The sequence below is a fragment of the Rhinopithecus roxellana genome, chromosome 3 (assembly GCF_007565055.1).
Source record: "Rhinopithecus roxellana isolate Shanxi Qingling chromosome 3, ASM756505v1, whole genome shotgun sequence".
Lineage (NCBI taxonomy): Eukaryota > Metazoa > Chordata > Mammalia > Primates > Cercopithecidae > Rhinopithecus > Rhinopithecus roxellana.
Window position 1 is genome coordinate 145,269,999 of NC_044551.1, and position 576,716 is coordinate 145,846,714.

A 576,716-nucleotide genomic window follows, 5' to 3' on the forward strand; every position below is an offset into this window, starting at 1 on the left:
AAACTCTGCCTTCAGGGTTCAAGCAATTCTCCTGCCTCAGCCTCCTGAGTAGCTGGGACTACAGGTACCCGCCACCACATCTGGCTAATTTTTTGTATTTTAGTAGAGACGGGGTTTCACCGTGTTGCCCATGCTGGTCTTGAACTCCTGAGCTCAGGCAATGTGCCTGCCTCGACCTCCCAAAGTGCTAGGATTACAGGTGTGAGCAACCACACCCAGCCTTTAAATTTATTTTTAACTTATAAAATTTAACTTTAAAAACTCATTTTTCCTTTCTCTTTTTAAATTATAAATTACAGTCCCATGAATTTTCAAATATTATTATACTAGTTCTATAATAAGAATATTTTAAAAACTATATAGAATAGACAGCACTGAGGAGAGATGAAGCAACAGAAAGGTCAAAGTTGAAACTTGTTAAAATGTGTTTGGCTTTTTTTCCCCTAAGGTTGGAATTATTAAACTGGTCTGACTTTAGAAGGTTTTCGAGGAATTGGTGTGTGTTATTGCAGAATCACTAGCTCTTAATTTGTAATGTGATGGCTAAAAACAGACAAGTCACTTAAAGGAATACATCATATTCAAAAGTTGCTTTCCCTGACATTTGGCCACCAGTCAGCCCCATCTCCCCCAGTCTCCATCTGAAGTATGCTCATGCCTGTGCAATACCAGAGGGAATCTGAAGGGCCCCTGCCATGCACCAGCAGCCCTATTCTCACCTGTGTGGTTATATCTAACCTTAGAATTGCAGCCCCAAGATAGTCATCTGAAATACAAACACAATTGTTTGCAACTTTCTGCCTACCTCCCCATGGCATTTATGCAGTCTTTATGACTGGGATTTGGCCTCAACGTTTCCTCCAATATCTCAGTAACCCAGCTGGGGATGAGCCTCACTTAGAAATGCAGTTCAGCTGTGCTGATCTCTTCCCCAGCTGAGAGGAGGCCTGCGCTCCCGCAAGCTGGCGGCCTGGCTGGCGTCCTGCTCATGCTGGAGAATCTACCCTGTAAAGTTCTGCGCTGTCAGCTGCCAGACACTGTGTGCTGCCACTGCCAGGACACAATGCTCCTGGAACCCCTACCTGCTTCAGTGTTGATGCTGGCCTGGACCAAGCAAGAGGGAGAGGTGGCGCCAGATGTCCACCTGGACATTACCAGTGATTGCTGGTCCCTGCAGCTCCCTCTGGCATGGGCATCACATTCCTGGAGTCATCTCCTTTTCTCCCTGTGAGGTAGGTTACAGCACTATCTTTGAAATCTTGTTAGAAAGAATATAAGACATTTACAGTTATATAGAGTACTGAAACAATTTTGTTATTTTTAAAAGTTAAAGCATACATTCCAACTCTATTTTGACAGTTTTGAGAATTTGACTATACATTAGTATTTCTGGAGGGGTGGTAGAATCAATCAAATTACATCATACTCTAACTCCAATAAGGTTGGGAGTCTGATAGCTAAAAAGTGACTGACTCAAAAGTGAAGCCACAACCTGGGGACACTGTATTGACTCCTGTGTCTGGGGTCATTGCTGGGATCACTGAAGGTAATAATCCAGAAGAAGGAATTAAAAATATGTCCATCAAATGTGGGGAAGACATTTAACTGAGCAGAAATAATAAGAGAGGAAAATAGGATGGAGAGCTTTTGTGCAAGATCATATATTTAGAAACAAAAAGAACACATGGATCTGGGAAGCCAGATTGTAAGTGCTGTAAAAAACCCAGGGACACATGTGAGCACGTGTTACCCTAAATTTGCAGGAAGGGAGCACTGTTATGAATCAGCTAAGCTGTAAGGCTCATTACTGGGAAGATCATACACTTGATACGTTGATGAACAGCAAGGTCCTAAATGAACAAGTTCACTTCTATGTATAGCGCTGATCAAAGCGGTAACCTTAATTTCATAACTACACCTAAAAAAATGACAATTTCCAAACACTTGAAAATTGAAAATTCAATGGGACATACCATCATCTATAGCAAGCATTCATTAAATATTTATTACTCAAACAAATGACAAATAATTTCATCCAACAGTCTTTAAACTGCTTAATCCTGTGACAATATTTAATATTTTAAATTTCATGACCTTATTCTTTCTGTGCTCTAGTTTTTAAAAGCTTGATAATTCTATTTCTTTTCTCTTTTTTTTTTTTTGAGATGGAATCTTGCTGTATTGCCCAGGCTGGAGTGCAGTCACGTGATCTCAGCTTACTGCAATCTCCACCTCCCAGGTTCAAGGGATTCTCCTGCCTCAGCCTCCCGAGTAGCTGGGACTACAGGCGTGCGCCACCATGCCCGACTAATTTTTTTGTATTTTTAGTAGAGATGGGGTTTTGCCATGTTGGCCAGGCTGGTCTTGAACTCACGACCTCAGGTGATCTGCCCGCCTTGGCCTCCCAAAGTGCTGGGATTACAGGTGTGAGCCACCATGCCTGGCCAATTCTTTCTATTTCTTATAAATTCTTATGGTCTTGGTGGATAAACTGGTTGCCTAATAAAATTATTTTAGTTCAAATGGAGAGATTCCTGCCAGATTCACCCAGCTGCCAACTATCTGAACTGAAACAAATAAAAATATGAAGTAAATTTTTATATCACCCTCCAAAAGCTTGGGAATTATATTCTGCCACTTAAGGCTTTACTGGACTTACTGTCCATGAAATTTTCTAATTACAAAGTGGAAGTCTATTGAAGAGTGTTTATACTTAGAAAAGTTAGGAAGACAGGAACCTGAAAAAGACTGTCTTCAGAAAAACCTCTCTGTTTCCAGTAGGAATATACCATGGTCATAATTTTATGCTCACATGTCACACAAACATAGGCTGTTACTGGAGAGTTATTTTGTACAGTTGGTATTTTTAATTCTCCATTTTTTGTTCACAAATGTAGTCTTAATGAGGAGGAGAAGTCTGTGTTTCTTCCATTTCGAACTCCTCTGTCCACTTCTGCAGGTCTTGTGCATTATGCATCGTCCATAACTTTGCAAAATACTTGAGTCTTTTCCTGGAGAAAAATAAAATACTACTTATTTAATAAATGAAACTGCTGGGAGACAATACATCTCATCGGAAGCTATGAAAAGTCTGCAACATTTGAATACCGGGCAGGCTCTATAGTTAGGAAGCTGTGTCAGTGTCACCCTTCTGGTGAAAGGAGCTTTCAGAGCTGCTACGATAATCAAAGGACCCAGGTTACCAATTGCCACTATTGCCTTTGTGCTTTCTCCTAAAATCCTTACCCCTGCCAGCCCCAGAGGGGAGAGCCTGACCTCCTCCTCCTTCAAACTCTGCTAGAGGCTGGTGGTGTGTGCTTATTTGCACCTGGAGACAAGAAACTCCTGTGAAGCGTTCCCAGGATGAAAGTAACACCAACCGAAGACAATGAAGCTAATTAAAGAGTAAAACGCCAGCGTAACACAGACTTACTTTTTTTTTTCCTGCAGAATAGCAACCCAATTGAGTATTTAGGGTATGGAGCTAGAGTATCTGAGTTCCAATTACTGCTCCACCATCAACGAGCTGTGTGACTCTGGGTCAGTGTCCTGTCCTTCCTGGCCTCACTTTCCCCAACTAGACCATGAGGATAAGGCTGCCATAAGCATGAAATGAGATAATGTATGTAAAGCGATGAGAAGAGTAGCTGGCACAGTGTCTAGGCTGCTGCAAATGACTGCTCAGAATGGTTTCTACACACAGTAACCATCCAATAAATAGCAACTATTATAACAAATCCACACTAAGGCCCAAGATTCAGTTTGATTTCTTTGATCTGGCCAAAGGAATTGATGTGATAAGCACTTTTAGAAAAAAGGTAAAATAACAAATACAGTATCTTGATAAATGATCAGATTCTATCCCAATGCAACATCTTCTAATAATTCTCTCATCTTGTCAAGATAACTTCATAGATTTCAAAATGTCACTTACTAGTTGGAAGAGTTATGAGTAATCTGTGAATGTTTTTGCTCTTGCTTTGTAGGCTATATAGCAGAAACAAGAATATATGAAAATATAGAAATTGCCATATTTTATTGCTATCTTGCATATATTTCTATAGCAAATTTAGAAACTGACACAGTTTATTGCTATCTTGTATATATATATCCTTTGTAGTAAAGCTTTATTCTAGGTTTTTTTCAGAGAAAAAGAACAATAATAATATGGCAACTAAAGAGAGTTTAATTTGTCTCTGCACTTTGCAGAGGAAGAGGGCTAACTTTATTTTTAAATTCTCATAGATAATTTTCCCTCAGGAAAAATTTTATATTAATCTGGCTTGTAACAGAAATAGGCTGAAACTGATTATGCCACTTTGCTTCTGTTTTGGCATTGTGATTTGGAAATGAGCCAGAAAAGAGTGTCACTAGAGGAGGCTGTGTGCCATTTGTAGAGCCCAGCACTCTGGGCTTGGTCAACTACAGTACACCAAAGTGGAGGAGTGCAAGGCGGAAGCACAGGAGGAGGTAGAGAAAGAGAAGTTAATTGCACTACTGTAAACAAGCTAGCAACTGTTTCTTTAGCTAGTATGATAGGCATTGCTATTTCAATATTGAAATTTGGTAATCCCAGAATTATTACCAAATATTAAAGAATATTCTTGGAGTATAACATAGGGACCACCAGTAGCCAGCCAAGATTTTCTATTCAGTTGACAATCTGTTCATCATGGTCATATGGTTATCAACCAGGGTACTAATGTACCCAGCACATCAGGCTCCCCAAGTATGGCAGGGGTGGGGCAGTAGGTGGATGGGGAGCTTATGTTCAAAATTTTATATTTGGGAAACAAAAGGGTGTAATTTACGAATATATTTCCCTAGGAATATCTTTCTTTCAAAGTGGATCTCAGGTTTACATTGATTTAATTTATGTACTGACTACATACTAGCTGGATAGCAAGGGTAAAGGTGGAAAGTATTCCCATAAGCATTTAAAGTGACAGAAGCCTGTTTAGAATGAAAAATTTGTCACAGTCTACAAAATAAGTGACATGTGGATACTGACTATGATTGCCTGTTACGTAGTACTATTTCATTAATATTTTGATAGAATTTCTGGATGTAATTGTTGCATATCTGAATAAAATCTATGAATAAAATAAATTTTCTGTAGGTTCTCAATATCTTCAGTAACCTTTGGCATAATAGAATCTTTAAAGTAACTAATGTGGCACATATTAAGGAGTTAACTTAATTCTTTATAAAAATGACTGAAAAACCAATTTAGCAACTTAATGATCTAATGAAGATGCACTGAATTCACCTGAGCTTTGCAAGAGCTGTTTTCACTGCATCATAATTAAATGGTTCAGAACATATGAAGAGGTGCTTAAAAGTAGATCTGATGTTCATTTTTAGGACACTCCTCTTTCTTGGACAACTTAGAAGGTTTCATTACAAATGAAAAAATGCAGCATAATCACTCTGACCTTTTCGTATTTATTAATCCTTCCAGCTCTTTTGACTTGTGAGCTGCTTTCTTCAAAATTTCTCCAGGAACATCTGCTAGTTTAGCCACATTTAATCCATAACTCCTTGCTGCAATTCCTCTAGTTATTTGGTAAAGGAAGGTGACAAAATCAGGGACTTGTTCTTCGCCTGTGAAATAAAGAAAGGAGATCAAATCCGTGCCTGAATGCTGAAATAAATTATAGGATTAAAAAGGACATGTACATTCTCATAACTTTATTAAATCATACAATCTGAAATCACTATTCCTACTTGCCTGTTAGATCCATTTATTAATTTGATATGTCAAGAAAAGGGTAAATACTGTTTTGAAACTGCTGTGTGCATATAGGACCTTTTAGCTCACTTAAAATAGTTTTCAAAAATGATTCATTGCAAATTTGAACTGAACATCTATATTAAAAAGAGAATGATTTTATTTATTTACTTTTTTAGAGATAGGGTCTCGCTCTATCACCTAGGCTGGAGTGCAGTGGCGTGATCATACCTTACTGTAACATCAAACTCCTGGGCTCAAGTAATCCTCCTGCCTAGCCTCCTAAGTAGCTAGGACTACAGGTTCATGCCACCACACTCGGCTAATTTTTAAATATTTTTTGTAGAGATCGGGTCTTGCTATGTTGCACAGGCTGGTCTTGAACTCCTGGCTTTAAACAATCCTCCCTCCTCGGCCTCTCAAAGTGTTGGGATTACAGGCGTGAGCCACTGCGCCGGGATGAGAATGATCTTAGTATGTGGTTGATACAATATAATTTCTCCTTTTTATGTTTCTGAGACAGGGTCTATCTTGCTTGCCCAAGCTGGAGTTCAGTGGCACAATCTCAGCTCACTGGCAGTCTCAACCTTCCAGGTTCAAGGTGATTATCCCATTTCAGCCTCCAGAGTAGCTGAAACTACAGGTGCATACTACCATGCCTAGCTAATTTTTTTTTTTTTTTTTTTTAAGAGATGGGGTTTTGCCATGTTGCCCAGGCTGCTCTCAAACTTCTGGGCACAAGTGGTCCGCTCACCTCGGCCTCCCAAAGTGCTGGGATTACAGGCATGAACCACAGTGCCAGGCCTATAATTTCTCCCTTAAAAACAGATAAGAAAATATTACATGTTGGTCAGTTTAAATAACAGGATTGAAATGTTCTGGTTTATTAAATACTCAGTTTAACTAAGAGCTATACATACTGGATTCTGTTCAGTACCACCCAGATCCCTCTTAAGACTAAAGAGTTTATTCCCTCAGCTGTCAGACAGATTGTTGGCCTGCAACCCTTGACTGTTTGCCTTCTTTGGAAATTGTTGCAGCTGAAGGGAGGGCTTCACCCAAGACCACACCTCGCTTTGGGGCAGCCTGCAGCCAGTGACTGGTTGTTGTAGGTAGCCTCGAAGATGGCCACCAAAGACCTCTGCCTGCTGGTGTTCACGTGCTTGTGTCATTCCCAACCAGTGACTCACTTCTAATGAACAGAATATGGCAAAAGTGATGAGATATCACTGCAGAGATTAGGTTACAGAAAGACTGTGGCTTCTGACTTGGGTACGCTCACTTTGTTGCCTGCCTGCTCTGAGGGAAGCCAGCCGCCATGTTGTGGGCTGTCTATGGAGCTGCTCACATGGACAAAACTGATGTCTCCCACCAACAGTCGGCGAGAGCCTGAGGCATGCCAACAGCAGCATGAGTAGGCTTGGAAGCAGATATTGGGAGGCTTGGCAAGAGCCACGTGTGGGCTGGGAAGCCTTGACATGGCTGTTGCCCTGATCAGTGACTGACTGTAGCCCTGTGAGGAACCGAACTAGAGGATCTCTCATAGGGCTACAGTGTTCAGCCTTAGAGGTGTGGTTAAGTTGCCCCTGGACTCCTGACTCACAGAAACTATGAGGTAATAAATGTTCTAAGCTGCTATGCTTTGGGGGGTAATCTGTTGCACACTGTTTGCAAATTACCCCAAACTAATAAAGAAAACTAATAAAGGTATAGAGGTCTATCCTCCTCACCCCAAGTTGAGGTAACTGTGAAGGACGATTCTAGCCTCAGAGTTCTCTGCAGGGCTGGCTGAAGCCTTTTGACTATAACACAGCCCAGCACTCCCAGTGAACCTCCTGAATGCAAATCTCAGAATCTGCTTCCTAGAGGACCCAGCCTGTCATATATACATACACATGAACTTAAAACTTTGAAAGAACTGGGATATAATGAAGTACAATAATTATAATAAACCACTGCATGTAGTTTAAGCTAAAGCAGCTCAGGATATTATGTAACTTTTATTATGAAATTCAATATAATTGTGCTGCAAAATGTGCACTGTGCTGCAAAAATGTCCAAGGTGGGCCAGAGTTACAAAGATTTCTATAATCCTAGTATACTTATGAGTTTATAAAGAGCTTTTTCTCAACCATTATTTCATTTGAGAGATGTGTATGCTTTTCTTCTTTTATCAGTGAAAATTTAAAAAGCCAAAGACTGAACACAACAGAGAAAAAGGACAATGGATTTTTCCTGGCCCTCCTATAAGAATTCGGCAGCAGACAGATAAGAGCTTTCCAAGGGTGGGTGCTGAAGTAGGAGGTGGAAAGAACACCAACTCACTCAGAAACACAGACCCAAATTTCCGTTACAAGGCACCGAGAGTACCTTTTGCCCCCAAATGAAAGTTGAGGAACACAGGTGCGGAAGTAGGTGGGAACAGATTAGGGAAGACGCAGCTAGAACCCAGTGCCTGCAAACCTGGATAACTTTTTGTTACTTTTCAAAGTTCACAAGACTAAGACTGAAGTGAAAAGCAATAGGCAATCAAAAAAGCCATTTCTTATCTTTAAGACAGAAAAATAGTTTATCACTTCAACTGTGTTAGTCCTAACTGATCTCCCTGTCTCCAGTTCTCCAATATAATCTAGACCCCATGCTGACCTTTCTAAACAAGATTCATTCATCTGTCTGTCTGTCCATCTATCCATCCAGCTAGCCATCAGTATTTTCTGAGAGCCTAATAAATGCCATAAAATCCCCCTACCTAAAAATTTGTAATTTTTTTTTTTTTTTTTTTTTTTTGAGACGTTGTTTCGCTCTTGTTGCTTAGGCTGGAGTGCAATGGCATGATCTCGGCTCACCGCAACCTCTGCCTCCCGGGTTCAAGTGATTCTCCTGCCTCAGCCTCCTGAGTAGCTGGGATTACAGGCATGCACCACCACATCCGGCTAAATTTTGTATTTTTAGTAGAGACAGGGTTTCTCCATGTTGGTCAGGCTGGTCTCGAACTCCCGACCTCAGGTGATCTGACCACACTTTGGCCTCCCAAAGTGCTGAGATTACAGGCATGAGCCACCGTGCCTGGCCTATAGATGACTTTTAATTTTTTTTTGTTTTTATGCAAATTGTGTATGTGTATATATATATATATATGTAGACATATATAGAGAGTGCATGAGAGATAGTTGTAACAATGTTCTTATATAATGTATAATATAGCTACAAAATATAGCTAACTTACATAAAATATTTCACTGCTCTGAATACCTTGTTAACATACAAACAGTTGCTGAGTGTGTCATTATATGCTGGTCTCCACTTTACATTATGGTAGTTCTCACACCTTCAAGGTAAAGAACGTGACCACTCTTCCATAATCACCTGGGGGATCTCTTTTTGTAATTATGTACTCCTTTACCCTCTGTGCGGGAGAGGGGCTTGGGGTGCTGGTGGGATGGAAATATGGAGTCAGAAAAAGCCATATGGGAGAGAATAAAACTTGTTTTATGAGTAAAACTCTGTTTCTTTACAGGTTCACAGCAAAAGTTCTTGATGAGGAAGTAATTACTTACAAGCTATGGCCATTTCTTAAATGGACATTATTAAAATGTTTACCTGGCACTGCTTTGAGTCAGTGGAAGTAATAATTCATGTTTCTGTTTATTATAGGGAAACTTAGCAAGATTTATATTTAAGCCAAACTTCTCTGAGCACTTATTCAAGAGATGTGTGCTGACAAAGAATTTCTGAAGTTGCTTTTAGAACAGATTCATAAAAATTTAGGGGTTAGTGAAGTTAGGTGACTTGTCCAAGATCATACAGATTGGAATATATTAAAATACAGGTTTCTTAACTATTTGTCCATTGTTTTACCTATCACATTATGGGAAATAGAGTATTTTAGAAGCCATCCAAAAGACCTGTGGGGCATTTTACTGATGACCTATGCAATGGCCTCTACCTCACATAGAAGAGGAGAAGTTGGGGGAGAGGTAATGGAAGAAGCACAGATACAGCCAGGAACAATACTGGAAGGCAGCAGGCAGTGGAGCACTGCTTCAAAATTCTGAGTGAGATGGTTTTCAATCTAAAATTCTAATCCTGGCTGAACTATAAATTCGAACATGGAAGCTATATATATTTTTTAAACTTTTAAGTTCAGGGGTACATATGCAGGTTTGTTATAGAGGTAAACTTGTGTCACAGAGGTTTGCTGTACTGATTATTTAATCCCCCAGGTATTAAGCCTTGTATAGATTAGTTATTTTTCCTTACCCTCTCCCTCCTCCCACCCTCCCCTGTCTAGTAGGCCCCAGTGTGTGTTGTTCCCCTCTACGTTTCCATGTGTTTTCATCATTTAGCTCCCACTTATAAGTGAAAACATGCAATACTTGGTTTTCTGTTCCTGCGTTAGTTTGCTAAGGAAAATGGCCTCCAGCTTCATCCATATTCCTGCAAAGGACATGATCTTATTCTTTTTTATGGCTGGATAGTATTCCATGGTGTATTTGTACCACATTTTCTTTTTTTTTTTTTTTTTTTGAGACAGAGTCTCGCTCTCTCGCCCAGGCTGGAGTACAGTGGCCGGACCCCAGCTCACTGCAAGCTCCGCCTCCCGGGTTTACGCCATTCTCCTGCCTCAGCCTCCCGAGTAGCTGGGACCACAGGCGCCCGCCACCTCGCCCGGCTAGTTTTTTGTATTTTTAGTAGAGACGGGGTTTCACCGTGCTAGCCAGGATGGTCTCGATCTCCTGACCTCGTGATCCGCCCGTCTCGGCCTCCCAAAGTGCTGGGATTACAGGCTTGAGCCACCGCGCCCGGCCGTGTACCACATTTTCTTTAACCAGTCTACCGTTGATGGGCATTTAGGTTGATTCCATGTCTTGCTACTGTGAATAGTGCTGTGATGAACATACATGTGCATGTGTCTTTATGACACAACAATTTATATTTCTCTGGGTATATAAATTGTAATAGGATTGCTATTACAGTAATAGGATTGCTGGGTTGAATGGTAATTCTGTTTTTAGGTCTTTGAGGAATCAACACATTGTCTTCCACAATGGTTGAACTAATTTACACTCTCACCCAGTGTATAAGCATTCCTTTTTCTCCACAACCTCACCAGCACCTGTTATTTTTTGACTTTTTAATAATAGCTAGTCTGGGCTGGGCGTGGTGGCTCAAGCTTGTAATCCCAGCACTTTGGGAGGCCAAGACGGGCGGATCACGAGGTCAGGAGATCGAGACCATTCTGGCTAACATGGTGAAATCCCGTCTCTACTAAAAAAATACAAAAAACTAGCCATGTGAGGTGGCGGGCGCCTGTAGTCCCAGCTACTCGGGAAGCTGAGGCAGGAGAATGGCCTAAACCCAGGAGGCGGAGCTTGCAGTGAGCTGAGATCCGGCCACTGCACTCCAGCCTGGGCGACAGAGCGAGACTCCGTCTCAAAAAAAAAAAAAAAAAAAAAAAATAGCTAGTCTGACTGGTGTGAGAAGGCATCTCATTGTGGTTTTGATTTGCATTTCTCTAATAATCAGTGATGTTTTGCTTTTACAATCTGGACACAGGAATGGGCAAAGATTTCATGACTAAGAGGCCAAAAGCAATTGCAACAAAAGCAAAAACTGACACATGGGACCTAATTAAACTACAGAGCTTTTGCACAGCAAAAGAAACTATGAACAGGGTAAACAGGCAACGTACAAAATGGGAGAAAATGTTTGCAAACTATGCATCCGACAAAGATCTAATATCCAGCATCTACAAGGAACTTACATACATTTATAAGAAAAAACCAAACCCATTAAAAAGTAGGCAAAAGATATGAACAGATACTTTTCAAAAGACAACAAACACATGGCCAACAAGCGTGTGAAACATTTTCATTCATGAAAAATCTCAAAACTTTTACCTCCTTTAGTTGATATTAGTAGTAGCCTAATTCAACATTTATCCCACCCCTAAGAAAACCTTGGTTTTATAAGGAATTAACTCCCTAATCATTTAACTCAGGGGACTGGGTCTTCAAAGCCAGCTCCAGAAGTGGATCCTGATTCACCTAAGCCCATCAAAGTTGCCCCTGCCATCCTCTGCTAAGGAGTGGTTTAGGAAGGAGCCTGTTACTCAATTCTGAAAATGCGATGAGGCAATCGTGAGATACTGGAAGGCATCTGAGAAAAAGTTCCCTTGTTCTAAGAAAGAGTTAATAGGAAATGCTTGTCTCTTTTCTTCCTTTGGACATTCTGGACATGATGCCAGGAAGGGCTGCAGTCATTGTCACTAGCCTGGTGATAAAATCAGCCAGGCAGGAAGACAGAACCTGGGAACTGCAAAAAGGAGGCGCTGAAGCCCACTCTTCCTCTGGAGTTCATGGAACATGGGATTATACATACTGCATCCTTTTGTCTGAGCCACTGTGAGACCGAGTGTTTTGTTCCTTGAAATCACATGCTTAGAAGAGGGGTAAGGGAACTCCTAGGATGCCGGCAAGGCAGGCTCGGGATGACAGCTGCACAGCAGGCCCAGACAGCAGCCAGTTCAGATGAGCAGGAGGACAAAGGGCTACAGGAGGAAGGGCCCCAGTGGGACAAATGGGAACCAGTAGGCTCAGTTGTGTGGAAAAACATCTAGAGAGGCATTTTACAAGGCTATTGGAGGGTACAGGAAGATTCAGCTATAGACTCAAAAACAAAACAAAACAAAATGAAAAAATAAGGGCAGTCAATTCTTATTTTTGAGAAAATAGAAAACATTGTAAAAGAAATGTACTTGTCTCATACTTGGCTCATCAGTAAGCAATACTTAGCATGGAAGTATCGTTAATGAAAATAACAAATATGAATGACATACAATAAATGTGAAATGACTACACTGGAAGGACAGAGGAAGGGAAAACTGAAGATTCTCAATTAACACAATGACAATTGTCAACTTCATGAATCAAGGGACAGGAAAATATGCATATTACTTAGAAATACAACAGAAATGGGGAAAAGTGTTGAAAGTAGTTGCCTTGGGACTAGGATGGGGAAGGACAAGGACTGAAGGGATGGAAGCTTGTCAGGTAGAGCCTTTTAGCACCACTGAATTTTAAAAATTACGTTCACTGATAAAAATTAAAATCAGCCAGGCAAGGTAGCTCATCCCCATAATCCCAGCACTTTGGGAGGCCAAGGCAGGAGGATCACTTGAGTTCAAGAGTTTGAGACTAGCCTGGGCATCATAGTGAGAGCCTGTCTCTACAAAACATACAAAGATCAGCCAGGCATGGTGGTGTGCACCTGTAGTCCCAGCTACTGGGGAGGCTGACATGGGAGGATCACCTGGGCCTGGGAGGTTGTGGCTGCAGTGAGCTGTGATCGTGCCACTGCACTCCAGCCTGGATGACAGTGATGCCCCATCTGAACAAAACACAAAAATTAAAATCAATAAATTAAAATGCCCAGAACATTTAAGGGAAAGGTACAATGCTCTGGGTTAGTTTTCAGTTCACATCAAATGCTTATTAGTGGCACTGACTCCTCCTCTTCCCTATTGGTGAACTCTATTCTCTTTGTCCCAAGGGTTTTAGCTTAAGTCTCCTCTTGTCACCCTAGTTGCAGATTAGTAGATACAAAACTACCTCCATGAGAGAATTTATGATGTGTTTTTCAAGACTGCATGGTAGTGAAAAGCAGGAACTGCCTAACATTACATTTATCTTAGGCCCAGTGCTTTGTTTTATTTGGGCCAGTTGCCTGATTTCTTTTTCAGGTCCATCCCTATTACTTTTCCAAAATAAAATTTGGACTCCGAGATATCTTGCATGATGGATTTTCCATTGTAGCATACCAACTGCGCAAACCACCACAGGTCTACAGGCTGGTAGCTTAAAACAATTACTACTGAACAGAAAAAAAAAATGCTAAAGTCTACTATATTACTTATGGCACTTAAATTTATTGCTGTTGGCTAATGGTGTTCTTTTTCATAAAATGTCTCATTTCTGTGACACCAGTAACTGGAAAGACTAGGAAAAATATTGTAGATTTCCTTCATAGCAGCTCCAGCAGAGGGGCACAGAAGAGTACCCAGAAGCAGAAGTGAATTCTAGGCTCATTTTAGCCCCCATCTAAGTGGTTGACATGGTCAAACCACTTTACCTGTCTGAGATTCAGTTTCCTTATAATATTAAAATAAAAACCTATGTCCAGTACAGTATATGGCCCTTAGTAAGTTAAATGATATTTTGGGGAAAATATTGGGCATTTTTAAAAGATGACTAATTATATTCTGCAGTTGACTGTCATCTATACTGAGATGAATCATGTAAGAGTACAAGGCACTAAGAGGAAAACCTAAGTGCCCCCTCCACCCACACCCTATTCCTGTAAAAAAAGAGAAAAGGGCTGCCACGACAAATGAGACAAGGAAGACCAGAGAAGGACTCAGAGATAGCATGGATAAATGTAAATTCTACTTGACCTAAAGCTTAGCAAAAATGAATCTTGACAAATGTTATTTATAGCTCACATTCACAGCTTTCATTATTAATAAGCAGTAAGTTCATGTTCCAACAAACTTTGAGTTATCAAACATGAAAACCAATATTTGTACCAACCGCAGGAATATTTCATACGTGGATCCAGTTTGCTTTCATCCTCACTGACCAAGAATCCCATGTGGTAATTCCCCACCTGGTGTGAGTAATTTTTTTCTAGCTCACAAACTGGCGGATAATGGGTGACAAACAGGGTTAAGGATTTCACCTAAAGCAATAAGACAGAATAAATGTTATTTCATTTTTAAATTTTATTGTAATTAAAATCTGTCTTCAACTTTCTTTGGAAAAATTTTAAATTTTCCTAAAAGTCACAAGAAAAATACAACGACCAACTATTATATACTCTTTATCTAGATAACCAATTGTTAATATTTTGCCATATTTCCCTTCTTCCTCCTCCTCCACAGACACAGACATTTTTTCCTGAACCATCTGAGAATTAGTTGCAGACATCATGACACTTCATACCTAAAGATTTAGGATTCTCTCTCTTTTTTTTTTTTTTGAGACGGAGTCTCGCTCTGTCACCCAGGTTGGAGTGCAGTGGCGCAATCTCGGCTCACTGCAAGCTCCGCCTCCCAGGTTCATGCCATTCTCCTGCCTCAGCCTCCCGAGTAGCTGGGACTACAGGCACCCGCCACCATGCCCAGCTACTTTCTTTTTTTTGTAGTAGAGACGGCGTTTCAATGTGTTAGCCAGGATAGTCTCGATCTCCTGACCTCGTGATCCACACGCCTCAGCCTCCCAAAATGCTGGGATTACAGGCGTGAGCCACTGCACCCGGCCAGAGATTCAATCTTCTGAGAACAAAACATCCTCCTATATAACTAGAATACAATTACTACACTCAAGAAATATATTACTATTATATAACATATACAGTTCCTAAATCTCCCTAATTCTCCCAACAATGTTTCTTTTTGTCTCTTTCCTTTTTTGTCTTTTATGACATAGACATTTTTGAAGTATCAAGTATCCTTTCCTACAGGAATAGAGTGTGGGTGGAGGGGGCACTTACGCTGTTTTGCATAATGTCTTTCAATTTGGACTCTGCTATTTCCTCCAAACATCATTGCCAATGAGGACTAAGCTCTGATTTTTTTTATCTTGCCCAAATTCCTACCTAAGGGGTCTGGGGATTCATGCCCTACAAACCATGGATTCTCATCAGATGGGTTTTATTTGACCCTATATATTGTGACTTGCTTTTCAATATGACTCCAGCACAACATTATGAGACACGGAAAAAATATTTAACCCCAAAATATACTTCCTTGCCACGCCTTGAAATTGCCCTGCGAAGTCTCTTGTGAGAAAAATCCACATTCTATACAGAATCCCCTTCCCCCTTTGTTTTCCTTCCTTTCCCGATCCACCAGATAATCAACTAAAAGCCAGGCACCCTTTTAGGTCTGATAAGAAACATTTTACAACCTGCTCTCTCTGTGAAGTGTGTTATCTGAGAGCTTCCTCTGCACAATAAAACTTGGTCCCACAATCCTTTATCTTAACCTGAACATTCCATTAATCCCAGGTCTTCAGATAAACTCAACCAATTATGAACCAGAAAATGTTTAAATTTACCTGTAGCCTGGAAGACCCTCCTTTGAGTTGTCCCACCTTTCTGAACCAAACCAATAAATGCATTTCTTAAATGTTTTTGATGGATGTCTCATGCCTCCCTAAAATATATAAAACCAAGCTGTACCCTGACCACCCTGGGCACATGTTCTCAGGACCTTCTGAGGGCTGTGTCATGGGCCATGGTCACTCATATTTGACTCAGAATAAATCTCTTCAAATATTTTACAGAGTTTGACTCTTTTCGTTGATACCAGGAATATTCCACAGATATGTAGGTGATGGATCCTTCCCAGTGCATCACATCAGGAGGGATGTGATATCAATTTCACATAAGTGGGGATGCCAAATTTGATTATCTGGTTGAAAAGGGTACCCATCAGATTTCTTCGCTATACCTTTTCCCTTTGTAATTAATAAATAACCTGTTATTTTATTAACGATATTTTGAGATATATAAATATCCTTTTCTCCAACAATCTTTCATCCAAAGGTTTTATAATCTATTGATCATCGCTGCCTGAATCAGTTATTATTCTAGTGGTTATTGAAGGCTGATTAAGAAATTCTTCCTACATTTATTCATTGGTATTCTGTAAAGCAGAGGTTTCACTTTTCCCCACTCACCTCTACCATTTTAAAGTTTATTTTTGTTAGTGTCAGTATGAATTCTTTATTAACAATTTTTTTTTTTTTTTTTTTTAGAGACAGGGTCTCACTCTATCATCCAGTCTAGACCGCAATGGCACAATCATAGCTTACTGTAACCTCAAACTCCTGGACTCAAGGGATCCTCCCACCTCAACTTCCCAAGTAGCTAGGACTACAGGTGTGCGCCTATTGGGAGAACCCGCTCCTGATGGTTACATAGGTTCTTTTCTATTTCCTAAGTGTCTCAGCTGGTTTGAGAAATAAAGGGAAAGAGCACAAGAGAGAGAAATTTAAAGCTGGGTGTCCGGGGGAGACATCACATGTCGGCAGGATCCGTGATGTTCCCCGAGCTGTAAAACCAGCAAGTTTTTATTAGCGATTTTCAAAAGAGGAGGGAGTGCACGAATAGGGTGTGGGTCACAGAGATCACATACTTCACAAGGTAATAAAATATCACAAAGCAAGTAGAGGCAGGGCAAGATCACAGGACCACAGGATTGGGCGAAATTAAAATTGCTAATGAAGTTTCGGGCATGCATTGTCATTGATAACATCTCATCAGGAAACAGGGTTTGAGGATAGACAACCTGTCTGACCAAAATTTACTAGGCGGGAATTTTCCTTGTCCTAATGAGCCTGGGAGCGCTATAGGAGACGGGGGCTTATTTCATCCCTTCGGCTTCGACCATAAAAGACTGCACGCTTCTAAGGGGGCTGTTTATAGGCCTGCCCTCAGGGTGCATTCTCTTTCTCAGGGATGTTCCTTGTTGAGACAAAGAATTCAGTGATATTTCCCCTATTTGCTTTTGAAAGAGGAGAAATATGGCTCTGTTCAGTCCAGCTCACCAGCTGCCAGAAGTCTTATCTCTGGTGTTTCCTGAACATTGGTGTTATCCTGTTCTTTTTTCAAGATGCCCAGATTTCAAACACACATGTTCTACAAACAATTTGTGCAGTTGACACAATCATCGCAGGGTCCTGAGGCGACATTCATCCTCCTCAGTTTACGAAGAAGATGACAAGATTAAGAGATTAAAGTAAAGACAGGCATAGGAAATCACAAGTGGTAAGTGTCCATGAAATCTTCACGATTTATGTTCAGAGACTGCAGAAAAGACAGGCATAAGAAATTATAAAAGTATTAATTTGGGGAACTAATAAATGTCCGTGAAATCTTCACAATATATGTTCTTCTGCTGCGGCTTCAGCCGGTCCCTCCGTTCGGGGTCCCTGACTTCCCGCAACATGCGCCACTATGCCTGGCTAATTTTTTATTTTTAATTTTTGTAGAGAGAGGTCTCACTATGTTGCCCAGGCTGGTCTTGAACCTGGGCTCAAGCGGTCCTCCTGCTTCAGCCTCCCAAAGTGCTGGGATTACAGGCGTCAGCCACTGCACCCAGTCTCATGGATTCTTTAATAAGCATTATTTTAAGGCATATTTTATATATTTTGGAAACCTCTATCTGGAGGAAAGTTAACACCAATCTTAGCCTAAATATTGGCAGAAGGAGGTAATTAAATCAAAGAATTCCAGTTTTGATTCACCTGCCATTCACCTTATTAAAAGCCTGAACGTGTGCCTTCTTTCTGATAACAATAACAAAGAAACATATTAAGGCAGGATTTCTTTTAAAAGTTGTGCTTAAAATCTACCCTGAGGGATCTTAGAACCACCTATCTCCATGGTGCTCCTTCCCCAAGCTGATAGGCACTTTTAGCCTAAGGGTCTGGGATCCGACACTGCACTCCTTAAGGCTGTTCTCAGCCTGCAGCAGCAACACATGACCTCCCTTATTGCTCCTCTCTGATCTCTCTTCCCTATCCAAAGATCAGAAGGAACCATGAAAAGAAAGATTTCCATCCATAAAAAGGTCAGGGAAGTTTCTGGTTTCCAGTCTAGCATACAAGAAGGTTGGAGGTTGCCTCTCCATCACAAGGAGAAAGTAGAACAAACTGAAAAATCAACTCTTCTTAGACCTGTAAGAGAAATGAAGTCACAGGCAAACCACTCTCCCCCAAATTACAGACAGACAAGCAGATACAAAGAATCACAACTTTCCTGGCTGAAATGCAGGCAGAAACCTCTGAAGGAACCAGTATCAGGGCAGGAAAACTGGAACTGGAACTGATCAATTACTGGAGACTCAGTGTCAACAAGTCTGAGAGTCAAAAAGTCCAGGGGAACCGAGTCATGGGGGAAGGGGGCACACTTTTGTGAGTTTTACTCCCAGGATTTACACTGGATTCTCACAATAAATGCTGGAGTAAATTCTCCTTATGCTTCAGGCAAGAGGAAGAAAGAAAGAACTATTTTGAAACGCACCAGGGCACTCTGTTCTTAACAAGGCCTGCCCTCAAAAGAAACTACTTAAGTGGAGCCTTAAGTAGTTTAAAAACCTGCTGGGGTTTTATCAGAGCCTAACCTACTTGGGGGAAGGGAAAGACTCAACTCCAGTCTCCTCTAGCCTTCCACAGGAGAGAAAGGAAATATCGAACTCCAGCCCACTCTAGCCTTCCTATCCCACCTGAGGGGTGGGAGGGAGGTAAGACTGAGACTTAATCATAGGACTCCTCCCCTAGCCCCTTACCACCACATTACTAAAAGCTAATTTACAGCAGTTCCTTTTACCCAATACATCATGGCCAGCTGTCAAGAAAAAGTCACAAGACATACTAAAAGTAAAAACCCACAAATGTGAAGAGACAGAGCAAGCATCAGAACCAGACATAGCTATGGCAGGGATGTTGGAATTATCAGACTGGGAATGGAAACAAATGATTAGTATGCTGGGGGCTCTATGGATAACACAGACAGCATGCAAGAACAGATGGGCAATGTAAAGCACAGAGATGCATATTCTAAGAAAAAACCAAAAGGAAACACCAGAGATCAAAAACACTGTGATGGAAATGAAAAAAGTGTTTGATGAGCTTACTGGTAGACTGGACACAGCTGAGGGAAAAATCTCTGAGCTTGAGGACATCTTAATAGAAACCTCCAAAATGGAAATGCAAAGAGAAAAAGATTGGGAAAAAAAACACAGAATATCCAAAAAGTTTGGGACAACTACAAAAGATACAACATACAGCTAAGGAGAATACCAGAGAGAAAAAAAAGAGAGAAAGAAACAGAGGAAATATTTAAAACAAGAATGACTGAGAATTTCCCCCAATTAATGTCAGACACAAAACCACAGATCTAGGAAGCTCAGGGAACACCAAACAGGATAAATGACCCCAAAACCACACTTAGAAAAATCATATTCAAACTACAGAAAACCAAAGATAAAGAAAAAAAAAATACTGAAGTAAGCCAGAGGGAAGGAACACATTATCTGCACAAGCTCAAAGATAAAAATTACATCTGACTTCTCAGAAACCACACAAGCAAGCAAAGAGAGGAGTAAAATATCTAAAGTGTTGAGAGGCAAAAAAACAAAACAAAACAAAACAAAAACCTCTCCAACCTAGAATTCTGTACCTTGCAAAATAATCCTTCAAAAGTGAAGGAGAAATAAAGACATTCTCAGACAAACAAAAATTGAGGATTTGTAGCCAGCAGATCTATCCTGAAATATTTAAGGAAAGTTCTTTAGAAGGAAGGAAAATGACAGGGGTCAGAAACTTGTATCTACATAAAGAAAATTGCACTATTGAAGAAGGAATCAGTGAAGGCAAAAAAAGTTTATTTTTCTTATTTTTAATGGATCTAGCATAACATTTTGTTCAAAATAATAATAGCAACAGTATATGAGATTATGTGTGTTTATATATATATGCTTATGTACACTTACGTATAAGTGAAATAAATGACAGTGATGGCACAAAGGATAGAATAATCAGGATTATTTTGTTATTAAAAAATACGTGCATTATTCATAAAGCAGTATAGTGTTATTTGAAAGTAGACTTGGATTAGTTGCAAATGTATATTGCAAACTCTAGGACAACCACTAGAAAAAGTAAAACAAGAAATATAACTGATATGCTACGAAAGGAGAGAAAATAGCTGGGCAAGCACCTGTACTCCCAGCTACTTGGGAGGCTGAGGTGGGAAAGTCACTTGAGTCCAGGAGTTTGAGGCCAGCCTAGGCAACACAGTAAGATCCCACCTCAAAAAACCCCAAGAAACCAAAACACAGAAAAAAAAGGAGAGAAAATGAAATAATATAAAATACTCAGTTAAAAACCACAAAAGGCAGAAAAACAGTGGAAGACACATGTAGGAACAATGAACAAGAACAACAAACAGAAAAAAGTAAAAAATGGTAAATATTAATCCAACTCTATCAATAATCACTTTGAATGCTGATGGTCTAAATGCACCAGTTAAAAGACAGATTATCAGAGTGGATCAAAAAATAAGACCTAACTACATGATGTCTACAAGAAACTGACCTTAAATACAAAGATAACCATATATTAAAAATATACAGAGGGGCTAGGTGTGGCAGCTCACACTTGCAATCCCAGCACTTTGGGAGGCCAAGGCAGATGGATAACTTAAGGCCAGAAGTTCAAGACCAGCCGGTGAAACCCCATCTCTAATTTAAAAAGAATACAAAACTTAGCCAGGTGTGATGGCACACACTTGTAATCCCAGCTACTCGGGAGGCTGAGGCACAAGAATCACTTGAATTTGGGAGGCAGAGGTTGCAGTGAGCTAAGATTGTGCCACTGCACTCCAGCCTGGGTGACAGAGTGAGACTCTGTCTAAAATATATATATATGTATGGAGGAAGATATATCATGTTAACATTAAAGAAAGCTGAAGCAGCTATATTAATTTCTAAAGAAAGCTGGAGTAGCTATATTAATTTGAGACAGAGCAGACTTCAGATCAAATGAATTTGTCAGGGATAAAGAAGGATATTACATAACGATAAAGGGATAAATTCTGCAAGAAGACATAATATCCTTAACATGTATGCATCTAACAAGAGAATGTCAAACTACATGAGGCAAAAGCTGATAGAACTACAAAGATAAACAGATGAACATACTACTATAGTTAGAGACATCAAAATTCCTCCATCTGAAACAGACAGATTCAGCAGGCAGAAAATCAGTAAGGCCATAGCTGAACTCAACACCACCATCAATCAACTAGACATCATTTATATCTATAGATACTTCATCCAACAGCTGAACACACATTCATCTCAAGCTAACATGGAATATTCACCAAGAAAGACCACACCTTGGGCCATAAAACACATGTTGACAAATTTAATATAATAAAAATCATACAATATTTGATCTCAGACCACAATGGAATTAAACTAGAAATCATAACAAAAAGGTAACTGGAAAATCCCCAAATACATGGAGACTAAACAACATATTCTTAAAAAACATATGGGTCAAAAAGGAAATAAAGAGAAATTTAAATTATTTGAAACTAAATACAAACAGGAAGCACACCTTATCAAAATTTGTGGAATGCAGCAAAAGTAATGCGTAGAAGAAAATTTATAGACCAGGAGTGGTGGTTCACACCTGCAATCCCAGCACTCCGGGAGGCCAAGGCGAGAGGATCACTCGAGTCTAGGAATACATGACCAGCCTGGGCAACATAGTGAGACCCCCCATCTCCACAAAAAATAAAAAAAGAATTAGCTGGGTGTTGTGCCATGTGCCTGCAGTCCCAGCTAAGTGGGAGGCTGAGGCAGGAGGATCACTTGAGCCCAGGGAGTTGAGGCTGCAGTGGGCTGTGTTCATGCCACTGCAGTCCAGCCTGGGTAACAGAGCAAGACCCTGTCTCAAAAAAGAAAAAAGAAAAAAATTGAAAGAAAAGAAAGAATAAAAAAAGAAAATTTACAGCACTGAACACATTTTAAAAAAGAAAGATTTAAAATAAACAAGCTAAGCTTCCATCTTAGGACACCAGCAAGAGAAGAGCAAAAATAAGCAAAAGAAAAGAGATAATAAAAATTAGAGCAGAAATCAATGAAATGAAAATAAGAAAGCAATGGAACCAAAAGCTGGTTTTTTGAAAAGAAAACTGATAAGCTTCTAGCCAAGCTAACTAAGAACAAAAGAGAAAAGATACAAATGGCTAATATCAGAAACGAGAAGGACAACACTACGGATGCCATGGACAAATAAAAGGGTCATAAGGGAATACTATGACCAACTCTATGTCCACAAATTTGGTAACCTTGGTGAAAATTTCTTGAAAAACAATTTCTTAAACTTGGCTGACACAATCAGCCAAAACTCACACAAGAAAAAACAGAAAATCTGAATAGGTCTGTATCTATTGAAGGACTTGAGTCAATGGCCTTCCAAAACAAGAATCATAGGCCCCAGTGGCGTCACTGGTGATCTCCGCCCAACATTTAAGGAAGATACTTTACCAATTCTCTACAGTCTTTTTCAGAGGACAGGAGTGGAGTAAATACTTTCTAACTCATTCTATGAGGCCAGCATTACCTTAATACCAAAACCAGACAAAGACATTATAAGAAAACTACAAACCAGTATCTCTCATAAACATAGATGCAAAAATCCTCAATAAAACATTAGCAAAATGAATCCAATGTATAAAAAGAAAAACAGACCATAACCAGGTAGGACTCATCCCAAGTGTGCAAGACTCATTCAACATTTGAACACTAGTTAACGTAATCCATCACATCAACAGGCTAAAGAAGAAAAATCACATGATCATATCAATAGATGCACAGAAAGCATTTGACAAAATCTAACACCCATTCATGATAAAAACTCTCAGTAAACTAGGAATAGAGGAGAACTTCCTCAATTTGATAAGGAATAGCCACAAACAACCTCTAGCTAACATCATACTTAATGGTGAGAAACTTAAAAAGCTTTCCCATTTCCCACTAAGATCAGAAACAAGGCAAGGATATCCTTTCTTACTACTTTTTCAACACTGTACTGAAAGTCCTAGTTAGTGCAATCAGACAAGAAAAAAAAAAATAGATGGGGAAGAAAGAAGCGAAACTGTCTGTTTGTAGCTGACATGACTGCCTATGTAGGAAATTCAAAAGAACTGACAAACATACACACAGACTGGCATTAGTAAGTGATTATAGCAAGGTTGCAGGATACAAGGTTAATATACAAAAGTCAATTGCTTTCTTATGTAGTTTCTATAATGATTAAAGTTTCTGAGTTACATCTTTTTGCAAATAAATTTTTTAAAGCAAAACAAAAAAATTCCTTTAAAAAAACAAAATGTCATAATTACCTATGTAATCTAAATAAATGTTTAAACAAAACCTGAGTCTCTCTTGGGTCTTCACTGCCAAAATAACAAAGAAAAGAAGGGAGGCTGGGCATGGTAACTCATGCCTATAATTCCAGAACTTTGGGAAGTCAAGGCAGGTGGATCACTGGAGCCCAAGAGTTCAAGACTAGCCTGGGCAACATGGTGAAACTCCGTCTCTAAAAGAATACAAAAATTGGCTGGGTATGGTTGGTGTGTGTCTGTAGTCCCAGCTACTCGGGAGGCTGAAGTGGAAGGATCACCTGGGCCCAGGTAGTTTGAGGCTGCAGTAAGCCATGATCATGCCACTGCACTGCAGCCTGAGTGACAGAGTGAACCCGTTTCAAAAAAAAAAAGGAGGAGGAGGAGGAGAAAGAAGAGAAGGAGGAAGAACAACAACAATGGTTGCGCCGAAAAGGGCCATAGCTAGGTGCAACTTATTTGCTGCACAAACTGTGTTGGATGCACACCTAAGGACAAGGCCATTAAGAAGTTTGTCATTTGAAATATAGTAGAAGGTGCAGCTGTCAGGGACATTTCTAAATTGAGCATTGTTGATGTCTCTGTGCTTCCCAAGGAGTGTGTGAAACTGTATTACTACACAAGTTCTGCCACTCACAGCAAGGTAGTCAGGAATCATTCTCAAGAAGCCTAGGGGACCAAACAACTCCACTCCAATTTAGATCTGAGGATGCTGCCCCATGATCTCCATCAGAGCCCGTGCATGGAGCTGAGTCTCTAAAGACTGAAGAAAAACTATCTCCTGGAAAAAAATCAAATGGAAATTAAGCTTTAAAAACAAAACTAAACCCCAAAACACCAAGAGCAACAAAAGGTTAAAGAAAAAGAAATTTTATTTTTGTGTTGCTTTTTTTTTTTTCTTCTGAGATGGAGTCTTGCTGTCACCCAGGTTGGAGTGCAGTGGCACGATCTCGGCTCACTGCAAGCAACACCTCCCAGGTTCATGTCATTCTCCTGCCTCAGCCTCCCAAGTAGCTGGGACTACAGGCACTTGCCACCATGCCCGGCTATTTTTTTTTTTGTTTTTAGTAGAGACGGGGTTTCACTGTGTTAGCCAGGATGGTCTCGATCTCCTGACCTTGTGATCCACCCACCTCGGCCTCCCAAAGTGCTGGGATTACAGGCATGAGCCACCGCGCCCGGCCTTGTGTTGCTTTTTGAAAAGAAATATTAAAAATATGATTTTATTGGCTTAAATAGCCAATCTCTTCCTTAAATACAAGAGAGAAAGAAATGAAAATGAGGGAAGACACAATGACAAAGGAGCAAGAAAATGGGGGGAAAAAACAGAAAAGAAAGACCAGAGAAGGTAAAGGCCTAAGGGCAGGTTCCATGAGGGGGAGATTTGAAAAGCAGAGACCAAAATGAACAAGATAGAGAAAGTAAACTAAAGGGGACAGTTAGATGGAAATGATAGGGATGGAAAGTTTGACACAAAATTTCACACTGAAGCTTAGAAATGCACCCTGAAAAAAGGAGACATGCTTTGAAGGAATGATGTTACCAAATCATATAGAAACACAATGAGATGAGATCAAAGATGTCACAGAGAGATCTTTCAGGATGTTGGTAAAATAAAAGGATTTCACAAAGTAGAAATGGCAGTATTTCCTTGTTTTTCCCTCGAGGAATTTGGCTGTAGATGGATGATACCTGTTCTTGATTTAGGGTTCACCAAGGATAATAAGATACAATTCTGAGTGAAATACAACAGTATTTCTGAGTGAAAATACTGCCAGGGAGGCCTTTTTCATACAACCAGATTTATGTTGAGTCAGCAAGAAAAAGGAACATATATCAAAAAACTACCAATATTACTTAGGGTCAATCTGTCTGAATTCAGTGTGTAGCATTCTAATGATCATTTGCAGGGCTGCGGTCAATTATAAAAAAGAGAATTCTGAGTATTTGCAGACTGAGATCAGGAAAATAACGTGTATAATATGTATCATCCATGTACACAAGGGTATGCAGGGATTGCATAATGGTATTATGACTACAGCAGTAATAATATATATTTCAAAATAACTAAGAGAATAAATTTCAAATGTCTCACCACAAAAAATGATATCTAAACGAGGTGAAGAATATGTTAATTAGCTTAATCACTCCACATTGTTTATATATTTCAAAACATCACACTGTACCCCATAAATATAGTACAATTATAACTGTCACTTAAAAATAATAATTTAAAAATTAATTTCTTTTTAAATACAGTTTACCGGATACTTACATCTCTGATGAAATACTCAAGTGTAGCATAGGCAATGGCAATTCCATCATGGGTGCTCGTCCCTCTTCCCAATTCATCCAAGATAACCAAGGACTGTGATGTTGCTTTTCTGATTATTTCTGCTGTGTCAGTCAGTTCTTCCATAAATGTACTCCGTCCTTTATATATATTGTCTGCAGCACCCATCCTACAAGCGAGAGGAAAACACCTTGATTTTCCTCTTAACTTTCTTATTAGGAAGCCAAACATTATTTTATGAACAATAAATATAAAAGATCACTAAGAATCTATATATTTTGAGCCAATAATAGCTCAAATTACATTAAACAAAAGAAAACATGTTGGATGTAAACAGTGTCTAACATCACACTGTACTTTGTAGGAATATTCTGGACAGAATTTGAGGTATTGCACAGAACTCCTAAAAAGTAGGGAAATGTTTGATCCTGCTTTTTTCTCACCAATAATTCCAAATCAAAGTTTTGGTATTCACAGGATAAAACAATGCTTCTTTGTGTTTCTGTGTTTAAAAGTCCACGATACTATACAAAGATCCTGTACAATTAAAGGATTTTTTCAGTGTTTCCTTAAGAAGATTCCATGCTGATATTACAAATTAAAGTACTACATAAAAAGTAACTTATTTATATAAAACTTTTTACTGGAACTAGAATTATAGAAGTTTGATACCTTGCACAGCAGCTAATACAGGTTCCTGAAGTGGATTTTATGAAACGGTTCCTACAGACGTCAAGAAATAGGTTCAAAAGATTTAAATTTCTTTTTAGAGCCTTTAGTACGGGACTACATATTGTGCGTTTCTTTTTTCTTTTTTTTTTTTGAGACAGGGTTTCACTCCCATCGCCCAGGCTAGAGTGCAGTGGCATGCTCTCGGCTCACTACAACCTCTGCCTCTTGGGCTCAAGTGATCCTACAGCCTCAGCCTCCCAAGTAACTGGGACTACAGGCGTGCGCCACCAAGCCTGGCTAATTTTTTTTTTTTTTGTATTTTTAGTAGAGGTGGGGTTTCACCATTTTGGCTAGGCTGATCTTGTACTCCCAGCCTCAAGTGATCTGCCTGCCTTGGCCTCCCTAAGTGCTGAGATTACAGGCGTGAGCCACCATACGCAGCCAAAGCATTTCTTAGAGAAGGATCTAGTACACAGCTTTTCTTTAACTGATTTAGCTATGGTCCCTGAAATGTCTTCCAGAGCACCTTGCAGCAATAATGTCTTCCAGAACACATTTGGGAAAACACCTATATAATGCAAAAGCTACTGAAAAAAACAAAAGGAATCATTAGGTAATACTCAGTGTCATGCAGTTAATTGCAAAACTTAGAATTCAGGTTTTTCACCCAGTAGCCAGCTCTGTGAATGCTGGTAACCACTTTCTCAGCAAAATCCCTTCATTGATTTTGCTACAATAGCAAAATCATTGCTACATTGTTTTGCTACAATAGTTCACAAAATAAGACACATACTTCACATCTGACCTACAGCACCATAATGTACCTTTCATTTCTTGAGAAATCCATGGTCAAACTGTACCTTAACCAGCTGTGTGGCTGAAGCCCTATGAGCACAAGGAAGATGGAATGTGATGTCCAGACATGGGCAGAGCCTTAGAACTGTTCCAGTAACCAGCAGCATTGAGAAATTGTATAATTTCTGAAATGCTGCCACCTTAGGAACATTCTGGCTACTTTTTCAAAGTTCAAATACTGGTATTTACCTCAATTTTCAATGTTTACTTTACCAATATTTCCTTTTCCCCTAACACAAAACAAGATGATGAAATTTTCGTATCTCTGAAACCTCTTAGAATGCTTCAGAATCACAACGGTTCACCCTATCTACCACTGTTTGCCTTTATTCTGGCAGGTTGTGAGCTGACAAAAAGAAATCTTTGGCTGCTAACAGAACATTCTGATGAGGTAAATATTTTGGGGGGTCACTAATTTTTAGAAATCAGGATAGTACACCAGCACTGCCTACAGTTTTTTGTTCGTTTGTTTAATACAGGATCTTGGTCTGTCACCCAGGCTGGAGTGCAGTGGCATGACAACAGCTCACTGAAGACTTGAGACCTCCCAGGCTCAAGCAAGTGCCCACCTCAGACTCCTGAATATCTGGGACCACTGGCGCATGCCACAACACCCAGCTAATTTTTAAATTTTTTGTAGAGTCAAGGTCTCACTATGTTGCCTGGGCTGGTCTTAAACTCCTGGGTTAAAATGATCCTCCCACCTCAGCCTCCCAAAGTGCTGAGATTACAGGCATGAGCCGCCATGCCTGGCTGTTGTATACAGTTTTAATACAGTAGATTAAGTATTACACTTAGGTGCTTTCTAAAACAGTAAAGTAACAGAGTGGTCTTGTTAGAAACATCAAGAATTGTAAGATGTGCCTGGACAAGTTATTTCTAGGCAGATACACACACATATTATATAAAACGTTTAGTATATGACAAAGGTGAGATTTCAAATTGATGGGGAAAGGATGAACTACCAGTCAAGAAAAAAGATGCTAGCTAATTAGTTATTTCTGAAAAAACAAATATGTGTCCCTATATAAGCCATATTCCAAAATAAATGTACATGGATTGAAAAGTTTAATGCAAAACTAGAAATCATAAACATACCAAGCTATATAGATGAAATTTAATCTCTGGACAGGTGAGTGGGTGGTTTTACATATACGGCATCAAAACATATATTTAGTAAAAGACACATAATAAAAAAGTTAAAGGCAAACCACAAACTGAGAAAAAACTTACAGTAATTATAACAAACACTTAACATTCCCAAAATAAAGTCTGACAAAGCAAAACAAAATGGTGAACAGAAAAACAGGCAAAGGACATAAAGAGTCAATTCACAAAAGAAACAAACTTATGAAAATGCCCAAATATGTAAATTTAACAGGAAAATATTCATATTCAATATATATTGTAATATGTATATTGCTAAGTTAGCAAAGATTAAAAAGAACATTATTATCTGCCATTATCAAGAGTGTTGGGGGGAAAGGGCATTTTTATGTGAGACTGAGACTTGTTACAATCTTCAAAACACAATTTAGCAATGTCTATTAGAAGTCTTTCATGACCTATAAATTTCACTCTAGGAATTAACATTATGAAAACTATCAGAGATACATGAAGAAATACATGTACAAATCTGTTCTTGATGCTATTTAATGAAAAGTTGGAAAAAATCAAATATCCAATAATAAGAGAAAGAGTAAACAGTACTATGATGAAAAACTATGCAACCAATAAAACTAGTATGTTAGAATTTTTGGCATTGGAAAATGTTTATATTAATAACATAGTGAATGTTACAAATGAGGTCACCAGAAATTTTTTAACTTCAGTGGAGGGGTCTACTAGGAAAAGAGACCTATTGAGCTACTGGAAATTCATCCTTGCTATTATAATAACTCAAGTAATGTTCCAGGCAGATATATGAGTAGCATCCACATTAAATAAAAATTTGAGGACACATAAGGAAAAATGACAGTATGAAAGAGAAGACTGAGAAAACCAACAGAACAAGTAACAGAGGAAGTGGATAAAAATACAATTCACTGGTGATATGATTTGGTTCTGTGTCCCCAGCCAAATCTTGTCTTGTAGCTCCCATAATTCCTACATGTTGTGGGAGGGATGTGGTGGGAGATGACTGAATTATGGGGGTGGGTCTTTCTTGTGCTGTTCTCATGATAGTGAATGGATCTCATTAAATCTGATGGTTTTAAAAACATGAGTTTCCCTGCACAATCTCTCTCTTTGCCTGCTGCCATCCACATAAGATGTGACTTGCTCCTCCTTGCCTTCTGCCGTGATTGTGAGGCCTCCCTAGCCATGTGGAGCTGTAAGTCCAGTAAACCTCCTTCTTTTGTAAATTGCCCAGTCTTGGGTATGTCATTATCAGCAGTGTGAAAATGGACTAATACAGTAAATTGGTACCAGGAGTGGGGTGTTGCTGGAAAGATACTTGAAAAAGTGGAAGCAACTTTGGAACTGGGAAATAGGCAGAGGCTGGAACACTTTGGACGGCTCAGAAGAAAGGAAAATGTGAGAAAGTCTGGAACTTCCTAGAGACATGTTGAATGACTTTGACAAAAATGCTGATAGTGATATGAACAGTAAGGTCCAGGCTGAGGTGGTCTCAGATGGAAATGAGGAACTTGTTGGGAACTGGAGCAAAGGTGACTCTTGCTTTGCTTTAGCAAAGGAACTGGCAGCATTTTGCCCCACGCTAGAGATTTGTGGAACTTTGAACTTGAGAAAGATGATTTAGGCAGAGGATGAGCTGGCAGAAGAAATTTCTAAGCAGAAAAGAATTCAAGAGGTGACTTGGGTGCTGTTAAAGGCATTCAGTTTTATAAGGGAAACAGAGCATAAATGTTTGGAAATTTTTAGCCTGACACTGTGATAGAAAAGAAAATCCCATTTTCTGAGGAGAAATTCAAGCCAGCTGCAGAAATTTGCATAAAAAAACGAGGAGCTGAATGTTAATCCCCAAGACAATGGGGAAAATGTCTCCAGGAATGTCAGAGGTCTTCATGGCAGCCCCTCCCATTACACCCTGGGAGCCCAAGGAGGAAAAAGTGGTTTCATGGGCAGGGCCTGTGGCCCCTCGCTATGTACAGCCTAGGGACTTGGTGATCTGCATCCCAGCAGCTCTAGTCATGGCTAAAAGGGGACAAGGTACAGCTCAGATTGTGGCTTCAGAGGGTGCAAGCCCCAAGCCTTGGCAGCTTCCATGTGGTATTGAGCCTGTAGGTACATAGAAGTCAAGAACTAAGGTTTGGGAACCTCTGCTTAGATTTCAGAGATATATGGAAATGCCTGGATGTCCAGGCAGAAGTTTGCTACGGGGCAGAGCTCTCATGGAGAACCTCTGCAACGGCAGTGCAGAAGGGAAATGTGGGGTCACAGCCCCCATACAGAGTCCATACTGGGGCACCACCTAGTGGAGCTGTGAGAAGAGGGCCATAGTCCTCCAGACCCCAGAATGGTATATCCACCTAGAGCTTGCACCGTATGCCTGGAAATGCTGCAGACACTCAATGTCAGCCTGTGAAAGCAGCCGGGAGGTAGGCTGTACCATGCAAAGCACAGGGAAGGAGTTGCCTAAGATCATGGGAAGCAACCTCTCACATCAGCGTAACCTGGATGTGAGACATGCAGTCAAAAGATATCATTTTGGAGCTTTAAGATTTGACTGCTCCGCTGGACTTCAGACTTGCATAGGGCCTGTAGCCCTTTTGCTTTGGCCAATTTCTCCCACTTGGAATGGCTGTATTTACCCAATGCCTGTACCCCTACTGTATTTAGGAAGTAACTAACTTGCTTTTATTTTTTTTAAATTTGAGATGGAGTCTTGCTCTGTCGCCCAAGCTGCAGTGCAGTGGCGTGATCTCAGCTCACTGCAAGTTCCGCCTCCCAGGTTCACGCCATTCTCCTGCCTCAGCCTCCCGAGTAGCTGGGACTACAGGTGCCCGCTACCACGCCCGGCTAATTTTTTGCATTTTTAGTAGAGACGGGGTTTCACCATGTTAGCCAGGATGGTCTCGATCTCCTGACCTCATGATCCGCCCACCTCAGCCTCCCAAAGTGCTGGGGTTACAGGCGTGAAAACCACGCCCTGCCCTAACTTGCTTTTGATTTTCCAGGCTCAAAGGCAGAAGGGACTTGCCTTGTCCTGGATGAGACTTTGGACTGTGGACTTTTGAGTTAATGCTGAAATGAGTTGAGACCGTGGGGGACTGTTGTGAAGGCATGATTGGTTCTGAATGTGAAGATACGAGATTTGGGAGGGGCCAGGGGTGGAATAATATGGTTTGGCTCTGTGTCCCCACACAAATCTCATCTTGTAGCTCCCATAATTCCCATGTGCTGTGGGAGGGACCCAGTGGGAAATGACTGAATTATGGGGGCAGGTCTTTCCTGTGCTATTCTCATGACAGTGAATGGGTCTCATGAGATCCGATAATTTTAAAAATGAGAGTTTCCCTGTACAACAGCTTTACCTGCTGCCATCCACATAAGATGTGACTTGCTCTCCCTTGCCTTCTGCCATGATTGTGAGGCCTCCCCAGCCATGTGGAACTGTAAGTCCAATAAACTTCTTTCTTTTTGTAAATTGCCCAGTCTCGGGTATGTCTTTATCAGCAGTGTGAAAATGGACTAATACAACTGGAAAGAATTAAAACAAGCAAAATTTCGATTTGGTATCCTCAGGGAGATTACGAATATTACAGACTTAAAACAAGAATAGTCTATGAAGAAATAAACAACTGGAGAACAAGAAATCTTGAAAATTAAAAATATGATTACTGAAAAAAATTACTGTATGGGTGAAATTAAAATTACATGCTGTATAGGACCAAGCTTTTATTTTATTATTGTTTATTTGAGAAAGGTCCTAACTCTGTTGCCCAGGCTGCAGTACAGTGGCATGAACACAGCTCACTGCAGCCTCAACCTTCCTATGCTCAGATGATCCTCCCACCTCAGCCTCCTGGGAAGCTGGGACTACAGGCATACCTGGTTAATTTGTTATCTTTTGTATCTTTAGTAGAGACGGAATTCCACCATGTTGCCCACACTGGTCTCAACACCTGTGCTCAAGTGATCCACAGCCCTCAGCCTCTTAAAGCACTTGGATTACAGATGTGAGCCACTGTGCCTTGCCCTAGACCAAGCTTCTAAACCGAGAAGATAAATTCAAAGAAATCTGAGAACAGTAAAGAGAAAGAGAAAGACCAAGAAATGTAAAGTACACACAAACAGATTTAAAACATGGAGGCCATGTCCTGACAGTTGAAAGCTGCTCAAATAGAAAGTGCAAAAGATACAAACAACAAAGATAATGAAATGAAATAACTTAAGAAAATGCCCCGATGCTGAAATAAGACATGCAACTTCATATGGGAAGGTTTCACAAAATGCTGAGTAAGATTAGTAAGAAAAGATTTACATCTAAACATTCTGCTGAAAATTTTATAATAAGGATTTAAAAAAATTCTAAATACCTCAGAGAAAGAAAAAACTCATCATTAAGCAAGGAATGAGAATCAGACTCTTACTGACTTTTTATATACATTGAATGAAATACTGGAAGATAATGGGAGCAATTTCTTTAAATTTAAAATCTAGATATTTACATTCATCTAAACTTTCAAAGCAAATATGAAGATAAACCTTGAGACTTTCTAAAACTAAAAAAATTGAGATTTTCTAAAACTAAAAAAATTTGCCACCATGAGCCCTACATGAAAAAAGTAGTCAGAGACAGACTCAAAAAAAAAAAAAAAAAAAAATTTGGCCGGGTGTCGTGGCTCATGCCTATAATCTCAGCACTTTGGGAGGCTGAGGCAGGCAGATCACTTGAGGTCAGGAGTTCGAGACCAGCCTGGCCAACATGGCAAAACCCCTTATCTACTAAAAATACAAAAATTATCCAAGGATAGTGGTACATGACTATAATCCCAGCTATCAGGAGGCTGAGGCAGGAGAATCACTTGAGCTCACGAGGTGGAGGTTGCAACAAGCTGAGATTGCACCACTGCACTCCAACTTGGGCAACAGAGCGAGAACCTGTCTCAGAAAAAAAAACCCAAAAATTGAGGGTCGCTTCCAAGATGGCTAAATAGGAACAGCTCCAGTCTACGGCTCCCACCGAGATGGATGCAGAAGATGGGTGATTTCTGCATTTCCAAATGAAGTATCTGGTTCATCTCATTGGGACTGGTTGGACAGTGGGTACAGCCCATGGAGGGTGAGATGAAGCAGGGTAGGGCATTGCCTCACCTGGAATGCACAAGGGGACAGGGGATTTCCTTTTCCTTGTCAAAGGAAGCCATGACAGACTGTACCCAGAGAAACGGTACACTCCTAACCAAATACCACGTTTTTCCTATGGTCTTAGCCACTGGCAGACCAGGAGATACCCTCCTGTGCCTGGCTTGGCAGGTCTCACGCCCACAGAGCCTTGCTCACTGCTAGCACAACAGTCTGAGATCAACCTGTGATGCTGCAGCCTGATGGGGGGAGGGGTATCCTCCATTGCTGATGCTTGAATAGCTCATAGTGTAAACAAAGTGGCCTGGAAGCTTGAACTGGGCAGAACCCACCGCAGTTCAGCAAGGCCTACTGCCTCTCTAGATTCCACCTCTGGGGGCAGGGCACAGCAGAACAAAAAGCAGCAGACAGCATCTGCAGACTTAAACATCCCTTTCTGACAGCTCTGAAGAGAGCAGCGGTTCTCTCAGCATGGTGTTCGAGCTCGGAGAACAGACAGACTGCCTCCTCAAGTGTGTCCCAAACCCCCATATAGCCTCACTGGGAGACAACTCGCAGAAGGGGCCAAAAGACACCTCAAACAGGTGGGTGCCCCTCTGGGACGAAACTTCCAGAAGAAGCATCAGACAGCAATATTTGCTGTTCTGCATCCTCTGCTGGTGATACTCAGGCAAACAGGGTCTGGAGTGAACCTCCAGCAAAGCCCAACAGACCTGTAGTTGAGAGGCCTGTTAGAAGGAAAACTAACAAACAGAAAGGAATAGCATCAGTATCAACAAAAAGGACATCCGCACCAAAACCCCATCTCTAGGTCACCAACACCAAAGATCAAAGGTAGATAAAACCACAAAGATAGGCAGAAACCACAGAAGAAAAGTGGAAAATTCCAAAAACCAAAGTGCCTCTTCCCGTCCAAAGGATTGCAGCTTCTTACCAGCAAGGGAACAAAACTGGGCAGAGAATGAATTTGACGAGTTGACAGAAGCAGGCTTCAGAAGGTCAGTAATAAGAAACTTCTCCGAGCCAAAGGAGCATGTTCCAACCCATTGCAAGGAAGCTTAAAATCGTGAGAAAAGGTCAGATGAACTACTAACTAGAATAAACAGAGTAGAGAAGACCTTAACTGACCTGATGGAGCTGAAAACCACGGTACGAGAACTTCGTGATGCCTGCACAAGCTTCAGTAGCCGATTTGATCAAGTGGAAGAAAGGATATCAGTGATTGAAGATCACATTAATGAAATAAAGTGAGAAGAAAAGATTAGAGAAAAAAGAGTGAAAAGAAATGAACAACGCCTTCAAGAAATATGGGACTATGTGAAAAGACCAAATATACATTTGATTGGTGTACCAGAAAGCAATGGGGAGAATGGAACTAAGTTAGAAAACACTCTTCAGGATATTATCCAGGAGAACTTCCCTAACCTAGCAAAGCAGGCTAACATTCAAATTCAGGACATACAGAAAACGCCACAAAGATACTCCTCAAGAAGAGCAACTCCAAGACACATAATTGTCAGATTCACCAAGGTTGAAATGAAGGAAAAAATATTAAGGGCAGTCAGAGAGAAAGGCCGGGTTACCCACAAAGGGAATCCCATCAGACTAAAACCGGATCTCTCGGCAGAAACACTACAAGCCAGAAGAGAGTGGGGGCCAATATTCAACGTTATTAAAGAAAAGTATTTTCAACCAAGAATCTCATATCCAGCCAAAATAAGTTTCATATGTGAGGGAGAAATAAAATCCTTTACAGACAAGCAAATGCTGAGAGATTCTATCACCACCAGGTCTGCCTTACAAGAGCTCCTGAAGGAAGCACTAAATGTGGAAAGGAAAAACCGGTACCAGCCACTGCAAAAACATGCCACATAGTAAAGACGACTGATGCTATGAAGAAACTGCATCAATTAATGAGCAAAATAACCAGCTAACAGCAAAATGAAAGGATCAAATTCACACACATAACAATATTAACCTTAAATGTAAATGGGTTAAATGCCCCAATTAAAACACACAGACTGGCAAACTGGATAAACAGTCAAGACCCATTGGTGTGCTGTACTCAGGAGACCCATCTCACGTGCAGAGACACACACAAGCTCAAAATAAAGGGATGGAGGAAGATCTACCTAGCAAATGGAAGACAAAAAAAAAAAAAAACAGGAGTTGCAATCTTAGTCTCTGATAAAACAGACTTTAAACCAACCAAGATCAGAAGAGACAAAGAAGGCCATTACATAATGGTAAAGGGATCAATTCAAAAAGAAGAGCTAACTATCCTAAATATATATACACCCAATACAGGAGCACCCAGATTCATAAACGAAGTCCTTAGAGACCTAAAAAGAGACTTAGACTCCTACGTAATAATAATGGGAGACTTTAACACCCCACTGTCAACATTAGACAGATCAATGAGACAGAAGGTTAACAAGGATATCCAAGACTTGAACTCAGCTCTGCACCAAGCAGACCTAATAGGCATCTACAGAACTCTGCACCCCACATTGACAGAATATACATTCTTCTCAGCACCACATGGAACTTACTCTAAAATTGACCACATAATTGGAAGTAAAACACTCCTCAGCAAATGTAAAATAACAGAAATCACAACAAACTGTCTCTCAGACCACAGTGCAAACGCATTAGAACTCAGGATTAAGAAACTCACTCAAAACCACACAACTACATGGAAACTGATCAACCTGATACTGAATGACTACTGGATAAATAATGAAATGAAGGCAGAAATAAAAGTGTTCTTTGAAACCAATGAGAACAAAGACACAACATAACAGAATCTCTGGGACACATTTAAAGCGGTGTGTAGAGGGAAATTTATAGCACTAAATGCCCACAAGAGAAAGCAGGAAAGATCTAAAATTGACACCTTAACATCACAATTAAAAGAACTAGAGAAGCAAGAGCAAACACATTCAAAAGCTAGCAGAAGGCAAGAAATAACTAAGATCAGAGCAGAACTGAAAGAGATATAGACACAAAAATGCTTCAAAATATCAATGAATCCAGGACCTGGTTTTTTGAAAAGATCAACAAAATAGGTAGACCACTAGCAAGACTAACAAAGCAGAAAAGAGAGAAGAATCAAATAGATGCAATAAAAAATGATAAAGGGGATATTACCACCGGCCCCACAGAAATACAAACTACCATCAGAGAACACTATGAACACCTCTATGCAAATAAACTGGAAAATGTAAAAGAAATGGATAAATTCCTGGACACATACTCCCTGCCAAGACTAAACCAGGAAGAAGTTGAATCTCTCAATAGACCAATAACAGGTTCTGACATTGAGGCAATCATTAATACCCTACCAACCAAAAAAAGTCCAGGACCAGATGGATTCACAGCCGAATTCTACCAGAGGTACAAAGAGGAGCTGGTACCATTCCTTCTGAAACTATTCCAATCAATAGAAAAAGAGGGAATCCTCCCTAACTCATTTTATGAGGCCAGCATCATCCTGATACCAAAACCTGGCAGAGACACAACGAAAAAAAGAGAATTTTAGGCCAATATCCCTGATGAACATCGATGTAAAAATCCTCAATAAAATACTGGCAAACCAAATCCAGTGGCATATCAAAAAGCTTATCCACCACAATCAAGTCGGCTTCATCTATGGGATGCAAGGCTGGTTCAACACACATAAACCAATAAACGTAATCCATCATATAAACAGAACCAAAGACAAAAACCACATGATTATCTCAATAGATGCAGAAAAGGCCTTTGACAAAATTCAACAGCTCTTCATGCTAAAAACTCTCAATAAACTAGGTATCGACGGAATGTATCTCAAAATAATAAGAGCTATTTATGACAAACCCACAGCCAATATCATACTGAATGGGCAAAAACTGGAAGCATTCCCTTTGAAAACCCGCACAAGACAAGGATGTCCTCTCTCACCACTCCTATTCAACATAGCATTGGAAGTTCTGGCTAGGGCAATCAGGCAAGAGAAGGAAATAAAGGGTATTTAATTAGGAAAAGAGGAAGTCATATTGTCTCTGTTTGCAGATGACATAACTGTATATTTAGAAAACCCTATCATGTCAGTCCAAAATCTCCTTAAGCTGATAAGCAACTTCAGCAAAGTCTCAGGATACAAAATCAACATGCAAAAATCACAAGCATTCCTATACACCAATAGCAGACAAATAGAGAGCCAAATCATGAGTGTACTCCCATTCACAATTATTACAAGGAGAATAAAATACCTAGGAATACAAGTTACAAAGGATGTGAGGGACCTCTTCAAGGAGAACAAACCACTGCTCAACGAAATAAAAGAGGACACAAACAAATGGAAGAACACTCCATGCTCATGGATAGGAAGAATCAATATCATGAAAATGGCCATACTGTCCAAGGTAATTTATAGATTCAATGCTATCCCCCACATCAAGCTTACCACTGACTTTCTTCACAGAATTGGAAAAAACTACTTTAAACTTCATATGGAACTAAAAAAGAGCCCGCATAGCCAAGACAATCCTAAGCCAAAAGAACAAACCTGGAGGCATCATGCTACCTGACTTCAAACTACACTATGAGGCTACAGTAACCAAAACAGCATGGTACTCGTACCAAAACAGATATAGACCAATGGAACAGAACAGAGGCCTCACAAATAACATCACACATCTACAACCATCTGACCTTTGACAAACCTGACAAAAACAAGAAATGGGGAAAGGATTCCTTATTTAATAAATGGTGCTGGGAAAACTGGCTAGCCATATGTAGAAAGCTGAAACTGGATCCCCTCCTTAAACAAAATATACAAAAATTAACTCAAGATAGATTAAAGACAAATGTAAGACCTAACACCATAAAAACACTAGAAGAAAACCTAGGCAATACCATTCAGGACACAGGCATGGGGAAAGACTTCATGACTGAAATACTAAAAGCAATGGCAACAAAAGCCAAAATAGACAAATGGGATCTAATTAAACTAAAAAGCTTCCGCACAGCAAAAGAAACTATCATCATAGTGAACAAGCAACCTACAGAATGGGAGAACATTTTTGCAATCCACCCATCTGACAAAGGGCTAATATCCAGAATCTACAAATAACTTAAACAAACTTACAAGAAAAAAACAACCCCATCAAAAAGTGGGCAAAGGGGCTGTGCGTGGTGGCTCATGCCTGTAATCCCAGCACTTTGGGAGGCCGAGGCGGGTGGATCACAAAGTCAAGAGATTGAGACCATCCTGGCTAACAAGGTGAAATCCCATCTTAAAAAAAAAAAAAAGAAAAAAAAAAGTGGGCAAAGGATATGAACAGACACTTCTCAAAAGAAGGTATTTATGCAGCCAAGAGACATATGAAAAAATGCTCATCATCACTGGTCATCAGAGAAATGCAAATCAAAACCACAATGAGATACCTACTCATGCCAGTTAGAATGGTGATCATTAAAAAGACAGGAAACAACAGATGCTAGAGAAGATGTGAAGAAATAGGAAAGCTTTTACACTGTCGGTGGGAGTGTAAATTCGTGCAACCATTGTGGAAGACAGCATGACGATTCCTCAAGGATTTAGAACCAGAAATACCAGTTGACCCAGCGATCCCATTACTAGGTATATACCCAAAGGATTATAAATCATGCTAGTATAAAGACACATGCACATGTAAGTTTACTGCGGCACTATTCACAATAGCAAAGGCTTGGAACCAACCCAAATGTCCATCAATGACAGACTGGATTAACAAAATGTGGCACATATACACCATGGCATACTATGCAGCCATTAAAAAGGATGAGTTCATGTCCTTTGCAGGGACACGGATGAAGCTGGAAACCATCATTTTAAGCAAACTATCACAAGGACAGAAAACCAAACACTGCCATGTTCTTACTCACAGGTGGGTGTTGAACAATGAAAACACGAGGACACAGGGCGGGGAATATCACACACCGGGGCTTGTCAGGGGGTAGAGGGCATGGGAGGGATAGTATTAGGTGAAATACCTAATGTAAACGACAAGGTGATGGGTGCAGCAAACCAACATGGCACATGTATACCTATGTAACAAACTTGCACGTTGTACACTTGTACCCTAGAACTTAAAGTATAATAAAAACAACAACAACAAACCCCAAAAGTTAGATGGGTATGGTGGCAAGTGCTTATAATCCCAGCTACTCGGGAGGCTGAGGCACGAGAATTGCTTGAACCTGGGAGGCGGAGGTTGCAGCCGAGGTTACGCCACTGCACTCCAGCCTGGGCAACAGAGCAAAGAAAAAGAAAAAGAATATTCAAGGAAGATAATAACATGAGATACAAGGAAGAGTAGCAGTTGAAACGGAAGAAGTGAAAAAAGCTGGAGAGAAATGAAGAGTTTTAGACAGGGATGCCTAGAAGATTCCCCTCTGATCAACAAAGTTTAGTATCTTAGAATGACATACATATTATTTAGCTCTAAAGCGAATATACATGTAACATGTGATCACAATAATGCATTCCATTTTTAAACTAGCCTATGAAAAAGCACAAGAGATACTACACCAGTAATAATAAATGTCAGAGACCTTTTCAAGGAAAAAAACAGTTTTAGAAACTGGAAGTTGAGAAGAAGAAAGGCTCAATCTTGAACTGATAAAAAATTTCTTCATATTTTATAGCAAAAGGTCAACAGATACTGTCTAAAGCTAACAAATCTAAAACCAGAGTTAAAATATTTTATATGAATAAAATGTTAACTACCAGAACAAAATCAGGGACCACTCAGTGGTTGCCTCTAGTGAGTAGGGCTGGGGAGGACAGCAGGGATTGGGAGGAAATGGGAATCCTCGTAGTTTTCAGTTTTGTGCCCTCTGATTTGCTTTAGTTTCCTCCTACCATGATAGCCACTGCTTCTGTAATTATAATTGTTGAAAGTGTTTTGTTGTGTCACTTTTATTAAAACCTACATGTGCAAAAAATATATAGAGAAGGCTGTCAACATGTTTAGAGTAGTTATCTGTGGGTAGGAGGATTACGGTCATGTGGTGACCCTTTCTCATCCCCCAAGCACCTAGCAAACATCTGACACAAAGATGGAGATTGATAAATGGACATTAAATGAAAGCAACATAATCAAGCCTTCTTTCCCAAATCCAGTGAATTAAAATATATAGGAAATATTGTTCTAGGATGGCTATAAAATTCTATGCTGCTTATTTTCATTACTATCATTGGGATACCCTTAAGAATGAGTTAAAAAAATATAGAGCACGCCCAGATATACAGTGTGAAGACATATACACACGTAAGTCGCAAACTTAGTTTAATTTTGCTGGTTTGTTTTTTGAGACAGAGTCTTGCTCTGTTGCCCAGGTTGGAGTTCAGTGGCATGATTTTAGCTTACTGCAACCTTCACCTCCCAGGTTCAAGCGATTCTCGTGCCTCAGTCTCCCAAGCAGCTGGGAGTACAGGTGTGCACCACTACACCTGGCTAAAATTTTGTATTTTTAGTAGAGACAGGGTTTCACTATGTTGGCCACGCTGGTCTCAAACTCCTGGCCTCAAATGATCCATCTGCCTTGGCCTCTCAAAGTGTTGGGATTACAGGCATAAGCCACCGTGCCCAGCCAATTTAGTTTAATTTAAAGTTAAAACATCAGATCACATCTTATACAATAGAGACATTCAGAGAGACTGAGTACTGTCACTAGAAATTTGCAAATTCTTATTTTAGGGCTAGGCCTTGAACTTTTCTATATATCTATTTCTTGGCATTAAAAAATTAGCTGTCACACTGAAAAAGGAGTTTCTATAAAAAATTTATAAATGTCATAATTAAAAATAATGTCACACAGCTAAATATGGTAGAAACAGCAGTAACTTGTATAAAGAGGCCATCACTCTAGTCCTGGCTTAGCCACTAAGTACTGTGAGATCTTAGGCAAGTCGGGTAACTTTTCTATGTGGTTGTAGCTTCCTTGTCTGTAAAAAGAAGTTGATAAAAAAAAAAAATCTACTCAAGTCTAATGATTTTTCATGAATGTATTAAACCATGCTCACAATGATATAGCAAAAGGTCCATTAGATTAAGTTTACTCAAGAGCAAAAACTGATTTAATATAGGCAAATCATTTAATGGGAAACTTTCAATTAGTTACTTCTCATGGTAGCTGAGACTCAAATGTGATAACATACATGAGCAATTTTCCTGTCTTGGGTGCTTACAAAGTGTTGTACCTGCATTATCTCATTTTGTCCTGATACCACCATCATGAGATGTAGATCTTTATCCCCATGTACAAATGAGGAGACTGAAGTTACTGCTCAAAAGGATAGTCAGTCATGGAGTCAGGATTCAAACCTGGCTCAGTCTGATGCCAGAGTCTACACTCTGGTCACTTGGCTTTAGAGGATGCTGTACTGTACTTTAAGAGGCTGAAAAGTACCTGTGGTGGACATGCTCTATAGTGACCCCAGCTATCTCCACTTTCTGGTGTTTACCCCCTTGGATAATTTCCTCCTCTTACTGGGAGTGGGGCTTGTAACTTGCTTTGAACCATCAGACTATGGCAAAGATGATGGGATATTAATTTCATGATTATATGATGTTGTATGTTTTGCCAGTCAACTAGCACTAGAGACTTTCTCCCTAGCAGGCTTTGAAGAAGTTCACTGTCATGTTGTGAGAAGGCCATGTGATCTGCAAGTGTCCTCTAGGAGCTGAGAGCAGTCCCCAGCCTACAGCTGGCAAGAAGCTGAGGACCTCAGACTCACAATCTCAAGAAATGAATTCTGCCAACAACCTGGGTAATTCTGAAAGTGGGTCCATCTCTAGTCCTGTCTCCACGTAAGAATCTCACCCTGGCCGATACCTTGATCACAGCCTCACACAGCCCCAGCTAAGCTGTATCTGGGGTCATGAACCACAGAAATATTGATATAATAAATGTGTGTTGCTCAAGCTGCTAAATTTGTGATAATCTGTTACACAGCTCAGAAAAATAACACAGTATCTTTGTTCTATAAATACAAAAATGAAAATTCAGCATTTTCTTTCACTTTCCTTGCTCCTTTAAGATTCAATATCCAGTCCCCAGTATTTTTATTTTATTTTATTTATTCCATTTTTTAGAGAAGTTCTGGCTCTGTTTACACAGGCTGGAGTGCAATAGCACGATCTTGGCTCACTATAGCCTCGACCTCCCAGGTTCAAGCGAGCTCCCACCTCAGCCTCCTGAGTAGCTGGGACCATGGACGTGCACCACCATGCTGGCTAATTTTTGTATTTTTGGTAGAGATGGGGTTTTGCCACATTGCCTAGGCTGGTCTAGAACTTGTGAGCTCAACTGATCCTCCTGCCTCAGCCTCTCAAAGTGCTGAGATTATAGATAGGCATGAGTCACCGTGCCTGGCCGCTTTCCCTAGTATTCTTGCAAACTAGTTTCACTAGTTTACACTCTTTGATCAAAGCTGTTCCAATAGCCTAGTTTCTCTCTCTACCTTCACTTTTACTAACAGCTAATTTATCTTCTACCTCCATATTTTAAAATCAATGGAGTCTTTTTGATTCCTATGCTTAAAAACTTACAATGTTTTGCTAATGCCTGGAAAATAAAATACAAAATTCCTAGCATAGTTTTCAAGACCCTCTGTGTGCTCTGGTCCTGTATCTCTCTCCAATCTCCTCTCCTTCTGCACAACACAGGATCTCATGTCACCATCACAACAATTTATCCTTGCCATCCCTAACACATGGCATGTACTTTTAAAAAATAACAGTTTTATTAAGATATAAGTGACACAGCATAAAATTCATCCTTTTAGAGGGTATACAATCGGCTCTCCGTATCTGCATCCACAGATTCAAGCAACTGTGGATCCAAAATATTCAATAAAAATAAAAATCAATACAAAATAATATCAATGTTAAAAATAATACAGTATAGCAACTGTTTACATAGCATTACATTATACTAGGTATTATAAGTAACCTAGAGATGATTTAAAGTATTGAGGAGGATGTGCACAGGTTATATGCAAATATCGCATTTTATATCAGGTGATAATCTCTTGATTTTCATATTGGAGGCTCCTGAAACCAGTCCCCAGCAGATACTGAGGGAAAACTGTAATTCAGAGGCTTTTTTTTTTTTTTAAAGCATATTTAAAGAGCTGATGCCACACACCTTTATCCCTCTGTGTGTTCTCATGGTTCCATTATCCTGGAATCATCTTCATCCCTCTCTTACTATAGACTGGAAGCCTTATCATCCTTAAGCTGCTTCTGTGTAGCTGTCCCTGAATCCCTTCCCATAGAACTGACCAGAAGAGCTTTCTCTTGTCATCTTTCTAGAAGTCAGTGTTCTTTGAGAACAGGCCTCACTGATTTACCTCTGTAGTCCCCTCAAATGTTAGGCAGAGTGTCTTGTACATAAGATGTTCAATACATGTTGAAATGAATGATTTGTTTCCAGAACTGTAATACAACTTACTCAACCCACATCACTCAAGAGTTAATAATTTTGTGAATGTCCAAAATTAAAGTTTAAAATAAAAAGAACTGATTGATCAAGGAACAAAAGGATTTAAATTTATATGTTCCTTTGTGCTTCCATATAGATTAGGATATCCTTGTACACTATTGCTGAGTTTATTCTAAAAAACACAAAATTACAATGTATATAATTCTAAAAAATATGACAGAATCTTAATTTTTAATAAGGTATCAAAAAGTACTTTTTGGTATTTTCATGGAAAGCTTATTATAGTAATATAACTGGTTGTTGTCGTTAATGACTGGCATACAACCTTCACAGTATTAATATTTTATTTTTTTTTTGAGACACAGTATCTCTGTCACCCAGGCTAGAGTGCAGTGGTGCAATCTCAGCTCACTGCAGCCTCCACCTCCTCGGTTCAAGTAATTCTCGTGCCTCAGCCTCCAGGCATGTGCCACCACACCCAGCTAATTATTGTATTTTTAGTAGAGGCAGGGTTTTCCCCTGTTGGCCAGGCTAGTCTCAAACTCCTGACCTCAAGTGATCCCCCTGCCTCAGGCTCCCAAAGTGCTAGGATTACAGGCGTGAGCCACCACACCCAGTCTCATAGTTAAAAACACTGCATTTAAAAAATGACTCCAATTGTTATTTTTCACAATGACCTAATTAGTGTAAAAACGCCTTTCCTATATTGGTAAAGCCAAACCTGTGCTAATGAAGTATATATAAAAAAAATGCTATTGCTGTTTTTTATTTTTTTACCTTCTGCTTATCCAATCTGCCTTTGCTAATACCTTCCTCTCTGGCAAGACGAACAGATCACCCATTCTCCAGCCTGCCTCACTTTGAGATTTTGTCACTGGTGACTGACTACTCACTTGTTGTAGATGCTTCTGATGATCTTTGCATCAAAGCTCAAACAGTCTCTCAGTCATCTTTTATCAAACGTCTTTGTTCTTACCAAACCTCTCCCATGGGATGGTCTGACCTAGACAAGCTATAAACAACAAAAGGCAATTGCTCTAGACAGAGCTACTTATCTTTCCCCTACATTTTTTTTTTTCTGTGCTTAAGCTCCCTACATCGAATTTGGTCATTTCTTTCTCCAATGGTTCTTCTCTTTTGACAGAAGGGAAGAGCTTGTCTGATGGCACATTCTTTGCCATCTTTGAGGTAAGAGAAAGAATTCTGAAAAGGTCTTGGTGCTGGACAAGTTCTTAGTAATAATTTTATACTCCTATTTTACAGATGAGGTAAGACATTTCAGAGGTCAAGTCACTTCTCCAACGTGACAGGGCTAATCTGTGGCAGACAAGAGACAAATATTTATGTCTTCTGGTTTCTGGCCTGGAGTTTTTTGAGTCACCCCTACGTGGCTTATGGTATTACAGGGTTTCTTTCTTAAGGAGGGCAGGCCAGTGTTCAGGAGATCTTGGACATACTTTTATTAGGCAATGGTCCTCACTCTACTACTAGGTCAGAGGTTTTAAAATATCTTTTTAGTTGTTGAATCCTTTGTTCAAATAATATGTTTACTTCATTATTTTTAAGTATTCTTATTTTATATTTATATATATTTTAAGTATGTATTAAGTATTTAAAATAAAAATATATTTTATTATATTTAAAATGTAATAACTAGAGCTTAAATATTAAAATTGTTAAGTAGAGGCAACAATCATTTCTATTACAATAGGATGCTTTGACATACTTCAAGTGCTTTTAAAAATTATGATAAATATATGTAACATAAAATTTACCATTTTAGCATTTCTTAGGTACATAGTTCAGTGGTACTAACATCCACAAGGTTGTGTAGCCATCACTACAGTTCATTTCCAGAACTTTTAATATTTAAAATATATTTTTAATAAAAACAATTTAATATTTTATAAGAAAATTCACTCTGCACATTAGATACAATGAATGATGTTCACTCTGGTTAAGAACCCAGCACTATTAGGGCTCTTATTCAGAGGTGGCTCTGTGGGACTTGCACCCTGGAGGGCAGTTTGAAGGAGAGCTCACATTGCATTAGGAGCCAACACATTTTCTATTACAATTCTATTTTTCCATAGCACCTGATGGTATGGCTGTAGTAGCAATGGAAGCAGCAATGCTGCCCTGTACACACTGAATAAATACTGGCTCATGAGCCAGTCATCAAGGCTACTGGGGACGTATGCATTTATAATTGTGGGAACTGTTTATTGATAAATGTATTTTCTGTTAATTTCCTTTAAAAAATGTATAGTTTATTTATTCTAGTTTGATTACTAGATAACCGAATAACATCTTATAATAACAAATAGATACCTGGCTTTATCTCATAATTCAATTCTTATTTTCTCCCTGATCCAGAGTCTTTGTATACCATTCTCATCTCTTATTATTCTGCTATGTTGTAAATATCTCAATAAAGTGCCTAAGATGGCCGGACGCGGTGGCTCCCGTCTAAAATCAGTTTTAGAAGCCAGATAAGACATACATTAACAATAAAGTTTGGCTGGGCGTGGTGGCTCACGCGTAAAATGTTTTACAAGCAAGATAAGATATATATTAACAATAAAGTTTGGCCAGGCGCGGTGGCTCACTCCTATAATCCCAGCACTCTGGGAGCCTGATGCAGGTGGATCATGAGGTCAAGAGATCGAGACCATCCTCGCCAACATGGTGAAACCCTATCTCTACTAAAAATACAAAAATTAGCTGGGCATGGTGGCACGCTCCTGTAGTCCCAGCTACTCAGGAGGCTGAGGCAGAAGACTCACTTGAACCAGGGAGGTGGAGGTTGCAGTGAGCTGAGATGGCACCACTACACTCCAGCCTGGTGACAGAGTGAGACTCCATCTCAAAAAAAAAAAAAAGAAAAAGAAAAAGAAAAAACAATAAAGTTTATAGATTTTTATTAAATCAACAATCATTTATAAGACATACTATACTAAACAATGATCCTTAAAATTTTCAGATATTAAAATATGTTAGAGATTTAGGGAATTCCACAGCATATGTTATTATTATCATGCTGTCTGTATTACAGTCAAATGTAGTAAAAAATGAAAAATCCATTCTTTAGGTTTCATCTTAGAGTTAGTTTGCTCTGAATAGACAGAAGGTTACAGTTATGTGATTAAGGAAAAAAAAATCACTCTGATATTTTTAGGAGTGGCAGCTGACTAATCTTTCTAATCCCCCTACTCCCCTCCTCGCCTATAACCCTTATTTAGGTCAACAAAGCTTAATAAAGCATTAATGGAGAAAAGAAATTATTACTTTTTTGAGTCAGTTTCTAAAATCAAAAACACTTTCATCGAAATTTTGAAAAAGAGTTTGTTTTTATGAGATCTTAATATTTTGTGATAATATTCTAGATGTCTCTCAATTAGGCAAACAGAGTGGACTTCTGTCTCTTCAAATCACAATCTCTGGGCCTTTTGCAAGAAAAATGCTAGTATAAGGGAGAAATACTTCAATTAGGAAAAGAGGACTTTTCATATTGAATGATAACTAGAGCTTAAATATTAAAATTGTATTAAAATTTGTATTAAAAATTAAAAAGTAGAAGCAATGATTATTCCTATTATAATAGGATTATTGGACATACTTCAAGTGCTTTTAAAATTAACTTATGATATATATATATGAAATAAAATTTACCATTTTAGCATTTCTTAGATACACAGTTCAGTAGTATTAACATCCACAATGTTGTATAGCCATCACTACTTTCCATTTGCAGAATTTTTCTTTTTTGAGATGGAGTCTCATTCTGTTGCCCAGGCTGGAGTGCAGTGGGACAATCTCAGCTCACTGCAACCTCTGCCTCCCAGGCTCAAGACAGTCTCCTGCCTCAGCCTCCTGAGTAGTTGGGATTGCAGGCATGCACCACCACCCTGTATAATTTTTGTATTTTTACTAGAGATGGAGTTTCGCCATGTTGGCCAGGCCGGTCTTTAACTCCTGACCTCAGGTTATCTGCCCACTTCGGCCTCCCAAAGTGCTGAGATTACGGCATAAGCCACCATGTTGGGCCTCCATTTGCAGAACTTTTTCATCAGAAACAGAAACAGGAACTCTGTATCCATTAAAAGTAACTCTTTGCTCTCCCCTTTCCCTATCCTGGAAAACCTCTATTCTATTTTCTGTCTCTATGAATGTGCTTATTCTAGGTATCTCATATAAGTGGAATATAGATTTATCCTCTAAGTGCTTTGTATGGGAGGGTTTTCAGTGTTAGTTTATTTTGTGTGCTTTCTGAAACTGAAGATGTTCCCATTCACTTCAGGTTGTTTAAAATTTTGCAGAACTCTGTCCAAAATGGACGTCTCAGTCGAAGCTTCTTGTGTGTGTGTATGTGTGTGTGTGTGTGTGTGTGTGTGTGTGTGTGTGTGTGTTTGTATATTACATACATTTTACAAAAGATAACTAATTTCCTAACAAAGTACTCTAACTTTTAAGAAGGATGGTATAAGGAAGAAAAACACCCCAAAAAACTAAAGTCCAAGTAGAGTAAAGACTAAGAGAATGCCAATTACTGAAAGATATGTAGGCACCATATGGTATTTAAAAGGCATAAAAAGCATGAATTAGTAAATTTGTCTTGTATTTAATTAAACATAAACATTAACTTAGAAATGGAATGCAATTACAAATGATTTACCACTACATGTGTGCGTTTAAAAAAAGCCTGGAAGGCCATCTACCTAAACAACAATGATCTCCAGGTGGTGGAACTACAAGTGATTTAAAAATTTTTCTTTTGAGTTTAAAATTTTCCATAATGAACATGCATTACTTGTGTAATTAGAAAAACAAAAGTTATTTTTAAAAATCACAAATGATACATTTAAGAATTATATTGTATCATTCTGTTAAGACAAGGCAGAAATGACGAGCCTTCTTCTAGCAATATGAAAAACATTTACTGGCATGAGTAAAATTAAAGACAATCCCTGACTTATTATTTTTAAATTTTATAATGAGCTTACTGAAGTATTAAGTGCATTTTTGATTTATGATGTTTCTGACTTATGATGGGTTTATCAGGGCACGGTCCCATTTTAACTTGAGAAGCATCTGTATTATAATAGAAAAAAAGTTCCTCTAATATAATCCTTCTTTCTAATGGTTGCAGTAAGATCACACTACAGTATTTAAAGTTTATTTATAAAAGTTATAATACTAAACTGCACATATAATCAAGCAAAAACCACTTTAGCAATCTTTCAATTTCCATGGAAACACTGATGAGAATCAGGAGAACAATCCAGAAAAATTCTAAATTTCTACTGGCTCACATGACAGTGTTCACTGGACCTGTCTATAAAGCATGTGTAGGACACTTATGAAGGACACAGGTATTTTCCTCCAAAGAAAATCCACACTGTGCTGACTGGGCAACTCATCCTGTAACATAGCTAGTAGTACACTCTGTGGGAAAATATCAAGAAATGCAAAGAAAAATAATTAACAGAGCAAATGCTTTCACTCAACCTTAACTGTAGCTAGGAAAACTACACATAATTAAGGTTGTCAAAGGAAGGTAAGATTAATCCGTCATCATGGATAATATTAATCAGATAAATTAATAAGATGAATACAGGGGAACCCAATATAACCAGACGATGCATCCTTATAACTGCACACATTATAACCACATGTATGACAAAATCTCCCTGATCCTCAGTTTTTCTTCCTATAAAATGTAAGAAATTAAACTGGAAACAATGTCTCCTAAATTTACGCATCAGAGTCACTTGCAGAGATTCTTAAAAATAAGAGTTCCAGGGCAAACCACAAACAGGAAAGTAAAATAAATCAGAAGTAAGCAGAAGACAATAAATGAGGAGATTACAACAGAAATCAATGAAATTGGAAACAGAAAATTCATAGGGAAAAACCAACAACACCAACAGCTAATTCTTTGAAAAGATCAAGAAAATTGATGATTTCTAGCTTGGCTAAGAAAGAAAGAGAAAGGATACAAATTACTAATATTAAAAATAAAAGAGGAGACATCACCACGGGCATTAAAAAGATAATAAAGGAATACTGTAAACAGTATTATGTTTTTATTAAAAGATAATAAAAATGCCCATCACCATGGGCATTAAAAAGATAATAAAGGAATACTGTAAACAGTATTATGGCCACAAATTTCATATCCTAGATGAAACAGACTGATCCTTGAAAGATACAATCTGTCAGAACTCACACAAAAAGAAAGGGACAATCTGAATAGGCCTCTATCTATTACAGAAATTGAATCAATAATTATTAACCTTCTAAAACAGAAAACACCAGGCACAAATGGCTTCCCTGGTGAATTCTATCAAATATTTAAGGAAGAAATTAAACCAATTCTCTACAATATCTTTCAGAGAATAGAAACAGAGGGAATACTTCCTAACACATTCTATAAGGCCAGCATTACCTTAATACCAAAACTAGACAAAGGCATCATAAGAAAACTACAGGCCAATATCTCTCATGAACATAGATGCAAAAATCCTAAATAAAATATTAGCAAAATGAATCCAACAATGTATAAAAAGAAAAACAGACCACAACCAAGCAGGATTCATACTAAGTGTGCAAGACTGGGTCAACATTTGATCACCAGTCAACATAATCCATCACATCAACTGGCTAAAGAAGAAAAATCACATAGTCATATCAACAGACGCACAGAAAGCATTTGACAAAATCCAACACCCATTCATGATAAAAACTCTCAGTAAATTAAGAATAGAGGAGAACTTCCTCAAATTGATAAGGAATATTCACAAAAAACCTATAGCTAACATCATACTTAATGGTGAGAAACTTGAAGCTTTCCCAACCAGGATCAGCCAAAATGGGAAGCTGTCACCTCTTACCACTCCTTTTCAACACTGTAGTGGAAGTACTAGTTAATGCAATAAGACAGGAAAAGAAAATAAACAGTGCTTTGGTTCAAATTTTGCCCCTTCTGAAACTCATGTTGAAACTTAATCTCCAACGTAAGAGTATTAAGAAATGAGGCATTTAAGAGGTGATTGGGTGATAAGGGCTCTGCCCTCATAAATAAATTAATCCATTCATGGATTAATGCCAGGTGAAAATGTGGGGTCAGAGCCAGAGCCAGGACAGACAGACCCAAGTGGGGTAATGCCTAGTGCAGCAGTGAGAACAGAACCCCGCTGAGATCTCAGAACTGTAAAACCGCCAGTATTTAGCTTCAGCCTGTGAAAGCTGCAGGCACTTGACTCTTATTTGTGAGAACTAAAGCCTAGGAGAGCCCAGGAAAGCCTAGGTGGTGGGGCTGTCTGAGGCCCTGGGATCCAATCCCCACAACCAGTGTATCTAGGAAGCAAGACATGGAACCAGGGAAGATAAACTAAGCCTCAAGGCTTAGTTTTTCCTTTGGGTGTTGGACTTACTTGGGACCTGTTACCCCTTTCTTCTTGCCTCTCTCTCCCTTATGAAATGAGAATGTCTTACACCTGTCCCACCATTTATTTTGGAAGTAGATAACATGGTCATTTCATAGGCTCACAGCTGTAAGAAATTTACCTCAAGATGAATTATCCCTTGAGCATTACTCACATCTGATTCAGATGAGACTCTAGACTTTGGGGCTATAAAGATGGAATGAATGTATTTGTATATGAAAAGTACATAGAATTTTGGGAGGCCAGGGGCAGAATGGTTTGAATGTCTGTTCCCTCTAAAACTCACATTGAAATTGAATTCCCAATGTAACATTATTAAGAAGTGGGGCCTTTAAGAGGTAATTGGGTCATCAGGGCTCTGCCCTTAGGAATGGATTAATCCATTTGGGGATTAATTGATTAAGGGGTAATGAATTAATGGGTTATCATGGGAGTAGGTTACTTTCATTAGAGTGGGTCTGTTGTAAAAGGCAGTTTGGTTTTTTCTAGTAAGCCCCCTTGCCATGTGACGCCTTCTGACATTTTATGATGGAGTTAAGAAAGCCCATACCGGCCGGGCGCGGTGGCTCAAGCCTGTAATCCCAGCACTTTGGGAGGCCGAGACGGGCGGATCACGAGGTCAGGAGATCGAGACCATCCTGGCTAACATGGTGAAACCCCGTCTCTACTAAAAAATACAAAAAACTAGCCGGGCGAGGTGGCGGGCGCCTGTAGTCCCAGCTACTTGGGAGGCTGAGGCAGGAGAATGGCGTAAACCCGGGAGGCGGAGCTTGCAGTGAGCTGAGATCCGGCCACTGCACTCCAGCCCGGGCGACAGAGCGAGACTCCGTCTCAAAAAAAAAAAAAAAAAAAAAAAAAAAGAAAGCCCATACCAGATGTAGCTCCTCGACCTTGACTTCCCAGTCTACAGAACTGTAATAAATTTACTTTGTTTATAAATTACCTAATGAGCCCTCATGTAAACTATGGACTTTGAATGGTAATGATGTGCCAATGTAGGTTCATCAATTGTAAGAAAGGGAGCACTCTGGCAGGGGATGTTGAAAATAGGGGAGGCTGTGCAGGGGCAGTGGCAGGGTAGATGGGCACTCTCTATACCTTCCTCTCAGTTTTGGTGTAAGCCCAAAACTGCTCTAAAAAATTAAAGTCTTTTTTAAAAAAATAGTGTCTAAAGGTCTCCTTCATCATACCTACTACAACAGTATCTATCTCCAGGGGATCTTCAATCAGGAGATTTGTCTGGGATTTGCATTTAAAACCAAATCAAATCAAACTTTCAGGTGACTTTGAGGGAGCTCATTAAGGAACAAGCATTAAATTCATAAAACCATTTCCCATGAAAAAGATAAAATAAGATAACTAGTGTTTGCTAGACACAGCTACAAGAGCTAAAGAAAGCACCGAGACATTCATAAGACAACATTTCTAACGCCAATAAAATCATAACAACTTACTCATTTAGTGCTCACTTATCATGTGGATTTTAGTACAGCTATTTACAACTAATTAGAAGGTGTGGACTAACTCAAGATGTTTTCTTTCTGTCCATACTCTATTTTGTATAGAGTACAAATACTCCACAGTAGGTACTCAATAAATGTTTTCTGAATTACACTAACTTGGGCAAACAAATCAGTTACTAAGTACTTGAATGTCTATTACCTTCCAATTCTCTTTCAAGATCAACACACTCATGCCACTCTGAGTACACAGCATTCCCTGAAGCTGGGTGTCAGAAGAGGGAGTTTATGTAAGTAGCATGGCATGAAAATTGTTAACTATGGGCCACTTCGAGTAAATATCCCTTTTCACCAACATTTAATCACCAATGTTTAATAGAAATAAATTATGCTGAGAGAAGAGGCCAATTGTTTCGCTTTATTCAAACTGTTTTCTAATGAGACTTAATAATTCATTACTTTTCTAAAACTTAATTAGAGTCTAAAAGGCTAGATGAGATTTAAGTTCATATTCATCAAGATAATAAACAGATCTTATCTCAGTGATACATTCAAGGATGTTAATGATCCTTGGAAATATGGGTCTAGAAATATTCCATTGATGAGTACACATATCATAATGCACAGATATATCCATTAGAGCCAAATGTATGTGTTTGCCAAAACTCTACTTTTTAAAAAAATCTGTTTCTTATTCAGGAAAAGATTCATGTGAGGTTAGAGTATTCAGATAAAACATTCTGGAGGCTGGGCGCAGTGGCTCATGCCTGTAATCCTAGCACTTTTGGAGGCCGAGGCAGGTGGATTACCTGAGGTTAGGAGTTCGAGACCAGCCTGACCAACATGGTGCAACCCCCATCTCTACTAAAAATACAAAAATTAGCTGGGCGTGGTGGCACATGCCTGTAATCCCAACTACTTGGGAGGCTGAGGCAGGGAATCGCTTGAACCTAGGAGGCAGAGGTTGCAGTGAGCCAAGATTATGCCACTGCACTCCAGCCTGGGCAACAAGAGTGAAACTCTTGTCTCAAAAAAAAAAAAAAAAAAAATTCCTAACCTCCTGTCTGTTTATAGCTTTTCATCCATTTACTACTTCTTCTTCTAGCGCACTGTATAGCACATAGTGGGCACTCAATGAATATTTATGGATCCACAGATTTAAACCTAGTGTTCTAAATGGCGAATTGATAATAGAATCAATTTACAGACAAAGCTTGGAGCTAAATCTTATGCAAATATCTCATTCTGCTAGATTTTAATATTTTTTCCATTGAGTACAAAAAGCATTTGAAGTGATTTAGAACAACATATTCTAATGAAAGAATTACATGAAACTAAGATTACAAGCCATACAGTAGATTCTTACATTTGAGCTTAGCATGAGCTTTTAAAATGCTAATTCTTGCATACCACCTTGGAGATTCCAATTAAAAAGATGTGTGAAAGGGCTTAGTAAGTAGCATTTTTAACTAGCATCCCCAAGATTCTGATGCAGCTGTTCTAAGAATGACGCTAGAGAAATGCTCCCATATAAGAAGCAAAGGGGAAAACTAAACCAAATTTGTTTTCACACCTGAGCCTTGAGTTTAGCTCTTGCTATCTTGGCAGCCAAGACAAAAAGGAATTAAAGAGGAAGCAGCCACTAGCTGATAGCAGGAAGCCTGGCAGTTTGTCAGAAAAGGCCAATAAATTGCTTCAAATCTTTTTGTAAACAGGCATAGTATGCACATGGAGAGAAGAAATGTTCCTAGCATTAACAAAAAAATAATTTACCAGATGGCACTTCATGTAAAGGACATTAATAAAAATGAAAATGTTCTTATGAGCAATTTTGGAGAATATATAGAAATATCATCAAATGAATATTTCTTATTCTAATCTATTTTAAGCATGAGAACAAACTTGTAAACACTGGTAGTGGGATTCTAAGCTGATACAGCCTCCTTGGAGAACATGAAAGACACATGTTCCTTACAATCCAACAATTCCACTCCTAGATTGAGAAAAACTCCCTTGTGTGCACTAGGAGTTGAGTATGAGACAAGTCACAAATATGAATGTTTATATTTGCAAAAAATTGGCATCATATCAAGAAAAATAAGTGAAGAGTAATATATTCATAAAACAGACCATCATAATTCATAATTATGGAAAAATTAATGAACTCAGAGTATACATACCCATATGGATGAATTTTGTAAATATATAACACTGAGGGGGGAAAAGCCACTTACAGAAGAATACAGTGTGATACACTGTGTATAAAGTTTAAAAGCATACCAAATACTTCCATGCATTGTTTCAAAAAACATCAGTGAGTAAAAATGTAGAGAGATGCATGGGATGGATACCAAAGTCAAGGACAACCAGTTAGTTACTATGGATAGGGTAGAGGGCAATGGGATTAGTGAGGATTAGAGGTTCGATTGCATTCTAGTGTTTTATTTCTTTAGCAGGGTGGAAGGTGCATGGAGGATTACTATATGTTTGAATTATTTCTTAAAAAATAAATGAAAGCTACAAGGGCGTAATATTAAACTACATCCTAGGGATATAATTTAATGGGATATAATTATATCCTAGAGATAAAATTTAATGTAGTCCCTATAGATTCCTTTCCAGTGGTAACAACAGGAAGATAGGGGAGCACAGGGGAATGGATAGGGAACATGTCTCATATACTAAAGGGCAGTCTGTTCCAGGCGGAGCTCTCGGAGGTTAAAGAAATCAAGGAGTATCTGTACTCCAGATACACTGCAGTCATTAAAAAGAGCAAGATTAATCTGTATAAACTGATAGAGAAATATGTCTCCCACATATTGGAAAATAAAAGCAAGTTATACAATAGTAATGCTTAGTACGATACCATTCTAGGAAAGAAAAGATGTATACCTGTAGACTTGTGAAATGTTACCTAAAGAAACATGGTAGACCTGGGGAGAATGGGGTGTTTTTGTTTCACTTCATACCCTAGTACACTGTTACATTTCATAATAAGCATATATTATTTTTATAATTCAACATATGATTTCTCCAGCAAGGGCTTGGGGAAGTGCTTCCACATCTTGGCTTCACTTTAAAAATCATCTGGGAAACTTTTAAAATGTGACTTTCAGACACTGCCCCAGTCCAACTTAAGATTTCTGGAGATAGGGTTCAGGCATCAATATTTTCATGTAAAGCTCCGTGGAAAAAAAAAAAAATTGAATGTGCATTGAGGGTTAAGAGTGCCATATGAGCTGGGCACGGTGGCTTATGCCTGTAATCCCAGCTCTCAGGGAGGCAGAGGTGGGAGGATAGCTTGAGCCCAGGAGTTTGAGACCTGCCTAGGCAATATAGCGAGACCCCGTTCTTCACAAAAAGGAACAACAACAAAAAGACACACACACACACACACACACACACACACACACACACACACACACACACAAAGCGTTAGAGTGCCATATGAGCAGTGTTTTATTATGAAAATTAAATACATAAATCTCTGAATCTTGTATTCTCTCCCAGACAGAATGCCATCAACTCCTAAAGGAATAAGAACTAGGGTTACTTACAGTCTGGGAAAAACTTTGTGTAAGGTCTGATATATTGAAGTGCCCAGGATGATCTAAAGCTTAAAACCCCAAATTCCATGTCCCTGGGTAGGACAGAGATATTTGCCCCAGAAAAAGAGTTGCCAGACAGTGACCATGTAAGCATTTCACCAGATTCCTATAAAACATCTCATTTTGACCCAATACTGGTAATTTGTGAGGGTGAGGAGGTTTTACTTTTTTTTACACATTCATTTTAGAAATTAAAAAATTTACACAAGAAAAGGAAAATCACCATAAAGCCATATCCCCCATGGTATTTTGGAATAAGCCTTCTATCTAGATGGTTTTCTCTGCATATATTTATACATACAATCACTCATACAAAAGTGAAATGAATGCCAGGCTTTGTAACTGGCTCTTTTTCACATATTGTAACAGGCATATCTTTCCACATAACACTACCCACCAGGACCAAGTCACTGCAAAATATATCCCAAAGTAGCTAAAAAACTGATACGTTTGATAGAGTTAATTGAGAATGAATCCTACTATGCTGAAACAACAAATATGGTGCTGACAAGGTTTAAAGCTTATTTGTTCTTTCACACAGTGATTGGCAATTGGGCCAGTTCCTTGAGGCTGTTCCTGGGTCATGAGATAAAGGCATGTCTCAGCATGGAGGAGGATGTGCATCTTCCATGCGACCACCTTCCAGGCCAGCCACTTCCTGAGGAACAGGAGGAAAGGCACTGCCGTCATCCCATTCTGTGTGGGTGGTGCCTCTATGTTGCAGGAAGTCAGGGACCCCGAACGGAGGGACCAGCTGAAGATGCGGCAGAAGAACATAAATTGTGAAGATTTCATGGACATTTATTAGTGCCCCAAATTAATACTTTTATAATTTCTTATGCCTGTCTTTACTGCAATCTCTGAACATAAATTGTGAAGATTTCATGAACACTTATCACTTCCCCAGTCAATACCCTTGTGATTTCCTAGGGCTGTCTTTACTTTAATATCTTAATCCCGTCATCTTCGTAAGCTGAGGAGGATGTATGTCGCCTCAGGACCCTATGATGATTGTGTTAACTGCACAAATTGTTTGTAGAGCATGTGTGCTTGAACAATATGAAATCTGGGCACCTTGAAAAAAGAACAGGGTAACAACAATATTCAGGAACAAGACAGATAACCTTAAACTCTGACTGCCGGTGAGCTGGGAGGAACAGAAACATACTTCTCTTCTTTCAAAAGTAAATGGGAGAAATATCGCTAAATTATTTTTCTCAGCAACGAACATCCCTGAGAGAGAGAATGGCCCCTGAGGGTAGCCCTCTGAAATGGCCCCTTTAGGGATGGCTGTCTTTTACTGTCGAAGCCAAAGGGATGAAATAAGCCCCGGTCTCCTGTAGTACTCCCAGGCTTATTAGGATGAGGAAATTCCCACCTAATAAATTTTGGTCAGACAGGTTGTCTGCTCACAAACCCTGTCTCCTGATCAGATGTTATCAATGATAATGCGTGCCTGAAACTTCACTAGCAATTTTAATTTCGCCCCGTCCTGTGGTCTCGCCCTGCCTCCATTTGCTTTGTGAGATTTTATTACCTTGTGAAGCATGTGATCTCTGTGACCCACACCCTATTTGTGCACTCCCTCCCCTTTTGAAAATTGCTAATAAAAACTTGCTGGTTTTATGGCTCAGGGAGCATCACGGAACCTGCTGGCATGTGATGTCTCCCCCGGACACCCAGCTTTAAAATTTCTCTCTTTTGTACTCTTTCTCTTTATTTCTCAGGCCAGCTGATGCTTAGGGAAATAGAAAAGAACCCATGTTGAACATCGGGGGTGGGGGTTCCCCCAATACCTCTAGGTTCCTGGATTCTCAACTCGATTACGGCCACAGCACTCCAAGAGGGAAAGCATCAGGGAGATTAGATTTGGTCAACTTCTTTCAAAGAGAATAACTAAGAGGAGCATTTCATAGTGATTTCACATCCTTTTAAAACTTACCTCAAATCAACCTTGTGAAGTCGGTATTATCGAACTTTTTGTTTTATAGATGCAAAAACTGATGCAAAGTTTAGAAAACTGAGTATTATACTCACACATATATGAAGACAGACTTTTAAATCTAAAATACTAATGGCATAGAATCTGGAAGGAAAAAAAAAAACTAAACTTTACTAGGTACCTACTATGTGTCTGGCATTTTCATGTACTTTATTTAATTTCCACAATAATATATGAGGGTAAGTAGTATCATCTCCATTTTACAGGAAAAGAACGGAGACACTGAGAAGTAGTAATTCGAAAAAGGTCACATAGTTGTTAAAAGGGAAAAGCAAGATTTGTACTCAAGTATAACATGTCTGATTCTTTTGACTATGGCATGGTACTTCTCTCAGGGTTCTAGAAGGATGAAGTAACTTGCACATGGCCAAGATGCTGGAGAACTTGTACAGAATCTTGCGTTTTCTAGATCTAAAGCCCCCATTCTTTCCCATACACAGCTGGTTTACTCACATTTTGCAGGTAATTAATATTAGCAAGAGATCTGAGAATCCTATTGACCTATCAAAAACTGTGTAAAGTCTAGGATTTTACTCTACTTAAAAGCTAACAAGGTACCCTAATACCACTGGTTTCATAGATGCCAGCAGAAGACACAAGGCCACTGGGTCAGAGACAAAAGACTTTATTACTCATGTTGGTTTGCATTAGCCCCGAAGTCCTGTGAGGATGATGTACCATGGATGCTGTACATACAACAAGGGAAGCAAGCTTCCTCTTTAAGGGAGGAATTAACTTATCCCTCCAGGTTGTCTGCTGCAAGCACAACCATGACAAATAAGTGGCCCATGTAAAAAGCAATCAGGGGCTTTCTTGATATACTCAGTAAGAATATGCAGGGACACAGGGCCTGTGGCAGACTGCTTCTATAAACATGACCTGAAGGTGATAAACTAACAGCTACTCGAATGGAGGAGCACAGGAATGTGTCCCATATTTCAGTATTTAAATCTCCATAATCTGCATATTTCTTTTTAAACTGGCACATGTAATTCTTTATTAATTAATTAATGCTTTAAAGTTGTGGTAAATTTTGAAATATGGGATTAGTATCTCTGGGTATGTTTCAGACTAATGAAAACTTTCAGGATGAAGTGAAAACAATGTAACATAAATGTGAAAATAATTTCGTTTCTGATTGATTTTAATTTATAGTAATAGCTATACTTTCTGCCATCCTGAGTGGGACAGGGGATACACAATGGAGTAGAGTTCTTTCCCTCAAATAGTGAACAACAGCATGATGGCATGGGATAACCAGTTATGAACTAAGAGAGATACTGAAATAACTCAGAGTCCAAATAAATAGGGCATTAGGAGTTTACCATAAATAGACCATTGTGGAATGAAATGGTCAGAGTAAGTGTCATAGAGATGGGACTTAAAATTATAACTAATATTCCCGAGGAACTATTATATGTCAGGTACTAGATTGTTTCATATGCATTATTTAAACTACACAACAACACCCTGGAATATAAGTATCATGATTATCCCATCTTACAGAGAAAGAAGCAGATTAAGAGAGTTGAATTGCTGGCATGGTCTGATACTCAGATTTGCCTGAGACTTCCCACTTTAGGGACCAGAGTCCAGACTGAGCAACTAAGCTTAACCTGGACCTTCATGAAGTGCAAATCTCCTCTTACTCAGCATCACAAAGGTGCACTGGTACACAGAGTGCTGTCAGGACAGACTAATCTCCATGATTAGTCTCCACCTTCATGACACTGGAACTTTTGCTCTTTCCCTGTGTATTAATAACTTAGTCTGCCACATACCTAAACTTAAGTGTTTTCTTTGTAAGACTGAACCCTACATAGAAATTTGATGACTTTTTGAGTCCTGTGGCAAAACTTAGTGAAGCTCCAATATACTATTTTAGATGGTGCTTGAATCACAAGGGGATGTTTCAGTCAGATTCCAGAAGTCTGGACTAAGAAACAGAGTTATGTCAACACATCTTATTTATATTACAATTTTTTATTGTCAGTTTTTAAACAAATATTTACTGCACATCTACTTAGTACTAGGAATAGGGGATCAAAGGTATGCAGAACAAGCACCATTTCTGTCTCAGTGGAGCCTGTGATCCAAGAATAACATAATCGAACATTTGTTTCCTAAACTCTAACCAACAGGACCCAGTAAAACCTGGTCTGTGTGATACTACCCAATACATTCTTCTAGCTGATTTTATTACTAAAAGATTGCTGTCAAACACAGTAAAAATTCGTTTTAAGTTCTCTTCTTAACTAATTAATTCATTTGGTTTTCTGGGCCCTGTGAACTATTTAACTGAACAAATTTAGCTTTGTGGAAACCTTTGAACCAGATTTATGGCTTATCCACAGCAGTGGTTAGGCATTGATGTTTTAAGCCTCAGTCGTGGCTCCATTTTAAGCCCTCATCCTTATTTATTCACTTATGCTAGTTTGAATTTTCTGCAAGCTGCCTCACTCCTTTCTGGAAGATGGCAGGATAAACATGAATGAATGAATAAGCAAGCAAATAAACACATACACACATACACTTCTCTAGTATTGCATGGTCTTACCAAATTGTAACGATTTGCTTCTCCATCTCCCTTACTGCACTTGAGCTCCTTAAAGACAGATAAATTATCTTATTCAGGTTTGTATCCTTAACGTCTAGCATAAAATTATAGTGCACTAAGGTATTAATAAAAACATGTTTTTGGCTGGGTGTGGTGGCTCACACCTGTAATTCCAGTGCTTTGGGAGGCCAAGGCAGGCGGATCACCTGAGGTCAGGAGTTCAAAACCAGCCTGGCCAACATGGCGAAACCCCATCTCTACTAAAAATACAAAAATTAGCTGGACGTGGTAGTGGATGCCTGTAATCCCAGCTACTCAGGAGGTTGAGGCAGGAGAATAGCTTGAATCCAGGAGGCAGAGGTTGCAGTGAGCTGGGATCACGACATTGCACTCCAGCTTGGGCGACAGGAGCGAAACTCCATCTCAAAATATATATATGTTTTTAGCACAAGAGTTTAAATCTCATTATTGGGCCAATGTTAACATCTCCTAATACCATTAAAATTTCTATGTCATTATTGATGACATGAAAATGTAATGGCCTTCTTATCGCATAACTCCACCTCTGTGCCACATGCTATAAATTCATGATTTTGATATTTTTTCTTCTACTCCATTTTACTGTTTTTTTTTTTTTAAGCTTATTTGGGTCAACTGGATATTGGTTGCATCCTGATATGCTATGATGTGGTACACAAAGCACAATCTAGGAAGTATTGCCCCAAAATGCTAATTGCAATTCAATGCACTGATTTCATACCTACAGTTTCAAACAATGCCTATCCTACAAAAAGAACTTGTCTCTTTCTCAAATGGCTAAATCCCATGAACTTTAGAACAACAACAAAAAAAAACTTATAAAAAATCCAAAGATGTACAACAAAGAAAAATGCATAATGTGACTCCAATGTAGCCATTATCAAACTCAAACAATCATCAATTATGGCCAATCTCATTTCATCTCTATCCTACCAAATTTCCCTATCCATCCTTGATTATTGTGATGTAAATATTGCATAGCAGATCATGTAATATGTAAACATTTTAGCATGTATTACTAAAGTAAGGATTTTTCTATTAAATCATAACCATACCATTGCACTGTTTATCTCACTTAAACATTTAAAGTAATTCTTCAGTATCATTAGATATCCAGTCAGTGCTCAAAAAATTTTAAATGTTTCACTAGTGCTTTGAAACAAAGGTTTATGTGTTTGAGTCAGGACTGAATTAAGATCTGTATGTTGGAACTGGGTGACTGGTCTTCAACTCTCTTTTAATATGCAGGTTCTCTGCCCTCTCTCCCCGACTATTTTTTTTTTTTTGTCATTGCTATTTATTTGTTAAAAAAAACACCAGCCATTTGTCCTATAGTTTCCCACAGTCTAGATTTTGCTGACAGTATCCCCATGGTGGTGTTTAACATGTTCCTCTATTCTCTTTTTCTCTTGTAAATTGGTATCTAAATCTAGACGTCTGAACAGTTTCAGTTTGATTTTTTTTTTTTTTTTTTTTTTTTTTTTTAGATAGAGTCTCCATCTGTTGCCTAGGCTGGAGTACAGTGGCGTGATCTTGGCTCACTGCAACCTCCATCTCCCTGGTTCAAGCAATTCTCCTGCCTCAGACTCTGGAGCAGCTGGGATTACAGGTGCTCATCACCATACCTGGGTATTTTTTATATTTTTAGTAGAGACGGGTTTCATCATGTTGGCCATGGTTGGCCAGGCTGGTCTCGAACTCCTAATCTCAGGTGATCCACTCGCCTTGGCCTCCCAAAGTGCTGGGATTACAAGCATGAGCCACCACGCCCGACTATTCGGTTTGATTTTTTTGGGCCAGAAGACATCATAAGTTGTCACAAACTTTTACCTAATGTCTGACTGTCTGTGCTTTGGTGACATTAGCAGCCATTTCTGATTATTACTTAAATCTGTTATTACATCGGGGTTGCAAAAAGGGTGATACTCTAATTCTTATCATTCCTGCTTTGTTTATTAGCTGGAACATTTCTATAAAGAGAAACTTCCCCCTGTTACCTATTTGAAAAGATAGGATACCTGCTTGGATCTTTCTTTTTTTCAGTTTTCATCCTCCAAAGTGACTAATGATATTTTGATTTTAAATATCATTAGGATTCATTCTAGGATCCTCCAAAGGTGATCAATTTATTTTTGTTTTTTTTAGAATCATAAATTCTTGGGTATAACATATCCCACTGGATATCCTATTGAAATATGTTCAAGTCTACCATTTAAAAACAAAACAAGCCCCTCATGGATCTCTCCTGCCTTCTTCCTGGCCAACCCTGGCAGTATCATCTGTACTAACGCCCTCTACTTCCTGACCTCTAACTCACTCTTTAGCTCTCTTTTAACTGGAGTGTGGCCCCACCACTCCACGAAAGCAGCTCCTGCTAAGGTCATTAGTGACAGTTATTTTGCTAAGACCAAAGGTGACTTTTCGGGTTTCACCTCACCTAACCTTTCAGCACTATTCACCACTTCTTTTCTTCTTGAAGCACTCTTTCCCCTTGCTCCCGTGACACTGTAATGTCCTGTTTTTTCTCCTGCTTCTCTGGCTACACTTCCTTTGTTGGTTTTCAACCTTACCTTCTTACTCATATGAAATCTCAGCAGTTTTAAGGTTCAGTCTCATAACATTAATCTTCTCCACTATACTCTCTGTCAAAATGATCTCATCCACACCCAATCGTGTACACAAAAATGTCTCACAACAAATTTACATCTTTACCTTTAATCTCTGTCTCTGAAATCTAAACTTTATATCCACTGCCTACTACATGATAGCTCCCTTTGAATGTCTCAGAATAATTCTACTTATTACATACAAAGATAAAGTCAGAATCTATGAAAAAACATCATCCTCTTCTAGCAAATGCCAGCATTTACCATTCAGAAGCACAAACTCAATGCCATCTCTGACAACTTCATTTATCTCAGTATCTCAGCTGCCATACCCCCATCTATCACCAAGTCCTGGTGATTTATTTCCCAAATATATTTCAAATATGACTCCTTTCCACTTAAACTAGCACTACAAACTTAATCCAAGCTACTGATCCTCTCACCAGGACCACCAAAAGAGCCTGCTCTTTGGGTTCCTCTGATCTACTTGGTTTTTTCTCCAGACATTCTTTACAGTGTAACCAATGCAGACATAATCATGCGAAACCCTGGTTAAAATTCTTCAATAGTTTACCATGGTTCTTAGGATAAACTCCTAACATGGCTATGCTTCACCTAGAATCTTGCTCTCCTGGAGGACCAGCCTTCACTCATTGTCTATGTTTTTTATGCTAAAGGACTTTTGCACACGATCTCTCTGAAATGTTCTTCCTTCCTTCTTACACTCATCCTTCAGATAGGCACTCAAAAGTTACTTGCTACGGGAAGCCTTCCCCTGATGTCCCCAACCAGATCATATCCCAGGATCACAGCCTAACCCAGCATCTTGCATATAATAGCCTTCATACACTTGTCATAGCTGTAGTTTCACATTTCTGCATGTGATTATTTGGTTAATGCTGATTTTCTCCATTAGGTAGCTTTCATGAAATCAAAAACTGTGGTTCCTTTGTATTCTGACTGCCATATGTTAGGTATTCATTTAGTACATGTAGGATGAATGAATAAATGAAAATGAATGGATAAATACTCCAATTTCTTGAAATTAGCATGGTTTAGAACGCTTAGACATGTACCCACTGAATGTACTTTACATAAAGTACTCTATATAAGGTGCACATAACAGTGCCTGTACCTTGATAAGAATATTACACTAATATTGTAAAGATATCATAAAGGTTAGCTGTTACTGATTATTACTGATTTCACACCCTATGACAGAAACTATTTGCTGATTACCACTGATTGTATTCCCAATTACTGTGCTTAACTCTATTTAAAAGCTGGACAAAAACCACCTTCTTATTTTCTGTTTTCTTTGCAACTACGGCCACGAGACATAGTTCTGGTCACTGAAATGTAAGTTTTCTGAGAGGATCCTAAAAACCTACTGATGTCCTAAAACAAAACAAAACAACAACAACAACAAAAACAAACAGAGGGGCGGTGGGGGAAGCTATGGCAGTCCCGTCTCCTTTTTACCTCATGTGAATAGGAATGTGATGCCTGGAGCTGCAGCAGCAATCTTACAACTCTGAGGGAAAGGCCAGTGAAATGGCAGAGCCACTGAAACACCAGAAGCAGCTAACCACCTCCAGCCTTCTCCTTATATGACAAAAATAAACCCTTCTTTTATTTTACTTGTATCTACAAACAATCTTGATATTCCGCTCAGTAACAAGATTCCCTTCCAGATAAATCCTCTTATATTGACCAATAATTTTTTTCTTTTTTCTCTTTTTTTTCTTTACTAAATATCTCTGTTACTTTCCTTAATACTGTAACCAAAATAAAATACCTGGTTTGTTTCTCTTATAAAATAGAAAATGAATTACAGCCTTAAGACTAAAGAAAGACTTTTTAAATTTCTTATTTTGAGTTAATTTAAACATATATGGGGATCAGAATAACACCTATTTGGTGACACGGCATCAAACAGAATTCAGGGTACTTTGTTCATTCTCAGACGGAAAATGAAATTTTAAAGCATTTTAGTGTCTACTCAAGAATATCAGCATTAGCATGTGATATATGCTGATGTGATTCCATAGTCAAATATTATATAAATATGTAGTTGGACAACAACTCAGACACTCTGTACACAGAGCTTGACTATGCACAGAGACTGTATTTACTTTTTAGAAATGTACATGTAAGACATATACACAATGCTTTAAGAACTGATTAATCAGAAGGTGTTAAACAGATTAAACTATGAATTCTCCTTAGTGAAACCAGGATATTTCACTCATATTCCTAACATGGCATAAAATTTAGGTTTACACATTGAGGGTAAGACTTAGTTGCATGTAATATTTGTAGAGTAAAAAGGGATATCAACAAAATGATCTCGGTCCAACGCCTTTTGCAGTTTGTCTCAGGTCTGCACCTAAAATGGGAAGGATGGACTAGTTTTCAGACTGTGCTCTACAGAGCCTAACAGCCAAGTCTCTAAGCCTTCTACCCCTGGAAGACAGAGCAGATCTGTTTTTATCTGTTTAAATATTTATTTTCTACAAAAGGTTTTCTTCAAAATAATAACTCAGCTGGGTGTGGTGGCTCACGCCTGTAATCCCAGCACTTTGGTAGGCCAAGGTGGGCGGCTCACTTGAGGTCAGGAGTTCGAGACTAGCCTGGCCAACCTGGCGAAACACTGTCCCTACTAAAAATACAAAAATTAGCCAGGCACGGTTGCAGGCGCCTGTAATCCCAGCTGCTCGGGAGGCTGAGGGAGAAGAATAGCTTGAACTGGGGAGGTGAAGGTTGCAGTGAGCCGAGATAGTTTCATTGCACTCTGGCCTAGGCAACAAGAGCCAAACTCCATCTCAAAAAAAAAAAAAAATAATAATAATAAATAAAATAAGATAAAAAAGAACTCAATAACTAAAAATAATTTGGAAACTACTGGACAAAATTAACTCCTAAGTTCTTTCTAGTATTATCCGTCATGATAAAAATAATTTTTTTTTTTTTTTTTTTGAGACAGGGTCTCACTCTGTTGCCCAGGCTGGAGTGCAATGGTGTGACCTTGGCTCACTGTTGCCTTAACCTCCCCAGCCTCAGGTGATCCTCCCACCTCAGGTTCCTGGCTAATTTTTTGATTTTTTGTCAAGATGGGGTTTTTCCATGTTGCCCAGGCTGCTCTCAAACTCCTAGACTGAAGTGATCCTCTTGCCTTGGTCTCCAAAGTGCTGGGATCACAGGTGTGGGCCACCGTGCCTGACCTTTCCTAAATGCTGAATGCTTTAAGAGCATCTAAATATGTACACAAAAGGAAAATTCATGTGATAATGTGGGCTTGACTTATTTTCAAGAATATATTCAAACTGAATTAATGTACTTACCTTGTGAAAATGCCATCCACAACCCCAATTGTCGCTTCTTCTGCAGGAACATAGGAGCCAATCTGAGCCATGATGGTAATCAATGCAACTTGTTTTATGTAGGAGCTCTTTCCACCCATGTTTGGTCCAGTAATTATCATTACTCTCTCTGAGTCCTCCTAAAAATTAGAAAGGAATTTCACTTATTGTACCAGAAAGGTTTTTAGATAATATCCACAATTTATCTCACAAATGGAAAGGCATTAGGCAAAACATTACTTTGCAGCATATATATCACAAAAAGAAAGCAGTCCTCCAGAATCCAGGATCCCCCCAGAAAACTTACATTTCAGTGACCAGAACTGTGTCTCATGGCCATAGTTGCAAAGAAAACAGAAAATAAGAAGGTGGTTTTTGTCCAGCTTTTAAATAGGGTCCTTCAACCTGAACTGTGTGATACTGCAGAAAAGTGAATTCTTAGCAGTACACACAGCTGTTCCTGGGTATTAAAAAGGAAATAAGACCAGAAGTGGATAACTGCTATGGCTTCCTCATTAAGCATTTTTTAATCTGCCTCCGTGCATGTTCTCCCTATTGCTTATGTTTAAAGTCTATCAATTTTCATTTGCCCATCTTAAAATAACAGGTATTACATATCTAATTGCCCAAGGCCCTATTTGGGGTTGGCAGCACATATAATTTCTGGCAGCAATTTTTCAGTTACAGGTAGATGACTATTAAAAGATATTTATAACATCAAATTCTAGACATTGGTTTATCAGCATTTAATTATTTACTAGCATTCACCAGAGCATGTAGAGGAGGCAGAACTATAACTCTTGCAACGACTTAATTTTCTAGAACTTCTCTGTATTGATCAATTACAGTATTTTCCAGGTACACACCCCTGCTAAGGGAAATTGTCCAACTACAGCCCTTGGCAGAAGAGTTAGCCCAGGGTATCCATGCTCTGTGCTATGTGAATCCCACACTTTGGCAATAGCTGCCTGGTCAAGAGTAGCCAAGCCGGTCAAGCATGGTGGCTCACACCGGTAATCTCAGCACTTTGGGAGGCCAAGGTGGTGGATTGCTTGAGGCCAGAAGTTCGAGACCAGGCTGGCCAACATGGCAAAACCCCAACTGTACAAAAATTAGCTGAGTGTGATGATGCCAGTTACTCAGGAGGCTGAGACACAAGAATCGCTTGAAGCCAGGAGGTGGAGGTTGCAGTGAGTCAAGATAACGTCACTGTGTTCCAGCACAAGTGAGAGTGAGACTCCATCTCAAAAAACAAACAAACAAACAAAAAACCCCAGAACCAGCCCCTGGGCCTAGCATAAAAGCTTCTCAAACTAGGCCAATCAAATAATCTCTTGCGAGTTAACTGAGAATGAGAGAGGTTCAGTTACCTGGTAGCTTGAAGAGAGGCTAAAAAGAATCACAGAAACAGGCCACAAGGCACCGGGGATCATGAGTAAGTAGTTATGAGAAAATAAAAGGTATGATGAAAAATTACTTAGACCAGGGGTAAAGAGGATAGTTAGTAATGAAAGGAAGGAAAGATAAAAGCCAAAAGGAAGTGAGAAACTTCACATAAATAACTGGGTATCAAAGTAAAGCCTTATAAGGTGTTGCTAATGGGGGATAAAAAGAAAACCTGTTCCACACCTAAAGCTGTATCGTATTCTAATTAGCTACACATTTCCAGTCTCCCTAATGCCAAACTGTGCTAGAGATCCTTCTCTTCCTGTGTAATTCCTTTCTCTTATGGCACCATATGGCTTTATATCGCACCTAATACATCTCCATTACTTGAAGGAACTTGAGTATATCTGCTTCTTGTGACAGAAAGAGCTTAACACAGTAAGAACCTGGAAAGTAGTTTCGTATAAGCAGAATGATAAAACGATAAAAATAAAACAAATTTTACAGAGAGTAAAAAATAAGCCTGTCATAAAACAATCAAATATTGACATGATCAAATATTTTATATCTCTTTAATCTTTTTTAATATATGTCTTTACCTCCTTTTTTAAAAATCACAAAATGACACAAGAAATAGAAAACCTAACAATCCTATATTTATTAAATTTGTAACAGCCCACAAGAAAAACTCTAAATGCAGAGAACACCCCTACTGAATTCTTGCATACATTTAAGAAAGAAATAGCACCAATATTACAAAAATTCTTCTAGTGAACAAAACAAGAATTTTTCCCAAATAATTTCAGATTTGGATATCAAGAATATTGATATCCAAACCTGATAAGAACATTACAAGAAAAATTACAGACCAATTTCACCCATAAATATACATGCAAAACTTCTTAATAAACTATTAACAAGTCAATCCAAGGTTATATAAACCACTTAGAGCTTTCGAGAAATACAAAGTTGGTTTAATATTCAAAGGCCAATCAATGTAATTCACCACATTAACAGAATAAAGAAACCATACAATTATTTCCAATAACACAGAGAAAGCATTTGAAAAAATTCAACATTCACTTGTGAAAAAAATGAGGCCGGATGCGGTGGCTCACGCCTGTAATCCCAGCACTTTGGGAGGCCGAGGCGGGTGGATCATGAGGTCAGGAGATCGAGACCATCCGGGCTAACACAGTGAAACCCCGTCTCTACTAAAAATACAAGAATTAGCTGGGCGCGGTGGCAGGCGACTGTAGACCCAGCTACTCGGGAGGCTGAGGCAGGAGAATGGCATGAATCCAGGAGGCAAAGCTTGCAGTGAGCTGAGATCGCACCACTGCACTCCAGCCTGGGCGACAGAGCAAGACTCCATCTCAAAAAAAAAAAAAAAAAAAAAAAAAAAAAAAAAAAAGAAAGAAAGAAAGAAAAAAAATGGGCAGGAAAGGAAAATAAAAATAAGAGGTATAAGGATTAGAAAGCAAATAATAAAACTCATTATTCCTATATGTCATGATTGTGCTCCCAGAAAATCCAAGGAAATCTTTAAAAACTGAACTTTAGATACAAATTCAGTATTCAAAAATCAACTTTTCCCCTATATTTTAGCAACAAATACAGGTTGAATATCACTTATCCAAAACACGTGGGGACAGAAGTGTTTCCAATTTCAATTTTTTGGATCTTGAAATATCTGCATTTTAAATAAAATCTAAAATGCTCTGAAATCCAAAGCTTTTTGAGCAACAATATGATGCTCAAAGGAAATGCTCATTGGAGCATTTCAGATTTTAGATTTTCAGATTAGGAATGCTCAACCTGTAATTCAAAATAAAACATTTTTAATGATACAATTTACCATAGTATCAAACAAAATCAAACACCTAAGAATAAATCTAACAAAATGAGCAAGACTCTACACAGAAAACTACACAACACTATCGAAAGAAAGTAAAGAAGACCTAATTAAGTGAAGGAATATACCATGTTCATGAACTGGATGACTCAATATTATAATGTTATAGTAATTATAGTAGTGTGATTTGGCACAGTAATATACATATATAACCAGTGGAATGGAAAGCACAGAAACAGACTGACATGTATACACTTCCTTGATTTATGACAAAGGTGACACTGCAACACAGTAGACAAAGGACAGTCTTTTCAACACAGTATGCTGGGAAGATATGGAGAGCAATTTGGAAATGTCTAGTAAAGTTAAAGATCGTGTATACTGGTCTAGATGACCCAGCAATTCCTCTTTTAAATATCTATCCAAGAAACATACAAGTGCTCAAAAAGGCATGTATAAAACTGTGCACTGTAGTACTGTTTGTATGTATTCATAACTGACAAAAATAGAGATAATCTAATTGTCTACCATTAGGAAAATAAATAGATCTACTTGTACAATTATTAAAACAATTATTTACAATGCAGAATACTAAGGCTCAGTGAGACATTAATGTATATTTTTTAAAATACACAAAAGATTATATGCTGCTAGTTTATACATATATATACAACATACATACATATACATGTCAAACAAAAGAATAAAAACCATGCATAAGGATAACAAATAACATCAGGATAATGGTTACCATGTAGGTTAAGAGGTGAAGATGGAGAAAAAGGAATAGCAGTTAATTATGTATGACCTTAGCTGTATCTGTAATTTTTTATTTACTTAAAAAAACTCCTAAATATTACAAAACATCAATCTCTATGACATTTGTGTGATGGGTAAATGGGTTAGGGGTGTCTGTTATACTGTTTTCTATACTTTTTCATTGGCTGAAATCATTCAAAATCAAACAAATTTTCTTAGTTATTTCATGGATCACCATCACGAACAATTCAATAACTCCTTATAAACATATTTATGTAATTTACGAATAATTCACATAACTTCCAAATGACATTTTGTTACTTGGACTTCAGAATACTACATACAAATAAAGCAAGAGAGAAAAGTACAAAATGGAAAGTGAAAGAATGCAATGCCAGAGAGAAAGTAACGTAAGAATGTAACGCCAGAGAGAATACCATACAGAAGGGTTACGTATGTCATGCCAAGACTCCCTGAACTGTGACAGCATTGTTAAAGGAGCTTTCTCAAACAGGATTACCAAATTCAACAAGCACATGAGAGTGATCAATGGAAATGCAGAAATAGAAATGTTTCTAAATTGATAGTTTAGAAAAGATATGAGAAAAAAAGAAAAAATATACACTTTTTATTTTGTAGAAAACTTAAGCCTTCCAATACCTTGAAAGATAAGAGAATTTATACTTACTGCTCAATTTGGCTTTTTCATGCAATGAGAATCAGTAATTTGACAGTGTATTCTTTAAAAGTATTAATTTAGTCAACTAAAATAACTTAATAAATAAGATTTGTAGTGGTAAAGCATATTATAATACCTTTTAGAGTTAGAAGACTGAGGTTCCGTTTCTGGCTTAGCCATTGGTTAGATACATTTCATTTCTCATCTGTAAAATTTAATAATAGAAATCCTAGCCTTATGTGCATTTTGTAAAGTTTAAAACAATTAATATATATGAAATTCCTTTGAAACTATAAATGCTATAATCATTTTTATAAATCATAAATTCTTAAAAATAAAAGATGCCCAAAGTAGCCACATGAAGTCCCAATGCCCTATAAACGAATTAACTGAAACAGAAGAAATGAACTAAAACAAATGAAAATACATTTGGCTTGGGCCTAATGTAAAAGTCAGATGTGAAACTTATTTGAAGGCCTTGATGAGTAAAATAATGTGTGTGGCATTTACATGAATAGAAATGTTACTCTCTTCTGAATTTAAATTGTATGTACATTGGTGAAAAGATGTATTACCCAAAGTGAATAAGCAAGTCTGATACTTTCCAATATTTTCAAAAGGAATAACATTTTTATATTGAACTACACAGAAACTGCTGGCTTTTAAAACTATACAATCATGTATGTGTTCTTTGAGCATTTTATTTCTCCTGAATTTAATACAGAATGAAGTTTTTAGTTTATTTGAACTTTAGGATTTCAGAACTAATTGATATACAAAAATCAATTCGTTGTATATATAGAAAAAATATCATATAAAAATTTAGACTTCACAGTTCTAATATTTAAACAATGTTTATTTAGCTGGGAAACAGGTTTCTTCCTGACACCATCCACCAGTAAGTGGGGAGTGACTGAAAGAACAAAATGACCCTTAGACAACTTCTTCAACCAGGTCAAGGATAGCTACCAAAAACCTGCAGCAAACACAGGCCTAATGGAAATGGCAGAAACCTTTCCTTAGGTCAATCAAGACACGATATCCACATTTTCCTGGAGGTCACAGATAGAAAAACATGACAATAAAAAGAAATAAAAAGGCATTAGACAAAACAAAACTGTCATTGGCAGATCACATGGCTGCCCACAAGGAAAACCAATCTCTATACAAAGAATTATACATATATAATACAAAGTATTATAATTAATGACAGGATCTCTAGCAAAATGGCTAGATTTAAGATCAAGATGGAAGGCCGGGCGCGGTGGCTCAAGCCTGTAATCCCAGCACTTTGGGAGGCCGAGACGGGCGGATCACGAGGTCAGGAGATCGAGACCATCCTGGCTAACACTGTGAAGCCCCGTCTCTACCAAAAAATACAAAAAACTAGCCGGGCGAGGTAGTGGGCGCCTGTAGTCCCAGCTACTCCGGAGGCTGAGGCAGGAGAATGGCGTGAACCTGGGAGGCGGAGCTTGCAGTGAGCTGAGATCCGGCCACTGCACTCCAGCCCGGGTGACAGAGTGAGACTCCGTCTCAAAAAAAAAAATAAAATAAAATAAAAAATTTTAAAAAAAAGATCAAGATGGAAACTCAGTTGTGTTTTTGTATAAGAGCAGCAAATAGGCCGGGCGCGGTGGCTCAAGCCTGTAATCCCAGCACTTTGGGAGGCCGAGACGGGCGGATCACGAGGTCAGGAGTTCGAGACCATCCTGGCTAACACGGTGAAACCCCGTCTCTACTAAAAAACACAAAAAGCTAGCCGGGCGAGGTGGCTGGCGCCTGTAGTCCCAGCTACTCGGGAGGCTGAGGCAGGAGAATGGCGTGAACCCGGGAGGCGGAGCTTGCAGTGAGCTGAGATCCGGCCACTGCACTCCAGCCCGGGTGACAGAGTGAGACTCCGTCTCAAAAAAAAAAAAAAAAAAAAAAAAAAAAGAGCAGCAAATAGTTAGAAGACTATTGTAAAAAAGATATGATCTATATACTAACAAAAAGTACTTAGTAATTAATCTAATAAAAGATGTAAAAATCCTTTATAGAGAACACTTTAAAACTTTACTGAAAGGACTTAAAACCAAAATAAAAATACAGCAGGTCCTCAAATAATGTCATTTCATTCAATTTCATTTTATTACAAAATTAATAAAGAAAAATACATTCCCAGCCGGGGCACTGTCTTTGCATATTCTCCCTATGCCTGTGTGGATTTTCATCTGGGTATTCCAGTTTCCTCCCACATGCCAAAGATGTGCAAGTTAGGTTCATTGGTGTAATAGCCCCGGTCTGAGTGTGTGTGAGTGTGCCCTGTGATGGGATGGCATCCTGTCCAGGGCTGGTTCCTGCCTGGTGCCCTGCACTGCCAGGATAGGCTCTGGCTACCCATGACTCTGAAATGGAGTAAGTGGGTTGGAAAATGAATGAATACAAATGATTGTCAAGTAAAAATTCATAAAGTATGTGATAATCACACAAATGCATGACAATAAACTGATGTAACACAAAAGTGATAAGCAAGTCTGCCATATGTATTACTTGTTTTTGAGCTGCATGGTAGGAGGAGGTGCTTCTTACAATCTTCACTACACAAACATTTACTCCTTGATTTAACCCACCATCACTATGACCTCTGTTACTCCCTGATTTACCAAAAATTATGTATATAACAATGTTATTTGTTTTTATTAATATTTCTTAAACATATAGCTCATACTTATTTCAATGTTTAATATTAGAAGTGTGTTGGGTCTTTATTTAGAAGTTTGATGATGTTTTCTGTGGCCAGAAATATGACATAGTACGACAAATATGACAAATATGACATAATATGACAAAATATTAACTTTGTTTATATCCATTAGCCTATGGTAAAATTGGTTTCATTATACGTCATTTCACTTAAAGTTGCAGTTATTTTCTTTTTTTTTGAAATAGGGTCTTGCTCTGTCACCTGGGCAAGAGTGCAGTGGTGCAAACATGGCTCACTGTGCCTCAACCTTCTGTGCCTCAAGAGATCTTCCTGCCGCAGCCTCCCAAGTATTTGGGACCACAGGTGGGTGTCATCACATCTCGGTAATTCTTTTTTTTTTTTTTTTTTTTGAGATGGAGTCTCGCTCTGGCGCCCAGGCTGGAGTGCAGTGGCCGGATCTCAGCTCACTACAAGCTCCGCCTCCCGGGTTTAAGCCATTCTCCTGCCTCAGCCTCCCGAGTAGCTGGGGCTACAGGCACCCGCCACCTCGCCCGGCTAGCTTTTTGTATTTTTTAATAGAGACGGGGTTTCACCGTGTTAGCCAGGATGGTCTCGATCTCCTGACCTCGTGATCCGCCCGTCTCGGCCTCCCAAAGTGCTGGGATTACAGGCTTGAGCCACCGCACCCGGCCAACATCTCGGTAATTCTTTGGAGAGATGGGGTCTCCCCATCCCAGGCTGGTCCTGGGCTCAAGTGATCCTCTCACTTCAGCCCCCCAATGTTCTGGGATTACAGGTGTAAGAGTTCATACCCAGCCAGCAGTTTCCAAGAACCCACTGAGAATGTTAAGTGAGTACTCACTGTATCTACTGTTTTCATGGAGGGACATATTCATATGCTCACATATATATCACAAAGATGTCAACACCTCCCCAAATGGATCTATAGGGTCAATGCAATTCTAAAAAAATCTCAAAAATTTTCCCCCAATTAATTGAGTAAGTTGATTCTAAAATAAAGAGAGGAGCAAATGCTAAAGAGAAGTCAGAAAGTTTTATTAGAAAAATAGAGGGGGAGAACTTTCCCTACAGATGTAAAAAGTTATTATAATGCTATAGTAAATAAGTTTGTGTGATTCTGGCTTACAGACAAACACTGACCAGTGAAAAGTAAGAGTTCAAAACAGTCCCATAAAAATTTGGAAACTTAATATATGATAAATAATTCCATAAACTGATGGGAAAAGGATGATTTGAAAATTGGTACAAAACAATTGATTATCCATATAGAAAGATATTAGATTCCTAACATATATCATGCATAAAAATAAATTCTGGGTCAGGCACGGTGGCTCATGCCTGTAATCCCAGCACCTTGGGAGGCTGAGGTGGGTGGACCACCTGAGGTCAGGAGTTCAACAGAAGTCTACCAACATGGAGAAACCCCGCCTCTACCAAAAACACAAAATTAGCCGGGTGTGGTGGCACATGACTGTAATCCCAGCTACTCGGGAGGCTGAGGTAGGAGAATCACTTGAACCCAGGAGGCAGAGGTTGCGGTGAGCCAAGATCGCGCCACTGCATTCCAGCCTGGGCAACAAGAGCAAAACTCTGTCTTAATAAATAAATAAATTAATTAATTAATTAATTCTGAGTAGACTGATTAATGACTTAAATTTGAAAATTAAACTTTAAAATGTTGATAAAAAATTATAGGAGAAAATGTTTAAGACCTCAGGGATTGAAAGAATTCCTTATTTAAGGCACAACACCATTCACCCATAAAAGGAAGGACTGATACATTCAACTTCATTAAAGTTAAGGTTTTTGTTGTCATCAAAAGGTATCATACTGAGGCCGGGCAGTGGCCCACGCCTGTAATCCCAGTAGTTTGGGAGGCCAAGGAGGGCAGATCGCTTGAGGTCAGGAGTTTGAGACCAGCCAGGCCAACATGGTGAAACCCATTAGCTCGTGGTGGCGCACACCTGTAGTCCCAGCTCCTCAGAAGGCTGAGGCAGGAGAATCGCCTGAACCCCAGAGGCGAAGGCTGCAGTGAGCCAAGATCAAGCCACTGCACTCCAGCCTGGGCGACAGAGTAAGACTCCATCTCAAAAAAAGGGAGGGGAGCATCATATTGAAAGTGAAGACAAAAAATTACTCTAAGTAATCTCCTTAGACTTACATAGTTACATAAAATATTAGATTCTTCATCATTTAAAAGTTCTATGATACAAGTTCAATGTATTTAAAGTGTAGAATATCTCAAATTTTCTAATAAATAAATTATAATGTCTATTTCAGTATTTGTGTACATTAGAGGAAATTTAGATGCTTGAAAAGTCAAAAATAATATTAAGAAGACTTAAGTGTATGGAGCAGTTTTTTCCACCATCCCTTCTAAAATGGCTTGCCTGATCACTACGTTTGTTTCCCAACCCACATGGCAGTTTTAACGCTCTTGGCTGTTTTGCTCTGAAGTTAGGTACCAAGACTACAACTTTGAGAGCCAGACACTGCTGAAGCAGGCAAGAGAAATACCAACACACTCAGTGCTTTCCTTTGGCATCTACTGAAACACAAAATGTGATGAAAGTTGTTAGACTAGAACAAACTTCAAATAAAAACTTCACTTTCGGCCGGGCGCGGTGGCTCAAGCCTGTAATCCCAGCACTTTGGGAGGCCGAGACGGGTGGATCACGAGGTCAGGAGATCGAGACCATCCTGGCCTACACAGTGAAACCCCGTCTCTACTAAAAAATACAAAAAACTAGCCGGGCGAGATGGCGGGCGCCTGTAGTCCCAGCTACTCGGGAGGCTGAGGCAGGAGAATGGCGTAAACCCGGGAGGCGGAGCTTGCAGTGAGCCGAGATTGCGCCACTGCACTCCACCCTGGGCGACAGAGCGAGACTCCGTCTCAAAAAAAAAAAAAAAAAAAAAAAAAAAAAAAAAAAAAAAAAAAAAACTTCACTTTCTGGAGATCATGGGTGGATTCCTGTGGGTCTTGGAATCCACCCATGGATTACAAGATAAGTTGTAATCATTACAAGGTAAGTTATTCTATTCTGTCTTCACTCCTGTGACAGTGACCAAAAAGATACCTATTGTTGAAGGCTAACCAAGAACAGGGCTGCCTAATCATATACATATCATCAAGGTCACATTAATTACTTCCCTCCCAGAGTTTCATTCACTATTGCCAGGCATGGTGGTATAAACAATGATAGCCCTTCAGGCTGGATTTGCCACCTGCTGACTGTAGATCCGAGGACTTTGAGTGAACATAGGTGGTAGTCAGACAGTGGTCACTATGGGCCTTGGGTAAGACCCAGTGTTGTGCTGGCTTCAGGTCAGACCCAGTGCAGTCCCAGTGGCGGTGGTCACAGAGGTGCTTGTGTCACCCCTTCCTCAGCTCTAGGTGGCTCAGCAAAAACAGAGAGGCTCCATTTGTTTGGGGGAAAGTAAAGGAAGAGACAAGAGTCTTTGCCTAGGAATCCAGGGAATTTTCCAGAACAGTATGCAAGACCACCAAGGTGGTACCTCTAAGAGTCTACAAGAGCTATAGCATTACTGGGCTTAGGGTGCCCCCTAATGCAGACACAGCTGCAGTGACCACAGATTTAGATCAGAACACCCAAGTCCCTTTGAATACTTAGAAAGCCTTCCCAAGGACAAGTACAAACAAGCTAGACTGTGAAGGCTACAATAAATACCTAATTTTTCAATGCTCACCAGGTCAGACCTGAATCCAGTGCAACACTGGGTCTCACCCAAGGCCCATGGTGACCACTGTCTGACTACCATCTATGTTTGTTCAAAGTCCCAGGGCTCTACATAAACTAATGCAAAAAACTGAAGAGGACACACAAAAAGGGAAAGATATTCCACATGCATGGACTGGAAGAATAAATATTAAGTGTCCATACTACCTAAAGCAATCTACAGATTCAATGCAATCCTTATTAAAAGACCAATGACATTCTTCACAGAAATAGAAAAAATAATCCTAAAATTTATATGGAAACACAAAAGGATCTGAATAGCCAAAGCCATCTTAAGCAAAATAACAAAACTGGTGGAATCACATTATCTGACTTCAAGTTATACTACAGAGCTATAGTAAGCAAAATTGCATGGTACTGGCATAAAAACAGACACATAGACCAATGGAACAAAATAGAGAACCCAGAAAGAAATTCACACACCTACAGTGCACTCATTTTTGACAAAGGTGCCAAGAACATATGCTGGTGAAAAAACAGTCTCTTCAATACCCCCATATGCAGAAGAATGAAACTGGACTCCTACATCTCACCATGTAAAAAAATCAAATCAAAATGGATTAGAAACTTAAATCTAAAACCTGAAATTACGAAACAACTATAAGAAAACATTGGGGAAAATCTCCAGAACACTGGTCTGGGCAATAACTTCTTGAGGAATATCCCACAAACACAGGCAACCAAAGCAAAAATGGACAAATGGGATCACATCAAGTTATTAAATAAAAATCTGCACAGCTAAAGAAACAATCAACATAGTGAACAGACAACCCACAAAATGAGAGAAAATATTTGCAAACCATCCATCTGATAAAGGAAGGCTAACCAGACTATACAAGGAGCTCAAAGAACTCAACAGGAAAAAAACTAAAAAAAAATTTTAAAATGGGCAAAAGATCAAACGAAGACATACAAATAACAAACAGGCATATGAACAGGTGCAACATGATTGATCATCAGAGAAATGCAAATCGAAACCACCCATCTCACCCCAGTTAAATGACATATTCAAAAGATAGGTGATAACAAATGCTGATGAGAATGTGGAGAAAAGGTAACTCTTGTACACTATTGGTAGGAATGTAAGTTAGTACAACCATTACAGATAACAGTTAAAGGTCCTCAGAAAACTAAAAATAGAACTACCATATGATCCAGCAATTCCACTGCTAGGTATATATATGCCCAAAAGAAAGGAAATCAGTATATCGAAGAGATACCTGCATTGCCATGTTTATTGCAGCACTATTCACAATAGCCAAGATTTGGAAGTAAACTAAGTGTCCAACAACAGATGAATAGATAAAGAAAATGTGGTACATATACACAATGGAGTACTATTCAGCCATAAAAAAGAATAAGATCCTGTCATTTGCAACAACATGGATGGAACTGCAGGATATTATGTTAAGTGAAATAAGCCAGCCACGAATTAAAACAATCGAACTCATGGAGATAAAGAGTAGAAGGATGGTTACCAGAGCCTGGGAAGGGTGGTAGGTGGTGAAGAGGGTGAATAGTCCTTGGGTACAAATATATAGTTACATACAATGAGTAAGACCTAGTATTTGATAGGACAACATGGTTACTATAGTCAACAAAATTTATTGTACATTTAAAAATAACTAAAAGAGTATAACTGGACTGTCTGTAACATAAAGGATAAATGCCTGAGGTGATGGATATCCCAGTTGCCCTCATGTGAGGGTAACATTACACATTCTGTGTCTGTATCAAAACATCTCATGTTACCCATAAATATATACACCTACTATGGGCTCCCAATTTTTTTTTTTTTTTTTTTTTTTTAAGAATCAATTCCATGAGGTACCATGGCAGGATTATTCATGACAGCAAAGAGTAGGTAAAACAGTGAAACTTTTAAGGTAATTATGATATATCCATACTGTTGAAAACCACAAAGCCATTAAAAATTATCTGAAGACTTTTTAAGAATATAGGAAAATATTCATGTTATAATATTAACTAAAAAAGCAGGATATAAAAATTTTTTATATAAAAAATGGCTATTTTTAAAAAATATTGCAAAGAAAGACAAAGGAAACATTCCAAAATGTTAACAGTGGCTGTCTTTGGAATTAAGGAGCAATTTCCTCCCTTTCTTTGTATTTCGAAACTCAATCTAACACTTATTTGTAAATGGATTCTACAGCAATGAGAGTACTAACAACCATTTGTTCATTGAATGCATACTATGTCAAGTATTATACAAAAATTTTCACTGTGGTGTCAATTTCTATGAGAGCCTTGATAAGCAAGACAATGACAGAGTGTGAAAATAAAAGTATAAATATGAATAAAGAATTGGCTCACAAGTCAAGAAAGGTGGTTTCTAGTATGGAATTTGGGCAAGTCAATGCACCTCTCTAGGCTTCAGTTTCCTCCCCTCTAAAATCAGGGAGCTGAATTAAACGATCTCTTACTCTAAATTCAGGTACATTGCTTGAATATGTAGCCCTGGGTGGAATGAAAGAGCAGGAATTAAATTGGCACCAGAGCTCTGTCCCAGATTTGTTTGAAAGATGAGAAGTTGTGGAAATCGTTTGCATGAAGTACCTGGGAAAAGTGGTGCATGGTGAACCTGGTCAGACTTGGGGATACTGTTGTGGAGACAGATTTTTTTCCAGCCCCACTTCCTCACCCCAGGATTTGAGGATGTCAAAGAAGAACTAACTTCAAGGCTTTAGGAGCTAAATGTGTTCAATCCACTAAACTCAAATATTTGTAGGTGACAACATGGTGGCTTTCCTAGTAAGCCCTAAGAGACCGCCAGTGGGAGATAAAGTTGTACACCAGGCCCTCTAGTAAACACAAGCGGGAAAAAAGACACGAGACTGAAGAATCAGGAGGTCCTCTAGGTGCATAAAACCTCTGTGCCCACTGCCACTGCCCTGACAGGTGACTGCAGTGGCTCCTGCTGGGTCTTCCTGCTTCTCCTCTGCCCACAATCCACTCTCCATAGGGCAGCCAGAGTGACTGTCATAAAAAGTAAAACAGAACTTGTCTTTTGCTAAAAGCCCTCATCCAGATCCTCAGAGCACTTCTGAGTGTCTAAAGGTCATAGTCTAAAGGCCAGGTCTGCCTCTGACCTATTCTTCTACTACCCTCCACCGTGTTCACTTGGTGCTAGCCAGACTTGATTTCTGCTCTCCTTCCACCTGCCAGAATACAACATGCTCGTTCCTGCCTTAAGGCCTTTCTACAGGTCTACACTCAAATATCAACTCCCAGGACACACCTTCGTTGGCCACCCAATCTACAGAAGCCCTTCTGCTCTGTCATTCTCTATCACATCAGCCCATTTTATTTTGTTTTAACCTTCTCTGAAACTACCTGAATTTTCTTGCTTATTATCAATCTCACTGCTAGAAAGTAAGTTCTCATGAGAGCAGGAACCGTGTCTTCTAGTTCATCCCCATTGCCTAGAACAAGGCTTGGCACAAAGAAGGCACCCAATAAATAGATCAAAGAGATGAATGTAACACAGGAAAGGCATTACAGCGGAGATTTCCACCATGTTTACATTTCAAAAACAATCATTTGCATTCTGTATAAAAATCTGTCAGGAACATATGACTCCCGTGTTTCCACGGTTCTCAAGATGACACAGTAAGTAAGGAAATGGTCAAGAAATTTCACTCATCTAATGTGTTAATCTCTCTTTTAGCAAGGATCGTGTGTATTTGAGGCAGCACACATCAAGGGTTCTCAGATATAAAAGACACATAAAATCTATCTGCAAGACCAGTGAGTACGAGTGAGTGTTCTAACCAAATAGCCAGAATCCGAAAGTTGGCAATAACCACCTCTCCACCTACTCTGGAGCCCACTGGGAATGACAGCAAACAAAAGCTGAAGTATCGCGCTGAAGGGACTATGTTTCTGGATAACAACTAGAGAGGACTGCCTTGGCGAACCTATGGAGAGACTAGAAGTACATTATTTTAAGTGCTCACTTTAGTATTGGCAATATCTGTCTGAATATCATCAATCAATAAGATCTTAGTATTGTTTATCCAGTATCTAAACAGTGAGTCTAAACTTGTGATAACTAAGCAACTTCCACATAGAATGTCAACTTCTGTGGGGGAAGAGAAGATCTAAAAATAAAAGGCAAACTTCAAGGTATCATAAGAAAATCACAGATACCAAGTGCCAGGCACTGTGCTAATGATTTTATATGTATCACCTCATTTAGTTCTTAAAACAGCATCACAGGGTGATACTAATATTACTGGATTCCCATTATACAGGCGAGGAAACAGGCCTAGAGAAGCTAAATATCTTGCTGAGCAATGTAAAACAACTAAGTCGCAGAACTGGAATGTTAAGGGAAGTTCATCCTCTGACCTGTCTCAATGGGGACGCTTGCCAAACGACAGGGAATCAGTCACTACTAAATAGGAGAAGACAAGCTTTAGCTCCTTGTGTTCATCACTGAGTACACTAGAATGATGGACAGTCATAATATCCCTAAAGTCAGGAGATGTACAGCAGAAAAAAAATAAAAATAAAATTGTCACATGTTATTTTCCAAGACCTGAAAAGCTAATTTTCCGTAAAAAAAAAAAAAAAAAAAAAAAAAAGGTGCTATCTTCCTTGACAGGCATAAATATTGACAACTGCCTTTAAAGAATTATTACAGGAGAACTATTTTTATAAGAGCTACAGACTGCCGGAAAAAGTTTGGTAGTTTCAAAGTGTTTTATTCCTTGAAAATATCAATCAACAGCAGGTTATGGTAAGAGACTCTTGAGTTAAAGGCTCCTCCAGACAAGCTCTCAGCCAAATCTTTGCACTTTTAACCCAAGGTGAACTAGAAACAAAAAGAGGGGAAATGAGGTTGGAGAGTAGCACCAGCTGCACGTTGAGATGCCAAAGTCAGGACTTAAACCCCTCCAACACCTGGATCCTGCCCAATTTACATTCCCCTGGGTGTGAAGGCTGGCTGTGCCCCAGCTCACTCACCTCCTTTTATAGATGAGGAAACCAAGACCCAGCAAGTATCGCAGTCTATCCAAAATGACAGTGAAACGAGAGCAGAGCAGGATTTGAATTTAAATCTCCTACCACTGTGAGTCGCTTTCCCACTACACCTGTGTACCAAAAGTAGTACGTGAGAACTTTAAAACCAGAGCAAAGAAAGGGATTTTTTCTGGCCAGAGGCTGGTGAAGGCTCTCAGGAAGAGGCAGTGTTTTGTTGGGTCCTGCAGGAAGAGTGTGAGTCCAATCATTGCAGACAGGTAAGAGATAAGAAGAGAGGGGAGGGCCATTGTGAGCACAGACAGCAGTGCAGGTCAGAACACTTTATCAGACAAACGTTCTTCTCTATCCATTATTTCAGAAGCAGGAGAGAGAAGAACCAGAGGAAAGGACTGACAGGAAAACAATATTCAATTGCCATTAATATTTCCCAGAATTTTAATCCATGGGCCCATGATTCAAAGATCATGCTATGTGAAAAACACCTTTACAGCATAATCTATGAGAATGTAATTTAGCCATGGAATTAAATCAAGCTTAAAGCTCAGACATATTTTATGGTATACATTATTACTGTTCTGCTTGGTAATTAGCCACAAATTGCCAACAGCTTATGAATATTACTGTAACTAGTTTTTTAAACTTTTATACAGCCAAAGCAAGTATTTCTGGGCCAGCTAGACATTATTTGTGCTGAGATAAGGGAAGGAATTGAGAAGTCTGTCCTCACCTTTACCAGCTTCAAGCACTTGTTCATGTAACAAACGCATGAGCACCCATTCCATACCACATGCGGAGCTAACGATTGAAGCACCCCAGGCCCATCTTGATCTCAAAAGAAGGGACTGTGACTAGCATCTCAGTGTCTACCCTGTCCCAGCAATAAAACACCTGGGTGGTGAATTCCGCTTGGGCCAGAGAGTTACAGGGTTCGAGCGCTTCCTGGGAATCTTCCTGTTCTGCATGTTTGACTCATTTTCTTCCCACCTAACAAACTGAGAAGCTGTCAACCACTCTCTCCCCTCCCCTCCATCAGTTGAAATTTATATTATTTATACTAAAAACAAAAACCTTACAAATGAACTGAAAACCCCAACTTTAACTGCTGTTGAAAATCCATCCACTAAAAAAACAGTCATTTGGTTTAGCAAACAAACAATCCTGGCAGAGCTGAGATTGCAGTGGGTACTCTGGGTTTTCCCTAAGCAGCAGTCCTGGGCTGCCTCACAAGGTGACAGGGTGCAAAGACACTGACCCCTTAACCCACAGGTGGTGGGTGGGGCTGGGGCAGCCACAGTCCCTGGGCCAGCCTCCTTGGCCCCTGAGCAACCTCTTCCTTCTCCTTTTAATCCAGTGTTCCATTAAAATACTATCATTTTCTATATGATGCAAAGTGAAAAAGGTTGGAAAGCAATGGTTTGCCTTAAAATATGTTTATGTTTTGGGAAACAGTTCAAGACGACGCATCCTGAGTAACTTCTGGCAGATCATTTCCCCTTTCTGAACCATAGTTTACTCAGAAGTATGAAGAGGTGGTTACACTAAAAGATCCCAAATTTCCCTTTTAGTTTGACAGTAAAATTATTCTGTAAATTGGAGAAATCCCCATATAATATCCTGAAAAATAACATTTTGTGTAGAAAATAAAGGGCAAAAATTTCAAGTGAGACTTGGAGACTGCTAAAGGTTTCCAGCTAATCCTTACTGATTTAATCAATCTGATTAGGTGCCAGCTATGTGCCAGAGAACTGTGCCTGATCCAGGGATTACACATAGGTGACAGAGTACAGTCCCTGTTTGCTTCATGCTTACAGTCCACTGGGAAAGGCAGACAAAAAAAAACAATGATTATAATTTGGTGGAATAAGTACTGAGATGTGGAGAAACAGAGTGGCAAGGGTATGTGAGAGGGCTACCCATCCCAGCTGGGCAAAGGAAGGCTGAGTGCAAGAGCTGACATCCAAGGCAAGACTTGAACAAACCAGAGCTAGGGGAGTGGGGTGGGTGATTGGTGGGTGGATGTGGGAGTGTGTGAGGCGGGAGTAGTTGGGGTGGGGAAAGATGACATTCTAGGCAGAGGGAACACCATCTGCCAAGTCCCAGAGGCACAGTGACTTGGGAACGGCATGAACTCCAATCTGGCTGGAGTGTGAAGCATGAATTCAAAAGGGAGAGTGGCATGGCAGGTTCCAGAAGCCTTGTGGCTGCAGAGTAGAGAATCCATGGAGATGGGCAGAGTGGAGGAGGAAGCTCCAGTGGTGACCACATGTATAAATGCTTGGATTATACAGTGAATCAAGGAAGAGGAAAAAAAGAAAGAGGGTTTTAAAAAGTATTCTTAAAACTGGGAGAGGAAAAGCGGGCAGAAAGTTGGCTTATTCAGAGGCACTATAATAAGTTCACGTAATACAGAATACAGAAAAGTATACTCTTAATTACATTTACAAAACACCAGTTCTTAAAACCCTGTGATTATCAAAAACAACAATGTCATTTAACTTTGAAATTATTTTCAGGGTATATTTGATAATTAACATTCATAAAATATTTTAAATTGAATTTTACGTAAGTTCTTTCTCAACACTATCCCTATATATAAATTTTTACCCTGAAAAATAGAATGCACTTCACCATAGCAACAGTTCTATATCAACTCCTACTCAAGTTAGAAAAAGCATATGTAATAGAAACGAATATTCTGAATATTCTGAGGTGCCTGCTTGGGAAAAAAAATTACTCCATTTATTTTGTAAAGATTTAAGTATAAGAGTTCAATGTTCTTTAAAACATTATTGTAATTAGAAGGCTATTTTAGTTCTTCAAATCTTTTATTAAAGCATAACATACTTTTTAAAAGAAAAGAATGAGAAAGGAAAGAAAAAATGAAAGAAAGAAGTCAATTTCTTGGGGTAATATTCTTGGGGTCAAGTAGATGGGCATGGAAACAGTAACAGGAAATTATTTTAAGAGACTTATAGTCCTAATATTTAGTTGCTTTGTTTATATTTAACTTACATTACTTTCTCAAGAAAAGCTGTATCCTACTGGTATTATGAGAACTGAAAAAAAATTCTTATGTTGACATAGTCTTTTTTTTTTTGAGACAGTCTCACTCTGTTGCTCAGGCTAGAGTGCAGTGGCCTCCCAGGTTCAAGCAATTTTCCTGCCTCAGCCTCCCGAGTAGCTGGAATTACAGGGAGGCGCCACCATGCCCAGCTAATTTTTATATGTTTAGTAGAGACAGGGTTTCGCCATGTTGGCCAGGCTGGTCTCGACCTCCCGACCTCAACTGATCCTCCCACCTAGGCCTCCCAAAGACATAGTCTTCTTTTTAAAAACAGTAAAAAGATTGGTACTTATTAACTTGTTTGATTAATAAATATAAAAATTTCCTAATACGTATGAACAGGTTTATAGACACTGGGTCTCAGGTTGCTATGGTATGAATATTTGTGTCTCTCCCAAATTCGTATGTTGAAATCCTAACCTGCAAGGCAATGGTATTAGAAGATGGTGCCTTCAGGAGATGGTAAGTTCATGAGGGCCTGAGAAAGACCCCTTACCCCTTCCACTGTGTGAGTACATGGGTAAGAGACCCTTTACCCATTCCACCATGTGAGGTGCCATCTAGGAACCAGGAAACAGGCCCTCACCAGAAACTGATCTGCTGGTACCTTCATCTTGGACTTTCCAGTCTCTAGAACTCTGAGAAATAAATTTCTGTTATTTATGAGCTACTCAGTCTATGATATTTTGTTACAGCAGCTGAACAGACTAAGACATGCATTATATACTACCAACAAGTCTTGTTATGATATGAAAATGCAATATTAAACTAGATGTCATTCAAAGTATTTCCTTTCACATCCGCCTCTCATGGCCAGCCAAATGCACAATGCCACACATCTCTGCCACCCTTGCTCACAGCCCGAGGTAGAATACTCTGTTACAGTCCCAGCTCACTACTATTCTGAGCTTTCTCTGACCTACATTCCAAATGCTACCCTACATCTCAATTTTTCACTGTCCTCAGAAAAGTTCCTTAGTACTTCTGTTTCTAACTACCTTGCTTAACATTTCCTTCATACACTAAAATGAAACCTGGCTGGCTGTTTGTTATTCCCCTGCAGCTCCCTCATTTGGGGGCTGACCTTTTTCTGCCACATCCAACCACGGACCATATACCTCAGGGTTCAGGGTTCAGAAGTTCTTCTTTGCTTCCTTAGGGCTTTACCACTGTCTGTCCTCAATCTAAGCCATCTATAAACTTCACAATTCCCAATCACCATTCCTTGCAATCTCAGACACCTGGATCCTTGTTGTCCTCTATGGCTAATCTTGCTGTTATCTTAGATTTCAACATTCACACGGACAACTTTTTCCCAAACTCTGTTCCTTGATCTCTTCATCTCCAAAGACCTTCTCCCTTCTGCTACCCACCTTCTATAGCCATACATAGGATCTTGCCATCACCTAGAAGAACACCACATCTGATATCAGAAAGTCAGGCATTTTATTCTCTGATACCTTCTCTCTCACATAACTACTCCCTACATATTAATTTTTTGACCCATCAACATCCCATTTCACCCCATGTCCTTGACCAAATTCTCATCAGGTTTCTCTGAGCCCTATTCTGGACTAGTTCTCAACTCTGACCTATAAAAACCTACAGACTTTGAGTAAAAATGATTTTGTCCACCCTCCCTACTTAGAAGCAAGCCCACTAGCATAGTTTCTAACAGCTCAAGGCTGCATCCTTAGGATGACCCCAGCCCCACTAAAAGTACCTGCCTGAGAAAGCTTGGTGTTGCCAAGATTCACCATCCCAGCCAAAATTTGGTGACAGGCAGCCAGATGCTGAAGCCCTTCTTAGAACAGTTACCTTAGAAAGCTTGCAATTATAAAGACTTTTTCTGCCCCTTTGGGGTATAAATCTATCACCCAAAATTGTCTTTTTAAGGACCAGAGAGCTGACTCTAGGGACTAGAGAGCTGACTCTTTGAAATGTGGTATTAGCAAACAATTAGTAAACCCACATGGGTTTCACATAACCACACCTCACTCGCTCTCCTCCCCCAGCTCATTCCCTTTCCCTGTTCCCTCATACTCCCTTTAAAACACCCAGTCATCTATGCCAAAATGAAGTCAAGTTCAATTCACATCGGACTCTTCCCTACTGCAGGAGTATTATTGAATAAGATCAATCCTTACCACTTCAGTGCCCAGCTCCATTTAGCTTTGACAATGGAACTCACACACCCTGCCACCACTTCACTATTTTTCCCCATCTTCTATCACTCTCTTGCTAGTATTCTTAATCTTTTAGGGGGAAAAATGTAAATTTCTTCATATAAGTAAACTGGCCTCTTCCTTATCTCTGAACACTTCTTTCTTTACACTCTGCACTCCAACCTCACTCATCGTCTTTCAGTTCCTTGAATTCATCCTGCTATGCTTCACTTCCAACAACTGCCATTCTGGTTCTTCTACCTGGAATACTCCCCTAACAATACCATGGCTTGCACTGACTCATTCTTCATTTGATATCTCATCCCTGGGGAACATTCCTCAATGCTTCCCTGCCCTTGGGTTAGGTCAACCTGCCACCTATCCCCAGGCCATCCTGGTCTCCTCCAACATGCCATGCACTAAGCTGTATTGCACTAGCCTGTCTTCTCTGCTATACAACAAGCTCTGTGAGGGCAGGGAAGAGTTCTGTCTTGCTTACCACTCTCTGTTCCTAATACTCGCTTTATTACCTGAGACACAGGCACTCAGTAAGTATGTGTTAAATAAATTAAGTATTCAGGATCATTCATGTTATGTAAGAGAAATACAGCCCCTATAATGAAAATTCTCATCACTGGAATCTGCAAAGGCATCTCTGATTCTTTCACAGAACATCTGAAAATAGTCACAGTACAAAGGATGGAACACTACATGCTAACATGAATTTGCAAAACTATGGTATTATTCCAACTCTATTTGCATATTGGGTATTTACAAATGTAAAATATTTTTATTGGGTTACCTAGGATAACTAATTAGAACTAAACTTTTAGTTACTAAACCTATTGATAATCTTTCATTGGAAATAGTACCAATTCCACATTTCACTGGTAAATATAAAACTATGTCCAGGCTTAGCCCATTTAAAGCCAAAGTTGAAATTTCTGTAACTTTTAATTATAAAAATGTTTCTTTCGTATTTAAAAGTTTGGGATGTTACGTCAACTTATTGTTTTGTATTATATGGTACTTACTGATAAATCTGTACTATTGGGAACATATTGATCCTGTTCTCCCAGCAATACATCAATCACAGGGTGCCTTCCATTTTTTATTATGATTTTTCTTTCTTCTTGTACAGTTGGTCTGCAAAAAGAAGTATGTTTCAATTTACTAGGCATGGAAATAGCCTTAAAAAAAAAAAAAAAACTCTAAGACAGCATGAAAAATTTCAGTACTGTTTGTATGACAGAAAACAAAACTTTAACCATAGATTTTAAGAACATATGTCCAGAATAAAACCTTGAGTATAAAAGTTAAATTTGAACTATAAAATAAAAATTGGGAAAATATTTATTATTATAATTGTGCAATGAAGCACATACTTTAGAAGAGTCTTATAAATGGCTTCACCCTTGTAGTTTACCTTTACGAGATCTTGTTTTTCTTTTTTCTTTTTTTTTTAAGAGATAGGGTCTCACTGTGCTGCCCAGGCTGGAGTGCAGTGACTATTCATAGACACAATTATAGCACACTACAGCCTCAAGCTCCTGGGCTCAAGTGATCCTCTTGCCTCAGCCTCTTCAGGAGGCTGGGACTATAGGTGCATGTCACCATGCTGGGCTTTATTTTTCATTTTTCTATTATTGTCTGAGATCAAACCAATATTTTCACTAGTAAAGATAACAGTTCAGATTATTGCTACCAAATATAATAAAGCAAATCACATGAAATTATTTCTAGATGTAATTATTAAACTATGTGTTGGACTTGGAAATGAAATGACCTAAAATTTTCATACACTGTTTCATTAAAACATCTTTCTATGGCCTTTTGTATCTTTTACTTGGATACAAGAATCATATTTTGGCCTTGTCGTTCTTTAAGTTTTTTAAAGACCTCTACATCTGTTTTATCTACAGCTTTAGCTGTGTATTCAAGACCCTCTGAGCCCTGCCTTACTCTCAGCTCTCCTTCTCAGATGTTACTACTGAGACCAGCTTGCTGTCTACCTTTTCCAAACTTCTGTGCATTTATGTTTATGTATGCATCATACTGGTTGTGATTTCTTTAGAAAAGTCATACTGTAATATATCATTCTGTAATTTAAAAAATTCAATAGTTTATTTTAACTCCCAGTACATACATAAAAAATAGATTTCACCATTTACTATCTGGATATAATATATTCCTTTAAAGTCATTTCACAAATAATTTTATAGAAAAAAGAATAAGGGGATAGTAAAAAAAAAAAAAAATCAACCTCATGACAGATTTTAATACGAATTTAAACACAGCAAATCTCAAAAAGTTTTATTCCATATTCTCCTGGTTTTCAAGGCATATATATCTGAAATGGGTAACACATTCTGAAGATCATTGCTCATCAGCTGTCAAGCATGCATCTGGAACATATTCATTCATAAATACTAAATTCCAAATTTCAATACATTTCTAATAGGTTCTAGAGCTGATTATTTCTGATTCTTTTCACATTTGTATCAACGAAAATGCAAATACTTGAAGTTTTCGAAATATTTTAAAGCTTACAATTTTCTTAAAGAGATGGTCATTTTTGCTCCATAATTGCAAAATATTTTCATTTTTTGACTTATCAACACCAATTAGAATAATCAAATGAGTACCTTTATTTCTATATCCTTTCAATCTCCTGTCTGTCTATAAATTATAACCTATAACTTGTATCAAGTAAATTTTAGTGAATAAATATTATAAAAGATAGAAGAATACTATCACGTCTTTCAGCAAAACAGGATAGTCCAGGTTCTTGTCACCAAATATTACATGATGAATGTTTCCTATTGAATGATTAACTGGACGAGAATAACAGAGTTCATTTTGCCCTTACAAATACATTATTCACACACCAATCCTTGAGTTTGAGAAAATTCACCTAGGATATTGTCTGAGCATTCAGAATCTCAGATTTTGCTGATACATGAAATTTCACCATCACCATGAATATCCAGGGCACTGGTTTCTTTCTCTTCACATTCATCATCCGATTAACCTAATAATTATGAAAGGCCTTCTGTCAATTTTTTTCTCTTTGCCTTTATGGGTGAACAATGAAAAATTCTGAATTTTCAACCGTATTCAATGAAAGTTAGAAGCAGACTCCAACTGTGGCATCTGCATTCTTCTTTTATATCTTCTTGGAAGATGATATAACACAGGCAATACAATAAGAAAACAGATGATGTGATCGTGATTTCTCTCCTCACTTCTGCATCATCATTCTCCCATTTTCTTTTCATTTTAGACATTTTTTTTTTTTTGAGATAGGGTCTTGCTCTGTCACTCAGGCTGGAGTGCATGGGCACTATCATGGCTCACTGTAGCCTTAAACTTCTGAGCTAAAGCAATCCTCAGCCTCCCCAGCAGCTGGAACTACAAGTGTGCACCACCACGCCCAGCTAATTTTTTAATTTTTGTAGTGATGGGGTCTCAGTATGTTGCCCAGGTTGGTCTCAAACGCCCAGTTTCAAGACACGTTCCTGCCTCAGCCTCCCAAAATGCTGGGATTACAGGCATGAGCCACCACACCCAGCCTTACTTTTTCTTAAGTATATATAAACTCAAGCTTTTGGAAGACATACAACTTGTATGAAAGTTTTGTCTGAATTTTTTTTTTGAGACAGACTCTCACTCTGTCGCCCGAACTGGAATGTAGTGGCATGGTCTTGGCTCACTGCAACCTCCAACTCCTGGGTTCAAGCAATTCTCCCACCTCAGCTTCCCAAGTAGCTGGGATTACAGGCACATGACACCATGCCCAGCTAATTTTTATATTTTTAGTAGAGATGGGGTTTCATCATGTTCGCCAGGATGGTCTTGATCTTCTGATCTTGTGATCCACCTGCCTTGGCCTCCCAAAGTGCTGGGATTACAGGCATGAGCCACCATGCCTGGCCACCTGAATTTTAAAGTTAGATTTGTTTGTGCTAACATCCTTTATGAAAAAGAGAATAAATATTCCATTTTGGGATGTTTAGAGGTCAATAAAGAATAGTGGGATGAATATGGGCTCTTAACAAAAGGAACAGATCACTGAAATGCCCCCCAGTCCCTATTCTTCTCAGTCTTTTCTTGCCTAATCAAACTTTTATAATTATAAGTGTTCAAGTAAAAGCTAACAAATGAAAAGAGTGCTGAAACTTTATTAAAAAAGTCACCCACATAAACTTTAACATCTGCTTTCATTGTACTCAGTGACAGAGCAAGCAAGAAATGAATTTAATTTTCAAATCAAGCTATATATGTATGACATTCAACTTTCCCAAGAGTCTAACACATTTGAGTAACTGTAATATTTTATAATAAAGACACTATAATTAATTGAATAATGTCATCTTATCTAAGGCACTGATAGAGGAGAAAATGAAAAATATATTACCTGCAGTAATCTCCTTGCTTAGCGACCTTGGCCAGGGAGAAAATGCAGTCAACAGTTGCTAGGTGATGCACTGCTTTACACAAGTAGTGATAATGTTCACTGAATTTCCTACAGAAGCAGCAGCAACAACGAAAAGGTGAGCAAACTGATTTCTTAGACCTATAATAGCTCTACAACAAGCAATCACTTTATCAGCTAGTGTAAGCGTACAGATGATTAGCAGGCATTCCTAACAGTTAAGAGAGATGGAGATTACACCAGATTTACTTTTTAATACAATAATTAAATTATTGAGGCTTCTTTTTGTTTTGTATATAAATTTAAAACAGCTTCTATGTACAGATATCAACTATTAAGAATATATCAAAGATTTCATCTGACTCTGACATTTGAACTTAAGCTATAACACAAATATAGCAGTCATTTTCATTTCGCTTCAATAACATCATGAAATATTCATGTACATCAGCTTCCCCTGTGCTTCTTCACAGCATCCTCCAAACCTGGAATAACAGTTTCAATACCTTTCTCTCACACTAAACTGGAAGCTTCTTGAGAACAGATTGTCCATCTGATTAACCCCATTGTAGACATAACATCTAGTTTATAATGTTGGCATAAAATAAACACTGTAATAAATATTTATTGAAGACAAGGGGAAAAGGTACTTTTCTCACTTATCTTCAGTTATCTTATTAATGCATATAAAAACTAAATTTTAGATTTGTTTTTTAAAAGATTATGGTCATTGCCTCAAGTCTTTGGCTACTTAAAACTATAATACCTATTGATGTAAAAGCCTAAATGGCTTTTATTGAAAAACTTATTTGGAAAACATACATGAATACTTTTTTCTTTTTTCTTAAATTATCCCATTATCTCATATCATAGTATTTTATGTCAATGTGTGTAGTGTCGTATAAATTGTGGACATCTGTATGTAGTGATCAATTGTGGATGTGTGAAGTATACATAATTAAACTACAAAAATGACCCAAAACTTAATTTTTAAGAATGACCAGTATAAAGTATCTTTTTAAGTAACAGGAAACATATAGCTGAGCTTAAATCGTTATACTAACTACTCTGCCTCCAAGAGAGATTAAGAGATTGTTAGATTAAAAAAAAAACTTTAAGTAGGTGGTGATAAGTCACAAATTCTTTAAAGATTGGAAAATGAGAAAATGTAATTAACTAACTGTAAATAGGTCCAAAAGGAAAGCTGAAAGGAAAACAAACATTTACTAATCAAAGACTATGAAGAAGCCACCACATGTTTTTTCTTTATAACAACCATAAAGATAGGTCATTACCTAAATTTTACAAATGAAGTTCAGAGAGAAAAAGCAGTTAGCCTAAAGCAATTGGGCCTAGACTCAAACTGAGCTCCTCCTATCACCCTACCTCACAGTGCAGTTTTACAGACTCCTACTGGCATCTTTCCTTATTTTTGTGCATACATAGAAATAAAATAGAAATAAGGTGCCTACTTTCTACATTTAAAAAATAGTGTAGCTCAGATATTCTGTACGACCTTTTAAAGATGATCCAAAAATGAGAAAAAAAAACGACAAACAAACAATAAATGCCTCTCTTAAAAAACATTTCTCTATTGTAGTGTGAGTTTCAGAAATGCTGAGACAGTCTGTTTAGTACTGAAATCCAAAGGTTTCTAGAGTGCTTCCTAGCTTGAAAAAGATATCCAGATTACACTACTAGAGTGATGGACTATTCCTATATAATCATTATGACTTTTTAAAACTGTAACTTCTCATTTTTCTACTATTAGAATAAGGTATTGTACATAAATGACTTTTTCCAGATACTAGGAACATTTTAACTATCCAGCTTTATTTCTGTGTTTTTTTGTGAACTGAAAAATATATTCACAGTGTACTATATACTTATTTGCTGACTAGACAGAACATAATGACTACAACTTATCTATTTCTCACTGAATTAAAGTTCATCAAAACAAATAATATGATTCCCAACGTGTTAGAATCTGTGCAAAACCCCAAACACAAAAGGGACAGGCCCCTGGCATCAGACAGGCAGCCCTCAGGCACCACTTTAAAATGTGGAGGGAAGTGGGGATGGCTAAGGGATCCAAAAAAAATAGAAAGAATGAATAAGACCTACTATTTGATAGCACAATAGGATGACTATAGTCAATAACTTAATTGTATATTTTGGAATGGCTTAAGGAGTGTAATTGGATTGTTTGTAACTCTAAGGATAACTGCTTGAGGGGATGGATACCCCATTCTCCATGATATGCTTATTCCACATTGCATGCCTGTATCAAAATATTTCATGTACCCCATAAATATATACACCTACTATATACCCACAAACATTTAAAAATAATTTAAAATAAAATAAAATAAAATAAAATGCTCCTTAGTTTTGAAGATACCACATGTTGCATTGACCTAACTGTCCTGGGTGTTTAGAGTTAAGAGTCACCCTAAACCCAGAGTGGCTGCTCACTGACTTTGCCTTGTTATTCCTGCTCTGGCTTCGACTTTATTTTTTCTTTCCTTTTTTCCTTTTTTTTTTTTTGAGACGTAGCAATTTCACTCTTTCACCCAGGCTGGGGTGTAGCGGCACGATCTCAGCTCACTGTAACCTCCACCTCCCAGATTCCAGCGATTCTCCTGCCTCAGCCTCCAGAGTAGCTGGGATTATAGGCGTGCACCACCACGCCCAGCAAATTTTTGTACTTTTAGTAGAGACGGGGTTTCCCCATGTTGGCCAGGCTAGTCTTGAACTCCTGGCCTCAAGCAGTCCACCTGTCTCAGCCTCCCAAAGTGCCGGGATTACAGGCATAAGCCACTGCACCTGGCCATGGCTCTGACTTTAGATCTGACCACTCACTGCCCTCTTGTACTGTAGCGTATGCTGTCCTTGTTCTAATTACTGACCCATTCGGTCCTCCTATCTAGGCACCCTCTCTTTTGCCAGAAAGCAGCCACATTTGCTGTTTCTGCCCTTGCCTCTTGGTACATGAGCATCAAAGCTTTAGCAGTAACAAATGGTCAGTTTTTTTTCTCACTCTTGCCCTCCTTCTCAGATCCTGCCCAGGTCCTCAAGACCCTAATTTGCTACTACTTAGCAGCTTGGCTTGAAGGTAGCTGTCTCTGATGATCTAATGTTTAAGATGAAAATGAGTTAACACAGCTCTTAGTGGGTCCCATTTCAGTTACAACAACAAAAAAGCAGGGAGGGATAAAGTAATTATTTTGATATGAACAACAATGTTCCTTCTGATGTCAATGGTATAAATAAGACATGAATACAATGAAAAACTATCAAAAACCTATAACATCATCATAACTCTTAAAGAAGCCTTGACTTCTTGGTCTTTGTCCATTTGATATACTTTGCCCAACTTCAGGGAGATTATCCATACTTAGAAAAATGGTAAGCTGGAAAAGGGTCAATGCAGATAACAATCTGATAGACTGGGTTTATAGCATAACAACAAGCAATTTTATCACTATGCTACCAACCAACTTAAGGATGAAGTCAAGGCACTATAATTTAACCTCTGGCCAAAAGATATTGCTGAATCCATAAGAAGCAGATGAAGACACTTGGGTTCTAAAGCTGTTATGGTGTTATGATGACTACAGAAGTTTACCATCAAGTGTTGCTCAATGATATCTGAAGTTAATAAAAATTGAAAATATCTTATTTGCAAATGAATTTCTACAATTTTTTATTATATATTATAATTCAACTTTTAAATAATTTGCAATTGAGAAGATTACTGAATATACACAGTCCATCTTCTAGAACAAAAAAAAGAGAGACATGTTTCAAGGGAGGATTTACTCCACAGCAGTGTCTACAGCCTTAATTTCTGGCAACATTTTGATCAAAAGTAGTATGACTAATACACAACAGTTAGTACTTCAGTAAGTGACAAATACATTTGTAATGCTGGTATTCAATCTTCTGATGTCAGGTTCACTGAGGTTAATCACTTTTTTAATGATATCACAGTCACACCATCTGGCACCTCAATAAATAGTGTACATAACAATCAATGCTGCTCTCAAGTGGGGGCTCTAGCTGCAAAATGCTCTAGCTAAATTTCAGTCAATATTCCTCTTTTTGGATAAAAACTTCAATGCATTTTTCTTATTCTGAAAGTAATATAGGTACATTATAGGTACCTCTGAAATCGTGCTCAGTCATCCCTTGGTATCCATAGGAGACTGGTTCTAGGATCCCCCTGCAGATGCTAAAATCCAATATGCTCAAATTCCTTACATAAAATGGCAAAGTAGTTGTATATAACCTACGTACATCCTCCTATAGGCTTTAAATCATCTCTAGATTACTCACAATACATAATACAATGTAAGTGCTATAAATAAATAGCAGTTATATCGTACTGTTTCAGAAATAATGACAAGCGGGAAAAAAAGCCTGTATGTGTTCAGTATAGATGCTACCATCCTTTTCATTCCTCGAATATTTTCAATCTGCAGTTGGTTAAATCCATGGATGCAGAACCCACAGATATCAAGAGCCAACTGCATTTGCAAAGGAAAGAAATTAAAATCACCAGTAACCTCATCATCCAGAAATAATCAGTTAATGTTTTGAGTCTATATATATATATACACATACACATATATGTTCACATGTATATAGGAAGAGATATTTCTCCAAAGATATACACATGGCCAATAAGCATATTAGTAATACAATAAGCATATATAATCTTTAAAATATAGAATCTGTATGCTGTGCATTATGTGAAAATACACATATAAAATTGTATCATACTTTTACTTTTTTACATCATTTTCTTCACTTAGTAATTAAGAGTATCATATGCTTCTGTGATGTTATATTTACTGTTAGCTCACTCTTTGCAACCTCAATAATAGCGTAGGGATAATATAATAAAAACTCCTGGGTCAACCTAGTAGAAGGCCCAGTCAGAAGGCTGATACAGTAAGAATGGTTTGAGGTAATAATGGGCTGTTAGAAGACAACATAAAAAGGGACAAATCAAAGAAACATCTCGAAGGTGGAAAAAGACAATCAGAAATTTGATAACAGGTTGGGCATGGTGGCTGGCACCTATAATCTCAGCACTTTGGGAGGCCGAGGCAGGTGAATCACTTGAGCCCAGGAGTTCAAGATTATGCTGGGGAACATACAGAAACCCTGTCTCTACAAAAACACTTAAAAATTAGCCAGGTGTGGTGGTGCATGCCTGTGATACCAGTTACTAGGGGGCTGAGGTGGGAGGACTGCTTGAGCTGGGGAGGTAGAGGTTGCAATTAGTCATGATTGTACCACTGCACTCCAGCCTGGGTGGCAGAGTGAGACCCAAAAAAAAAAAAAAAAAAAAAAAAAACTTGATAACAGACAAAGGGACCAAAGGGAAGAAAGAATCAAGAATAACACCAAGATAATTAGCCTGGGAGTACTGAACTTTCTTTAGTCTGGAATAATGACAGAGAATAGAAGCCAGATCTATGAAATTATGTGTGGTCTGAATAGAGTGAACAGGAAATTACCTCATCAAATCCCAGGACCCTTCTAGAATGTGAGTCCTTGAAGACTGAAAGGTGTAATTTTAGTTCAGTTTTCACATTCTCAGTGGTAATACTAAGGAAAAAGCCAGGAGAACTGAAAGACTCAAAGGCTCTGAAAACCCTTAAAATAGAAAATTGAAAGTGAAATAGAAAAGAAACTGAATAGACAAAATTTCCATCCCTACATTCAAGATTCTGAGTCAAGATAGTCTCAAAAGATTTAAGTAAATTGGAATCTCTTCCTGGTCTTATAATTCAAGACTCCTCAGGGCAAAAAGATTGGTACCAACTTACTTCCTTGTAAAAATTCTCACATATCTTCTTTGTTTTTTGTTTTTTTCATTTCATTTCAGGTTGATTACTTGAAATACAATAAAGCTCCCTGAAGGACATCACTGAATTTTTACTGTTTAAGGTTGTATTTATTTATTTCAGACAGAGTCATGCTCTGTTGCCCAGGCTGGAGTGCAGAGGCGCAATCTCGGCTCACTGCAACCTCTGCCTCCCCGGTTCAAGTGATTCTCTTGCATTAGCTTACTGAGTTAGGTGGGATTACAGGTACCTGCCACCACACCCGGCTAATTTTTCTATTTTTAGTAGAGACAGGGTTTCACCATGTTAGCCAGGCTGGTCTTGAATTCTTGGCCTCAAGTGATCCACCCACCTCGGCCTCCCAAAGTGCTGGGATTACAGGTGTGAGCCACTGCGCCTGGCCTGTTTACAGTTTTAAAGTAAGAGACTAACAGAGATGTATTTAGACTGACGCCTGCGGGCTCACCATAGGCAGGCTGGCAAAGGCCACATACCTGGCTGCCGGATGGCTGGGGCTGAATCTGGGCTCCAACCCTTACCCTTAGAAGATTAACTTCTTATTTCTGAATCTCACTTTATTCATTTGTAAGTTGGGTATGATATTTAGCCTTACAGGAGTCACATGAAAAATAATAAGTTTATATATAAAGTACTCAGACCAGTGGTGGCCTAGAGCTGGCTCCTATGGACTCATGAAAATCAACTGTGCACATCTCTTCCCAACTCCAGTCCAGTGGTAGCTTCACATCAGCCCTGGTGGGAGTGTTTACACTTCAGAAACCAGCAAACTCTACAAACATGACTGCCCTTCCAAAGACCTGGCTATTAACCATTCGCCAGCACACCATGACTTAAAACTGACAATATAAATATATGACTATCAATAAATCCAGAATGTGAGGCATTCTTTGAGACAATGGTAAGGAGTCTTCAAAAAATACCATGGTAAAAAAACAAAAAAGATGGCAGACAATTCTAGGTTCAGATAGACTAAAGAAACATAATTACCAAATGCAACATGTAAAAGTTGATTACATCTTTCATTTTAAAATCTAAAGGGAGGGCAACATTGGAAAAATTCAAGAAATTCAAATATATTCACAAATTAATGTTAATTTTTTTAGATGTAATAATGGTGTTAAGATTACATAGTAGAATGTCCTTATTTTTAAAGATGCAGGTTTAAGTATTTAGGAGTAAAGTGTTATGATGTCTAAAACTTACTTCCAAATGTTTCAGGAAAAAAATACGAGAGATAAAAAGCAAATGTGGCAAATGCTAACATGTGATGAACCTAGGTGAAGGGTGTATAGGTGGTCATCTTAACTTTCAGTAGATTTTAAAAATTTCTTTCGGGCTGGGTGCAGTGGCTCAAGCCTGTAATCCCAGCACTTTGGGAGGCCGAGGCAGGCAGATTACTTGAGGTAAGGAGTACAACATCAGCCTGGCCAACATGGCGAAACCACGTCTCTACTAAAAATACAAAAATTATCTGGGTGTAGTAGTGGGTGCCTGTAATCCCAGCTACTCAGGAGGCTGAGGCACGGAGAATTGCTTGAACCTGAGAGGTGGAGGATGCAGTGAGCTGAGATCGTGCCACGGCACTCCAGCCTAGGTGACAGAGCAAGACTCAGTCTCAAAAAAAAAAAAAAAAGAAAAAGAAAAAGAAAAAAAAAAGAAATAAAATCAGACAACACATGTACTCAACTATTTTATGGTGGGTCACAAGCTGTAACCTCTTATTTTCTTTTTGATGGAAAGATTTTTCCAGTCTGTCTCTCATAGCAAAAAGTCAGATCATATTTTTCACTGTAAACTCACTCTAGAAAATCAAGCCATTCAGCACTGCAGTCAAGGACTAGCTGCTCCCGGAGCTGATTCAGATGTCTGTAATTTTCTACAACAAAAGGAGAGTGAAACCGGCTCACAGCTTTTGTGCTAGAAGACAGGAAAAAACATAAATAGGAAATCAAGGTTAGTAAAAAATCTGAAATGCCATCACTTTAGAAAATAAAAATAGTTATTTATTATTCTCTGATGAACCTTGAAAATAAACAGCTGGGCTGGAGTTTCGTCGTCCCCGCCGCCGCCGCCGCGTGTGCCATCATGCCGCCCTACACCGTGGTCTACTTCCCAGTTCGAGGCCGCTGCGCGGCCCTGCGCATGCTGCTGGCAGACCAGGGCCAGAGCTGGAAGGAGGAGGTGGTAACAGTGGAGACCTGGCAAGAGGGCTCTCTCAAAGCCTCCTGCCTGTATGGGCAGCTCCCCAAGTTCCAGGACGGAGACCTCACCCTGTACCAGTCCAATACCTTCCTGCGTCACCTGGGCCGCACTCTTGGGCTCTATGGGAAGGACCAGCGGGAGGCAGCCCTGGTGGACATGGTGAATGATGGCGTGGAGGACCTCCGCTGCAAATACCTCTCCCTCATCTACACCAACTACGAGGCGGGCAAGGATGACTATGTGAAGGCATTGCCCGGGCAACTGAAGCCTTTTGAGACCCTGCTGTCCCAGAACCAGGGAGGCAAGACCTTCATTGTGGGAGACCAGATCTCCTTCGCTGACTACAACCTGCTGGACTTGCTGCTGATCCATGAGGTCCTGGCCCCCGGCTGCCTGGATGCGTTCCCCTTGCTCTCGGCCTATGTGGCGCGCCTCAGTGCCCGGCCCAAGCTCAAGGCTTTCCTGGCCTCCCCTGAGCATGTGAACCTCCCCATCAATGGCAACGGGAAACAGTGAGGGCTGGGGGCACTCTGAGCGGGAGGCAGGGGCTGCTTGCCTCCCTTTCTCCAGGACCAATACAATTTCTAAAAAAAAAAAAAAAAAAAAAAAAGAAAATAAACAGCTGTAAATAGAAGAACATTCTTTAATTATGGTCCTGAACTCTACTGATTCCAAAGAACATGACTTTGCTCAGGAAGCCTTTTAAAATGCATCTCAAATTATACCCATATGGCAAAGTCAGAGTTTAGAACTTTTATTTCATAGGCAAAAAGCTTTTTTCTTTAAATTATACTAAGTGAAAATGCTCTTTAAAAAAGATCAGAAGCAAATATGGTAAAAGAAAGTGTGATAAAGCTAGGAGGTAGATACACTGGTGAAGGTTATATTATTGTTTTATGGGCTTTTCTGTATGACTGAAGTATTTCAGAGAAAAAAGAAAAATAAAAAGCATTACAAAGAATAGCAATGCATTAATTCAGGAGGCAATTAAGAAAGAGATCTTCAGGATACTGTGATCTGTACAGATTCACAGTGGCTCTGGATGGGAAGAAATACCACATGCTCCCCATCTGGGCTTAAGTATCATCTCTGCTCTCCGTTCAGTAGCTAGAGCACAACAGGGGATGCCATGGGTCCCCAGTCAGAGAAGCCAGGTCGAGGCTCTGGTCCTGCTACTTACTCACTAACTATGTGATTTGGGGCAAATGAAATAGACCTTCTCTAAATATCACTTTCCTCATCTATGAAACGGGGATAATAATATCTACCTCATAGTTACTGTTGACAGGATCAAACAGATAACACTTAGGAGAGCGCCAATAAGTATTCAACAAAAATTAGTTGTTTTGTGGTGGTGGTGGTGGTGGTGGTGGTTGCCATTGCTGTTAATGCTGTCATTATGATAAGTCTTCAAGAAAAAAAGGTCAAGGCGTCTGGTCTTTGTTTGCTTCCCAACTCTTGTAATACACTGTTGCACTTTAATTTGCCAAGTTGTTGGATTAGGGGTGGGCCTTTTGCATTCAATATCTGACTCCTGATGTTCTAACCCATCTCTGTCAAAACCCTATGGCCCAACAGATAAATTGCAATGAGCCTTTCCCAAACTATCTTATCTGTTGATTCAATTTACATTACTGAACATTTGAAAGATGGTGTCACTGATTTTATGCCTTGCTTGTTGCTTTAAAATTGTATCATCTAGACTTCTATGCCAACATATTTATCAAAGCTTTATCTTCTGGAAAAACTCATTTAGTGAGATATTTTGGTTATTGTTGTAGACAGACTAACATGGTTTTTGGTAATTTCTCTTCATAATGCATATTTCACTCATTAGCTGTGATACAGGACAAAAGCAGATAAAGGAAAGAATGTCTGCAAAAAGAGAAAACAACATCCCCTAGAATCAACAATACTCAAATCTAAAGTACAGCTTCTGGCAGCATTTAAAAAAAAAGATGGTATTAGAACGAAAGAAATCCATGCCTGTGCCTTCAGCATCTGATGATGTGGTAATGGATAATAAACATTTTCTTTTTAAGTTAAAATAATAAATTACTGGGAGGCCAAGGCAGGTGAATCACTTGAGTTCGAGACCAGCCTGGCCCATCCCTGGTGAAACCCCATGTCTACTAAAATACAAAAAAAAATTAGCCAGCAGTGGTGGCAGGTGCCTGTAATCCCAGCTACTTGGAAGGCTGAGGCAGAAGAATCACCTGAACCCGTGAGGCGGAGGTTGCAATAGGCTGAGATCGCGTCACTACACTTCAGCCTGGGTGACAAAAAGAGACTCCGTCTTAAAAAAAAAAAAAAAAAAAAAAATATATATATATATATATGTATCATTGTATTTTTGTATATATGTATATTATATGTGTAATAAATTAATCAGTCACACATTATGTCAAAATTTCCCTTTATCCTTAAAACAGAATGCCTGTACACTATTACCAGTTACTGGCCCCTCTTCTACCATCTTAGGCAAATGTACCATTTTCATCTTATGTTTGTGCAACTTATTGATGACAGTACTAATAAATATTCCACAAAGGATACTACTCACAGCTGTATATACTTCCCTAATACCTGTCTTCAAATGAGTCCTCTCTTGGAGATTAATGTCTAACCAAGGAGAAAAGGCAGAGTCCTATTGTGGTTCTCTAAATTTGTTTTTGATTAATTTATTTTCATCAATTCACGATCTGGGTTATAAAAAAAAGATGTAAAGAATTACAATAATTATGTGCCAAGGAAGGCATTAAGAGTAAAGAAATGTGGAGTTCGGTGAGGTAGAAAATGAAATTGCAGCTTCTTGTAAGAAATGTCAGGCATAGCATTCATCATGAAGTAAAAGCAACTAAATTAATCTTACAACTGAAGGTTCCTCAACTTTTCTTCCATGTGTACCCTGTGCTATAAGAATAAAACAGTAATTTACAAAATAAGAAAACAAATGTGTAAAAATAAGATACCCTTTTGAAAAATGTTTTAAAATCAATGATAAAGAGTTAAAAATAATAATCTCCTTGGTTAAAAGTTCCTTAAGAAAGGGCAGGGCACAGTGGCTCACGCCTGTAATCCCAGCACTTTGGGAGGCTGAGGTGGATGAATCACCTGAGGTCAGGAGTCTGAGACCAGTCTGGCCAACAGGGTGAAACCCCATCTCTACTAAAAATACAAAAATTAGCCAGGGGTGGTAGTGCACGCCTGTGGTCCCAGCTACTCGGGAGGCTGAGGCACAAGAATCCCTTGAATCAGGGAGGTGGAGGTTGCAGTGAGCTGAGATTATACCACTACACTACAGCCTGGGCAACAGAGCAAGACTATTTCTCCCCCTGCAAAAAAAAAAAAAAGTTCCATAAGAAAAAATAAAAAGAAAAAGAACTGCTTGTAATTTCAAGAACGTGGCTACTATGAGCCCAGTAGCACATAGATATACAGATGTCATTATAATTCATTGTAAGAAAAAAATGTATTTTAAACCTACCTTCCAACCTTTACCCAATCAGTTGGTATACAAGATACAGCAGAGTTCTTTATTTCGATCATAAACTAAAACAAATACAAATAAACAGATATTTAGATGAGTAATCATTATATATTTTAAAGCTTTCCCCAAATTGTGGTATAACAAATTATTATATATTGTTAAACACTCAAAATAAGTCCAGTATTGTTTTTCAGACTGTATATATGTCAATACAGACAAATATTATTAAGGGTTCAATACTTGGGACAAAGTACAATTTGTGTTGTGTAAAACATTTGTAATACTTGGGCTTTCATGTTTCTAATATTGTTATACATATACTCTGAATGATGGCTTTTTCATTAACCATCTCTTTCATTTATTAATACTGACTTATCTTAAGAATTCTATTACTCATAAAAGATTGAATTTCTAAGCATATAAGATTTTAAAATATTCAATTAGTAGATGTTACACTGGTCTGAGATATGATCCTCCCCTATTCTGAACAGAGAAGATTTTTAGATAGTTTTTACCCAAGGAACCGAAATCCTCTAGAAGTATCTTCACAGGAAAGCACTGACTTCCCTAACTATAAAGAGAAGAAAGTATTTCTTTCCATATGAGAGTTTTCTTTAAGTTTTCACTTATATGAACCATAATATCTTTTTCTTATTTTGGTGGGTACAGGGTAGTTGTATATATTCTTTGGTTACATGAGATAGTTTGATACAGGCATGCAATGCATAATAATCACATCAGGGTAAATGGGGTATCCATCACCTCAAGCATTTATCTTTTGTGCTACAAATAATCCAATTATACTCTTTTAGTTATTTTTAAATGTATAATTAAATTATTGATTATAATTACCGTGTTGTTACCAATATTAGGTTTTATTCATCCTTCCTGTTTCTTTTTTATCCATTAACCATCCCCTCATCCTCCCCACTTCCACTACCACTACCAGTTTCTGGTAACCATCATTCTATTCTGTATCTCCATGAGTTCAATTGTTTCAATGTTTAGCTCCCACAAGTTAAGTGAGAACATGCCAAGTTTGTCTTTTTGCACCTGGCATATTTCCCTTAACCTAATGACCTCCATAATCCACCCATGTTGTTGCAAATGACAGGATCTCATTCTTTTTTATGGCTCAATAGTACTCCATTGTGAATACATACTACAGTTTCTTTACCCATTCGTCTGTTGATGGACACTTAATTTGTTTCCAAATCTTAGCTATTGTGAATAGTGCTGCAATAAACACGGCAGTGCAGATATCTCTTTAATATACTAATTTCCTTTCTTTTGGGTATATACCTAGCAGTGGGATTGCTGGATCATATGGTAGCTCTATTTTTTTTTTTTTTTTTTTTTTTTTTTGAGGGACCTCCAAACTGTTCTCCATAGTGATGGTGGTACTATAATTTACATTCCCACCAACAGTGTACGAGAGTTCCCTTTTCTCCACATCCTCATCAACGTTTGTTATTGCCTGTCTTTTGGATAAAAGTCATTTTGACTGGGGTGAGATAATACCTCATTATCATTTTAATTTACATTCATAATATCTTTATAGATCCACCTGTGCTCTGTAAATAAAGTTCTCATCAGCCAGGAAGCAAGTGAAGTTCTATCAAACCATTCATTTTTAGCCTTAGTTATATATTACTTCTTCTCAGTGTGCTTGCATTCCTGTATTATTACAATCAAATTCAGGCTGGATGCGATGGCTCACACCTGTAATCCCAGCACTTTGGGAGGCTAAGGCGGACGGATTACCTGAGGTCAGGAGTTCAAGACCAGCCTGGCCAATATGGTGAAACCCCATCTCTACTAATAATAATACAAAAATTAGCCAGGCCTGGTGGCAGGCACTTGTAATCCCAGCTACTCAGGAAGTTGAGGCAGGAGAATCACTTGAGCCCAGGAGGTGGAGGTTGCAGTGAGCTGAGATCGCACCACTGCGCTCCAGCCTGGGCGATAGAGCAAGACTCTGTCTCAATAAAAAACAAAAACAAAAAAAACAATTCAATGATTCATTTAAATAAATTTCTAAAAACCCATTTTGAGTGTAATGGAACCCCAGAAGCTGTGTGGTTGTAATTTTGAGGCAGCTATGAGAACTTTTTCACATTTATCAGTTTTATTATATGCACATAACTTCAGGTATTTATAATGTTCATATTAATAACAGTATCAACATGGTTCTTGAGTTTATTTTTCCCATTAATAGAAATACTGTAGTTTTTACATTAATTATATTAAGAATTAGTGGCTAATTTCCCTTAGAAAAATGTTTTGAACTAGTGATGCCCTCATGTACAGAGAATTAATACAGTTTCAAATCTGCTACACCCACTTAAACAGTTAATAGTCAAGAGTCTAAAAAGCCTCCTTTGGCTACAAAAAGTAACTTTTGAAAAACCACAAAAAAAATCATTAATGGGAAACATAAAACCACTTTTAAACTGTGCTAAATAATTCTGCTATTTTAAAGTGTTCTACCAAAAGAGATGTTGGCCTTTTTATAAAATAATTCTGGAAAGTGCTCTGCTAAAGGCAAACAGCAAAATTCAGGAACAGACTGATTGGATCACTGATATTTGGGAAGGACACATCCAGATGCATAATGACTGACAGAGCTCCACAGGAGTTACCGCCTAAGGGATGACGGACATTTTGAACAAGGAGCACCTTGGGAACAGTTTGGACCACAACTATTCAATCTGTAAGTATCAAAAGTTCTACTCTAGGACCACAATCGCTACAGTGGGCCACCATATACAGAGCCAATACAGTGCCAATGCAGGTGGGAAAACAGCAGGAGTCAGGAAGGCACAAGTTAACGTCCTCAGACAGGGGCTGGTCCTTGGACTGATCCTGAGTGTCCCTTTTCCTCACTCAGCAGTCCTCAGAATTTCAGCCTGGGTTCCTCCTCAGATTGGTCATCTGCTAGCTTTTCTTCTCTTCTACAGCGATGATGAGATACAAAATTTTTTCTCTAGCTATTCTTTTTTTTTAACATTCTAAGAATGAACAGGTGGGCCTTTGGTTTAAGAATTTTATTACTAAAGAAAAGAAAACTAACATAGAAAAATAGCATACATTCCAGTAATCTTAGAAAGCTCTCATAGCAACTTTTCCTGCTTTATAGTTCCTGACTTTGTTTCTTAGGTGTTGATGTGAGTAACCTGCCTTGATTCATTATAGCAATCTCTCATATTCTTCTCCTGGGACCCAATTCTGTCTTAGTTAAATGTCAGATATTGTTACTCAATCTATATAGCCTGTGGTATCACCAGGCTGGAAACATCACTAGGTTTGCCGAAATTCTTACTCCAGAAACTGCTGTTTTCTCCAGCACCACACTTAACCCATTCCTCCTACTCCCCACTTTTCATTCTCTTAATAATTTAAGCATTTTTTACTATATTTTAAATCTAAGTAAAAAGTACTCAGATTTAACAGATTATTTTCCACATTTTAAACATAGTAAACAGATATTCGAATATGCTGCATGCTGTCAATTAATAAAACTCTTTCTAAAGATTTTTTTCCAATATTTTTCTTTTTCCCTTAGTAATAATAATACTTATCAGTACTGCCCCCAATGTAAATATTTCCCCATTTCCATTCCATATTTGATTCAAGGTTAAGAGATAATTGGTCTATATTCATAAAATATGATAGAGACTGTAACAGAAGCAGTAAACTATGTAAACTTCTGCTTTCATTACATACATACATACTTTCACAGATACATACATACATTACATAATACATAATAATGTATGTACATTATTATATAAAAATATAAAGTTTCTGCTTTCATTAATTTCTTCTAAGCCAATACTTACATAGTCAGAGACAATAAGGCATCATACAATAAGGTTTTAGTATTCTAATGAGTATATAAAAGCTGGGAACAGAGGTGAAAAATGAATGTTGTCAAAATAACACTGGATTAACAGACCGGCACATTTATCTAATTTTGGTAAAAATAACAAGATCCACATACCATCACATGGATCACATTGGGCTGCTATAATGGGTCTTTTAAGGTTATTACAAAAGCTGTATGTATAGAAATAAAATGTCAGAACAGAAAGGTATAAAGAAGCACCAATAAATGTAAAATAAGGGTTTTCCACCCTGCCTCCCTCACTTCTCAGAGATAATCATATTTGATGGAGTCTCTTCCTAGTCTTTTAAGTACCTTTAAATAATTTGAGAATACCGTTAGTCTTTTTTTTTTTTTTTTTTGACAGGGTTTCACTCTGTTGCCCAGGGTATAGTATAGTGGCATGATCACGGGTCACAGCAACTTCAGCCTGTCAGGCTCAAGCGATTCTCTACCTTAGTCTCCCGAGTAGCAGGGACTATACACACATTCCACTATGCCTGGCTAATTTTATTTTTATATTTAGAGATGGTGTCTCATTATGTTGCCCAAGCAGGTCTCAAACTCCAGAGCTCAAGCAATCCTCCTGCCTTGGCCTCCCAAAGTGTTGGGATTATAGGTGTGAGCCACTATAGTCTTTTTTAAAACAGAATTTGATGAAAACAAGTTTGAATATTTAGAATTCCTTTGGCGTTCCAATAAATGAAATCATTAATTTTCAAAAGGTTTTATGAAAGTAATTTTGTGTTAACGTTCTACTAAAATCCTAGAGAAGATTATTAAAAACCAACAATAATCCATCCTACTATTAATAACGAAGAAACTTTGTTCCTTAAATTCATCAACTTAACCTAGTAAAGACAAAACATAACTGATCTTCTTTTCTAATATTTTTTAATACAATTAGTTGATCTCCATGCTGTACTTTTTCTTAAACCTCAATGCCACACTCATAATGAATAACCAGTCTACTATCTCTTATGAATTCCTGATAATTTTCTTTCATTTTTACTCAAAAACTACCAAATGAATCCAGGACCGTCTTTCCAAAACTTAAATTTTATTTTGAATACTATGAGCTCTAAAAATGTCCAGATTTTGTCAGATAAAATCCATAGTGTTGAGAATCCTTTGTGTTAATATTTGGAATTAATAAATGGAATGAAATACTGATATTAACATAATAGAAAGACAAGAGTCTGGCAGAATTGGGCTGGATTTGTGCTTCTGACCTTGGGTAACTTATCTAACTACTCCAAACCTGTTTTATTTCCAACAAAACTAGAATGACCAACCCTTTTTGGCGTTGTTACAAGAATTAAATAATATATGTAGGCACCTACCACTGTTCTAGACTTTAACAAGTACTTGATAAATGGTAACTCTATTACTATTATTGTTATTATATGAGTAGTATAAGCATAGCACTTTATGATTAAAAAGCACTTTCATGTATTTTAACTTAATTGGTTTCCATAATAGTCTTATAACAGAGGTAACTCTTCCATGGTCATATAGCATGTAAATGGTAGAACTGGCACTTACACTTAGCTTTCTCCACTGTAACACCAGGCAGCCACTTTTCTACTACATATCTTTTATTAAAGTAACTAAAGCAATGTTCATCATCTGATTTTAAACCAATAGCCAGAATGGTGGCCTTTAGGCCAATTTTCACTTTGCAAGGTCATGACTGCATAGTAAAAACAAGAATTACAATTAAATATTTGGTATTTGTCTGTTCAGACAATAAACTTAAGTATAAATATTGTCAAATCATTTTTCTATTATATAGAGCTCCATGTGGCATTGTGAATGTCTGCTGAGTATAATATCTTAATAACTGTAGTTCAGAAGACAGGTTGACTTAATGGGTAAATCTATGAAATAACACAAGACAAACATTTTAATGAATATTCTGTATTAATGTAGAGCTTCTTATTTCAAATAACTATACAACCAACAATCTTTTGCCAAAACACACAAAGCAATGTAAATGTTAAAAATTTTGATTTGAAATTAAGTTCTTCCCCACCAGAAAAATATCTATTTTTTAAAAATCCTGAATAAAATGCTCACTGTATAGAAGTTATCCATAAGTTTCCTAATTTGGTATTTTAATAAAACAGAATTTCTCAAACTCCCTCTGTTTGAATCTTCATATTTTATTAAACATAAGATATAGGAGTAGCATGCCTCAAGACTCAGAATAGGACTGAAAAGTACAACCATATTTAAAAGGCATACTTCTTCCTTTTCTGGTTCTCATTCAGACACTAGTATCAAACTTTAAACAGAAGTACACACCCCAAGAAACATATTCTAAACAGTACCATAATCTTATGGAAGACTCACTAAGTGTAGTTTTTCACTCTAGATTTGTTTTTTTAGCAGCTATACTCTTAACTTTAGGAGGTTAACTTTAGGAGGAAGCCCCACCGTTTAATCACTACATGAGCCAATCAACACAGGTGGCCAACTTTGTATTATTTCATCATCTGTAAGGCAGGGATCAAAGACTAACTTCTCTTTCCTGGATTTAGAACAAATGAATTCTGTAAGTTGCTATTCATAATAATCGAGATTTTCTATAATATAATTTCAACAGATAACGCTAATACACATATAACATTAAGTTGCATTACTTTCACAAGACACTAATAAAACACCATCATTAAAATAATTCTTATCAAAACAAGTTATTACAACATATTTCCAAGGAACAAAAAGGAAATTTGAAGAGATAATACATATCCTATCCTCAGATTTTTATTTACATTTTAAAATAGCTTTTCTACTAGAGGAAAACTAATAGAAAATAAAAGTAGGTTTGACATTACCTCCTGTCCTGATACTGTCACATATTGTGCAGAAGGATTTTTTAGTATTTTTCGTATTTCTTCCAAATGCATTCGGATCTTGTCACTAACACCTTGAATTTCATCCTTCCTCTTTTTTATTAAAGGGAAGTCAGAAAGGTCTTTAAATAATTCAGTTTTATCCCCAACTCTAAAAAATCAAAAAATGCAAATACATATTCGAAGTTTATTGATTAGAGCAGTTATCACTTATTTTTCATAGTGTGATGAAAGAGGGAAGCACAGGAAGTCAGGGAAATGAGGTTCCAATTGTCACTAAGCACTTATGGGTTTGTTTTTTAACTTCTCTGAGGATTGTCAAAATTACCCTAATATCATTTTCACTTTTTAAGTTCATGATTCCCATGGTTAAACCAAGAGATACATTATTTGTTGTTTGCCTATGTAGAAAACAAAGACAAATGTAAATGTCAAATCCTATTCCATTTATATAGAACGTTTTGTGCAATACATTATAAAAGAACTACCTTTTAAAGGATAACTTTGCTTTTACAGATTCTAAATATAAGGACATCTCTGGAAATATAGGAAATGAGTACAAGATATCTGACATTCATTTTGGGGTTAATAATCTACTACTGCTTGGCCTTGCCTGTGTTTTACCTTTCCATCATCTGATACCTGGAGGAGTATTATATCTGTTCTAGATGGTAAACTGCCCAAATTTTAGATAGCAAATATTCCAACTGTAATGTAACACTTTTAGGGTCCAATCACATTTCTAATTATATATGTACTCATTCAACTTCTATTATCATTCTAGTAAAGATTAAGAATCCACAAATCAAATGGCAAATGCACTGAAGTATACTGACTGCTGAAAAGGAAGAATTCAGGGTCTGGTACTTACTTGGCAGCTTGTTCATTGAGTATCTTTAAGTAATGCTCCACTGGACTGAGGAGTTCAGGAATTTCTAAAATAACGGTGCGGAGCAAGTCTGACTGAACGTGGGAATTAACAGCAGGTATTATTGCTTGAAATTCTGACTTTAGGTGATATAAGGTTTTGACAATCAAGAAGAACTCCTGGGTAGAACACTGAAAATAGAAATTTTTTTACAAAATAGCATAAGATACATGAAAATGAAGTTTAGTGATCTTTTAAAAGTTAGAATCAGAATTGAGGAAAGTTTAAATTTTCTATTAACTAGTTAGTTGAAATAAAATATCACTGATATTTTCTAAATGAGGTTAAATACTATGTAATATTTTAAAGGCATAAAGGAAATAATTTTAGCCAAGGAAAACAAAGCCAATACTTGTTCAATATTTTTTCATTTTAAAATAACATAAACCAAATAGCAAAAATAGGTTAAACAAGCTAAAAAATGTGAAGGATAATATCTGTAAGACGTAACAGACACAAGGCAAAATTCTCCCAAACATAATAGGCTCTTACAAATTGACATGAAAAAGATGAATAATACAAAGAACAATGGCTAAACAAACTGAATATGCAGCTCATAGAAAGAGAACAGTCAGTATGTACATGATTATCTTCATATACAACTAAAGACAAGCAAATTAGAAATACAGGATAGCATTTTTCACTGATCAGAATGTCAAATATTTAAAAGTTTCACAATAACCATGTAACAGGATTTAAAAAAAAGAAAAAGACAATTTTATAAACAATTAGCAGAGGACTAACCTTTTTGAAAAACAACTTGGCATGTCTTCATAACAAAAAAGTGCATATAACCCTTTGAATAAGCATCACTTTAAATAATTTATCTAAAATAGACTAACAAATAGTGAAAAACATGTGTCTGAATATTCATAGTAGCACTTATAATTTAAAAAGATAAATAAGAAATAAAGATCCATCAACTGGGATCTTATTAGGAAAAATTCATGCAATGTAATATTATGAAACAGCTAAAAAAATTTAAGATGTTTGTATCAGTACAGAACTCCATAATTTCAACATACATTGAATATATATAGTATGTTTATATCATATACCCCATAGCCCATATATGTATATATTTTTATGTATTTACATGGTAACACTTTCTTTGTGATTCTTTAAATGATATCCATTATTCTATATAAATAGAAAAATCTAAATATCAATAAAAATTTTAGGAGGTAACACATGTGACTTACTCTGGTTGCCCTCTGGGTAGTAGGTATGGAGAGGTGGCAGAGGCAGACTTTTTACCCTTTATTGTATACCCTTGCATACTACTGTAGTTTTTAACATGAACATGAACAGTTTTTACATCGTAGCTTCTGGTAAACAGAGTGGGTTAAACACATGTGCATCTAATTTCCATCTTCAAACGACAGTTAAGAGATTGTTTAAAAAGGCATAAAACCAGCCAGGCACAGTGGCTCACGCCTGTAATCCCAGCACTTTGGGAGGCTGAAGTGGGTGGATTACAAGGTCAGGAGCTCGAGACCAGACCGACCAACATGGTGAAACCCCATCTCTACTAAAAATACAAAAATTAGCCGGGTGTGGTGGTGCTCGCCTGTGATCCCAGTGACTCAGGTGGCTGAGGTAGAAGAATCGCTTGAACCCAGGAGGCGGAGGTTGCAGTGAGCTGAGATTGCACCACTGCACTCCTGCCTGGGCAACAGAGCAAGACTCCGTCTCAAAAAAAAAAAAAAAAGGAAAAAAACATACTAGAAAAGAAGACAACAGCAACAATATGTTAGAAGCTATAAAGTAAACGGATAAATAGTAATTGACTTAAAAGACTCAAGGTACCTGAATTTTAAACTGTCCTTAAGGAAAACTGAGGCACAATTTACATCAAGAATCCAAAAAGACTTGCATACCAATTTGGATTCTGCCCTGCGAGGGAACTTCTAAAAATATTAACAATATCTTCCATGAAATAGAAGATACTACAACCATGAAACAAGATGCTACTTTTAAAAAGAAAAAACGTTTGGAGAACAAGAAAACAAAAATTCTTGGAAATTAAAGTATAATAGTAGAAATGAAAAATTCAACAGAAGTGGTAGTAAAGATAGTAAAGTCATCTAAAACCTAGAATTTTATACCCATTCAAGCTACCAATCAAATGTGAAGGTAGTAACAACGACAATTTTTTTAAAAAAAACACTTTCAGACATGAATGTTTCAAAAGATTTACTTCCAACATTCTTTCTCAGGAAGATTCTAGAGGATGTAATCCACCAAAATGAAGAAATAAACCAAGGGGAAAACATGGAATATAGAAAATAAAAGATTCAACTCAAGGAAGTAAAGGGAATTTAAGATAGTACTATACAACAGATATGAGGACAACCAGTCCATACTGAATCAAGTCAGAAGGCTCTAGAAGACAGCTCAGGAAAACAAAACTGACAGAATGTTGGCTAAAAAGAACTGTCTTGAGAAAACAATTTAAGGCTAAAGTAATAAGGCACATAATAAGTAGTATATATGAAATAGATTAAGGCTAAGAACATATTCGAAAACGTAATTATTAACCACAAAGGTGAAGTAAATTATGCAAAAAAAAAATAAGAAGTAAGGTCCAACTGAGCAAATGTTGACTTCTAAGTGTATCATGAGGCAACTTTTCTCCAGAAAGACCCCCCTCCCCACCCCATACAGGAAGCTGGACTGTTTACATCAATGTGAAACCTAGAAGCTTTTTGGCCACTAGTCAATTAATGATACCTTTTAACAAAATAAAGAACTAAACATAAACATTTTCAATATAATTTTGAATATTAACCTCTTGTAATTATTGTAATCCCAAGAAAAGGATTAATTTTCCAAGCTGAGACACAATGTAAAGTTAAGTCAGCAACAGAAGCAAGGTGAAAACCAGTAGTGTTTTACAATCACCTTGAAAGCCAGAGGCAGCAAGTTGTTCTCAAGTTTCTTAAGCAAAAGAACTCAAAAGAAGCTGCAAGAAAGCTGAGGATGGGTAAGTGGCTGCTCCTGGAGTCACTCTCCAGGAATTCAGTCCTACTTCTGGCAGCAGCTGTCTCACTGGGAGAACTTGAGCACAGACCCACAAGTACAGAGGCAGGGCCTCACTGGACACAGGATGGAAAGGACCCCAGCTTAAGTGCAACACTGAAAATAGGGCTTTGGGCTTATTCCTGCCTGGGTAAAAAATGATTCTCACCTAGAAAATTCTGAAAACCCTCTCCTCAACATTTGCTAAGTGTGATTATCCTTTAAATGTATTCACCAACCTCGGCAGTTACTTAACACTTTCTTACAAAACAGTTCTTGAGCAAAGTTAGTATGGGTTCCTGAGACTAGCACTATTTACAAGATTTGAATTTAATGTTCTGTCATCAAAAGAAATGTTTATTTTAGGCTAGGAGCAGTGGCTCACGCCTGTAATCCCAGCACACTGGGAGGCTGAGGTGGGAGGATCCTTGAATCTAGGAGTTGGAGACCAGCCTGGGTAACACGGCAAGATCTTGTCTCTACAAAAAACACACACACACACACACACACACAATTAGCTGGGCATGGCGGCACATGCCTGTTGTCCTAGCTACTCAGAAGGCTGGAGGCTGAAGCTGTAGTGAGCTGTGGTCACACCACTGCATTCCAGCCTGGGTTACTTACAGTGAGATCTTGTTTCAGAAAAAAAAAGAAGAAGAAGAAGAAATGTTTATTTTATGCCAGAATCAGCTCACTTGAGATCCTCTATCATTATCGACATAAAAACACCTATTGGTACGTATTCCAGGACACTTTCCACAAAACCGTACAGCCTGTGTTGACCACTTCCCACAATATCCAGTGTTCCTTCTCGTTTTATGAATTTCACATAATTGGCACAATCTGTACCCAGGACATCACTCACTATGTGGTGTACATAGAAGCTTATGTAGAGTAATCTAATAATAAAGAATAGACATATGTTTGATGGTGTGTTCGTAGGGCCAGCCAACTAATCTATAAAACATTAGTTTAAAACATTCAGCTTTCCTGAAGTTGGTTTGTTACCAGATCATTTCTACTCTTCACCCTTCAAACTAATCTTTAGGCACATTCTTGTGCAAACAAACACTAAAACAGCAACAAGGAATGGCTTCCAAGTGAGTTTTAAGTTCCTTTAGTAAAATATATTTTTAAATTCCAAAATAAGCCATTCTTGCACTGCATACTGGCCACTTTTTAAATGAATTAGATTCTGACTTTACTAGAGTTTTGAAACTTTTATAAATACACAAACCCTGTGCAATACAAACATCAAAGTAAAGTTTACAAAAAGGCAGGAAGGTGGAAAAGAAATTACAGCCCCATGAACTGATGCTGCCATCTTGATGCCACGGACACTTTGACTTAGTGCATTTGAGTAGTCATTGAAAGATTTTCAGCTTTGCTTCTGTTTTCTCTTATGAAAAACAAAAATCTCTGACATCTGTCAGTGAATCCTTTCATGTAAGGCAAGGTGCCCGGAGAGCCGTTGTTTAAAGAAGGTTAATATGCACCAATTTTCAGGCTCTGAGCCAAGGATACAAAACAACAAATGGTTTGGCAACCACTATGCAACTTCAAAAAGATCTACCATAAAACTTGCAACTATCAGCACAGCTTCTGCTATTGCCAGCAAAACAACATAGTGTACCCAATAATGATACAATAGGCTCCCTTGACCCCATAACCAACTCATACATTCTTTCACCCCGGGATCAGTATTTCCAATTCTGGCTTGTGCATTGTTTTCAAATTTAGCTGAAGCATGTCAAACAGTTACATAAGTCCTCTTGGGCATCTCAAGTATTCTTAGAAGCAGTACTTATCATTCTAGTAAAATTCTGTGGGGGTAAAAGGGGCTGAAAAATATAGAAACTCTAATGAAAACTTGGTCACAACTAAAATTTAGGCATATAGGCTGGGTGCGGTGGCTCATGCCTGTAATCCCAGCACTTTGGGAGGCCAAGGTGGGTGGATCACCTGAGGTCAGGAGTTCGAGACTAGCCTGGCCAATGTGGTGAAACCTCGTCTCTGCTAAAAATACAAAAACCAGCAGGGCACAGTGGCGGGTGCCTGTAATCCCAGCTACTCAGGAGGCTGAGACAGAAGAATCGCTTAAACCTGGGAGGTGGAGGTTGTAGTGAGCCGAGATCACCCCATTGCACTCCAGTCTGGGTGACGAGAATAAAACTCTGTCTCAAAAATAAAATAAAAAAAATAAAAATTTAGGCATATAAAAACTGTTTTACAGTAAAATTATTACATTGGCAAGGAGTTACGTTTGGAGGAAAAATAAAATTTGCTTATGAAAAGTGGCAAACAGAAAAAAAAAAATGGCAGTCAAGATAACTACATCAAACATGATAGTGTCCAAAAGACACAGCCAATGAAAACACAGTCAAGAATCCTGGGTCTAAATACAGCTTCTGTTACTAGCAAGTTATTAAACCTCTCAGCATCATCATATGAGTCAAAGTAATTCAAGTGGTTGCAGCATTTTATATATATATATACACACACACACATACACACACACACACACAGCATTAGATACAATTTCTTATTAGTAAGAACGTAATAAAAATAGTAACTTCTCAATGTCATAAAGTTTTGACAAGGAACAAAAAGTATAAAGTATGTGAATGACTTCTGCAAAAAGTAAAACCCCATAAAGAGTTTATCGTGTTTTTCATCATTTAAAAAAATTAATAATTTTTTTAAATTTTAGGCATATTTTGAAGATAACCTAAATTATTTCCCTAAAAGTGGAAAATGACTCATTTTTGCTATGACTCAAACTATAAAGCTTAAGTGATAAAAATCAAAATAATCCTTTACTCACCTTCAATATCCAAGCTTGTTTTCATACTAATTACCACTACAGATGTTATACTAGCAGATTTTTCCTTAGTTTAAGAAATAATAAGTTGTTCTAAGATCAAAAGAAATAAGGTATCTTTTTTCTAAAATAACTAGTCTACATAAATTTCCTATTTTGATAACAGTCTATACTTTCAGGATGAAACAGGAGAATATCCTGTATTACAAGAGAAGGGCCTCTATGTGGCTGTAGTTAATGTACATGAGAAAACTATTTTTTACAATGGTTAAATTGGAATAACTCTAATTTGTGCTATTAAAATTTCTGAGGATTCAGCTACTCTCGCATGCTATATTTGTAAGATTTTACAAAATAAAATAATAATAGAGCTCTCAGAAGTTTTCTTTTAATATACGGTGTTCTCAAGCTGAAGAACACTGTCAGCTTTATTAGATTTCTGTCACACTTACTTTTTTGTGATAAATGCTACAGAGTCCTCTCTCTATGTCGGGCAATTTACGTAGATGATTTTCTATCTGACCAAACACACTAGATTCTGAATGGAGAACTTCAGATACAGCATCAAGCCGGGCATTTATTTCCCTGTGAGAGAAGAGTAAGAGCAATGATCAGATATGTTAGGAATTCAGAATGTAGACATTTCCCACTCTAATGTCCAGGACTGTGACACAGCCACTTATTAGGCACAAAGGAAACTCCTCCTTCATATTGAGAGTCAGGTGGGAAGGGCACCCTGAAAAAACTCCAATGGGCATATGCACTGGGAGGAGGGTACACTGGGGTGGAGACACAGAAGTTCATGCTTTTGGCAGCAGGGAGGAGCCTGGCCCCTCCTCCTCCTGGGTGGAACCTGGGATTACAGTCTGTGAGGTGGGAAGCATACTAGCAAGATTCTTGTTCTGACTTGGTGGAGAGTCCCTGTTTCCCTTTTTAATCCTCTTTGCCGAATAAATTCCATTTTTCTCCTCCCTCGAATTGTCTGTGAGCCTAATTTTACATGGCTCTGTGATGAGGACCACCCTCCCCCAACCCCGCTGTCTTTAGCTGAACTAAGGAAAAAGTCCTACAATAATATATCTGGTCCTTCCATGCCTCTTATTATATCTGAATCAAACAGCAGGTATTGTACAAGGACATTGACTAGCTGGGTTTGACAAAGACAGGCTCACCAAGCAAACACACAGACTACATTTCCCAGTCTCCCCTGTAGTTAAGTATGGCCGTGTACCTGGGTTCTGAAGCATGGGTGGGAATGACGTAAGCCACCTCTAGCCCTGGCCCATAAAAACTTCCTGAATAAGCTTTCACATTCACCTAACTCCCTTTGCCAGCTAGGAAAGCTTGTGAGCCCCATGGTGACTCCATCAGCCTGAGTCCACAGTGGAGCAGAAAATCCACCATTCCCATATCTGTTACCAATTGAACTTATATTAGCAAGAAATAAACTTCTAATGTATTTAAGCCACTTACATGGAGAACTTGTTTGCTGATAGCTTGCATTGCCTTGGCTAATATAATAATTCAACAATGACCAACAAGACGACTTAGTGGTGGTGGTGATGGCTGAACTGACCAACTGTTTGAATGAAATGGAATTAAACATACTGACCCTGACCAAAGACTGGGGAGTAGCAATAGCAAGTGCAGAGGATATGGGCCACAGGAGATCAGGATTGCAGGATTTTACCAATGGCTACACCTTAAGTGATGAGTCAACTTAAAACTGAAACCTGACGGACTAAATGTATCCTCAATGAGAAGTGGCCCATGAAGTACCTATAAACATCAAAGGCCCACACTAGGAATAATGGCCATATGTAGTATTAAAAACTAAGATAAGTAAACATGTCTAGTGAGTAGTAAGCCCTCAGTAAGGATCTGAAGTGTTTGTAAATGAATGAATGAATGAATAAGCAAGTAGATGAAAGATGTTTTGGGGGAAAGGAGGCATCGGCCACTGAATAAACATGTCTGTCTCTCAAAATTCTGTTGACATCATACACACTAATATGAAGAGCAAATCTCAGATCAGGATCCTGGCTAGATTACAATCAAACTGAGGACTTTAAAATGAGTTGAGTGTTTTTGTCTTTATTACCCTTAACTTACCTGTGAGATCATGCCTTTTCATAATACAGAGCTTCTATACTAACTTCAGGCCTCATTTTTGTTCCATTTTTCTCTGGCTCATACTCTTATATGCAGAAAGACCATTTGTTAGTATAATAGTACAATGCAGGAGAGCAAGACAGAGCTTTGTACACACACTGGGCTGGCTCTTCCAATCTCAGCAGGGTGGCCTCTGTAATCTATCCACCACCCTCCACCTCTACTGCCACTACTATAGTCTAAGTGAAAATCATATTGAAACAGCCTCCTAACCTTCCCTCCGACTTCTATCCCTTTTTCCAACTCACTCTCCACACTGCAGCCCAAGTGGTTTTCCTAAAGCCCAAATCTGTTCATGCCACACCTCCGCTTTAAACTCATCCGTGACTTGCCATTAATCTTAGGTTCAAATCCAGAATCTTTAATTGTCCTACAAAACAACTGATACCTGTTTAGCTCTCAGGTCTCCCCTGAGATCACATGTCACTCTCTTCCTCCTACTCTAAGTTCCAGTCAGACTGCATATCTTTCAATGACTTAGTTACTCCAAGCTCTCTGCCATGGAGGGTTTCTCATTTGCTGCTTGTTTTGCCTACAATGTTATTTTCCTCTTCCCTACCACCCATCAGCTACACTTCGTCTGGCCAACTCCTACCCACTCTTCCCCTGAAAGGCCTTTCTAGATTCACCAGACCAGACTTAATCCCTTTACTATCATTTCCCATACTACTATCTTTTCTCGTCTCCTAATGGTAATCATAATTGTATTTCTTCTTCAATGGGAATTTACTACTTCACTGTCTTTCCTACAAGACTATAAATTCAGTGAACACAGGGGTCATTTCTTATCCCTACATTTCAAGATAACAATTTGTGCTCAATAAACAGTTATTTGATTCAATTTCATTCCAAAGACTACATATAAAGTAAATCAAGATGAGTTGGAAAAAATAAATTTTCTTTGCAAAGGATTGTTGTGATAAAATAAACCAATGTTTTACTCTAACATTTACCCAAAATGTTATACAAATATAAAATTTTACTTTAATAACTCACTCCTGCATAAATGAAAGATGACACCAATTGGAATAGACTAAGTTGATGCTACAGATGGTTTGAGGACTGATAAAATAATGCCATCTGTGAACGTATAAGACAGCCTACACAAATAGCTACTGTCTCAAAAATTAAAGGTTTTCTGAGATATAGAAAGACACGAGCAACAGAGTTTAATAAAAACCTAAGTCATATTTATGAAGTCTACCAGAAGACTTTTTTAATAGATATAAAACTATAAATTTCTTAGAGACTTGAAAGGTTAGGCCAAGTTGGTTCGGAATCTGGGAAAACATAAAGGAAAAGGTTTTTATTCTAGCCAGTGCCAACACAGGCAAAAGCAGTATGTTCACTATCAATCAGTTTGGTTTTAACCCAACCTTCTTTAAGGGCTACCTCAGAGGTTAACAATTTGGGCTCAGAAGTCAGGTGGCCTTGATTCAAACCCAGGCTCTGCCATTTACCAATTAAGCCTTGCCCTAGTTTCTCCACCTATAAAATGAGAAGAGCAATGGGCCCTAACTCTTGGTGTTAGTATAAGAACTCAATGAAATAATACATGTCAGGTACTTAATGCAGTACCTGCTACATCATGAGAACCACTCATAAATGTTTACTGTTACCACATCGTTACAAGTTTTGTTTAGCAGACACCACAAAGAACAGCACGGAAGAGGGATAAATAGCACCCAAAATATGAGCTCAGAAATAACTACGTGTGGACAAACCTTAGGGCATAGATACGTAAACAGGTATTTTGTGCAAAGTGAACAAGTGGGAATTATATAAGGAAAGCTAGTCCTGGCATCTTGAGGGCTAAACCTGACAAGCAGTAATGATCTGAAGTACTCGCTGTGCTGAGACTGGACAGTAGGTTGCATTGAGAAAGCACACTATAACGATTAATAATTATGGAGGTCTCAATGGGCAGGGAGAGAGTGAAAGGGTATGTGGCACTGTTCACCACGAATTTCTCATCACTGCGGTTAGCTATAACTCCATCTTTAACTCCTATATGAAGATCAGAATGGAAATAAGCAAGAATGACTACACTTTTTAAAATTAAACAATTCACATACCTTAGAATTGCTGTTTAATGTGCAGTAGTAACAAGACCTTCCAAATAATTGTAACAAAACAATATGTCAGGACACAATAGAGAATTATTATTTTAGTGCAATTAATGACAGAGATTGAGTGACAGCAACAGGAAACAAAACTGGAAGAAGCATCAATTGGATGATGATAAAGATATTATTCCAAGATGCCTGATAGTATTCTACAGTTGATCTTACTATACAACTTAAATAACTGAAAGAAGGCACCTGAGTCCTTTCATTCCATATACCAAACAAACAAAAAGACGAGGTCCTGGGGATGACAAAGATTCATCTTTACTACCAAAGATGCAAGGACTAAAAGTGAGTGTCACTGGAGTCCTTCATATTTGAAGATAAACTAGGTGGTGACGTGAGTATCTACTGTGTGTGGCTGTCACTTAGAAACACAGAGTGTGACCTATAGCTATTGTCAGTGATGGTGTCAGTACCTACTGCTTGCTCCTGTGTAAACGTCTCTATAATTCAAACTTAAGATAATTTTGTATAGTTAGATATGTTGAATAAGATCTAGTATTTGATAGTGCAACAGGGTGACTACAGCCAACAATTTATTGTACATTTAAAAATAACTAAAAGAGTATAATGGGAATATCTGTAACACAAAGAAATGGCAAATGCTTGAGGTGATGGATACCCCATTTACCCTGATGTGATTATTATACATTGTATGCCGGCATCACAACATCTCATATACCCTTAATATATATACCTACTGTGTACCCACAAACAAAAAATGTTTTAAAAAAGGTTATCTGGTGGGGGTGGGGAGCTGAAATACAAACTGCTGGGGGTGTATTTTTGTTTGGTTTCAGTTTTACTGAAAAGTTTGGCTTTAAAGACGACACAGAATGAGTAAATTAAATTCAGACGTTAACACACTGGTCATATGAAATGGTTAAATAAACTACCTAAATAATCTCCTGTCAGAAACATGAACCATAAGCCCTTTCCTAGGATCTAAGCATCATTAGACCTATCTAGCTTCACCTTTCACATATACTGTTCATTCTTACATTCAATGAACAATTACTGAGTGCTTACAAAGTACTAATTGTACAAAGTGGTAGACCTTAGGGCTATAATTGTTAACAAGAGAGCCTTGCTAGTCTACAAAGAATTTACACTCTAGTGATGAATAGTAAAACTTTTAAAAAAGCATTAATGATAACAATGTAAAAAGATTATAACTGGGTTAGGATCTAGATACAATGGGAACACAGGCCAGGAGCATCTAATGAACAAATGCAGTTTTAGGATCAGGGAGGATTTCCTGGGGGTAGCTATTGAGTAAAAGATTAGCTATTGTCTATAAAAGATGAATGGAAAATGGAGGGTGAAGGTTTGAAAATGTGACCACAGGAGCTGGGATCCAAGGCTAATAGTTTGGATGCACATAAGAACAGTAGCAGGAATACCAGTTAGAAAGCTGTTTCAAAAATCCAGAGAAGCAACACTGAAGGCCTGACATTGCCACCCTGTGCTACATTCTAGGTAATTTCTTCAGGTATTATCTTGCATTTCAGTCATTTCCCCTATTCTTGTTTAACCCATATACTGCTTTTTTATTGTTGTTTTATTTCTTTCTTTTTGGAGTATAAGATCCATTCTTACCTAAGTCATTCTTTTTTTTTTTTTTTTTTTTTTTTTTTTTTTTTTTTGAGGCGGAGTCTCGCTCTGTCGCCCGGACTGGAGTGCAGTGGCCGGATCTCAGCTCACTGCAAGCTCCGCCTCCCGGGTTTACGCCATTCTCCTGCCTCAGCCTCCCGAGTAGCTGGGACTACAGGCGCCCGCTACCTCGCCCGGCTAGTTTTTGTATTTTTAGTAGAGACGGGGTTTCACCGTGTTAGCCAGGATGGTCTCGATCTCCTGACCTCGTGATCCGCCCGTCTCGGCCTCCCAAAGTGCTGGGATTACAGGCTTGAGCCACCGCGCCCGGCCAGTCATTCTTTTTTTAATTTCAATAGTTTTTGTAGCAGAGATGGTTTTTGGTTACATGAATGAGTTCTTTAGTCCATTCAGTTTTAAAGAATTCTATGTGGTTCCTTTTCAAATCAATCTGAGCCCCTTTGATAGTATTTATTTTCTATGCTCATATTTTTTATTCTACTTCGTATTTTTTTTTAACTTGGTGATTTATGTGAATACAATCAGACTGTTTTAAATAAGTTTCACAGCTTGGAAATTGCCAGACCACACAGAGTATAAATTGAAACTGAAAATCTATGAGGGAGGACCTGTGGTTAAGAATTCTTAGAAACATTTTCCTCAGGTAAGAACAGGTTGAGACACATTTGTCACCTCTCTACTGAGACCATAGTCCTTTGAGTGTCTCACATTACTATAGTATCCCTAACTTAAATGGACCCAAGGCCCTGTCTCCTGTCTCCCACAAGGCAACTGAACCCCAATCCTTTTGATTACCAAGATCTGCAGGAGCCCAGAGGGCAACTGCAGTAGTCAATTCACTTCCATTTCTAGTCCTTTTCCCATCTGTTCCGAGTTTTCCCCTTATGTTTTAAATACAGATTCAGCAATGTCCTAAAGGGATATTTGTTATGCTTGATCCAGCATATCTAGCTATTTCACATAGGGAGATATTTTATGATATTAAAAACAAAGAAAATGAAATCTTCTTATGGCATTTTTGAAGAGAGATATTTGGAAAATCCTCATTAATAAAGGCATAAAGATGGAGAAAGATAAAGCAGGAAGGGCCAAGAAAGAAAAGATATTTATCTCCTTCTCCTCATTCTTTCTGATATTCCTCTTCCTCAGCCCAAATGAAAGCTGCCCTATTTGCTGCAGGTCATTTGTGCAGGTCTAGAGCTCACTGAAGGTCCTAATGTTGAAGAACAAAGCAGAGGCCAGCTAAAAGTTCCTAGATGTTAGTTAATCCCTATGCACTGACCGTTGGGACAAACATTTGGGTAAGAGGCACTTGGGTTCACTTTGTTCTTAGCAGCAGCAGCTCCTCCTTTAAACTCTCATTCAACCCAGCAGACGAAAGGGGCACCAGGTCAGTCCCAACCAAACACAGCTCTCAATTACGCACCATATGCTACTCTCCCTTCCCATTTCCAAGCAGTAATGCATCCCCGGGGGCTGAGTAAACCAGAGTCACTGCAGGTGAACACTCTGTTGGTGGCTCATGGAGCACGGGAAACCACAAAGAATACAGAGGGCTTCCCAGTGTAGTTCATTTTAAGAAGTTCCAGAGTTAAAACTGACATTTAGTTTCATTAATCCAAATTAAATGTTAAGTGGAAGGAAATATGTTAACATTCTATTACTTCATCATTTGGGCCAGGGTAACAAATTAGAAATACAACCATTAATACTCCAAACATATGAGTTTACCAAAACAAAAGCCATTTAATGTAGAGAACATTGACCACTAAAATGTACTTAGTGCATCAGAAAGTCATGCAAAAATGTAGCCAAAGATCCATTTCCTAACGTAAACCATTTGCTATTCCCTTAATTTTAATTTACGTGATTTAAACGCCAAGAATTATCTTAGCATGCCTAATTTCCTGAAGCAGTTTTCTAAAAATCTAATTTGACTTATAAAGGTATTACTCATTTGCTCTAATTTTGGTAGAGTTACAGAGTGAGTAACAGGTAAGTACTTGATTTTAGTACAAAAGCTTCCACTACTCACATCTCCTTCTCCTTACTAGTAGATTATACCTTGACCAGACTAGATTAGAAATTCCCTGAGGCTGGGAACACCACCTTGTCATTGAGACTGAGTAATACAAAACTCAAAATAACTATCTTATACTACTAAGGGAAAACAGCCAAGTACAAAGTTCTGGGTATATTACGGCTTCATCTATGTAATAAGGGAGGAAGAGATTTCTCATATATATATATATATAAAATTCATATTTGCTTTTTTAAACAAAGTGTTTCTGGAAGTATACATGACAAAGTAATAACCATGATTACTTAGTGGGATCTGGGCAGACATGGGGCAGGAATGATAAGCAAACATTTTACTGTGTAACTTTTCACGTTTTTAAACTTTTAAAGTATGTGAAGGTATTACCGTTCAAAAGTTCAAATAATTTTTAAATGCTAAGAAGAATGTACAATGGAATTGAAACAACAAAAACCATCTCCGGCAATAGACTGCTAGGTATTCACTAAACATTTCTTCCTACTCCTTGAAAAACAAGCAGACATTTGTTAGCCCCCGTGCAGTAAGGTGTGACCATCGGAATGCGTTCTTCTGCTTATAATCAGATTTAGGCAGAAGAGCTATGTGCCTAATGCAAGGCCTGCCTTACATAAAAGCCATAAACCTACAACCTCCCTGTTCTTTCTCCTTCTACTGGCTGGATGTCAGCTGCCAAGATGACGTTGGAAGCCACATGTTTAAGACTGAAGAGCCTCTGGGGTTCCTAACTGCCTATGTGATGAGAGTCTCACCCCACCCCCAATCTGGAAAGGCCATGGATTGTTTACGCAAAGAAAAAAAAAGAAGAAATTAACTTTCACACCTTTAGAGTCATTAGACTTTCTGGGGTCTTTGTGTTAACAGCTAGCTTCCCTAACCAATGCACTGTTTTTTGTGTTAACGAACACATTAGCATGTACTTAGTCAATCAGAACGTGAGGTTGAGCTTCCTCAGTTCCCAGAACTTAGTCAAGTTTAGAGCATTAAATAAAAGGGACCATAAAAAACATTCCTCAATTGTTCATAGTTATATTATTTTGAGAGGAGGCCCATATAAAAGACTCTACCTACTCACCAGTAGTCCTTGCAAAGTCTCCCTACATTCTTGACGGTAGCTACAGGCAAAAGAAAACCAGATTTAGGTAAAGAAATGACCTGGGCAGATCCTAGAAACTGACAGTGCAAGCACCCAGCCTTCTCCCTGACATCCCTGGAAGCCTTGGTCATCTGATGGCCGTCTTCTGTCTAATGCAAGATGTGCTGGAAAATAGATGCTCTCAAGTTCAGCATGGGCTTTCCAGACAGATGTGCATGGGTCTCATTTTCACCTGATTATGATGCTAGTGAAAGTCCAATAGCAGTACAATATAAAAAATTCATGTGTGTGTATTTTCTGTATACTTTTTAAAAAATGAAATATTGCAAATACATGTAAAATACCAGCCTACTTATATCTCTATCCCTTTTCTCACTTCCCAGAAGTTATTATCGTCCTGACTGCCCATGTGATGAGAAAACATCACTTCTGTTTGAACCCCTAAACGGTGTGTGTGACAAAATTTAAATAAGTGGTATCATTTATGTGTTCTTTTATAACATTTTTTTGAGATTTATCCATGTTGATACATGTAGACTTAACTCATTCATTTTAACCGCTGTATAATATTCTGATATATAACCAGACAATTTATTTTCCCCTTCCCTACTAATAATTACACTGCTTTCAATTTTTTGGTATGCTAAAGACCATGGCTATCTTCTTGACCAAAAAATTGTTATGAGGAACCACACTAATCCTTTTACACACACTGTCTCATTTGGTCCTCACAACAACACAATGAGGTAGGTAGTTAATTCCCATTTTACAGGTGAAGAAACTGAGGTATATACAAATTCATAACTTCTCCAAAGTGACAAAAGGGAATCAGAACTCAAGCTGAAGTATCATTAACTCCAAAGCTATGCTTTCAAAAGGGTCCCTACGTGCTTGGCTGGATGATCTTGGAAAAAACTGAGACTTAGTTTTTCTTGTCTCTAAAATAGAATCACTATATCTGAAGATAGTTGAAAAAATACAGATAAAAAATAAAGCACAGTTAGAGATTAGTTCACTAACCTGACATTTTCTTTCTACTCCCTTGATCCCTCAGAGCTTTAAGTCCTCTGCTTGTCCTATACAAAGACATGTTCCCAGAGAACACGTCTTACCTCTTAGACCTCAGCTCTTCTCCCATTCCACCTTGGCTACTTTTCTCTCTTCGAATCTTAGATTCAGACCTCTGCTCCTTTCTTCCTAGGCATTTTCCTTTATTTTTAAATATATATAAACATTTCTTTTTCATCTCTAAAATTAATCTAACACTTCGCATACATATCTTCACCTGGACAGATACTGTCCAGGATATTTGTCAAAGATAAGAGAATAACTTTTCAGAGAACTGTACTACAAACACAAAATTGCACAAGATTGGCAATTTTACAAAATTCAATGGTTTTCTACAACCTCACATCAGATGTTGAATAGATGCACAAAACATTTAAATAATAATCAAAACACTTGTTTCTAGTAAAGAGATGGGTACAATCAGTCTACTTGTGCCAAAAGGAAGAAAATTTGGAAATAGTGGGCCTATTTGTTTTGGGTTGAATTGTGTGCCCCCAAAAAGATATGCTGAAGTCCTTACCCCACTACCTCAAAATGTTATCTTATTTGGAAATAGGGTCATTGTAGATGGAATTATTAAGATGAGGTCATTCTGCAGTAGGGTAGACCCCTAATCCAGTATGACCATGTCCTTATTAAAAAACACTGTGTGAAGAGACATACATACAGCAAGCACACCATTTAACCATGAAGGCAGAGATCAAGGAGCTACATCTACAAGCCAAGGAATGCCAAAGAATGCCAGCACACCACCAGCAGCTAGGAGAGAGGACTGGAACAGATTCTCCCTGATAGGCCTCAGAAGGAACCAACCCTACTGATGCCTTTGATCTTGGGCTTTTAGTCTCTGGCTAACTAGTCTTCCCAGCAACATTTATCATATAGAGAACCCTTTCCCCATTGCTTGTTTGTATCAGGTTTGTCAAAAATCAGATGGTTGTAGATGTGTGGTGTTAATTTTGAGGTCTCATGAAACTTTTCATAAAGCATTAATGATTTCACCACTCTTCCACCCAAGCTTCACCATAAATATGATGTTTGTTCTTGCTTTTTTAGCAGAATTCATGTTGTTCTGATAGAAGCTCTTTTCAAACTGATACCTTATCCCTGTTAATGCCTCAAACTACATCCTATTCAGACATGCTCTAACAAGTTAGTATGAGTTTATTTTGGTGCCAAATTTTTTTGAAATCTATGCAAAGTTTTTTCATAATATGCATTTTCCATGAACTTTCTGAAGACCCCTTGTACAGATAATGTAAGACCACTCATACATATTAAGTAAGCACAGGTAACAATCATGATAAACCCTATATGCTATCAATGAGTGATACAAGGAACATAATTTAGATTAGGAGGTCAAATAAAACCTCTTCAAAGATAGTAATGTAACGTTTTAAGCTGAGACCTCAAGTATAAGTAGTTAACCCTGTAAAGATTAAAGTGAAACAGAAGAATATTCTACAAAGAGAGACCACGAAGTAAAAAGACTAACAAGAGCAAAGACTTGAGAAAAAGCTTTGGGATGCTCAGGAACCAAACCATAGACAACAAAAGCAAAAACAGACGAATGGGATTGCATCAAACTAAAAATCTCCTGCATAGCAAAGGAAACAGTGAACAGAGTAAACAGACAAACCAGAGACTAGGAGAAAATATTTGCAAATCAAACACTGGATAAGGGGCTAATATCCCAAATATACAGGGAACTCAAACTACTCAATAACAAGAAAACAAATAACCCTACTTAAAAATGGGCAAAAGATCTGAATAGACATTTTTCAAAAGATATACAGATGATAAATGAAACAATGATAAATGTTTCATATTGGCATATTCATGCCAATAGATAAATGAAACAATGCTCAGCATCTCCAATCAGAGAAATGCTAATTAAAACCACAATGAGATGTCACCTCACTCCTTTCAGATTAGTTATTATTAAAAAAGATGAAAGATATCAAGTATGGGTAAAGATGTGGAGAAAAGGGAACCCTTGTCCACTGCTGGTGGTATTATAAATCAGTACAGTCACTTTGTAAAACAGTATGGAAGTTCCTCAAAAAACTAAAAATAGAATTACCATATGATCCAGCAATTACACTTCTGGGTATATATCCAAAGGAATTGAAATCAGTATGTTGAAGAGATATCTGTACTCCCTATGTTCACTGCCACATTATTCACAATTCTCAAGATATGGAAACAACCAAAGTGTCCACCAACAGATGAACAGATTTTTTAAATGTGATACACGCGTGCACACACATACACACACACACACACACATACACAAACACACATACATACTTTGGAATACTATTCAGCCTTTTAAAAAAGCAGGAAATTCTGTCATTTTTGACAATATGGATGAACCTAGAGGACATAACACAAAATGAAATAAGCCAGGCACAGACAGAGAAATACTGTATGATCTCACTTATATGTAAAATCTAATAAAGTCAAACTCATAGAAGTAGAGATCAGATTGGTGGTTACCAGAGGCTGGGGAGAGGGTAGATGGGGAAAAGGGAGATGCTGGTCAACTGGTGCAAAGTTTTGTTTAGACAAGAAGAACAAGTTCTAGTGATCTACTGCATAGTATGGTGACTACAGTTAATGCATTGTATATGTGTCAAAATAGCTAAAAGAGGATTTTAAATGTTCTCACCAAAAGAAATGATAAATGTTTGAGGTGACAGATATATTAATTAGCCTGATTTGATCATTCTATAGTGTATATATGTAATGAAATATCACATTGTACCCCATAAATGTTGTGATGGTTAATACTGAGTGTCAACTTGATTGGGTTGAAGGATGCAAAGCACTGTTCCTGGGTGTATCTGTGAGGGTGTTGCCAAAGGAGATTAACATTTAGTGGACTAGGAGAGGCAGACCCACACTCAATTTGGGTGGGCACCATCTAATCAGCTGCCAGTGTAGCTAGGATAAAAGCAGGCAGAGAAACGTGGAAGGACTAGACTGGCTAAGTCTTGCAGCCTCCATCTTTCTCCCATGCTGGATGCTTCCTGCCCTTGAACATCAGACTCTCAGTTCTTCAGTTTTTGGACTCTTGGACCTACCAGTGGTTTGCCAGGACTCTGCCCTTTGGCGACAAACTGAAGACTGCACTGCTGGCTTCCCTACTTTTGAGGTTTTGGGGTTCGGACTGGCTTCCTTGCCCCTCAGCTTGCAGACAGTCTATGATGGGACTTCACCTTGTGATCATGTAAGTCAATACTCCTTATATACATCTATCCTATTAGTCCTCTCTCTCTAGAGAGCCCTGACTAATGCAAATATATACAATTATTTGTCAATTAATGATAAAACTTTATAAATTTTTTAAATTAAAAAATGTAAAGTACAGGCAGAAGAAGAGGTACTCATGAAAGAAACTAAATTTATTTTTATTTTTAAAATATATAGTATGCTACTGAAAGTAGAATACCTCTAAGATAAACAAATCTGCCTTGGAAACTAATTATTTTGCTTCACTCAACATTTTAGAGACTCATCTCATATATCCCACCAATGAGTCTGGTACACAGACTCATCTCACGGTTTTCTTTTTTTCTCCTCTACCAATATTTACAAGCAGAATCTGCATTTTCAGGCTTTTTGATAAAACCAATGACATACATATGGGTGGGTGTGGGGGGGGGTGTGTGTGTATAAACAAAAGATTGACAAGACTATATCAACTGAAAGAAGTCCAAAGACAGAACCTAAAAAAAATGAATTCAATATAATCTATTTAATTTTAAAAGGCCTTAAGAATAATGGCATGCCAATGTGACACTTATTTAAAAAAAAAAAAAAAAACTACATTGAAGAATCTTCTTGCCTAAAATTAGCAGAACTGATAAAAAATACAGGTGAGAACACATAAGAAAAAATAACCTATTTATAAAAGTGAATGTGATATCAGTACAGTAAAATCTAGCCTCAATAATCAAGTGAACTCTCTGAATCAGTTCAATAAGTATAAAGTAAAAACCATTTTTACTTCCTAAAAGTCACTAGTAAAATTTTGCACCAAAGAGACCATTTCATGGAACAAAAGGTGATGGCAGTGGAAAGTCTTCTGAAACTTGAATGCTTGGTCCTAGACTTATGAACTATGTGTTTGCCCTTAAGAGCCAGAACAAGACAAAAATACAAAGAGGAGTTTAAGGGATTTAGGAGAATTCATGGATGACTGACAAACAATGGGATCTTGCAGAACCTGGGGAGATCTGCATTATTTTGCTAAATTCCCTCGTCATCCATTATTTGTTCTATGATCTCACTGTAGAATAAAACCAGACCCTAAACTTACCTTTGGCTGTCAATGTCAGGGACAGAATATTAGTCTGGATGAGCCACTGATGTGATCAGCAAAGCACTTATGTTAGTATAAACACCACCACCATCACTCCTCACTAAATGATGGGGATACATTCTGGAAAATGCATCGTTAGGCAATTTTGTCATTCTATGGACATTACAGAGCATATAGTTACATAAAATAAGATAGTATAACCCACTGCACACCTAGGCTATATGGTACAGTATAGTGCTCCTAGGCTAAAACCTGGACAGCATGTTACTCTACTAAATACTGTAGGCTACTGTAACACAATGGTAAGTGTTTGTGTGTCTAAACATTTCTAAACAGAGAAAACACCTCTGTATATGCAATTCCCCCAAGGACCAAAATGCTGTCATGTGGTACATGACTAATTATAAAGCTGAGCCACCGACTAATCAGCAGATTCTCTCCAGGTATTTGTTTGGAATAAGTTGCAAGTGCCATTAAAATTAAACTGGAATTCTTTTGAAATAGATTTTAATAGATTAGGAGGATAAAAGTTTAAAAACCATGACCTAAAATAAAAGGGCAAAGAAAAGTTTCATGTGTTTGTTTTTAGCTAACATCAATGTTAGGTCAGTGAAAAGTTCATACTTGAAAACATCAGTGTTGAATGCCTGGCATATTTTCTCTCTGCCTTTCTGGGAAGGTAGGATCCCCAGAGATACTTGATTCGGCCCTTAACAACAGACAACATGGTCTAGTGGATTTAAAATCTCAAATTAATCCTGGGTACACAAAAGAAAGGAAATTTAACATTGGAAATAAAAAATTTTAATTTACATGGAAAAGTCTGCTAGTGAGTCTATCTCTGCTGAAACAAGTAAGCAAAAACACAGTAAGAATTGTAGTAGATGTTTAGGCAGCCTTTCCAGCAGCCACAATGCTGCATCCCTTACACTGTTGTCCACAGAAAGCCATCTTGTCTGCGTTTGCTCTCCGAGGTCTGCTTATTTCATTAGAATGTTGAACTAAAGGAAATATTTCCATTTTCAGGATTTCTTCTTTATCTCACCAGTTTCCCATGTCTTAAGGTCTTTACGGCTAAGAAATCGGAGTGACCCACTAAATCTGAAAAGATTTGGTAATTATCGTCATCCAAACAGTGTCTTGAGTGTCCTTGTCCTCTGCCTTCCTCTTCTTTGCTGACGCCACCCTGCTCTCATGAGCCTCTGGCCAGTGGTTTCCTTAAGCTTGAACACCATGCCGTCAATTAAGGTGCTGAGTTCTGATGGGGAGATATTTGATGTGGAAATTGCCAAACAATCTGTGACTATCAAGACCATGTTGGAAGACTTGAGAATGGATGATGGAGATAATGATGCAGCTCCTCTAACAAATGTCAACGTAGCAATATTTTTAAAAGGTCATTTGGTGGTGCACCCACCACAAAAATGGATCTCCTCCTCCCAAGGATGATGCAAACAAAGAAAACGAACAGAGGAGATCCCTCCTTAGGACCAAGAATTCCTGAAAGTCGATCAAGGAATACTTTCTGTACTTCTTCTGCCTGCAAACTACTTAGACATCAAAGGTTTGCTTGATGTTACACGCAAGACTGTTGCCAATATGATCAAGGAGAAAAGTCCTGAGAAGATTTGCAAGACTTCCAATATCAAAAATGACTTTACTGAAGAAGAGGAAACCTAGGTACGCCAAGAGAACCAGTGGTATGAACAGAAGTGAAATGTCCTTGATGCCGTCACACTGTAAGGATTATTCCAAATACTAGCTGCCCTGCTCTGTTTATAATTGTTAATATCAGACAAAGAGCAGAGAAACACAGCAGCAAATCAATCGTGTGAGCAGAATATTATCCTCAGTGAATGTGTGGTGTGAGTACAGATTTCAAACCTATGGCTGAGTTTCTCATAGTATGATCAAGTTTCTTTTTTCTTTGCCCTGAATAAAACTGTACTGTGGGTTCTCTATAGAAAGCGGCATTTTGAGCTTTCCCTCTTTTTTTATAAAGTGATGTCTGCCTAGATTATTGTTCAGTTAACTTTAGTGACCTTTTAAAGTTGACACTGTAAATAAAACAACTTGCAAAAGAAAAAGAAGAAAACAACAGCAAAACCCGAAACAGTGTCTTCAAGCCTATGACCAACATTAACATCTGCAATCCTTTCTTGAAGATAGTGACTATTTATTAATCACAGAGTAACATGGGGCTAATAACAGCATCTGCATAGTGAGGCTGCTGTGCAGTTTAAAAGAGACAATGCTCATAAAGCTCCTAGCGTACTGTGTGGTGTGAGATAAAGAGCTCAAAATTTCATTCCTTACAGCAATGCTGTGATGAGGTGTTCCACCATGTCAAAGGTGAGAACATTGAGGATTAGTGGGAGTGACTCATTCAGTTGACAGAGCCAACACATAGCAGTTCTCTTCACCACCACACCATATTCACTCTGGTCCAGCCAGAGGTGTAACTATTCAGGATAATGGCTTGTTCCTGCTAAGGTCTCTGGAGTCAATGCTGGTTTTAAATCTGATATTTATCTCTATCAGCTGTGAAACACTGAGCAAGTTAGTGAAGCTCTCTGAATCTGTTTCCTCATTTCAAGGACCTATCTCAGAAGGTGATTTTGAGTATTAAACACCAGTAAATAGAAAGTGTGCAATAAGTAACAGTTTTAATTCAATAAACATAACATAAACATAAACTACTAAGTGCCAGGCACTGTTCTAGGTCAGAATCTCCACATTTATCTGCATATCAGAATCATCTGGGTAAAATTTAAATCTCAACTCCCTGGTCATGCTGGAGACCAGTTAAATCACAATCTGTGGGGGCTGGACACAGGCATCAGTATTTTGTGACGCATCCCAGGTGATTCCAACAGGCAGACAATCTTGGAAATCACTGTATGTTAGGCACTGGATTCAAGTATCTTCCCTTAGGGAGCTCCAAGTTTACTCACTTTACTCTTCTAAGCATTTCACACCTAACCCCTCTTTTGGACTCCTTGCTGTTACCGCTGTAGCTCAGGTTCTCGGCACCTCTCCCTGAACTTGCTAACTTGACTCCACCACCACTACCACTCAGTCCCCTCCTGCACACAAGCCCAGCTCTGATCATATCAGCCCCATGCTCAGAATCACTGAATGAACTCCCTCTGGCTATCAACTCCTCAGCCTAGCCTTCAAAGTCCTCCACAAAACGCATCTCTCCTCACTATCCTTGGACAATGCCCTATGTCTGCCAATCTGCAAGCAGGCTCATTCACGAGAATGGGGGAAAAAATCCCTGTAATACTAGACAGCCAGTCTATTGCTCAGTTATAAAATAAAATGTTACCCAATTTAAAACTGTGTTCTTAGAAATAATGGTAACCTTGGTTTTAAGAGATGCCTTTCATTTCACAATTTTATAATTTCAGATTAAACACCCCAAAAAGGATTCCCTTTACCTTAATTTAAGGAGTGGCTGGGTCACCCACTTCTTTAACTTCCGTCTCCCAAATGAAGTTTTAGTGTGGTCTAAAACCCACAGCAAACTTCCTTTGGTTTTCATATCAGTCTAAGAAAGACCAGAAAACAAGCTTTATTAACTAGACAATTATTTGTGCCAAATGGTTATTTCATATACCCCGATTCTAAATGTCATATATACCTACCACAATGTGGCTTATAACAGGTGTTCATTTAATGTTTGACAGATGAATACATACATACAGAATGAAGGACTGATATTTTACACAGAAAAGGGATCGTTTGTAGTTTTTGGTTACCTAAGAATAAATTATTCAGAAGATTATTTTGAAATGTATGCTTATTCAAGCATCTTTAAAATATAATTGCACACTTTCCTGCCTTGGGAAATGCGATATAGTGAAGATGATTTAATTTTCCTTTGGTTTTTCAGTTACCATTTTATAAACCAACGCTCTCACGACAACACTGAACAAGGTGCTGGAGATAGATATTAACCTGCACTGCACTCTAGTTATTTACCCAGGAAGGATTTTATTTTAGTTTGTTTTACTAAATCCCTAGAAATTTAAAATTTGGGTCCTTACAAAAAAAATCACAATTAACTAGACATAATTAATTTTAACCAAGGTTTCACAGTAGTATTACAAAGCCCACTGAGACATTTAAATCTTGAGACCTAAAATGGCTGTTTCCACTTGAGTTGGGTTTTTCTGTCTTGTCTTTTTTCCTTCTCCTCTGTAAGTAGCTACTTCCAGAGTACCTCCTATGTGCTGAACATAGCAAGGACATGGTCCTGCCCTCAGAGTGCTCATAGCCAAGTTGGAAAAAGACTCATAATTAGGACATAATGCCACCTGCCAGCAATCAACTAGAAAAGGTGTGACATAAGCTCTCAGGTCTCAGGATTTCAATGCAGAGAACACAGAGAAGGTAAAAGGTCACAAAGGTTCCTCTGAGGATGGCTGGACAGGCTGAGGAGGGCAGTTCAGATCAGGAGCAGTACTACTCCTGAGACCAGAGCTTGACTGGCCTGACTGGAGTAAAGGGTCCCATAAGGAGGGCAATTCCTTGACACCCCTGGAGAAGCAGGCTCAGACAAGAGAGGTGCGAGAGACATGTGTCCTATTATATCTTTGTTCTCGCTGACACCCAACTCCTACCCTGCACCTCTTTCCATTGCTCCTTGGAAAGGTTGAGGGTGGGTGGGGGTGAAGCTGAGGTACAAAGACAAGCAGAAGATGTTAATTCTCAGCTTCTACTTCTAAAATGGTGCAAGCCCCAATAAAGGAAGGAATTTTGAAGGGTATTTTGATTCTAGATGGTTTCTGCCTTAGGAATTTGATTTCAGAACTGACTCTGTTGTAGTAGGATTTGAACAGGGAAGATGCGCAGAAGCAAGGAACGCTTACAATGTCATGGCTGGCTGCAGGCTGACTGTGAGCACTCCTTCAGCCAAGAAATGTCTCTTTATTCCTATTACTTATTTCCTATCATGGAGATGGCTACAGAGTTGATGAGAGAGACCTGCAGGACAGATTTTCAGCTTTTGGATGATGACAAGATAAAAATGTTACTGAACAAAAATACATCTGAACTCAGAATACTAGAACAGACTGGAACAGGAAGAAATTGAGATAAACTAGTTAGTAATATGCAGATTCAGGGGTCAGAGGAATAAATTCAGTGTTTAATTTGCAACAGTAATAAATATTTCTGAAGAATTTTAACTCCTTTGACTCAGATGGTTCAGATGATTCTCCACTACTTAATCAAATGATGTGGGGTTGCTTTTTATCTTTATGACTTTGTTAAGATAACATTAATTTTATAATACAATATCTTATCTTCCCAAGTGATAGTTTAATAAATGAAAGCAATAACTTTAATCTCCCCATTATCTTCCTAATTCATCAACAAAGGACAAATAAACAATGAAAGTTTGTGAACTGAAGCCGGGTGCATTGGCTCACGCCTGTAATCCTAGGACTTTGGGAGGCCAAGGCAGGTGGATCACCTGAGGTCAAGAGTTCAAGACCAGCCTGGCCAACATAGCAAAACCCCGTCTCTACTAAAAATACAAAAATTAGCCAGGCGTGGTGGTGAGTGCCTGTAATCCCAGCTACTCGGGAGGCTGAGGCAGAAGAATCACTTGAACCCGGGAGGCAGAGGTTGCAGTGAGCCAGTATCACGTCCCTTCACTCAATCCAGCCTGGCCGACAGAGCGATACTCCGTCTCAAAGAAGAAGAAAAAAAAAGTTTGTGAACTGAAACGTTACAAATCTTACAGTCAAAATGAATATCCCAGAAACCTGTTTTATAACCTGAATAATGAAATAAGACTGCAAACTTTTCAACACAAAGTTAAAGGTATATAGAAAAAATATAACCAAGTAGACAAAAAAAAAAAAAAAAATCCACTTCATATTAATTTTCAGTGACAATGCCTTTCCAAAAAACTACTTGATATAGAAATGACGTTACAGAAATTGTCAGGATAAGCATGCCCCTCAGTCATTAAAAAGGACAGCTCTATCATTCCCCAAAAAAACCCCAGAGAAGTATTATGTACAGTTCATTCTCCAAAAAGTGCTACAGTTATCAAGTAATAGTGCAGTCAGATAAAGATACTACATTTTCACCTGCATCTCTAAAAACAGACTGCTGCCTTACTCAGAAGTTTTTTCCAAAACCATTTATAATAAACTAGCCCTCATGGTTGCCTGACCTGATTCTGTAGGATTTCCAGATTCCTTAATGTTGTTCCATTAATTGTCATAAATTCCATTTTACTTGATAGCTGTTTAAAATTCCTGTAAAAGAATCAAATATAATTAGACTAGATGTAAATGCATAAATAAAAAATTAATTCAGGAACTAGAAACATTACGGCTACATTACGGCAAACATTAGCATTCTGATAGGAAATCAAATAAAGGAAGCAAAATGAAAATTCATCAGGCTGTTGTATTCCATTAACACTGGTGCTGTTAAGTAGATTGATGCAAGACAAGGATAGTTACTCTAACACGAAAAACAAGAACAGGAAAGGGAAGTAATGGTAACAACATTTTGTTTTGGTTTTGCTCTAGGAATAGAACCAAACATGGTCTTGATTAGCAAGCACAGTGGTCACATCTTCATGAAAAGCTGTGTGATGAGCTAGAAAAATATGTCAAGATACTTAAAACTGTCCTCCTTATTCTTTAGCACGAGATCATCTTGATAAATACTTTTAATCAAGATTCTAAGCCAGGCGTAGTGGCTCACACCTGTAATCCCAGCACTTTGGGAGGCCGAGGCAGGACGATCACCTGAGGTGAGGAGTTTGAAACCAGCCTGGCCAACATGGCAAAACCTCGTTTCTACTAAAAAATATAAAAATTAGCCAGGCATGGTGGTACACACCACCCAGCTGCTCAGGAGGCTGAGGCACAAGAATCGCTTGAACACGGGAAGTGGAGATTGCAGTGAGCTGAGATCACGCCACTGCACTCCAACCTGGGAGACAGAGCGAGTCTACATCTTGGCAAAAAGAAAAAAAAAAGATTCTAACATATGCAACAAGTGTTATTTTCTCTGAAATTAACAACACACATGTGGCCGGGCACAGTGGCTCACGTCTGTAATCCCAGCACTTTGCAAGGCCGAGGCAGGTGGATCACGAGGTCAAGAGATTGAGACCATCCTGGCCAACCAACATGATGAAATCCCGTCTCTAAGAAAAATACAAAAATTAGTGGGGCGTAGTGGTACACGCCTGTAGTCCCAGCTACTCGGGAGGCTGAGGCAGGAGAATCGCCTGAACCCGGGAGGCGGAGGTTTAAGTGAGCCGAGATTGTGCCACTGCACTCCAGCCCGGGCGACAGAGTGAGACTCCGTCTCCAAAAGAAAAGAAAAAAAACACACATTACCATGGCCACATTTAGTGGGTATAAAACAGTTATTTCCTTAAACTCAGTTAAAGCATTCACACTCTCCTTATTGTCCCGGTATCTATCCAAAACAAATTAGAATTTCTATAAATTTCAAAAAGATTTGAGAATGAGCTACAGCATGACTAATAAATGTATGTACAATTCCAATTCGTGTTAAGAAGTACTAATCAATGCAGTACTAATGCAGTAATTCAATTTCCTTTATCAGCCAGTCCTTAGATGTTTCTGTGAATAGCCCTTACAGGCTTGAGAGCTTATTTTTAAAGGCAAGGAAAATAACAGCAGGTCACTAAATTATTTAACAAAAGAAAGGCATAAGTGTTTGTACTATAAACCTAACCACCCTTCTCATAGCTGTAATTTTAGGTAACATCCAGTTTCCCGAGTTAAGAAAACAAGCCGTCACCCAGAACTTTAGAGAACCTAAAATCAGAGCCTGAAAAACCAGTACCCAAAAAAGATTCCTTCACTTCTAGATGACTCCTTTGACTAAGGCCCCAAAGCCCTGGAAAAGAGAAATACTTTACCTCAAATTAGGAACGTTGCCTAGTAACTGAATGCTGTCCTTTGGTGGTGTAATGTATCTGTGACAGGTTTGAGCTAGCTTCCAAAGAATGATAATCTGTTAATGATTTTCAGAGGGAAGCAACTCCAAAACTGAAGGATAACAGGTGTTCAGCCCTTTCTCTCCCTCTTGTAGGAGTTAACTTAATTTGTCTTGAATTACAGCAATTTATGTTGTGCCTCTACCTTCCTTAATAGATCTAAGCTCCCTGAAGGCAAGAATTAATTCATTTTGTACCACCTGTAGGGCTCAGCGGACAGTAGATGCTCTACAAATGTCTGCCATCTTCCTATGAGAAAACCAGGTTGGGTTTATTTTTTTCCCTTTGAATCACAAAGCTCCAGAAATGTCTGTGAAATAGCCAGATAGTTATAAAATGTAAAACATTATTTACAGGAAGAAACAATTAGGCAGTGATTGGCCATGTAGCTGACAAGAGCTCACTTGAATTCACGGTCAAAGATCTAAGTTGGAAGTTCGGCTGACAGCCTGGGCTCTGAGTTGGTATCTAACCAGTTACCCATATGTTTAGATATGAGTCCTTACTTTCGCTGTTCTGACAATTAGGTTTAACTAAGTCCATCCTAGGAGTGACTAGTTAACATGTTAGTGGCCTAATCAGATATCGACTCTAGAAGGGTGCTTAGCTGGCATCTTTGTTCATTTGGGTTATAACAGAATACCTCAGAATGGGCAGTCTGTAAACAGAATTTTATTGCTCAGAGTTCTGGAAGATGTCAAGTCCAAGATCAAGGTGCCAGCAGATTTGGTGTCTAGTGAGGGCGCAGTCCCCATAGATGGCACCTTCTGTGTGTCTTCACATGGAGGAGGGGCAAACAGTTCCTTTAAGTCTTTTCTATTAAGTTAGGGGCATTACTCCCATTTGCAAATGTTCTGCCCTCATAACCTAATCACTTAGTAAAAGGGCCCTTCTTAATATCTCCACAGTAGTGATTAGGTTTCAACATGTGAATTTTGAAGGACACAAACATTCAGGCCATAACAGTTGGCATGAGACTAATCAAGAAACCACAATCTAGCAGCCTTTCCTACAAGCATCTCAGCTAGCTGCCTTTATCTTCTGTCAACAACAGATGTGTAAGACATAATTTTTCACTGTGGTATGGAAGTTTGTGGGCTGTCCAGAAATACTGCCCAGTTGCCTCCTCCCTCACATGAACAGGTTATAATAATCCTATAAATCCAATAGTCCATACCCTAAGGGATAGTGTTTTAAGGCTTAGGATTCTGAAAGCATCCCCTGTTCTACCCATTATCTCAGGGTTTGTTCCCTGACTGCAACTAAAAGTGAACTGTCACTATTATAATGTTGCATATGCCTCCAGTGAACCACTGAAACAACGTACTGTCAGAATACCAAAAAGACAGAATTGGAATTTCATAGAGCTAGAGAAGAGTTTACATGACTGTTTTTGTGCCTGCTTGCTAAAAAGTATCTAAATGACTGGCAGAATTCAGTTTGAATTAACCCACTACCTGGTACACAGCGGGTGGGGCAGAAGGCTTACAGCCTTCATCTACATATAATTACCCAATATCTACAATATCAAAAAGAAACCAGTAACTGTGAACAACCAAGTTGGTTTTTAAGTTAGCTCACAATCCCAGACCTTTAGAGAGCAAAGATATAGGTTATTTTAATTAATGGTATTAATGTAAGTATTAATGTGTTGTGTGTGTGATTTTTTTATTTGGTTGGTTGTGGGTGTTTTCTTTTTGCTATGTGTGTTTTTGTTTTTTCTTTTTGCCCTTACTAAACAATCAATCTAAATTTCAAATTAGATGCTGTAAGTTTTTTAAAATTGGTATCTACATTGATTTTAATAAAAGATCAACCACTAGGCAATCTTAAATCAGACTGATTCCCGCCGGGCACGGTGGCTCACGTCTGTAATCCCAGCACTTTGGGAGGCCGAGGCAGGCAGATCACCTGAGGTCAGGAGTTCGATACCAGCCCGACCAACATGGAGAAACCCCGTCTCTACTAAAAATACAAAAAAGTTAGACAGGCATGGTAGTGCATGCCTGTAATCTCAGCTACTTGGGAGGCTGAGGCAGAAGAATCGCCCGAAGCCGGGAGGCGGAGGTTGCGGTGAGCCAAGATTGCACCATTGCACTCCAGCCTGGGCAATAAGAGCAAAACTCAGTCTCAAAAAAAAAAAAAAAAAAAAAAAATCAGACTGATTCCCATCTAGAATAATTATCAAGCAACTACAAGAAGGACTAACCATGCTTCTGGAGTTCCCATATATTTCATAAGTATTTATAAGTATAAATTTATAAGTATTCTGGAGTTGGAGTCTTCCTTCCCAATAGAAATGAAATTTCCTTCTGTTAGCACCTATTTCCATTAGAATTATATATATTTTTGAACTAAGGGTTATATCTACCAGCATCCTTAAGTATCCAATAGTATCTGATCACTGACCTGAAACATTCAAGCAATTCTAAATTATTTATCCTTGTGGAAGAAGACAAACTCTATGTGCTTTGAAACTCACCAACAACGTCTGGCTGGAATTCATGCTGTGTGAACCTGCATAGAAATCTTATATATAACATGGGAAAATAGTTTATTAATATTTCAGACACCAAAAATATAATAGATGCTTTTTTTTCCCTCAATAATGGGAGGGAAACATCTTTGCCAAAAGCTGGACAGAGAAATTGACTCTATATTACTCTAACCCTGCTTAAAAAAAATAAATAAATAAAAAGAAAACCAATCTTTTTGACTTAGACAAAGGCAATAAGAGAACAGAATTTATTTAAATACCATTTTAAAATGGAAATAATGACAAAAAACTACCATATAACACATGAAATCTATTGCTGAAAATGTTTCTGTATGTACAGTTTTCAGAGTTCATCAATTCACCATTTGTCTAACTTTTTGGCAGTTAACGTGATTTATAAAACATAAATTGTATTATATTACAAAACTTCAGGGTTGTAGATTCACTTACAATTGATTTGTAATTAAACAACATGACTAACTTTGCCTTCCTAAATCCTGCCAATAAGCCCATTAGAAAGGCAAATAATGAGAAAGGTGTATGTTGAGTCCACAAGATCACTGCCAGTCAGTGATTCAAGGAGGATACACAGGACTCAACACAGAATAATACTAACAGCTATGATTTACTACAGTGAAAGAATGCAAAGCAAAATCAGGCAAAGGAAAAGGTGCCTAAGGCAAAGTCCAGGGGGAACCGGGCATCCAAGAATCCTCTCCAGGCAGAGTCACACAGGATGCACTTAATTTCCCCAGCAATGAATTGTAACAACACGTGTGAAATGTTGTCCACCAGGGAAGCTCTTTAGAGACTCAGCACCCATGATTTCTATGCCGGACTGGTCCCATAGACACTGTCTCCCTATCATGTACCAAAATTCCAGCTCTGAGAAAGTAGGTGATCAGCATAAACCACGCTGTCTGCAAAAACAGTTAAGGCACAGTGAGGCACTCTCATCAGGAAATGGTGAAAACTCTTCCAAAATTCAAGGTCCCAGACTCCAGTCAAGGGCCAAGCTTGCAGGATGGCCTTTCTAAGGAAAGCTTTGTGATCAAACCTGCTATGTTAGTTTTTTGCACATCCCTCTTTTTAAATTCTACTTCTCTAAAACTATATGTATTACATTTATTCGTTACTATGTTCTTTCAAGTTTACGCTTCAGTCCCAAATTGATCCTTTTCTTTATATTTCTTTCTTAAATCCTATCACCTCATTTCCAAGCTTTCATACTGCTCATTTATGTTCTTTCACATCTAGTATCATTTTTTTAGTGTCTTTTAGCTCATTTTAAAACAGATTTTTTTTTTTGGTCGGGGGGACGGGTGGGACGGAGTCTCGCAATGGCGTGATCTCAGCTCACTGCAACCTCTGCCTCCTGGGTTCAAGCAATTCTCTCGCCTCAGCCTCACGAATAGCTGGGATTACAGGCACCCGCCATCATGCCCAGTTAATTTTTTGTACTTTTGGAGAGATGGGATTTCATCATGTTGGCCAGGCTGTTCTTGAACTCCTGACCTCAGGTGATCTGCCAGCCTCAGCCTCCCAAAGTGCTGGGATTACAGGTGTGAGCCACTGCACCCAGCCAGATCGTCATTTTTATTTCATCTGTGAGCACGTTTTTCTGGCATGTATACATTATCTGTAATGACATCCTTATTCTCTTTTTTCTCATAATAATTTTGTAAGATATTTGAATTTGGTTATTTTCCCAATTCTAATTTTTAAGTGAAGATTAACTTTCCTGAAGTTTTAGGACACGGACAATGTTTAGGACAGCTTTTCTAACTTCATACATCTCCCTCTTCTGTTTTTGTTTTGTTTTGTTTTGTTTTGTTGGAGATGGAGTCTCGCTCTGTCACCCAGGCTGGAGTGCAGTGGTACGATGTCAGCTCACTGCAACCTCCACCTACCGGGTTCAAACAATTCTCCTGCCTCAGCCTCCAGAGTGAGTGGCTGGGACTACAGGTACCCACCACCACACCTGGTTAATTTTTTTGTATTTTAGTAGAGACGGGGTTTCACCGTGTTGCCCAGGCTGGTCTTGAACTCCTGAGCTCAGACAATCCGACAGCCTTGACCTCCCAAAGTGCTGGGATTACAGGCGTGAGCCACCATGCTCGACCTTTTTTTTTTTTTAGATAAAGTCTCACTCTGTCACCAAAGCTGGAGTGCAGTGGCATAATCTTGCTCACTGGAACCTCCACCTCCTAGGCTCACACCATTCTCCTGCCTCAGCCTCCCAAGTAGCTAGGATTACAGGCACCTGCTACCATGTCTGGCTAATTTTTGTATTTTTAGTAGAGATGGGGTTTCGCCATGTTGGTAAGGCTGGTCTCGAACTCCTGACCTCAGGTGATCAGCCCACTTTGCCCTCCCAAAGTGCTGAGATTACAGGCATGAGCCATCACACCTGGCCGGCAATCATGTTTTAAACTTAATAGAATGTTTTTCTCCCGCCTCCCTCTTCTGTTCTTTCTGCGCAGTGTTCTGCGCGCTGTTCAATTGTGCCACCTGACCTCTGCTTTCATTCATAAAAAATTAACTGCATGAGAAATGTCCTCCAACCATAAACAATGAGAAAACTGGACAAAACACGTGAGGGGGAAAACTTTTCAGGTATGTTTGGCACAGAACTGTGATCCCTGAGAGAGGAAAAACAAATGAGGTAAACAACATGACTGCCTCCTTGGTGGGCGCAGGGAAACTATAATTTGTGAGATAGAATGCCAGATAACAGAGCTGCACATAGAGGGAGCTCCAGAGATCTGCTGAAGGGTCATCTCAACTCTTGCCAAGTACCAGTCCTCAAAGGTGTTTAGGGACCTCTGTGGGACCTGGTAAATAACCGCCAGAAATTAGTAGTGAACAGTGACCAGAGTTCACAAAGAGCTTGGAACACTCTCCAACCAGAGTACAAATACCTCAAAATACATGACGCATTGGGTATGAGCCTCAGAAGGATATTGCCTTAAGAATGGAATTAAAATAGAGACAAAGATTTTTCAATCTCAGCACTACTGACATTTAAAAGAGTGTGTGTGTGTGTGTCTATCAACTTTATTGATATAATTCACACACTATGCAATTCACCCACTTGGAATGTACAAGTAAGTGGTCTTTAGTATATTAAAATTGGCCAACCATCATCACCATGTAATTCTAGATATTATCATTCCAAAAAGAAACTCTATACTCATTAGTAATCACTCTCCATTCCCCCACCACAACCCAAGAACCCTAGGCAACCACTAATCTTTCTCTCTATGGATTTGCCTATTCTGGATATTTCATATAAATGGAATCAGACAATACGAGACTTTTTGTGACTGATGTCTTTCAACTACCATAATATTTTCAAGGTTCATCACGTTGCAACATGTATCGGTACTTCATTCCTTTTTATGGTTGAAAAACCTTCCATAACACATTTTAGGTATCCATTCTTCATTTGATGGATGTTAGGGTTGTTTCTACTTTTTGGCTATTATGACTAATGCTCTCATGAACATTTGTATAACTTTTTATGTGGACATCATATTTTAATTGCCTTAAGTAACATCTAGTGGAATTGCTAGATCACAGAGTAAATGTCATGAGGTACTACCAGACTGTTTTCCAAAATGGCTGTACCATTTTACAGTCCCATTAGCAATGTATGAGGATTCTAACTTGTCTGCATCCCAGCCAATACCTTTTTTTTTTTCATAGTTATAGCCATCCTAGTGGGTATGAAGTGGTATCTAACCATGGCATTGATTTGAATTTACCTGATGCTTAATGATGTTGAGCATCTTTTCATGTGCTTCTTGGTTGTTGGCATATATTCTTTGGAGAAAAACCTATATGGATCATTTGTCCATTTTCTGAGTTATCTTTTTACCATTGACTTATAACAGTATATATATATATGTATTCATATTCTAGATACAAGTCCCTTACTGGATATATGATTTGCAAAAATTCTTCTGTTCAATGGGTTGTCTTTTCACTTTCTTGATGGTGTTCTTTGAAGAATAAAAGTTTTTATTTTGATATAGTTCAATGTATCTATTTTTGCTCTTCTCACTTGTGCTTTTGATGTCATACTTAAGAAATCCTTGCCTCATTCAAGGTTACAAAGATTTAGACCTATGTTTTCTTCTAAGAGTGTAACAGTTTTAACTCATAACAGGTCTTTGGTCCATTTTGAGTTATCTTCCAAACTCAAATATGACAGGAAGTAAGGCTCCATCTTCATTCTCTTGCACAGACAGCTATCTTGGCACCATTTGTTTGAAAAAAATCTATTCTTTCTCCACTGAATTGTCAGTAATCAAATGTCCATAAGTTTATTTCTAGACTCTCAATTCTATCACATTGATCATATGTCTGTGCTTATGCCAATTCCACACTGTCTTTTCTTTTAACCCCACCCTCCACACTGTCTTGATTACTCACTTTGTAGTAAGTTTTGAAACTGAGATATGAATCCTATGAATTTTAGGATCAGCTTGTCAATTTCTCCAAGAAAGCCAGCTGGGATTTGATACAAAAATTGCATTGAACTTAGAGAGTCATCTGAGGATTACTGCATCTTTTTTTTTTGAGACGGAGTCTTGCTCTGTCTCCCAGGCTGGAGTGCAGTGGCGTGATCTCAGCTCACTGCAAGCTCCGCCTCCTGGGTTCATGCCATTCTCCCGCCTCACTCTCCCTAGTAGCTGGGACTACAGGTGCCCACCACCACGCCCAGCTAATTTTTATGTATTTTTAGTAGAGACAGGGTTTCACGTGTTAGCCAGGATGGTCTCAATCTCCGGACCTCGTGATCCGCCTGTCTTGGCCTCCCAAAGTGCTGGGATTACAGGCGTGAGCCATCGCGCCCGGCCGGAATACTGCATCTTAACAACAACAGATAGGTTTAATGTCTGTGAGGTTTTCATGAATGTCCACTGTCAGGTCAAGAAAGTTCCACATTAGTTGTAGTTTTTTCAGTGTTTTTATTATGAAGGGGTGTTAAATCTTATGAAGAGCTTTTCCTGTCTATTGGGACTACCATGTAGTTTTTGATAAGGGAGATTACATTAATTGGTTTCCAGATTTTAAAACCAAACCTGTATGCCTGAAATAAATCCAGTAGTCATGATGTATAATCATTTGTTATATATTTCTGATTCCATGTACTTAGATTTCACTGAGGATTTTTATGTCTATAATCAAAAGATACAGGTCTGTGGTTTCTTTTCTTGTAATATATTTGCTTGGTTTTGGAGTGTTGAAATTTGGGGCCAAATAATGTGTTCTGTAGGGATATCCTGTGCATTTTAGGATGTTTAGCAGCATCCCTGGCTGCTAGCCATTAGATGTCATTAGAGCAGCTTATATATTAAGCTATTTATTTCACTATAAGTAAAGGTAATCACCACATGTTATCATTCTGTTATCATAAGAAGTTTTCTTTAAAAAAAAAGGTTTTACAGTTTACCTTGGGTGGATTTTCTCACTCTTTCCTGAAATTTCCAATATCTTTTTGAAGTTGTGACCACTCCAAATAAAAACTATCCAAAATGACAAAAGCACTCACTTCTAACAACAAAAAGTTGATTCCTTTGAATTTCATAAATTTAGGAATCAGGTTAATTCTGTCATAATAAATATCTAACACCCTCACATTCTATTTATTTTGTTACACTATTTTTCTTTGAAACAAACTTAAACTCTCAAAATAACTTTAGAACCTCAAGTCTGCCTTAACAAAACTTCACTTAAATCATCCTTAAGAACAATTCCTGAAATGGCATATCTTCTCAGACTACCTAAAATTCTACTGTAATGGCACAAGGACCTTTAAATAAATACGTATCACGATTTTTATGAAACACGCAGCAATGTTTGTGAAAGAATTTGCTAAACAAGCCAACTCAAGTGAAATTATTTTCCCCTTGATAACACAGCTTTTGAAATAAAAGTCCAAAACTTCAGCAGCATAAGGTATGTTTATAAAGTAATGCAACTGAATTTTTCATCTACAAGGAGAAAATTCATTTTTCCAAAGTAATCACCTTAAGAAGCAGCCGGATGCAGTGACTCACGCCTGTAGTCCCAGCACTTTGGGAGGCTGAGGTGGGTGGACCACAAGGTCAGGAGTTCGAGACCAGCCTGGCCAATATGGTGAAACCCCATCTCTACTAAAAATACAAAAATTAGCCAGGCGTGGTGGTGCGTGCCTGTAGTCCCAGCTACTTGGGAGGCTGAGGCAGGAGAACCACTTGAACCCAGGAGGTGGAGGCTGCAGTGAGCCGAGATCATGCCACTGCACTCCAGCCTGGGCAACAGAGCGAGACTCTGTCTCAAAAAGAAAAAAAAAAAAAAGAAGCAATATTATTTTTGCAAAATATAAGAACTATAGAATTACTCTTTCAGAATGATCTTCAGAGTCAAATTACATGCCACTCATAAACACATTTCGTTTTTAAGCAAAACTAGAGTACCAGTTTGATCACCATCTTTATTAATTAATCTTGGTTTCCAATGACCTTCTGGCAATTTCCAGTGAAATACACCCTCATAGAACAAAGAATTCCTTCCTTCTTTCATTAATCCCGTATTAATACTATATATAATAATAATAATATATAATAAAAGCCTACTAGGTGCCAGGCTTATGCTGGATGCTGGGAATATATACAAAGGGGAGCACTTTATGTCTTTTGGCTTTGGCTCCATGGAAGTACCCAACAGGTAGATTATATCATACACTAAGTCACTAGCAGAGCCAGTTTCCTGACCATCCTCCACCATCAATTATAAGAGGCAAAAAGTTCAGCTTCACTCAATTTATCAAGAGGTTAACCTTCAGGTAATCTGAAAAGATGCTATTTTAATTTCAGTATATATAGACATCTTGTTTTATTGTTTGGTATTATTCTTACTTTGAATTAAATATGAGGAAGACGGGCCAGACGCGGAGGCTCACGCCTATAATCCCAGCACTTTAGGAGGCCAAGGCGGAAGGATCACTTGAGGCCAGGAGTTCAAGAACAGCCTGGTCAAACCTGTCTCTACTAAAAATACAAAAAATTAGCTGGGCGTGGTGGCATGCACCTGTAATTCCAGCTACTCAGGAGATGGAGGCAGGAGAATTGCTTGAACCCAGGAGGTGGAGGCTGCAGTGAGCTGAGATCGCACCACTATACTCCAGCCTGGGCAACAGAGCTAGACTCCATCTAAAAAAAAAAGAAAAAAAAAATATATATATATATATATAAATATATATATATGGTGAGGACACATATTTCCAGGTCCAAATTCATTTGCTTCTGAACACATCAGGGCCTGATTTTTAAGTTAGTTTCCTTACTCCAACATTAATACTTCTTTGGTTGGTGATACAGAACAGACACACAAGTCTTAATGGGCAAGCTCTTTATCACTAATTCTACCTCACTTATAGGGTCCCTATCATTAACAAGTCAAACTGGTAGGTAGCTTGTCATCCCTTTTTTAAAAAGCCCAACACAGCCAACCATATAGACTGATCTCTTTAATAAGTTTATTTTTGGAGCTTAAAGTAGAATCCAATGAGGGTATAATGCCAGGCTGACACTTTTAAAATTAAAACACTTTGGCCACACTAAAAAATGTCCAGATTAATACAATACCCAGGTTCAGAAATGAAACATCATTTGAACTCCACTACGCCACATCCATCCCCAATCTTTACTCCTTTCCCTTCTTCCTCCTGGAAGAAACCCTGCTTCTGAATTTTCTGTCACTCCCCTGCATGTTTTCACTTAATCCCTAAGTACATACATATTCTTAAGCAGTACAGAGTACGATTTCACATGTTTCTAACTTCATATAATGGTATGTACTGCGTGGCCTTCAGCAACTTTATTCTTGGCTTAATATACTGTTCATGAAATTTTAAGTATTGGTTATACATTGATAACTCTAGTTCATTCATTTTCACTGTTGTATAACATTACATTGCATAAACATAGCACAAAGATCCCTGATGGGCATTTAGATTGCTTTTAAATAGGATAAAATTGTTTCCAGAGAAATGATACTCTGTTCTAGTACCACACGGGAGAACACACACCAAAGACATTACAAAAAGAACCCCAAGGAACCTGCCTTTCTTCGACTCTCTCCAGCAACCTTGAACCAGCACCACTTCCTTGTTTCCTAGTTAATTTATATTCTGTCATTTTGCTGATAGCACCTATCTCCCCTCCCACCTGTGCAGAATGGGACAGAGTTGATGTATCCCAGATCAATATAATGGAGGGTGATTCTTGACAGAGCCAAAGACAAGGGGCTGGTGAAGGCGGAATGTAAAAAGACAAGAAAAGTATCCTACTACTTTTTTCTATTCCACTGGTTATTAAACTAGTATTTTCCTAGAATGTCAATTATGAGCTTTTAAATTTCCAAAATCCACAGTTAATCACTCTTGTAAAAAGCTGTGTTAGCAGCTGGCCCTTTTCTAACTTTATGGTCTATGAAATAAGAAATGAAACCAAGAATAAGAAAGGTGGTAAAATTTTATGAATGATTTTTAATACTATTTCTGGATAAAGTTAGTATAAAGCACAGTTTTGTAGTCAAAACTATAATATATCAAATAGCTATCATGAATACAATTTATTTGACAGAATTCTATCAATATACTTTTAATATTCTTCAGCAACAATACCAAACAGCTCATCCTTGCACCCTAGTATTCTATCAATAGCAGGCAAGCTTCTCTAAGTATAGTACTACCAAATTCAGTTTAAGAAATGTTCATAATATAGCCTCCCCCTTTTTTTAATTTTGGAGGAATCACTCACTCAGGTTTGGAGAGCATTTTTTCCAAGTTGAATTCTTTGAGGTATTTTATGATGGCAGCCAAAGAGCAAATCACAGGCTTCTCTAAGTTAACAATGCCAGAAATAATTTGAGAACCTAGAAAACAGAATATATTAACTTGTTATTAAAAAATTTTTTTTAATTAATCAAATTTAAAAATGTAATAAATAGAATCATTAACTTATTACCATTATGAAACACAAATTTTAAGTAAAACTTTATGGTTATTGAAATAATAATTTAGACAATATCTCCTAAAATTGACCTTTGGAAAAATGTAAATCATTACTAATACCCAGGGCATGGAAAAAAAGGGCATTTTTCTGATGGTGGAATGAACCTTTTTTGGAGAACAGGGTATTTTTTCAAAACGTAAGATGTCCATCCCCTTTGCCTAGAAATACTCCAAACTGCATGTCGAGGATGTGTGTACAAGGAGGTGACTTGAAAAATCTTTTGGAGTATTAAAAAAACTAGAGGCCACCTAAATCAACATTAACAGTATAGTACTTAAGTAAAGTTTGGTAAATCCTGGTTATTATGTACCAACTAAACGGAATGACTTCCAGTTATCTGCACTGATATGGAAGGCCATCTATAACATGTTGCTAAGTGGGGGGAAAAAGTTGTCTGATCATTTTCATGTCTCACCGCAAACACTGCAACAGCTTTCCATCTGCTCTCACTGCTTCATCCTTGCACCCTACAGGGTATTCTTAACAGAGCAGCCAGAAGAATTCTTTTTAAAATGTATATCAGATCATTAGACTATTTTGCCCCAAAGTCCTCCAACATCCCCCAACTCATTGAGAGTAGAAGCCAAAGTCCTTACAGTGACCCTACACAATCTGCCTGCCATTTCTTCTTTATTTCTGAGCTCACCTCCTAATGTTCTCCCCATCAGCTACTCTGTTCCAGCACACAGACTACTTGCTATTCCTTAAACATGCCAAGCACCCTCCCACCTTAAGATATTTTGTGCTTACTGTTGTCTCTGCTTGAAATACTGTTTCTTCACATGTCTATGTGGCTTTTTCCCTTAACTCCTTCAGTCTCTATTCAAATCTTCGTTCAAGTGCCGTTTCTCAATGAGGCCTTTCTTTACTATCCTATTTAAAAGTTCAACCCACTCCCCTGCCTTATTTTTTTCATAGCATATATCACCTTCTAACACACTAGTTTACTTTATTGTCCATCTCTCACCATTAGAATGTAAACTCCAAAAGAGCAGGAATTTTTGTTTGTTTTATTCCTTATTGTATGCCCAATGCCTCACATATAAAATAGGCATTCAAAAAAATTAGCTCAACGAATAAATCCCAGCTATGTTAAACAAACACAGAGAACTATGTGTGTACATTTATGTGTGGATGTGTGGATTTTTACACAAGGCTATATGCCAAATTTTAATGATAATCCCTCCAACATACAAGCGGCAACGGCAGAGGACACGTTTGAGGGCAGGCACTTTTTTCTTTATATACGACTATGTTGTTTGACTTTCTTGCAATAAGCATTAATTACTTTTAAAAGTAAAAATATATATATATATTACAAGATGTTCTCTACAAATCAGTAATATAAAACATCTTACTAATTTTAACTACAGGTGTTTATAAAACCAGAGTGTAAATGAAGTGCTAACAACACCTTTCCGTTCCACTAAGAATTTTATTTTCTTTTAACTTTCTAGCTTTGTTCCCCAGAAAATGTGATTAAGATGGTGTATCAATGTGTTAGAAGTAGCACTGCCTGTGGTAAAAATGACCAAATATCAATCAGTACATTATATCTGGACTGAGAAGAATTATAAATACCTGACCTCAGAGTTTTGGCCTTCTCTTAGTGCACTGACTTTTGTAACCGGGCATGTCTTCTGTAGAGATTGCAGCAAGAAATACGGTCTCCTCAAGGGCATGGAGCTTCTAAGCCAGGGTGCCGCTTATGCTCACTTGATGTGAGTCTCCTTCCTTCATACACTCTCCAGGGCACTGCCACAAAGACTGCTGTGAGGACTATCCCACTAAGGGGAACACATGCTGCACTTGCAAGGTGTGTTTTCTGGCCCATATCTTTTAAGTAAATCTGATACCACGAATGGGTCATCGTAGTCTTGGGATTTAATCAGGTCTTTAGCTGAACATAAGATGACCCCTTGGTAATACTGAATACTGGTGTTAGAAGTGGGATACACTTGGTTGGGCACGGTGGCTCATGCCTGTAATCCCAGCAACTTTGGCAGGCTAAGGTGGGAGGATCGCTTGAGCCCAGGAGTTCAAGACCAGCCTAGGGAACACGACAAAACCCCACCTCTATAAAAAATACAAAAATTAGCTGGGTGTGGTAGTGCATGCCTGTAGTCCCAACTACTTGGGAGGCTGAGGTGGGAGGATTGCTTGAGTCCAAGAGGCAGAGGTTGCAGTGGGCTAAGATCACGCCACTGCACTCCAGCTGGGGTGACAGAGTGAGACCTTATCGAAAAAAAGAAAAAGAAGTAGGATACATGCTCAGACACTTGATTCAATTTGACGAAGGCATCATGAAATTAAGAGACATGCTAACAAGACACTGATGCCCAGATGCAAGGAAATGCTAACCAGACACTGATGCTTAAATGGAGCAGTGACAGGTAGCTGATGATGAACGCTCTCTAGCATGTGACAGGGATAAATTTCCTCCATATGAGGTCTGATGAAGACCAGAGAGAAGCCAAGTTTATGCCAAGGGGGAAAATGTCTATTCACCTCACCATCCACAAAATGGACCCCAACATAAGCTGGACTGGCAGGAATGTGAGGTACAAATGAAAGTAAGCATTAATGCCTGACTGTGGACATGTGAATTAGACAAATAATGATTACCTAACATATTTCAACCCTGTCACTAACATTCTGGTGTTTTAATTTTGGCAACCAACATTTCAAAATGCTAGTCTTCATCAGAATATTTATCATCCAAACAGTCTACAAAATACAAAGATATTAATGAGCCATCTTTAAAGATAAGCAAAAAGGAAAGATGGTCAAAAACTCCTTCTACTCTAATGAATATGTCAAAACCATCAAGTTACTAGCTGGTCATAATTTTTTAAAAAGCTGCAATGGTTCTTTTTGTTTTTAGGAGACAGGGTCTCACTCCAGGCTTGACTACAATGGTGTGATAATAGCTCACTGCAGCCTCAAACTCCTGGGCTCAGGTGATCCTCCCCTGCTTCAGCCTAACTAGTAGCTGGGACTGCAGTGCAATAGTGTTTCTGATGAGCACAACAACAGTGAGATCTTCTTCTCCCACATATTTATAGTAACTACCTAGACATCATTAAATTGAGAATCATACTCACGCCTTTATCCAAATTTCCAATCAGTTCAACTTCAGGACCTACAGGGAAAACATTTACCTTTAATGTCAACTGTGTCTTTTGCATAAAACTCTGTAACTGCCTGGAAAGCATGGCTATATTCAAAATAAATGTTATCCATCCTTTCAACTCGAATTCTGTCATCCTGCACACTGAAAGAAAAAAGGAAAATTTCAAAGGTAACTTATCTATTATCATGAAATGCTGGTATTTAGGTCTTGGAAAAAAGATATTTATTCCGTATTCTTTCCCAAGTTGAAGAAAGAAAGAGAAAGAAAGAGCTAAAGTTTCTCTGCCAAAAAGCTCTATTTCATAAAATATTAAAATGAATACTTTTTATTAACTGCTATTTTATATCACCTAGCACGTTGTGAGTTCTTTATCATTATTTAAAAAGAAAAACTCATTGAAATTAGGGTCCATTATGTTACTAAATATGAAGGGAGAAAAACTGAAAAGCATCATTTCGATTTGATTACGTTATTTGTTTAAATACTCTAGCAACAGAATACAGCACTGAGTAACTCTTTCTTTGAGGGACTTTCTGCTAAATCTGTTTCTATCACAGTCTCCAGTCAAATATAGTAAATTAGGTTAACTCTCACTCTTTAAAGTGATTCTACAGTCCTTCTAAAAATACGTATAAAAATTTGCCTGAGTACATAAACAAAATCATATCATACTGGGTACTGCATTTTTGTTTCCTATTTTTCTTGACTCCCTATTCCTTCCTCCTTCTTTCTTTATCACCTCACTCCCATGACTGTTATCTCTCATGTTAACAGCCTAGAATGAATCTCTCTATATTTTTTCATGTTCATATTTTGGTCATACACAAGCATATCTAATATATGCTCATTATATATTATGTTATTATATTATAAAACTGAGATGATTTTATAAACATATTTCTGTGTCCTGTTCTCTTCACTTAATAATTCTTAAAAGTCCCTCCATAAAAATGACGTAGCTACAACTCCTTCTTTTTAATGGCTGAAAAATATTTCATGGTATATAGATGCCACAATTTCTTCAACTATTTCTTTGTTGTTTGATATTCATTTGGTGTTAATGTTTTGTCACATGTTGCTTTAAAACATTTTTATTTAAAAATATAAAACTTTAGTTACAGTTGTAGTCTGCACATATCCCTCCCTAATCACATCCCTCTACGATTTCCAGAAGGAAACGCTGGCTAGGCACAGTGGCTCAACACCTGTAATCCCAGCACTTTGGGAGGCCAAGGCAAGAGGACTGCTTGACCTCAGGAATTTAAGACCAGCCTGGGCAACATGGCTCTCTCTACAAAAAACACAAAAATCAGCCAGGCATGGCAGCACATGCCTATAGTCCCAGCTACTTGGAAGGCTGACATGGGAGGATCACTCGAGCCTGGGGAGTCAAGGATGCAGTGAGCTGTGATCACACCACTGCACTCCAGCCTGGGTAAGAGTGAAACTCTGCCTCAAATTTTTTTAAAAAATTAATAAAAGAAAAGAAGCAAATATTATCTTGAATGTGATATATATTACCATGTATGTTTTCATTTTTTATAAAAAACTGTATCATTTCATGCTTTTCATTTTGTATGAGTGGTACTTTATCTTAACCATACAAATTGACTCTATACTCAATGTTACACTATTTCTAAGATTTATACATGAAGATATATGTACTTTTTAAATTTTAACTGCAGTTAAGTATTTTATTATTATATTTTCTAATAAATTTAAGATCTGCTTTCTGAATTTATTCACCAGAATTTATCTTTGTGGATAGTGTGAAGTTACAAATACAACTACATTTTCCATATAACTAATGATCAAAGCAGCAATTAGAGAGCATTCCATATGTCTCTGCTGATTTATAATGTTACTTTCACTGCATATTGCATTTCTATATATGTCTTTGGCTTCTCCATGCTGTTCCACTGATCTTTTTGTCTATCTCTGAATCAGGACCACGGTCTCTTAATTTCCAGGGCTTGGCATCTACAGGTAAAGTGGCAAGGCCCCTACCTTGCTCTTCAAGATTGTCTTGGCTACTCCTGGACCTTTGATTTTCTTTGTAAATTTTAGGTTCACTTACATTCTGTCTTCACAAGAAACTTATTGTGATTATTTTATTTTATTTTACTTATTTATTTATTTAATTTATTTTTAGATAAGAGTTTCACTCTGTTGCCTAGGCTGGAGTGCAGTTGTAATGGTATGATCAGGACTTACTGCAGCATCATCGACTTCCCAGGGTGAAGCAATCCTCCCTCATCAGCCCCAAGGAGCTAGGACTACAGGTATGTATTACCATGCCCAGCTAATTTTTTTCTATTTTTAGTAGATACGGGGTTTCGCCATGTTGCTCAGGCTGCTGTCAAACTCCTGGACTCAAGCGGTCTGCTTACCTTGGCCTCCTAAAGTGCTAGGATTATGGGCATTAGCCATTGCACCCAGCCCTTATTGGTATTTTGATTCGATATGTAATGAATTAATTTAGAGAGAAATAACATTTAGAGATATCACATTATCAAAGCTGGTATATTCCTCTATTTATGTCTATTATATCCAACAGTAATGTTCTGTAATTTTCTCCATGAAGGTTTTACATAGCTTTGGTTGTGCTCACTCTTAGATATGTACACATACCTCTCTCTTGTCTTTATCTGAAACAGAAACAGGTGTTGGGAGGGGCTTAGCATCAGGGGACTCTACTGCACATTAAAGTTAAAGAACCACTGACCTATACAAATAAAAGACTGGTGCTATAATGAAAATTAATAGATGATAGGAAAGAGTATTTACAAAGAGTATTCCCAAAGCAAAGGGTATTTCCTTTGGAAGCTTATCTTACGTATATTGATGTAGGTACATCTAATGATCCAAGTACATAAAAAGTGGTCTGTAAAGTAAAGCTATACTATAAACAACTGAGTTAAGATAATTTAGAAAGTTTCTCAATACTTTTTTCTTTGGCTCCCTATGCAGAACACTTTCTTGGTCTCTATAGAAAACCAAAAAAAGACTTGAAACCATCCCCAGCACCAAAATAAAGCAAGCTTTTTTCTATTTTTATGATTTTCCTTCCTGAACAAGGAGATCGTATGAGTTGATTTAAAAGTTCAATTACAATGGCTTGTAATAAATAAACAATAGTGAAACTTTATTACCTATTTTGCTTAACAACTAGGTTAAAATTCAGAAAGAAGGATTTATGACAGAAAATCTTAGTTTATATATTTGTTTTTACTTCACAAAAACAGTTAAACAAATTCTCATGGGCATATGCCACACATCAATCACTCTTTCTTAGTTTACAATCTAAGACAACAGACAATAATGTGGTAGACATATGTAAAAGATACAGAAAATACATAAACACAAATGGCTATACCCCATCACAAAAGTAGAACACTCCCTCCCTCAACATTATGAAAAGTAGAAATAAATGTATCATTTTATCAATGTAACACATATTTGTAATTTTTTGGTATTTTTCTTGATATAATATTTTACTGAAATAATTGTTTTTTGTTATATTCAAGCAGTTTTTCTCTCCCTAAATCCTGCCATAAAAACAGAGAATTTAATAACCAAACTAAAACCCACAGATAACATGTACTACGTTATGACTGCATCTCAAGATATTAAGAACCCTGAAATGCAAGCAGGTGGGATGAACAATAAGACACAAATGCTATCAGCAACCATGTGAGAAGCAGCAGACAGAAGCAACAGAACTCTAACAATCGGAAAATAGGAACAACACAAAACAGCAACCAGGTACTAGCTGGAAAGTATAGTAGGGTATTTTGAGGAGCTGAAATTGGGAGTGCAGGTTGTACATTTGATAATAGTGACTACAAGGAGTCCACAGTAAGGCCTGAAGGGGCTTGAGAACTCTAGGCCCTATGAACTCACAAAACCAATGGTGCAAAGCACTTTTTTAGGACAAATCTTACACTGAGGAAAAACTCCTATGAACAGAATCTAAAAAGAGGAGAAAAGGGATAACAAGGTAATTGTTAAAAAGACAAAAGTACTACAGAACAGAGCCAGGAGAAAATGAGCTGTCACATTTGCAAATACTGAACAGTATGTAGCAAAACGAATGAATCGCAAAAAATATCGTATTTTGTGAAAGAAATCAAGCCAAAAAATGTTAATATATACTGTAAGATATCCTGTATTTGAAATTCTGTAAAAGGTAAAACATACTGGTGGAAAATTAATAATTGCCTAGGGCCAGATGTGAAGGGAGGGAACCAACTGCAAAAGCACATGAGAAAGTTTGAGGGTAAAAGTATTCTTCCACATCTTGACTGTGATAGTGGTTACAAAATTGTGTAAAACTACCACTTACACTTACAGTTGTGTAAACTCTACACTTAAAAATGAATGGTTTATAAATAATACTTTGAGTTAAAAACCACTACCAGAACTATGAAGTCAGAAAAGCTATTTTGAACCCACGCCTCTTCTAAAAGTTTGGGAAAATGAATTTGCATAAAAATGAGTAATAGAAAAGGACCAAACTCAAATCCTGTACAAAGTTATGATAAGAAATAAGAGAATAAGCACAATAACATCTCTACAGACAACAGAATGTTAGACATCTCCATAAAACATGAAAACCCTAACAAGTTGAAAAAATTATTAAGAAAACAAATCGGACTTAGAAAAACTCAGAAATGAATGGGCAGAACTCAGGAATCAGAGACAAAAGAAAAACTTCTCAGAACGAAGGATACACTAGAAGGAACACAACTGAATAAATACTACAGATAATAAAGATAAGAAGCAGGAAATGAAAGGGGGAAATTTTTTCAAAGTCAAAAAGAAATGAAAAAGGAGATCTGAAAGATTGGAAGAAAGTAACAAATAGAAAAGGTTGGCAAAGAAGATCTAAAACGTATATAAAAGGTGCTCCCAAGGTACAAACTTGGCAAAGAGGGCAAAGCAAAGAAATAGAAAAATAACTTGACACTATATATTTAAAAAACACATCATATACCCGGGGAAATCAACCCATAATGACCACCACAATAAGTAATCTAGTAAAATTATTTCCAGCCAAAATGACAAGTTGTTTATAAAAGAAAAAAAAACAGAGTTGCCAAACTTTAACAGCAATGTTTTATGCTACAGACAATAGAGTAACATCTTTAAGATACTCAAAGAAATAAACTGTAAGTCAAGAATTTTACACTTAGCCAATCTTCCATGTATAAAGGCCACAGACGGCTATAACCAAAGTATGGTCACCAGACCAATAGCATCACCACCACCTGGGGACTTGTTAGAAACACAGATTCTCAGGCCCCATCCCACATGTACTGAGCCAGAGAATCTGCCGGTGAGGCCCAGTACTCGGTGCTTTACCAAGCCTGCCAGGTAATTCCGATGCACACTAAGTTGTAAGAACAACTATGCTACAGAATAAATTTCAGACTCCCAAAATGACTAGAAAGACATGGATACAATAATTGACGGTGAGCATATACTACATATTTGCTTGGAGAACTAAGACTCAATGGAGATTATAAGAAAGACGGTATAGTACCTAACGGCTATATGCCCTGACGATGCAGATATATTACAACCCTGAAATAAATGGGGTAGAAATGGAAGACCAAAAGGAACAGCATTTTATAATATACAATTTTAATTATATAGATTCAGTAATGTGAGATAAAGCAAATTAAATACCTGATATTTGAAATGAGAAAATCAGAGTACTTACATAAGAACCAGGCTTGTCAACATGGTTGGGAAAAGGAGATATAGATGTCAGACTGTAAAAGTTAAATAAAAACTCTTCAGCCCTGAATTTGAATTAGAAGGTTTTTTTTTTTTTTTTTGAGACGGAGTCTCGCTCTGTCGCCCAGGCTGGAGTGCAGTGGCCGGATCTCAGCTCACTGCAAGCTCCGCTTCCTGGGTTTATGCCATTCTCCTGCCTCAGCCTCCCGAGTAGCTGGGACTACAGGCGCCCACCACCTTGCCCGGCTAGTTTTTTTTTGTATTTTTTAGTAGAGACGGGGTTTCACCTTGTTAGCCAGGATGGTCTCTATCTCCTGACCTCGTGATCCGCCCGTCTCCGCCTCCCAAAGTGCTGGGATTACAGGCTTGAGCCACCGCGCCCGGCCTAGAAGTATTTTTTTAATGAGTTCTTAATATAATCTGACCTATCCAATAAATAGACTCCCTAGTTGCACAGGCTGTGGTTTAGAAACACCATTTCCTGGCCAGGCTGGGCGCCGTGGTATAGCTCTGAAACAAAAGTCTATTTGGGCCAGACCTGGTGGCTCACACCTGTAATCCCAGCACTTTGGGAGGCTGAGGCGTGCAGATCACCAGGACAAGAGATCGAGACCTTCCTGGCCAACATGGTGAAACCCCGTCTCTACTAAAAATATAAAAATTAGCTGGGTGTGGTGTCACGCGCCTGTAGTCCCAGCTATTCAGGCAGATGAGGCAGGAGAATTGCTTCAACCTGGGAGGTGGGAGGTTGCACTGAGCCAAGATGGCGCCACTGCACTCCAGCCTGGTGACACAGTAAGACTCCATCTCAAAAAAAAAAAAAAGAAAGAAAGAAAAGAAAAAGAAATACAATTTCCTACCAAAAGAAACTAGGGAGGGATTACTGGAGAAATGACTAACTCCAGGTCTGGGACTGAAAATGTTTAAGATGAGCCTAGACTATCTTGTTACACCACAAAGCAAAAAAGCTACCAAAGATTACTAGCATCATGGCAAAATGGCACAGAAGTCAACTTGAAGAGACTCTCTTTGCCCAGTAACGGGCCATTTTGAGCACTGGGAAGAATAACAACTGCAATGAAGCCAAAACACATTAGATATGTTTAAACCCTTGGGTTCATAATGACACTTTAAAAAGCAAGACTTGTTCGTCACTACTGAGTATCAATGACTACTCAATTCACAAGAAGAGAGATAATTATATGCCTCCTAATGAAAAAATAGAATCTATGAAGTTCTCTTCCTCTTCCATGAAAACAAAAAATCCTGAATTTTACTAAGCCTCTCAATTCAACTACCATTTACAGAAAATACAGAGTAATATTTTAAAGTCTATGGAGATGTAATCAGCAAAATCCAGACTTTGGAAAACTACACAAGAAAAGCAACTGAGTTTCTTCAAAAAAAGAAAAAAAAAAAACCAAAGGAGGTGGTAGGAATAAAAAGAGATGGAGAGGGAACTTGTAGATCAAGAAGCTTTAAAAGGTATTTTAATAAAAAGTCGGGCATAGTGGTATGCACCTGTAGTCCCAGCTACTCAGGGAGCTGAGGAGGGGGATCACTTGAGCCCAGGAGTTCTCAGCTCACCTGCGCAACAAAGCAAGACCCTTGTCTCTAAAAATACAAATTTTAAAAATTTTGAAGACATTTAAAAAATAAACTGGCAAAATTAAACCATAAAGATACATACCTGGGTGACAAAACTACAAAGGAAATTAAGAAGGTGATAACAATGACAAATTAAGAAGGTGACAACAATGACAAAGTCATGGTTCCTCTGAGGGCTATGATAGCAAGGAGGCAGAGAGAGCTTCTAGAGTGACTGCCAAAACTCTATATCCTGGACTAGACGGTGGTTTCAGCAGCCTTCTTCTATATCTGTATTACACTGTTTCTTACATTTGTAACATATTTTAATTTTTTCAAATAAAACACAAATGATTCTAATTTTACTGACTTCTCCTAAAATTAAATTACTTCTGAAACTTTTACTTTTTACTTTAACCTAAGAGTCTGTTTGATCTCATAAGCAACTACCAATGTTCCATCATCAAGCTGAATTTAGAAGTATTTTGATACAGGAAACTCAAACAACTCAATACCAAAAACACAAACAACCAGATTTAAAAATGGGCAAAGGACCTGAATGAATGACCAATAGATATTAAAAACAAACAAAAAAAAAAAAAAAAAAAGCTCACGTTAATCATCAGGAAAATACAAATCAAATCAAAACCACAATTAGATATTTACCTCACTCCTGTTAGAATGGCTATTGTCACAAAGACAAAAAGTGTTGGTCGGGACATGAAGAGGTGCGAACTCTTACATACTGTTGGTGGGAATGTAAACTAAGATAACTCTTATAGAAAATAGTATGGAGGTTCTTTAAAAACTTAAAATAGACCTACTGGCTGGGCAGGATGGCTCACACCTATAGTCCCAACTACTTGGGAAGCTAAAGCTTGAGGCCAGGAGTTTCAGACTAGCCTAACCAACTAGCCTGTCTCTAAAACAATAATATAAATTAGCTGGACATGGCGGAGTGCACTTGTAGTCCCAGCTACTCAGGAGGCTGAGGTGGGAAGGATCTCTTGAACCAAGGAGCTCCAGGCTGCAGTGAGCTATGATTATGCCATGGCATTCCAGCCTGGGTGACAAGGCAAGACGCCCTTTCTTAAAAGAAATTTTTATAATAAAAATAGAACTACTAGATGATCCAGCAATCTCACTACTGGATATACATCCAAAGGAAACAAACTTGGTATGTCAAAAAGGTATCTGCTTCTCACATTTATTGCAGCACTATTCCCAACAGCCAAGTGATGGATTCAGCCTAAGTGTCCATCAGTGGATGAATGGATAATGAAAATGTGGCAAATGCACACAATGGAATACTATTCAGCCCCCCCAAAAATGAAACCCTGTCTTTGCAGTAACATGGATGGAACTGAGGTCATTATGTTAGGTAAAATAAGCCAGTCACCAAAAGACAAATGTCACATGTTCTCACTCAACTGTGGGAGCTAAAAAAGTTGATCTCATAGAGGTAGAATAACGGTTACCAGAGCTTTGGGGAGGAAGGTAACAAGAGGCTGGTTAATAGGTACAAACATACAGTTAGATAGGAGGAATAAGTTCTAGTGTTTTATAGCACAGTAGGGTAGGAGTATAGTTATCAATAATTTATCGTATATTTCAAAATAGCTAGAAGATATTAAATGTCTGACATAAAGAAATGTTGTGTCTGAGGTGACAGGTATCCTAAACACCTGATTTTACAATTATATATTGTATACATAAATGAAAATATCACATGTACCCCATAAATATGTATAATATTATGAATCAAGAATAAATATGTAAAAAAAATAAAAGTTGGCTGGGCGCGGTGGCTCAAGCCTGTGATTCCAGCACTTTGGGAGGCCGAGACGGGCGGATCACGAGGTCAGGAGATCAAGTCCATCCTGGATAACACGGTGAAACCCCGTCTCTACTAAAAAATACAAAAAACTAGCCGGGCGATGTGGCGGGTGCCTGTAGTCCCAGCTACGTGGGAGGCTGAGGCAGGAGAATGGCGTGAACCCAGGAGGCGGAGCTTGCAGTGAGCTGAGATCCGGCCACTGCACTCCAGCCTGGGCGACAAAGCGAGACTCCGTCTCAAAAAAATAAATACATACATACATACATACATACATACATAAATAAAAGTTTCTCAAAAAAGGTGTTAGCACCAAGGCATGTACACAAACCACAAAGAATGCCTATGCACAAATAACTAAAAGTAGGCTATGAAACTTCCTCGCTATGAGAAAACACACAAAAGAAAATAGAGAAAACGCCAAAAGAGCAAAATATTTCAAAATAAAACATACACAGCATCAAAAAAAAAAAAAAAGGTGTTAGACAGGCACAGAGTCTCACACCCGTAATCACAGCTACTCAGGAGGCTGAGGCAGGAGGATCACTTGAGGCCAGGAGTTTGAGACCAGCCTGGCAAAATAGCAAAACCCAATCTCTGGAAAAACAAAAAAGATAGTTGCCAGATACTATCATAAAAGTTAGACACGGGAGCGAAATTAAAAAAAAACTTCCACTTACAGCACTTCAACAAGTTTTCTTGTAAGTTAAGAATCGACCTTTAGAACAAATAAATCATAAAGAGGAATTTCTCTAAATGAAAGTTTACTGAGGAGTGTTCTATTTAATAAAGAAATAAATACAAAGCAGTTGAAAGATAGGTGTGGGGTGGGGAAAACTGGCATTTTTCATTAGTCAACACAATTCTGAAATACAGTCTACATAACACTTCCAAACATTCACAGGCATTTCTACCAGCCACTCTTATGGCTCATAGTGAATGACAGAATGATCACTTTTAAAAATGCTTAGCAGACATTTATGGAGTGCCTACTGCACGTTACCCCTCAAGCCCTTGCACCACACTGCTGTCAGAGAGAGCACTAAAGATGAAGACACTGCACTTGCCCTCTGACTCCTTCAATAGCTCCCCATTCCTGTGATCAGGAAAAGTGCTTCCATGTATGGTATGGTTGGGATTTGTGTCCCTGCCCAAATCTCATATCAAATTGTAATCCCCAGCGCTGGAGCAGGGACCTGGTGGGAGGCGACTGGATCATGGGAGTGAACTTCCCCCTTGCTCTTCTTGTGACAGTGAGTTCTCATGAGATCTGCTTGTTTGAAAGTGTGTGGCAACTCCCCCTCTCTCTTCCTCTTGCTCCAGTCATGTAGGACTTGCCTGCTTCCCCTTCACCTTCTGCCATGATTGTTAAGTTTCCTGAGGCCTCCCCAGCCACGATTCCTGTACAGTCTGTGGAACCCTGAACCAATTAAACCTGTTTTCTTTATAAATTACCCAGTCTCTGGTAGTTCTTTATAGCAGCACACAAACAAACTAATACAACAGAGCACATTTAAAATTATCTAACAAAATGACCACCACCTGCTGCCCACCACTGTCAGAGCTTACTTTCTAGTAGGGTTAAGCAGAAAATAATAAAGAAAAAAAATAATAATGTTAAAAAGTAATTTTTTATGGTGATCTGACCCCCTCACCTCCCTCAGGTCTCCATTCAAAAGTCGTCATATCAGTGAAACCTTCCCCAATCACCTTGTGTGAAATGACTGCTCACTAGAATCCATGAGGATGGGGACTTTTGTCAGTGTTATTTCTGCTGTATTCAATGCCTGGAACAGTGCCTGGCATAAAACAGGTACTCAACCTAGAGAGTATTGCTCAATAAAGGAATGAATGAGTACAAGCTCCAGAACTACAGCTCTCCTTGCTGTGGGCGGCATTATTCCCATTTTAAAAATGAGTAAACTGAGCTTGAGACATTAAGTACAACATCCAAAGTCATGAAGAGATAACAGATTAATAGATATTCAAATCAAGAGTAGCTAGCTCCAAAGGCTTTATCTGTTCTACTACAAGCCTAGGCAGGCATAAGCTGACTCGGGAAGAAACCGAAGAGGGAGGAGATTCTCCCATCCGTGGTGCTGAAGAAGGATTTTTCTACCTTAATCCACTAGGGAGAGAGTATCAGACTAACTACTGCAAAGTTCTTATCAATCTTTATCTTCCTGTAGACTTCCTTAATACCTGGATTTTTAGAAGTCTGCAATAAAGTTATTTAACAACTCAAAAAGGCGTGACCTTACATGAGCTCCACAATGTTTTTAGACAAGTTCCTAGAGTGAACACAAGAGGCAGCTGGTTACTCAATTACAGTTCTAATTAAAATTTTGTTTGATAAGCAGATAAGGATTTAGAAACCCATTAAGTTTGATAAAAATGGACTTGTCACTTATCCTTGAGGCTTTCCTGGAAGTGTTACAAGAATGTTAAATTCATCGTTCTGCAATCTGTATATTAAACCATCTTCACACAAATATTTTTTCAAACTGGATGAAGTTATAAAATCTCCTATCTCTATTTTCCTAGATTTCTTAATTAAAGAACATTATGGTAAATTCAAATCACTGTATCTCTGAAACAAAAGTCTATTTGGGCCAGAGGTGGTGGCTCACGCCTGTAATCTCAGCCCTTTGGGAGGCTGAGGCGGGCGGATCGCCTGAGGTCAGGAGTTCCAGACCAGCCTGGCCAACATGGTGAAACCCTGTCTCTACTAAAAATACAAAAATTAGCCAAGTGTGGTGGTGGGCACCTGTAATCCCAGCTACCTGGAAGGCTGAGGCAGGAGAATCGCTTGAACCTGGAAGGTGGAGGTTACAGTGAGCCAAGATTGCACCACCACACTCTAGCCTGGGGAACAGAGTGTGACTCCTTCTCAAAGAAAAGAAAAGAAAAAAGTCTATTTGAAATTCTGCACACACGCAAAACATCCTACCAGAATTCTGTCAAACAGATTTTACGAAAATTTCTACTTTAACCTTTTCATATGTAACATGCCTCTCTGTTGCTGAAGGTATGTTTTTGAAAAATTATAGGGTAATAAACCTTACAGAACTGTCAGTCTTGATTTCCTCAAACTGCAGTCTGTGGGACACCGGCATCAGAATCACCTGCAAAGCACACTGGAAGCACAGATTCCAACTCCAAAGGTGCAAAATCTGAATTCAGCAGGAAGTTAGAGGAGAGCGAGCATTTTCAACAGGTTTCCCGGGGTAAGGCACAGGTAAACTGCAGAATGAGAACAGCAGGCAACAAGAACAATACCAGTAGCCACCATAGGACTGGAGTAAAAATGGATGGAAATCTGCTCCAAAGACATGTATCCAATGGTAGTCTATGATTCAGCTGCTTTAGTAGAGGTGGACAGTAAATACCATTGCATCAAAAAATTAAGTTATCTATGATTATATAATTGACCCAGGTCTAAAAAATTATAAAACCACATTCCCTTGACCACTCGCTACAGAGGCTATTTGTGCTGTGGGGCTGAAGCCTCCTGAATGGAGAGGAGCCTGAACAGAAGATGTGCTCCTCCCAGGGTGGCAACTTCCCTTCTGCTCTTGTTGGTGGGACTAACAACAGGACAGTCATCTTGGTCTCTCAGTCATCACATAGGGCATGCCAAGCTAGACTGTTTTAAATTAAAGCTTCTAATTAAAAAAAAAATCCTTTTCACATGTAACATGGCTCTCTGTTGCCTACTATATTGCTTTTGAAAAATTAGATGCTCTCTCGGCAAGTGTTGAGCCCACATTAAAACAAGGGAACTTCAGAACCAATAATATCTTTTAACGTCTACTTGGAAATAAAACTGGTGACTCTCTGGCATCATATAACAGACCACCAACAGAGATTCTGAACTAATGTTCCACTGTGAACAAACAAATGTCAGCTTACCAATTTCATGATCTATACTGACTTCAGAAACTCATAGACAAAAAGAGCTTTGTTAAAGGCAGATAATATCCTCTGGGAAAACTCACAAGGCTTCCTCTGACAGTGAACTCATTGGTAATAATAACACTGATGAGTTCCAAGCTGAGTAATTCATTCTCTCCTCTGAAGACAGAATGAAACAGGGTTCTTGACTGAGTAGGACAGACAAGGTAACCTGGCTTTAATGTCTCCATATTAGACTTACTATGAAACTCATTAATTTTATCAGTACTCACAGTAGGGAACAATCACCACTTTCTTAGAAGACTAAGGGCATTATTTGAAATTATAATTCTAAAACCAACCACTAGAACAAAACCAAACGAACAAAAAAAAAATCCAAAGAAAACAGATCACATCGTGAAAGATTTAGATGATATAAAAATAGAAAGTATAACACAAAATAATATAGATAAACTATTATCAAATGTATCTGACATATTAAAGGGCTAAATTCACCTATTAGAAGAAAATTAAATTAAGATTGGATCACAGAGGAAAAAAAAAACCCAAAAATTCTATGCTACAAACAGGATTGCAACTCAAAACAAAGTAATTCAGAAAGGTTACAACTTTAAAAGATGGCTGAAAAACAACAACTGCCTAGAGGTATATATTAGGTAAATACAAATAAAAAGAAAGTATGAGATCAAATCTTATCAGGAAAAATAAAATTCAGAACAAAAACCATTAAAACAGGACAAAGACAGGTATTTTTATAATAGTAAAAGGGACAGGATGGAAGAAACTCTTTACCCCATAACCTTTTTAAAATACTTTTCATTTTTTGAACTAAAATATACAACTTATTAAAAAAATAAAATGGCATATTAGAAAAGAGAAAGAAGAGAAAAAAATGGATTACAGGATTTATGCAGGAGCTCCCAGAAGGAGATGCTGTTCTTCTCCCTGGACTAGAACCCTGGAGGCTGGGAGTTGGGACAGAGTGCCGGAGCATCCCGCCACCTTGTGGAACACCAGGAGGCAGCCAACACAGGAGGAGAGGAAAGAGCAGAGCCCCTACATCCAGCCAAGCCAGATTCTAGCCACGCCCGATTCTAGCCACGCCCGATTCCAGCCTGCCCTCAAGCTTTTCACTTATGAGCCAACAGCTTCATTTTCAACTAAAAATTTTTTCAAGAAAAACTCATTAGAAAGTGTAGTGCTGGCCAGGCGTGGTGGCTCACACCTGTAATCCCAACATGTGGGAGGCCGAGACAGGCAGATCACTTGAGGTCCGGAGTTCAAGACCAGCCTGGCCAATAGGGTGAAACTCTGTCTCTACTAAAAATACAACAATAGCTGGGTATGGTGGTGCAGGCCTGTAGTCCCAGCCACGCAGGAGGCTAAGGCAGGAGAATCACTTGAACCCAGGAGGCGGAGGTTGCAGTGAGCTGAGATTACACCACTGGGCTCCAGCCCGGGCAACAGAATGAGACTCCATGTCAAAAAAAAAAAAAAAAGAAAATGTAGTATTTTCAAAAAGGGGTCTCCTGCTGTCCAGAGAAGGAAAGAAAGACATAATCGCATAGCTTCTTAGGATGGCAGCCCCTACTGAAGTCCACATGGCCCAATAGTGAACCAAGGTGAGAAAGACCCAGTTTGACAGTCAGCTGGTGAGCCCTCTTCAGAACAAGCCAACAAGGAGACACAGCACCTGTGAGAGGTTCTGGAGGCCTGAAAAACCCCTCCTTACCAACAGAGGCGAAAGGGCCTTAGCCAAGTTACCACAAGGGATTGAAAACTAAAAGCAGATTTAGGGCCCAGGCTTCTTCAGGCTTAAAGAGGCCTGAGGTGAAGAAACACACCAGGACCTATCCGCAAAGGAGAGGCCTGTTTGGGAGCAAGGGAGGATTGAGAATTTCCCCACTATGGAACTCCATGGGGCCTCAGACTCCAGGCTAGCACAATGGGAGCTGGGCTGTTCAAAAGGCTGAGAGAGACAGGAGGTATTATCATAAGGCAGGAAGTCTAAACTGGGTAAACTCGTGTTGTTCTAAAATTTTTTTCTAGTTTTTTCTATACTTTTGATTATATCTTTGCTTCTTTTGTAATGGTTGGTTTTGGTTTTGTTGTTTTTAAAGGTAAAACTCTACCAAAAAATTGTAGTCTGTCTTGGCAAACCTGATGGGAAAGTACCTCTGTCTGCAATGAGGTTAAAAACGCTAAGAGGATCAGCGTCCAACTGCGAAACCAAAGGAAAGGGGAATACTTGAAGTGGGAGGGAATGGCAGAGAGGTCAAGGGCTGAGAGAAGACACTCATTTCTGCCTGTTGTCATCATCGTCCAGCTCTTGGTCCTTGATCCTAGAAATCTTTTCTAAGGACAGAATTCTTTAGTAACAATATTTTAAAACCCCCATCCTTTCTTAATCTTTCAGCCCCTCACAATTCCAAGTCTTTTTACCACCAATCCACACATACTATACCCCAGACCTATGCACATATTCTCAGTTAACAAGTGGGCCAAGGCTCACCTCCTCTAAGACGCTTTCCCAGAAGAATAACCACATGTGAGGACAACCCATGCTTTCTGCTGGACACCAGGGCTGTGGTTTGTAAAGAAATACCTTCATAAATAAAGCTGCTTTGTTTTAAACACAGATGCTTTGTCAGAAACTTTACCACCAGAGAGAAATTCAGACTGTAATATGCATTATAAGGGAAAGAAATTTCATAAAACATTAACCAAAATAATTTTAATTGTGCTATAAAATATTACGCCTTTTGCAGTCAAAAGCAGAGGTGAAGGAAGGGAATAGCTGCCCCCTCATGTGTTTTTCCTGAGAGGCTGTAAGACAGTGTGTGCTTTAGAGCCAGGAAGTCTGTATCAAATTCCAGTTTTGCCACTTAGTAATTGTATGACCTAGACAAGCAACTTAACATCTCTGAGCCTCAGTCTTCTCATCTATAAAATCTGTAGTAAAATAATAGCAGCATCCTCACAAGGGTGTTTATGAGGATTAAGTCAGTCAACAAACACAAAGCCTTTAAAACAGTATCTAATACACAGTGTTATATTACTACTGTTGGTTAAGAATCAGAGATAGATAGCAGTAGTCATGTGCTCAAAGGAAAAGAAGGGGGAGAGCTTTAGAATAGATGTAATTGGGTAAGAGAGGCACAAAGTCAAAAAGCTACCAGCATTAAGGAATATTTTCAGTAGCCACAAATTTTGCCTCTAATAGCACCTTTTTCACTCCAGGAGAACAGAAGATAAAGGATAGGAAAAGCTACTAATGTGTGATTTCAGAAACAACTGCCACTGTCCAAAATACCACCTCATCTACCTCTGATACCTGAAATACCTTTAAAAGCATTTCATTTCACAAGAAGAAAGAAAAGAACTTCTTGAAGATCATTTAAATTGCAGTCCTCAAATATGAGAAAACCAAAGGTACAGAAAGGCTTATCTATACTAAAGTTATTATTAAACATAATAAAAATTAACAAAAGTTGCTAAAAACTCTTAGAATTGATTACTTAAGATTGTACCAGCTGTGCAGTATTTATGAGCTTTACCAAATGCTCCACAAATTCCATTAGCTCAGGGTACACACACACACACACACACACACACACACACACACACACACACCCCTATTTTATATTCATCGCTAATGGGGATCTACTAGGAAGAAGCTGACATGGTAGATTTCTAGAGCTCCCATCCCACCCTTTATTTCTAATATGTGATAAATATAATAACTTCTGCAAAAAAAGAAAAAGAGGGTCCAGTGTCACGGCTCACACCTGTAATCCCAGCACTTTGGGAGGCCAAGGAGGGTGGATCAGTTGAAGTCAGGAGTTTGAGACCAGCCTGGCCAACATGGTGAAACCCCGTCTCTACTAAAAATACAAAAATTAGCCAGACATGGTGGTGGGCGCCTGTAATCCCAGCTATTCAAGAGGGTGAGGCAAGAAAACTGCTTGAACCCGGGAGGTGAAGGTTGCAGTAAACCAAGATCCTGCCACCGTACTCCAGCCTGGGTGACAGAGAGAGACTCTGTCTCAGAAAAAGAAAAAAGAAAAAGAGAGACCTAAAAACTTTTTTTAAATGACATCCTATAAAGTCAAAGTCTAAAATATCTAACATATGAACATAAAATTCTAGGTCATTTTTCAAAGTCAAATCCAAAACAAAACCTTTGATCAAGGCCAAGAGTTTGAGACCAGCTTGGGCAACATAAGTGGGAATCCATCTCCACAAGAAAATCTATACCCCAGCTACTTGCAGGGCTGAGAGGATCACTTGGGCCCAGGAGTTCAAGGATGCAGAGAGCTATGATCATGCCAATGAACTCATCAGGGTGAAAGAGCGAGACCCCGTCTCTAAAAAAAATTAGAAATTTTTAATTAAAAACAAAGACAAAATGAAGCCTTTGGCACCAAGATAATTTAATGCATATAAAAGTCTTTTCTATAAACAGTGTGGAAACAACTGGTAAACGTACAAAGAAAAAGGGAACCTCAATCCCTGCCTCACATCATGATACCCCAAAGTTAAATCCAACTATTTAATACACTAAAAGTAAAAGCTAAAACTATAGAGCTAAAATAAAATAGGAGAAAGTGTTCATGATATTGGAGTAGGTAAAGATTTCTTAAGATACAAAAAGCACTAGTAACCATAAAAGAAGACACTGATGCATCTGACTTCACCAAATTAAAATCTTCTGTTTTTCCAAGGTCATAATCAGGAAAATTAAAAGGCAAGCCATACACTGGGAGTAAATATTCACAACACCTATAACTGACAAAGGATTTTTATTCAGAATGTATAAAGAATTCTTATAACTAAAAAATATGTAATCCAAGTCTTAAAATGGGCAAAAGAGACATGTAAATGAATAGTCAATAGGCACATGAAAACATCACTAGTCATCAAGAAAAAGCAAATTAAAAATAAAACATGACACTATACATTAACTATAATAGCTAAAGTTTAAAAGACTGACAAGAGTCGGCAAGGATGTGCAGCAACTACAGCTTTCACATACTGCGGAGGGGAGGATAAACTACTCCGAAACCCACTTTGGCTGTTACATTTTTGTTGTTTTTTTGAAACAGGATCTTGTTCTGCCTCCCAGGCTGGAGTGCAGGGGCATTTATGGCTCACTGTAGCCTCAAACTCCGGGGCTCAAGCCATCCTTTCACCTCAGCCTTCTGAGTAGTTAGGCCTATAGGCTTGTGCCACCACACCTGGTTACATTTTTTTTTTTTTTTTTTTTTTTGTAGAGCCAGGGTCTCACTGTGTTACCTAGGCTGGTCTCAAGCTTCTGGGCTCAAGTAGTCCTCTCACCTTGGCCTCCCAAAGTGCTGGGATTATAAGTGTGAGCCACTGTGCCTGGTCTGGCTGTTTCTTATATAGTTAATACATACTTACCCACATAATCCAGCAATTCCACTCCTAATTGTTTGAAGAAAATAAAAATATAGATCTGTGAGAAGACTAGTACACAAATGTTAGTAACTTTAATGAAAATAGCCAAAAGCTGAAAACCCAAACGTTCAGCAAGTAAACAAATAAACAAATGTTGGTATATGCACATGACGCAACACAACTGAGTGATAAAAAGGAATGAACTACTGATACACTCAACAACATGGATGAATTTCATAGGCATTATGCTGAGTAAAAGGAGCCGGACACAAAAAAAGTATGCACTGTACTGACTCCATTTATGTGAAATTCAAAAACAGTCTAAACTATCCTATAGTGACAGGAATCAGATCAGTAGTTGCTTGGAGTGGGAGGTGGAGGTGGGGAGAAAACGACTGCAAAAAAGGCACAGGGAACGTTTTGGGAAGATGAAATGTTCTAGATCTTAATTTAGGTGGTAGTTACATTGATGTGTGTATCTGTCAAAATTGATTGACTCATCTACTTAAAATGTATAAATTTTATTGCGTATAAATTACACTTGATTAAAATTGATTAAAAATAAAACTTTTTATATTTGCCATATGTAATTTATACCTAAAGATTTTCTATTAAAAAGTCTGGAAAAAAGAAAACAAATTCCTGTGCAAATGTATACTCCAAATATATTTTTGGCATAAGATTCTAATTCTGGTACTTACTCAGCAAAAAGCAATGGTGAGAAGTATCTCTCGTTTTAAAGAAAACTATTTAACTTCAAAAAGTATATTCTATATTTACATGCATCAAGATGATAATAGTCTAAATGTCATCCCTTATATATTTAATATATGACACAATCATTCTAACACATGGTGAATCTTTTAAAAATAATTTATGCTTCCTGTGACTCAGGAGGTATTTTTTCAATAGCATAACAGCAAAATTACCTGACATTATATTTGCCTTTGAGAAAAAGCAAGACAGGCCATACTCTTCTAAGAACTCTACAGTCTTACATAATCCTGAAGAGGACTAGCAACATTAAAACATTTTCAGATCAGTGGAAATTCATCACAAACATTTTTTTCATGCATGATTAAAAGCATCTTCTCAGCCACTGACACAAAATCAAGACCATTTCACTCAGATCATATGTCTTTTGAGTCCACAATTTCATTAACAAGCTCAGGTCTGCCTTGGCCTAAAATAACTAATCTTTCTAAACTAGTATTTTTCTCTAGAAATACTAACTCTAATATTTTCCCAAGAAGGAGCTGCTTCCAAGAAAAAAAAAAAGTTTTTTTAAATCATACTGACTCTGAAGTTCCTGGTACAATGAATAAAAAATTATATACAAATAACATTAGCCAAAAGGTATTTCCTTTTCAAATCTACAAACAAAAGGAAGAAAATCATACAGACACCCTAAGCCGCAAAGAGAAATCCTTTACTGTGCAACTACCACAGGCACAAAAGGACTGAGGAGGGAGGTGGAAAAGAAGGTCCTTGCCCTGTTATGAGTTGAATTATGTCCCCATAACATTCAAATGTGGAAGTCCACATCCCCAGTAGAGAATGTGACTTTACTTGAAGATAGGGTCTTTGCAGGCATGAACAAGTTAAAGTGAGGCCATCAGGGTGGATCCTAATCCAATATGACTGGTGTCCATGTAAAAAGGGAAAACATGGACACAGAAACATGCATAAAGGAAAGACGATACGAAGAGACATAAGAAGGAGGCGGCTATCTACAAGTCAAGGAGAGGCCTGGAACAGATCCTTCCTTCACAGTCCTCAAGAAGGAGCCATTACTGTTCATACTTTGATTTTTTCACTTCTATCCTACAGAACTAAGGAACAATGAATTGCTGTTGCTTAAGCCTTCAGTTGGTGGCATTTTGTTACAGCAGCCCTGTATTAATGCAAACTAATACATTCCACCGAAACGGCCAACACCTGTTGACAGAAACAGGCTTATAAACAAATCACTAGAACATCAAACAGATTGAAGACAGAGCTGTGGTAGTATTTGCCAATTATGAGTGCAAATATTCCCACCATGGTTGATTTCAAGTTACCAATGCTTTCACCACCTGGTACAAAGTCCTAGAACTGTAACAGTCAATTCTTACAAGCAGCAACAAGTGGATCTAGCACAGGCCAAAAACTCCGGCATCGGCATTTTTTAATATCCACACGTAATCCCAATGTACAGCTAAGATTAGAAGCTCAACCGGAAATTGTAGGGCAGCTTCATGAAAGTAATGAGAATGTTAGTATATAGAATATTTGAAAAGACAGATGTGACAAAAATGCATTGCACAATGTGAGAATAGCTTAAGAATGGTAGAAAAATAAACGCTGAATGAATAACAGGAGCTAACATTTAATGAGCACTATGTTTCAGGCACTGTATGAACTCGTTTAATGCTTGCTACTCTATAAACCGTTCTATCATTATATACTTGTTTTTGAATGGGGAAACTGAGCCATGGAGAGGTTAAGATTCACAGGTAGTAAGGAAAATAGAGTCCAAACACAGGCTGTCTGGCCCCAGACTGTACTCAGACTATTATTCTGTGCTCTCACTGTACAGTTTTGAGAGCACGGCAATTAGTCTGATGTAGCTAGAGCCCAGAGTGAGGGACAAGCACAAGACCAGAGGAAGGGTATCATACTCCTGGCCTCAGGTATGTTACCTTACACAAACAATGGGTATGCAAACCAAACTTCTGTAAAATGGGTCATTTTAATGTTTTTACATAACTTGTTATTTAAATGTATCAAATCAAATTAGAATTTGAAAAGACCTAACAGTTTGCAAGTGAAAATCTCTCTGTAAAACAAAATCACCACCACCTTACTTGCCTCATGTCTAAATCCTGATTTTTACACATAAGGATGGGCTTAACAGGCAAAAAGCACCATAATCACTCCAGAGAGATCAGCACAGCCTAGTGCCACTGAGAACAAAAGGAAGAAAATCATACAGACACCCTAAGCCACAAAGAGAAATGTGGAAGATGAAGCTTCACTCGCTAAGCACCTGGAGGGCAAGCAGCACCAACCAGGAAAAGCATTCCACTTTTGAGGTTACAACAAAGAAAGCCATAAACACTTCATATCACCATGGCTCCAGAGGACTGGTGGTTGTGACGACTGAATTCCAGCATTGTGTTCTACACTTAGCCAGTATTTAACTCCGGAATTGTACTTTCAAAAAAGTCATTGTTTGGTGACTGAGCAGGGAAGGACGGTAAGGAGGACCTTTGTAGGACCTGGGAAGGCCACGCTGAGCCCATGGGACCCACGCAGGTGACCCACAGCCATGGCAGTGCCGACAGACCCAGTGCTGATAGACCTCAGAACAGAAAATCAGGGAGCCCCGCTGAGGTCAGGACACTTCAGCAGGAGTGTCAAAGGGCGGGACTTCTAAGGCAGATTCTTCCTCCCAGAAGCCCACCATTGTGGCCTGCAGGCCGGATCTCACAGGACATGCTACAGCTGGCTGGGCACCACAGAACACACCCTGTGCAGAAGCCACAGACATGTGCTTCCTGGTCCATTCTAAAAGATTCCCCTGAGATTATGAATAAAATCAGGCTGCCCACTCTCTGCACTTGGATTTAGTGTTATACTAGTGTTTCTGTCCAGTCAACAAAGCAATAAAAAAAAAAAATTCTTTAAGTTTGTAGAGCACATCGGCACATTGACAAAGGTACTATTTTAGTATACAGGATAACAGCAGGAGTGAATAAAACACACGTTCCTGAAGTAAAATCTGTGCCCTGTTGTTACAGAAGGAAAAAGTATTAGGAAATATGCAAGATGGAAGCTTCTTTCCTTCTTCAAGCACATGCTTCGGCATACACAGGACTTCAGAACTAACGTGAGGAAGCTCTTTGCTCTATAGCCCCAGGAAAATGACAGAGTGTGACAGGAGGCTAAGTTATGTGTCTCTCTGCAGTAATAAGTAAGTGGGAGGAAGGCAGAATCTGACAATCAACCTGCAGGCCAGGCTGCTCCCACTGTTCTCTGGGAGGCAGAAGCAATAGAAATTCTGTATGGGTAGGCAATCTCTTGTCTTACTCAATTTAATCACCCACAAGTAAACTTTGTGATATCTGGGGGTTGATAGTTAGGAGTTACATAAAAGACTGTAAAATATACTTACCTATAAGGTAATTCATACATAAATGATACCCTGACTTAGCAACTAGAAATTGCTCACACTTAAAAAGAGCACTAATCACTTTATCAAGCACTTCCTCAACTGCCCAATATTTCAGTCAGAACCACAATTCAAACATACATTCCTAACCCTATCATTTATTATGTTATGGGCATATTCAATAATAATAGTAATCACCTCAAAGGATTGTTGTGAAGATGACATCAGTTAATTTCGGTAATGGCAGAATGTACCAGGTACACAGTAAGAACTTCATTAGCTGTTTTTATTTTTGTTTTGTTGTTGTTTGTCTCTCTCTGTCGCCCAGGCAAGAGTGCAGTGGCATGATTTCAGCTCACCGCCACCTCCTCTACCCAGGGTTCAAGTGATTCTCTTGCCTCAGCCTCCCGAGTAGCTGGGATTACAGCTTGCCATCATGCCCAGCTAATTTTTGTATTTTTAGTAAAGACAGGGTTTTACCACGATGCCCAGGCTGGTCTCAAACTCCGGAGCTCAAACAATCCACCCTCCTCAGTCTCCCAAAGTGCTGGGATTACAGGCGTGAGCCACTGCACCCAGCCAGCTATTTTTTTTTTTAATAAGTTATTTCAACTTTGTTTAAACTTTGCTTTCATTGCGGAATGTATTTTCCCCAAACCTGTCTAGTTAAGTGTTACCTGTCTTTCTAGGCCCATCCCTTGCATACAGCTGTGCTACTGTCCATGAAACTACATTGCCTAACATAGTAGCTACTAACCACATGCAGTTAATGAGCACTTGAAATGTCATGGCTAGACACGAACTATCTTAAATACGCCATGCGATACCTAGCACTCCTCTGCTCCCAGTGGCTCCCACCAGGTAAGGACTAACCCTGTGGTGTGGTCGCAGTCCCACATGGCCATAAGGGAGGCATGCGAGCTCACTCATCACGCATTCTTCTCTAAACTTGCCTTTACATAAAGGCTGGGGACAATCCAGTGCACCCACACGGTGTGTTCAGGATTCGTGTCCACTCCCACGAAGTGCAGAGCCCAGCTCAGCCAGGCCAAGAGAACTGGACAGAGCTGAAGGAGCGTTCACAATGGCACTGAGGGAAAGAATCCTAGGACCTTGTCACGGAGCATTCTGGACTGCAGTGGGGAGCTTCCACAAAAGCCTGGAAAAACCTCAGTATTGTGTATATTAAGTCAACTTATACATATATAATTTTATATTAATGCATATATTGAGTATTGATACAAAATCAAGTATCAGAGGGTTTTTTTGGTTTGTTTTTTGTTTTTGCTTTTGTTCTTTCAGAAAGAAGGGTAGAAAGAGAAGGGAGGGAGGAAAAACTGTACAGAAAAACCATACCAGGCCTTCATATGCTTTTACTGCTTTAGGGATCAAGACTTGAGACAGAGGTTAAAGAGGATTCACCAAAAAAGGCTGGAAGGGGGAAGAAATTCCTGGCCTGAAAACAAGAGATAAGAGAATAATCTCAAAGCAAGCAAGCAGGGAAAATAATAGAAATTAGTAAGAAGTCTCCCTTCAGCAGGGAGGTTTGACAGGAAGAAGTCATTACAAAGACTAATGGACAAGTCTAAGTCCACAAAGGCTGGAAGATAAGCAAGGCCAGAGAAGCTCTAAACGAAGCTAGCCTCAAGATTTTGACTTCAGGTAGAAAGTGAAAGGAAGCTTTGCTGGAAGGGAAGAGATTAAAAAGGCTCTCTTTGAACCATGAAGAGAAAAGGAGAAGAAAAAAATAATTAAAGAGATTGTGAGGACAGACAGTAACTGTATTTGGAGTTCAATGAAGGGGGATTTTTGTCTTTTACACTGCTGTCAGGTTACACCTTAATAAGAGCAGGTGAATTTATCAGCATCAAGTAGGGTTAGGGCTCTAGTGGGCTTTGCCACTTACTACCTAAGTGATCCTGTAATTTCAAGAGAGGTTCAGAGCATCTCTGCCTCCTTGCTGCAAAATGAGGATAACTACACTTTCTTCAGAGGGCTGTGCCAGGGTTATTGAGGCCATGAACAATGTTTCTGGAACATGCTGGGACTCAATCTTTCCGTTCATCTCCTGTCTCCTTTTTCTTCCTTTCCATTTACCTCCTACCTTGCAACTGGTACTGTTTCCCTTTGACTTCACCTGAAATAATAAAGACTACTTTAATATTTAGCGTAGGATTTGTTAAGATGCTAATAATAAATCACTTAAAAGCACTTTTTTTTTTGAGACGGAGTCTTGCTCCAGGCTGGAGTGCAGTGGCACGATCTCGGCTCACTGCAAGCTCTGCCTCCTGGGTTCACGCCATTCTCCTGCCTCAGCCTCCCGAATAGCTGGGACTACAGGCGCCTGCCACCATGCCCAGTTAATTTTTTGTATTTTTAGTAGAGATGGGGTTTCACCATGTTAGCCAGGATGGTCTCGATCTCCTGACCTCGTGATCTGCCCGCCTTGGCCTCCCAAAGTGCTGGGATTACAGGCATGAGCCACCGCACCCGGCCTAAAAGCACTTTTAACATACTAACATTTACAACACAAACTTCTGGGAAAAGCCATGAGGACAAGATGCTTTAGCTAAATAAAGAGTCTTTATGCAATTAAATCCTCAAACCCAAATGAACAGGTGTATTTACAAAAATTAAGTTGAATTAGTAAAACAAATGCTGCACACCTTGCACAATTGCTTCCAAACTTTCTATTTAAGCAGTCTGGCCCCACTTTAGGAGGTATCTGTAGTAATCAGGAAGATCTTTTCTCCACACTCCTCAAATGCTGTTTCTTCCTACTCAACTATCAATAAACCTACTGCAAACACACCCATTTTTTCTTTTCAAGGAGATATATTCCTGATGAGAATACTCTCAATGAAAAAGCACAAAGAAGGTCTCATTCTTTAAATAAACCCATGGCAAATGTCCTTATAAAATAACTATTACCTACTAACTTACCATGTTTTAAAATCTGGATTTTCATGAATTAAGCACATCCATTAAAAGTGCTAGCTAGATATACGAAAAGTATCAGGACTAAAAAAAAACCACTGCAAATACAATGGCATTACCACCAGGGAAGAAATTAATGTAAATTTTAAAAAGAAATTTCAAAAAGACAGATTTTTTAATACTAATAACACTTCCTCTTTAAATGGTTTCCCAGAGGGAAACATTTTCCTAAAGCATATGAGATTCATTTCTTCTATTTAGTCACTATCATCTCTACTACCAGAATTGATCTGTTCTGTCGCCCAGAACAGATCTGGAGTGCAGTGGGGAGATCTTGACTCACTGCAACCTCCACCTCCCAGGTTCCAGCAATTCTCCTGCCTCAGCCTCCTGAGGAGCTGGGATTACAGGCACATGCCACCATGCCCAGCTAATTTTTTGTATTTTTAGTAGAGATGAGGTTTCACCATGTTGGCCAGGCTGACCTTGAACTCCTGACCTCAAGTGATCCACCTACCTCAGCCTCCCAAAGTGCTGGGATTATACATAGGCATGAGCCACCCTGCCAGGCCCACAATTTATTTTCTAATTCTAGATTATCTAAATAGTTAAGTGAAACTACTATCTAATAAACATAATGAAATAGAATGACAAAGTAGTCAACTTTATATTTATCTTCTGTGCTCAAGAGGAATGAGGAAGACAAAATATAAATTAAAAAAAAAAGGATTTCCTATGAACACCACAACAGAAAAGGTTTCAAGTGCCAGAGGGGAGGCTAGTGCCTAGTTATCATCAGTATCAATCTTTAAATAGTAACTTAGCCATGTAGATCCCATTAATACTTACTGTAAAGGAATATATATGGAAATGTCAGAATGCTTCAGTCACTTAAAGTGATACTAAAAAATTTTTTAAAGAAATAAAAACGGGAAAAAATGATAAGAAATTAATATGATCTTTCCAAAAGAAGTAAATGAATTGGCTATATCTATATCATGTAAATAGACACTGATTACCATACATTTTTTTTTTTTTTTTGAGACGGAGTCTTGCTCTGTCGCCCGGGCTGGAGTGCAGTGGCCGGATCTCAGCTCACTGCAAGCTCCGCCTCCCAGGTTTACGCCATTCTCCTGCCTCAGCCTCCCCAGTAGCTGGGACTACAGGCGCCAGCCACCTCGCCCGGCTAGCTTTTTGTATTTTTCAGTAGAGACGGGGTTTCACTGTGTTAGCCAGCATGGTCTCAAACTCCTGACCTCATGATCCGCCTGTCTCGGCCTCCCAAAGTGCTGGGATTACAGGCTTGAGCCACCGCGCCCGGCCCATACATGTTAATGTACAGATTTCCAGCTACTCCAACAACCTCCTTTTTTTCTTTTTTTTTGAGACGGAGTCTCCCTGTGTCTCCCAGACTGGAGTGCAGTGGCGCGATCTCGGCTCACTGCAAGCTCCACCTCCCGGGTTCACGCCATTCTCCTGCCTCAGCCTCCCGAGTAGCTGGGACTACAGGCGCCCGCCACCACTCCCGGCTAATTTTTTGTATTTTTAGTAGAGACGGAGTTTCACCTTGTTAGCCAGGGTGGTCTCGATCTCCTGACCTCGTGATGCACCCGCCTCGGCCTCCCAAAGTGCTGGGATTACAGGCGTGAGCCACCACGCCCGGCCTCTTTTTTTTTTCTTTTGAGACAGTGTCATGCTGTGTCACCCAGGCTGGAGTGCAGTGGTGCAATCTTGAATCACTGAAACCTCCGCCTTCCAGGTTCAAGCCATTCTCCTGCTTCAGCCTCACAAGTAGCTGGGATTACAGGTGCTGGCACCAGGCCCAACTAATTTTTGTATTTTTAGTAGAGGTGGGGTTTCACGATGTTGGCCAGGCTGGTCTCAAACTCCTGAATCCACTGGGCTCAGCCTCCCACAGTGCTAGGATTACAGGCGTGAACTACCACGCCCGGCCTTACAACAACCCTTCTATGTTTACAAAACCCAAATCACTTTTCTTAAGAAAAGCAAATAGGAGATACCCATTATTCTCTTTATTCTCAACATCACTTATTTAATCATTCATTTACCAAGCATTTATTAAGTACCCATTATGTGTGAGCTACTTTGACAGGTGCTGGGTACACAAAGGGTCACTAGGCTACAGTCCCCATCACTAGCCATCTCAGCTCAGTCTGTCACAGGAAACTCTTTATCCAGGCCCTGTGTAATATGACTTTCTCTCTCCACGGTTTCACTCTTGATTCTCTTTCACTTTACACACCCTTTCTCTCCAAACCACATGTCTGTCCTGCCTCAGGCTGCCATGCTTATTACCCTGGCAGAGTAACCCAACCAAACTAGTTTCTGTTTCCTAAGAAAAGCATGCTTTCTCACACCTCCACCTGACTGGCATTCATTCTTCCAGTCTCAATTCTAACATACCCTTCTAGCAAACCGGCATGATGTTCAAGTGCTGCCAGTAACTCTAAGATATTTTCAACCAGCGCTTTCATTATAATTGTTTATTTCCATGGCTACTTCCCCTCTATACTATAAGAACTTGGAAAGGAGGGATCTTACTCATTTCTGTATCTTCGCCACCTAATAACAAAGCTGGCACATAGCAGCCACTCAATAAATGTGTTTAAAGATGAATAAATGAATGACTGTATAATAATGTTCAACTCAGAAGATGTATCAACAAGTTGAGAATCTACTGGAAACATCCATCAAAGTGCAGATTTTGGCCAGGCGCAACGGCCCACACCTGTAATTCCAACATTTTGGGGAGGCCAAGGTGGGTGGATTGCTTGAGCCCAGGAGTTTAAAACCAGTGTAGGAGACATAGAGAGGCCTCATCTCTACAAAAAAAAATTAGGTGGGTGTGGCTGCGCACACCTGTAGTCCCAGCTACTCAGGAGGTTGAGGTGGGAGGATTGCTTGAGCCTGGGGGACCAAGGCTACAGTAAGCCACGATGGTGCCACCGTAAGCCTGAGCAAGAGTGAGACCCTGTCTCAAAAATAAATAAATAACATCGATTTTTTTAGATACAAAAAAAGAATCAATTAGACTTTCCTGCTCTCTAATTTAATAAAATAAACTTGACATCAGGATAAAATACCTTTAAAAAGGTGAACTACTACAAAAAATTGAGTAACTCATCTTAAGGGAGCTTAAATGTCCTTTCTGGGCTTCAAATTCATCTGTATTTCTCTACATCTCAAGTTTAGATTTTCTTTTTCATCCAAACAATGGTCCCATTTATACTAGATTTAGCTTACACAATCTAAATGACAAGAGGCAAATAATGTGACACATATTGCCTTTACAATTGCTCCAACATGTTTCCTTAACTTCAGTCATTCCTGGAGTATTTACCTTCAGTAATACTGACATATTTATAAGGACATCACTAATATAACCTGATAGTTCTTGTTAAGTTAACTCACATTTTTAACTCAAATACCAACTTAAGAATCTTCCTTTGCAATACAAATTTATGAAATCAACAGGTTTGATTCACTGATTATATGTTTTTAATATACCTTAAGTAAATATTTAACTATGAAGGTAAAAAATGTTATTTGTGAAGCACTTAAAATTCTATCAGGTAAGTAAACCAGGTGTTTAACTTGGCTCTAGCTGACAACACCTGGTGTAACTCAGGCACCTTTCTTATGGCAGGGCCGTTCCTCTGTCAACATAAGACTCTGCACATGATTTCTGACCTCTGGGCTCTCTAAATCCACTTGGTATTGAGGTTCTTTCAATTTTTTTTTTTAACTTTGATGCTTTTTTGTGGGTGATAAACAAGAAAGGGTAAGCTTCATAAGAAGGAAATATGAACTAATCATCATGACAGCACTCTGATGGAGAGCTGGCAAATTTTTCCTATACATTTTTGTATGCTTAGATTGTTAATTTGCCAAGAAAAAGGACAGAATTTTCCCCACTGGTTGTGTTTTTAAAAATACACTAACATGCTTAAACTGTAAGCAACACTAAAAATATTAAAAGCAGTTTTTTAATTATAAAAAACACGAGAAGAGTTTTCTTTTTCTCTTAATCAGATTCACCCATGCGCAAAATTCAATTCTATTGCAGTTAAAATTTGCACATTGGCATTATCAATATAATCAAAGTACAAATTTTATTATAATTAGATCAAAATAATACCAAGGAAGCAAAGTTCATTTATACATAGAGCAATCTCTAAAATAAGATCTTGATTGAAGAACTTTTGCTTCTGGGAAGAACGAATGGAGATATGCTTCCCCACTCCTACTCTAAGTACCACTCCCTGCATATTATATGTCAAACAAACATAAGATGACTCTGAAAGGTGAGCAGAAAGCAGAACAGCTAGGGAACTTGGGATGTAAGGAACAGTATTATGGTGAGTTCCCCAGGTTTACTTTTTGTAGTATAAAAACCAGACTTGGAGCTGAAGAAGCTGACAATCCAGAAAGACCAACAGGCACAGACAAAAAAGCCTCAGCAGAGAAAAGGAAGCCTGGCAAGACAGAAAACTTTTAGCCAATAACCACTCTACTCTAGCCAAGCACCAGAGAAAAACCTGTGGTACCACCCATGCTAGCAAAGGCCGGGACCCCAGATTTCCATTCTCACCAGTGAAAGAAGACACTCCAAACTCCATCTAGGGTTGTGTCAGCGCCAGTCATACAGCAGCAAACAAGAGGTTCATCCTTGCTGGCCAGTACTGAGGCTTTAACCCCCGTGGTATCAGAGGAAACACCAGACAGAGACTGGACTTCCACACCCACTCGGCAGTACTGAGACTCCCTTCTCACTCCTTACGGGGATGGTGTCAGAGAAGACCCAGTGGAGGCCACATGGGAAGCTGGAACTCCTACAGGCATCCAGCAGTAACAAGAAGTACCTATCTCCCTCAGGTTTCAACGGAGACCAAGCAACCTGGGTTTCTATCTCCACCTGGCAATAAGGAGGCAGCACACCCCTACCCTGCTGAAGCAGTGTCAGGGAAAGCCACCTAGAACAGAAGGCTTAAATGAGACCCAAAATCTCATACCATAATACAAAAAAGCACTGGTTCCAACCAAAAATAATTTGTCATAGCAAGAAACAGGAAAACCTCCAAACCTCCAACTGAATGAAAAGAGACAATCGATAGATGCCAACACCAAGATAACAGAGATGTCAGAATTATCTGGCAAAGCTTTCAGAGCAGCCATGCTAAATGCTTTAACAGCAATTACACACATGCTTGAAACAAATGGAAAAATAGAAGGTCAAGGCAAGGAAAAATTATCTACAAAGTAATAGAAAGGCATAAAGAAAAAAATGGGCAGGATGCAGTGGCTCACACCTGTAATCCCAGCACTTTGGGAGGCTGGGATGGGTGGATCTCCTGAGGTCAGGAGCTTGAGACTAGCCCGGCCAACATGGTGAAACCTCATCTCTACTAAAACACAAAAATTAGCCGGGCGTGGTGGCGGGCGCCTATAATCCCAGCTACTAGGGAGGCTAAGGCAGGAAAACTGCTTGAACCCGGGGGACGGAGGTTGCAGTGAGTCGAGATCGTGCCACTGCACTCCAGCCTGGGCACAGGAGCGAAACTCTGTCTCAAAAAAAAAAGAAAAAATGAACAAAAATTTTCGAAGTGAAAAATATAACAACAGTGGATGTACTCAACAGCACAACAGAGGAAACAGATGCAAGAATCCGTGAAATGAAACATAGAACAATAGGAATTACCAAATCTGAAAAACACAGGATACAGACTGGAATAAAAATAAAATGAATAGAGCCCCAGGGACTATTACAAAAGATCTAACGTTCTTGTGATCAAAGTCCCAAGAGAAGAAAAGAAAGAAGGCAAAAAAGAAAAAAAAAACACAATAACAACAACAACAAAAACCTTGAAGTAATAATAGACAAAATATTCACAAATTTGGCAAGAGACATAAACTTTCAGATTCAAGAAGTTGAGTGAACCCCAAAAAGGATAAAGCCAAAGATACATGTTCCATGACACATAATTAAACTTCTAAAAACTACAGAAAAAAAAAAATCTTGACAGCAGCAAGAAAGAAATCATACCTTAGCTATAGGGTAAAACAATTTGAATGATAGTAGATTTCTCATCTGAAACCATGAAGGCTAGAAGGAAGTGGCAAAATATTTTTCTAGCGCTGAAAAAATAATTGTCAACCCAGAATCCCATGCCTGGCAAAAAATGTCTTCCAAAAATGAAAGGCAAATCAAGGCATTCTTACATGACGAAAAACTAAGAGACTCTGTCACAAGCAGAGCTACTCTAAAAGAACGCTTCAAGGAAGTTCTCTAAACAAAAAGGAAAAATAAAAAGAAGAAACCTTAGAACATCAGGAAAGAAAGAGCAAGGTAAACCCCTCCTGAGTTTCCTAAATTATGTCTGATGGTTGAAGCAAAAATTATAATGCTTTCTAAATATTTAAGACAATTATAATATTTAAGGTAATTATGTTATAAATGGGGGAGGATAAAGAAGCATAGATAGAGGTAAAGTTTCTATATTTCACTCAAACTGGTAAAACGATGACACAAGTACACTGTGATAAGTTATGTATATATAATGTAATACCTAGAGCAACCTGTAAAAAAGCTACATGATTTACTAATTGTTTCCTTTGATTTGTGCTTTTTGTATATGTCATGTGTAGGTTATCTCTTCAGATCCTGAGGTCACGAATACATACATATTTTCCAACTGAAATTTTCTATATGGTCTGAAGTAGAGTTTAATTTTACAGTATGGAAAGCTGTTTGTCCCTGCTAATCCCTCCCTCCCAGGATGTCTAATGCCATCTCTGCCATATGAACTTCCTATGTATGCATGAATTAGTTTTCTCCATCTTTCTTCTGCTCCATTGCTCCATTTGCCACTCTCTTCATATGCCAATTCCATACTACCTTACCACTGCTTTAGAAGTTTTGAGTTTTGACCAGGCATGGTGGCTTATGCCTACAATCCCAGCACTTTGGGAGGCCAAGGCAGGAGGATCATTTAAATTCAGGAGTCAAAGATCAGCCTGGACACTATAGTGAAACCTCATCTCTATTAAAACTATGCAAAAATTAGCCAGGCGTGGTGGCACATGCCTGTAGTCCCAGCTACTGGGGAGGCTAAGGCAGGAGAATTGCTTGAACCCAGGAGAGGAAGGTTGCAGTAGGCCAAGATTGTGCTATTGCACTCCAGCCTGGGCAACAGAGTGAGACCCCCATCTCCAAAAAACATATGTATATAAAATATATGTTATATATAAAATATATATTATATACATAAAAATATATAATATATATTATATACATAAAAATATATAATATATATTATATATGTACATGTATATGTTTATATATGTGTTTTGAGTTTTGATAGGGCAAATATGTCTATCTTTTTCAGTGTTGTCTTACTTATTATTGGCCCTTTGATCTTTCTTTTTAAAAGTAGCTTGTCAGTTTCTGTGAAAAACCTCATTATCCTTTTGATTAGAATTGCATTGAAAAACATCTCATGTACCCTACTATGTACTCACAAAATTATTTAAAAAAAAAAAAGAATTGCATTGAATTTATATTAAGGAGAACTGATATCTTTATGCTGAATCTTTCCATTCATGAACGTGTTGCATCTTTTCAGTATTTATTTAGTTCTTTAATATCTTTCAGTAAAGTTTCCAAATTTTCTTAAGACCTTATTTTCTTTTTGGTAAATAGAGTCCTAGATAATATTATTGTGGTTGCTATTTTAAATAGTATCTTTTAAAATTTTGTTCATTTTCTATTTGTTGCTGCTGTATTGAAAGACTATTCATTTTTATTAACTGATCTTATATTTAATGGCCTTGCTGAATTCTTATAACTTCCGATAATTTGTCACTTCTCCTAGATTTTCTATGTAGGCAATATCTGGTCTGTGAATCATGTCAGCTTTAGGATTTTAAATACATAGTCCAAACATTAACTACTTTTCAGTTGCGCTATTCAAATATACATTTCTGGGCAGTATCTGATCAGTTTCAGGTAATAAGAATGTATATATAAAATAACCTATGAATAACATTTATTAATCATATTAATATATTAAATTATGAGTTTAATTATTTTCATGGACAATTATGAACATGATAGGAATTGGAGAGAGGATTAGAAGGCATATACAGAGAGATTATCTATAAACAGATAAAACTGAAAAAAAGGAATTTCATGAAATACCCTTACTACAAGTGATATACTCTGGTAACTTCTACCATGTTTTTTTAAAATGTTAGTCACAACCTACCGAATTGATTTCACGATCTTAGGTTAAAGTCTTAGATCAACTGGATTATCAGCTTTTAAAATGAATATTGCTACGTGCTTCAGTTTCTTAATTTCTGTTTATGTTTAAGATCACATAGTAATAAGGAGCACTTAACGGTTAAAGTTTAATGAGAAAAATAAAACCAAAGTAGTTCTAAAATTGAACTGGATGGCCGGGTGAGGTGGCTCACACCTGTAATCCCAGCACTTCAGAGGCCAAGGCGGGCGGATCACTTGAGGTCAGGAGTTCGAGACCAGCTTGACCTACATAGTGAAACCCTGTCTCGATGAAAATACAAAAATAGCCAGGCATAGTGGCGGGTGCCTGTAATCCCAGCTACTTGGGAGTCTGAGGCAGGAGAATCGCTTGAACCCAGGAGGCAGAGGCTGCTGTGAGCCAAGGTTGTGCCACTGCACTCCAGCCTGGGTGACAGAGCAAGACTCCCTCTCAAAAAAAAAAAAAATTGAACACGTACACTGGTACCAAATGGAGGACAAACCACTTAAGTTATACCATGGTTTGAAGAGAGAAAAAGACTGGAAGATGCTAAATGCAGTCACTCGTGCCTGTAATCCCAAGAACTCGCAAGGCTAATGGGAGAGGATCACTTGAGGCCAGAAGTTCGAGACCAGCCTGGGCAACATAGCCCGAACCTATCTCTACAAAAAAAAAATTTTTTTTTAATTAGCTGGGAGGGGTAGTGCATGCCTGAGTAGCAAGGACTACAGGTATGTGCCTGAGTAGTATGCTGTTCAGGAGGCTGAAGTGAGAGGATCACTTGAGCCCAGGAGTTCAAGACTGCAATGAGCTATGACCACACCACTGCACTCCAGCTTGGGTGGCAGAGCGAGATCCCTACTCTTTAAAAAAAAAGCATGCAGGAAAGGTTTGAGCCTTTATACAGCACATCACAGCAACATCATAGCACAGGATCTGGTGGAGAATACTGATGATACGACACCTTTACTCTGTACCTTACTCTCAATTTTGCTGTGAACCTCAAACTGCTCAAAAATAAAATAAAGCTCATCGAAAAAAAAAAGAAGAACTTGGTCCTTAATTGGGGATATATCCCACTTGAATTGACAGGAACAGTTTATTTTTACAGCAGAACATCACCCTTCATGCCAAGCAATCATTCATTTATATTTTATTAGTTTCATACATTTACTTTAATCTCAAATTTTGCTTGGACTTTATTCCTGTTAAAATAGGTATAATAGGCTGGGCGCGGTGGCTCAAGCCTGTAATCCCAGTACTTTGGGAGGCCGACACAGGCGGATCACGAGGTCAGGAGATCGAGACCATCCTGGCTAACACGGTGAAACCCCGTCTCTACTAAAAAATACAAAAAACTGGCCGGGCGAGGTGGCGGGCACCTGTAGTCCCAGCTACTCGGGAGGCTGAGGCAGGAGAATGGCGTAAACTCAGGAGGCGGAGCTTGCAGTGAGCTGAGATCCGGCCACTGCACTCCAGCCTGGGCAACAGAGCGAGACTCTGTCTCAAAAAAAAAAAAAAAAAAAAAAAAAAAATAGGTATAATAAAACCTAGAGCACTAAGTTTTCAGTTTATAAATATTTAAATGACGTTTTAATAAAACTAATTTAAGTCAAATGGATGGGGAGGTTAGCAAAAATTATTTTTTCCTTTAAAATAGACTTTTTTTTCACTTTTACAGCAAACATATATTAACTCTGTAATTTTTTAAATTACAATTTTACAAACTTAAAGAAGAAAATTGTAACACAAAGTAGTAAATTAAAAAGTTGGTAGGGCAAATTTGAGAAACATCTAATTAAGTATCAGTTCCTCCCACTACTGCCCAGCATCCTCAGTGAAACAGCTCCAGTCTTCCTCTCTGGCCTTGAACACAATCATTCAGCAAATACTCACTGAACAGCTCTTCTGCACTAGATTCTGTTGCAGGCTACTCTTGACCCATATATTCCTAACACTCCAGTCAACTCAACGTTACCAATTCCCTTTTCCCATCCTGTGACCACACTTCCTGGGATGCCCTCTTTCTACCCAGCCCCACTTTCCCACCTAATTTAGGTGCTATGTTATTCATATCCATATGCTACCCAGTATTTGGTATGCCATTCCACATTTACTTGGCTCTTAATATCTAAGAATTATATTGAAATGACTTCATATGAACCCACAGAATTGAGCTTATTAAACTCTGACAGAACAAACTGTAACATCACAATCACAAAATTGGTACCATCAAGTACTGATCACTTAATAACATTTCGTATGTGTAAAACACTTCCTCTAAACCAAATTAATGAGTAAGACCTGTTGTTGTTTCTTTTACTCTCATTCTTTAAAAAAAAAAATTAAACTTTTATACTAATGTTAAATTCAAATGACATTAGAAAGAAGTTGGACTTCAGCCATAGCACAGATACCTAATTTGCGTAACAATTCCTCTGATAATTACATAGCCTCACAGTAATCACTTCATTTTGGCACCAAAACTCTGCTAAATATTTTCCATTAAAAACTAGAAAGTCAAAGTACAATAACACAAAGTAATAAGTAATTTTTACTATATAAATTAATTTAATGAGATGAACACAAAATTAAAATGCTACTATCGTAATTTCAAATATGTGTCACCATAAATGACATTCAGGTGGTATTATGCCTCCGCATAAAGAATCATGTTAGATAATACTTTTGGTTAAACCTCAGACGATGTAAGTCTCTCTGTGGCCAAAAAGACATAATAATAATATATTTCTAACACTGAAAGTAAACATAGTAGAGGTTATTCTTATTCCCCAACATTAAGATGTCAATGTTTTCTTTAAATATGCAGCATACACATCTATCTTTGAGGAAGCACTTATGTGTTCAAGCATTTATTTCAAAGGTCAGATAGCTAAAGTCACTGTGGTACCACAGGACATTCTTCCACACGTCTTTTTCAAATGATATCAACGAGCTAAGGCTAGTTTTTAACCAAGTGTCTTTCCAAATGTCATACAGTGTCAATAAATTATAACAGAGTCAATAATGTAAAAAATTAGCTCACACCACTGGTTATATCATGTGTGACAAATTATAACTACACATCCCTACCTTGTCCTGGTTCTCCACCTAGCTCTTTAATTCCTCCCTTTCTGTTTCTATTCTTGCTCCTATTTCTAACTACGGGCATTCTCTAAGCTCCCTGATCTGATTCTTTTCTCTGTATCCTCTTTTTCCTTTGGGGAAATATTTATTTTTAAAATTCAACTGTCCCATCTAGGCAGTACACTCACCTCTTCCCTTCTATCATGCCATTCCTTTACCCAGAAACATTACTGCCTTCTATAGGAGTCCATACCAGTTTGCTGGATTTCATAGGCCTTCACCCTTTCTTTCCCAACTCTCAACATGAAAGTTCCCTCTGATTACAGAAATCTCCCTGCTGTCTTCACACTTCTCTAATATTTCCAGCCTGTGTGCCTCAGACCTTGTATCATTTCTGTACACACACAACATACCCTTCCTCCCTCCCCATTACCAACTCAAAGCCTTCTATCCTGCAAATGTACCAGCCAAGCCCACCTTCTTCATACAGCCTTCCTTGGCTATGCCAGTGCTCAAGAAGCTCTCATTTCTTTGAACACAAAATTGACTGTCATTTGTAATGTCCCCCTGATTCACCTTAAAAGTCAGTTTCCTTGAACACTAGTAAATATTAACAGTATTTGTTTATCGCTTTCTAAAGCTTTCCTCTCAACCATTTCTATAAACATGTAACATTTCTAAGCTAAAGCAACCTTAACTGCAATTGATAAAGGGCTCAAGACTATTGCTTTCCATTGGTTTCCTTTTCTACAGTTTTACAACAAAGGAAAGTGTAACAAGATAGTAACACTGATCCCCTAAGACCCAGGCTGAAATCTTATAAACATACTTTACATAAAAATAAATAACCCAAGAAAAATTGATACTATATCATTATTTAAGAGTAATAATTTTAGCTTACTACATCTCTAATATTTGTTCTAAGTCACAACATGATACAAAGTAAGTCAGTCTGTACTTAGAGATATTTTAGCAACCGTTGCACACCAATTCACAGAATATAAAATCCTTTGGAGACCTCTTGTGGTTAAAGTTAAGAATACCAAAAACCCTAATATTTTAAGATAGACACTCCACAATTCCAAGCCATTCTTTTGGCTTTCCTCACACAGCTTTAACATATTATGTCTTCAATATTAATAAAATGTCATTAACCAGTAACTGACAAAAACTGCTGTTTTTACCTTTAGGTATACAGCATAAGAAAAAAATGGGATACTTAGTCTGAGATACAAAAAACTACTTACCAGTGTTTAAAACAGACAAGAAGATATCACCAAAAACAAAACAAATTTTGTACTTGCAAATTCAATACTGTATTGTTTACTGGTTGTAAATATGGAAACAAAGAAGGTCATTATATAATGACAAAGGGGTCAATTCAGCAAGAGGATATGATAATTGTAAATATATATGCACCCAACACTGAAACACACACACACGAAAAGCAACTATTCAAGTTAAAGAGAGACTGGCCGGAGGCAGTAGCTCATGCTTGTAATCCCAGCACTTTGGGAGGCAGAGGCAGGCAGATCTCTTGAAGTCAGTAGTTCGAGACCAGCCTGGCCAACATGCTGAAACCCTGTCTCTAATATTGTAAAAATACAAAAATTAGTCAGGCATGATGACACCTGCCTGTAGTCCCAGCTACTCAGGAGGCTTAGGCAGAAGAATCGCTTGAACCCAGGAGGTGGAGGTTGCAGCAAACTGAGATCGTGCCACTGCACTCCAGCCTGGGCAAGAGTGAGACTCTGTCTCAAAAAAAAAAAAAAAAAGAGGCAAAGTGCAGTGGCTCACACCTGTAATCCCAATACTTTGGGAGGCCGAGGCAGGCAGATCACTTGAGGTCAGGAGTTCAAGACCAGCCTGGACAACATGGTGAAACCCCATACCCTGTCTCTACTAAAATACAAAAAAATAAGCCAGGCGTGGTGGCGCACTCCTGTAATCCCAGCTACTTGGGAGGCTGAGGCAGGAGAATCACTTAAACCCAGGAGGCGGAGGTTGCAGTGAACTGAGATCACGCCACTGCATTCCCCACTGGGTGACAGGGCAAGACTCTGTCTCAAAAAAAAAGAGAAAAAAAAAATAGCAGCTGGATACTTCAACACCCCACTTGGACAGATCTTCCAGACAGAAAATAAATAAAGAAACATCAGACTTAATCTTCACTACAAATGACCCTAATAGATATTCAGAGAACATTGCATTCAATGGTTACAGAATACACTTTCTTTTCCTCAGCATGTAGAGGATCTAATCATTATAGCGTGAATGATCTAATCATTCCCAAGATTAGATCATACGTTAGGTCACAAAAGAAGTCTTAAAACATTCAAAAAAACTGAAATAATATCAAGAATCTTCTCTGACCACAATGAAATAAAACTAGAAATCAAAAACAAGAATTTTGGAAACTATACAAACACATGGAAATTAAACAATACGCTACTGAATGACCTGTGGGTCAATGAAGAGATCAACAAGGAAACTTCAAAATTTCTTGAAACAAATGATAATGAAAACACATACCAAAACCTATGGCATACAGTGACGGCTGTACTAAGAGGGAAGTTCATAGCTAAAAGCACCTACATCAAAGAAGAGGAAAAATTTCAAATAAATAACTAAATGATAAACCTTGAAGAACTAGAAAAGCAAGAGCAAACCAAACCCAAAATTAATATAAAATAAAAATAAAAATCAGAGCAGAAATAAATGAAATTACAACAAAGAAAACAATACAAAAGATCAACAAACCAAAAGTTAGCTTTTTGAAAAGATAAAACTGATAAGACTTTTTCCAGACTATGAAAGAGAAACCGCAAATAAATAAAATTAGAGATGAGAAAGAAGACATTAAAACTGACACTACAGGAATTCAAAGGATCATTAGCGGTTACTATGAGAAACCATATGCCAATAAATTAAAAAATCTAGAAGAAATAGATACATTCCTAAACACATGCAATCCACCAACACCGAACCACGAAGAAATCCAAAACCTGAACAGATCAACAACAAGTAACGAGATTGAAGCCATAATAAAGCCTCCCAGCAAAGAAAAGTCCAAGACTCAACGGCTTCACGGCTGAATTCTACCAAACATTTAAAGAACTAGACCCATTTTCCTCAAATTATTCCTGAAAAAGAAAAAAGAGAAGAGAATACTTCCAAACTCATTCTATGAGGCCAGTATTACCCTGACACCAGAATAAGACAAATTCATATCAAATAAACAAAATTAGAGGCCAGTATCTCTGATGAATATTGATGCAAAAATCCTCAGCAAAATACTAGCAAACCAAATTCAACAACACATTAAAAAGATCATTTATCATGACCAAGTAGAATTTATCCCAGAGATCCAAGGATGGTTCAACATAGGCAAATCAGTCACTATGATACATCATATTAACAGAATGAGGAACAAAAACCACATAATCATTTCAATTGATGCTGAAAAAGGATTTGATAAAACTCAACAACTCTTCATGATAAAAACTCTCAAACAACTGGGTACAGAAGGAACATACCTCAACATAATAAAAGCCATATAAAACAGACTCACAGCTATTATCATACTGAATTGAGAAATATTGAAAGCCTTTCCTCTAAGATCTGGAATATGATAATGATGCCCACTGCCATCACTGCTATTCAACATAATAGTCCTAACTAGGGCAATCAGACAAGACAAAGAAATAAAGGGCATCCTAATTGGAAAGGAGGAAGTCTAATTATTCTTGTTTGCAGATGAAGTGGTCTTATATTTGGAAAAACCTAAAGACTACAAAAAAACTGTCAGAACTGATCAACAAATTCAGTAAAGTTGCAGGACACAAAATCAACATACAAAAAACCAGTAGCATTTCTATATAGAAACAGTGAACAGTATGAAAATCAAAAAAGTAATCCCATTTATAATAGCTACAAATAAAATAAAATATCTAGGAGTTAACCAAAGAAGTGAAAAGATCTCTACAATAAAAACTGTAAAACACTGATGTAAAACATTGAAGAGAACACATAAAAACGGGAAAGATATTCCATGTTCACGAATTGGAAGAATAAAGATTATTAAAACATCCATACTATCCAAAGCAATCTACAGATTCAGTGCAATCCCTATCAAAATATCAGTGACATTTTTCACAGAAATAGAAAAAATAAGCCTAAAATGTATATGAACAATGAAAGGCCCAGAATAGCCAAATGTATCCTAAGTAAAAAGGACAAAATTGGAAGAATCACATTACCTTACTTCAAATTACACTACAGAGCTATAGTAACCAAAACGGTACGGTACTGGCATAAAAACAGACACACACACCTGTGGAACATAATAGAGAACCCAGAGATAAATCCATACATCTACAGTGAACTCGTTTTTGACAACGGTGCCAAGAACATACACTGAGGAAAGGACAGTCTTTTCAATAAATGGTGCTGGGAAAACTGGACATCCATATGCAGAACAATGAAACTAGACCCCATCGCTTGCCATATACAAAAATCAAATCAAAAATTGATTTAAAATGTCACATTATGAAATGACTAAAAGAAAACACTGGGGAAACTCTCCAGAACACTGAACTGGGCAAAGATTTCTTGAGTAATAGGGCAACCAGAGCAAAGATGGACAAATGGAATTATATGAAGTTAAAAAGCTTCTGCACAGCAACAGGAACAATCAACAAAGTGAAGAGACAACCCATGGAATGGAAGAAAATATATGTAGACTGCCCATCTGACAAGGGATTAATAACCACAACATATAAGGAGCTCAAGCAACTCTACAGGAAAAATCTAATTATCCAATTTAAAAATAGACAAATAGACATTTCTCAAAAGAAGACATACAAATGGCAGCCTGGTATATGAAAAGCTCTCAACACCATTGTTCATCACAGAAATGCAAATCAAAACTACAATGAGATACCATCTCACCTCAGTTAAAATGGCTTTTATCCAAAGACAGGCAATAATAAATGCTGGTGAGGATGTGGAGAAAAGGGAACCCTCACATACTGTTGGTGGGAATGTAAATTAGTACAACCAATATAGAGAGTAGTTTGAAAAAAACTACTAAAAAACTAAAAATAGAACTACCGTATGATCCAGCAATCCCACTGCTAGGTATATACTCAAAAGAAGGGAAATCAGTATATAGAAAAGGTATGTGCACTCCCATGTTTACTGCAGCACTATTCACAACAGCTAAGATTTGGGAGCACCCAGGTGTCTGTCAGCAGACAAATGGGTAAAGAAAATGTGGTACATATATACAATGGAGTAGCATTCTGCCATAAAAAGGAATGAGATCCTGTCATTTGCAACCACATGGATGGCACTGGAGGTCATTATGTTACATGAAATAAGCCAGGCACAGAAAGATAAACTTTGCATATTCTCACCTACTTGTGGGAGCTAAAAATTAAAATAATTGAACTCATGGAGGTAGAGAGTAGAAAGACGGTTACCAAAAACTGAGAAGGGAACTGGAGATGGTTAATGGGTACAAAAAAAATAGAAAGAATAAAACCTAGTATTTGATAGTGCAGCAGCATGACTACAGTCAAAAATCATTTAATTGTACATTTTTAAATAACTAAAAGAGTATAATTGGATTGTTTGTAACACAAAGGATAAATGAGGAGATGGATACCCCATTTACCCTGATGTGTTTATTATGCATTGCACGTCTGTATGAAAATATCTCATGTAACCCATAAATATATATATCTATTATGTACCTACAAAAAACTTTAATCATGCCTGGCTAATTTTTGTATTTTTAGTAGAGATGAGGTTTCACTATTTTGGTCAGGCTGGTCTCAAACTCCTGATCTTGTGATCCGCCTGACTTGGCCTCCCAAAGTGCTGGGATTACAAACATGAGCCACTGCGCCCAGCCACAGAAACTTTTTTTTAATTAAAATATAAAAACAACACTTCCTCTTACAGAGAGCTTTCTACAGCAGGTACTATTTCCGGTGCTTTACCCATACTAACTTATTTAATCCTTACAACAACCCCATGAGGTAAGCAATCTTAATACCCCCAATATAAAGGACATTGAAGGACAACACAGTAGATAACTTACTCAAAGTCACTAAGGTGAAGAGCTAGTTTTCCAACCCAAACCCTAACTCACAAGAGTCCACACTGTTTGACCCCCCTAACTTTTGAATTTCCTCTACTTCATTCTGTCCATAGATATAAATTAGCTGTAGGAACTCCACAGAAATGCAGACTTCACTTTTGACTTTGCTTAGTCCAACATGCAAATAAAGTGAAAATGATCAAAGGATACAAAAAAAAAGTGCAAAGAATGAAAAATCACACATGGTCAGTAAACACAGGGAAAATTATTCACAATGCTAACTAGAGAAATTCAAATTAAAATAAGACAAAAGCAGGCATTAAATTTAGTAAAACCCACATAAGACACCTAAATTATCTTTGATACGCCAAATTCGAGCTTTTAAATCTCATGTGATGAACAAACATTTAGGAATATCACCAATGAATGCTGCTTGCCAAACAAAAATTCACTTTTGGCAATGTCTGTCATTATAAAATATTTTGATATTTTATCGAATTTTGCCTTTGTTATTTTATAAAATTAAGTGGAAAACAAAATAATGATTGTATTGATAAAATTGATTGACTTTAGACTCAATCTAAATAAAATATATACTAAGTTAATAAAATATAAAGAAAAATGAACTATTTTATAAGACAGGAAATCATAATTTATCCATTTATCATAATTTATCCATTCCATTTTTATTATATTCACTTTTTCAGTATTACAAATACTGTTAGGATGAATATCCACATATAGAAATATTCGTGTGCAATTTCTGAATATTTCCTTAAGATAAATTCCTGAAAATGGAATGAAGTGGATCAGAGAATATGAATGTTTATAAAGCTCCTGATTGCCATTTCTCATATTACCATTTCTAGCAAAGAAATGATAGGAAATATTGAAAATACAATATAGAAGCCTACCTTTAAATTGTTTTTTCAAGATTTTATTAATGTTTTCAGTTCTGTAAAAGCAGCCCTCCTTATTAGTTTACTGTTTGACTTTCAATTATTCAAGTTTGAACATATGGTCAAAAAAGGATTAAGATCAAAATAAAGAGATCTGATGCAAAATTTTTCACCTATGTGACTGGCAGAGATTATTTGAGTGATCAACCACAATGTGAACAAAGGTTCAAAGAACCCTCCTAGACTATACTGGTAGAAGTATAAATTGACATTACCATTTCTAGCAAGCAATCAAGAGCTTTATAAACATTCATACCCTTTGATCCAGTTAATTCCATTTTCAGGAATTTATCTTAAGGAAATAATCAGAAATGCACTTGAGTATTTCTACATATGCATATTCATCATAACAGTATTTGTAATACTGAAAAAATGAATACAATAAAAATGGAATAGATAAATTATGACACACTTATATGACAATGTTGTGTACTTATTTTGTTTTTAAGCGTACCTACTGAATATATTAAAGGATAAAATTATGCTCACTAGGATTTGCTTCAAAGCCAATAATCCAGGGAGAGAGAAAAGGGGAGGGAGGGTAGAAAAATGAGATTGGTCCTGAGAAATGCTGAAGTTGGTTGATAGATTCATAGGAGTTCATGACACTATTCTGTATAATTTTGTGTAAATTTGAAATTTTCTGCAATAAAGTTTTTAAAAATGGGGAATTTTAAAGTATATAAAAAAAAAACCCCACAGGATACAAAAGTGATTTTGCAGCAGGAATACAAGTTCACAAATGGAAAAAAGTGATATACACACACGGAAATAATATGCCAAAATGTTTACTAGTCATTTGCTCTGGGTTATAGAATTCAACTTATGACTTTTATCCTTTTTTTTTGTCTTCTAAATGAACATATATTAGTTTTCTAATCAGAAAAACAAATTACGAAAGCTACTTTGCAAGAAATTAAATTCAAATGAAAATGAACACAACACTAAGGACAAATAAACACATAGAACTTCACTTAATCATCAGTTTGATTTTCTTTTCGGTTTTTTTTTTTTTTTTTTTTGAGACAGAGTCTTGCTCTTGCTCTTTCGCCCAGGCTGCAGTGAAGTGGCATGATCTTGGCTCATTGCAATCTCTGCCTCCCAGGTTCAAGCGATTGCTCTGCCTCAGCCTCTGGAGTAGCTGGGATTACAGGTGTCTGCCACCACACCCAGCTAATTTTTATATTTTTTTTAGTAGAAACGGAGTTTTGCCATGTTGGCCAAGCTGTCTTGAACTCCTGACCTTAGGTGACCCATCCGCCCCAGCCTCCCAAAGTGCTGGGATTACAGCCATGAGCCACTGTGCCTGGATTTGATTTTCTAAATGATTTGTCTGCCTACTGCATGAAAATCCTCATGGGCTTCTCTGCCTAGTTGAAAGTCCAAATTCCTCAATATACAGTCTACTTCACTGAAGCCCCAGCACACCTTTCTGGTCTCTTTCCCACCACACTCCAGGTGGCAGTACAGAATCTTTCCAAAAAGGCACCTTCACATTTAGCACTTAATACATCATGCCTTTAAGTCCAGTTAGGTATGCACACATCTTCCTCTCCTGTGGGGTTGTAAACTCTGCCAGACATATATCATAACCACATCTTCTTCCTCTGTATGCACAGTGCCTAGCACACTGCTTCATAAATAAGTGGTCTGATTTTAGATCTAGTAAATAAAACCACTGGACACAGCCATGAATTGAAACTTGCAGCACAGACAAAGCATTTCCAAAGTTACATAAACTTTTTAAGAAGTGAACTCTAAATTATCTCCAGAAACTAAAGATTACCAATAATATAATTAAATATCATAAACCCTGTAATTATCAAATAATATCATTAAATAATATCAGAAACCTCTTCAAAAAGACTGCCTTCTAAAGTCCTACATTAAGGTGATAGTAGGGGTAGGTGGTGTTTCTTTTCTTTGCTTTTTAGATATGGGGTCTCACCTTAGTTGCCCAGGCTGGTCTCAAATTCCGGGGCTCAAGTAATCCTTCCTTCTCAGCCTCCCAAGTGGCTGGGATTACAGGCATGTGCCACCATGCCCAGCTTGGTTGTTTTACTTTTTGTTTTAATTTCCACTACTACAGTGGAAATACAATTTTTATAAGTAAAAACTATTTTTAGCAACTTTAGTAATTATCAGTTTTGGAACTAAACCTAAGTTTTAGAATCAGTATTATTTTCCAGTGATGCGCCAACTTACCTAACAGATGTGGCTCTGTGGATGAGCATCTCTGTTTGCTCGGACAAGGCCGAAGGAAGCAGCAGCTCTACTGGCTGCAGGTTCGACATCCGGGTTTCTAGCTCTGAACGAGAAGCAGAGTCCTGGAAACTATCAAACACAACCTCGCCTGTGGCAGGCTGCACTCCCTAAAAACAAATACAAATATGTTACAGGAAAAATGTATTTTCCCAGTTATGGCTATAACACAGCATAAACATTGAAAAGGTAAAGATGATACACTCAGGAGTATGTATGTACTCTATTCCTAAAGTGTTAGAAACCTGTTTGCTTTTCAACGCTCTTACATGAAGAGTCAGACTCACAGATATCTAAACCATGCTATAAATCAGATTTCCAAGAGCCACCCTGAATACGAGGCCTGGAGTTAATATACCTAGCGAAGTGACTATGGCAAATTACCAAACACTGCCAGGCCTCAGTTTCTTCCTCTGTAAATGGAACCAAACCAGTCTACTTCTCTCATAAGGTTATTGTAAGGATCAAATTATAAAATAAACATGAATTCTTTGTGAACTATAAAGCACTGTACAAATAGTAGTTATCACTCAAAGTAACAAGTGATATGGTCCTAGTAACCAGACCACCAGAACAGCAGTAAATTACTACCTCATACATCAAAGTAACCCACAAAAAGTATACTTTACCAAACTGTGAATGAAGCCCAAGTAGACAGTCTAACCAGTGGAATCATCATGCCAACCTGAACCTACTCCCTAACATCCTAAGCCAATAGCAGCAAAGATAAACTGGAAAAGATCATGGTTTGGAGAAGTGATGGGAAGTTTCCAGCCAAGGTCCCAGAGTGACAATGAAGTAGAGTCAAAGATTCAAACCCAGGAAATCTGTCTACTCCCCAGTACACACTGTTAGCCACTATGGATCCTTATGAAAGCCATGAGAGCTAGTTACAGGCTGCATTAGCTTAAAAAAGGAAAAATCACCAATCCCTGTGTTCATATACTACTGATGGAAAGCCACTTCTGACAATAGCAAGGCATCATCTAGGAATGCTGAAGTATCCATACCCTATAATTCAGCAATTCCTCCCCCAGGGATATACTCTGGAGAAACTCAGGCATTTGTATACGATACAAGACATACAAAAATATTTACAGCAGCATTCTCTGTACAACTGTAAACTAGAAAGAATGCACATGTCCATCAACAGAGGAATGAATAAACTGTAGATCATAAAATGAAACAGGACAAGGCAATGAGAGAACTACAGTGACACATGTAAATAAATCTCTCATACAAAATGGTAAACAAAAGGAGCAAAACCCAAAAGAATACACACACTATATTGACATTTGTATATAAAGTTTAAGGTGGTAAGGCTGGAACTAAAAGTTCCAACTAAAAGCAAGGAAATCATTATCTTAAAAGTCTGGATTACAGTCACCTCTGGAGGGAATGGACACCCAGGGATCTTATGGGTTGGAGGCAGTGTTATAGTTTCTCTAACTGTAATTAAGGAACATCCTTAATTCTAGCCCAGAGGCTTTCTCTAGAGCCTAGAGAGATAGACTATCAGTACATAAGGATACATATGTAAACTTATATACCAATCTACAAACCAAGCATTTACAAAAACCAGGTACAGATGTCAAAGTCACAAATTTTTCAGTCAGCTGAATTCCCTTTTTCTTTAATCAGAGAAATGGTCCATACTGCAATACTCACATCTATTATCCTGTGTGATATGTGACACACTGAAAAACCTAAATCAGTCTGTATAAAACTGCACTGCCCAGACTGAAGGCACAGAGCCTGACTACAGTGCTACTACAACAGCAAAGCCCTTAATTTCAGACTAATTACCAGTTCTTAAAAGGTGACTCCCACATAGTGACCAGGCAATGGGTGACACCCATCGTGACAGGAAAAACAGTGTTGAGGGTAAAGGAAGATAAGATCAATTTCAGTCACGCTGAGTTTGAGGAGCCAGAGTAAATTCTAAGTGTCTTTGTTCAATAAAAATTTGGATGCAGGAGCCTGGAGCTCAGGAGAGGTGCAGCTTGGACCCAGAGCTCAGGATGTCATCAGCCCAAAAGTGGTTGCTGAAGTAAAGGACAGCCCCCAAGAAAATGCTTGAAGGGCAAAGAGCCGTTTTCATTTTTCTGAGTCCCAGTTCACACACATGGTTAACTTTGGTGGTAGACCAGATGGCATTTCCAAATGCACTAAGTAGGAATTATATACTATCAACTCTGTTCTTTAGACTGAGTTTTAGGTAAATATAAAATAGCACATTACATATGTTAAAGCTTAAAAGTAAATAACTTTACTATTTGTAGATAGGTCCAACTGCCTATAGCTAGATAAAACGTGCTTCTCAAGGATAAAAATATCATTTAGAGCTGTCTAACACCAACAGGAATGCTAACTCTCTGAAAGAAGGGCTTATTGGTTAAGCAAATGTCAAGTTAACACAGAGTTATGCAGTCAAAATAAGGTATTAAAAGGCACATTGGAGACATTCAGGTTGTAAGACTTTTTGTTGATATTGCCACTGACTGTAGAAATTAGAAAAAGCAAAGAGAATTAGTTTTCACTTGGACAGAGTTCCACATGTGCTTAACTTACAACAGAAAAGGGGTGTCTGATTGTTCTGAAGGGCCTTAAAAAGTCTAAGACTTTTAGCAGAGTCCAGGTAAGTCTGTAAATGGGCAAATTTATTCATCAACTGCCAGAAAAATCAATAAAACTATGATTTGGCCAGGCAAAGTGGCTCACGCCTGTAAACCTAGCATTTTGGGAAGCGAAGGTGGGCAGATCACCTGAGGTCAGGAGTTTAAGACCAGCCTGTCCAATGTGATAAAACCCCATTTCTACTAAAAATACAAAAATTAGCCTGGTGTGGTGGTAGGTGCCCATAGTCCCAGCTACTCGGGAGGCTGAGGCAAGAGAACTGCTTGAACCCAGGAGCAGTGAGCCGAGATCACACGATTGTACTCCATTGCACCCATTGCAGTCCAGCCTGGGTGACAGGAGCGAAACTCCACCTCAAATAAATAAATAAATAAAAATAAAACTATAATTCACAAATTACATTTATCTAGAAAACTATAAATAATCCTAATATTTAGTATGGCATTTTATATCAGCCAATTATCATTTCTCTTTAACTATCCCTTCCTCCAAATCTAGATATAATACCATAGTCATTCATGTTTAATTTCAAATCCCTAGAGGAAATTTATAGAACACTTTGCCACCCATGCCTGTGTTGGCTTAGTGTTTTATTCTGCTATCTGTACATTGTCCACATGCATGTCTGCCATTGTGTCTGTCTCAACCTTAAAATTCCAGGGCACATGGACCAAAACCAACTGGATCTCTCCGTAGCATAGAGTATTGATATAGTTTAGCTGTGTACCCACCCAAATCTCATGTTGAATTGTAATCCCCAATGCTGAGGGAGAGATCTGGTGGGAGGTGATTAGATTGTGAGGCCAGATTTCCCCCTTGCTCTTCTCATGATAGTTCTCACAATATCTGGTTGTTTAAAAGTGTGTAGCACTTCCCCCTTCACTCTCTCCCCTGCTAGTCTTGTGAAGATGTCATTGCTTCCCCTTTGCCTTCCGCCAGGATTGTAAGCTTCCTGAGGCCTCCCCAGCCATGCTTCCTGTACAGCCTGTGGAACCATGAGCCAATTAAACCTCTTTTCTTTATAAATTACCCAGTCTCAAGTGGTTCCTTATAGCAATGTGAGAACGGACTGCTACAAGTACCAAGTAGCCATGAGAAAATTGTAACTAGTGATTTAACATATAATATTGTGAAAAAATGTTTTTCTTGCATAATTATCTGAGGGTATACTTCATCAGATATCTTTATTATAAACCATACATGATAGGTCATATTTAGAGATACCATGAACATCTAACATTTGTTCCTCACCTGCAAAGTACTTACCACAATGCCAATAAAAATGTTGCCCTTTTTTTTGTCCCTAACATTTTCCTTATTTTCAGAGATGCATAGAAGATAGCTGGTAGAAGTATCAGTCATTATCTCATCAACATTTACAGCATCGTCCAGCTTGATTAGGGGATTCACATTTAATAATAATTAAAGAAAAATAATCATTTTTATATTTTAAATTCTAAATGCTAATAATGCTAAATTTCCAATAATACTAACTATTTTCTCCTTTAAAATAATGGTTCACAGCCAGGCGCAATGGCTCACACCTGTAATCCCAGCGCTTTAGGCGGCCAAGGTGGTAGGATCACTTAAGGCCAGGAGTTTGAGAGACCACCCTGGGCAACATAGCAAGATCCTGTCTCTACAAAATAAAAAAATAAAAATAAAGATATAAATAATAAAATGATGGCTCGTTTCACCCAGTACTTTTGCTCTTTGCAAAATCTGCCCAGTAGTCATTCTTCCGATTTATTTAGATCATAGTTGCATGCCTTATCTTTCCTAAGATATAAAGATCATAAAGACAGATAACCAGTATCTTACTTCCAAAGGGCTTAGTGGAGTATATCAAACACCAGAGAGGCCCAAATAACCCACTTCTTCACTTGGATGGTGCTGAGACTTGAATCCTTAACAATCCCATAATGTTTAATTCCACAATTCAAAGTATAAATACACTAAAATGGTGTAAATTATTTTCCTCTTTTAATGTGCCTAAAAGCTCCCAGATATAGCAAGAGAATTTTTTAAAGACATGAGAAAAGAAAACAGAAACATATATACATTATATGTGTGTGTATGTCTGTGTAGGTGTGTATAAAATGAGTCCATTAACTAAATCTCAGGGATGAAAGCTGATTTGGGGCAAAGTCTGGGCATATCTTTGGACATCAGGACATAGGAGCCATAAAAGCAGCAAAGGAAAAGCAGGAAGGGGGACTGTACTAGAAATGGGCTTCAAATAAGAGATTCAAGCTTTGGCAAAAGAAAAAATAAAAATACCAGGTTCTTACAGGCTCATCAGCTTAGAACAACACAAGGTTGTTAATAGTTTGGAGCCCATTTTGAGTGATAGCTGTTCCCTATTTACAGTATTCATGGAACAAAACAGTCCTTAGAATTAAATGAGCTGAGAAATAAGCAGATCTGTAATAAACCATAATAGAAATAATACTTTCACACAGTATCATTTAAGGCTTTCTTATCCCTCCATTCTTTCATTATCAGAGAACTGATTCCACTCCATAGTAATTTTTTTTAAATGCACCCTGATCTAATTTTACATACAATTATTTGGCTTTTGAAACTGACAATTTTGCTTTTGAAATTATTTGGCTTCAAATAACACACCGCGTTTATGAATTACCATAAATTTAGGGGCAGTCATTATGCACACTGAAAATTCTTACAAAGTGAGAAAACTTCACCCACAATCCATTTTCAAAAGTAATGAAATTTTTATAAAGTTAACAATGAAGATGGACTACCATTATATTTTATAGGCATTTAATTCTGTCTTAATTCTGACTTCAGCAGTTTTCTTTTCACATTTTGAATTTGTTTGTTTTTTTGAGACAGGGTCTCACTCCTGTCACCCAGGCTGGAATGCAGTGGCATCATCACGGCTCACTGCAGCCTTTACTTCCTAGGCTGACATGATTGTCCCACCTCAGCCACCCAAGTAGCCGGGACTACAGGCAAGTGCCAACATGCCCAGCTAATTTTTTTGTATTTTTTGTAGAGATGGGGTTTTGCCATGTTGCCCAGACTGGTCTCAAACTCCGGGGCTCAAGTAATCTGCCCACTTTAGCCTCCCAAAGTGCTGGGATTATAGGCATGAGCCACCATGCCTGGCCTCAGTAAGTTATTTGTTAGGTCTCACTTTGGAAAGACCCTGAGGAACTTGTAGGTCCTAAGTACCTAACTACTACCCACAAATGGGCTAAGGAAGATATAATTTCAAATCAGATACTAACCTGACATCATCTTTTATTAGGGTTGCTTTTTTTCTTGCTCTTCAAGTATGATGAACTTGCCTTCTACTATGACATCTGAAAAGATGCTTGTTTCCAGCCACTACTTCCCTCTTGAGTAGCACACCTAATCAAGAGTTTACCATAATGCCTCTCAGCTCATCTAAAAAGTTCCCAAAGAGCAACTAAAACAATAATAAAACAAAAACCTGCCATCTTCAAGCAAAGCCCTTGTACCATTAAATAGAAAAACTCCTGTCCAAAAAGGATATCTTCTCCAATAAGTGTAGATTTTGTATAAAGGGCAGTCAATTTCCGGGAAAAGAGTGAACTTCTGTTGTCTCCAATGGCCTTTAATGCTGCAGTTTCAGTTTGCTTCACAACTCCCACCTTCAACAAAAATAAGAAATATTGATATCAAATGATAAAAAATGATTTGATTTGTAAAAACTCATTTCAAAATGTTTAAAGGTCAATTCTGAAATGGTTAAAATAATCAGTCCACAATGCTCAGATGTAGGGTTTTATAGGAGTTGACGAGGGTAGATAAATCGCTAAGAAACACTATCATACAGTTAAAAAATTTACCCTAAATATCTAACAATATGTTAAAAACTCATAAATATACAATGCTAATAATTATGAAACACTTTTTCTCTCAAATGCAAAATTCTAAGCCATTTGAAGCCTACCTACCACCTTACGAAATACATTTGCATTCTCTGGAAGAGAATCCCAATTTCCTTTTCCCACAAGTTAAAGCCAAAGCTGACCTTATATCCTTTTGCCACCAGGCGGCGTACATGAACAAACAGTCTGTGAGTAGGTATACTTGCTGTCATAAAGTTGTGATCTAAATGGCAATAAATATTGAGCTCTCGGGCTGCAATCTAAAAAACGAAAAAAGAAAATATCAATAAATTTCTATTTTAAGATTCCCTATGTGAGGTTGGTTCACTTTGTTAAAAATTCATCAAGGTATACATTTAGGATTTGTACACTTAATCTAAATGTGTACTATGTCAATAAAAAGTTTTTAAAAATGTTCCCTGTATAGCCTGTATAGAAGCCTATAGTTTAATGTCTTTTGGGCAATTCCAGTGACCTAACTTCAGTATCAACATCTGTATCTATAAAAGACTCAGAAAAATATGACAGGTCTTCTATGTCCTTAGAGCTTCCCCTACACAAAGACTATCCAATACAGAGAGCATGAGACTGTAAAAGAATAAGCATTTGCTCCATGGCATTTGCAAATGACTGACATTTAAAAGATACTACAGAGTATGCAGAAATGATGAACCCATCTGGACAGAAGAATCAATGAAAAAGTAAAAAGAGAAGCCCCGGGCTGGCTAACTAATTAATGATGCATGACTGATAGAAATATAGAACCATGTAGCACCATCTGATTCCCTGATTTATTCTAGAAAGCACCATGGCTTAGATATTGCCCACTGGAGCCATGGAACTCTAATTCCAACACTCTCACTACCCAACCTCAGCCCATCTCTGAACTCTATTAGTCCCTCACAGAAGGGCAGGAAAACATCAGCCTTTACCACGGTCAGGCCTGAATTTACCATTTAACCTAGACAGTTTCTCTCCTTCACCTAGGGGATGCCAACTACGTATTTGTTCCTGCCCTCAGAAAACATGGCGATACTATTTCAGAGTCTAATTTAGTATCACAGAACACAGCATAATGCGCCTGACTTAGAGAACGCTGCTTGCCTGCCACAGAGGATTTAGGAAACTTGAAGAAAAAAACTTGACCAAGTCTTTACTTCCCATCCATGAGTCACAGACATGCGACCTCATCACTCTCTGGTATACAATCCAACCAGGTCTCAAGCTACAGAATCATCACAAGCATTCATGACTTCCAACAAACGTGTAATCAGCAATACTTTCCCTAAGTTTGCCCATGAAATGCTCAAATTTCACTTTCAACCTTCTTGACTAGGGCCTATAATAAATATTTCAACATTAAATACAATCCCAATTTTTTTTTTTTTTTTTTTTTGAGACAAGAGTCTTGCTGTGCCGCCCAGGCTAGGATGCAATGGCAGGATCTTGGCTCACTGCAACCTCCATCTCCCAGGTTCAAGCAACTCTCCTGTCTCAGCCTCCCAAGGAGCTGGGACTAAAGGCATGCACCACCAAGCCCAGCTAATTTTTTTTATATTTTTAGTAGAGACGGGGTTTCACCATGTTGGCCAGGCTGGTCTCAAACTCCTGACCTCAAGTGATCCACCCACCTCAGCTTCCCAAAGTGCTGGGATTACAGTCTTGAGCCACCACACCTGGCACAATCCCAATTTAGAATAAGACACCAAGTTGACTGACACACAAAGAGATCTGTAAAACTTCAAACAATTTCTGGTGGTAGCTGGCAAAGTTCACATGTTCTTCCATTGAGACTTAACTTTGTTCCCAGCTATGAAAATTCATAAATTAAGGGTAAACAGAGGAACTTCTATACATCTCAAAAAATTTTTCTTGCTTGAGTCTTCATTAGAAAACATATTTACATGATTATGGTTCATTCACTAACTGACTCATCCAATAAACTTTGGATGGATAAAAAGTATTGGCCTAGTATCATGGAGAATAAGCACTAATATTCCAATAGAGACCCCTCACTTCTCCCCATCAAGTCTGGTTCCCACCAAATTTCTTGTGTTCATTTTTAGTTTTTACTTTAAATAACAGTATTTTTTAAGAGGTGATTGATCAAATCAGCATTTATATAAGGTCAGAAGATGAAACAAAAATACTGAAAAATATCTAAGGCTAGACAAGAAAAACATAAAATAGTGCCTGAAAAAAGGACTTACCTCTGCATCTTCCCCAAAGAATCTATACTTATATCCACATTCCACACACAAAACTGCATCTTTGTGCTGCTGCTTCATTTCTATGTATTGTAATTCTAGCGGCGTATAAATGCTTTTGGAACGTTTGTTAGCTGGTTTAGAAGCAGTTTTCTGTAAATTTTCATGACTTGTATTTGATGATCCAAACTGACTGACATCAAAAAGTGTTGTATCCTGGCAACCAAAAGATTTATAAAGTTTTAAAAATATTAACCATAATAATAAGTTCCCAGAGACGGAAAATGCAAATCTGGCGAAAAGCTAACACTTGGTGAATCTATAGAAGCACATTGTAGCATTCAGGCAAATTATCTATAGGTTGCAAATATTTTCAAAGTAAAAGGTTAAAAAAATTATGAACCAAGTGAGCTACCATAGAATTTTTATGCAAATTTTGAAAGTCTAAATATCTTAATGTTTTACATATTTGTTTTTAAGTTTGATTTCATTAAATCTATTATTATTAACATTTCTCAATCAAGGGTATCCAGTTAGGAAAAGAAGAAGTCAAATTGTCCCTGTTTGCAGATGACATGATTGTATATTTAGAAAACCCCATTGTCTCAGCCCAAAATCTCCTTAAGCTGATAAGCAACTTCAGCAAAGTCTCAGGATACAAAATTAATGTGCAAAAATCACAAGCATTCTTATACACCAGTAACAGACAAACGGAGAGCCAAAGCAGGAATGAACTTCCATTCACAATTGCTTCAAAGAGAATAAAATACCTAGGAATCCAACTTACAAGGGATGTCAAGGACCTCTTCAAGGAGAACTACAAACCACTGCTCAGTGAAATCAAAGAGGACACTAACAAATGGAAGAACATACCGTGCTCATGGATAGGAAGAATCAATATCGTGAAAATGGCCATACTGCCCAAGGTAATTTATAGATTCAATGCCATCCCCATCAAGCTACCAATGAGTTTCTTCACAGAATTGGAAAAAACGGCTTTAAAGTTCATATGGAACCAAAAAAGAGCCCGCATTGCCAAGACAATCCTAAGTCATAAGAACAAAGATGGAGGCATCACGCTACCTGACTTCAAACTATACTACAAGGCTACAGTAACCAAAACAGCATGGTACTGGTACCAAAACAGAGATATAGACCAATGGAACAGAACAGAGTCCTCAGAAATAATACCACACATCTACAGCCATCTGATCTTTGACAAACCTGAGAGAAACAAGAAATGGGGAAAGGATTCCCTATTTAATAAATGGTGCTGGGAAAACTGGCTAGCCATAAGTAGAAAGCTGAAACTGGATCCTTTCCTTACTCCTTATACGAAAATTAATTCAAGATGGATTAGAGACTTAAATGTTAGACCGAATACCATAAAAATCCTAGAAGAAAACCTAGGTAGTACCATTCAGGACATAGGCATGGGCAAGGACTTCATGTCTAAAACACCAAAAGCAACGGCAGCAAAAGCCAAAATTGACAAATGGGATCTCATTAAACTAAAGAGCTTCTGCACAGCAAAAGAAACTACCATCAGAGTGAACAGGCAACCTACAGAATGGGAGAAAATTTTTGCAATCTACTCATCTGACAAAGGGCTCATATCCAGAATCTACAAAGAACTCAAACAAATTTACAAGAAAAAAACAAACAACCCCATCAAAAAGTGGGCAAAGGATATGAACAGACATTTCTCAAAAGAAGACATTCATACAGCCAATAGACACATGAAAAAATGCTCATCATCACTGGCCATCAGAGAGATGCAAATCAAAACCACAATGAGATACCATCTCACACCAGTTAGAATGGCAATCATTAAAAAGTCAGGAAACAACAGGTGCTGGAGAGGATGTGGAGAAATAGGAACACTTTTACACTGTTGGTGGGATTGTAAACTAGTTCAACCATTATGGAAAACAGTATGGCGATCCCTCAAGGATCTAGAACTAGATGTACCATATGACCCAGCCATCCCACTACTGGGTATATACCCAAAGGATTATAAATCATGCTGCTATAAAGACACATGCACACGTATGTTTATTGCAGCACTCTTCACAATAGCAAAGACTTGGAATCAACCTAAATGTCCATCTGTGACAGACTGGATTAAGAAAATGTGGCACATATACACCATGGAATATTATGCAGCCATAAAAAAGGATGAGTTTGCGTCCTTTGTAGGGACATGGATGCAGCTGGAAACCATCATTCTTAGCAAACTATCACAAGAACAGAAAACCAAACACCGCATGTTCTCACTCATAGGTGGGAACTGAACAATGACATCACTTGGACTCGGGAAGGGGAACATCACACATTGGGGCCTACCATGGGGAGGGGGGAGGGGAGAGGGATTGCATTGGGAGTTATACCTGATATAAATGACGAATTGATGGGTGCTGACGAGTTGATGGGTGCAGCACACCAACATGGCACAAGTATACATATGTAACAAACCTGCACGTTATGCACATATACCCTAGAACTTGAAGTATAATAAAAAAAAAATTTCTCTTCTTTTTATTATTTATTCTCAGGTGTGTAATGCACAAAAGGCCAATGGGGACAAATCTGCCTTTCTCTCAGGAGTAGGGCAAAACCACTTTGAGCAAAGCATGCCAACAGATAAAGGTGCACTTAATGTTTTTTACTTCCAAGCACACTGTAAAAGACAGCACATTCTATAAAGTCTTATTCCAAGAAAGAACCATGATTCTCTTGGTAAAGAAACATGAGAAAAAACTGTTAAAAAATATACAGCACAAGGCCACATTTTCAACATTACTACTCCTACTATTCTTACCTTCCTACCATAATTAATTCCAATTCACAGCTTAGACAAAATTCCTCGCTTATTAGACTTAATTTAGAAAAATGAGAATGAGACAAATTTATAGGCTAAATCCAACTTCTAATTAATTGCCACTCTGTCACTACCAACTTCTAAAAATTTACCCAGCTCCCCCTACAATCAAAAATATGGCCTAAAAGTCTGATGACCAAAAAGAGGGCAGAGTGAGAGAGAAGCAAAATGGCCCAGGAATGGGAACCCCAATCCAAAAGAAAACCCAGAAACATGTACACTTTGTAGTTCTCAAATGTTTAAAACAACTCAGCTTTACCGGGACATCAGGTAAAGATACTAACTTTTAAAAAAAAAACTCAATTTATTTGAACAGTGCAGTCCAGCAAACCTCCAAAGATCAGCAATAAGAAGATGGTGAAGGGTGGAGAGGTTGGCAAGAGAAATCCAGGTCATTATGATGGCAGTGGCAGCCCATCGAGAGCGGCCACTGCCATAACGCCAGCTGCAGTAGGAGAGGCACAACCAGGGCTGCACGCTCCACAGAACCGGCAGGAGCCAGAAATGGGTGGAAGAAGCCTCACCCCCTTCTAAGTTGGCAGGGTGAGAGCCTTACACTCCCTGGGCACAGCTGTGGCTGCCCAGCCATGGCTGCAAACCTGGGCATCTCTGTGCTCTTGGGGGCTGGGAGCAGGCAGGAGCCCCGCCCTCCTGGGTGCAGCTGCAGCAGCCACCCAAGCTGCAGCTGTGGACCCAGGCATCTCTGCACTCTCAGGGGCCCAGAAAGGGAATTCCCCATCTCTCTGCAGGCTCAGAAGTACCTGTTCCACTGCCTGGCCTCTCCCAGCTCCCAGCACCCACTCTGATCTCAAAGTTGAGGCCAAGCCTGGGAACTGTTGCAACCTTGCCAGTTGTGCACATGTTCAGGGCAGTGCTAACATGCCAGCCCCCTGCTGCCTTGGCCCCCTCTGGACTTTGGACACTGATGAGCATGGGAAGGAGGCCGAGGAGGGGGCTGAGGGCAGCTCAGAGCTGTCCTGCAGGTGGTCCTTGGCACAAACAGCCTGGGTGCCATGGATGACGGCAGGAGGCAGACAGGCTCCTGGGCAGAAAGGGTCAGGTCCGGGTGAAGCCCCACCTTCAAGCCAGGAACAGCCTGAAGCCTGGGGGCCAGGCTGATGAACCAGAATTATAACTTACAGTGCTTTTTCTGAGCCTGCCCATGCCAGCCCATGAACCAATCAGCACATACTTCCTCCTCTCAAGCCCATACAAACCCCCAGACTCGGCCAAACTCGAAGAGACAAGTAGACAACCTGCCTGCAGAGAGGAGCTACCCACTCCAGGGTCTCCTCCCTGTTGAAGGCTGAACACTTCTCACTTGTTGGGATGCCCTGCCTGCAGAAAGGAGCTACCCACTGCGGGTCTCCCATGAATGTTCTGTCACTCAAGAAAGCCCCTCTTTGCCTTGCTTCACCCTCCACCTGTCCACATACTTCATTCTTTTTGGAAGCGGGACAAGAACTTGGGACCCATGGAACGGCAGGGCTAAAAGAGCTGTAAACAAACAGGCCTGAAACACGTCCCTTGCTTGCCACATTGCAGCAACAAGAAGGAGAGAAGAGAGGAGAGAAGAGCTGTGGACCTTTCGGGAGCTCAGACCTAGGGGCTCCCAAGTCAGGTCTATGACACCCTCTCTGGGCTCTGCAGTTCCTGGAATCTCCAAGCTTCTGGGCACCACTGTGTTCCCTGGTGCCAGCTGTGGAAGCTGCTTGCAGTACACCTGGTCCAGCCCTCACTCATGCTGGCACCTGGAGCTGCCCACCCCGCTGAAGCTGGCATGCCTTGCTGTGCACAGTAGCCAGACCCCATGGTCACTGGCTCACACACCCCTCAACACTCTGTTCCTGGCTCACCCTTGGCAGCTGCGAGATTCGGGCCAAAAGCAAAAGCCAAGCACAGCCTGCCAGGCCCAGTGGGAGGAATGAGCCCAGCCAGGTACAAGTAAAAACTTGGGCAAAGGCACCACCAGCCACAGAGGTTTACAGCTGGCAAAGCGACACCCCAAGGACTACATAACAATTTTCCTATACCTGAGAATGTATTTGCTTTTAATTTTGATGGGTTTCTTATTTTGTTTCCATGATTTTTATGTGAAATGCAGGTATATGCTATGCAATATAAAAGTTAATACAGAAAATATATTTCTTAAATTTTAAAAACTTACTCTTACTTTATACTTTATTCATTTAGGAAATGGGATAAGCTTCCAGAAAAAAAAAGTTTTATCCTTATGGGAAGTTAACAATTAAATCAATCTAAATACTTGAATATTAAGCAACTTTTTTTTAACTTTCATTTTAAGTTCAGGGGTACATGTGCAGGTTTGTTATGCAGGTAAACTTGTGTCATGAGGGTTTGTTGTACATATTAATACTTGGGCAACAAAATAAGCAACTTAAAAAGAAATGATGTGGATGGGAATACCTATCAGATACATCACATTCTATTTCATATTCCCAGAGACAGTATGCTGAACTCAATTTAACCTTGTCCGGACAATGCAGAGTGATCAGAATATATTTCAAAATCTACTGACAGTTATGGCGCTGCCGACCCCACCCTAATGGTCTTGGACCATGGGGCATTTATGTTCATTCAGTAGCTTTTTGCCATTCATCCATGTCTTTCCATGCCATCAAACAGCTTATCACTTGTGATAATGGCACTGCTTCCAGGTGCCCCCTTCTATCTACTTACTTCTAATTTCCTGTGATGTGGAAATGCCAAGTTGGTCATTCTATGTATAAAGCAATAATGTATATGCTCTTCTGAGACTTTGGAGTAAATGCTCCTATCAATAAAGTGAGCTTTAATGGATAAACTTTATGATTTCTATGCTTAATAACCACTATACTTAGGTGGACTGCTTCTAAGTATGAAAAGAGACTAAAAACAAAAACACCTTTTTTTTTTCTGATGATCTAAGATAAGTCAACCAATATTAGCCTGGCTGAGGGAGGAGTTCATGGATCTGGACTTTGTGGGAAAGGTGTGAAATCTTGAAAATTACAGGCAAAATTTTGTTGGCTTGAGAATTTTTCTGAGGAAAAAGGCCAACAGCTTTCATTAGAATTTCAATGACTCAAATAAATATATACATACACATATACATATATAGGATCATTTCTCTAATTCAATGATTGTCAATCACAGCTACAGATTAAAACAACTGCTTTTCCTTCAGTCTCATCTTGTCTGGAGGCTAAGGTGGGAGGATTGTTTGAGCCCAGGAGTTGAGACTACAGTGAACTATAATCACACAACTGTACTCTAGCCTGGGCAACAGAGCAAGACCTCATCAATAAAAATAAAATATAAAGTGCAAGCTTTCTAAAAATATCCATGCCCATTTCTCAGTGAAAACCAATTAAATAAGATTCTGAGGGAAGGTTCTTAATGGCAATTTTTGGTTTAAGGTCTCCAGGTGATTCCAATGTAAAGCTAAGGTAATCATGGAAACTTTAAGAAGGACTGTAAGAAACTGTGCTTGTATTAATTGTCTATAAAGAATCCTTCCAAGTCAAGGGCTCCTGATCCAGGCAGTACCTTAGAATTACCTGGAAGGCTTTTGTTTTGTTCTCATACAAACCAATTAATCCCTCTCAAAACATAGTAAATCGAATCTCCAGGGATGTAAAAAACTAAACTAAAACACAAAAGCTCCCTCAGATGATTCAGAAGATCATCCATGTTTAGAAACCATTGCCATGAATGACCCCAGAGAACCTGACAGTACTTCAGAACCCATTATTCTAGGTAAGTGGATACTCATCTATAGCAGTTACATACCTTTTGTTTAATCTGACATTTCGAATCTTCAGAAGAAACTGCATTCTTTGCACGTAGAAGACTGATATCATCAAAATCAGTACATTTTGGCAGAACTGCAAATCTCTCCTGCAGAGATTCTGTCTGGACTCTACTTTGAGGAAGGGCAGAATCGCAGCAGAATTCTTTCAATTTTTCCAAAGACTTTAAAACATTCCTGGTCCTCAGACATTTCTTTGGCTCTTAGGTAGCAAATAAGAAGAAAATAGAACAATAGTATTTTGGTCTCATTATATCAACTCACAACCAGCACAGAATTTTTAAAGAGGTAGATTCCCAATAAAGCAATGAACCTAACTATAATGTGATTTTTTTTTAAAAAAAAGAAACAAACACTGGGTTCAGGGTAAAGATGGCATATTAAACACAGATCCAATTTCACTCATTCCTGAAACCTCATTACTGGAGTTTTTTTTTTTTTCTTTTCTTTTGAAGACATAAGCCCATAAGGACAGAGAGGAGAGGTAACAACTGCAAATGAGATATCTAAAGCTAGAAAGGAAAACAAATGAACAATAACCAATTCAGCACACCTGAGAGCTAAATCCTACGTCAGTAATTAGGAAAACCAAGAGCCAACTCTACTTACAACACAAAATGCTCAAAAGACTCAGGAATTAGGGTACCAGTAGCTCTGGAAAGGAATAAAAGGAGGTTCTAAAATAAAGAGGATTGGTTCAAAGTAATTGGTTCCCTAAAGCCCTACCATACTCCAAGTTGAAAGATAACTGCCCTTCCTCCACATCAGCAGCCAACTGGAGATTTCTTCCCTGGAAAGGCAAAACAAGCACAGTTGATGGAGTACTGTACCTAACCCAGAAGGATGATAGGAACACAGACACAATGTATGCTGAGATCCACGGCCTCTCCAGAACCCAGGCAGCCAGAACACTCCCCTCCAGGCAGAAGCTGGGAGGACTCTTGACTGGGAAATCTAACTAGCTCAAGGAGAAAGACTTGACATTGACATCAGGGGTTCACCAAGAAAACCAAATCGACATACTCAGACACACCATCACTTTGCTCATGCCATGCCTTCTGCATGTCAAAATTGTATTCATTCTTCAAGACCCATCTCAAATCTACCTTTCCCATAAAACCTTCTGCTAACTTTCCCAGCTTAAAATCATCTTTTCTTTCTCTATGTTCCTATAACAAGATCACATCTCCCTGTGGTACTCATCACAGTCTGCCAATTGGCAGTTTTTCATAAACAAGCAATCCATGAAAGAAGGGAAACTATCATTTTCTGGATCCCTACCATGTACTAGAACACAGTATTTCACTATTTAGAGCAATACTATTACGTTGGTGCTACTAAATGTAAAGGAACTGGGACTGCACGCATTTATCACCTCTTACCTTCCCTATTAAAGCAAAAACACTCTCGAGGGCAAGAGTTGTGTTTTGTTCATTTCTAAAAGTTTAAAATTGCTGCTGAGCTGCTTGCTAGGGCCTGCTCCCAACCTGTGGAGTGTACTTTTTGTTTTCAATAAATCTCTGCTTTTGTTGCTTCAAAAAAAAAAAGTTTAAAATTTTCCCGATTGATATTTAAACGTCTTCACAGGCTTTCATTAGGTCTCCTGTGAATTTTCTAGCTACAAAAATGTAAATTTGACTCTTTTCTCAAATGTATATTCACCTTGTTTACTATTACTCTCTTTTTCGAAATATACATGTGTATCACCCTTCAAAAGTATACTGTAAGTGTGTATGTTATACAAAGATTTTCCCTCCTATAGACATAAAAAAAACTTTGCCTGGAATGGAGGTGGGATGAAGAAATTGGAGTTGTATTTGTTGGGGAAAGAAAAAAAAAAGTATTGTGAAACTTGATCATATGAATTGGGTCATTCTTATCACACTCAATTAAAATGGAGTAGGGAGGTCAGGGGAAAAAGCACTGAGAGCACGTATCATTGCTCCAAAAATGTAATTCTCTGCCAGCCTAGCTGCTAAAACTGCCTACTGTAACCTGAAACCAATTTTACCTGATAGCTGCTAAAACAACCTGCTGTGACTCTAAGGCTAGTTTTACCCATTGCGGTCATTCGCCAATCAGAGCTTGCCAGTTCCCCCAAATTTTCCTAATACCAATGAACCTTCTTTCAAAATAATACATTTCTTTTTCTTTTTGCAACCTTGACCTCCAGGGCTCATGAGATCCTCCCACCTCAGCCTCCTGAGTAGCTGGGACTACAGGCAAGTGCCGCCATGCCCAACTAATTTTTTTTAATTTTTTATATAGATGGGGTCTCCCTATGCTGCCTAGGCTGGTCTCCAACTCCTGGGTTCAAACAATCCTCCTGCTTTGGCTTCCCAAAGTGTTGGGAATACAGGTGTGAGCAACTGCTCCTGGCTCATTTCTCCTTTTCAATAAAACTTCCAATTTTATCTTTGTCCTTCATCATACCAAAGACCACCTGGTCTGTGTGTATGCCCCAAATTGCAATTCTTGCTTCCCAAATAAAATGGGTTTTTTTTTCCTTTTTTTGAGACAAAGTCTCACTCTGTCATCCGGGCTGGAGTGCAATGGTGTGATCTCGGCTCACCGCAACCTCTGCCTCCTGGATTCAAGTAATTCTCCTATCTCAGCCTCCTGAATAGCTGGGATTACAGGCGTGTGCCACCACACCTGGCTAATTTTTGTATTTGTAGTAGAGATGGGGTTTCCTCATGTTGGGCAGGCTGGTCTCGAACTCCTGAACTCAGGTGATCCGCCCACCTCCGCCTCCCAAAGTACTGTGATTAAAGGCGTGAGCCACCACGCCCAGCCCCAAATAAAATGTTTTAAATTTAGAGATTTGTATTTATATTTTATTTGACTCTGACAGTATTTAAAACCAAAGTGTGAAAAACAGAGATGAAATAATCAGGGACTCTTATGGCTGGCAGATGCTACTGGTTGAATAATAAATAGTCACTGCCTAAAACTTACTACAGGTGTTGACAGTCTTGCATCATTTAATGATGGGGATATGTTATGAAGAACGTGTCATCAGATGATTTCATCGTGTGCACATCAGAGAGTGTACTTACACAAACCTAGATGATGGTATAGTCTCCTACACACCTAGGCTATATGGTATAGTTTACTGCTCCGAGGTTATAAACCTGTATAGCGTGTTACCATACTGAATACTAGAGACAACTGTAACACAATGGTAAGTATCTGTGTATCTAAACATATTTAAACATAGAAATGGTACAGTAAAAATACCTACTATAATCTTGTGAGACTAATGTTGTATAGGTGGCCCCTCATTGACTGTTGTTAGGTAGCATATGACTGTATTTATGTTCTTAATGTTACCAATGTCTACTATCTCTGTATTGTGGAAATACGATGTAATGGTGTGCTACTGCTACTATGCATCCCTTTCTAACTCTAAAAAGGTCAAGCCGTAGGAATGTGACTAAAGTTGCTCTAGAGTAAGGGCTATTATTCTCTACTGAAGTTTAAAAACAATCCTTAAAAAGATCAAAGTGATCCAAAGGAATTTAACTGCTTGCCAGAACAGAGTCCAACACTCTAAAGAAATACAAACTCCAGCAGGAGACAACACAGATTCAACATATCCATGATCCAACTAGTTAGTTACTAGACATGCAAAAAGTAGGAAAAATCTGTCACGGGATGCAGGCCCAGAAATGACAGATGATGCAATTAGCATATAAGAACAAGAAAATACAATTTATAAATATGCTCCATATAATTGAGAATGTAAAGGAAAACATGAGCAAAAAGAGGAGCAAAAGGATTTTTTTCAATAGCTTTACTGAGATATAATTCATATAGAGAACTGGAAGATATTTTAAAAGAACAAAATGGAACTTCTAGAGACGAAATATACAATATGGGAAATGAACATTTTATTGAATGAGATTTACAGCAGATTAGACATAGCAGAAAAAAAGACCACTGAAAACAGAGCAGTAGAATCTATCCAAAATGAAGTACAAAGAGAAATAAGCCTGGGAAACAAATGAAAAGAGCCTCGATGACTTAAGAGATAATATCAAATAGTTAATATCTCTGTAATAAACTCTCAGAAGGAGACACAGAGACAGGAAGTCAGAAAAAATGTGAAACAATAACAACCAAAAAAGTTTCCCACATTTAATAAGACCTATAAACCCACAGACTGGAGAAGCTTTAAATGAGCTCCAAACAGGATAAAAATAAATGAAGAAATAAAATTTAAAAACCAGACAAAGACAGCTGGGCACGGTGGCTCACACCTATAATCCCAGCACTTTGGGAGGCCGAGGCAGGTAGATCACGAGGTCAGGAGTTTGAGACCAACCTGGCCAACATGGTGAAACTCGATCTCCACTAAAAATACACAAATTAGCCAGGCGTGGTGATGACTGCCTGTAACCCCAGCTACTCCAGAGGCTGAGGCAGGAGAATTGCTTAAACCTGGTGGGGTGGGTTGCAGTGAGCTGAGATTGGGGGAGGGGGTGGCAAACAGACAAGGTCCATCAAAATCAAATATGTGTTTCTGCAGATTCTATGGGGCAGAAAAAAAATCGAACATGAAAATCAGTGATTAAGAGAAAATCTTAAAAGCAACCAGAGAAAAAGACAACCCTTTATAATTAAAAATAAAAAACCTTTGATGTCTTTTATGCTAAAGGCTAAGAATCCCCGAAGAAATACAGTGACTCTTTCCTTCTAAATATGACTTTTCCAATATACAGTTACCTTGTTTACTATGACTTCCTTTATGCTAAAAATATATTTTTGAATCTTTTCCAATGTGATATAGTTTGTGCCCCAACCCAAATATCAACTTGAATTTTATCTCCCAGAATTCTCATGTGTTGTGGGAGGGACCCAGTGGGAGGGACCCAGTGGGAGGAATCATGGGAGCCAGTCTTTCCTGTGCTATTCTCATGATAGTGAATAAGTCTCATGAAATCTGATGAGTTTATCAGGTTTCCACCTTTGTGTCTTCCTCATTTTCTCTTGCCACCACCATGTAAGAAATGCCTTTCAACAAACTTGCACGTTCTACACATGTATCCCAAAACTTAAAATATAAAAAAATTTAAAAAAAATTAAAAAAAAAAAAAAGAAGTGCCTTTCACCTCCCACCATGATTCTGAGGCCTCCCCAGCCATGTGGAACTGTAAGTCCAATTAAACCCCTTTTTCTTCCCAGTCTCTGGTATGTCTTTATCAGCAATGTGAAAATGGACTAATAAACAATGCATCTCTTACTGTATTATTCTTCCCTTGGTTTTCAAAATACATACTTAACTGGCTTTTCAAATGTATCTAAGTTTGCTTGTGTGTATAAAAGTTTCCTTCTCCCGTGGATCCCAGGTATAAAAAATAACTTGTTAATTGAAGAGTTAAGAACTGAGGTGGATATATACAATGGAATACTGCCTAGAAAAAAGGAATGAATGCATTATAGAGTAGCCAAAATGATAGAGACAGAAAGCTGAATGGCAGACACCATGGGTTGGGGGAAGGGAAATACAGGAAGTTAGTGTTTAATGGGTACAGACTTATAGGATTGTAAGATTAAAAGTTCCGGAGATGGATGGTGGTGATGGGTGCATGTGTACTAAATACCCCTGAGCTGTATACTTAAAAATGTCTAGAATGATAAATTTTATGTTATGTATAGTTTACCACAATAAAGAAAATGAGTATTTTTAGAAAAGGGAATGAAGTAGATACATGCTACAACATGGATGAACCTTGAAAACATTACAGTAAGTGAAAGAAACCAGACAACAAAGGCCACATATTATATGATTCCATTTATATGAAATGTTCAGAATAGGCAAATCTATAGACAGAAAGTAGATTAGTGGTTACCTAGGGCTGGGGAGTGCTGGGGGAGAACAGGGGGTGGCTGTTAATGGGCACAGGGTTTCTTTTGGGGTGACGAAAATGTTCTAAAATTGACTTTGATGATGGTTGCACAACTCTGGGAATATCCTAAAAGCCATTGAATTGTGCATGCTAAATGGGTGAATCATATTGTATGATAACTGTATCTTTTTTTTGAGACTGAGCCTCACTCTGTCGCCCAGCTTGGAGTGCAGTGGCATGATCTCGGCTCACTGCACCCACACCTCCCAGACTCAAGCGATTCTCCCGCCTCAGCCTCCTGAGTAGCTGGGACCACCAGTGCCCACCACCATGTCTGGCTAATTTTTGTATTTTTAGTAGAGATGAGGTTTCACCATGTTGACCAGGCTGGTCTGGAACTCCTGACCTCAGGTGATACACCTGCCTCGGCCTCCCAAAGTGCTGGGATTACAGGCGTGAGCCACCATGCCCAGCCCCAAGAACTATATCTTAATAATTCTGTTATTAAAAAAAAAAAACTTGCCAGGTATGATGGCTCAGGAGTGCAGTCCCAGCAACTGAGGGGCTGAGGCAGGAGGATGGCTTGGGACCAGGAATTCAAGACCAGCCTGGTCAACACAGCAAAACCCTGTCTCTAAAAAATATATATATTTTTTAATTAGCCAGGCATGGTGGCATGCACCTGTGGTCCTTGCTACTTAGGAAGCTAAGGCGGGAGGATGGCTTGAGCCCAGGAGTTTGAGGCTACATGAGCAATGATCCTGCCACTACACTCCAGCCTGGATGACAGAGTAAGACCTGTCTCTAAAAAATAAAATAAACTGAAGTGGAGCAGTCACCCAGCTTCTAACTAGTCAATGATCCTCTCCCTTCTTTCTTAGTGCCATTTTTAACAAGTGGCAAAGGTCCTATTTTAAAATATGCCAAGTGCGTTGTCTTATTTCAACAACATTCTATCTCAACTGTCCCGTGTGGTCTTAGTTACTTAACTGTGATAATCTTCAGTTCTCTTCATCTATCACCCACTTCTTCCTCTATAAAAAGACAACAGGCCTGGCGCAGTGGCTCACACCTGTAATGCAGCACTTTGGGAGGCCAAGACGGGCAGATCACTTGAGGCCAGGAGTTCGAGACCAGCCTAACTAACCAACATGGCAAAATGCTGACTCTACTAAAAATACAAAAAGTAGCCATGTGTGGTGGCACGCACCTGTAATCCCAGCTACTCGGGAGGCTGAGGCAGGAGAATTGCTTGAACTCAGGAGGTGGAGGTTACAGTGAGCTGAGATTATACCAGTGCACTCCAGCCTGGGTGACAGAGTGAGAGACCGTGTCTCAAAAAAAAAAAAATAGAGGGCAAAAAGCATTCTTTGGAAAAATAAATGAGCTACAAAAAGCCTCTAGAATAAAAATCATAGTTGCTTATTCAGTGCTTGTAGACCTAAAAAATGGATCTATACAGAGTAATCAAGCAATGAAAGGTAGGCAGCCCCAGAATTGTAACATTAACACATGACAAATTCTCTCAAGTCATGCCTTCTTGCATGCCCCCTCCAGAAAGGAGAAGTTTCAGATTTACTTTTCTCCTTAGCCACATATCTCCATTCCTGTAGTTATTTCATACTAAAGCTTTCATGTTGACCCTAAATCCAAATTTTACCTTTAATGGAAGGATTAATATTTTACATATATCTCCATTGGACAGATACCTCTACTGAATTGGGACTTTTTCTTTTTTCTCATTCTCTTTACCTAATTTCCTGGGGATAATGAATAAAGATGGATTTTCTGTCTTCCCTTATCACAAATTCTCTGATACCATAAAACCAGAGAAAAATCTGCTCAACTGTCTATATGCAACAGCACCTCTAGAAATCCAGGAACACAGGCACTCAGGCAGGCTGGGTTTTTTTTTTTTTTTTTTTTTTGCTGTTTTTCGTTTGTTTTTTGTTTTGAGACAGAGTGTCGCTCTGTCGCCCAGGCTGGAGTGCAGTGGCACAATCTTGGCTCACTGCAACCTTCACCTCCTGGGCTCAAGTGATTCTCCTGCCTCAACCTCCCACGTAGCTGGGATTACAGGCAACCACCACCACGCCCAGCTAATTATCGTATTTTTAGTGGAGACAGGATTTCACCATGTTGGCCAGGCTGGTTTTAAACTCCTGACCTCAGATGATCCGCCTGCCTTGGCCTCCCAAAGTGCTGAGATTACAGGTGTGAGCCACCGCGCCCTAGGCATGCTGTTTTTATTCAATGCCTTTTACATACACAAAGAGCAGCTCTAAGCAAAAAAAAAAAAGGGGGGGGGGAGAGTAGATCTACGGGTCCTGGTACTGAAAATTGTTCAAAATTTTCTATTAAGTAGAAAAAGACAGTAGCAAATTAGTATACAATATAATATAATCTGTAAAATATAATTAAACTAATTTGTGAGCTTATGAGTATGCATATATACACACGTATAAATTTTTAAAATCTGGACGTATACAGAACACCAATTAGCAGTGGGCCTCACTCAAAGGGAGGGATTATGGGGTCTATCACTGCCTACGTTCCAAATTTCTGTACTGTTTGAAATTTCTGTAGCAAGAATGTTTTAATTTTATAATCAGGACAAAAATAGCTAGAAGGAATAAAGGAGAAAGTTGGGAGAACTACAGTTAAATTGCAGAATTCTAGCTCTACCATCCCCTTAACGTCTTATACCCATCACCATCACCTATAGGGGGCCACTCTGCTCAGGAACAAAGGGGACCTTTCTCCACAAAGAAAAAAGACACAATTCTAATATGCTCTTCTACCCTCTGGAGAATTCCAGAATAACAGGGCCATGACTGAGCGAGAAAAGAATCCCCCACAACTCACCAGAGGTGCCAGACATTCCCAGATCACTTCCTCCTTCCTTTTGTTGGGCTTTCTTTACTTTCTTTTTAACAGACCCATCATTTTCCAATGGTCTCTTCTTATTTCTGTCCATTTCTGTAGCCTATATCGGGAAGGTTAGAAAATGATGTATCTCTATTCTGAGAAGGCCTGAGGTATGTGAAGTAATTTAAACCTTACATCTGAATGACAAGTTCCTTGCCATCCATTCTTCAAAGAATCCCCTACTTTTAGCACTGGAAAAGTCTATGGGTGAACTGTTTTTAACACCATAAAAGACAAGGTAGAGTCTGATGACTGAGGTCAGGAGTCTCAGCAACTCAAGCCCTGTTTAGAATTAATTGAAACCAAGGCTGCTACCTGTCTTGTCTCAATCAGCCTTCAGCTTTCTCTAGTTATAAAACTTGAATCACCCTACTTATATATGCTAAATAAAATACCTCTAAGAAATAAACAGCTATGTAGCAAAGGCACAGAGAGAAAAAGATACATAATAAAAGAACAGTATCATTTTTGACATGGTCATTCCAATTTAAGTGTTTCCTGTTTAAATGGTTTATGTTCATCACTAAAGATGTGACAAGATTATGAACTTTTTCTTGGCAGAAAACTTGCCAAAAGCATACATAAGTCCTTCACCAACTACCCTTTAAATGGCGGGTGCAAACTTTTGGTGAATTCATGAAAATGTCGGCCTCAAAAAAAAAAAAAAAAAAAAAACAGAAGAGAAGTAATCCCTTTAAGGGAGAAATATATAAGAAGGGAACAAGATTTTGAAGCACCCAAGCTGCCACTTACATTAAAACACGGTAGGTGGCTAAATACCAGTCTTCAATGCCCTTCCACCCTCAGTTTGAAAAATACTGTGCAGGTGACCCCAGTGAGGGGTCACCCTTAGGCTTTTCCCGTGGCAGTACCTCCCGTCTAAAAGCAAACAAACGTACTTATTGCGTTGAAGGATGGCAACAGGAAGGACTCCAGGATTAATCACATCTATACATCTATACCATCCTAAGAAACTTTATCCACCCAAATTGTATTTCAGACTTTATAATCTAAACTACAAAAAGTGTTCACTGGGGAACTGCAAAATATGACTACTTTTAACCGTAGTGATTTGAAATATTGAGCAATGCTGTTGCAGCCTTGAAAACTGGAGACCTAACGGCAGCTTTCTTCTAGTCCAGCACTTTTTAAATCACTAAAACTCTTCGACCACTAAGAAAAAAAAAAACGATGGAGGTTAAAAGACGCACCCCTTACCCACAAGCCCCCTTATCAGAATGCGAGTCAGGAGACCTGAGTTCCTGTCTCATGTCTGCCATTAAACACCTGCGTAACCTTAGCCTATCTCCTCAAATGGAAGTACTAAAAACCTCAGCGCTTCACCTAGTTTGTAGCCCCGCCTGGGCTCTTCCCACCTTCCCCTTCTTCAGCCCGTCCCTTCCTCCTCCAGCCCTGTCATCTGGCGGAGGGTACCCGCCTCCGCCCGCCTCACCCACAAGCCCCGCCCACCGGCCCCGACAGCCCTTCCCCGTCCGGGACAGAACCTACCACGAGCGGCGGCAACTGGGGCGGGAAAGTGGACGCTGGGGGCGCTGCGGCGTCATGGTCCACCTGATCCGTTGCACCCGTGGGGGAGGAGGTGGATTTCAGGCTTCCAGTAGACTGGAAGAATCTGCTCAAAACAGCTTGCCTCGCAGGCACTGGGCTGGAGGCAGCGAGGCCGCCCGACGCAGGCTTCCGGCGAGACATGGCAGGGGAAGGATAGCAGCCCGGGGACAGGGCCCGGCCGGGAGCGCGAGCCCGTGGCCGCAGTTCCCAGGCGTCTGCGGGCGCGAGCGCGCCGTGACCCTGCCGTGCGCCGGGGCGGGGGGCGGGGCCTCGCCTGCACAAATAGGAACGAGGGGACGGGGCGGCCACAATTTCGCGCCAATCTTGACCGCGCATTCTGTTTTAATGAGCAGGCTCGGAGGTGCTCCAGCTGCTGTCATGGTTCGTTCGCTAAACTGCATCGTCGCTGTGTCCCAGAACATGGGCATCGGCAAGAACGGCGACCTGCCCTGGCCGCCGCTCAGGTATCTGCCGGGCCGGGGCGATGGGATCCAGACTGGCGCAGGCTGCCCGCTGTCGGGGTATCTAAGAGGGACGCGCCGGGCCGACTCCCAGCGAGAGGATGGGGCCAAACTTGCGGTCTGCGCTCGCAGGAAGGGTGGGCCCGACTGGATTCCCCTTTTCTGCTGCCCGGGAGGCAAAGTTGCTGATTTCTGCCCGGATCTTGCTGCCAGGCGAGGTCGTTGCCCTGCAGCGCCCTCGCCCAGGGCAAAGTCCCAGCCCTGGAGAAAACACCTCACCCCTGCCCGCAGCGCTTCGTTTGTCAGGTGCCTTAGAGCTGGAGCTTAAGGGATAATTGTCATGCGTGTCCATGTGAAGAGACCACCAAACAGGCTTTGTGTGAGCAACGTGGCTGTTTATTTCACCTGGGTGCAGGCGGGCTGAGTCGGAAAAGAGAGTCAGCAAAGGGAGATAAGGGTGGGGCTGTTTTATAGGATTTGGGTAGGTAAAGGAAAATTAGTCAAAGGGGGGTTGTTCTCTGGCGGGTTAGGAGTGGGGGTCACAAGGTGCTCAGTAGGGGAGCTTTTTGAGCCAGGATGAGCCAGGAAAAGGAATTTCACAAGATAATGTCATCGCTTAAGGCAAGGACTAGCCATTTTCACTTCTTTTGTGGTGGAATGTCATCGGTTAAGGTGAGGCAGGGCATTTGCACTTCTTTTGTGATTCTTCAGTTACTTCAGGCCATCTGGGCGTATACGTGCGAGTCACAGGGGATGCGATGGCTTAGCTTGGGCTCAGAGGCCTGACAATAATGTTTCGAGTAACGCTGTTTCTCTAACTTGTAGGAATGAATTCAGGTATTTCCAGAGAATGACCACAACCTCTTCAGTAGAAGGTAATGTGGGATTAAGTAGGGTCTTGGTTGATGAAGTTTACCAATGCAGATGTTATTTAAATGGAAAGTTTTCCGTGTTAATCTGGGACCTTTTCTCTTATTATGGATCTGTATGCAGTTCCCAAGGTTCATTTACCATTATTAAAATTTTTTTGTCTTAGAAATTTTATGTTAACGCACAAGCAAATTATCAGGCATGGGGCAGAATTGGCAGCTGGGTGAAGGCTTCAGTGAAGGTTAGCACTCGGAAAGGAAAGCAGAGGAGGCCTTTGGAAGAGCTGCTGGAAGAGATAAGGCCTGAACAAAGGCAATAGAGAAGAGAGGGTAAAAAATCTTTAAGGTTACATGACCCTGGATTTTGGAGATCAGGAATTTAAAGATGATGCATCAAGGATGAACGCTCAGATTTTCAGTTTGAAAGCTGACATGACATGTAAAGGAGTGGAGAATAATGTACCATTGTAATGATGAGGCGCCTCTAGGACATCTAGGATAATTTCAGGCACCGGGATCTAGGTGAATTGAACTATTGGAGGGAAGGGAATAACCAAGGAAAAGAATGTGGGGGTTGAGAGATGCCCCGTTTAAAAGCTAAGAGACCTGGATATTTATGGTTGTAAGAGGAGGTATGGCAGAGGAAACAGAAACAGTAAGAAAGGAGCAGATGCTGCAGCTCTTGAATGGGACAGATACAAGGCATTTGGATTTGACACTTAGGTCACTGGTAGAGATAATGATGAGAGCCTATAGCTAAAGAATTGATAAAAGCCACTCTCAAAAATCCCAATATGGTCTGGTAATGTTGATTTTCTTTGGTTCAGATAGCTGAGTCTCAAAGTTATTCTCCTAAGAAATTGACCCAAAGTGGACGCTATATGTAAAAAGTTTTTATAGAAGCGTTAAAAGAATAGGATAGAGACATAATTAAACATGTTTTAAGGCAATTGAGTGGAACATTAAGCAGCTATTTTTAAAAGTATGATTTAATATCAATCTACAAAGTACACAAATATGAATAATACAATTATATCAAACAGTTTTGACAGTACTGATTAGAGGCTGAACATTATTCTAAGTCTTTAATTCCCACAACAACCCTAGAAGCAGGAACTATTGTTATCTCTATTTTATGGATAAAGAAAGTAATCCACAAGGGATTAACACGATTTGTCTTGTGGATGACAAAATGGATTCAACTTGAGCACTTTGACTCAGAATTTTTTTTTTTTTTTTTTTGGAGACAGAGTCTCACCTCTATCTCCCAGGCTGGAGTGCAGTGGCGCAATCTCGGCTCACTGCAAGCTCCACCTCCCAGGTTCACGCCATTCTCCTACCTCAGCCTCCCGAGTAGCTGGGACTACAGGCGCCTGCCACCACGCCCGGCTAATTTTTTGTATTTTTAGTAGAGACGGGGTTTCACCGTGTTCGCCAGGATGGTCTTGATCTCCTGACCTCGTGATCCGCCTGCCTCTGCCTCCCCAGAATCTTTACTCGTTACTATGTTATACACAATTGCAATTGATTAAAAGTAAATATTGGATATAAATGGATAATGCCAAAGGGAAAAATAGTTATATTTAGGCCATAAGTGATAAGTATGAATTTTGGTAAGAATTTTAAGTTTATTTTTTTTAAAGGAGAGCCACTAAATGTCAGGATGTCAGTCATATCTATGCGCATACCTACACTAAGTCCTCACTTAACCTCATCTTGGAAACTGTGACTCTAAGTGAAACAATATATAGCAAAACCAATTTTACCATAGGCTACTTAAGTTCCTAGGGCATATTGCTGGTCACAAAAACATCACCAAACTTCTAAATGAAGGCCGAAAACATTTCTAATATTAAACACTGAAATAAATATGAGCTATACATACATTTAAGAATAATAATGTGCATGTCTTTGGGATATGGAAGGAAACTGGAGTACCTGGAGAAACTCCATGCAGACATGGGAAAAGCATGCAGACTCCACACAGACAGTGGCCCTGGCCAGGAATTGATTATTTTTCTCATCAATGTTAAAAGAAAACGATGTTATTCAAGGACTTGTTGTATATAAATATATGAAAATACATGTATATTCCCAAAATATACTTAGGCTTTGTGATTTTATAGGTAAACAGAATCTGGTGATTATGGGTAAGAAGACTTGGTTCTCCATTCCTGAGAAGAATCGACCTTTAAAGGGTAGAATTAATTTAGTTCTCAGCAGAGAACTCAAGTAAGTACCTTAACATAAATTCACCACAAGAAAATCATGTCTTATAGTGGAGATCAGTATATGATAAAATGAAATTGCATAAAAGGAGCTATTGATGAGGCTACTTAATATCACAAAGGTGATTATAGAAAATAAGCAATTATTTGTACTACATGGCAATAATTTCTTCTACTGGCTGAGTAATTGATTTCATCACCTTGAAAAGTTACAATAAACATTAAATATCTCACTGTGGTATCAGATTTGCAAGTTTTCTTGAACCATCATTCACTAGGCTCAAATATAAATTTTACAGTATAATCAGTAACTTGTAGTTTCACATAAAGTCAAAACAACTATGTTTTGGGACTTTCTAAAATTAAGTGATGATCTCCTTTCTGGACCCAACCCTAAATGCAATAAAATGTGAATTTTAGGATGGGCTGAAATGGGTCATAATCTTCTGCTCTATTATTCCTAGTTAACCACAATACCCAGTAATATTTTGTACTTAACATTCATTACCCAGTGTCTGAAGGTAAAAAATTTCAAAGTATTGAAATGGTTCTAGAGATCCTGGAGAGAAGCAAGTATCTCCAGTTAGCCTCTGATAAGAATTTTCCTGTACCCCAATCCAGGGTTGGAGTCAGCAGTTCATGAAGCCTAGATATGCCTTGGCAACTGGAGAGTGGGAGGGGTAATCATATTAAGACTGCCCAGGAAGTCAACTCCAATGGCTTGGGAGGTTGAGGGGTGGCCAGAATTGGACCTGTGTTAATCCATTCTCATGTTGCTATAAAGAACTGCCAAGACCGGGCAATTTTACAGGAAAGAGATTTAATTGACTCACAGTTCCTCATGGCTGGGGAGGCCACAGAAAATTTAAAATCATGGTGGAAGGGGAAGCAAACACGTCCTTCTTCATATGGTGGCAGGAAGAAGTGCTGAGCTAAGGGAGAAAGGCCCCTTATAAAACCATCAGATCTCATGAGAACTTATTATCACGAGAACATCATGGGGGAAACCACCCTCCCCGTGATTCATTTATCTCCACCTCGTACTACCCTTGACATGTGGGGATTATTACAATTCAGGGTGTGATTTTGGTGGGGACACAGCCAAACCATATCAGGACCTAAGGGGAAAGTCTGGGATCTGGCATGTTAATCATTCTTAGTCTAATAATATAATCACCAAAAAGAATGCAGTATCCTAGGGCATTACGTGCTTGGGAACAGTGGTCATAGTATTATTTTCCCATGGATATTAATGAAGATTCAACCAAAGAAGCAGAACCAGTAGTAGATAGAAATAGGTATGTTAAAAGAGTTTTATTGCGAGGAATTAGCTTACACAATTATGGGGACTGGGTATGTGAGTCCAAAAATCTGTAAAGCAGGCCATCAGAAAGGGCAAGCTGGAATTCTCCAGCAGGGGCAGTACAGGTGAAATTTCTTCAGGAAAGCCTCAACTCTACTCTCAAGGCCTTTAAACTGATTGAATCAGCCCACTCAGATTAAAGTCCGACCTGGCACAGTGGCCAACCCCTGCAATCCCAGCACTTTGGAAGGCCAAGGCAGGTGGATCACTTGAGCTCAGGAGTTTGAGACCAACCTGTGCAACAAAATGAAACCCCATCTCTACAAAAAAATTAGCCAGCGTGGTGGCGTGTACCTGTAGTTCCCGGGAGGCAGAGGTTGCAGTGAGTCAGGATAGTGCCACTGCACTCCAGCCTAGCCAACAGAGTGAGACCCTGTCTCAAAAAAAATAAAAACTGTAATCACATCTACAAAATGTCTTCAAAGCAACACCTAGATACAGTATCTGAATAACCAAGAACTATATCCTAGCCAAGTTAACACTATGGGAAGGAAAGATCTACACAGCTATATAGGCTAAGGGGATTCAGACTTACACAGATTCTCTCCCAAGTTCTTCCTAGAATGGCATAGGTAAAAACCCAGAAGAAAGTGTATAGAATATTTGCATTGATTGCCTCTGGGCGACGGGGCAGATTTGTTGATATGCATCTTGCCGCCTGCTTCCATCTTCATGCTATTCTTCTGGTTGCTAGGATGCTCTGATTATCTCTTTCCTTGGTATATATCAAATTCACAGACTATATCGCCATTCCAAGAAACTCTTTACTGACATTTTTGAATACTACTCAGGTTTGTTTATGGCTAGCTTGAGCTCAAACAGAAAGAAATCTCAGTTGGGGAGATGTTCACTTGAGCCAGCATTTCTCCTCAAAGATAATGAGTGTAATTTTTTTTACGACCTCCCTGTGATGCATGTAATTGGGTTTGGTTGCTTCTTGTGTATTTATGTATAATATATGTTGGTGTCTTGTGCTTTTTTTTTTAAGGCTAAGAAAATTTAAAGTCTTTATTATCAAGCATGCCAGGGAAATAGTGATACCAGTTAGTAAAAAATGTTAGAGTTCTTTTTTGTTGTTGTTCCTCCCGCTTCCTTCCTTGTTGGTCAATCCCACACATAGAGAGAGCACCTACTGAGTGCCAGGCACTCTTGAATAAAAGGACAGAGATTTATACATGGAAATCACTTGCTTATGTCAGCTCTAAAGAGACTTCATTTTTCACCCCTCTCCCCCGTGTAAGAAGAAACTGAATCCTCAAGGTAATCACAAATTTTCTACCAAACACTAGTTATTTAGGGTAAATATTTCCTTAGTAAGGTATTGGGGGAAAATGTTTTTCCGAAGTTGTCTAGACAATCAAGTTGTGGCTTTAAAAGAACTTGAGGTAAGGCCGGGCACAGTGGCTCACGCCTGTAATCCCAGCACTTTGGGAGGCCGAGGAGGGCAGATCACAAGGTCAGGAGATCGACACCATCCTGGCTAACACGGTGAAACCCCGTCTCTACTAAAAATACAAAAAATTAGCCAGGCCCGATGGCGGGCGCTTGTAGTCCCAGCTACTTGGGAGGCTCAGGCAGGAGAATGGCGTGAACCCGGAGGGTGGAGCTTGCAGCGAGCCGAGGTAGGGCCACTGCACTCCAGCCTGAGCCAGACTCCGTCAAAAAAAAAAAAAAAAAAAAAAAAAACTTGAGGTGGGAAGGGTGGGAATGACCACTGATGAGTACAGAATTTTTTTTTTTTTTTTTTGGTGATGGAAATGTTCTAAAAGTAGATAGGAGTTATGCTTGCACAACTCTGTGAATGTACTAAACGTCACTGAACTGTACACTTTAAAAGGGTGAATTTTATGGTATGTGATTTTTATCAATAAAGTGACTTTTAAAAGTCTTTGGAACCAGCCAGGCACAGTGTGGCTCACACCTGTAATCCCAGCACTTCGGGAGGCCAAGGTGGGCAGATCACAAGGTCAGGTGTTCGAGACCAGCCTGGCCAAAATGGTGAAGCCCCATCTCTACTAAAAATACAAAAATTAGCCAGGTGTGGTGGCGAGCGCCTGTAATCCCAGCTACTCAGGAAGCTGAGGCGGGAGAAGCTATTGAACCAGGAGGTGGAAGTTGCAGTGAGCCAAGACTATGCCACTGCTCTCCAGTCTGCGCAACAGAGAGAGACTCCATCTAAAAAAAAAACTCGTTGGAACCCAAAATTAAATAAACAAGTTTTACTGCAATGCTATAGTAGCCTTGACACTATCTTTAGAAAATCCAGAATTGCCTCCATGTTACAAGATTTAAATAGTCTCCCATCCATGAAAGTTAACTAAATTTCGTGTCATAATTTTTTCCGATCTCACTGTCAGAGTCTCCACAGTGATTAAAACTTCTTGAAGGTGCAGATCTCTCTCCCCGTACCACTCACACACTTGGAGTAGCAAACACTGACTGACCTGGTTTCTGATATCTGCTATGGCCCTTAGTAACTTTGTGACTTTAGGCAGGTTACAAGTAAGCCTTGTTGAAGGTTCTTCCCTTACCTATTAAATGAGATGAATAATGACAACTTTTTAGGGTGATTTTGAAGACTCACTGAAATTTTGTATGTAAAGTTTCTGGCACACGGAAGGGTATAGGCATCAGTTCTACCGCCGCCCCGCGCCCCCCCCCCACACACACAAACTTGCTACTTTATATCTTATAGAACATACACATTAATATATTAATGAAATCACAGTGAACAGATTCATGATCTCATTTTCACCTTAAGATATTATTTTGTTCTTGTTTCCCTCGATCTTGAGACAAAAATCCACTGCCATCTAAATCAACTCTCTCATCACCCCTGACTTCATTCTGGATTCCTTTTTTTTCTATCTTCACCATGCTCTGCTGTCCCAACCTTTTAGTATTATCAAAGGCAAAATAAAAATGTTGAGATTAATCTCTAAATTTAACATTTTGTTTGAGAAGAAAAAAATTACAGTTTAGGGCATACATGAAGACAGGTAGCCTTCCATATGTCTGAAGAACAAAGGGAAGGTTAGAGGTTTTACTTAAAAGGAGAAATGTTACCGCTCTTTGAGAAAGTTCATTGGCACTACTAAGGTTTGGGGGCGCTGGCAAGCTCCGATTGGTGAGCAGTGAGTGGTGGGCAAAATTAGTTCTAGAGTTGCAGCAAGTTATCTCAGAAGCTGTAGATAAAACCGGTTTCAAGTCACAACAAGCAGTTCCAGCAGTCAGGCTCACAGAAAATTACATTATTGGAGCAATGTTTTATACCCTGAATGCTTTTTTCCCCTGTCCCCTCAACTCTGATTTAGCTGGGTATGACAAGAACGACCCACTGTCACCCAGGCTGGACGGCAATGGTGTGATCTCGGCTCACTGCAACCTCCACCTCCCTGGCTCAAGCAATTCTCCTGCCTCAGGCTCCCAAGTAGCTAGGATAACAGGCATGCACTACCATGCCCAGCTACTTTTTGTGTGTTTTGGTAGAAATGGGGTTTCTCCCTGTTGTCCAGGCTGGTCTCGAACTCCTGACCTCAGGTGATCTGCCCACCTCAGCTTCCCAAAGTGCTGGGATACAGGCATGAGCCACCACGTTCGGCCTACCCTGTTTTAAACCTCACCACAGTTTACTTTTCTGCTACCCTCAACTTTTTCAGAGCTTTCTTGTGTTAAATAACTTTAGTATGATTAAAATAAAATTCTATACTACACTTCGATTGTAGTCTGTAATGCCTGTGCCTTTGCATGTGTTTTTATCTCCTTTGACACTCGGTTAAGGAATCATGCCCTGAGGAGTATTTTCCTTCATCACCCCGGCCCTGCGTTCCCATGAAGCGTCCTCTGCACGTCTTTATTGTATGTCCTTTCGTACATTATAGTACAGATATTTCTGACTGCCATCACAATCTCTTTGAGTGCAGGGACTGCATATTTTATCTCTGTCCCCAGAATCTAGCATAACCCCTAGCAAAATAGGGATTCGGAAATCACACAATGAATAGTACATAGGTGATTTATAAAAATAGAACCATCCCATGTAGTACCACTTTGTAACCCACCTCTTTTTCCCTCATATATTAGAAAATAAAGTCCTGTAAATATTTTTAGTGGCTGCATAGTATTCCATTATGAGGCCGGAGCATACCCAATTTTTAATATGGGCATACCTCAGAGATATTGTAGGTTCAGTTCCAGACCACTGCAATAAATAAAGCAAATATCACAATAAAGGTGGTCACATGAATTTTTTGGTTTCTCGGTGCATGTAAAAGTTATAGTTACACTATAGTAATAGTCTAATAGATGTACAATAGTATTACATCTTTAAAAAACGTATGTACCTTAATTATGACTAAAAAATGCTAACAATCTTCCAAGCCTTCAGTGAGTCATAATCTTCTCACTATGGAGTGTCTTTCTTTGATATTGATGGTTGCTGACTGATAAAGGTGATGGTTGCTGAAGGCTGGGGTGGCTGTGGCAATTTCTTAAAATAAAACAATGAAGTTTGCCACATTGATCGACTTCCTTTCATGAAAGATTTTTCTGGAGCATGTGATGCTATTTTATAGGATTTTACCCACAACAGAATTTCTTTCAAAATGGGAATCAATCTTCTCAAACCTTGCTGTTGCTTTATTAACTTAGTTTGTGTAGTATTCTGAATCTTTTGTGGCCAAAACAATGTTCACAGCATCTTCACCGGGAGTAGATTTCATCTCAAGAAGCCAGTTGCTTTGCTCATCCATAAGAAGGAACTCCTTATCCACTGACATTTTATGAGGTTCCAGCAATTCCATCCCATCTTCAGGCTCCACTTCTAATTCTAATTCTCTTGCCATTTCCACCACATCTGCAGTTATTTCCACCCCTGAAGTCTTAAACCCCTGAAAGCCATCATGAGGGTTGGAATCAACTAACTCCAAACTCCTATTAATGTTGATATTTTGATCTCCTCCTATGAATCATGAATGTTGTTAATGGCATCTAGAATAGTGAATCCTTTTTAGAAGGTTTTCCATTTACTTTGCCCAGATCCATCAGAGGAATGACTGACTATTGCAGCTACAGCCTTAGAAAATGTATTTCTTAAATAGTAAGACTTGAAAGTCAAAATTACTCCTTGATCCATGGGCTACAGAATGAGCAGGAATATTTTGAAAGGAAATCTTCCTTCCTGAGCAGTAGGTCTCAACATTAGGCATAAAATATTTAAGTGAACCATGCTGTAAACAGATGTGCTGTCATCGAAGTTTCGTTGTTCATTTCTAATGCACAGGCAGAGAAGATTTAGCATAATTCTTAAAAGCCCTGGGATTTTCAGAATGGTAAATGAGCATTCGCTTCCACTGAAAGTCATCAGCTTGCCTTAACCCCCAACAAGAGAATCATCCTGTTCTTGGAAACTTTGAAACTAGGCATTGACTTCTCCTCTATAGCTATGAAGTCCTAGATGGCATATTCCTTGAATAGCAGGCTATTTTGTCTCCATTAAAAACCTGTTCTTAGTGTGACCACCTTCATCAATGATCTTAGCCAGATCTTCCGGATAAACTTGCTGCTTCACCTTGTACTTTTTTCTTATGAAGACAGCTTTTTCCTTAAACATCATGAACCAAACCCTGCTAGTTTCAAACTTTTCTTCTATAGCTTTCTCACCTCTCTCAGCCTTTACAGAATTAAAGAAGGTTAAAGCCTTGTTCTAGATTGGGTTTTGGTGTAAGGTAATGTGGCTGGTTTGATCTATCCAGACCACTCAGCTTTCTCCACATCAGCAATAAGGCTGTTTGCTTTCTTTGTTTTTTGGTTTTTGTTTTTTTGAGACAGAATCTCGCTGTCACCCAGGCTGGAGTGCAGTGGTGTGATCTCGGCTCACTGCAAGCTCCACCTCCCAGGTTCACACCATTCTCCTGCCTCAGCCCCCTGAGTAGCTAGGACTACAGGCGCCGGCTACCACGCCTGGCTAATTTTTTTGTATTTTTAGTAAAGACAGGGTTGTACTGTGTTAACCAGGATGGTCTCGATCTCCTGACTTCATGATCCTCCCGCCTTGGCCTCCCAAAGTGCTGGGATTACATGTGTGAGCCACCGCACCCGGCCAGGCTGTTTGCTTTCTTACCATTCACATTTTCACTGGAATAGCACTTCTAGTTTCCTTCAAGAGCGTTTCTTTTGTATTTGCAACTTGGCTGTTAGATGCCAGAGGCTTGGCTTTGCTATGTGCCTCCTTCACTAAGCATAATCATTTCTAGCTTTTGATTTTACATGAGAAATATGCGACTCTTCCTTTCACTCCTACGCTTAGAGGCCATTGTAGGGTTACTAATTGGCCTCATTTCAATATTGTTGTGTCTCAGGGAATTGGGAGGCCAGAAGAGAGGGAGAGAAACAGGAATAGTCAGTTAGTGGAGCTGTCAGAACACACAACATGTATCAGTTCACCATCTTAAAAGGGCATGATTTATAGCACCCTGTAACAGTTACTTGCAACAGTAGCAGCAAGATCCCCAAAACATATTATAATGAAAAAGCCTAAAATATTGTGAGAATTACCAAAATGTAACATAGAGATACAACGTGAACACATGCTGTTGGAAAAACTTCACCAATAGACCTGCTTAGTGCAGGGTTGGCACAAACCAATTTGTAAAAAAGAAAAACACCTCAGTATCTTTGAAGCACAATAAAATGAGGTATGGCTTAGTAGGGAACCCCATTTTTAAAGGCTCAGTGTGAAAAGTCTTAAATTGAGGGTGTATTTTTGCGTTCTGGTTAAGACACCATTCCATTTCAGGGTTTTTTGTTTTTTTAAGTGGTTTCCCAACACTCCCTGGGGAAATGGAGCCAGAATTCCATTGGCCATCCTCACATCAGGAACAGTGAAAAAGGATAATGTTTATATGGCACCCGGAGTAATCAGATAAGGCCAGAGGACAAGAGGCAGGGTTCCATCTAATCTAAGCCCTACCATCCTGATGTCTAAGGGCCCCTGAATTAGAGGCCCCTGTAGCCCACAGGCACCAACTGAAGTCTTTTGTCCACGTAACAAGTTGCAGCTCAAGTTTCAAAGTGAGGGTGCTGGAGTTCAACTCCCAGGTCCGTCATTTCCTGGCTGTGTGACTGGTAGTTTCTTAACCATTCAGGCTCAGTTTCCTCATCTATAAAAAGGAATGATAGTACCACGTACGATTGCCAGTTAAATGCAGTGTGTACATTATCTCATTTAGTCTTCATGCAAACCCTCAACACTCAGTCACAGAAACATCAAGCATGTCCACACACTTCTTAACAAAGAATACGTATTCTACCACATACCAACTCCCCTTTGTCAGGGAATCCAATCTGGATTGGTTTAAAATAATTGTAGGAAAGAAATTCAGCAGTGAAATACGTCACTATATTGGATGCTTCCTATTTGTCATTTACTGTATTAATTTCTAGCACATGTGCCGTGTAAGGGCTGATGAACTCAAACACTAGCTCAGCTTTTTGCATGTTCTTTTTTACCCACCTGGAGGTCCAGTGTTTTCTGTGATACTGAACTCTAAACTGCTAAATAGCCACATTTTACGGAAGCATATTCTTCATACCTTTGCTTTAACTTAAATCTCTAACTTTGCTCTATCTTTAATTTGTTTTTTTGTGTTTTTTGTGGCGGCGGGAGTTGGGTTTTTTTGAGACAGAGTCTCGCTGTCTCACCCAGGCTGGAATGCAGTGGCGCAATCTCGGCTCACTGCAACCTCCGCCTCCTGGGCTCGAGCAATTCTCCTGTATCAGCCTCCCAAGTACCTGGGATTACAGGCACGCACCACCACGCTCAGCTAATTTTTCTATTTTTAGTAGAGACGGGGTTTCACTATGTTGGCCAGGCTGGTCTGGAACTCCTAACCTCAGGTAATCTGCCCGGCTTGGCCTCCCAAAGTGCTGAGATTACAGGCATGAGCCACCACGCCTGGCTAATCTGTTCTTCACTTTCTTTTCCACACTCACTACAAAAGGGCAAGGAAGTCGTCACATCTGCAGTTACTAACACCGTCACAGCTCTGTTTTGGCCATCATCGGTTTAACTAAACTCTCTTCTCTCCCAACTCCAAATCTTTGTTTCTTCTAGATTCAGTTCTCTCTCTGAAGAGCCTAGTCCAACCTGGTCCCTGCAACTGCCCTGATACCTTAGAAGATAACCTGGGCTTATTTAACTTCTCCCTGGCCTCCATGTCTATTTCCATCCTGAGTCAAAGTATATTCTTTGCTCTAACCTAATTCTTTTAAGAATGACAGAATAAAATAAGTAAAATATATATTAGGAGGGAGAGGGAGGAGGCAATCAAGTTCTTGATTAATCCTTATTATAACTATGAGTTCAAGGGCAATTATATAATCTTGTTAAAGCAGCAGGCTAAAAACTTGACATTGAATTGTAATTTCTGTTGTGTATCTAATTACTATGAAAACCTAGTTCCACAGGTTTTGTCATTTATAAAGGGAATTGCAACCCCCACCATGACCAACAAAATAGTTTCAGAGATTGGGAGAGATTAAGCTAGTCAGCGTACACCAAGTTTGTCCAGCCCATGAACCGCAGGCCTCAGAGTGGCCCAGGATGGCTTTGAATGCCACCCAACACAAATTGATAAACTTTCTTAAAAGATTATGCACAGATCTTTTTTTTTTTTGTAAGCTCATCAGCTATCGTTAATGTTAGTGTATTTTATGTGTGACCCAAGACAATTCTTCCAATGTGGCCAAGAGAAGCCAAAATATTGGACCACCCCTGAGTAAACACTGGAATTAATTAACTTCTTCCCTTTTGGATTTTAATTACGTAATAATAAGCTCATTTTTTAATACTTCACCCATTCCTGTATTGTTTGAAACATGAAAATCCTTTTCCCCGTTCCCAAAGGTAATGACATTAGCAGTCTGAATGTCATTCCAAGCTTTTCTGCAGTCATTCAAACATATCACTCTTTTTCTAGTATTTTATCAGGAAAATCTTCACACGTACAGAAAGAAGTTTACAGTAAACCATCCACCTACGTCTACCATTAACATTTTACTCTACTAGTTTCATCACATCTTCATTCATCCATCAATCGGTTTTGTTCATTTTTGCATTCATAATAAACTGCAGACATTAGTGTATTTCCACCTAAATACTTCATCATTCATACCATTAATGATTCAGTCTTGGCCGGGTGCTGTGGCTCACACCTGTAATCCCAGCACTTTGGGAGGCTGAGGCGAGCGGATCAGCAGGTCAGGAGATCGAGACCATCCTGGCTAACGGGTGAAATCCCGTCTCTACTAAAAATACAAAAAATTAGCTGGACATGGTGGTGGGCGCCTGTAGTCCCAGCTACTCGGGAGGCTGAGGCAGGAGAATGGCGTGAACCTAGGAGGCGAAGCTTGCAGTGAGCCGAGATCGCGCCACTGAACTCCGGCCTGGACAACAGAGCGAGACTCTGTCTAATAAATAAGTAAAATGATTCTGTCTTTTACAGTTTTTTTTCTTCTGAGGTAACTATTACGTGAGACACAAGTCTTAAATGTACATTTGCTAAGTTTTGGTAAATGTATACACCTGTGTAACCCTAGCCCTATCAAAGATACAGAATAGTACCTATCACCCCAGAAAGTTCTCTCCTGCCCTGTCCAAGTGAATCTTTATCCCACCCCTCTGGAAATAACTCCTATTCTGATGTTTTTCCACCAGAGATACCACAAGATATCACCTGGTTCTGTTTCATGATTCATTGTGAGCCATAGATGTACAAATGTAGGCTGAATTATTGGTCATAGGCCATACTGATGTTAAGTGCTTCTTGTTGAAAGGATTCATATTTATGATGATTTTAATTCTATAGTCACTGCTTCTTAGTCAGATTATTTGACTAGTATGGATTTTACAAAAATTATGTGTAATTTTTTTTTTTAACTTCAGGGAACCTCCACAAGGAGCTCATTTTCTTGCCAGAAGTCTGGATGATGCCTTAAAACTTACTGAACAACCAGAATTAGCAAATAAAGTAGACATGATTTGGATAGTTGGTGGCAGTTCTGTTTATAAGGTAAGTGTAGTTATTGGTAAATAAAAAGAAATGTTCTATTCTACTTTCTTTCGGCTTCCCTGCCATTTAAAGGAAGTGGAAGAAAACAGATATAACTCATTGTCTGAACCTTTAAAAAATTAAGCCATGAGTATAGGAAGCAGCACATTATCTGTACTGTAAATTATTTGTTGTCAGTTCAAATTATTTGTTGTTTGATACTATACAAACTAAATAGAAATGCAAAAATAAATACTTTAGTCTGTATCAGCCTACCTTTTATAGGCTATTTATTATTATTTATAGCCTATTTATTGTTTATTCATTTATTTTTGAGACAGGTTCTTGCTTTGTCTCCCAGGCTAGAGTACAGTGGCACTGTCTCACTGTAGCCTCGAGCTCCCAGGCCCAAGCAATCCTCCCACCTTTCCTCCCAAGTAGCTGGGACTTTAGGCACACCCCATCATGCCTGGCTAATTTTTGTATTTTTTGTAGAGTCAGGGTTTTGCCATGTTGCCCAGGTTGGTCTTGAACTCCTGGGTTCAAGCAGTTGATCTCCCAAAGTGCTGGGATTACAGGCGTGAGCACCTAGCCTATTTATCTTTTTAATTGGCAAATAATTGCATATATATATTATGTACAACATGTTGTTTTGAAATGTGTATATATTGTAGAATGGCTAGATGGAGCTAATTAACATATGTATTACCCACTTATTTTATGTGATAAGAACACTTAAAGTCTACTCTCTTAGCAATTTTCAAGAATACATTTATTAACTATAAAATAGTAGATGTTGTACAATAGATCTCTTTAACTTACTCCTCCTGTGTAACTGAAATCTTGTATCTTGTGACCAACATCTCTCCAGTACCAGTCTACTTTCAAATCAAAGAATAATTGATGTTTCCAATTTAAAATCCATTCTAAATCTTTTCCTGAGAATTGTAGTTGCATTGCACTGGTTTCTACTACCTGAATGTACCCTAAATATACTTGAGTTACCCCTTTGTCTTTCAGGATGAATATATCTCTTACTGAAAAAGGGTTGGGGCTCTCAGTTGATATACACTAACTAGATGTATATGAATTTATTACAAGCAGAAAACTTCCTCAATCACCTTTTTTGGGGTTTTTGTTGTTGTTGTTGTTGTTGTTGTTTGAGATAGAGTCTCACTCTGTCGAGACTCTGTCGCCCGGGCTGCAGTGCAGTGGCATGATCTCGGCTCACTGCAAGCTCCGCCTCCCGGGTTCACGCCATTCTCCTGCCTCAGCTTCCCGAGTATCTGGGACTACAGGCACATACCACCATGCCCAGCTAATTTTTTTGTATTTTTAGTAGAGACGGGGTTTCACCGTGGTAGCCAGGATGGTCTTGACCTCCTGACCTGCTGATTCGCCCGCCTCGGCCTCCCAAAGGGCTGAGATTACAGGTGTGAGCCACCACGCCTGGCCAAATACCCCTTTTTTAATACCAAATGACTTCCAGCTTTAAAATTTTTGAGGATAATAGAATTCTTTGCCTTTTAAAACACTAATGAAAAATTAACGTTTATGAGGAGGAAGAAAAATCAGTTTCTGTCATTTGGGTGGTCTTGTGGTAAGATATATACACTGAAATTATTTTAGAAAGAAGAGGTAGGTGGGGGCCTGTAATCCCAGCACTTTGGGAGGCCAAGGGGGGTGGATTGCTTGAGGTCAGGAGTTCAAAACCAGCTTGGCCAACATGGTGAAACTCCATCTCTCCTAAAAATACAAAACTTCGTTGGGTGTGGTGGTGGGCCCCTGTAGTCCCAGCTACTTGGAAGGCTGAGGTGGGAAAATCACCTGAACACAGGAGGCAGAGGTTGCAGTGAGCTGAGATCGCGCCACTGCACTCCAGCCTGGGTAACAGAGTGAGACTCTGTCTCAGAAAAAAAAAAAACTCTCAGTTTCTTGGGCTCCTGTTTCTAGAACCTCTTATTTTCTCAATTTGTGATAGAAGAAAATGGACATTTTTTTCCTTGATATTTTCATCCAAGTATGAATTTCTTCTAAGAAAACAAGTTATTTCTTTATTTTGTTCAGTGCCTACCACACTTTGAATGATTACCATAATCACTAGAAAATGTATTCTTTAAGCAATATAAGTACGTAAATGCATTTATATAATATGATAAATCTATATATAGATAAATAGGAAGTAGAATCTTCAAATGATATTTTTACATTATCCACCTACCACACATCACAACAGCTTGTAGGTATCATTCAGGCTTATCTTCTGTGAACCAAATCGGACCTCTCAGCCTATTTTTGTAAAGAAAGTTTCATTGGAACACAGCTCCACCCATTCGTTCAGTACTGTCTGTGGCCTACAAAGGTAGGAAACCCTATGGCCCTCAGAGCCTAAAATATTTACCATCTCTCCCTTTACAGAAGGTTTGATTATATAATCACCCTTTTAGGCCGGGCGCGGTGGCTCAAGCCTGTAATCCCAGCACTTTGGGAGGCCGAGACGGGCGGATCACGAGGTCAGGAGATCGAGACCATCCTGGCTAACACGGTGAAACCCCGTCTCTACTAAAAATACAAAAAATTAGCCGGGCGAGGTGGCGGGCGCCTGTAGTCCCAGCTACTCAGGAGGCTGAGGCGGGAGAATGGCGTGAACCCGGGAGGCGGAGGTTGCAGTGAGCTGAGATCCGGCCACTGCACTCCAGCCTGGGCGACAGAGCAAGACTCCGTCTCAAAAAAAAAAAAAAAAAAAAAAAAAAAAATCACCCTTTTTTTTTTTTTTTTTTTTTTTTTTTTTTTTTTTTTTTTTTTGAGACTGAGTTTTGCCCTTTTTGCCCAGGTTGGAGTGCAATGGCACGATCTCAGCTCACCACAACTTCCGCCTCCCGGGTTCAAGCGATTCTTCTGCCTCAGCCTCCCAAGTAGCTGGGATTACAGACATGCACCACCATGCCCGGGTAATTTTGTATTTTTTTTTGTTTTTGTTTTTTTGTTTTTTGTTTTTGAGGCGGAGTCTCGCTCTGTCGCCCGGACTGGAGTGCAGTGGCCGGATCTCAGCTCACTGCAAGCTCCGCCTCCCGGGTTCACGCCATTCTCCTGCCTCAGCCTCCCGAGTAGCTGGGACTACAGGCGCCCACCACCTCGCCCGGCTAGTTTTTTGTATTTTTAGTAGAGACGGGGTTTCACCGTGTTAGCCAGGATGGTCTCGATCTCCTGACCTCGTGATCCGCCCGTCTCGGCCTCCCAAAGTGCTGGGACTACAGGCTTGAGCCACGGCACCCGGCCTAATTTTGTATTTTTAGTAGAGACGGGGTTTCTCCATGTTGGTCAGGCTGGTCTCAAACTCCTGACTTCGGGTGATCCACCTGCCTCAGCCTCACAAAGTGGTGGGATTACAGGCATGAGCCACCGCGCCCAGCTTATAATCAACTTTAATACAGAACTTCACCACCACAGTCAATCTAATAATCCAGACGGCTCCTAAGTGACTAAGGGGCAGGTAACATAGACAGCATGTGCAGGACAAACTGATAATTCACGTCCTACGCAGGACAGAGCAGAACGGCACAAGATTTCTTCACACTACTTAGAACAGCATGTCATTTAAATCTTATGCATTATTTCTGGAATTTTCCAGTTAATATTTTCAGATCACAGTTGGCCACAGATAACAAACTGGAAAGTGAAACTGCAAATAAAGGGGGACTCTGCATTCCACTTTTTAAATTTTTGGTATAGTAAGAATTGGTAGAGCATCTATTTGGTTGTAGCAAAGATAATAAATGATTTAATATAAAATGATGTTTTGAAAATAAAAAGTAAAATTTGTTCTGTACCCTTATTTGGAATTTTAAAAATAAACACTTGGATTTGTTATGTCTATGTGTGTGTGTGTGTGTGTGTGTGTGTGTGTGTTTTCTATAAGCTATTTAAGATCAAGAATTACTGCTTTCTTAGAATTGCAATTAAGACATACTTTTATGAATAAGAATTTTAAGACGCTCATTCCAGGGCAACTTTTTCTATAGAAATTATCAACCATATTTTAGGGAGTAGTTAGAAAAGTCATGTACAATATTAAGCCAAATGTTAATACAATTGTTAGCAAGAAGAAGCAGAATAAATTACCTACCTACTAGCATTGTAATTATCTTCTGAGAATTGGAAGCATTACTAAATTTTATGTATATGTACTAAGTATGCTCTTGGGGGTTTCCATAGTCAAGGTCTCATCAAATTGTACTGTCTTATTCATACATGTTTATGTAAATTTTTCTATGGAGAGCAACTAGATAATTTGGGGCTCTTAACTCTAAACAGCCAAAGGGAAAACAATAAAAGAGAATGCTTAAATTAAAAAGTTCTTGTAAGCAAACTGGAGGTCAGACTATATTTAAACTCAGTCTGTCGTAATTATTGATAACGGTTAGTGTCATTCTCAATATAACTAAGGCATACTTTGCAGCACCCCAGATGAAATAATAGGATATTTTAATAATATGCTTTGGCAGTACCAAGCATATTTTCAATACTTAGTATAAACTAACTAAACATAAATCTTAGCGTTTCTATGTCTTTTGACACACATTAAGAAAATTGATGTTGTTTTATTTCAAAGGAAGCCATGAATCACCCAGGCCATCTTAAACTATTTGTGACAAGGATCATGCAAGATTTTGAAAGTGACACCTTTCTTCCAGAAATTGATTTGGAGAAATATAAACTTCTACCAGAGTAAGTATAATGTTATTAAAAAAAAAAAAAAAAAAAAAAGGCCAGGCACAGTGACTCACACCTGTAATTCCAGCACTTTGGGAGGTCGAGGGGGGCAGATCACCTGAGGTCAGGAGTTGAAGAGCAGCCTGACCAACGTGGCGAAACCCCATCTCTACTAAAAATTCAAAAAATTAGCTGGGCGTGGTGGCACATGCCTGTAATCCCAGCTACTTGGGAGGCTCAGGCAGGAGAACTGCCTGTTCCTGGGAGGCAGAGGTTGTAGTGAGCCAAGATCACACTATTGCACTCCAGCCTGGGTGACAGAGCAAGACTTTGTCTCAAAAAAGAAAAAAAAAAAAATTAAGTCTTTTAAACCCTGAGCATATGATGTCTTTCCCCTTGTTTAGATCCTATTTTGTTCAGCAATGTTTTATACCTTTCAGTGTTAAATTCATTCTTATGTATTATATTCCTTTTGATGCTGTTGTAAATGGTGTTTTCTTTAGTTTCAGACTGTTCATTGCTACTTACAGAAATGCAAGTAATTTTTGTTTATTGATCTTGTATCTTGCAACCTTGCTGAACTCATTTAGTAATTCTGATTCTTAGTAGATTCCTTAGGGTTTTCTCTACAGTATAATGTCTTCTGCAAATGTAGGTTTACTTCTTCCTTTTTAATCTGGATTTTTTTTTACTTTTTTCTTTGCCTAATTGCCATGGCTAGACCTGCCAATACAGTGTTGACTAGAAGATAGCAAGAGCAGACTTACTTGTCTTGTTCCTAATCTTAGAGGGGAAGCCTTTCTCTCTCATCAAGTGTGATTTAAGCTGTGAGTGCCTTTATCACATTGAGGAAGATCCCTTCTGTTTCTAGTTTATTTAGTATTTTTTATCATTAGAGTATTATAGATGTTGTGGGATACTTTTTCTGAGTCTATTAAGATGATCATGTGGTTTTTGTCTTTTATACTAATACTTTAATGTACTATTAATATGGTATATCACATTGATTTTCATGTTAAACTAATGTTTCTGGGATAAATTCTACTTGGTAATGGTATCTAATCCTTTTTATATGTTACTAGGCTTAGGTTGCTAGTATTTTGTTGAAGATTTTTGCATTTATATTCAGAAGGGGTGATTTATAGTTTGTTTGTTTTTCTTTTTGAGACGGAGTCTCGCTCTGTCACCCAGGCTGGAGTGCGGCAGCACAATCTCAGCTCATTGCAAGCTCTGCCTCCCAGGTTCACGCCTCCTGAGTAGCTGGGACTACAGGTGCCCACCACCACACCCGGCTAATTTGTTTTTGTTTTTTTGTTTTTGTTTTTTTTTTTTTGAGACAGAGTCTGGCTCTGTCGCCCAGGCTGGAGTGCGGTGGCCGGATCTCAGCTCACTGCAAGCTCCGCCTCCCAGGTTTACGCCATTCTCCTGCCTCAGCCTCCCAAGTAGCTGGGACTACAGGCGCCCGCCTCGTCGCCCGGCTAGTTTTTTTTTTTTTGTATTCTTTAGTAGAGACGGGGTTTCACCGTATTAGCCAGGGTGGTCTTGATCTCCTAGAGACGGGGTTTCACCACGTTAGCCAGGATGGCCTCGATCTCCTGACCTCATGATCCGCCCACGTCTGCCTCCCAAAGTGCTGGGATTACAGTTTTTGTTTTTTTTTTTAATGCCTTCCCCTGGTTTTGTTATCAGGATAAAAGTGACCTCATAGAGTGAATTAGGAGATGCTCTCTTCCCTTCTGTGATTTTGAAAGAGTTTGTGACGGATTGGTAGTACTTCTTAAATGTCTTAGAAAATTTTAATAGTGAATAGACTGAGATAGGAATAAGGAAATTGCTCCAAAGTGGAGATTCTAAACAAGGCTATGGGAGAAAGCAAAAAACTCTTCCATTGCAACATTTGATGGTCATTTGTACTTTCAGGCATCTACTAACATGACATCATAACAGCCTCTTTAATGGAATGGAGGGAATTCTCTAACGGGAGACCTAGAATAAGTCAGTCCTTCATTCTCTGGAGAAAAAGGAAACCTGTGAAGATAAAGTGAATATGCCATGTCCCTGGAAAACTAACATTGCTCAATTCTGGAGCGGCTTTCTCTCCAGATCTCCTTGTGCTGGGGAACTTGGATTTGCTTTCTACTGTCCAAATATAAACTTCGGTCATTCTCCACCTCCCCTATCCCTTTCCCCACAGCTACTCACTTAGTTTAAGCCCTGTTGTCTCTATCAGTTAACCTCTTATGGTTATATAGGTTTCTGCTCAAATATAATGTCTTTTATTAACAATATTCTTCCCGATTTAAAAAATAAAACACACTAGTATAGTGAAATACAGATGAAAGAGAGAACTTGTGAGGCAAGAAGAGAATAAAATTAGAATGTAGAAGGAGCCACAAGTGATGGAAGCCAGGGCAGAAGGTCATATTAATAAAGTAAGGTGGTTTTACTTTGTGTCTGCCTTCATCCCTGTAGGTCATTGTTTGGGCAGTCGATTTTTCAACAGCACTGTGCCAGACTGTCCTCTAGGGCTCTGCTCTCATTCATCTTACCTGGAAGAAATCTATCTCAGACTATTTCACACTAGACCCCAACCAAACCAGCAGGCCCAGATATTTTATATCGGCAGTTTTCTACTTAATGAGCCCCCAACAGGCTTTTACTTCTAGTTAATAATCTTCTGTGTGACCATGTAATCAAAGAGAATAGAGATTAAAAGAGGCCTGTGGAGGCAGTAGTTGGCTCCAGAGCTGGGACAGATGCCCCTTGTCAATGGACACCTTGAAGCAGGTTTTGGATAGGCTGATGTTTCTTCTTCTGACCCTACAACTTCCTGTCAGGATGCTGGCATACTCGTCCACATTACTCAGCTGCCCCTTTGCTCCTGAGCCTGTGCTTCCTATAGAGTCTTGATTTTAATTGTGTTTTGGTTTTTTGGTTTATTTTTTGTTTTTGAGATACAGTCTTGCTTTGTTGCCAAGGGTGGAGTGCAGTGGCACGATCTTGGCTCACTGCAACCTCCTCCCAGGTTCAAGCGATTCTCCTGCCTCAGCCTCCCAAGTAGCTGGGATTACAGGTGCCCACCATCATGCCTGGCTAATTTTTGTATTTTTAGTAGAGATGGGGTTTCACCATGTTGGCCAGGCTTGTCTCGAACTCCTGACCTCAGATGATCCACCCGCCTCGTCCTCAGCTTCCCAGAGTGCTGGGATTACAGGCATGAGCCACCACCCCCGGCCCAGAAACTTCTTGATATGTCGCTTTTGTCTTATGAACTGACAATCTTGACACTTGAGAATTTTGCACCAAAAATGTATGTAGATCTTACTTTTCATGACTCATTTCAGAGAGACTAAAATTAATAGAAAATGGTTAATAGAAACATTGCTTCTTCCTCTGAAATATAAATTATTCCAGAAAGCATCTTTTTCCCTATAATTGTATTACTTTGTACCCCTAATTTTTTTTTACCAAAATTGCATAATCTCTAATTAGTCAACAAAGGTTAATGTCTGTTATTACTCAGCAATGTATTGAATATCACGAGACTTAAACGTTTACTGTGTTGTCCCTGCCTACAATGAGTTTTAAAAATAGAGAAATGAAACAAACCAATAATACTAGTAGGCACCATTTATAGAACACTTAATGTGTTAGGCACAATGCTACATTCTTTTTTGGTTTTTTGGGGTGGGGGCGGAGTCTTGCTCTGTCATGGAAGCTGGAGTGCAATGGCGCCATCTTGGCTCACTGCAACCTCCGCCTCCCAGATTCAAGCAATTCTCCTGCCTCAGCCTCCTGAGTAGCTGGGATTACAGGCACCCGCCACCATGCCCAGGTAATTTTTGTATTTTTGTTAGAGACAGCGTTTCACCATGTTGGCCAGGCTGGTCTTGAACTCCTGACCTCAAGTGATCGACTCACTTTGGCCTTCCAAAGTGCTGGGACTACAGGCATGAGCCACTGCACCTGGCCAACAATGCTAAATTTTTTACAAGGATGAAGACTTTGACAGCAGGCTCAGAAGCATGTCACACAGCAGAACCAGAATGAAGCACAGTCTGATTCAAACAGGTGTTCCTGACTACCTGGAGCATACTGGGGTACAGCCTGCATAGTACTGAAGAAGTAACCAAAGATTGGGGTTCACTGGAGGCTGGAATGGTCAGAAGATTCCTCAGTGGAGAAGCTGGGTTTTGGATGGGAAGCTGGAGAGAACACAGGCTTAAGTGAGAGTTAGGGAACAGGAATAGCAGATCCTAATAAAGGAATTAATATCTGCCACACATTGTGGAATTAGAGCAGTGTGGTGTCCATCAATCAAACTGAAGCAGAGAACCTGTCACTGTCCAGGGCACATAATTTCAGTTATGCCCTAAACAGCTTCAGGTTCTATTTTGTCTTTTGCTTACACAAGAAATGTGATACCAAATGTAAGTCTTGCCAAAAGTTCTTAAGAAATTTCCTATTAGCTGGGTGATAGAGAGGAAAGATACAAGGGAAACTGCTAACTGGTTTTTGAGAGAATGAGGAATCCAAAGGAAACAAAAGAGGAGAAATTACACTTTTTGTTTTCTAACTTTCTATATAGTTTACAGTTTTTTTCTTATCATTTGCATATGTAGTATGTTTGCATGATATTTATCCAACTTGACAGTGGTTTACCATTGTGAAGAAAAAAGGAAAACTTTTTATTTGCTTTATGCATTATTGATGCATTTAAACTGAGAATGACGGAAGCTGTGTTTTTAATGGACACATAATTTAATTATATATTTTTTCCTTTTACAGATACCCAGGTGTTCTATCTGATGTCCAAGAGGAGAAAGGCATTAAGTACAAATTTGAAGTATATGAGAAGAATGATTAATATGAAGGTGTTTTCTGGTTTAAGTTGTTCTCCCTCCCTCTAAAAAAAGTATGTATTTTTACATTAGAAAAAAAGTATTTTGTTGACTTTAGATCTATAATTATTTCTAAGCCACTTGTTTTTATTCCCCACTACTCTTGACTCTATCAGATACCATTTATGAAACATTCTTGCTATAAATAAGTGCTTCTCCAAGACCCTGACTGAGTCCCCAGCACTTGCTACAGTGAGCTGCCTTTCCACACCCATCACATGTGACACCCTTGCCAGTCCTTGATTGACATTGTCGGGCTTTTCAAATGTTGGTAATATTTATTAAAGATGAAGATCCACATACCCTTCAACTGAGCAGTTTCACTAGTGGAAATACCAAAAGCTTCCTATGTGTATATCCAGAGGTTTGTAGATAAATGTTGCAGCCTTGTTTGTAACAGTGAAAAACTGAAAACAACCTGGAAGTCCAGTGATGGGAAAATGAGTGTGTTTCTGTCTTAGATTGGGGAACCCAAAGTAGATTCCAAGACTGAAATTTCAGTGAAAGCAGTTTATTTGCTAGGTCATACCAGAAACCATTGGTTGAGTTATGCAAAAACTGAACTGAGAAGGTAAGAAAACCAGTTTAAAGTCAGCAAGCAGGTTCTCACTGGTAACAAGCTCCATACTGCTGAGATACAGGGAAATGGAGGGGAGAAAACTGGAGTATTGATTCCCCTCTCTCCTTGGTTGTCAGCTCCCTGTCCTGTGTGTGGGCGGAACGTACTCCAACTGCTCTATAGTAAGTCCCAGGTGTTTGCAGTAAGAAGCTGCTGGCATGCACGGGAACAGCGAATGCCAAACACTTCAAGCAATTCCATGTTTAAGTATATAAGCGCTTCATATATATATTATATATATATATATATATATATATATATAAAATATAATTTTTTTTTTAGTGCAGTGGTGCAATCTCAGCTCACTACAACCTCCACCTTCCCAAATTTAAGCAATTCTCCTGCCTCAGGCTCCCAAGTAGCTAGGACAAAGTGCATGCCACCATGCCCGGATAAATTTTTGTATTTTGTATTTTTAGTAGAGACGGGATTTCACCATGTTAGTAAGGCTGGTCTCAAACTCCTGACCTCAAGTGATTCGCCCACCTCAGCTTCCCAAAGTGCTGGGATTACGGGCATGAGCCACCACACCTGGCACATCTTCATTCTTTTTATGTAGTAAAAAGAATAAAACCACACATGGTTTATTTGAAATATTCTATAATTTAAAAAAATACAGAAGCAGGAAAACCAATTCTAAGTTCAAGTGAGGGATGATGGTTGCTTGAACCAAAGGGTTGCATGTAGTAAGAAATTGTGATTTAAGATATATTTTAAAGTTGTAAGTAGCAGGATATTCTGATGGAGTTTGACTTTGGTTTTGGGCCCACTGAGTTTGAGATGCCTTTGAGAAATGAAGGAAGTGGAGAGAGAATAAAAGAAAAACTAGCTGGGCACAGTGGCTCACACCTGTAATCCTAGCACTTTGGGAGGCCAAGGCAGGTGGATCACTTGAGACCAGCTTGGGCAACATGGCAAAGCCCCATCTCTACAAAAAACACAAAAATTAGCTGGGCATTGTGGCACACACCTGTATTCCCATCTACTCAGGGAGCTGAGATGGAAGGATCTGTTGAGCCCGTGAGTCCAAGGCTGCAGTGAGTCGTAATTATGCCACTGCACTCCAGCCTGGGTAACAGAAGAGACCTTGTCTTGAAAAGGAATCTGAAAACAATGGAACCATGCCTTCAGAATTCTAGAAAGTTATTTTCAACGGATAAATCTATATTCACCCAAATAATCAAGGGTGAAGGTAAAATGCATTTTTAGACAAGCAAAGACTCGGGTTACCTCTATGTACCCTTTTTTGGGAAGCTGTTGGAGAAAATACTCCAGCAAAGTGAAGGAGTACACAAACCAGAGAATGACATAGATCCAGCAAATAAGATGCAACACAGGCAATATTCCAGCTATGGAGCTGACTTTAAAAAGAAACAGTAAAAATATTAGTAGGTTAGCTGGGTGGAATGGCCCATGCCTGTAGTCCCAGCTAGTCAGGAGGCTCAGCAAGAGGATGGCTTGAGCCCAAGAGTTCCAGACCAGCCTGGCTACCTTAGTGAGATCCCTTCTCTTAAAAATAATAAGTTATTGCCAGATTTGGGGCATTTGGAAAGAAGTTCATTGAAGATAAAGCAAAAGTAAAAAAATAAGGGGAAAGGGTTGGTTAGGCAATCATTAATTCTAGGGCAGAAAGAAGTACAGGATAGGAAGAGCATAATACGCTGTTTTTCTCAACAAGGAGCAATACATACACAGTCATAATGATGTGGTGACTGCTTAGCCCCTAAATATGGTAACCACTTTGGGACAATATGGGAGGAAGTAAAGATAGTGATGGTGTAAGAGCTAAATCCTCACCTGTCATATCCAGAAATCACTATATAATGTATAAAATAATCAAGAAACGACTAAGTAGTTATATGAGGAAAAAAACAGAAGACATTGCTGGAGGAGTTAAAAGTCATTGCTCTGGAGAATGAGGAGGGATGGGGCAGGGGACTGTTAGGATGCATTATAAACTGAAGAGGCTTTTTAAAATTTTATGTATTAATATATACATTCACTTGAAAAACTAAAAAAATAACAATTTGGAAAAACCCATGAAGGTAACTAACAGAAGGAAAAACTAAGAGAATGAAAAGTGTTTGCCTCTGGAAAGAACAACTGGCAGGACTGTTGTTTTCATTGTAAGACTTATGGAGCCATTTAATTGTACTTAACCATTTTCATCTATTTCTTGAATAAGGACAATTCTATGTTAATAAAGAGTTACACTTGTTCATAAGTGCTGGCCTCCTGTTGTTCTTTGTACACTGCACACAAAATTTCAAAGAAACTGATGGCAATATATCTCCATGGTCAGCTTAAAAATAGAGAAAGGAAAACATAGAATTAGCCAAGAATCACACAAAGCAAAGATTAGTTGTGTTAGGAAACAATCAAAATTAAGTCTTAACTTTTTCCAGATTTCCTTGTGGAACAGCACTGTAAAGTGATAACTTGGGGCAAACATGTAAATAATAAAACGAATGTTTTAAATATTCAGGTTAGCACATTTTTTGTTTCTGTGAGATTAAAAGTGTGTGTGACATACCCACTTCCTTAAAGGCAATGTTTCTCAAAATGTTGTACCTGCTATTCCCGAATCAGGAATGGGTCCCAGAATCTGCCTTTTAAACAAACATCTCAGATAATCTGAAGCCTGCTTAAGTTTGTAAGGCACTGCTTTTGCACTCTAAGGAAGGAAAAAAAAAAACAAGTTTTAATTCCCATCTCTAAAACATCTCAGGAAAGCAAATTATAAGTTAGTATATAAGATTTCAGAAGGCAAAGTTGTAAAAATTAGATTTCTTCAGCCTGGGCAACATGGCAAAACTATGTCTCTACTAAAAATACCAAAAAACTAGCTGGGTATGGTGGTGCCTGCCTGTAGTCCCAGCTACTTGGGAGGCTGAGGTAGGAGGGTCACTTGAGCCCACAAGGTGGAGGCTGCAGTGAACCGAAATCATGTCATCACTCCAGCAGCCTGGGTGACAGACCAAAACCCTGTCTCAAAAAGATTTCCTTGTTACTGATCTATTTGAAGAGTGAGACCTTCTTAAATGTGTAATGCAAATACATAAAAAAGTATTTAATATCAGTAACTCCCAAGAGAAACAGTAAACAAACTCAATAGATTTCCCTTAGCAAGATGCTTTTCTTATACAGGTAGTAAACTAAAAACTGTAAATGGCCTAATTAGGCAACATGACTATGAGGAAAACGTTGGCTGGCCAGCTGTTGAAGGGATTCAGACAAATAGTTATCTATGAAAGAATGAACCCTGTAATTAAAGATGTTCCAGCAGAGAGAAAGAAAAGAAATGCATGGTTAAATGACTAATGGGAATAGGATTAGAGACTCTATAAGGAGAAGATAATACTTTTTGGTTTTGAGACAGTCTTATTCTGTCGCCCAGCCTGGAATGCAGTGATGGCAATCTCGACTCACTGCAACCTCTGCCTCCTAGGTTCAAGCAATTCTGCCTCAGCCTCCCTGTAGCTGGGATTACAGGTGTGTGCCACCAAGCCCAGCTAATTTTTTATTTTTATTTTTTTGAGACAGTCTCCCTCTGTCGCCCAGGCTGGCATGCAGTGGTGCAATCTCAGCTCATAGCAACCTCCAACTCCAGGGTTCAAGCGATTCTCCTGCCTCAGCCTCCCAAGTAACTGGGATTACAGGCCCCTGCTACCATGCCCAGCTAATTTTTGTATTTTTATTAGAGATAAGCTTTCACCATGTCACCCAGGCTGCAGTGCAGTGGCACAATCTTGGCTTACTGCAACCTCCGCCTCCCAGGTTCAAGCAATTCTCCTGCCTCAGCCTCCCCAGTAGTCGGGATTACAGGCATGTACCACCACCCCCAGCTAATTTTTGTATTTTTAGTAGAGACAGGTTTTTGCCATGTTGGTCAAGCTGGTCTCAAACTCCTGACAAGTGATCCACCCACCTCGACCTCCCAGAGTGCTGGGATTGCAGGCCTGAGCCACCACACTCCGCCCATTTTTGTATTTTTACTAGAGAAGAGGTTTCACCATATTGGCCAGGCTGGTCTCAAATGATCAACTCCTGGCCTCAAGTGATCCACCTGCCTCGGTCTCCCACAGTGCTGGAATTACAGGCATGAGCCACTGCGCCCGGCCCAAGATATTATTACAGGCCCCTGCCACCACGGGGATAAAGGGGGATAAAGCTCCTAGCCAAACAGAAGAAAGAAGGGCTATAAGCTACATGAGGTGCTGTTCTTGTTACCAGGGAGAATTACTTTAATGACCATTTCTAATGATCTGCTCCTGTCCTTTCTGTTCCCCAGCTGACCTGATGTGTGCCAGGAAGTTACTCTGTAAATATAGTGACATTTCTGTTAAAATTTTTCTTAAAAAAAAAAAAAAAAAAGGATAAAACACATTGGTGTGTGATATTTCAAATAGTTTTGTAGTAAGTAATCAAATGTGAAATCTAATTAGAAGAAAAAATGAGATGGTCTCTACTTTGCCTAGGAGCCCTAACAGAGACAAACACAAGACAAAACCTAAAGGGACAGTTTTGTCTGCAAGGAGGAAAAGACTTCATGATGCTGGAAGTCAGGAAAAGCTGGAGGGAAAAGAGATTTTTTTCAGCACCTACCAGCTAAAGTAATTTGGGAAAGGGATCCTGAATTAGACTGCCTCCTTTTCAGTGCCTAGTCATGGTCCCCTTCAAAAGGCCAGAGACTAGGAGTTAGGAGGCTTCCAGTTGATTATCACTGTCCACGGGTTGACTTCTCACTGCCAGTTGTCTTTACTTTTGATAGGTGAATTGACAAAACTTAGACTAGGGATTCCTCCCCCTCCCCCACCACGCCATACCACTCAGCATTTTATAATGAGTAATTCAAGCACACGGAAAGGTTGACAGAATTGTACAGTAAGCAGCCATTTACCTATCACCTAGATTCTATCATTAACACTTTGCTATCTCTGCTTTATCATATATGGAGCCATCCATCTATCCATCTTATATTTTGATGCATTTTAAAGTTACAGATATCAGTATTCTTCATGCCTACATTCTTCAGCTTGGCTGTTAACTGTAGTTCGCTTTTTTTTACTCATGTAAAATTTACTCATGAAATGCAGATCTTAAGGATAAACATCCTACAGGTTTTGATAATGACATACACCTTTCTATAACCCAATCTCTATCACCATAGAAAACTCCCTCTTAGTCAGTCCTCAACCCCAACCCCCAGAGGTAACCACTATTTTTTTTTTTTTCTCATTATAGGTTAGTTTTTCCTGTTTCTAAACTTCATATGAATAGAATCATATAGGATGCACTCTTGTGGTCTGGCTTATTTCAGCATGATTTATTTGAGTTTTACCCAAGTTGTTCCATGTATCAGTGGTTTGTTCCTTTTTATTACTATATAGTGTTAAAAGATAAGTCCTGTTAAATTTTTTATAGAGTTTATTTCAGCAAACAGCAATTCACAAATTGGGCAGCTCCAAACCAAAAGTGGTTCAGGGCTTTACCAAGGGAATGCAAGGAAAAGGCTTTTGTAACTTGGAAACAAGGCAAAGAAAATAATGGCTTGGTTATGATTGTGTAGTTGCCTTATTTGGTCTCCCCCCCGCCACTGGAATGTCCCTTATTATATAAGTTAGTTGGTGGCTTCTGACTGAACTTAAACTTCATTTTGCGTTAATGCAGGTATTTACAAAAAATAGCCCAAGTTTAGCTTATCAAGGTCAAGTTTGTGTCCATGACTTAACTGGCTTTGCCTGCTCAAGAGATTTACAGTCCTGGTCCCCATTTTCTCCAACAGTAATATTTCACTGTACGGATGCCTCAGTTTATCCATTCTTCTCTTGAGGGATGTATGGACTCTTTTAAGGCAGGACTCAAGACTGGCCTTGAAGAGGCCAGAAAAGCAATGACTAAGGGTCGGGACAAGAACAGATACACATTCCAGGCAGAGGGAAAGCCATGAAGAAACTTCATCTCCAGATTCCAAAACCCAGGACAAGCCCTTAGCAAGAGCAGGTGAGTTGCTATTAGGCCTATATTAGTCTGTTTTCACACTGCTATAAACAACTGCCTGAGACTTGGTAACTTACAAAGAAAAGAGGTGGGGTTTTTTTTGTTTGTTTGTTTGTTTGTTTTTTGAGATGGAGTCTTGCTCTGTCACCCAGGCTGAAGTGCAGTAGTACAATCTCGGCTCACTGCAAGCTCTGCCTCCCAGGTTAACGCCATTCTCCTGCCTCAGTCTCCCGAGTAGCTGGGACTAGAGGCACCCACCACCATGCCCGGCTAATTTTTTTGTATTTTTAGTAGAGACGGGGTTTCACCATGTTAGCCAGGATGGTCTTGCTCTCCTGACCTCATGATCTGCCCACCTTGGCCTCCCAAAGTGCTGGGATTACAGACATGAGCCACTGTGACTGGCCAGAAAAGAGGTTTAACTGATTTACAGTTCTGCATGGTTGGGGAGGCTTCAGGAAGCTTACAATCATGGCAGAAGGAGAAGTAGGCATGTTTTACATAAAGAAAGAAGAGAGCAAAAGGGGAAGAGCCCCTTATAAACCACCAGATCTTGTGAGAACTTGCTCACTATCATGAGAACAGCATGGAGGAAACCACCTCCACTATCCAATCACCTCCCACCAGGCCCCTCCCTCCATAGGTGGAGATTACAATTCGAATTACAATTTGAGATGAGATTTGGGTGGGGACATAGCCAAACCTTATCAAGGCCCCACCTCCACCAAGTACTCCACCTTGGCTGTGCCTTTCAATCTGTTCTCTTTCATAACCACATCTAGTTCATGCCTTTTTTTCTCTTAGACTGCTAGAGAAAACTAAACTGGTGGTTTCTCAATCTCTGATCTCCCTCTCCAATGGTCTTTCATAAACATGGCCACAAAAACAATCTTTTTTTTTTTTTTTTGAGATGGAGTCTCACTCTGTCGCTTAAGCTGGAGTGCAGTGGTGCGATCTCGGCTCACTGCAATCTCTACCTCCCAGGTTCAAGCAATTCTCCTGCCTCAGCTTCCCAAGTAGCTGGGATTACAGGTGCCTGTCACCACGCCTAGCTAGTTTTTTGTGTTTTTAGTAGAGACAGGGTTTCATCATGTTAGCCAGGCTGGTCTTGAACACCTGACCTCAAGTGATCCACCTGCCTCGGCCTCCCAAAGTGCTGGGATTACAGGCGTGAGCCACTGTGCCCGGCCCAAGACAATCTTTCTGAACAGCACCTCTGATTATATCTCTTTCTTTCTCGCCTCCTTAATGCTCCCCCGGCTAAGGCCAAACTCCACTTTGGTCTTTAAGGCCCTCTACAGTGGCATTGACCAAACTCTCCAGATTTACCATCTACCATTTTCACTCCCTACATGTTGTACACAGGCTACCTCGGCTCTTCACAAATCCCCAGACAGACCCCAGCTTTGCCACTCCCATGCTCTTCTTTATGCTGTTCTCTCTGCCTGTCATTCCTCCTTCCTCACATCCTCCAATGTAAATCCTACCTGTTCCTCAAAGCCCTACCCAAATCCCAAATTGAACCTGTCATGAAGCCTGCCTTCTCACCCTCCTCTGAACCATGCAGCACTACCTAGTTCAGCACTTAAATACTGTTTTTCCTTACAGCTGTTTGTTATTCTCATCTCCTCTCCTTTATCAATTAGGAATGTTTTCAGCTGCGAGTGCTAGAAAACCTAACTTATAGTAACTAAAACAAACTGGGATTTTGCTGACTCTGATTTTTTTTTTCTTTTTTTTTTCCCCTCAAAAAATCAAACCAAACTTGGAGTTGCAAGATGGCTGCTACTGCTCCAGAGAACAGGCGCACGTTCACAGTAGAAAGAAGAAATACAGTGTCAGGCACATATTTCCTTTTTGTCTAGAAAGCAAAATTTGCCTCAAATCCTCCTTCCCCTAGCTGACTCTCCCCTTACATTTCAGTGGCTAGAACTGGGGCACATGGCCACTCCTAGCTGCAAGACAGGCTAAGAATGTGGAACGAGGATTGTAGTGACTGACTCATTCAGATCAGTGGTTCTTAACCCTGGCTGCACATAGAACCACTGAGGGATTCTTCAATGTCTGGCTCCACCCCCAGAGAGTCTAATTCCAATTTACGCACATCAGAGTTTAGGAGCACTGGCTTAAAACCAAACTTGATTCATCATCGGTGTCTGGCATATTGCTTCCCAACAAACAAAATGTGGGTCTCTTGGCAAAAAAAAAAAAATGGAGAAAGGAGAGAATACAATTAACCATGTTTACTTTTATCTACCCTTCATATGGCCAGCTGTTTCAGGGCAGAAACCACATCTTATTTACTTTTGTCTTCCTGCAAGATGTCTAGAATTCAAAAATGTTGGAGATTAGGTAGACAGATATTGATATATATATTAAAATATGGGTTAAATGTAATTTTGCATATTGTCTTTGGAATCTCATAACCTGTATAACATTGATTCATTAGGAGAATTGGCTTCAAGTCTTAACCAATTTACAAATGAACTATTTGTTTAAAAAAAAAAATTCCTGAGGAGGAAATAATCAATAGTTTTTTATTTGTTGAGACTGAAGTTTCATTCTTGTCACCCAGTCTAGACTGCAGTGGTGCGATCTCAGCTCACTGCAACTTCTGCCTCCTGGGTTCAAGCAATTCTCCTGCCTCAGCCTCCCAAGTAGCTGAGACTACAGGCCCAGGCCACCACGCCCAGCTAATTTTTGTATTTTTGGTAGAGATGGGGTTTCACTACGTTGGCCAGGCTGGTCTCAAACTCCTGACGTCAGGTGATCCGCCCACCTCAGCCTCCCAAAGTGTTGGGATAATAGGCTGGAGCCACCACGCCAGCCAATACTTAGTTCTTTTAATGATGTGTTTGTGTGTTGGTTTTATTCTATGATAACTGAATAGAAAACCATGCTAACTTATCTCATACTTACTGTGTACCTGTTGGCCATGTGCCCAAAGTATGGGCAAAATACCTAGAAAGGAAATCTTTAGCTTCCTCCCCAGCCATCCTACTATCTGCTTTCCTCCCAGGTTACCACAGATTCTAGTCTCTTCCTGTAATAAAAAATTTCAGACTGTGTGACACACGGACACATGGTCTTGTGACATGCTAGCACAGTGCCTGAGGGAGAAAATCCTGTGACCAATCTAGGATTGAAATGTCATATTTAATTGCTACCATATATTCAAACGCATAAAAAATTCTATGTGACATCCACATTTGGAATTTATCTGGCATTTCGTTATATTAGCCACATTGCTATAAATTACATTCCCAATCAATTGATTAAACAAACTTTTTCACTTTCCCTGTGTTACCTTAAAAGTGAAAAGCAATGCTGTTCACCCACTGTGTCAGTAAAGGACTTGCTAGCTGCCTTGGCAGATAAAACCCCAAATTGCAACGACTTAGCACAATGGAAGTTTATTTCTTACGCACCTGAAGTCCAACATAGGTGTTTTTTGTTTGTCTGTTTGTTTTTGTTTTAGAGATGGGGTCTTAGTTTGTTGCTCAGGCTGGTCTCAAACTCCTGGCCTCAAGCAATCCTCTTACCTCAGACTCCCAGGCAGCCACCATGCCCAACTTACCACAGGTGTTTCTGACCAACAGTTAGCCCTCCAGGTAATGACTTAGGGATCCAGGCTCCTTCCATCTTGTGCTTGTATCTTCAGGAAGGGATTTCCAAGGTTGTTGCCAAAGAGGACAGTGCATGGAGGACCACATGTGGGAGGTTCGTCGAGGAGGGCAGGCTGGGAAGTTGCACATACTACTTTTACCCACATTCTTGTGGCCAAAACTTCATCACATAACCATAACAACTGCAAGGAGACTGGGAAATGTAGTCTACCTCTGAACCAGGAGGAAGACGACACAGGCTTGGTGAACAACTAGCCAGGCTCTGCCACACCCATAAAAGGAAAAAGACGTACCAGGCTTACAACTTGACTCCCGCTTCCCCACATTTTTCAATTTTTTGGATCTTTGTTTTGGAATTAAGAGATTTGGGTGGATGGTTTGGAAATGCATCTTGCTTGTAGTAAGGGTCCTTGAGGTGTTTAGAACCATAAGACTCAAAGGAGTTAATGCTAATTATTCTTTAATGGTTGTGAGAAATAAAAGCAGAGTTCAGCTCTCCTTAGAAAAGAATTCCATATTTTAGAAAAGTGACTCAATTATGAGCAGAGACAGATGTTGCATTATCTCCCTTGTAAAAAATGCAATGAAAGCCAGGTGCAGTGGCTTACACCTGTACACCCAGCACTTTAGGAGACCAAGGCAGGAGGATCACTTGAGCCCAGGAGTTCAAGAACAGCCTGGGCAATATAGCAAGACCCCATCTCTAGAAAAAAATAAAAAATTTAGCCAGGCATGATGACACCTGCACCTGTGGTCCCAGCTACCCTGGAGGCTGAGGTGGGAGGATCACTTGAGCCTCGGAGGTCAAGGCTGCAGTGAGCTGAGATTGTGCCACTGCATTCCAGCCTGGGTGACAGAGTGAGACCTTGTCTCAAAAAAAAGGAATGAGTACTATGCTTGGCTGGCATGTGGAGATAATTTTATCATATAGAGCCTTTTCCTACATTACACATTGGGCTTGGGTTTTAGTTCTATATTACCTATAGTTTCATTGTCTATGTTATTATATTTGGTAAAAAGTGTTCTGTTGTGGGATATGCTATTCTCATTTATCATTTCCATCTAGACTTGGAAGCTTGTCCTTGCCTAATGGGCCATTAGTAACACAGACTTCTCCACATTCTGTCCTCAAACTCAACGCTAGAAGGTCTTTGTTCCCAGGTGTGAGGGAGAGGAAAATATGAACCATGTGGCCTTTGTTGGTGAATGTTCCCTGCTGGGCTTCACCACCCAGTGTTCTCCCAGGCTCATCCTCGGGCAGCCTGACAACTTATTTTTCTCACTTCCCACCTCTACAGAACTTTGTGGCATTCTGATTGAAATTAAGAATGTTATCAGTTTGCTTAATATGAACTCACAGAGGAGAAGACACGCTTATTCAGATTGAGGAGTTCTGTATTTCCAGCTTAAAAACTTTAGCTTTGGCTGGGCGAGGTGGCTCATGCCTGTAATCCCAACTACTCTGGAGGCTAAGGCAGGAGAATGGCTTGAACCCGGAAGGCGAAGGTTGCAGTGAGCCAAGATCATGCCATTGCACTCCAGCCTGGGCAACAAGAGTGAAACTCTGTCTCAAAAAAAAAAAATTAGCTTTTACTCTAGTACTTAAATATAATCATATTGCTCAGGGTTTTCCACAGAAACAGAACCAATAGAATCTATCTATCTATCTATCTATCTATCTATCTATCTATCTATCTAACTAAATATATTTATATAAATATATATTATATATATATATTTAGAACCAACAGAATACATAAAGATATATTTTAACCAGAAACTATTTTCCCCAAAGCCAGCCATAAAAACTAAACATATTACTCTAACCTTCCCCCATTTTTGTATAAAAATGGGCCATAAAGAAATTCTCTGACCGACCTTGTTTGATTGTAGGCCATAAGCCCCCATTCTAGGAAAGGTCCTGCTCTACACCCTGGCGGAAGGAGTGCTGCAGAGGGGCCAAGAAGAATCTGCACAGACGAGTCTTGCTGGGTTCCCCCTCTCTGGTTCCATTAAGTCACACCCTTTTATTCAATCACAGTTCTACATGGCCTTCCATTCTTCATCGAATCTAAGCATAAAAATAAGACAGTTTTTCCGGGATCTTTGGGTCTTCATTCTGAAGGCTCCTGTGTTGTATAAAACTAGGATTCAATACGTTTGGTATGCTTTTCTCTTGTTAACTTGGCTTTTATTACGGAAGTGTCAACCATGACTTTTATGATGGTTAGGAAAAGGTATCATCCCTTTCTATCCCTGTGTTAACTATATCTACAGAATACTTTCATAGCAACACCTAGATTCATGATTGTTTACATCACTGAGTACTAAAGCCTGGCCAAGTCAGCAGAGAAAACTAACCATCACAGCAATCAAAGTAACAAAATGCAATTGTGCTATATGCCTCCTTGGAGTTATTCCATTTTCACATCAGAAAGTGTCTTGGGAAAAAGGCAACATTCTCTTAAGTACTGAAGTCACATTTGTTGATCTATCAGTATGCTTAAGAGTTTGTGGTTCGGTCTGAGCAAAATGACAACCACATTCCAGAGGTTGTTGATTTGTGGTTGGGTCTTAATTGTCACCTCCTTCCCCATAGTTCATAGTGATTTTTCAAGCTTAGATCAAAAATGAAAAGTGAACTCAAACTTTGAAGATTATCTTCCCTATGCTCCTGAAATTCCAGCTCGAATAGGATATCCCACTTTTGCTTTTTTATCAGTGCTTGCAGGTATTTGCAGCTTTAAAAAGCATCCCTCTGGAAAATCAAATCTGAAAATATTAAAACAGCTGGCCTTCAGCTCTGCAAACTTTGAACAATGATGTCTATTGAATGCAGTTTCTCAAAACGTTTCTTTTCATAGCCTGTGGCTTGTGAGTGATTTCTGGGAAATGTTGATTATAAGATAAGCTCTTTTCAGTCGGTTTCAAAAGGTGACCCCCAGGTAGGTAACCATCAGGCAGAGGCGTCTTTTCAGAGGAGCAGGAGGGTGAGCAAACTCCTCTGCCCCCGCTATTGTCGCAGCAGCGTCATGAAGCTGCCCATTCAATGCATGAAAGGCCGCACAGGCAGGGGTGTGGGATGGGATTGGGGAGCTTTGGCGTTTTGTATTTTAACTTTTCAGCACAATGTTAGAGCCGGGAGAGGGCAGGACAACAGCCCACATTCACACGAGCCAGCCCTCAGATCCGTCCTTGAGTCACTCTGTTAAGTGGAACCGGGTAATTGTCTCGTTGGACACCTGCAGGAACAGCTCGTGGGAGAGAACGATTTGTACCTGGAATATAGTCATTAGCTTATGTGTCAAAAGGCCACATGTGGATAGAAGCCATTATCCTGGCATTCTTTGCACTCTGGCAGCCTTGAGGTTGGAAGTGCAGAAGCCCATGTGCCAGTGTGGCCACTGTCTCCCTCTGTAGCCCCACAGGCAAGCGCTGGCAGGTGGAGGTGGTGGGAGGGGGCAGCCGAGACTCCCCTGGATTTGGGTAGAGAGACAGCAGAGAAGGCAGACGCCTTGTACACACAGGCAATGTAATCAGGGCCTATTTTCAGTTTCTTGAGACCCTCGTACTGGTCTCCATTGAATTGAGAGGGAATTTGGTTTCCCTTGCTGGCTGTCTCTGCCCACTCACGTTTACAATTACATACTTTTCATTGTCATAAAATACCTGTAATATGTGCCCTTTTTTCTACGTGGACCTCTGTCAAAATCTGCACAAAGACAATGTCCCTTGCCCTGAAATGGTGGAAAGAGCAATGGCCTCAGAGAGAGAAGTCTTGGTTTTCAATCCTGGGTCCGCCTTGGAATGTTCATTAAAATCTCTAGTTGCAAGGAAGAAACACTGGAATCACTTCATGTGATTGGACGGGACAGGGTGTTGAGTGTCAAGATACACACACAAACCAAAACCTGAACGTGAAGGCCCCATGGCCCAGGGACCCTGCTGGGAGTCAGTTGGGGTCTCTTTCGTGTATGTATATTCATATATATATATATATCAATGGATTAATCTACTCATGAATTAATGAATTAATAGATTAGTGGGTTAATAAATTAATGGATGGCTTCGTAAGAAGAGGAAAACAGACCTGAGCTAGCATGCTCAGCCCCCTTGTCATGTGATGTTCCGTGCCTCCTCAGGGACTCTGCAGAGACTCCCCACCAGCAAGAAGGCTCTCACCAGACGAGCCTCCTCAACCTTGGACTCTCAGCCTCCATAACTGTAAGAAATAAATTCCTTTCTTTGTAAACTACACAGTTTCAGGTGTTCTATTATAAGCAACAGAAAATGGACTGTTTCCTGTGGACACCCATGAATATGGAGAGATGGAGCAAGGCTCTCTGAGGAGGAGCACATGCTTGAAGAATGTGAGCTCCAGAACTGGCAGCCAATGTGAGATGGAGCTGTCCAAGGACCATAGATATGTAAAGGTCAGGGCAACACATGTTTAGACCATAAAGCGTATATATTATACCTGTCAAGGTAATCTATATTTGGGGATGGAAGTGAAGGACAACACCTCACATATTCCTGCTTTTCAGTAAAAAAGGACCTGGAAAAGTCATCATTTTTTCTTATAAACCCAGAATAATTCATAGAGAATGCTAAGAGAAGACACAATGATTGAGGTTTACACAAGCAAGTACATTTTTTTTAGAAGTTTCCGTCTCCATAATATATTAAAAGTTGAAAAGTAGAGAAGAAAAAGAGCAAAAGCTGATAGAACAAATGAGCAAATGATATGAAGGTCACAAAATAGCCCTTAAACAGAAATGACTCTTAAACATATGAAAGGCTGCTTAACATCACTAAAATTAAATAAATGCCAATTAGAACTACACCATAAAACTCAAAGCTTGACATCATTCTCAAGTATAACCCCTATGAAGGGAAATTTAGCAAAATGAAGTACACAGCACCACTTACATAGTCTTTTTGCCAAAAAGTTTAATCTGAATTAAGCCTCTGGACTCAAATTTCGATTTACAGGAAAGACAGGGGCATAAAGGAGGAAGTCAAATAGTACCATCACAAACCCAGAATGTTAGACTTTTTTTTTTTTTAAAGAGAGCTAGCCTGCGTGGCGGCTCACACCCGAAATCCCAGCACTTTGGGAGGCCGAGGCAGGTGGATTACCTGAGGTTGGGAGTTCAAGACCAGCCTGACAAACATGGAGAAACCCCATCTCCACTAAAAATACAAAATTAGCCAGGTTTGGTAGTACGTGCCTGTAATCCCAGCTACTCAGGAGGCTGAGGCAGGAGAATCACTTGAACCCAGGAGGCGGAGGTTGCAGTGAGCCAAGATTGTGCCATTGCAACTCCAGTCTTGGCAACAAAAGACTCTGTCTCAAAAAAAAAAAAAAAAAAAAAAAGCCAGCCTGTACCCTTACAAATGTTAATGTCATAAACTAGAAATGATCCAAATGCCTATCAACAGTGGAATAATACGTTACATAGTCATACAATGGAATGCTTAAATTACACATAACAGAATAATTTTACAAATATGAGGCTGAGTAAAAGAAACAGAAACAAGAAACAAAACCCTTGAGTTGCATTTACATAAAGTTCATAAACAGAAGAAACTAAACTATGGTGTTAGAAGCCAGGATAGTGGTTTCACTTAGAGGGATAGTGACAAGAAGGAAATGGGCTGTTCAATTTGTGAAAATTCTAGAGTTGTAAACAGGATTTGTGAAACTTTTCTTCGTTTTTAAACTTTTTTTTATTGTGATGTGATGCAACACATACAGTGACATGCATAAAGAATAATAATCTTAAAAAGCACAGTTAGATGATATTGAACATTTATATGCACCCTGCAACCACCACCCAGATCAAGATATAAAACATCTTCAGCACCCCAGAAGGTTCCATGATACTCCATCCCAGTCTATATCAACCCCCACTCCATATATATAATATATTATATATATATCACTTTTCTGACTTCTATCATATTTGGTTAGTTTTTTCTGTGCTGAACTTCATCAGACTTCCATGTCTGACTTGTTCATGTCTGACCTTTTTGGCTCAGCATAATGCCTACGAGATTCATTCTTATGTTGCATGTATCAATAGTTATGTGTTTTTTTTTAAATTGTCAGCTGGGCACAGTGGCTCACACCTGTAATCCCAGCACTTTGGGAGGCTGAGGTGGGCAGATCACCTGATATCAGGAGTTTGAGACCAACCTGGCCAACAGAGTGAAACCCTGTCTCTACTAAAAATACAAAAATTGGCCGGGCATGGTGGCCAGTGCCTGTAGTCCTAGCTACTCAGGAGCCTGAGAGGCGGAGGTCGCAGTGAGCCGAGGTATCATGCCACTGTACTCCAGCCTGGACAATACGACAAGACTCTGTCTCAAAAAAATTTTTTTTTTAATTGTCATGTATTAGTCCATTGTATGAAATATAGCACATTATGCTTATTCTTTTGTTGGTGGATATTTGGGTTGTTTCCAGTTTTGAATATGAATAATTCTTATACATGTGTTTTGATAGATATAGTCACTCATTTCTCTTTGGTTATTAACCTGAAAATGGACTTGCTGAGCATTTGGGTAGGTATATATTTAGCTTCAGTAGATAGTACCAGTTTTCCAAAGTGATTAAACCAACTTTACTCCTACCAGTAATGTATGAGAGTTTCAATATTTTTGTAACCTCATCAACTCTTTAATTTCTCATCTTTTTAATTTTAGCCATTTTGATAGGTGTATATTTCATTGTGGTTTTAATTTGTATTTCTCTTATGACTAATGATATTGAATGCCTTTTTATATGCTTATTAGCCATTTGGCTATCTTTTCAACATAGTTTGTATATTTGTCCCTACCCAAATCTCATGTTGAATTGTAATCCCCAGTGCTGTAGGTAGGGCCTGGTGGGAGATGTTTGGGTCATGGGGATAGATCCCTCATGGCTTGATACTGTCTTTGCGATAGTCAGTTCTTGTGAGATCTGGTTATTTAAAAGTATGTGACACCCCCAACACACAAACATACTCTCTCTCGTTCCTACTCTTGCTATGTGACATGCCTGTGCCCCCTCTGCCTTCTGCCACAACCGTAGCTTCCTGAGGCTTCCCCAGAAGCTTAGCAGATGTTGGCACCATGCTTCCTGGAAAGCCTACAGAACTGTGAGGAAATTAAACCTCTTTTCTTTATAAATTGCCTAGTCGCAGTTATTTCTTTATAGCAATGCAAGAATGGCCTAATACGCTTTTCTTGTGAAGTACCTATTAAGTCTTTTACCATTTTTTTAAACACTTGGGTTGTCTTTTTCTTATGGATTTGTAGGAGTTATATATATATTCTGGCTATCTGAGAACTTTCGCAAATATAAATGCCGAAGCTATCTTCTCAACCTGTGGCTTTGTCTTAAATGTGTCTTATGCTAAACAGACATTATTGTGTCTTTTGATGAACAGACATTATTTTAATGAACTTCAAGTTATTAGTTTTTTTTCTTTTAGGTTAACGCTTTCTTATTTCCCATTTTAGAAATATTTGCCTCCATAGTTCAGGAAGATATTCTTCTATATTTTCTTTTAGAAATGTTATTTTACTCCACACATCTAAGTCTATGATCCACCTTAATTTTTGTATATGATCTGAGATAGGAGTCACATTTTATTTTTCCCCCAATGTCTTAGTCTATTTGTGTTGCTATAAAGGAACACCTGAGGCTGGGCATTCCTTTATAGCAACACACCATGTGTGTCTGTGTGTGGGGGTGGGGGGATGGGGAGGCAGTGGATGTAGAAAGAGACATAGAAAGCAGATGTGCAAAATATTAACAATTCTTGAATCTGAACTGTATTTTTCTGTATACAATATATTCTAGTTTATAAAGAAAAGAGGTTTCTTTGGCTCACTGTTCTGCAGGCTGTACAAGCAGCATGGCACAAGCATCTGCTTCTGATGAGGGTCTCAGGATGCTTCTATTCATGGCAGAAAGTGAAACAGAGCCAGCATGTGTGGAGATCTCATGGCAAGAGAGAGAAAACAAAGAGTGGAAGGTGGTGGTGGAGGTACCAGGCTCTATTTAAGGACCAACTCTCTTGGGTACTAATAAAGCAAGAACTCACTCATTACCTCAATGACAGCACCAAGCCATTCATAAGGGATCCTCTCCCATGACCCAAACACTTCCCATTAGACCCTGCCTCCAACACTGGGGATCAGATTTCAACATGAGACTTGGGGGACAAACATCCAAACTATAATACTCATATAAATATCCCATTGATCCAGGGCCATCTATTGAAAAGGGCATATTTTCCTCCGTTAGACTGCAGTGGTGCTTTTGTCATATGTTAAGTGACTATATATGTTTGGATCTATTTCTGGACTCTGTTTTGTTCCCTTGATCTTTTATCTTCCCTGGAGCTAATACCACACTATCTCAATTATTCTAACTTTATGGCAAATCTTGAAATCTTATTGAATAAGTCCCCCATATTTGTTCTTATTCCACGTTGCCTTGCCTATTCTAGGTGCTTTGCAGTGCCATATAAAGTTTAGAATCAACTTGTCAATTTCCAGACAAGGATTTGCTGGGGTTTTGATTGGGATTACATTGAATCCAGAGATTAATTTTTTCTTTTGCTTTTTTAGACAGGGTCTTGCTCTGTCAGCCAAGCTGGAATACAGTTGCATGATCACAGCTCACTGTAGCTTTGAACTCCTGGGATCAGCCTCTCAAGTAGCTGGGACTTCAGGCATGCACCACCCTGCCAAGCTAAGCTTTTTTATTTTTTGTAGAGGCACGGTCTTATTATGTTGACCAGGCTAGTCTGAAATTCCTGCCTCAAGCAATCCTCCCACTTCAGCCTCCCAAAGTGCTAGGATTACACGTGTAAGCCACTACCCTGGGCTGACTCTAGAGATTAATTTTCAAGAGTTAATATCTCTCCATTAATTTAGCTCTTCTTTAATTTCTGCCATCAATATTATATAATTTTCAGTATAGAGGGAAGACCTTACACATCTTAGGTTTATTTGTGAGAATTTGGTGCTTTTTGATGTTATATAATTGAATTAATGTTATAATTGAATTTTTTAAGTTTTACTTTTATTTTTTGTTTCTAGTATAGAGAAATGATATTTACATAATGACTGTATCAAAGGCCTTGCTAAATTCATTTATTCTAACAGCTTATGGATTCTTTTGGATTTTCTTTGTACACGATGACGTTTACTTATAATGCTGGCTACAATCTCCAGTGATATTTATACTTTTCTGTATGTATAATACACTTCAGTTGTTTTAGTGACAAAACTGAGTTAAACTAAAGAGACTATAGTGACATAACCAAATGTAATACATGAAACCTGATTGGATCTTGATTTTTAAAAATGTATAAGAGGTTTGCTTCTACAATGAAAGAAATTTGAACATGATCTGAACATTAAATGATTGAATGAAAATATTGTTAATTTTCTTTAAAATACTTTATTGTGTTGTAGTTATATAGAAGTGTACTGTTCTTAGGAGATGAATGTATTTAGAGAAATAATCATGACAAATATTCATCAAAAGTGTGTATGTAGAAAGAGAGAGAGACAAAGAAACAAAGCAGATGTGCAAAATGTTAACAGTTCTTGAATCTAAATGGAGACTTGTGGTACACAGGCTTACAGTGGTTCCCATGATTCCAACTCCTGGTGTTCATACTCTTATGTGACACCTCTCCCTCTCCCTTCTTGTGAGCAAGAATTGTGACTTGCTTCTGGACAATAACATATGGCAAAGGTGACAGGCTGTACATGATTATCTAATTAAGTTCTCTCTTTTTCCTTTATTAGCTTTGAAGAAGCAAGTGAGCATGTTGGGCAATCCCATACAACAAGGAAGTAACATGGCCTCTATGGGGTGAAGGTGGCTTCCAGCTGACAGCCAGCAAGAAACTGAAGACCTCAATCTTACAGATGCAAAGACCTGAATTATGCCTATAATGTGAGTGATCTTAGAAGTTATTCTTCCCCAGTCAAGCCTCTGATGAGACCACAGCCCTGGCTGGCCTCTTGTACAGTCTTGTGAAAATCTTAAGAACAGGATCCAGCTAAACCACAGCCAGCATCTTGAGCCACAGAAACTGTGAGATAATAAATATATGTTGTTTTAAGCTGCTAAATGTGTGGCAATATTATTGTACAGCAATAGAAAGCTAATACAATATGTGATGGTTAATTTTATGAGTCAACTTGACTGGGTGCCCAGATACTTAGTTAAATATTATTCTGGGTGTTTCTGTGAAGGTGTTTTTTGTTTGTTTCATTTGGGTTTGGTTGTTTTTTGTTGTTGTTGTTGTTTCAGGGACAGGGTCTGTTTCTGTTGCCCAGGTTGGAGTGCTGTGATGTGATCATAGCTCACTTATAGCCTCAAACTTCTAGGCTCAAGCCATCTTCCCACATCAGCCTTCCAAAGTACAAGGTTTACAGGTATGAGCCACTGCTTCCAGCCTTGTAATGTTTTTTGGTGAAATTAACATTTAAATCAATAGGCTGAGTAAAGAAAATTGTCCTTCCTAATGTGGGTGGGCCTCATCAAATCAGTTGAAAGCCTGAATGGAATTAAAAGGCTGACTCTCACCCAAGTAACAGAATTCTTCCTGCCTGCCTTTGAACTGGGACATTGGCTTATTTTTCTCCCTTTTGACTCAAACTGAAACATCTGTATTTCCTGGCTCTTGAGACTACTGGCCTTTGGACAGAAACTGCACTGTTAACTCTACTGGTTCTCAGGTCTTTGGACTCAGATTGGAACTGAACCATTACCTCTCCTGGGTGTCCAGCTTGCTGATTTCACCCTGAAGATCTCAGGACTTGTCAGACTCCATAATTGCATGAGCCAATTCAAATCGATCAATCATATTGGTTCTGTTTCTCTAGAGAACCCTGACTAATATGCAAGAATATACAGATGTCATCATATTATTCTTTAAGCTTTTCTGTATATTTGAAAATATTCACAATAAAAATTGGGAAAAATGATTCAAAGTCAGCAAGTGCCAGAAGACAGTTCAAAAGTGGTTCTTATGGAAGTTCACTAGACTTTCTCCTTTCCTGATTCTCAACCTGTCTCCCTTCCCTTCCTACTTCAGTGAATCTACTTCATTGAAACACACAATAGACACTGTAGTTAAACACAAATAATAAATCTGCCACTTTTTGTGCAGATTTATTCTCTATAAACATTATGGTGATAAAGTTTGGCCTTAACCTTTGTTCTGTACATGTTTCAGAATTTTTTACTGCCACATTACAACATAAATGTTAGTGTAAATGCAGGCTTTTCTATAAAACTCAGCAGCTTCACAGATGGCCTCTAATTCATAGTCATAAAAGACAGGACTACATTTTTTTAGTTGAAAATAATTTCAAGAAGCTCTTAAGTTCCCACCAGAACATAATGCTACTCTTGATTCTGCATGAGGTCAGTTTAATAAACTCAGATACCATCCTCTAGGAATTATCAGCCAAACTGAGAAAAGTATATAAAAGCAAGTTTTTAAATGAATATTGATACAAGTATTTTTTCTCAGAAACCTTGATAATTATCCATGGCTAAATAGCTGGGTTGCCCCAGGTTGCTTTCTCTGATATGACTTGATGAATAATCCCATACAGAAATTGCCCAAGGTCAGCCAGAGGCAAACAATGGAGACATGCCTCAAATTCATTTTCTGAAAAACCTACCTTAAGGAAACCTATACCCATTGACACTGTATTTTGAAGGAGGCCTACTGCATAGTAAAGCAGCGGTTTTCCATTTCAGCTGTACATTAGCCTCACCTGGGGAGCTTAAAATACTGGTGCCTGAGTTCCTATCCCCTCCTTATCCTAGAGAGTCCAATTTTGGTTTGGGGGTGTAGGCCAGACATCAGGATTTTTAAATTTCTGTGATTATTCTAATATGCAACAAAGGTTTAAGAATTATTGTAGTGGAGGCTCAATATATACTATTTGAGTAAACAAATGAACTCTATACATATTCTTAGATTATATACAGAAACTTAAACAGCTTAGTATGAATCAATTTTGGAAGTATAAAGCATTTTGGTACTCTCTGATCTGGACTGCTCATGCTAAACCAAAATGCTTAAACTTAGAAAAAATAGAGTCAAAAATAGAGAAAGGACTTAAAATGTTTTCAGATTAGGAAAAGACATAGTAACAGGTGTTGAGTATGAAAAGAAAGGACCTGAGAACTTGAGAATGGCCTTCACATGTCTCAGGGGTATACCCAAGGGCAAAACGAGGGTCACAGATGACTGCCAAAGAAAGCAAGACATTGGCATAATACAAGACTTTCCTATCAGATGGTGTTATCTGGGGATAGACTGAATTAGCTTAAAATGTGAGTAACTGGTCACTATAGGAATTCAGACATTGCCTTTTCAACTGCTAGGCCAAGTTCCTTCAGAGAAAACCCCTAGACAAGGTGCTATATTAAGCATGTATGTTCTTTTCTGACCGTTCAATATCCCTTTGCTCTTTCCTGGTAACAGCTGCCTATTTTTCTCTGAAGGCCACTCTTCCCCCACTCACAAGTTCTGATGGAGCTGTCTTTCTATCTAGCTCTAGGGGGGGAATGTTGATCCACTCTCAACCAGCTGGAACACTGTGGACTCCCTACACAGTGCCTGGTTCAAGAATGAGCAAATGACCCAAGTTGAGTCAATCAGAGCTAATTAGATTAAACTCTAGGGATTTTTCCTTAAAATTTTGAAGATTCTTACTAGATTTAAAGCTGGGAGAATGTTCAGACTTAAAAGGAGAAATTTTTAAAATCAAGTTGTGAAAATGTGATGCAGAAAATATGAACTCAGGAATAATGAAAAGAAAATAAGTTTCAAAATAATCTTATTAATAGCCTTAGAGAGATGAAAGATATTATATCTATGAAACAAGAGGATGATGCTATAGAAAAAATTCAAATACCAAGAAAGAGTTGTTAGAAATTTAAAAATAGGATGTTAGCAATAAAAAATTACGAAGTTGAAAGACAGATTTGAGGAAATCTTACTAAAAGTAGAACAGAAAAACAGATCAATAAAAGGAGACATCATATATACACATATAATACACATATATGTGTATCTATTATATTCACATATGTGCATTTATAATATAAATATATCATTAATCCAGGAGGATTAACATGCTAAAAATAGGAGGTCCAGGAAGAAAGAATAGAGAAAATGAAAGCAAATAAATTGTCAAAGAAGTAATACAAGGAAAATTCCTAGAATTGAAAAACAGGAGTATTTATACTATAAGGTTTTACCATTGAAAGCACAGCAAAATAAAAGACACATCATCATTGTCTCTCGAGATAAATTATTATTATCATAGGACTTGGAAGAAAGTAAAAACCAAAATATAAGAAGTGTCTTGCCCCAACTTTGAAATGCAAATAACAGACAATGCTCTGCTTTCATAATACATATTACTCTTCAATAATTAGAAGTGAAAAATCCATAAGATACATTACAAGAGCTTGATATTTTAAGGAATTCTCTAGTGCCTTCTTTCATAAATATGGCAACCAGAATTCCTGGTTTAAATGGGCCTAGTAGAGAAAGGGAATTGGGAAAACAGCCTCCTTTATATTTCTGCTAGTGGATGGTGAAGGCCAGCTGTCTTAGTTTATTTTGTGCTGCTATAACAGAGTGCTTGAGACTAGGTAATTTATAAAGAACAGAAGTTTATTTCTCACAATTCTGGAAGCTGGAAAGTCCAAGACCGAGGGACCAGCATTTGGTTTGGTGAGAGCCTTCCTGCTGCATTCTCACATAGCAGAAGGCTGAAGGACAAGCTACGTGCTGTGTGAAGCCTCGTTTTTCTTCTTTGAGATGGAGTTTTGCTCTTGTTGCCGAGGCTGGAGTACAATGGTGCGATCTGGGCTCACTGCAACCTCCGCCTCCTAGGTCCAAGCTATTCTGCTGCCTCAGCCTCTCAAATTGCTGGGATTACAGGCGCCTGCCACCACGCCCAGCTAATTGTTTGTATTTTTAGTAGAGACGGGGTTTCGCCGTGTTGGCTAGGCTGGTCTCGAACTCCGGACCTCAGGCAATCCACCCGCCTCAGCCTCCCAAAGTGCTAGGAGCTAGGATTACAGGTGTGAGCCACCACACTCGGCCGTGAAGCCTCTTTTATAGGGGCCTTAATCCCATTAATGAAGAAGAAGCCTACATCTCCTAATCATCTCTTAAAAGCCCTAACTCTTAGTATGGATGACACTTGAATTTTGGGGGGTTACATATTCAGACCATAGCACCAATTTGCTGGTATATAATCCTGGAATACTTCATGGGACTAGCAAATCTTTCAGGATGACTTCTCATACTCCAAAATTTTCTTGAAAGAGGACTGAATACAAAATTTTACCAATGCTACAATGCATAACAAATATATCTATAAAATGACCAATGATAACAATCACGAAGTTAAAATAAGTCTTAATAGTATGTTTCTATTTACTCAAAAATGTTCTTAATATTGCTATATTAGTTTTGCAATTGAAAAATTAAGTTCCAATAGCTTCCTGCTCTGTACCTTCTCAGTGGGCTCCCAGGAATCCTTGCAACAACTGCCAGTTGTTTGAGAAAGCTGCCAAGGATATTAAGCGCCTTGAGACCAAGCCAGCAGATGATGAGAGGATGTTCATCTACAGCCGTTGCAAACAAGCGACTGTGCAGGACTTAAATACACAATGACCCAGGATGTCGGACCTCAAAGGCTAGGCAAAGCGGGATGCTGGAATGAGCTGAAAGGCACTGCCAAGGGAAAGCTGATGTCGACAAAGTAGAAGAGCTAAATAAAAAACACAGAATATAAGAGACTGGATTTGGTTGCCAGCTATGCATTTGACCTAACCTGATACAATGCCTTTTTTTTCCTTATACTGTGGATGATGTGAAACAGTTAATATAAAGTTAACCCAGTTTCTCAAGGCTGTTCGGGATACAGTTCTAACAGATTAAGGGCTAAAATGATTACTAATCTTCTCCAAATAGTTTTTATTTTAGATCAATTAAAAGTGTATTTGTTACTTTAAAACAAAACTTAAATTCCTTCATTTTTCCTTTAAAATAATTGGCCCCAAGTACAAAATGGTAACTTTACTTTGTTTACTCTCATGACATGTTCCAGGATGATTTTGTGAAAACCTAAGTGTTCTGTTTAAAGAAAAAGTAAAATGTTAAGGGATGTTTAAAAGTTTTTAAAGTTGAATAGAATAGCATTTGAATGACAGGATATAATTATAGATCACTAAGGATATGGTACAAAGTGTACCCAATCCCACCTCTTCATACTTAGCTGAGAACAGAGTGCTTCCATGAGATACAAGATTAATAAAATATCAAATGAAATAATAATTCTGGAAGAACTAGATCTTCCTGGTTAGAGTTATCAGAGCTGGAATAATTATTACTAAAATTTAATAAAATCTATAGCAACTATAATGGACTGGAATCTGTATCACTCATATGTCATTTAATTGAAACCTGCTTTTTCATTTTATTGCTTTCCAATAATATTTGTTCAAATACTCCAACTAAACTTATAAGTCCCCATAGGCAATATCATATATATATGTATGATATGCTCATATATATATGATATGCCCATATCTCATATATATACATATATATCATGTATATATATCATATATATGTATATGTGACACATATATGTATATAACATATATGTATATGTGTATATGTATATGTGTCATATATACATATACATGATATGCCCATATATATATGAGAGAGAGAGAGATATATATATAGGTTTGAGTTTTTCTTAAAGCAGAATTTAGAATTTAGACAAGGTCTGGGAACATGTAGTTTATCTGGAATGCAATCCTAGGAAGCAGAAATTAGGGAATAGAGAGAGTAAAACAGGAGAGGAGAAAAGGGCCTTTAAAGTATGCATTCTCAAGGTTGCAATTAAAGGTGACAGGGGCCTGGGTGAAAACAGAGGTGGGGATGTGATGTAAAGCACCGAAAGCATCAGCAAGGCTCACAGACCTAAAATCCTGCCCTACGACTCAAAAGACTCTCAATGAGTTTTCTGAATTGTTTAATCCATCCCAGTGGCTTCCCAAGTCTTCCTGCTCCAATCAGTGACAGTATCAAAGATCATCTGAGGAGGAGTTGTACTTTTCCTTTTACAATTACATTCCAGGACCTCATTTCATTTTGTCAGGTCCATGTGTAACAGAAGCCTTCTCATGCTAGCTTAATCATATAGGGTATTATGAGCCTGTGGATTCTCAGGAATCCCAAAATGAGCCTTAGGCTGAGTCTGGACTCCAAAATCTGAAGATGACCCTCTTCTCTGCATGCTGCTTTTTCTCTGCAAGGTTTAAAATGAGCCATCAAGTCCAGGGTTTCAGGGATGAGAAATGGAGAAAGGAGGCTGAGTTGCTACTTATAGATACCCCAGAAGGCCAGTTGCATCCTGTCCTTCCAAAATTTTATGACACAATAACCCTTTTTTTTTTTTTTTTTTCTGAGATGGAGTCTCACTCTGTCACCGATGCTGGAATACAGTGGCGTGGTCTTGGCTCACTGTAACCTCTACCTCCCAGGTTCAAACCATTCTCCTGCCCCAGCCTCCTGAGTAGCTGGGATTACAGGCATGTACAACCACGGCAGCTAATTTTAGTAGAGATGGGGTTTCACTGTGCTGGCCAGGCTGGTCTCAAACTCCTGACCTCAGGTGATCTGCCCACCTTGGCCTCCCAAAGTGCTGGGATTACAGGCATAAACCACCATGCCTGGCCTAATCCCTCTTTTATGCCTGAGCTAGTTTGAGTTGAGTTTCTGTCACTAGCAACCAAAATCATCTTGTCCAACACTGTATGCAGAAACTATGGTGTTCAGATGGGTCTCAAAGGACAATAGCTTTTGCTAACCAAGGGGAGAAGGAGGTGGGAAATGGGAAAGCCAGAAGAGGAGTCTGTGCAGAGAATGCCAGTGAAGAACCACTTGGTGAAAGGGTAGGTAGAAGGGAATTGGGCTCTATCCCCAGAAAAGTACACATAGAATGCACAAATCAATGATTGCCCAGTTTAAGGGAGTTCAGAGATTTTAAAGCTGTCCAAAAATAACTTTGTCTTTGCTCACCAGCAGCAATTGGGATATTTTACGTATATATATTTATATCTATAAATATAAATATATATATAAATATAAATATATCTATCGAATATATATTATATAAAATATATAATATATAAATATATATATTAAATGTGTGATATATTAAATATATGATACATATTAAATATATTGTATATTATATTAAATATATAATATATAATATAGTAAATATTCAATATATAATATATAAATATATGTATTATTAATATAGATTACTATATATACTGCTTTTTTTAGAAGGAGTCGCACTGTGTCACCCAGTCTGGAGTGTGGTGGCGTGATCTTGGCTCACTGCAACCTCCGCCTCCCGGGTTCAAGCAATTCTCCTGCCTCAGCCTCCCGAGTAGCTGGGATTACAGGTACCCACCACCACGCCCAGCTAATTTTTGTATTTTTAGTAGTGACAGGGTTTCACCATATCGGCCAGGCTGGTCTTGAACTCCTGACCTCAGGTGATCCACCTGCCTTGGCTTCCCAAAGTGCTGGGATTACAGGCATGAGCCACCGTGCCTGGCCATATTCTTGTTGTTATAAATGCTGCACTGTGGCCAGGCACGGTGGCTCACGCCTGTAATCCCAGCACTTTGGGAGGCCAAGGCGGGCAGATCACTGACATCGGGAGTTTGTGATCAGCCTGGCCAACACAGTGAAACCCTGTCTCTACTAAAAATACCAAAAAATAGCTGGGTGTGGTGGCATGTGCCTGTAGTCCCAGCTATTGGGGAGGCTGAGGCAAGAGAATTGCTTGAACCCAGGATGCGGCAGTTGTAGTGAGCTGGGATTGCACCACTGTGCTCCAGCTTGGTGACAGAGTGAGACTCCATCTCAAAAAAAAAAAAAAAGGTTCACTGCAAATTGGCTGGCGGCTCCTTTGATTCTTTTAGGGTATAGCCATGTTCCTCATCCCCAAAACACATCTACCACCCTCTCCTGCACCTCCAGCTTTAGTGGAGGCTGATAACCAGTCATTCAATGCTCTCTGCCTGTACTGAGATGGGTACTCTCAACAATTCAAGGATAGAAGACCTGATCCTGGACCTCAAAGAGCTGAGAATTTTGCTAAGAAGGCAAAGGATACAAAGAAAAGTCTAAATTCAAACTAAAAACCCAGTAACTGCTACCATGTATCATAGAAGCTCACAAAAACTCACAAAAGGGATATGCCATGATGGTTGGGATGCTTAGCAAAGGCTCCAGAGTTGAGGTGGGCTTCTAAGGAGGTGTAAGAGTTAGAAAAGCAGAGAGAAGAGAGGGCAGGAAAAGCTTCATCAGAGCAAACCAAAAATCAAGGAAGGAATGTGTCCAGTCCATTTCCAGTACTGGAAATGACTAGACCTGTGAGGACAGTGGCTCTGCCCTGCTGAATGTTGGTCAGCATGGCAAGCCAGAATCTATCGGGATGTTGAAAATATTTTCCTGGCCTGGCGCAGTGGCTCACACCTGTGATCCCAGCACTTTGGGAGGCCAAGGTGGGTGAATAGCTTGAGGTCAGAAGTTCGAGACCAGCCTGGTCAATATGGTGAAATCCCGTCTCTACTGAAAACACAAAAATTAGCTGGGCATGGTGGCACGCACCTGTAATTGCAACTCCTCGGGAGGCTGAGGCAGGAGAATCACTGAACCCCGGGAGGCAGAGTTTGCAATAAGCAGAGATCGCACCACTGCACTCCAGCCTGGGTGACACAGTGAGACTCTGTCTCAAAAACAAAAAAAAAGAAAATGTCTTCCTGTTCTTTTTAAACTACAATTCAGTCATTGCTGTACTTTGCATAAGATTTTGAAAACCATGCAGAATATGGCCTCACTAATATCCTGGGTGAAAGCGCCTGCATGGTCACAGGTATAATCAATCTTCATTAGGATCGAAGAATGTAAAATTCAGCCATGAGAAAGAGGCTCTAACAACAAAGAAAGGTGTCTTCCCCCAAGGAGCCTTAACACACAGATTTTTTTCCTCAGAACTTAAAGATATGGATTATATTACATTGATATGAAGGCCTCATAATACATTTTAACGTTTCACTCTTAAAATGATTTTTTGATTGGAAACAAACCTGAAAGTTATATTATTAATTATCTAGTTCTTAACCCCTACGATCTCCAAGAAATAGGACATTCCCAACTTAAACCCGTAAAGCATCAAATTATACAATGAATCGTTATCATCGCCTAAATAATACTTCAATACAGATTATAACAATTTGTTGTTTTCATCACACTATGATGTAAAAACACTCACAAAACATTTTCAAAGTTTTAAAAATATATAGTTTTGTTATTGCACCTTAGCCAGGTGTATTAGTCCGCAGTCACGCTGCTATGAAGAAATACCCAAGACTGGGTAATTTATAAAGGAAAGCAGTTTAACTGACTCACAGTTCCACATGGCTAGGGAGGCCTCAGGAAACTTAAAATCATGGTGGAAGGCAAAGGAGAAGCAGGCACCTTCTTCACAGGGCAGCAGGACGGAGTGAGTGCCAGTAGGGGAAATGCCAGACGTTTATAAAACCATCAGTCTCATGAGACTCACTATCAGGAGAATAGCATGGGGGAAACCGCTCCCATGATCCAATTACCTCCACCTGGGCCTGCCCTTGTCACGTAGTGATTATGGGGATTACAATTCAAGATGAGATTTTGGGTGGGGACACAGCCAAACCATATCACCAGGTAATCACTTCTTAGTTTTCTTTCTTCCTTCTACATGTTTGCTAGGTAGGAGCTACAAGCTCAGCCTTATAGAACAGTTGCTGTTTGAATTTCTCTTTTTCCTGTAGTAAGATGATGGACTTTCCCCGCTAAGGCTGGTCTCCATTTGGCCTGAATTTCCTCTTTTCTTCTCCATCCTGTGACACCCCCTTTTCCCTTCATAGGACCCAGCTTTGTTTAGAGACAGTTTCCTTCTCCCCACAGTTCCTTTGCTCACCCAGGAAACCTTAAAAAATAGTAAGAAGATCTCTATTGGGCATAAGTCAAATGATAAATAAAAATCAACTCTAAATGGCAACAGCCTACGGGAGAGATGAGTATCCTGAGGCATATCAGTGCTTTCAACAGATCCATCTGGCACTAACATCACATGAAAGTCATGGTGATGCCTGAGAAAGCAGTTTAAACTAGTCAAATTCCCTCCTTCCAAATGATGTATTAGTTCTCTTGAGTGGCCCATATAACTAATATCTGCCCAACATATAAAGTAAACACCTCCAAATGAGGGAATAATTCTAAAAAACAGATAGAGGCACAACTGGTGATGTGCCCAGTTGCAACCTGATTCTGAGGCATGTCAATATTCAGACCAAAGGAAGAGGAAACGTAAGTTCCAGAAATTACAGCTGGATTCATGAGTTTTAGAAAGGTGAGACGTTCCCATGAGGTTAAAAAAAAAAAAAAAAATTGAAAAAAAGGAAGGAATCTGGGTGCAATGGCTCATACCTCTAATCCCAGCACTTTGGGAGGCTGAGGCAAGCGGATTGCTTGAACCCAGGAGTTTGAGACTGACCTCGGCAACAAAATGAGATCCCAATCTCTCTAGGAAAATTTAAAAATTATCTGGGCATGGTTGTTTTTGCCCATAATCCCAGCTACTCAGGAGGCTGAAGCAGGATGATCCAGGAGTTTGAAGCTGCAGTGAGCTATGATAGCACCACTGTACTCCAGCCTGGGTGACAGAGGGAGACCCTGTCTCAACAACAACCAAAAGGGTGGGAGTGGGCTGAGGAGTGTTTAAATGCTTAAGCTTCTTATCCACACAACTCTGGGGAGACGAGGAAAACTTTAGGTTTGGCCCTGGCTCTGAGACTGTCCTTTTCTTATCCAACCCTATTGTCCAGCAGCACAGCAACACCTGCCAGCCTTACTGTGTGGCCATGCTCTGACCTCAAGACCCTATTCTGTCACTGCCCAGGCCTCTTAACCAAATGGACATTTGGTGATCTCAGTTCTGCAAGCAAGATACCAGTCATTGCCACTCGCTTCCCTACCCTGTTCTTCTTTCCTGTCAAATAACACAGTTCCTCAGGAGTGATGTCTGATTAGAATTCCTGCTCTCTCACTAATTGGCTATGCAATTTAGGGTAAATAATTCAGCCAGTCAGAACCTCAGTTTTCTTGCATGTAAAATGAAGTGTTTGGATGAAATCGTTTCAAAGGTCTCTTTGAATTCTAGCATACCACTGCCTCTCTGTCAGGTTCTTGGAGACTGTGGCTGTCCCTGATTAGTCTTTTGTCCATAGAAAGGGTGAGTAGCAATTAAGTGCACCAAACAAACATGTTACAACATATTCTTTGTAAAATATATGCTTTCCTGTCAATTCATCCTTAAAGTAACTGTAATTTTTAGATTAATCCTTCCCAGTCTAGAATTGGACCATATATAGAATAAAATTTTCTTCTTACATAATAGTGTATATCTTATTCTTACATAGAATATGAAACAACCAGTATTCTTGAAAAAGAGGAAACCAGTACTGGCTAACATATACAGAAAATAAATTTATTGAAAGGATACTTGGTGTCTCAAAAATGTCATGAAGGGCCAGGCGCAGTGGCTCACGCCTGTAATCTTAGCATTTTGGGAGGCCGAGGCAGGCAATCACAAGGTCAGGAGATCAAGACCATCCTGGCTAACACGGTGAAACCCCATTTCTACTAAAAATACAAAAAATTAGCTGGGTGTGGTGGCGGGCGCCTGTAGTCCCAGGTACTTAGGATGCTGAGGCAGGAGAAAGGCATGAACCCGGGAGGCAGAGCTTGCAGTGAGCTAAGATCGCGCCACTGCACTCCAGCCTGGGCGACAGAGCGAGATTCTCTCTCTCAAAAAAAAAAAAAAACAGAGTCATGAATGGGCTGGGTGCAGTGGTTCATACCTGTAATCCCAGCACTTTGGGAGGCTGATGCAGGAGGGCCACTTAATCCTAGGAGGTCAGGGCTGCAGTAAGCCATGATCACACCACTTTACTCCAGCGTGGGTAACAGAGCGAGACACCATCTCAAAAAAAAAAAAAAAAAAAAAAGTCAGGAAGAATGGAGAATTAGCCTTGGAAACAGGAACTCAGGTACACAGGGCACAATCAGGATCCCACCAGAGATTTAGTCTACAAAGGGTGCCAGCCCTAACATCATCAGCTCCAGACACTTGTCAACATCCACTGACATCTGAATTCCATCCAGCAGCCACTCTGAATAGTCTCTCCTCTCTCTGGCCTCGGTATCACTCCCTGAAGATCCAAAGCCTCAGGGAAGAACATGTGATTGGCAGAGCCTTGGTCAAATGTCCACACACAGAGCCTCGCTCTGTCACCCAGGCTGGAGTGAAGTGGAGGGAAGTTGCAATTATTCTAGAATCTGGAGGGAGATTCTTTGCTCCTCTCCAGCTTCCAGACTGGGAAGCAAGATCCTGGCCTTCACTGACCTTGTACTTGCCAAAATAGAAAGGGTGTTTGGATGCTGGACAACCAAAAATGACAAATGTTCACTACAGTTTTCTCACTTATGATTATAAATGTAACACATCCTGAAGGCCTCTGTAAGAGGTTTCATTATACTATGGACAGACTTATATCTGATCAATTATTCCAACATTACTTTATCTCTTCATTGATTTACATGAATCAGTATCCAGCTAATGAAAACATATTCATCAGTATACTGACTAATTTCTTGGACTGGCTTTTCTTATGTGCATGACTCCTCTGCATGACAAAATGAGTATTTAAGAGTGAATAATGAATCACCAAAAAAAAAAAAAAAAAAAAAAAAAAAAAAAAACATCATTCTGAGCACAGGCTGTCATTGACTTTTTTTTGAGATAGAGTTTTGCTCTTTTTTTTTTTTTTTTTTTTTTTTTTGAGGTGGAGTTTTGCTCTTATTGCTCGGTAGTGCAGTGGAGAGACCTTGACTCACTGCAACCTCCGCCTCCCAGGAGGCTGGCGATTCTCCTGCCTCAGCCTCCGGAGTAGCTGGGGTTACAGGTGCACACCACCACTCCTGGCTAATTTTTTTATTTTTAGAAGAGACAGGGTTTCGCCATGCTGGCCAGGCTGGTCTCAAACTCCTGACCTCAGGTGATCCATAGGCCTCAACCTCCCAAAGTCCTGGGATTACAGGCATGAGCCATTGCGCCCAGCCTGTCATTGACTTTTTTTTTTTTTCTTTTTAGACAGAGATTTGCTCATGTTGCCCAGGCTGGAGAGCAGTGGTGCGATCTCGGCTTATTGTAACCTCTGCCTCCCGGGTTCAAGCTATTCTCGTGCCTCAGCTTCCCGAGTAGCTGGCATTACAGGCATACACCACTACTCCCAGCTAATTTTGTATTTTTAGTAGAGACAGGGTTTCACCATGTTAGCCAGGCTGGTCTCGAACTCCTGACCTCAGGTGATCCACCCACCTCGCCCTCCCAAAGTGCTGGGATTACAGGCGTGAGCCACCGTACCCGGCCCATTGACTTTTAAAGTGAAAATAGTACCTAGTATTTAGTGCTGGAAGAAAGTTCTTTGCAAAGCTGATGTTATTTTCCTAAGACGTTGTATTGTGCTAGTTTTATATATAGGTCAGCAGGGATGTCAAAATTACCTGGAAGTTAGATGACAGATGTCAGAAGAGATATCAGAGTGAAATCCTCCCAGTCTCTTCTCAGAGTATATTCACTAAACCTCAGAAACACTTCTTCTACCCTAAAAACAAAACTGGCAAGAAGGTTCCCACCGAATTGTGTGTTTTTATGTCAAGGAGCTCGAGTTAAAAGAGTTAGAGTAAAAGTTAAGCTCACAGAGAGGAGCTTGGCTGAAGAAGCGTAGGGGAATCATTGCATAAAAGGCCTTTTGTTTTCATTTTTAAGACATTTAGGGGCCAACCGACAAAAACTCTCCCAAAGAGTAAAAAGCAGCCAACAACCCAGAGTCCTTGCCCCTTGGAACTTCAAGCTCCTCCCCAAACCAGTCCACACAGAGTCTCTGACTCCCAGCTCCACAGGAGGAAGCAGGTCGTGCAGTTTTGGTACAAAGAACACATTAGAGCCAAGTGCAGTGGCCATGCCTGTAACTCCAGCACTTTGAGAGGCCAAGACAGGAGGATCACTAAAGACTGGAGTTTGAGACCAGCCGGAGCAACATAGTGAGATCCTGTCTCTACAAAAAACTAAAATTTTAAAAATTAGGCAGGCGTAGTGCTGCATGCCTGTAGTCCTATTTACTCAGACGACTGCAGTGGAGGATTGAGGAGGTTGAGGCTGCAGTGAGCTGGGATCATACTACCACACTGGGCTACAGAGTGACAAAAAAAAAAAAAAAAACAAAGGTTGGATGCATGTAACAAAGACCCCCAAATAACAACTTAAATAACATAAAAGTTTGTTTCTCTCCATGTAAATGTCACCTTGCTCTTCACTGATATGATACCTACTTGTCCTTCAGGTCTCACTGGAAATACCACCTCCTCGGAGAAGCCCTCCCTCGATATCACCTACATAAGCTAAGGTATTCCCACTCTCTAGTCTCTGGACACCTTCTATCTTCTCTATGAAAAAAATTACCATACTTTTGTTTACAGATTGCTTAATTTTTCCCATTAGAATTAGCAACACAAGGGAAGGCTGTGTTCATCTTGCTCCTTACCATAGCTCCAGAGAGCTTTCCTCTCACCTTCCTATCGCAGGTACTTAGTTTGTGGAATGTTCTTGAGGATCACAGGAATTGAATATTTCTGGTTTATCAAACAAAGGGCTGTTGCCCAGAAGATTACAAAAGAGTAAATAGTGTAAAAAATAAATAAGTGAGATAGTAACTGTTAATGTCCCTAGTATGACTGAAGATTTGGAAGAGAGCAAGAACAAATATTTCCATCGGAAGGACCTTAGCGTATTATAGGAACAGGAGTCAGCAAATTTTTCCTGTAAAGTGACAAATAATTAATATTTTAGGCCATACAATCACTGTTGCAAATTATTAAACTCTGCCCTGGCAGTCCAAAAGCCACAACAGACAATGTGTAAAGGAATGGGTATGGCTATATTTCAATAAAACTTTACTTATGGACAGTGAAATTTGAATTTTATATGATTTTCACATGTCATGAAGTATTATTCTTCTTTTAACCATTCTTTTTTTAACCATTTAACAATGTAAACACATTCTTAGCTCATGGACTTTGCAAAAACAGGCAGTGGGTGAACTTGGCCCACAGGCTATAGTTTGCCAGTCCCTATTAGAAAGCACATTTTTGGCAGAGAAGACTCTCCACCTTTGGTTCTTTTCTTTATTCCCTTTTGGTGGCATCTGAGGGCTGTGAAGTGAGTTAAGTGCCTGTGCACGCAGGCGAGTCCCACAGGGAGCTCTGAGAAGGCTGGAAAGGCGTTGTCCAGCCATGGAAGGGCCCTCGGGGGCCAGCATGAATCATTGTCTGGTGGGCAACTGAGAACCAACGGGAGTAATTGAACTGGGTGCTCCCAATAGTGTGTCAGTGGTTTAATGTTCTAACTTTCAAAACAACAAAAAGTGGTTTCTGAAGCCATTTTGAATCTTTTTCTGTTATTAACATACCAAACCATCCACCTTGCAAAGTCTCCTAGAAAAAATGGATTGAGTCCAACAAAGTGGAAGAGGGGAGCCATTGGTGACTCCTGAAAAGGGAGTTAATGGTTTATCAGGGGCGATCACTTTTCCATTGTACGAAAGCAAGAATGAAATAATTTCAAATATTCATTAGATTTTGGGCAAACTCTGAATTCCTATCAATCACACAATGCCCTCTCTTAATCCATATTGAATCAGAAACCCCCATTTTGTGTTTCAGGAGAAAATGACTAAATATTATATTGTCCCTTATCTTTTGGCTTTGAAATGGGAATCTTGTTGAAAATCTTGAATAGGAAAATAATAAATCACTCATCCCAACAAAAAATATAGGAGGCAGGAAAAATCAATGAGTTACAAGAATGAACACTGACTTTCCCTTCGGTTAGTTACAGAATGTCACATTGCTCACTCAACCAAAAACTCAGGACAAATCTCTGAGTGCCTCACATAAAACAATATTGTCCTGGGACAGGATGCTCAGGAAATGGAGTACCTGCATTGATGCTCCATTGCAGTGATCACCTCCCTCATGCTGACACATGCTGTCCTATGGGGGTGAGCAGTCGGGTCACAGGCATCCAGATGAGCTGTTTTGGGTGGACGTTCAGGTGGAGCCCTGCAGCTCTCCCTCCACCCGGTCATTCACCTGGCAGACTCCTCTGTGCTGGCTTCTTCCATCACCTTTCTCCTTGCCCTGATCATAGATTAGTAGACAAGATGCTCACATGCACGCTGAGTGCCGATCAGTAATGACTTTCAACAAACTACGGTGGTGCAAGATCAACACTTAATTTGTTTTTGTTTTGTTTTTGTTTTTGAGACAGGGTCTCACTCTGTCACTCAGGCTGGAGTGCAGTGTCAGCCTCCTGAGTAGCTGGGACTGCAGGTGTGTGCCACCATGCCTGGCTAATTTTTTTTTTTTTTTTTTTTTTTTTTTTTTTTTTTTTTTTTTGAGACAGAGTCTCGCTCTGTCGCCCAGCCTGGAGTGCAGTGGTATGATCTCAGCTCACTGCAACCTCCACCTCCCAGGTTCAAGCGATTCTTCTGCCTCAGCCTCCCAAGTAGCTGGGACTACAGGTGCACACCACCACGCCTGGCTGATTTTTGTATTTTTAGTAGAGATGGGGTTTCACCATATTGGCCAGGCTGGTCTTGAACTCCTGACCTTGTGATCTGCCCACCTTGGCCTCCCAAAGTGCTGGGATTACAGGCATAAGCCATGGTGCCTGGCCAATTTTTTAAATTTTTTGGTAGAAACAGGGTCTTGTTATGTTGCCTAGGTTGGTCTCGAACTCCTGAGCTTAAGTGATCCTGCTGCCTCGGCCTCCTAAGGTGCTGGGATTACAGGCATGAGCCACTACACCTGGCCTTATTTACATTTCTTTCTATTTTTTGAGACAGAAACTGGCTCTGTTGCCCAGGCTGGATTGCAGTGGTATGATCCCAGCTCACTGCAACCTCCACCTCCCCAAGAAACCAAGCGATTCTCTTGCTTCAGCCTTCTGAGTAGCTGGGGTTACAGGTATCCACCACCACACCCCTATTTTTTTTTTTTTTTTTTTTTTTTTTTTTTTTTTTTAAATAGAGCTGGGGTTTTCACCATGTTGACCAGGCTGGTCTCGAATGCCTGACCTCAAGGGATCTTTTGGCCTCAGCCTCCCAAAGTGCTGGGATTACAGGTGTGAGCCACTGCACCCAACCCCTGTATTTTTTGAATAAACATTACATTTATATGGTTCAGATTTCAACAATTATACATAGTTACAGAGTGAAAACAAAACAAATGAGACTCCTTCCCCCCACTATCCCCCAGGCTCTCAGTTCCCCCTTCCACAGGTAGCCTATGTTATTATCACTTCCTAAATATCCTTTCAGAAATATTTTATGCATAATATCAGCAGATGTTTTAACACATCCTATTTCAAATTATGAAAGTAATTGTATTAGTTGAGGTAGAAGGCTAGAATGAAGAGTTACAAAATGCAAAAGCTTAAACAGAATAGAAGTTTCTTTCTTTTCATGTAACAGTCCAGAGTGGGTGTTCCAGGTCAGTGGGTGGCTCTTTACCATGCAGTCAGTGAGGGATCCAGGCTTCCTGGCAGCTCTGCCATTGTCACAAAATAGCTTCCGTCATTGTTGCTCTTGCCATTGGATGGGTGAAGGAGCAGAAGGCAAAAGGTCAGAGATTTTTCTCCTATGCACAATCCACTTCTACTCACTCTCTATTGACAAAAGCTTAGTCACATGGCCAACCAGTCGAGGGAAATCTGGGAAAGATAGCCATATCCCAGCTACAAATCTGCCACCGCTCTTGTGGCTGTGCCTTGTTACTTTAAGGAGGTCAGTTCCTTAGGCCTGGCCGCTCTCTACAGATCACCTTACAACACTTTTCCAGGCTGCTGCCACATGCCTCTGCCAAATGAAGGCAGCCCTTCTCTTAATCCCCTGATGTACAGCTAATATCAGATTGTAATGGTTAACTGACTGTTACTGTAAAAGAGAATTACCATGCAGAATAGCCTTGCTTAATGGAAGGCCCTACCTAGGCCCACCTAGTGAATACTCTTCCCTTTATTAATTTAACAAACACTTTTATACTGTTGTATTCTGTGTGCTTTATAAAAATGAAGTCAGGCCAGGCATAGCGGCTCATGCCCTGTAATCCCAGCACTTTGGGAGGCTGAGGTGGGAGGATCGCTTGAGTCCAGGAGTTTGAGACCAGCCTGGGCAACATAGAGAGAACCTGTCTCTATAAAAAATAAAATAAAATAAAAAATTACTCGGGCGTGATAGTGTGTACCTGTGGTCCTAGCTACATGGGAGGCTGAGTGGGAGAATTGCTTGAGACCAGGAGGTCAAGGCTGCAGTGAGCTGTGAGTACACCACTGCACTTCAGCCTGGGCAACAGCGAGAACCCTGTCTCAAAAAAAATATTCACAACAATCCTCTGATGCACACACCATTACTGTCCAGTGTCCATTTTATAGATGAGAAAGTCAGAACAAAGAGAGGTTAAGTAGTTACCCAGTGTCACAACTAGAAACCTATGCTATTCTACCTTTTTTACTGATTTCATTGTGATTTCAGTGGACTTAGTAAAAAATTCTTGTTTACGGGTAGAGAAAGCCATGTGACTCAGTTCAGGCCAATGACTAGAAGTGGGAATCACTGGGCCAGGCACCAAAGAAAGCTATTGTTCTTCTGATAAATTAGGAGCAATACAAATGGGATGCATCTTTTGCCTTTTGACCTTTGCCTTCTGGTCTGTAATATGGATAAGAGCATTTTGTGCTCATAAGACCAAAGCTACAATTCTCAAGAGGACTGAATGGGAAAGAAGGAGTCAGCTACATTAGCCCTGGACTCTATGTTATGTCAAAATATTATATATATAGTCTCATTAAGTTAAACACTAAAATTTGCCTAAAGCTGTTGTAACTGATATTTAGTTATAGATCCTGGTCCTGATCACCCCAAAGTCCACAGGCCAACCGGCCCCATTTAGGGGTGTCTCTACTGTCCTCTCTGTCACTGGGTCTGTCTCGTGTCAAAGACTCACTCTCTGCATCAGGCCCCAATGCCATCTTTTCCAGTCATGATGCACAGCAATCTAGCTCCTCATGGTCTTGAACCTCCGCATTCCAGAGTAGGATTTTGGATCTCACCACTTAAACGCTGAGGGAAGCAGTCGTGAAACTTGGTAAGCCAATTTCACTGTTGCCTCTGTGGTTATATTTTCTAAGCCACTTACAAAGGCCAAGAAAAGAATTATATACATCTAAATTTTGGAAAATTGCAGACTCTTCTTTTTGAAACAGGGTCTCTGTCACCCATATTGGAGTGCAGTGGTGCTCACTGCAGTCTTGAACGGCTGGGCTCAAGCAATCGATCCTTCCTCCACAGCACCCTGAATAGCTGGGACAGCAGGTGTGCACCATTACACCAAGCTGGTTATTTTTAGTATCTGTAGAGACGAGGTCTCAATATGTTGCCCAGGCTGGTCTCAAACTCCTTGCCTCAAGTAATCCTCCCACCTCAGCCTCCTAAAATATTGGGATTACAGGCATGAGCCAGCCACTGCACCAAGCGCGCAGCCTTTTTATGAAGTCCAACAGGCCATGTGTTGGGGGACCAAGAAATAGGCCTTTCAACTCTGAAGGACTTAGTTTTCAATCCAAAAGAGTCATATTAATACTCACCTGCTGTGTAATATTGAGATATAGAGGCTCAGCTCCTACCCCAGGAAACATGGCCTGGCTTAATGATTATGGCCTAAGGACCAAGGATTGGACATACAATTTATACTGTATTGCCCTCTGGGAAGCTTCCAGAAGCTATTATGAAGTGACTTTTTTATGGCAGCTTCCCTTTCCTCCTATCAGTAAGTGTGTGGTGGACACATGTGAGACCAGGGTGCATAGGCATTTGGGGTTTTTGGAAGACTGAGCACATCAAGTCTGAGGCTCATGAATTTTAAGCATGGGCTTTCACATGGAGGCATTAACCCTTACTTTTGATCTTTCTAGCACATCAGAGCATTTTTTTTCTTTCCTAGGAAAGGGACGCAATTATCTCCCAAAGATGAATCAGAAAGCTGCTGGCAGCCTGGAAGCCGCAGCCCAACCCCATGTTAAGATGTTTGAGAAAATGTAGGGGAAAGGTTCATCCAGAACATCAGGACAGTGAGCAGAAAGGGGGAGACATGAGGAAACGAGTGCAAAGAAACTGGGAGGAAAAACATCATGAATAGATGAAACAAAACAGGCTCTGTTTTGTTCAGTGTGACTGGAAGCTATGTTTAACCTGTTCCCATAGCCTTTCCTGTCCTAAAGAGAACCTCTTCCAGAAAAGATAATATTCATTGTATTTAAATCTTTTCTGAAATGAAAAAGACCTTGAAAAATGCATTTACATCTCAAGAGCTGAAACGAAATATTGTCCTGTATTTGAAAGATGAGGCCAGGCACAGTGGCTCATGCCTGTAATCCCAGCACTTTGGGAGGCCAAGGAAGGAGGACCACTTGAGCCCAGGAGTTTGAGACCAGCCTGGGCAACATAGTAAGACCACATCTCTACAAAAAATACAAAAATTAGCCGGGTGTGGTGGTTTGCGTGCCTGTAGTCCCAACTACTCAGAAGGCTGAGGTGAGAGGATCACTTGAGCCTGGGATATCCGGGCTGCAATGAGCCATGGTCATGCAACTGCATTCCAGCCTGGGTGACAAATGGAGTTACTATCTCAGTTAAAGAGAGAGAGAGAGAGAGAGAGAGAGAGAGAGAGAGAGAGAGAGAGAGAGAGAGAGAGATCAAACTCATAGCCCCTTTTATGATTAACATTAATCATAAATATTTAGCAATTGGTAACGGGTAACAGGCATGATACTATCACTATTACTCTCTATCCCTGGGATGGAATATTATGCAGTCATTAATGCATTTAAAAATTATTTTAAAGAATACAATATATTTGAAATATAAAAAGTTAAAAAAAGCAAGATTCAAATTGTTCACTGCCATCTACATTTTGTTAAAAATATATCTGGACAGAGAAAGATTGGAAGGAAATATACCACTTTTACTTTTTTATATTTCCAGTTTTACAAATAGTCTATAATGATCATATATTACTTTCATAATAAGAAAACATATTTAACATTAAAAACATGTATTTGACAAAATTAGCTGGGCATGGTGGCGCATGCCTACAACCCCAGTTACTTGGGAGGCTGAGGCAGGAGAATCGCTTGAACCCAGGAGGCAGAGGCTACAGTGAGCCGAGATCAAGCCATTGCACTCCAACCTGGGGAACAAGAGCAAAACTCCATCTCAAAAAAAACAAAAAAAAAACAAAAAAAACCCATGTATTTTAATAACTACTTCTTTTATATATTTATGCACTATCACATGAAATCAGAAAAAAAATCAAGGCTGCTAAGAAGCTAGGGTAAAAATCAACTCTGGGATATTTGGGATAATGAGTAACTGCTATCCCAGTCTTTTGAATACAATTACTCAAAATATAAACGTTCCCTCTATCACTTCCAAGATGAAGACATTTTATGGTCCTCCTCAAATCAGGTGGGAGGGGTCACAGCTGAACCCCTTCCCACAAGGCCTCCCCCCCCTTATCACCCTCACCTCCAAACCTTCACTGTACACACAGGCTTCTCGGGGTAACCAGAGGACTGACGAGGCCTCAGTCAAGCAGAGAGCAGACATTCTGGGGTGTATTGGTCTGTTTCCACACTGCTATACAGAACTACTTGAGAATGGGTAATTTGTGAAGACGAGAGGTTTAATTGACTCACAGTTACACAGGCTGTACAGGAATCATGACTGAGAGACCTCAGGAAACTTACAGTCATGGCAGAAGCAAAGGGGAAGCAAGCAAGTCTCATAATGGTGGAGCATGAGAGATAGCAAGGAGGAAAGTGCCACACTTTTAAACCATCAGATCTCGTGAGAACTCACTATCATGAGAACAACATGGAGGATTGGAAATCCGCCCCCATGATCCAATCACCTCCCACCAGATCACCCCTTGACATGTGGGGAATACAATTTGACATGAGATTTAGGTGAGGAACAGAGCCAAACCATATCACCAATGCATCAGAGGCTTGAAGAAGGAGGCAGGACAGACTGAAGGACATTAGTGCAGGCAAAGGGTATGCTAGGTGGCACTCGGACAGTCAATTGTGTCCCCCCACTACGAAGTGAGAAGAAGAGAGGCTGTGATCCTTTCCAACTAGCCTCCCTCTCTTCCTACTTTACTTTTGGGAGCAAAGTGGAAAACAGCATTGGATCTAGCAACTGAGAGACAACAGAACAGATGACTCGATGTCAAATCCAATCACATTTTTACCAGTTGTGTGAACCTAGGCACATCACCTGAATTTTCTGAGCCTCCGTTTCTTCCCCAGTAAGGTAGGAATAACAAGAGTTGTGAGGACTATATGAGGTGATGCATGTAACATGCTTACTTGTGCCAAACACATGGTTTTAAGCACTGAACAGCGTTAGTTTTACTTAAACTTTTTATTTTGGAGTCAGGTGCGGTGGCTTATGCCTGTAATCCTAGCATTTTGGGAGGCTGAGGCAGGCTGATCACATGAGGACAGGAGTTTGAGATCAGCCTGGCCAACATGGAGAAATCTGTCTCTACTAAAAATACAAAAATTAGCCAGGCATGTTGGTACATGCTTGCAATCCCAGCTATTCGGGAGGCTGAGGCACGAGAATTGCTTGAACCTGGGAGGCGGAGGTTGCAGTGAACTGAGATGGCACCACTTCACTCCAGCCTGGGCGAAAAAGTGAGCTCCATCTCAAAAAAAAAAAAAAAAAAAGAATAGTAGAAAGAATTCTCAGTACTTCTACCCAGATCCCCCAAATGTTAACATTTTACCACTCTTACTTTATCCCTTTCCTTCTCCCTCCCCCATATATATGTTAACTCTTAAACAACAAGGGTTCAAGCTACCTGAGTCCATTTACATACAGATTTCTTCAACCAAAGGCTGATAAAAGATAGAGCGTTGGGGGGATTCTAAACTTACTGATACAGAGAGTCAACTTTTTTCCTATATAGCCTGGTTCTGCAGGACCAACCCGAACTTGAGTATTTTGAGTGGATTTTGGTATATGCAAGGGATGACAGGTGTGTGTGTGTGTGTGTGTGTGTGTGTGTGTGTGTGCATGTGCACGTGTGTGTATGTAGTTGAGCATTAGCTACCATTGACCTTAAAATTAGCATTTAAATTTATTAAAGTAATAAGTGTATACATTTTTTAAAAAGTAAATAATTGCCTTCCGGAAGAGCTTGTACCAAAGACTCTAGCCCTAGCACTACCCCTCTCCACCCCAGCACCATTCCCCAAATGGAATCATTTAAACTCTTTTAATTATGTCTATTTTCAGTTTTTCTTGTCATGACTCCATATTCCTAACAAGGTGCTTATACTGTTATTTTATGAGTTACTGATTTTAGACATTTATTCCATGACTTCCTGCAATGACAGATGAGGGTGTAGCTCATTCATATCATCCAGAAAGCCTCCCAAGGTAAGGATGGAGATAAGACAGCACATTCTTCCAAAATAGCCGCTTTCAACAGCTATACAGAAAGATACTGTTATCTCAGTATCTCAAATATTAAAACCATGCTTAAAAGTTATTAGACTCTTGGCTGGGCACGGTGGCTCACGCCTGTAATCCCAGTGCTTTGGGAGGCCGAGGTGGGCGGATTACAAGGTCAGGAGTTCGAGACCAGCCTGGCCAACATGGTGAAACCATGTCTCTACTAAAAATACAAAAAATTAGCCAGGCATGGTGGCAGGCGCCTGTAATCCCAGCTACTCGGGAGACTGAAGCAGGATAATTGCTTGAACCTGGGAGGAGGAGGCTGCAGTGAATGAGACTACACCACTGCATTCCAGCCTGGGCAACAGAGCGAGACGCTGTCTCAAAAACAAAAAACAAACAAACAAAAAAAAATTACTGGAGGCTAGGCATGGTGGCTCACGCCTGTAATCCTAGCACTTTGGGAGGCCAAGGTGGGTGGATCACTTGCAGTCAGGAGTTCAAGACCAGCCTGGCCAACATGGTGAAACCCTGTCTCTGGTAAAAATAAAAAAATGAACCAGGCATGGTGGCAGATGCCTGTAATCTCAGCTACAAGGGAGGCTGAGGCAGAAGAATCACTTGAACCTGGGAGGTGGAGGTTGCAGTGAGCTGAGATTGTCCCATGGCACTCCAGCCTGGGTGACAGGGTGAGACTATGTCTCAAAAAAAAAAAAAAAAAAAAAAAAAGTTCAGTTCACACCCACCTAGGATGGTTATTTTTTTTAAAAAAGAAAGAAAATCAGTGTAAGTGTTGGTGACAATGTGGATAGTATCTCTTTATCATCAACCCCTTCTTCATAAGATGAGGACACTAGAGACCCCCTGCTGTCATGTGCACTTTTATTTTTATGTCATTAAAGTTGATAAAAGATATTCTCTTCTGTAATCATGATTAAGTCTTCTACGCTTTGTCTTTATAGTTAAAATCAAGTGTTTATACCACTGTGACTGTGTATATATTGTTTGCTACACTGTATAATAACTATTTTCCCAGATAGCCAAATCATGAGTGAATACCTATTCACAACTGCCTCAAAGAGAGTAAAATACCTAGGAATACAACTTACAAGGGATGTGAAGTACCTCTTCAAGGAGAACTACAAACCACTGCTCAACAAAATAAAACAGGAGGACACAAACAAATGGAAGAACATTCCATACTCATGGATAGAAAGAATCAATATTGTGAAAATGGTCATACTGCCCAAGGTAATTTATAGATTCAATGCCATCCCCATTAAGCTACCAATGACTTTCTTCACAGAATTGGAAAAAACTGCTTTAAAGTTCATATAGAACCGAAAAAGAGCCCACATTGCCAAGACAATCCTAAGCCAAAAGAACAAAGCTGGAGGCGTCATGCTACCTGACTTCAAACTATACTACAAGGCTACAGTAACCAAAACAGCATGGTACTGGTACCAAAACAGAGATATAGACCAATGGAACAGAAAAGAGCCCTTGGAAATAATACGACACATCTACAACCATCTGATCTTTGACAAACCTGACAAAAACAAGAAATGGGGAAAGGATTCCCTATTTAATAAATGATGCTGGGAAAACTGGCTAGCCACATGTAGAAAGCTGAAACTGGATCCCTTCCTTACACCTTATCAAAAATTAATTCAAGATGGATTAAAGACTTAAATGTTAGACCTAAAACAATAAAAACCCTAGAAGAAAACCTAGGCAATACCATTCAGGCCATAGGCATGGGCAAAGACTTCATGACTAAAACAGCAAAAGCAAGGGCAACAAAAGCCGAAATTGACAAATGGAATCTAATTAAACTAAAGAGCTTCTGCACAAAAGAAACTACCAGCAGAGTGAACAGGCAACCACAAAATGGGAGAAAATTTTTACAATCTACCCATCTGACAAAGGGTTAATATCCAGAATCTACAAATAACTTAAACAAATTTACAAGAAAAAATCAAACAACCCCATCAAAAAGTGGGCAAAGGATATGAACAGACACTTCTCAAAAGAAGACATTTATGCAGCCAACAGACACATGAAAAAATGCTCATCATCACTGCCCATCAGAGAAATGCAAATCAAAACCACAATGACATACCATCTCACACCAGTTAGAATGGCGATCATTAAAAAGTCAGGAAACAACAGGTGCTGGAGAGGATGTGGAGAAATAGGAATGCTTTTACACTGTTGGTGAGACTGTAAACTAGTTCAACCACTGTGGAAGACAGTGTGGCAATTCCTCAAAGATCTAGACCTAGAAATACCATTTGACCCAGCCATTCCATTACTGGGCATACACCCAAAGGATGATAAATCATGCTGCTATAAAGACACATGCACACGTATGTTTATTGTGGCACTATTCACAATAGCAAAGACTTGGAACCAATTCAGATGTCCATCAATGATAGACTGGATTAAGAAAATGTGGCACATATACACCATGGAATACTATGCAGCCATAAAAGAGGATGAGTTCATGTCCTTTGTAGGGACATGGATGAAGCTGGAAACCATCATTGTGAGCAAACTATAACAATGACAGAAAACCAAACACCGCATGTTCTCACTCATAGGTGGGAATTGAACAATGAGAACACCTGGACACAGGGTGGGGAACATCACACACCGGGGTCTGTCATGGGGTGGGGGGAGCGGGGAGGGATAGCATTAGGAGATATACCTAATGTAAATGACAAGTTAATGGGTGCAGCACACCAACATGACATGTGTATACATATGTAACAAACTTGCATGTTGTGCACATGTACCCTAGAACTTAAGGTAAAATAAAAAATAAATAAATAAATAAATAACTGTTTTCCTTTTTGAACAGCCTTTTCCCCCAACTGGGGCATTTTTGTCTTCCATTTCACCCCCGTGCAATTTTTCTGCCTTTGTTGCTTACTTAAGTTGTTCTAAATGCCTAAGGATAGTATCAAATCTTTGTAATCCCCTTTTACCTCCTCTGTTCTAATTCTGATTGGCTATTTGCTGGGAATGCTGCTCTCCTGTAGTCCGAGACCTTATTCTGTGATTCTCCCAAGGAACTCAGTTGTATGTGTCACATCCCAAATCTTAGTCTTCACTTCCTGTATCTGTTGGTGTGCATCACTTAAGAAAGGAGAAAGCATATACAGAAGGCAAATTTTTTAGTTCTTACATATCTGACGATGTCTTTATTCTAACCTAACACTTGTTTGATAGGTTTTTTGGTATAGAATTCTAAATTGAGACTAACTATCCTTCAAAAATCTGAAGGCATTTCTCCTGTTTTCTAGTTCCCAGAGTTATCGAGAGAAAATCTGAAGCCATCCTGATTCCTGGGTTTTACTGGTGACATTTCCCACCCCTTCTCTTTAGAAACACATGGGATTTATTCTTTTTCTATGGTAGTCTAACATTTCACTATTATTTGCCTTGTTCTGAGTCTATTTTTATGTAATGTTTTAGGTACTTAGTTAGCTCTCTACATATGGAAACTCATGTTGTTCAGTTTGGGGAAATTTTCTTGGATTGTTGTCTTGATGATGTCCTCCTGCAGCCCCACTGTCCTCTCTTTCTGAAACTTTTCTTGGTCAGATGATAGACCTCATCCTCTTTCTCTTTCTCTTTCTTTTCTTTCTTTCTTTTTTCTATGTCTCTTGTAATTCTTTTCTCCTTCCTGCCGTCCTCCTTCCGCCTCCTTCCTTCCTCCTTCTCCCGTCTTCCTTCCTTCTGCCTCTTCTTTCTCTCTCTCCCTTCCTTCTTTCGCTGTCTTTCTTCCTCCCTCTTTTGTGTCTTCTTTCTCGTTTTCTGCCTCTCGGCTGCCGTGCGTTCTTTCTTCTTCCTCCTCTTCCTTCCCTCCCTCCCTTCTTTCTCTCTCTCATTTTTTGCTTCTCGTTCCCTCTCTCCCTTCCTTCCTCCCTCCCTCCCTTCCTCTCTCTCTCTTTCTCTCCTTCCTTCCTTTCTTCCTTCCTTCTATCCTTCCTCCCTTCCTTCTTTCTTCACCAGTGTGACTCACCATACCTGTTACATATTTTAAATCCATCCTTCATGTTTCTTATTTTTTCTCATTGTTTTCTCCCTCTTTTGTGGAGAGGGCTGTACTTACTCAAAGACAACTTTATTTTTATTATCAAACTCTTCTTTTGAGGTTATCTACTTCAAGTTTCTCATATCTGCTCTAAATTTTAAAATTTCAAAGGCCTTTTCTTGTTCTCTGATTGTTTCTTTTGTTTTTAGAGACTGAGTCTCACCCACTCTATCACCCAGGCTGGAGTGCAGTGGCGTGACCGTGGCTCACTGCAACCTCTGCCTCCTGGGTTCAAGTGATTCTCCTGCCTCAACCTCCTGAGTAGCTGGGATTACAGACACGCACCACCATGGCCGGCTAATTTTTGTATTAGGGCTGGTCTCAAACTCCTGACCTCAAGTGATCCACCCATATCTGCCTCCCAAAGTGCTGGGATTACAGGCGTGAGCCACTGCACCCAGCCTGATGGTATCTCTTTTATAATATCTTGTTCTTAGGCTGGGTGTGGTGGCTCATTCCTGTAATCCCAGCACTTTGGGAGGACGAGGCAGGCCAATCACAAGTTAGGAGTTTGAGACCAGCCTGGCCAATATGGTGAAACCCCTTCTCTACTAAAAATACAAAAAATTGGCTGGGCATAGTGGCAGGCGCCTGTAATCCCAGCTACTCGGGAGGCTGAGGCAGGAGAATTGCTTGAACCCAGGAACTGGAGGTTGCAATGAGCCGAGATTGCGCCATTGCGCTCCAGCCCAGGTGACAGAGTGAGACTCCAACCGCCCCCACCCCCTGAAAGAAAGAAAAAATCCTGTTCTTATTATGTGGTTGAAATATTGAACCTATTATATTGAATGATAGTTTTTTTTCTCCTTACATTGTCTGTTTCCTTCAAATTTTGATACTTGTGTTTATTTGTTTAGTTTAGTTTTGATCTTTCACATTAAAAGCTTCCCTCAAATGTCACATATTTGATGGTCAGCTCATATTTGAGAGTGAGGGACTAAAAAGGTGTTTGGAAGCTCTGAGCATGTGGCTGGGGCATTTGGATAGGAAACTTCACTGGAAGCTAATCTGAGGGCCATTTGGAGAGAGTCCCTGACAGGTCTGGCTTCAAGCTATCTGGGAATGGAGCAAGAGGGCGGGGAAATCCCATCTCCAGCATCCATGACATCCCCATGTAGTCAGGATGGCACCTTCACCTCGACTCTACCTGGTGTCCTCTCCAGAGGAAAAAAGTGCCATTGTCTGCTGGGATGGCATGGGGCAGTCACATTTCTGAGAGGAGTAGGGGAGAGGAAGTGGGAACATCACTGCTTCTCAAACAGACTTTAAAAAATGTGTGACAACTTTATTCAAATGCATCTCACATACCATGTTATCATCCATTTAAAGTGTGCAATTCAGGGGTTTTAGCTTATTCACAAGGTCGAACAACTATCACCACAATAAATTTCAAACATTTCTTCATGCCCAAAAGAAACCCTATACCAATTAACAGTTACTCTTAACTTTCCCCTCCTCCCAAATGTCCCCTCCTCCTTCAGCCCCAGGCAACCACCAATCTACTCTTAGTTTGTGGATTTGCCTATCCTAGACATTTCATATAAATTGGATAATGTGATTGTGTGTGCTCTTTTGTGACTGGTTTCTTTCACTTAACATGCTGTTTTTATTTTTTCTTTCTTTTTTTTGAGATGGAATTTTGCTCTTGTCACCCAGTTTGGAGTACAATGGCACAATCTAAGCTCACTGCAACCTCTGCCTCCCGGGTTCAAGTGATTCTCCTGCCTCAGACTCCCGAGTAGCTGGGATTACAGTTGTCCACCACCACACCTGGCTAATTTTTGTATTTTTTGTAGAGACAGGGTTTTGCCATGTTGGCCAGGCTGGTCTTGAACTCCTGACCTCAGGTGGTCCACCTGCCTCAGCCTCCCAATGTGCTGGGATTACAGGCGTGAGCCACCATGTCAGGCCTGAACATAATGTTTTTCAAAGTTTATCTTTGTTGTAGTATGTACGAGGACTTCATTTCCTTTTGTTGCCAAACAATATCTCATTGTCTTAATATATCACATTTTATTTCTTCATTCATCAGCTGATGGACATTTAGGTTTCCTTTTTTGGACTATGAGCACTGATGTGCAACTTTGTGGGTGTACATATAGTTTCATTTATTTGGGGTATAGCTAGGAACAGAACCTCTGAGTCATATGGCAACTCTCTGTTTAAGCCTTTGAGGCTTAAACCAAAATATTTTTCAAAGCACCTGCACCATTTCACTTTTCCACCAGCAATTTATGAGTGTTTTAATTTCTCCACATGCTCATCAACATATGTTTTTGTCTGTCTTTTTTATCATAGCCATCCTAATTGGTGTGAAATGATATCTCTTTGTAGTTTTGACTTGCCTTTCCCTGAATGACTAATCAAGAGCTTTTTTTTTTTTTTTTTTTTTTTTTTTTTGAGACAAAGTCTGGCTCTATCGCCCAGGCTAGAGTGCAGTAGCACGATCTCAGGTCACTGCAACCTCCACCTCCCAGGCTCAAGCAATCCTCCCACCTCAGCCTCCTGAGTAGCTGGGGCTACAGGTGCACACCACGACACCTGACTAATTTTTGTTTTTGTAGAGACACGGTTTTGCCGTGTTGCCCAGGTTTGTCTCAAACTTCTGAGCTCAAGTGATCTGCCCATCTTGGCCCCTCAAAGTGCTGGGATTACAGGTGTGAGCCACTGCACCCAGCTGAGCATCTTTTCTTGTACTTATTGACCATTTATATATCTTCCCTGGAGAAATGTCTATTCAGATCCTTTGCCCATTTAAAACAAGCCCCTTATCAGATATATGATTTGTAAAAATCTTCTCCCATTTTGTTGCCTTTCCAATTTCTTCTGGTGTCCTTTGAAGCACAGAAGTTTTCAATTTTTATTTAGCACAAGTATCTATTTTTTATGTTATTGCTTTTACTTTGGGTGTTATATCTAGCAAACCATTGGCTAATCCATGGGCAAGAAGATTTATGCCTATGTTATCTTCTAAAAGTTTTATCATTTTATCTCTTACATTAAGGTCTTTAATCCTTTTGAGTTAATTTTTGTATATGGAATGAAGTAGAGGTTTAAATTCTTTTGCACATGGATATCCAGTTGTCCCAACCCCATTTTTTGAAAAGAGTGTTCTTTCCCTCATTGAATTGTCTTAGCACCTATGTTGAAAATCTGTTGACCATAAATATGAGGGTTTGTGTCTGGACCCTGCATTCTATTCCATTGTTCTATCTTTTTGTCCTCATGCCAGTATCACACTGTCTTGATTAACATGGCTTTGTAAGTAAGTTTTGATATCAGGAAATGTGAGTCCCCCAAAAAGCCAGCTGGGATTTTGATAAGAATTGTGCTGTATCTGTAGATCAATGTGGGGAGTATTGCCATCTTAATAACATTAAATCTTCTGATCCATGAAAATGGTATGTCTTTCCATTTATTTAATGTCTTTGACTTCTTTGATATAACTTCTTTAATGTCTTCAAGCAATGATTTTGTTTCCAAAATATGTTTTCCCCTTCTTTTGTTAAATTTCTTCCAAAGTGTTGAATTATTTTGGATGCTATTATAAATAAAATTGTTTTTAGAATTACATTTCATATAATTTATTGTTATCACATAGGAGTATTTTTTTTTTTTTTTTTTTTGTATATTGATCTTGAGTATTGCAAGACTCAAGTCTCGCTGAACTCATTTATTAGTTCTAATTGTATATAGAATCTTAGGATTTTCTGAACACAAGATCATGTCTTCTGCAAGTAGATAAAATTTTATTTCTTTCTTTCCAATCTGAATCCCTTTTATTTCATCTTCTTACCTAATTGCCCTGGTGGTTACAAAGTTGAATAGAAGTAGTGAGAGTGGAAATCCCTGTCTTGTTCCTAATCTTAGGGAGAAAGCTTTCAGTCTTTCAGCATTAAGTATGATGTCCACCTTGGGAAAAAAAGAATTTTAATCAGTTCTTATTTTAATTGCCTTTTTACCCCTAGTTCTAAGATAACAATGCTACCAATTTCTGAGCATTTTAGGGCTTCTGGATTGTTGGTTGGATGGTTTTAAGCTGTCTCCACTGCAAGCTTAGAATTCTGTTTTCTTTAATAAAATATTAATGAAATGATGATAACTATGATACTGATAACCATAGAACTTTGAAAAAAATTGTATAAATTTAAGGGGTGCAAGTGCAGTTCTGTTACACGGAAATACTGGGGAGTGGTGAAGTCTAAGCCTTTAGTGTAACTATTACCCCAAAAATGTACATTGCACCCACTGAGTAATTTCTCATTTCTCACCCCTCACCCCCACACTCTTCTAAGTCTTCGAAGTCTATTATTCTATACTCTATGTCCATGTCTACACAGTACTTAGCTCAACCATGGGATTTTAACTTCAAGATATCAGACTAACCACACATTTTTCTGTCCAGGTGAGGGATGAGAAATTACTCAATAGGTACAATGCACATTTTTTTGGGTAATGGTTACACTAAAGACTGGATCTAAATTAAATTGGCAGTTAAGTGAACTGTAAAATAGTATAAACCACAATTGTGAAGAGAACTGGGGTGATTTCATCAGTAGACCAGAATTTTCAGCTGATTTCAAGAAGACAGAAAGTAGAAGGAGGGGTTTCTGATGAAAATATGTATCAAACACGTGCATCTAGGTTTTTCTTTTTTTTTTTTTTTTCCTTTGAGATAGAGTCTTACTCTGTTGCCCAGGCTGGAGTGCAGTGGTGGAGTCTCAGCTCACTGCAACCTCCACCTCCCGGATTCAAGCAGTTCTCCTGCCTCAGCCTTCCAAATAGTGGGATTACAGGTGCACGCCACCATGCCCAGCTAATTTTTTTGTATTTTTCTTTTTTAATAGAGATGGGGTTTCACAGTATTGGCCTGGCTGGTCTTGACCTCCTGACCTCAGATGATCCACTTTGGCCTCCCAAAGTGCTGGAATTACAGGCATGAACCACCACGCTTGGCCCAAGCATCTACTTTTACTTGTTTCTAAAATATATTTTTTAATGGCATAAAACCATGAGGACAGGGAGTCCCACATTCCAGAGAATCCCAGTCTATCACTCACAAAGTAAGATGTATCCAATTTGGTTTGAACTGGCTTGGGTCAGTTTTGTGTCCTCAGCTTCCATGACCTCAGGTCCTAGTGAATCTACACTCCAGGGAGGTGGAGACACACCAAGGACAGCAGGAAGAGCTGGGAGTCTCTTTCTGTTCCTGCTTTCTCTCCCAAGGCTTTTTAGGTGAATCATGGAGCCTCCTGGAGCCTGGCAGTCCCTTTACTAAAATGAGGATAAAAACATCTGTCCTCTCTCCTTCAGGGGTGTAGTTGTTGGACTAAACTGAGATCAGAAGTAGGTATAATCTAGAAATTCTCATTCTCAGACTTTAAATGTTAAAATCATCTCCCTTTAACATTCACATTACAACGATGCCATGGAATGGCCTGCCCAGATTAGCAGATGAGCTTCGTAGTCTAATACAGCCCTCCCCTTAACTCTCCTGCTGTGGAAGTCAGTCCTCATAATTCCACTACTGTGGCATGTGATGGGACACTGTCCACTGACCACAGGGCCTTTCCCACAGTGTAAAATGTGATGTGTTCACCACTGTTTAACTGCCGTTAGCAACTCCCACGAAGGAGGATCTGCCTTCTCTAACATGTCACTCAGCATGGGTGCCCCAGGTACAAATCATGTAGTGCCAGCAGGTTGGTGGTGGCTAGAAGTGGTGTTCCAGCATCAGTCCCCCTCTCCTGTCCACCAGTCCTGGCACAGCACCCAGGTCAACAGTAAAAATCCTACAGGTAAATTGTATCTGGGATACAATGTAAATTGTGAATTCTTTGTCCTCTATTTTTTCAGCCCATCCTCCATCCATGCAACATGCTCCAATATCCTGCTGATAGGTGTGGTGGGTTGAGCAACGAACCGCCATAGAGTTTAATGTCCTAATCCCTAGAATCTATGAATATGTTACCCTACAGGCCAAATTAATTTTGCAGCTGTGATTAAATGAAGGATTTTGAAATGGAAGATCAGGTGGGTCCACTGTCATCACAAAGGTCCTCAAGATTGAGGCAGGAGAGTCAGAGGGAGAGAAGGAAGCAGAGGGAGAGAGAGACATGTGACAACGGAAGTGTGGCAGTGGGGAGAAGGGGGCAGTGAGGGAGAGAGAGGGAGAGACAGATATTTGAAGATGGATGAAGGGGCCACCAGTCGAGGAATGCAGATGGCCTCTAAAAGCTAGAAAGGGTAAGGAAACAGATTGTCCCCTGGAACCCCCAAAAGGAATGCAGTCTTGCTGAGACTCTGGTTTTAGCCACATAGAACTCAATTTGGACTTCTGACCTCCTGAACTGTAAGAGAATAAATCAGTGTTTTTTAAGCCACTAAGTTTGTGGTGGTTTTGTTTGTGGTAACAAGCAGCAATAGAAAACTAATAAAGTAGGAGTGAAAACTGGATCATCTGCTTTGAAAAGCTGTTTGGTGGCATCTCCAGAAGCTGAACATATGCCTACATTATGACTCACAATTCCTCTCCTAGGTATGTACCCGACAGAAATATGTATATATGGTCACCAAAAGACATCTATTTTAATATTCATAGCAGCATTATTTGTAATGTCCCAAACCTGAGAATTACCCAAATGTCTATCAGTAGTAGAATGAATAAGTAATTGAGGCACAATCACACAACAGAATACTATACAGCAAAAGGAATAAACAGACTACAGCCACACACAGTATGCATCTCTTAAACATACTGTTGAGTGAAAGACGCCAGTCAACAGAGTGATTCAATCACTATAAATTGCAAAAACAAAGAAAACTACTCTATGCTAATTGAAGCCACCACTCCCTCCAATGAGAGATCTGAAGAGGGAGTGTTCTGGGGGAACTGGTAATGTTCTGCTTCTTGATCTGGATGATGCTCAGTTTGTGCAAAATCATTGGACTTGTGAAATGTGCATCTTATTTTTTTAGATGAAGTCTGTGTCCCTGTGGCCCAGGCTGGAGTGCAGTGGCGCTATCTCGGCTCACTGCAATTGCTGCCTCCTGGGTTCAAGTTATTCTCCTGCCTAAGCCTCCCCAGTAGCTGGGATTACAGGCGTACAACACAACACCTGGCTAATTTTTGTATTTTTGTAGAGATGAGGTTTCATCATGTTGGCCAGGCTGGTCTTGAACTCCTGAACTGGAAGTGATTCACCCTCCTTGGCCTCCCAAAGTGCTGGGATTACAGGCGTGAGCCACAGCATTCAGCCAAAATACTTGTCTTTTAATAGGTACACTGCACATTGATGAAATTTTTTTAAGAGAACAGTCGGAGGTGGTAAGGGGGAGGAGCCCCGTGCCTTCCTGCAAATTTGTTCAGTGTTCCCTGGTAACCTCCAAACAAATGGTTGAAGGCAAAGGGCAGCCCAGATCTAGGATTCAATCTGCCTAGAGCCCAACTTTGGGGTAAAGCGCCCTGTGTACTTGCTTTGCATATGTTTACTAAATGAGGATCCTTTGGTCCTCATTTCAGAGGGGTCTTTTCTTTAATGAAGGAAGCCTGACCAGAGATAAATCTACTTTTCCCCGTTGAGGACTCAAAATTATAAACAAGTTTTGATTGACATTATCTGAATAACAAAAATAGTGCTGGTCTCTTCTCCACCCGACCCTCCAAAATAAATGAAGAGTTAAAAACGTTGCTTCTGGTCGGGTGTTGTGGCTCACACCTGTAATCCCAGCACTTTGGGAGGCCGAGGTGGGCGGATCACTTGAGGTCAGGAGTTCTAGACCAGCCTGGGCAACATGGTGAAAATCCGTCTCTATGAAAAATACAAAAATTAGCCAGGCGTGGTGGTGCACACCTGTAATCCCTGCTACTCCGGAGGCTGGGTCATGAGAATCAGTTGAACTCAGGCGGCGGAGGTTGCAGTGAGCCGAGAGCGCCACTGCACTCCAGCCTGGGCGACAGAATGAGACTCTGTCTCAAAAAAAAAAAAAAAAAAAACTAAAACTAAAAAATAACGACAAAAAAAGTTGCTTCTACTTCATTTCCTTTTCATCTCTCAGTGGAGTTTAACATATGAAATGTATTTTGCGAAATTTTGTTAATGTGTTCTATTCATGTTTTAATAATAGTATAATAACCTTATAAATTCCTAAAGACATAAGAATGGTTGTTCCCACTAACACCCCAACCTGAAGTGAGGCTCTGGCTTTACCTAGAGTGGGTACAGGGAGGTGGAGGGGTGGAGGGACCGGTGGGGACAGACAAACTCATGGACCAGCGGGTGGATGTGAGCTGAGGGGAGGGATACGGCCTGGAAGAGCCAAAGCCCGTGATGTAGGGGTGCGTACTTCCCTCAGGGGGGAGACCCTGCTGCCGCTGTTGTTGACCAAGTCGCCGTGGCCGAAGCGCGGTGGCCGAAGCGGGGGACGGGGGTGGGACTTACAGGAACAGAAGGCGGAGCTTCCAATAGCTTCTGGCCCCTCTGGGTCCAGAGTGGCCTTGCCGCCCTCACCTGCGCAGAGCCGGGAGCCGACGCGTCACCCCCAACGGAAGCGCCGCGCTGCCAGGGCGTCTGGCGAGGTGCGCGCTCCGGGTCCCAGCTCCAGCGCTTCGCGGCAGTCGCCCACCTCTTTCCGCCGAGCAGGGCGGGGACGGGACGGCATCTCCGAGATCTGCGATTCGAACCGCCGAAGAGCCGAAGACCACAGCTCACCTCGGACGGCGCCCTAGGGCCACCACACAGAGGGTCGGGCAGTGCCAGAGGGAGGTTGCAAGCGCCGCCACCAACTCGACAGCGCGTCCCAGGTCAGTGTGAGGCGCCGTGCCTGCCGGCTGCACTTGGGAAACTTTGGCTTGCAGTGGCGGCTGTCGGGAGGAGGACATCGAAGGCGCAGCGTGGGACCCAGCGGCCCGCACGACCGCAGTGCTCCCTGCCCGGTGCGCGCAGGCCCCTGAAGCCCGCACCTCCCGCGCACCCTGACAATGCAGTGCCCAGAGCAGGGTGCGAGACCCAGGGCCAGCCGAGGGCCGTCGGGCTGCAGGGGCCTCCCGAGAGACTCTGCCCCGCCACCCCGGGGCGCGCTCCACGCGAGCTCACCCTCGCGCCTCCTGCCGTTCCCGCTGGTTCTCGGTTCCAGTTTTGCGGCCACTGGGGCTTGGACTCCGCGGGGATGCGGGTTCCGCCTCCTTCTCAGCCTCGCCGAGCGGCGGGAACCGGCGAGGGCTGCCCCGCCGGGGGCGGTCGAGGAGGACGCGGGGCGGGGGCCTGACGGGCGAAGGTCGGCGCAGCAGAGGGAGCGGCGCGCGCTGGGCCGCAGGAGCTCGCGGGTCGGAGGGTCTGACTTGGGCGCGTCTCCGCAGGTGCCTCGGCAGCTGGGCAGCGGGAGGTGCCGGCTGGGCGCGGGCTGGGGACTGCGGAGCGGTTTGCAGCCTCTGGCTCTGGAAGCACAGGGGCGGGCAGCTGGTCCCCGCGCTTCTCAGGTGCGCACAGCCTTGGCACCAGGATACCGGGCCCCGGTTAGCTGAGAGGCGGGTGCAGAGGTGCGCCTGCTCCGGGATGGGGGCCGTGGCTGCGCCGCTCAGACGCGCCATTTCCCAAGGGAGGGCCGCGTCTGGCGGACGGGTGAGCGGCGTAGGGACCGCTCCGCAGCGACTGTGGGCAGAACCCGTTTTCGTGGATGGTGATCGCCTTAGCCCGCCAGCTGCCTGCCCTGGCTCAGAGATGAGGCGACGAAACGCGTACCCCGCCCCCATCGGTGCCCTGGCGCTGTCTCCCCAGTCACCTTCCTTTGCCCTTCTCCGACAGCGCCTTGAGCTCGCTTCCTCCTGCTCTCAGGAAAAACTGAGGAAACGCGCCTGGTTCCAGGGGTCGGCGGGGACCGTGGAGACTCTGCTAGCATCCTCAACAGCTTGGAAATCCCATCACCTTGGTTCCCTGAGACTTGGAGGAGTAGGTTGCTCGCTCTCTCTCTCTCTCTCTCTCTCTCTCTCTCTCTCTCTCTCTCTCTCTCTCTCTCTCTCTCTCTCGTGTGTGTGTGTGTGTGTGTGTGTGTGTTGGCAGGGGAGGTGAATCAGTAACAGAGGTTGGGGCATAGATGCCCCAAAGGCCTGGGGCACAGCCGAAGTAACTAGGAGAACCCAGCAGCCCTTTGGGGGTATGTGTGGGAAACACAGCAAACCTTACCAGCTACTCGTCTCCCTGGGCGGTTTCGAAATATTTCTTGCAAGTCAATACCAGGGAAGAATCTTTTCCTGGCTAGTCATTCCATTTTCCAGGACGACCTCAGATGCATCTTTTATTCTGTCTCTGTCCCTTTCCTTGGGTGGGGAGGAGATACACATTTGCTTGTGGCAGGCAGGCTTGCCTTATTGCAGTGCAGCTGGCCTCCCTCCTGGCCTTTGACTGTCCACTAGGACTCTGGGTTTTTTTCAAACCCGTTTAGGAAAGGCAGGGCAGCAAACCTCCAGCTCCTGGCCCATTCTACTAATTCAAGGCTGTCGTCTTCTCTGGGACCTGTGAGCTCCCTGGACCCGTCTGTAGGCTGTGGCAGCCATCTGTCTCTGCCTTTCACTCCTGCAGGGGAGCTGAGCATCACACCACCTGGACTTAATGACGGAGACAGCTCTGTGTGAATCTGAGGCAGGGGTCCATAGCAAACAGGAAGTGGCCTGGAATGAGGAATGAAGAATTTGCCTCAGATATTCTCCAAGTGTGCATTAGAAGCATCTCCCGTGGAATATGTGGGAGTGGAGCCTAGAATTTTCTTTTTAACAGGCGCTCCATGTGTTTCTTATGCTCACAAAAGGAGAACCCACTGGTATAGGGAACCTAGCATCCCATTGTCAGACCCCACCAGCCCTGATGATTCCTGTATGCAGTGCCTGTATTTGGTGACGCATGTTTATAAACGGACATTCATTGAATTCTTCAGTAGCAAGTGTGTTCGGATCTTAAAATCCTCACAATCATCTACTGTAAAGTAGATATTATGCCCATTTTAGAGGTGAGGAAACTAAGGCTAAGAATGACTTCTCAGAGGTTGATAACTTGGAGAGAGCTGGAGCCCAGGTCCCTGATATGCACCCTGCTGCCTCATCTGAGCAGTCTCTAATCGCCTGTGGGGCAGCGCATAGGCAGGGACTGAGGCAAGGGCAATGGGCTGAATTTTGAGTTCAAACCCATTTGTTAAGTTCTCCCCCACCATGGCCAGATGATGAACTTTATGAGAGGAAGCATGGATCCTATTTGGAGGTAGAGTGAAAGGCTCAAAGGAAAATAACTTTTCTTTCTTTCTTTCTTTCTTTTTTTTTGGGGGGGGGGGGGGGGACAGAGTCTTGCTCTTGTCACCCAGGCTGGAGTGCAGTGGTGCAACTTCGGCTCGCTGCAACCTCCACCTCCTGAGTTCAAGTGATTCTCCTGCCTCAGCCTCCTGAGTAGCTGGGATTACAGGCATCTGCCACAATGCCTGGCTAACTTTTGTATTTTTAGTAGAGATGGGGTTTCACCATGTTGGCCAGGCTGGTCTCAAACTCCTGACCTCAGGTGATCCGCTTCCCCTCAGCCTTCCAAAGTGCTGGGTTTACAGGCATAAGCCACCATGCCCGGCCACTTTTCTGTGTTAAGAAAGGAAAACTGGGGGTGGCATGGGGACAAAAAGCCACAGGAAAGGCCTGGTCTATCATCTCCAAGATGGCTTTGCAAACACCTCAGCTCATGCAGCACTGCCATGTGAGATAACACACAAATCAGGCCCTCAAAACGGAGTCCTACTCCGTGGGAAGCTGGCCATCCAAGAAGCAAGGCGATATTGAGATAAAGGACACAAACATGAATTGACCTCTGGCAAGCAGGTGAGTAAGATGATTGACTTTGGGAGAGTGCCCTCACCTTTCCTTTCTCAGCCTCCTCATCTGCACCAAGTGAGTGCTGAGGCCCTTCCAACCCCAGCAGTCCTTGCACGGCAGACTCAGCCCTGCAGGCAGACACACACAGGGTTGCTGTGCATAGAATCTCCAGACACTTTACAAACTCATAATCAGTGAGATATGACTAACTGAGCAAACATTGTAGGGATTTCTTAATAAGGAATTTAAAAACTAGACTCCAAATGGGAAAGATGCATGTAACAAGTTATTGGTGTTTATATAACTCTGAATAGCTTTGATTTCCTTCAGTAGGAACTGACAGCTGGCTGACAGAAAACTCATCCAGGGAGAGAAGAGACAAAAGTGAAGTATGAAATTTTGAATAATGTTTTCAGGTAACTTTCTATTTCCATTTAGAGTGGGTGTCTGGAAGGGTGAATGCAGTTATGGTTTGAATTGCTTTCATGTACCAACAGATATTTTTAATAGGGCTCATCTTTCCAAGATACAATGTGCCTTATTTCCTTTTCCTGGCTTCCAGTCCCCTTGTAGCAGGGCAGGGAGCTGGGGACTTCATCGTTTGGCCTGCACATGCTCACTGAATCCCTGTTTTCAGCAAGCTGCCTCTAAGTTTGGAGACTTTCTGATCAATTTAGAAAATAAATCTTTGTTTTCTTGCCTAGGAAAGTGATTGTCTGCTACTTGGGCTGGGATAAAATACGTAGGGATCCAGGTGTTCTGTCCACAGACTTTCAACCATCTTCTTGTTCTAAGCCCTGTTACTCATTGCCATTTTCTTTTTTTTTTTTTTTTTTGAGACGGAGTCTTGCTCTGCCGCCCAGGCTGGAGTGCAGTGGCCGGCTCTCAGCTCACTGCAAGCTCCGCCTCCCGGGTTCACGCCATTCTCCTGTCTCAGCCTCCCGAGTAGCTGGGACTACAGGCGCCCGCCTCGTCGCCCGGCTAGTTTTTTTGTATTTTTTAGTAGAGACGGGGTTTCACCGTATTAGCCAGGATGGTCTCGATCTCCTGACCTCATGATCCGCCCGTCTCGGCCTCCCAAAGTGCTGGGATTACAGGCTTGAGCCACCGCGCCCGGCCCTCATTGCCATTTTCTGTGGCACTTGGAACCTCTAAGTCCTAAATGTCACAGGTCCTGTGGGTAAGCAGCCTCCCTGGGTCTGTGTCCTGCAGCCTCCTCTGCCATGCTAAGGCCATTTGCCACTCCACCATTCCCCCATTTCCAGAGCCTGTTTGAAATTGCTTATCTAATGGTATCTCTCCTCCAATTTTCTTTGTTCTTAAAAATATGCATATTTAAAATATTTTTAAAAAATAACTCAATGCTTATAATTTTGGTGGCATCTTGGGCATAGAGGGAGGAACTAAAGGAGCATTGTAAATATGCCACCATGAGGTGCAAGTGATATTAAAGACACTGTAATTTTTGAATGAAAAGCAGTTTATCCATCGGTTTAATAATTAATATCTTGTAATAATGTCCAAATGATAGTATTTGGAAATTGTAAGGAAAGTACACTTAAAGGATATGCTCTTTCCGTGTTTCGCTTATTAGAGTTCACTGATGTTTACCGAATGAGAAGAAGCATTGCATCTTAGAAATATGAGATCCTTAAAAAAACAACATTTCCAATATTTTATCTGTTATTTTAAATAGGTTGTGGATTGGAGACATGATAAACTTTTCAAAAAGCTAATTCTGAGATAAACATTTTAGAAAGAAGAATGCAGTGAGTGTGAAGACAAAACAAGAAAGTCTTTCTCTAGACATTGTCTGATTTCATTACCACATCCCCATGGAATGCATATTCTATGATTGTCATTCCACGCGTGAGGAACTCAAGACTCCTAGAGGCTGAGAGACTTGATCAGGGCACATAGCCAATAAGTGTGGAAGTTACGATTGACCCCTGTCAGATGCCTGAACTTTCTGCAATTGAACTATTATCTATATAGAAGGTGCCACTGAATTTGGGGATTGCTTATAGTCTAGACATAACAAAGGGACTGACTGGATGTTAGTATGCTGTCAGCACTCAGTGTCCAATCAGGATGCTTCAAGGAGGAAAGAACGTTCTAGGCAACAGAAGTGGTCATCATCAAAAGTTGAGTTCGACTCTGTGAAAAGGAAATAAGTCAGACATAAATATCAGTGTTTTTGATGTACAAATGGAGAAAACAAGATAAAAGAACCCCTGAAAAGGATGAAGGGCTAAAGAGAAGGGGGTTCTTCCATTCAGGTACTGATGACAGAAAGAACCTGAACATGTACTGTACATTTGGAGAATAACGTATCTGACACCTTTTTTCCCTGACAAGTGTAATGTTTAGACAGTTTCAAAAGTTATCTACTAAATGTTAAAAAGTGAGCAAACAGGCTGGGCGCCGTGGCGCACGGCTGTAATCCCAGTACTTTGGGAGGCTGAGGTGGGCAGATCACCTGAGGTCGGGAGTTCGAGAGCAACCTGACCAATATGAAGAAACCCCATCTCTACTAAAAACACAAAATTAGCAGGGTATGGTGGCGCACACCTGTAATCCCAGCTACTCGGAGTGAGCCGAGATGGCGCCATTGCACTCCAGCCTGGGCAACAAGAGCGAAATTCCATCTCAAAAAAAAGAAGTGAGCAAACAAAGTGGCTTTAAAAATCTTTAGAATGAGGAAAGAGTCAACCTCATGAGGTTGGTTTTGCTGGACACTCCCCCAGTCCTCAGAGGAGAGGGTCTGCCTATGTCCACACTGCAGGTGGATTAGGCAGCAAGTTGGTGCCACTGCTCAACTTCTCTGAGACTCTGAAGCCCACAGCACCCTCTTTTTCCACAAGACTATGATGGGGCCACTGTCCTCCTTAGGCATGGCAGTCTCCAGCATAGTAGCAGCTCCTCTTCTTCTCCCAGAACTTCCTGACATCAACCTTGGTGAAAGAAAAGCTGTGACAGCAAGTGCTCAGGTTTAGTGTTGTGGAGAAAGGCCTTTACTTGAGGATGGCTGAAAAGCAGAAAGCCTTGGCTGGCCATGGTGGCTCATGCCTGTAACCCCAACACTTTGGGAGGCTGAGGCAGGAGGATCATTTGAGGCCGGGAGTTCAAGACCAGCCTGGGCAATATAGCAAGACCCTGTGCCAAAAAATAAAATAAAATAAGTATTTTTTAAAAATGTAAGTAAAATATCTTCCCCCAAAGATTCTGCTAAGACTTTAAAAAGTAAAAACAAGATTGACCTAAATACTAGAAACTATACAAGAATATAATATTGAAATCTGGTATCTGACAACTTGTTCTCGTTTGAATATCTGTTTCTCAAATGTTACTTTTTGTCAAATAATTTTTTAAATGACTGATACTGTATAGCAATTGAATTGCAATTACTAAGTAGTTTCTCTATTTGATATTACATTCCAGCTCATTTCTCTACATTTCTATGCTCTATTAAGCCCATTTATATATGAAAAATGCTTTAAAAATGATCCTTTTGTGATCACTGTCTCATGTGAGCTCTTTTCAGATGCTTTGCATTCAGAATAGACCTCTGAGTTGGGACCCAAGCTGTCAACTGATCCCAGATTCCTAAGTTCCTGACTTGCAGGTATGTCTGGCTCCAAGATAGCCTTTATAGAGTTTGTCACGGGGAACATAAAATGAAAGCATTCACTCTCATTGTATTTATGTATGTATATATTGAGTAGTTCTTTGCTTTGCACCATCAATGATACTGAAGTGGAGATGAATACTATGTCCTTTTGAATACTGCCTTTCAGGGGCTTAGTCAGTTGAAACTCCAGTTGAAAGTCAAGGCACAAATGTCATCGATAATGTCATGAGAACTGAATTACTCTTTTAAAAGGAAGACCTAATAGGACTCTTTGTAAATTTTAATAATGAAGTATATCTTACATATATGCTATGCTCTTTTCTGCACACACATTCTATTTCACAATAAGTAAATAAGACTGATACACAGAAAAGTATGTGAAATGTGTACTTTTAAAGAAGAGGCCGGGCGCGGTGGCTCAAGCCTGTAATCCCAGCACTTTGGGAGGCCGAGGCGGGCGGATCACAAGGTCAGGAGATCGAGACCATCCTGGCTAACACGGTGAAACCCCGTCTCTACTAAAAAGTACAAAAAACTAGCCGGGCGAGGTGGCGGGCGCCTGTAGTCCCAGCTACTCGGAAGGCTGAGGCAGGAGAATGGCGTGAACCCGGGAGGCGGAGCTTGCAGTGAGCTGAGATCTGGCCACTGCACTCCAGCTTGGACGACAGATCCGGCCACTGCACTCCGTCTCAAAAAAAAAAAAAAAAGAAGAAGAAGAATAGAATGGACACCCACCTATGCACCACCCAGACTGGGAAATAGAACATCACCTGAACCTTTCAGCCTCTCTGTGTTCCTCCCAAAAGGCATTGTTCTCCTAATCTCTACCAAGGAGTAGCTTTCTCTTGACTTTTGTATTAATCATTCCCTTTGCTTTAAAAAAACATTTTCAGGTGCCCCTTATATTTGATCCCTAAGTAAAATAATTGTTTATTTTTAAAAACTTAGTAGCAGGTACAAAATTAGGTGAATAAAGACAAGACAATATTGCCAGTGTATGACAAAAGCTTTTCATTTTTCATCTTTTTCAATTTCTCATCTTTTCATTTTTCTGATTAATATGTTTCCTGCAAGTTGCTTTTTTCAATTTGTTCTAGTCTCTATCTTTAATGTAAGAGGCATTTTTGTTTGTTTTTAAATTTTTGTTGTGGCTGCTCATGATTAAAGGGTTGGGATTAAAAGCTGATGAGAACTCTTAAGCACACAAATGAGACTTGTCACCTGTAAGCCTTACTGTAGTACAACCTGGGTGGCATGTCAGATTCTTGAGAGAACACCATAGCAATCAATGTATCCCTGAGGGGTGAGGGTATGGCTGCTGGCCTCCTCGAAGCCAAGGTGGGGAAGTAGGCTGTGGCCCCCTTCAGTAGTGGTCAGTAAGCAATCACTTATTCCCCTGCTTTCTTGTTCTCAAACATGCTGGTGTCTCCCAGTCCAGAGATGCTCTGTGTCATTATTTCCTGAGAATAAACCTCTAGATAGCCCGTAGGACAGGAGGGGCAGTCTTCTATCTCCTAGTGACTGGGAGCTGGAGGAGTGACCTAAGGCAGCACTTCTCAAACTTTAATGTGCATGCAAATCACCTGGGGATCTTGTTAAAATGTAGGCTCTGAGTCAGTAGCTCTGGGGTGGGGTCTGACATTCTGCATATCAAATGAGTTTTCTGGTGGTGGTTATGCCAGGGTAGGATCACACTTCAAGTAGCAAGGACCTAGGAATTCTAACTGCTTATCTAACAGCTTTTCACCTACTCCTCCTTATTTTAGCTGTATTACACACACACACACACACACACACACACACACACACACACAAGCTGAGTCAGTTACTACTGGCTCATCTGCTTTCTGGCTTCCAAAATAGTGTTGCTGCCATCTTCTCCTCTTCCCTCTATCTTTAAGAGTTTATGTCTTTGACAAAATACTTTGGTGTTAAGGATTTTCAGGAAGAAAGCAAAATTAGATGTGTGTGTTCTGCCATATGAACCCTAACCATCTGCTAAAATATGTTCCTGAAGTGTGGTTGTAACCAAGTAAATAAAGCCTGTTTCCTTGTAAATAACCACTATTTAGGCCTCTAGGTCTTTGCAAAAGGAGTGTTACCTAACTCTCCCTACTCCTTTGTCTGCCTGCCAGATTCTTACAAAATCTTCAAGACCCAACTCACACAGCTGGATTCTGTGAAGCCCATTTTAGTCCCCAAGATGTTAAAGCTTCTGGGCTCTCCTGACTCTGTAACCAGCTGCTTATATAGTATCTCTCCCAAAAGGCTGTGAGCTCCTCAGACATGGGGCTTGTATCTTTGTAGCTCAGTGCCCAGCACATATCAGGAGCTTATAGATGTTTAAGAATGAAATTTCTGCCTGCATGCTTACTTTTCTCTTTTTCCTTCTCTTTCTTTCTGCTCTCTTCGTCTCTTCTTTCTTTTGGTTGTTATTAGATTTGTTATCTATTCTATTATCAAATAGAAATCCATTTCCCATAATCTTAATTTTAAAAGTAAGTAGGTAGAATAAACAATAGTTTTCAATTTCCAAAAACTACTGAATCAATGAAACAGATTTAAATATTATATATACATTCATCTGATTCTCCCCACCAACTCTAAGGACTGTTAAAAGACAAAAATTTTCTTAGTCCTAGATGAAGACATAATTCTTACCACCTAATGGAATTATCTGTTGAAGGAGTCTGAATCTAAATTATTTAAATAAATTAAACATAAATACTTTTTAGTTTCAATAATAAGAATTAAAATGTTTACAAAGTCTGCATGGCTCCTTTAAGGTTTCTTGCCTATGGAACTCCTTTTTCACAGCAGATAGACTGTTGTCAAATTTTAACCCTATAGTTCTTGCTAACCTCGTTATCTGGTCAGTATATGATTTAAATAATAGAATCAAGAAAAATGCGTAATCACATGCTCACCATTCCAATCTCAGTGTGAATTTCAGATATTATGTCAGTTATTTTAACATGTTGCAGCCCAAACAATATTTCATCCTTCAAAAGAAACATAAAAAGTCCCTCAAATTGAAAATGTAGATATCACTTGCATTATTTAATTGAAGAACATGTTTAAGTAATGTAATACTAAAGTTTTTACATACAGCTACCACAAACATGTTATATTTTAATTGATTCTGTTGCAATGACAATAGAATTTTGGCTTTTTGGCTTAAGGTTACTTTTTAAAATTTACATTTTAATTAATTTTATTTTTAGAGATAGGGTCTCACTCTGTCACCCAGGCTGCGTGCTTGTGGGATGAGCATAGCTCACTGTAACCTTGAACTCCTGGGGCTCAAGTGATCCTCCTGCCTCAGTCTCCTGAGTAGCTGGAACTACAGGTCACACCACCATGCCCAGCTAATTTTAAAACTTATTTTTGGTAGAGACGGAATCTCACCACACATTGCCCAGGCTGGTCTCAAATTCCTGTCCTCAAGTAATCCTCCTGCTTCAACCTCCCAACGTGCTGGGATTACAGATGTGAGCCACTGTACTTATCCTAAATTTGATTTTTAATATTATTAATTTAAAAATTATTTTTCACAGGTGGATTATTTTTTAATTAATGTGGGACTTAGGAAAGTACTATGTTGGTGTTATAAATATTCAATGAAGATTTTGAAAATAAATTTTAATTTGTAATCTCCTAAAGGTCATTACTATTCAAAAATTTATTTTATGTTGCAATTCACTATTTTGTTCTGCATTTATTAATAGCATAATCCCATTTATGTCCCCTACATATTTTCAAAATTAATTCTAAGAAAATGAATATAAGCTGGGATGTTGATTCTGGCTAATCTTTTGGTCTTTACCATCTTTGATAACCAGGTATTAATTTCTAACCTCTGAAGATGGATGAAGGTATGGAAATTTCAAGTGAAGGAAATTCCTTGATCAAAGCAGTCCATCAGAGCCGGCTTCGCCTCACAAGACTTTTGCTAGAAGGCGGTGCCTACATTAATGAGAGCAACGACCGTGGGGAAACCCCTTTAATGATCGCTTGTAAGACCAAACATGTGGATCACCAGAGTGTCAGTAAAGCCAAAATGGTGAAATACCTGTTAGAGAACAATGCTGATCCCAACATACAGGACAAATCTGGGAAAACGGCTTTGATGCATGCTTGCTTAGAAAAAGCTGGCCCTGAAGTTGTTTCCTTGCTCCTCAAGAGTGGGGCTGACCTCAGCTTGCAAGACCATGCTAGTTACTCAGCTCTTGTTTATGCTATAAATTCAGAAGATACGGAGACCCTGAAAGTTCTTCTTAGTGCTTGCAAGGCAAAAGGGAAAGAGGTCATCATCATCACAACAGCAAAGTCGCCCTGTGGGAAGCATACTACTAAACAGTACTTAAATATGCCTCCTGTGGATATAGATGGGTGTCATTCCCCAGCTACCTGCACCACTCCTTCAGAAATAGACATCAAAACTGCCTCATCACCACTTTCACATTCTTCTGAAACAGAACTGACACTTTTTGGTTTTAAAGATCTTGAGCTCACTGGAAGCAATGATGATACCTGGGACCCAGGTTCCCCTGTGAGGAAACCTGCTCTGGCCCCTAAGGGGCCCAAGCTCTCCCCGGCTCCACCCTGGATCAAGAGTCCCCCATCATTAATGCACCAGAACAGAGTGGCTTCATTGCAAGAGGAGCTCCAGGATATTACACCAGAGGAAGAACTATCCTATAAAACCAATGGGCTGGCACTTTCCAAGCGGTTCATCACTAGGCACCAAAGCATTGATGTAAAAGACACTGCACATTTGCTAAGAGCCTTTGATCAGGCCAGCTCAAGGAAGATGTCATATGATGAAATAAATTATCAATCTTGTCTTTCAGAAGGAAATCAGCAATGCATTGAAGTCCCTGCTGACCAGGACCCAGATTCTAACCAGACAATATTTACTTCCACCTTAAGAAGTATAGTTCAAAAAAGAAACTTGGGGGCAAATCACTACAGCTCTGATTCCCAGCTCTCAGCTGGCCTTACCCCTCCAAATTTAGAAGATGGCAAAGCACTTGTAGGAAAGAAAAAGATCCTCTCACCATCTCCTTCCCAATTGTCAGAGTCCAAAGAATTGTTGGAGAATATCCCCCCAGGTCCCCTGAGCAGGAGAAATCATGCCATTTTAGAAAGGCGAGGTTCAGGAGCTTTCCCTTTAGATCACAGTGTCACCCAAACCAGACAAGGGTTTCTCCCACCCTTAAATGTAAATTCTCACCCTCCCATCTCAGATATCAATGTCAACAACAAGATTTGCAGCCTTCTTTCTTGTGGTCAAAAAGTGCTTATGCCAACAGTTCCGATTTTCCCTAAAGAATTCAAAAGTAAGAAAATGTTGTTAAGGAGACAATCGTTGCAAACTGAACAAATTAAGCAATTAGTAAACTTTTAGGAGATGGGTATAAAACACACTTTCTTCAAATGTTTCTATCAGAGAAACAGAACTAAAGAAGAAATCTTAAATGTTCATTCTTTTAAATCTCGTAATTGGTTAGTCCATAATGGCTAGACGGATTAAAGTGTAATGTGATTTGTACTAGGCATCATGAACATAAAAAATAATATGTAGTTTCTGTTAAGGGAATTCTCTCAAACGAAAGCAAAGCTGTTTTTCCCAATGCTTCTAATATTTAACAATCTCAATGTAGTCCAAATTTGTCATTAAAAAAAAAAAATCAGCAAAGAAAGAAGGCCACATATGTTGGGGTAATTTTTTAAAATTTTCAGATTGGCTAAATATTTTATTAGGAAACAGTTTTCAAGTCAATAATTTTTTAACATTTCATGTTAATAAATGAGATTGCAATTTTTTATGATCCCCAAACCATAAAAGAAAACACTGACAGCTATAAAATGTTCTAAGATCAATAAATTCGAGCAACAAAGAAAGAATGAACTAATTCTTTACACATGGTGACTGAAGGTAGATAAAACTCTACTTAAAAATTTAAAAGGTTAAACACTGTATTAGAATGGGCAACTAAAATATTCGTGGTGTCAATTTAATCAGTGTCAAACTGGCAAGCCAGAGTTTTACAACCTACTAGGAATCTATGCTGAGTCTTGTTTGTGTACTGTGTTTTGCTTTGCTTTGTTTTGATTTTTAAACAGACTTACCTGTAATGTTATCTTACGGAATTATTCTTTCTCCATATCTTTTAATTCCTGTTATTAGTTTTGGAAGCTATCCATAAGTTTCCAATAACAAGATGATATAAAAGTTAAAAAGCATTCTTCTTTACTTATATCAAATTATTCTTGTCTTTCAAAAAGAACAACAAAAAAAGTTCATCATGGATAAAAACTAAGTGCTTGCTTTCTTTTAAGAAGAAAAACTGATGATTACAGTAGGTTAGCTAAAATTAAGAGAGGCAGTAGAAACTTAATCACAAAATGTACTAAATATTTGGCAATATTAAACAATACCTTTTTATTTCTGATATGTAGTTATTATACATTTATATATTAAGGATAACTTCCTTAGTGTGACATTCCAATCATCTAGTATTTTAGGACCTGTGAAGAACTTCCAACAAAATTAATGAATACCATATTAGTATTATAAAATAAAGTAATAATTATATCATCGATATAACTTCAAAGGATGATGTTTATACAAAGAATCCTTATTTCAATCTAGCAGCTTAACAACAAAGAATAAATCAGACTATACAAAACCTAAATGTATTAATTTGATGATTGTCATGTACAACTTTCTTTGCCTTCTGAATAGAGGTGATCCTAACAATTGGCATGATGCTTTTCTTGGTAATTTGATATAAGCAAGTTGTAATGTACATAGTAATTATTTAATTACTTGTGGCTTTAATTTAAAAAGTAATTAGAGGTTTTTCCATTTCATGTCTTCAACATTAATATTAATTACACTAAAAATTTTCTTTGATTCAGAACTTAAAATTGTACCTGATATTTATAGGTAGCTAAATGCTTTCTTCAAGTTTAACATCGAGAAAAGTACTTGACTTCAAGTTGTAAGGATACAATTTGGAAGGATATGTAAATAGATTAGTTCATAAACAAAATGGTATCAATAAAGATTTAAAATATCATTTTGGTTACTGATTTTTATTTATCTTTCAAATACTAATGATATTTCAACATAATTTCAAGAGTAATTGTGCCACATGCTACTTTGAATCAATAGAAAACTAAGAAAGAATAACTTTTGTTGCTATTCTCAAACCAACATGAAAAAGATATTTAACAGCATTTAAAAAATGTTTTTTGGCCAGGCTCGGTGGCTTATGCCTATAATCCTGGCACTTTGGGAGGCCGAGGCAGATCACTTGAAGTCAGGAGTTCCAGACCAGCCTGGGCAACACGGCAAATCCCCATCTCTACTAAAAATACACAAAATTAGGCTGGGCATGGTGGCTCACACCTGTAATCCCAGCACTTTGGGAGGCTGAGGCTGGTGGATCATGAGGTCAGGAGTTCGAGACCTGCCTGGCCAACATGGTGAAACCCCATCTCTACTAAAAATACAAAAAGTAGCTGGATGTGGTGGTTCGTGCCTGTAATTCCCCGCTACTTGGGAGGCTGAGGCAGGAGAATTGCTTGAACCCAGGAGGCAGAGGTTGCAGTGAGCCAAGATTGTGCCACTGCACTCCAACCCGGGCGACAGAGCAAGACTTCATCTTGGAAAAAAAAAAAAAATCAGGCATGGTGGTGCGTGCCTATAATCTGTAATGCCAGCTACTCAGGAGGCTGAGGCACAAGAATCACTTGAACCCAGGAGGTGGAGGTTGCAGTGAGCCAAGATCGTGCCACTCCACTCCAGCCTGGGCAACAGAGCAAGGTCCCATCTTAAAAATAAATAACTAAATAAAATAAAAATAAAAATAAAAATTTGGGGCCATATTTGGAAGAATTTTAAACTTGCTAGCAATCGTAAGAACACTTACAGTGTTTGAGTCTGGTTGTAAAGCCATCCGGTGGGACTTTTCACCCCATTAAGTAAAATATATCATTGTGATCCCAATGGTGGGTCCTATAGATGTTTGCAATAGCAATTAGGCATGTATGTGTGCACATAATAAATGCATTTTGTTATATTTTAACTTCATTTAAGAGTATGATTTAACTTACAGGTATAATGACATTTCATTTATTCGTCTTACAGGTACCATTCTTAGTTACTTGGGACCAGGATTTCCAATGAGTACAACTAATACTGAATCATGGCAGTCCTTTCGCGGAGGACAAAGGGCAACCCCAGTTACTGAGAAAGGTGTTGACAGTGCCCATCCAAGCGGTGCCCAGGGAAGGGGTAAACAACTGCCTGGCATATTCTTGGCTGGAAACACATCTATCAGGCATCTAGTACTTGAACTTTATAAATTTTCAAATAAAACGACCCTTATTCTGATTAATCACCCACTGTGTAGGCTTTTAATAATTTGATTCCCATGTGGCTTGCTTAAAGGAGAGAATAAGCCTGTTAGGCTGATAAGAGTATTCATCGTATCTAATTTTTGTATTTCTTGAGGCTTTGACATCCTGAGACCTTGCTGACACTGGAGGGACAGTCCCTCCCAGGATAAACTAATTCCTAGAGATAGAAAACAGCTCACCCACTGAGCATGCCTTCCATATGCAAACCAACCAATCCAGAGCCCATTCCCCAAACATCTTTATCAGGCTCTCACAGGGCTCTCACACTGCCATTCCTTGTCCTAATCACCCCAGGGCCAGGAACCAGACAGCTAGAGACAGCTCCTACACCCCAGAGCCCACTGAAGCTATTCAAACCAGCCAACCAGAAACCTGCGTACCTTGCCTTGCCCATTCCTTCCCGCCAAAACCACAACAAAGCCCCTTTCCCACCTTTCCCCCTTGCTCCTCCTGCCTCCCAACCAACCCTGGTTCTCCACATGTGGTGCTGCACAGTGTGACCCCCCACCACCACCCTCGTTACCAGCCCCGTTTCCTCTTGGGAACTGAGAGTAACAAACTCTTTTTCAATATCAGTTTGTTGTCTCTTTATTTTTTGAGACAGTTTCACTCTGTCGCCAGGCTGGAATGCAATGGTGCAATCTTGGCTCACCACAACGTTGGCCTCCCGGGTTCAAGAGATTCTCCCACCTCAGCCTCCTGAGTAGCTGGGACTACAGACGCGCACCACCACACCTGGCTAATTTTTGTATTATTAGTAGACATGGGGTTTCACCATGTTGGCCAGGCTGGTCTTGAACTTTTGGCCTCAAGCGATCCACCCACCTCAACCTCCCAAAGTGCTGGGATTAGGGGTGGGAGCTACTGCGCCAGCCAGTATCAGTTGTCTCTTGATCTGTTGGCCTCACCATACCTGAATAATAATTAAACCTACTGTGTTGGTCCGTTTTCACACTGCTGATAAAGACATACCCGAGACTGGGCAATTTACAAAAGAAAGAGGTTTAATAGGACTCACAGTTCCACGTGGCTGGGGAGGCCTCACAATCATGGCAGAAGGCAAGACATGGATGGCGGCAGGCAAAGAGAGAGCTTGTGCAGAGAAACTCCCATTTTTTTTTAAACCATCAGATCTCCTGAGACCCATTCACTATCAGGAGAACAGCATGGGAAAGACTCACCCCCATAATTCAGTAATCTCTCACTGGGTCCCTCCCACAACACGTGGGAATTGTGAGAGCTATAAGATGAGATCTGGGTGGGGACACAGAGCCAAACCGTATCACCTACATTTTAAAACAAGAAGACATAGTGCAACTAGAAATGATATTCTTATACATTAATATTTGAGCTTATATAGCCTTATGCCAGTATTCCTCAGATCCCATTTCTTTTTTTTTTTTTTTTTTTTTTTTGAGACGGAGTCTTGCTCTGTCGCCCGGGCTGGAGTGCAGTGGCCAGATCTCAGCTCACTGCAAGGTCCGCCTCCCGGGTTCACACCATTCTCCTGCCTCAGCCTCCCGAGTAGCTGGGACTATAGGCGCCCGCCACCTTGCCCGGCTAGTTTTTTGTATTTTTTAGTAGCGACGGGGTTTCACCGTGTTAGCCAGGATGGTGTCGATCTCCTGACCTCGTGATCCGCCCGTCTTGGCCTCCCAAAGTGCTGGGATTACAGGCTTGAGCCACTGCACCCGGCCCTCAGATCCCATTTCTAAGTCTCCAAGAGGGCCAGATGGTGGACCATCAAAAACCCACCAGATTTACTGGCGCTGCCCACTGGCCTCCCCAAGGTGACATCTGTCTTTTGTGTACCTTCTTTGAATGTCTACCATTCATTTTTTTTTTTTTTTTCAGATGGAGTCTTGTTCTGTCTACCAGGCTGAAGTGCAGTGGCCCCATCTTGGCTCACTGCAACCTTCACCTCCCAGGTTCCAGCGATTCTCCTGCCTCAGTCTCCTGAGTAGCGGGGACTACAGACGTGCACCACCATGCCTGGTTAAAATTTCTTTCTTTTTTTTTTTAAGTAGCGATGGGGTTCTACCATGTTGGCCAGGCTGGTCTCAAACTCCTGGCCTCAAGTGATCTGCCTGCCTTGGCCTCCCAAAGTGCTGGGATTACAGGTGCGAGCCACCGCACCAGGCCTGAATGTCTACCTTTCTTTTTTTTTTTTTTTTTTTTTCCTTGAGATGGAGTCTCACTCTGTCACCCAGGCTGGAGTGCAATGGTGCAATCTCGGCTCACTACAATCTCCGCCTCCGGGGTTCAAGAGCTTCTCCTGCCTCAGCCTCCTGAGTAGTTAGGGTTACCTTCGCCCACCACCACGACTAGCATGTTTTTGATTTTTAGTAGAAACGGGGTTTCACCATGTTGGTCAGGCTGGTCTCGAACTCCTGACCTCAGGTGATTTTTTTTTTGAGACGGAGTCTCGCTCTGTCACCCAGGCTGGAGTGCTGTGGCCGGATCTCAGCTCACTGCAATCTCCGCCTCCCGGGTTTACGCCATTCTCCTGCCTCAGCCTCCCGGGTAGCTGGGACTACAGGCGCCCGCCACCTCGCCCGGCTAGTTTTTTGTAGTTTTTAGTAGAGACGGGGTTTCACCGTGTTACCCAGGATGGTCTCCATCTCCTGACTCGTGATCTGCCCGTCTCGGCCTCCCAAAGTGCTGGGATTACAGGCTTGAGCCACCGCGCCCGGCCAAGTGATCATTCTTACAAGAGAAGGCCAGGAAAGGAAAAACTGGGAAGAATAGCTAACACAACAAATCGCAAAAACAATTCAAAAGAATGTCGATTAGCTGGAACAATGGATCAAAACCAAAAACCTAAAGCTTAAGCATGATAAATACCCACATTTAGGTTTTAAAATCAGTTGTATCAGATTAGGATGATCAGCAATTTATATGTTTAGTGAATTCTTAAAATCTTATGTTACCTGGGCATCCATTTTGAATGAGTTGGACTTTCTCATACCAGAAGCAAGGTTCAGTCACCCTTGACACACTGCTAGTTCTACACAGCCTCCCACTTCCGCAGCATGGTCGATCCAGATACCTGCCTTATGTAACTGCTCCTGGGGACTTCCCTAAGGAACAACTAGATACACCCTGCTTGACTGGCCCCGCTGACCCTCACACCCCACATGGATTGTGCAGGTATGCCACAGCGGTCACCTCTTAGTCACTGTGTGACCTCCTAGAACCCATGCCTGATTAACTTAAACCCACCAATTCAGATTGCCCTTGGGAAACCTGTTTGGATAACACCCTGGACCCAATAAAGGCATTGACCCATGGGTCCCTTCCTCTCTCTCTCCATGCACTCCCTGACATCCCTGCATGTGGCCTCCAGCTATACTGTGTACCCCAGGACCTGTAAGTAATAAAACGTTTATTTCTCTCTTATGTCTCTCATAATCATTGAAGGGATGCTTTCCATCTTAATGATCCTAAATTGAAACAACATGGGGCAGTTAATTAACTAATGCAGGTTTTTTGGGAGTGCTAACAGCCTGACTGCATTTTTAATCAGTGTCTACTCCTGAATCTTAGCACTCAGAGATCAAATATGAAACGGTGTTTTTAATTCTAGGTACCACATCTTAAACTAAAGAATATGCAGTAAAAGATGAAAGTGATAGAATCTAAAAAAAAATTTTTAAATAAGTAAAATAATTGTTGCTTAGCTTGGAGATAAAAAGACTCAGTTGAGATTAGATGGCTGGCCTTAGATACTAAAAGAACCAATGTAATGACTTATTCAGAGTCCTCCAAATAAAGATAAATTAGAACCAGAAAATTAAGTTACAGAAATATTTCAGTTCTCTCTTAGCTGCTGGAGCTGTCTATCTATGGAAAAGCCTGTCCTAGGAAGACATGAGTCACCATTTTTGGAAAGAGGAAGAGGAGATGGACATGGAAGAGGAGATGTTAAATCAGAGATTTAACAAAAAAGATTCCATTTACTGAATAATCTTTAAAGTCTTTTTAAATAGATAGTACTTTGAGACAATCTTTACTTATTAACAGTTCCAGATTTAGCAGAAAAATTTGAAAAAGATTGAAGTTGAAAACATTTCAAAAAGGATCTTCTTGTCAATTAAAAAAAATTGCTATCCTACCCCTGCAACTCTGAGCCCTACTGATACTGATACCACTGATATCAATAATCTGGCATCCAAGGGAAGAATACTTCCACCAAATGATACTATGGTAGTTCCCCTGAAATGGAAGCTGAAGTAACTACCTGGTCATTCCAGTTTCCTTCATAGGAGATAAAGGGGTCATGGTGTTGGCTGGAGTGATTCTCAGAACCACAAAATAGGAGGTACAAGGAGCATGGGTGGAATCTGAGGAACCCATGGAACACCCTTATACTATAATGGCCAGACACAAATGTAGATTATCTCAATTATACACAGGCAGGACTATCAAGGCCTCAGAACCCCCAAGAATAAAGGATTGGGGTGACCACCAGGTACTTAGCTGGTCTGGAATTCCTGGGCTCAAGCAATCCACCTGCCTCAACCTCCTGAGTAGCTGGGATTACAGTGAGGCACCACTGCACTCAGCTCAAGTTTCCTGTCCACAGCCATTAGAAGGGGCAGCATCGGGAAAAGGCCCACACATCTGCCTGGAGAAGTCTGGAAAACATTCCTTGACCCAGATTGGGGGTGGAGCTGCACAGGCTGCTTGAAGAACTCATTCTATTCTAAGCCAGAGTTTTCCCATTAGCCCCTGATTTGACAAAGGGCAACAGACTCTCACATTGAATATTTCAATTAAATTTTTTGAACTTGGTTATATTATTTCACTCCAAGGAAGGGATAAAGAAGAAAGGGGCAATGACCAGTTTCACTGAAGATTCAACAGTAGCAATCAAACCCAGAACAGTTTAGTTGCCAGACTAAAAGTACCTTCTGCCATGATTGTGAGGCCTCCCCAGCCACGTGGAACTGTGAGTCCTATTAAACCTCTTTCTTTTGTAAATTGCCCAGTCTCGGGTATGTCTTTATCAGCAGTGTGAAAACGGACCAACACAGTAGGTTTAATTATTATTCAGGTATGGTGAGGCCAACAGATCAAGAGACAACTGATACTGGCTGGCGCAGTAGTTCCCACCCCTAATCCCAGCACTTTGGGAGGTTGAGGTGGGTGGATCGCTTGAGGCCAAAAGTTCAAGACCAGCCTGGCCAACATGGTGAAACCCCCATCTCTACTAATAATACAAAAATTAGCCAGGTGTGGTGGTGCGCGTCTGTAGTCCCAGCTACTCAGGAGGCTGAGGTGGGAGAATCTCTTGAACCCGGGAGGCCAACGTTTCTCCGGCAAGCAGAAGCATAGAAACCAAAGGCAGACTGGTTTCTCCGGCAAGCAGAAGCATAGAAACCAAAGGCAGCTTTCTTGAGAGGAGAGGTGGCTGGTGAGCCCCTTTCAAACTCTGCCTGCTTTCTCTCCATTCTGAAGGTGGAATTGTGTGGATAGTTTTATTGTTTAATATTATGAAATAACTGAAATTTTTTTTATCTTCCATAGAGATGGGGTCTTGCTATGTTGTCCAGGTTTTTCTTGAACTCCTGGACTCAAGGGATCCTCCCACCTCAGCCTCCCAAAGTGCTGGGGTTACAGGTGTGAGCCACCGTGCCCAGCCTTGAAACTATTCAATTATGTAGTAGAGATTACTAAGAGGAGGCAGTGGGGGAGAAGGATGGTCTTCAAGAAACTGGCGGAATTACAAAAGCAATCTACAAATTCAATGTAATTTCCATCAAAATACCACCATCACTTTTCACAGAACTAGAAAAAACAATCCTAAAATTCATGTGGAATCAAAAAAGAGCCCACATAGACAAAGCAAGACTAAGCAAAAAGAAGAAATCTGGAGGCATCACATTACCTGATTTCAAATTATACTATAAAGTCAGTCACCAAAACAGCATGGTACTGGTATAAAAATAGGCACATAGAATGGAACAAATAGAAAACCCAGAGATAAACCCAAATACTTACAGCCAACTGATCTTCAGCAAAGCAGACAAAAACATTAAGTGGGGAAAGGATATCCTATTCAACAAATGGTGGTGGGATAATTGGCAAGCCACATGTAGAAGAATGAAATTGGATCCTCATCTCTCACTTTATACAAAAATAAACTCAAGATAGATCAAAGACTTAAATCTAAGTCTTGAAACTACAAAAATTCTAGAAGAGCATCGGAAAAATCCTTCTAGACATTGGCTTAGGCAAGGATTTCATGACCAAGAACCCAAAAGCAAATACAATAAAAACAAAGATAAATAGCTGGGACTTAATTAAACTAAAGAGCTTTTGCACAACAAAAGGAACAGACAGCAGAGTAAACAGACAACCCACAGAATGGGAGAAAATCTTCACAGTCTATACATATGACAAAGGACTAATGTCCAGCATCTACCATGAACTCAAACAAATTAGCAAGAAAAAAAGCAAACAATCCTATCAAAAAGTGGGCTAAGGGCGCATTAGTGATGCTCAACATCACTAATGATCAGGAAAATGCATATCAAAACCACAATGCAATACCACCTCATTCCTGCAAACATGGCCATAATCAGAAAATCAAAAAATGACAGATGTTGACGTGGCTGCAGTGAAAAGAGAACACTTCTACACTGCTGGTGGGAATGTAAACTAGTACAACTACTATGGAAAACAGTGTGGAGATTCCATAAAGAACTAAAAGTAGAACTACCATTTGATCCAGCAATCCCACTACTGGGTATCTACCCAGAGGAAAAGTCATTTTCCTACAAAAAAGATACTTGCACATGCATATTTATAGCAGCACAATTCGCAATTACAAAAATGTGGAACCAACCCAGATGCCCATCAATCAATTAGTGCATAATAAACTGTTTTATATATATATATGAGTGTGTGTGTATATATATATGAGAAATACTACTCAGCCATGAAAAGGAATGTGAATTAATGGCATTCATGGCAACCTGGAAGGGATTGGAAACTATTATTCTAAGTGAAATAACTCAGGAATGGAAAACCAAACATTGTATGTTCTCACTCGTAAGTGGGAGCTAAGCTATGAGGATGCAAAGGCATAAGAATAATACAATGGACTTTGGGGACTCAGGGAAAAGGTGGGAAAGGGGTGAGGGATAAAAGACTACAAATTGGGTTCAGTGTACACTGCTCGGGAGATAGGTGCACCAAAATCTCACCAATCACCACTAAATAACTTACTCATGTAACCAAATACCACGTATTTCCCCAAAACCTATGAAAATAAAAAAGTAAAAAAAAAAAAAAAAAAGAAACTGGCAGGATTACATTTTTTTTTTTTTAAAGAGTATCTTAGAGTGAGTTCAGGGTCAGGCAGAGAGGATTTTCATTTTTCTTTCCAAGTTGGTATGAAGTAACATCAAAGGGCCATTGAGAAATATAGCCACACCTGGCTCTTTTCCATCCTGATGGGGTCAGTGGTGTTATCTTAACACTCTGTCACCCAACCTAAAAATACTAGACTCCTCCCTCTCCCCCATACTACTCATTCAACTACAAATTATTCCTTTTTAACCCTTACTTTTTCTTTTCTTTTCTTTTCTTTTTTTTTTTTTTTTTTTTTTTTTTTTTTTTTTTTTTTTTTTTTTTGAGATGGAGTCCCACTCTGTCACCCAGGCTGGAGTGCAGTGGTGCAATCTCGGCTCACTGCAACCTCTGCCTCCCGGATTCAAGCAATTCTTCTGCCTCAGCCTCCTGAGTAGCTGGGACTACAGGCGTGCGCCACCATGCCCAACTAATTTTTGTATTTTTAGTAGAGACGTGGTTTCACCATATTGGCCAGGCTGGTCTTGAACTCCTGACCTCGTGATCCACCCGCCTCAGCTTCCCAAAGCGCTGGGATTATAGGTGTGAGCCACCACGCCCGTCCATAATCTTTATTTCTTGAGCCTCTCCATCCCCTTTTGGTGTCTCCTTAATTCAGGCCTTCATCTTCTTTCACTTTGAGGATTCCAAATCTCCCAATTGATTTCCTCCTTCTCACCATCATAATCACTTTTCTAACATTCAAAACTGATAATAATGCTTCCCTAATTAAAGTAGTATAATAACTCCCACTCCCTAAGAGAAAAGCAGCCAACTCCTTACTACAGAAAATAAATCTGGTTCGTGTCTCACAGTGTCATGGCCCCAGAAACATTTCTGAGCAGGTTGATCAGGCTCTTTCCCATGTGGCTCAGGTGCCTGGGTCTGAAAGGTCCTTCCCCTGTCAGTCTACCCAGTGAATCTTACTCATCTTTCAAGACACAGCTCATGTTCCCTCCCAATTAAAACAGACGGCTGTCTCTTCGGGGACTACTCCACAAGCCATGTGTTATTCCATCATAGGAGTTTTAGCAAATATTCAACTTATCATTTACAGGTCTCTCTCCCAAGACTAGATTACTGTAAGCTCCATTTCTGAATTACATAGGGACAACTATGGAATTATTTGCACAGCCTCAGCATATCAGACATTGTCTAGATGCCTGCCCCTTCACTCCCCCATCACCCCCCGAGTCCCTACTGAGCTGTGACGTCTTGACATGAGATTCTGTCATGAAAGATACAGGTGGCTGGACAAGCTGGTTCCCCAGATCAAAGGCTGATGGATATAAAGAGGCAATTACTATGAAGAGTAAGAGTAATACTGATGTGGAACACTAGGACACTGGAGCCCGAGCTCCTGCTGCTTAGGTCTGGGAGCTCCCTTGGATCTTGCCCTAAATAACAAGGTCGGAGATATAGCATTTGTCTATATATTGACTAGGTACTTAATTTTCTTTGTAATTACAGAAAAAAGAAACAAAAACAAAACAAAACAAAACCCATGACCCCAACTCCAACAAAGAAGCAAATTAAAAACTGTTCCAAATTACTTTTAATCATTTCCCACTGGATAAGTACATACCTGGCTAATTAACAAATTATACCACTCACAAGACAATAAGCCACTCTATTAAAAGCCTTTGAATTTTTGAACAATTGATTTTCTTATTGCAGTCTCTTCTGGAATTAGGATTGCTCTGCCAGTCTTGGGAAATAGCCTTTGGATGCTATGTGATCTCAACATCACTATATTAGACATCAACTTAGAGGGGACAAATAGGTGGCACTTAACCATTATGTTGTGCATTTGAACTTCTTTGCAAAAATTTTCTATGCATACAAAGATATACACTTTTATTACATCATATATATGCTCTTTTTTTTTTTTTTTTGAGACGGAGTCTCACACTGTCACCCAGGCTGGAGTGTAGTGGTGTGATCTCTGCTCACTGCAACCTCAACCTCCCGGGTTCAAGCGATTCTCCTGTCTCAACCTCCTCAGCAGCTGGGATTACAGGTGCCCGCCACCATGCCCGGCTAATTTTTTGTATTTTTAGTAGAGACAGGGTTTCACTATGATGACCAGGCTGGCCTTGAACTCTTGACCTCGTGATCTGCCCACCTTGGCCTCCCAAAGTGCTGGGATTACAGGTATGAGTCACCGTATCCAGCCATATATATGCTCTTTTATAACCTGCAGTATGCTGTAACATCTTCCCACGTTAATAAAGGTTGGGCCGGATACAGTGGCTCATGCCTGTAATTCCAGCACTTTAGGAGGCCGAGGCGGGCAGATCAGCTGAGGTCAGGAGTTCGAGACCAGTCTGGTCAACACGGTGAAACTCCATCTCTACTAAAAGTACAAAAAAATTGGCTGGTTGTAGTGGCACATGCCTGTAATCTCAGCTATTCAGGAGGCTGAGGCAGAAGAATTGCTTGAACCTGGGAGGTGGAGGTTGCAGTGAGCTGAGATCACTCCACTGCACTCCTGTCTGGGTAACAGAGTGAGATGCTGTCTCAAAAAAAATGAAAAATTAAAAAAAGTCAAACTTTCAGTTTCTGCATAGTATTCTACTGGATTTCTGTACATCAAGGCCTTTAAAAATATTATTGAAAATGGATATATAATTTACATACAGTAAAATGCACAAATATTAAATGTTACAACTCAATGTTTTTTGCCTTGCCTATGTACACATCAAAATAACCACCCCCCAGAACAAGATACAGAACATTTTCAACACCCAAAAAAGTTCCAACATGCTCCATCCCAGACAAAACCCCACAGAACCACATAGGTTACTACTATTCTGACTTCTAGCAACATATATTAGTTTTTACTATTCTTGAAATTCATATAAATGGATCCAGATAATATGTATTCATTTGTGCCTGCTTTTTTTTTTGCATGATGTTGTTAATAATCATCTTTATTGTTACATCAGTTCAAACTGTTTTAGTGCTGTGTAGCAATTTCATTGTATGAATCTACCATTATTTATAAATTCTCTTACTGATGAAAAAGGATAAAGTTTTTATGAACATTCTTTTACAAGTCTTTTAATGCAAACATATGAGCACTTTTCTCTTGAGTATATGGCTATAGATAGAGTAGCTGGGTCTTAAGGTAGAGATATACTTATCTTTATTAGAAACTCCCAAACTGTTTTCCTTTTTTTCCTAAAAAGTGTTTTTAGTCCTTATAATATTAACCTTTCTGGTAGGTATGTACTGGCATTTATTGTGGCTTAAACTTGCCTTTCCTGAATAAGTAATGCTGTTGAATTCCTTTTCATATTCTTTTGGCCATTTGAATTATTTTGTGTGTGAAGTATCTGTTCAAGTCTTTTGCCCATTTTTAGTCAGTTTTTTGGGATTTTTTCTTATAGTTTACAGGAGTAATACACACTTTGTCAGATATGTGTCAGTGGTGTCTTTTCTGAGAAGTTTTAAGTTTTGATAAAGTCCATTTATCAACGTTTCCTTTTATGGCTAGTGTTTTCTGGGTTACAAGAAACCTACGCCTACCCCGAAGTCCTGAAAACATTCTCCCTTATTCTCTTCTAAATGCATTAAAGTTTTAGCTTTGACATTTTGGCCTAAGATCCATCTCAAATTATTTGTATATGGCATAAGGTAAGGACCAAGGTTATTTTTTAGATAGCTATTAAAATGTTACTTTTCAACAGAATACATTTTATAATTCTCTTATGTGTTTTTGTTCCTGACAACAGTTTAAAATATACCTTTAAATATTAATCTAAGTGAGGCTGGATCCCCGCCCTTCGGTAGGCCAAGGCAGACAGATCCCATGAGGCCAGGAGTTCCAGACCAGCCTGGCCAACATGGCAAAACCCTGTCTACTAAAAATTCAAAAATTAGCCAGGCATGATGGCACAGTCCTGTAATCCCAGCTACTTGGGAGGATGAGGGATGAAAATCACTTGAACCTGGGAGGTGGAGACTGAGTGAGACTCTGTCTCAAAAAAAAAAAAAAAAAAAAAAAAAAAATCTAAGTGATATCAGGCTTATAGATTTCTCAATATATAATTTTATACCATAATACTAATATTTTAAAAAATATTATCAAAGGTAGGACAATTACGTAGTAAAAATAATATTCTGGACAAGTGAGTTTTACTTCAAACTTCAACAAAAGGCAGTTTATTTATAAATTCACCTGTCTTTAGTAATGCATGGTCTTTGTAGAAAATTCATAAATTACTTTTTTACTATAATTTTAAAAATTATTTTCTTTTTCTTTTTTTTTTTTGAGACAGAGTCTCGCTCTGTCACCCAGGCTGGAGTGCAGCTGGCCGGATCTCGGCTCACTGCAAGCTCCTCGCCGCCCGGGTTCAGCCATTCTCCTGCCTCAGCCTACCGAGTATCTGGGACTACAGCCCCGCCACCTTCCCCGGCGAGGTTTTTGTATTTTTAGTAAGACGGGGTTCATCACAGTGTTTATCCAGGATGGTCTCGATCTCCTGACCTCGTGATCCGCCCGTCTCGGCCTCCCAAAGTGCTGGGATTACAGGCTTGAGCCACCGCGCCCGGCCTTAAAAATTATTTTCTATAGCAGTTGTTGAAATTTTATAATGAAATTGCACCTTTTGTCTTTGGCAAACAGCCATGGATAGTAAAGTTTTAGGTATGATTTGACAAGAAGCATTCCATTTGACTAGAGCTGAATTTTCAAGTGGAAATACTATAATTGCCTTTAAGTATTTGTAGGTCTACAGTGTTTCATGTTGTATCTCTTAGCGCTATCTATCTATAATGGACATGATCACAGGATAAGTCTAAAAGAAGAGTAAGTTTGCTGAGCATTTGCTATGTCATTGAGCTAGATGTCTCTGTTACATGAATCTCACATAATCCTCACAACAACCCTACAAGAGAAATTTTATTCCCCCACCTCCATTTTATAGACAAGTGAGCCTGGAGTCAATGGCATTAAAGATTTCCCAAAGTCTATGGCTAGTAAAGGATAGAGGTGGGACTGTCAAGAAAACCTGTCTGAATTCAAAACCCAAGCTCTTTTCTCTATATAGAACTACGTTATTCTCTGGGAGAAAAATGTTGATTAACAAAAGGCAAATTACATATTTTAGGACATTCACTAGTAAATTACTTGTTAATAAATCAATGCAGCAACATATTTTTCTGGATGTTTTTCTCAGGACTATGCCAGACACTGTAAAAGATACTTAAGCATGAAACTTTGCCATAAAGGAATTTACAGTCTAGCTGAGGAGACACAGTTAACATGCATGCGTCAATTAGTGAACATAACTAAATAGTTAAGATTAATGGTTGAAGTAGGATCTAGAAACCATTGATGTTGAATAAATGTTTTAAATGAATAGCTGTGTTGGAGCACAACAAATTGACTTTTAGGTGGGACTGCATTATGAAGGGTCTTAAAAGAGGAAAACTGAGTAAAATTGAGTTTAAGGCCTTGAAGGTTTTTGATTTGGCATAAAGACAGAGGTATTTAAGAAACTTTTGGCTGGGCGTGGTGGCTCACACCTGCAATCCAGCACTTTGGGAGGCCGAGGTGGGTGGATCACCTGAAGTCAGGAGTTTGAGACCAGCCTGGCCAACATGGTGAAACTCCATCTCTACCAAAAATACAAAAATTAGCTGGGTGTGGTGGCGCACAACTGTCTGTAGTCCCAGCTACTCGGGGGGCTAAACCCGGGAGACAGAGGTTGCAGTGAGCCAAGATCGCACCACTGCACTCTGGCCTGGGCGACAGAGCAAGACTCTGTCTCAAAAAAAAAACAAACAAAAAACATAATAATAACATAAACTAAAAAAAGAAAGAAAAGAAAGTTTTGTTTAGCAGAAAAACTCAGGTTATCTCTGAGTAGAGTGTGAGCAATGAGCCATGAAAAAAGTATTTCATAAAATTCTACTAGTAGAACAAGGACCTGAATGAAGGTGGTGGCAGTAAGAAATTTGGAAAACAAATGATATATTACAAAGACTAAAACTGCTCTCCAACAGTATATTGTTCACTATAAATCAGATACTATAGAAATAAGAAATATAAAAAAAATTATTTAGCCACTAGCATGCTTCCCAATGACATGGAAATTCCAGATCTAATAGTTTCAGGAAATGGATTAATCTTGATATGAGACAGCTGCTCACCCCTGTGAAAATTAAAAACACTTTAAAAGCTCTCTTCCTTTTTTATTATCTCTGGAAAAAAAGTTTGCTAGGAAAAAGGAAAAGAGAGTACCATATTTTTCATAATCTCTGTAATGTAAGTGCCAAGCACACGTGGTTTATACCTGTTTTATGACATGTGGATTCTGCCAATCATCTGTAGTTTATCAAAATTATTTTTTATAAAGGGGTGTAGAGTATCATTTTCCTGAATTATTATTAGACTAGGCCACATGTGGAAATAACTCTCTTCTTTTCAAATCTTTTATGTAAGTGCACTATTATAAGGACATATGCCCACAGAGTAAGCACACAGTAAACGTTTCTTGATTAGATGACTTGGAATGTAAACCAATAACCATAATTTATATGGTAATTAATTCAGACCAATGGAGAGAAGGATTATGAAGCCAAAACACAGGAAATAATTGAGGAGAATCTTCTTCTTAGAGATTAACTTTGATTCCAATAGCTTGTTTAAATTCATGGTTTTGTGGTTCCAAGATGTCATAGAAAACTTGTTTTTTGTCAAAATGGTCTCTAATGTAAAGTAAATCTTCAATGGAATAGTTATCATTTTTTCCAGTCCAAATAGTCAGGCTGTACCTGCATTGAAATAAAACAGAATTATATAGTTAAAAGTGGAAGAAAGTGATGACTCATTCCAATAAGCCTAAAAATACTTTCATTTATATCTAACTCAAATTCACTCAGACAAAAAAATTAATCAGCAGTGGTGTAACTGTACTTTCATATTCCATTCTTTCATCAAGAGGGACTAGAGACAAAAAACATTCATACAATGCTGTTGTCTAAATGACATAACTGCTCTATCTGAATTGCAGGAATGTTAAATGGACTAAGAAACCAGACGGGTGGCATGGGAAATGGGTCTAATTTTGGAAAAAGGAATAGAAGAGATTGTGTTGCTGATGGAGGAATCTGTAACCTGGGTTTGTTCAGGAGCCTCGTCAGAGTGAAAAGCACAATGGGAAGGGATTGTGAAGAGACACAAATGTCACTGATATCTACAACACTTAGAGTCATGTATGGAGGCCCCGTTGTTTCTTTTGGAGGTTTTTGTATGAGATACAAGAATGCCAAGAGATACCACTAAGAATGACAAATAGAATACATTTAGATCTTTTTCTGATGAGCTGAAAACCAACAACCTATGTAAATTCATTATGGATGTAAGAATATGCTCAGAATGTTAATGTTGCTTAAACTGTATACTTTCATTTCTTCTGGTGACACTACTACTGTTGCATTCAAGTCTAGGGAAATGCAAAGCTGTTAAGCAGTTTCATATTTATATTCCCTGTAAGCTTGTCAGAATCCAGGGAAAATTTTCCAAAGCATTTTTTTCTGCTAATGATAAGGAAGAACTGCCTAACCAAGGCATATTTTCTTGTCATATTGACATATTCCTGCCCTTATAGGATGGTGACACCATTCTGGAAATACAACAGAGGAAAGCAATTTGGATATTGCCCCACAGCAGTATCATATTACAAACCAAAAAGAATTTTAAACTACAGCTCAGGGACACAGAAAATGAAAATTAGTTCTGAAACCTATTTTTTTTTTTGCTAAAATGGAATCTTTATTACTTTATCTGGGTACCACGGTGACAAATCTTATGAAAAGACATGGTTATGATCATTTAGGTAAAAAGAAGAGCTTCCCAGTATTATTTTGCCTCTTTTAATATTCACTTAATTGTATTTAGACTGAAATGGAAAAAACATTGCCTGAGGGTATCTGAAATTGTATTCATTGATATTAATTCTCAAACTTCATTTTTTAACCTTCTTTATTGTGAAATAACACACATAGAAAAAAGGACATAAAACATAAATATAAATTTTATCAGATTATTATAAAGTGAACTCCAGTGCAATAAAACAAATAGAACATGACCAGCAGTTGAGGAAGCACCTTGGTGTCACTGCTCTATCACAATCTCCTCTCCTTTCAAGTCTCCATGATCTTTAAGATTGCTAAGTATATGACAGAGAAGGAAACAGGAACTATTACAGAGTGAAGTAGGCTGAGGAGATATGATAACTAAATTCAATGCATGTTCTTGGAGGGTTTTCCAGATCAGAAGAGGAAAAGAGGTATTGGTGCAATGGTTGGCAGAATCTGAATGGGGTCTGCGGATTGTATGGTAGTGTTGTACCAATGCTGACTTCCTGACTGGGAGGCTGCATGATGGTAATACAGAAGCTGTCCTTCTTCGGGGCGGTATCCTCTGGAGTACTTAGGGATAACGAGGCTCATGCAGAAAAACATAAACAGAAAACTATATATGTATAGAGAAATAATGGACAAATGCAGGAAAATGTTCACAACTTGGGGAATCTGGGTGAAGGAGATGGTAGTTTTTGCAACTTTTCTGTAAATTTAAAACTTTTGAAAAATAATCATAAATCACTCCTATAAAAGACAGTAAAAAAAAAAAAAATAAAAATAAAAAAATAAAAGGCAGGGCGCAGTGGCTCACTGCCTGTAATCCCAGACTTTGGGAGGCCTGAGGCAGGCCAACTGCCTGAGCTCAGGGGTTTGAGACCACCCTGGGTAACACGGTGAAATCACGTCTCTACTAAAACACAAAAAGTTAGCTGGGCGTGGTGGCGTGTGCCTGTAGTCCCATTAACTCAGGAGGCTGAGGCACGGGAATCGCTTGAGACTTGGAGGTGGAGGTTCCAGTGAGCCGAGATAGTGCCACTGCACTCCAGCTTGGGCTACAGAGTTAGACTCCGTCTCAAAAAAAGAAAACAAACAAACAAAAAAACAGTAAAAAACCAAAACTCCATTAAGTTACTTTTCAAATAAAGGATAAAGCAAAGTTATTCAAAGCAAACAAAAAGAAAGACAATGCGAATTGAGGTTAAAAAAAAATCATTAAATAAGACCAAGAACACCATGGTAAAGGTATAATTCTTAATGAAGAGAAAATAGATATGAATGTGTACACAACATACAGCATATCACAAACATTTAAAAAGCAAAAACCATGAAGGTAGATGAGGAAATAGACAAAAATACTTTAAGAGTTGGAGATGACATATATTTGTACATATGAAAACACATTTATAATAAGGTTATTTATGAAAACAATGTAATATAAAATATTAGAAATAGGCCAAATGCCCATCAAAATGAGGCTTGTTAAGTCAACTACAGTACATACATACATATCATGCACCTAGGAAAGAAAATCAAGAAAGTTTACTTCAGAAACAGCTCCACGATGTATTGTTAAGTTTAAAAAAAAAAAAAAAAAGAGGAAGGAAAAGAAAAAAAAAAGCAAAGAAAAGAACAGAATCAAGAAGCAAGGTGTATGACATACTATCTTTTGTTTTAAAAATGAGGGGGGCCAGGCGGGGTGGCCCACGCCTGTAATCCCAGCAGTTTGGCAGGCTGAGGCAGTGGATCACTTGAGGTCAGGTGTTCAGGACCAGCCTGGCCAATGTGGCGAAACCCCGTCTCCACTAAAGATAAAAAAAAAAATTGACGAAATTCAACAGCCCTTCATGCTAAAAACGCTCAATAAATTCGGTATTGATGGAACGTACCTCAAAATAATAAGAGCTATTTATGACAAACCCACAGCCAATATCATACTGAATGGCCAAAATCTCCTTAAGCTGATAAGCAACTTCAGCAAAGTCTCAGGATACAAAATTAATGTGCAAAAATCACAAGCATTCTTATACACCAGTAACAGACAAACGGAGAGCCAAAGCAGGAATGAACTTCCATTCACAATTGCTTCAAAGAGAATAAAATACCTAGGAATCCAGCTTACAAGGGATGTAAAGGACCTCTTCAAGGAGAACTACAAACCACTGCTCAGTGAAATCAAAGAGGACACTAACAAATGGAAGAACATACCATGCTCATGGATAGGAAGAATCAATATCGTGAAAATGGCCATACTGCCCAAGGTAATTTATAGATTCAATGCCATCCCCATCAAGCTACCAATGAGTTTCTTCACAGAATTGGAAAAAACGGCTTTAAAGTTCATACGGAACCAAAAAAGAGCCCGCATTGCCAAGACAATCCTAAGTCATAAGAACAAAGCTGGAGGCATCACGCTACCTGACTTCAAACTATACTACAAGGCTACAGTAACCAAAACAGCATGGTACTGGTACCAAAACAGAGATATAGACCAATGGAACAGAACAGAGTCCTCAGAAATAATACCACACATCTACAGCCATCTGATCTCTGACAAACCTGAGAGAAACAAGAAATGGGGAAAGGATTCCCTATTTAATAAATGATGCTGGGAAAACTGGCTAGCCATAAGTAGAAAGCTGAAACTGGATTCTTTCCTTACTCCTTATACGAAAATTAATTCAAGATGGATTAGAGACTTAAATGTTAGACCGAATACCATAAAAATCCTAGAAGAAAACCTAGGTAGTACCATTCAGGACATAGGCATGGGCAAGGACTTCATGTCTAAAACACCAAAAGCAACGGCAGCAAAAGCCAAAATTGACAAATGGGATCTCATTAAACTAAAGAGCTTCTGCACAGCAAAAGAAACTACCATCAGAGTGAACAGGCAACCTACAGAATGGGAGAAAATTTTTGCAATCTACTCATCTGACAAAGGGCTCATATCCAGAACCTACAAAGAACTCAAATTTACAAGACAAAAACAAACAACCCCATCAAAAAGTGGGCAAAGGATATGAACAGACATTTCTCAAAAGAAGACATTCATACAGCCAACAGACACGTGAAAAAATGCTCATCATCACTCGCCATCAGAGAAATGCAAATCAAAACCACAATGAGATACCATCTCACACCAGTTAGAATGGCAATCATTAAAAAGTCAGGAAACAACAGGTGCTGGAGAGGATGTGGAGAAATACGAACACTTTTACACTGTTGGTGGGATTGTAAACTAGTTCAACCATTATGGAAAACAGTATGGCGATTCCTCAAGGATCTAGAACTAGATGTACCATATGACCCAGCCATCCCACTACTGGGTATATACCCAAAGGATTATAAATCATGCTGCTATAAAGACACATGCACACGTATGTTTATTGCAGCACTATTCACATAGCAAAGACTTGGAATCAACCCAAATGTCCATCTGTGACAGACTGGATTAAGAAAATGTGGCACATATACACCATGGAATATTATGCAGCCATAAAAAAGGATGAGTTTGTGTCCTTTGTAGGGACATGGATGCAGCTGGAAACCATCATTCTTAGCAAACTATCACAAGAACAGAAAACCAAACACTGCATGTTCTGACTCATAGGTGGGAACTGAACAATGACATCACTTGGACTCGGGAAGGGGAACATCACACATTGGGGCCTACCATGGGGAGGGGGGAGGGGGGAAGGATTGCACTGGGAGTTATACCTGATATAAATGACGAATTGATGGGTGCTGACGAGTTGATGGGTGCAGCACACCAACATGGCACAAGTATACATATGTAACAAACCTGCACGTTATGCACATGTACCCTAGAACTTAAAGTATAATAATAAAAAAAAAAATTAGCTGGGTATGGTGGCAGGTGCCTGCAAATGCAGCTACTAGGGAGGCTGAGACATGAGAATCACTTGAACCCAGGAAGCAGAGGTTGCAGTGAGCCAAGATCCTGCCACTGCACTCCAGTCTGGGCAACAAAGCAAGACTCCATCTTAAATAAATAAATAAATAAATAGGCTGGGTATGGTGGCTCATGCCTGTAATCCCAGGACTTTGGCAGGCAGAGGTGGGCGGATCATGAAGTAAAGAGATCAAGACCATCCTGGCCAACATGGTGAAACCCTGTCTCCACTAAAAATACAAAAAATTAGCTGTATGTGGTGGCGCCCACCTGTAGTCCCAGCTACTCGGGAGGCTGAGGCAGGAGAATCACCTGAATCTGGGAGATGGAAGTTGCAATGAACCAAGATTGCATCACTGAATCTAGTCCGGTGACAGAGCGAGACTCTGTCTCAAAATAAATAAATAAATAAATAAATAAATAAATAAATAAATGGCCAGGCACGGTGGCTCAAGCCTGTAATCCCAGCACTCTGGGAGGCCGAGACGGGCGGATCACAAGGTCAGGAGATCGAGACCATCCTGGCTAACACGGTGAAACCCCGTCTCTACTAAAAAATACAAAAAACTAGCCGGGCGAGGTGGCAGGCGCCTGTAGTCCCAGCTACTAGGGAGGCTGAGGCAGGAGAATGGCAGGAACCCGGGAGGCGGAGCTTGCAGTGAGCTGAGATCCGGCCACTGCACTCCAGCCTGGGCGACAGAGCAAGACTCCGTCTCAAAAAAAAAAAAAAAAAAAAAAAAAAAATTAATAATAAAAGTAAAAAGGACGGGAAATTAATGTTATATTTACATTTACTCTTATATGTATAAAGAAAGTAACTATTGTAGTTACTGACATTGGGCAGGAAGACTGGGTAGATGAGAGAAAGGCTTTTCACAGTGTCTTTATTCCATTAAGCTTTTGAATTAATTTTTTTGTTTGAAAAATTAAATTTAGCCGGGCGCAGTGGCTCAAGCCTGTAATCCCAGCACTTTGGGAGGCCGAGACGGGCGGATCATGAGGTCAAGAGATCGAGACCATCCTGGCTAACATGGTGAAACCCCGTCTCTACTAAAAAATACAAAAATAAACTAGCTGGGCAAGGTGGCGGGCGCCTGTAGTCCCAGGTACTCGGGAGGCTGAGGCAGAAGAATGGCGTAAACCCAGGAGGCGGAGCTTGCAGTGAGCTGAGATCCGGCCACTGCACTCCAGCCTGGGCAACAGAGCCAGACTCTGTCTCAAAAAAAAAAAAAAAAAAAAAACAAAATTAAATTTAAAATACTTTTAAAAGAAAAAAAGTAACACACAAAACACTTAAATAAAATAACATTAATAATGTTTTATTAATGTATGACAGAAGCTGGTACTTTTACTCCAATAACCATTCTCCTTTTTCTTTTTAACAAACTCCTGAATTCTAACTAGACACAAGGTTGTACAAAATAAAATCTACCTTTCCCAGCTTTACCTATAACTAAGTACAGGTACATAACTGAGTTATAGCCAATGTGTTATAACAGGAAGACATGTAACATGAGTAAAACTGCAGAATAGGAGCTTTTATCCCTCGTCTACTCCACTGAAACACTGATTTTTTTTTTTTTTTTTTTTTTTTTTTTTTTGAGACAGAGTCTCGTTTTGTCACCCAGGCTGGAGTGCAGTGGCGCAATCTCGGCTCACTGCAAGCTCCATCTCCCAGGTTCACGCCATTCTCCTGCCTCAGCCTCCCAAGTAGCTGGGACTACAGGTGCCCACCATCACAACCAGCTAATTTTTTTTGTATTCTTTTTAGTAGAGACGGGGTTTCACCAGTGTTAGCCAGGATGGTCTCGATCTCCTGACCTTGTGATCTACCCGCTTCAGCCTCCCAAAGTGCTGGGATTACATGCATGAGCCACCGCGCCCGGCCGAAACACTGATTTTGACAATTACTCATGGATAAAAGTACCTTTGTGGGAACCCAGGAGTCCAGTGGAAAGACTCCGCTACTACATTGGAGTGTACACACACACAAAATCCGAGAATAGACACATTGAAGAAGGTAAAACTTTTCACTTTACCCACATTACCCCTCCTCTAAGGCAGCACAGTTCAGTGCCAACAAAGATCTCCTTGGCCTGTGTGTTCTCCTACGAGGAAATGTAAGAGTGAAGTAAGCACCTAGCTTCACTACCCATGTGGGATGCTGCTCTTCCTCTCACCCCACCCAGAACGCTGAAGGGATCAGCAAGGTTGATTAGTCCAGGAGCAACAGGAATTGGAAAATGGGCAGAGTCTCACTTACTTTTAATTTTAGTGGGTACATAGTAGGTATATATATTTATGGGGTACATGAGATTTTTGATACAGGCATGTACTATGTAATGATCACTTGAAAAATGGGGTTCCCAACCCCTCAGATATTTATCCTTTGTGTTACAAACAGTTCAATTATACTCTTTTAGTTATGTTTAAATGTACAGCTAAATGAACTATAGTCACCCCGTTGTGCTATCACATATTAGGCCTTATTCATTCAAATTATGTTTTCATGCTCATTAGCCATTCACACCTCCCCCCAACACCCACCACCACTACCTACCCCAGCCTCTGGTAAACCACCCTCCTACTCCCCATCTCCATGGGTTCAATTGCTCCAATTTTTAGAACCCACAAATAAATAAGAACATGAGATGTTTATCTTTCTGTGTCTGGTTTATTTCACTTAGCATAATGATCTCCAGTTCCATCCACGTTGTTGCAAATGACAGGATCTCATTCTTTTTTAGGGCTGAATATATTCCATTGTGTATAAGTACCATATATATTTTAATCTATTCATCTGTTGATGAACGCTTTGGTTGCTTTCAAATCTGGGGTATTGTGAACAGTGCTGCAACAAACATGGAAGCACAGCTATCTCTCCAATACAGTGATTTCCTTTCTTTTGTTTACATACCAGGCAGTGAGACTGCTGGATCGTATGGTAGCTCTATGTATAGTTTTTTCCTCAAAAAACTAAAACCTGGCTGGGCGTGGTGGCTCACGCCTGTAATCCCAGCATTTTGGGAGGCCGAGGTGGGTGGATAGCCTGAGGTCAGGAGTTTGAGACCAGCCTGGCCAGGGTGGTGAAACACTGTCTCTACTAAAAATATTAAAAAAAAATTAGCTGGGCATGGTGGCAGGCACCTGTAATCCCATGCTACTTGGGAAGCTGAGGCAGGAGAATCGCTTGAACCTGGGAGGCGGAGATTGCAGTGAGCCAAGATGGCGCCATTGCACTCCAGCTCTAGCTACCCAGTGAGACTCCATCTCAAACAAACAAACAAACAAACAAAAAAACTGAAACCCTTGTACCAACAGCACACCAGGGTTCTCTTTTCTCCACATCCTTGCCAGCATTTACTGCCTGTCTTTTGGATAAAAGCCATTTTAATTGGGGTGTGATATCTCATCGTAATTTTGATTTGCATTTCCCTGATAATCAATGATGCTGAGCACCTTTTCATATGCCTGTTTGCCATTTGTGTGTCTTTTTTTGAGAAACGTCTATTCAAATCTTTCGCCCATTTAAAAATCAGATTAGATTTTTTTCCAGTCGTTTGTGCTACTTACATATTCTAGTTATTAATCCCTTGTTAGATGGGTAGTTTGCAAAAGTTTTCTCCCATTCTGTACATTGCTTCTTCACTTTGTTGACCATTTCCTTTGCTGTACAGAAGCTTTATGAGTTGATGTGATCCCATTTGTCCATTTTTGCTTTGGCTGCCTTGCTTGCAGGGTATTACTAAAGAAATCTTTGCCAAGACCAATGTCTTGAAGGGTTTCCCCAATGTTTATTGTAGTAGTTTCATAGTTTGATTTAGATTTCTTAGATTTAAGTCTTTAATCCATTTTGATTTCATTTTGGTATATAGTAAGAGAGAGGGGTCTAGTTTCATTCTTCTGCATATGGCTATCTAGTTTTCCCTGCACCATTTACTGAAGAGACTCATTTCCCCAGTGTATGTTCCTGGTAGCTTTGTGAGAACACTGTAGGTGTGTGCATTTGTTTCTGGGTTCTCAATTTTGTCCCATTGGTCTCTGTGCCTGTTTTTATGCCAGTACCATGCTGTTTTGGTTACTATAGCTCTGTAGTATAATTTTAAGTCAGGTAAATGTGATTCTTCCAGTTTTGTTCATTTTGCTTAGGATAACTTTGGCGATTCTGGGTCTTTGTGGTTCCATATACATTTTAGGATTTTTTTTTTTTTTATATTTCTGTGAAGAATGTCATTGGAATTTTGATAGGACTGCATTGAATCTGTAGATTGCTTTAGGTAGTATGGATATTTTAACAATATTAATTCTTCCAATCCATGAACATGGAATATCTCTCCATTTTGGGGTGTCCTCTTCAATTTCTTGCATCAGTGTTTTATAGTTTTAATTATAGAGATCTTTCACTTCTTTGGTTAGCTCCTAGGTATTTAATTTTATTTGTGGCTATTCTAAGTGGGATCACTTTTCTCATTTCTTTTTTAATTGTTCACTGTTGGCATATAGAAATGTTAGTAATTTTTGTATGCTGATTTTGTATCCTGCAACTTTACTGAATTTATCAGTTCTAATAGTTTTTTCTGTGGAGTCTTTAGGTTTTTCTAAATATAAGATCATATCATCTGAAAATAAGGATAATTTGATGTCTTCCTTTCCAATTTGGATGTCCTTTATATATCTTTCTTGGCTGAATGTTCTACCTATGACTTCTACTACTATGTTAAATAACAATGGTGAAACTGGGCATCCTTGTTTTGTTCCTGGTCTTAGAGAAAAGGCTTTCAGATTTATCCCACTTAGCATAATACTAGCTGTGGGTCTGTTGTACATAGCTTTTATTATGTTAAGGCATGCTCCTTCCATACCCAGTTTTTTGTGGGTTTTTATCACGAAGGGATGTTGAATTTTACCCAATGTTTTTTCAGCATCGATTGAAATGATCATGTGGTTTTTGTCCTTCATTCTGTTGATATGATGTATCACAGTGATTGATTTACATGTGTTGAACCATTCTTGCATCCCTCGGATAAATGCCACTTGGTCATGATGAATCTTTTTAATGTATTGGTGAATTCAGTTTGCTAGTATTTTGCTGAGGATTTTTGCATCAATGTTCATCAGTAATATTGACCTGTAGTTTTTTTGTTTGTTTTTTAAATATGTCTTTGCTTTTCGTATCAGGGTAATGCTGGCCTTGTAGAATGAGTTTAGAAGTATTCCCTCCTCCTCTATTTTTTGGATAGTTTGAATAGGACTGATGTTAGTTCTCTTTAAATGTTTGGTAGAATTTAACAGTGAAGCCATCGGGTCCCAGAGGTTTCTTTACTGAAAGACTTTTTATGGCTCCAATCTCATGACTTACTATTGGTCTGTTCAGGTTTTAGATCTCTTCATGGTTCAGTACTGGTTGGTTGTATGACTCTAGGGATTTGTCCATTTCTTCTAGATTTTCCAGTTTATTGGCATATAGTTGCTCATAGTAGTCACTAATAATTCTCCGGATTTCCGCAGTATCAACTGTAATGTCTCCTTTTTCATATCTGATTTTATTTATTTGGATTCTCTGTTTTTTCTTAGTCTGGCTAAAGATTTGTCACTTTTCTTTAACTTTTCAAAAAGCCAATTTTTTGTTTCACTGATCTTTTGTACTGTTTTCTTCATTTCAATTTCATTTATTTTTGCTTTTTTTTTTTTTTTTTTTTAATGGAGTCTCGCTCTGTTGCCCAGACTGGAGTGCAGTGGTATGATCTCGGCTCACTGCTATCTCTGCTGCCCCCGTTCAACTGATTCTCCTGCATCAGCCTCCTGAGTAGCTGGGATCACAGATGTGTGCCACCACGCCGGCTAATTTTTGTATTTTTAGTAGAGACAGGGTTTCGCCTTGTTGGTCAGGCTGGTCTCAAACTCCTGACCTCAGGTGATTCACTGCCTTGGCCTCCCAAAGTGCTGGGATTACAGGCGTGAGCCACTGTGCCTGGCCTGATCTTTATTATTTATTTTCTTCTACTAATTTTGGGTTTGGTTTGCTCTTGCTTTTCTAGTTTTTAGCATGCACTGTTAGGTGATTTGAAGTTTAAAAAATTTTTTATATAGGCACTTATAGCTATAAATTTCCACCTTAGTATGGCTTTTGCAGTATCTGCTAGGTTTTGATATGTTGTGTTTTCATTATCATTTGTTTCAATAAATTTTTCAATTTCTTTATTAATTTCTTTATTGACCCACTGGTCATTCAGGAACATATTATTTAATTTCCATGTATTTGTGTAGTAATTTTCCATGTATTTGAGACACAGTCTTGCTCTGCCTCCCAGGCTGAAGTGCAGTGGCATGATCTCAGCTCACTGCAACCTCTGCCTCCCAGGTTCAAGCAATTCTCCTGCCTCAGCCTCCTGAGTAGCTGAGATTACAGATGTGCGCCACCACACCCAGCTGATTTTTGTATTTTTAGTAGAGATGGGGTTTCACTATATTGACTAGGCTGGTCTCAAACTCCTGACCTCAAGTGATCCACCCACCTCGGCCTCCCAAAGTGCTAAGATTACAGGCCTGAGCCACTGTGCCCAGATGACCTAATGAAAAATTTCTCAGAAGGTATCCCCATCTTAAAGCGATACATGACTGTACTTCTGTAGTATCTTTGCAGAATACTAAGCTGTTTTTAAAGGTAAGAATAAGATATGTTTGGGCACTATTAGCAATATATGTAACACTGTTCTAGAGTTCTCAATGTTGACTATTGACATTTCAGTTAGATAATTCTTTACTGTGGGAGCTGTCCTGTGCCATGTAGGATGTCTAAAGCGGCATCCCTGGCCTTTACCACTAGTTGTTCAATAGAATCCCTGCTCCCCCACCCCTCATCTTTCGGTGTGGCAACCAAAAATGTCCTCAGGCATTGTCTGCTGGAGAGCCAAATCACCACTACTGATAATACCTTGAGAATCACTACTCTAGAGGTATTAACCATCATAAAAAAAAGAAATTAGAGATATAAAAGTTGAAAAAAGTTAACATTATTTGAAGAGAATAAATTTTTTTGCTTAGAAAACTCAAGAAAATCAATTGAAAGACTATATATATATTTTTTCAGACACAGTCCTGTTCAGCTGCACAGGCTGGAGTGCAGTGGTGTGATCTCGGCTCACTGCAACCACCGTCTCCCGAGTTCAAGCGATTCCCCCATCTCAGCCTCCCAAGTAGCTGGAATTACAGGCACCTGCCATCATGCATGGCTAATTTTTTTTTTTATTTTTATTTTTTGGATTTTAGTAAAGATGGAGTTTCACCATTTTGGCCAAGCTGGTCTTGAACTCATGACCTCAGGTGATCCACACACCTTGGCCTCCCAAAGTACTAGGATTACAGGTATGAGACACTGTACCTGGCCCTGAAAGACTATTTTTAAAAATGCTAAGATAATTTAGGATATAGATTTGGACACAGTATTCGCATCAGTATAGTTGACTCTTGAACAACAGAGGTTAGAACTGAGTCAGTCCATTGATATACTGATTTTTTTCAACCAAATGAGAATGGACATAGAGTATTCACAGGATTTGAAATCTGGGTATAAGGAGGCTGACTTTCTGTGTACTCAAGTCCCACAGGAACAGCTTGGGAACTTCAGAATGAGCTGATTTTGCTATATGCTGAGCATCCTTGAACCAATCCTCCACGTATACTGACGGATGACTGTATACAGAATCTATAGCCTTCATATATATATATATACACACACACACCTAGTATAAAAATATAAATACTCCTAGTATATACAGGTCATCTAAATACACCTAGTATATGCCTTCATATATATATATTTATGCATACAGGCACTGTTTCATCATAGAGGGCATTAGAAGCCTGTACTTTTTGGTGTTTAAAGACAAAAATAGTTATAAAAGGCAGCATTAAGCAAAGAGTCTTAGAAGTTATTTTAGTTACTCTGGTGTATGTTTTTTTTCTTTCAACATTTGTGGGCTGGAACAGGAATGTGATGGTGTATGTCAGCTTCTACTTACGTGCATGCTGACACTCCCAGGCTTAGCAGAGGAACAAGACAGAACGAACCTAGGCTCTAGATGACCGTTGGAGAAGAGCCTCTACTCTCCTGAGACCTTCCTGAGTCTGGACTGTTTGGAGAGAGAAATATAAACTTCTCTCCTGTTTGAGTTACTGTATTCTGTAGCCTGTTCTTTGAGCAGGTATGCTGTCAAAAACTGAAACTTCGCCATGCTTCATGGGTGTGACGGCAGAGTGGATTCACCAACTACTTAAATGAGAAGCAAAAAGGGATTGGCAGTTCATCATTCGTTGAGTTCCCTGACACAGAAATATTGTGATAGTGTTTTATTTCAAATAGCTCTCTTGACATTGCAAGATTCATTCATGCACAATTGCTTGACTCAAAATGAGGTTCTCGTTTAAAGGTGGGATATTGCTGTCTTCTTAGAAACATTCTTTTTCTAGAAGCTACTCCTCTTTGTATATATTATTCGTATTACTAATTACATTAGCGCACATCACAAGGTGATTGAGGCGGTACTTGACACCACAGTAACTAAAATAACCTCTAAGCCTCTTTGCTTAATGCTGCCTTTTATAGCTATTTTTGTATTTAAACACCAAAACTACTTCTCCAGAAAGTATAGGCTTCTAATGCCCTCTATGATGAATTAGTGCCTGTATGCATTTGGTTTTTCCATTTAATAACTATTTATTAAATTCCTATGATGTGCTGGGCATTGTTTTAAATTCTGAGGATTTGTGGATGATCAAGATAAGCAAGGTTGCTATCTTCATGTAATCTCACAAACGTTAGATAAGAAAATTATTAGGAACAAAATTAAAATACCTGGGTCCACCATAAAGGCAATTCTAACCTTCAGTCTTTTAAAGTAGAACCATATTATCCAGATTTTGTTATCTGAAACACTGTTATCGGCCTACATTGCTTTTACCATAAAAAGTACAGTCTACATAAATACTTCAGTGCTAAGCTTTTAAAAAATAAATGTACTTTCCCTTCCTATCTCAAACAATATAAGAACCTCTAAGTCTGTAGAACTAATGATAATGTTCTGTAGTTTTTTTCTATGGAATAATTAGAAAAACAAGCAGACACCAGAACTTTGGAGGATGAATATGATTCTCAAAACCAGTAAAATGAGAGTAAATAGGTATCTTTAAAAGATAACGAGTAGATGAACTTGCAGTTACACAGGATAAGAAGTCTAGAGATCTAATGGACAGTATGAGGACTATAGTTAACACTGTTGTATTTGAAAAACTTGCTAAGAGAATAGATTTTAGGTGCTCTTATCACATACATGACTATGTGAAAATCAATGTGACATCATTAAAAACGAAACAAAATATACCCAAATGGAATATAGGCTGGGCTGAATTCTCTCATAAATGTGGCCATAGTCTTATGGTACTTGTGCACATGATCATCTGAGTATTATGTCTCCAAGAAAACAGAGTCCATCTATATTGTAAATGTTTCTCAAATGGGGGTAAGAAGATATATTCTAAAAAAATTCTAGCGTTTTCCATGAGAATTGAAAATTTTAATTAAATGTAATGCTTTAATTTCAATAATAATCTTTAAAAAATTAATACAGTATGCTATTTGATTTCAGTGCACTTCTCTGACACTAATGAAAACAAACAAAACTAGAGGCAGAGTTAATAAATAGATGACGTGTTTGCAAAAAGAGAATGTCAAATAGCGTCACGGGACACTTTAACAATGAGGGTTGCCCCATAATTGTTTGTAACTAAGAATCTGACTGGTATAGTGTCTGGTATCACTTAATATTTCTCTTTAAGCATAATGCTAGCAGCCACTGATTCAAACTACTCTAAGCTCAATTCATCTATAAATATTTTTACACATCAATTTTCCCACATGCAAATGGAATCATACTATACCTATCATTCTGCATCTTAATTTATTCAGTTAATGATATATCTTACAGATCATTCCATATTAAAACATAGGGTCTACTGCATTATCTGTAACATATAATATTCCATCATATGGGTGTACCATAATTTATTCAACAGTGTCTGACTGATAGATACTTAGAATGTTTCAAGTCTTTTATTACTACAAATGATGCTACCAGAATATCCTTGTACCTATGTCTCTGTGCTTATGTGAACTTCTATTAGTAAGACATGGTCTCAATAGTGAGATTCATGAGTATATGCCAAATTTCTCTCCAAGGAAATTACTGATCAGTTTACACTCCAGCCAAAAATGTATGATTGTCTGCTTTCACTACTCTCTGCAATATAGTGAATTATTAAACTAGGCCTATTTCTGGGTAATTTGTAAAAATCTTTTATTTGTCAGAATTCTTAACATTTCTCTGACATACACATTGGGGGTCTTTTTACTGGTTGCTTTCCATTTTTATGGATTCAAATGTATCAAAATTCCTTTTACAGTTTCTGGGTTTTGTGCCTAAAGGTCTTCTCCACTCTGAAACTATATTGAAGGAATCATCCCTGTTTATTCTTTATGCATTTACTGCTTGATGTTCAAATCTTTAATTCACTGGGAATGTATTTTGGAGCAAGGAATAAGCAAAGGTGTCAGCTTTGTTTTTCCTACATAGCCTGTTGTCCTAAAACCAGTTGTTGAACTTCTTGCTCCAAAGATCTGAAAAGTCAGCTTGTTTCTACACTAAGTTCCATAACAGGTTCTGGACTTTGTCTTTTGTTCTACTGATTGACCTCTTAAAAGAAAACAAAATAATTAAAATTTTAATATCTGTATTTTTATAATCTATTTAAATATTCAATAGGTGGTCCAACTAATTTTTATTACAAATAAAACTTTTATATAAAAAAGATTTCTGAAAGTATTATTATTTTTGAGACAGGGTCTCACTCTGTCACCTAAGCTGGAGTACACTTGTATGATCTTGGCTCACTGAAGCCTCTACCTCCCGGGTTCAAGTGATGCTCCCACCTTAGCTTCCCGAACGGCTGAGACTACAGGCGCATGCCACCTTGCTCAGCTAATTTTTAATTTTTTTGTAAAGACAAGTTCTCACTAAATTGCCCAGGTTCATCTCAAACTCCTGGGCTCAAGTGATCCTCCTGCCTCAGCCTCCCAAAGTGCTGGGATTACAGGTGTGAGCCACCACATCTGGCTGATTTCTGAAATTATGATGAAATTAAAAAAGAAGCTAATTTATCCATTCATAACTTTTTGTGAATGTATAACATAATGAAAAAGACAGCTAACACTTACTGAGCACCTACTATGTACAACAACTTTTGTGAGGAATAGGGGTAAAATATATGATGTTAAGTAAGTTAAGGTTCATCAAGGAGCTCCAACCTGGTGAGAGAGTCTGTGCGCTTATATCATCAGTTTTCATTTTTTCCATCTACCTTTCTCTCATACACACTGCCCTTAACTAATCAATTTTCATGCCCTTTCTATCTCTGTCTCTCATACACACTCACATACACATTTGTTAAACTATTACATACCTGTTTGATTGCTTTAACAGCCAAAGTAACTGAGAACAAGACTGCCTGACTAATGCTGCTCTGACAGGGAACGTTACAGGCTGACTTAGTTCATTACATATATATTCCATCTCTTTCACCATTGTCCAATTGTACCCTTAAAAGAAAAGAAAAAAATTTAACCTTATTGATTGAAATCTTGAAAGACAATTAAATAAAAGACTAAATTACCTACAATTAGGTAAAACCATAGATAATTCATAGGTAATTCATAATACTTTCCATTTGGATACTAAGTGAATTAAAGTGCTACTTAATGCAAAAAAAAAACTAAGTGGAAAATGGAGATAAAAAATCATTCCACAAGTGACCTAGAGCAAATTTAACAAAAAAATTAAGGCATTAAAAAGGTTTTACTCATCATTCAAGCACAAGAAAAGAAAATTTACACCACTAGATTTTATTTACTTTCAAGATTTTAAGGCTCTTCTTTTAGGTACACCTGCATCATTATTATTCTCTACAAACTTGGATTTTCTATTTTTGTTAAATTTTCTTTTCCAAGAAAAGGTAGCTTTGGGGTATATACTAGCTGGTTAAGTGATAGTTAACATCAAATCAATTTTCTTTTTGGCTTGCCCAAATTACCTGTACATTTTACTTAAAGTAGAAATAGTGGTAAAAAAAATTGACACACATTCTCTCTCTCTATATATATATACATATATATATAACATATATTTAAATCATGTTAAGACATTGTGGGGCCAGGCACAGTGGTTTATGCCTGTAATCCCAGCACTTTGGGAGGCCAAGGTGGGAGGATCACTTGAGCCCAGGAGTTTGAAACCAGCCTGGGCAACTTAGTGAGACCTCATCTCTACAAAAAATTTAAAAATTAGCTGTGTGTGATGGTGTGTGCCTGTGGTCCCAGCTACTCTGGAGGCTGAGATGGGAGGATCGCTTGAGCCCAGGAGGTCAAAGCTGCAGTGAGCCATGATAGTACCACTGCACTCAGCCTGGGTGACAGAACCAGACCCTGTTTCTTTTTTTTTTGAGACGGAGTCTTGCTCTGTCGCCCAGGCTGGAGTGCAGTGGCCAGATCTCAGCTCACTGCAAGCTCCGCCTCCCGGGTTCCCGCCATTCTCCTGCCTCAGCCTCCCGAGTAGCTGGGCCTACAGGCGCCCGCCACCGCGCCCGGCTAGTTTTTTGTATTTTTTTTAGTAGGGACGGGGTTTCACCGTATTAGCCAGGATGGTCTCGATCTCCTGACCTCGTGATCTGCCCGTCTCGGCCTCCCAAAGTGCTGGGATTACAGGCTTGAGCCACCGCGCCCGGCCCCAGACCCTGTTTCTTAAAAAAAAAAAAAAAAAGGCCAGGTGCAGTGGCTCATGCCTGTAATCCTAGCACTTTGGGATGCTGAAGTGGGCAGATCACTGGAGGTCAGGAGTTCGAGACAAGCCTGGCCAACACGGTGAAACCCCATCTCTACTTAAAAAAAAAACACAAAAATAAGCTGGGCGTGGTGGCACACACCTGTAATCCCAGCTATTCAAGAGGCTGATGCACAAGAATCACTTGAACCCAGGAACCTGGGAGGTGGAGGTTGCAGTGAGCTGAGATCACGCCACTGCACTCCAGCCTGGGCAACAGAGCAAGACTCTGTTTAAAAAAAAAAAAAACCACGTGGAAAGCACACTTGCTTGTTTCTAAATAGCTTCAAAAAAAAAGTATACATATAGACAGAGAATACACATCTTTATATATAAATAAACTATACACACATATAATAAATAAATAAATAAATAATCTATACACACACACACACACACACACACACACTTTTTTTTGGGGGGACAGAGTCTCACTCTGTTGTCCAGGCTGGAGTGCAGTGGCACAATCTTGGCTCACTGCAACCTCCGCCTCCTGGCTTCAAGCGATTCTCCTGCCTCAGCCTCCTGAGTAGCTATAGCTGCGACTACAGGCACGTGCTACCATGCATGGCTAACTTTTGTATTTTTAGTAGAGACGGGGTTTCACCATGCTGGCCAGGTTGGTCTCGAACTCCTGACCTCAGGTGATCCGCCCACCTCAGCCTCCCAAAGTGTGGTGATTATAGGCATGAGCCAACACGCCCAGCCAGAATATATCTATTTTAAGTAACTCTATACTCTATCAAAAGCAAGTTGTAAAAAATATTGGTCAGTCAGTAAAGGAACGTTTTACAGAAATCTTAAGTGAATATGTTAGTTTAGCTGCTAATTTCCTGATAAAAAGAAGGGAAATATTCCACTTTCCTTTAAAATCTGGAAAATTATATTTTTAAAAATTAGAAAAAGAGATTGCTAACAAAAGCTTTACTTATATGACTATAAATGTATGAACTCTCTTAAAATTTGCAGCATCACCAGTGAACATGGCATCTACCTGAAAGAGTAGACGGAAAGGTCTACACGTACCTGAAGGGTCAGGCCTTTTTTTCCATTAGGCTTAGATTTTGTCGAATGGGTTTTGGGCTTTGTATTAAAGATAACATTTTTATACCTGGAGGATATTTTAATTTGACCAACAAGAAATACATTATTAGAATTATTACCTTCATTGACTTTCTCAGGATGCCATCCTGTTGTCCAACCCAGGGAAAACGTCACGTCTGGAAAGAAGAATGTCACGGTGTCTAAAAATGGTTTTGCATCTATTACTTTGCTATTTCCATTCGGACCAGGAAGAATATCGGCATTAATCCATACAGGGCGCTTCAGATGCCTCTTCACATTTTCCAAGAGCATCATGGATGGTTCTACAGCTGCCAGACTAAAAATATAATTTGTTGTCAATTAGATTCCTTAGGTAAAGTAAAAAGAAATTCTTTTAGACTGGTGGTCTTAATGTTCTCAAATTCGTAAGAAAAATACAATAATGTCTGGGTTAAATAAAATCAGAGATCACATAGCACCAGAGAGAAAAGCTAACATATGCCATATCTCTAAATGTTGAATTGTGCTTATTATTCACGAATATACCTTAAAGAGTCTATAAGTATACGAATAGTTGCACTACTTGTAGACAAAATAGAGGTTTCAAAACTCCATATTAGGATCACTTAGTGTGAAAACAGTTTTTAAAAAGACACAAATATTAACTTGTTAGAGAATGTATAAATAAGATACATGAAATACTCTTAATAACCTATAAATTCACATTTATGAAATACCCAAGTGGATCCAAGCTCTGTATCTCTAATTCAAGCTCATGACCCTGGAGAAAAAAAGTAGCTTCTGTCCTTTATGTATTCTTGGGTGAGTTTGGATACATAAACACTATTCTAAAAATGACTGCAAAATACAAAATTATAGTATTTCCTTCAAGTTTCTGTTTCATTTTTCTTCTTTTATTGTAAGAACCTTTTCTGAAAACTAGAAACATGCATATTTTAGTTTAAATTTAAAAAGCAACTTCACTCTTTTTATTTCCCTACATATATTCTAGCTGATACCTACAGACTTTGAAACAGTAGGGTTTTAATCAGCTTCTGTAATTTTTTACTTGCCTATGTTCATTTATTTATTTATTTATTTATTTTGAGACGGAGTCTCGCTCTGTCACCCAGGCTGGAGTGCAGTGGCCGGATCTCAGCTCACTGCAAGCTCCACCTCCCGGGTTCACGCCATTCTCCTGCCTCAGCCTCCCTAGTAGCTGGGATTACAGGCGCCCGCCAGGTCGCCCGGCTAGTTTTTTGTATTTTTAGTAGAGACGGGGTTTCACCATGTTAGCCAGGATGGTCTTGATCTCCTGACCTCGTGATCCGCCCGTCTCGGCCTCCCATAGTGCTGGGATTACAGGCTTGAGCCACCGCGCCCGGCCTTGCCTATGTTCATTTATAAGAAAATTACCTTGTAGTGAATATTGTAATGGGAGGCTAAGAATTTTGGAGATGGATATTGGAGGGGAGAACACTCACCAACCCCTCCTCACATTTCCCTCTCTCTTCCTAAGAGACGGCAGTACTTCTATCCATACTTCTCTCTCTCCTCTCTCCACTCCACTTGGGCCGCCTACTCTAAGAGGAGAAATTTAAATAATCTTATTATTTATTGGGTTATGTTTGCCAGTAAGCAAGGATACTATGTACTAAAACCAGGGGAACCCAGGCTCTATCCCTTAGCCTCTAGCCCCTTTCCCTCTGCTCCCATGTGGTACACTTCCTTCGCACTCTTCTACCCCTGAATGGAGGGCCTAGATTTTAGTGGATTAATAAACCCTAATGCTGGACTCTGCAGACTTTAATTCAGATGCTGTCATTTGTCTCTTTTAAATTCTCCCTGCCTTGCCCTATGTCAACACTATGTTAAAACCACAATTCTGAGATCCAACGCTGTACTTCCTACAAAATTGCATTTTTGGTAGCAAGCAACTTGTACCTGTGACTCCAAAATTTGCTTGCCTGTCAGTCCCATAGCAGCAGCCAATCCCCCATGAGGTGCTGCTTTTCATGGATGGAGTAAGGACAAACCTTGAACTAATCCATGCATGTCTCCTGCCAAGCTCCTCTTTTTCCAGAAAGGACTCTGATTTCTTAATAAATCTGGTGTCCATGGAATCTGGGTTAAATACTAATTTCCAGTTTACATTTCAAGAGGGAGCCTCTTAGGCTTTCTTAATTTAGTAAGCTGCCATAGAGTGGTTTAAGATCGATTCTCCATCTGATAATATCCAGTTTCTTTTTTTTTTTTTTTGAGATGGAGTTTCGCTCTGTCACCCAGGCTGGAGTGCAATGGCGTGATCTCGGCTCACTGCAACCTCCACGTCCCAGGTTCAAGCCATTCTTCTGCCTCAGTCTCCCAAGTAGCTGGGATTACAGGCATGTGCCACCATGCCCAACTAATTTTTGTATTTTTAGTAGAGATGGGGTTTCACCATGTTGGTCTTGAACTCCTGACCTCAAGTAATCCACCCGCCTTGGTCTCCCAAAGTGCTGGGATTACAGGCGTGAGCCACCGCACCTGGCCAATATCCAGTTTGAAACAGTGTATTCTCCTACAAATCGAAATTTCACCAGTGTTTACTAAGTGCCTACTACATGTGAAGCACTGTGCAGTTAAACATAAGGAACTATGACAAAGAACATAGTGAAGCAAGAATTTAATACATTTATTCCATTCTATATGTAAATGTTTTAATTATCACTAATGTAGACTAAGGATAATGATATTTTCTCTTACCAGAAACTTAAACAAGAAAAACAAAACCTGCAGTTAAACAAATTTAAAACCTCACTAAGGAACCAAAAACTTTTTGTTGTAGTTCTTATTTTCTAAAACTTGGACAAAGTAATTCTAAAGTTCTTCTGGAAGAAAAGGTGTAACTTTTTGTGGGAGAAAAAAGGACCGAGGACAAACTTTCCTAAACAACAAAATAAAATATACAGTAGTCCCCCTTATCTGCAGGGAATATGTTCCAAGACCTCCAGGGCATGCCTGAAACCACATAGCACCCAACCCTATATGTACTCTGCATTTTTTCCCTACGCATACCTATCTCTGATAAAGTGTAATTTATAAATTAGGCACAGTAAGAGATTAGCAACAAAAACTAGTAATAAAATAGAACAATTATAACAATATACTATAATAAAAGTTACGTGAATGTGGTCTCTCTCTCTCTCGAAATAGCTTACTGTACCCTACCCACCCTTCTTCTTGTGATCTGTCAATCTGATAACCGTGACGGCTATTAAGTGACTAATAGGTGGGCAGCATATACGATGTGGATACGCTGGACAAAGGGAAGGGATGAGTCACATCCCAGGTGGGATGGAATGGGAAAGTACAAGATTTCATCACACTGCTCAGAATGGTGTGCAATTTAAAACTTATTAATTGTTTATTTCTGGAATTTTTCATTTAACACTTTTAGACCATGGTGTACTGCAGGTTACTGAATCTGCAGATAACAGAGGACTGCTGTATACTACAAGAAATAACACACCCAGCCTGGAAGGCTCAATATTGCATGTATTAGAAAATAGACACATCCTTCTAAATCTATAAATTCCATGTAATTCTAATTTAAAATACAGTGGCCAACATTCTCAATTCTTACATATATTAGTATTAAGTTTCCCATAAGGAGGGGGCCAAAGCTTCACTAAGATGCTCATCGAAGAGGAAGTCCTGGTCGGAATACTACCGAAAATTGCTCTTTGGTGGGATTTATTTAAGTCTCCTGAAAAGAATATAAACGTAGTTATTATAGAATATATTTTTTCCTAAAAAGTTATTTGTAAATCGGACTTCTAAATATCATACCCTGCTTTCCTATTAATTTCATTTAAAAATTGGGAATGATAAAATAAATATCATACTTACAATTATAACAAACTATATAAAATTGCATTGTTTAAGGGAAAGTAATTCTTGGCTAAAACACTGAAGAGTTGGCTAAGACTCCAGATACAATTTAAAAATATAATACTTGTTTTTAACTTTAAGACGGCGTTTCACTCTTGTTGCCCAGGTTGGAGTGCAATGGCGCGATCTCGGCTCACTGCAACCTCCCCCTCCCGGGTTCAAGCGATTCTTCTGCCTCAGCCTCCCGAGTAGCTGGGATTACAGGAATGTGCCATCATGCCCGGTTAATTTTGTATTTTTAGTAGAGACGGGGTTTCTCCATGTTGGTCAGGCTGGTCTAGAACTCCCAACCTCAGGTGATTCGCCCACCTTGGCCTCCCAAAGTGCTGGGATTACAGGCATGAGCCACTGCACCCAGCCAAAATATAATAATTTTTATTTGTGTTACCAAATAAAGTAACTTAGAAGCACAAAACAAGAACTACTAAAATTTAACTAACAGGTCATTCAGCTGCTCTTACAAAGGGAGTGAGTGTAGCATACTGGTTAAAAGCGTGAACTCTCCAGCCAGGCTGATAGCTCTCTAGTTCCATTAACAACTCTGTGACAAGTGGGCTCCTTAGCCCCCTCCACCTCCATTGCCTCATCTGGAAAATGAGCATAACAGCAATAACCTACCTCTTAGGACTGTTAGGAGAATTTAATGAAAAATACATGCAATGCTTTTAGAACAGTGTCTGACATGTAATAGGTGTTCATATACCTATTAGTTTATATTGAATCTCCTTCAAATATGTTATGATTGAAAAAAAAGAAAACTTGCAAAATCTTTGTTTCAGCGGCTCAGCCCTTTTGTGGTAGCTGGTAGCATTTAAGAATGAATGAGCTGATCTGACTGGTGAGAAGCCAAAGAATATGTCACAGGAAACAATTCAAGGGGCAACAGTAAACATGAAAAACTGAGCACACGACAAGTCAAGGAGATCTAAAAGTTTAAGCCATCAAGCACTAAAGATCAAATGCTGTATTTCATGGTATAGAGAACACTGGACTGGTTTCAGGAGACCTAGGATCTGGTTGTAGCTTACCTGTCAAAGCTTACCTGTTGCCCTTAGGTACATCACTTAACCTTTCTGGAACTAAGTTTCTTTGTCAATAAAATGAAATTGAACCATTCATAACTCAAAAGGCTTATGATTTTTAATTTTTAATTTTTTTTTTATTCTTTTTGAGACAGAGTTTCACTCTTGTTGCCCAGGCTGGAGTGCCATGGCATGATCTCAACTCACTGCAACCTCCACCTCCCGGGTTCAAGAGGCTCTCCTGCCTCAGCCTCCTGAGTAGCAGAATTACAGGTGCACGCCACTATGCCTGGCTAATTTTCTGTATTTTTAGTAGAGATGGAGCTTCACCATGTTGACCAGGCTGGTCTCAAACTCCTAACCTCAGGGGATCCACCCGCCTTGGCCTCCCAAAGTGCTGGGATTACAGGCATGAGTCACCGCACCCAGCCGAAAAAAAAGTTTATGACCTTAAGATAGTTCTTTAATTCACAAGACCTTGTCAATCCAAATTCCTGTATATCAAGATTTTATATATCTATTCATTCACCAACAGTATAATAAGGTTTATTGGTATATTTTGCCCCATAACAAATGGTTAGAGTCATCTTAAGAACCCTACAAGATTCCAAGTCCTTATTAATTTCTTGAGATAATTCTATTTAAAAATATTACTCAGAGATGAAGTAGGCTTACTGCCAATCCTAGATTTCAATAGCAGCTGCCTTCATAAGCTTTACAGTGTGCCTCTGAAGTGTTGCTGTATATTTCTGGCTTTCTTTATCATTTTTACACTGCCAAAATACTACAAAAGCAAAATTTCCTGTGATGGCCACAGTGAAGAAAATGACAACTTACTCTTGCTCTTCAGTATTAATGCCTCCAAATATTATTATTATTATCGCTACTATTATTATCATTTGAGAGGGAGTTTTGCTCTTGTCGCCCAGGCTGGAATTCAATGGCGCAATCTCGGCTCACTGCAATCTCCGCCTCCCAGGTTCAAGCAATTCTCCTGCCTCAGTCTCCCCAGTAGCTGTGATTACAGGCGCCCACCACCATGCCTGGCTAATATTTGTATTTTTAGTAGAGGTGGGGTTTCGCCATTTTGGTCAGGCTGGTCTCGAACTCCTGACCTCAGGTTATCCGCCCACCTCAGTCTCCCAAAGTGCTGGAATTACAGGCTTAGGCTACTGCGCCCGGCTGCCTCCAAGTATTATTTTTAAGGAACACTTTGGTTATTGGAGAATTCTAAATAATTCCCTTTACAAATATAATAATATAAATCAAATAGGGTATGCATTAACTAGCTCAATGAATTTCTCCCAGCTCTCTTTCTCCTGGATTACTTTCTAACAAACGTAACATTTTTTTTTTTGTTTGTTTGTTTTTTTGTTTTTTTTTGAGACAGAGTCTCGCTCTGTCGCCCAGGCTGGAGTGCAGTGGCCGGATCTCAGCTCACTGCAAGCTCCGCCTCCTGGGTTTAGGCCATTCTCCTGCCTCAGCCTCCCAAGTAGCTGGGACTACAGGCGCCCGCCACCACACCCAGCTAATTTTTTGTGTTTTTAGTAAAGATGAGGTTTCACTGTGTTAGCCAGGATGGTCTCGATCTCCTGACCTTGTGATCCGCCCATCTCGGCCTCCCAAAGTGCTGGGATTACAGGCTTGACCCACCGTGCCCGGCCACAAACATAACATTTTTAACTTACCTTTCTATTGTCACAATGGTCACTTATGATAAATTCCTTTATAAAAATTAATCTAACTTTAGCCTTTAAGGGTCTCCAAAAAGCAATTTTAGTAAATAACTCAGTGGGTCTTAGGTTCATTTAGGTTCAGTCCTGAAATAGAGTCTACAATCCCATTTTCAGTTTGGATAACATAAAAAAAAACATAGGTAATCAGGTACAGCTATTCATTTTTTCCCAGAAAATTGAACATGTTTATACAAATACCTTTTGAAATCCAGCTTGATGCCTTTATTGCTTTTTGTAACTTCAGTCAGCCACTCCTGTAGAGTATTATCACTGTTTGTTTCAGGGGGATGGGCCATAATTGGCTGGCTGTGTTCTGATCCATCACTTGGAAGAAGGACATCAGCCTCTATCATGTGAGCAGTACCTGTCCAAATAAAAGAACTTCAGTTAATGCTAAGAAAACAGGGCACAGAACTACAGGAGCCGCCATGTTCAGTATCCTTTTGAGGAAGATAAAAAAAAGGAAAGAAAAGTAACACTCAGTGAGCAATGATCCCATGCCAGGCAGTATACAAGGCCCGAACCCGTGGTCCTTATTTTTTAGATTAGCAAACAGATGCCAAGAAGTTAAATGACTTTCCCTAAGTCACACAGATCTTAAGCTGTTGACATACTTTTGAATTTCTTTCTAATACCTAGCGAAGTGCATACATAATGGAAGGCTTAATAAGTGCTGAAGTTTTCTGGGAATAAAAATTGTACTTTTATCTCCTCAGTACTCAAATTAGAAATTATGGATATTCATTGCTCATGTTTGAAAGTCCACATTAAAAATTCACTTCTTTGACTTACAGTTTAGTTACTGCTTAAAGGCAGACATCCTTTGAGCAGGTAATGAGCTTCAGCAGACACGGTATAAGTATGTTCAGCCGGCTGTGACAGACTGCCTCCAAGATGGCTGCCAACAACTCCTCTAGTACATGCATACCGCTCTCCCCATCAACTTCCTCTTCCCTGCCTCTTCAGCTGGGCTGGTGTCGTGGTGGGTTGGGGCCATAATTCCCAAAATAACATAATCTTGAATTTTGAAATCCCAGAAGATCAAAATCCCTAAAGTCTAAAATCCCCAAAATCACAATCCCGAAAGATCAAAATCCTGAAAATATTGGAAAAAATAATTTAAAAAACTCTTTAAAATACGTTTACTTACATTTTTTTAAGTTTCCTTTTCTTTTTTTTTTTTTAAAGACAGGGTCTTACCCTGTCATCCAGGCTGATCCAGTAGCAGCATCGTACTTCACCGAAGCTTTGACCTCCTGAGTTCAGGCAATCCTCCTGCCTCAGCCTCCTGAGTAGCTAGGACTACAGATATGTGCCACTATGCCCAGCTGATTTTTTAAAAAAATATCTGTTGTAGAGACAGGATCTCACTATGTTGCCCAAGCTGGTCTTGAACTCCTGGGCTCAAGTAATCTTGCTTTGGCCTCCTCAAGTGCTGGGATGACAGGCATGAGCCACTGTGCCCATTCTGTTCATTTTTAAAAGGGCATTTATTTGAGAAACCCATGAAAACATGGCAGAACACTTCAGAGGTCACTTTACACAATAAAATAGGCAAAAATAACACACATTTTTGCAAGCATAAACATCCAGGTATATTAATCAGTTGCAGAGATATGACAGTTATGAGCAAATGAACTACAGTCATAAAGAAATAGCTTAAATAACTGCAGTCATCTGAAATAACTTGATGAATAACCTAAGTCTCTTGACAACATCAGTCAAAAACTGTGATGGGTTGCCATCACACATGTAGTCACCCAAAGAACTGTGATCTTGAGAAATTTTATCTTCCACAAATGCAGATGTACAAATGGGTATCTCTTCATTTATTGTGAAAGCTTCAACATTTTTATCAATAAGCACAATGGTTACACACAAAGTCAATGTTGTGAAAACACATCTCTGTGGAGTCAAATTTGAAAAAAAAATGCATAAAACAAATGAGAACACTCTAAAAGTCTTTATACAATTTATACCTCCAATACTGAAAACAACACAAAGATGAAATATGTAGCATAGTGAATTATAAAAAATAATGTTGACAATTTAAAATAGTGGAAATAGCCAAGCATGGTGGCTCACGCCTATAATCCTAGCACTTTGGGAGGCCAAGGAAGGCAGATCACCTGAGGTCAAGAGTTCAAGACCAGCCTGGCCAACATGGAGAAACCCCGTATCTACTAAAAACTCAAAATTTAGCCAGGCGTGATGGTGTGCACCTGTAATCCCAGCTACTCGGGAGGCTGAGGCAGGAGAATCACTTGAACCCAGGAGGTGGAGGTTGCAGTGAGCTGAGATCACGCCACTGTACTCCAGCCTGGCCAACAGAGCAAGACTCCCATCTCAAAAAAAATTTTTTTAAAAAGATAAATACTAGTGGACAAAAATGAAAAAGAAACTTCGACACATGAAAAAAGTGGGATAGATGATAGGTAATCGCACAAGTGTACTCCATAAGAGGTGGCCAACTTGCACTGCAATGAATAGTTGCTTTCTTCTTTCTTTTCTTTCTTCTTCTTCTTCTTCTTTTTTTTTTTTTTTTTTTTTTGAGACACAGTCTCGCTCTGTTGCAACCTCAAACTCCTGGACTCCAGGGATCCTCCTGCCTCAGCCACCTGAGTAGCCAGGACTACAGGCATGCACCACCACACCCTACTAATTTTTTTAAATTTTTAGTAGAGATGAGGTCTCACTGTGTTGCCCAGGCTGGTCTCAAAAAACTCCTGGACTCAAATGATTCTCTCACCTCGGCCTCTCAAAGTGCTAGGATTACAGGTGAGAGCCACCACAACCAGCCACATTTTTTCTTCTAGGGCATGAGTCTCCTTGGAGAATACATTCAGATTTATTTTCTATGTGGCACGGTTTTTTCTGAACTTCTTCTATGATTTGATATGCACCTGCATGAGTATTCCCTATTAAAATTTCCCATCTTCTGTGCCATGTTTCTATGCTGTTTTGGGTATGTGGAAATCCATTTCACATGCACTTACATGCATAACACAAATTTGGTGGAAACAATACTGATGGTCAAACAGCAACCTCATGGTGTGTCTTCTTATCCGACCATGCATGTCATTATCTTCAAACCAGTCAGTAATTTCTCTGGCTTCTTCATGCAAATGCAGCTTTAATTTACTAAAAACTCCTGGAATTTCATCAGCTGGAATGAATGCCAATGCAGATCCATAAGGCATTTTAAACTGAAGTTTTTGTCACTGCCATCTCACATGGCCAATCCACTCATCTGAGTTCTCTGTCAAAGGCATCAGGCTGAATGAAAAAGACAAACTTTACTGGTAACAACTTGAAATTCACTCTTAGAAGCCTTGATTGCACCTAATTTTAAATATGTCATTATAGTTTGGGCACTCAATTAGACATTAGGGATTTTAGACTATGGATTTTGATCTTTCAGTATTTCAACACTTGGGATATGGCATTTGGGATTGTGTCTTTTGGGATTGTGATCCGCACCACTTGTGACCTGCTTTGATCAACAGAAGGTAGTGGAAATAAAACTGTCAGTTCTAGGCCTAGCCTTTAAAACAGCTGGCACCTTCAGCCTTCTTACTCTTAAAATCCAGCCACCATGTGAAGACATTTAGGCAAGATTACTGAAGACTGATAGACCACGTAGAGAGAGAGAAGCCACATGGAGAACTAAGACTTCCTATCTGACAGAGCATTAAGGCCACTGACATATGAGAGAGGTCATTTTAGAATTTCCAGGCCCAGCTGAGCTCCCAGATGAATGCAGCTATATGAACGTCCTCAGCCCATACTATATGCAACAGAAGAACCACACAGCTGACCCACAAAATCATGAGGAAAAAATATACTACTGCTATTTTAAGTCACTCATTTTTCGGTATTCTATTATACAGCAATAGATAAAAAGCAACAGGTACCTGGAAGTGGAGTGTTGCCATATCAAAAACCTGAAACATGTGGCACTGGCTTTGTGACCTGGTGGAGGCTAAGAAAGGCAAGGAGGGAACTGTTCATGGAAGTTGGAAGAGCAGTGCAGAAATTCTTATTGGAAGCTTGAGAATAATAAGCTCATTTTATTGTTTTCCATAGTGGTAAAACTTCTGGCAACACTGTCACTGCAGCAACTGGTGGAAGATGGAGAGGATACCCAATAAATCTGTGTATTTGGCTGACGAGGTTTCCAGGGGAAATGGTGAAAAGTGGCAACTGGCTTCTTTTAATCACTCATGATAAACAATGAGAAGAAAGAGCTAAGCTACATAATTAACGTTTCAGATTTTCAGCAGCATATAGAGAAAATATTTCCAACTCAGGACTTCCTGAATTCAAAAATAAAACTGTTTCTTATTCCTGTCCTCTCCAGCTGGCAAGAGATTCTCAAAGTAAGAGACAAGTCTTGGGCCAAAAGTTAAATCTAGGGTGTTGCCTGTCTTAGTCTGTGTTACACTGTGATGACAGAATAACAGACTGGGTAATTTATAATAAACAGACATTTATTGGCTCACCATTCTGGAGACTGGGAAATCCAATATCAAAGTGCTGATACTTAAAGAGGGCCTTCTCACTGCATTTTCACCTGGTGGAAAGCAGAGGCAGAGAAGACCCACTTTCCAAAGTCCTTTTATTATGGCATTAAACCCAACCATGAAGGTGAACCCCTCATGGCCTAATCACCTCCCAGTAGTGTTACACTGCCAATTAAATTTCAACATGAAGCCAGAGTGGTGGCTCACTCCTGTAATCCCAGCACTTTGGGAGGCAGAGGCGGGAGGATCACTTGAGCATAGGAGTTCAAGATCAGCCTGGGCAACGTAGTGAGACCTCATCTCTACTGAAAAAAAAAAAAAAAATAGCCAGTTCAAGACCAGCCTAGGCAACATAGTGAGACCTCATCTCTACTAAAAAAAAAAAGAAATTAGCCAGGCATGCTGGTGGCACAGGCCTGTAGTCCCAGCTACGTGGAAGGCTGAGGAGGGAGAATTGCTTGAGCCTAAGAGGTCAAGGCTGTAGTGAGCTGTGATTGCGTCACTGCACTACAGCCTGGGTGACAGAGTGAGACGTTATCTCTAAAAAAAACAAAAAATTTCAACATGAGTTTTGGATGGAACAAACATTCAAACCATAGCACCACCATTAAAACATGGCCTCAGTGTCAATATCAAGCCAAGGGTACAACCATACGACCCTTTATTAAGCCCTCAGAAAGAAGGTGCCTCATGTAGCCACATAGCTAGATATGGAATCTTCTGGAATCTTAAGGGTGTTGCCCACAGTACCTTAACTTGCATACCAAAGTAGAGAGAGGTCTACCTCAAAGAGACTTGGGGGTGTGGCTTCTGATTAAATTTAATATATTAAACGCCCACTATATTTTTAAGGAAGATATATCTACTTGGACACAAAAGGACAGAGACAGTTCAAAACGAAAAGAGGTCTGTGGGCTCCCAAATTTCTACAGGCAGGGAACAGGCTAAGAAAGCTACTCAGCTGCAAATACGAGCCAATTTCCAAAAAGCACACAAAGAGATGCTCACCAGCATTAGTCTTTAGGGGATGTAAATCTACACCACAATGGGACACCAACTCACATACACAGAGCTGGCTATAATTTTTTTAAAAATGTACAATAACAAGTGTTGGCAAAGACGTGGAGAAACTAGAACCCTTATCCACACTGCTGGGAGGAATGTAAAAAGGAGCAAGCAGGCACTTTGGAAGAGTTTGACAGTTCTTTAAAAAGTTAAACATATAGTTACCATATGATCCAGCAATTCTACTCCTAGACATATAAGCAAGAGAACTGAAAACACATGTCCACAAAAACACCTGTATGTGAAATGTTTACAGCAGCAGTAATCATAGTAGCAAAAAAGGGAAACAACCAATGTCTGTCAATTGATGAGTGGATAAACAAAATGTGGTATATCCACACACAAAAAAATGATTCAGCCATAAAAATGAATAAAGAACTGATACACACTAGAAAATAGCTGAACTTTGAAAGCATATTAATTGAAAGAAGCCAGTCACAAAAGGCCACATAGGAAGGTGCTTCCTGAATTTTGATTCTGGAGTCAGGAAGTCTTTCTGAGGAAGTGACAATTCAGCCGATACCAAAGGATCAGCTTAAGGAGTTAGCAAGGCAGAGTGTGGGGAAAAGCGCTTTCCAGGAAAGAATGTGTATGACAGCCCAAGAAGGAGGGAGCGTAGCCACGTGAGGCACTGCTGTGAGGCCAGTGTGGGAATTTCTAGGAATGTGAAAACACCGTGAAGGTGGACTTGGAGACACAGGCCAGTCTATGCAGGGCCTTCAGGTTATTGAGGTGGTTTGAAGGTGCCAATAAATAGCACCCCTTTCTCCAAATGGATTTTTTAATTTTTTTATTTTTTTCCAGACAGAGTCTCGCTCTGTCGCCAGGCTGGAGTGCAGTGGCACAGTCTCAGCTCACTGCAGCCTCTGTCTCCCGGGTTCAAACGATTCTCCTGCCTCAGCCTCCCGAGTAGCTGGGATTACAGGCATGCACCACCATGTCCAGCTAATTTTTGTATTTTTAGTAGAGACAGGGTTTCTCCATGTTGCCCAGGCTGGTCTCAAACTCCTGGTTTGAGGCCTGCCTCGGCCTGCCAAAGTGCTGGGATTACAGGCATGAGCCACAACACCTGGTCTCCAAATGGATCTTGAGAAATAAAATAGCCAAGTCAAGTAGACGGGGATCAAAGTATACTTGTATTACCTCTAAAGCTAGGTCAGAGGACACAGCTTAGTTGAGAGCTAAATGAGCCTGCACCTGCTACCTGCTAACTGCCACAGTCACCCTCTAGTCCAAATCTTGGAATAGTCCCTTCGAAGCAAAGTTGTAACAAATACAAATATCCAGATGGCTATTTCCCTGTGGAAGAGAAGAGCTCACTCCCTTGTCCAGCACTTTTTTTTTTTTTTTGAGACGGAGTCTCGCTCTGTCACCCAGGCTGGAGTGCAGTGGTGTGATCTTGGCTCACTGCAACCTCCGCTTCCTGGGTTCAAGTGATTCTCCCGCCTCAGCCTCCTAAGTAGCTGGGACTATAGGTGTGCACCACCATGCCCAGCTAATTTTTGTATTTTTAGTAGAGATGGGGTTTCACCATGTTGGCCAGGTTGGTCTGGGCCTCCCAAAGTGCTGGGATTACAGGCATGAGCCACCTCGCTTGGCCTAGGGCATTTGATAGATTAGCTCCACCCCGCCAAGAACTACAAACCAAAACAGTCTCTCCACCTCTGTGACAGAAATAAACAGTGAGGCAAGAGGTCAAAGCCTTTAGGGAAAAAAATCTCTCCTCTTGGAAACCGGAGCAATAGAACCAAACATGTTTCCATCTAGCAATTATATTAAAGATTTTAAACAGAACAACATTTGGACCAATAAAGAGGCTTGATTTATGTCTAAATATACCACTTCGGATGCTGGGTGGAAAATAAACTGGACAGGGACAAGTGTGGAAGCAGGGAACATAATCTATCCAATTAGGATGGACTCATAAATCTATTGGATGCTTCTGGCTGCAAATAAAGAGAAATTCGGATTCAAGCTAGCAGATTTATCATCTCAAATAACTAAAAGTCCAGGGGTCAGGTGAGCTTTAAGTGTGGTACAATCAGCAGCTCAGTGACGTTATCATGATCTTCATGTCTCTTTTCTTCACTGTCATTGGTGGTGTCTTCATCGTAAGGCAATTTCATCTCATGATTTTAAGACAGCTACCAATAACCACTGGGGCTACATATTTTCATGTTCACATATTTCAATTTTAAGATATAAAACTTCTTTGGTAATTATAGATATAATTACTTTACTTGAGTCTAACTGAGCCCAGTTTGATCACTTGCCCACCATGGGGACAATATGAATCATCAGAAAAACCTGAAGTGCTGATTAACTTATGGTAATCCACCCCTGGAGCTACAAATAAAATCAGTTTCCATACGCTTGTATGGAGCAGAAATGGATACCTTAATAAAAGCAAAGTTCTTGCCTGGGTGTGGTGGCTCACGCCTGTAATCCCAGCACCTTGGGAGGCTGAGGCGGGAGGATCACGAGGTCAGGAGTTCGAGACCAGCCTGGCCAACACAGTGAACCCTCGTCTCTACTAAAAATACAAAAAATTAGCTGGGTATAGTGGTGTGACCCTGTAATCCCAGTTACTTGGGAGGCTGAAGCAGAAGAATTGTGTGAATCTGTGAGGCAGAGGCTGCAGTAAACTGAGATCGCGCCATTGCCCTCCAGCCCAGGCGACAGTGCGAGATGTCTCAAAAAAAAAAAAAAAAGTTCTTATAGGAAGAAAGAAAAGGTGACTGGTGATGCAGTAAGAACTCAACAGATGTTTGCTGTGTCTCTCTTCTCTAAGCTACACCATATTTAGGCTCCTTTAATTACAGTGAGGCAAAGCATAAAATAACAAAATGGCTGGGTGTGGTGCTCACATCTGTAATCCCAGCACTTTGGGAGGCTGAGGCAGGAGGATTGCTTGAAGCCAGGAGTTTGAGACCAGACTCTACAAAAATTAAACAACAACAACAAAAAAAACAAAATAAACACCAAAACACCAAGACCAATCAAAGAGTTTTATACTCCTTTTATTCTCTATCAAATGCAATTCTAAGCAATGTCCAGCTACTATCCAAACAGCTTCCAGCCCTCTGCCAAAGGTGGAATTCTTCAATCACGTGAATAGTACTGAGTCCTGATGTTTGTGTGGCTTATCTCGCCAGGGGCAGGGCAGATACAGAGAAGTTGTTCTTTTATCCTATGGCCAAACCTCTGCAAGGACAATAGGGCAAGTGAATTTGCAGAAAGGTAGATGATCTAGTCTTTTATTATTTTCCCAGGATGAAGTTGGGGAAGGGGGTTGTAGGTTTCCTTTAGCAATGTGGTTATGAAGGCGCACGAAAGCTTGGAATCTTTCATTTAAGAGTAATAGTCTAATCCCAGCACTTTGGGAGGCCAAGGCGGGCAGATCACGAGATCCGGAGATGGAGACCATCCTGGCCAACATGGTGAAACCCCATCTCTACTAAAAATACAAAAATTAGCTGGGCGTGGTGGCACACGCCTGTAGTCCCAGCTACTCAGAGGCTGAGGCAGGACGATGGCTGGAACCCGGGAGGCGGAGGTTGCAGTGAGCCTAGAGAGCGCCACTGCACTCCAGCCTGGCGACAGATTGAGACTCAAAAAAAAAAAAAAAAAAAGTAATAGTTTGCTAATTCCATTATTTCCAACAGATAGAAAAAAAATCGGTAAATGGGCAAATTGAGGAGTCTCTGGGCCCATGTAAAGTATATTCCTAAGGTCTCCTACATGAAAGATGGGAAACTACAGCAGTACGAGCAAGAAATCCTGGTGGCTTCTAGGATAATGATAAGAAAGATGGAGAGATGTGGACTAATTCAAAATGTATTTTGGAATAGAATCATAATGACTGGATGATATATTAGATACTACAATAAAGAAAGGAGCGAAGGCCGGGCGCGGTGGCTCACACCTGTAATCCCAGCACTTTGGGAGGCCGAGATGGGTGGATCACGAGGTCAGGAGATCGAGACCATCCTGGCTAACACGGTGAAACCCCGTCTCTACTAAAAAATACCAAAAAAAAAAAAAAAAAAAATTAGCCGGGCGAGGTGGCGGGCTCCTGTAGTCCCAGCTACTCGGGAGGCTGAGGCAGGAGAATGGTGTGAACCCGGGAGGAAGAGCTTGCAGTGAGCCGAGATCGCACCACTGCACTCCAGCCTGGGCGACAGAGGGAGACTCCGTCTCGAAAAAAAAAAAAAAAGAAAGAAAAAGAAAGGAGCGAATAAATGACCCCTAGATTTCTGGTTGAAACATTTAAGTAGATTGTGGTGCCATTTCCTGAGACAGGAAAGATCATAGGAAGTGCAGGTTAGTAAATATAGTCAAGAATCTCAATTCATATAACATAAATTTGAGACGCATGAGAGATCTCTAAGTGGAAACATCAATAAGCAGTTGGATAGACTAATATTAACAGTCCTAACAAGAGAGGAAGACCTGGCATGGAGACACAGAAGATATAGAAGCTGCCCAGCCCCTCTCCCTACTCTCCCATCCACAGCTCACTTTTAAAAGTGAGGGCACACTTCTGCTTGGGAGACTGCATGGTTCTAATAGTCTCATATAACAGGGACAGCCAGAGGAGGAAGTATATATATCAAGGCATATGTTGCCTTACCCACAGGAGCTCCAGCTTGTGACCATGGCCAGACTTTGCCTTGCTTCATCAACTCCTGTTCAGCAGACCAAAGTAACTTTTCACCATTCCCAGGCTATGACGGCAAAAGGGCTTTGTATATACTATTATTATATAAATTGTATACACTATTATTATACAAATTGTATACTTTTTTAAAAGTTGTATTTCTGGATTTTCAGTTGTTAAACAGAATTTATTTTCTATTTTGACCTTGAATCCTGAGATTTTTTTTTTTTTTTGAGACAAGGTCTCACTCTGTCACCTAGGCCGGAGTGCAATGGCGCGATCACAGCTCACTGCCGCCCTACCTCATGGGCTCAATCGACCCTCCTGCCTCAGCTTCTTGAGTAGCTGTGACTACAGGTACATGCCACCAAGCCTGGCTAATTTTTCTATTTTTTGTAAAGACAGGGTCTCACTATGTTGCCTAGGTTGATCTTGAACTCCTGGGGTCAAATGATCCATCCACCTTGGCTTCTCAAAGTGCTGGGATTACAGGCATGAGCCAGCAGCCCCTGATCACATCCTGAGATTTTCTAAGTTCACCTATTTATTATGATCATTTATCTATAGAATCTTTTTTGTTTTCTATATATACAATCATATTGTCTGTGAATAATGGTTTTATTTCTTCCTATCATTTTTTCATTTTTAAAAACTGAGACATAATTTACATACTATAAAATTCACCCTTTTAAAGTGAACCCTTTAGTGGTTTTTATTTAGTGTATTCAGAAGGTTATGCAACTATTACCACTCTCTAATTCTAGAAAAATTTCATCATCCAAAAAAGAAACCCTGTACTCATTAGCATTGACTCCTTACAGTTCCTGGCAATCATTAATCAACCATTTCCTGAGGCATCAATTTTGCCAAAATTCATTTACTAAATAATCATTGTGTAGTTATTATATGCTATGCACTGTTTTAGGCATTAGGGATTCAATATGAAACAAGACAAAGTTCTTCCTTTTGAGGAGAAAAATACAACTTAAAACAGTGTTTTGACAATAAAAGAAGCTCAGATATATAATGGATTAGGATGCAAAAATGCATACATTTTTACAATAAAATATGGAACTTCAAGGTAATTTCCTGTTGGACCAGGTACTGCAAGCTCTGCCCCAGCCCTGTGGTGATACGCTTTCATTCTCCTTTGTGGCTGCAGCCAACATGAGCACTTTATAGGAAAAGGCCGAGAAACACTGCTATAATGTTCATCTGTATAATGAAGGGATATACATACAATGATTACAGGTTGAATCAGTAAACTAAAGGCTTGATTTCTAGCTTAGGCATCAATATTACCCAATTATTTATTTATTATAAATTGGTATACAATGGCTTCATCCATCCACTGAACAAATATTGAGTGGGTTTCTCATTAATACATGATGAAAGACATAAAAATATGTAAGATACATGGTCCTGATCTTAAAAGTTTTACTCAAATCACTAGATATATAAGAAAATATAATAATATATGAGAGTTTCGAATCACACATAACAGGCAAATTGCTTCTGGAAAATAAGAAAATTCTTCCATTATGTAATTTGTCCATTTTGTAAACAAAATGAAACACTTTATAAAAATGTTCAGCCTGGTGTGGTGGCTCACAGATTGCCCGAGCCCAGGAGTTTGAGCCTGCAATGAGCTGTGATTACACCTTTGTTCCAGCCTGGGCAACAGAGTGAGACTATATCTCTAGAAATGAATACATAATAATTAAATAATAAAAATAAATAAAATACTCATGTCAGCCTGGAACTTACACTTGGATCACCTGTCTCTAGTATCTGAAAATATACCTAGATATCAAAAAAAGAGTTGAATTAATCTATTATCCAAAGTAAATTACAAGTAACTGTACTAACTTACTTTTCAGTGCCTCATTCATTTGTGCCTTGTGGTTAGCTGCATGATACCAGGTGATCTCAGCGCCATCTTCTGCTGTAATCTGGCTATTTCTCAGAAAATACTCCAGTATATTTTCACTCCAAGATCCTAAAATAACAGTATTTACATGTAAATTAATATTGTTTTTTATAGGACAAAAAATTTTAAATTAATTTTGTTGTATATATTTAAGACACACATATGCTGTTATGTGATATAGATAGATAGTAAAAAGGTTACTATAATGAAGCAAGTTAACATATCCATCATCTCACATATCTATTTTCTGTGTGTGGCAAGAACAGCTAAAATCTCATTTAACATGAATCCCTTATATACAGTACAATTTTATTACCTGGACTCCTCATGTTACACATTAGATCTTGACTTGTTCATCTTTTTTTTTTTTTTTTTTTGAATTTGAGAGCAGGTACTGTTTGTTTGTTGTTTATTTATTTATTTATTTATTTTTTTGAGACGGAGTCTCGCTCTGTCACCCAGGCTGGAGTGCTGTGGCCGGATCTCAGCTCACTGCAAGCTCCGCCTCCCGGGTTCACGCCATTCTCCTGCCTCAGCCTCCCGAGTAAGCTGGGACTACAGGCGCCCGCCACCTCGCCCGGCTAGTTTTTTTTTGTAGTTTTTAGTAGAGACGGGGTTTCACCGTGTTAGCCAGGATGGTCTCGATCTCCTGACCTCGTGATCCGCCCGTCTCGGCCTCCCAAAGTGCTGGGATTACAGGCTTGAGCCACCGCGCCCGGCCAGGTACTGTTTATTAACCAACCAACTTAGAAAAATAATCATGGCAGACATCTTAGTCCATTCTTCTAATAAGCCTGTTGATCTGGTCCTCCCTGCTGCCAGCATCTCTCCCTTCTACAAAATGGGTGGTCTCTCAGCTAGGCGCAGTGGCTCACACCTGTAATCCCAGAATTTTGGGAGGCGGAGGCAGGCAGATTACTTGAGGTCAGGAGTTCGAGACCAGCATGGCCAACATAGTGAAACCCCATCTCTAACAAAAATACAAAAAAGAATTAGCCAGGTGTGGTGGCACACGCCTGTAATCCCAGTTACTCCACAGGCTGAGGCATGAGAATCACTTGAACATGGGATGCGGAGGTTGCAGTGAGCTGAGATCACGCCACTGCACTCCAGCCTAGATGACAGGGCGAGACTCTGTCTCAAAACTAAACTAAAATAAAATAAAATTAAATAAAATTAAATTAAATTAAATTTAAAAATGGATGGTCTTTTTCTCCATCCCACCTCATGGATAAGATAATTTGAAGGGCCACAGGAAGTTATTTGCTTCTCTGAAGTATTTTCCAACAGTATAGATCTCATGAATCAGATCCTCCATGTAGATGATGCCGTATTTACCAATAGATCGAGCAACCAAAGTGTTATCTGTTAAAGCAATTCACTTCTTATTGATTTTGCCATAACCATGCTTGTAGATTACTGACTTCAGATTTGGGTACCCCCAAGCAATATATGGTTCTACAATCCTCAGCATGTTAACTGAAGCCTGTTGAGCGTCACAAAGGTTCCGATGAAGATTTCACGAAGGCGAAGAAGCTGCAACACCTTTTGGACCTTTGGGCTCACACCATTGACACCTCTGATCCTGAAGACAAACGCCAATTTGGGTTCTGCAGGTATATAGAAGTTGCCAGCTTTTCTTGCCATCCTTGCCATTTGAATTTCAGTTCTGTGTATCTGCCTATATTCCTTGTGACAGTGCTTTGCTTTTTCATAGATAAGCTTCCTCCTTGCCTTTTGAAGCATCTTTTGGTCAAACGTCTTTCTCAGGCACTTGATCTTCAGCTCTGCGAAATTCCTTTGCTTTTTCTTAAGGGTTTCTGGTACAGCAGGAACCTTCTTGTCTTCTACACCTTCCACGGTTCCAGCCGGAAAAAGAGGCAACTTGCTCATCTTATATATCTGTTCTGTATCCTCTAACCTACATCTCCCCATTTCCTCTGCATCTCCCCTCCCTGTAGCCATTGTTTTGTCATCTATTTCTGTTATATTTGATTTTTTTTAATTCCACATATAAGTGAGATCATGCACTATTTTTCTTTCCGTGTCTGGCTTATTTTACTTAGCATAATGTCCTCCGGTGTCATCCATGTTGTGGAAAATGGCAAATTCTCATTCTTCTTTAGGACTGAATAATATTCCATTTTATCTGGGTACCACAGTTTATTTATTCATTCATCTATCAACAAACACTTGTTGTTTCCATATCCTGGCTACTATAAATAATGCTGCAATGGACATGGGAGTGCAGATATCTTTACAAAGTGGTGATTTCATTTCCTTTGGGTATATGACCGGGAAAGGGATTGCTGAGTTATGGGGTGAAAAAAAAAATTAACAAAGCACAGACAAGATATTGAGGGATAATAAAAAGTAGTTAGACTGGGAAAAATATAAGATTTTAAAAATAGAGAACAAGTATTATGATGTGGCAAGTATATAATATAAACATGTTATATATTATAATTAGTAGACATAGGATAGTCTGAACATCAGAAGCATAAGAATGTAGGAAGAAACTAAAACTCAAGCATATATTTAAAAGCTGGAAATTACATATGATGTTCTCTACAATCCTGGTCCCAGAAATATAAGGACAACTGAGGTAAAGCCAAAGCTATATTTAAAATTCTAAGTTTTACACACTTGTTTTTTCTACCTGAAGCCCCATTCTACATTTGTATTAACAATTTAATATTTAAATTGCATATTTTACTGCATATCTACCTTCAGATTATTCTCAGCAACATCTATATGAGTGAGCAAGTAATCTCTTGAATTAGGATTCATAAGTTTATCTAGCATGTGCAATATATGTAATTCTCATATCCTTCAACTACTTTTTGGTATAACATATTTTCTCTTGATTAAGCATTAAAATTTGTGAGTTAACAAAGACTAAGATAAGTGGTAGCAAAAATATCTGAACCCAGATCCACTCCATACTATATCATAACATACAGGAAGAAAATGCTGAACAAAAGGTGTCCATAATTTTACCTCCCTAATCCTTGTTCATGCTTCGAACATTTATTAAGAGCCTAGCAAGTGGCTGCAAAGTCCCCAAGCATGAGATTCTTTCCTCTGTTAATTACTTGTTTGTTAACTCTGCCTAACAACAGTTGAAAATCTGAAACTGCTTCTTCTTTTTTTCTTTGTCTTTTTCCCATCTGCCATCTGTGGTGGAGCTGCCACCAAAACACAGATTTCGTAAAAACCCTTCCCGGGAAGACCACCACCCTCAAGGTTGAACCCTCGGACACAATAGAAAAGGTAAAGGCCAAAATCCAGGAATTCCTCCTGATCTGCAAAGCCGGATCCTTGCTGGCAAGCAACTGGAAGATGGACGTACTCTGTCTGACTACAACATTCAAAAGGAGTCTACTCTTTATCTTGGGTTGAGACTTTGTTGGTGCTAAGAAAAGGAAGAAGTCTTACACCACTCCCAAGAATAATAAACACAAGAGAAAGAAGGTGAAGCTGGCTGTCCTGAAATACTATAAGGTAGATGAGAATGGCAAAATTAGTCACCTTTGTCGAGAGTGCCATTCAGATGGTGCTGGAGTGTTTATGGCAAGCTACTTTGACAGACATTATCGTGGCAAATGTTGTCTGACTTACTGCTTCAACAAACCAGAAGACAAGTAATTGTGTATGAGTTAATAAAAGACGTGAGCTAACATCTTTTTTAAAAACCCCTCAAAAAACCAAAAACCTAAAACCTATTGGAAACTGCTAAGATATTGAGAAAAAGTAAAATTTGATCAGAGAATGGAGGGGCATATAAAGACAAATTCTAACTAACATACGAGGGACTTAGCAATCACTTCTAATACTGGGCTGCAGAATTTAAAAAAAAAAAAGGAGCGTTAGGTGGAGGATTCACTATCCCCAAAGCAGTCTCCCACTCAAAACACATGGCCCTATTTGGCATATATAATAGAGTCATAGACCTTTCATACTAAGATGGCAACACATGGCCATCATTCTTTAAAATATTAAGGTAGCCATTTTAGAAGGCACATTATTGATTGGCTATAACAAATGTCTGACAATAGGAAAATAATTAAATCAGTACATATGCATGATAGAATATATGACTAATGTGGCTGTTAAAAATGAAGGCTTTCCCAGCACTTTGGGAGGCCGAGACGGGCGGATCACAAGGTCAGGAGATCGAGACCATCCTGGCTAACACAGTGAAACCCCATCTCTACTAAAAAAATACAAAAAACTAGCCGGGCGAGGTGGCGGGCGCCTGTAGTCCTACCTACTTGGGAGGCTGAGGCAGGAGAATGGCGTAAACCCGGGAGGAGAAGCTTGCAGTGAGCTGAGATCCGGCCACTGCACTCCAGCCTGGGCGACAGAGCAAGACTCCGTCTCAAAAAAAAAAAAAGGAAGGTTTTGAGATACACCAAATGCTTTAGAGATCTGATAAGCATGCCGTTACCAGAAAAACCTAAATGTTGGTTAATGGTTCATATTGGATATTTCCACAGCACTTTTCAACTACACATACTGCATTCAGAATTTTTATAAAGGCAACCTACAAAGTAATAATAAAGTACCAGGACTCTAGAATTTGAAAACATTTAAAGTAAAAAGTTTTCCTTACCCTTTTACTAAGTGAAATTGTTAGTCTGTATTTAAGCCACAACTGTATATATCTTAAAACTTAAAAGAGGATCCAATTACCTATGATCTAGGGTCTTAGTATTATTATTTAAACAGGCTGGAACTCTGAAAACAGGGCCAAGAGAAAGGCAAAAATAATTGCAACTTTTTTAAGATTGAGTTTTTGAGCAGTTTATTTATTTATTTATTTATCTATTTATTTTGAGACAGTCTTGCTCTGTCACTCAGGCTGGAGTGCAGGGGGATGATCTCAGCTCACTGCAATCTCCGCCTCCTGCGTTCAAGTGATTCTTGTGCTTCAGCCTTCCGAGCAGCTGGGATTACCGGCATGCATGAGCCATCACATTGGCTACTTTTTGTATTTTTAGTAGAAATGGTGTTTCACCATGTTGGCCAGGCTGGTCTCAAACTCCTGGCCTCAAGCAGTCAGCCACCCTCAGTCTTCCAAAGTGCTGAGATTACAGGCGTGAGCCACCGTGCCTGGCCTTTTAAGCAGTTTTCATTTACAGAAAAAAATTAGGCTGGGCATGGTAGCTCATGCCTGTAATCCCAGCACTTTGGTCGGTCGAGGTGGGCAGATTATCTGAGGTCAGGAGTTCAAGACCAGCCTGGCTAGTATGGTGAAACCCCTCCTCTACTAGAAATACACAAATTAGCAGGGTGTGGTGGCTCATGTCTGTAGTCCCAGCTACTCAGGAGGCTGAGACAGGATAATAGCTCAAATCCAGGAGGCAGAGGTTGCAGTGAGCTGAGATCATGCCACTGCACACCAGCCTGGGTGACAAAGCAAGATTCCATCTCAAAAAAATAAAAAAAAAAATTAGCAAAAAGAGCAAAGTTCCCATATCATCCCCATTCTTCCCTCAATTTCCCCAGTTTTTGTTTTTTTGGTAATTACAAAATTGCTTTTATTTAAAAATCCCCAATTTTTAACATCTTAAAAATTAGTGTGGTATGTCTGTTAGAATAGATGAGCCAATACTGACATTTTGTTATTAACTAAAGTCCATAGTTTACATTAGAATTCCCTCTTGGTGTTATACATTTTATAGGTTTTGACAGATGTCTAGGTGTACATCTGAGATAGCAGGTTCAGTTATGGGCCACCGGAATAAAGTGAGTATCACAATAAAGCAAGTCACACAATTTTTAGTTTCCCAGTACATATAAAAGTTATGTTTACACTGTTACACTGTAGCCTATTAGGTGTACTATAGGATCTTGTCTAAAAACAATGTGCATACCTTGATTTTAAAACACTTTATTGCTAAAAAGTGGTAACAATCATCTGAGCCTTCCGCTAGCTGTAATCTTTTGACTGGTGGAGGGTCTTGCCTCAATGTTGATGGCTACTGACCAATCAGGGTGGTGGTTGCTGAAGGCTGTGGTGGCTGTGACAATTTCTTAAAATAAGACAATGAAGCTATTGACATCAGTGGATTCTTCCTTTCATGAAAGATCTCTCTGTAGCACACAGTCCTGTTTGATAGTATTTTACCCACAGGAGAACTTACAAAATGACAGTCAATTCTCTCAAACTCTGCTGCTGCTTTAACAACTAAATGTATGTAATATTCTTTTTTTTTTTTTTCAGTTTCAGTATTTTTATTTTTTTAATTTTTTTATTTTTTTTATTATACTTTAAGTTCTAGGGTACATGTGCATAACGTGCAGGTTTGTTACATATGTATACTTATGCCATGTTGGTGTGCTGCACCCATCAACTCGTCAGCACCCATCAATTCATCATTTATATCATGTATAACTCCCCACTGCAATCCCTCCCTCCTCCCCCCTCCCCATGATAGGCCCCAGTGTGTGATGTTCCCCTTCCCGAGTCCAAGTGATCTCATTGTTCAGTTCCCACCTATGAGTGAGAACATGCGGTGTTTGGTTTTCTGTTCTTGTGATAGTATGTAATATTCTTTATCATCTGTGGTCATTTCAACAATGTTCACAGCATCTTCACCAGAAGTAGATTACATCCCAAGAAACTACTGTCTTCGCTCATACATAAGAAGGAACTCCTAGTTCATTAAAGTCTTATCATAAAATTGCAATAATACAGTCACATCTTCAGGCTCCATTCTAATTCTAGTTCTCTTGTTATTTCTTTTTTTTTTTTTGAGACACAGTCTCGCTCTTTCGCCCAGGCTGGAGTGCAGTGGTGCTATCTCTCGGCTCACTGCAAGCTCCGCCTCCTGGGTTCACGCCATTCTCCTGCCTCAGCCTCCCGAGTAGCTGGGACTACAGGCACCTGCCACCATGCCTGGCTAATTTTTTGTATTTTTAGTAGAGACTGGGTCTCACTGCGTTAGCCAGGATGGTCTCCATTTCCTGACCTCATGATCCACCTGCCTCGGCCTCCCAAAGTGCTGGGATTACAGGTGTGAGCCACTGCGCCCCACCTTCTCTTGCTATTTCTATCACATTTGCAGTTACATCCTCTACTGAAGTCTTGAATCCCTCAAAGTCACCCATGAGAGTTGGAATCAACTTCTTCCAAACTCCTGTTAATGTTGATATCTTTACTTTCTCCCATTAATCACTAATCTTCTTGATGGAATCTAGGATGATGATTCTTTGCCCACATTCATCAGAGAAATCACTACCTATGGCAGCTACTGATTTATAAAACATTTCTCAAATAATAAGATGTGAAAATCAAGATTACCCTTTGATCCACGGGCTGCAGAATAGATGCAAGCATGCAGGAAAACAACATCAATCTCTTTGCACATCTCCATCAGAGCTCTTGGGTGACCAGGTGCCTTGTCAATGAACAGTAACACCTTGAAAGAAATCTTTTTTTTCCTGAGCAGCAGGTCTCCACAGTGGGCTTAAAATATTCTGTAAATCATGCTATAAACAGATGTGCTGTCATCCAGGCTTTGTTGGTACATTTTTAGAGCACAGGAAGAGAAGTAGATGTAGCATAATTCTTAAGTACCCTGTGATTTTCAGTATAGCAAATGAGCACTGGCTTCCACTTAAAGTCACCAGCTGCATTAGCCCTAACAAGAAAGTCAGCCTGTCTTTTGAAGCTTTTAAGCCAAATATTGGCTTTTTCCCTCCAGCAATCAAAGTTCTAATGGCATCTTCTTACAATAGAAGGCTATTTTATTTACACTGAAAATCTATTGTTGCCCCTGCACAGTGGCTCATGCTTGTAGTCCCAGCACTTTGGGAGGCTGAGGTGGGGGGATCACTTGAGCCCAGGAGTTCGAGACCAGCTGGGGTAACATGATGAAATCCTGTCTCTACAAAAAATACAAAAATTAGTAGGCTGTAGTGGTGTGTGCCTATAGTTCCAGCTACTTGGGGGGCTGAGGTGGGAGGATCGATGGAGCTTAGGAGATCAAGGCTGCAGTGAGCCATGATCTTGCCACTGCACTCCAGCCTGTGTTACAGAAGGAGACCCTGTCTTGAAAGAAAGAAAGAAGAAAGAAAGAAGAAAGAAAGAAAGAAAGAAAGAAAGAAAGAAAGAAAGAAAGAAAGAAAGAAAGAAAGAAAGAAAGAAAGAAAGAAAGAAAGAGAAAGAAAATCTACTGTTAGTATAGCTCCTTTCATTAATGATCGTAGCTAGATCTTCTGGATCACTTGCTGTAGCTTCCCTATCAGCACCTGCTGCTTCACCTTGAAATTTTTTGTTGTAGAAACAGCTTTTCCCCTTAAACCTCATGAACCAACCTCTGCGAATCTCCAGCTCTTCTTCTGTAGCTTCTGTACTTCTCACAGTCTTCACAGAATTGAAGAGAGTTAGGGTCTTACTCTGGATTAGGCTTTGGCTTACGGGAATGTTGTGGCTGGTTTGACCTATCCAGACCACTCAAACTTTCTCCATATCAGCAATAGAGCTGTTTTGCTTTCTTATAATTTGTGTTTTCCATGGAGTGGCACTTCTAATTTTCTTCAAGAGCTTTTCCTTTGCATTGACAACTTAGCTGTTTGGCACAAGAGGCCTCTCTCAGCTTTCAAAATGTTTTTCTCACTAAGCTTAATCATTTCTAGCTTTTGATTTTGTTTTTGTTTTTTTTTCAGAGACAAGTCTCACTCTGTTGCCCAGGCTGGAGTGTAGTGGTGCAATCATAGCTCACTGTAATCTGAAATTCATGGGCTCAAGTGATCCTCCTGCCTCAGCATCCCAAGTAGCTAGGACTACAGATGCATACCACCACGGCCAGCTAATTTTTAAAATTTTTTGTAGAGACAAGGTCTTGGTACGTTGCCCAGGCTGGTCTTGAACTGCTGGCTTCATGTGATGACCTCAGCCTCCCAAAGTGCTGGGATTACAGGCATAAGCCACTGTGCCCAGCCCTCTAGCTTTCAATTTTAAGCGAGAAACAGGTGACTCTTCCTTTCACGTGAACACTTAGAGCCCATTCTATGGTTATTAACCAGCCTAATTTCAATACTGTTGTGTCTCAGGAAATAGTAAGACCCTAGGAGAGGGAGAGAGACAGGAATATGGCTGGCTGGCGAAGCAGTCTGAACACACACCATATTTATGTATTTATTTTTTATCCTCGCCAAGCCGGCCAGCATGCACTGCCCAAGCCAGCAAGGCTCACACGCCACATTTACAGATTCAGTTTGACTTTGTGGTGCCCCAAAACAATTATTATTGTAGCATTTAAAGATCACTGATCACAGATCACCATAATAAATATAATAATTTTAAAAATATAATAATTTTTAAATTTGAAATATTGCAAGAATTCCCAAAATGTGACAGACACAAAGTGAACATATGCTATTGAAAAATACAGCACCAACAGACTTGCTCAATACAAGGTTGCCACAAACCTTCAATTTGTAAAAAAAAAAAAAAAAAAAGAAAGAAAAGAAAAAAAAGTATTATCTTCAAAGTGTAATAAAGTGAAGTACAATCAAACAAGGGATGCTTGTACAATGGCATGTATCCACCACTACAATATCACATGGAATCACAGTGTTGCTGCTCCAAACCTCGGTGCTCCCTCTATTTATCCCAACCTCCTTTCCCGTGCAACCTGTGGCTGTTTTCCAGTTACCATAGCAGGGTTGATTAGTTGGAACAGAAATGTATGCCTTGCAAAGCCCAAAATTTTATATCTGGCTTTTTACAGAAAAAGTTTGCTGACCACCAAGATATGGAAACAAGCTAAGAGCCATCAGTGGGTAAATGGATAAAGAAAATGTGGTAGAGATATACAATGGAGTACTATTCAGCCTTAAAAAAGAAGAAAATTCTGTCATCTGTGACAAATGAAGAAACCTGGAGGACAGTATGCTAAATGAAATAAGCCAGGTATGGAAAGAAAAACACTGCATAGTCTTACATGTGGAATTTCAAAAAGTAGAGCTTACAGGAGTAGAAAGTAGAGTGGGGGTTACCAGAGGCTAGGGATGCAGCCGGGGCAATTGGATGGGAGGGGAATATGTCAGTCAAAGGGTACAAAGTTCTAGTTAGACAGGAGGAATAAGTTCCCAAGATCTATTGCACAGCATGGTGACTACAGTTAATAACTCTGGGCATGCTGGCTCACAACTGTAACTCCAGCACTTTCGGAGGTCGAGGCGGAAGGACTGCTTAAGCTCAGGAGTTCGAGACCAGCCTGGGCAATGAAGCAAGACCTTGTCTCTACTACTAAATAAAATAATAATAACCCGGTCATGGTGCTGTGTGCCTGTAGTCCCTGCTACTCAGGAGGCTGAGGCAGGAGGATCACTTGAGACCAGGAGGTCAAGGCTATAGTGAGCCATGATTGCACCACTGCACTCCAGCCTGGGTGACAGAGCGAGACCCTGTCTCGATAATAATAATAATAATACTAATAATAGTGTATTATATATTTTGAAATTCCTAAATGAGTAGATTTTAAATGCTCTCATTACAAAGAAATGATAAGTATATGAGGTGATGGATATATTAATTAGCCTGACTTAATCATTCTAACATGTATACATGTATCATAACATCACATTATACCTCACAAATATACAGTTATTATTTGTCAATTAAAAATAAAATTAAAAAAGAAAGTTTGCTATTTGCTGACCCCTGGAAGAGACAATCATTAAGGTTCCTTCCAGTTTCCAAAAGCGACTACCAGAATTGACTTACCATTAAAGACAGTGTACCATATGTCCACACAAACACTTGTACACACATGTTCACAGTAGCATTATTCACTATACCCAAAAGATGGAAACAACTCAAATGTCCATCAACTAATGAGTGGATAAAATGTGGTGTTTCATGCAATTCCTTTTCTGGCCATAAAAAGGAAAGAAGTACTGAAACATGCTACAAGATGGATGAATCTTGAAAACACTATGACAAGCGGAAGAAGCCAGACATAAGAGGGTCTATATTGGATGATTCCATTTATATGAAACATCCAGAATAGGCAAATTCAAAGAGATAGAAAGTAGAAGAATAGTGGCTCTGGGTTTAAAGGGTGGGGGATGCGAAAGTGTTTCTTTTTGTAAGGTGAAGATGTTTTAAAATTGTGGCAATTGTTGCACAAGTCTGTGAATAAGCTAAAATTAAATAAACAAGCTAAAACCACTGAATTATACTCTTTAAATGAGTAAATTGTATATTAATAGTATGCAAATTATACATCAGTGAGGATTTTTTAAAATTTATTAATTTTTTTTTTTTTTTTTAAGGCTCTGGCTCTGTTGCCCAGGCTGGCATGTTCTTGGCTCACTGCAGCCTCTCTCCCGCTCAAGCGATTCTCCCACCTCAGTCTCTTCCTGAGTGGCTGGGTCCACAGGCATGTGCCACCACCATACCTGGCTAATTTATTTGTATTTTTTGTAGAGACAAGTCCTCCCTGTGTTGCCCAGGCTGATCCAAACTCCAGGGCTCAAGCGATCCTCCTGCCTTTCAAAGTGTTCAGATTACAGGCGTAAACCACCATGCCCGGCCAGGATGGAACTTTTCACTGTACATCCTATTGTGCCTTTTTAACTCTTTTATGTTGAGAATGTATTTTTTTTTTAAGTAAGGGGGGAAAATGACATATAACAGAAGAATCTGGTTAAGAATTAGTTTTATCAGTAACTCGGTAATGAGAAGAAAATTTGTTTTTGTTTTTGTTTTTGTTTTGAGACAGAGTCTCTCTCTGTTGCCCAGGCTGGAGTGCAGTGGCGGGATCTCGACTCACTGCAAGCTCCGCCTCCCAGGTTCACGCCATTCTCCTGCCTCAGCCTCCCAAATAGCTGGGATTACAGGCGCCCGCCACTACGCCCGGCTAATTATTTTATATTTTTAGTAGAGACGGGGTTTCACTGTGTTAGCCAGGATGGTCTTGATCTCCTGACCTCGTGATCCACCCGCCTCTGCCTCCCAAAGTGCTGGGATTACAGGCGTGAGTCACTGCGCCCAGCCCGAAAATTTGTTTTTTTTAAAAATGGCATTTGTCAGGAATTGGACGTTTTTCACTTGTGCACACATTTTTTCCCCCAAGATTCCGTAAACCTTGTATCGATTCAGAAGAGAACCTGGATTTATACAGCCTGTGAGTGAGAATGGTGTAAGTCTTGAGGGTGGGTTTGTCCCAGATTTGTTTGGATTCTTAGGAAAAGCAGGCATTAAAAGGATTTATACTGAGAAGTAAAGAGCCCAAGGGTTAAAAATGGAAAACTCTGAAGAAAATGTTCTATGGAGGTTTAGCACAGGTCTTGAAAAAGAGAAAAAAGAGAAAGAAGAGAAAAGAAAGTTCACATTGATCACTTTGATCCAGTAATTTCAATTACAAGAATCATATCCAGGATAAAAACAAACCAAAAACATAACTGAGGAAGAACAATGCAAAAATGTTTATTACAGAATGAATTCTAACAAAACTAAACAGGAAACGACTGATTAACGTTCAACATTAGGAGACTGGTTAATTACAATATAACTGTATTGTATACAATATAATTGTGTAAATTCAGTCATTCAAAATTATGTTTATAAAAACCTTGGTGACATGGAATAGTATAAGAGGCAGGATTTTAAAAATTATGTTTACCATGACCTTAACTCTATTTTTAAGAGTCAGGGTTGTTAGAAAATACCAAAAAGTTAGTAGTGGTGCCTGTGGGTATCAGCATTTGGGGAATTTTTTTTTTCCTACTTCCCTATAGTAATATACTTTATAAATGTTCTATAATGACATTTATCAGGACCTGGACATTTTTCTCTTACACACACGTTATTCCAAGATTCTGTAAACCGTGCCTCGATTCAGAAGAAAACCTGTATTTATACAGCCTGCTAGTCAGAATGGTGAAAGCGTGTATTATTTTTACAATTAGGGAAAAAATCTAAACTGAAGAAAGAACGCGTCACTGAGGTTGTCTCATGCCACTACTTAAGCTTACAGAAAAGATACTGTAACCTTCAAGAGCGGAACTATTGTCCCGCAAGTTGAAGCACTTGATTCCAAGGGAAAACTTAAGCGAGCCGCACTCTGCCAGGTTTCCAGGCCGCGCGCTCAGCAGCGGGACTACGCCGGGCCGGGCCGGCCCACCGTCCGCATTCCCAAGCCTCCCGGTTTCCAAAGAGGAACCGACTGACCCAGACCGCCCCCATGCGGTCTGCGGAAATTAAGGAATTAGGGAAACGTCACATTCCTTTCCTTCCAACCAAGACCTCAAAAAACACTGACTCTGCCGTTCTCCGATCTCCCCCTAACGCCTGTCCCTTAACGCCCACCCGGCAAACCAAGGTCATCGCCAGGCGATCGGGGGCGCGCCCAGAGTGCGGAGTGGGCTCCAAGCCCAGCCGCCCGGTACTGCGCGGCGCGCTCCCAGGTCCCTAAGCAAGGAGGACCGCGGGAGCGCACAAAGGGAGGGTGCCGCCGGCGGAGCCTCTCAAAGAGCCCCACCTCCAGGCAGAGGCCGCGTGCTTGGCGCTTACCTGGGCCTCCGGCGGATGCTGCCATGGTGATGACGCCCGCCGTCCGCGCAGGCGCCCAGCGGCTGGCGCCCCTGCTAACCGGGCACTGGTGGCAGGGAAATTCGACTCCACAAACCACAGGCCTCCCGCAGGGGAAGAGCCAGGCGGGCGCCAGCGAAGCGGAACCAAATGGAGCCGCGGCACGCAGGCGCAGAGGCTGGCGTTAGAGGTTGGCCGTGCAGGTGTTGGCGAAGCGCTCCTCCGAAAGGTTTCGGAAGCAGGTGGTAGCTCTGAAGATAACGCTGCGTTAGGGAATACTGCGGCGGAGGATGGAACTCCGATTGAGAGCAGTTGCTGGAGTGGAGCACGAATTTCAAAAGTTGGATATATATTTTTTTAAATGTTAGTAATATCCTAAAAGGGTGTGGAATCATTACTGATAAAAATCAGTGTTTCTGGCCGGGCACGGTGGCTTACGCCAGTACTCCCAGCACTTTGGGAGGCCGAGGTGGGCGGATCACTTGAGGTCAGGAATTCGAGACCATCCTGGCCAACATGGTGAAAACCCGTCCTTACCGAAAATTTTAAAAATTATCCGGGCATGGTGGCGCGCGCCTGTAATCCCAGCTACTAGAGAGGCTGAGGCACAAGAATGGCTTGAACCGGAGAGGTGGAGGTGAGCCGAGATCGCACCACTGCACTCCAGCCTGGGCGATAGAGGTAGACTCTGTCAAAAAAACAAACAAACAAACAAACAAACAAACAAAAAAACCAAAAAACAGTTTTTGTACAAAGTTACCGAGCAGATAACCTGAAGTTTTCTTCTCCCCTTCTGTCTCTCTACCAGTGTTCACTCAGAAAACGCTCCCAGCAACTGGGTTCTCCCATCCACTGTCTTTCTAGCCCTCCTTAACTCATTACTTTCTGATGCCAAACTAGTGATCAGAATTAGCAACAAAGCTCTGCCATTTTCGGCTTCTGTGACCAAAAAACTCAATCTGCCAGTGGTAGAGTTAAGATAACTATCATCACCTGACACATAATACAAAGGGGAGCGATTCTTGCCCAGCCTTTCAGATAAAATATTTTTCATCACTCCAAAGCAACCACTCTCCATTTACCCTCTTCCTACCCCCAGACAAAAATTCATCTACTTTCTGTCTCATGAATTTGCCTATTCTGGCATTTGATGTAAATAGAATCACAGACTGTATGTATGATCTTTGTATCTGGCTTCTTTCACTTGGCATGTTTTCAAAATTCATCCATGTTTTATCATGTATCAGTACTTTCTTCCTTCTTATGTTGGAATAAATTCCAGTCTGTATATACCACATTTTATGTGTGTCTATTCAACAGCTGATGGACATTCGGGTTGTTTCCACATTTTGTCTTTTATGAATAATGCTGCTATGAACATTTATCAACAAGTTTTGCTTGGACGTATATGAACACATTTCTGCGTACATATCTGTGTACATACCTAGGAGTGGAACTAACTTGTTCATATAGTAACATAGTTAACTGTGTGAGGAACTGCCAGTTTTGCAAAGCAGCTGTACCATCTTTCATTCCCACCAGCAGTGTATGAAGATTCCAGTTTCCCCCCGTCCTCACCAGTACTTCTTGTTATTATGTTTTTTAAATTATAATCCTAGTAGATAGGAAGTACTACATCATTATCTTGATTTGCATTTCCCTACTAATAATGTTGAGCCTATTTTCAGGTGCTTATCAGTCATTTATATATTTCCTTTGGAGAAATGTCTTCTCAAATCCTGTGCTCATTTCAATTGTGAGAATTCTTTGTATAGTCTCAATACAAGTCCCTTAACAGATAATTTGCAAATATTTGCAATATATTCTCCCATTGTGCAGACTGTCTTTTCACTTTCTTGATGGTATTGATTGCAGTACAAGTCTTCTTTAAAAAACTTTTTTTTCTTTTTTTTAGATGAAGTCTCGCTCTGTTGTCCCAGGCTGGAGTGCAGTGGCACGATCTCGGCTCACTGCAACCTCCACCTCCCGGGTTCAAGCGATTCTCCTGCCTCAGCCTCCTGAGTAACTGGGATTACAGGCACACACCACCATGCCTGGCTAATTTTTGTATTTTTAGTAGAGACAGGGTTTCACCACGTTGGCCAGGCTGGTCTCAAACTTCTGACCTCAAGTGATCCACCCCTCCTTGGCCTCCCAAAGTGCTGGGATTACAGGCATGAGCCACTGTGCTCAGCTATCTTTTTATTTATTTATTTATTTATTTATTTATTTATTTATTAACTTTTAACTTCCGGGGTCCAAGTGCAGGTTTGTTATATAGGTAAACTGTGTTATAGGGGTTTGTTGTACAGATTATTTCATCACCCAGGTATTAATCCTAGTACCCATTCGTTATTTCTCCTGATCCTCTACCTCCTTCCACCCTCCACCCTCCAAAAGTCCGAGTGTGGTGTTCCCCAATCTGTGTCCATGTGTCTCATCATTTAGCTCCCACATTTATAAGTAAGAGCATGTGGTATTTGGTTTTCTGTTCCTGCATCAGTTTGCTAAGTTTTTATGACATATTGGTCACAATATTACCACAATATTTTCATATATTTTACAATATTCCTCTTCACTGTCCTTATTTTTAGAGCTGCATATTGAAGTGTGAGGCATGAAAGGATATGTCTGATATTCGCTTTAAAATGCTCCAGCAAAGAAATTAAGGGATGGATGAAGCAAAAGAGGCAAATCTTGATAGTGTTGACTTGGAGGACTTTGTAAGCTGGGTTTTCATCCTACTATTTCCTTTACTTCTGAGTGTTTGGAAATTTTATGGTAAAAATAAGTCTAATTACTTTTTTGACACAAAACAAGGGTTTTGTAAGTTAAGGGTACATGCTACACTGGGGAAAGAATATAACAATTAGCATGTGAAACACAGGCCCCAGTTTGAGTCTGGGGCTGCTTTTGGTGACATCTAAACAGGAATAAAGGCGAGGCATGGTGGCTCACACATGTAATCCCAGCACTTTGGGAGGCTGAGGCAGGAGGAGGCCAGGACTTTGAGACCAACCTGGGCAACACAGTGAGACCCATCTCTACAAAAAAATAAAAAACGAGCCAGGTGTGTTGGCATGTGCCTGTAGTCTCAGCTAATCAGGAGGCTAAGGTGGGAGGATTGCTTGAGCCCAGGAAGTCGAGGCTGCAGTGAGCCATGATCACACCACTGCACTCCACCTGGGCCACAGAGCAAGACTCTGTCTCAAAATCAAAACAAAGCACTGCATGAATACAGCTTACCTCATTTTCAGAGAGTCCTAATAGCTAGAAAGTTTTCCCTTAAATTCCAATTTAGTTTCTAGCTGTGTGACTTTGGTCAGATTACTCTCTCTCTGAGCTTGGTATCTAGTCTATGAAATGCAATCATAAATCACAGGGGAACTGGGTACAGTGGCACGTACCTGTAGGCTCAGTTACCCAGGAGGCTGAGGCAGGAGGATGGGTTAAGAGCCTAAGTTCAAGGGCTGTAGTGTGCCATGACTGTGCCTGTGAATAGCCACTGCACTCTAGGCCTGGGCAATACAATGAGACCCTGTCTCATAAATAAATAAATAAATAAATAAATAAATAAATAAATAACAGGTAACATTCATTGTTCTGAAGTTTGCTTTGTCTGATAGCAAAATAACCACTCCAGCCCGTTTTCTTCTTTTTAGTGTTTGCATGGAATATCTTTTTCCAACCTTTTACTTTTTACCCTGCATGTACCACTGTATCATAAGTGGCTTGTACAGATAGCATATAATTTAGGTTTAAAAAAAATCCATCTGGCCAGGCACGGTGGCTCATGCCTGTAATTCCAGTCGTTTAGGAGGCCAAGACAGGCGGATCAGTTGAGGACAGGAGTTCAAGAACAGCCCGGGCAAAATGGTGAAACCCTATCTCTAATAAAAAGAAAGAAAAAATTAGCCAGGCATGGTGGTACATGCCTGTAATCCCAGCTACTCAGGAGGCTGAGGCAGGAGAATCACTTGAACCTGGGAGGTGGAGGTTGCAGTGAGCCAGGATCATGCCACTGCACTCCAGCCTGCATGACAGAGTGAGAGTCGATCCAAAAAAAAAAAAAAAAAAAATTCCAATCTATGTGTTTTAGTTGCCGTATTTAGACCATTTACATTTAATGTAATTGTTTTTCATTTTTATTTTTAGGGACAGGATCTTGCTCAGTGGTCCAGGGTGGAGTACAGTGGTATGATCACAGCTCACTGCAGTCTCAAACTACTGGACTCTAATGATCCTCCCATGTCAGCCTCCTGAGTAGCCAGGACTATAGGCATGCACTACCATGGTTGGCTAATACTTTTATTTTAAATTTTATGTAGATACAGGGCCTCACTACATTGCCCAGTCTGATCTCGAACTCCTGGCCTCAAGTAATCTTCCTGCTTCAGCCTCCTAAAGTGTTGGGATTATGGACATTAGCCACCACACCTGGCCTACTGTGATTTTTGATACAGCTGGATTTAAGTGTACCATTTTATCATTTTTTCTTGTTGGTCCCTTATTTTCTTTACACTTGTTTTCCTTGCTGACTTTATTTTGAATTAATTATTTTTCCAAATTCCACTTTATATGTTGGCTTTTTAAACATATCTCCTTGCATAGTTTTTTAAAATGGTTGCTCTAGAGATTATCATTACATATCAAACTTTTTGTAACCTACTTAGAATGTTTTACCACTTTAAGTGAAATTTAGAAACCTTACCATGTAGGTCCTTTTACTGTCCCCTTGGTTAGGATGCAGTTTTCATCTGTATTACATCTATATGCATTGAAAATCCCATCAGATGATGTTACAAATTTTTTGTTTCAGCAGTTACATATATTTTAACAAACATATAAATTTATTTGGTTTATCCAGAGATTTGCCATTTTGGTTGCTCTTCCTTCTTTGCAATCATTTTCTTTCCCCATGAACTTCCTTTAGCATTTCTGTTATAGGAGGACTACTAGCAATGAATTATTATAGCTTTCTTTCTTCTGAAAATGTCTTTATTTCGGCCAGATACCGTGGCTCATGCCTTTAATCCCAGCACTTTGGGAGGCCAAAGCAGGTGGATCACCTGAGGTCAGGAGTTCGAGACCATCCTGACCAACATGGTGAAACTCCTCTCTACTACAAATACAAAAAAAGTAGCCAGGCGTGGTAGCACGCACCTGTAATCCCAGCTACTCCTCAGGAGGCTCAGACAGGAGAACTGCTTGAACCAGGAGGTGGAGGTTGCAGTGAGCTGAGATTGCACCACTGCACTCTAGCCTGGGCAACAGAGCAAGACTCCATCTCATTAAAAAAAAAAAAAAAAAAAAAAGGAAAGAAAAAAGAAAATCTCTTTATTTCATCTTCTTTCCTAAAGAATATATTTGCTGGATAAAGAATTCTGTGTTGATGGTTTTGCTGCTTTTTTAAAGCACTTTATAAATGTTGCTCCATGGTTTCTGATGAGAAATCTGCCATCACTAAAATATTTGGTTCTCCTATATACAAAGTATTGTTTTCTGCCAGTTGCTTTCAAAATATTTTCTTTACACTTGGTTTCATCACTTTGATTATGATGTGCCTGGGTGCAGTTTTCCTTTTTGGAATTTGCTGTGCCAGTAGACCTGCTTTAAATAGAATACTATGTAAATGTATGTAAATATTTGTCTTTTGCCAAATGTTTGGAAGTTTTCAGCTATTATTTCTTCAGATATTTTTTTCTTCCAGTTGTTCTTTTTGGACTCCTAAGACATGAATATTAGACCGTTTGATATTGTCCTACAGATCCCCAAAGGTCTTCTCATTTTTTTCACTTTTTTCTCTTTGTCTGATTCAGACTGGGTAATTTCTGCTCATGTATCTTCAAATTTACTGACTCTTCCCTCAGTCATCTTCATTCTGTTGTTGAGACCTTCCAGTAAATTTTGTTATTGTATTTTCAGTTCTACAATTTCCACTTGATTCTTTTTATAGCTTCTATGCTGAGACTTTTAGCTTTCCATTTATTTCAACAGTGTTTACCTTTACTTTATATATTTCCTTTGGAGAAATGTCTTCTTTACTTTGTGTAGCATGATTAAAATAACTAGTTTAACGGCCAGGTGTGCTGGCTCATGCCTGTAATCCCAGCACTTTGGGAGGCCCAGGCAGGCAGATCACTTGAGGTCAGGAGTTTGAGACCAGCCTGGCCAACAGGGTGAAACTCAGTCTCTACTAAAAATACAAAAAAATTATCTGGGCATCGTGGTACACACCTGTAGTCCCAGCTACTCAGGAGGCTGAGGCAGGAGAATCACTTGCACCCTGGGGGTGCAGGATGCAGTGAGCCAAGAGTATGCCACTATACTCCAGCCTGGGTGATAGAGACTCTCAAAAATAAATAAAATAAAAAATAAAATAACTAGTTTAAGTCTTTTTCTGATAATTCTGACATTTGGGTAACCTTAGAGTTGGCTCTTGTTCATTGTCTTTTCCCTGGAGAGTTGCTTAGGTTTCACTAGTTCTTTGCCAAGTAATTTTGGATTGTTTCTGGGATATATTTGGAATATTATTATATTCTCTATCCTGTTTAAATCTTCATAAGAATGTTTTTGTTTTGTTTTTTTGTTTTAACAGACCATCAATCCAGTTAAGTTTCAGAGCACACATCCTGGCCATTTTTTTGGTGGCTGTGGTTCCAATGTTAGTTTTCACTGCCTTTGTTAAGCTGTTCTTTGCCCCAATTGTGCACCATCTGGTGGCTAATCTGAAACCTGGACAGTGGTCTACACTGTAATTCAGGGTTCAGAACCTTTGCTCACCTTGCTTCTGGTGAGTTTCACACATACACAGCTTGGGAGATGATCCCAGGATTTTATTCACAGTTTTAAGGGTTCCTTTCCTTTAGTTCCCTCCTATTTGTGATCTTACCTATACTCTGGTTTCTAGAACCCCATTCTTGATTTCTGGCTTTCTAGAAAGTCAGGGCTTTAGCCTCCCCACACCATTGCCAGTGTTCTGCCCTACAATGTCTGCCGCTAGTGCACCGGGGGTAAGAGAGACACCTCTTTACTGCTGCGGGATTGATGTAGAGCAAGGAAAGTCCAGAAGGTTCCAAGTCATTACCCATGGTGTCTACTGTTGGGGAGGTGGGTCTTACTGCATCTTTCCTGAGGCTTAGAATAGTACAATTAAATTAAAAACGGTTTTGTCCCATAGCCTCCAACCTCCTTTCTGGTCCTCTGACTAGAAAGAGCAAATTGCTTCTTGGACTCTTTCTCTGTCAGCTAGCATTTCCAGTTGTCCTGTTAAATGTCTTTTTTCTTTTTCCTTTTTATTTATTTATTTTTTTGAGACAAGATTTTGCTCTGTTGCACGATCACAGCTCACTGAAGCCTCAACCTTTTGGGTTCAAGTGATCCTCCCACCTCAGCCCCCATGAAGCTGGTACCACAGGTATAGCCACCACACCTGGCTATTTTTTTAAATTATTTTATTTTGTAGAGACAGTGTCTCCCTGTGTTGCTCACTCTGGTCTCAACCCGAGCTCAGTGTGAGCCACTGCACCTGGCCCTGTTATGTGTCTGTGTGGATTTTCTAGTTTATTCTGTTTGGGATTTGTCTGGCTTCTACAATGTGTGGGGCCATGTCTTCCATCAGTTTTTAAAATTCTGCATTCTATCTAAGTATTTTCTGTGTGCTTTTCTCACCTCTCCTCTCACAGCTAATGAAGCACATTAAAATTTTTCACTGTATTCTCTACAGGTCTTCTGGTTTTTTCCAGCTGTTTCTCCCATGTTGCTCTGTGAATAGTTTCTCCTGAGTTATCTTCCAGTTTATAAATTACCCCTGATTGGCTGTTCTATTACATCTATTTACTGAGTTTTAAAGAGCAGTTTTTAATGTATATTCTTTAAATGTTTATATTCAGTTCTTTTCCAGATTAGCTCCACAACTTTTTATAGTATAGTTTCCCATTTCCTGCAAGTACATTCACACACCTGACTTTATTTTCTTAAGCAAAGAAAACAAATCTAATACCTACATCTGTGAGTTTGTTTTCATTGCTTCAAGTAATTCTTGCCTCTGGAATCTAGTTTCCTTATATGATTACTTATTTTTTTACTATGTGTTACTAGACATATTTGAAAAGTAATTTGAGGACTACAGTGAAATTACTTTTCCATGGAAAGTATTTACATTTTACTTTCTCTGTCACCTGGAGGCATTACTAGTGTGGGAACACTTAAAGGAAGTTCAGTGCTTAAGATTCTTTAGATCACTGGGGCAATTCTAAACTTGCCTGTTCTTTTACATTGATTCTTCCACCTCTGATTCATTATCATCCTAAAGGTGAAACTATTTGGGGATCTCAGCCTACTGTGTGGAGGGTCTCCCGTTAGGTGCATCACCTTATATGGGCCCTGAACTTTAATTTCTGTCCCCCTCACTCATAAGGTTGTCAGAGTAAGGGTCCATGCTCACTTCTCTTATTCTCTTTACTTTTGGACTAGTCATTCCTTATTGTCTGGAAAATCTCTTTGATGTTTTAAGATTATTCTTGTATTTTAATTAGGAATTGTTTTCAACAGGAACATGATGTAAATATCCAAGCATGCAATTTTCAGAAACAGGAAGTTTCCCACAATTGAATCTTTGTTCCTACATGGCCAAATCCTACTCCTTCTGTTGTCATACTCTGCACTTAAGCGCATACTACTTGTGGCATGGAATCCATAAATGTTGATAAAGAACTATGTCTAATTCTGTCAGAACAATTAATCATTTTTAGAAATTTTTGCTTAGAAACCTGGTAAAGTGCTCTGCATGTAGCAAGTATAAAAACACACAAAGTTTGTTGAACAGCTGCATAAAACAGATGGGCTAGATTTTACTTCATATTTCAAAATTCAGAGAAAGAGAGTAGTATTAAAAGACATAAGCCAAAAATAGATCATTGCAGACTGAGTACAAAGAACTATTCTATTTCTTCACTCTTAAAAAATTAAAATTTCAAATTACGTACCAATGACCAAATAAGTAACATTCAGAAACATACTATATATCTACAAAGAATACTTCAAAATGTGCCTCCAAATTCAGGCACATAATTCCAATTTTTATTGAATGTAGAGATTTTAAGAAAACAAATCCAAAGCTATTCCATCATGGAACAGCCCTCTACCATTTGGTTATTTTAAGACTGTGCAGTTACTTACATGGCAGAATACACACACTATATTAAGAAAACATAAATTGGGTTTGATATGCAATTGTTTTCATCTTACACCATTTCAATACATTTCACAAATTATAACAGGTTGCCATTTTAGTGAATATCTGCAACACTTTACATTGTTCATGAAGTAGCTACTTCCAGAAGGCTGATATTCTCCTCCAAATTGTCTTTGGCTAGTACTACAGATGTGATTCAGTCCAAGCTATATGCCCAAACTGATTAAAATTCTCAGTCTCTCCTAGCTTGAGACCTCAGATCCTGAGTTATAACTTTGACTTGATCTTCAAGTTGAGATGCTTCATAAATATTTTTCTTAAAACAGGGCTATTTAACATAATTTATTTTTCTTGAAATATATGAGTGTTTTTGATACAAAAACATATTACACATAAGAATGTTTAAAGTATCAAAATAATGATTAAATTTTTTACACAAATGACAGGACTACAGTATGCCCCCCACTTTTTTGATGTTTGAAGAGGAAAGCTCTGTAACAATTTCAAATACATAGGATTTAACTTATGTTAATATCCTGTTATAAAAAATAACTACCATATAAAGAATTTAAAATATGCAAAAGTAATTAGTTTATTTAAATTTATACTTATACATTGGTGTCAGTGAAAATATGCTGAGTTGCCAAGAAATTTCTAAGGATTAAAGTGGAAGTAAAAAAACCTGTTTCAGGGTTCATTTATTGCTACATAATGACTACTTCAAGGGTCATCTGGCCTGTCGTCAGTCACTCTTAGAAGTGGTAAATACAGTGGTATACTTTGGAAGGAAAGGAGGAAAAAAATAATGCACTGTGATACAAAAATATTACCTATATATAAATTATTAAAGATTTATAAAACACATTCAGAATATGTTCTTGCTATAAAAACAATATACTTAAATATAGAAGCAAAAAGTCCTGAAGCACCCACAATTATTTTAATATCCATTTAATCAGGAAAAACTATATATATGGATATATAATACATACATATATAATAATTTGAGAAGAAAAAAGGCAAAATTCTGATTTTAATCCAAAAAAGAGTTTATCTAATTATGGAGGTAGGTCTCCACTCCAATTATACAAATAAGTTATCAGCTTTATTCAAAGAATTATAAGTCTAAGATCTCGAAACTGGTTTTTGTGCCACTGAAATACAATTTTGACAGACTTTAGAAACCAGTATTCTAACTGGCATATACACAAAACAGATATTTCCTTCATAAGGTTACATCTGAAAAGAGCCTCATTAAAATCATTATTGGCATAAAGAGGTATACCTAAGTGCAGATACTTTGGCTTAGCATTTAAATAACACAGTAAATGCTACAAATTTCTTAGAAGAAATCTTTGTCTTTTTAGTACTTAAATTAATTGTAAAGCTTCAAAAAGTATGGATCTCTTAAATTTTTAGATATTTAAATATTGTGCTAATGATCTGAAAAGATCATTCCTGCCTAAAGAGCAAAGCTTATGTGTTTCAAAAATCAGACATATTTATACTTTTAGTGTTTGTGGCATTTCAGCTTTAGTGCTGGAGTTAGTTTTAACAAATCAGGTTGCAATATGTAATACGGCACATTCTTTCACTAAAAAAGATGTTCTATAATGAAAAACACTAATTCTATTTCTAATGGTAAACTAGAGTTGGAGGTCCCACCATGGATCACAGGTATCAGAGCACTATCAAGATCATTTAGATAATGCTGAGGCAGAAGTTGGCCTTCAGATCCTGCCTGAAATTCAACCTGGAAAAAAAAAACATCTTGATAAGAAAATGAGCAATCTTGTCTAGCTCAGAATGTGAATATAAAATAAGTGAAATATTTTAAAATATCAGTTCAAGCATGTTAAATAAAATATTGATATATTTATTTTAAAAATTCTACATTCTCCTGTATCTTTTATCTGTCTACTACATAAATTATAATTGTCCCTCCCCATATATCACAAAGATAAAATTCCACTATGTCATACTTTGTTTCCTCTAAATGAACACATAAACAAATTAGAGGGATTAAGCTTTGAATAACTGCCGACACTACTTAAATTAAAAACCCCATGGTATTAAAAATACTTAAATTTCAAATTTGTTATTGCAATAATATTTAATATTAGACTCTAATGTTGGTGCAAATTACATTTTAATACATTTGGCTAAAAAAAAATTTACAGTGCTTACTGAAATATAGTGGGTGCTTCCTTGAAAAGAGGGCTTTTAATAGTGAGATAAAAACAAGACCCCTTTTCCAGTGAGAACTATGAGTAAAACATATCCTGGCTGAAGAAAAGCAAACCTTCAGCATATGAACTCACCCATGTTTAGATTAACTATTCTAATGAAGTCTCTGATTTGAAAATCTATATTGGATGTTGGAAAGAGTTACTTGGATGTCAGAAAGACAACTTTCAGTTCAAATCTGTTAGGAAAATAAATATTCCTATTCCTAAAAAATTAGAAATATTTTCCTAACAGATTTGAACTGAAAGTTGAAAGAAAAACCAATTGTTTTTACATGCAAGATGATCATCACTCCTTGTTAAGAGAAATATGCATTAAAATAACACTGGGGGCCAGGCGTGGTGGCTCACACCTATAATCCCAACACTTTGGGAGGCCGAGGCAGGAGAATTGCTTGAGCCCAGGAGTTCAAGACCAGCCTGGGAAACACAGTGAGACCCCATCTCTTTAAAAAGTAATAATATTAATAATAATGCAGTATTATTTTTTACCTATCAAATTGTCCAAGTTCAAAAGTTTGATTATATACTTCTTTGATAAGGATGTGGGGGAGGCCAGGTGCAGTGGCTCACATCTATAATCCCAGCACTTTGGGAGGCCAAGGTGGGTGGATCACGTGAGGTCAAGAGTTCAAGACTGGTCCAGCCAACATGGTGAAACCCCATGTCTGCTAAAAATACAAATATTAGCAAGGTGTGGTGGCACATGCCTGTAGTCCCAGCTACTTGGAAGGCTGAGGCAGGAGAACTGCTGGATCCCAGGGGGTAGAGGCTGCAGTGAGCCAAAATCATGCCACTGCACTCTAGCCTGGGTGGCAGAATGAGACTCTGTCTCAAAAAAAGGATGTAGGGGAAAGAGCTCTCACAAATTGCTGGAGGAAATAAATATAAATTGACATAACTTCTATATGGGATAATATGGTAACATCTATTGAATATATACTCAGGCCTGGAAATTCTACTCAGAATTTTTCTTATAGATATACTATGTAAAAGCAAAATATTGTGGACAACCTGAATGTCTATCAACATATATCAAATATGCACAAACAACGAGTTAGATAAATTATGGTACATTTACATAATCAACTACTATGCCACTGTTAAAAAGAATGTACACTAGTATTAATATCTTTAAGATATATTAAAGAAGGTAAAAAATCTGTAAAAGGGGGAGATGAAAAAGGAGGACACACACTTATTTGCTTGTACATGCGTAAAATCACAAAGAATACGTAAGAAATGAGTAACACTGATTGCTTGGCTGGAGAGGGAGGATAAAGAAAAGTATGGAGGTAAACTGATGGGCTGGATGTCAACAGTAGGAAAGATATTTCCAAGGCGGTTGCCTTATACAACTCTACTGGGAACCATTTACATTGTAGTTTGGAGTTATTATCTCGAGTCCACCAGTTACACAGAATACAGTGTGAATGCTGCTGTCTGCAAATATTCGGTGAGGTGGTCCTGTTATATATACACTTTTAGACTTTTAAGATTTAAATCATGTACATATAGAATCTAGTCAGAATAAGTAAATTTTAAAACCTACCTATAAAAGGCAGAGTAGTCATGGAGAAGGGTTCAGTAAACTATGGCCTACAGGCCAAACTTGGCCCCACTGGGTAAACAAAATTTCACTGGAACATAGCCACACTTATTTGTTTACATACTGTGAATGGCTGCTTTCTCAATATAACGGTAGTGTTGAGCAGTTGTGAAAGAAACCATACTGCCTACAATGTCCAAAATAGTTACTGTCTGTCCTTTTACGAAAAAAGTTTGCTGACCCCTGTTGTGGAGATTAATACAGATAATATATGTGAAGTGTGTAGCACACATTTGATGCTCAACAAATTTTCATTCTCTTTCATCTCAAAAGGTGAAGAAAAACTTGACTATTTTAATATGCAATACATTCATTTCAAAAATACATCACAAAAACAGGCCTCACCATATCAGTGTCAGTGGAAACTCTGAGTCCAATTTTATTCATCCCATTACTCTTTAGAGTTTTCAGGTGAGGGCACAGGGCAGCACTACAAGCCATGGCTATTTCTTTTGCAAACTGGTAACAAGTTGATAAAATAGATAAATCCTGGTCCTTTAGAAAGTAGAACACCTGAAATGTATTTAATTAGGCAACAAGTCATGATTAAAATTAAAAGTAACTTTAAAATGCAACAATTGCTGCTTTCAAGTTTAAATTCCAATGTAAAATACCATGAAAATCATTAGTTGTGAGAATTCAATATCAATAGCTTGATCTGTACTATAAGTAAAAACATAAAACCAAAAGTTATGGTAAATATGGAAACGTCTCAGCAATTTTTGCCTGAAGTTAATTGTAGCAAGGAAAGCCTTGTTAAATCAGTATGAGTCTATCCTGTAAAGAACACCTATATGAAGTTAAGATAAAACAAATCATGTTCCATTGTGCCTATATTCTCCATAGGTTCTATTTTGCACATGTAATAAAATCACAAAGAATGCATAAGAAATAAATATGAGGGGGAATAAGGAGGTAGACTAAGGAGTTGGGGGTCTATAGTTTCATATCCTCTAATTTAAAGAAAATACGAAAGCATGAAAAAATAACTTTCATATGTGAATGCTGATTATAAATAAATGACAATATCTTATTTTTCATAATATCTGAGGAAAATGAAAATATGGTCAAGTAACATATTACAGTACTAAGATGGCAATGCTGCCAACACAGATGGTAGGCAGTACCACCATTTGATAGCCTGAACTAACCCTATGGAAATCCAATTCTGGTGTATAAAAGTCTGGGGTGGAAATGTGTATGTCTCAAAGTGTAACATAAAAAGTATAATAAGCTACGCATAAATATTTAGAGGTTGAGTATGCACAATCTCCAAAGAACAAAAATCATACTGAAACACAGCATGTAAAGGGACCTTCTTTCTTAGCTACCTCGGTACACTTTACAATCTTCTCATCAGTTTCAAAATCTGCTTCCAGTTTTATTTTTTCACTTGGAAATCCTTGTAATGATATTCCATCCACTGAACTGGTAACGCTATGAAATAAAACATAATACAATAGAATTATTGGCACCAATGTGTTTTTTGAAATGAATTATTAGATTTGAACAGACGGAATGAGGGAAAAAATATAAAAGAAGATATCTCCATTATATACAAAATAATTAAATCTGTAGTTCACATTCATTTACCAAGATTTCTTGATTGCGTAGTAATCTTTTTTCGTTCATCAATAAATTATATCCCCTTTTTCATATGCCCAATTCAGACCTGAAGTTTAAAATACCTTAGATAGTCTAATAAAAAAGCTGCCTCATGAATTCAAAAACTATTTTGGAATCCTTCAGCCCTCTTCTTCCTTCTTTGCTCCAGACCCCTTAGCCAATCTCAAAAAAAGAAAGAAAATGGGTAACTGAAGAGAGGAAGGAGTGGCAGTAATAATCTGTAAGGCCTCTAATGTAAATATTATTAAATTCAGTTGTTTGTATTTATAGTAAATCAAAATAATACAGTATATATCTTCCAAAGGGAATCTTTTACTTATGTGACAAAAATAGGTACCATCTGAAAGAAAAAGTGTCTTGCCTTTCTCAGCTGTGGCATCAAGCCCACACTGCTACACAATGGATGTTTCATCATCAAGCCCCTCCCAAATAGACCATCCTGGCCCAAAAACCACACCACCATTTATGAAGTTAGTTAGGTACATATTTGATAAACAGATTGCATTCATTAATTTGAGTAAAGGCATTTAAATTGATGGTATAAAAATTGATTCGTTCATAAAATATTTAATTTTATTAATAGGATGTTTTAATCCTGCACTTCCCTTCAAATCAATTATATTTTAGAATTTAAAAATTCCTACCCTTTGTTTCCTTTTTCTTCAGCATCTACCCAGCAGATATCCACATATTCTCTCAGGTCTACTGCATCAATTTTCCCACATGTAATTTTAAAGTCCTTCTGCTCTCGTAAAGCTAGCCGCAAGCCATTCATGGTCTCTGGAGTTATTTGTACCATTAAGCCATCTAGAAATGAGAGTAAGTTTTACATTTCTTTTGCCAAATACCAATGTGTATATCTAAGCCATAAAATTTGCTACCAAAATATGTTGTGTGTAAGATTCAAGTTTTAAATCATTTGCTAATCATCTTAATGGTTGTTTTCCACTAGGAAATAAGTATTTTGCAAAGTTAAGAATTTTTTTTTAAGGTTGAAACAAAGATGAGAATTTTTGCTTCTGGCTATGATGAAATAACTCATACCAGATAGCCCTTTCATGACAACCAACCCTAAGACTAGACAAAATATATGAGATAACTGTTTTTAGGTTCTGGACAATAGGCAGTGCAATACTGAGATCCCTAGAGGGAATCTGAAGAGGTTAAGCCCACAGTTATCTCCAGGTACAGAGAGGAAATTATTCCCAGACAGAGAGCCCTTACTCTCTGTCCTGGGCTCTCTGCGTGGGGATAATTTCTTTAAGGTGACCCACTAAGTCTACAATGGCCCTATTGGCTGAGAACTCAGAGATAAAGAGTTTGGTGAAGCCTAGAATCTGCAGTCAGGACACTTAAGAGTGGGACACTAGAAAACTGCATGGAAGACTTTGAAGTCTTTGGACTAGAACTGGGGACACAATAACAGAGACTAGATGAGGCTTAAACATAGCATAGTGTTATAGCATGGGGAACAGAATGGAGATAATAGAAGTTAAATAATGTTGGGGGAATTTGGTCATGTGGACCAACCAAAGTGAATAGACTTTATTAACACCTCATTAACAAGCATTGTAGACAAGCCAAAATGAAGCCCTTACAAAATCTACAGGCAAAATAGATTTGAAGACTGAGTACTGTCAAATTAGTGGGGACTGGGAAACACCTTAGGATTTCTACAAATCCATCTTAATAAAGTGAAAAATCAAGTTTATGCAATGTCAAGGTTATCAACCATGAAAGTGCCTACTAAAACATAAACCTTCTTCAGCAAAATGTAATTAGAATCTAGTTTCTAAAGCATGTAACAATGACAAATACACAATCAAAAATTACTAGACAGGCCAGGTGTGGTGGCTCACAACTGTAATCCCAGTGCTTAGGGAAGCCAAGGAGGGAGTATCTCTTAAGGCCAGGAGTTCAAGACCAGCCTGGACAACACAGTGAAACCCCATCTCTACAAAACGTTCAAAAATTAGCCAGGTGTGGTGGTGTACACCTGCAGTTCCACCTACTCAGGAGGCTGATGCAGGAGGATCACTTAGCCCAGGAGTTCAAGGCTGCAGTGAGCTATGACTGTACCACTGTACTCCAGCCTGGGCAACAGAGTGAGAGCCTGTCTAAAAAAAAAAAAAAAAAATTACTAGACAGAAATGAGAAAATGTGACCCCTTCGGCAACTGAAGCCAACTTCAAGATGGCCAATTAAGCATATAAAAATTTTAAAAGAGCTATAATAAATATATTCAAAGACAGGCTAGGAGCAGTGGCTCATGCCTGTAATCCCAGCACTTTGGGAGGCCGAGGCGGGCGGATCATGAGGTCAGGAGATCGAGATCATCCTGGCTAACACGGTGAAACCCTGTCTCTACTAAAAATACAAAAAATTAGCCAGGCGAGGTGGCGGGCGCCTGTAGTCCCAGCTACTCAGGAGGCTGAGGCAGAAGAATGGCGTGAACCTAGGAGGTAGAGCTTCCAGTGAGCCAAGATCGCGCCACTGCACTCCAGTCTGGGCAAGAGAGTGAGACTCCGTTTCAAAAAATATATACACACACACACACACACACACACACATATATATGTATATATACGTATGTATATTCAAAGACCTACAGGAAACACATTCAAAGAATAAAAAGCAAATATAGGCTAAATAAAGGTATAATAAATCTTGAGAGAAATACCAACTGGAAAAAGAAACAAAAAGAAATTCTGGAACAGGAGAGTACAATCTAACTAAAACTGAAACCTCAAAGGAGAGACTTAACAGTAGACTAAAGAAGACAAAAAAAGAACTGGAGAAAATAAAGAAAAATCAGAATAAATAAAGAAAAGTATCCAATCTGAAGAACACAAAGAAAAAACATTGAAGAAAAAATGAGCAGAGCATCCAGAATCTATGGGATGACACAAAACAATCTAACACACACGTACATATATTTGCACACACAGACACACACACACACCACACACACACAGTGACAGAGTCCTAGAAGAGGAGAGACTGGGATCTAGGCACACATAGTTAAGCTGATAAAAAACAAATATAAAGATGGTATCTCAAAAACAGACTGATGCCAGTGGCTCATACCTGTAATCCCAGTATTTTGGGGAGGCTAAGGTGGGAGCATCACTTGAGTCCAGGAGATTTAGACCAGCCTGGACAACATAGGAAGACCTCATCTTTACAATCTTTTTTTTTTTTTAATTAGCCACGCATTGTGGCATGTGCTTGTAGTCCCAACTACTCAAGAGGCTGAGATGGGAGGATCGCTTGAGCTCAGGAGTTCAAGCCCCAGCCTGCACGACATAGTGAGACCTTGTCTCTACAAAAAAACAAAACAAAAAAAATAGCCAGGTGTGGTGGTGTGTGCCTGTAGTCCTAGCTACTCGGGAGGCTGAGGTGGGAGGACTGCCTGAGCCTGGGAGGTTGAGGCTGCAGTGAGCCATGATCATGCCACTGCACTCCCACCTGGGTAAGAATGAGATCCCGGGTGAGAATGAGTCTCAAAAAAAAAAAAAGAAAGGAAGAGAAAGAAAAGAAATAAGAGGAAAAATATTTGGATATCTCAAATTCCATTATCAGAGTGACAGATATGGCACATAAAAATGAATCATAAAAGTTCACTTCTTAAAAGGTATTAATTGATAAACATGGATCCAGACAGGTGTGCTTACGATTATTGCTTCTATTATATTAAGAGTCCCAGTCAGTAACCAAAATAAATAAATAAAGAGCATAAGAATTGCAAAGAAAAAAGCAAAATTACACAATTTGATTATATAATTTTAGCTACACAGAAAAGTCTAAAAGAATCTACAGATAAATTATTATAAATAAGAGTATATAATGTAGCTGAATATGTTTAAAAATGCAGAGATAAATTTATTTCTACATACCAGAAACAGATTACAATTTTAATTTAATAAGATACTATTTACATCGGCAATAAAATCTATAAGGTAAAGGAATAAATCAAGAAAATATATACAAGGCCTAAACCAAAAATCATAAAGTCACATACCACAAAACAACATTTCAGTCAATGAGGGATCACATATACAACAGTAATCCCATGAGATTATAATACAGTATTTTTTACTGTGCCTTTTCTGTGTTTAGATATGTTTAGATATACACAAATGCCATCATATTATAATTGTCTACCATATTCAGAACAGTAACATGCCATATAGGTTTACAAACTAGGAGCAATTGGCTATACCATATAGCCTAGGTATGCACTAGACTATACCATCTAGGTTTGTGTAAGTGCACTCTGTGAAGTTTGCACAATGACAAGATTGCCTAATGAAACATTTCTCAGAATGTATCCCCATCACTAAGCAACATATAACTGTAGATTTGAAATAAGGTGAGAGTCTACTATATGGATAGGAACACTGAAAATGGAAAATGTGCCAATTTTCTCAAAATTAAGCTAATGATTTAATGCAACCCCAAATAAAAATTCCCATGGACCTTTTGTAAACCTGACAAGTTGATCCTAAAATTAATATGAAAAATCGAAGGACTTACACTGGCCAGGACACTACTGAAAAGAAGAATAAAGCATATGGGTGCCATCAACCTCCTGAGTAGCTTGGGGTACAGGTGCATGCCACCATGAAGTTTTCATTTTAATTATTGTAATTTTGAACTCCAGAATTTATATATTTTTCTTATAATTTTATCATTTCTATTACTTCATTGATATTCTGTTTGGTTACACATCATTCTCATGCTTTCCTTTGGTTGTTTAGACAAAGTTTCCTTTAGTTCTCTGAACATATTTTAAATAATTGATTTATACTCTTTGTCTTGTAAGTGTAATGTCTTTGTTTCCTTAGGGACAGTTCCTGTTACTTGCTTTTCCCTTCACGTATAGACCATATTTTCCTGTTTCTTTGCATATCTGGCAATTTTGTGTTGAAAATGAGACATTTTAAGTAATTAATAAGGCAACCCTGGAAATCAGATTTTGTCTTCTCCACAGAGTTTGTTTTTGTTGCTGTTTGTTGTTATATGGCTTTTTTGAACTAATTCTGTAAAATCTTTGTCATACATATGTCACTAAAGTCTCTGCTGAGTTAGCTTATTAGTTGTCTAATTATAGAACTGAGATATCCTTAAATGCCTGAAACCAGTAACTATCCTAGTCTTTGCTGGAAGGTCTATGTGCTTGTTAGGGCATGCCTTCAACATTCAAGTCAGGCAGTGGACAACTCCACCTTGGCTATCACTTCCTGCTTGTGCAGAGGCTCAAGGTCCATCTGAGGTGGACACATAGGACCTTCCCAGGTCTTTCCTGGGCATGTGCACAGCCTTGTACTTGCAACTTGCATGTGACTCCTTACCAACATAGCATTCTCCAGCTTTTACTTCTAACCTTTAGATTTGCCTGTTGTTTGCCTCAATTGTTATTCACAGCTAGAGGCTGGTTAAATACTTGCTGTATGCATAATCATTCCATTTTGACAAATGCTCCCTGAGAAAAGATTTTTCCCACTGGGTAAGCTTAGAGTCAGGACAAGTAAAACAGCCTTGTAAGTAGGGTCTTCCAGGAAACCACCTGAGAAGTCAAATAATGACAACTGTCTGACAGTAAGTTTTTGAAGGAGCTCCAACCCCTTACTGCCCCCACCATTTGGCTATAAGCCTGTTGGTTTTCCAAGGATTCTGCTGTGCTGCAGATGAGAGGATAGGTATAGGACAAGTTAAAATAACAGAAAGCTTGCTATTCTTACCAAGATTCTGTCATTTTTTCTTTAATAAACCATCCCCAATTGCTATAAACTTTTGGTTAATTTCCAGAGTTCTGAAAGAGTTGCTTCTGATTCTTTGCCAGTTTCCTCATTCCTTTTATGGGGCAGAGTATTTTTTGAGGTTTTCAGTGTGACAACTTTCACTAATGTCATCCTCCACAGTATCTCAGTTACAGAGCTTTATAGGAAACCTTTTATCCAAAGAAATAGGAAAATATGGCCTATATACGAAGGGAAAAGCAAGTAACAGGGACCGTCTGTAAGGAAACAAAGATATTACACGTACTAGACAAAGGGTATAAATCAATTATTGTAAATATGTTCAGACAACTAAAGGAAACTATGTCTAAAGAATCAAAGAAAGTATGAGAATGATGTCTAACCAAACAGAATATCAATGAAATGATATAAATTATAAAATTGTAAGAAAAAATACAAATTCTAGAGTTCAAAATTACTATTAAAATGAAAACTTCACTAGTGGAGTTCAACAACAGATTTGACTAGGCAGAAGAATTTGTGAATATGAAAAGAGACCAACTAAGACTACCTGGTCTGATGAACAGGAAGAAAAAAGAAGAAAAATGAACAGACCCTCAGAGACGTTGTGGGTATATCATCAAGAATACCAACATATGCGGCTGGGCAGAGTGGCTCATGCCTGTAATCCCAGCACTTTGGGAGGTTGAGGCAGGAGGATCACCTGAGGTCAGGAGTTCAAGACCAGCCTGGCCAACATGGTGAAACCCTGTCTCTACTAAAAGTACAAAAAATTAGCTGGGCGTGGTGGTGGGCGCCTGTAATCCCAGCTAACGGGAAGCTGAGGCAGGAGAAATGCTTGAACCCAGGAGGCGGAGGTTGCAGTGAGTCAAGATCGTGCCATTGTACTCAAGCTTGGGCAACAACTGGGAAACTCCATCTCAAAAAAAAAAAAAAGAATACCAATATATGCATAATGAAAAACACTAATCTGAACATCTAAGAATCACGGAGAATTCCAAGTACACTATAAACGCAAAGAGATCCAGCCCTAAACACATCATAGTCAAATTGTGAACGACAAAGAGTGACATGAAAGCAGCAACAAAGCAAATCATGACATACAAAGGATTTCAAATAAAATTAACTGCTGATTTCCTAATCAGAAACTACGTAGAGGCCAGGCACAGTGGCTCATGCCTATAATTCCAATGCTTTGGGAGGGTGAGGCAGGAGGAATGCTTGAGCCTAGGAGTTTGAGACCAGCCTGGGCAACACAGGTGAGACCCTGTCTCTACAAAAAATAGAAAAAAATTAGCTAGACATGGTGGTACATGTCTGTAGTTCCAGCTACTCAGGAGGCTGAGATGGGAGGGTCGTTTGAGCCCAAGAATCAAGGCTGTAGTGAGCTGTGATTATGCCACTGCACTCCAGCCAGGGTGACAAAGCTAAATCGTGTCTCAAAAAAAAAAAAAAGAAAAAAAGAAAAAAAGAAAGAAAGAAAGAAAAGGAAAAAAAAAAGAAACCACAGAGGCCAGAAGACAGTGGAAAGACATATTCAAAGTGCTAAATGAAAAATATTATTAACCAGAAAGTCTACATCCAGCAAAACTCTCCTTCAAAAATGAAGGAGAAATTAGCACATTCCCATATAAACAAAAACAGAGAAAACGTGTTGCTGGCGCATCTCAAGTACAAGAAATACTAAAGTGAGTCCCTCACACTTAAATAAAAGGATGCTAGACAGTAACTTGAATGCACATGAATAAAAGAATAGGTAAGGTAACTACATAGGTTAATATATAAGAACATAAATGTATTTTGGGTTGTAACTCTTTCCTCTTCTCATTTAAAAAACATCTGCATAAATCAATAATTATAAATCAGTGTTGAAGGGCACATAACGTATACACATGTAATTTGTATGGCAATAACAACACAAAGGAGGAGAGAGGAAATGATAAACAGGAGTAAACTTTTTATACACTATGGAAATTAGATTGGTATTTATCTGAATTATATTGTTAAACATTTAGGTATTAACTGTAATGCCTATTAAATAACTAAAAAAAATATTAAAAGAAGTGACAAGTGAATTAAAATGGCACACTAGAAAATATCTAACACAAAAAAACTAACACAAAAAACAACAGTAGGGAAGGAACAGAGAAACAAAATATAATTGACAAACCTTTACTAGAATAACCAATAAAAAAAGAAGATTCAAATTACTAAAATCAGCAATTAATAAGGGGACATTACTACCAATGTCACAGAAATAAAGGATTATAAGGGAGTACTACAAAGAATGCTATGCCAACAAATTAGATAACATAAATGAAATGGATAAATTCTTAGTGATATGGTTAGGCTTTGTGTTCCCACCCAAATCTCATTTTGAATTCTAATCCCCATAATCCTCACGTCAAGGGAGAGAACAGGTGGAAGTAATTGAATCATAGGGGCAGTTTCCCCCATGCTGTTGCTGTGATAATGAGACTGTTCTAGAAAGATCTGATGGTTTTATAAAGGGCTCTTCCCCTTAGCTCAGCACTTCTACCTGCCGCCTTGTGAAGAAGGTGCTTTGCTTCCCCTTCACCTTCTGCCATGATCATAAGTTTCCTGAGGCTGTGCTGAACTGTGAGTCAATTAAACCTCTTTCCTTTATAAATTACCCAGTCTCGGGTATGTCCTTATAGCAGCATGAGAACAGACTAATACAGTAAATTGATACCACACAGAGTGGGGTGTTGCTATAAAGATACTTGAAAATGTGGAAGTGACTTTGGAACTGCGTATCAGGCAGAGGTTAGAACAGTTTGGAGGGCTCAGAAGAAGAGAGGAAGATGTGGGAAAGTTTGAAATTTCCAAGCGACTTGTTGAATGGCTTTGACCAAAATGCTGATAATGATATGGACAATGAAGTCCAGGCTGAGGTGATCTCAGATAGAGAGAAGGAACTTGTTGGGAATGAGAATAAAGGTGACTGTTGCTATGCTTTGGCAAAGAAACTGGCAGCATTTTGCCCCTGCCCTAGAGATCTGTGGAACTTCAAACTTGAGAGAGATAATTTAGGGTATCTGGCGGAAGAAATTTCTAAGCAGCAAAGCATTCAAGAGGTGATTTAGGGGCTCTAAAAAGCATTAAGTTTTATGCATTCACAAAGAGATACTTTGGAACTGAAACTTATATTTAAACGGGAAGCAGAGCATAAAAGTTTGGAAAATTTGCAGTCTGATAATGCTATAAAGAAAAACCCATTTTCTGAGAAGAAATTCAAGTTGGCTGCAGAAACTTGCATAAGTAATGAGGAGCCAAACATTAATCCCCAAGACAATGGGGAAAATGTCTCTAGGGCATCTCAGAGACCTTCACAACAGCCCCTCCCATTACAGGCCTGGAGGTCTAAGAGGGAAAAATGGTTTTGTGGGCCAGGTACAGGGCCTTACTGCTTTGTGTAGTCTCAGGACTTGGTGCCCAGTGTCTCAGTCATGGCTAAAGGGGCCAACATACAGCTCAGGCCATTGCTTCAAAGGGTGCACGCCCCAAGCTTTGGTGGCTTACAGGTGGTGTTGGGCCTGTAGGTGCACAGAAGTCAAGAACTGAGGTTTGGGAACCTCCACCTAGATTTCAGAGGATGCATGGAAATGCCTGGAGGTCCAGGCAGAAGTTTGCTGCAGGGGTGGAGCTCTCATGGAGAACCTCTGCTAGGGCAGTGTAGAAGGGAAATGTGGAGTTGGAGCACCCACAGAGGGTCCCCACTGGGGCACTGCCTAGTGGAACTGTGAGAAGAGGGTTACCATCCTCCAGACCCCAGAATGGTAGATCCACCAACAGCTCGTACTGTGTGCTTGGAAAAGTGCCAGATACTCAACGCCAGCACATGAAAACAGCTGTGAGAGGCTGTACCCTGCAAAGCCACAGGGCCAGAGCTGCCCAAGGCTGTAGAAGCCCACCTTTTACATCAGCATGACCTGGATGTGAGACATGGGAGTCAAAGGAGATCATTTTAGAGGTGTAAGATTTGACTGCCCTGCTGGATTTCAGACTTGCACGGGGCCTGTAGCGCCTTCATTTTGGCCAATTTCTCACATTTGGAACAGGTGTATTTACCCAATGCCTGTACCCCAAATGTATCTGGGAAGTAACTAACTTGCTTTTGATTTTACAAGCTCATAGGCAGAAGGGACTTGCCTTCTCTCAGATGAGACTTTGGACTTGGACTTTTGGGTTAATGCTGGAATGTGTTAACACTTTGGGAGTCTGTTGCAAAGACATGTTTGTGTCTTGAAATGTGAGGACGTGAGATTTGGGAGGTGCCAGGGGAAGAATGATATAGTTAGGCCTTGTGTCCCTACCCAAATCTCATTTTGAATTGTAATCCCCATTAATGCCCACATGTCAAGGGAGAGACCAGATGGAGGTAACTGGATCATGGGGGCAGTTTCCCCCATGCTGTTCTAATGATAGCAAGTGAGTTCTCACAAGATCTGATGGTTTTATAAGGGGCTCTTCCCCTTAACTCAGCACTTCTCCTTTCTGCTGCCTTGTGAAGAAGGTGCCTTGCTTCCCCTTCCACTTCCACCACGACTGTAAGTTTCCTGAAGCCTCCCCAGCCACACTGAACTGTGAGCCAATTAAACCTCCTTCCTTTGTAAATTACCCAGTCTCAGGCAGTTCTTTATAGCAGTGTGAAAACGGACTAATACACTTAGAAAGCCACATATGACCACAACTGATTAAAAAAGAATTAGAAAATCTAAATGTATGGACAGAATTGTATTCCCCCAGAACTCATATGTTGAAGCCCTAACCCCTAAATGTAACTGTATTTGGAGTTGGGCCTTTAAGGAGGTAATTAAAGCTAAATGAAGTCATAAAGGTGAGGCCTTAATCTGAAAGGACTGGTGTTTTTTTGTGTTTTTGTTTTGTTTTGTTTTGTTTCTTGAGACAGTCTCTCACTCTGTCACCCAGGCTAGAGTGCAATGGCATGATCTTGGCTCACTGCAACCTCTGCCTCCCAGGTTCACATGATTCTCCTGCCTCGCCCTCCCAAGTAGCTGGGATCACAGGCACCCACCACTATGCCCAACTAATTTTTGTATTTTTAGTAGAGATGGGGTTTCACCATGGTGGCCAGGCTCAAACGCCTGACCTCAAAAGATCCACCTGCCTCAGCCTCCCAAAGTGCTGGGATCACAGGCATGACCCACCATACCCAGCCTAGGACTAGTGTTCTTATAAGAAGAAGAGATACTGGAGCTCTGAGAGTGCACACAGAGAAAAGGCCATGTAAGGACACAGCCACCCACAAGCCAAGGAGACAAGCCTTACCAGAAACCAACCTTGTTGGCACCTTGATCTTGGACTTCTAGCCTCTAGAATTGTGAGAAAATAAATACATGTTTTTTACATTACTCAATCTGCTGTATTTTGTTATGGCAGCCCAAATTGATGAAGATGAAGTAATCACAAAAAAACCTGAAAATACTCATAATTAAAAGAGTAGACATAATTATTTGCAGTGACTGGATCTTATTTGGATACTGATTTGAACAAACATTTTAAGTGAGAAAATTGGGGTAATGTGACTACTGATTGGATATACAGGAATTATTGATATAATATTTATGTGTGATAATACAGGTGTCCCTTATCAGAAGTGCACAGGGCCAGAAGTGTTTCAGATTTCAGATTTTTTTTTTTGATTTTGGAATATTTGCATTATATACTTGGCAGCTGAGCATCTGAAATTGAAATGTGAAATCTGAAATGCTCCAATTTTTGAGCACTTCTATAGAGTGTCATGTCAGCACTCAAAGAGTTTAGGATTTTAAAGCATTTCAGATTTCAGATTTTTGGATTTGGAATGCCTAATCTGTAGTTTTGTGCTTATGTTTCTTAAAAAATACTTTTTCTTTTAGAAATATATATTATTTGTGAATGAAATGATATAATAAAAATAATACAATGAGAGGAGAGTAGGTAAGGAGTATGGATAAAGTAGTATTGGCTGCAAATTGATAATTGTCAAAGGTGGGTGATGATTCCATTAATGGTTATCATATTATCCTTTTTTGCTTTTATACATGCTTGATTTTTTCACAGCAAAACTGAAAATGTTTACAATAATAATAAAATAGTATGGAATTGGTAGAGTTAAGCAAACGGACTAAAACAAAACAAAAGCTAAGAACATATAGCCCAGAAACGGACTATTGTGCAAGTAAAACATGCTATGTGACAGAGATAGCATTAACAATTACTAGGGCAAAGGGAAAATTCAATATCTGATGCTGGATCAACCCCTATTCAAATGACAAAAAAAGTCACTGGATTTCTCTACCTCACACAGCACACAAAATTAAATTCCAGATAAATTAGGGACTTAAGTATGAAAGGCAAAACTTTAAATCTTCAAAGACAACATAGGAGAATATCTTTCAAAACCATATGATAGACTTCTTAAATAAAAAACATTAGCCATAAAAGAGTCATAAATTATACTGTATTAAAATAAGAACTTCTATTTAAAAAGACACTAAAAATGGGAGAGGAGGAATATAAAATACATAAAATTGTGTAACTACAAGTCAGTCAGAAAAAGATGCAATAGAAAAAAGGCAAATAGAAAAGGCCCAATAGAAAAAAGGGCAAAAGATATGAACAGACATTTCACAGAAGAGGCAACATGTCCAATAAATATGTAATAGGATGCTCTGCTTATTAGTAATTAGGGATATGCTAATTACTGACTATATTCAGAGACACCTACAGGATTGACACAAATTAAGCAGTCTGATAATATCATGTTTGGAGAAAATGTAGACCAATCATAAATTTTATATATTCTGATGGTAATGTAAATTAGTACAACCAATTTGGAAAGCAACTTAGCAATACTTTGTAAAGTGAACATTTACTAATCTATTAGCCTATAAATTCCACTCTTGCATATATATTTTAGAGAAACTCTGGAATATATTCTTAGAAGAGAAACAACCCAGAAGTTCATGATCAGGAGATGAATATATTGTCATACATTCACAAAATATTTAATAGCATTTAAAATGAATAAGCTATAGTTTTAAGAAATAACATGCATAAATTTTAGAAACTCATGTTGTATGAAAATAGGGAATTCCACATAACTATGTGAAGAATGATTTCACTTTTATTTATCTCTGAAATAAGCATAAACAATATGTTGTTTAGGCAGATGTATATACAAAGTAAAAAACAATTAAGCAAGAGAATGATAAACACCGTATTCAGTCTAGTCACTAATTCCTGGGGAGAGGCAGAAGAGAGAGGTAAGTCTTCTACTTCTTGTGCTGGTTGATTTCATAAGTTTGTGGTACTGTGCTTTATAACTTACATATGTTCTTGTGTAAATATCAAATATATTTTTAAAAGGTTACAGAAAAATTACTCTACATTAAAACATCATTAAAAATGAAATTCATACCTTCAACTATGCTGGACTTAGCAAGAAATCCTGAAGATGTTTTTAGAGCTCCATTGAATACCACAAAACTTGCACCTGTCACTGATCAAGAAATACAACAATTATTTGTTTTAAACTGCTCATTTTTATGTTACACATTTGTTAAATGCAGAATGTGGATATGCACATAAGTACTCAATACATGTTATACCCACACAACTTACACTAGAAAACTAATTAAAAAAACAACAAAAAAAGATAAAATATTACATTAAAATAATGCGGCTGGACGCGGTGGCTCAATCCCAGCACTTTGGGAGGCCAAAAAGGGCGGATCACCTGAGGTCAAGGGCGGATCACCTGACCAGTCTGGCCAACACGGTGAAACCTCGTCTCTACTAAAAACACAAAAATTAGCCAGAAGTGGTGGCAGGCACCTATAATCCCGGCCACTCAGGAGGCTGAGGCAGAACTGCTGGAACCCAGGAGATGGAGGTTCCAGTGAGCCAAGATTGCACCACTGCACTCCAGCCTGGGCGACAGAGCAAGACTCTGTCTCAAATAATAAATAAATAAATTAATTTATATTTAATAAATTAATAAATTCATTAAATAATTTAATGTTTTTATTAACAATTGATGGAGTATTATACTGTTTTAAATGTTTGTGCCTATATTACTGAGGGTGTAGGAAATCAAACATTCACTACTGGTGACAGCACAAATCAGAAGTCTTTACGGAGCCCTAACTTGGCATTTTTCTATTAAAATTAAAAGTAAATGTATCCTTTGACACACCAATTCAACTTCTAGGAATTTATCTTACAGATAGGTTCAAATGTGTACAAAACAGCATGTGTATAAAACTATTCACTATAGCGTTTTTATAAATAGCCCCTAAGGATTGGTAACAACTTATGTCCATCAATAAGGGACAGTTAAATGACATACAACATATAAAATGGAAAGTTCTGTAGAATATAAAAGCTCTTTATATACAAACATAGAATAATCTCCAAAGTGTGTTAACAACAACAAAAAAACAAAGTATAGAATGGAGCAAATATTAGGACTTGTCTAAAAAAGTGGAAGAAAGAGATAGATGTGTGTGTGTGTTTCTTAAATATATATTAAAGCAAAAATGTCTCTGAAAGGATATATAAGAACTGATAACATTGGTTTGGTTGCCTGTAGGGAAAGTAAGAGGATGGCTGGGTGGTCAAGGGAGGAAAGGAGATTTTTCACTATAAATATTAATAACTTAAATTTTACCACGTAAAAATATACCTATTCAACAAATAAATATTAAAAAGTTGTTAAATTTTAGTGACAAAAATGCCAATATCATGTTAAGTGATAAAGTACAATATAAAAGTATAACTATCCAGTATAAAATCATCTATTTAACATATATGTTAATATAAGAAGGATATACAGTAAAATGTCAATAGTGACCATATCTTGGCACTTTTCTCTTTTACTACTTTTGTTTCTTCTTGAGATAGAGTCTCGCTTTGTCGCTCTGTCACCCAGACTGGAGTACAGTGGCATGATCTCGACTCACTGCAAGCTCCGCCTCCCGGGTTCACGCCATTCTTCCGCCTCAGCCTCCCGAGTAGCTGGGACTACAAGTGCGTGCCGCCACATCCAGCTAATTTTTTGTATTTTTAATAGAGACGGGGTTTCACTGTATTAGCCAGGATGGTCTCGATCTCCTGACCTCGTGATCCGCCTGCCTCAGCCTTCCAAAGTGCTGGGATTACAGGCGTGAGCCACCACACCCGGCCTCTTTTACTACTTTTCAAAATGTATTTTCCAAGCTTACTACAAATAAGTATATATTACTTTTATAAGCAGAGGAAAAAATTTTGTTAGCAGCCAGGATGTCAAGACTATTTTAAGTATGTTATCCTATAATAATGTATTAATTTTATGAAATGCTTCCATTTGACTTTCAATTTGTTAGGCCTTCTACTGCAAGGGTTTGGTAATCATAGCAATCACTGAAGCCATTCAGCCAGAACTGAGAGTAATGTCATTCACAGATACTGCTTGTTATGTTTTATAAATCATTCTTATCCTTATCACCCTGTGCTCCCCAAACTAAGAGGAGTCAGAGCAGAGAGTGAACAAATGTGAAAAGAAATACCTTATTTCAGAAAGAAATTACTCACAGAAAGACTCCCACCCTATGGGATATACTAAACCTAAAGATATCAAAAGGAATACAGTCTTCCAAGTCTGTAAGCCTCATGCAGTCCAAGAGAAAAACAAAAATTAGAAGCAATTTTAAAATCTGTTGTGTAGCTAAAATTTCAAAGCATACTGTTTTATCACCAACAATTCAGCAAATAAGTAAATATACATATATTTCCCCCTTGAAAGGAATTCTATTAATTGAGGTGGTTTTGTAAATTAGCACTAGGAACCACGATGCTCACCTTTTCTAGGATGGCCAGTGGCACTGTTGGCCTGGGTTTGATAAATTCCATCATTCTGTATACACACTAGATGAGAATCTGCTTCTGTACTGAAACTAGCTCCAATGCTAATGACATGCTCATTAGAAGAATTTAGTACTTTCATTACCTGGAAAAAAACAAAAACAACAACATTTGTTTAGAAACACTTTTAACATTGTATGACTATTCTAAGAGCCATGTTCCTGACTAGCTTCATAACTGTCAAGCTTTGGTCTGGACAACTCCCTGGGAATGTGATAGAAACAAATGTTTTAAAATAAAATCACTTTAGTTGAACAGTAATCACCTCAATAAAACAGTAAGGAGAAAAAAATATGATCAAACAGATTATTTACTAGCAAACAAATTCTATAATTTCAAAAACAATGTTTGTTGCCATAATACATTAGTCTAATGCAAAACAAAAAATTTAATGTGACACAATTCTAAGGAACTCTAATGTTCAATAATTGTCATTTGAATAAAACAATTATACTTACATCGCTGTACTTTTTCCGTGGTATTTTTATGCAGCTTTTTCCCATTTCCATATGAATCAATAGTTGATCTATATTATGCAAGGTATACTGGTAATTTCGAAGGTCCTACATAGAATAATCGCATTACCATAAACTACTAACCATGAGCATTTTTCCATCCATTAAATCCTTCTTTAAGAAATCCTTCTCCACAACAGTAATAAAGAATATGATTCTCAGGAAAAATTTTGTAGTATTTAGGGTATCTCCTCTTTCTAGTTACAGAACTTCCAAAACAGAAAAGGTCTTCAAACTATGCATGGATAAATACAAGTGAGTCCACTGAAATATTTTTCTATGGTAACAGGGAAACACAAAATTACAAAAAGTATAAGTGGAAGGGAACTTTAGGTATCATCTAATCCAACACTTCCTATTATAAACGAGAAAACTAAGGCCATAATTTGCTCAAAATCACAAGACTGACTGACTTTACTAATACATTTACAAAAGTTTCAACAACTTTCAGAGGTCTGTATAGAGTTATTACATTACCCTAAACATCCAAGAACTGCAGGAGAATGAATCAAAAGGCAATTAGAATCAGGTACACACACATGAGGAGATAGTACGTTCTAAAGAAGCAATTCATCAAAAATTGAGCACTAATATGTTAAAATAATTAGGATTTATTGTAAATGAATGGTCATTATACCAAACATGGCAAATTAAAGTAGGAAAATATAAATGTGTAAACTTTGCTAAATGAAGTTTTAAAGTAACAGTATAAAAACACCTAATAAAATAGTTCAATTACTCACAACAAGTAAGTTCATAATAGTGTGTCCTATTTCTCCAAAAAGAGATTTTCGGCCTCTGATACTTGTTAGAGGAGCAGGATATGCTATACATAAGAAAGGAAAACTGGTTACTATAACAACAACAACAAAAAGCCCAAATTATTGAATTTATTACCTTCAATTCTCATTCTACAAACAAACATTATGTAAAAATATCACCCAATCAGTTCTTAAGGGAGAGAGATAATTTTTTTTTTTTTTTTTTTTTGAGACAAAGTCTCACTCTGGTGCCCAAGCTGGAATGCAGCGGTGCCATCTCGATTCATTGCAACCTCCGCTTCCAGGATTCAAGCAAGTCTCCTGCCTCAGCCTCCCAAGTAGCTGGGATTAGAGGCGCATGTCACCATGCCTGGCTAATTTTTGTATTTTTAGTAGAGACAGGGTTTCACCATATTGGCCAGGCTGGTCTCAAACTCCTGACCTCAGGTGATCTGCCCACCTTGGCCTCCCAAAGTGCTGGAATTACAGGAATGAGCAACCACACCCAGCCAAGAGATAATATTAACACTTACTGTGTATCTATGTATCTACTAGATGCTACATTGAACTGGGAACTATACATACGTTATCTTACTTAAATCCAACAACAACCTAATGAGTATGTCTATACTATTTCATAAATGAGAAAGTTGAGACACAGAAATGAATCAACTTGTTCCTAATGACTAAGTTAATAATTGGTGAAACAGATTTGGAACTAGGCTTGTCTGATTCCAAAGTATTTCATCTTTTCATTATACATCTTGTTTCTGCAAAATTATAGAGGGTGGAAAATTACGATAACTGGTTAGAACTCTACAAATTTCTGATAATTTAAAGATAAATACAAAGAACTAAAGACTTTTAAGGCATTCATAATTAATATTCAATTGTGCTAATTTATGAATGGTAGTAAACTTTTAAAGTTCTTGGTTCAGCATGATAAAAGAAATATACAGATAGAGTCAGGGAAACTAATGCACAAAAAGGGAAGGGACACGAGGTTGGTTACCTAACTATGTTCTTTCTTTAGAGCACCATAAATACTGGACACCAAAAAGGAAAAGAGACCTTACTGGCAACACAGCAGGGATTCTGAAGGAAAGACGGCAAGACTATTTCTATAGTGATAACACACAGACACATTTGTAACCTTCAGTTCTCAAGTTAGGTCTTAAGCAAACTAAACTCTTTAATGCCTATTACACAAATACACTTCTTTAAAATTCTAAAGAAGCACCACATATCCAACATAAGCTGCTTTAAAGACTTAAGTCAAAGTAGTCATATTCTTGCTAGTACAAACATATTTTGTAATTTTAAAAAGGCAACTAAGTTATTTGAAGGACAGTGGGTCTAGATTAGAAAAAAATACAAGACATTAGTGTTAAAAGACATACAAATGATAAAGGACATGATTAACTGCTAACTTTTTGCCCTATATGAATAAGGGGGCATCCTTTGCAATATGAAGAGGCAATTTTGTTTAAAACACTGTTGTCAACAGGTTATAGCTTAGAATGACATACTATCTGAGTCACAAAGGGACCTCATAAATCATCTATTTGAACATTTAATGGTATTCAAAACCAGTGATCTCAGCATAAAACCACAGATATTTTCAAAAGCATTTAAAAATTACTAATTTGAGACAGTTACTTTCAGTCTTTATTCTTGGGACTTTAACTTTCACATTAGTTTTTTCAAATGTACGTTACCTCTGTAACAAAATACACACACACACACACACACACACACACACACAGAGTTCACATCTAAAAAGACACGGGCACCAATAATATCAAAGTGCCAGTCTATGTAAAATCTAGTCGAACAGAAAGAATTCAGAAAACAGCTGAGGCAATTATATATAACTGACAATTTCCCCGCATTACTTCTAAATAGCTTATCATAGCTTTGCAGTTCCAATCCCTATGATTTATGAGAAGCCCTTCATATTGCTCCATGATTCTCCAACCTTCAGTGTGAGAAAACCAGACTATCTAGAAGTGCTACTGGCAAAAATACTGGCCATACTTACAGACATGTTCCATAATAATTTGATTAGCTAGTTTATTCCCCTAATCTTCTATTAAAAAATATTAAATCAGAGGCAAAATACTGGGCTGAATTGATGAAACATTTGGCTTAAAGTGAAATGTCTTAAGCTCTTTGGTTCACACAGTACAAAACCTAAGATGCAAATTAAATTTTGTTACTTTTCCCACAAGTTAATGGCATCACACATGTAAATCTTAAATGGTAAGGAACACCCATCCCCAAAATCACAATTTAATAAAATTTGCCAAATAGATTATCCCTTCTTTTCAATTTGTCTATTCTGAAACAGTAATCACCACTTTTATAGCTTCTCAACATTTAATTTTCCTCCAAGAAAATCCCTACCAACTTATATTACAATCAAATGTCTAAAAAGTTAATTAGACGTGATGTACTTCAAATGCAATAAATATATTTCTTTTAAAAAGTCAGAGATAAAAGATACAGGGGGAATTAAAAAAAGTTTAACACTAGAAATGATTCTAACTCAGAAACAACCATATATATAAACATCACAGCAGCTTTAGAATCACCAGTTGTGTCAAGGGTAGATAAGTAAATACACACACATGCCCATACACATGAATGATACAGGCTATATCACCTTTGAGAGATAAACATCAGAATATAAAAATAAGAATAATCAAGCTTAGAAAAATAACCACAATTTTTAAGTACTTCCTTCCCTAAAAATAGTTAGCTTTTAATTATAGTCAGTAACTGAAAACAATAGCACTGCCAACCCAAAAATCCTTTATGTTTGGCTTTATAATATAGAAAAATGGAGAGAGGCAATGATTTACCTTCTTAATACACAGGCAACATAACAAACTCCCAACAGTAGATACTTTTAAGAAAATTTTAGCAAAAGTAATTAACACATGTTGAACATCCCAAATTTAAAAACCTAAAATCCAAAATGCTCTAAACTGTTAACTTTTTCTTCTTTTTTTTTTTTTTGAGACATAGTCTTGCTCTGTCACCCTGGCTAGAATGCAAAGGCACGATTTCAGGCTCACTGCAAATCTGCCTCCTGGGTTCAGGTGATTCTCCTGCCTCAGCCTCCTAAGTAGCTGGGATTACAGGCACCTGCCACCTCACCCAGCTAATTTTTGTATTTTCAGTAGAGGCAGGGTTTCACCATGTTGGCCAGGCTGGTCTCGAACTCCTGACCTCATGTGATCCACCCACCTTGGCCTCCCAAAGTGCTGGGATTATAGGCATAAGCCACTTGCCCGGCCTATAGCTTTTTCAAATGCCAACGTGATGCTCAAAAGAAATGCTCACTGGAGCATTTCAGACTTTGAATTTGGGATGCTTAACTGGTATGTATTCTGTGAATATTCCAGAATCTAAAAAAGTCCAAAATCCAAAAAACTGATCCAATACATTTCAGATATGGCATACTCAACCTGTACTGTGAAAGTTTTCTGTTTTGTTCTGAAATTTAAGAAGAAAAGTTTTAGGTAACAAAATAACTTATGAACATCTAGAAACTTGAAGATATACCACAGTTATCTAGACCAACCTGGTAGCACAAGAGGGTTATCTTAGAATTTTAAAAGCATAGCAAAATAAAAGTTAATCCATTAATCCATTAAAATTGATGTTAATGATTCCCTGAAAGTCTTTACATTCTTTGAAAATATGCAATTTAACTTATTACTCTAAAACTTACCTTTATATTCTGCACCCAATCTCAACATTAAACGCATAGGAAAAACCTTTGCCCAGGGAATCTCAAGCTTCTGGATAAGAATTCCACAAAGAAAAGGATTACTTGGTAATGGGAGATCATCAAGTTTCTGAAAAGTAGGTGTAATAAACAGGAATCCTCCGTGATCCTTGCTACTGAGAAAAGTCTCAGTAAAGGTAATACTGTCCAAGTTTTCTATGTATTTTCCTGCAAAATAAAATCATTAGTAAAAAGATTTTAAGTTGTTTTGTTATTGTTTTGAAGAAATGTTCTAAGTTTGAATGTCCCAACATAAACTGTCTTAAGACACTACAGATTTTTTTTCTTATTTTTGTTCTTGCAAAAGCATCTATTAAATACCTTCTGTACACAAAGCTCCCAGTTATTCCTGGATATTGGGGATTATGAACAAAAACTCGAAAATGTTTCCAACCTTTCAGTTTTTCTCCTTACTGCATGGTCATGTGAAAAATTATCAAATCTCCTAGTCTTGTACAGACAGTAAGGAAATTACATAGATACATTTAAAAATCAAGGAGGCAGGCCAGGCACAGTGGCTCACGCCTGCAATCCCAGCACTTTGGGAGACTGAGGCAGGCGGGTCACTTGAGATCAGGAGTTCTAGACCAGCCTGGCCGGCATAGTGAAACCCTGCCTCTACTAAAAATACAGAAATTAGCTGGGCATGATGGCAAGTGCCTGTAATCCCAACTACTTGAGAGGCAAAGGCAGAAGAATCGCTTGAATCCGGGATGCAGAGGTTGCAGTGAGCCAAGATGGTGCCACTGCACTCCAGCCTGGGTGGAGACACTGTCTCAAAAAATAATAATAATAATAATAATAATCAAGGATATATTTCCATTTTTTAAATACAAAAATCTGCATATAGACACTAATCACATAAAATGTTAGTTTTAAAAAGACAAAATAATCATTAAGCTATTTTCAGAAATCATCAATCTCTTCAAGAAATAATTCTTTAGTATAGCTAGCACAGGCAAAAGCATAAATGCCTTTAATTTATCCATTCCCTAGTCTGAACAGTTCAAAATAAAATGCCATACCTTTTAGAGCATCCTTATATATGGTGATAAATAGTCTGAAGATGTCCTTAGGAATAGTATCTTCATTTGGCAAACGTAACAATAGAATAATAATTTCTGCCTGTCCTAAGCCATGCAATCCATTGGTTGAAAAGTACCAATATTTGTCTGAGGAATCTTAGATGATAAAAGAATATAACTATTAAGGTCAACTTCTATTAACCAAAAAACTAAGAACAATTGTTTCTGCATTTAACTTTTCTTTTCTTTTCTTTTTTTTTTTTTTAAGCAGAGACAGGGTTTTGCCATGTTGGCCAAATTGGTCTCGAACTCCTGACCTCAAGCGATCCACCCACCTTGGCCTCCCAAAGTGCTAGGATTACAAGCGTGAGCCACTGCACCCAGCCATAACTTTTCAAATTCCTTGTGCTCCCAAAGTTCTCCTTGTGAAAACCTTAAATTGATTTGTAGAAGATTCATATAAAGTAAGAAAAAGGATTATCATAGGGAGCCAATTAATAAATAACACTAAAATAAAAGATGCACTAAATGCTGAAATGTAGTGGATAAGAATCTAGTTTCAAATAGAATGAAAAGCTGATAGATGCATTATGGAGTAGTGAGGATTATTAATCATTAAGGATTACTTCCTTACTCTTTAGTTAGGTCACATGTCACTTATTTAAAACTGTCTTTATTGCTACTAAATCAGGATTGCTGCTTATTTCGGTTACTAAATTTCAATTTATCTAAAAGCCACAGGACATATAGTCAATTGTATCATGAGAATCAAAATACAGCTCAGCTATATAAGCTCATGACCTAAACCTAAGATTGACTGAGGGATGCTAATACAAATCTGTAAGCTCATGTTTCAAGTCCTACTGAACATAAATTTGCAAAATTTATTTACAGTCATATATGGCTGAAAAACCAATATCCAATCCTGCTTATTTTTCACCATTGCCAGTCAAAATCTAACCTGAAGATGTAATTAATTGAGAAATCCTGCTTACCAATTAAGGAAATAAGGATAAATTATTACTTACAAAATACGAATTTGACATTCACGAGCAGATTTGCATTTAGGACAAATGTAACAGGATGAAAGCCTTCACCTTCAAGAAGCAAAATGATCTGCTCATGAGATGGATGTTCTTCTACTACAGGCACTAAATGATGAAAGTAATATATTAATCAGGATAAATATCCTGTTAAATATGCTTACAAATGAGAAAAAAACAAATTTATAAATCCACTAGTGGCCTGATCAAATTTAAAAACAAAAGCAAACATGTTTCATAAAATCAGTCAACAACCTAGACAACTGTTAAATAGTAATCTTTACTTTTCTTTCCATGTAAAGTTATTAATACTGTAATGCATATAGTATATTTATACTATGTTGATTAAACAGCAAATGTATACAATTTTAGCACCTTTTTAAGGTTTTAAAGTTTAAAGTTTTAAGACAAACGTTTTTATAAAGTGGATTCCAGTTTGGCAGGCACTCCATTTATAATTTTTGAAATTTACAAGTCTGTGAAAGTAGTCTAGACCCATGTTATATATGCTGCTTGCTACCACACGCCTGTGTCAGCTACTTGCTACCATATGCCTATATCAGTAACCAGGTAGCAAAAAAATAAATAAAAATAAAATAAAAAATCTTGACAATCAATAGAAAGATACGCATGGCGCACGAAGAACAGGGCTTACTATATTTTTGCCACTACAGCTAGATTCATGTAATGACTCCTGCTGATAGAACAGAGATCTAAAGCTTCATTCCCCTACACTATCACACAGAGAACCGCCATGTGACATAATGCCTGGAGTGACAAGTGTCTATCCTAGAAATCACTTTGGGGTGGGGGTTAGCCATAGAATCTCCTGCTTGTAAAGGACCTTAGAAATCATCTAGGTTCTCTCTATTTACGAAGGAAACTGAGGCCCAAGGAGATTAAATAACACATTACAAGTCATAGATGTAACAAGTAGCAGACAAGGAACTAAAATTCCTAGCTTTGCCATCCAATCTAATGCTCTTTTCTTCAGGTATCATGCTCATAAAAAAAAAAAATATTAATAGAGTGCCAAAATTCTAATACAATGGAAACATTTCTTCAGACTAAAACTCTATGAGCTTCCCTATTGTATTGGAGTTTGCGTCATTTGAAATTAGGGAGCCAGATGTGATAAACGGATCATAAAAGTTCAAATACTTTTAGAATTTGTTTTTAATATAGTAAGACTTTCTGTAAACAAGTTACCAACCCTAGTACATATTGCAACCAAAGTAAAGTTTTAAAAAAATCCATTTCATATGTCACAGACAAAATTCATCAATATATATTTTTTAATCTTTTTAAATTTAAATAACTGCTCTCCTACCTGATCCCTTTTCTCCAGATGCAAACAGAAGTGGGGGCAAACTGTCCTCATCATTAGGTAGAAGACTAATCTTATTGCAAACATACTTGTTAATATCACACAGTAACCTATAATCTGAAATACCAGCAATAGGTAAATTGCTGTTAACTAAGGCAACAGTAGCACTAGATGGTTCTTCAATTTCTGCAAAAACATCATTATCTAGTGTAAATGAACCAGAAGTAGGCAACCCCTCATTTCCTGTGTTTATAGGCAATTTTTCCACTGATGGAACCTGAGAAATAGGACTCTGAATTATCTCATTTCTTGTAATATCTCCTGTCTCATTGTTTGGTTTTTCCACTGTAGTAGAATGGGAATGATCCACTGTGTTTACTGTCTGTAAAACATGGAATAAAAAAATTAACAAATCAGTTCATATTCTCTGTTCAACTATGAAATGAGATCACTATAGCCAAACATCTTTTTAGTAAGAATAAAACCAAAATGGGTTCAGAAATTCTCTTAAAGTCAAATTTCCCAAGAAACAGTACCATTTTGATTCTTCAAATTCAGGAGCATAACGTATTTAGAAGTATAAAGTTTTAGTTTTACTGCATGCTCAGGTAGGTATTAATGACTTAATATTAAGACTGGAAAAAATGAGGCAAGAAGAACTTCAAGATCCCATACCACATCACACAGTGAGCAAGCTTAGTTCAATCCAAGGCTCTCCCCTTCTTATGATAGCCAAAAACCCTTGGGTGGGTAGGGAGGAGGGACAAGGCAGGAAGAAGGGGAGGGGAGTGGATTAGGAAGCAGCGCATTAGCTATATTCCACAAGAGTAACCACCTGGAATAAACTACCCATAAAGACTATTTCAAAAAAGCCTTTTTCTTTTTAGACTGTACAAAGTCAATATGAAATAAGAACCATTTATGAACTCAATATTTACTAGCCTGTTCAGAGTTTCATTAATATAGATTGACAGTAGGTGCTAGCTAGGAAACATACCCATGGTAATTACAGCTATTTGTAAAGTGTAGCTCATGAACTCTTGACAAACAGCAACAGGGCCGGTAAGTATCCATCTTTTTTTTCTTTTTTTGAGATGGAGTCTCACCCTGTTGTCAGGCTGCAGTCCAGTGGCGCAATCTTGGCCCACTGCAACCTCTGCCTCCTGGGTTCAAGTGATTTTCTCCTGCCTCAGCCTGCCCTAGTAGCTGAGATTACAGGCATGCGTCACAACAGCCGGGTAATTTTTGTATTTTTTTAGTGTAGACGGGGTTTTGCCATGTTGGTCAGGCGGTCTCGAACTCCTGACCTCAGGTGATTCACTCACCTCGGCCTCCCAAAGTGCTGGGATTACAGGGGTGAGCCACCGCGGCCAACCTAGTATCCATCTTTTCTAATATATATATGTAGCTAGAATCACCCAGGTGACTGGCACAGAGTAGATGCTCAATAAATCTATTTAATGCATAAAACATTACTAATTCATACATTTATACTTGCTTCTATGAGTATGTGCCACTTTACAATGAGAATTCTTAGTGATCTGGGATTCTGTATTATATATCTTATGTTTAACACCTAGCACATTTAGGCAAATGCAAGCATAAGTATCATCATCACATACTTTCTTGAATGTTTCAAAATAACTAAATAGATATTAGTATAAATTAAATTACTAAATCTGTTACATTTCCCCAAACCAGTGGTTCTCAAAATGTGGTCTAGAGATCCCTGGGGTCTCCAAGACCCTTTCAGGGAATTGGTGTGGTCCTACGATTTTTTTCATATAATTTAACCAAAAAAAAATGTATCACAACACATAGAATATAAAACCAGATGTCTGAATATGTCAGTCAGGCATTAAAGAAATTGGCAAAAAGGCAAAACAATGCCTCTATTCTCACTAAATTTTTGTTCTGAAAAAATTTTTTCATAAAATATTATTTCATGTAATATTTTGTATTAGTTACAAAATATTTTGTAATTAGTTAATAAATATTTAAATTTCTGAATTTTAATTTTAATATAGTAATTATCAATAGGTATAACCCACGAAACCTATAGTGCTTTAGGGTGCTCAATAACTTTTAAGAGTATAAAGGGGTCCTGAGGCCGAAAGTGTGAGAACCAGTCCCTTAAACTGACATTTAAAAAAGTAAAATCTGGGCCAGGTGCGGTGGCTCACTCCTGTTATAACCAGCATTTTAGGAGGCCGAGATGGGCAGATAACTTGAGGTCACAAGTTTGAGACCAGCTGGCCAACATGGTGAAACCTCGTCTCTACTAAAAATACAAAAATTAGCCAGGTGTGGTGGTGGATGCCTGTAATCACAGCTACCCGGGAGGCTGTGGCAGGAGAATCACTTGAACCCGGGAGGCGGAGGTTGCAGTGAGCTGAAATTGCGCCACTACACTCCAGCCTGGGCGACAGAGACTCCATCTCAAAAAAAAAAAAAAAAAAGGTAAAATCTGCCAGGTGTGGTGATTTATACCTGTAATCTCAATGACTCAGGAGGATGAGATGGGAGGATTACTAAAGATCAGAAGTTTGAGACCAGCCTAGGCAAAATAGTGAGACCATGTCTCTTTAAAAAAAAAAAAAAAAAAGGTAATTAAAAAAAATCTTTTTTTTTTTTTAAACAGTAAAGTCTAAACCAGGCATGGTGGCTCACATCTGTAATCCCAGCTACTAGGGAGACTGAGGTGGAAGCATCACCTGAGCCCAGGAGTGAGTGGTAATTATGCCACTGCACTCCAGCCTGGACAACACAGCAAGACTATCTCTCTTTTTTTTTTAAGGCGATAAAATCTAAAATGTATTCACTATATCAATACATCTCTTATTTTAGGAAGCTCAAAGTTTTTTTAAAAAAAAAAGTACTTTAATAATCACACCAGGAATTATCTACGAAATAAAATTTTATTTAGTCAATAAGTTATTCTTTGAATTCCTTACCACAGGCATATTAGGTGAAAGAGGACTAAAGTCTTCAGAACATCTTTTACTTCCAGACGATAATTTTGTTGTATCTGCAACTTCACCATTGGGCAATATACCATCTGCAAACCATACTCTCTTCTGTTCTTTGGAGCACAGTCCTAGAATCCCAATTGAAAAAGTAAAACATTTTAATCTGGTAATATGACAATGATTTAATGCCAAATAGATCAGGAAACGTTTTCAAAAGCTTTTTGTTATCCACTGGCAATCCCTGAATTCTCAGGGCTACAAAGGTCTAGAGAAATAGCCTTTTGTGATCCCTCTACCCTGAGTGGAGTCTGTTTCTATCTAATTCATACAAAGGGAGCATATTAGACCAGGAATGGCCTTGGCAATCATATACTATGAAAAGGAATGGACAGGAGATCTATATAATTTGAGAGCATATTAGACCAGAGGTGGCTCTGGGAATCACTCTGAAGAGGAGTAGACAGGAAAGATTACACCTTAAAGACAATGGGGAAGGAAGATTTAAAGCCTATATTATTGAGACTAAGTTTTTGTGAGTACGGAGTGGAGACTGAATAAAATTTAGGGACTAAGGTACAGTGATGAAAAGTGGAGTAGACTGAAGCATATATATATATATATTGCTTATCTATATATTCCTCATATATATATATATATATATATATATATATATATATATAAAGAAAAAAGAAATTTAAAAACCTCAAAAAAGATAACAGGATCACTTGAAATGTCTTAATATCACAGGACATTTCTTACTTTTATTTAACAAGAGAAGTATAATATTTTTTGTTCTTATAATGCAGATACTGAATTTTATCAATACTTATTATTTCCTTCCAAATTTGAAGGAAATAACTAGACATCAGCATAAACATTTTTCTCTTTTCTTACAAAGCATCCACAGAGAAAGGTTATGAAAATCTCTGCCAGATGATTTTAGAACAATATTTTTTTTAAAAAAAGGTTCAATGTCTACTTTCCAGAACATAATAAACATAACTCTGAAAAAATTGGAATTATATATATATATTTTTTGTAATGTAGGTAGACATATTAAATAACATACCTTTCTTGTATTTGCAACATTTTTATAATTTAATCATTTGGGTTATCAATATAAGAATATGTACATATTTTCAAACAAATTATTCATCTTTAGGCTATAATATACAACCATATAATGCTGAGTCTCCTTATTTCATTATAATAAATGGAAAATAGTTACTGAGTAATAAAAGAGAAGTCCACAAAAATAGAAGGATCCAAATTTGCCATTATCTGACATTTATGGTTTTTTTCCAGCATGTAAGATACTAATAATTCATATGTAAAGACATACATGTGCCTTACTCAAGATGCTAATTGATGACGGGTTGTAAAAAGGAGCAATAACTCAATGATTTAAAAATAGATTTAAAAAACATTATTACTGTGGTAAAATACACAACTACAAATAGGTTTTTAAGGAAAAGGAGATAGAACAATTATTTACCTATCGCCTCTCAAACCTAAGCTCACCCTCTAAACTGGGCTCTTGGATGCCAGGTTGGAAGTCTGGAAAGTGCAATTCCCAGACTCTCGTTACTGGCTTTGGTCAGCTTTTTCCAATAGCAGGCGCTGGTGGGAGACCATAAGGTGGGAAGAAATGAGAAGGAATTCTTTGTTTCTGGATCCTGCCAGGATCTTTGCAGCAGCAACACCGCTAGATACAGCTGCTAGACTCATGATTTTCAGTACTCCTAACATCAAATCTGGAGCTCTACTTCAGTCATCTGAGCACCAACTCTATGAGGCCTCTTGATGGTGCTGTGACCACGGTTTCTGACTCTCACATCTGAGATCCAAACACCTCCTGGTGCTCCTACACTGAGCTCTAGCCTCTCCCCTTTTGTAGCCCCAAAGTCCAGTTGTGCTGGTTGCTGACTGCAGTGACTAATTGCTGAGGCACTTGAGCACAGCCTTTATGCCCTTCCAGTCTCCCAGGCTGCATGTGTAACCAATTCCCTGTATTAAATCCCTCTTGATATCTAATCTGGTTTCTGTTTCCTGACTACATTAGAGAATTTCTGGCTACATTAGAGAATTTCTATTTTGATAATTTATCTTTAGTCTTAGACACAGCATTTTCTTCTATTACCTTCAACATTTGGTTGTTTAAGTGCTGAGATTGGCAAAGTTGTTGGTGAAGGTATACTGGACGTCTGGTTCTCCTGAGGAGGCTGGACAATAGCACATTCATCGGAATGATTAGATTTAAGATTAGAACCAGTTGGACTCATCATCCTTTCAAATGCCTGAGCTATAAAGGGGAAAACAATAGTGTTAAAATCTCAGATGTTTTTGTAATTTACTTCAAAGTAAATTTCAATAAATATTCTATTTTTCAAGTTGTAAGGAGAAAGAAAGAAATGGCTAATCAAGAAAAAGAAGTAGCACTTGGCAAAGATACTGTCTGAGTTGGCAGCATGCCACTTTGATAAGCTACCAATAAGTTATTTCAATATTATATCTAAGGTGTATATTTGATATCTACAGAGAATAACCCTTATTTAACATGACTGTCTCTGTTTTCATCCTTGTACCCCTAGAGACTATTTCCAACATAGTTTAGAGAGATTCTTTTAGACATAAATCATATCTCATTATTCCCCTGTTTAAAATCTTTTAATGGCTAACTAAAGTGAAAATTTAAGTTGTTACAATGGCTCACAAGACCCAGCATAATTCATCCTTACCTCCTCCACTTTCCCAGTTACCTCTTTGACCTCATCTCTCACTACAATCCCACTCATTCGCTATGGTCCAGCCACCCAGACCTCCTTGTTCTTCAAGTAAGTACTCCTACAGCTTAAAATCTTTGCTCCTATTAGTCCCTTGGCCTAGAATGTTCTTCTCATACTCACACAGCTTTATTATCTCACCTCCTTCAAGACTCTGCTCACATGTCATATTACCATAAAGCCTTACTCTGACAACATTATAAAAAATACTACCTAAGGCCAGGCACAGTGGCTCACGCTTGTAATCCCAACACTTTGGGAGGCCAAAGCGGGTAGATCACTTAAGCTCAGGATTGCTCTGAGACCAGCCTGGGCAACATGGTGAAACCCCATCTCTATCATAAATACAAAAAATAAGCTGGGCGTGGTAGTGTGTGCCTGTGGTCCCAACTACTAGGGAAGCTGAGGTGGGAGGACTGCTTGAACCTGGGAGATGGAGGCTGCAATGAGCTAAGAGCGCACAACTATACTCCAACCTGAGTGATAGAGTGAGACTGCATCTCAAAAAAAAAAAAAAAAAAAAATTCCTTTTGCCACTAATCTGTTAACTATCTATCACTCTTATAGTTTTTAAATTTTTTAATTTAAGGTAGTATCACCATCTGATATCTTTTTGTTTACTATCCATCTCTACATACATTCATAAATTTCATGAGAATATAGCTTCTATTTTGCTCTCAGCTTGAGCTTCAGAATGCAGACTAGTGCCTAAATACTGTTGAGTGATTCTTCATCCAAAAAACAAGGTACATTGATAGCTCTCCCTTCAGCATTTCTCCAAACTGATCTGCTATAAATGTTGCCACTGCTAAAACAATCCTCCTCAAGTGCCACTGAATGATGGCACTCATAAAATGGCTTCCATTAACCAAGTGAAGTCCAAACATCTTACTCTCGATTTCAAAGTAATTTCTAACTTGCCTCAAATCTACTTACTGACATTCACATGTGCGCTTCCTTGAAACTCACATAATCTCAGGACAGCTTTCTCATTACCTACTATCTCTATTCAAATTCTTTTTCTTCCAATCTTTCATGTAATGTGTCTTACAACCCATGAACCATCTTTCTCTTCTCATTTGATACCATTATTTTAAATGATCACTTCTATTATTTTCAACCCTAAAGCTGATGTTAACTTTTATTTATGCTTTCCTGTGGCATATAAATTAATAATAAATAGCACCGTAAATGAAACTATATGCTATATCAAAATAGAATAAATTTAAACAGATAACTAAATAAACTAATTCCACAGTATTTTATTTGATAAACCAAAGCTTGATTTCAGTATTCTACTGAATTTCTTTAATGATCATATCTTCTCCCCTCCTGGACCCTTAAAGTCAAAATATGTCTGAATGCTCACCCAAAAATCTGACCTGTCAACATAAATAACGTTTCAAATCTTCATAGATGTTTAATTTCTTTTTAAGTGGGGGAGATAATTATGTGGGAGCTTGCTCTAAAATTTCTGAATTCTAGCAGATTGCCTTGGCTAACAGCACCAGCAGTCATCTTCTAGGCTACTGAAACAGCATAAGAAAAAAAAAAACAACTATAAGCACTTAAACTGACCTCTTCATAAACAATGGCGGTAACATGGAAACATAAAAAGATTTACACTTTGTTATCTTCCAGAGCAGAGGTCAACAGCAGGGAGAAAAGCAGCTTACCTCAGGCTAACAGACTGATATCAGAACTTTTTGGAAAATTGCTGAAAAAAGTTATCTTCATTCAAAAGAGAAAAACAGATTATTATCAGGTATTCATTCCCCTGGCTAACAGGAAGCAGTGACTGAGGTAGTGCACAGGTCTGGTCAAAAAAGGCCCAAGTAATATTTGCCGGGAATTAAACTGTCAACGAATCTTTGAAAATGCCAAGTGGTACTCAAAAGAATAAACATGGACTTGGGGAAAAAAACACGACACACACACACACACACACACACACACACACACACACACACAAAACCTGTGAGAACTCAAAGACCACCAGGACTACTGCTAATAACTGTAGCTAATTAGAGAGCCAAAGAAATAATGGGAAGTATACATATGCAAAATTCTAAAGTTGAGAAAGCAAAAAAAGATAATGAGACAAAAATGTGCAAATAGTGTGGCAGTCCTATGAATTTATAAAATCATAAATATTACCACCTTATCTTGTACTATCATTTTAGGTTGTTATTTTCTATAGGGTTTGAACTATTATCTTGCCCTATGCTATTAATAAATAATATTGAGTACTACTTATTGGTAGGTATCTACAAGTGTTTCTTTAGATTAAGATGATGAACATGACAATGATGATGACAAAAACAAATAGGCAGATGAAATGCAGCATTTAGGGACTTGGTACCTGTTAAAAGTTAATGAACTGCCACTCCAGAAACTGAATGCTTCCTTTCCAGATTGGTAGTATTAATTGTGAGAGTGGAACAAAAAGAAGAGAAACCAAGCCTTGGGATGTCCCACCTAAGCCAGATAATTCAACACTAGGTCCTTGCCTTAAGAAAATAAAGAAGTTTATCTTTGTCACAATCCAATTAATTTTAACATATATTCAATTACTGGAAGAAAATACATCAAGTTAATACTCACCTTTACTAATAGTTTCATAGCAGACTATACATACTCTTGCTTCCTTTTCTAGATATTGCAGTTTACTCTTCCTATTACAACAGACACCACAAAATACCTATAAAGAATAAAATATCAAATTTATTTTTGTTTCAAGAATACTTACACCATCTAGAACTAGAAATACCATTTGACCCAGCCATCCCATTACTGGGTATACACCCAAAGGATTATAAATCATGCTGCTATAAAGACACATGCACACGTATGTTTATTGTGGCACTATTCACAATAGCAAAGACTTGGAACCAACCCAAATGCCCATCAATGATAGACTGGATTAAGAAAATGTGGCACATATACACCATGGAATACCATGCAGCTGTAAAAAAGGATGAGTTCATGTCCTTTGTAGGGACACGGATGAAGCTGGAAACCATCATTCTCAGGAAACTATCACAAGGACAGAAAACCAAACACCACATGTTCTTACTCATAGGTGGGAATTGAACAATAAGAACACTTGAACACAAGAAGGGGAACATCACACACCGGGGCCTGTCGTGGGGTGGGGGGGAGAGATAGCATTAGGAGATATACCTAATGTAAATGACGAGTTAATGGGTGCAGCAGCACAGCAACATGGCACATGTATGCATACATAACAAACCAGCACGTTGTGCACATGTACCCTAGAACTTAAAGTATAATAATAAAAAAAAATAATAATAATAATACTTACACCTACTGGAGGCAGTGTGGAGAGGTCCTAAACCTAATTAACCAAAACTCTTTTTCCTTATTATATAAATCGTTTCCTAATCACCATAATCATAGGTGGAATTCTTAAATGATTCTTTTTTTTTTTTTTTTTGTAACTTAAATGTAGTTTCTACAATTTGATACCATATTTCTGATAAGGAGAGTTCCTCTAAATCAATTCTGTTCATTGGAAAGGGAACAAAAACTATCTTTAATGAATAAGTTTACAATATTAAAAGTTCTCTGTAATTCTTCATTTAAAACTTTTTAAAGTAAAATATTATTTTGTTAAAAAAAATAGCACTGATCTGAAACCAACATATTACTGAAAAATCTCAATAAAAATGTAATAGGATTTCTATAGGCAAGCCTTAGAATTTATAGACAGTCTTTTTATCTTGACTATTACCAGTCAGAACTCAAGGTCAGCCTCAGAATTCTGAACCCTGTGGAAGCCAATTTGCTCTGGAGTGTTTCCCTGGGCACTGATCACAACACTAGCTGTAGATTGGTCTTGAAATTAAATGTTTGAGGACAAAGCGGAATCTGACCAAATCTGGAATATTTAACGTGTCAATATTACAGAGATAAGAACAAATATTCTTAAATGTCACAAAAATTAGTAATTAAATAATTGTTTCTCATTTCCCAGCATGTAATTAATGCCCCGACAATGTAACATTTATTCAACTATCAACCAATCCGCAAAGTAACACTGCTTTATTTATTTCCCTGACTGGTAGATGAAAAACACTGATTTTAAACTAACTCAATCTTGTAATTATCTGTTAATCAGCCTTTTCTATCATATTATATTTGTTTAAAATGTCTCAAAAGAACAAAAGATTTAAAGATTTTTATAACTTACTTTCCCACATGCTCGGCAATGGTGTCGTCGTTTTGTAAAAGTAAATTTGACTTGGCAGTTCATACAGTTTGGAGCTTCTGAATCAGGAATCCAAGTAGGCTGCTTCTGGCCCAAAACCAAGCCTTCTTTGCAAGTGTTTTCAGGTAGAGAATCTTCATTTGCAGTTACAGAACTAGATCCACCTTCAGAATTACTTTCTATATCAATGTAATTAGAGTTGAAGCTAACCTGAGGATCAGCTGTAGAATCCACAGCGCAAGTGACTGGAACAATGGCATCTGCTATGCTGGGTTCACTTTCTATTGTATTTGGAACATCTGGCTTATTCAGGTCTTTTGAACTCCTTGTTCTTGATGGAAGGCCAAACAATTGCTTAGGTCTGGCCCCTCCAACAGACTGACTATTAATATCAGAGACTGATAATTCATTTGTAATCTCAGACTTACTGGTAAGTAACCCTTGTTCAATTGGAATTGTGCTTTTTTCTCCTAAAGAAAGGCCATTTTCTATTGTATTTTGTTTATCAACTGTTTCACAAATTATATTAATACCATGACTTTCCCCAATAGCTCCTGCTTCTGGATTGAAATATGCATTATTGATGTTTCCGTCATCTAAGTCTTTCATATCTATCTGATTCATTTGCAATTTAGAGTCATTTACATTCTCTTCAAAAGACTTTATGTTAGTGGTCTGAAGATACTGTTCTGTCAGAAAGGCATCAAGTTCAGCATCACTAATTAGTGTGCCACTTTTTGTGCCTTCATCAATATTAAAATAATCTAAGTCTTGTCCATCCATATCATTGCTTGAAAAAGTATTAATAAAACCTTCACAACAATCGGAAGACTCTAGGACATTAGTGCCAGAAAGCCCCTCTTGAGATTCTACAACTGTAGAATTGGTGTCACCACCATCCAAAGACGCAACTCTGATTACCGTCTGGTCAGGATCTATCTTTCTGTCTTCAATTAATGGCTGAAGGACTATGTTTTTACATTTTTCCTGTTTCAAAAGATCAGTCTCCTTGAATGGTTCCCCACCTAGAACAACACTGTTCTGTATTTCTTCATGTATAGTCACGGCATCTTGTATATTATCTTTATGTTCATGCTGAGGTAAAAAATCACCCTGTGCTTTACTTTCAATTAATGATCCACACATAGACCCAGGTACGGGAAGACAGGACAATGAGGACTGTAAATCTTCACCTGAAACATGTAAAGCTGAAGAGGAATCTTGAATTACATCATTATCCTTAAGGTCTAAATTTCTTGAGTCTTCTTGTGCAGATTGTTTTATAAATATAACAGTCTTATCTTCCTGAAAGGAAAAGTCAGATAATTTGAAATTTTCATCTCTTGAATTTAAATCATTTAAGCACAGATCTTCATTTTTTGGAAGGCTGAAGGTCAAAGCACTTGTCTTGCCCTCTTCTTTTAAACATTCTGCAGCGGTTATGACTGCCATATCTATTTCCTCTTTTACTAAGCCATCATCTTTTAGTAATTCACATGGCTGGCTCTTGTGTTGTAGCTTGTCTTTGGCATCAAACATTTTGGAACTTTGCTGAGTCAAAGCAGATGACATGTTAAAATCAACAATTGGTTCTAAGTGATTAAAGATCTTTTTATCTTTTAAATTTTCTGTTCCACTGTAATTACAGGAATCTGAAAGTGTATCTACTTTTATACCCAATTCTTTTATTCCTCCGATTTCTCTATTTTGTAATTCAGAACTGATATCATTCTGTGGTTCTCTGACAGTATCACTATCATGGTCTGTTGAAGAAACACAAGGAGTATCTGACACTGAAGATAAATCCAATCCAATCAAGGAATCTGCATTAGACTTAAAATCATCTGGCAATAATTTTTTAATATCTTCTTCACTATTAGTTGCATGAACTAAGTTACCCATGTCACTTATCAGATCACAGATAGGTTTACTACATCGTCCCATATATAAAGGCTGGATTTCATCTGAAGTACCACCATCCACAGAAGAAAGAAGATCAAGTCCTGTTACATTTTTTTCATTTTGTATAGAAGTAAGTCCCTTGAGTGATTTTTCATTGAGGGAACTCTCATTCGTTTCATAGCTTGTTTCTGATGAGGTACAACTATTAACGCATTGTTGGTCTCTTGGGAGCAATGAACTTGGCTGTGAGGAAGTCAACTCTGAAGAAACTGAGCAGTGGTTAGAATCATATGCATTTTGCACATCTTGAAGATAATCTTGTTCATCTGAAATAGAGAAACAGTGTTATTCAGGAGACTCAAATCAAATAACAATTATTAAACATATTATGTTTCCCAAAACTTCTAAACTAAATAAGCTTTTTTAAAGAACACAGATTATCCTTTTGCAAAGCAGAAATAACCTCCAAAACTACTTTTTTATTTCCTTTACAGCATTTATTTTTATCTGAAATTATCTTGTTTATGATTGTTGGCCGTTTCAACCACAAAGTAAGTGTCACAAGTGCAGGGACCTTGTCTCTTTTTTTCTGACTTATACCCCCATTGCTTAGAATAGTTCCTGAAACTTAAGTGTTCAAGAAATGACTGACTGAATAAATGAACGTTCTTAGATCTTGATCTCATGCATAGTTGCTCTAATAATTTGATCTTGATCTTTCCTTTATTTGGGAGGACTCCTCAAGTTGGCTTTCTACTTGTTCATTTTTCTATCACCTGGATCCTACCCTTGCTCCCCTGTGGTGTTCTAACTGATGTTGCCAATTGTAGTAGCATCACACACTATGGCCATAGTGATGGGCATGTGATTGTTTCAAGCTGGGCCACTTAGAGGCATTCTCCTGATATTCTGAATTTGAAGAAAGGAAGAAGGACACTTCTCAGGGGGCAGTGTGAATCTGGAGCTGTTGGTGGCCACAGCCACATCCAGATAAAATAAGCCAATAGTTTGCATGGCCAGGGAGACCTCAGGAAACTTACAATCGTGGCAGAAGGCAAAGGAGAAGCACCTTCTTCACAAGGCAGCAGGAGAGAGAACCCAAAGCTATGTTTATTTGATTTTAAAGTACTTTCTAGTTTTTACTTTTGAATGCAGATATCATAAGTGATAAAAATTCCACTCAAAATAACTTAGTTGTGGCCAGGCATGGTGGCTTACAACTGTAATCCCAGCACTTTGGGAAGCCATGGTGGGAGGATAACTTGAGACCAGGAGTTCAAGACCAGCCCACAACACAGTGAGACCCCCATCTGTAAAAAAAAAAAATACATATTTTTAAATTAGCCAGGCATGGTGGCGCACACTTGTGGTCCCAGCTACTCAGAAGGCTGAGGTGAGAGGATTGCCTGAGCGCAGGAATTCAAGGCTGCAGTGAGCTTATGACTGTACCACTGCACTCCGGCCAGGGTGAAAGAGCAAGACCCTGTCTCTCAGGAAAAAAAAGAAACTCAGTTGCACTATAAAAACCAGACTAAGGAAGAGCTGAAAAACAATCTAACCTCTATGTTCTATCTTCCAGTTTCCTAGTCTTCATTTTACAGAAAATACCAGCCAGGCGTGGTGTTTCATGCCTATAAGCCCAGCACTTTGGGAGACTGAGGCAGGCAGATCACCTGAGGCCAAGAGTTTAAGACTAGCCTGGCCAACATGGTGAAATCCCATCTTTACCAAAAATACAAAAATTAGGCTGGGAGCAGTAGCTCACGTCTGTAATCCCAGCACTTTGGGAGGCCAAGGCAAGTGGATAACAAGGAGTTCGAGACCAGCCTGGCCAGTATGGTGAAACCCTGTTTCTATTTAAAATACGAAAATTAGCTGGGCACGGTGGCGGGCGCCTGTAATCCCAGCTCCTTGGGAGGCTGAGGCAGAAGAATTGCTTGAACCTGGGAGGCAGAGGTTGCAGTGAGATGAGATGGCACCACTGCACTCCAGCCTGGGCAACAACAGTGAAACTCCATCTCAAAAAAGAAATAATAATAAAATAAAATACCATCTCTTATTGTAATGAAATACCAATTTATGCAGAACTCTTAGGTTGCTTTTAGCTTGTTCATATGTTGGTTTTAAAGGTCTTTCTCGGGCCAAGCACATGGCTCATGCCTATAATCCCAACATTTTGGGAGGCGGAGGCAGGAGGATTGCTTGAATCCCGGAATTCAAGATGAGCCTGGGCAACATAGGAAGGTCCTGTCTTTACAAATAATTGAAAAATCAGCCAGCATGGTGGCATGCACCTGTGTTACCACTTGGAGGCTGAGGTGGGAGGAATGCTTGAGTCCAGGAGGTTGAGGCTGCAGTGAGGCTGACTGTGCCACTGCACTTTAGCCTGGGTGATGGAGTGAGACTTTGTCTCAAAAAGAGGGGAGGGGAGGGGAGGGGAGGGGAGGGGAGGGGAGGGGAGGGGAGGGGGGAGGGGAGGGGAGGGGATTTTCTTTTTTTTCTTTTTTTTTTTTGAGACGGAGTCTCACTCTGTCGCCCAGGCTGGAGTGCAGTGGCCGGATCTCAGCTCACTGCAAGCTCTGCCTCCCAGGTTCACGCCATTCTCCTGCCTCAGTCTCCCGAGTAGCTGGGATTACAGGCGCCCACCACCTCGCCCGGCTAATTTTTCCTTGTATTTTTAGTAGAGATGGGGTTTCACCATGTTAGCCAGGATGGTCTCGATCTCCTGACCTCGTGATCCTGCCCGTCTCGGCCTCCCAAAGTGCTGGGATTACAGGCTTGAGCCACCGCGCCTGGCCAAGAGAAGAGGACTTTCTTATAGCTAATTTGTATCTAGAAAAAAACCTTCTAGATTCCTTACTTCTGTTTCTGGCTATGGGTCCCATTCAGTCTAAGAATCAACTAACATCTTATTATGAAATAAATGAACTTTTTTGCAGAAGATAACAATGTGACCAAAATTGAAAGAAAATTTTGCTAATATTACTATATACCTGAGATAACTTAATTACAGATATTTTAAAATCCCATTAGTGGCAAAAATGGAAAATCAACAAACCTGGGTTCTGTTCAAAATCATCAAGGAGTTTGTCCAAGTCACTGACAGCTGCTTTAAAATAACTGTCCATCCTACCTGTAGACTTACTCAGAATTTAATTCTTGTATGCCTAAAAAATAAAAAGTATAATAATATTTCATTTAATTCTGTAACATAAATATTATCCCATGTATTCCATGCCAGGAAAAACAGTCAAGAAATTGACACAGAAATAAAATTTAAGAGTGCTGCTTTAAGGAATACACAATTTAGTTGGGGAAATTGCCCCTGTATATGTAAAAATGACATGAAAACCAACTCTAACAACATAATATTTGCATATAGAAACTATTGTAAATTTTTAAACACTTACCTAAACAACTCATAGGTCAAAGAAGAATTCAAAATGGAAAGCTAAAACTACTTATAAATACAACATATGAAACTATAAACACATAAAAACATGCACATAAAAACTCTGGGATTCAGTAAAAGTGGTACTTCAAGAGATACTTAGAGACTTGAACTTTTTTTTTTTTTTTTTTTTTGAGATGGAGTCTCGCTCTGTCACCCAGGCTGGAATGCAGTAGTGCTACTTCCGCTCACTGCAACCTCCATCCCCCAGGTTCAAGCGATTCTCCTGCCTCAGCCTCCAGAGTAGCTGGGACTATAGGTGTGTGCCACCAGGCTCAGTTAACTTTGGGTTTTTTTTTTTAGAAGAGTAGGGTTTCACCATTTTGGCCAGGCTGTCTTGATGACCTCAAGTCATCCGCCCGTCTCAGCCTCCCAAAGTGCTGGGATTACAGGCATGAGACACTGCTCCTGACAAAAGAAGACTGAAAACTAATAAACTAAGAACAAAAATTAAAAAAAAGAAAACAAGCATACAAGAGAGTTGCACAAGAAAACTAAAAGTTAGTTTGATGAAAAGATGAAAAAAGTAGGCAAACCTCTGGTCTGGAACAGAAACTACACCAAATAAGCCTGAGAAACCTCACAGGAATCTGTCAATAAGTAATGGGATAATATCAAAAGGACAAAAGTCAAGTTGAAGGGCACCGGCTTAAATGGGACAAGTGAGCATCAAATGAATGAAGACTGCAAAGGACTAAACATAAATCAAATAGATTTGGAAAAAAAAAAAAAAGATAAAATAATACTAAAGACAAAAACAAAACATACCACTCACTGGAGGGGTAGCAGGGCACTAACCAATTACTCTAAAAATTGATCAATTAAGGGAAAAAAATCAAGAATTTATCCTACCCAAGGACATGAACAGGCACTTTTCAAAAGAAGACATTTATGTGGCCAACGAACATAAAAAGGCTCAACATCACTGATCATTAGAGAAATACAAATTAAAACCACAATGAGACACCATCTCAGGCCAGTCAGAATGGCAATCGTTAAAAAGTCAAGAAACAACAGATGCTGGTGAGGCTGTGGAGAAACAGGAACACTTCAACACAAAGACAGTGTAGCGATTCCTCAAAGACCTAGAATTAGGCAGATCATTTGTCACAGCAAATTCCAATTACTGGTATATACCCAAAAGAATATAAATCATTCTATTATAAAGATTCATGCATGTGTATGTTCACAATAGCAAAGACATGGAATCAACCCAAATGCCCATCAATGATAGACTGGATAAAGAAAATGTGGTACATATAACACCATGGAATACTATGCAGCCATAAAAATGAACAATATCATGTCCTTTGCAGGTACACAGATGAGGCTAGAAGCCATTATTCTCAGCAAACTAATGCAAGAACAGAAAACCAAACACCTCATGTTGTCACTTAAAATAAGTGGGAGCTGAACAATGAGAACACGTGGACACAGGGAGGAGAACCAGACACACTGGGGCCTACTGGGGTGGGGGGTGGTGAAGGGAGAGCGTCAGGATAAATAGCTAATGCATGTGGGGCTTAATATCTAGGTGATGGGTTGACAGGTGCAAAAAACCACCATAGCACATGTTTACCTATGTAACAAATCTGCACAGTCCTGCACATGTATCCCGGAACTTTAAATTTAATTTAATTAAAAAAAATATATATGTATATCAATCTGGGGAACACTGTCCTTAATAATATTGAAATTTCCAATTCACGAGCATGGTATATGATGTGATTAAGCCTTCTCTGTTATATTTCAATAAAGCTTTGTCACTAAAAAAATGAATTTATCCTGCCCTTTATTTACAAAATATACTTAATAACAAAATAATTACTGATGAAAAGTTCTTTAGGTAAGAATTCCAGTGAATAAATGCAAAAGGATATTAAAAATTTTTAATTCATCTCTTCATAATCCCTAATGCAATAAATAGACTAGGCAATGGCTATAAATGGATGTTTAAAGGCTAGAGGAAAAGGTTTATGGGGAGTTTTGCAACGGTGGGATCAAGTCAACACGTCCAAACCCAACAATCAATTTCACCATCAATAAATGTGGAAGAACAGTATCACCTAAAAAATATTACTGCCTAAAAAAATTGAATTAGAATGTAATCAAACTAACTGCTTGTTTACAGGAAAGTCAAGCATAAGGAACAAGTTAAATGACATAAAAAGAAAGCAATCAGCTAAGCTAATCTGGAAGGTGAAACACTGTACAGCAACATTCCTCAAACTGCCTATGGTAAGTATTTTTCTTACACTTCTAATCCATTGCAAACTGTTACTTTTTAAAAATACAATAAAACTAAACAAATTTGTAATAATAAATATACACAAAAGAATATACATTATTAAACACATCTGTTTGGCTACCTGGCATGGGGACTAGGAATAGGAAATGGGGGTAAAAGACAACAAACGAATGACAGGGCTTTACAAGAACTAACTATGATTGTGTGCCATCAACTAAGGACATCTGAGGTCCAGAAAAAATAAATAAATAAACAAAAAAGAGATACTTTAAAAATGGGCTTGAAAATTAGGCAGAGCTTAAGAGAGAACTGAATGACATCGAAGACCTATCTGAAGAAATTACCTCAAATAATGCCCAGAGGGACGAGGAAGAGAAAAATACAAAAACTAGGTTAAAACGTATTGATGATAAAATGAGAATGGAGTACTATAAGGAGAAAAGACAGCATGGGACAACTATATTTGAAAAGATAATGCTGGGAGTTTTTCCAGAATTGATGAAAAAGCTAACTCAACAGATACAGGTAACAAATTATACCAAACAATACAAAAAGAAATCCACATTTAGACACACTACTGTAAAACTACTAAACCCCAAAGATAGAATAACCAGAGAGAAAAGGTCACTTTCAAATGAACAATAATTGTGCTGGCAACAAACTTAAAACTAACAGGTACACTTCAGAAGAATTTTCAGTAACACTGGTATGGCATCTTAATTCAATAAAGCATGTTACCTTTTTTTGCTTCAATTTTTAAACTGTGGTTATACCATACACACAGAAGAGTGCACAAAATAAACAGACACCAAACAAACAAAAGGAATTCGGAGGCCAGATGTGGTGGCTCATGCCTGTAATCCCAACACTTTGGGAGGCCAAGGCAGGTGAACTGCTGGAGGTTAGGAGTTCAAGACCAGCCTGGCCAACATGGTGAAACCCCATATCTACTAAAAGTACAAAAATTAGCTGGGCATAGTGGCGCATGCCTGTAATCCCAGCTACTTTGGTAACTGAGGCAGGAGAATCACTTGAACCCGGGAGACAGAGGTTGCAGTGAACCAAGATGACACCACTGCACTCCAGATTGGGCAACAGAGCGAGATCCTGTCTCAAAAACAAAAAAAAAGGAATTTGGAGGAAGACACAATGCAAGAGGCATAATAAAACTTCAAAGAAACTAATATTCTCAGAGACAAAAAAGCAATGCTACCATGAAACAGGAACACGAAGCCATAAGTAAGAACTATATAGAGAACCAAAAAAGATCATGGAACTTGATTGCAGAAATCTTAAAATTCAAGCAAGGCTTGTGAGTTGCAGTGAAAGCACTGCTTAAGGGACAGTGACAGCACTAAAAATGCATATATTGAAAAAGAATTTGGGAGGCCAAGGTGGGTGGATCACCTGAGGTCAGGAGTTTGAGACCGGCATGGTTAACATGATGAAACCCCATTTCTACTAGAAAATACAAAAATTAGCTGGGCATGGTGACAGGCATCTGTAATCTCAGCTACTCGGCAGGCTGAAGCAGGAGAATCACTTGAACCTGGGAGGTGGAGGTTGTAGTGAGCCGAGATCCGGCCATTGCACTGCAGCCTGGGCAACAAGAGTGACACTTCATTTCAAAAGAAAAAGTAAAAGAAAAAAAATCTAAAGTTAATAAGCTTCCACCTTGGGAAACTAGAAAAACAAAAACAATTTTGGCCTAAAACAAGTAGGAAAATAAAAATTAGAGCAGAAATAAATGAAATTTAAAACAGGAAAACAATAGACAAATAGAGAAAACCAGTAAAACAAAAAACTCATTCCTTTAAAAGATGAATAAAATTGATAAACCCAGTTAATTAAGAGAGAAACAAATGACCAATTTCAGAAATAAAGAAGGAGTCATCACTACTGATGCCAAAAAGGATAATAAAGGAATATTATTAACAACTCTGCCCACAAATTTGGTAATTTAGATGAAATGAACCAATTCCTCAAATGATACAAACCGCCAAAAGTCATACAAGGAGAAACAGATAACCTAAAATCCCTACATCTATTTTAAAAGTTAAATCAATAATTAATAATTTTCCATAAAAATAAATCACCAGATCCAGATGGATCAACTGGTGAATCCAGATGGATCCAGATGGATCAACTGGTGAATTCTGCCAAACATTTAAGGAAAAAATAATAGCAATTCTCTATAATCTCTTCCAGGAAAAAGAAGTAGAGGGAACACTTCTAACTTATACTATAAGACCAGCATTACCCTAATATCAAAACCAGATAAAGACACTGCAAAAAAGGAAAACTACAGACCAATGTTGCCCATGAACAGATATAAAAATGCTCAAGAAAATGGTGCCAAATTGAATCCAACAATGTATAAAAAAATTATATATCATGACCAATATAATTTATCCAGGTATGCAAGGCTGGTGCAACATTTGAAAATTAATCTATGTAATCTACCATATTAACAAACTAAAGAAGACATATATAATCACATAAATTGATGCAAATAAAAACAATATCCAGGCTGGATGCGGCAGCTCACTCCTGTAACCCCAGCACTGTGGGAGGCTGAGACGGGCAGATCACAAGGTCAGGAGTTATAGACCAGGCTGGCCAACATGGTGAAACCCTATCTCTACTAAAAATACAAAAATTAGCCTGGCGTGTTGGTGTGCACCTGTAATCCCAGCTACTTGGAAGGCTGAGGCAGGAGAATCGCTTGAACCCAGAAGGCGGAGGTTGCAGTGACCCGAGATCATGCCACTACACTCCAGCCAGGGAGACAGAGCGAGATTATCTCAAAAAAACACAAAACAAAACAAACAAACAAACAAAAATATCCATTCATGAGAAAAACTCTTAGCAAACTATGAGTAGAGGGAAACTTCTTCAATTTGATAAAGAATATCTACAAAATACCTACAATTAATAGCATACTTAATAAGAAACTGCCTTCCCTCAAAGATTGGGTTCAAGAAAAGGATATCTTCTCTCATCACTCCCATTCAATATAATACGGAAAGCCCTAGCTAGTGCAATAAGATGAGAAAAGAAAACAAGAGGTATACTGTTTGGAAAAGAATAAATAAAATGGTCTCTATTTGCAATTTGCAGTTACATAATTCTCTATGTAGAAAATACCCAAAAATTGACCCCAAAAATGTCCTCAGTATAGTAAGGTTGCAGGATATAAGATCAGTACACAAAAGTCACTTGCATTTGAATGAACAACTGGAAGTTGGACTTTAAAATACCATTATAAGAGCACCTTTAAAAAGTGAAATACTGCACACTTGTAATCCTAGCACTTTGGGAGGCCGAGGCGGGCAGATCCCTTGAGCCCAGGAGTTTAAGACCAGCCTGGGCAACATAGTGAAACCTCACCTCTGCAATTACAAAAAAATTAGCCAGGCATGGTGGTGCACACCTGTAGTCCCAGCTACTTGGGAGGCAGAAGTGGGATGATCACTTGAGCCCAGGAGGTCGAGGCTGCAGTGAGCAGAGATCTCACAAGTGCACTCCAGCCTGGGCAACAGAGTGGAAAACCAACAACAACAAAATGCTTAGGTTATAAATCTAACAAAATATATATAGGGTCTATATGTGCAAAAGTATAAAACACTGATTAAAAAAAAAAAGAAAGAAAAGAAAAACTAAATAAGGCTAGGCGCAGTGGCTCACGCCTATAATCCCAGCCACTTTGGGAGGCCGAGGTGGGCAGATCACCTGAAATCAGGAGTTCAAGACCAGCCTGGCCAACATGGTGAAACCCTGTCTCTACTAAAAATACAAAAATTAGCTGGGCTTGGTCGCGGGCACCTGTAATCCCAGCTACTTGGGAGACTGAGGCAGGAGAATCGCTTGAACCAGGGAGGCGGAGGTTGCAGTGAGCCGAGATCACACCATTACACTCTAGCCTAGGGGACAAGAGCGAGACTTTGTCTCAAAAAAAAAAAAAAAAAAACCACTAAATAAAATGGGGCATATTCCATGTTCATAGATAGGAAAACTCAGTATTAAGATACATGCCAGGTGCAGTGGCTCACGTCTCTAATCCCAGCACTTTGGGAGGCCAAGGCGGGCGGATCACAAGGTCAGGAGATCGAGACCATCCTGGCTGACACGGTGAAACCCCGTCTCCACTAAAAATACAAAAAATTAGTCAGGCATGGTGGCAGGCACCTATTGTCCCAGCTACTCTGGAAGCTGAGGCAGGAGAATGGTGTGAACCTGGGAGGCGGAGCTTGCAGTGAGCCAAAATCGCACCACTGTACTCTAGCCTGGGCAACAGAGCAAGACTCCATCCCAAAAATAAAAATTAAAATTAAAAAAAACAATGAGAGAAACATGAGACAAATTCCAACTGACATTCTACAAAACATCTGACCAGTAATCCTCAAAACTTTCAAGAGCATCAAAAACAAGGAATGTCTGAGAACTATCACAATCAAGAGGTGCCTAAGGAGACAGGACTACTCAATGTAATGTGATATCCTGGATGGGATCCTGGAACAGAAAAAGTGTATTAGGGGAAAAATGAGGAAATGTGAATAAAGTATAGCCTTTAGTTAATAATGTATCAATACTGGTTCACTAATTATAACAAATGTACCATATTAATCTAAGATGTTAATAATAAACTGGGTATGGAGTATATAGGAACTCTATACGGTCTACAGTGATTCTGTAAATCTAAAACTGTTCCAAAATAAAATGTTCATTTTTAAAAATGCAATCAAGGTGTTAGAAAATAAAGTTGAGAAACTATCCTAGAAATCAGAACAAAAAGAATGGGATGGAAAACAGGAGAGAAAATATTAGAAATCAGAGAATCAATCTAATGAGGTTTAATATTCTAATAAAAGAAATCCAGAAAGAAGGAAGGGAGTGAAAGAAGAAATTGCCAAATAAAACACCACAGATATGGTCTCCAAATGGAAAGGGCCCATTTGGGGCCCAGCACATGAATGAGTAACTCTTACCAACCAACATCATTGTGAAATTTCAGAATACCTGAATGGTTGAAGGGAAGATCACCCTATTTAATACTAAAGTCTGCATCCCCTACCTCTCCTTTCCCCAGTATTCCTGAACTTCCCACCCCATCCTGCTCTCCTTTTTTTCTTTTCTAAAGCAGTTATGTACTTTACAAACTCCCAATGTTTTGTATAATTTATTATATTTGCGGTTGAACAACTCCTTTCTCCCTAACTTTAAGCTCCACAAGGACATGAATCTTGTATTTTTGTTCACCTATATATTCAAAATGTCTTGGCCAGTGCCTAGCACATAAAATGTGTTTAATACATACTTCTTGAATAAGTGTAAAAGCTTCCATAGAGATATAACAGGTCATAATCAAAGGATTGGTTATAAATGTGAGGGTTAAATAAAAAATGTTTGGACATACAAGAACCAAAAATATGTGCATCCCATTCAGTCTTTCTCAGGAAGCTACTGAAAGATGTACTCTGCCAATATAAGGGAGACACCAAGAAAAAGGAAAACCTGAAATCCAGTAAAGAGGCTACTCACACAGAAGAGACAAATGCAATTCGCAGATGACTGTAAAAGGGCAGTCCAGGAAGACAGTTGTGCAATAGGCCTAGAGAGCAACCCATCAAGATGGAGGCAGGATGACCAGCACATTACAGGAAAGATGTTACAAAACCAACAGATTTTCAGATGTGTTTGATTCTACTAAGAGGAGATTGACGTATCTGGTTCAAGAGGTTAATAGATCAAATAAAGAATACAAAAGACACATTAAAAAGATATAAAACATATATTTATAAAGAAACATAAAAGGTACATGTACAAAAGAAGATGATTATTAACTAGGAAAAACAAAAATTATACAAGAAAGGAAACAATCTCACACTTACCTGGTTCAGCTACATACAACATTTACATAGTTAAAATGAGGTAAACACCAAATAACTAAAAGTTAACGTATAACTAATCTGGTAATAGAGAAGGCAGAGAAGTGAAATGCAGTGTTTAAAGGTAGGAGTTGGTGCAAAAAACCTAAACTCCCATCTTCTGTAATAGGAAATTAGTAAACGATACCTTAAATTGCATTAGGATGAGAATGGGAAGGAGACGTCGCCATATATCTAAATATGTTATTTTTAAAAACTGGAAGTGATAAGGAATTGAAGTCACTGACTCTGGAGCAGCCTTTCTCAATTAAGGTCCGGTGAGAGAATCAATCTTTAATGCCCTAAGGCTTCCATTTTATGTAAAAAACTAACTTCTCTCCTATGCATCTATCATATTAGCTATATACCCTCCTTGAGAGAATTAAGAAAATAGTTGCTCAAATCATTTTTCTTGTTCAGTGATTCACACAGAAAGCACTGATTGAGAAAGACTGCTTCTGGAGAATGGGATTCAGGGGTACTGGGGCAGAAGATTGTTGTTTTCCTCTTTCTTTTTTTTTTTTTTTTTTTTGACAGAGTTTCGCTCTTGTTGCCCAGGCTGGAGTGCAATGGCGTGATCTCAGCTCACTGCAACCTCCGCCTCTCGGGTTCAAGCAATTCTCCTGCCTCAGCCTCCCGAGTAGCTGGGATTACAAACACGCACCACCACGCCCGGCTAATTCTGTATTTTTAGTAGAGATGGGGTTTCTCCATGTTGGTCAGGCTGGTCTCGAACTCCCGACCTCAGGTGATCCGCCTGCCTCAGCCTCCCAAAGTGCTGGGATTGCAGGCGTGAGCCACCACGCCTGGCCCTCTTTTCTTTTTTGAGACAGGGTCTCAGTCTGTTGCGCAAGTTGCACTGTAGTGGTACGGTATCAGCTCACTATAGCCTCTGTGGGCTCAAGCAATCCTCCCACCTCAGCCTTCCAAGTAAATGGAACAATAGGTGTGTGCCACCACGACCCAGTTAATTTTGTTTATTTTTTGTGGAGACAAGGTCTCACTATGTTGCCCAGACTGGTCTCAAACTCCTGGGCTAATGTGATCCTTCTGCCTCAGCCTCCCAAAGTGCTAGGATTACAGGCATGAGCCACTGCACCCAGACATATTTTCATTATAATCCTTGAAGTATTATTTGACTCTTTATGAACAGATATCCCTTTGATAAATATAAACATTAAATTTAAAATAAACACAATAGTAAAAAGTAGTAGTAAAGGAACTCTGAATATAGGATGTATTTAATGAATAAAGCATAAAAACTGAAAGGTCTAGAAGTAGTTTCTTTTTAGTAAAAGTCAGAGAGTTTTTTAGAAATAAATTATGGAACTCATTAAATAACATCTACTTACAAAACATTTCTATCTATATAGCAATGCTTTACTAAGCATTAAGTTATTTGAGGTGCCAAGAAAGATATGAAAAAGATAATATAATTGTAAAAGGTATGACAATGTAAATATAGTATACTGAAATGTTTTAACATGAAACCTCATTAAGCTGTATACATTTCCCATTTAAATCAATCAGGACGTACTTTTTGTGCCAACAAGCTACCATATCCAGCAGAAGACATAAAAGAAATATAAGATATACTTCCTTTTAATAGGTTTATTTATGTGTACATATAACTTATTTTAGGTTTTTACTCACTTGGCTATTTATATATTTTTAGATTTAAGAAAACTTCTTCATAATATTTACAATAAAATGGCTTTCAAAAATCTCTTCATGATTACAAAAATTGGCAGTAACATGGAAGATTAACCAGAAAACCAGCAAAACCAATAGCAAGGGGACACCTAAAATGGTTAAGGTAAGAGATGAAGGCCTGAGCTGAGATAGTGCCGTGAAGAAAAAAAGGAAACAGATATAAAGATGGCTAAAATGAGCCAGGCATGGTGATGGCCGCCTGTGGTCCCAGCTACTCCAGAGCCTAAGGTGGGAGGATTAGCTTGAGCCCAGGAATTTGAGACCAGCCTGGACAACACAGTGAGATCCTGTCTCAAATAAAAATAATAAAATGAAATAAAAGTGGCAAAAGAATGAGAACTTTTGGAGACTGAAAGCAAGGGAGAAAGCTGGATTAGTGCCAGGTTTCCACCATGAGTGGCTGGGGTAGATGGTGGTGCCACTGACCATGACAGGCAATACAAAGAGGAGCAGGATTAAGGGAAACATGAGTCCACCTTTGGACTGTTTGAAGTACCTTGAGAACATCCTGGGAGAGATATCCAAAAGGCAGCTGAATATAATAATCTGGAATGCAGGAGAGAAGTCTGAGACAGATAAAGATTTGGGAATTGGCAACACACAGCTGTTAATGGATGAGATCACCTAGGAAGAGAATACATTCAGAAGAGGACAAGAGTCTGCCATCAGATAACTAAAGATCACAATTCACGTTCCTAAAACCACCCAGGATAAAACTTTGCCAAGTTATATGGACTTCGGTAGAAAAATATCCAACATATAATGTTAAATGAAAGAAAATCAAATCACAAAACTTTATGCATTGTACAAACCTATTTTTACAAATAAGTTGTAAAAAAAATTAATAAAGGCACAGTAAAAAAATACGAAGGAACAAACATTAATGATGTTAGTAATACTATAAATGTAGGAATGGGATTATGTAAACCTTTCAGAGCTACATGATATGTCTTCATACTATTTTACTTTTTTTAAATAAGCATGTACTCAGCCAGTGTACTCAGGTGACTCGCGCCTGTAATCCCAGCACTTTGGGAGGCCGAGGCAGGCAGATCATGAGCTGAAGAGAGATCGAGACCATCTGGCCAAAATGGTGAAATCCCGTCTCTACTAAAAATAAAACAACAACAACAACAAAAATTAGCTGGGCCTGGCGGTGCGCGCCTGTAGTCCCAGCTACCTGGGAGGCTAAGGCAGGACAATCGCTTGAATCCCGGGAGGCAGAGGTTGCAGTGAGCTAAGATTGTGCCACCGCACTCCAGCCTGGCGAGAGAGCGTGACTCCGTCTCAAAAAATAAAAAAAAAGGCATGTGCTCTTGCAAACAGAGAAACCATAATTTTGTTCTTTTCTTTAAAAAAACGTACACCACGTTTCCTAAGGCCGGGCGCAGTGGCTCATCCCAGCGCTGTGGGAGGCTGAGGCGGGCGGATCACGAGGTCAGGAGATTGAGACCATCCTGGCCAACACAGTGAAACTCCGTCTCTACTAAAAATACAAAAATTAGCTGGGCGTGGTGGCGCGTGGCCGTAGTCCCAGCTACTCAGGAGGCTGAGGCAGGAGAATGACCTGAATCCGGGAGGCAGAGGTTGCAGAGAGCCTAGATCGCGCCACTGCACTCCAGCCTGGGCAACATAACGAGACTCCACCTCAAAAAAAAAAAAAAAAAAAAAAAATGCAGCACGTTTCCTTACAATATATTTGAGAAGATAAAAATGTGTTAGAAAAACACTTGGACACTGGACTATAAATGGACAAATAACATCAACAGACAACGAGTAAGATTATGAAAAATATTCAGTGCACTAGCAAGGTAATGAGAATTAGAACATACACCATTTATTGTCTGCTAAATTAAAACAATTTTTTAAAATAATAAAAGTACTCAATGTTGGTAAGGGTGTGCATGTGTGTGTGTGTTTTGTTTTTGTTTATGTTTTTTAAGCATGACAGTCACTGCTGACAGGAAATAAACTGGTACTATCTCCCAGGAAAACAATGTGACAGTATGTACCAATAGCCTGAAAAAGATTCCTAATATTTGATCTAACAATTATCTTTTTAGAAATTTTAGAAAAGAATCCATGTGTTACAGCTCTTTTAGAATGTATTTAGCAGTTGTCTGGTTTTTACTGGACTTCCTCCAGCCCCCCCAAAAAGAAAATAATTCAAAACAACTAAAAACATGCAAAGATATTTCACCAAATCATTAGTTGAAACAATCGAATCACCAACATTAGTGCACAACAGAAAATTATACAGGCATCAAAAGTAATGTGTTCAACAAACTTGTTTTAAAAAAAAGCAAAACTCTATGACCTAGCAATTCCACTTACAGAAAAACACTAGCACGCATACACCAGAAAACATCACAAAGAACGTTCACTGTTGTAGTGGTTGCAATAGTGTACAATTTTAAACCACCTAACAGCCCATCAATCCAAAAACGGTTAAATCAGCTTTCTCAAACTGTGGTCTCAGGACCCCTGGATGTTCCCAGGAGCCTTTCAGCAGGCTTGTAAAATCTTTCCTTTTCCTACTACATATCTGTGCAAGACTGGTGTTTTCTTCATATGCTTCAACCTAAACCAGATAGCACAACAAACGCAAATATGAAAATCCAGCTGTCTTCCATAAATCAGACATTAAAGTGATTTGAAAAATTTAAAACAATGCCATGCTCCTCTAAGTTTTGTTTTAGAAAATAGTTACTTTTCACTCAAAAATTATTTAATATGAGTCTGTTATTTTTAAATGAATAAATAAAACATCTTCAGTTTTCTGAGTTCTAATTTCCAAAATGGCAAATATACTGCAGCATTAGGAACCAAAAACTCTATTGGTCCTCAATAATTTTTAAGCGTAATTATCCCCAATCATAACGTTAAATGAACTGTAGCACTATTCTATCATGTAACATTATGATTGGGGATAATTAATGGGAATTTGGCTTTATCTGTAATATAACTGTTTCAAAAGATACTTTGCTCATGTATAATCAAGAAGTCATTTTTATGAAGCTTTTTAAAAACATGGGGAAATGCTTACAACGTAATTTAAATCAAGGAAAGTAGACAATCCAATGATATAAAATCTCAAGAAAATGCACAGGGAAAAAAAGACTCAAAGGAAAAAAGTCAAAACATTAAAAGTGATTGATTACTATAACATGGTGGAATTATGGTTGATCATTTTTGCTTATTCTTTATTCTATTTTTTCAATTTTTGCCACTAAGCATGCAGTTTAATATCCAGGGGAGAAAAAAAAGGAAGAAATTAGGCGGAAAATTATATATAGTTCTACTGGATTAAACCATTAAACTCCTGCCAACTCAAGAGACGACAAGCTCAAGTGAATAAACGGAGGAATCTGACTGAATCAACAAAGTGCCTATTTTTTGAATTGAAAAGATTCACTTAATATCAAATGTATGGACTAGCCAAACTAACAAGAAAGAACATTCTTAGTCTGGACCATAACTCTTGCAATCACGGTAGTACAAATAAGAGTTAAAAATAAGGTCCTCTTTTGGACTTTCTCAAAATACCAAAGGAAAGGCAGCGGGAAAGACGGCCACTGCACCCTTCTGTTCTCTAACGAAGAGAAAATGCATGGGTGCGGGAATGGGCAGTGCGAGAGCACCGGCAACATGAGACTCCTCTGCGGGGACCCAGCCTCTGCCACTCCTGAAGAACCACAGTCCCCTCTGCACTCGCAGCCCCTCCCCAGGCGGGACGGCGGCGCCAGGGCGCTTCTCCCTCCACCCGCGGGGGTCTCTCCCCCAGGAGCGCCGGCCACTCCGGCGGCCCGGGAGGGTGGAACCGGGCAAACAGCCGCCGTGATTGCCCTCCCGGTCCAGTCCGGTCTGGCCCTTCAGGCTCCAGGAGGGGACATCAGATTGGAGGGCCAGGGTTCCCCGGCCAGCTCCAGGGGCTCGGAAAAGGAATTGGTCGGGGCCCAGGCTCTGTCCGCAGAGGAAGAGGGCCAGACCCAGCGCCCAGGTCGGCGGGTCCAGCGGTCACCCCGCCCCCTCTGTGGGAACAGCAGGGCTGAGGGGAGGCCGAGACGACCGGTCACGGGGGGCTCTTACCTCCCCTACAGCCCCGGCGGAGCTTTTTGGGAACTCGACACGACGTCACGCTGAGGAGTGAAGAGCGACCCCGGCCGGGAGTCCTGGGAGTGCCAGCCTCCGGCTCAGGGTTTCTTTCCCCGCCCCCCCGGGCAGCGCAGAGAGCGCAGGCGCAGAGGAGGCTTTCCTCTTCGGCTCACACGCATCCTTCCTCGGCGTCCCCGGCTGTCTCCAGGCGTGGGGCGCCTGCGCACTACGATGCAGGTTCGGAGCAGGGGGCGCTAGACTTCTTACCGGAAGTGCCTGAGTGGGTTCTCGGGTGATGGGGACGCCTGATGATTGTGCCTTAGATCGGGACTCGGTTTTCCACTCGACTCCGGGATCGGGAGGCCTCTCGCGTCAGTGTCCGACTTCCTTTACCCTTCGCTAACCTAGAGGCAGCTTCTCCAGCCCCAGCTGTAGCCCTCCGCTGAGCTTGCGCGGCGTTCCGGTCTCTACTGGACAGACCCGCCTTCCCGGCAGCTGGCTGGGCCTGCTCTCCGCGCTGCTGGCCCCTCGGAAAACCTAACTTTTTGTTTACTTCAAACAGACTGCCCCCCCACCTCCCCAGCTTCCCCTTCTTCCTCCCGGCAGCAATAAAAATGTTCCCAGCCAACCCCGAGCTCCAAGCCACTTCAGCTGACGACATCCCTTTCCTTCCCTTCGCTGCGTTGGTTCTGAATGTTTTGTTTCGTTTTTTTAAAGCGGCCACGAGAACAGCTGTCTCCCTGTCTAAAAGCAAAAGCTGACTGCTCTAATGGAGAAATAAAATGGCACTCACTTGATGTATATTTGCTTGTTGAGCTTTGCTATTTTTACCACAAGTTTCCAATAAATTTAAATGGGAGACCGGGCGCGGTGGCTCACGCCTGTAATCCCAGCACTTTGGGAGGTCGAGGCGGGAGGATCGCTAGAAGTCAAGAGTTCCAGACGGGCTTGGGCAACATAGCAAGACCCTGTCAATACTAAAAGTGAAAATTAAAAAATTAGCCGGGCGTGTTGGCACGTTCCTGTAGTCCCAGCTACTGGTTCACAGTTTGAAGTGGGAGGATCACTGACGCCCAGGAGATCAAAGCTGCAATGAGCTCTGGTGGCAACACTGCATTCCAGCCTGAGCGACAGAATCAGACCGTGTCTCTAAAAAAAAAATAAAAATAAAAATAAGGGAAGAGACATACATATGGGATCCGATACAGACAGATACAGGGAAAAAGCAGTTCCTCAGAGGTTTAACAGCTCACAGTTCATACTGATCTTTCAAAAATTGCAAGAATTGGTCGGGCGCTCACGCCTGTAACCCCAGCACTTTGGGAGGCCGAGGCAAGCGAATTACCTGAGGTCAGGAGTTCGAGACCAACCTGGCCAACATGGTGAAACCCCCGTCTCTATTAAAAATACAAAAATTAGCTGGGTGTGGTGGCCGGCACCTGTAACCCCAGCTACTCGGGAGGCTGAGGCAGGAGAATCGCTTGAACCCAGGAGGCGGAGGTCGCAGTGAGCCAAAATCGGGCCACTGCACTCCAGCCTGGGCGACAGAGCAAGACTCAGTCTCAAAAAAGAAAAAAAGAATTGCAAGAATTATAATTTTTCGAGTATTCCAGCCACATGTGATTTGTGATGAAAGATTTGAGAATCACGGTTCACATCTTAAATCTGCAGTTTACAGCTATAGTTCCTGATCTTTGAAAGATATTGAATCTCTAACCTTTGTTTTCCTAAACAACAAATGAAATAGCATAACTTTTGATTGCCTAAAGTAATGTATGTATTGAGCATCTGCTTTGTGACAGTGTGTTAGACGCTTTGCTTACATTATGTCATTTAATCCTAAGAATAATTCTACAAAGTACCGTATTCCTTTTTCCTACTATGTGTTAGGCATTCTTCACAGATAAAATAAAATGGGGCCACTGCCCATGGGGAACCACAGTCTAGTAGCAGAGACTCATATACACAAATGCATATTGGGGACAGAAGTATTTATATAGTAAAGTGTGAGGACAAAGAGAATAGAAAAAAGACAAACACCTTAAATAGATCAGTGGGGAAAGTATATACAATGGTCAGTTCACAAAATATGAAATTTAAATGCCTACTACACGTTTTACCAATCAATGTTCAAAGTCATTAATAATAAACAGAGACAAAAGAGAGGTTATTTCCCAGGCATCTAATTACCCAATCTGTTTAAAATGTGAATAAACTCCATGGGTGACAGAAGAGTAAAGCGGACACTTACACCCTGGGAGGGATATAAATTAGGACAAAGATTTTGGAAAGTTATTTGTCAAATCATGTCAAGAACTTTATGAGTGTTCACGTGACCTAATTTCATCATTTCTCTTTTGGAAATTATAAGGAGATAGTCCAGAACATGAAGATCTCTATGGAAAGATACTTAACCATGGTAAATAAATTGATAAAAGTCGAAAATCCAACATTAAGAGAATGGTTAAAATAATTACTGCGTATATGTGATTAAAACTATTAAAATTATGTTTACAATGAATTTTTAATGACCTGAGGAAATTACCTCATGAAAAAACATTTTAAATATTTAAAAATATTTAACATTGTCTATGTAGTATGAGGTCAGCTACAGTATACAATATATGTAAAAGAGTGAAGAAAGTATATCAAAATGTTGACAGTAGTCATATCTATCTGATTATAATATAGATGTTATTGTCCTGGACAGTCTACATTTTCTACAATGTCTATATATTACCTTTATATTCTGGGGGAAAAAGAAAAAAAAAAACTCTAATGTAACAGGTGTGATAATTTGCCTAGGAAACATAAGAATCCATTTCCCCTGTCATTACAAGTATGGTCTTTAGAGTCTGATTACCTGAATTTGAATTCTAATTCTATAACCTACTAGCTGTGTGACCTAAATTTCCTAAGCTTAGATGCTCCTATAGTCAAATGCTAATAGAACTAATACATTGATTGAGATAATCCATATAAAGTACTTAAGCACTGACTGTAAATGAATAACTGTTATTCTTTTTTTTTTTTTTTTAGACAGGATCTTACTGTATCACTCAGGCTGAAATACAGTGGTTGGACCATGGCTCACTGCTGGGGCCCAAGTGATCCTTCTATCTCAGCCTCTGGAGTAGCTGGGACCACAGGTGTGCATCACCATGCCCAGATAATTTTTATTTTTATTATTTTAGAGACGAGGTTTCACTATGTTGCCCAGACTGGTCTCAAACTTCAGGGTCCAGGCAATCCTCCCAATTAGAATTCAAATTCAGGTAATCAGGCAGCCAGCCTCCCAAAGTGCTGGGATTACAGACATTAGCCACTGTGCCAGCCTAACGATTGTTATTCTTGATGGTTATATTTCTTTTTATAAATTGATCAGTTACGTTCATGTTGTTATATCAGTATCCTATGAATTTGGCTAATGCATGTATAAGTTCCCCGGAGCACAATTACTTGCAAATACATTTGAAAACTGAATTTCTTAGTCTACTAAACCGAGAATAAGATACAGGGACTTGATGACCACTCCACATGTTTGTCACTATATAAAGACTCGTTTGCTTTGTTTTTGTTTCTGTTTTTGTTTTTTAAAGAAAAGTAATAAGTTTGTTCATATAAAATTTATAGCCTTTGATTACCTTTTAATGCCAAATGTCTAATAAAAATTTAATCTGCTAACAAAGCAATTGCAATACTTTTAGTAGATGTTTAGAAGTATAATAACCTTTCCTAATTATGCCTTGGAAGAGTATTTAATTTGGGTTCCACAAAACTTCTGATCTATAAAGTAGCAAAAATAGATGAAATCAGCCAACTAACCAAAGTTTAAATCAATGACTACTACTTTAGCCCAATAGTTCTCTGTGGAGGTAAGGGTGATTTTTGCCTCCCAGAGGACGTTTGACAATGTCTGGAGGCATTTTTGGTTGTCACAAGTGAAAGAATGCTACTGATATCTAATAGATATAGGTCAGGGATGCTGCTAAATGTCTTGCAATTCATAGGACAACCCCCAACAACAAAGAAGTTTTCAGCCTAAAATATCAACAGTGCCAAGGTTGAGAAACCCTGATTTAGCCAGTGAGTTTAAAGCTAGTATATTTCTTCCAATTCCTAGTAAACAGTTCCTTTTTTTTTTTCTGATGACCACAGCAGCACAAATGTGAGTTCAGAAGAACTGGGTTTTGAACTTCTACATAAGGCCCTATACCAGTGAAAATTAAACCTTGTACCAAGCAGTACACAAAGTTAACTAGACTAGAGAGAAAAAATCTACAATGACCAGCTTTATTGAGCAGACATCTGGTCAGTTGTACTCTGGCACAGAAAAATGATCCATTCCTATTGTTCAGTTCCACCAGACACACATATCATCACTTATTACTAAGAACCACTTTATAAATAGCTGTCATTTATTGATCACCTACTATTTTCAGCCTTTATCTAATAAGTAAACCAGATGTTCCTGCAGTATGAACATTGTTGCTCATCCATAAACAAAACCTGAAGTTCAGGAATTCTCCCTGCTGTTATAACTACTTTGTTAAGTACAGCAACACTTACTGGTCAAGGCCTTTATCAAAACAGCAAACTGAAGAACACACTATCAACAGCCCATTCTACTTTTGTACAAAGTGCTATAATAGAGTATTGGTTCTTGTGAGAGATGCTTTTCAATTCTCTAAGGAAAGTTTTAGTTGTAGTGCTCAGACAATCACTGTACATCCTTATATGTAATACAGCAACTGTATTTACTTAAAGTTATAAAGTCGAAAAGCTCCAATAATCAATACTTTTTCTGAGTTCTTTAGAAATATATGACAAACAATAAATTAATGACATAGCAATGATTTATTGATAAACATTATAAATCTTATGAACTTTCTATGTCAACAGTAAAAAAGAGGAATAACTGGTGTTTAATTCCACAAATACTTATTCATTTTTTGTTTTGTTGTTTTGTTTGGTACAGGGTTTCACTCCCATTGCCCAGACTCGAGTGCAATGGCTCGATCTCGGCTCACTCGCCTCAACCTCTGTGGTTCAAGTGTTTCTCCTGCCTTAGTCTCCCAAATACCTGGGACTATAGGCCCATGCTACTGCACCTGGCTAACTTTTGTATTTTTTGTAGAGGCAGGGTTTCGCCATGTTGCCCGTGGCTGATCTGGAACTCCTGGGCTCAAGCCATCCACCAACCTTGGCCTCCTAAAGTGCTGGGATTACAAGATTGAGCCACCGAGCCCAGACAGTTTATTAAACATAATTGCATTATTTTTCCTATTGATCATGCAGTCATTGCAAGATCTTGCTGTGCTTTTGAATTGACAAAGAAAACAGAGATAAAGTTACATGAATTTTTAGAATTAAATTGTGTTTTATTATATTAAGGTGATTTGCTTAGCCATTATAATAAATGAAAGCTTATTCAGTTAAACTGGTCTAACCCCTCTCTACACATATATTCAATAAGCAAAAAGAAATGGTCAGTATGGCATGAACCTTAAATTACTTTTAAAACCAATTGTTATTTTATAATATATTGATTATATTATTTTGTTAACAGATTCAACAATTGTAGCTATGTTAGCTAGTGACTTCATGTTATTTTGTAACATGTAGCTATGTTACTTTGGAGATTCATGTTACTTTATAACACTAAATACAAGAAATGTGGCTTCGTTTTTGGCTTTGGGACTGAGTAATAAGGAAAATCAACAAGCTACTAAAAACTCGAATGCCTTTCACACACAAATGAAACTGCACTCTGTATTACCTTTATTTGTTTATGGGTATTTCTTCTTCTGTGCAGTGCATTATGCTAGGAGTTGGAAGAATTACAAAGGTGAATAATTCATGTTTTTTTGCCATGAAGAAGTTCACAATCCACTATATCATTCATTTATTTACTAACAAATATTTGAGAGACTGATGGAAGATGATAAAGTTACAAGATCTTTGTGTAGATTCTTGGTCAAGTAAATTTTCCATGAATTCCTTTGTTAATTGAAATGAAAAAGAAATCTGCATATCAAATTCAGTGTCAAATCAAATATTAACAAAAAAGAATCCTTGGCAAAGTTTGGATCATAATTGCTAAAAAATTCCGTGTATCAGCTTTGACCTCTAAAGAGCTCAGTTTATAACAGTGGTTTCTGCATTTGAGGAAATCATCCCAAATGTAACATGTCTGGGCAATTTATTCCCTAGATCAACCAGCCATGATTGACTAATCTACAGTTATTATTATTATTATTGTTATTATTATTATTCTTAGACAAGCTCTCACTCTGTCACTCAGGCTGGAGGGCAGTAGCCAGTCATAGCTCACTGCAGCCTCAAAATCCTGGACTCAAGTGATCCTCCCACCTCTGCTTCCCAAGTAGCTGGGACTACAGGCACTTACCACCACACCCAGCTGATTTGTAAATGTTTTTGTAGAGATGGTGGGAGGGGGTGGGGGGTGGTTGGAGTGTCTCATTGTATTGCCAAGACTGGTCTCAAACTCCTGGTTTCAAGTGATCTTTCCACCCTTGCCTCCCAAAGTGCTGGGATTACAAGGCGTGAGCCACTGCGCCCGGCCAGTTTTTATTATTTTCGAGAGAAACAGGTATCTTGATGATTTTAAGAGGCTTAAATTCCACAATAATATGAACTCTCAAAACTATTCCTTTTTCATAAGTAACCTGGGTAAAGAAACTACCAAAAGCAAATTGAACTCAACTGCAGTATCACAATTTTTCATTTCTTTCCTGTTTCTTGGCTGGTCTTATGCTAACAAGCAATTTTAGAACCAGGGATTCTTTGCCACAATGCACAGAATGTGACCTGGAACTGTTAGTTAACCACTGGTATTTAAGTGCTATGCAACCATGTTAAAACACTCGTTTCAAGAAAAAGGGATTTTAAATTTTTTTAAAGAAGATAAGACCTTTGTTAAAATTATGTGCTGGTCCACGGCCATTAAGATCAGCTGTTTGGAGCAATGCCACTGCTATTGATTGACTATGTCCTCCAAAATTCATGTGTTGAATGGCCAATATGATAGTATTAAGATGTGAGGCCTTCAGGAAATAATTAAGTCATGATGAGGGCATAGCCTTCATGGACAGGACTAGGACCGTTATAAAAGGGCTTGGAGTCTGGGTAACATAAGGAGACCCCATCTCTATAAAACACTTTTTTGTTAAATTAGCCAGGCATGGTGGCGTGTGCCTGTGGTCCCAGCTAGGGAGGCTAGGGAAGAAAGATTGCTTGAGCCTGGGAGGTAAAGACCTGCATGCAGTGAGCTGTGGTCACACCACTGCACTCTAGTCTGGGTGACAAAGCAAGACCTTGTCTCAAAAAGAAAATTTAAAAAATAAAAAATAAATAAAAGGGCTTGGCGATATGGTTTGGGTGTACTTGAATTGCATCCCAGAATTTCCACGCACTGTGGGAGGGACTCAGGGGGAGATAACTGAATCGTGGGGCCAGTCTTGTCCAAGGTATTCTCATGATAATGAATAAGTCTCATGAATTCTGATATGGGTTTATTAGGGGTTTCGGGCTTTTGCTTCTTCCTCATTTTCTCCTGCCGCTGCCACGTAAGAAGTGCCTTTCACCTCCCACCATGATTCTGAAGCCTCCTCAGTCATATGGAGCTGTAAGTTCAATTAAACCTCGTTTTCTTCCCAGTCTTGGGTATGTCTTTATCAGCAGTGTGAAAATGGACTATGAAATGTACTTGGGTTCACTCTCTTCCACTCTTCCATGTGAGGACACCAAAACACCACTATATAAAAGGAACAAACCTTCCCCAGACAACAAACCTCCTGACACCTTGATCTTTGACTTCCCAGCCTCCAGAACTTCAAGAAAATTAGTTTCTTTTCTTCGTAAATTACCCAGTCTCAGGTATTTTGTTATAGCAGCACAAATAGACTATGACAGTCACTAATGAAAAAAATGGTTACAGTTTTGATGATCATGAGAACTAATTTTTTAAATGCAAAGAAAAGTTTGGAAAGAAATCCACTAAAATATTAACTGTGACTATCTTTGGATGGTAAATCATAAGTGATTCCCCTCTTCTTTCTGAGAAAAAAACACTTGAAGAATTGAACACTTTCTTTTTAAAAGTATTGCTAAATTCATAATTAAGACAACCTATTACCTCACATTTATTATGCAATCTCTGCATACAATATATTGCATGACTGTGCATCACAAGCCACAAATAAACCAAAAGGACGAATGAGCACTTGTGTCTGGTTGCTGCCTTAGAGGTGGCAATAAGAAACAGTCATTCCCAAGGCTCAAGTATAATACAGCTTCAACATCATGACACAGGTTCTCTCATCAAATTATTTGCCAAATATTTTCAGTTCTCCTTTCTTCTGGTCATATGATGGCAGTGTACTTCCTGACCCCCTTGAGGTTAAATAGGGCTATGTGACTGATTCAGGCCAATAAATTGTGAGCAGAAATGACATATCATTTCTGGACTGAATTCTTTACTCACCAGTGTGAGATCCTCCTGAGCCTACTTTCCCTCTGGCATAACAATAGACAAGATTTGATACTATGACTGCTCCATCAGCCTGAGTCCCTGTGGGATTTTAATGAACAGAACACATCTAGAAGAAGGAAAAAAAAACCTTGTTGTTTTGTGCCCTGGGACTTTGAGAGTGCTTTAGTACTGCAGCATAATTCAGTCTGTCCTTGAAGATAAACTGGAACTTTGTGTTATGCCCCTTAGATTTGTGGCTGGCTATTCTGATTGATACACTGAGATAATGCTTCAAAGAGACTATCTGCAACAGCATTGTTTGCTAGCATGTTTTTCCTTTGCAAGTGAATTACTCTATATTCATGACCACAGATCTTATTTTTATCTATATACCCACCCATTTTATCCCCTCTCCCCCACAATTAGATTATCTTGAGGCAAAGCTCATTTATTATATATTTTATCTCTAAATTTTTCTACACATATATTTAAAAGATAAGTAGAAAACCTACAAAGTGGAAATAATGCAATCAACCCCCTTGTAGCCAATCCCATAATCCAACTTCAATATGGACAACCTAGTTTCATCTGTTCCATTACCCACCCATATGATTTGAAAGCAAATGCCGTATGTTATGTTATTTCATTCATAAATATTTCAATATATATTTGCAAAAGAAAATAACTCTGCCTGGGGGCAGTGGCTCATGCCTATAATCCCAGCACTTTGGGAGGCCAAGGCAGGCAGATCACCTGAGGTCAGGAGTTCAAGATCAGCCTGGCCGATGTGGCAAAACCCCGTCTCTACTAAAAATACAAAAAAAAAAAAAGCTGAGCGTGGTGGTGCACGCCTGTAATCCCAGCTACTCGGGAGGCTGAGGCAGGAGAATCACTTGAACACAGGAGGTGGAGGTTGCAGTGAGCCGAGATCGTACCACTGCACTCCAGCCTGGTAATAGAGCAAGACTCTGTTTCAAAAAAAGAAAAAAGAAAGAAAAGAAAAGAATCTTCACAAAAATCTAATAATACCATAATCATTCCCAAAAAAATTTAATAATAATTCTCAATATTACCAGATATTTAGGTACTGGTATTCATATTTCTTTTTTTTGTTGAGATGAAGTCTCCCTGTCTCCCAGGCTGGAGTGCAGTGGCCCGATCTCTGCTCACTGCAAGCTCCGCCTCCCAGGTTCATGCCATTCTCCTGCCTCAGCCTCCCCAAGTAGCTGGGACTACAGGTGCCCGCCACCTCACCCGGCTAATATTTTGTATTTTTAGTAGAGACAGGGTTTCACTTTGTTAGCCAGGATGGTCTCGATCTCCTGACCTCGTGATCCGCCCGCCTCGGCCTCCCAAAGTGCTGGGATTGCAGGCGTGAGCCACCATGCCCTGCCTGGTATTCATATTTCTAATTGTTTGATAAATGTCATAATTTTTTAATGGTTTAAATGAATCAAAATCCAAATAAGATCCACATACTGAGATTAGTTCATGTATAATAACGTTTCCTGTTCCTTTTTTGTTCCTAGCAATTTATTTTTGAAAAAAAGTTGTGTCTTTTGGCCTGTAAAATTGACAATATCTAGATTTTTCTTTTTTGCATACATCCTCCCCATTGTATCTTTTAACATGTTTCTCTCCCCACTGTGTTTCCCGTGAACTTGTAGTTAGGTCTAGAGGCATGGTTTGCTACAGGCTCAGTGTTTTAGTAAGGCTGCTTTATAAGCGGTGTTGTGCACTTCCATCAGGAAACACATAATACCTTGTTAGCTCTCATTCGGTGATGTTAACAACCATTAATAATTGCTTCTTGGGGCCGGGTGCGGTGGCTCAAGCCTGTAATCCCAGCACTTTGGGAGGCCAAGACGGGTGGATCACGAGGTCAGGAGATCGAGACCATCCTGGCTAACATGGTAAAAGCTCGTCTCTACTAAAAAATACAAAAAACTAGTCTGGCGAGGTGGCGGGCGCTTGTAGTCCCAGCTACTCGGGAGGCTGAGCCAGGAGAATGGCTTGAACCCTGGAGGCGGAGCTTGTAGTGAGCTGAGACAGCTCACTACAGCGTGGGCGACAGAGTGAGACTCCGTCTCAAAATAATAATAATAATAATAATTGCTGCTTGGATCCATTCTTTGATTTGGGGTTTGCTAATGATGACATTCTTTTTTTTTTTTTTTTTTTTTTTTTTGAGACAGAGTCTCGCTCTGTTGCCAGGCTGGAGTGCAGTGAGGTGATCTCGACTCACTGCAACCTCTGCCTCCCAGGTTCAAGCAATTCTCCTGCCTCAGCCTCCCGAGTAGCTGGGAAAACAGGCATCTGCCACCACGCCTGGCTAATTTTTTGTATTTCTTAGTAGAGAGGAGGTTTCACCGTGTTGGTCGGGCTGCTCTCAAACTCCTGACCTCAGGTGATCCACCTGCCTTGGCCTCCCAAAGTGCTGGGATTACAGGCACAAGCCACCAGGCCTGGCCCAAATGATGACGTTTTAATTTATCATTTCTTCTTGGAATTGACTAGACCTTTTTTATATAGTTTAAAATATCGTTACATATATTTTTTTAAGTTCCCTTAACAACTATTTAGTTCTCCTGAAATAAAGTTTATGTAGGAGGCCGGGTGTGGTGGCTCACACCTATAATCCCAGCACTTTGAGGGACTGAGGCGGGTGGATCACAAGGTCAAGAGGTCGAGACTATCCTGGCCAACATGGTGAAACCCTGTCTTTACTAAAAATACAAAAATTAGCTGAGCATGGTGGTGCATGCCTGTAGTCCCAGCTACTCTGGGGGCTGAGGCAGGAGAATCGCTTGAACCAGGAGGCGGAGGTTGCAGTGAGCTGGGATCGCGCCACTGCACTCCACCCTGGCGACCCAGCGAGACTTCATCTCAAAAAAAAAGTTTATGCAAGAAAAGGAAGTAAAATATTTATCCCTTGATTGATAGTTTTCAGAAGAATGGAGTCAGTTCCCTTGTATTTTCTAAAGAAGATCAATGTAAATGTAAATATACAAAAATATCTACATATGATATTAAATCAGATATCTAGATTTTTTAGTATTTTTGTAAACAAATTTAAGCATTTTAAACATTCTTCAACCAAATGTTAAATACTGTAATAAACATGGCATGTCCATTGCCATAGTCATAATACTACAAAATATTTAAATGGTCAAAGGAATCATAATTTAATTTGTTTAAGACATGGTCTTGCTCTGTCACCTAGGCTGGAGTGTGGTGGTACAGTCACAACTCACAGCATCCTCAACCACCAGGCCCAAGCAATCCTCCCTCCTCAGCCTCTTGTAGCTAGGACCATAGGTGGCTGCCACCACACCCAGCTAATTTTAGTTTTTGTAGAGATGGGGTCTCACTATGTTGCCCAGGTGGGTCTTGAACTCCTGGGCTCAAGTGATCCTCCCACCTTGGCTTCCCCAAGTGCTGAGATTAAAGGTGTGAGCCAGTGCATCCCATCCATACTTAAATTTAAATCAGATTAGGATTTGGTTATAATTATAATGTTAGATTTCTACTTTCTTACTTTCCCATCGAGTCATAAAACATGCTCAGTAAGAACCTGTTCTTAGTTCAATTAGTTACTTTTATATATATCTAAGGATAGTCACAGCCGAATTCCTCTACAAAAACTTTGAAGATACAGACATACTGCTTTCGGAGGGTGGTAACTGGGTCTGTGGATGCTGCCCCAGGAACGGGAGCTGTTGCATCCCCTTCTGTTTTCCACTTCCCACTGCAACTAATAAAGACCATTTCTACCATTAAACTTTCTAAAAAGATATAGGCATAAAAAGGAAACTCACAGGAGCTTAAGCATGTTAAGATGGAATTGACAACGTCAGGCAATCGACTGAAAGAAGAGCCAGTTGTTGGCCATCTAATTCCACTGCTAGTTAGCATGTAAACTGGAGCCAGAAAGAGAACTGAAATTCAAGTGAGAGAAGTGAAATTAAACATTCTACTTGTTAGTCACTTGAATCATGATATTTTGTGAGAACAACTGAAAACATGGTTCCTTCTGAGTTACTTAAGTTTAACATTGTGAATAGCTAGGAGAAAAATATTAACTGGGGTTACCTTCTCCTTCCATGCTTATACTCAAGAAAAGACATCATGTTTCCAAACATTGGAAGAAAGACTTTTTTTTCTTCAGGTGAGAAGAGAAGGAACTCACCACAGAGTGGCAGAGACCAAGTCCTGGGGCATGCAGTGACTCTCTCGCTAACTTGGCTGTGGCTATCACAGTTTGAATACAGTGAGAAGGTCTCCGATAGGTGTGTCTCTGAGACTGTCTGGAGCCTCAGTGCCCAAGAGGCAGGCTTTAGGCTCTATAACAGCATCCTGGAGTCAGCAGAGCAATGACAGCAAACATGAAGAACAAAGGACCAGCTCAACCTCTTGATTTTGACATTACAGAAACCCAGCATTCTTGTAGGACCCCACCAAGGGGGCAAAGGGAGTCCCAAAAATGATTGTTTGGATTTTCCCTTCAACCTCAGAACAGATTACATTTGATTTAGGAAATACGAGAGTGTGATATTTCTTGTACCCTGGCATTTTAGAATAAAACTCATGCTCATTATATGTAGTTTTATAATAGTGATCTCTCAGCAAAAAGCATATATAATAAATAGAATTCTGTCCTCTATCATGAGAGCTTATAATAAGTCTCTCATCAGTTTTTTGTCTCAGATTTTTGTTATTAATTTATTTATCTATTTGAGACAGGGTCTGGCTCTGTCGCCCAGACTGGAGTGCAGTTGTGTGATCTCAGCTCACCGCAACCTCTGCTTCCCAGGCTCAAGCCATCTTCCCACCTCTGCCTCCCAAGGAGCTGGGACTACAGATGTGCGCCACCACACCTGGCTAATTTTTGTAATTTTGGTTGAAACAGGGTTTTACCATGTTGCCCAGGCTGATCTGGAACTCCTGGGCTCAAGCAATCCTCCTACCTTGGCTTCCAAAAGTGCTTGGATTATAGGCATGAGCCACGGCACCCGGCTTGTCTCTGATTTTTAAAGATCAGCTGACACTTCTTACTTCTTGAAATCTTCTCTTCTATTGGATTCCATGACGCCACATTTTTCTCGAAGCTCTTTATAAATTTCCCGTGTGAGCTTTTCCTCCATCAGAACGCAAAACAACAGATCTCCTCAGGGCTCAGTTTTAAGGCCTGCCCCTTTCCACTACCACACCTAGATGACTTCATCTACTGCAGGCTGCAATTATCACCATGTACAGAAAATTCCCATATCCCTTTTCTGAGCAAAAAACCTTTATACTCAACTAATTGCTGATGATTTTTACTTACATTTCTCATGATAACATATTATAATACTTAGCACAGTGTCTGTTACGTAATAGAATCTCAATAAGTATTAGCTAATTGACAAATATACTTACATAGCCCCATTAAAAAGATAGACATATAGAATTCCCTTTCATTTTTGAACTTAGAATTTTTGTATATGTTATATAAGCTAATAATGTTGTGTCCTGTGAGAGAAACAAAAGAACTAAAATTTCCCATATTAAAATTTTAAATTATTATCTTTCTCACCCAACCAGGTTTTCTCCAGTGTTCACTGTATTTGTGAACTGTACTTACTTATTTGCTCAAGACAAAAATTTAGGAGTCATCCACTTTGCCTTCTTTTCCCAAAACACTACCCTCCCACCACAGACCCACACAGACACACAGACACACATACACACACACACACACACACACGCTCTCTCTCTCTCTCTTATTCACAGGCCTATGAAGTTTCTTCTAAACATGTCTCCAATCAATTCTCAAAGCCTCAGCCCCCAACCCTCTTGATTTATTGGGGGCTACATGATCTGATTTCTTAGCCGTCATCCTCTCTCTAACCCCAACTCCTCACTCTAGCCAGGGTGGCTTCCATGTTCTGCAAACAGGTCAATCTCTTCATAGCCTCACAGCCTTTGCTCTTCCTTCGACTTGGAATGTTCTTCCCCATCTTCCCCCACTTTCTCTAGGCTTTTAATCAAAAAGTCCTTTCTTAGTGAGACTTCCCTGATTATGTTATGTGAAAGTGTAACACCTGGCACTTAACATCTCCCTTTCCAACTAATTTTTTTGTTACCTTAGACCATCCTATATATTTTACCTGCTTATCTTGTTCGATATGATCTTAATAGAAAATAAGCTCCATAAGAGTAGGATTTTTTAGAGTCAGGGTCTCACTCTGCTGTCCAGGCTGGGGTGCAGTGGAGCAATCATGGTTCACTGTAACCTCAAACTCCTGGGCTCAAGTGATCCTTCTGCCTCAGCCTCCCGAGTAGCTAGGACTACAAGTGTGTGCTACCATGCCCAGGTACAGCAGGATATATATATATACACACATATATGTTTGTTTATTTATTTATTTTGAGCTAGAGTCTCACTCTGGCGGTGGCCCAATCTCAGCTTGCTGCAAACTATGAACTACTTTCATAGCTGATAGATCAAGGAGAGCAGGTTTAAGTGTGTTTGAATTTGGCGGTGCCATTAGTGGACAATTTGAGAATAAGTAACCATATTGTCAGGGCTAGCGGAAGGGGTAAAGGTGGAAGTTTGTGCTGGGGGTATGTAAGTAAGAAAAAGTCTTATCTAACGCGTCATCAAGTTAAAAGACAATGTCTAAATTTGATGTATCAAGATATAATGTATAAGTGCATTATTTATAAATATGAAGGTTACTAACAAGAAGAACTGACACTGTGAAAGAGTTGGGTAGAATAGCTTCCAGTTGGAAAAAATGGCGCAGAGGACTGTTCATTTCTATTATAAATGTTATTGTACTCCATTGCCTTATTTAAAAAATTGATATAATAATAGTACTTACTTTATATGGTTGTGAGGATTAAATAAGATAATTTCCATGAAAGGCTAAAAACAATGCTTGGAACGAAGTAAAAACTCAATAGCTATTAACTATTACTACTAATACTTTTAAAATTACTTAACATACACACACATTATTTTGGTTAAACTTTTTTTAATTTTAAAAAAGTGAGGTGTTGACATCACTGAACAAAGATTACTGTTTACAGAATCTAGTTAGACTGGATTTTTTTAGGTTAGTTTCCTAAATTCAGTTAGTTTTAGTTTAGTTTTTTTAAGATTAGAAAAACAAGTTTATAATGTAAGGGGCTGATGGGTAAGACCTGGTGAAGTGCAAGAGGCCTAAGGTTTAGAAAATAAAATATATAATTGATAAAATAAGATCATGCAGGAGGCAAAAGAAGTTGAATTTTAAAGTCGATGGAGTATTTTCGTTGCTTTTAAAAAAGTATCCCCCTAGATTGTGACATCTTTGAGATCAGTGTCTTGCTAATCTTGTCAGTCACCTAGGATATATCATAGTACCTAAGACAAAGTTGGCATACCATAAATATTTATGAATGAATGAGAGTGAAAAATAAGAATGAATCTAGATGTCCTCTTTTGTCTTGAGTGGAGTTAGCTGAATTGTTGTATTCATAATAAAAAAAAATAAGAGTAATAGATTTGATTTGGGAAGAAGACGATGACTCCATATTTGGAGATGTTGAGTTTTGAGTTGCCTGTAGAGATATCCAACAGAGATTTAGAAGTTTGAGCAGAGGTCAGGAGGTAGATTTGGGATCCATGAGCACATAGGTAGGAGTCAAAACTCAGAATTTAATTGTGTAGGATTCTTAGTTACAAACAACAGAAACCACACTGGATATTTTAAAAGGAGAAAAGAAAGTTACAAAAAAGATATTGAATATCACAAATAATTTTCAAGAGGGCTGGAGAACTAGCGTCAGGTCACAGATAGAAATAGGATCCAAAATCCTGCCATAGAACTGGTATGGTATTACTGCCACTAGATACTGGAGATTGATTGCAGCCCTGTTGCCAGTGGTGTCCCAGGAATTTACCTTTCTACAACCACTGTCTCTTGGGAGTTCTTATGATTGCTATTCCACATTGAGTGTATACGATTGGTAGTCCCGGTTATACACTTTTATCCTGCCCTAGCTATAAGGAAAACTGAGAAAGGTAATTCCTACCTTATTTTTTTCTTTGAGGGAGAAGTCAAACATTACCTTCTGCCAAGGTTTATAAGATGGAGAAATTATCTGAATATGGGAAAAGGATCCAGATACTAGCCATGATAATAAAGGTTTACTACAGAGGATATAGAATGAAAGGAGAAGAGAGTCAAAGATGTAACCCTAGGGGAAGACCAACATTTACATGGTGGACAGAAAGAGAACCCAACAAAAATGACAGAAGGACAAAAGGAGTAGGTTGAGAATTAGGAGAGCTAGTTATCATGAAAGTCAAGGAAGAAGAGATTTACAAAGGTCAATATTGTCAAAAGGAACAAAGAGGTCAAATAAGATAGAGCTGTTAGTAATTTTCTTAAGATCAGTTGCAGTGAATAGATTGGGGATAAAGGAGGAAAATTCAAAGATTGAGGAGAGAATGGTGGTAAACAAGTAAAGTCAGATAGGAACCAGTCTTTAGAAACTTTGGTTACGCAGGAAGAGGAAAGCCAGGATCTAAAAGAAAATGAGTAAAATAAATAAGTTTTGTAAAATAAATAAGTTTTGTAAAATAGGAAGGCCTTTTGTCAGTGAAGTTCAATTTAGTTAAATGTATTGAGTTTGAGATGTTGGCAAAGTTGTGGACAGGCAGACAAAAACTTGTTTGAAGCATAGGTAAGAGAGGTCAAAAAAAGGATCTTTAGCTCAGAACTGAAGGTTATTTTCATGGTAGTCATAACTGAAACTTAGACAGTGGTAGTGCTATCTGAGAGAGTAGAAAAGGAAGAGGAAAGGCCTGAAACAGAAAAGTGCCTAGTTAGGATGTGGGTGCAGAATAAAGGAGTAGAGAGGAAAATGGTAGGTGAACTTGGCACATGTAGTGCTATGGTTTGAATGTTTGTGTCCCCCCAAACATTCATATTGGAACCGAAGACCCAACACAATATATTAAGCGGTGAGGCCTTCAGGAGGTGGTTAGGCCCTTATAAAATGGCTTGAAGGAGTGAGTTTGTCCATTTTTAGCCCTTCTGTGCCTTCTGCCATGTAAGGACACAGTTTTCATTCCCTCCCGGGGACACAGCGACAAGATGTCATCTTGGAAGCAGACAGCAAACTCTAATGACACTGAACATGCTGGTACCTTGATTTTGGATTTTGGACTGTGCAAAATACATTTCTATTATTTATAAATTACCCAGTCTAAGGTATTTTGTTATAGCAGGAGCAACGGACTAAGACACAGGGTGACTCTGAAAGGGTGGACTGAAAGGGCTTTGGGAGAAAGGAGTAAGTCTGGGGCCAGAGTAAGTCTAAGAGATGGTCACCAAAAGGTTTGGTGAAGAAGAGAGTCATGATCGCCTCCCAGGGGGTGATTTTAGTGAAAGAGGAAAGAAACTGAAACCAGGATGCAAGAAGTTAACAAAAGGCTGCTGCAGTGTTCTGAACTGCTACCTTAGTGGGAGCTATTTAGCTAAGGCTAGTGGTTTAATATACCCAAATGAAACATTTAACAAAGTAGATGATCCTCCTAAACAAAATGTCTAACATAATAATAAAATGAAACGTAGGCACCAAACAAAAAAGTTTAGTTTCCCTGACAACCATATCTTAATTTGAAACTGAGGATGGTGAAACCCAAGCTAGAGAGGAAAAACGTAATTGCCAGTACTTATCATGTTAGTGGCACGGCGAAAGCATATGCTCTGGAGTCAAACCAATTTGTTTTCATCCTGGCTATGGTGTATGACCTTGACTCTGAACTTCTCAGGGACCTAGTCCTGATCTGCTCTCACAAGTTATTCTCACATGTAAGGCATGTAGGAATAACACTTAGCAGAGAGTAGGTAAACAAGAAATCTTCGATATTGCTATATTATTACTAGACAGGTCACTGGAATCCAACAAATGGTATCTCCTAAAATGTAAACCAAGAAGTAAATGTGTTAATCTCAATTTAAGAAGGTACAGTTGCCTAAGGAGACTACAGGCTTTTGCTAAGAAGCTGCAGTGGACTATGAGGATATGGAGAGCCCAAAATATTTTTAAATACCTAAGTTCTGTGAGTGAAAGTGAAAATTCAAGATCACAACAATTATGGTAAAGCTTTTCACACTTGTATGTCTTGAAGACATCTTAAATTCAATATGTACAAAACTAAATTCTTGATTTCCTCTTGTTTCCCTTGGTAGACCCCCCCCCGGCCCCCACCCAGGTATTCTCATATTTTAAACCAGACACCTGGGAATCACCCTTGGGTATTCTTCTTGTCTCATCCCCATGGCCAACCTGTTGCTGAGTGTTGTCCACTCCTTTCTATCTCTACTGCTGTTGCCGGAATCCAGGCCATCTTCCTGTTCTTCTGCAACAGCCTCTCACGTGAGCTCTCTGCTTCCATCTGGCCTCTCTCCATTCATTCTCCACACAGAAACCAGAGTAACAGTTTAGTTCATCTTACTTCCCTGCTTGAAACCTGACCAGGGTATGGCATAAATATCTAAATGGTTTTTGATTTCCCGAAGAATTAAACAATTGCCTTACCACCAATTATTAAATAGGCCTTCCTCCTGCCGTTGACTGTGAAGAGGCACACACATTTATTAGACATTTTGGTATATGGTTGTAGGAAATCTGTTTCAATCCATTGATTTACCAGTACCATGCTGCTGAAATTAATAAAGATTTATAGTAGACTTGTACATTTTTAATGTCTAGTTTGGCTTATTTTCCATAATTCAATGGATAATTTTTATACAGCAGATTTTGTCAAGCATTCAGTTTATATAAGTGCCAATTACATATCTATCTGTTTAGCACAACCACAAAATAAATGGTTTACATCAATTATTGTATTAATAATACCCAAATGCAATCTCATCTAAGTAACTTCTAGTATAATTGCTAATAATATATAATTAACATAATTATAATGCTATGTATATAGCAATATTCCCATAATATATCAAAAGATGGTTAGCTTCTTTTCTGTAAATCTGGCACAGAATTAAAATTATGTAGCCTAATATTCAGCACCAATATAATGAAAATGACTAAGAAGTGCCTAACTGTACTTAGTATTCTGCATAAGTTCTAGGCTCCATAATGTTAATTACTTTCACAAGAAAAAGAGCTGTAAAGTAATATATTTCCTATATACTTCTGCCAAGTATAAACTTCTGGCAAAGTCCAACTATCATAGTTTTTTGGGTTGAAGTTAAAAAAAAAAAAAAAACAACCTATTATTCCTAAACTTTTCATAACAAATTAGAATACACATACAAAATAAATGAAATTAAAAGAAATACGTCTCAAATGTCAATTGCTTCTGCTTAACATTTAACAACTGGTTATTGTCATTTCTTTTTTTTTTTTTTTTTTTTTTTTTTTGAGACGGAGTCTTGCTCTGCCTCCCAGGCTGGAGTGCAGTGGCCGGCTCTCAGCTCACTGCAAGCTCCGCCTCCCGGGTTCACGCCATTCTCCTGTCTCAGCCTCCCGAGTAGCTGGGACTACAGGCGCCCGCCTCGTCGCCCGGCTAGTTTTTTTTTGTATTTTTTAGTAGAGACGGGGTTTCACCGTATTAGCCAGGATGGTCTCGATCTCCTGACCTCGTGATCCGCACGTCTCGGCCTCCCAAAGTGCTGGGATTACAGGCTTGAGCCACCGCGCCCGGCCTGTCATTTCTTAAAGAACCACACTTATAGATTCTATTTTTCCTTAGTCAATCTGTTTCCTATTTAAAATATTTAAATTCTTGAGTATTTAAAATCTTGAGAATTTCAAGATTCTTTCTAAATCATGTAATGTCCAGAGTTTTAGAATGTTGGTCAATAAATACTTCATATAATTTTTTTTTTTTTTTTTGAGACAGGATCTCACTCTGTTGCCCCAACTGGAGGGCACTGGCTCCATCTCGGCTCACTGCAACCTCTACCTCCCAGGTTCAAGTGATTCTCCTGTCTCAGTTACCTAAGTAGCTGGGACTACAGGCACATGCCACCACACCTGGCTAATATTTATTTATTTATTGTATTTTTAGTAGAGACGAGGTTTCACCATGTTGGCCAGTCTGGTCTCAAACTCCTGACTTCAAGTGACCTGCCCGGCTCAGCCTCCCAAAGTGCTAGGATTACAGGTGTGAGCCACCACGCCCGGCCAACAAGTCATACAACTTTTAAATACAATTTGCAAATGAAATGTTTCTCTTTATTTATTTATTTATTGTTTTGGATATGGAGTCTCACTGTTGCCCAGACTGGAATACAGTGGCATGATCTCAGCTTACTGCAGTCTCTGCCTCCTGGGTTCAAGCGATTCTCCTGCCTCAGTCACCTAAGTAGCTGGGACTACAGGTGCATGCCACTACACCCAGATAATTTTTTGTATTTTTAGTAGAGATGGGGTTTCACCATGTTGGCCAGGCTGGTCTTGAACTCCTGACCTCAAACGATCCTCCTGCCTCAGCCTCCCAAAGTGCTGGGATTACAGGGATAAGCCACCACGCCTGCCTGCAAACAAAATATTTCTAATACACAATACCAACATATCTTTTGTAGAGTGTTTTTCCATGAGGTTTGATTACATAAGGTAATCCTGAGAATTACAAATACCCAGAAAACAGGCAACTTCCCAAGTTATGTTGACATTCAGTCTTTCTTAAAGGACTCGATATAAACATCTTGAATTCTGATACGAATTGGATTTTTGTGTAAGTAGCCAACTCCTGATAGCAAAAGATGGCATTTTAACAAGTATTTTTGTGCAGTTTGACATAAGGGATTTTGGATTAAACCAATGCAGCCCTTGGGAGTAAAAAAACTGGGAATTTGAATAAACAAGATCATGTAAAACATAGCATTTTGAAGCTTTATGGCAGTGATTTTTGGATGAAAAACTTTTCCTTGAACAATTTCTTTATTCTTTGTTGCAGTAGCTTTTTTTTCTTCCGTGCCTGAGCAAGTGACTAACTTGTCTTTGATTAGCTAAAGGCACTTCTTTATTATTCATCAAAATGCACAGAAATTTAAAAATGTGTGAACTTATCAGTAAACCATAAACCATACAACCATATTGAGAAAAGAAGTTATTATAGCTATTATTATAGCTTGTAATTGTAATTTTAATCTTTTGTCCCTTAAACTGTCAATCAATATAAATAATTAGGTGTCTACTGTTTCCCAGACATATTCTCTACACATCATTGAAGATTTATTTATTCATTTATTTAGAGAGGGAGTCTCGCTCTGTCGACCAGGCTTGAGTGCAGTGGCACAATCTCAGCTCATTTCAACTTCCGCCTCCCAGGTTCAAGCGATTCTCCTGCTTCAGCCTCCTGAGTAGCTGGGATTACAGGTGTGCACCACGACACCCAGCTAATTTCATTGAGGATTTAGAAAAGAAACTAATGGTACTATTTTTTAGTGTTTTTAATTAGAACATATCTTGACTCATGAAGCTTTAAATTATTATTTTCAGTTTCTCCCCATGAAGCGCTCTCGTCTGACATTTGTTTGGAATCGTGCCACTGCCGGTCTGCACCAGATGTATGTACCATCCTTTCCAATACGATTTTCTGTCGTACTATGTAGTGGATTCTGCAAATCATCTTCCCCACCTAAAAATGTCTGAATGCTAACACAAATAAATTTTATAACATGCAAAAGTAAATAAATAAATAAAAAAGAAACTAAAGACAACTTTTTTTTTTTTTTTTTTTTTTTGAGATAGAGTCTTGCTCTGTCACCCACGCTGGAATGCAGTGGTGCAATCAGAATTCACTGCAGCCTCAAACTCCCTGGCTCAAGCCATCCTCCCACCTCAGCCTCCTGAGTAGCTGGAACTATAGGCATGTGGCCTCCATGCCAGGCTAATTTTTTTTTTTTTTTAATTTTCTGTAGAGACAGAGTCTTGCTATGTTGCCAGGGCTGCTCTTGAATTCCTGGCAATCCTCCCGCCTCAGTCTCCCAAAGTGCTGGGATTATAGGCGTGAGCTACCACTCCCAGTCTTCCTTTATTATTTTAAATAAATATTCACATGTGTAATTACATATTTTTGAAAGAAAACCTTCCAAATTATTTCAGCTTCAGGCCCCATAAAATATGATCACCCCTGAAAAATAGATAGGAATGAACTAATATTAATTCACTGCTAAACTGATGAGAAAACTTTTAGTAAAGGTAAGACAAGTAGCACAAGGTAAAGAAAAAGGCAAGAATTTTAAGGCAGAGCTTGCAAATGCAAATGCCTATTGGCAGGACCTAGTGCAACATAAAAATTCGTGACTCCTTGATCAAGGATTTTAATGAATTTCAAGATAGTGATAGCAGAACTTTAAGCCAAGCACAAGTCTCTTCTAAGCATGCAGGCCAGAAGGACTGTCTATGACCCACATGCATGAAGCCAGCCTGTGGGCACCATTAGGTAATACAAGCAAGAAAACCTCCAACTAAAAACGCTTGGGTCCTGCTTAAAGGACCCTCAGTGACTTAGCTTGAGTGACAGTTGTCAGGCCAAGCCCAGTGTTGCCACCTTTGTCCATCTATTAAGAGAAGTCAGAAATCTGGATTTCTTTATGCAGTCAGCTGGTTTTTAAATACTGACTATTCATATTATCAAAAACAAAAAACAAAAACATTGTACAGACCATAACAAATTTGTCTGAGTGGGTTAATCATGGTGTTAAATACAGGGTGCAAACCTTTTTCTGGAATCTTTGCTTCAGAAGCAGAAAGACCTGGATTTGCATCTTGACTTTTTTCTCCACATGGTGACTGTTTGGTCTTTTCTGAGATTTATTTTCCTTATCTAGCTCAGAGCCTGGCATATGGAAAGTGCTCTGTAAAAGCTAGTTCAATATTTCACACTCTCAAACACATAGCTGGTTGTTCTTTGAATTATTTCATTGTCATAGAAGGCACATCTTGTTATAGTAGTAGATATTTTTATTTAAAAGTAAAAACAATTCAGAAATCTTTTTTCCTTTGGATGCTATGTAAGTGGTAAACTAAGGAAATGCCCTCCCTCCAACTCATCTAATCCTTAAACAGAATACAGTTATGGGGCTCACATGCTTATTTTATTTATTGCATAAGAAACTATGGTTACAAAAATAATCAGACAACCTGGTACTCAAATCAACAGTGAATGTTCAACCAGGTACCAATTTCCTCTGTCTATAAAAGGAAATCTGTGTACCTATTTCTACTGTCTAAAACGGAAACATTTAAAATAACCTAATTCATAGCATTTCTCAAAATTTCGTAACCAAAGTCTTGTTCCTAAGAAGTCTGTAAAGATATGATGAAAACTGTTTGAAATGGAAAAATGTTTATATAGATGAATTGTTTTATAGACTTCGATACCGTATTAGTCAGCTATTACAATAATAATGTTCCGTACAAACCACTGCAAAACTCAGTGACTTACAACAATTGGCATTTGTTTCTTGCTCACCGATCTTTGGATCTGTTGTGGTTCAAGCTGACCTAGGTTGGACCCAGCTGGGCTAGGCTCCAAGCTGTAGGTTGGGTCCAAGTTTAACCCATGAATTTCTTTTTCTTTCTCTTCTTTCTCTTCTTTCCTTCCTTCCTTCCTTCCTCTCTTCCTTTCCTCTCTCTGCTTCCTTCCCCCTTTCCTTCCCTTCCCTTCCTTCCCTTTCTCCTTTCTTTCTTTCTCTTTCTTCTTTCTTTTCTTTCTTTCTTTCTTTCTTTCTTTCTTTCTTTCTTTCTTTCTTTCTTTCTTTCTTTCTTTCTTTCTTTCTTTTTTTCTTTCTTCTTATCTTCTTTCTTCTTCTCTTTTTCTTTCTTCTCTCTTTCTTTTTTCTTTCTTTCGCCTCTCTCTTCTTTCACTTTTCTCTCCTCTTCCGTCTCCTCCTTCCTTCCTCATCCCTCCTCCCTTCCTCCCACCTCTCCCTGCTTCCTCCTCCTCTCTCTCTCTCTCTATCTCTCTTCTCTTCTCTCTTCTCTTTCTCTCTCTTCCCTCTCTTTCCTCTTTCCAGACCAGAGTCTTGCGTGTTGCCCATGCTAAAGCACGTACCTATTCAGAGGCACCATCATCGTGAAACTAACAGCCTTGACCTGATAGACTCAAGCAATTCCTCCTGCCTCAGGCCTCTCCAGTAGCTTGACACTATAGGCATGTGCCACCACACCAGGCTGCCCCACAGATTTCTTCTCTTCTTGGACCAGCCAGCATATTATTTTCATGGTAAAAGGCAGAAGAGGAATAGGGCAGACCCCAATGCTCATTTCAAACCTGTGCTTACAAGGCCCTTGGCATTCACTGACCAAAGTAAGTCATATGGTTAAGCCCAAGTTACAGGATGAAAAGGTCTACTCCACCAGTCATGGGGACATTGTAATGGTGAGGATGGAATAATAAGAGAACGAATAATTGAGTTTAATAATTCAAATATGCCTCAAATGCCTTAATAAAACTGAAATATTTCTAAGCTATACCTTTCAGAGTTTTATCCTCCACGGAACATTATTGAAGTTTGCCTACATTTGTTTTGACTTTTTTTTTTTTTTTTTTTTTTTTTGGACCAAAATGATTGCTATGGATATTCTGGTGTGGAACACTGAGATAGCAAGTCAGGAGTAATGCAAATGTTAGAGGAAATCCAAGTCTACCTCTTAAGGAAAATCCCTGACTTTGCATATTGATACCTATTCCTATGACCTACTTATATGCAGACATGGGGGTCTTCTATCCTACCTCACCACTGTTAATCAGACCCCATCTCTTTGCCAAAGCTCCTGGCTCTGCCTTCATCAGCTACACAGAATGCCAACATTCCTGAGTCTTCCTCAGACTTTATTTATTTATTTATTGAGATGAGTCTCACTCTGTCACCCAGACTGGAGTGCAGTGGCACAATCTTGGCTCACTGCAACCTCTGTCTCCTGAGTTCAAGCAATTCTCCTGTCTCAGCCTCCCGAGTAGCTAGGACTAGAGGCACGTGCCAACATGCCCAGCTAATTTTTGTATTTTTAGTAGAGATGGGGTTTCATCATGTTGGCCAGGCTGGTCTAGAACTCCTGACCTCGAATGATCCACCCACCCTGTCCTCCCAAAGTGCTGGGATTATAGGCGGGAGCCACTGTGCCTGGCCCAGACTTTATTTTTATATCAAAAGCTCAGATGAAAGAAGTAGTTCTTGAGGAGTCATCTAGGGTAATATTTTCCATAGTCTTCCTTGGTATTCTAAGTATTTTCTTTGGGTTAAATTATATTTCAACCAGACACAGTGGCACACACCTGTAATTCCAGCACTTTGGAAGGCCGAGGTGGGTGGATCACTTGAGGTCAGGAGTTCCAGACCAACTGGGACAACATGGTGAAACCCCATCTCTAGTAAAAAATACAAAAAATTAGCTGGGCGTGGTGGCAGGCACCTGTAATCGCAGCTACTTGGGAGGCTGAGGCACGAGAATTGCTTGAACCCGGGAGGTGGAGGTTGCAGTGAGCCAAGATCACGCTACAGCACTCTAGCCTGGTGACGGAGCTACAGCACTCTAGCCTGGTGATGGAGCTACAGCACTCTAGCCTGGTGACGGTGCAAGACTCTGTCTCAAACAAACAAACAAACAAAAAGGCCGGGCGCGGTGGCTCACGCCTGGAATCCCAGCACTTTGGGAGGCCAAGGTGAGCAGATTGCCTGAGCTCAGGAGTTCGAGATCAGCCTGGGCAACACGGTGAAACCCCATCTCTACTAAAATACAAAAAATTAGCCAGGCCTAGCGGCATGCGTCTGTAAATCCAGCTACTCGGGAGGCTGAGGCAGGACAATTGCTTGAATCCGGGAGGTGGAGGTTGCAGTGAGCAGAGATCACGCCACTGCACTCCAACCTGGGCGACAGAGTGAGACTTTGTCTCAAAAAAAAAAAAAAAGAGTCACCACTACTGAATTAAGATTTGATGTTATATGCTCAACTTTTACCAAAGTCATTATAAGAGAAAGTCATATAAAACTTGATCTTGTTTTCGTTATCAATCACTGAAGGTCATCTTCTTGCTCAATGGCCTCTTGTAATCTTTTGTCAGAAATTGCTATTATAATTTAATGCCAGAAAGCATGATGCATGTTTTGAGAAATAAGTATGCTTTTTCCTTTCTGAAATCTACTCTGATTTGGTTTGGTCCTGGCTGCCAGGAAGTTAAGAGGCAAATCAAATGGTCAATCACAGTAAGTTCACAGCCCAGCCTTTATGATCACTTTTTACCTTCTTTCATGGCTAATTTTCTGTTTCTGTTTTACTGTATGTAAACATATAGAAGCTAGCTGACTTGCTAGATCTCCTTTAGGATAAGTTACAAAAAATATTTTAAGGAAAGAGATACCTTCTACTGTGCCATGTATCTTTTTTTTTTTTTTTGAGACAGAGTCTCACTCTGTCCCCCAGGCTGGAGTGCAGTGGCGCAATCTCGGCTCACTGCAACCTCCGCCTCCCAGGTTCAATCGATTCTCCTGCCTCAGCCTCCCGAGTAGCTGGGACTACAGGAGCCTGCCACCACACCCAGCTAATTTTTGTGTTTTTAGTAGAGATGGGGTTTCACCATGTTGGCCAGGATGGTCTTGATCTCCTGACCTCGTGATCTGTCCCCCTTGGCATCCCAAAGTGTTTGGATTACGGGTGTGAGCCACAGCGCCCAGCCTCTTCTTCTTCTTCTTTTTTTTTTTTAATGTTAAAGGAAATGTATCATTCCAGTTATTGTAAACACATAAGAAATACTGGAATTAGGGTTAAAGGTTTAACAAATTTTAATAAGATGTTTAGAATTATCTTCTCAGAATTTGAGTACTGTAACAACAAACATTCAAACATACTCTAAACTTCAATTTAATCTTTCTTGAAAATGACAAATGCATAGTTTTAAAAATTAATTAATTAATTAATTTTTTGAGACGGAATCTTGCTGTCTTGCCCAGGCTGGAGTGCAATGGCACGATCTCAGCTCACTGCAACCTCTACCTCCTGGTTTCAAACGATTATCCTGCCTCAGCCTCCCGAGTAGCTGGGATTACAGGTGCATGCCACCATGCCCAGCTAATTTTTTGTATTTTAGTAAAGATGGAGTTTCACTGCATTGCCCAGGCTGGTCTCGAATTCCTGAGCTCAAGTAATCCACCCGCCTCGGCCTCCCAAAGTGCTGGTATTACAGGCGTGAGCCACCGTCTGTAAATTTAAATTGTTATTAAATTTAAATTATTATTTTATTTAAATTGTTATTTGATTGGCATTACTAATTTACACATCATGAATTCTGTAAAATAAAATAAAAAGGCCATGTGCAGTTGCTCACACCTATAATCCCAGCACTTTGGGAAGCCGAGGCAGTAGAATTGCTTGAGCCCAGGAGTTAGAGACCAGCCTAGGCAACAAAGTGAGACCCTGTCTCTACCAAAAAATATAATAGTATTAAAATTAAATTAAATTAAATTAAAAGTCGGGCATGGTGGTTCAGGAGGCTGAGGCTAGAGGATCCCTTGAGCCCAGGAGGTTGAGCCATGTTTGCACCACCTTATTCCAAGCTGGGCAACAGAGAGAGACTCCGTCTCAAAAATAAATAAATAATTTTAAAAAGTTAGAATTGTTTTTATGTATTGAAAACTTAGCAAAAACACAGTCTCTATAGAATATGACCTGCTTTGGGAACAGAAAACCAAATACCACATGTTCTCACTTATAAGTGGGAACTAAATGACCAGAATTCATGAAGACAAACAAGGGAACAACAGACACTGGGGCCTACTTGAGAGTGGAAGGTGGGAGGAGGAAGAGGAGCAGAAAAAATAACTATTGAATACTAGGCTTAGTACTAGGTGACAAAATAATCTATACAACAAACCCCCACGACACGAGTTTAACTATATAACAAACCTGCACACGTACCCCTTAACTAAAATTAAAAAAAAAAAAAAAAAAGAAAAAGAATATGGCCTGCTTTGTTTAGATTGCAAACCTCTTCAATTGTAATGTCGTTCTCCGTGCTGTTTTTATATTTTGCTTAGAAAATGCAGTGCAAAGGCCGGACATGGTGGCTCACACCTCCTGTAATTCCAGCACTTTGGGAGGCCAAGGCAGGTGGATTGCCTGACCTCAGGAGTTCGAGACCACCTTGGGCAACATGGTAAAACCCCGTCTCTACTAAAATACAAAAAAGTAGCTGGGTATGGTGGCTGGCGCCTGTAATCCCAGCTACTTGGGAGGGTGAGGCAGGTGAATGACTTGAGCCTGGGAGGTGGAGGTTGCAGTGAGCCGAGATCATGCGACTGCACTCCAGCTTGGGCTACAGAGTGAGACTCCATCAGAAAGAAAAGAAGAGAAAGAAGATAAAGAAAAGAAAGAAAGGAAGGAAAAGAGCAATGCAAAAAAGCTGAAATTGCCATAAAATTTTGGTAGGCTTCTAAGGCTAAAGGTATCCAAAAAGGCCTATTTTATTATATACAATTCTAAAAATTAATAGACTATGCTTTAAAGCAGTTTTAGGTTTATAGGAAAAATTGAGCATAGAGTACAGAGTTTCCACATACTCCTGTCCACCACCCACTGTCTCATGTATTATTTCATTTTTCACGGGAATAGTTTGTAAAATTTTTCAAGCCAAAATGATTTTATCTCATCCTTAAATGTTCCCTCCAGAATTTCACACATGCTGCATTGGCTAAGTAAATCAAATAAATAAATTCAACGGTGTGTTTCATCAACACTGTCAATATTACTTCTGGGGAGTTCTCCTTTAATTACATGCAGCTTTCATTACTCCCGTCCACCCCAACTAAATCTGGTACTGTTCACATGAGACAGTAGAGTATAAAGAAGTGATTCTACTCTTTATGTGAAAAGATGATTTCATTGTTACAATAGACCATTGGCAGCTCTGACCTCCAATGACCTCCTTTGTTATTTTATTCAGAGATGCTAAATGGTTTAATGGATCACATGGTAAAAGTAACATTATAGATTACAATGCTTAAACTGAGCATAGCTGAAATAAATACACTTATGTTTAATGAGAAAACATTATATTTAATTATTATTATTAGAAAAATATTTTTACATCCCCTTTAAGGCACCTCCAATTTATCTGTTCTGATTTTCTTTTTACACATTTCATCCCTTTGTGCCAGTTTTAGTGCCCGGTTCTTTTTCTTTGTCAATTGCTTCTCAAAGGCAATTTGGAGAACATCTTCAATTATATCAGCTCCTTCTTTACTCTTCTTCAAAAGTTCCGACTGTTGTTGAGATACTGTTTACCAGGTGTCAGAGATAAACTCAGGATAATTCTTGACTGAATTCTGAGGACGGTGAGTGGGTGTGGGATCTTGGCCTCTATATCTTTCTGGGTGGAACACTGAGCCCAGACTAAGTCTGATTTTTGCCTGCCCATTCATATATACAACGTGGAATTAAAGTATGCTTGGAAGTGTGCATGGGTGTGTAGCAGGACAAGCTACAGACAAAACTCTTCAGACATCAGGTTAAAGATAGAAGGAGGCTTTATTCTGCCGGGAGCTTTGGCAGATTCATGTCTCAAGAGCCGAGCTCCCCGAAAAAGAAATTCCTGGCCCTTTTAAGGGCTTACAACTCTAAGGGGTCCACGTGAAAGGGTCATGATAGATCGAGCAAGCGTGGGGAACGTGACTGGGGGCTACATGTATCAGCTAACAAAATAAAGTTTTGCAGAGCTTCCTCAAACAACGTCTGGAATTTACAGATAATACAAGTAGTTTAGGTCGGGGTTAATATTATTATTATTATTATTATTATTATTATTATTATTATTATTATTTTAACCACCAGGGCCAGGTGGTGGCACCAAGGTCATCTAGCTATTTATCTTACTTCTGTTTCTTTTCAACTTTTGCTTTCTCCCTTTTTGGCCTGTCTTATAAACTAGGGAACGGCAGGGGGTGGCGGGGGTGGGGAGGGAAGGACAGCAGGAGAAGTGGTGTCTCCTTTCTTATTTCCCTGCTTTAAGAATTTCACTTTTTAGTGGGAGTTCTCAGGTGGAGCTTGTGAATTTGTGGGGAATTACTATGGAGTGATTATGGACTCAGATACTCCTGTGGGAAATTCCTAATCATTGGTATCTGTAGGAATTTTTTTTCTTTTCTTTTTTTGAGATGGAGTCTTGCTCTGTTGCCCAGGCTGGGCCCAGCTAATTTTTGTGTTTTTAGTAGAGACGGGGTTTCACCGTGTTGGCCAGGCTGCTCTCGAACTCCTGACCTCATGATCCACCTGCCTCTGCCTCCCAAAGTGCTGGGATTACAGGCGTGAGCCACTGCTCCCAACAAGGAATTTTTTTCTTGAGTGAATCAGTTTTCCCAAAGAGTAGTAAGTACCCAAACCTCCTTGTGGTTGGGGGAAGGGTTGGGGAACAGTGAATGGGTAAATCTTGTCTGCCAGCTTTCTCAGAATCAAAGGAAGGAAGAAAGATGGGGTTCCATGTTCGGACGTATAGACTTTCACTTAATAATTTCCCTGGTTTCACTAGTGTGCTTCCTGCACTACATTAAAAAATAATAAAAATGGCAGTTTTGAAAAGGATCCTTTGAGAACAAAAAGTTTTAAAATTTGGCGTATCAGAAAACAAATTCTTGCGATCCTCCCCAAATCCTCTCTTGCAGCTTGCTCATCTGAATAAATGATGGCTTCCAGTTGCTCAGCATAAACTTGGGGCATCATTCGCCACTCATTTTTTCCTCTCGCACTTGCGCCTGATCAATCAGTAAATTCTCTTGACTTCACCCTCAAAATATATCAGCATCTCACCATCTGGTTCCCGTCACCATCATCTCTAGTCTATTGCAGATTGTTCCACTGACATTGATTATCGATCTGTTGACAATGACGAATCTATTTTATCTGCTTAGAAGAATAAGCCATTTCTTGTGTTTGTGTTTTTCTGCCATAGTTTCCTTCTCTGGACTTGAAGAGATACTCTAACTTGTGGTAACTATTAGCCTTCTTGTCTAATCACAGTTTTGGGATCTCAGTAACTGGACTTGCCCTGTGCAAAATCCTGGGAGGGAAGGCACTGATGGTGAAGAAAGGAAAAAAGCAAAAGCAGTAAACCACCTGCCTTATAATCCTGTCCCAGGCCATGCAAACAATTCCTCAGAAAATAACTGTGAATGCCACTGTGCTGGTCATTTGTCCACTTGGTCTCAGACCCATTCTCTACCCTTCCTTTACTCTGCTCCAGATTGCAGGGCACTGACCTCTGCAAACTGCATTTCCAAACCAGTTCCTCTTTGACAATTGGTTTATAGTTAGAATTGACCAGTGGGGAGGCAATGACTGGAGATCAGTGGGTGTGAAGGGAGAAAGCCAGGTTATTTCTTCTCCTTTCTCTCTCTCTCTGCTTTGTGTGGAATCTCAGGCAGGGCTTGAACCTTTGCCATGGTTCCAACTCTCTCCAGGCTTCCTAAGTTCTGCTTCTACCACTTCCTTTGTTCCTCCCACCTTGGGAGCAATAGCAGTTTCCTGACATTTGTAAACTCTTTGTTGCCTCACTGACCTCTGATTCCTCTCAGCTCTCCCATCGCTTTTGTGACCAGGTCCCCACCTTGAATTTCTTCTATGATGATACCTTGGTTCTGTCTTCCTGCCTGGGACTTCAATGATACTGCCACCTTTCAAATTCCTGCCACATGCTGCTAATACCTGCTCTTAGATCTATGCTTTTAACTAGACTTCCCCCCTACCTGCCAATGCATTTTTTTTTTTTTTTTTTGAGACAGAGTCTCGCTCTGTGGCCCAGGCTGGAGTACAGTGGTGCAATCTCGGCTCACTGCAAGCTCCGCCTCCTGGGTTCACGCTATTCTCCTGCCTCAGCCTCCCAAGTTGCTGGGACTACAGGCTCCCGCCAACACGCCCGGCCAATTTTGTGTATTTTTAGAAGAGACGGGGTTTCACCGTGTTAGCCAGGATGGTCTCAATCTCCTGACCTCGTGATCCACCCGCCTTGGCCTCCCAAAGTGCTGGGATTACAGGCGTGAGCCACCACGCCCAGCACCGCCAATGCTTTCTTAATATTTATTTGCTTTCATATCTACTCTGAAAGCATAAAATAAAATTCTCCACCTTTTATAAAAGTGAAATATTTGTAGAATCCTACCCTAAGTATTTACTTCTAAAAACCAGAAATTGCAGCTTCCATTTTAGTGAATCTCTATCAAGTGTTTGTACAGAGCTAGACACTACAAAAGTATTTTCTAGAATCCTCACTATAACCTGCAAGGTAGTTACTACTTCCTGCTTATAAAAGGAGAAAGCTAAGGCTCCGATATGTTAAGTAACAGGATTGCACAGCTAGTAGACGATGAAGTGCAGCTGCACCCTTTCATCTCTGCGCTGCCAGTGCTTTCCACTGCCCTAATCCACTTTCCTAACTCACTCCATGCCTGTCATTATGTTAATCCATATTTGCTTATCCTTTCGATTTTAATCAGCACAGTAGGTTTTATTATTCCCTCACATAGCAATTTCAGGGTCACATGAAAGACACATGAATTTAGGAAACATTAAGCACAAACAGAGAACCAATTGTGTCTTGGTTACATCAGTAATTGTACATGGTTGTAAATGTCATTCCAACTACTATTTGTACACTTGAACCATGGAAACAAAATCTATTTAATCAGTTAATTCTATCATCTAGAATTAATCATACATTTTAATACCCTTTGAGTACCACAATAAAGTTAATACAGAACAGGTACTTTCATTTATTCTACAAAAAATAGAGAACTGAAACAGTTGTTGCTTTACCTAATTATTGAACCTCTGTTTTGAATGGAGGAAGCTGCTTCCTGAGAGAAGCGGCCCCTTTTAGCAGAGGAACAGGAGTTATAATGGAAGCAGGTCCTAGCCACTGCAAACTTTAAATCCAAAAAGCATCCTAACGCTTTATTTGCCCACAAACACAAAGGCATGCACACAATTTATGTTATTTTCAGCTCCATGTCCAAAGAAACTAGAAAAATAAGCATAAACCAAAGAAATGCTGAGACCAGCATATCAAATGAGAATTAACCACAATTGAAAAAGAATAAATTTCATTTGAAATAGAAAATAAAATATGATCCTATCTTCCTCCTTTTTACTGTCAAACTCTCGAACAATGGCATTCGTTTTCAATAGTTACAAATCCTCAGAAGAAATTTGGCCTAATTTCACAGGTATATATGTTCATATACACACATGTAGATTTTGGATTTTGTGGATTGTGGATTTTTCTGTGACAAATTAATATTCCATACTGGTTTCTCCCTGCTGCCTGGCATTCGCTGTTGCCAATTCCTTCCAGTCTTGGCCACCACATGTTAAGAAATAACAAATAATAGTATATTGTTGGTCGGGGGCGGTGGCTCACGCCTGTAATCCCAGCACTTTGGGAGGCCGAGGCCGGCGGATCACCAGGTCAGCATATTGAGACCATCCTGGCTAACATGGTGAAACCCCGTCTCTACTAAAAAAATACAAAAAATTAGCCTGGCATGGTGGCGGCGCCTGTAGTCCCAGCTACTCGGGAGGCTGAGGCAGGAGAATGGCGTGAACCAGGGAGGGGAGCTTGCAGTGAGCCGAGATCAAGCCACTGCACTCCAACCTGGGCGACAGAGCAAGACTCGGTCTCAAAAACAAACAAACAAAAAACAACAACAACAACAACAAAATAGTATATTGTCAAATAAAACACAAACACTCTGTAAACCTCTCCAATTAAAAAAAATAATTTTATTAAACATTTCAAGGCAAAGAGAAAAAATTTCTTGGATGATCTACTGTTCTAAAAATATCTGTGCCCCTAATCCCTTATAATAACAAAGATGATCAGAAGTTAATAAAAATTACCCTGATCTGGTCATTTTACAATGTCTGCATGTATTGAAACATCACACTACCCCATAATATGTAAAATTATTATATGTCAATTATAATTTAAAATTAAATTTTAAATTTTTTACATTAATTATCTTTGCTTACCCCCAAGGCAAAGTGAAGATATGTAGAATTTAGTTCTGATAAACTCACAAAAACTGGGGTAAAAATAATCCTTTTTTTAAAATACACATTTTAACAATAATAAATATTTACTTTCCCAACAAATTCCGATTTCTACCATTTAATAGAAACATTCTGTTCACTGTATTAGGCAATGCCTTTTAAAGTTTCAAATGTTTTCATGTGGAACTTATTATAAAATTATTTTCCAGATTTTTATTGGCTATAAAATATATTCATTACTAAACAGATGGGTTTGTTTTTATACTATCCCATTTTTAGATACTTCTGGGAAAGACTTTGCATAACTTCTTGTGATTGAGGGCTGCCTCTAGGATAGCTAATCCTGTCTTATTTACCCCAGCACCCTTTTTGCTGGCTATCGGGAATAATGCTGCATGAATTTGGGAGTGCAGATATTTCTTTGAGATACTGATTTCCATTCCTTCAGATATATACCCAGAAATGGGATTGCTGGGTCACATGGCAGTTTTGCTTTTTGATGAGCCTTCGTACTGTTTATCTCCTTCACTCTTTGTAGTTGTATAGTACTTCATTCTACTGGAAGTGTAACCCATGGTTTATTTAATCAATCTCCTGCCGTTGAATAGTTGTATTGTTTCCAGTATTTTTCTCCTAAAAAAAGTCTGCAATGAAAAATTTTATATTGTTTCATTTCTTATGTGTTTGGATATATCTGTAGTATAAATTCTCAGAAGTGGAATTACTGAGTGAAAAGGAAAAGTGAATTGATTAGTATATTAGACAGCCTGTTTCCCCACAGACTTGCCGATAGAGTATATTTGCTGTATATTCTATAAACAGAAAGTGATTGTAAAGGAATATTTTTTACTTCCATTATTAGAATACAAAGTATACTTTTTTTTATATATCAAATCACTCTTAAAAAGAATGTAAGAATGTGATACTAAATAGTTTTGTTTTGTTAAATAGAGTCAGGGTCTATGCTGCCCCAGCTGGTCTCAAACTCCTGGACTCAACTGATAATCCTGCCTTGGCCTCCCAAAGTGTTGAGATTACAGTCAGGAGTCACCATGCAAGGTCACCAAATTGATTTTTGTTTTGGGGGGGTGTTTTTGCGATGGAATCTCACTTGGTCACCCGAACTGGAGTGTAGTGGTGCAATCTTGGCTCACTGCAACCTCCGCTTCCCAGGTTCAAGCAATTCTCCTGCCTCAGCCTCCCGAGTAGCTGGGATTACTAACTCTCCTGCCTCAGCCTCCCAGCTAATTTTCTGTATTTTTGGTAGAGACAGGGTTTCGCCATTTTGGCCAGGCTGATCTCAAACTCCTGACCTCAAGTGATCCTTCTGCCTTGGACTCCCAGTGTGCTAGTATTACAGGCGTGAGCCACCACACCTAGCTGACCAAATTGTTTTTAATTAGAGTGTTTAAATACACTCCTATACCATCATACTTATTAATTTCTTTAGGAAAAAAATTAGTACCAGAAATGATGTAATACTTTATGCGCCTATTCTCTTTATTTATGTTTTAATTCTACTTAGTAAGTATTGTTGCTTACTAGTCCAAGCTCAAAAAGCATGCATAAAATATGGTTTTTAACCACTGATGCTAGACAACTTGAGAAATTTAGGGACTTATACAAATTGTTTTTCAAAAGAAAATTTTATTAGAGTATAACCAAATTTTTAAAATATGGTTTTTATGCATGCTTTTTGAGCTTGAACTAGTAAGCAATAATACTTATGAAATAGAATTAAAACATAATAGGCACATAAAGTATTACATCATTTCTGGTACTAATTTTTTTCCCAAAGAAATTAAATAAGTATGATGGTATAGGAGTGTATTTAGACACTCTAAAAACAATTTGGTCAGCTGGGTACGGTGACTCATGCCTGTAATCCCAGCACTTTGGGAGGCCGAGGTGGGCAGACTACAAGGTCAGGAGTTTGAGACCATTGTGGCCAACACGGTGAAACTCCGTCGCTATTAAAAATACAAAAAATAGCTGGGTATGGTGGCAGGCGCCTGTAATCGCAGCTACTCAGGAGGCTGAGGCAGGAGAATCGTTTGAACCTGGGAGGTGGAGGTTGCAGTGAGCCGAGATCGGGCCATTGCACTCCAGCCTGGGTGACAGGGCAAGACTCCGTCTCGAAAAAAAAAAAAAAAATTGTAAAAATTTCGTTATGGCCAGGCGCGGTGGCTCAAGCCTGTAATCCCAGCACTTTGGGAGGCCGAGACGGGCGGATCACGAGGTCAGGAGATCGAGACCATCCTGGCTAACATGGTGAAACCCCGTCTCTACTAAAAAAATACAAAAAAAAAAAAAAAAAAAAAAAAACTAGCCGGGCGATGTGGCGGGCGCCTGTAGTCCCAGTTACTCGGGAGGCTGAGGCAGGAGAATGGCGTGAACCCGAGAGGCGGAGCTTGCAGTGAGCCGAGATCGCGCCACTGCACTCCAGCCTGGGCGACAGAGCGAGACTCCGTCTCAAAAAAAAAAAAAAAAAAAAAAAAAAATTTCGTTATACTATAAGAAATATTCTTTTGAAAAACAATTAGTATAAGTTCCTAAATGTCTCAAGTTGTCTAGCATCAGTGACTAAAATAATATATAAAAGTAAAAACGGAAAAAAAGAGCAGTAGTCAGTAACTCACCACTTAAACATACAGCTTAAAATAGAAATTCCTAGGCAATTCTATGGCATATATTTGTGGAAATTGTTACATTCAGCAGTCAGAATTGGCCCCGGATCATCAAAACAGTGGTTGTTACCATCATTTATTAACTTGAAGCTTCTCAATTCGAGATGCTATGTAAATTGAAGGCATTTGTTTTCTATCCAAAAAACACCACAATTTGGGTTGAATTCTAGCTCTGCCACTTGCTGCTTGTGTGACCTTAAGCATATTAACCACTCCAAGCCTCAGTATTTCCACCAATAAAATAAGGCTGCTGTGCTCACTTGGCAGCATATATATGTGCTCACTTGGCAGCATATTGGAACAATACAGAGAAGATTAGCATTGCCCCTGCGCAAAGATGACATGCAAATTCATGAAGCATTCCATATTTTTAACAGACAACCTACAGAATAAGAGAAAATTTTTGCAATCTATCCATCTGACAAAGGTCTAATATCCAGAGTCTACAATATCCAGAGTCTACAAAGAACTTAAACAAATTTACAAGAAAAAAACAAACAACTCCATTAAAAAAGTGGGCAAACGACATGCATAGACACTTCTCAAAAGAAGACATCCATGCAGCCAACAAACATATGAAAAAAAAGCTCAACATCACTGATCATTAGAGAAATGCAAATCAAAACCACAATGCAATACCATCTCATGCCAGTCAGAATGGCGATTATTAAAAAGACAAGAAACAACAGATATTGGTGAAGTTGTGGAGAAAAAGAAACACTTCTACACTGTTGGTGGGAATGAGATTAGTTCAACTACTGTGGAAGACAGTGTGGTGATTCCCCAAAGATCTACAAACAGAAATACTATTTGCTCCAGCAATCTCATTACTAGGTATATACCTGAAGGGATAGAATTCATTCTGTTATAAAGACACATGCACGCATATGTTCATTGCAGTACTATTCAGAATAGCAAAGATACGGAATCAACCCAAATGCCAAGTCATTCTGTTGTAAAGATACATGCGTGCATATGTTCATTGCAGTACTATTCACAATCACAAAGATGTGGAATCAACCCAAATGCCTATCAACAGTAGACTGAATAAAGAAAATGTGGTGCATATGCACCATGGACTACTATGCAGCCATAAAAAGGAATGAGATCATGTCCTTTGCAGGGACATGGATGGACCTGGAAGCCGTTATCCTCAGCAGACCAACACAGGTACAGATAACCAAACACCGCATGTTCCACAAGTGGAACAAGCTACCCCAAGTGGAAGCTGAACTATGAGAACACATGAACACATAGGGGGGAACAACACACACTGAGAATTGTTGGAGGTGGTTGCAGGGGAGGGAGAGCATCAGGAAGAACAGCAAATGGGTACTGGGCTTAATACCTGGGTGATGGGTTGATCTGTGCAGCAAACCACCATGGCAGACGTTTACCTACGTAACAAACGCGCACATCCTGCCCATGTATGTCAGAACTTAAAATAAAAGTCGATTTAAAAAAATAGGGCTGCCAGGCATCTTGGCATATGCCTGTAGTCCCAGCTACTTGGAAGGCAGAGGCCTGAGGATTACTTGAGCTCAGGGGTTCCAGGCTGTAGTGTGCAATGATTGTACACTACTGTACTCCAACCTGGAGTACTCCAACTGTACTCCAACCTGGACAACATAGTGAGACTCCATCTCAGAAAAAAAAAAAAAAGGCTAAGAGTAGTAGCTACTCCATAGAATAGCTCTTCTTGGAGAAAATTTAATTGGATGGTACTTATAAAGTACTTATCAGAGTGTGTAGTATATAGCATGCCTTCTACTAACAGTAAGAATAATGAACATTCTTCTGATTTCAAGTTTTTTCCAACATATTATGTTGCATTGGTAATCCTTCATTAAAAAATGGACTTGGCCATTTGAGGTGCCTTATACTTGTAATTCCAGCAATTTGGAAGGCCATGGGGGAGAATCACTTGAAGCCAGGAGTTCAAGACCAGCCTGGGCAAGAAAGTGAGACCCTGTCTCTACAATAAATAAATTAATAAATAAATAAATAAATAACTGAGTGCAGTGGTGTATACCTATAGTCCCAGCTACTCAGGAGGCTGAGGCAGGAGAATCATTTGATTGCCCAGAAGTTTGAGGCTATAGTGAGCTATGATTATGTGACTGCACTCTAACCTGGGTGATACAGCAAGACTCTGCTGCTTAAAAAAAGGACTTAAAAAAATTTTTTTAAACCTTACACAATCTGATGTGAGAAAGACTGCCTCTGAAGCCAAGGAAATTTGAGTAACAAATATGGATTTTTGGCCCACTGGTCTAGTACTCTAGATCTCCGGTTTTCAACCTGAGCTCTGTAGAATCTTAAGTTTTTTGTGGTTGTTGTTGTCGGCTTTTTTTGAGACAGAGTCTTGCTCTGTCACCCAGGCTGGAGTGAACTCATGCAATCTCGGCTCACTGCAACCTCTGCCTCCCAGGTTCAAGCGATTCTCCTGTCTCAGCCTCCCGAGTAGCTGGGATTACAGGCGCCCGCCACCACACCTGGCTAGTTTTTGTATTTTTAGTAGAGCTGGAGTTTCACCATATTGGCTAGGCTGGTCTTGAACTCCTGACCTCAAGTGATCCACCTGCCTGGGCCTCCCAAAGTGCTGGAATTACAGGCGTGAGCCACCGTGCCCGGCCCAAATCCTAAGATTCTAAAGAGGTTCTTTAGAGGTTCACAAATATTTGATTAGAATTTTACACTAAAACTATGATTTAGGGCCAGGTCCGGTAGCTCATGCCTGTAATCTCAGCATTTTGGGAGGCTGAGATGGGCGGATTGCTTGAAGACATGAGTTCAAGACCAGCTTGGCCAACAGAGCAAAACCACATCTCTACTAAAAATACAAAAAATATTAGCTGGGCGGAATGGTACACACCTGTAGTCCCAACTACTCAGGAGGCTGAGAGACAAGAACTGCTCGAACCTGGGAGGCGAAGGTTGCAATGAGCCGAGATTGCTCCACTGCACTCCAGCCTGGGTGACAGAGCGAGACTCTGTTTCAAAATAAATAAATTAATTAATTAATTAAAAAATAAAAGTATGATTTAGAAAACAAATTGAATTCTCAATATGTTGTACAAAAATGTCCTGGAGGTTACCAACACATTGATTCTTACACTACCAGATAATTCATTTTGTATAGATCTCAGAATAAAGCTTCCTCTGCCGTCTGTTTAATTGAAGAGCATCAAGAAAATCGAGCTATTAAATATCTGCTAGAATGTGAATGAGTTAGAATGTTCCCCACACTTTATAGCCAAAACAAATGCAGATATAAATTATACGCAAAGGCCACCTGTAGCACTTGATTTCATATTTGGTCTGATTAAAACAGCCTTGTTGTTCTTGCTGATTTACTTGCTAAAAATAAATGCTGTACTTTGGCATTAACTAAATTCATGCTATAAAACAGCTCATCATTAGATATTGTCTGTGAAAAAACAATCTCCTGGTTAAGAGTGAATGGAGCTGGGTGTGGTGGGTCACGCTTGTAATCCCAGCACTTTGGGAGGTCGAGGTAGGCTGATCGCCTGAGGTCAGGAGTTCAAGATCAGCCTGGCCAACATGGCGAAATCACACCTCTACTAAAAATATAAAAATTAGTGCGGCGTGGTGGCAGGCACCTATAATCCCAGCTACTGGGGAAGTTGAGGCACGAGAATTGCTTGAACCCAGGGGGGAAATGTTGCAGTGAGCCAAAATTTCACCACTGTATTCCAGCCTGGCGACAGAGCAAGATTCCATCTCAAAAAAAAAAAAAAAGTATGGAAAGTACTTCTCAAACAAACTGTAGAAATGTGTTTAGAATAGAAAAAAAAAAGTTGATTTTATAGGTACAGATTTTTCATGGAGAAGAAAAAGCAGGCAAATAAATAATAACAAGAAAATATGAGCTGATAAGATGGAAAAAATAAGAATTTAATAAAGCTTGTCGTCAGGTGTGGTGCCTCTCATCTGTAATCCCAGCATTTTGGGAAGTGAGGTGGGAGGATCACTTGAGCCTAGGAGTTAGAGGCCAGCCTGGGCAACATAGTGAGACCCAGTTTCTACAAAAAATATAAAAAATAGCCAGATGCGGTCACGTGTGCCTGTAGTCCCAGCTTCTTGGGAGGCTGAGGCAGGAAGATGGTTTGAGCCCAGGAATTTGAGGCTGCAATGTGTCATGACTACTTCACTGCACTCCAGCCTGGGTAACAGAGCAAAACACTGTCTCAAAAAATAAAAAAATAAAAAAAAAATAGGCTGGGCATGGTGGCTCATGCCTGTAATTCCAGCACTTTGGGAGGCTGAGGCGGGTGGGTCATTTGAGGTCAGGAGTTCAAGACCAGCCTGGCCAACATGGTGAAACACTGCTTTTACCAAAAATACAAAAATTAGCCAGGCGTGCTGGTGGGCGCCTATAATCCCAGCTACTCGGGAGGCTGAGGCAGAAGAATCACTTGAACCCAGGAGGTAGAGGTTGCAGTGAGCCAAGATCTGCTACTGCACTCCAGTCTGGGCAACAGAGCAAGATGCTGTCTTAAAAATAAATTAAAATAAATAAATAAATAAATAAAATAAGAGAAAGGTTGCAGTTAGATCATGTAGAATAAATGTACAACTGAAGATAAATGTGTGCATATATATATACATATACATGTATATGTGTGTGTGTATATATGTACAAGTAAAAAATGTGGAATGGGCCAGGCACGATGGCTCACACATATAATCACAACACTTCGGTGGGCTGAGGTGGGTGGATCACTTGAGTCCACAAGTTCACAGTCAGCCTGGTCAGTGTAGTGAGACCCCATCTCTATCTAAAAGAAAGGATAGAGAGAGAGAGAAAGGGAGGAAAGAAGGAAGAAAAGAAAGAAGAAAAAAAGAAAGAAAAAGGAAGAAAAGAAAGAAAGAAAGAAGAAAGAAAGAAAGAAAGAAAGAAAGAAAGAAGAAAGAAAGAAAGAAAGAAAGAAAGAAAGAGAAAGAAAGGGAAAGAAGAGAGAGAAAGAGAGAGGAAGAGAAAGAAAAAGAAAGGAAGAAAGAAAGAAAGGGAAGGAAGGAAGGAAGGAAGGAAGGAAGGAAGGAAGGAAGGAAGGAAGGAAGGAAGGAAGGAAGGAAGAGTGGCCGGGCGCGGTGGCTCAAGCCTGTAATCCCAGCACTTTGGGAGGCCGAGACGGGTGGATCACGAGGTCAGGAGATCGAGACCATCCTGGCTAACACGGTGAAACCCCGTCTCTACTAAAAAATACAAAAAACTAGCCGGGCGAGGTGGCGGGCACCTGTAGTCCCAGCTACTCAGGAGGCTGAGGCAGGAGAATGGCGTAAACCCGGGAGGCAGAGCTTGCAGTGAGCTGAGATCTGGCCACTGCAATTCAGCCTGGGAGACAGAGCGAGACTCCGTCTCAAAAAAAAAAAAAAAAAAAAAAAGAGAGAGAGAGAGAAAGAAAGGAAGGAAGGAAGGATGGAAGGAAGGAAGGAAGGGCAAAGGAAGGAAGGAAAGAAGAAAGGAGGGAGGGAGAGAAGAAAAAAAGGAAGGGAAGGATAGAAGAAAGGAGGGAGGGAGGAGAGGAAGAAAGGTTGCAGAATTTGATAAAGAAAATATAACATTATATACTCATTCCATACGCGTATAATATTTGTACTTTAGAGAATAAGCAAACAATTTCCCTAGTGGCATGGAAAAGGGAAAGTTTAAATTATCCCTGACTACAGATTTGTGGTCATGATGAGATACCAAGGGATTTAGAAGTAGGTATTGTTCTTAAAAGGTTAGGCAGGCAGAGGTGGGCAGGGAAATGAAAGGAATCACAATTTCTGGGCCATGAAGCAACGCAGCTTTATGATGAGTTTAAGCACACTAAGACTCGCCTGTTTTACTTATCCTAAGAATAGAAATGGACTGCACAGTCAGAAAAGTGAAAGAGGAAGCACATAGCTTCAAAATGTGAGTTGTAGCTTCCTTCTACAGAGAGGAATCTTGAGATTGATTTGGGCACCAAGCCTTATGATTTGAAGCAAAACGTCAAATAACCATTAGAAGAAGAGCCAGCACACTGTAACTTTCCCCCATAAATATAAATGTCATAGTCTTTGAGGAAAATTCTACATTAGATTGCAAGTAAATCATATACCACCAACCTATGCATATCCTGTAAGTCACAAGTTACTAGATATATATGATAAGTCCAGAAGCCAGGAATCATATTAAATTAAAAAGGGCTGCCAGGCACGGTGACTCATACCTGTAATCCTAGCACTTTGGGAGGCCAAGGTGGGTGAATCACTTGAGGTCAGGAGTTTGAGACCAGCCTGACCTGGTCAATATGGTAAAACCCCATCTCTACCAAAAATACAAAAATTAGCCAGTGTCGTAGTGCACACCTATAGTCCCAGCTACTTGGGAGGCTGAGGCAGGAGAATCGCTTGAACCCAGGAGGCAGGGGTTGCAGTGAGCTGAAATTGTGCCACTGCACTCCAGTCTGGGTGATGGAGCAAGACTCTGTCTCAAAAGAAAAAGAAATTAAAAAGGGCCTAGAAAAAAGTCATGCACAACACCATATTAATTAAGACTAGAAAGGAGACTTTAGAACAAATACTATTTAAAGCTTATTTGCATTAAACAAGATTACATACAAAAATCTGTCTTAAAATCTTCACTTACAGAGTTATATATACTGTTACAGAAAGCTGTCCAAGATATAGTGCCCTTCATAAGGGCAGGATACAAAATGGATTGTTCATTTCCATGGAATATATAAATAAAATAATATGTAGGCCTCAATTAATGACTTTAAATTGTTCCTGAAGATCTTGTCATTAAATGAAAAAGTATTTTCATTCATTTTAATGGAGAAAAATTATGATCACAGTGTATTCAATCCTAAGACACCCAAACAATTCTTACAAATAGAAAAATCAGAATAATGAAAACAAAATGATGTAAGTAATAAAAAGTGTTTGAAGGTAAATAAATACACTTTGAATATAAAGTGTAGTAAATGAAACTGTATCATATTCACCAAAGGAAGAAGATTCCTATTTTGATGGAAGAAGGAAGTGGAGTTTTTCTTTGGAAGAGGGTGGAGAAGCAGATGATTAATTTTCAAACCGGCAGCTCTTTGTGGGTTCGTGGTTATCTTGCACTCAAACAGCTCACAACCAACTGGAGAGTGGTAGCCACTATTGTAAAAAAACAGTTTAAAATTTGGAGATAAATAGATAGATACAGATATAGATATAAAACACAAAACAGTGGGGTTGTCAGACATGGGATTATTAGCCACTTTTACTTTCTATACTATATACCTTAGAAAATTTAAGATTTACAATGAGCATGCATTTTTGTTCACAGGAAATAAAAGCTGAAGAAAAAATTGTTTATTGTAACATGCAACCAAAGCTGATACTCTTGTTGTATATAAAGCTAATATATATAAACTGACAGGACTGGCTATATAATTTGTGGAGACCCATAATTTCTGGAGCCCAGTGCAAAATGAAAGGTGGAAACTTCTGTCCTAAAATTGTTAACAATTTCAAGATGGCAACAGCAGAGCATTAAACAGAGTTCGAGGCCCCTGTAAGTGTGGGGCCCAGTGTGAATACACAGGTATGGGCCCATGAAACTAGCCCTGAAAATTGATGAGGAAAACACAAAGGCTCTAGTATACAATGGAAAAAGGATATGAAAAGACAATTCGTAATACAGGAAGTTAAAATGATTAGTAAACATATAAAATGTTCAAACTCACCAGTTATCATAGAAATGCAAATTAAAATAACATGCCATTTCTTCCCTATCAAATTGAAAACAATATATCTTAAATGGTAACACCTAATGTTGGACTGGAGGGTAAAATGAGTATCCCATTCATTCCTAGGAGATTCTACACTGAAATAATCCTTTGAAAAATGAGTTCATGCTATCTATCAGGAGGTCTAAAATGTTTTATAAACTTTGAGTACTTCTCCTTTTAGAAATTTAAGGAAATAACATGAAAGAAACACAAAAATATATAAACAAAGATATTTTCACCAAAGCATTTGAAGCCCAACATTAAAAACATGCAATAAATTTTTTCAGCATTAAAAATGTCAACTGTAACTAAATAATGTTCATACTTATAACCCAGAAATTCCATTTCTACTTGTCTACCCTGAAGAAGCATATATTAAAGAAAATTCATTGCAGCAATGTTGGAATAGGAAAATAGTGGAAATAACTCAGGACAATGACTAAATAAACTCTGATATTTTCATACTGAGGAAACTTCTACGTGGGAGTGGTGTTCAAAATTCTATTGATACCTATCCTTACACCTAAATACTTTAATATTTGAAAAAGGAGACATTTTATTCATGTATTACATGCATGATTAAATTAAATTATATGTTTACATTTTTAAAGATGGAGAAAATGCTTATCATGTGATGTTATATGGGAAAAAAGCAGAGAACTCAATTGTGCATACATCATGATGTGGAATGTATAGAGAAACCTCTAGAAGGATACAACCCAGAATGTTATCAGTAACTAGTTGCCTCTAGATGGGAGGATTATGGTTTGTTGGGTTTTGTTTATTCTTTGTGCTCTGTTTCTTTTGTACTTTCCTTTTTTTTTTTAACCATAAACATGTATTGTAACAAAATAACAAGGACAAAACTACTCTCTCTCACCCACACCCCAAAACCCAGACTCTAATATATATGAATCTTCTGGATCAAGTCATTGAACCTGATCTTGAAGCATTAGAGACACATGACTGAGCAAATACAAAGCAAAATATATTAAGCTGATGCATGTGATTTTTTAAATAAAAAAGAGATTACTATAAGATTATTATATTTGTGAGCCTAGTTTCAAGTCAGACTAACATAAAACACCAATACATTTAATATCTAATCTGTAATAACCATAGAATTCATAATTACATAAGTAAACCTAAGTAAGTAATATAACATTCTAGACATCTTTGAGGGTATTTTTTTTTTTCAAAGAAAAGAAAGTGCAAAAGAACCTCTCAGTTTTTAGCACCCACCCCCCCGCCCCCCGTATGTTGGTCTAAATGATGACAAAACGTACCAGTGGAGAAATAGGTATTGCAAAAGTATGAAACTTAGCAGATTCAACAACTCTTGGGAATGAGACTTGGGAATAAGAGAGAGAGAAAGGGAGACGTTGAGAGAGAACTTACGATAATTAGGAGGCAACTGAAGAAGAGGAGGGTGGGACAGAGGTGGTTAGTCTAGTGTTTTCCAAATGACCGAGTGACTACCACGTAAGGCCATTGTGAAGGTTTCATGGACTAATTCATGTCACATGCTTACCGTAGTAGGCACTCAGTAAGAGTTAACTATTATAACTTTTGATGGTTATATTTCTTATTGTGAATTAACACATTAGCATTCTTGCAGCTAAATTAGTCTCCTGTATTTTTGGTTAGGGTGCATATATGCCCTGGAACCCAGTCTCATGTAGATGATCCAATATACTGAATTTCCAAGACTATAAAACTAAGACAAGATGCTGAGACATACTGATGTTTTACTAGATTGCTACCCTATACAGATCAAAATTTTGTAAAATGAGGAATGAAAAATGCACACTCTTTGATTCTTAAATTTAGTGCCAAAGAACTTCATGATAAGGATTTAATTCTGAAGTTGACCAAGAAAATTGCAATAATTTAGCAGATCCGTAGAAATGTAATGATGTCTGTTTCGTATTTCGAATAAAACATGGAGAATATTGGAAGCAATCTTTGAAATGAATGTTATTTCGCCAGTTAATGACCTAGTAGTTGAGAAAGAGAAATGCAGCCCTTGACATCAGAAGCTGGCCTGGTACTGGCAGTTAGGCCACAGTGTTTTCCTGTGAAACAGAAACAATTTCACCGAACATCAACATCATATAAAGTCACTCTGTGACCATGATGGATAAAGACAAAAATAAGGCCTCCCCATAATCACGTCTGACTACAGACAAAGCATGAACATTGCCCAAGCCTCAAAATACCAAACATCTCCCTATCCTGGCAAATACTAATATAAGTGCCTGCTGCTTTTTTTTTTTTTTTTTTTTTTTTACCAATTACACCTTTAGCGTGGGTTTGGTCTTCCCTTCCCTTAGATAAAATACGGTAAGATACCTAATCATAGACTCGCCCCTACATCCTGAAAGCCTCCAATCAAGAGCAAACCCAGCTTCCTTAAACCCTTCAAAATCACCTAACATAAGCCCAAATCCTAGGAAGTTTTACTAACACCCCTGTGCTGCAATATCCCACAGTCCCTGTGGTGTCTGTTCTCCCTCACTGCAATGAGTGACGAACCCAATTTGTTTAACTGTAAGCATATTCCTAGTGGCTTTTGGCTAAGGGCATTGATATAGTCATATTTGAAATATATCTCCCAATTTTTCTTTTCCTTTTTTTGTTTTTTTTTTTTTGAGAAGAAGTCTCGCTCTGTCGCCCAGGTTTACGCCATTCTCCTGCCTCAGGCTCCCAAGTAACTGGGACTACAGGCTTCCGCCAGCACGCCCGGCTGTGTGTGTGTGTGTGTGTGTGTGTGTGTTTTCAGTAGAGACAGGGTTTCACCGTGTTAGCCAGGATGTTCTGGATCTCCTGACATCGTGATACACCCGCCTCGGCCTCCCAAAGTGCTGGGATTACAGGCGTGAGCCATCGCGCCTGGCCTATATCTCCCAATTTTTAATAAGTAGTTCAGTTTGGCTTTGACAAAACAGGCACAAAAAGGTGCATTCAGATTTCAGCTTTTGCTCCTGGCATGGAAATAAAATGATATTCCTATGCCAAACTCAAAGAGGCCCTTCTTCTAAGCTAGCTCACATAAACTTTAACCACAAAGTATAAATTTCTGATGGCAAGTTTATGAACAGAAATGTTCTAAAAAATAGTGCTATGGTCTGAATGTTTGTGTTCCTCCCCCCTCCCCCAATTAGGTGTCAACATATGTTGACACCTAATCCCCAGTGTGATACGAATATGAGGTGGGGCCTTTGGGAGACGATTAGGTCATCAGGGCAGAGCTCTCATGGGGTTAGTGCTCTTATAAAATTGGCCCGCGGGAGCTTGCTCCTGCTTTCCACCACGTGAAGGCACAGCAAGAAGGCGCTGTCTATAAATTAGAAAGCTCTGGCCACCAGAATCTGCCAGTGCCTTGATCTTGGACTTCCCAGCCTCCAGATCTGTGAGAAATAAATTTCTGTTGTTTGTAAGCTACCCAGTGGATGGTATTTTTTTATGCCAGTGCAAGCGTACTAAGACAGAGTGAAAGCAACTCCTACCCACTGATTATAGCCATGAGTTTCACATGCAGAATTACTCATACCAAAAGCCTACTCACTGTCTTTTTACAAACTCCTAATTGTTAACAATTTTAGTCTTTAGCTGTGATCCAAACCTACACATCACTAGTTCTTCTTGGTGTTAAGACAGTTGTTTGTTAAGTAGGAAAACAGTGCCTCAAGAACAGACCATCAGCTGATGGTCCATTGTCCTTTTGTACCCAATACTATTTTTTATTTATTCTTCTTGTTAGAGCTGCTTTTTCAGTGCTCTAAGGACACTTACATTTGCAATGTCTATAGCCATACTCACTTGGGATCCTTGGGAAGAGTGACAGAATAATTCCTTATACATCCAACATTCCAAAGATGAAAACATCCAAATAACCAGGTTTTTGAGAATGAGAGGGGTTGGGGTCAGTAAACAAGATAACATAAAATTAACTAATTATCTTATTGAATTTCTGGTAGTAATATAGTTAGCATAAATTTATGTAAAATTTTTATACTTTCTACATCTTTAGTAAAATGTGGGACTATCTGTTGTTCAAGTTAACAACATCTGTTGCTTATTGATTGAATTACGTTGTCACTCTTATTGATGATCCTGATGCAGTCATTGCAAAGTCCTGAAATGCCTTGTAAATTATATATACATATATATAAAGATAGTGTGTATAACAATAGAGGCAAGTTTTTAAAAATGTTTTACTCTTTCGAAAATTAATAATGCATATATATTATGTATTGTGACTCATTCATATTCTAGATAGTCTAGATAAATGAAAACTTCCTCTAAATCCACTCTGACATTCAGTTGTAATCTCCTTTTTTTTTTTTTTCAAAGACAGGGTCTTGCCCTGTCGCCCAGCCTGGAGTGCAGCGGCACAATCACAGCTTGCTGCAGCCTTCACTTCCCTGGCCCAAGTGATCCTCTTGCTTCAGTCTCCCAAGTAGCTGGGGCTACAGGTGCATCACCACATCCGGCTAATTTTTGTATTTTTTTTGTAAAGATGGGGTCTCACTATGTTGCCCAAGCTGGTCTTGAATTCCTGGACTCAATCAATCCACCCACCTTGGCCACCGGAAGTGCTAGGATTACAGGGATGAGTCACCATGCCCTTCTGAAAATGACATTTTTTAACCTCTGTAATCTCCTTTCATATCTCATAACCCAATTTAACCTAATGAGAAAGCCAGCAGATGAAGTCCCATAGTGGGACATCCCACAACATAACTGGCCAGTACTTCTCAAAACTTTCAAGTTTATCAAAAACATGGAAAGTCTAAAAACGGTCATAGTCAGGATGATATAGTTTGGCTGTGTCCCCACCCAAAATCTCATCTTAAATTATAATTCCCATAATTCCCATTTGTCAAGGGCAGGATCAGGTAGAGGTAATCGGATCATGAGGGCAGTTTCCCCATGCTGTTCTCGTGACAGAGGGTGAGTCTCACGAGATCTGACGGTTTTGTAAGCACTGGCATTTCTCCTGCTTGCACTTCTTCCTGCTACCTTGTGAGGAAGGTGCCTTGCTTCCCCTTCACCTTCCACCATGATTGTAAGTTTCTGGAGGCTTCCCCAGCAATGCTGAACTGTGAGTCAATTAAACCTCCTTCCTTTGTAAATTACCCAGTCTCTGGCAAGTCTTTACAGCAGTATGAAAATGGACTAATATACAGGAGAAGCCTAAGGAGACGTGACGACTAAAGGTAATGGGGGACTCTGGAACATAAAAGAGACATTAGGTTAAAAACAAAAGAAATCTGAAGAAAGTATGAATGTTAATTACTAATAAACAAACAAAAATTGTGAATTTTCACTCATCTTGTATTACTTCGAAACATACTTACTTCAGAAGATGTAGTTAGAGCTACAAGTTATGGTCTGTTGTCACAGAACTGAGTAACTCGTTCTGCAGGTCATCAGAACCACGGCTATTTTTCTGTCTTATTCCTGTTTTGGCAGAGCAGAAAATAATTTTTAACAAGTGTACTTTCTTTTCAGAAAATAATTGAGTTGTTTTCTTGAAATACAGTTGTTTTAGGGCCGGGCGCAGTGGCTCAAGCCTGTAATCCCAGCACTTTGGGAGGCCGAGACGGGCGGATCACGAGGTCAGGAGATCGAGACCATCCTGGCTAACACGGTGAAACCCCGTCTCTACTAAAAAATACAAAAAACTAGCCGGGCGACGTGGCGGGCGCCTGTAGTCCCAGCTACTCGGGAGGCTGAGGCAGGAGAATGGCCTAAACCCAGGAGGTGGAGCTTGCAGTGAGCTGAGATCCGGCCACTGCACTCCAGCCTGGGCGGCAGAGCGAGACTCCGTCTCAAAAAAAATAAAAATAAAAATAAAAAAAATAAATAAAAATACTGTCAAACCCAATGGTTAACTACAAATCTAGGCAGTCTAGGTCATGTGCTGTTCTTCAGGGCATTTATTTCCTTGTTTAAAAATGTTTGTTATAAAACCAGGCAGGGTAGCTCACGCCTGTAATCCCAGAACCTTGGGATTACAAATCCAAGCTGCATAGCTGGGTTTACATGCACCCACCACCACGCCCGGCTAATTTTTGTATTTTCAGTAGATACGGGATTTTGCCATGTTGGCCAGGCTGGTCTCAAACTCCTGACCTCAGACGATCTGCCCACCTCAGCCTCCCAAAGTGCTGGGATTATAGGCATGAGCCACCACGCTGAGGCTGAGGCGGGCAGATCGCCTGAGGTCAGGAGTTTGAGACCAGCCTGGCCAACATGATGAAACCCCAACTCTACTAAAAATACACAAATTAGCCAGGCTTGGTGGCAGGTGCCTGTAGTCCCAGCTACTCGAGAGGCTGAGGCAGGAGAATGGCTTGAACCTGGGAGACAGAGGTTGTGGTGAGCCGAGATCACACCATTGCACTCCATCCTGGGCCACAAGAGTGAGACTTCGTCTAAAAAAAAAAAAACTGCAACAACAACAAGAAGTTTATTGTAGTAAGACCAATTAAAAAGCAATGAACATTGAGAGGTAAACTACAAATAGCTCAATGTTATATGCTTCTGGTATTTTCTCCATCCAGGTTATGTATGAGTGGGAAATGGCTTACTTATAAACAATATGATTTTAGAACATGCTACTAGGTAATTTAAATTCTTAAAACCATCAACAAAATTTGATTAACATTCAAAATCATGAAGCATTGATGATTCCTTAAGTCCAATCAGTTAGAAATAAATGAGATCCTCTCCAGAATTCTTTTAGCAGTTATTTCTCAAGTTACATTAAGAGATTCTTTTTCATTAATATTTGATTCAGTACTACATCTGCTGTACAAATTTCTTCTTCATTTCAATTAACACATGAAATAATAGAAAATTTAATTGACCAAATCTCTTCCAAAGTCTCTGAAGTCTTTTCTCAGTATATGCAAAGAGAGAAATAATCAATAATTCAAAATAATTGTCACAATGTTGTAATTCACCAAATCCTTCACTCCTCCAGAGCAAAAACATCTATTGCTTATCTTTCTGATTCTCACTGACTCTAACTTAGTGTCTTGCATACAATAAGTACTCAAATAATAGTGAAGAAATAAATAATAATTTAAAGGGCAGTTTCACTTTGTGAAAGACATTGGAATTTTTGGTAGCCCACTTACTTTCCTTATGTTAAAATTTTTTCTATTTTTTTGACAAATGCCAACTAATGGCAGAGGGTAGTACCTTAGCTTGTTATAAAAGAAAAGCTAAACTGTGATAAAAAAATTTTTTTCTGTAGTTAATCCATAAAATACCCAAATCATACACAGGTAACCAAAAGTTGACTATGGTGTCATTACACTATGTAAAATAAAATAAATAGACCAAAAACTAGCATGAGTTATATTATTAAATGTTGCTGTCTTTGAATGATGGATATATTTTTGGGTTGACATTAACAGAATCTGGAATAAGGGGTAGCTATACTTTTAGATTTTAGGATCTATTACTTCAATATTATTACACAATATCTCTGAGTCTCCCAAAATATATTTCAAGTGACATAGTGCAAGAGCATTATTTCCTCATTATGCTTCTCTAAAACATGTTTTTCCTTCATAAGTAAATGACCTCATACTTATTCCTGTTATAACTCTTCAGGTAAATATATATTGCATAAATTACCATGCACATATGTAATTTTCCAGGGTCATGTTGAATTCTAATTCAGTTCCCCAGGATATCAAAGATCCCTCCTAATTTTTTTTTTTTTCCTTTTCTTTTTTTGAGACAGAGTTTTGCTCTTGTCGCCCACGCTGGAGTGCAATGGCGTGATCTTGGCTCACTGCAATCTCCACCTCCCAGTTCAAGTGATTCTCTTTCCTCAGCATGCTGCATAGCTGGGATAATTTTTGTATTTTTAGGCCAGCTAATTTTTGCATGTTTAGCAGAGACAGGGTTTTGCTATGTTGGCCAGGCTAGCCTCAAACTCCTGACCTCAGGTGATCCGCCCGCCTCAGCCTCCCAAAGTGCTGGGATTACAGGCGTAAGCCACCACGCCTGGTCCAAGATTCCTCCTAATTCTGTATCTTTAACATGCCTAAGCATTTTCACAATTCTTCATCAAAATACCTAATAAATGCAATAATCACAAGTAGCATCCATTGACATAATCCCAATTCAAAAACAGTTATGATAATGATGCCATAAATAGACAGCACAGGTTAAATTCAAATCCAAGTAGGGTCTAGTTATGATTCTGTTAGGTTTCTATTTTTTTTTTTTTTCCTTTCGCTAACACAAAGTGCTCAATAGAAAAACTTTTTCAGGTCAGGCACAGTGGCTCACACCTGCAATCCCAGCACTTTGGGAGGCCGAGGCGGGCGGATCACCTGAGGTCAGGAGTTTGAGACCAGTCTGGCCAATATGGTTAAACCCCGTCTCAACTAAAAACACAAAAAAATTAGCTGGGTGTGGTGGCCGGTGCCTGTAGTTCCAGCTACTGGGGAGGCTTAGGCAGGAGATTCGCTTGAACACAGGAGGCAGAGGTTGCAGTGAACCGAGATCGCACCACTGTACCCCAGTCTGGGCGACGCAGCGAGACTCCGTCTCAAAAAAAAAAAAAAAAAAAAAAGTAAGTTTGTTTTTGTATGTGAACTGAATGCTTGACAGTTCTATGCCAGGAAACTCACACTAGGACTCAAAATGGTCCCCATTAAGGTCTTAAAGGGTGCTTGCAATGGTTCCAGTTTACAAAGGGACTAAGCTTATGTAGGACTTCATTCTCTCTGTGGCATTTTCTCTCTCTTTATGACCATTTCTATCCAGTGTCCTTTTAAGGTCAAGGGCTCCTAAACAAGATCTCTGGCTTAGAACAGATCTATAGAGAGAACAGCTAACTGTTGGTGACCTAATTCTCTTACTACTTACCGCTTACGCTGAAGCCAGAAACAGATGTGAACAATAAGTTATTCTTTTCTTGAACAAAGATATTTTTGAAAGAGGATGAAAAATATGACTAAGATATTTTTTGAGTTATATGAACAAACTGGGTGAGTTATTTTTAAAATACCTCAACTGGAGGCAGTATATCATGTGTTCATCCCAAGATTAAGAAGCATGGCCCAAGACTAAGAGGTGGAGTTTGTAGCTTCTTTCGGGCCTGGAAAGGTAACAGAAAACTATAGGGACCACCTGGTGGCAGAGGACCAGAGAACATGGGCATGTTCTAAAGTCAGTGGCGAAGATTAGGTGAGAATTGTCCTTGAAGCTGCTTGCAGCCTCAGTGCCCATCAGACAGCAGCTCTGCAGAGCCACCGAAGCGACCACCTAGGACAAAGGGCCAGCCCCTACGCCGCTATTTTCTGAGACCTAGGAGCCCAGAATTCTTGTGTAATTCCATTGAGGTAAAGAAGGAGCCCCTAACTAACTGAGGCTGACTTTGTCCCTCAGTTTCACCTCAAAGCAGATTAAGTTTGATTTAGGGAAATAAGGCTCTGTGGCTTTTTGCATCCTACTGTTTAGTACCCACTAAATATGGTTTTGGTTTTTTGGGTTTTTTTTTTTTTTTTTTTTGAAGACAGCACTGCCCAGGCTAGAGTGCAATGGCACAACCAGGGCTCACTGCAGCCTCAACTTTCTGGGCTCAAGTGATCCTCCTGCCTCAGCCTTCCTAGTACGTAGGACTACAGGTGTGTGCCACCACGCTTGGCAAAATTGTTTTAAAAAAATTTTAGTAGAGATGGGGTTGCACCGTGTTTCCCAGGCTGGTCTTGAACTCCTGGACTCAAGTGATGCTTCCGCCCTGGCCTTCCAAGATGCTGGGATTACAGACCACTGCACCAAGCCACTAAATATGGTTTTAAATTTCTCAGTAAAGAAAGCTGGAATAGAGTAGGAATACTGCTGTCTGTATGAGTATTCCCAACTACCCTGTTTAGCATTTTCTCTTCCTGGAGTGTGGTGATCAGTAAATCGTAAATACTGTAATGAGCACAAGATGTGTTTTCGCCCCTCTCTACTGTTTAGCTTTTTTTTTTTTTTTTTTTTTTTTTTTTTTTTTTTTTTTTTTTTTTTTTTTTGACGAAGTCTTGCTGTGTGGCTGAAATGCAATGGTGCAATCTGGGCTCACTGCAACCTCCACCTCCTGAGTTCAAGCCATTGTCCTGCCTCAGCCTCCTGAGTAGCTGGGATTATAGGTGCCCGCCACCACACCCGGCTGATTTTTGTATTTTTAGTATAGACAGGGTTTCACCAAGTTGGCCAGGCTGGTCTCAAACTCCTGACCTCAGGTGATCTGCCTGCCTCGGCCTCCCAAAATGCTGGCATTACAGGTGTGAGCCACTGCACCCTGCCAATTTTTGTGTTTTTTGTAGAGATGGGGTTTCACCATGTTGGCCAGGGTGGTCTGGAACACCTGACCTTAAGTGATCTGCCCACTTCAGCCTCCCAAGGTGCTGAGATTACAGGTGTACACCCACAGAGACACACACATGACAGCTAAACAGTTAAAGAAAAGTATGCAGTAAATGGAAAAAGGGACACTTTATGTGCCTGCTTCCCCATTAAGGTCTTACAGGGCACTTGCAGTGGTTCCGGTTTATAAAGGGACTAAGCTTATGTAGGACTTCATTGTCTCTGTGGCATTTTCTCTCTCTTTATGACCATTTCTATCCAGTGTCCTTTTAAGGTCAAGGGCTCCTAAACAAGACCTCTGTCCTTTGTTAGCTTGATGTCAGTAAATTTCCTCATATGCTTTTTTCCAAAATGGAATTTTCATCCTTTTAATCTGTTTTTGCAGTTTTGCTGATGGCCTGTATCCCCATTGAGTTCCTTTCTGAGCTTTTCTTGTTGCCTCTATATTTGAAACTGGAGACATTGAAACATCTCTTGGAATAAGAATAACACTATTATGCCAGGTGCAGTGGTGCACGACTGTAGTCCCAGCTACTATGGAGGCTGAGGGAGGAGTGCCTGAGACCAGGAGTTTAAGGCTGCAGCAAGCTATAATCGCACCTGTGAATAGACACTGCACTTCAGCCTAGGCAACTTAGTGAGACTCCATCTCTAAAATACAAAACAAAAAAAGGATAACTCTATTAATTTTGTATATATAGACTCAGTGGACTCTGTGGCTGTTCAGATCCAGACAAAGGACTGTCTTTAGATCAGCAAGTTTTGAAAGTAGAGAAAGGATATTCAGTCACCCCTAAAAAACACTGGTGGTGATCACATTGTCATTTGTGTAACCTTTGCCCATTAAACTGAAAGCAAAGACTCTTCCTTTGACCATGTTAAGACAGAAAAAGAAGATGGCCATCTACAAGCCTAGGAGGGAAGCCTCTGAAGAAACCAGCTATGATAACACCTTGATCTCAGGTGTCTGGCCTCCAGAATTGTGCGAAAATAAATTTCTGTTTTGTTTTTTTGACGGAGTCTCGCTCTGTTGCCCAGGCTGGAGTGCAGTGCTATGATCTCGGCTCACTGCAACCTCCGCCTCCCAGGTTCAAACAATTCTCCCACCTTAGCCTTCTGAGTAGCTGGGATTACAGGCACCCACCACCAGGCCCAGCTAATTTTTGTATTTTTAGTAGAGATGGGGTTTCGCCATGTTGGCCCGGCTGGTGTTGAACTCCTGACCTCAGGTGATCCACCTGCCTCGGCCTCCCAAAATGCTGGGATTACAGGTGTGAGCCACCATGCCTGGCCAAATTTCTGGTTTTTTTAAAAAAAGGCAATTCCTTAACTCCCATTCTTTCTCTTTCTCTTCTTGGGAAAGACCTCATTTACTGTTTGTATTTCCCCACCTTGACCATAGCTGCCATGCAGTTGGGATTTCAGCCAGTTACTCCATTAAACTGATTTTAACTGCTCTTGGTAATGTCACAATGACCTCCAACTTCCAAATTCAGTGGATATTTTCCATTCTCATCTTATGTGGTCTTTCAGCATTTGACAAACCTGACCACTCATTCCTCCCTGAAGCAGTCTTTCTTTGATTCACCTGGAAGCTTCTTCATGTCTCCCTTGAACTCTTCCATTTTTATCAGATTATTGCATTTTGGAGGTCCTCAAAGCTCTCTGAATTCTCCTTTCATGATGTCACACTAGTCTAAATGATTGTGTCCACTACCATGGTTTAATGACCACTTATGTGCTGATGACTCCCAAAGTCATATCTCTAGGCCAGGCTCTGCTTCTGAACTTAGCATCACGTATGCAACTGGTTGCTGGACATGGTCAAGAACTATGAATGGCCTGAGATCTTACCTTAGTTTCAAGTTAACTAATTAATCTGACACAATTTTATAAGCTCTGCCAGAAGACGTCAGACTCTTGAGTCAAAAACAAAGGGCGGGCCAGGTGCAGTGGCTCACGACTGTAATCCTAGCACTTTGGGAGGCTGAGGCGGGTGGATCACCTGAGATCAGGAGTTTGAGACCACTGTGGCCAACATGGTGAAACCCCGTCTATACTAAAAATATAAAAATTAGCCAGGCATGGTGGCACACACCTGTAATCCCAGCTCCTCTAGAGGCTGAGGAAGGAGAATCACTTGAACCCTGGAGGTGGAGGTTGCAGAGGTGGAGGTTGCAGCGAGCTGAGATTGCACGACTGCACTCCAGCCTGCGCGACAGGAGCGAGATTCCATCTCAAAAACAAAACAAAACAAAACAAAAACAAAGGGCTTTATTATTCACAGAAGAGGAAGCATGACCTTCATGTTTGCATCTGTGCATTTACCCCCAAGACTCCACAGTGGCGATGGAAAGGTGGACTCAGGTAGATGCTGCACAGTCTGTGGGTTTGTCTTACAGCCAAGGGACTCTGAACTTACCTGAACTTAGGAAGTCCCGATCTTTTTTTTTCTTTTTCTTTTTTTTTTTTTTTTGGCAGAATCTCAACCCTGTCACCCAGGCTGGAATGCAGTGGCACGATCTTGGCTCACTGCAACCTCCACTTCCTAGGTTCAAGCGGTTCTCCTGCCTCAGCCTCCTGAGTAGCTGGGATTACAGATGCCTGCTGCCATCCCAGCTAATTTTTGTATTTTTGGTAGAGACAGGGTTTCACCATGTTGGCCAGGTTGGTCTCGAACTCCTGACCTCAGGCGATCCACCCACCTTGGCCTCCTAAGGTGCTGGGATTACAGGCGTGAGCCACCATGCTTGGCCCCCTCTCTTTTTTTTTTTTTTTATACAATGTCTTGCTCTGTCACATAGGCTGGAGTGCAGGGGCATGATCACGTCTCACTGCATGCAGCCTTGACCTCCTCAGGCTCAAGTGATCATGTTACCTCAACCTCCTGAGTAGCTTGGACTACAGGCATGAGCCAATACATCCAGCTAATTTTTGTATTTTTTGTAGAGATAGGGTTTCACCATGGTGCCCAGGCTGACCTTGAACTCCTGGGCTCAAGTGATCCACCTGCCTTATCTTCCCAGAGTGCTGGTATTACAGGCATGAGCCACTGCACCCGAACCTGAACTCTCAATATTTTAAAGGAGCTGATATCTAACCTACCCAATCTTTACCCTGGAGAGAAACATTATTGGAGAAATATCTTGGATGGTAAAAAAAAAAATCCTGCTGTCTTCCCTGGAGGGAAATGCTATTTCAATCTTTCAAGGCTGTTCACCACACAAACACCTTTCAAGGAGGTTGTCCGGAAAATAAAAAGCTGCCACAGTAACTCCAAAACCCATGAAGAATTGTCTCCCAACAGATATTTCTCCATGTTTCTTTAACATATACTTCACCTAATACCTGGCATAAAACAGATGCTTAGTAAAAAATTGTTGATTAACATGCCGAAGGAAAACTAATGTTTAAGGAAGAGAGTCAAAGGTATCAAGCATCACATAGAGATAAAATAAAAGAATAATTGGAAAATGCCACTGAATTCAACACTGAGAAAGTCACATCAGTAAAAATTTAAAGCAGCAGATGAGGAGCCTATGTAAGACGAGGTGTGGAGGAAAAAATATGAGAGCTGACATTCTCATCAAAAAAGTAAGCGGTCAAAAGTTATTGTTCATAACCTATGAAATAAGAAATGGATATCAAAGTGTGTTGTTTATAGCTGCAGAGGTTGACCAGAGGAGGAACTGAGAACAATTACATAGCTTTTTTGGAGGGGAATATAATGGAATTAAATCTTCATCTTTCCCATTGGCAAGTCAAAAGCCAGTGTCTAAATTTCTTTACTCAAGAGATAGCAGTGTGAACAACTTACAAAATGGAAGTGGCCAAAGGAAGAATAAAGAACAGAAACAGTTACAGCCAGTGGCTACTGGACAATAGAACTGATGGGGGAAAATGGGCGTGGGAGACTATTGCTTCCTATCATAAACTAATCTGTAGCTCAGTTTCCTCATCTGTAAAATGGAGATAATCATGCCTGCCTTAGAGATTATTGTGAGGGTTAACTGAGCTAACACATGTAGAGGGCAAAAAATGACACTAGACACACAACAAGCATTCAATTTATTTTTTATTGTTTTAGCCCTTTGCATATATCACTTTGATAAAAATTTTAATTTAAAAGGTGAGAAATTACAACTATTAAATGTGAACTACTTTTTCCAGACTCTAGCTAGAACAGGATGTGGGTTATAAGAGCTATCGTTTTGTTTTGTGTTAAGATTAGAGACTATTGAATTTGCTTGTTGACTGAAGGATAGGAACCAATAGCAAAAAACATGTTGAAGGTACAAGAGAGAAGTAACTGACAAGGTCTCTGAGGAGGTAGGAGGGTGTGTAATTCAGAGCACAGGTTGAGATTTTTGTGTGGAGAAAACAAGTGTCAGTTCTGAGGACAAAAATAATGGAGTTGCAAGATTATGAAATTAGGGGCTATGACTCATTCATCTTTAGAACTTCAGGGTTTAGCCTAATGGTAGGGCTGAGAAGATCTCACTATACACTCCTTTTGAACCCTTTTTAATTTTATATACATGTATAAGTACCACCTATAAAATAAAGAATGAGACTTGAATTATCCAGCAAACCATCATATACAAATCTGCTTTGTGCCGGGCTTGGTGGCTCAAGCCTGTAATCCCAGCACTTTGGGAGGCCGAGACGGGCGTATCACGAGGTCAGGAGATAGAGACCATCCTGGCTAACATGGTGAAACCCCGTCTCTACTAAAAATACAAAAATCTAGCCGGGCGAGGTGGCGGGCGCCTAGTAGTCCCAGCTACTCGGGAGGCTGAGGCAGGAGAATGGCGTGAACCCGGGAGGCGGAGCTTGCAGTGAGCTGAGATTCGGCCACTGCACTCCAGCCTGGGCGACAGAGAAGACTCCGTCTCAAAAAAAAAAAGACAAAAACAAAAACAAAAAAAACACAAATCTGCTTTGTTTAAAATCTTCTAATTTATTGCTTCTCGGCCTTTTGGCTAAGATCAAGTGTAAAATCTTCTAATTCATAATTCTTATTCCCTTCTTCTTTATCACTTGGATTTTGACCCTATGTCTATTTTTCCATATACATGTATATACATAGATACATGTATATATACACATACGTACACACACACATACATATATATGCATACGTACATATATACATATACATATACATATGTATGCATATTGACATATATAATACATCTACACACACATATACACTTTTTTTTTTTTGACACAGGGTCTCACTCTGTTGCCCAGGCTAGAATGTGGTAGCACCCTCATGGCTCACTGGAACCTCAACATCCTGGGCTCATGTGATCCTCCTGCCTCAGCCTCCTTAGTAGCTCCTTAGTACCGTGGTGGCATGTGCCACCATGCCCCATTAAATTTTGTATTTTTTTGTAGAGATGGGGTCTCCCTATGTTGCCCAGACTGGTCTTGAACCCCTGGCCTCAAATGATCCTCCAGCTTGGGTCTCACTAAATACATATATTTAGAGATAGGGTCTTGCTCTTTTGTCCATGCTCTGTTGCCCAGGCTGGAGTTCATGGCACTTGTGCCCCAGGCATGATTGCAGCTCACTGTAAGCTCAACCTCCTGGGCTCAAGCAATCTCCCACCTCAATTTCCTCAGTAACTGAGTACAAGCATGTGCCACCATGCCAGGATAATTTTTTGTCTTTTGTTTTGAGACAGGGTCTCACCTCTATCACCCAGGCTGGAGTGCGGTGGTGTGATCTCAGCTCACTGCAGCCTCGACTCTCTGGGCTAAAGTGATTCTCCCACCTCAGCCTCTTGAGTAGCTGAGACTACAGGTATGCACTACCATGCCTGGCTAATTTTTGTATTTCTTGTAGAGAGAGGGTTTTTCCGTGTTGCCCAGGCTGGTCTCAAATTCCTGACCTCAAGTGATCTGCCCACTTTGGCCTCCCAAAGTGGTGGGATTACAGGCACAAGCCACCACAACTGGCTAATTAAAAAAAAATTTTTTTTTTAGTAGAGACAAGGTCTCACTGTGTTGCCCAGGCTGGTCTCAAACTCTTGGCCTCAAGCAATCCTCCCACTTTGGCCTCCTAAAGTGTTGGGATAGGCTAGAGGTGGTGGCTTACATCTGTAATCCCAGCACTTTGAGAGGTAGAGACGGGTAGATCACTTGAGGTGAGGAATTAGAGACCAGCATGGCCAACATGGAGAAACCTTGTCTCTACTAATAATACAAAAATAAGCCGGGCATGGTACTGTGCACCTGTAATCCCAGCTATTTGGGAAGCTAAGATAGGAGAATCGCTTGAACCTCGGAGGCGGAGGTTGCAGTGAGCCGAGATCATGCCACTGCACCCCAGCCTGGGCGGGCGACAGAACGAGACTCCATCTCAAAAACAAACAAACAAACAAAACCCAAAAACTTGTTGTATTATTTATTTATTTTTAGACAAAGTCTCACTCTGTCGCTTAGGCTGGAGTGCAGTGGCGTGATCTCTACTCGCTGCAACCTCGGCCTTCCAGGTTCAAGTGATTCTCCTGCCTCAGCCTCCAGAGTAGCTGGGATTACAGGGGCGTGTCACCACACCCAACTCATTTTTGTATTTTTAGTAGAGACGGGGTTTCACCATGTTGGCCAGGCTGGTTTCTAATTCCTGACCTCAAGTGATCCATCCGTCTCTGCCTCCCAAAGTGCTGGGATTACAGGCATGAACCATATGCCTGGCCACAAAACAAGTTTTCCTAGGATTCTATCTTCAGTTCACTACAAGAAGGCTTGTTAGCTTTCATAATGGTTAAATATTCTTGTGAAATTCTTATACTCCCAAGATCCTGCCATGTAGATACTTTTGTTGAATCATGTTGATAAAATTAGATAACAGGATAATAATGGACACTAATTATAATAAAATAATTTAATAACATTTCCTAACATTCTTTAAATATTAGAAAGACGTTTTGAAAAATAGTATCTTTTAATATTTACTAAGAGAAAAATGTACCAGTTGCAATAATTATATATTTATGAATTTGATATTGTAGGAAATTTTTGAAAATCTCAAATCAATAATGTAAATTCCCACCTCTGGCCAGGCACGGTGGCTCACGCCTGTAATCCCAGCACTTTGGGAGGCCAAGGTGGGTGGATCACCCAAGGTCAGGAATTCAAGACCAGCCGGGCCAACATAGTGAAGTCCCATCTCTACTAAGAACACACAAAAAAATTAGCCGGGCATGGTGGCACGTGCCTGTAGTGCCTGTAGGCTGAGGCAGGAGAATTGCTTGAACCCGCGAGGCAGAGGTTGCAGTGAGCCGAGGTTGCACCACTGCACTCCAGCCTTGGTGACAGAGCGAGACTCTGTCTAAAAATAAAATAAAATAAATTTCCATCTCAAAAAACTAGAAGAGGAGAGTAAAATAAGCCCAAAGCAAGCAGAAGGAAAGAAATAATGAAGAATAGAAATTAATAAAACTGAAAACAGAAAAAAAAATCAACAACAAAAAAACTAGTTCTTTAAAAAGATGAATAAAATTGACAAACCCCTAGCAAGACCAACAGGGGAAAAAAGTAGAGGAGATGCAAATTGCTACTAACATTAGGAATTAAATAGGGGATATAACTGCAGACCTTGCAGACTTTGAAAAGTTAATAACAGCATAACACAAACAACTCTATACACAGAAATTTGACAACTTAGATAAATTAGCCAATTCCTTGAAAAACACAAACTAGTTTGGGAGCAGTTACTCATACCAGTAATTACAGCACTTTGGGAGGCCAAGGCAGGAGGATCGTTTGAGGCCAGGAGTTTGAGACCAGCCTGGGCAACGTGGGGAAACCCGTCTATGAAAACTTTTAAAAAAAATTAGCAGGCCATGGTGGCACGTGCCTGTAGTCCCAGTTACTCAGAAGGCTGAGGATCACTTGAGCCCAAGAGATCGAGGCTACCGTGAGCTGTGATCACACCACTGCACTCCAGCCTGGGTGACAGGGCAAGACCCTGTCTAAAAAAAACCCACACAAACTATCACAACTCATCGAATATTACATAGATTATTTAAATAGTCCTATAGCTAATAAGGAAGTTAAATTCATAACTTAAAATTGTCAGGCCCAAATAGTTTTCACCAGAGATTTCTACCAATGTTTAAAGAAGAATTAACACCAATTCTTCTCAATCTCTTCTAGAAATTAGAAACGAAAGAAACACTTTCCAATTCATTTTTTGTCAATTCATTTCTAAAAACCAATATTACCTTAATACTAAAACCAGACAAAGACAGAAAAGAAAACTACAGACCAATATCCCTTATGAATGTAAAATCACACATTCCTATCAAAACATTAAGCAAACAGAATTCAGCAATATACAAAATTATTCTACTACAACAAACTGGTTTATTTTGGGGATTCAAAGCTGGTTCAATATTTAAAAATCTATCTATATGATCTACCATATTAACAGGCTAAATTTAAAAAATTACATGATCATATCAATTCATGTAGAAAAAGTACTTGAAAAAATTCAAGGCGGGGTATAGTGGCTCACACCTGTAATCCCAACACTTTGGGAGATTGAGGCAGGAGGATCACCTGAGGCCAGGAGTTTGAGACCAGCCTGGCCAATGTAGTGAGACCTTGTCTCTACAAAAAATAAAAAATTAGGCAGGTGTGATTGCACACGCCTGTAATCCCAGATACTCAGGGGGCTGAGCAGGGAGGATTGCTTGAGCCCAGGAATTCCAGGCTGTAATGAGCTATGATTGTACCACTGCACTCCAGCCTGAGCAACAGAGGAAGACCCTGTCTTTAAAAGACAAACACAAAACAGTCAACACTTACTCCTTTTTAAAAAGTCTCAGAAATCTGGCAATAGAGAAAAACTTTCCTACTTGATAAAGAATATCTATTAAGAACTATAATTAACCCATATTTAATGGTAAAAGATGGAATGCTTTTCCACGAAGATTGGGGGCAAGGTAAGGATGTCCACTTTTACCACTCTTGTTCAATGTACTACTGGAAACAGATGATTTCCAAAAATTCAAACATAGAATATCTTTTTAAAAATCTGAAACTTCAACAGTAAAAACACACAAATAATCCTCAGAAGATGAGCAAAAGAAACATAAAGAAACATTAATCTACTGAAGAGAATAAGTGGGTAGCAAATCAACCCACAGAAAAAGTTCATCATTAGTCATTAGAGAAATGCAAGTTAAAACCACAGTGAGATGTCACTACTCATCGCTATTAGAAAGGATAAAATTAAAAGTAGTGGCTGGGCATGGTGGCTCATACCTATAATCCCAGCACTTTGCGAGACCAAGGCAGGAGGGTCATTTGAGCCCAGGAGTTTGAGACCAGCCTTGGTAACATAGTGAGAGCCCGTCTATACAAAAGTTAGCCATGGGTGGTGGCATGCACCTGTGGTCCCAGCTTCTCAGGAGGCTGAGGGGGGAGGATTGCTTGAGCCTGGGAGATTGAGGCTGCAGTGAGCCATAATTGCACTACTGCACTACAGCCTTAGCTTCAGAGCAAGGTGCTGTCAAAGAAAGAAAGAAAAAAAAGAAAAGACAACCAATAAAAACTGAACATGCAGCTAACATACAACCTAGAAATTGCATTCCTGGCTTTTATCCCAGAGAAATAAAGACATGTTAACACAAAAACTTATAAATATGTGTTTATAGCAACTTTATTTGTAATAGCTGAACAATAGAAATCATCCATATGTCTTTCAATGGGTGAGTGGTTAAATAGTGGTACATTTATGCTATGGAATATTATTCAGCAATCAAAAGGGACATTTTCTTTTTTAAATTGATGGAGAAGAGGCTAGTGCAGTGCTGGCATTCTCCCTCCATTTTTTCTTTTGGCGACATGGTCTTGCTCTGTCACCCAGACTGGAGTGCAGTTGTACAATCACAACTTACTGCAGCCTTAAACTCTTAGGCAATGAAATGATCCTTCTGCTGAATTGCTTGAGCCTGGGAGTCAGAAATTGCAGTGAGCCAAGATTGTGCCATTGCACTCCAGCCTGACCAACAGAGTGAGACTCTGTCTCAAAAAAAAAAGAAAAAAAAAAAAAAAAGAAATGATCCTCCTGCCTCAGCCTCCCGAATAGTTGGGACTACAGCACGTGCCAACATGCCTGGTTAGTTTTTCAAAAAATGTTTTGTAGTGACTGGGTCTCACTGTGTTGCTTAGACTGGTGAACTCCTGGCCTCAAGAGATCCTCCTGCCTCAGCCTCCCAAAGCACTGAGATTTTAGGTGTGAACCCCCGTGCTTGGCACAAGTATAGGTTTTTAATAGGAATTTTAGTTCTCAGTTATAAGAAAATATGTTATATAACACTAGCCTGCTAGTGAATATTCATTCCCATTCCAGATCTTTACTAGCAAGTGGCATGGTCTTGGACAAATGACTTGACCTCTCTTTGCTTCAGTTACTCTGTCAAATAGGTAGATTGGAACAGTGACAGGTGACCAAGAACCCACAATTCTACCCTGAGTGGAATTTCCATCAGTTTCCTGTAATATATTGAATTATTTTCTTTTTTACTGCTTTTCACTTAAAATTTTTCTTATTAAAAATTCACATTTACATTATTTATATTTTGATTAAAATATTAATTTACTTGTTGCAGAAACACAATTTTATGACACAAATAAACATTTAAAACAATTGCCCAATTTGAGGCTCTAAATTTTTAGACATTTCCACATGTTGGCTGATGTATGGAAGAAATTTTCTATTTTATTAGAAATTTAATTGAATAATAATAATTTCTTTTTTTGAGACAAGGTCTCACTTTGTCATCCAAACTGGAGTGCAGTGGCGCCATCTCAGCTCACTGCAGCCTCAACCTCCAGGTTCAAGCAGTCCTCCTGACTCAGCCCCCTAAGTAGCTGGAACTACAGGCACATGCTACCATGCCCAGCTAATTTTTTGTAGTGATGGAGTTGCCCAGGCTGGTCTCAAACTCTTGAGCTCAAGCAATCCACCCACCTTAGCCTCCCAAAGTGTTAGGATTACAGGTGTGAGCCACATGCCTGGCCAATAATAATAATTTATTTATAATAATTTATCTTTGTGTATTGAAGCATCCATTTTATAAACTGAAAAAAAAATCTTTTATAGTTCTGGACAGTTTTTAAATGGAATAATATGGTTATATCTGGTTTTAACATGAGATGAATTGAAAAAGACATGTTTTTTAAAAAAAATAGCACACCCTTCATGTTTAGTGGTGAAAGAGTAGGAAGAAATATTTTTCCTTTACTAAAGAAATATCAATTAAATTTAAAATATTAGGTCATTTGCTCTGATGATTTTACAATCTCAAATGGAAACAGATTTTAGCCTGGGGGTCAGATGGGGCAAGGATAGACATCTCAGGTAATATTTTCAATGCTATGGCAATTTTAGAGATGTTTTTCTATGCACTTGCCTAGAGCAGAATAAATATGTAAGTCTAGCAGTTTAAATATGTACCTTAAAACTCTACCAACTTAAAATGCAAACAGCTGTTGTAATGCAATAGGAAAATAATCCAATTTTTTAAATGGGCAAGAGGCTTGAAATGTCACTTCACAAATGTATATAAAAGACTAAAAAGCATATGCAAAAATATTCAGCATGCTAGGCACACTGGTGCGTGCCTATAGTTCCAGCTACTTGGGAGGCTGAGGTGGGAGGCAGGAGGCTCGCTTGAGTCCAGGAGTTCAAGACTAGCCTGGGTAATATAGTGACACCCTGTCTTAAAACAAAACCAAAAAAACCAAAAAGTTTCATTTAAAAAAAAAGTTCAGCATCATTAGTCCTTAGAGAAATGAAAATGGAATCCAAAATGAGATATCTCTACACATCCACTAGATTAACTAAAAGTGGCAGATTGACAACACCAAGAATTGACAAGGATTTAGGTAACGACCTCTCATACGTTGCTAGTGAGAGTGTAAAATGGTACACCATTTTGGAAAACAGCCTCACAATTTCTTACCATGTGACCCAGCAATTACATTCCTAAGTATATACCCAAGAGAAACAAACAAAAAATATCCACATAAGGACTTGCACCTAAATGTTCATAGTGGCTTAATTTATAATATAGCCCAAAACTAAAAAGAACCCAAATGTCCATCAGCAGGGAAATGAATAAATTGTTATCTGTTCACACAATGAGAATTACTGATACACACAACAACAGGGATGAAGTTAAAAACATTCAGCTGAGTGAAAAAAAAACCCAGACTAAAAAGAGTCATATAATGTGATTCCATTTCTATTAAGCTCTATAACTGTTAAACTTAACCTATAATTGATAGAAATCAAATTAGCAATTGCCTGGGACAGGGAGTGGAAAAGAGGCATAAGAGACGTTTCCATGGTAAAGGAAATGGTTACCATTTATTTATTTATTTATTTATTTGTTTTGAGATGGAGTTTCGTTCTTGTTGTCCAAGCTGGAGTGCAATGGCGCAATCTCGGCTCACTGCAACCTCCACCTCCCAGGTTCAAGTGATTCTCCTGCCTCAGCCTCCTGGGTAGCATTACAGGCGCCCGCCACCACACCCAGCTAATTCTTTGTGTTTTTAGTAGAGACGGGGTTTCACCATGTTGGCCAGGCTGGTCTCGAACTTCTGACCTCAGGTGATCCGCCAGCCTCGGCCTCCCAAAGTGCTGGGATTACACGCGTGAGCCACCTTGCCCGGCCTGGAAATGTTTACTATCTTAACTATAGTAGTGAAGGTTACATAAGACCACACGTTTAAATAGATGTGTTTTACTTTATGTAAATTATAACTCAATAAGGTTGGTAAAACACACACACACACACACACACACACACACACACACACACGTGCGCGCGTGCGCCACGAAGTATCACACGGGGGCTACCTCATCCGGGCACTGATACCTGAACGTTGAGCGCGAGCCCGCGGAGATGAACGCTTTAACTAAGGTGAAGCTGATCAACGAGCTGAATGAGGGAGAGGTCAAGCTTGGGGTGGCCGATAAGGTGTCCTGGCACACCGAGTACAAGGACAGCGCCTGGATCTTCCTGGGAGGGCTTCCTTATGAACTGACTGAAGGGGACATCATCTGTGTATTCTCACAATATGGGGAGATTGTTAACATTAATCTTGTGCGGGACAAGAAGACTGGGAAATCCAAAGGATTCTGTTTCCTCTGCTATGAAGACCAGAGGAGCACGATTCTGGCCGTTGACAATTTTAATGGGATCAAGATCAAAGGAAGAACTATCCGAGTGGATCATGTGTCTAACTATCGGGCTCCTAAGAACTCGGAAGAAATGGATGATGTGACCAAAGAGCTCCACAAGGGCTCCCGTGGGGCTCATACCTACTCGTCGAGTTTGTCTGAGAGCTCTGAAGACGAAAAACCAACAAAAAAGTACAAGAAGGAGAAAAAGGAAAAAAAGAAAAGAAAGAAAGAAAAAGAGAAAACTGATCGGTTGGTGCAGGAAGAGCAACCATCCTCTTCGTCACCCAGAAGCAAGACAGTAAAGGAAAAAGATGACCCTGGCCCTAAGCAGCACAGCAGCAAGAACTCGGAGAGAGCTCAGAAGTCACAGCCCAGGGAGAGGCAGAAGCTCCCCGAGGCCAGGACTGCCTACTATGGTGGAGTAGAGGACATAGAGAGGCAGCAGAAGAAGGAGAAACCCAAGCACGAGCACAAGTCCTCAAGTGGGAGGGAGGCAAGAGAAGAAACAACCAGGGATAGGGACAGAGGGCGGAGCTCAGACACATTTTCTAGCCCGTACAACGCGCATTCTGAAGGGTGTAGTCGTAGAACTCGAAGTAGGAGCCGAGATAAATCCCATAGGCATAAAAAGACCCGGCGCTCCTGGGAGTGAGAGTCTTCGAATCCCAGTGACCGCAGGTGTCACTGAAGACTGTGCAGCTGCTCAGTAGATTTGGAAATAATTATGTTTTTTAAATGCAGTAAAATTAAGTTGGGTTGTTACTATTTTTGTATCTAAAACTTTTGGGGCTGGATTCTTTTAATCCCTTGAGCATTAGAGTCATTGAGAGGGCTGCAGTTTCAACAGCTAGATATCCTGGATATTTTTTGCACCATCCATTGTCCATGTACCAGAGTATGTGTCCTAAATTTTGGTTCATAAGTATGGCTTTTGAACCCACAGACCCCAATTGAAGATGGAATTTTCAGGGAAGGGAAAATACCAGATAATTCTATTATTCTAGTCTTTGTGTTCGATGTTTGGAGCCCAGCATCACAGGACCTTTCCAGTTACTAGTTTTGGACAGCTTGATGGGAATAAATGGGTTAGGAATTATTACTATTACTATTATTATTATTATTTTTGAGACAGAGTTTCGCTCTTGTAGCCCAGGCTGGAGTGCAATGGCGCGATCTTGGCTCACTGCAACCTCTGCTTCCCAGGATCAAGTGATTCTCCTGCCTCAGCCTCCCAAGTAGCTGGGATTACAGGCACCTGCCACCACTCCCAGCTAATTTTTTGTATTTTTAGTAGAGACGGGGATTTTGCCATGTTGGCCAGGCTGGTCTCGAACTCCTGACCTCAGGTGATCCACCTGCCTCAGCCTCTCAAAGTGCTGGGATTACAGGCATGGGCTACCGCGCCCGGCTGGGTTAGGATTTTAAAGATCAACCAGCTCCATGCCCAAACCCTCCTATTAAAAAAAAATTTTAATGTCTTTTTCATTAAAACTTTGATTAAAAAACAAAAACAACAAGTATCAGCTTGTGAATCAGAGGCGGGCGGATCACGAGGTCAAGAGATTGAGACCTGCCCGGTGGGCGCCTGTAATCCCAGCACTTTGGGAGGCTAAGGCAGGCAGATCACCTGAGGTCAGGAGTTTGAGACCAGCCTGGCCAACATGGAGAAACCCCATCTTTAATAAAAATGCAAAATTAGCCATGCGTGGTGGCGCATGCCTGTAATCCCAGCTACTCGGGAGGCTGAGGCAGGAGAATTGCTTGAACCTGGGAGGTGGAGGTTGCAATGAGCCGAGATGGTGCCATTGCACTCCTGGGCAATAAGAGTGAAACTCTGTTTCAAAAAAAAAAAAAAAAAAAAAAGAGATCGAGACCATCCTGACCAACTTGATGATGAAACCACGTCTCTACTAAAAATACAAAAATTAGCCAGGTGTGGTGGTGCACACCTGTAGTCCCAGCTACTCGGGTGGCTGAGGCAGGAGAATCGCTTGAACCTGGGAGGTGGAGGTTGCAGTGAGCCGAGATCGTGCCACTGCACTCCAGCCTGGGCAACAGAGCAAGACTCTGTCTCAAAAAACAAAAAAGGTATCACAGGGGACTATGCATCCTTATAATATCTGAAATACACAAATAAATGACTTGAAATATTTTGAAATTAAGTGGAGAAAAGTATTACAAATTACTGGCAAGTATTTCATTTGTTAACCAGAGCCAAAAACTAGATTTCGCTTCCAGGACACACTTTCCAGTGGAAACTTTTAAGAAGCCAAACATCACTTGGCAATAAAATAAGAGTATAAAAAAAACCCTTGTAACAAGTTAAAGCTCATGTGCTGATAACAAATGCATGAACTCAGAAGATTTCAAGGCAGATACTAGAACTAATGACTGGAAGCAGGCTAAGAAAATTAGATTGTTGAGTAGTTGCTTTTCAGAAAAAAGAATTATGCTAGGTAAACAAGATGCCGCTATACCTACAATGCTTCCCTTGAAAACACCCACATCCTATCATAAAGGAGCTTACAGGTACATTTGATGCACATGTTAGAAGTGCTAATATAACTTTTTAAAAAATAGCTACTCAGGAGGCTGAGGCAGGAGAATGGCATGAACCCGGGAGGCAGAGCTTGCAGTGAACCGAGATCATGCCACTGCACTCCAGCCTTGGTGACAAAGCGAGACTCCATCTCAAAAATAAATAAAGAAAAAACTTAGTGTTTTTTATTTATTTTTTTAAATTTCTGAACACTTAGTGTTCAGAAAACACTATTGGAAAAACTAAATCTGACTATAAATGATACCAATATTTTTTGAATACAGTGACTGGTTAAAATTGCTTTTTCTTTTTTTTTTTTTTTTTTTGGAGGAGTCTCCCTTAAAAAAAAAACAAAAAACACCTGACTTTAAAAATATGTTAAGGCAGGCACGGCGGCTCAGGCCTGTAATCCTAGCACTTTGGGAGGCTGAGGTGTGTGGATCACCTGAGGTCAGGAGTTTGAGACCAGCCTAGACAACATGGGGAAAGCCTGTCTCTACTGAAAATACAAAGATTAATCAGGTGTGGTGGTGGCACCTGTAGTCCCAGCTACTCAGGCGGCTGAGGTGGGAGAATCACTTGAACTTGGGAGGCGGAGGTTGTAGTGAGCTGAGATCATGCTACTGCACTCCAGTCTGGGTGACAGAGCAAGACTCCATCTCAGAAAAACATAAATAAAATTTTAAAAAATAAAAATATGTTGAAATATTGAGTATTTTACTCTTAATGAAAGTATATAATAAGAAAGACAACAAGAAATGCTAAATACTACTGTTGTAAAAATAATTTTGTAACTATAATATTTAAGTTACGTAAAACTTTAGGTGGTTTTATGAAAGTTCATCTGAAGTTTTCAAATTTCTTTTTTTAATTTATTTATTTTTATTATACTTTATGTTCTAGGGTACATGTGCACCACGTGCAGGTTGTTACATATGTATACATGTGCCATGTCGGTGTGCTGCACCCATTAACTCGTCATTTGCATTAGGTATATCTCCTAATGCTATCCCTCCCTCCTCCCAAGTTTTCAAATTTCTAAGAATTTTCCTTTGATTAATTAGGTATCATAATTGACATCAGTCCAAAGTTCTGACAAAAGATGTCAAAACATCTCTCCACGCTGGTACATGTAAATTTGGTTTATTCATTTTATTCATTAAAATTACATTACTTATTTAAATTAGATTACTTTTCATAACTATATCCCCCCCAAAAGATAAACAACTAAATAAAAATCCCAATTTAGCATTCCTCACAAAGGTGCCAGGGCTACACAGTGGGGAAAGTGCATTGTCTTCAATAAATAGTGTTGGGAAAACTGGAGATCTATATGCAAAGGAATGAAGCTGGACTCTTACATTATATACAAAAATTAAGTAAAAATGGATTAGAGATCTAAATGTAAGACCTAAAACACAAAACTCCTAGAAGACAATATAGCAGGAAAGCTTCCAGACATTGGATTTGACAATGATTTCTTGAATGTGACACCAAAGCACAGGGAAGAAAAGTGAACATAGACAAATGGGACTACACCAAACTGAAAAACTTCTGTGTACCAAAAGAAGCAACTAACAGAGTAACAAGGAAACCTATGGAATGAGGAAAAATATTTGCAAGTCATGTATTGGATAAGGGGTTAATACCCAGAGTATATAAGAAAGTCCTATAACTCAATACTACCAACAAGAAATAACCTGATTAAAAATGAGCAAAGGACTTAAATACACAGTTCTACAAAGAAGATGTTTTAAAAATCACCATGGTAAAATGTGCTCAACATCAATAATCGTAAGAGAAATGCAGTTTGCATTTGCAATTTGTCATCTTACACCCATTAGGATGGCTACTATCAAAAGAACGGAAGGCGGGGCCGGGCGCGGTGGCTCAAGCCTGTAATCCCAGCACTTTGGGAGGCCGAGACGGGCGGATCACGAGGTCAGGAGATCGAGACCATCCTGGCGAACACGGTGAAACCCCGTCTCTACTAAAAAAATACAAAAATCTAGCCGGGCGAGGTGGCGGGCGCCTGTAGTCCCAGCTACTCCGGAGGCTGAGGCAGGAGAATGGCATAAACCCGGGAGGCGGAGCTTGCAGTGAGCTGAGATCCGGCCACTGCACTCCAGCCTGGGCGACAGAGCGAGACTCCGTCTCAAAAAAAAAAAAAAAAAGAACGGAAGGCTAGGAACAGTGGCTCATGCCTATAATCCCAGCACTTTGGGAGGCTGAGGGGAGAGGGCTGCTTGAGCCTAGGAGTTCAAGACTACAGTGAACTACAATTGAGCCACTGCACCCTGGGCAACAGTGCAAGACCCTGTCTCTTAAAAAAAAAAACAGAAAATAATAAATGTTGGCAAGAATCTGGAGAAATTGCACTGCTGGTGGGAATATAAAATGGTGCAACCATTACGGAAAACAATATGTAGATTGTTCAAAAAATTAAAAATAGAATTACACAGGATCCAGCAATCTCACTTCTGGGTACGTACCCAGAATAATTCAAAGCTGGATTTTGAAGAGATATTTGCATACCTATGTTCATTATAGTATTATTCACAATAGCCAAGAGGTAGAAGCAAACCAGGTGTCCATCAGTGTTTGAACGAATAAAGAAAATGTGGTGTATACATGCAATGGAATATTAAGGAGTCTCCAATAGAAGGAAATCCTGCAATATGCAATAATGTGGATGAACCTGGAGGACATTAGGCTAAGTGAAATAATCTAGTCACAAAAAGACAAATACTGTGTGATTCCATTCATATTAATTATCTAAAATAGTCAAAATTATAGAAACAAAGTAGAAAGGGAAAAGGAAGAATTAGTGTTTAATGGGCATAGAGTGTGAGTTTTACAAGATAAAAAAAGTTATAGAGATCCGTTGCACAATAATGTGAAAATGAATATACTTAACACTACTGAACCGTATACTTAAAAATGGTTAAGATGAGCTAGGCACAGTGGCACATACCTTTAATCCTAGCTACTTAGGAGGCTGAGGTGGGAGAATACTTTGAATCCAGGAGTTCAAGACCAGCCTGGGCAACATAGCAAGACCTCATCTCAAAATAAAAATAAAACAAATATTTTAAAAATAAAAAAAAATTCTTTAAATAGTTAAGATGGTAAATTTAATGTTGTATATTGTTTTACCACAATAAAAGAAGAAGAAATTGAAAAAATGCAATAAAACAACTTTTAAAAAGGGAAATCAAGAAGGGGCCAGAAATCATTGAAATGGAATACTAAAAATAATAAGATTAATGAAGCCAAAATCTGGGTTTTGTTAAAGATTAATAGGATACATCAAGAAAAAGGGAGAAGAAACAAACAAATATGGTCTTTCCCTAGAAAAATCTGAGGACCATTGAACAGTACTTTCTCTTAAATTGGAAAAACCATTTAATCTTTAAAATCAAAGCAAAATGCACATATCAGTATCTAATTCCTCATAAACTAAGGCTTCCTAACAGACCAGTACAAACCAAAGCAATATATGCTTCCCTGTGAGAGAAAATTTAATTAAACATGGATTAGTGGTCAGTGGTTTCCGCTGGAAAAGTGTGTGATTGTTAGAAAAGAAAAACAGTCAACTGGCTGTGACACTCCAATGATGATCTGCCTGAGGCCTTTCTTTATTAAGGTAAGAAAAATTAAAATGATTTTCTGTATCAATCAGGTTTGTAGAATAACTTTATAAAAATAATAATATTTATGTGATAATGATGATAAATCCACTCCTCTACCTCACATTAATCTAGAATAGCTGTCTTTTTAAGGTAATACTTATCTTTCTTTTCACTTGCAACACACCAATGACCCCAACTTCCGGATATCCTGTGTGCTTGGGTTTTTGGCTCTTGTTCCCTTTCTTTTTAGCCAGGCTTGCTTCTGATTAGTTTCTAATTCTCTCATTTAATCTGTTCCTACTTCCCAGAGAGCAATAAGACCTCAGCTGAGGGAGCCAGAGAATCTTTGAAAAATTTGTCCATGGTCCAAAAGAAAGTTATTATCGCCACCTTTTAAATGAAGCAACTCAGACTGAAACAAGTTGAGACTTAGATTACCTCCCTATTTGTGAAATGCTTCTTGCATTATTCCATCCTTACTTTTTATATATATAAAGTGTCTCATACTTTCTTACTGGAAAGGTTAAAAAAGGGCTCAAAGCATCGACAAGCAAAAAGGGACTTGAAAACCCCCATCTACAGCTTATAGACAATCAGCCTAAATACCATGATGAATCTTTTTCTGGATCAATTCAAGATAAATTAAAGAAATAAATGAGAAAGACAAGAAATTAAAAGGACTTTGGAAGACTTTTACTCATGATATAAGGAAAGATTTCTTTCTTTCTTTTTTTTTTTCTTGAAATGGAGTCTCACTCTGTCTTCCAGGCTGGAGTGCAGTGGTGTGATCTTGGCTCACTGCAACCTCTGCCTCCCAGGTTCAAGCGATTCTCCTGCCTCAGCCTCCTGAGTAGCTGGGACTACAGGTGTGCGCCACCACACCCAGCTAATTTTTGTATTTTTAGTAGAGACGGGGTTTTGCCATGTTGGCCAGGCTGGTCTCGAACTCCTGCCCTCAGGTGATCCACCCGCCTCGGCCTCCCAAAGTGCTGAGATTACAGGAGTGAGCCACCGCACCTGGCCAAGCAAACTACACAGTTCTTTATTAATCAAAATGCTTGGAGAATAGTGTGGAGGGTATCTCCATTTGAAAGAAAGACAGATGAAAAGAAGTGTGTAATTTTTTTAAGGACCCCCAATATTATTTAAGTGTGGCAATATCTTTTTATTTCACTAAGGGCTATAACAAGAAAGTGTTGGCTTTTAGCTTTTGAATAAAGTGATACATATTCCAAACACAGAAAGCAATGTTGGTTTAGGAGTAGGGAGCAGCATTCCAGTTGTCATTTTGGTACTTCCAACATATGAAAATCTATTATGCCCCTGCTACAGGTATAATAGAACCTGTGGTGGAGATTGTGATTGTCTTCACTGGGTTTTTAATACTCATCTTTATGTTGCCCTGAATGCATACATGAATTTTTTGCATCAGAGACAGATTATTATGATAATTGCTGTGCTGGATTCCCTTGTCCTAGTTCTTATCCCTGGGGGCATGTGATGAGAACCAGATGTCATCCTCTATGAGGTCTATACTGTAAGTGGGAATTCTGAGAAAATGAAACTGAGCATTTATATAGAAGAGAAAGACAGCTGTCCTCCTCCCCTTCTAAAAGAAGAGAGAAAAAAGGCAGGGCACGGTGGCTCACGCCTGTAATCCTAGCACTTTGGGAGGCCAAGGCTGGTGGATCACCTGAGGTCAGGAGTTCAAGACCAGCCTGACCAACATGGAGAAACCCCATCTCTACTAAAAATACAAAGGTAGTCGGGCATGATGGCGGGCACCTGTAATCCCAGCTACTTGGGAGGGTGAGGCAGGAGAATCACTTGAACCTGGGAGGCAGAGGTTGCGGTGAGCCAAGATTACACCACTGCACTCTGGCCTGGGCAACAAGAGCGAAACTCGGTCTCAAAAAAAAAAACAAAAGAGAGAGGGGGAAAAAAAACCTTTACCCCTGGAAGGCAAGATGGAGAGGATCCTGGGTTCTCACTCCAACTTTTTGATTGATTGATTGATTGATTGATTGAGACAGGGCTCACTCTGTCCCCTAGGCTGGAGTGCAGTGGCATGATCATGGCTCATTGCAGCCTCAACCTCCCAGGCTCAAGCAATCTATCTCAGCCTCCCAAGTAGCTGACACTACAAGCGTGTGCTGTCATGCCTGGCTAATTTTTGTAGAGATGGGGTCTCCCTATGTTGCCCAGGCTGGTCTCAAACTCCTGGGTTCAAGCAATCCTCCCACCTTAGCCTCCTGAGTAGCTGAGACTACAGGTGTGCCCCACTACGCCTGACTAATTTTTGTATTTTTTGTAGAGATAGGGGTCTCACTACATTGCCCAGACTGGTCTCAAACTCCTGACCTCAAGTGATCCACCTTCCTCAGCCTCTCAAAGTGCTGGGATTACAGGCATGAGCCACTGTGCCCAGCCTCTCTGTCAATTTTCTCTGGGTCATCTATATGGTTCTGTCTTCAAGTTCATAGAATCTTTTCTCTGACATCTATATTTTGCTATTGAGTACATTCGGTGAGGCTATATTACTTATATTTTTCAGTTCCATAATTTCCACTTATGTCTCTTTTATATTTATTTGCTGATACTTTCTACTTTTTCATTTGTTTCATGTTTGTAACTGTTCATAGAAGCCTTTTTTTTTTTTTTTTTTTGAGATGGAGTTTCACTCTTGTTGCCCAGGCTGGAGTGAAATGGTGCGATCTTGGCTCACTGCAACCTCTGCCTCCTGGTTTCAAGCGATTCTCCTGCCTCAGCCTCCTGAGTAACTGGGATTACAGGCATATGCCATGATGCCCAGCTAATTTTGTATTTTTAGTAGAGACGGGGTTTCTCCATGTTGGTCAGGCTAGTCTCAAACTCCCAACCTCAGGTGATCTGCCCGCCTTGGCTTCCCAAAGTGCTGGGATTGCAGACATGCGCCACCGTGCCCAGCCTGAAGCATTTTTATAATGACTGCTTTAATTTCCTTGTCAGATATCTCTAGTGTCTCTGTTGTCCCATTGTTGGTATCTGTTAATTGTCTTTTCTCATTCAAGTTGAGATTTTTCTGGCTCTCAGTATAATGAGTGATTTTTCTATTGTGTCCTGGACATTTTGGGGATTGTTAGGGGATCCTGGATCTTATTAAGTCTTCTTTTTTTAGTAGGGCCCTGCTGATGCTGCCAGCAGGGAAGAGGGGTAGAAATCTAGGCTACTCGTGTGGCCTCCACTGACATTCCACTCTACTGGAGGGGTTGGGGGAGGCCAAGGAAGAGCACTGTTACCATCAGGTGGAGGGCAGAACTTTAGGATCCCTACTGTTACCTCCTCTGCACCATCCCAGAAGAGCAGGGTGCCTCACGACTGCCAGGCAAGGATGAATGTCTAGGCTCTCTGCTCAGTATTTGCTGAGGGGGATGGGGGTAGAAATATATTTCTATACAATTTGACTGGATTAGGGCAGTTTTGTCAAAAGGTTTCTGTCTTGCCAGACTGTTCCTTTTCTCATCTGTTGGCAAAAGAAAGCAGGCTTTATGGGGGAATTTTTTTGTCTACGTGCATTGACATTTTTGGGTTGTGGACTTCTCCAGCACCTAGCTCAGAATATATAAGAGGCAAAAAGAAAACCCAGAGAACTAAGCACCATGTTATTCCTTAAGTTTCAGGGTCCCTGGCCATTCCACTTCCTTTTCTCCACCTTTCAGAATCTTCTTATGTTTGCTTTACGTATAATGTCCAGGGGTTTTAGCTTACCTAAAGGGAAGAATAAGGGAAAATTCATCTGCTCCATCTTTTCTGGAACCAGAAGTCCAGCTCCCTTAACAGAAGATACTGCTTTTTTCCCCCTGGGTAACACTACTGTCTATACCTGGAGGAATGGGAGAAACTTTTCCAGCAAAAATAAAATCTAAATTGGGCATGGTGGTTCATGCCTATAATCCCAGCACTTTGGGAGACCGAGGCAGGTGGATCACCTGAGGTCAGAAGTTTGAGATCAGCCTGGCCAACATGATGAAACCCCATCTCTACTAAAAAATAAGAAAAATTAGCTGGGTGTGGTGGTACATGCCTGTAATCCTGCAACTCAGGAGGCTGAGGCAAGAGAATCGCCTGAACCTGGGAGGTGAAGGTTGCAGTGAGCTGAGATCATGCCTTTGCACTCCAGCCTGGGCAACAAGAGCAAAACTCCATCTCAAAAATAAAATAAAATAAAAAATGAAATTTAGAAATGTCTCTATTCTTCCAAACAAGTTGAAGGGGTCCTTCCCAAGGGCCTCTGCTGCCCAGTATGCCCACAGTTCACTAGTGGAGGAGCAAGGGAGGCACCTTAGAAAAAGTAGAGCCAGTGCAGATTTATAAGAGAAAAAAGATTTGTTAGGGTTGGATTATCAGCATTTTTTAAATTCTCCCACATCCCACATTTCAGTGTATAATAGGAAAAGGAAACATACATTTAGAAAGGGGGCTTTAAAAGGTCACAACTAAAGCATTATGTACTTTTTTTCACTTAATTTTTTTTTTTAGAGATGGGATCTTGCTGTGTTGCTCAGGTTTGTCTCAAACTCCTGGCCTCAAGCGATCCTCCCACCTTGGCCTCCCAAAATGCCACTGCACCTGGCCAAAAACACTATACACTTTTTTTCCTCAGAACTCCCCCTGCCCCCAGGCAATGATTAAATAAAGAAAAAAAATTTTTCCCTTGTATTCTAGTTTTTATTTAGATCTTTACTTAATTGGACCTGTAACTTCTCACTCTAGGTGTCTATCTAATAATTACAAAAAAACCAAGCAGATTGTAAAGGTGAAAAGTTATGAACCTGATGTAGACACAATGGTCATTAAGGACCAGACTTACATAACTGCTGAGGTAATGAGTAATGTAAGTGTTAATCTTCTTATTGTATAACTTTTTCTTGGTTGAACCAGCAGATCTGCCCAAGGTTTGATGATTGATCATGCCTGACAAGCTGGATGTATCAGATGTAGTTTTTTAAGGATTCACCTTTTTGCCTGCTTTTGGTATTTTCTATCTTAGGCTGCTAGTTGACCTCATTTTTCCCCTAAGAGCTTTTCTTGCAACATGAATATTGAACTGGTTATTGCAAGCTTTCTTATTAAGACAAACATCCAGGCTTCTACAGGATCTGTCTTTTTTACGAAACGTACCCTTCATTTCTTGCTTGTTCTGCTTATACATTTCTACTTTCTTTGCTTCTGATGGCTTCTGATTTTTCTTGTCCTGTTTACAGTTTATTTGAATTGGCTTCCCTTGCAGAGTTCCCTGTTTCTGATGATGGAGTTCCTTGAGAATTTCTACTTTCTGCTGTAAGATTTGGCATTCATTCTCTAGCAAAGCTGCCATCAACTGCAATGAATAGGTGTCATGGCTCAGTTTCTTCACCTGTTCCTCCAGCTCATGCTTAGCTGACACTTCATTATTTGGCTGGGTTTGGAAATCGACTCCATTATTTCTGAGAGTTTCACTTACGTCTTTCTGAGATTTCTGATAGGATTTTATCAGTTCACTGAGCTCAGTATGTTGTTTACTCCAGTGTTCTGCTTCCTGTAGTAATTGCTCCATGTTGTTCCTAATTTTCATAGTTTCTTCTTGAACATTAAGGAGTCTGTTTTTTGCTTTTTCCTGACTTTGTTGAGTTTTGTTAAGGACTTTTTTTTCTTCTAAACGATTTACCAAATCTCTTGCAAAAACTTGTACTATGTTCTCAGAGTTCTGGTTTTCCAATATCATCTCCTGTTTATGTTCATTCTCTTCTTTTTCTGGGGCTAAATTAACAGGCAGGTTTGTTGATAACATTTCATTGATTTTGTCAAGTCCTCTGATATTTTCTTTGTGGGCTGACACATCCTCAGAAATATTGGTTTCCTCAAAAAGGTCTTTTGCTTCTGTGAACTTCTCTTCAAAACCTGCCATATTTTTAAGAATATCTTTAATTTCTTTTAAGAGACTGTTAAACTTCTCTGCAGTCTGTTGTTCTGTAACTTGATGGCTGCTATTCTTTAGGGAAGGGAGAGAGCCCCAGGAGGAAGGGGAAAGTGATCCAATTTCGAATAAGGCAATGGTAATCCTAGGGTCCAGAGATTCTTGATGAGGATCAGGAGTAGGGTTAAGGGTTTTGGAGATGGTGGGCATCTCAGCTGACTTCGCAGAGTTGGCCATTGGGACAGAAGGAAAGCAGAAAACCTTAGAGATTCCAGGATGGACAGGTGATGTTCCTTTGTGCAAATGTGGCTGGAGATGAAGCAGAAGTCAGGAACCGAAGTTAAGGATTAAAATTGGGGAGATGATGTTTAGGTGGAAGGTGGCATCTCAGACAGCCTTGCGGGGAGGAAGGGTGGGAAAGGGGACCAGGGCTGGGGCTCCATCTCTTCTCCTCTAGGCACCCGGTGTTTATTCTCTGGCCCTAGCAACCAGGTCTTTATTTTGTCACTGCACCATTGTGGCCTATTCCTAGTGTCACAATGGAAGTTTCTTAAATTCCTGCCCAGTGACTCCTGCATCAAAATCCACCTTGAGCTACCCCTACTCCTCATGCCAGAAAGAGCTCTTCAACAGCTCTTCCCCTCAATTTCTAGGTTGCTATTCATCTCAGTCTAAATGCAATCAGTTACTTCCCTACCTCACCTCTATCCCCTCACAATCCTGTCCTCAACCGCAGCATGTTTTGACCACTTAAGGGCATTGCTGAGACCAGTCCTCTCTGGTGAGGTCCCCATCCTTTCATGGCACCTACAGGCTTTATTGCTCCCATTCTAGGAGAGATGTGACTATAAGAGAAAGTTATCCACACAAACCTGAGAGTGAGAGCCTTTTGTGATTTTAGGAAAGTAATGTCAGGAGTCCCTCCATTCAAAAATATTCTACTGCTGCAAGAAGGGACTATCTGCATGGTTATTTATAATAGCAACACAATTACAAACTGGGACTTTTCTTGGCTTTGAATATAGGCATCCTTTAAGACAGGCTTGGCAAGCTTACTCGCAAATCATTTACATCAGGTGATAGAAAACTCTGACCATTACTTTTCACAGTAACTTATTTGGGGACTTTTTTTTTTTTTTGGCTCTTTTATTGATCCTCTAAGATTTTCATACTCTACACAGTAACTTGTTAAAATGACACAGTTATATTTCTAAAGTGTTTGATTAGCAGGGCATGGTAGTGTCTACCTGTGGTCCCAGCTACTTGAGAGGCTGAGGCGAGAGGATCACTTGAGCCTGGGAGGCTGAGGCTGCAGTGAGCCATGACTATGCTACTTATTGCACTCCAGCTTGGGCAACACAGCAAGATCCTACCTCAAAAAATTAAAAAATTGGCCAGGTGCAGTTGACTCATGCCTGTAATCCCAGCACTTTGGGAGGCTAAGGCAGGCAGATCACTTGAGGCTGCGAGTTCAGATCAGCCTGGGCAACATGACGAAACCCCATGTCTACTAAAAATGAAAAAATTAGCTGGGCATGGCAGCACACACCTGTAATCCCAGCTGCTTGGAAGGCTGAGGCACGAGGCTTGCTTGAACCTGGAAGGAGGAGTTTGCAGTGAGCTGAGATCATGCCATTGCACTCCAGCCTGGGTGACAGAACAAGACACTGCCTCAAAAAAAAATTAAAAATTAAAAAAAAGCATTTGAAACAGGTAAATCTATAGTAGGTTACAGGAAAGTAACAAGTTTATTAAAATTCTTGTATTTTAATAAACTGCTTTCTTGTCTTTTTGTTCTTAGGAGTCAGGTCTTGAGAATATAGAACTCAATCAGAGAAAACACTTCTTGCATATTACTTTTTCCTGGCCTTCAAAATCTTGCTAGCAAGCACTTTAATAGAAATTTGCTTCCAATCTTAAGGAAAAACTTGTACTCAGGTTTTTTTCCCCTAGAGAAGAGAAATTTATGTTTTCTTTCTTCTCCAGTTACCAACTCACTTTGGCTCTAATTCCCCAGAGTCTCATGCTCATCTTTCAGCCAGCTGGGCTCCAGGCCATCGTCACTCACAGATACAGCAGGGTTGGTCTCTGTTTTTACTTGAAAAAGGAACACCTTTTCTAATTCACACAATGACAGCACAGATGCTAGCAACTGTCCTTATGTTTTAATTCCATCTTAGAAGTTCAGCATTGGTTCTTATTTCCCCCTTTGACTCAAGCATCATTTAAGACAATTTCTTAATCTCCAGGACAAGGGGAATTTTTTCTGATTCGATAATTAATTTCTAGGTTTATCATACTGTATTCAGAAAATGTCTGTAATATTTCTGCCTTTTGAAATTGATATTTTATTTCTGGCCTAATAGATGATCAGTGTTCATGTGTGTTCCCTAGATACTTAAAAAGAAAATGTATTTTCTATCCTCTTGTGCTTGCAGCTTTTTAATGCCGTCAGACATAAATCTAATATTGCTCTTGTCTTGATTTTTTTTTAATGAAAACTGGTTTGAAGGTAGCATGGTCAAGATACGAAGACAATTTTTTTCTTTAATCTGAAAAAGAGCCAGCCACAGTGGCTCACATCTGTAATCCTAATACTTTGGGAGGCTGAAGTGGGCGGATCACCTGAGATCAAGAGTTCGAGACCAGCCTGGCCAACAGGGGGAAACCCCATCTCTACTTAAAAAAAAAAAATTAGCCAGGCATGGTGGCGTGCACCTGTAATCCCAGCTACTTGGGAGGCTGAAGCAGGAGATTCGCTTGAACCCAGGAGGTGGAGGTTGCAGTGAGCCAAGATTGTGCCACTGCACTCCAATCTGGGCAACTAGAGTGAAACTCCATCTCAAAAAAAAAAAAGAAAAGAAAAGAAAAAATCTGAAAAGGATTTAAATATTTCCTTTCCCCTACAACTAGAGTGAATTCCAATTAACAGTTGTTAATTTTATTGGAAATGTGTTTATGTTAGACACTGAAAGGTATATAGATGTTGAGAAACAAGAGCAGTCCTCTTGTCTCTATTGACCCATATTCCCCAGTGGATAACCATGGAAATTAAACACATTTGGACTGTTTTATAATTTCTATCCACTAAGTTTCACATAGCTTAATGACTCATGAAAGAAAAAATTGGCTGGGCATGGTGGCTTATGTCTATAATCTGAGCACTTTGGGAGGCTGAAGTGGGAGGATTACTTGAGTCCAGGAGTTCAAGACCAGCCTGGGAAACATGGTGAAACCCCCATCTCTATTAAAAATACAAAAATTAGCCAGGTATGGTGGCGCAAGTTTATAGTGCCAGCTACCTGGGAGGCTGAGGTGGGAGGATGGTGTGAGCCTGGGAGGTTGAGGCTGCAGTAAGCCGTAAGGATGCCACTGCACTCCAGCTTGGGCGACAGAATGCGACATTGTCTAAAAAAGAAGAAAAGAAAAACAAAAAAGAAGAAAGAAAAGAAAAAGAACTGTTTCTAAAATTGTTAAGGTGACAACTTGTGTCAAATTTTTCTTTCATTTTCTGTTTCTGGGTTGAGGGACAGTGTCTTGCTCTGTAGCCCAGGTTGGAGTACAGTGGGGCAATCATGGCTCACCTACAGCCTCAAACTCCAAGGCTCAAGCAATCTTCCTGCCTCAGCTTCCTGAGTAGCTAGGACTACAGGCACGCACCACCACACCTAGCTAGTTTTGGTTTGTTTTGTAGAGACAGGGATCTCACTATGTTGCCCTGGCTGGTCTCAAACTCCTGGGCTCAACTAATCCTCCTGCTTCAGCCTCTCAAAGTGTTGGGATTACAGGCATGAGCCACTGTGCCCAAATTTTTCTCTCTTTAAAACAAGACTGCCTTTACAAAAATATAAAATCAATGTTCTCCTTTAATACATTTGAATTTCAAAGTGAGTACCAAAATATAGAATGTAGGCTGAGCACAGTGGCTCACGATTGTAATCCCAGCACTTTGGGAGGCCAAGGCAGGCTCATCACTTGAGCTCAGAAGTTCGAGACCAGGCTACATAGCTTGGTGAAACTCCTTCTCTACTAAAAATACAACATTAGCTGGGTGTGGTGGTGTCTGCTTGTAGTCCCAGCTACTCGGGAGGCTGATGTGGGAGGGTCACTTGAACCCAGGAAGTAGAGACTGCAGTGAGCCAAGCTCGCATCATTACACTGCAGCCTCAGCCACAGGAGTGAGACCCTGTCTCAAAAATAAACTAATTTAAAAAAATAAAATATAGAATGTTTCATTCATTATTCTTTTTTAAAAAAACGAAAGATCTCACATATTTATTACTCAACCCAACCAACCAACACGCTCATAACAGATTCAGAGAAAAAATACATATATATTCCCAATAAAACATCCAACTCTCCAGATAGTGGTGACATTTTCAGCTTCATATGGTAACGTGATCATGACCTTCAGACAGCATAAATATGTGTGCCATCTCATGTGCAATTCCTTACAGACCTAGCTTGGTTCTTCTCCAATGTCTCCTTTTGGAGTTGTACCTGATTTTATTACCAGTTTTCATATGAATCCACTGGGGAATGGGACGATTTTGCTTTTGATTTTTGGCCAGGAATCACTTAATCCTGAAAGTCTTGTGAGAAGACATGGTGAGAAGCGGAGTCAAGCATACACCATGATGACGGAGAAAGGAAGAGCTCATTCATGACTCTTTTGGTATCAAGTGACAGAGACTAAACTCAAACCGGCTTAAGCCAAATAAACTGAGACAGAAAGGGTGGAAGGTTGAGAGTATCAGTGACTCATGCTTAACAGGGTTAAGTTAACCAAGAAACCTATGATTTCTGACATACCTAGGTTCAGGGGCTGAAGTTATATAATTAGGGCTGGACCTCACCATCTCTGAGTTGTCTCTCTCTATGCTTTCACTCTTAGGATTCTTTCTCTACATGGTGGTATCAGGTAGCTCCAGGTTTATATCCTACAAATTGAACAATCCCAGAGGAAAACAAATTTATCTTTCCTTATAGTTCTAGCAAAAGTGCCAAGGAAGGCACTGATTGGCCCAGGTGGGTCATGTGTTCATGGAGTTTTGGGGTGGGGCAGCTCATGAACTGGACCAGGGAGGGATTAAGTGGCATAACGGGGGGGTGGGGGGGGGGAGTTATCAGAAAAGAGGGGAATGTGGTCGGGCACGTTGGTTCACACCTGTAATCCCAGCACTTGGGGAGGCTGAGGCCACAGATCCACTGAAGTCAGGAGTTCTGGACCAGCCTGGCCAACATGGGGAAATGCTGTGTCTATTAAAAATACAAAAATTAGCCGAGCATGATGGTGGGCACCTGTAATGCCAACTACTCAGGAGGCTGAGGACAGGAGCAATCGCTTGAACCGGAGAGGTGGAGGTTGCAGTGAGCCAAGATCACGCTGTTGCACTCCAGCCTGGGCAACAGAACAAGACTCCATCTCACAAAAAAAAAAAAAAAAAAAAAAAAAAAAGAAAGGAAAATAGCGGAATGAGTGTCTGTCTGGCAAAACCAACAGATGCCGACCACATTGTGCCTACAACAGAATAACAGCACAAACCTCTGCTTTCTATTCAAATTAAAGATACGTTGTACCCCTTGGAGATTCTGGTATCTCCTATAAGACTTGTGCAACCAGGCCAGGCACAGTGGCTCACACCTATAATCCCAGCACTTTGGGAGGCCAAGGCAGGCAGATCACCTCAGGTCAGGAGTTTGAGACCAGCCTGACCAAGATGGAGAAACCCCGTCACTACTAAAAATACAAAAATTAGCCAGGCATGGTGGTGTATGCCTGTACTCCCAGCTACTCGGGAGACTGAGGCAGGAGAATTGCTTGAATCCAGGAGGCAGAGGTTGCAGTGAGCCGAGATCATCCCATTGCACTCCAGCCTGGGCAACAAAAGCAAAACTCTGTCTCAAAATAAATAAATAAAATAAAATAAAAAGACTTGTGCAACTGATAATTACCCTTGATAATAAACACTTATATTATTAACTCAGAGATGATCCTTTTTTATATGGGAATCATTTTTTAACCTTTTATTTTGAAAAATTTTAGATTTAGAGAAAAGCTGCAAAAATAGTACAGAGAGTTCCCACGTATCCTTCACCCAATATCCCCTAAGTTTAACTTCTTATGTAATTATAGTGCAATTATCAAAACTAACTTCAGCACGATGCTACTAAATAAACTACAGATTTTACTGGGGTTTCACCAGTTTCCTCTCTAATGTTCTTTTTCTGTTCTAGGATCCCACACTGCATTTTGTCATGTCTAATTTCCTCAGTGACAGGTCTCAATCTTTTCCTATTTTTCATGACACTTCTGAAGAGTACTCCTCAGTTATTTTGTAGAACTTCAATTTTCAGACAATTTTCCCTTTAGAATGGCTACCTACAAACGCACTACTACTTCTAAAAGTATCATACAAATATGATTAAAATCACACCTTGCATTGAATCCTTGTAAACATCAAGACTAACCCCTGAATGGTCACCACCAATCAGTTATTATTCTTTGGCTTTTTAAAAAAAAAACTATTAAACAGGCCAGGAGCAGTGGCTCAGGCCTGTAATCCCAGGACTTTGGGAGGCTGAGATGGGCAGATCACGAGGTCAGGAGATCGAGACCATCCTGGCCAACATGGTGAAACCCCGTCTCTACTAAAAATACAAAAAACTAGCCGGGCGAGGTGGCGGACGCCTGTAGTCCCAGCTACTCGGGAGGCTGAGGCAGGAGAATGGCGTGAACCCAGGAGGTGGAGCTTGCAGTGAGCCACTCCAGCCTGGGTGACAGAGTGAGACTCTGTCTCTTAAAAAAAAAAAAAAAAAAAAACCTATTAAACAATTACATAAAATTTATATATATGTATATTTTGGAGTCAGGATCTGGAGTGCAGTGGTGTGATCATAGCTCACTGCAGACTCAAACTCAGCCTTAAGCCATCCTTCTGCCTCAGCCTCCTGAGTCACTGGGATTACAAGCATACACCACCATGCCCAGCTCAAATATTTTTCATTATACCAAAAACTTTTCATCATATTAAATTATTCAAACATATTTGAGCAATCAAATAAATGACTGTATTGGATTATAACCTAAATAATAAAATAAATATCTAGCCAGGCGTGGTGACTCATGCCTGTAATCCCAGCATTTTGGGAGGCCGAGGCGGCAGATCACTTGAGGTCGGGAGGTGAAGACCAGCCTGACCAACATGGAGAAACCCCATCTCTACTAAAAATACAAAATTAGCCAGGCATGGTGGCGCCTGCCCGTAATCCCAGCTACACGGGAGGCTGAGGCAGGAGAATCGCTGGAACCCAGGAGGCGGAGGTTGCGGTGGGTGCAGGAAGCCGATATCACGCCTTTGCACTCCAGCCTGGGCAACAAGAGTGAAACTCTGTCTCAAAAAAAAAAAAAAAATTCTATGAAACCATAGGTTGTTGAATGAATAAATAAGTAAATACAGGAAAAGAGACACTTCTTCACCAAATAATTCCAATTAATATATAGGAAAGGAATGAGGGAAACAGAAACCATCCTTAGAACACCACTGTAATAACTGTTGCAGACAAGATCCTCCTATGGGTACTAAAATTAGGAGAAAAAGGATATTTGCATAGTCTCAAAGTAATTAACAAGATGTTTGTTAAATACAAACGAAAAGATAGTAACTTCATAGTCGATAAACCCAGTAGATAGCTGTCTTAATGAAGTGATCAAAGCTAACATAACCAGAAATTAGACATATTCACATCATGTACCCTTTTGTATTGATATAGGAGTTAAAAAGAAATTACTTAGGCAGATAGGATACAGAAATCCTGGGTAAGGTTTCCCTCTTAATGAAAAGCAGCCCCAGGGCCAGGCACGGTAGATCACGCCTGTAATCCCAGCACTTTGGGAAGCCAAGGTGGGTGGATCAACTGAGATCAGGAGTTCGAGACCAGGCTGACCAACATGGTAAAACCCCGTCTCTACTAAAAATACAAACAATTAGCTGAGCGTGATGGCAGGCACCTGTAATCCCAGCTACTCGGGAGGCTGAGGCAGGAGAATCGCTTGAAGCCAGAAGGCAGAGGTTGCAGTGAGCTGAGATCATGCCACTGCATTCCAGCCTGGGTGTGACAGAGCAAGACTCCGTCTCAAAAAAAAAAAAAAAAAAAGAGAAAGAAAAGCAGCCCACAAATCATTTCCTTTTCTAACAAAGAGCAGCCTGTAAAATCGAGCTGCAGACGTAAACAAGCAAGCTGGAAGCTTGCACCAGTGAATGCCAGCAGTTGTGCAAATAGGAATATACCACCTAGGACTAGGCATGTTCAAAACGGCGGCTCCATCGTCTGTTTTTGCAGCCACGTGTACCATAAGGAACAGACAAGATGGTGCCAGCCCAGTGGAAAGCTCATTTGCATAATAAGATTAGGGTAGGGCGACCAGCTTTCCCTGGCCTCTATGTAAGTGTCACACTTGGTCAAACCAATATGTGAGCCCAGGTAAATCAGACACTGCCTTCTTCTCAAGCCTGCCTATAAAATCTGCGGCAGTCGGCTGCTATTCTGTGTTTTCGAGCCTCTGTCTCCCAAGTAGCTGCTCTCCTCTCTCCTTTCTGCTGCATATTGAACTTTCTGCTCCTTAACCCAACCGCATGTTCCTGTCCTTAATTTTCTTGGCCCAAGATGACCAACCCCAGGTATTTACCCCAGACAATGATGCTGCTTCAAAATGATACACTAAGAACTTACCACTTCTGTGACATTTTTACCAAAATTGCATCACCTCAATCTAATAATGATTAGAAATTAGACAAACACAAATGGAGACAAACTGCTATTATTGTGTTTTATGCGTAATGTGGTAGGCATTTGTTGGTGCCTCTGACAGTCATTTCTCATATGAAAAACTTTAATATGGAAATGTTTTGGTATAATAAAAAAATTTATTTTATATAATTGTTTAACAGATTTTTTTTTTTTTTTTTTTTTTTCCTGAGACATAGTCTTGCTCTGCCACCCAGGCTGGAGTGCAGTGGCCGGTTCTCAGCTCACTGCAAGCTCTGCCTCCCGGGTTTATGCCATTCTCCTGCCTCAGCCTCCCGAGTAGCTGGGACTACAGGCACCCGCCTCGTCACCCGGCTAGTTTTTTGTATTTTTTAGTAGAGACGGGGGTTTCACCGTGTTAGCCAGGATGGTCTCGATCTCCTGACCTCGTGATCCGCCCATCTCGGCCTCCCAAAGTGCTGGGATTACAGGCTTGAGCCACCACGCCCGGCCAACAGATTTCTTTAAAACCAAAGAATAATAGCTGGCCATGCATAGTGGCTCACACCTGTAATCCTATCACTTTGGGAGGCCGAAGTGGGAGGATCTCTTGGGTACAGGAGTTCGAGACGAGCCTGGACAACATAGTGAGACGTTATCTCTCCAAAAAAAGAAAATAAAAGTAAGAATAATACCTGCTTATTGGTGATAACTATTCAAGGGGTAAAGTCTTTACATTCACAAGCAATTCTATGCAGGGTGTGATTGTAAGCATAATTTTATGATGCTTTTAGATGTAGTAGTGCACCTATAGGTAGCCAGTTTAGAGGGGAAATTGTCTGAAAATTGAAATTTTTATTCAAAAATCAAAAATTACAGAATCTCCTTTCTTCAGCATGTCCTTTTCTATAACCACCAGGTGGTGCCATGAGCTTTAAAAATTACTATACAAATATTACTTTTTTTGGTGGCGTAATACCTGAACTCTAGAATAAGTAGAACCTTAGAGATATTCTCATCAAAAGTCTTTTTGTTTTTTTTTCTTCCTAAGAGGCTTGCCCAATGTTACAGCTAGTTGTGATGAGAGCTAGGATCAGAGTCCAAGTCTCCTGCCTTATTAAGGTTGCTGGAGAGGCAGGTTCTGCACACAAGAGGCTACAGAAGAATTTTTAAAAATACCTAAGTGTTATACATAAAAAGGATTATGAGGCCAGGTGCAGTGGCTCATGCCTGTAATCCCAGCACTTTGGGAGGTTGAGGTGGGTGGATCACCTGAGGTCAGGAGTTCGAGACTAGCCTGGCCAATATGGTGAAACCCCGTCTCTACTAAAAATACAAAAATTAGCTGGGTGTGGTGGCATGCACTTGTAATCCCAGCTACTTGGGAGGCTGAGGCACGAGAATCACTTGAACCTGGGAGGCAGAGGTTGCAGTGAGCTGAGATCATACCACTGCACTCAGCCTGGGCAACAGAGTGAGACTCTGTCTCAAAAAAAAAAAAAAAAGAAAGAAAGAAAGAAAGAAAGAAAAAGGATTATGAGGAAGAGCAGGCTTTCAACACTGGTGAGACTGACTTGCTTTACAAGGGCACTGGCAAACAAACCTATGTAACACAAATGGCATTTCAACTGACAAAAATGTTGAGACCGGAGGCTCACAAGAACCTCACCCTGTATTGCTCCAAAAGCTATAGTAACCACCAGTTCAATGTTTGGAGTGACTTGGTAGATTGTGATTACTGCAAATGATGAGAATCAACTCTATGTAGAAATAAATGTAATAAAAAGAAGTGCAATACTTCTGAAAACTCTAAAACAGTGTTGAAAGATATTAAAGCTTCAAATAAGTGGAAAAATACCTCATGTTCATGGATTTGGAGACTTAATATTGTTAAGATAGCAATATTTCCTAAATTGATCCACCAATTCAACACAATCCCTTTCAAAATCCCTGCTGCCTCTTGCCAAAATTGACAAGCTATACATCCATTTGACAGACCTGGTGCAATTACTGTGTGCTGCTAAGGTTCTCACTACAGATGCAAGTATCTTTGTACTTTCTGTCTGTCTTATTGTGGCAGCCAAAACTGAATAGAGGAAAACAGAGGAAAAATATGGACAGAGAAGTTTCGCAGATCAGAAATAACCTTGTAAACAGTGAAGAGTCTGTTTTACTTCAAAGAAGAACCCAAAATTTGAGTATACATGAGAAGTGTTGGGAAATATCTCCTACTACCCTCACCTGGTTGATCACACTTAAGTAAAAGCTTAAAGGTTAGGATAATGAAAAGCAAGTTGGGGAATGTGGCGGGGAGAAATTGGCAAGCCGATCCTAAAAATCATATAGAAATTCAAGGGATCTAGAATAACCAAAACAGTCTTAGTAAAGGAGAATGAAGTAGGAAGGCTCATATTCACTGACAGTGATCAAGGCTGTGTGAAAGGATAGCCACATAAGGCCAGACACGGTGGCTCACGCCTGTAATCCCAGGTGTGATTACCCACCTTGGGAGCCCAAGGTGGGTGGATCACTTGAGGTCAGGAGTTCGAGACCAGCCTGGCCAACATGGTGAAACCCCATCTCTACTAAAAATACAACATTAGCCAGGTCTACTGGCACATGCCTGTGATCCCAGATACTTGGGAGGCTGAGGCAGGAGAACTGCTTGAACCTGGGAGGCGGAGGTTGCAAGAGAGCCGAGGTCGTTCCATTGCACTCCACCCTGGGCAATAAGAGCAGAAACTCCATCTTGAAAAAAGAAAAAAAAAAAGAAAGGACACATAAACCAGTGGAACAAAATAGAGAGCTCAGAAATAGAACCACACTAATATAGTCAACTGATTTTTATCAAAGATACAAAGGCAATTCAATGGAGAAATAGTCTTTTTCAACAAATGGTGATGAACAAGTTGGACATCTATATGCAAAAACAATAAACTTTGACACATCTCACACCTTAGAAAAAATTAACTTTAAATGAATCATAGATTTAAATATAAAATACAGGCCGGGCGCGGTGGCTCACGCCTGTAATTCCAACACTTTAGGAGTCCAAGGTGGGCAGATTGCTTGAGCTCAGGAGTTCGAGACCAGCCTGGGCAACATGGCAAAGACCCAGCTACTTGGGAGGCTATGGTAGGAAGATCGCTTGAGCCCAGGGGGCGGAGGTTGCAATGAGCAGAGATCGTGCTGTAAAACTGCTAAAAGAAAACACAGGAGAAAGTCTTTGTGACTCCTGATTTGGCAATGACTTTTTAGATACAATATAATCTATGAAAGAAAGATTTAATAAATTTGACTTTCTAGAAATTAAAAACTTTCACTTGTGAAAGACACTGTGAACAAAATAACAAGTCACAGACTGGAAGAAAAAATTGCAAATTACATATGAAATCTGCCTATAAAATCTTCTGCAGTAGATTTTGGTATATATGATCATACACCAAACATAACATTCTCAGACTCTGAACCAAGTGAATGGACCCCCTTTAGCCAAGGGCATTCCAAAGGAGGCCTGAAAAACTAGTTCAGGCCATGAGGGGAAGAAGGGATTGGTTGAAGGGATTGCCTCGTTATACCCTCTGTCCTTGGAATTTAGGCACAGCTGACCAGCATTAACATTAAAACAGAGCACTTAAGCTGTCAGCTGACAAAGCTGACTCTTTGTAGCAATAATATACCAAATTCCAACCTCGCTCTAGTGTAACATCACATGCCAGATAGCAGGCCCTGAAAGTGAAGTTTTTACCCCGAAATATATTTGTTTTTTGGTTTTTGGTTTTTTTTGAGATGGAGTCTCACTCTGTCACCAGGTTGGCGTGCGGTGGCATGATCTCGGCTCACTGCAACCTCTGACTCCCTGGTTCAGGTGATTCTCCTGCCTTAGCCTCCCAAGTACCTGGGATTACAGGCACGCACCACCCTGCCCAGCTAATTTTCATATTTTTATTAAAGACCGGGTTTCACCATGTTGGCCAGGATGGTCTCAATCTCCTGACCTCATGATCCAGCCGCCTCAGCCTCCCAAAGTGCTGGGATTACAAGTGTGAGCCACCATGCCCGGCCTCCTTGACGTATTTTTTAAATGGCCCTACAAAGCTGACTTTTATGGGGGAAATCTATATTCTGTAGAGAACCCCCTTCCCTTTCCAGATCTTTTCCTGACTCAGGAGAGATTAACTAAGAGTCTAGCACCTTTTATTTGAGACAGGGTCTCACTGTATCACCCAGGTTGGAGTGTGGTGGTGCAGTCTCGGCTCACTGCAGCCTCGATTTCCTGGGCCTCAGGTGATCCACCCACCTCGGCCTCCCAAAGTGCTGGGATTACAGGCATGAGCCACTGCACTTGGCCAACCACTTATCTTAATCCAGAGTTCCTTTCTATTGATTCCAGATCTTTAGATAATAACATAATGTTTTTCAACCAACTGCCAACCATAATATCTTTGAATCCACCTATGACCAGGAACCCTCCCCGTCCCCACTTCAAGTTGTCCCACCTTTCCTTTTTTTTTTTTTTTTTTTTGAGACGGAGTCTTGCTCTGTTGCCAGGCCAGAGTGCAATGGCACGATCTTGGCTCACTGCAACCTCCGCCTCCCAGATTCAAGCTATTCTCCTGCCTCAGCCTCCCGAGTAACTGGGACTACAGGCACCTGCCACAACGCCTGGCTAATTTATTATATTTTTAGTAGAGACAGGGTTTCACCTTGTTAGCCAGGATGGTCTTGATCTCCTGACCTCGTGATCTGCCCGCCTCAGCCTCCCAAAGTGCTGAGATTACAGGTGTGAGCCACCGCGCCCGGCCAGGACAGGATATAAAATGACTGGACTATTCAAAAAAGTCAAGATCATGGCTGGGTACAGTGGCTCACGCCTGTAATCCCAGCACTTTGGGAGGCTGAGGTGGGTGAATCACCTGAGGTCAGGAGTGTGAGACCAGCCCGGCCAACATGGCATAACCTCATCTCTACTAAAAATACAAAAATTAGCTAGGCATGTTGGCAGGCGCCTGTAATCCCAGCTACTCAGGAGGCTGAGGCAGCAGAATCGCTTGAACCAGGGAGGCAGAGGCTGTGGTGAGCCGAGATCGTGCCACTGCACTCCAGCCTGGGCAACAAGAGCGAAACTCCGTCTCTAAAAAAAAAAAAAATCAAGATCATGAAAGCAAAGAAAAACTGGGGAACTGTTTAAAGGAGACTAACGAGCCTGAAAACGAAATGAAATATGTAATCCTGGACTGGGTCATGGCTGGAAAAAAATGATCTATAAAAAGCATCAGTTAAATTTGAATACAGTCTTCAGATTGAAACTCATGCATCAGTACTTTTTAAAGTTCCTGGTAGATTTCCAGGTGTAGCCAAATTTGAAAATCAGTAGAGTTTCTCCCCTGGTCTTCATTTAGACCTCACTACAGGCCCAATTAAACCAGGCAGTTTCTAACTCCTGCATAGTGTCTTAGAATGTTTAGGAAGCTCTGAAGACAGAGAGATTATAAAGATGACATGCTATAAACCTAATATTGGCATGCTTTTATGGTAATTAATAAAAAAAATGATTATGAAACTGCATTAAAAGAATTGCAGAGGGCTTGAATGATGTAAATAATTAATCTTTTTTCCTAATTACAATGATGTTCCTTAGTCATCAATTCTGCCTTCTTAATTTCTAAAGATAAGCTTCAATTGCTAAAGAGGCTGCAGTGAGCTGAGGTCATGCCACTGCACTCCAGCCTGGGCGACAGAGGTGAGACTCCATCTCAAAAAACAAATATATAAAAAAGTAAAAAGGGCACACGATGAAATCAGCACAAGAGTTAAGTTTAAGAACCAAAGTAGCTTGTCTCTAGGTGTCAGATTTCACTTCTCTTGACTGTCAGTACTAGGAGCCATCCCATGTTTTCCTCTGTTGTTGTTGTTGTTTTGTTTTGCTTTGAGATGGGATCTCACTCTGTTATCAGGCTGGAGTGCAGTGGCATGAACTTGACTCACTGCAACCTCTGCTTCCTGGGCTCAAGTGATCCTCCCACCTCAGCCTCCCAAGTAACTGGGACCACAGATGCATGCCATCATGCCTGGCTAATTTTTGTATCTTTTGTAGAGACAGGGGTCTTGCCATGTTACCCAGCCTGGTCTCAAACTCCCGAGCTCAAGCGATCCACCCATCTCAGCCTCCCGAAGTGCTGGGATTACAGGTGTGTGTTACTGCCCCCAGTCTCCATCTTTTCTTTCTTATTTCCTCTGGGCCCAGAACACCATACTGGGCCTTTTCAACTCCTCACAGGTGTTTTTCACTATTTACATGTGCTGAAATTGCCAAGAAATAAAAAGCAATAGCACATTCATCCTCCAGCTAGGGCTCTGTCTCTCGGCACTTTCCAGGCAAACTGCTGAGCGCTTTCCATTTCCTCACTCCTACTCGCTCTTCAAACCATTAGAATCGGCCCTCTTGCCCAGAACTTTACCAAGTTCCCCAAAGATTTCCTTGCTAATAAACCCAAAGGACAACTTTCCATCTTTATCAACTAGTCCTCAGCTATGTTTTACACTATTGGTCATTCCAGACACGCAGACCCAGACAGAACAGCTTTGAAGTCAGACAGCCTAAATTCAAATCCTGGCTTGGCCACTCACTAGCCCAGCAACCATAGCCAGTTACCTAATATTAGAGCCTCCGTTTCCTCAAGTGTTGCATGGAGATTGTAGCAATATGTACCCCTGGAACAGGTTGCCATAAGTGCTGAACACCATGTCTGGCGTTTGGTAAGCACTCAGTGAATTATGACTTTCTAATAAAAATTTCTCTTGTCAGTAGGCATGGTGGTTCATGACTGTAATTCCAGCACTTTAAGAGTCCAAGGCAGGAGAATTGCTTGAGCCCAGAAGTTTGAGACCATCCTGGGCAACAGCAAGATCTTTTCTCTACAAAAAGAATTTTTAAAAATTAACTGGTGTGGTAGCACGTGCCTGTAGTTCCAGTTGGGAGGCTGAGGTGGGAGGATTGCTTGAGCCTAGGAGGTCGAGGCTGAAGTGATCTGCGATTGTGCTACTGCACTCCAGTCTGGGCAAACAGAGTGAGATCCTGTCTCAAAATTGATCCATTCATCAATTGATGGACATTTGTGTTGTTTTCACTTTTTGGCTATTATGAATGATGTTTTACTATGAACACTCATGTACAGGTTTTTGTGTGGACATATGTTTTCACCACCCTTGGTTAGCCCAGCAACTGTAGCCAGTTACCTAATCTCAGTTCTACTTGGAAGTAAAATTACTAGGCCAGGCCGGGCGCGGTGGCTCAAGCCTGTAATCCCAGCACTTTGGGAGGCCGAGACGGGCGGATCATGAGGTCAGGAGATCGAGACCATCCTGGCTAATACGGTGAAACCCCGTCTCTACTAAAAAATACAAAAAACTAGCGGGGTGACGAGGCGGGCGCCTGTAGTCCCAGCTACTCGGGAGGCTGAGACAGGAGAATGGCGTGAACCCGGGAGGCGGAGCTTGCAGTGAGCTAAGAGCCGGCCACTGCACTCCAGCCTGGGCGGCAGAGCAAGACTCCGTCTCAAAAAAAAAAAAAAAAAATTACTAGGCCATGCGGTAACTGTGTTTAACATTCAGAAGAACTGCCAAATAGTTTCCCAAAGTCATAATACCAATTTACAATCCCACCAGTAATGTAAGAGAGTTCCAATGTCTCCATATTCTTGCTAACACTTATTATTATCTTTTTAAATTTTAGCCATTCCAGTGTGTGTAAAGTGATATGTCATTCTGGTTGGTTTTTTTTTTTTTTTTTTTGGAGACAAAGTCTTGCTCTGTTGCCCAAGCTGGAGTGCAGTGGCATGACCTGGGCTCACTGCAACTTCCACCTCCCGGGTTCAAGCGATTCTTGTGCCTCAGCCACCCAAGTAGCTGGGATTACAGGCACGTGCCACCACACCCAGTTAATATTTGCATTTTTAGTAGAGACAGGGTTTCACCATGTTGGCCAGGCTGGTCTGGAACTCCTGACCTCAGGTGATCCACCCGTCTCAGCCTCCCAAAGTGCTGGGATTACAGGTGTGAGCCACTGCACCTAGCCCTCATTCTGGTTTTGATTAGCATCTCCCTAATGAATAGTGATGTTTATTGTCTTTGCATATACTTATCAGACATTTTCATACCTTCTTTGGAGAAATATCTATTCAAATACCTTGCCAATTTTTAAAATGAGTTATTTGTCTTTTCATTGTTGAGTTGTAAGTGTTCTTTATATATTCTGAGTACTAGCCTCTTATCAAATCAATAGTTGGCAAATATTTCCTCCCATTCTGTGGGCTGCCTTTTTCACTTTAAGAGCGTCTTCCCCCCCCCCCCCCCCCGCCCAAGTTTTATTTTAGATTCAGAAACAAAGCTATTTTTCCAACATATCCAACATGCTTCTGGCTCAAGGCCTTTGCACTGGCTATTCTCTTTGCCTGGCGGACCTTTCCCAGATCTTCACACAGTTCCCTCCCTCTCTCCATTCATGTCTATCTCCTTAGGGCAGCCTTCTCTGACCACCACATATAAAGTAGCATTCCCATGACTACCCCTTTCCTCTGCTTAGTTTTCCTTTATAACCCTCATCCCTGCCTGAAATTGTATTATCAGTTTCTCTATTCCTTGTCTGCTTCCTCTATTAGAATGTAAGTTCTACAAAGACTAGAACGTTGTCTTGTTCCGTGTTCTATCTCCAATGCTTAACAAAATCCATGAGTCATGAAAGGCACTTAATAACATTTTGTAGAATGAATGAATAAATATAAGAAGTTGGTGAGTTTCCCCAGTAAGGTTTACCGATGAAGCTATCCCAACATGCAGATGAGAGATAGACACTGTTTTAGATACCTGAAATGATTACCGGGGACTAGGCATAGGACCATCCACAGACACAGGTTCATTTTAACACATCTGTTTCACTAACACAAGAGTGAGGCCGGGTCTGGTGGCTCACGCCTGTAATCCCAGCACTTTGGGAGGCCAAGGCAGGCAGATTGCCTGAGCTCAGGAATTTGAGATCAGCCTGAGCAACAAGGCAAAACCCCGTCTCTACAAAAAATACAAAAATTAGCTAGACATGGTGGCGTGTGCTTATAGTCCCAGCTATGCAGGAGGCTGAGGTGGGAGGATCACCTGAGTCAGGGAAGTCAAGGTTGCAGTGAACCATGATTGTGCAACTGCACTCCAGCCTGGGCAATGGGATTGAGACCCTGTCTCAAAAAAATATATATATCCAGGTGTGGTGGTACATACCCGTAGTCCCAGCTACTCGGGAGGCTGAGGCAGGAGGATCGCTTGAGCCCAAGGCGTTTGAAGTCAAAGTGAACTGTGATGGCATCACTGCACTACAGCTTGGGTGACAGAGCAAGACAATCTCAAAAAAAAAAAAAAAGTAGGCTGGGGGCAGCGGCTTATGCCTGTAATCTCAGCACTTTGGGAGGCCGAGGTGGGCGGATCACCTGAGGTCAGAAGTGTGAGATCAGCCTGGCCAACATGGTGAAACCTCATCTCTAGTAAAAATACAAAAAATTTAGCTGGACATGGTGGCACGTTCCTGTAATTCCAGCTACTCAGGAGGTTGAGGCAGGAGAATTGCTTGAACCAGAGAGTTGGAGGTTGCAGTGAGCTGACATCATATCACGGCACTCCAGCCTGGCGACAGAGTGACACTCCATCTCAAAAACAAAACAAAACAAAACAAAAAAACCGACAAAAAAATATAAAAATTAGGCAGGCACGGTGGCGGGCGCCTGTAATCCCAGCTACTTGGGAGGCTGAGGCATGAGAATTGCCTGAACCTGGGAGGCAAAGGTCCTGCCACTGCACTCTAGCCTGGGTGACAGAGCGAGATTATGGCCAAAAAAAAAAAAAAAAAAAAAAAATTTAATTGACAAAGATCATATATAGTCAAGGCATACAACATGATGATTTGACATATGTGTCTAGATTTTGTAATGATTATCATAATCAAATTAACACGTTCAACACTACCCTTGCTGTTCAGTAGATCCCTAGAACTTGTTCATCATTTTTTTTTATTTAGAAGTGGGGGTCTGAGCCAACCTCAGAAATTGTTCATCTTATAGCTGAAAGTTTATATCCTGTGATCAACATCTCTTCATTTCTCCTACTCCTCAGCCTTTGGCAACCATTGTTCTACTCTGCTTCTATGAGTTTGACTTTTTTAGATTCTACAAGTGAAATCATACGTTATGTGTCTTTCTGGGTCTGGCTTATTTAACTTAGCACAATGTCTTCTGCTTTCATCAATGTTGTTGCATATTGCAAATTTTCTTCTTTCACGTGGCTTGAATAATATCCCATTGTATATATACACACCAAAATGTTCTTCATTCATTCATCCATCCATGGACACTTAGGTTGTTTCCATATCTTGGCTATTGTGAATAATGCTGCAATTAACATGGGAATGCAGATACCTCTTTGAGATACTGATTCCATTTCCTTTGGATATATATTCAGAAGTGGGATTGCTGGATTGTACGGTAGTTCTATTTTTAATTTTTTTTCCCAGTGACCTCTGAACTTTTTATTGGCATCCTGCACCCCAAAGGATACTCGGCTTCTGCTGGCTCAATGTCTTAGCACTTTGGTGTCGTTGGTCTCAGACACCCCTATGCCGTCCACTATCCTGTGGGTGGTGGTCTTCTGGATGCTTTGGATGGAGTTGCTGCTGTCCAGGGCATCACCAGGATTGAAGCCCTCCCCATCTTCCAGCAGGCAGTGGTAGGCGGCGATCTTAGCCTCCAGCTTGATCTTGATGTTCAGCAGAGCCTCATACTCCTGGGTCTGGTGCTGCCCCTCTGCCCAGGTCTGTGCCAGCTCCAACTCCAGGTGCAGCAGAACCCTGTTGAGCTGCTCCATCTGCATGGCATAGTGGGTCTCTACCTCCCTCAGGCTGTTCTCCAACCTGGCTTTCAGATTTCTCATTGAGTTCAGGTTGATCTCCAAGGACTGGATTTTACATCTCAGCTCCGTGAGCATCATCTCAGCAGCTCTGATCTCAGCAGACTGCTTGGTGCTCTCCTCAGTCTGCTAGGACCAGTACTTGTCCAGCTCCTCTCAGTTCTTCTGAGCCAACTTGTCGTATTAGGCCTGGATGTCTGCCATGATCTTGGCGAGGTCCTGAGATTTGAGGGCATCTACCTCCACAGTCAACCCAGAGTTGGCAATCTGGGCTTGGAGGTCTTTTACCTCCTCTTTGTGGATTTTCTTCATGAACAGCAGCTCCTCCTTGAGAGCCTCAATCTCTGCCTCCAGCTGCAGCTGAGCGACATTCGTGTCATCAATGGTCTTACAGAGCCCATGGATGTCACTCTCCACAGACTGGCACATGGCCAGTTCTGTCTCATACTTGACTCTAAAGTCATCAGCAGCAATATGGGCATTGTCAATCTGCAGAATGATGCAGGCACTATCCACGGTACTTGCGAAGATCTGAATCCTCAGGTCCTCAATGGTCTTGAAGTAATGCCCCTAGTCTCTCACCTGGGGTCCCTTCTTCTCCAGATGCTACTGGATTTTGCTCTCCAGCCTCCATTATCAGTCTGCAGGCTCCTCACTCTGTCCAGGTAGGAGGCCCGATGATTGTTCAGGCCTTGCATGGTCTCCTTCTGGATATCCCCTATTCCCACCAGGTCCCAGACCCCAAGCCGCCCCAGAAGCTTGTGGAGTGGGACACGGAGATCCGAGAGCCTGAGCCCCTGGCACCTGCATAGACACTGGCCATGCTGCTGACCAGCTGGGCCACATAGCTGGGCAGCTGGATAGAGCCCAGGGACCAGTAGTTGGTGGAGGAGGTGGTGGAGTGAGTGGTAAAGTTCATGCTATCTGGGAGAAAAACAAGAGGACAGGACTCAGGTTGTGCCTAAGACCTAATTTTTTTTTTCTTTTTTCTTTTTTTCTCTTTCTTTTCTTTCTTTTTCTTTCTTTCTTTCTTTCTTTCTTTCTTTCTTTCTTTCTTTCTTTCTTTCTTTCTTTCTTTCTTTCTTTCTTTTCTTTCTCTCTCTCTCTCTCTCTCTCTCTCTTTCTCTCTTTCTCTCTTTCTCTCTCTCTTTCTCTCTTTCTCTCTCTCTTTCTTTCTGCCAGAGCTTCACTCTGTTGCCCAGGCTAGAATGCAGTGGCAAGATCTCAATTCACTGCAACCTCTACTTCCCGGGCTCGAGCAATCCTCCCACCTCAGCCTCCCGAGTATCTGGGACTATAGGTGTGTGCCACCACACCTGGCTGATTTTTGTATTTTTTTTATAGAGATGGGGTCTCACTGTGTTGCCGAGGCTGGTCTCAAACTCCTGGGCTCAAGCAATCCCCCTGCTTCAGCTTCCCAAAGTGCTGGGACTACAGATATGAGCCACCACACCTGGCCCTATTTTTAACTTTTGAGAAACTTCCATACTCTTTTTCATAATGGCTGTACCGACTTACGTTCCCACCAACAATTTACAAAAGTTCTTTTGTCTCCACACCCTTACCGAAATTTCATGTTCCTTGTCTTTCTGATAACCATTCTAACAGGTGTGAGGCAATACTTCGTTGGAGTTTTGACTTGCATTTCTCTGACAATGAGTGCTGTTGAGCACTTTTTCATGTGCCTTTTGGCCATTTGTATGGCTTCTTTGGAAAAAGCTATATTCAAGATCTTTTGCCCTTTTAAAAAATTGGGTTATCTGTGGCCAGGCGCAGTGGCTGATGCCTGTAATCCCAGCACTTTGGGAGGCTGAGACAGGTGGATAACCTGAGGTCACGAGTTTGAGACCAACCTGGCCAACATGGCGAAACCCTGTCTCTACTAAAAATTCAAAAAATTAACCAGGTGTGGTGGCAGGCACCTGTAATCCCAGCTACTCGAGAGGCTGAGGCAGGAGAATCGCTTGAACCCAGGAGATGGAGGTTGCAGTGAGCGGAGATCTCGCCATTGTACTCCAGCCTGAGCAACAGAACAAGACTCTGTCTCAAAAAAATAATAATAATAATTTTTAAAATTTGGTTATTTGGCTTTTTGCTGGTGAGTTGTATGAGCTTCTTATTTTCTTTATATAACTTTTTTTTTTTTTTTTTGAGACAGAGTCTCACTCCATCACCCAGGCCTAAGTGAAGTGGTGTGACCTCGGCTCACTGCAACCTCTGCCTCCCAGGTTCAAGCAATTCTCCTGCTTCAGCCTCCTGAGTAGCTGGAATTACAGGCATGTACCACCATGCCCGACTAATTTTTGTATTTTTAGTAGGGCGGGGTTTCACCATGTTGGCCAGGCTGGTCTTGAACTCCTGACCTCAAGTGATCCGCCCGCCTCGGCCTCCCAAAGTGTTGGGATTACAGGTGTGAGCCACCGCGCCCGGGCTATATTTTCAAATATAAGGTTTACAGATATTTGCCCTGATTCCATAGGTTGCCTTTTCATTTTGTTGGTTATTTCCTTTGCTACACAGAAGCATTTTAGTTTGATGTAGTTCCGTTTGTTTATCTTTACTTTTATTGCCTGTGCTTTGGTGTCACAGCCAAAAAAAAATTATAAAGACCAATGTCAAGACACTTTTCCCCTAATATCAAGAAGCTTTTTCCTATGTTTTCTTCTTGGAGTTTTGTATTTGAAGTCTTACATTTAAGTCATTATTCCATTTTGAGTTAATTTTTGTATATAATGTAAGGGTACAATTTCTTTTTTTTTTTTTTTTTTTTTGCATGTGACATACAGTTTTCCCAGCATCACTTATTTGTTTATTTATTTATTTTTAATTTTTTGTTGTTGGTGGTTTTTTTTTTTTTTTTTTTGAGATGGAGTCTCACTTTGCTGCCCAGGATGGAATGCAGTGGCATGATCTCGGCTTACTGCAACACCCCCTCCCAGGTTCAAGCAATTCTCCTGTCTCAGCCTTCCAAGTAGCTGGCATGTGTCACTGTGCCCAGCCAATTTTTGTATTTTTAGTAGAGACAGGGTTTCACCATGTTGGCCAGGCTGGACTCGAACTCCTGACCTCAGGTGATCCACCCACTTTGGCCTCCAAATGTGCTGGGATTATAGGCCTGAGCCACTGTGCTCTTCCTATTTATTTATTTATTTGAGACAGAGTCACACTCTGTCACCCAGGATGGAGTGCAGTGGCATGACCTCAGCTCACTGCAGCCTCTGCCTCCTGGCTTCAAGCAATTCTCCTGCCTCAGCATCCCAAGTAGCTGGGATCACAGGTGTGCACTAGCACGCCCAGCTAATTTTTGCATGTTTTAAGAGAAATGGGGTTTTGCCATGTTGGCCAGGTTGGTCTCAAACTCCTGACCTCAGGTGATCCACCCGCCTCAGCCTCCCAAAGTCCTGGGATTAGAGGCATGAGCCACCGCACCCAGCTTCAACATCACTTATTGAAGAGACTTTCCTTTTTCCATTGTGTATACTTGGTACCCTTCTCAAAGATTAGTTAACCCTGTATACACAGTTTTATTCCTGGGCTCTGTCTATTGTTTCATTGGTCAATGTGTCTCTCTTAATGCCAGTATCATATTATTCTGACTACTATAGCTTTATAATATAGTTTGAAATTAGGGAGTGTGATGTTTCCAGAATTCTTTTTCTTTCTCAAGATTGCTTTAGGTATTTGGATTTTTTGTGTGTGTGTGGTTTTGTATGAATTTTATGATTGTTTTTCTATTTATTTCTCTAAAGAATAGCATTAGAATTGTGATAAGGATTAGAATTTTGATAGGGTTGAATCTGTAGATAGCTTTGTATACTATAAACATTTTAAAAATATTGATTCTTCCAATCCATTAAAATGAAGTAGCTTTCCATTTAGTTGTTTCCTCTTCCTCCTCCCCCTCCTCCTTCTCCTTTTTCTTTGTAGAGGTGGGGTCTCACTATATTGCCCAGGCTGTTCTTGAACTACTGAGCTCAAGCAATCCTCCTGCTTCAGACTCCCAAAGTGCTGGGATTAACAGGTGTGAGACACCATGCCCAACTCTATTTATTCTCTTTCTTTCATCAATATTTTATAGTTTTAAGTGTACAGATTCTTCACCTTCCTGGTTAAATTTATTCCTAAATATTTTATTCTTTTTGGTGCTATTGTAAATGGGATCATTTTCTTAATTTCTTTTCTGGATAGTTCACTGTTAATGTATAGAATGTGTGTGGTAGGAGTAAAGGTATATAGATTTTGTATGCGATTGAAGTTAAATTGTTATCAGCCAAATTAGAATGTTATAATCATAAGGTGTTTTCTATAAGCCCCATGATAACTATAAAGAAAGAAACCTCTGGTAAGTACATGCTACAGTTTGGATGTTTCTCTCCGCCAAATCTCATGTTGACATTTGATCCCCAGTGTTGGGAGTGTGGCTTAATGAGAGGTGTTTGGGTCATGGGGGCAGATTCCTCTTTAACAGATTAATCTCCTCTCTGGGTGGGGTGGGCAGGATAAACGTGTTGTCTCTCTGTTAGTTCCAGAGAGAGCTGGTTGTTAAAAAGAGCCTGTCACCTCCCAACCTCTTTGTCACTTCCTCTCTCACCATGTGGTCTCTGCACAGCTAGCTCCCCTTCACCCTCCACCATGAGTGGAAGCAAACTTAGGCCCCTACCAGATACCTATATTGAACCTTTCAGCCAGCAGAACCATGCTAAATAAACCTCTCCTTTATAAATTACCCAGCCTTTTTTTTTTTTTTTTTTTTTTTTTGAGACAGAGTTTCACTCTTGTTGCCCAGGCTGGAGTGCAATGACTTGATCTCGGCTCACCTCAACCTCTACCTCCCGGGTTCAAGCCAATTTTTTTTTTTTGTATTTTTAGTAGACATGGGGTTTCTCCATGTTGGTCATGCTGGTCTCAAACGCCCGACCTCAGGTGATCCGCCCACCTTGGCCTCCCAAAGTGCTGGGATTACAGGCGTGAACCACTGCATCTGGCCTCAGCCTTTCCTTTATAAATTGCCCAACCTTTATAGCAACATAAAACAGCTTAGGCTGGGCATGTTGGCTTATGTCTGTAATCCCAGCATATTGGGAGGCCAAGACGGGCATATCACTAGGTCAGGAGTTTGAGACCAGCCTGATCAACAAGGTGAAACCCCATCTCTACTAAAAATACAAAAATTAGCCAGGAGTGATGGCGTGTACCTGTAGTCCCAGCTACTCAGGAGGATGAGGCAGGAGAATGGCTTGAACCCAGGAAGCAGAGGTTGCAGTGAGCCAAGATTGGACCACTGCACTCCAGCCTGCATGACTGAGCAAGACTCGGTCTATAAATAAATAAATAAATAAATAAATAAATAAATAAATAAAACAGCCTAAGGCTGGGTGCAGTGGTTCACACCTGTAATCCCAGCACTTTGGAAGGCCAAGGCTGGTGGATCACTTGAGACTGGGAGTTCGAGACCAACCTGGCCAACATGGTAAAACCCCATCTCTACTAAAAATATAAAAATTAGCTGAGCGTGGTGGCACATGCTTGTATTCCCAGCCACTTGGGAGGCTGAGACAGGAGGATCATTTGAACCTGGGAGGCAGAGGTTGCAGTGAGTTGAGATAGTGCTATTGCACTCCAGCCTGGGTGATTTGAAAAAAAAAAAGAAAGAAAAAGAAAAAGAAAGGAATCAAAGCATACCACTACAAAAAAATTCAACAAATCACAAAGGAAGAAAGCAAGATTGAAAGAAAGAAACAACAAAGTAGTCAGTAAATAATTAACAAAATGACAACAGTAAGTCCTTACCTATCAATAAATACTTTACCTGTCAATAATTACTTTAAATGTAAATGAATTAAATTATCCAATCAAAAGACAGAGTAGCTGAATGGATTTTAAAAAAACAGATCCAACAATATGCTACTTACAAGAGACTCATTTTAGCATTAAAGGGACACACAGACTAAAAGTGAAGGGATGGAAAAAGATATTTCTTTTTTTTTTTTTTTTTTTTGAGACGGAGTCTCGCTCTGTCGCCCAGGCTGGAGTGCAGTGACCGGATCTCAGCTCACTGCAAGCTCCGCCTCCCGGGTTTACGCCATTCTCCTGCCTCAGCCTCCCGAGTAGCTGGGACTACAGGCGCCCGCCACCTCGCCTGGCTAGTTCTTTGTATTTTTTAGTGGAGACAGGGTTTCACCGCATTAGCTGGGATGGTCTCGATCTCCTGACCTCGTGATCCGCCCGTCTCGGCCTCCCAAAGTGCTGGGATTACAGGCTTGAGCCACCGCGCCCGGCCTGGAAAAAGATATTTCATGCAAACAGTAACCAGGGGAGAGCAAGGGTGGCTATACTTACATCACACAAAACAGTCTTTCAGCTCCCTCTCTCTCCTTCTGCTCCTCCTCCCTCATCCCTCCATGAAAGAAAGAAAAAGAAAGAAAAAAGAAAAAAATAGACTTTCACTCAGTCTGTCATGAGAAACAAATAAGGTTAATATGTGATGATAAAAGGGTCAATTAATAGAGGATATAACAATTGTAAATATACATGTACCCAACACTGGAGCACCTAAATATAGAAAGCAAATACCAACAGAACTGAAGAGGGAAATAGCAATACAATAATAAAGAACTTCAGTACCCCACTTTCAACAATGGAATCATCCAGACAGAAAAATCAGTAAGGAAACAGAAGACTTGTATAATGCTATAGACCAAATGAACCTAACATCTGTTCATATATACAACATGCCATCCAATAGCAGTGGAATACACGTTCTTTTCAAGCACACATGGAACATTCTTCCAGATAGATCATGTTTTGGGCCACAGAACAAGTCTTAACAAATTTAAGAATATTAAAATCATCTAAAGTATTTTTTCTGACCATAATGGTATAAAACTAGAAATCAATAACTGAAGGAATTTTAAAAAATTAATATGTAGAAATTAAATGACATACTCCTGAACAAATCAAAAGTGAAATCAAAAAGTATCCTGAGACAAACAAAAACAGAAACGCAGCATGCAAAACTCATGAGATGCAGCAAACACACAGGTAAGGGGGAAGTGGATAGCAATAAATGCCTACATTAAGAAAAAAGAAAGATCTCAAATAAACAACCTAACTTCACATCTCAAGGAACTAGAAAAAGAAGAACAAACTAAGCCCAAAGTTAGCAGAAAGGAGAAAATAAAATTTAGAGCAGAAGTGTTTAAGTATTTTAAATCCAAGGTCTTAATCTTGGACCTGTTTTGACCCTTTTGAATTCAGGCTTTGTCTCTTTCCTTAAATTAACTTCATTAAGGTATGTTTCATTTCTGAAAGTTTTGCAAAAGCCCTTGTAAAAACTAGTGATATTTCCACTGAGTTCTTGTTTTCCAATAATTTTTCCTGTTTCTTTTCATTCCTGTTTTACATTGTGGCCTAAAATAACAAGGGGATTTACCACTGGCATTTGATTTGTTCCTTCAAGCCGTTTGATTACATCTTTAATCCCTCAAAGAGATTCTTATGATTCTTATTTGTATCTTGGATTTCACAAAAGATTTCTTTGTATCTTTGATGCTCTCTGATAATCTGACAACTTTCTAAGACTGTTTTTTTTTTTTTTTTTTTTTGAGACAGGGTCTCGCTCTGTCACCCAAGCTGGAGTGCAGTGACTCGATCATGGTTCACTGCAGCCTCAGCCTTCACAGAGCACAGGTGATCCTCCCACCTCAGTCACCCAAGTAGCTGGGACTACAGGCACACACCAAGACACCCACCTAATTTTTTGTAGAGAAGATGAGGTTTCACCATGTTGCCTAGGCTGGTCTCATACTCCTAGGATCAAGCAATTCCCTCGGCCTCCCAATGTGCTAGGATTACAGGCATGAGCTACTATGCCTGGCCACAGCATTTCTTTTTGTCCTGAAGAGGTTTTTTATTTCTGCAAGCATACTACCAGTCACTTCATATCTTTTTTTTTTTCTTTTTATCGACAGAAGCATTCTCCATGAGGAAAATGCCAAAGTAATTACTTCCTAGTACGGCAGTTATAATTTCCCAAGGCACTTATTACAACTCAGGCCATGGAGATTAGACTGGAGGACAATGATGTGGCAGAGAAGAGAGAGAAGTGCCAGAGATAAGAGCCTGGGCCCAGGAACAGGCAGTAGGTGACTAGTTGAAGCTGGTTCCTGGCAGAGCCAGGGTGAAAAGAAGAGCCCAAGAGAAGAAAGAGCTGGAGCTTGGAATCCATTGCTCCCCACAGGAATTCCTGCTGTGTAGTATCTGGCTGTGGTACCCAGGACTGAATTATAGAATCAAGTAAGGCAGGCGCATCCCCAGATCTTATTCCCACCCTGATGCAATTGGACCCTCTCCTCAGGAGTACGGTTAGTACTAGTGGTACCTTTCCAGAATGTTCCTTCAGGATTCTTTGCTGTCATCTGCCCCCAAGATTGTTGTAATACACACACAAATCTGCAATGAGTATGATGTGACTGGTACCTCTGAAAGTCACACCATCCGCAACTTGCACAATCATACACTGTGGACTGTCCCTCCTACCTCCTGCAATGTGACCCCCTACTTCCTCAAAGCCCCCTTGGGCTTCTTTAACTCCCTACCCTAACTTGATCCTAGAAATAAGCATTCCTGGCTGGGCGCAGTGGCTCACCCCTGTAATCCCAGCACTTTGGGAAGCCAAGGCAGGTGGATCACTTGAGGTCTAGAGTTCAAGACCAGCCTGGCAACATAGGGAAACCCGGTCTCTACTGAAAATACAAAAATTAGCAGGGTGTGGTGGCACGTGCTGTAATCCAGCTTCTCGGGAGACTGAGGCAGGAGAATCTCTTAAACCTGGGAGGCAGAGGTTGCAATGAGCCAGGATCATGCCGTTGCACTCCAGCCTGGACGACAGAGTGAGACTCTGTCTCAAAAAATAAATAAAAATAGGCATTCCCTTACTTCTGGGAAAGTTTGCGTCTCTAGCACATTTCATTTGACCTGCCCTCCCTCTTCCTTCACCCCCTCCCAGTATTGCCACTCAAGACAGAAGGTAGACCAGGCTTGGTGGCTCACACCGGTAATCATAACACTTTGGGAGGATCACTTGAGCCCAGGAGCTTGAGATGAGCCTGGGCAATGTAGAGAGACCTTGTCTCTAGTAAAAATGAAAAATTAGCTGGGCATAGTGGCCAGTGCCTATAGTCCCAGCTACTGAGGAGGCTGAGGTGGGAGGATTGCTTGAGCACAGGACGTTGAGGCTTCAGTGAACCATAATCATGCCACTGCACTCCAGCCTGGTGACAGAGAAACACCCTGTCTCTAAAACAAAATAAAAGGAAACAGCTAGGCACGGTGGCTCACACTTGTAATCCCAGCACTTCGGAAGGCCGAGACAGGTGGATTACTTGAGGTCAGGAGTTCAAGACCAGCCTGGCCAATATGGTGAAACCCTGTCTCTACTAAAAATACAAAAAATTAGCTGGGCATTGGCCAAGCGTGGTGGCTCACACCTGTAATCCCAGCACATTGGGAGGCCGAGGTGGGCGGATCACAAGGTCAGGAGATTGAGACCATCCTGGCTAATATAGTGAAACCCCATCTCTACTAAAAATACAAAAAATTAGCCGGGCGTGGTGGCAGATGCCTATAGTCCCAGCTACTCGGGAGGCTGAGGCAGAAGAATGGCGTGAAGCCAGGAGGCGGAGCTTGCAGTGAGCCGACATCACGCCACTGCACTCCAGCCTGGGGGACAGAGTGAGACTCCGTCTCAAAAAAAAAAAAAAAAAAAAAAAAAAAATTAGCTGGCTATGGTGACTCGTGCCTGTAATCCCAGCTACTTGGGAGACTAAGGCAGGAGAATCACTTGAACCTGGAAGACAGAGGTTGCAGTGAGCTGAGATCAAGCCACTGCACTCCAGCCAGAGCAAGATTTCGTCTCAAAACAAAGGAAATAAGGTAAGCCCCTGAGGTCATAAGCGTCCAGAGAAGCCCAGAATCTTAAAGGAAATCGTTAAGCTGCATAAGAAATTGAGTAGCATTTGATTTTGCTCATGAGAGAGAAGTGTAAGGAGGAGGGACTGGGTATAGGAAGGCCCGGATCCCAATCTCGGGTGTGCCATTAGCTGAACTCGTATTTTACCTCGGGCCTTTTACTATGGACTTCATAGATGTCACCTGTAAGATAAGTGGCTTGAACTAGATGATCATGAGGGTACTCCTACATGTGTCCAGTGGTCAGGGGTTAGTGACCAGACTGTGAAGGAATAGTGATTAACCTAGAAAAGCGAACTACTCTTCTGGGAGGAGCTGACTTGGGGGAAGTTGCTCATTTGGAAGAAATAACTAACGGCATATTACCTAGACCGGGACAAGCAGCCTGACTCTTTCCTTGTGTTATTTTCACACAAAGTCAGAGCCATGTCTAGCTTCTAATTATGCAGAACTTGAACAAGTGTTGAATGTCTTAGGTAGGGTCCATTTACCAGGTTAAGGAAGTTTCCTTCTATTTCTAGTTTGTTGTGAATGAATATTGACTTTTATCAAATGTTGTCTGATTCCACATCTATTGCAAGAACCATGTGGCTTTCTCCTTAAATCTGTTAATCTGGTAAATTAAATTATGTTGATATATTTCCTTCCCTTTCTTTTCCTTTCCTTTTTTTTTTTTTTTTTTTTTTTTTTTGAGATGGAGTCTTGCTCTGTCACCCAGGCTGGAGTGCAGGGGTGCAATCTCAGCTCACTACAATTTCTGCCTTCCAGGTTCAAGTGATTCTCCTGCCTCAGCCTCCCAAGTAGTTGGGATTACATGTGCACACCACCACTCCCAGCTAATTTTTTTGTATTTTCAGTAGAGACGGGGTTTTACCATGTTGGCCAGGCTGGTCTTGAACTCCTGACCTCCGGTGATCTGCCTACCTGGGCCTCCCAAAGTGCTGGGATTACAGGTGTGAGCAACTGCACCCGGCCTCTTTTTTTTTTTGAGACTGAGTTTCACTCTTGTTACCCAGGTTGGAGTGCAGTGGCACAACCTCGCCTCACTGCAACCTCTGCTTCCCAGGTTCAAGTGATTCTCCTGCCTCAGCCTCCCAAATAGCTGGGATTACAGGCGCCCGCCACCACGCCCAGCTAATTATTGTATTTTTAGTAGAGGCAGGGATTTAGCATGTTGGCCAGGCTGGTCTTGAACTTCTGACCTCAGGTGATCCACTCGCCTCAGCCTCCCAAAGTGCTGGGATTATAGGCGTGAGCCACTGCGCTCAGCCTCTTTCTTTTTGAGACAGGCTCACTCTGTCGCCCAGGCTGGAGTGCAGTGGGGTGATCTGGGCTCATGCAATCTCTGCCTCCCAGGTTCAAGAGATTCTCCCAATTCATCCTCCTGAGTAGCTGAGATTACAGGCACTTGCCACCACGCCTGGCTAATTTTTGTATTTTAGTAGAGACAGGATTTCACCACCTTGGTCAGGCTGGTCTCCAACTCCTGGCCTCAAGTGATCTGCCCACCTTGGCCTCCCAAAGTGCTGAGATTACAGGCTCACGGAGCCACCGAGCCTGGCCACATTGACATATTTTCTGTTGTTAAACCATCATTGTGGGGTGGGGAAGAGATGGAAGATTTAGGTCAAAAGATGCAAATTAGTAGATATGTGGAAAGAATAAGTCTAGAGATCCAATGTACAACATGAGGACTATAGGTAATAAAGTATTATATTAGACATTTTTGTTAAATAGATTTTAGCTGTTCTTGTCACACACAGAAATGTAACTCTCTGAGGTAAAAGTTATGTTAATTTGCTTCACTACAGTAACCATTTTACTATCTATATATATCCTGTTACATCATGTTGTAAACCTGAAATATACAAATACAATTTATTTAAAGAAACAAAAACACTGGGCACAGTGGTTCTCACTTGTAATCCCACCACTTTGGGAGGTGGAGGCAGAAGGATTGCTTGAATCCAGGAGTTCAACATCAGCCTGATGAACGTGGTGAGACCCCCATCTCTATAAAGAATAAAGAAATGTAGCTAGGCGTGGTGGCATGCACCTGTAATCCCACCTACTGGGGAGGCTGAGGCACAAGAATTGCTTGAACCCAGGAGGCGGAGTTTGCAGTGAACTGAGATCATGCCACTGTACTCCAGCCTGGGCAACACAAGGAGACCCTGTCTCAAAACAACAAAAACAAAAAACCCAAAACACCCATCATGGAATTATTATTATTATTACTATTATTTTGAGATGAAGGCTCTCTCTGTCGCCTAGGCTGGAGTGCAGTAGTGTGATCTTGGCTCACTACAACCTCTACCTCCCAGGTTCAAGTGATTCTCCTGCCTCAGCCTCCCGAGTAGCTGGAATTACAGGCATGTAACACCATACCCAGCAGATTTTTGTATTTTTAGTAGAGATGGGGTTTCACCATGTCGGCCAGGTTGGTCTTGAACTCCTGACCTCAGGTGATCTGCCCACATTGGCCTCCCAAAGTGCTGGGATTACTGGGCTGAGCTACCATGCCCGGCTATGGAATTATTTTTGAATCATGTTATTTTTTTCTAGAATTGGATTTGCTTGTATTTTATTTGGGGATTTTAACACTATGTTTACGAGCAATGTTTTTCATTTTTGCTTTTTAAGAACAAAAGATAATTTATTAGCTCATTTAACTGGAAAGTTCAGTCATAATTCCATCTATATTTATATATGAGAATGATTTTTAATTGTGTGTGTGTGTGTGTGCGCGTGCTGACCTTGTCTGGTTTGAGTATCAAAGTTAAACAAGTCTTGGAAATTGATTTGTGTAACTTTCCTTCTTTTCTATTCTCTGAAATACTTTGTGTAAGATGAAGATTAGCTGTCGTTTGAAGTTGTATTAAACACACCTCTGAAAATATCAGGGTGAACCACTCCTTAGGCAAGATGGTGTCTACATATCATGGACAAGCTTTCCAGTGAAACAAGTACACAGGCAGGAGTGAATATTTTTAAAATTACGTAACTGTATTGCTGAGCTAGCAAAAAAAAAAAAAAAAAAAAAAAAAAAAAAAAAAAGGCAAGGGAAAGCAGGAATTCAGAGGAAGCAAGAAACCAGAACCTTCCCTCAGGGCATCTCCAAATCTTGGTGAATTTGAATTTTAATTTTGTCGGCTGAGTCAAATGCAGGAGGGTAGGTGACAAGGCCATCTCAAAGTCTTTTTCTTTTTTTTTTTGAGATGGAGTTTCACTCTGTCGCCGGAACTCCTGACCACATGATCTGCCCACCTCGGCCTCCCGAAGTGCTGGGATTACAGGCGTGAGCCACCGTGCCCAGCCTCAAAGTCTAACAGAAGGTTTCCTCATAAAGTTGGGTCTACAAAGGCTAAACCCTCTGTGTGCAGGTAAACTAGAAATAAATGTTCTTAAGGCAACAGTAAGGACACTTGCTTATCTTGACCTTATTGCTGAGTGGAGGGAGGGGGAAATGATTTCCTTGAAAATGTAAAACCAGGCCGGGCGCGGTGGCTCAAGCCTGTAATCCCAGCACTTTGGGAGGCCGAGTCGGGCGGATCACGAGGTCAGGAGATCGAGACCATCCTGGCTAACACGGTGAAACCCCGTCTCTACTAAAAACTACAAAAAACTAGCCGGGCGACGTGGCGGCGCCTGTAGTCCCAGCTACTCGGGAGGCTGAGACAGGAGAATGGCGTGAACCCGGGAGGCGGAGCTTGCAGTGAGCTGAGATCCGGCCACAGCACTCCAGCCTGGGTGACAGAGCGAGACTCCGTCTCAAAAAAAAAAAAAAAAAAGAAAGAAAATGTAAAACCAGTTTTTATTTGGTCACAAGGCTGTCTAGAGTAAATTTCCCAGTTGTCTTTGCAACTAGATATTGTCATGGGACTACATGTTCTAGCCAATGGGATGAAAGTGGAAGTGATTCTTGTATTTCATTTAGGAATTTTCCACATATGTCCATGAATGAGATTTTCGTGTTCTTTTCTTGTGCTGACCTTGCCTGGTATGAGAGTTCTTAGAGAGGACAAAGGTATTGGGGTGAATAGCTAGCAGTTTCTGCCACAGGAGTACAAGACGTGAATGAGACTTAGAAAGGGGTATCACAGAAATAGAATTTTCACATGAGCAGGAGGCATTTTTATTGTATTATTATTATTATTTTATTTATTTATTTTGAGATGGAGTCTTGCTCTGTTGTCCAGACTGGAGTGTTGTGGAATGATCTTGGCTCACTGCAGCCTCCACCTCCTTTGGGAGGCCGAGGTAGGTGGATCATCTGAGGTCAGGAGTTTGAAACCAGCCTGACCAACATGGAGAAACCCTGTCTCTACTAAAAATACAAAATTAGCCGAGTGTGATGGCACATGCCTGTAATCCTAGCTACTCAGGAGGCTGAGGCAGGAGAATCACTTGAACCTGGGAGGCGGAGGTTGCAGCTAGCAGAGATGGCACCACTGCACTCCAGCCTAGGCAACAAGAGTGAAACTTCATTGCAAAAAAAAAAAAAAAAAAAGTTGTCTCAGGGGCATCAAGAGCATTGGCGAAGCAGCATTTCCTAAAAACTGCTCACTCTTGTCCCAGAAATTTTATTCTAAGTCACTGACATCCATTCTTCAAGTTTTGATGCTGGCACTTTCTTGCTGTTACCAGAAGGTGTCAGGCAAAGATAACCATGGCAAGCCCACCACTTGGCCAACACAGAGGGTAACATGCATCGGCATTTCAGAAATATCAGCATGGCTGGGTGCGGTGGCTCATGCCTGTTATCCCAGCACTTTGGGAGGCTGAGGCAGGCAGATCACAAGGTCAAGAGATTGAGACCATCATGGCCAACATAGTGAAATCCCATCTCTACTAAAAATACAAAAATTAGCCGGGCATGATGGCACATGCCTGTAATCCCAGATAGGAGGCTAAGGCAGGAGATTCGCTTGAACCTGGGAGGGGGGAGGTTGCAGTGAGCTGAGATTGTGCCACTGCATTCCAACTTGGCTGACAGAGTGAGACTCCATCTTAAATAAATAAATTAATTTAATTAAATTAAATTATATAGTATGTATAGGTGCAGGGATTGATAAATAGACAAATAAAATGTAATAAAGAGCCCAGGAAACAGACCCATGCATATATAGAAACTTGATTCATGACTTAGAGAGCATTGCAGATGAACAGGGAAAGTATATTTAATAATAGGTACAGGAAAAATTGGCTGGTCACACTGGGAGAAAATTAGATCCCTACCTAAACCTACACACAAAAAGAAATCACGGAAGATAAACACTGAAAGCAACACTATATAATTTTAAAAATATATACATGAGGAATATCTTTATTCTCATGCAGGAGAATATCTCTACAACTTTATGTAGGGAAGGATTTCTTAAGACAAAAGGAATCTTCTACATTAAAGTGAAGAATTTCTCAGCCGGGTGCTGTGGCTCATGCTTGTAATCACAGCACTTTGGGACGCTGAGGTGGGTGGATCACTTGAGGTCAGGAGTTCAAGACCAGCCTGGCCAACATAGTGAAACCCCGTCTCTACTGAAAATACAAAAATTAGCCGGGCATAGTGGTGGGCGCCTGTAATCCCAGCTACTCAGGAAACTGAGGCAGGAGAATCACTTGAACTTGGGGGGCGGAGGTAGCAGTGAGCTGAGATCGTGCCATTGCACTCCAGCCTGGGCGACACAGCAAGACTCCGTCTCAAAAAAAAAAAAGGAAAAAAAGTGAATTTCTCATAATCAAAAAACACTATAGGTGTCATGTGCCTGAAGTCCCAGCTGCAGGAGACTGAGGTGGAAGACCACCGAGGGAGAATGGCTTGAGCCCAGAAGTTCAAATCCAGCCCAGGCAACATAGAGAGATTCCCTATCTCTCTAATAAATTGTTTTAAAAACCAACTAAATACTATAAAGATAGTAGCCACATACTAGGAAAAGACATATAACTAACCAAAGATTAGCAGTGTTTATAGCAGTAGTAATACTACAATGATGATAATAATAATAGCAAAAAGTTATATAAAACTTACTATACATCAGGACTGGCTTTTTTGTTTTGTTTTGTTTTGTTTTGTTTTAAGACAGAGTCTCACTCTGTCACCCAGGCTGGAGTGCAGTGGCACGATCTTGGCTCACTGTAACCTCTGCCTCCCAGGTTCAAACCAATTCTCCTGCCTCAGCCTCCCAAATAGCTGGGATTACAGGTGTGTGCTACCACACCAGGCTGATTTTTGTAGTTTTAGTAGAGATGGGGTTTCACCATGTTGGCCAGGCTGGTCTCGAACTCCTGACCTCAGGTGATCCACCCACCTCAGCCTCCCAAAGTGCTGGGATTACAGGCGTGAGTCACCACACCTGGCTACATCAGAACTGTTTTAAGCATTTTCTAACATTTTCAACACTTGTTATTGTGTTTTTAATTTTTGCAATCTAGTAGATGTAAAATGGCGTATCATTGTGATTTCACTTTGGCTAGCTCAGCAATACAGTTACATCATTTAAGAACTATTTATTTGGCCGGGTGCAGTGGCTCAAGCCTGTAATTCCAGCACTTTGGGAGGCCGAGACGGGCGGATCATGAGGTCAGGAGATCGAGACCATCCTGGCTAACACGGTGAAACCCCGTCTCTACTAAAAAATACAAAAAACTAGCCGGGCGAGGTGGCGGGCGCCTGTAGTCCCAGCTACTTGGGAGGCTGAGGCAGGAGAATGGCGTAAACCCGAGAGGCGGAGCTTGCAGTGAGCTGAGATCTGGCCACTGCACTCCAGCCCGGGCGACAGAGCGAGACTCTGTCTCAAAAAAAAAAAAAAAAAAAGAACTATTTATTCCATATCATTTACTTGATATCTCTCACCACTCCCATTTATTTTACTGTGGGGAACTTGTTTCTTTTATTCCTTCACCATCACTTAAAAGAATAAGTATAGATACCGAGAAAGAGGGGAGATAAAAGTTGTCATTCAGTTTGCCTTTTTTTTTTTTTTTTTTGAGACAGTGTCTCACTCTGTCACCCAGGCTGGAGTACAGGCACAATCATAGCTCTCTGCTGAGTTCAAACCATCCTCCCACCTTGGCTTCCTGACTAACTAGGACTACAAGCACATGCCACCATGCCTGGTTAATGTTTTATTTGTATTTTTTGAAGAGAGAGAGTCATTATGTTGCCTAGGCTGGTCTTGAACTGCTGGCCTCAAGGCATCTTCACACATTGGCCTCTGAAATTGCTGGGATTACAAAGCCTGCCATTTCAAAACCCCAATCCTCTTGGTTTTTGTTTGTTTGTTTGTTTGTTTGAGACAGTCTCACTCTGTGGCCCAGGCTGGAATGCAGTGGCACAATCTTGGCTCACTGCAACCTCTACCTCTGGGTTCAAGCAATTCTGCCTCAGCCTCCAGAGTAGCAGGGATTACAGCACACACCACCACACCCAGCTAATTTTTGTATTTTTTGTTTGTTTGTTTGTTTTTGAGACGGAGTCTTGCTCTGTCGCCCAGGCTGGAGTGCAGTGGCCGGATCTCAGCTCACTGCAAGCTCCGCCTCCTGGGTTCATGCCATTCTCCTGCCTCAGCCTCCCCAGTAGCTGGGACTACAGGTGCCCGCCACCTCGCCCGGCTAGTTTTTTGTATTTTTTAGTAGAGATGGGGTTTCACAGTGTTAGCCAGGATGGTCTCAATCTCCTGACCTCGTGATCCGCCTGTCTTGGCCTCCCAGAGTGCTGGGATTACAGGCTTGAGCCACCGCGCCCGGCCTAATTTTTGTATTTTTAGTAGAGATGAGGTTTTACCATGTTGGCCAGGCTGGTCTCAAACTCCTGGATCTCAAGTGATCCACCCTCCTCAGCCTCCCAATGTGCTGGGATTACAGGTGTGAGTCACCATGCCTGACTGAAATCTTATACTTCTAAATGAGAAACCTCTCAAAGTTATCTCCTTGATGAGGGTGTGAAGTCATCACCAGTAGCTTTTCAGGAGCTAGATGGTAAATCTGGAGGCTGACAACAGCAATTTTCACAAATTACTACCTAAAGTTTTTGAGAGAGAATCCAGTTGAGCCTTTTCTCTGCTCAGTGGCCAGCCTTTTGCTTTCTTCCTTCTCTTAGTTTTACCCTTCCACTTTCAAGTCTACAATGTGGCTTTAACTCTGTGCTTTCCACTAATTGGTCCCATGTTCCAGTAAGCAAAATTTGATGCCTGTTGCCTGCCTCAGATTACTGTGGCTCAAGTCACATACACCTATGTTGAATTTCATATTTTGAGTGGTAGATCAGAAATGAACGTGCTTGGCCGGGCGCGGTGGCTCAAGCCTGTAATCCCAGCACTTTGGGAGGCCGAGACGGGCGGATCACGAGGTCAGGAGATCGAGACCATCCTGGCTGACACGGTGAAACCCCGTCTCTACTAAAAAAATACAAAAATCTAGCCGGGCGAGGGTGGCGGGCGCCTGTGGTCCCAGCTACTCTGGGAGGCTGAGGCAGGAGAATGGCGTG

The 576,716-nt window shown here is 39.6% G+C and overlaps 7 protein-coding genes and 6 pseudogenes across 19 annotated transcripts; 7 read left to right on the forward strand and 6 right to left on the reverse strand.

Moving 5' to 3' along the window:
- Positions 1-307: 307 nt before the first annotated feature.
- MSH3 (mutS homolog 3) lies at positions 308-227,837 on the reverse strand. Of its 4 annotated transcripts, XM_030927020.1 has the most exons (25): positions 227,433-227,837; positions 225,861-225,981; positions 217,125-217,345; positions 210,455-210,667; positions 208,388-208,504; positions 207,887-208,004; positions 205,630-205,775; positions 201,670-201,836; positions 155,452-155,564; positions 152,036-152,150; positions 138,911-138,995; positions 136,161-136,270; positions 118,708-118,840; positions 112,357-112,544; positions 111,468-111,636; positions 104,739-104,803; positions 100,850-100,966; positions 93,153-93,260; positions 89,770-89,881; positions 67,341-67,498; positions 25,986-26,172; positions 14,320-14,467; positions 6,486-6,548; positions 5,436-5,604; positions 308-3,011 (listed from the first exon to the last, which is right to left on the reverse strand). In XM_030927020.1, exons 1-25 carry the CDS (start codon positions 227,826-227,828, stop codon positions 2,900-2,902), a joined length of 3,651 nt encoding a protein of 1,216 aa, XP_030782880.1. In that variant the 5' UTR covers positions 227,829-227,837; the 3' UTR covers positions 308-2,899. The 4 variants fall into 4 exon arrangements, 3 of the variants coding, with proteins under 3 accessions (XP_030782880.1, XP_010384324.2, XP_030782881.1); XM_010386022.2 differs by lacking the exon at positions 6,486-6,548; XR_004056310.1 differs by lacking the exons at positions 6,486-6,548; positions 14,320-14,467 and having other exon boundaries at positions 2,927-3,011.
- LOC104680184 (glutathione S-transferase P) lies at positions 101,093-101,839 on the forward strand. Its single transcript, XM_010386021.2, has one exon. It carries the CDS (start codon positions 101,135-101,137, stop codon positions 101,765-101,767), a length of 633 nt encoding a protein of 210 aa, XP_010384323.1. The 5' UTR covers positions 101,093-101,134; the 3' UTR covers positions 101,768-101,839.
- Positions 133,926-134,433, forward strand: LOC104680185 (annotated as a pseudogene).
- On the forward strand, positions 227,426-253,008 carry DHFR (dihydrofolate reductase). 3 transcript variants are annotated; one of them, XM_010386019.2, is made up of 8 exons: positions 227,426-227,523; positions 227,846-227,956; positions 228,779-228,828; positions 230,949-231,054; positions 242,357-242,483; positions 247,075-247,190; positions 251,964-252,090; positions 252,193-253,008. In XM_010386019.2, the coding sequence occupies exons 2-7, from the start codon at positions 227,871-227,873 to the stop codon at positions 252,040-252,042; spliced, it is 564 nt and encodes a 187-aa protein (XP_010384321.2). In that variant the 5' UTR covers positions 227,426-227,523; positions 227,846-227,870; the 3' UTR covers positions 252,043-252,090; positions 252,193-253,008. The 3 variants fall into 3 exon arrangements, with proteins under 3 accessions (XP_010384321.2, XP_030782882.1, XP_010384322.2); XM_030927022.1 differs by having other exon boundaries at positions 251,964-252,386; XM_010386020.2 differs by lacking the exons at positions 227,426-227,523; positions 227,846-227,956 and adding an exon at positions 228,014-228,332 and having other exon boundaries at positions 251,964-253,008.
- Positions 253,009-308,954: 55,946 nt separating this feature from the next.
- On the forward strand, positions 308,955-321,823 carry ANKRD34B (ankyrin repeat domain 34B). Of its 2 annotated transcripts, none has more exons than XM_010386017.1 (5): positions 308,955-309,067; positions 310,068-310,215; positions 312,437-312,522; positions 315,651-315,731; positions 319,580-321,823. In XM_010386017.1, exon 5 carries the CDS (start codon positions 319,603-319,605, stop codon positions 321,145-321,147), a length of 1,545 nt encoding a protein of 514 aa, XP_010384319.1. In that variant the 5' UTR covers positions 308,955-309,067; positions 310,068-310,215; positions 312,437-312,522; positions 315,651-315,731; positions 319,580-319,602; the 3' UTR covers positions 321,148-321,823. The 2 variants fall into 2 exon arrangements, with proteins under 2 accessions (XP_010384319.1, XP_010384320.1); XM_010386018.1 differs by having other exon boundaries at positions 312,440-312,522.
- A 15,609-nt stretch (positions 321,824-337,432) lies between these two features.
- On the reverse strand, positions 337,433-389,850 carry FAM151B (family with sequence similarity 151 member B). Of its 3 annotated transcripts, XM_010386016.2 has the most exons (6): positions 389,688-389,850; positions 376,097-376,222; positions 364,174-364,339; positions 357,404-357,621; positions 354,829-354,964; positions 337,433-338,309 (listed from the first exon to the last, which is right to left on the reverse strand). In XM_010386016.2, the coding sequence occupies exons 1-6, from the start codon at positions 389,710-389,712 to the stop codon at positions 338,150-338,152; spliced, it is 831 nt and encodes a 276-aa protein (XP_010384318.1). In that variant the 5' UTR covers positions 389,713-389,850; the 3' UTR covers positions 337,433-338,149. The 3 variants fall into 3 exon arrangements, with proteins under 3 accessions (XP_010384318.1, XP_030782635.1, XP_030782637.1); XM_030926775.1 differs by lacking the exons at positions 376,097-376,222; positions 389,688-389,850 and adding an exon at positions 366,972-367,053; XM_030926777.1 differs by lacking the exons at positions 376,097-376,222; positions 389,688-389,850 and adding an exon at positions 364,768-364,843.
- LOC104680200 lies at positions 376,918-377,914 on the reverse strand (annotated as a pseudogene).
- Positions 389,851-398,524: 8,674 nt separating the features above from the next.
- On the reverse strand, positions 398,525-458,266 carry ZFYVE16 (zinc finger FYVE-type containing 16). Of its 5 annotated transcripts, none has more exons than XR_004056348.1 (19): positions 457,855-458,186; positions 443,485-443,593; positions 438,507-440,752; positions 436,898-436,994; positions 433,651-433,812; positions 431,496-431,638; positions 428,545-428,923; positions 427,200-427,322; positions 426,172-426,327; positions 425,090-425,314; positions 421,333-421,415; positions 420,533-420,637; positions 420,012-420,159; positions 417,592-417,672; positions 405,027-405,189; positions 404,088-404,193; positions 403,102-403,269; positions 401,640-401,815; positions 400,518-400,654 (listed from the first exon to the last, which is right to left on the reverse strand). XR_004056348.1 is itself a non-coding variant. In XM_010386013.2 (18 exons), the coding sequence occupies exons 2-18, from the start codon at positions 443,552-443,554 to the stop codon at positions 400,496-400,498; spliced, it is 4,614 nt and encodes a 1,537-aa protein (XP_010384315.2). In that variant the 5' UTR covers positions 443,555-443,593; positions 457,855-458,186; the 3' UTR covers positions 398,525-400,495. The 5 variants fall into 5 exon arrangements, 3 of the variants coding, with proteins under 3 accessions (XP_010384315.2, XP_030783151.1, XP_010384317.2); XR_004056347.1 differs by having other exon boundaries at positions 401,640-401,818; XM_010386013.2 differs by lacking the exon at positions 401,640-401,815 and having other exon boundaries at positions 398,525-400,654.
- Positions 458,267-495,366: 37,100 nt separating this feature from the next.
- LOC115896609 lies at positions 495,367-495,462 on the forward strand (annotated as a pseudogene).
- A 22,754-nt stretch (positions 495,463-518,216) lies between these two features.
- On the forward strand, positions 518,217-518,374 carry LOC115896747 (annotated as a pseudogene).
- Positions 518,375-526,183: 7,809 nt separating this feature from the next.
- On the forward strand, positions 526,184-527,116 carry LOC104680177 (annotated as a pseudogene).
- A 10,490-nt stretch (positions 527,117-537,606) lies between these two features.
- SPZ1 (spermatogenic leucine zipper 1) lies at positions 537,607-539,041 on the reverse strand. The gene has a single exon (XM_010386011.2). The coding sequence runs from the start codon at positions 538,805-538,807 to the stop codon at positions 537,656-537,658; it is 1,152 nt and encodes a 383-aa protein (XP_010384313.1). The 5' UTR covers positions 538,808-539,041; the 3' UTR covers positions 537,607-537,655.
- Positions 539,042-557,929: 18,888 nt separating this feature from the next.
- Positions 557,930-559,181, reverse strand: LOC104680175 (annotated as a pseudogene).
- Positions 559,182-576,716: the final 17,535 nt, after the last annotated feature.

What these genes read in the sequence shown, in the direction of transcription:
- SPZ1 (XM_010386011.2), bottom strand. Translation starts at nt 538,807, where the DNA reads ATGGCCAACTCTGCGAAGTCAGCTGAGATGCCCACCATCTCCAAAACC.
- MSH3 (XM_030927020.1), bottom strand. Translation starts at nt 227,828, where the DNA reads ATGCGCGGTCAAGATTGGCGCGAAATTGTGGCCGCCCCGTCCCCTCGT. An exon ending in ATCTACACTTATTGGAGAAG is followed by an intron (nt 205,776 to 207,886) that starts ATATCCTTTTTG and finishes AATTATTATTAA; the next exon opens with ATGTGAATCCCCTAATCAAG. An exon ending in ACATTTTTATTGGCATTGTG is followed by an intron (nt 201,837 to 205,629) that starts GTAAGTACTTTG and finishes ATTTGTTTTTAG; the next exon opens with GGAGTGCAGCCTGCCACAGG.
- LOC104680184 (XM_010386021.2), top strand. Translation starts at nt 101,135, where the DNA reads ATGCCGCCCTACACCGTGGTCTACTTCCCAGTTCGAGGCCGCTGCGCG.
- ANKRD34B (XM_010386017.1), top strand. Translation starts at nt 319,603, where the DNA reads ATGGATGAAGGTATGGAAATTTCAAGTGAAGGAAATTCCTTGATCAAA.
- ZFYVE16 (XM_010386013.2), bottom strand. Translation starts at nt 443,554, where the DNA reads ATGGACAGTTATTTTAAAGCAGCTGTCAGTGACTTGGACAAACTCCTT. An exon ending in ATCTGGAGAAAAGGGATCAG is followed by an intron (nt 427,323 to 428,544) that starts GTAGGAGAGCAG and finishes TTCATCATTTAG; the next exon opens with TGCCTGTAGTAGAAGAACAT. An exon ending in GAATGTCAAATTCGTATTTT is followed by an intron (nt 426,328 to 427,199) that starts GTAAGTAATAAT and finishes TTATCATCTAAG; the next exon opens with ATTCCTCAGACAAATATTGG.
- DHFR (XM_010386019.2), top strand. Translation starts at nt 227,871, where the DNA reads ATGGTTCGTTCGCTAAACTGCATCGTCGCTGTGTCCCAGAACATGGGC. An exon ending in CTGCCCTGGCCGCCGCTCAG is followed by an intron (nt 227,957 to 228,778) that starts GTATCTGCCGGG and finishes TCTAACTTGTAG; the next exon opens with GAATGAATTCAGGTATTTCC. An exon ending in CACAACCTCTTCAGTAGAAG is followed by an intron (nt 228,829 to 230,948) that starts GTAATGTGGGAT and finishes GTGATTTTATAG; the next exon opens with GTAAACAGAATCTGGTGATT.
- FAM151B (XM_010386016.2), bottom strand. Translation starts at nt 389,712, where the DNA reads ATGGCAGCATCCGCCGGAGGCCCAG. An exon ending in AATGAATGAGGCACTGAAAA is followed by an intron (nt 364,340 to 376,096) that starts GTAAGTTAGTAC and finishes TTATTTGGACAG; the next exon opens with GTACTGCTCACATGATAGAG. An exon ending in TCCTGAGAAAGTCAATGAAG is followed by an intron (nt 354,965 to 357,403) that starts GTAATAATTCTA and finishes TTTTCTTTTAAG; the next exon opens with GGTACAATTGGACAATGGTG.